This window comes from Chelonia mydas, chromosome 14, assembly GCF_015237465.2.
Source record: "Chelonia mydas isolate rCheMyd1 chromosome 14, rCheMyd1.pri.v2, whole genome shotgun sequence".
Classification (NCBI taxonomy): Eukaryota; Metazoa; Chordata; order Testudines; family Cheloniidae; genus Chelonia; species Chelonia mydas.
Genome location: NC_051254.2, coordinates 24,529,473 through 25,028,493, shown reverse-complemented (window position 1 = coordinate 25,028,493; position 499,021 = coordinate 24,529,473). Strand labels below are relative to the sequence as shown.

The 499,021-nt window shown below is 46.9% G+C and overlaps 2 protein-coding genes and 2 long non-coding RNA genes across 12 annotated transcripts; 2 read left to right on the top strand and 2 right to left on the bottom strand.

Annotated features, from left to right (window-relative positions):
- The first annotated feature begins 34,655 nt into the window (after positions 1-34,655).
- ELAC2 (elaC ribonuclease Z 2) lies at positions 34,656-66,235 on the top strand. Of its 5 annotated transcripts, none has more exons than XM_043527704.1 (24): positions 34,656-34,789; positions 35,570-35,620; positions 35,912-35,982; positions 37,677-37,741; positions 39,010-39,067; positions 43,327-43,395; positions 44,001-44,156; positions 44,981-45,039; positions 45,833-45,891; positions 45,990-46,062; positions 47,303-47,415; positions 51,555-51,653; positions 51,882-52,020; positions 52,104-52,189; positions 53,967-54,085; positions 55,023-55,119; positions 55,675-55,813; positions 57,016-57,054; positions 57,240-57,349; positions 61,923-62,022; positions 62,106-62,226; positions 62,783-62,861; positions 63,791-63,935; positions 65,322-66,235. In XM_043527704.1, exons 1-24 carry the CDS (start codon positions 34,710-34,712, stop codon positions 65,574-65,576), a joined length of 2,382 nt encoding a protein of 793 aa, XP_043383639.1. In that variant the 5' UTR covers positions 34,656-34,709; the 3' UTR covers positions 65,577-66,235. The 5 variants fall into 5 exon arrangements, with proteins under 5 accessions (XP_043383639.1, XP_043383640.1, XP_043383638.1 ...); XM_043527705.1 differs by having other exon boundaries at positions 34,735-34,755; XM_043527703.1 differs by having other exon boundaries at positions 34,739-34,789; positions 63,791-63,908.
- A 5,121-nt stretch (positions 66,236-71,356) lies between these two features.
- DNAH9 (dynein axonemal heavy chain 9) lies at positions 71,357-450,867 on the top strand. Of its 5 annotated transcripts, none has more exons than XM_037913877.2 (69): positions 71,357-71,858; positions 79,367-79,563; positions 81,607-81,765; positions 83,771-83,901; positions 86,583-86,794; positions 88,568-88,801; positions 92,620-92,787; positions 95,725-95,841; positions 97,103-97,253; positions 104,350-104,464; positions 107,560-107,628; positions 109,746-109,872; positions 111,817-112,072; positions 115,013-115,254; positions 121,561-121,696; positions 127,714-127,910; positions 128,008-128,432; positions 137,203-137,425; positions 140,168-140,334; positions 147,848-148,718; positions 149,931-150,061; positions 151,420-151,546; positions 157,046-157,198; positions 158,307-158,432; positions 159,336-159,575; positions 161,134-161,294; positions 162,086-162,242; positions 168,670-168,774; positions 174,360-174,517; positions 176,767-176,905; positions 178,212-178,499; positions 179,521-179,731; positions 183,765-183,892; positions 188,667-188,775; positions 189,403-189,550; positions 191,367-191,541; positions 196,153-196,326; positions 197,773-197,980; positions 212,939-213,104; positions 219,429-219,531; positions 221,661-221,900; positions 230,039-230,200; positions 236,652-236,848; positions 240,771-240,933; positions 244,993-245,116; positions 249,287-249,429; positions 253,042-253,203; positions 254,309-254,542; positions 272,858-273,118; positions 282,870-283,295; positions 286,715-286,834; positions 301,449-301,637; positions 309,183-309,418; positions 310,785-310,907; positions 316,493-316,697; positions 347,531-347,695; positions 352,389-352,529; positions 359,261-359,431; positions 362,461-362,583; positions 388,150-388,343; positions 392,745-392,893; positions 402,690-402,817; positions 422,804-423,031; positions 429,960-430,151; positions 430,715-430,906; positions 431,714-431,884; positions 432,899-433,081; positions 441,508-441,897; positions 449,674-450,867. In XM_037913877.2, the coding sequence occupies exons 1-69, from the start codon at positions 71,457-71,459 to the stop codon at positions 449,899-449,901; spliced, it is 13,446 nt and encodes a 4,481-aa protein (XP_037769805.1). In that variant the 5' UTR covers positions 71,357-71,456; the 3' UTR covers positions 449,902-450,867. The 5 variants fall into 5 exon arrangements, with proteins under 5 accessions (XP_037769805.1, XP_043383633.1, XP_043383634.1 ...); XM_043527698.1 differs by having other exon boundaries at positions 159,252-159,575; XM_043527699.1 differs by lacking the exons at positions 71,357-71,858; positions 79,367-79,563; positions 81,607-81,765; ... (34 more) ...; positions 197,773-197,980; positions 212,939-213,104 and adding an exon at positions 219,310-219,327.
- On the bottom strand, positions 106,539-111,391 carry LOC122462824. The gene is made up of 3 exons (XR_006285644.1): positions 111,100-111,391; positions 109,546-109,866; positions 106,539-107,573 (listed from the first exon to the last, which is right to left on the bottom strand). It is a non-coding gene; the product is annotated as an uncharacterized LOC122462824 (long non-coding RNA).
- On the bottom strand, positions 391,777-394,638 carry LOC122462823. The gene is made up of 2 exons (XR_006285643.1): positions 394,470-394,638; positions 391,777-393,010 (listed from the first exon to the last, which is right to left on the bottom strand). It is a non-coding gene; the product is annotated as an uncharacterized LOC122462823 (long non-coding RNA).
- Positions 450,868-499,021: the final 48,154 nt, after the last annotated feature.

Below are 499,021 nucleotides of genomic sequence, written 5' to 3'. Positions count from 1 at the left end.
GCCTGCTGGATCTCGCTGCAGCATTTGGCAGTGCTGAGTAGTGGAGCACAAGCTATTCCACACTGCCAAGGAAGGAGGCAGTGGCTCAGGGTTGCACTGGAATGGAGAGAGTCCTTCCTGAGGGGCACACCCAAGGGCACCAATGGGAAACGGCACCTCTCCTGCTAGACTCCTCTCTTATGGGGCCCCACCAGGATCAGTTCTCTCTCTGGTCCTAGTCAACATCTACAGGCAGCCAGGAGAACTGGGGAGACCCAGGTGCCAGCAGCATGCAGAGCACATATAGCCCTGCCCATCGCTCACCACAGCCACAGTCGCTGCAGGGAGCCGTCCACGAAGAGCACTCTGTGTCAGATAATCCAGACGCACCCAGGACATTGTGCTACATGTTAAATGTAAAAATCTGTCCTAAGGCACCAGTGAGCGTCCCACTATGGGACTGCAGCAAAGCCCTCCCTGGGGGAGCGTGGCAGGTGGATCAGGACGATGTGCATCCTGGTTACCCAGCAGTGCCCCAGGGCACTCGGGAAAAGTATAAGAACAGCCACACTGGGTCAGACCAGTTGTCCATTCAGCCCAGTAGCCTGTCTTCTGACAGTGGCCAATGCCAGGTGCTTCAGAGGGAACGAACAGAACAGGGCAAACACTGAGTCATCCATTCCCTGTCATCCACTCTGGCAGTCAGAGGTTTAGGGATACCCGGAGCATGGGGTTGCATCTTTGACCATCTTAGTTAATAGCCATTGATGGATCTATCCTCTATGAACTTATCTCATTCAGTTTTGAACCCAGTCATACTTTTGGCCTTTACAACATCCTCTGGCAACGAGTTCCACAAGTTGACTATGTGTTGTGTGAAGTACTTCCTTATGTTGTTTAAACCTGCTGCCTATTGATTTCATTGTGGTCATGTGTGTTAAGTGAAGGGGTAAATAACACTTCCTTACTCACTTTTTCTGTACCAGCCATAATTTTATAGACCTCTGTCATATCCCCACTTAGTCATCTCTTTTCCAAGCTGAACAGTCTCAGTCTTTGAATCTCTCCTCATATGGAACCCCAACCAGACCACACTATAAACTTCAATCAAGCAGCACATGGCCAGCAGCTAACACCCAACAACAAACAAACAACAACAAAGTAACAGGACTGCTGCTACTTACTCCATCATACATGAAGTGGCCAGGTCTCCATGTCTCATTAGCCTCAGTGGCTTAAAGAGAGACAATGTAGCACCATGCAGCACAGGAACACTCAGAAACAGCCAAGAAATGCCAACAGGCAAGTTTCTCAGGCAACATGAACACAGCTTGTAACACTTCACCCTTCTGCCAGGTGTTGCTGGCAGCAAAAAGTGCCAGGCTCAATATTCTAGAGGGTCCTTCTAAAGCCTTAACTAACACCAACTCCACCCCCACCCAGTAACCTGGGAAACTAAATATACCTCTAGAGTGACCAGGTGTCTGGTTTTCGACCGGAACACCAGGTCGAAAAGGGATCCTGGATGCTCCGGCCAGCACCGCTAACCAGGCCATTGACTGTCCAGTTGGCAGCGCTGCACAGCGGGGCTGGCAGGCTCCCTGCTAGCCTCCAGGCCACATGGCTCCCGGGAAGCAAATGGCATGTCCCCCTCTGGCTCCTATGCATTGAGACATCCAGGGGGCTCCACATGCTCTCCCCTCCCCAAGCACCGCCCCCGCAGCTCCCATTGGCCCGAAACCATGGCCAATGGGAGCTGCAGGGGCGATGGCTGTGGACGGGGCAGTGCGCAGAGCCACCTGGCTGTGCCTCCGTGTAGGAGCCAGAGGGGGGACACACTGCTGCTTCCGGGAGCTGCTTGAGGTAAGTGCCAACCAGAACCTGCACACCTGACTCCCTCCTGCACCCCAACCTCTTGCCCCAGCCCTAATCCCCTGCCCACCCTCCAAACCCCTCGGTCTCAGCCCGGAGTACCCTTCTGCATGCCCAAACCCCTCTTTCCCAGCCCACCCCAGAGCCCACACCCCCAGCCGGAGCCCTGACTCCCCCCCATGCCCCAACCCCCTGCCCCAGCCCTGATCCCCTCCCTCTCTCCGAACCCCTCAGTCCCAGCCTAGAGCACCCTCCTGCACCCCAAAACCCTCACCCCCATCCCAGAGTCTGCACCCCTAGCCACAGCCCTCACATACCCCCACACCCAACCCCCCTGCCCCAGCCAGGAGCCTCCTCCCGCACCCTGAACCCCTCATTTCTGTCCTCACCCTGGAACCCACACCCCAGGCCAGAGCCTGTACCTCCTCCCAGACCCCAACCCCCTGCCTTGAGCCTGGAGCCCCCTCCTATACTCCAAACCCCTTGACTTCACTCTCCAGCCCCCACCTGCACCTCAAACCCCTCATCCCTGGCCCTACCCCAGAGCCCGCACCCCCATCTGGAGCCCTCACCCCCTCTCACATCCCAACCCACTGCCTCAGCCTGGAGCCCCCACCTGCACTCTGAACTCCTCATTTCTGCCCCACCCTGGATCCCACACCCCCAGCCGGCGCGCTCACCCCCGCCCACACCCCAACCCCCTGAGCCAGCCTAGTAAAATGAGCGAGTGAGTGAGGGTGGGGAGAGCGAGCGACAGAGGGAGGGGGGATGGAGTGAGTGGGGATGGGGCCTCAGAGAAGGGGTTGGGGCAAGGGTGTTTGGTTTTGTGAGAGTAGAAAGTTGGCAACCCTATATACCCTCGGGTGCCCTGATGGGCAATACTTCCCCACTCACAAGCACGGAGTCCAGGGGTTTAAAACAAATGGACTGTTAGTGGGGGTAGGGGGAAAAGAGAATGAACCTGGGAAAGCCAGCAATTAATCACTCAACAATATCTACAGGGCAGGACTCCATCCCGCAGGGTGTCGTAAGAACAGTCCCCGCCTCAATACTCCTGGCAGCTGTGAGTGGCTTGTGCATTCTTCCACTCCCTCCTCCGCAGCCTTCCACGCCTTCCCGCCCCCCCACCCCCACACCCCGCAGCTCGGGTCTCTAAGGAGGGCTCAGTGGCAACCAGCACCCTTAACAGGGGTCTTATCACCCACAAGGCACTGCTCACAGACGTAAGAACCTCACCACCCCCACACCCCCAGACGGCAGCCTCAGTCAGGGAGACCGCAGGCTGAGTTTTTGTCCTTCCATTTCCTGATAGGGTCCATAGCACACTACAGCCCCCAAACTCCGCTGTACTTTAACCAAGATGCCCCAGACTAGCACGCACTGAAATGCAATTGAGGCCTGGCCCAGCCAGTCAATTCCTGCTGCTCCCCACCAGATACCTCCAGAGAGCTCCCTGCTCGGCCGCAGTTCTCAAGCCGCTCCTCTTACTTTTTACCAACAGGTGTCAGTAGTGAGCTCCCATCTCTCAAAGGCTCCAGGCCACAGGGCTTGTAGGGTTACGTGACGCTTGGTCTTCGTCTCCTTTGACGAATTAACCTCCACCCTTTGGTTTGAATTAACACCCCCACCCCTCCAGGCCTTGTTTTGCAGGTTAGTAACTCCTGTGCTTGCTCTGAGTTTTCACCCATTCTGCATTCAGGGTACAGTTGAGCTCCTGTCTCGTCTTTGCTCCGCTGTTCACAGGCCATAGCTCTAGATTCACACAGCACCTTCCTTGCTGCATGTACACTAAAGCTGGGGGCAGGCTGACTTACAGAGGCAACGTCTCTGAGCCTTGCCTCACCCAGAACCATGCCTCACTCAGCACCAACACAAAGATCCATGTTCTGACACAGAGACCCATGTTCTGAAATGTGCCATGAGGGCTCCGAGCTGAGTCTGGGGCAGCCCCAGCTCCCGTGTCTTTGGGAGCAAACGGCCAAATCCCCAGCCCGGGCTGCGTGGAGAAGCCAGTGCTCTTGCCAAGTGTGAAAGCATTGAGAACAGCAGGTGTGCAGCAGCCCTACGTGATCCCACCAGCCCTCCCGGAGAGCTGCGTGAGATTTTACATTCAAATGACTGGGGTTTTTGTCATCAAAACCAGCAATTTTTTGTAGGAAATATACGTTTGCAACTGCACTTTGTGGGTTTTGTTAAGAAACTGAACTCTACCCACCCCGCCTCCAAAAAATTTCAGTTTTGATCAACTGAAACCTGAAACACTGAAACCAGCAAAAAATCAGCCAACGTTTTCAGTTCTTCAGTTGTTGAAGATCAAAAAATTCAGTTTTCAGGTTTTTGATTTTTTCAAACCTAACCAAAAAAAACCTCTTTGCAGATCAGTGTTGACAGAACATAAGAATGGCCACACTGGGTAAGACCAAAGGCCCATCTAGCCCAGTATCTTGTCTTCCGACAGTGGCCAATGCCAGGTGCCCCAGAGGGAATGAACAGAACAGGAAATCATCAAGTGATCCATCCCCTGTCGCCCATTCCCAGCTTCTGGCAAACAGAGGCTAAGGACACCATCCCTGCCCATCCTGGCTAATAGCCATTGATGGACCTATCCTCCATGAATTGATCTAGTTCTTTTTTTAACCCTGTTATAGTCTTGGCCTTCGCAACATCCTCTGGCAAAGAGTTCCACAGACTGTGTGAAAAAATACTTCCTTTTGTTTGTTTTAAAACCTGCTGCCTATTACTTTCATTTGGTGACCCACAGTTCTTGTGTTATGCGAATGAGTAAATAACACTTCCTTATTTACTTTCTCCACACCAGTCATGAGTTTATAGACTGCAATCATATCCCCCTTTAGTTATCTCTTTTCCAAGCTGAAAAGTCCTAGTCTTATTAATCTTTCCTCATACAGAAGCCTTTTCATACCCCTAATCATTTTTCTTGCCCTTTTCTGAACCTTTTCCAGTTCCAATATATCTTTTTTGAGATGGGGCGACCACATCTGCATGCAGTATTCAAGATGTGGGCTTATCATGGATTTATATAGAGGCAGTATGATATTTTCTGTCTTATTATCTATCCCTTTTTTTAATGATTCCCAACATTCTGTTTGCTTTTTTTGACTGCCGCTGCACATTGAGTGGATGTTTTCAGAGAACTATCCACAATGACTCCAAGATCTCTCTCTTGAGTGGTAACAGCTACTTGAGAGCCCATCATTTTATATGTGTATTTGGGATTATGTTTTCCAATGTGCATTACTTTGCATTTATCAACATTGAATTTCATCTGCTATTTTGTTCCCTTGATCTGCTGGCAATCTACTAATGCAGCCCAATATGCCATTAGCCTTTTTGACAACAAGGGCACACTGTTCACTCATATCCAGCTTCCTGTCCACTGTAATCCCCAGGTCCTTTTTTGCTGCTTAGCCAGTTGGTCCCCAGCCTGTAGCGGTGCATGGGATTCTTCCATCCTAAGTGCAGAACTCTGCATTTGTCTTTGTTGAACCGCATCAGGTTTCTTTAAGCCCAATCCTCCAATTTGTCTAGGTCACTCTGGATCCTATCCCTACCCTCCAGCATATCTACCTCTCCCCACAACTTAGTGTCATCTGCAAACTTGCTGAGGGTGCAATGCATCCCATCATCGAGATCACTAATGAAGATGTTGAACAAAACCGGCCCCAGGACAGACCCCTGGGGCGCTCCGCTTGATACCGGCTGCCAACTAGACATCGAGCCGTTGATCACTACCTGTTGAGCCCAACGATCTAGCCAGCTTTCTGTCCACCTTATAGCCCATTCATCCAATCCATACTTTTTTAACTTGCTTGCTTGTTGACCCCCTCAAATAATTTTAGTAGGTTGGTGAAACATTTTTTCCCGTTACAAAAACCATGTTGACTCTTCCCCAACAAATTATGTTCATCTATGTGTTTGGTGATTTCGTTCTTTACTGTAGTTGCAACCAGTTTGCCTAGTACTGAAATCAGGCTTACTGGCCTGTAATTGCCAGGATCACCTCTGGAGCCCTTTTTAAAAATTGCCCCCCATTTGCTTTTGCTAACATTTGGAGGGACCAGCCCTGCTTCCTACAGAAGCTCGAGTTGTGAGCGCAGTCTCGGCAGGTAGGGCTGGATGCAGTGGGATGCATAGGAGTTTAGTTCAGTATGTAACACTGTTCCCCAAGGGCAGGGCAAGTCCTTCCTCAGCCCTTGGTTTATATCCTGCTCTTAGTCAACTCACCCTGGGGTGGCTCTACCCTTCCCGCTGACCCACACCTCTGTGCAGCAGACAGCCAGGGCACAGACCGCTGGCTGGGCAAATGGGTATGGCTGAATCACACAGCAGCTCTTCCCTCGCTCAGCCACATATCATAAGCATAAGCATGCTCTGTGGCAAAGTGAACTGGGTTCCCCTGGCAAAAGCCCCCTGCATGCAGCAGCCTCTCATCTGGGCGCAACTTCCAGGACAGTTAAAACAGAGGCTTTTACCAGTTCCAGCCTGCGAGCGAATCGTCTGGCACAGTATTCCCGGCGGAAGCCATTCTCCCACCACCCTTCCACGCTCCGTTCTCAGTGTGGAGCTGAGGCACAGCTGCTGGCTGGAGGCTGTCAGTCTAGAAGCTAGAGGCCTTTGACAGCAAGGCAAGGACAAATTAGATCATTTCTCAGCTGGGGATGGGCAGGAGGGGTGGGGCTGTTGGATAAATACGTTAGCTGGATGTTGTTGCTACAGTCACCGGCGGTGACATAGGTAACAATGGTGATATTTTAATTGTCAGCTTTAGGGTTCAGAGTTAACGTTCCCCCACAGTGAAGGGGGCAGGTCACGCCTCAGAGCTGTTGTTTCAAGCTGCCTTCAGATTCAGGCAGACGTCACTCCATAGGTTTACCTTTGGGTCCCCTGTGGAAGGTTTCCTTCACAGCCATGACAGCTCGAATTTGTTCGTGAACACCTGGATTGTGTAGCCAGGCCTGAATTCCAGACAAACACACGGGGGTCACGCTGAGACAGTGCGGTGCAGCCTGGCAGGCTAGCTGTGTGTAAGGAGATCCATGGCTGGTGTGCTAATCACTGCAGCTAGGGTATCAGGTGTCTGGTCCCCAAATCGCTGGCTTCTCCACAGACACAACACTGGGGAGGCCTGTGCCTAAGGCCTGTCGAGAGCTGGCACTCCTCAAACACATGTGACAAGAACACAGGGGAACGGGGTGGGGGGCAGAGGCAGAGGAAGAGCAGAACAGGATGATTTCGGGATGAGGCTCTGCAATTAGTAGGGGATTCTGCCCCTTTCTAGGTCTCTGCATTCAAAGCCCCAGTGAACCGGATTCTCTGGCTTTTTTTATTAGTGTTGTTTTTTTTTTGTCACTGATTCAAGAGAGTCATTCCTGGGTCAGAACAACATGAGATCTGGTCTGTCCACACTCCAGGAGCTGCCATGCTACCAGAGTAGATGGGGCAGAGTTTTATTCTTGGTAATGGCTCCCCGAGGGACCTGAGCAGCCCACCTCCCACAGCTCCATGCCAAGACTAGTGCCGAGCAAACCCCAGACCGCGGCCTGGCCAGTGGGCCCATGGAATTCCTGGGGCTGCTGTACACTGCTGCAGGGCAAAGCTTTGCTCCGTGCTTTGTTTACTCTTTTATTAATGTTCCTGGTCGGGTTCTGGAAAGTACAAATCCAAATACAGCCCCAGCAGCCCGCCCAGCTCTCCTAGGATTGTTCAGGGAAAAGCAGCCTACCAGGAAAGGGCCAGGTTCCCATCCCCGGACTCACCAGCAGCAGCACCTTCCACTGCGGAGTCTCACCAGTCCCATGGCAGCCACTCAGGGCTGGTCTGGCTCGCTCCATATACACCCTACCCCCATCTCCAGCACAGGTTCTGCATCTAGACTGGAGCCCCTTTGTGAGGGGCTCACAGCAGCCAGACCCATGTATTAAGGACCCTCTGGCAGCCCTGCTCCCACATGCACAAGAAGCTGCCAGCACGCTGGGCCCGATGGCGAGTATGAGGGTCCCCTGTATCCCACATCCCTGGTCAGTGGGGTGCACAGGCTCCCCCTCCAGAGGAGAGGCAGCCTTGCCCTTGACAGCACAGTGCCTTTGGGATGGTCTCTGGCCATCACTGCCCTGCCAGACCACAGGCTCCAACAGGAAACCCAGCCCCAGGGCACTCCGCTTTCGGGGGAGGGAATATGCCCCTCACCAGCCAGCTGGCATGCTGCCCCGTACTGCAGGCCATACACCACTTCCTCACAGCTCTGGCAGGGATGCTGCTAGGAAGTCAAAGACAGCGAGATCCTGGGCAGCTCCTTCCCCTTGGCCATCACCATGGTATCGGGGAGCCTGCTCCACCTCCCTGCAGCGTCAGGGCTGATATCTGCGTGGGGGGAGGGTGACCCAGCCTGACTCCGCACCCCCAAAACTGCAGGAAGCTGTGGGGGGATCCCCCTCCTGGCTGAGCCGGCCAGGCCCCTCGCCAGTCTGTAAGGCCCCAAGTGAGGCAGGAGAGGGCAGGGCCACGTCCTTGGGGGGAAGCGTACATTCCTTCCTGCAGGCAGCACAGCACCCAGCCAGTAGGACAGGGAACATGGGTTCTGGCTCTCTTCACCCCACAAACAGCATAGACCAGGTGGGTTCCACATGTCCAGGCATCGATGCCGTAGCCTTGCCTCCTGTTGATGCCACCTGCATGCCCAGGAGGTCTGAGTCTGCCCCTGTCCCCAGCATTGACGTCAATGGGCTGCAGGGCTCCAGCACTGCTGAGAACACACCCAGCCCCAGCCACCCCTTACCCTGTCACAGGATCAAACCCTCCCTCTGTGGAAATGGCTGCATGGGGCCATTCAGAGGGAAAGGCCACTTTGCTCTTTCCGGCCTTATCAGGGCTCACCCAGCCAGCAGCATGGCTCGGGGGCTGGGGCTGGGCACTGCAGATACAGCCAGCAGTGTGCTCCCTGAGCTATTCTTAGGAAAGGGAAAGTTTATACAAGACATTTAAGCTTTAAACCCAGGCACCATAAATAGTCTATTTTTCAAGGGCCCCGAGGCAGTTGTAGGCTCGGAGCCAGGGCCAAAATTTGGCAGCTGTCGTTGTTTAATGATTAATTAAAATGAGGTAACAAACCGAGACATATCTATTAACAAGAGTATTTGCAGCGTCAGTGGAGGATTCCAAATGGCTGACTTTTTCCCCTTTAATCTTCAAACTTCTTGTTAGGAAAACAAGTTCTTCCTCCGTCGTGGGGCGTAGCGCGGCGCTGCCCAGCCCCGTCGCCTCTGGCACTGGGAGCAGAGTGGCTCTCGGGCTCAGTTTTATCTTTATGGGTCTTTTCCTCTAAACAAAACGAAATCTCCACTTCATGATTTTTCCAGTTTAAAATTTTTATTAGACTTTTAAGTAAACTTCAGTCTGAACCCCTTGGCTGCCCGGGCCCCTGCAGAACGGCGTGGCCAGGAAGTAAGGCAGCCCAGCCACTGGCATGCGCCTCCTTGGGTGTGCTGATCCCTCCCCACCGCACACGCCGGGGTCAAAGGGCAGCTCGTTAGCGGCTCTGCACTTCCCTCTTTGCACAGTAAAGGAGCCCAGCACTGACACCAGGGACTGAACAGCGGCTGACAGGCCCCAGAGTGTCCTCCCAGCCCAGCTCCGCAGAGATATGGCTGTGGAGAACCATGTTACCACTGGGGTTACTGGGGGGCATGGTGTGTTATGGGGAACACTGCACCCCATGCACAGCATTCGCTGTCGACTCACAGTGACTCTAAGTCTGCCTGGCTGCGAAGCCGCAGGGTAGGCTGTATTGTGCAATAAGGACCAGTCCAAAATGGGAGCCCTGACTGCAAAGGCTGTGCTCTCCTGGATTCCCTTGGGTTCCAGGAAGCTAATAGAAAAATGGATTGGCGCTCTGGTCCCATTCTGCCCCTGGATGGGGAAGACCGGCTCCTGCTGGGGTTATGGGACGGCAGAATTAGCCCAGTGTGAGTCCTGCCTCAGCCCAACGACCTTGGTGTTGCGGGCATATCCAGACAAGCTGACAGTGTGATGTTCTCACTGACTTCCTGGCTTATTCCTAGCTCTGGATAAACTCAGTGCGCCTGGTGTGGGACAAGTGCTTGGCCAGCACAGGGTTAATGTGTGTGGAAGGCTCTGGGGAAGTTCTGGGACAATCTAGCAGGTTCACCCTCCCCAGGGCTCTGCGACTTAGCCACATGGGAAAGCACCCAAGTATGAGGAAAAGGGAAAAACATCCCAAAATAGTTTAGTCTTGTTTCCTGTGCTGAGACTCCCAGACAGGGTGGGAGTCTCTGGTTGTGTCTGAACTCAGAACTGCAGTAAGTAGAGAAGTGGCTGCAGAGCCCCATGGTCTGGATGGAAGGGACGTGTACACATACTGTCCGCCAGGGGAAGACGTGCTGGAGACCAAGGCCTATAAGTACACGAGGAGGAAGAAGGAATTAACCATGGAGCAGCTTCTGCAACATGTCTTTACCCAGAGAATCCCAGTGAAGCGGGCTGGCAACCCAGTTATGGGAAGGCAGGTTAACTCTAGCGATTGCTCTAAAGCAGGGTTGGGGACACAAGATGTCCTAGGGCATGGCAGTGGGACACAAGCGATGAGAACTAGCTAACAAGTGCACCAGAGCATGGAGCCCCCGTGGGAGCTGCGGGGAGACCACTGGGACGGACACACGGCTCTGCCCTCCAAACAGGACAGAAGGGCAGTCCTGTCCTGTAAATGGAACTTCCACCATTCAGAACAGAAAGGAGCAACTATGACTATATCCACCCCGCTCTCTGTGGGCAGGGCAGCAGAGCCATGGCCACAGGCCTGCGTGGGCCAGACACATGTCTGAGCTCCAGTTTGCACCAGCAGCTGGAATCCCCCAAAGGACATATTGCAGATTTGCACCTGGGTGTTAGTTCAGGCCATTTCTATCAAGAACAACTCCTGGCCAATGAAGTGGAGTGTGTAGTTGATAACCCTGCAAGGCCAGAGATGCAGAGGGCTCTTGAACTGAGCAGGCACGGCTGGATGAGACCAAATGGCTGGAAGCTGGAGCTAGATAGCTCAGTGGTTTGAGCATGAGCCTGCTAAACCCAGAGTTTTGAGTTCAATCCTTGAGGGGACCATTTAGGGATCTGGGGCAAAAAAAAATAAAAAATGGGGATTGGTTCTGAGCAGGGGGTTGGACTAGATGATCTCCTGAGGTCCCTTCCAACCCTGATATTCTATGATTTTATGTCCCCAAGTGCCAGCTTCACCTCCCAGGTCAGGGGGGCCTGTGTGGGCTCTAACCTGATGCATGGGGCTGCCTTTGTCACCACATTGTTGCCTGCTGGTTGGGCTGTGATGTGGGATGGACTGGGTCACCCATAAGGTCTCTAGCACTGCCTGGCCTATGCCCCGACTGGCCCATGGCCACCCCTCCGCTCTCTGGACAGGAATAAAGTGCCATTGTGTGGGTGGCTGCCTCTTCTCATGCCGGCATCTCTCCCAGAGGGACAGAAGCCAGAGACATCTCTGCCTCAGGTACTGGCCATTGCTACCAAAGAGCAGATGGGACCCTGCCCATCCTGACTGACCCCCACCTGCTGGAGGGGTGACCCCTGGACTCCTGCAGCTGAGGGCACTGTCCTCCCCTGCTCCACTGTCTTGAGGGGCTGGGGCGGAGGACCAGCCCAGAGCATTGCTCTGATTTACTGGGATTGTGAGAGTGCCAAGGAGCCCTGGTCATGTAGCAGGGTAATATGGGGGGCTGCTGGCTGGCCAGGAGAGGAGCTGGCAGGAAGAATGCCAACCACTTTCATCCAGGGAGCCACACCATTGGGCAGCCCTGCCCACAATCTGGGGGTTTGGCTAGATCCCAGCTGCTGGTAGAGGAGAAGGGTAGTGACAGCCAAGGTGGTTGTGGTCCCCTCTCCATGGCCAGGAGGCTGTGCCCATTGCTGTCAGATACAGGGACCGTGGCGCTGTTATCCGTGCCTAGCTCAGCTGCCAACTGGGCACCGGGCTTCGCTGGGAGGAGGCTATGCCTTTCTGGGCTGCATGAACAAGTGGTGTTTGGCTCAGGTGCAGTGGCAAGGAGACACTTCCTCTGCCCTCATGGCACCCCAGAGAGGCAGGATAATTAGGGTTGCCAACTTTCTTATTTCTGAAAACCAGGCCCCACTCCTACTACATCTCTTCCCCCAGACCCCCGTTCCACCTCTTCCCCCAGGCCCCCGCTCCTGTTCCACCTTGTCCCCCAGGCCCCCGCTCCTGCTCCACCTCTTCCCCCAGCCCCCGCTCCTGCTCCACCTCTTCCCCCAGGCCCAGCTCCACATCTTCCTCCAGCCCCCACTCCTGCCCCACCTCATCCCCCCAAGGCCCTGCCCCCTGCTCGCTCCTCTCCCCTCAACTCTAGTGTGAGCTGCCCCAAGGGACTTGCAAACCCCAGCTCCAGCACGCTGCCTGGGAGTGCAGGTCAGAAGAGTGCTGAAGCCACATGGGAGCCGCCAGGCAGACCTGCTGGAGAGCTAGGACATGATTCTCCTGCACGACAGCCTCCCGCCTCCCTCTGTGCTGCCTGCCCACCAGCCCCCTTCCTCACCCGCTCGAGTCCTCTCTGTCCCAGAGCTGCCCCAGAGCACGGCCAGAGGAAGTGCTGGCTGCTGGGGCAGCTCGTGTTTCTTCCCTCCCAGGGAAGGTTCCATGCCTGCTGGGAGCCCCTTTCCCCGCTTCCATGGGTCTCCCACTCTGTCCTCCGCTGCAACCCTGCAAACTGTGCTCCTCAAAGGGGCCACCCAAGCTGGTGCATGTGTGCTTGTGAGGGAGCCACGGCTTCAGGGCCGGGCGACAGGTTGCCATTTCCCCCGCGGTAACCGGACTTTTAGTGTCCAGTTAGTACATCTAACTGAACACTACCAGGTCCCCTTTTCGACCGGACTGTTCGGTCAAAAACCAGACCCCTGGCAACCCTAAGGATGATGGCTGCCCGGAGGCCTGGTGCTGTAGCCAGTGGATTGCACTGTGGATCTGAGTGTGACTCCAGTGCCTGGGAAGGGGGCAGGGAGATCTCTCCACCCCATCCAGCATGGCAGTTGGGGCGTTAGTCTCTGTGGCTCACAGGCTTGAGGGACTCATGGCTCTGATGGGTGACAGGGGCCTGCGCAGGGATGTGACTGTGAACAGAGCTGGGGAGGCAGGGCAGGCAGCTCCATGCCACCGCAGGGAGAGGGAATCTGCCCCAGCTGCTGCCTCCTGCACCCATGCCATCACTCACACTGCACAAGTGCCTGAGTGCCTATGCAGGCAGAGAGAGGGGCAGGAGGGAACCAGCAATCGAGGGCACTGGGCCAGCACCAGTGCGAGCCACTGCTATACACCTGGCCTCAGTATCACCATTGGCTCCCCGCTCCAGCTCACTCCCACTCCCCCTTTCCCTCCCTGGGCCTGGAAAAAGCGAGGCTGGAATCAAGGTGGGACCCATGAGGCTGGGTGTCAGCGAGGCTGGAATCAAGGTGGGACCCATGAGGCTGGGTGTCAGCAGGAGCAACCCCAAGTGCTGCCAGCAATGAATCTGGGAGGCACACAGCCTGGGAGATGCAGGGCTGCCTGAGACAGAGCTGCAGGGAGCAACGCTACGCTGGGCTGGGGAAAGGCTGCACCATCCTGCCCATCTGCTGGGAGCAGCTTGCCTGTTGGCAGGGCTCAGAGTCATTGCTTGGCACACGCCCTGTGGGGTCATGGGGTGGAATACTGTGAGCTGGAGGGAAAGAAAGGAAAGGGCCAGGGGAGGAGGATTCAGCATCTCCTAGAAGGGAGTGGGTCAGAGCAGCTGTTTGCTGGAGTGTCCAATCAGGGGGACAGTGCCAGGGGCAGCGACCGCCTCCCCCATCTAACAGACCAGGCAATCAGTGTGCACAGCTCCCCATGGCACAACAGCCACTGCCCTGGGCAGCTCCTGCCTGTGGGGGAGAATGAAGCACTGGGCCCCAATCTGTGTGGCTTTGATGGTCCCCGAAGGACCCTGCTCTTTGACCTTTGGCTCCTCATCTATTTCCAGGTGCCAGTGACTCCCACAGAGCCCAGGGTGGACCCGGTGCCAGAGGGCCCCTGTCTGGGCCATGTGGATACAAAGATGTGGATGCCTCCCTCAATGGGCCCTCAGTCCCAACTCCTGGGATCTGGGTTCTGTATGTGCAGCTCTCGGGAGCTCCCAGCCAGAGAGCATCTGGGACAGGCTGGTGATCGCAGGGCCAGGCAGAGCCGTGAGCCAGTGCAGAGCCTCTGATAAAACAGGTGGTAAATGCTGCCACCTAGAGGAGAGTCTGGGAGCTTACAAGGAACTGAAACTGGTTTGGGAGCTCTGCCAAGCAGCCCCCAACTTCAGGGCATGGACTGCCCAGGATCGGCATGCGTGCGCCACTGCCAGCTGGCCTGCATGACCTGGCACAGAATGAGGGCACAGACAGAGCAGGAATGCACAGTACAATGCACAAATACGTACTGCCAGGGACAGACAATCCTGCCAGCCAGGACCGGGCCCAGCACTGGCTCACAGATCCCCATACTGACACCAAAGGTGCAAAGCGGACTCTGAGAGCAAAGTGCCACCTGTGTATCTGAGGAGCATGGAGTCCAACTCCCTGCCCCTGCAGCCTCAGCACAGCCTGGGGGTTTCCCTGAGTCCTATGGTTGAATGACCAGCTACTCTTTGTTACAGTGGTGCCTCCTGGGCTCCGTGCCCTCCCAAGCAGCATGGTGGCAGCATTGTCCCTGAAATGGGAACAAGGGCAGACACAGCCCACTTGGGGGGGGACATCGAGGGCGGGGAGGAGGAAAAAGGAACAGTGGCCTCAAGGCACCAGAACTGCCACAGCTCCTAGACTTGCCTGGCAGGCTGCCCATCCCCCAAGAAGAGAGTTGGGGGGCAGGGGGCCATGCTTGCATGCTGCCTGGTCCCTGCCCAACAAAGGGCCCCACACCTGCACCCTTTGCTGTTTGTATGGAACTCCTGAAGTGGCCATTGTTCTGTGGGTCCTGGCATGGGGAAGACCAGGCTTATGCCAAGGGCCCTGCCAGGGACCTCCAGGCCCCATGGGATCCTAACAGGCATGGCTGTGAGTCTGAGAACATGGAGCAGCCAATCGAGGGGCTGCTGAGGCCCCAGGACTGGGCCTCAGAGCTGGGCGAGGATGCCTGGGCAGGACACCATGGCCTCCATTGCTCTAGGTTTCTATGCACAGCTGCCACTAGACAAAGCCCGGCCCATTTCACGGTGCTCCCTGGGCCCAGGCCATCTCTGCTCATCATCCCTCGCTACCGGGTTCTGGAAGCCGAGCAGGAACAGCCTACAGCCCTGTGGGCAGAGACACTCAGCTCCTGGAGCTTCAGGTCGGGAGCCATGGGATAGCCCTCTGCTGAAGCTGGGAGCAGTGGCCAGGGACGTTAAGGAGCTGGCGCCCAGGGGTGAAGAAGTATGAGGGGACGCCATGGCGAGGACCTGTGCAATTGTATCCAGCCTTCAGGGTTACTCCAGCTCCATTTCTCTGTGCAAACAAACTTCTCTCTTTCTGCTCAGCCCCACGGGCTGGGCAGAATCCGGTCTGCAAAGCCAGACCCTTGACAGTAGGGCCTTGCCTGGCAGAATGTGCCTGGGTATGGCCACTCAGAACACTGAATTGCCCTTTGTGGCCCCAGAAAATCCCTCTCCTAACCCAGAGAGCAGCACAGGGGGGGCTGGGCCCCCAGCATCCAGGCACTGCACCCCGAGACATGGTATCTGTAGGGGACTGAGTCTGGGGAAGGGCCCACGCACTGACTGATACCAGCACCCAGGCTGGAGCCCTCCCAGGACTGGGTGGAGCAGTGGATGCAAATGGAAGAAGGGCCTCAGGGGACCCAGCCCCCACTTATTCTCCCCACTTCCCCCATTGTTTGTATCCATCCCTTTTCCTTCCTTCTGCCCACACCTCTCCTTGTCTCCCCAGTCTCCTTCTCCGCTCCTCTTCTGCTGCCCAACACCCCTCACCCCTGTTTCCCTCCCTTCTCCTGTTGCTCTGTGCTGCCTGCTCTGGGCAGAGATCCTCTTGGCAAGCAGAAGTGTGCACCCCATCCTCAGCAGGGGCATTTGCTCTCTTCCCCCAGCTCCTGCCCCACTCCCAGGCCAGTGTTTTCGGATCACCCACCTGAGGGCTCTGCAGCACCTGGAGGGAGGGAGTGCAGGCTACCAGGCTCTGTAACTGGGTGCTGCCCACTCCCTTGGGCAGCTGTGTCTACTACCTACTGCGCCCACAGCATGTCCCCAGTGACAGCCTCCACCCCAGTGAGTCAGGGCCTAGGGGGCTGAGGATGCACATGTATGTGGGGGCTCTGCTCCCCCAGCTGCAGTAGTGCCCCTTCTCCCACAGAGGTCCCACAAGGATTCCTTGCCCCAGCACCCAACTCCACTGCACGTGCTGGGAGGTCCAGAGGAATTGGAATGAGGCCTGGCACAGTTCAAGATTATCGGGGATCTGGCTATGAAGATAAAATCACAGCTGATAAAAGGTGCGGCTGGCACAAAGATTGGCGGCATGGTAGATAATGCAGCGCACAGAGCTGTCAGGATCATTCAGGGAGCTGGGCCCATTCGAACAACATGTGGTTTTAAAACTGCCAAAATCAAAGTCATTCTTCTAGACCAAGGAATGCAGCCAATGCTGCAGAATGGGAAGCCAGGACTCTGCAAAGGATTCATCGTGGACAATCAGCTCAGCTGAGCTCACAGTAGGATGCTGAAGCAGAAAGGGCTAATGGGACCCTTGGCTGGAATGAGGAGGAGGAGGGAGGTGATTTTACCTGTGTGTATGGCATTGGTGAGACCGATATTGGAATACCACATCCAGTTCTGGTGTACACATTATAGAAAAGATGTTGATAAATTGGAGAAGGTGCAGCAAAGAGCCACAAAAATGATTCTAGGTCTGGAGAAAATCTCCTACAGAGGCACTTGCAGAGCTCAATCTGTCCAGTTTGCCAAAAGGAAGACCAAGAAGTCACTTGATCACTGTGCATAAGTACAGTCACAGGAGGAAATACTGGGTCCTAAAGGGCTAGCAGAGAAAGGCAGAACAAGAAGCAGTGGTTGGAAGCTGAAGCCAGACACATTCCAATTAGAAAGGCACACATTTTCCCCTTACACCGCATAACAATCGGGGAGGGGAGGATTTGTTTAAATCTGTTCAAACTGTTTTGTTTAATGAAGGTTTGGATGTGACTCAGATTGGGTCAATTACAACAGCTGGTGCTCCTGCAATGATTGGTACTCAGCGAGGGCTTCTGAAACGTATGCAAGATCTGAACCCTAATTTGGTGTCCTGTCACTGTGTAATCCACCAAACCTCTTTGTGCAAAGGTTAGCGATGAGTATGCTAATGTAATGTCAGTGGTGATTAAACCTGTCAACTTCCTTCAGTCCAAGTCATCACTGCAACACAGACAGTTCAGAAGCTTTCTTTCAGAAGTGTCTGCCGATTACGACGACCTGTTGGTTCATAATGACATCCGCTGGCTGAGCAGAGGGGAAGTACTAAGAAGGCCATAGGAAATTCGAGTTCACGTGGAAGAATATCTACATAACATTTTAGGGGAAAAGGCAGAAGAGCTACATGATTTTTTGAGGGATGCTACAAGCATGAGCATCTTGGCCTTCCTTGTTGATTTAACAGGCCACTTAAAAGATTTCAACGTAAAGCTATGGGAAGGCTGCTTATTGTGACCTTAGGAACAGGCTGCTGCTACATTTGTGCATGACGACTGGGATTAAATGGGAATATTGTAACATTCACCAAGTAATGCTCTTTGACACCCTCATCATCGCTTCCATGCTCAGAATAAAGATGTGGAGTTTTCATTTCATCAAGGTGGTAAAAGCCTCAGCTTTTCAGCAGTCCATGCCTTCAGCACAGGATAGGAGCAAGTTATATTGCTGCTTGCTTAAACTGCTTAAAACCCTGTGACAGGTTCAGCTAAAATCATACCAGCTGCACCAGGGACAGAAAATAAGGAGGAACTTATTTAAAGGGTCCTGCTGCCATTCAGACCAACAAGGATGATTGTAATTTCTAGGCTGGTTGTCAGAACATAAAATAATCATGACTCATTGCATGTGGAGCGCTAGGTGTTTGCTTCCCCCCGATCACTTATTGAAAGAACAGAAAGCAATCTTTCCCCAACTGCCCAGTGACTGGATGAGAGGGATTTGCTGCCATGGGGGTCACTTTCATCCATACATCTGCTTTCTTGGCAACTAGAAAAAAGCAGAGTTCTTGACAAAATTAAACATAAGAAATGTAAATTTTTTTTTAAAGAACTCTGCTAGATTATACCTCACTGTTAGTCTGTGCTCACTGTGGTTGTTCAGCATCTGACTCTGGAAGCTGCTGGTGTGTTAATAAAGCACAAAACAAAACTGATTTTGGGGAGAAAAATTGCAATTTTGAATAAAAAGTGTTTGGAGTTTTCCTGTCTTTGTTTCTATGCTAGTTCTACAGGGTTTTGACCATTTGTTCTGTGTCTCTACAAATATTTCACTGGCCTGATGAGAGCCACCTGTAAAATGAAAGGTTTCAGAGTAGTAGCCGTGTTAGTCTGTCTCCGCAAAAAGAAAAGGAGGACTTGTGGCAACTTAAGAGACTAACAAATTTATTTGAGCATAAGCTTTTGTGAGCTACAGCTCACTTCATCGGATGAACAATTTCTGCTTCATCAGAATTTACACGTGACAAAATGGATATGTTTGCAAGCATTTGTCACTGAGGTGCAGTGTAAAATATTTCTGTTTCCATCAGCTGTTGCTGATTTATGTAAAAAAACTTGCAAAACGTCACTTACTGGAAAATATGGTGAAATGTAGTGAATGATCTCAATTCAGAAGTTCACCATGTGCATAGCAAAACCACTATTTCCAAGGTGAAAGAATTTTTCTTCCACTAAAATCGACCTCTGCTCAGTACAATAGCCAAGGCTAACAGAAGTACTGCTTGCCTCAGAATGATTGTGCTTACATAGCTTCAAACCCACCTGACTTGTTCTGCAGATCTTATCCAGTTCTAAACACGAAGGCATCTTTGAAGAAAATCCATCTGGTGGTTTTAGAGTTACGAAGGTTTCAGGTGGGCATCTTCTCAGAAAATGAGCATGGCCCAAATAATGCCCCAACTAGCGAAAGTAGAAGAATCAAATCTACTTTGTTCTGTAGAGCACTGTAGCTAGGAGGCATGGCCTCCCTCAGACATGGAGGCGGAGGGAATGCCACAAGTCACCTGGTGGGCGGAGCCAGGAGAACAACGCCCGCACGCCAGAAGCAGAGGGACAGGACAGGAAGCGGAAGTATAAAAGGCTGGCCCAGTAGCTCAGTTGGGAGGGAGGTGCCGAAGGAGACAGATGCTTCTTCCCCGCTGCTGGAGTGGGACGCCAAGGAGAACCGCTGCTGCCCCAGGGACCAGGCTGAGCTTCCTGAGAGCCCTGACACTCCCAATGCTGAGGAGCTGCTACTGTTACCCTTGGCGGTGTATCCCGGGGAGACTGAGGACGACCCCAGGACACAAGTACACCCGAGGGGGAGAGTAGGAAGCAGCCCAGGGAAACCAAGCAACAGGAGGAAGCCCCCGCAAACCCAGACCCACTACAGTACCAGGACATCACCCACTCCAACCCCAATAGAGGAGTCACGGCTGGACAGAACCCAGAAAGCAAATTCCCCAAACAGATCCCAGCTGCTGCCCACATGTGCCCCTGCACTGGTGGACCCCTTGCCAGCCGCAAGAGTAGAGTAGGAAGCAGCCCAGGGAAACCAAGCAACAGTCTGGTTGACAGCAGGCCTGAAACAAGATCAGCATGTTGTGGGCAGATCCCAGCTGACCAGTGGCAGACCACTCCACCGCTGTTAGGGCCCTGGGCTGGGATGCGGTGGAGTTGAGCGGGCCCGCATCCCCGCTGCCACCCCATCCCTAGGGTGCCAGTACTCCCCCTCCTTAGGCCAGGGGGTCTGTGCTCCTCTGTCACCCCTACCTGAGCCCCAGAGACTGGGTGTGGCACTCACCCCTACCTGAGCCCCAGAGACTGGGTGTGGCACTCACCCCTACCTGAGCCCCAGAGACTGGGCTGGTGCCACAGCTCTGCCTGACTGCAGGCCAGAGCCCAGACTGTTTACAGCCCCGCCCCTCTTGAAGGCCAGGGCCCACTGAGAACCGCTGATTCCCAGCTTTCCCCTTTGCTTGGAGAAGGCTCTAGCAGGCCCAAACTGCAAGGAGATGTGGCCTCCCTCAGACGAAGACGTGGAGGGATGGCCCCGCCAGCCTACAAGCACATTCCGATTAAAAGATCAAGGCATGTTTGAATGAAAGTTCCCCACTGTGTGAGTTACATTGGAGAATGACCTGTCCACAGAGAATATGGCCATGGCAACTTGAGGTTTAAGTACCCATAGAGGCAGCCCCAGAATGTGGTCCAAGGATCCACCTGCCAGAGCCATTCCATGGTGACTGCCACAAGTTTCAGGGGGCCATTAACCACTGCCGCTTGCTATTCCTTGTACCCAAACGATCAGGTGAAGTTGGGGCAAGTTATCAGTCTAGTGTGTGGAGAAGCCCTAGATGGGGTATCACCCACCCACCCCCAACCCCCCGGAACGGGCCAGCCCTATGCTTGGCTGCTCTGAGGATTTCATCCATTCCTTCTCAATAATATTCAATGACTCCAACCAAGTCCTCGGAGCCAAAGCAGCCCTACAAGTTCCTCACGCAGGGTCCCTGACCACTGCACCTTCACAGCCTACTTCTGGCACGTGGCCACCGATACAGCCTGGAAGAAGGTGGCCCAGATCTACCATTTTTGTCAGAGACTGAACAATGCCATAAAAGATGAGCTGGCTCGGGTCGATGCCCTGTTGAGTTGCCACCCTACATTAAACTCTGCATAAGAATAGAGAACTGGCTGCTCAAGTGTCTCCTGGAAAGGAACAGACTTCCACCCATCCCCAGCCTAGTACTGAGGGCCCCTGTGCTCACCCTCTTCCCAGTTCTGAACCAGAGCCCATGCCCCTCGACACCACCAGGAGGTGCCTCACATGCCAAGAGAAAGAATACTGGTGCCGAAATGGCCTTGGCCTGTATTGCGGAGATGGTGGCCACTTCACCTCAGGAAGCCCCCGCAAACCCAGACCCACTACAGTACCAGGACATCACCCACTCCAACCCCAATAGAGGAGTCACGGCTGGACAGAACCCAGAAAGCAAATTCCCCAAACAGATCCCATCTGCTGCCCACATGTGCCCCTGCACTGGTGGACCCCTTGCCAGCCACATGTGCAGATTCCCATCCAGCTCCAGGTCCCACCCAGGTTTGGCCTGGAGGCCAGAGCCTGAAGGCTGAGCTCTGCTAGGAAGAGCCGAGAGGACTGGCTCTGAGAAGAGACTGGGACAGAAGAGCTTCAGCTGTGACAGAAAATGCCAGAGCTAAGTATGAACTTCTGTGCTGTGGTGATGGACGCTACTGGGGACCCTGAGGCTTGTTTGAACTGTTTCTGTTATTAAACCAGCCACAGGCAGGGGCGGTGGAACACCAGAGAGTTGCCTGGGTGCTGTTCTTGAGGGGCCATAAAGAGAAGGAAACTGAGGCAGGGTGCCACAGAGTGACCTCTGGCAACAAGCCGGTGCTCAGGAGGCTGCTGACTCAGGCGCCTAAACCAGTGATCAGAGATGATCCTTAGTTTCTGGGGATGTTTGAACCAGTCTGGGACCAGCCCCTGGAGCATTCTATCTCCCACACAGATAAGCTGTACCCTTACTGTGGAGAGTTTCATTGGACCAGAGAAGTAGAGCTGTTGACCACGGTCTCCATCCAGGAGCTTTAGGCCATGAAGTACCTTGGCAATAAGGACAGAGCCCTTGAACATTGGTTGCTATTCTCGGGGAAAACAGCATAGGGCAGGTCTGAGGTGTTCACAGCAGCTGAGGAAATGCGGTGAAGTGCCCTGTGCTAGCTGGAGTTTCCTAAGTGCTGAAGGCTTCGTGCCCAGGTACATCACAGGGCTGTAGTCCAGCCAAGAGGTGACAAAGGCGTGAATAACTGAGGCCAGGTTGTCGTCTGCCAGGACAGGACAGAGTCTCCTAGCTAGCTGGAGATTGTTGATGCTACTGCGTGAGAACTCAGCATCAACAAGGAATCCAAGAGTGCTCCTAGATGACAGACTGAATCGATCAATTGTGTGTGTGCACCTGCAGCCAAAGGAGACTGCACCGTGACTGCAAAGTCTTCAAAACACCACTCACCTCCCCACCACCAGTCTCCTTCATCCCGCACCCCATCCCAGAGTGGACATGGCTTCCCTAGACTCTACTCTTTGCCCTTCCTTCTCTGGAAAGCCAAGTGGCTTTGGTGGTATTGGTGCCATGAATAAGTGGAATATGCTTCTTTCCTGCTCTTCCTGAGCCTTCAGGAGGTTCCCCATACCAAACTCTGGCTCGCTGTGGCTATTGCCTGGCTTTCACGTTCCTTCCCTTCCCTCCTCTGCTACTGTTGCTTCTCGCATTGGCCTGCCTAGTTGTCTTTAAGAGCAGTTTCAGAAGCAGCTTGAAGGGCCCCTGAGCCACCTAAGCTCTTTCTATTGTTCTCTGTCATATCTAATCTATACTGAAATCTGTTCCTTTAATAAAACCCAAACCGATGGGGGATGGTGGATAATCACTATCATAAACAGCCTCTGTGTTAGCAAACAAATTGAAATATCAGTGTCACCTGGGGGAAAGTCTCAGCATTAACCATCCCCCTTGTCCACTCAGGGTATCTATTGGGATATTGCTTTTAAATCTCTCTTCTGACACAAAAAGAAAAGGAGTACTTGTGGCACCTTAGAGACTAACCAATTCACGAAAGCTTATGCTCAAATAAATTGGTTAGTCTCTAAGGTGCCACAAGTACTCCTTTTCTTTTTGCGAATACAGACTAACACGGCTGTTACTCTGAAACTCTTCTGACACAGCGATGCTATCACAAGCAGTTAACCAAGCTCTGCGTTACTGTGTGTGATTAAGTACCGATGGCCCAGCTGGGGCTTATTTCAAAGCTTCCCCTTCAAACCTGCTGCAACATCTGGCCCTTTGATTTCATAACAACTCCCTAAGCTGGGGATGATTACAACATGTGATCTTCACCTGCTGAAAAGATGAAGCATTAGGGAGAAATTAGATCGTAATTTAGCCTTATGACACAGGGCAAGCAAAGGCCTGAGAGCCTGGATTCCAGAAAGCTCCTGTCTGCTAGGTGCTCTGCTCCCCCATCTTTACATAGCATAGGGGGACGGCCATTGCCCATCTCCACAGCCCAACACTGGGTACGCATGGCACATGCCCTGTCTGCTTGCTAAATGCATGTACAAGCCAGAAAGGCAATGGCAGTTACAGAGCAAGACACCCAATACCATGAATATTTATCTGCAGTTAGCACCAGGGTCTGACCTTTGCAGAGGGTACTGGATGAGAGGCCTGGTATCTGCCTGATGTCTTCTAGCCACATGACAGGATAACACTTCAGAGCCACTGGACTCAGAGCCTGACAGATGGAGACAAACAGGACCTAGGCATTAGGCCTTTCCTCTGGAGACCCTGAAAACCTGAGCAACTTGCAAGGCCCAGGGTAGCAGGCCCCAAGCACCGGCCCCTGCCACTCACGTGCGGGGAGAACATGCCAAGAAAGTGGGCAAAGTGCTGGCTGCAAATCCAGCTGGGGATCAGGAGAGAGAGCTCCACCACTGCAGAGCCAATGCCAGCAGCAAGCAAGTCCTTGGCCCCTATTAACACGTGCCAGTTAGGGAGTGCCCTATCCTCAGATCGTCTCCACTTGTTGCCCTGCTATGGCAGGCAGGGTCAGATGCGAACACCAACATCCTTCTGCCTGTTGTGCATCCCTGCTGTGGGCACGGGTGTAGGGTTGTCACCTTTCTAATGGCTGGTAACTGGACCCCTGAGGCCCTGCCCCGTCCTCTACCTCTTCCCCTCCCCCCCACAAGAGCCTGCCCCTGCTCCACCTCTTCCCTCCCAGATCACAAAAGCTAGACATCAGGGCTTGTCAAGTAGCACCTGGACACACAAGCCAAAACCCAGACTGTCCAGGGGAAAAGCAGACGCGTGGCAACCCTATGGGCAGGACATAGCCAGCTGCCTCTCTACAGCCTCTACATTTATACTTTCATCAGTGGACACAAAGCAGTGAGCTCCTCAGAGGCCACTTCCCAGGCATGACATGTTAAGTATGGTGGTAACGAGCCCCATACCCATTTGAGAAGCAGGCAGCTGACATGGGTGGTGGTGCTGGGGGGATAGGTAAAGACCGTTACTTCCTGCTTGAGACTGGACCAGTCACTGCCTCTGTTGCTCCCTTTTCAGGGTCTGGAGAAGGAGAACAGGCCAGCGGCCTCCTGAGCACCCTTGTAAGGGATATATGGGACAGATATACCTTGAATGTTTAATAACTAATAATTCCTTCAGGCCCTCCAATTAGAAAAGCTCTCACCTCTGTTTAACCCAAAACAGGACCCAGTCCCACCTAGGAAAACAATAAGAAAATTGTTCATATGACGTGAGACACTTTGTCTAAAGTGACTGAAGACCCACAGATCAGCCAAGGTCAGGCGTTCCCCTCCCCAGCTACAGAAACTCAAATGGGTGAGGGTTTTAATCACCTAGGCAAGAATCTCATAATTTGCATACATATAATCCTCTTTCTCCCTCCCAGTCTAGCTAAAAACTCCAAGTTATCACGCAGAGGTCATACCCTGCTTTCATATGAAGAGTGTTTTCACCCCACACTAACTATAAACTCTGCATTGTGTTCCTTATAAATCAAATATACCATGAATAATCTCTTTCACCCCAAATTAGAATCTGCACGTTTGTTTACCTTGAATCAGATCTACATCCTTCTCTATGTGGAAAATGTCTCCTAATCTAGTGTAAATCCTAAATAATGTGAAATGCATATGTATACCCAATGGATGTATGGAGTATGGCCTCCAAATTAAGAAGGCTATAAGAATTTTGTTGGTTTTCATTATAAATGATTGTTGCAATGCAGAAGTAATAGGAATTGTCTGACACAAGGGAGGAGAAATGTTGAAAGATATAATCAAGGGTATAACTCTGGAACTTGCTTAAAAGGGGAGATCCCAACTGATAGTAGGGGCAAATAATGAAATATAGTCCCTGAAATCAATCAGACTTAAAAAGCCTCTGGATAAGAAAAGGATTAAGGACATGTGTTATACACCAGCACCATCTACTGGATACCAATGGAAGCAACAGAGAAACTAAGAACAAAATCTGAGGAACTGCTTGGCACAGGTCCAGTAGGAATCAGAGCGTGGCCCTCTCTTACAAGCCCTGAAACTAGGGTATATAAAACTGAAGGGATGTGCTCGGGGGAATTGGCTGAACCACAAGACGCTGCAGAATACTAAGTGTGACTGACACCCAGTCCAACCATGTGGACACCCAACCCAGGATTAAGAAGTGGTGAGATTTCATGTAAAAGATTGTATGTCCCCTTCTATTCTTTAATATCAATAACTGTACAGGGCACTTTACCTTTTCAGATATAAATGGGAGGACAAGTGCTTCTAATAATAGTAGGGCCCGGATTTTCCTGGATGTGTCAGCTGACGGATTTCTTCACCAAACAGTCTACGAACCAAGAAGAGGTGATGCCATTTTAGATTTGGTATTAGTGGGTAGTGAGGACATCATAGAAGAACTGGTTGTAGGGGACAACCTTGGTTCAAGTGATCATGAGCTAATTCAGTTTAAACTAAATGGAGGGATAAACAAAATAGATCTGCAAGTTGGGTCCTTGATTTCAAAAGGGCAAACTTTAAAAAAATTAAGGAAAGCAGTTAGTGAAGCGGACTGGACCATGAGGCATGGGAACTAGGGTGCGGGGGGTGCTGCACCCAGGTTTCACTCTGAAAAGTTTGCTGGTGCTGTCGGAAGCTCACATTTTGTGATTCTTGAGAATCCTGGAGCTGTGCTGCACTCCTGTGGTGTGAGCGGTAATTGTGCTTTTTCACTTTGGTCTATTATTGTGGGTCTATGTGTGTTCAAAAGCAATCAAATCAATGCTGCATTGCTGTCTGTCACAGCAGGGCGGGTGGTGCAGGAGATTTTGAAGATCACATACAGTAGTTGCAATCTCTCAAGTGTCAGATAGCAGTTGAAGTGTAAATTTGTTAACGTATGGCGTGTCAATGGCATGTAGTCATTCAAGAATGTCACAAAAAAGAATATCAGACTTTTTTGTGAATTGCTCAGCTGAACCACCAATTTAAAATCTGCTCATCACAAATTCTGCTAACTGGGGGTGCTGGTTTGAGCAGTAATTCAAACAATGCAAGTTCCCCGATTCCGGGGAAGGCGGATCCCATGATTCCCGCCAGCAGTCTGCCTCAGCCAGAAACCACAGCCACACAGGAGCCACTGGATCAGCCTTTTCAGCCAAGGGACAACAGTTCTCCTACAAAGTGCTTTTGGACAGAAAATTTCACCTGATGATTTCAGTCTGGTTGGTTTGAAAAATGGCCATGGCTACACTATATACAGTAAAGGGAAGTGATCATGTTCTTTGTTTTACTTGTTTAAAAGCAACTGAGAAAAGACTGATCAGTGACAGGCATGAATTTACTTTTGTTAGAGGTGGCTTTTCAAACTGGCGGAAAGCTTCTGAAAAGTTTAGGAAGCAGGAAAGATCACACTTTCACACAGAAGCTGTGAAAAAGATTGCCAGGCTCAGTTGTACATCCATTAATGCTCTTCTGTCTGATTGTGTTGCCAAAGAACAAAAACACTGCAAGAACTGTGTTAGAACTGTTGTTTGGGTACATCAAGTTCCTTGGTTGTCAGAAATTGCCTTTTAGAAGCCACAAAAATCGTGATGAATATTCTGCCAGGTAATGTTAGAACGGACATACACTGAACTCACTGCTAGAGAATGGCTACACAGACGGGACAAGTGGATATCAGGCACTCTCCACAATGAGATTATTGAACTTTTTGCTCATGCAGTTCAGTGGAAAATAGTGTCACAAGCCCTAGAAAGTCCATTCTTCGGACTGACTGCAGATGGAACGACAGATATAAGTACATGTGAGCAGTTTCCATGTAACCTACAGTTTACAGATAAAACCCTTAATGTACAAAGTAATTTTCTGGGATTTTACAATGCGCCTAACACTACAGCAAAAACTTTATTTTTGTGTATTAAAGATGTTTTCTTTCAATGGAATCTGCCTCCCAAATGTCTGCAGGGTTATTATTTGATGGCGCAAGCAACATGACTGGTCGGTACTTGGGTGTGCAATCTCGTCTTAAAGAAATATGTTCTGATTCACTGGCGCTGACTTTCCAATGTGCTGCGGGGTGCTCGACTCCTGACTCTGCCCCGGCCCTGCTCCCACTCCACCCCTTCCCCCAAATCCCTACCCCGCCCCGCCTCTTCCTGTCCCCACCCAACCCCTCCCCCAAACATGCCCCATCCTCGCTCCTCCCCACCAGAGCCTCCTGCACACCGAGAAACAGCTGATCACAGCAGGTGGGAGGCATGGGAGGGAGGGGGAGGTGCAGATTGGCAGGGCCTGCCAGCGGGTGGGAGACACGGGGGGAGGGGAGCTGATAGGAGGGCTGCCAGTGGGTGCTCAGCACCCACCATTTTTCCCCATGGGTGCTCCAGCCCTGGAGCACCCACGGAGTCGGTGCCTATACCTGGATTCACTGTTTGTCCACTGTAATAACCATTCACTGGATCTTGTTCTGCAAGAGTTGGGCCAGGAAGTACGTCTTGTGGCAGATACACTAAACTTTGTTCGGGATGTGTCTGTTCTTACTTGAGAATCTGCAAAGCATAAACACATTATGAATCTGTCTTTGGCTGCAGTGTAGCGTCATGCAATACTTTAGGTCTGTGCCCCACTAGATGGTGCGTTTGTACAGTAGCAATCTCCTGGGTTTATTCCACTTACAGTGTACTCCTGGAGACCCTGCTAACCCTTCAGCATGACAGCAGTGTTAGAAGCGAAACGCAAGCAAAGATAGCCGGGCTTTATAAACGAGCTAAAAATGCAAGGACATACTTCGGTTTACTGTGCTGCAAAGCTGTATTTGGACTCTGTGAAACATTAGCTAAAAGCCTTCAGAGTGTTAATGCAAGTGCACTTGGAGCATTTGAATGTGTATAACTGTTGGCAGAGTGGATAAGTGTACTAAGACAGGATGCCACAGTTCAAAAAATGATGACCAAAATGAATTACTGTGCGGCCAAGAACAAGCTAAAGATGCCACAGCGTAAAACTAGGCTCAGCAAAACACCAGATTGCTTCCGCTAAACTACTGAAACAGAAGACGTATCTGAAACAAATGAAATGCTATGGAACCAAGAATTTTACGAAGCCCTGAATCTGGTAAAGGCTGAGCTACAGCGACGTGTCAACCAGGATGGAATGAAAACTGCAGCATACAGGGAGAAAATTCTTATTGATGCAGCACGGGGAAGATAAGCTTTGCAGATATCGAGGCAAACTCTCAACTTCATCTTCCACATCAATTTCATAAATCCAAACTTTACATGTAGTTAGTAATGCTGGGTGATCTCACCAAAGAAAAGTCATTCAATACTGTTCCAGAGATTGCAGCATTTTTTGGAACTCTACAGCCCCAAACAAGGGAACTCTTTAAAGAAACTGAAAATATCATTAAACTTAGCTTGTATTTGCCAGTGTCAGTTGCTGGGTCAGAGTGATATTTTTCTACCCTCCATCACCTTAACACTTGGATACGTAGCACAATGACCCAGAAAAGACCAACACACCTTGCTCTAATGCACGTACACAGTGACACAGTGACATTCTGGATGCACTATTTAATTTATCCATTTGTTCCAAGACTTCCTCTCCCTTTGGAACTGGCAAGTGCTTCCTCTCGACACCTCAATCTGGGACAGTTCTTCAGATTTGACACCTAAAAAGAATAGCTCCCTCACATCCTTTGTGGTGAAGAGCAATGCAAAGAATTCATTCTGCTCCACCTAAACCAAAACAGAACCAGATTGCTGGCATGTAAAATTGAAAAGGTCATAGAGCAGTTTTTAAATGAAGGGCTGGGGGAAAGCCGACTGTGCGGAGAAGCATACTGTTCAGACAGAGACATCCCTTAGGGGAGGATCTATTAACAGGGATTCTCTATATTCTAGTAAAGAGGAGAGGGTAGAAGTTGATAAAGTACAGGTAAGAACTGAAGAGAAACAGTTAAATGAAAGAGTCCCATTCAATTACACCACATGAAGGCAGACAACTAAAGAGTGACAAACTTAATAAGTGCTTGTATACAAATACTAGAAGTATTGCAGTAGGAATATACTACCAGCCACTGGTCCAGCATGGGATGGTGATTGTGAAATGTTCCAGGAACTGAGAGAGCCTATAACAATAGAAAACTCAGTAATAATGGGGGATTTCAGCATGTCACTTCAGGATAGGATGCTGAAATAAAGTTTCTAGACACCATTAATGACTGCTCCTTGGAGTTACTTGTCCTGGAACCCACAAGGAGAAAGGCAGTTCTAGATTTAGTCCTACATGGAGCACAGAATCTGGTCCAAGAGGTGAAGATAGCTGAACCTCTTAGTAATAGTGACCATAGGGACAGACTCTGTGGGTGCTCCAGGGCTGGAAGACCCATGGAAAAAAATAATGGGTGCTCAGCACCCCCCAGCCACAGCTGTTTGGTGGGGCTCCACTCATCAGCTGCTGGGAGGCTGGGAAAGAGGCTGGGGGAGGGCAGAGAGCGGCAGATGGGCTAGGGCCTCAGGGAGGAGGCAGAGCGAGGGTGGGGCCTCAGGAGAAGGGGCAGAGTGGGGGGCGGAGCCTCGGGAAGGAGCAGGGATGGAGCACCCCCAGGGAAAAATAAAAGTCAGCACCTATGATAGTGACCATAATGTAATTAAATGTAACATCCCTTGTGGGAGGGGAAAATACAAAAAAACCCCTACCACAGTAGCATTTAACTTCAAAAAAAGTCTCATCCTAAACAGCAGGAAGTCAATGCTGATTCCAACTCAAAGAATCACGTTCAGTGGGGCCCCGATAGACTCTACGAGTTCAAGAGCATTTCTGACGACTGACCAATTCCATGCAATTTGCCACCTATGTCTGGAACTGCGGTCTCAACCCCCAAACACAGCCAAGTTTGCCTGAGGTTGCTAGGGTAACATGGCTGCATGCACACAGGTAGTCTAATTTGGCAGACTGTGCCTTCATCCTCTTCAAACGTAGAATGCCCTCTACCGGAGCGGTTTATTTGGCCAAATGAAAGGGTTCTGGCTGTGGTCTCTTCCAGTCCTATGATTTTATGATTTTTGAATGGTTAGAAAAATTCTTAAATTCAGTTTATAAAACGGAAGTTTTCAAAGTGTGGGCATACCCCACCGGGGTGGGGGGGCATGGAGGAACATTCCAGAAGATGCGGGACCCCTGGGTGCTAGCCACCCCAGGGTTGAGAATGGGAGCCCCCACCCCAGCCAATCATTTCTATAGCAACATCTACCTTTCCCACCTTCCAGTTTAGTATCATATGCTGTCCTTACAACAAACAGTTGTGTGCTGCTTATTTTGCTGGTGAGTTTGATATTTTTTCATATCATTGTGTGGCGAAAAATGAATCGGTACTTATTGACAGAAGATGTTAATGTTCCAAATCAAAAGCCAGAAGCTGAAATGGGTAAAGTTGATACAGAAAAAAATCTGCAAAAACAAGAAAATATGATGAAGCATATTTGGATTTTGGTTTCACTTCCATTGCAGTTAATGGAGAAATCAATGGGTAGTGTGCGCAGTAACTTTAGCACATGATAGCCTGAAACCAACAAAATTAAGACACCATTTAGAAACAAAACATGGTGATCTGGTAGGAAAGAACAGAGATTTCTTCAAATGAAAGCTACAAGAAATTAATAATAAAAAAACCACAAGGAAAATCTGGTATCTACCTCACAAGTGCTTTAAAAGCATTGTATCAAGTTACGTACCACATTGCCAAGAATAAAAAGCCTTACAAAAACTGGGAAAGAACGCATTCTCTCAGCTGCAATTGACATTTGCAGGATGATGCTTGGTGACGGCATGGCAGAGAAGTTAAAAATGATCCCGCTGTCAGACAACATAGTCAGCTGCCAAATTTCTGACATGTCAGAAAATATCAAGGCACAGCTGTTCTCTCGATTGCAATCTAGTTTATTTGCAATCCAGTTGGATGAAACAATGGATATATCAAAAGCTCATTTAATTGCTTACATGGTACTGTCATGGTACATACATAGTATATACATGGTACTCTCATGAAATATCAATATTGGAAGATTTTTTTGTTCTGCAAGCCAATTAAGATGTGTGCAACTGGATCTGAACTGTTTAACATTTTAAACGACTCCCTAATTTCTCATGAGTTGAAGCGGGAAGCCTGCACTGGAATCTGCATGGATGGAGCCCCTTCTATGTCTGGAGATAGGGCAGGCTTGAAAGTCAAAGTGTTTGAAATTGCTCCACATATATAATGGACTCATTGTATGATACACTGCGAAGTCCTTGCAACTCGAAACATGGATTAGGAACTTACTGATGTTCTGAGTTCTTCTATTAAAATTGTGAACTTTATCAAGATGCAGCCCACAAAGGCACATCTCTTTGCAATGCTTTGTGCAGAAATAGGAGTGGAGCACGGTGCTTTGTTGTTACACAGACAAGTCAGGTGGCTACCCATGAGGAAAGTGTTGAAACATGTTTATGAACTGAGAAATGAAGTTTGACTTTTTCTAGTGGATTAGAATTTCAGGAACAGAGACAGGCTGTTTGATCCCTACTGGCTTGTGCTTTTGGATTACCTTGCTGATATTTTTGACAAACTGAATTCTCTAAATGTCTCATTGCAAGGAGCAGAAAGTACTATTTTTGAACTGCACGAGATACTGGCATTCAAGAGAAAGGTAGATCTCTGGAAAACAAAGATTGAAACTGGTTTAAGCATTCCATTCCTGTTGTTAACTGACGCTATCGAGAAAGAGAATCTGATCTATTGAGTGTTGTGGAGCCAATCAAGAACCACTAGACTCCTCTCAGAGCCAGTTTGAATAAATATTTTTCCCAAAGGAAATGCACCCCTGAATGAGTGGATTATCCAACCTTTTGTAACTGAGACAGTGACCTTGTCCCATCTCTCAAATGACATTCAAGAGTAGCTGATTAACTGCAGAGTGATAGGACACTGGAAATTCAATTTTAAAAACAGTCTATGGGGGATTTTTGGTTGAAAGTTGTCTCAGAATATACAGCTTTGTCAAAGTGTGAGATCAAACCTCTTTTACCATTTGGTTCATCTTAGTTGTTTGAGATTGGATTCTCTGCGCTGGCTGTGCTAAACACCAGTACCATTCGAGACTGGAAGAGGAGAACTTTAGAGTGTCTGTTTCAAAAATCTCCTCAAAAATTGATAAACTGTCCACAGAGAAACAGGTACACCCTTCACATTAAGTATCTGTGTATTTGAAACTTACAGGTGTAGGTAATTTAATTAAAGTTCTGTGAAGGTCTCTGTTACATTTATAAGTAGGCTATCAATAAGGCTGCAAGTTTGTCACAGAGATCATGGAAGTCACGGATTCAGTGACTTCTGCAGAGGCCGGTGCGCCTGGCTCAGGGACAGCTCAGGCAGCACCTGTGCCAGGTGCACCAGCCGCTGCTGGGGCAGTCTCAGGCCCCCGCACCACAGCAGCAGCAGAGTTTGGGTGTGTGGGAAAGTTCAGGGGATTGGGGTACGGGATGGGGTGAGGCTGGCTCTGGGCGGGCTTACCTGTTGGGCTCCCTGGAAGCGGCAACATGCCCCTCGCTCAGCTGCTAGCGGAGGCGTGGCCAGGCAGCTCTGTGCACTGCCTCCGCCCAGGACACGGCCCCCGCAGCTCCCATTGCCTGGGATTTTTTGTTTACTGCCTGTAACTTGTCCATGACTTTTACTAAAAATACCCATAACTAAAACGCTTTTACTAAAAATACCCATGACTTAACTATCAAGCATACTTTTGCAGATGTCTATTTTTGTCTGGGGCGGGGAGACGCAACCAAAAATTTTAACTCAAAGGGTGGGCTCAGGTCAAAAAGTTAGAAATCCACTGTTGTAAAACAAGGAAGATTAGCAAGAGGTTTTTGTTTTGTTTTTTTTTAAGAAAGCAGTTCAGCTAAATGCCAGTTCTGTGAAAAACTGGCTATTAAAAGAACTGTTATAAATTTAAGCCAGGACAGAGTATCGCAGGTGTCTGGTGAAAGTCCCACTCCCAATTTGGGAAAGGAGGAAACACCAAGCTGAAGGGACAAAGTTTGTAGGTACAAAGATCAGCCCCAGTTTTTGGTTAGATCTGAACAACTAAACAACAATAATTGGGAGTTTGTCAAGTGAATGTGTAAAAGGAGCTGTGACATGCACAGGAATTGTGGACGCTGACTCAAATGTAAACCAGACATGCTACAAATACTAGGAAATGGAGCATCCAGAATTGAACCACCTGATTGGTCCCAAATAGATAAGAGTGATTGAGAAATTTGTAGCTGTACTCAAATAGAGAAAACTGGGTTTCAAAACTGGACCTCTAGAATTTAGCTAGGAGTCTGGATAGCCAAGACAGTGGATGGTCAAATAATCAGTCTGAATTTTATTATAGCTACTAACTGTGAAATATCAAGAACGGTGTCTTGGAAATTCAATCTGTGGAAATTTTCTTAATAGGGGACTGGTTTGCAGTAAACAACTTGTCGCCCAGGGGCTGAAACCACAATATTAGTTACATGCCGTAGTAGTGAATGGGTGAAACTTGCTTTGAGACCTTAGCTGACAAAAGTCCTATTGGATCTGAAGCAGGAATAGAGTCTTCTTAGATAGCTGAATATTTCTGACAAACAATACATGGTAAAAGAATGGACCCACAGCTGTAAAATTTGAATCAGAGGCTACAGTAAATGAAGGCACAGAAAAAAATTTGAAGAGGGAAAGGGATGAAAGTAAGCTCTCAGAGTTTCTGTTGGACTTGTTCCAGCACAATGCCATACACTTAAATAAGGAGCAGCAGAACAGTCCGAGAAACTCGGCCCTGCTCCGGTGCTCCGGCCAGGGCGCTGGGTCGAGGCGGCACCACACGACTCGGTCTTGCTCCGGCTGGGGTGCGGGCAGCAAAATGCGGCTCCCAGAAGCCGTAGCATGGCCCCACTCCGGCTACTACGCGCTCCAATGGGAGTGGCAAGGGCGGTGCCTGGGGATGGGGCAGCATACAGAGCTGGAGCTGCTTCTGGGAGCCACTTGAGGTAAGCGCTGCTCAGAGCCTGCACCCCTCAGACTCTCCCCACACCCCAGCCCTGATCCCCCTCCCGCCCTCCAAACTCCTCATCCCCACCCCAGAGCCCGCGCCCTCTCCCACAGACAACCCCAATTTTGTGAGCATTCATGGCCCGCCTGTGGCCCTCAAGCCAAAAGGTTTCCCCACCCCTGCTCTGAGGCAGGGAGCTGCCAACAGACACCGGGAAGGGAGGGGAAGCTGATCCCTCTCAATAATCACTGAGCCATATGACGTCCCTCGAGACGTCAAAGAACACGTCCTATTGGCCAGCCTGTGTCATATGAGAGGGGCGCGTGCCTGACTACTGAAATCCCATTGGTTGGGATGTGACACAAAAAGATGCTGAATTCTCATTAGCTGATGGGTGTCCGGTGAGGGAAACAAATGCTCGATTTCGATTGGGCGGCGGCGGCGTCACATGAGAGGGAAGCTTGCCGCTGATGCCGAATGTTTATTGGCTGAAGGTGCGCCATGGATGCGGGGAGCGCTGCGCGATTGGTAAATGCGTAGCACGTGGGAGGGGAGGGAGGCCGGCCGAAGGGCACGTGTGGAGGAGGCTGGGTCGGGCCGGGCTACTGAATGTGGGGCTGGTCGCTGGGGCTGCGGCTGGGGCGCCGCTGGACGCCGCTGCGCCGCGCCATGTCCGGGGGCCCCGCTCCGCCGCGCCGGCCCCGGCCGCCCAAGGACCCGTTGCGGCACCTGCGGGCCCGGGAGAAGCGGCGGAGCTCGGAGTTGGCCGGACCCAGCATCGTCTACGTGCAGGTGGCGGCGGCTGGGAGCCGGGACTCGGGCGCCGCGCTCTACGTCTTCTCCGAGTACAACCGGTCAGTGCCGGGGGCTGGGTCGCTCCCCCGTTGGGCTCTCCGGGCCGGCCTGGGCCGCCTGCTTCCCCGCGTCGCTGGCTGCGCCCCCACCCCACTAAACCGCGTGTGGCGCCCGGCCCGGCTCCTCCTGCCGGCCAGGCCCTCGGCACCGTGCCAGTAGCGCTCCCTGGCTCTACGCCCTTCCGGGCTGTATCCGACTTAGCGCCCCTGGGGGCCGGGGTAAACTCACCTGCCCTCCGGTGAAGTGTCCCTGCCCCTGCGGAGCCTGCTGGCTCCCCAAACAGGAGGACGCTACACTGTGCCTAGCCAGGTGTCTGCGCGGCCCTGTCCGTGCTGCAGGATTTATACACCCCCGTCTGCGGAGCTTTCCTCTTAAAGTGGGGCAAATAAAATTAAACTATTTTGATATAAAAACTTGCCGCTTTCTCTAATAAGCATTCTAGTCTCATTCCAGGTATCTCTTTAACTGCGGGGAAGGGATCCAGCGCCTTATGCAGGAACACAAGTAAGTGTCCTTACTGTTTCGGAGTAGTCGCCGTGGTAGTCTGTTGCTGCAAAAAGAACAGGGGGACTTGTGGCACCTTAGACACTAACCAATTTATTTGAGCATAAGCTTTCGTGAGCTACAGCTCACTTCATAGCTCACGAAAGCTTATGCTCAAATAAATTGGTTAGTCTCTAAGGTGCCACAAGTCCCCCTGTTCTTTTTGTCCTTACTGTGTTGTTAAAGGAAAAGTTGTAAGAACGTACAGGCTGCATTTCAGTTATTCCATAATCCAAACCTTTCTCTTCTCAGGTTAAGAGTAGCTCGTTTAGACAACATCTTTCTGACTAGAATGAACTGGGCGAATGTTGGTGGTTTGTCAGGTAAGTGGGACTGGAGGTGCACACTTTGTAGCTTGTTTAGGCTGAGTTTATTCATACACTAAGGGCTCCTTGCCTCCCTCTGTATCCCTACAAGAAGCTCCCTGTGTGCCTCCCTCACAGCTCCCTCGATTTCAGGGGCTCCCTGCAGCTTCCACAATCTCCCTCTGGCAGGAGTTCTGGGAGTGCCCCCACCCCCTATGCAAGGGGCTCTGTGTGTGCCTCCATTTTCCCTTCCCACCATAGGAAGGCCTCTGCATGCACCCTGTCCCCCATAGCGGGTTCTTCCAATATACCTCCCACCACAGGTTGTGTTCCCACCACTCTCCCCTAGGACAGCAGCTCTGTGTGCGTCTCCATGGCAGGGGCTCTATATGCACCCCATTTTCCTCTTTCCCCTGTTGCAGGTTCCCCAGTCACACACGCCTCCCAGGGATTCTGTGTGCCTCCCATTTTTCCCTTCACCCATTTCAGGATCCCCTTTTCTTACCCTATGCCAGGAGTTTGGTCTGTCCTTCACTCCTTATCGGTGCCCCTTCTCCCCGTAACACATTAATTAAGCTCCACTGGGTGGGTAGGAAGAGATGAAACAATAGTATTATTCAGCTAGAAAGCTTTAATGGGTGTCATCGGCTGTGACTCTGCTAAAGAGCTCATGAGGGCTTCATGTGTTCCCTGTTTTCCCACTTGTGGTTTTCTGGTCCTCCTCTCCTCTTTTCTCTTCCCTCCCCCCTACCCCTCTGGAAAAAAAAAAAAAAAGAGAAAATAGGGTCTTGCCCACTCACTGATGCCTAGAATATTCCTAGAAGTTTGTGATTTGATCAGATGTGGTGTTTAACATTTAACGTGTTACAGACAGAGAAATGCTTTTAAGTTGTGCATATGGACTCTCAAGTTGGCCAATTAATACCTTGGTGGAGTCTGTTATTAAACCGAGTTGCTGCCAGCCTTGTGCTGTACATGTTGGTTTGTCATCTAGCACCCAACTGCAATATAGATGAATCTGTTCTTGTAATGTAGCTTTCATGCTTGGACTGGACCAACTAATGTGGTAAATGGTTCTCAAAATGTCATGTCTGTCTAAACTTCCGTACTTTAGTTGCTAGCAATACCAAAGATTCTCCTAACAGGAAAAGGTGGGGGAAAGTCTTTCTATTCTGTCAACTTACTTTGTGTGTTAGCACTTGGTATATAGCCAGATTCTGTTTCCCTTTAGTAGTCCATTTCCCCTTTGTTGGTAGGGTTTCTTTGCAGCAAGGGAGAGTGGAAAGGTGTTTCAGAAGTAAATGATGATAAACTTCCCAAAATTGGGACTCTGAAGTACTTTCCACTACAGCTCATTCTTTTAGTGTAATTTCCATCACTGTAGCACCTGTGTCCCTTCCCAACACTTATGGATTTATCCTCCCAACATCCCTGTGAGGTGGTCCTTGTTTTACAGATAGGGATCTGGGTGTCAAGAGAAGTGACTTGCTCAAGGTCACACAAAGCAGAGCTAAGGACTCGACCCAGATCTCCTGAGTCTCAGACCAGGACCTTAATCACCTTAATCACAGGGTATGACATTTCCTTGTGAAAAAGGGTGGAAATTGGACAGATAGTGGAAAGTGAATTACAATCTTTGCTTTGGAGGCACTTCCATGGGTTTATGATGAAGGCTGTTTCCAAAGCTGCACTCTCCCTGCTCTCTCTTCCAGGAATGATTCTCACCTTAAAGGAAATGGGGCTCCCAAAGTGTGTTCTCTCAGGGCCACCACAGCTGGTGAGTAGCTGTTTTTTTGGGGGGGTTTTGTTTTTGCTCTTTGGAAAGTGGGGACCCTCTAAGAGTCAGACTTTAACCTGTGAGCGAAGAGCTATGGCTGGGTGCTGAGTGACCTTGTAAAATGCTCCTTCTGTGAGGTGCTGCTCTAACTGAAGAAGTGCGACCTGTAATTGTTTGGTTCTGCTTTTGGGGCTGGCTTCACAGTGTGTACAGCTCGCTTGTGAGTTGTGCCAATTTAAAACAGCTCTAGGCAGCAGCAAACTGCCACCATTTGGAACACTCTTGTCTGCTAATGGCTCACTAGTAAATGGAACAGTCCTTCTCCACCTGTCTCCCTAAACAATATGATGGGGCAGTTCTTCTGGATGTGCCTTTTTAAAGCAGCAGTTAGGGGTCTCTGCAAGTGTCTGAACAAGTTCTACATCTGCTGTGCTGGTAGGAGGCACTGGTTACATAGATCAAATGCTGGTCTCAGTATCTGGGCTGTTGGTTCCTCTTTTCAGCATTGAATTTCAAAATTGAATTTTGACTTTCATATTTGTTTTCCTAACCCCTGTCCCAGAAAGTGCTTGCTAGGCAGGAGAGCTCTCTAGAGATCTCTGGCCAGCTTGCTCATTCTGAAGCTGTTAGGACCATATGTCAGTTCCAGGGAGACACTGTCCTAAACTAATGTACAAAACCGAATGTACTTCTGTGGCGGACTACTATGGTAAGAAGAAATGTAGTGTCCATTTTTTCTCCTTGTAGTAGAAAGAGAGCCTGAAGCCTGGGGCATGGTATCAGGCCTAAACTAGAGTCAGACTCTGTTACGAAGCAGATGCCTGCTTTGCAGATTCACTGTCTGGTACATAAACTTGGCAAGAACATGGCTGATTTTGCAAAAACACAAAACACTCCTAAGAAGTGCAAAGAACTGGGTACTTGCATAAACACAGTCTGGAAGGATGGTGCCAGAACACCCCAATACCAAGTTATGGTATAAACAAGGTCCCTGAAGATGATACAGGGACATACTGAGTCTTCTTAAAGATAAGGTCCGGGTGATGAACAGAGATATTTTGGTGACACTAACATGTACAAGGTATAGGGTGGGATCCATTTTTTTTCCTGCTAGCTGGGAGTTGCACTTATGGCTTCTCTGCACCTGAGAGAGAGTCTTTGCTTGAAAAAGTTACCTAATCTGAGTAATAAGCAGGCAATGACCTCTCTGTAGGTGATGATTTTTCACCTTGTCTTTTTTTCTACTCTTCTTCCCCCTCCCCCCCCAGCGAAACTACCTGGAAGCTATCAAAATGTTTTCTGGCCCACTGAAAGGAATAGACCTGGGTATGTACAGCAGTCATCTGTGTGCACTTACTGTCTGCAATGTCTACACCTTATTGATGCATATATCTGTCTGAACAGCAGCCTCAGGGTGTTAAAGGAGCTCTCAAGGACGACGAGGCCATTGCAGAGAAGCTAAATGAATTCACTTAATCAGTCTTCACTGCAGAGGATATGGGGGAGATGCTCACATCTCAGCTGTCCTTTTTGGGGTACACATTGATCGTAATATCGTAGGACTGGAAGGGACCTCAAGAGGTCATCTAGTCCAGTCCCCTGCACTCATGGCAGGACTAAGTATTAACTAGGTCATCCCTGACATGTGTTTGTCTAACCTGCTCTTAAAAATCTCCAATGATGGAGATTCCACAACCTCCCTGGGCAATTTATTCCAGTGTTTCACCACCCTGAGAGTTAGGAAGCTTTTCCTAATGTCCAACCGAAACCACCCTTGCTGTAATTTAAGCCCATTGCTTCTTAAATGCCTCAGAAGGGGTTTTAGAACAAATTTATTACTGTTTAATTGATCGGTCCCCAGGAGCAGAAGGAACTCAAATGTGAAATTGCAGAATTACTAATTAGTAGATAACCTATCACTGAAACAAGCCTCTGTACCCGATGACTGGAAGGTAGCTAATGTAATGCTGAGTCCAGAGGCGATCCTGGCAATTACAGGTTGGTAAGCCTAACTTCAGTATTGGGCAAATTGACAAACTATAGTACAGAACAGAACGATCACAGATAAATAAACATGTTTTGTTGGGGAAGAGTCAACATGGGTTTTGTAAAGGGAAATCATGCCTCACCAATCTACTAGAATTCTTTGAGGGGGTCAACAAGCATATGACCCAGAGTGGTCCCCGCACTACAGAAAGCCTTTGACATTGTTCCTCTCTAATGGCTCTTAAGGAAAACAAGCAGACATGGGATAAGAGGGAGGGTCCTCTCAGGGATCAGTAACTTCTTAAAAGATCAGAAACAAAGGGTAGGAATAAATGGTCAGTTTTCACAATGAAGCGAGGTCCCCCAAGGTCTGTCCTGGGACTGTTCTGTTAACTGTCCACTCCCTTTTCCAGATTTATGATTATGTTGAAGTGGCAAGGTTTGCAGATGATACAAAAATATTCAAGGTAGTTAAGTCCTAAGCTGACTGTGGAGAGTTACAGGGTGATCTCACTAAATGGGGTGGCTGGGCAACAAAAGGGCAGGTGAAATTCAGGGTTGATAAGTGCAAAGTAATGAACATTGGAAAAAATAATCCTAACTACACCTATACAACTATGGGTTCTAAATTATCTGTGACCACTCAAGAGAAATCTTGGAGTCACTGTGTACACTGTTCACTGAAAATGTTAGCTCAATGCCCAGCAGCAGTCAAAAAGGCAAACTGTTCGGAACTATTAGGAAGAGGATAGAAAATATCATAAAGCCACTATATAAATCCATGGTGCACCCACACCTTGAATACTCTGTCTAGTTCTGTTGCTCCATCTCAGAAGTATATAGTGCAACTAGAAAAGGTTCTGAAAAGGGTAACAAAGATGCTCAAGGGTATGATACAGCTTCCCTAGGAGGAGAGACTAAAAAGATTAGGGCTGTTGTGTTTACAAAAGAGACAATTAAGGAGGGATATGATAGAGGTCTACATAATCGTGAATGGTATGGGAAAAGTGAACAGAGAAGTGTTTATCCTCTCCCACGGTACAAAATACAGGGGTCACCCAATCACGTTAATAGGCAGCAGATTTAATACAAAGAAGAGGAAGTATTTTTTTCATACAACACATAATTAACGTTTGGAACTCATTGCTGGGGGTGTGGTGACAGCCAAAAATATAGCTAGGTTAAAAAAAGAAATATCCAAAATGGTCAGGGATGCAACCTCATGTTTGGTGCAACCCTACACTGTCTACGAGAAGACTGGGTGCATCACTCAACTGTAGCGCTGGGACTTGCCACTGTTATAGACATGATAAAGGGCTAGATGGACCATTCGTCTGACCCAGTATGGCCGTTCCTGTGTTCTTCCGAGGCAAAGCTCCAAGCTGTAGCCACTGCAGCCTCTGAGAAATGAAAAGAGAATGAGTTCTTCTAATTGTTTGTTTTGGAGTCCCTCTGGGGTCTGGTTTCCAAGCTGCTTTAAGGGCATTTCCATTTTGTCACCTGGTTTCACCACATATCAGAAAACACAAGAGTCACTGTAATGCTTGGTTGTCTTGACACCTTGTTTTCCAGGATCAGGAACACATTGGTAATGTCTTGATGATAACTCAGTTTTAAAAGAAAGTGACAAGCTGCCTGGCTCAGGGATTGGGAATTGGCAACAGATCCTATCCCATCCAAGTCACTGGCTCAAACCCATCATGCTGTTTGGTGACCTGTGTGAAATGAGTGGTTTCCAGTCCAATTCCTGGTAGACAGCTCTCTATGCATCTCAAACATTATCACAGCTCTCATTTTTGGGCATGTTTGGAAATGGAAGGCCAAGGGTTGACTGGGCCCAAGGAGTAATCTCTGCCTTACTCTTGATACGAGGTAGCTCTTCCAGGGGAGGGGAGAGAAGAATACAACACATCAGCTGATGGTCCAGCTAGTGTGTTATCTTGTTTATGACAAAGGCCAGTGCCCGACTCTTCAGAAGAAGGTGCACAAAACCACCTGGACAACTAGTGAAAAACTAACTTGCATGTAGGGGAAGCCAATGGCTGGCTTATGCCCTGATGCCATGATCATTCCCCTCTATTCGACGTTGGTGAGCTCTCATCTGGAGTACTGTGTCCAGTTTTGGGCCCCACACTACAAGAAGGATGTGGAAAAATTAGAAAGAGTCCAGCGGAGGGCAACAAAAATGATTAGGGGCCTGGAACACATAACTTATGAGGAGAAGCTGAGGGAACTGGGATTGTTTAGTCTGCGGAAGAGAAGAATGAGGGGGGATTTGATAGCTGCTTTCAACTACCTGAAAGGGGGTTCCAAAGAGGATGGCTCTAGACTGTTCTCAGTGGTAGCAGATGACAGAACGAGTAGTAATGGTCTCAAGTTGCAGTGGGGGAAGTTTAGGTTGGATATTAGGAAAAAACTTTTTCACTAGGAGGGTGGTGAAACACTGGAATGCCTTACCTAGGGAGGTGGTGGAATCTCCTTCCTTTGAGGGTTTTAAGGTCAGGCTTGACAAAGCCCTGGCTGGGATGATTTAGTTGTGGATTGGCCCTCCTTTGAGCAGGGGGTTGGACTAGATGACCTCCTGAGGTCCCTTCCAACCCTGATATTCTATGATTTAAATCCCTTCAGTTGTATTAATTTCCAGGACCAACCTCATCACCTTTTAAAAACAATAAGTGATGGCATTTGTCCCCCTCCCATCTTTTAATGCAGCAATCGATTTGATGAGCGGTCGCATGGCTAGCTTAGCATGTACGTGGCTGAGGTCCTGTGCATGTGCTGCTGGGATTTCTCCATTCTTGTGAGCAGGAAGTGTTTTTTTTAAAAGGAGCATCATTTCTGAGCTATAACATACTGAGCAGGTTTCTTGCACTTCCCTGCCCCGGGGGGGATGTAATGCAGATTTCCACTATTGCTTTGGATACAGACTTGTGACAGATCCATTCCTGATACCATTGCTGTTAATTCATTACATGTGTTACAAACTCTGATACAACTTCCTAATGTACTATTCAAAGAAAACAAGATGTCATCTGATTATAATAAATCTTTTTGGTGCTGCAGTGCAGCATTTGCCATCTATTGACATCATACTGAGAACAGTTTGCAATTATGTGAGTGTTTGTTTTATTCTTCAGAGTTTAAGTAGCGATTCATAAATATATAATACCTCTGCTATCTACAGAGCCAGACTTAGGGCTGTCCCTGCTTTAAGCATCATCTTGGGATTGTATAAAGGCAGAATGGAAACTTTTGTTTTTTAAAAAAACAAACAGACCTGAGGCCACAGAAACCCTGGCCTGTTCAGGGATGTGCAGTGATGAATTGTTTTAATCTCTGCCACTTAGAGCAGTTGTGAGTATAATTGCTTTCTCTTGAAATCATGTATATTTGTCTTTGCAGTAGTGGAGAGTTTCAGCAGCTGGCCTGAGGAAACTGCCTGATTAGCTTCTGTGAGATGCATGCTCCTGAATGTTTGTTAAAACATGTCTCTAATTTCCAGGGTGCTTTGTCAACGTTCCTGGAGTCTGGGGCATCTGTTTGTAGTAACTGGTTCATAGCCACACTGATGTCTAATGTTTTAACTATCTTGTTGCTAGCTGTGCGGCCCCATACAGAGCCCGAATATAAGGATGAGACGATGACAGTCTATCAAGTACCTCTTGTGGGTGAGTACGGACGTCTGACTGGAATAGTAGGAAGCAAAGAGTATCTGGAGCTGCAGTTGGAGAGGGAGGAGCAGAGGGAGGTTACTTGTTGCAGTAAGGACTTCCTTGAACTGGTTTTGGTATCTGGTTACTGTTTGTAAACCTGAGACGTAATAACTACAGGGTTGTGTTAGGTTACTTCTCCTTGGGTGAGAATGTAGCTTTCAAAGAAACCTGAGCTGGTGCCAGACCTTAGCATAAAAGGATGCTGCCTCCTGTAAGAACTCTGGTATTTTCCTTCAGATGATAGTCCATGGAAGAGAAATGGGCAGTTACTGTGATTCATACTTAACTGGCTTTCCATGTTAGGTATGCTCGTACAAGCAGCTGTACTGAGAACACATGCTTGAGTTTGATAAGGTTTTGTTGCTTTTGGAGAATCTGCTGAGGAAGGCTCTTGAAATGAGTGAAGTGCAATATGCAGAAACAAGGAAGCGGGGGCTCTCTTGTCCCTTTTTAAACTGCTCAGGGCATTCTGAAGAAACTTTCTGAGTAAGGCTCCATTTGTGTTTTCTCACTCCTGCCTCCTGAGCAAGCCTGTTTTTTTTCCCTTGGGTTTGGAACAGGAAGGCATTTAGCCAGTGAGCACAGGCTGCATCAGAGTCCTGAAAGGTCAGTCCAAGGTGGAGTCAGCCCCAAATGTGCCCCAGAGCCTGGATCTCCTGCCGCTGAGCAGCAGTGTCCGGAGGGCGTCAAGAATAGAGAAGCCCTGAAGAAAACAGGTGCAGGAACTTGTATTTTCTTGTACTTCAACTTGTAATTGGAACAAAAACTCTGAAATGTTGGTGTAATTTCTCTCCTACACAAATATTCTTGGTGCAGATCAGAAAGTGCTGGTCCTCTCTGCTGAAATATTGCTTGGGGGTAATTTGAGCAGATGGAGAACATGAGGCAAAACAAGATCCAGTGGTTGGATGCCGAAGCTAGACGAATTCAAACTAGAAATGAGACGCAGATTTTTTTTTTTTTTTAACATTGATGGTAATTAATCATTGGAACAACTTACCTTGGTACCAGGTGGATTCTCTGTCCCCCTCAAGTTGTGAAATCAAGACTGGGCGTCTTTCAGAAGTTTTTGGTTTGAGGGAGGAATCCTTGGGTTGGAATTCTTTGGGCTGTACTATACAACAGGTTACCATTAATGATCATAATGGTCACTTATGCCTAAGGCTTTGTATCTATCACAGAGGTCGTGGAAGTCATGGATTCTATGACTTTCTGTGACCTCCATGGTTTCTGCAGTGGCCAGTGTGATGCTTAAGCAGCCCCGCAATCCAGCCGCTGCTTGGGCAGCTCTGGGCAGCTAAGATTTAGTCAGGTATTTGTAGTATAGGTCGTGAGCCATGATTTTTAGCTTATTACCCATGACTTGTCCATGAGTTCTACTAAAAATACTCATGACTAAATCCTAGCCTGCTTTATGGCCCTTGTGTATGAACTCACTGGAAGGGATGGGACACTGTAGGAAGTTGGTACCTTTTGTTTAAGGAAAAAGATGCTGAAACTACATCATCCTGTGTAACTTTCCCTTCTTTTTTCTTTAAAGATGGCAACAGGAGAGTTGGCAGCAGAGACCCAACCCTGTTGGTGGCTTTCATCTGCAAAGTAAGAAATGTCATATGGAATAGGAGTTCCTACTTTTTTTTTTTTTTTTAATCTAGACCAGTTTAATTACAAATACCACCACCTAGCAGGGTAGGGTTTTTTGGATAGTTATTCTATGCCAACCTTTGTATCCAGCAACACTGCACTCAAATCTAGCGATTCAGAATCGGAGGGGTTGGAATGCCACCTGGTGCTTCACACTTAGAAGTGACCCACAAAAGGAGAAGCTTTTTTAATTTGCTGCTTCCTCAAGGCTAGAAAGATTTTTATTTCTGCTTGTCTATTACCCTACAAATTCAGGTCTTGTTGACCCTGCTCTTCCTAGAAGACTCTATGGGCGACTGGAGAACTAGCGAGGTTGAGACTGGACGCATAACGGCAGTGAAAGCTCATTTTGAGTAGGAAGACTTTTAGTTGCTGTTTAAAATACAAAAATAAAGAGCTACCCAAAGTAACACTTTTGTAAGTCAGCTGCTGAACACTCAAAAGAAAAACTTATTCTCTACCTCTATGGGTTGAAGCTCCAGAACCATACCTCTGGGCAGATCAGCCACGGAAGCAGGACAGAGAGGATTTGATGTGCCTGAGACTTAAAAAAATAAATAAATAAAATAAATTCCTGAGGAAAAATCTCTCCCACAGGCCCTCTTCATGGCTCATTTCAGAGCCAGTAAGGGCATGAACCCATCTTTGCCTCTCCCCTTTTTCCATCCATGTTTAAACATTGTAAAGAGTTGGTAACTCGTTCCATGGGACCTTTGAGAAACACTTCTTTCTTTTAAATTATTTTCAGCTTCACCCGAAGAAGGGAAACTTCTTGGTGGCCAAAGCGAAGGAGCTGGGCCTGCCAGTGTAAGTATGAGAGCCCTGCCTGTGTGCTTGGGTGGTGGGAGGATCCTGGTCGTATGGAAGCTGTCACTCTAATGCTGTCTTGGTGTTCTTATCCTTAGTGGGACAGCAGCCATTGGCCCCATCATTGCGGCGGTCAAAGATGGAAAGAGTGTCACGTTTGAAGGCAGAGAGGTATGACACTCTAGGCTATCCCAGCTGTGTTGCAGGCTGGGTTTGTAACCAGTGCTCCTTATGGGACCATCTCTCCCAGAATGTTGTAACTAAATGCCACTCATACACCAACCACAATCATCCCCTTTTTTGGGTCAGAATGGACTGCAGCTGTAACCAGTCCAGTCCTCTCAGCTCTCCTGTTTCGTGGTAGGATTGGTTGAACTGTCCCTGAACCATACCTCTTAGTGGCAAGTACAAGCCTTGCATGTTTGTTCAGATTCAATAGCCTTCCGTGGCAGCTTGTTTCAGTTCCAAGCTTTCCCAGGCTCATTCCCTCGGTAACAGGTTGTCCCAGGGTCCCTGTCACTGCAGATGGGACAGTATCTGCCATCACGGGAGAAGGGTTGGCGATACACATGGAAATGCCATGTATCCCATGCCAACAGTGTGGTGGTTTGTTCCTCTGCTTCAGTGGCTGGTCCAGTTATAGCAATTTGAGTCTGCGACAGCCTGTGAGCTAATGAAGCTGGTCCATTAGCTCAGGCAGTAGGGGTGCTTATGCTTTCAAACCCAGAGAGTGCCTACACCTGACCCACTATAAACAGGGGTCCCCCTCACTGATTACACTTGTTCATCATCCTGTGACCCCCCCCCCCCCCCCCAGTGGTTAAAAGGCTCTGTTTGGGGATAGATTAAGACGGATAATCTCCAAGGCTAGTGGCTGGTGAGGGGGAGAGACCCTAACTGTGGGTGTTTCTGGTGGATCCATAAACAAAATCACTGCCCTCCCCTCCCCCCCAGGAGATATGAGTGAGCAACAACTGGCCCTGCTTCCCAAAGTAGCTCACAGGTGCATGCCCCAGTGCACAGAGGGAAAGCAGCTGAATTTCCCTCAGGTGCAGCTGAGACGCTTCTTGCTTTGTTGAGGCCATTGTGAGGGATCCATTGGGCAATTTGACCCAGCAAAATCAATGAGAGAGGAGGAGGAGAGAAAATGGTTCCAGTGCCAGAACGGGTAACTGGAGCGTGAGTCCTTGGACTCGCTGACCATTGAGCAGAGCACCCTGGCGCCCAGCTGATGAGCGAGCAAGTTCTGTGAGGTCCCTAGCTGGCTGTGGAAGAGGAATGAAGTGAGGCTGGTGACTGAGCAGCATGTGCTGTTGGTTATGTTGCCAAAAGGGAGCTGCATATCCAGGCATGTTCGGACAGCATGTACCATAGACTGACCAGGGTGTAACCCTTGTGTGCCTCATTGCAGATCCTGCCCGAAGAGGTCTGTACTCCTCCTGATCCAGGCCCTGTGTTCATTGTAGTGGAATGTCCTCATGAAGGCTTTGTGGATGCCGTCTGTGAAAATGACATGTTCCGCAGGTATAGTGGAGGTGGAGGGAGGGAAGGGTGTTCCCTGGAATACAGGGTTGGTGGGGGAGGCGTATCAGGCTTGAGTCCTTTTTTTATGAAACTGAAAATCTCCGGTTAGCCTGGTTACAAATGGAATTTGACATGCTTCGTGGGCTAATGCCAGAGCCACAGACAGCAAAGTCACCCTGAATGGCCTGGTTAGGAAAGCTGCAGATAGCGCACCGAGATATAGAGCCACCAAAAAAGATCAGCAGAGGCACAGAAGTTGAAGTATGAGAGGCAGGGCTGTGACAGGGTGTTTTCTGTGCAGGGTGCTTAACTTCCAGGCCTTGGGGAAAGTCATCTTCAGGGCACCCTGCAAGGCCCATCTTACTTGGGAGAGGGGCTTTCTGGGGGTGGGAGGGGAAAGTATTTCTCTCTGGTGCTCTTAGTAAGTTACTATATTTCATGAGGTTGCCGCTGTCTTAGTTTTCAATAGTCACGTGACTGGACTGCATGATACGCACCTTTTAGTGGGTTCTTGCATCTAAGTAGCTGAGATTTCAAAGGTCTTTGCATACAATGAGCTCACCTACTGTTCAGTCTGGATCTCACCCCAGAATGTGGGAAGTTATCTCTTACCCTGTAACTCTTCAGTGGCTTCATGCTTCGCTGCTGTAGATGTCTGTCTGGGATGCCCACAGTCAGCAACAAGCATGCACTTGCTCTATGTACTGGGCAGCCCTGGCCCAGCGCTTTGGATCCAGGAGCGTACTTGAAGCATCAGACTTCTACTGGTCTCCACCAGCCTTGGTTAAAAACTGGTAAGGTGACTCCACGCTCTCCTCAGCCCCGCATTTCCCCAAAAACCTGTTCTGAAATGTCCAGCCCTGTCCTGGAACAATAAGAGGGAGGTTAAGGTTTGTTGCTCCTTTAAAGAGTCTGTATCCAGCAGTTTGTTGCTGTAACTGGAGTCCCCAAACTGTTCAGTTCAAACACAGTACTGGGTTGGTTTAAATTAAGTTTATTGAATTCCAGAGAGACTTGAACTGAGCATAAGGATTAAAGTTCGAAATGGTTGTGAGAGAGACAGACACTTTCTGGGCACTAAAATCTAACAGACTAGACTGGGTTCAAGGTAAAATCCCCTCAGCAAGTTTCTGTCAATATCTTTGACCAAGCTCCTTTTGGATCTATCCTCCAAAGTCAAAGGGTTGGTAACTTTGTCTTAGGTGAAAGACTGATAACTTGGGGTTCTGTACCCTTCTCTTCTGTAGTCCATTGAATCTTTGAAATGGATTCTTCTGAAGAATACCTCGAGATAAGTCAGTTTCCAGCTGAGGGGTAGGCAACATGGAATCTTCCCCTACTGGGGTTATCTGCCAACATGCAAATTACTTAGTTTCTGCATCCTCCCCACAGTGCAATTGAATGAACACTGGCTGTTAATGTCGCACCCACTTGGCAGAGATAGAATTGTAGAGCTGGAAGGGACCTCAGGAGGTCATCTAGTCTAGGCCCCTGCACTCAAGGCAGGACTAAGTATTATCTAGACCAGTGGTTTTCAACCGGAGGTCTGCAGCCCCATGGGGTTCTGCAAGCCCTTTCAGGGGGACTTGGAGCCCTGTAGCTGAAACATAGTTCCCCGAGCCCCAGCGCTGAAGCTGAGAGTGGCGTGAGGGGCTGTTGTGTCCCATCTCTTCTTCTTCTCTCCCCCCCCCCCCCCAAGCCAGGAGCGAAGCGCAGGGCTGAAGCCGGAAAACCTCCCAAGCCAGGGGGAGGAAGGAGCTGAAGCAGGAGCCCCCAGCCTGTACACAGGCCCTAGGTACCCCCTCCCTGCACCCTGAGTGGTTTTCAAACTTTTTGAACTGAATCCCCACTTTGAGTTTTATTTTATGGTTGTGTCCCCACCATAGCCCAGCCAGGCTGGGTGGCCTGAGTGAGTTGTGGGGGTGGAGGTGGTGCTTGCTGTGTGGAGCTGGCTCAAGCCCTGCCAGTCCTTGCACCGCCCCCCACCCCCCCAATAGAAGTAAAACTATTCCTATGCCCAAGTGTTCTCTCTTTTAATAGCATGTTGAGGGGGGCATCAGCAAGAAAAAGGTGGAGAACACCTGCTCTAGATCATCCCTGATAGGTTTTTGTCTAACCTGCTCTTGAAAATCTCAAATGATGAGGATTCCACAACCTCAATAGGCAATTTATTCCAGTGCCTGAAAGGAAGTTTTTCCTAATGTTCAACCTAAACCACCCTTGCTGCAGTTTAAGCCCATTGCGGCTTCTGTCTTCAGAGGCTAAGCAGAACCATTTTACTCCCTCTTCCTTTTCTGTACTTGAAAACTGTTACGGTCTTCTCTTTTCCAGACTAAAGATTGAGAAAAATTGACTATCTTCCCTCACAGGTCATGTTTTCGAGACCTTTAATCATTTTTGTTGCTCTTCTGTGGATATTCTCCAGTTCACCTTTTCTGAAAGGTGGCGCCTAGAACTGGACACAGTACTCCAGTTGAGGCCTAATCAGCATGGAGTAGGGCGGAAGAATTACCTCTAGTATCTTGCTTACAACATTCCTACTAATAGATCCCAGAACATTTGCTTTTTTGCTTGTGATCCTCTATGACCCCTGCAGATCCCTTTCTAGAGTACTCCTTCCTAGGCAGTAATTTCCCATTTTGTACGTGTGCAACTGATTGCTGCTTCCTAGGTGGAGTACTTTGCATTTGTCCTTATTGAATGTCTTCCTATTTACTTCAGACCATTTCTCCAGTTTGTCCAGATCATTTTGAATTTTAATCCTAGCCTACAAAGCACTTGCAACCCCTCCTGGTATTGTCCACTATTTTTTTTTTTTTTTTTAAGTGTACTCTCTATGTAATTTTCTAAATCATTTAGGAACATAAGAATGGCCATACTGGGTCAGACCAAAGGTCGGTCTAGCCCAGTATCCTGTCTTCAGGTGCTTCAGAGGGAATGAACAGAACAGGTAATCAAGTGATCCATCCCCTGTCGCCCATTCCCAGCTTCTGGCAAACAGAGGCTGACAATGGCCCTGAACTGATCCCTGCGGGACCCCACTTGATATGCTCTTCCACCTGGACTGTGAACCACAGATAACTAATTGGAAAGCCATACCCAGAGTGTAGTTATGCACTCAGCTAATAGTAGCTCCACCTAGGTTGTATTTTCCTAGCTGTTTATGACAAGGTCATGCGAGGCAGTATCAAAAACCTTACTAAAGTCAAGATATGCCACATCTACCGCTTACCCCCCACCAGCTACAAGGCTTGTTACCCTGTCAGAGAAAGCTATCTGGTTGTTTTGACACAGTTTGTTCTTAACAAATCCATGCTGACTGTTACTTTATCACCTTATTATCTTCTAGGTGTTTGCAAATAGATTATTTGCTCCATTCTTTCCAGGTACCGAAGTTAGGCTGACTGGTCCGTAATTCCCTAGGTTGTCCTTTCTCTCTTTTTTTTTTTTTTTTTTTTTTTGTATAGATTGGCACTATATTTGCCCTTTTCCTATCCTGTGGAACCTCACCCATCTTCTATGACTTTTTTCAAAGATAATCGCTAATGGCTCAGATATCTGCTCAGTCAGCTCCTTGAGTATTCTAGGATATATTTCATCAGGACCTGGTAACTGGAAGACATCTAACTTGCCTGGGTCATTTTTAACTTGTTCTTTCCTTATCCTAAATGCCTCTTATCCTACCTCATTTTTACTGGCGTTCACGGTGTTAGATGTCCAACTGCGACTAAACTTTTTGGTGAAAACTGAGACAGTCGTTTAGCACTTCCCCTATTTCCACATTTTCTGTTGTCTTCCCCCACTCACTGAGTAATGGGCCTACCCTGTCCTTGGTCTCCCTCTTGCTTGTGAGCAATTGTCCCCCTCGTATAGATGGAGGCAGTGGGATCAGAGGCCCAAGGCAACTGTGGATCTTGGCGAGTGTGGAGTAGAATCCAGAACTCCTTGACTCTCAGATCTGAGCTTTAACCTCTCTCTGCTGGGCTTCCTTCCTGGAGGCAATAGTCTCTGCTCTATGGAGTCCTTGGTAGTAAATAGATTCTGGAGAGCAGCCTTGTCCTCTTAGGTGAGGAGGTGAGATCTCTGTGTAATAGGAGCCAAGCATTGTTGTCATCTTTGATCTTAAATGTCTATTGTAGGTACCAAGAAGGGAAGGCTGAGGGTCACGTGGCCTTGGTTATTCACATCACCCCAGAGTCAGTGCTTCGAGACAGCCGGTACAAACAGTGGCTGGAAAGGTACATTGCTTTTATTTAATTAAGTTGACTTAAAATAACCTTGAAGGAAAGCTAACCCACAAACTCTGTGATCCCAGACTGGCTAATAACAGCCATGGGTCAGGGCATGTGTGGTCAGTTCAGAGAACAGTGGTTGGTTAGTTAATGGTATCGGGTGCCCAGCAGTGGGTTGGAGCTGAAGTAGTCTTGTATCTGAACACATCTTACTATTCCTTTTTCTTTCTCCAGGTTTGGACGCACAACTGAACACTTGATACTTAATGAAAATGCAAACACTGTGCACTATCTCCGCAGCCACAAGATCCAAACCCAGCTGAACCTCATTCACTCAGAAATCTTCCCACTGTTAACTAGCTACCAGAGTCGGGTAAGAGGCTGCGCCTGTCTGCAGGTGTCTGCAGAGGCAATCTCGTGCATGCTTACAGGTTGCTCCTTCTGTCTCCTCTCCAGGAAGAAGAGGCCACTTTTAGCGTGCCTGTTGTGCGGGGAGAGTGCCTCCTGAGATACCAGCTGAGACCGAAACCGCAGTGGCAGAGGTTGGTACCCTTGGTAATATATAAACTGAAGAGAGATCTGGCCTCCTGCCGCAGGCATCTGCATGGGAGCAGAAGTCATTTTAGAAGATCAGATGATGAGTTGAGACCAAGGAGCATTCAGCATCTAAATGGTGGTGAAGCAAAGGTGGCTTGAAGTCACCTTTGCACTCTGATTATGGGCCAGTCTGTGCAGGACCAGACCCCTGGAGAAACTTTCAACAGCTCATTGTGGGGTGGATGTGAAGGGGGGTTGCATTGTGGGGTCCCCAAAGAAATCCAAGGCCCCATTTTCTGAATGCTACACAAGTCTCTACTAAGACTCTGTGCTCCAGAGCACTTAGACTCTACATTTGACTGGACCTGTAGGTGTAATGTTCAAGTGGATGCCTAAATGTATGTCTTCTGTCCTAGAGATTTTATAGTTTTAAGGCAAGAAGGAATCCTTAGATCTAATCCAATGGTTCTCAGTGTTTCCAGACTACTGTACCTCTTCATGAGTCTGATTTTTGTCTTGCATAGCCCATGGCTCACCTCACTTTAAAAACTACTTACTTACAAAATCGGACCCAAAAATACAAGTGTCAGAGCACACTTACTGAAAAATTGCTTGCTCTATCATTTTTACCATAAACTATAAAACAAGCCAACTGGAATAGAAATATCTCACTTACATTTCAGTGTATAGAGCAGGATAAACAAGCCCATTGCGTGTATGAAATTTTAGTTTACTGACTTAGCTAGTGCTTTTTATGTAGCCTGTTGTAAAACTAGGCAAATACCTAGATGAGTTGATTGTACCCCCAGAAGACCTCTTCGTGTCCCGAGGGCACACATACCCTGGTTGAGAACCACTGATCTAGTCTGATCTGTATATCACAGGCCATTACATTACACTGTTACCCCTGTATCAAATCCCATGGCTTGGGTTAGACTAAAGCATTTGTCCTCCAGATACTAAACAGTGGTGTGCCCCAGGCTGAGAACAGGAGAGGCCTGGGGGTACCAATGCCCAAGACCCCTGCAACAGCAAGGAACTGATTAGGGCAGACATACCCAGATGATTCCAGCAGGTGAAATGCCCCATGCTGCAGCAGGGAAAACAAAACATGCTATAGTACCTGCCAGTCTGGCAAGGTGTGGGGACAGAATTCCTTCCAAACCCCACATTATGACCCTGAGTGTGTGAGCAAGACCCACCAGCCAGCCATGGAAGAAAGGTCTCTGTATCACTGGTCCTCCCTGTCCAGTGTCCTGTCTCCAACTGTTGGCTGATGGCTTCAGAGGAAGAAGGAAGTCCCAAATTCAATTGGGAGGAAGGGGAATGGATTCTGTTTAAACATTTAGGCTTCACTCTACCTGCATGCAATAGCTGTCCTGAAACCTTGTCAGGATATTCCTATACATGCAAGAAGGTGGGCTCTGAAACTAGCGTGGGTGAGTGAAGGTTCCGGCACAGGTGCTGTACGCTGCCCCTGAACAGTGCACTGGGTCCCAGCAAGTCCTGCACAATGTAGCCCTCAAATCCTGAGGTCATGCAATGATTCCCTCTTGCTGGAGTTAGTTGCCCATTTCCAAGAGCCCATGTGCCTCCTGCAGTCTGCTGGCAATCCTGGTGGATTGTAGTTTTAAAGCAGGCACCTCTGGGGACTGTTAAGGAAACTTTCAAAGTAGGCTAGTATCTAAGTATTTGACACTTTGCCCCATAAATTAAACTGTTTTCAGTTGCCCCCCTCCCAACCCAGCCACATCCTGATCTGTGGTCTGTGGATCCTTTCAGGGATGTGGTTGCTGTCTGCAATTCCAGTGAATTTGTGGCTGAAGCCCTGGAGCTCCCTGGCTTCCAGGACTGTGTGAAGGAGTGCAGAGAGAGCCTGCAGGCTGGGCCGGTCAAGTCAGGTGAGGAGAGCGTGCAGGGCCCTTTGATTGGAGTAGTAGATAAGTCTGGCTTGACTGGGGAGGTGAGTTGAGTTGTTGGATAGAAACAAACTGGGGACTTGCGTTCTAAGAGGATGCTGTACAGTGAAATATTCCCATCACCCTGCAAGCTAATGAACTCAGCATATTGTTAGGGTTGCTTCAAGTGCCGAGCATAGCACAGGATGGGCTTGTTCCCGCATGTTCTTTGTCACTCAGCATGGCACAAGCCAGTTTGCATTCTTGGCTCTTGAGGGTGCTGGGTTTGGGGCTCCAGCACTGCAGGGGGCGGGTTTAATCACCAACAAAAACCCAGCATTGGATTCTACTGCAGTGCTCTGCTCAACACTAGTTGCTTTGGGCTTTTAAAATTGCGATCCCAAATGGGCAGCGTTCTAACATGCTGGCCATATAGTGAAGTATGGGAGGAACAGCATCTAATCCACAGCTGGCTCCCTCTGGAGCCCAAATCTGGTCATCTGGCTATGCACTGATGTCACTGTGTGACACGGGCAGTGAATCAACATCTAAACCATGACTGCAGGAAAAGCCAGCACTGCCTGTCTGCTATCCTGCCAAGAGGGCCATGTCCCTTCTCATTGGATAGCCGTGTGTGTCAGTCACTACCAAGCCCAGTCCTGACTCATCTGCCTCCATTCTGGGTGGACATGCAGCAAGGTGTCCTGCTATCATTTCACAGAGGATTTTGTATCTTTTCCCCATCCCATTAGTATTGATGCTGTGGGGAGCTTGGAGGCTGGGGGTCAAAACCCAGTTGGATGAGCTGGCTAGCCTGAGGCAGGATCTGGAAATCTTATGCTTCAATATTGAACTTCTAACCTGGCTGGGAGCTAAACATACTACAATGCAGCAGGCTCTTGCCAGCGTTCATGCAAAGCATGTTACATATTTTCTCTAGGTAAAACTGAGCATTACCCGGAAATAGTCTTCCTAGGAACAGGCTCTGCAATTCCAATGAAAATCCGGAATGTCAGCTCCACCCTGATAAATAGCAGGTAAATACTAGCTCTCTGTACCTTTCCCTTCCAGGACGTGTGGAATTGCAGGGGGGTGTTGTGTGGGTGGCTAGACAGATGTGCCAGCATACTGGATGTGTGCCTCACTTGGAGTTCATGGACCTATTAACCAGGCAGGCAATGAAGGGATGGGGAACGGGCCTGGGAGTGTTTGAACCTTGGTCACTAGTTCAAACGGTACTCAAGGTTCTCATTGTAGAAGGGCAAAGTGCTTCCCACATGTGGTCTTGTGACTGCCTTTGCAGGGCGTGTTCAGACAGCCACTCTGCTTGGCATCAGGCGTCCCCATTCCTGTCAGCATCAGGTCAGAGAACAAGAGCTGAAGCCGCTATGGAGACTGAACTTTCAGAGTTGGCCCCTCCACGTCCTTTCTACGGAGAGACAGCACTAGTGGCAGAAATGCTGTTTGCTGCCTTTCACCCCCAACTGCTGCCTTCCCAGATCACACTCTGAGCTGGCGTGCTGGGCAGCGTTCATCTGTTGTCATCCATTCCGGTTACTGCCAGCAATACACCCGCTCTTTCCTCTTGCCAGCCCTACCCAGTCACTGCTCCTGGACTGTGGGGAGGGAACGTTTGGCCAGCTCTGTCGCCACTACGGGGACCAGGTGGACAAAATCCTGTGCAACACAGCAGCCGTGTTTTTGTCTCACATCCATGCCGATCATCACACAGTGAGTATCGCTGGGGGTGACTGAGTTAGAGAAGGTGAGTTCCCAGCTGGGTGTGGGTTGTATCCACTTCAGTGTGGCTCTTGTCACAGAAAGTTCTGCCATATACTGTTCATTTTCTCCTGTGAGTGTTTCACTCCTGTTTTAGCTCTGTAACCATTCCAGTGTCTCCATCAAACATCCTGCCCTGCTCTGCTGCATGTGATTCTGTTGCCCCTGTTTTTAGATATTCCTGGAATTAATACTGGTTCTAGCCTCCCAGCTTTATCTCATAAGCTGTTCTTCCCACTGTGGAATCCCCAAACTTTGCTGAATTCTGCTCAGCTATTAATCCTGTCTCTTCCTAGCACTGGTCCCTGCAAATCTGGGTTCAGGCATGTTTCTGGGGCTAGGTGAATAAATTGGATTTTTGCAGTAGCGGTTACGGGGGGCTCTCGACCTCCCAGGGGTATAAATTCAGCACTCTTCACTGCTTGGAATGTGCTTTCACAAGAAGCTTCAGCAAACTAGCAGGCTCCCTGTTTCATGCTGGCTTGGTCCAGGCAGGCTGCATTTCATACCCTGATAGCTTGCACTTCACAGAAGGGCTTCCCTTTCTCCAAGGGTTGTGGGGAAAAGGGGCAGCTACATCCTTGGCAGAATCGGGGTAAGGTCTAATATCAAGTACTTTAGTGGTGTGTCACTAGCTCTTCAGAACCAGTGGGCGTTAGATCAGAGGGTTCTCTGCTGCTAGCTAACACAGCTGTGGCACAGAACTCGGAAAGGAGGTTAGGGTTTTCTCCTTTCTGGCTGACATTGCCTCAGCTGCAGAGTTTCTCCTTTTCTCCTCCCCGTGCACCCCTCTTCCCCCCCCCCCCCCCCCCCCCCCCCCCCCCCCCGCCAGTCTTTATAAGGGTTATAGCTTTCAGACATGAGGTTTTAGGACACAGATTTATGAGGATTGGGCTACAGGATTGCCTCCTCTCAGCTGCTCTGGGGGGGCAAAGGTCATCTGGGCAGAGGCAGCATCGGTGGGGAGGGCTAGGAGCAATGCTCCAATTTACACGTGACCTTCCTCTAGTGTGTCCCTCAAGCGGTGCCCCACACTTCACTGAGCTGGTGGAATGGCTGTGAAATCGGCTCTGTTAGCGCAGCCCTGCTTCACTGATGTGGGTTTATTACACAGTAACCGGCTGACAATGGTTCTTCCATATTCTCTCTTCTAGGGCTTGTTGAACATTCTGCTGGAGAGACAGCGAGCATTCGTAAGTACCACAGCTCTTTCGCTGCCATTTAAACCTTGGGGCCAAGGTTACCCCTGGTGCCAGTGGATGTGGTTCCACTGACATCAGTGGAGCAACACCTGCCTCTCCCTAGACTATGTCCTGCCTTGTGTAAATTTCTGAAGCGCCCCCCGGTACTGACTCTTCCTTGCCTGTTCTGCTTTCAGGCATCCCTTGGTCAGCCACCCAGCCCGCTGCTGCTGATAGCGCCCACGCAGATCATGGCATGGCTACACCAGTATCACAACAACTGCCAAGAGATTCTTGGTCATGTCAAGTGAGTGCCTCCCTGGCTAGTCGCAGGTAGTTGAATTAGTGGGAAATACTCTCGCTGTGTCCTTGTCGTTCATGGGCCAGGGCAAACCGCTGCTTTGCCCGTGCGGCATGCGGTACAGGCCCTGTCTGCTGTATTTCGATTGATCTCTGCAATTGACGAGCACTTAAATGCAGCTGGTCAGAAAATCTTAGTTTTTGCAGCGAGGTGACATTTTGCTGCTAACTAGCCAAAAGGGCTGATCTCCAATACCCCACTTCAGACACTGACTTCTTGCTCCTTCCTCCCCTGGAGCCTGAGCGCACAGGTGGGTTTTGCAGCCTGCACTGCTGGGGCTGGAGTATAGCTCCAAATCACAGGCCTTGTGGCAGGCTGTAGAGTACTTGGAGGTGCTGGTTTCTCCTTTGTCTTCCCTTGGGACTCAGTGTGTAGGGTCAGGTGATTGTATTCCAAGGGCACATGCCTGGAAGCCAGGCATTAGCCACTAATCACTGCAGCAGCTGGGTGCAGGAGAGCACTGACCTTGCCCCATAGGGTAACGTTTGTTCCCCAGCCCCTCATTGCCAGCTCTGTCACCAGCCCTGAGGCCAGGAATCCCAAGGCCGAAGGGGGAGAGGTTCTTGCTGCTGGGTTAGGCAGCCCATCCCTGACACTTTGGGTACATTTAGGCTGCAGCTGGGGAGCATGCTCCCCTGACCACATGAAAACACAAACTAGCTCTGATCCAGCTAACATGCTAAAAATAGCATTGTGGTCACAGCGGCTCAGGCTAGACACCCATGTACTTACCTAGGATCATGGACCAGATTGTGCTCGGGTGGCTCATCCTTACAGCCATGCTGCTATTTTTAGCACACTGGCTTGTTCAAAGCTAGAGCTTATATGTCTACCCAAGATGGGGTGTTGCCATTTCCTGTGTCAGAGCCTGAGTGGGCAGGCTGGCTTCTGACCCACGGCTCCAGACAAGTGAAGATTGCAGTTCCTTTAGGGATTCTGCTCTCCCTTACTTAGGGGTGTAAAAGGGTCAGCATGACTATGAACAACCCAACCAGGACTCACCCAGGGGTTGTCAACATTAACAGTTGACTAGCCAATTCCTAGTCAGTATCTGCTGGTTAGCCCTCACCCCCTTCCTTGCCTCGATCCCACTTACCCAATCTCCTGTTGCCTTAATGGGCTAACCTGCTAGTTGTTACTGGTTCTGGATGATAGTCCCTTCCTTTTAGGTGTGTACTCTTGGGCTATAATCACCCAACTCTGCCCACTAAATCCTGAGGGAAGAGGTAGAAAGCAGCCCCCAAGGGCCTAGGGCAGGTTCACTGGGTACTTGAAGGACTGGTGACAGGTTATCTTGTAAAAATGGGGCCTCCGTTTTGAGAGAGGCAGAGGCAGGTTCTGGAGCCATTGGCATAGTGTGCTCCCAGCAGTGAGCTGCCATGTCATGTATCTGCTCCCCAGGGGGTTTTTAGGTGTCCCACAGATAGAGGCCATTGCTGTGTCTAATCTCAAGCTGACAAAGGCATGGCTGATGGTGGCACGTGTGATGGTCATCTGACAGTCATGTCACCTCATCTTTGTCAGGATCGAGCCTCAGCCACTGACTCTCATCTACGTGCCAAAGCCGCCAGTCTCTCTTTTCTTCCACCCCCCTCCTCCACAGTGTGATACATACGGAGGGGGACCAATGGAACTCTGGGGCATTCCTCCTTGGAGGAAGAGCCGTTGCCCAAAACTACTCTGGGAACTCTGACAGGAAGGAAATAGATTTGCTTAAGAGCAGCCCCCTCTGCTGCTGCTAGTCAACACCTTGTGATGAGTGGTAACTAGCTAGGATGGGGGGGCCAAAGCATGGAGAATGGAACTAAATTCCACCAACAGCTCCAGTATTCGTCCAACAGCTCAGAGTGCCGCTGGCCAAAACCCAAGCTGAGAAAGCTGGGCGTTGAGAGCTTTCCCTGTGAGCATGCACAGCAGAGTCTCGTCTAGGTCCTTGGAATTCAAACTCTCCCAGTAATGACAAAGCTTTTCTAGGATGTGAGGGTCTGTAATCAGCCACCTGGCAGACCCAGCTCAGACTGGCCAGGCTGCCTACCTCTTGAAAAAGATCAGGACTCTGCAGGCAACAATCCAGTTTTTCTTTGGCTACTGCATAAGCACAAAGGAACTTGGTTGCACTCCAGCAGCTTTTGGCCTGGAACTTGCACTCCTCTTTGAGTTGTCATAGGTCACGTGCTTAGCGGGGTGATCCTTGAGGGGGAAGGTGTCCCAGTGGACACTGATTGTTAACTCTCCGATCATAAAGTCCTACCAACCATCAATGCAGGGGTTCTCTGAGGAAAGTCCTGTTGCATTCCCCGGTGCCCATTAGAAAGTTCTGTTCCCAGTTGCCTCTGATGGCAGACCAAAGCCTCAGCCCACAGGAGGTAATGGTTGGCCCATGATATGGGCAAAACAACCAATTGTCAGACTTCTAATCCACCCTAAATGTACCACAATGAGCTGATGTCGACACAGCAGCTAGACACCTGTGGCTGGTCTGTGCCAGCCAACTCGGGTCCGTGGGGCTCAGGCTGCTGAGCAGGTTCATTGCTGTGTAGACTTCCCAGGGCTCCGAGACCCTGCGAGGTGGGAGGGCCCCAGAGCTTGGGCTGCGGCCTGAGTCCGGAAGTCTACACAGTACTGAGAGAGCCCTGCTGGCACAGGCCACCGCAGGTGTCTAGTTGCTGTGTAGGCAGACCCTAGTACAGTGATTTTGCAAACACGTACACTGACCCTCGTCGGGTACGTGAGAAAAATCCTGTAATGGCAGACACTGCCTTTTTATTTAGTAAAACTTGGCAATCTAATCAACATTGAATCTCTCCCTTCAATCAAACTGTATTGGTGTAAGTTTCCTTTCTGCCGTGCAACTCCAAATCAGAGGTTTACGAGCTTTGGGGTATGCCCCCCTAGGGAGGCTCAGAGGAGCATTTATGGGAGCAAGTAGTGATAGCAGGCAACTGTCTTCAAAGTTTTTGAGCTGAGTGGCTCCCCAACACCCCCCCCCCCCCCCCAAGCCAGACGGGCTAGGTGGCTCACCTCAGAGGGGTGAAGGTGACATTCCGTTTCCGAGCCCTGCCACACGATGTCGCTGCTCCCCCCAAAATGTTTCTCCATGCACCCAAGGGGGCCGCCCCACAGTTTGAAAAACTCTAGAAGCTGTTGCTAAATGGAAGGCAGAAATATGGGAGGGGGGGCACATGACTCTGCATTCCCCCAATCTCCCCACACTGTTTCTGCTTATCTCAGATGTGGGTACACAGTAGACTACCTTATTTGGAAAGGGGTATGCAGCCCAAAAAGTTTGAAAACCACTGCCCTAGTAGAATTGGTTAGCAGGTCTGAGCTGCATTGTGTAATATGTCAGAACTACCCCTTCACCAGCCCAGGCCAGTAAGGCCTCCCGAAAACTCCAGGAGCTTTACCCTGCTCTCAGCAGAGCTGCTGTGGGTTTAACCTCATGGATATGTTCTCCAGTTACACTAAACACAACTTCAGAAAATGATTCACAACACTGTGTGGAGACGGGTTGCTCTGTTCTACTGTGTGGGCTTTTCAGACTGCCAGCGTTGGCGTACCTCCGCTCTTGATGAGGTGTATGGCCAAACTCCCATTCGCTTCAGTAGAGGCAGAGTCAGGCCAATGCTGAGCACTTGGGAAAAGCTCCTGCTTGTTTGTAGGAGGCATGACTGCTGAGGCCTTATATCAAAGGATCACTTTAGGTTTTGCAGTTGCATACCAGTAGCTAGACTTGATCTTTCAGCGGCCAGGCTCCCTCCTTGTTACACTATGGGCCTGGACACTGTGTATTTGGAGTTACAGGGCCTTGTGACCCAACGGTCGGCGGGGGGGAAGCAGTCCAGCACCATATAGCTTTAGAAGTTGCTGAGATCTGCTCAGAATAGGCTCCTTCTAGGCCTGTGCTCTCTTTGGTGCTCATCCAGGGTGCTTTGCAGGCAGTTCCACTAACGCAACGGAGGATGCTCTGACTTTCCCCAGTGCATGTTTCCATATGTTGTAGTTTGAAAAGGGTGGAGGTGGCTTGTCATTGCTGAATTGTACTAGTCATTTATGAGATGATGGAAAACTTGCATGGCACTCCAGCAAGACCTTGAGCATAAAACAAATGAGTATGAAGCAACAGCCCAGGCAAGAGAGTGTGAGAACAAGGGAGGAAGGATTCCAGGAAGGGAAATTAATTTTAAGGTGGGAAGAGGGTATTTGGTGGATGAGTCTTCCCTGCTTATGGAGGCAGGGTGGGGGAGGAGAGCTGTGCGCAAGGGCATGGAGGAAAGGTGTTCTCCTGGGCAAGGCACCTGCCCTGGGACTCGAGGCAGGGTTTGGTGAGGATTAACAATCTGAAGTTGGAAAAATAAAACATGAACACCCCAGCACAGACCTAGTAGACATGTCCTGGGGAAGTCTCGCTGTACTACAATAGGTTGCAGTTTCCCAAATGGAACGTGCTGCTCTGCTGACGTGAACAGTTTTCAGTGTAGCCTTGACTTCCTAAACATCTCCCCTTTTTCCTCTGCAGTATGATTCCTGCCAAATTTCTGGTGGAAGGAGCGCAAGTCATCGGACCTAAAGCCAAAGCTCTGATTAGCTCACTGCTGGAGAAGTATGACTTTGCGGAGGTAAGCTGGCTGGCGGCTGGGAAAAGGCAGCGAGAAGAGTTTAGGGGTAACCTATGGTGGATAACGCTTGTGGTCCTGTTCAGTTCCAGACTTGTGAGGTGCGGCACTGTAAAAATGCCTTTGCTTGTTCGATGGAACACACATCTGGCTGGAAAATAGTCTATTCTGGTGACACGATGCCCTGTGAGGCCTTGGTCCAAATGGGTGAGTTGAAAACACACTGTAATCGCTTTGCCAACCGCCGTTAGCCTGTTAGTGAGTGAAAGAGATGTCGGTAAACCTTCCCTAATCTGCTCTTGCAAGTGTTGGGGTGTGGCATCTCAAAATGCTGCAGGGAAGTGGTCTTGGGCTCCGAGCAGAGACTATGCTAATCTAAGAACAGAACAAGATCTGTATGTTGACCCATGTGCTATTAGTATTAAGACTAACACTAGCTACGTCGGAAGAAGTGGGTATTCACCCACAAAAGCTTATGCTCCAGTACGTCCCTTAGTCTATAAGGTGCCACAGGACTCTTAGTCTGGATCTGTAAAAGCGGCAAACACGGCTACCCCTCTGATACCTAGCTATGCTGGTCAGGGGGACAAGCATTGGGATGCATTCTTTATGCCTTTCTTTGTGGGTTCACTGCTGGAAATATTGGGGGTAGAGAAGCACACTTGTCCCCTAATAAACATAGTACACGTCTACTTGATAAATTCCCCCGTCTGACATGGTATGTTCCACCAGAAGGAGGGAATGACTATGTGGCCTTACACAGGGAAAGACACTACGCTGCTGATCCATGAAGCAACGTTAGAGGATGGCTTGGAAGAAGAGGCAGTAGAGAAGACGCACAGGTAGAGTATTTCTGGGAACTGGTTCTCTCTCCCTAGGAGTGAGATACAGAACTGGGCTTGGCCCTCGGAGCTGGTGATGAAGGAGGTTTCTGCTTCCCAGGATGTCCTGGGTGCGCACACATCTCCAGGCTCTGGAGGATCCCAGTTAGAGAGTTCCACCTCTTATTGATGGTGAACTAACTGGTTCTGTAACCTGGATGCAAGGGGCATCCCCTCAGGATAGGGAGCTGTTACTGTACAGCTGGGTAGCTGGAGAAATGTGCTCTGCTAGAGGGGGCCCTTAGCTGTTTACCCATTGGCATTGGGGTGAGGACTTGGATCATTTGGTACCCTTCTTACTCTTCAATTCACTTTGGGACCCATCTGAGCTGTGTCTCTCAGGACTGGTTTGTGCCTTGTGATTGCCAATTCAAAGGGGGTGAGAAGGGGAGCACTGTGCCCTACGTGGATGCAGACAAGACCCAAGCACAGCGTCTTGGGTAAGGGGGGGGATGTGGGTGTAGTTCTGGTACATGGGATGGGGGGCGGGGGAAGGAAGTTGGGATCGACAAGCTGGCTCCACCAGTGACAAGCATGCAACTATACCCCATGCTCCCAGAATTCTTCTAAAAAATGAACACCCCGCTCACTGCAGCCTTGCTTGCCCCCTCCTCGTTGCTGGAGGGGCAAGTGTAACTCACTTGCTGTATGCCACATCTGCTGATGAGCAAGCTGTCTTCATGCACTGGCTGATAAAACGAGCAATTCAAGTTCTCATGCACTTGAGCTCCAGCTGGCATGTTTTGCCTGTGTTGGGTAAAGGCTAGGGGCATTAGCACTTGGTAACGCTGCCTCCCGGTCCCCTCATGGAGAGGGCTGTGCTGTCTGGCCTTTGTCCAGTCACCAGAGTTCTCCTAACAGTTCAGTCTTGTTCCCTGCTCCCCTTGCAGCACGACATCCCAGGCGATTGGGGTTGGGATGAAGATGAATGCAGAATTCATCATGCTCAATCACTTCAGCCAGCGGTATGCCAAGATCCCGCTCTTCAGTGCAGATTTCTCTGACAAGGTTGGAATCGCATTTGATCACATGAGAGTAAGTTGGGAACTTGGAGCCAGGCTCTCAAGGGAGGTGGGCTGTGCTGAAAATCAGGCCGTTTGCAGATCTGTTGCTGAACCCAGGATAGTAGGCTTTCAATGAGCTTCCCCGGCACAGTGGGTTCCACTCGCAGCACTTTCCTGGGTACAGGGATCTCCCCTAGAGGTTGACTGTTTGCTTAGCAGCTGGAGGTGAAGTCTTCAGTTGCCACAATCAGTATGCTTGGGTAAACTTGACAGCTGGGGAGGTGTCCAGAGGGAGCTCTTCTGAAGAAGGCTAGTTTTGCAGCTATTGGCCTTTCATGGCATTGCTGCAAACGTAGGGGAGTTCATGTCTGCAGCGTTTGCTGGCTGCCAGCTTCGTGCCCAGGAGCCCGCCTTGCCTGGTCCCACTGGTGTAGAGGCCAAGAGGAGGAGTGTGAAAAGAGGGCTTTTCTGTGCCACTTGCACAGTAAGAACTGAAAAGCCGCTTGTCCAGAGGGAACCCTGTAGGGCACTGTTAGAGCAGCCGCTCCCAGGTGACACTAGAACCCTCCCTCTGTGTGAGCGAGGTGCATGCCTTGTCAGGAGTAAGAGACTGACTTGGATACACATGTAGGATCAGAATTCCCCTTGGCACTAACCTAATCCTCTGCAGAATGGGGGTTCAAGGCCTCCAGTCTCCAATAGCATAGCAAAGTGCCTCTAACATGGGCTTCTGAGAGAGCTGCACCCCTTCCTCCTGCCCACCCTTCCAGTGCTTTCTGCTGCCACCACAGCACTTGCATAGTAATTACCACATCTAAATGGGTCAAGTTGTCTCCCAGAAAGATGTCTTTGTAAGCATTGGCCCTCTCTAAATCGGTGTTCTAGATATGCTCCTGTGTGCAATCGAGGGGCGTTGCCTGTCTGTGGGCCGCTGTGTCCTCTCCAAAGTGTCTCTGCATGTCAAAGAATTATTGCTACCTTAGGTATAATCAATGCACTGAGTGCCATCCTCCCCTTCCCCTCACCTCATTGCATTCTTTCTGGGTGTCTTTACACGGCAAAAAGCTACTAAACACAAACTTGTTGCTCCTTGCTTATTGAACTGAACAAATACTAACTATGACTCTTATATTGTATATTCCCTGCCTTGTGCACGGAAGAGATCTTTTTACATAATGCCTTCTCTGGGGATTCTGAGTTAAATAGAAAAGGAAACACCCACTGCCCCTGTATTGCAATCTGGACCCCACTGGGCTGGGTGCTGGACAGACATAATGAGTGTCCCTGGTTTAAATAGCTTGCAGTGTAAATGGACAAGACAAAGGGTGGAAGGGGAAACAGAGCCACAGAGCAAAATGCTATTCCTCTGCTATGTCTTCTCCCTGTGAATGTCAATCTGTGACTGATCACCTTTCAGGTGTGTTTTGGGGACTTTGTAACAATCCCTAAACTAATCCAGCCCCTGAAGGCTCTGTTTGCCGATGAGATCGTGGAAATGGAGGAGCGGAAGGAGAAGCGGGAGCTGCGCCTGTTGAAAGAGGCCATTGTAGCTTCAGAGAAGCTGGCAGACAGCGAGAACAATGCTAGCAAGTCAACCCCAGCCTCAAAGAAACGGGAACATGCAGAGAACCATCAGGAAGGGCCGAGCAAGAAGCTTAAAACAGCAAACTGAGCTGAGTGGTATATGGCTTGTGAAGGAAAGTAGCTCTGACCATGCTGCACACTCCCTGCCTTGCTCCCTCCAAGCTTTGGGGAGTGTGGAGTTCTGCAGACCCCCCAAGTGAGGGCTTGGTGTGCTGGTGGTGATGGGCTGGCAATGCCTGCAACTGCTACATGGGTGGGATTGCCCATTGTACTGATGTTACTAAGCATATAATAAGCAGTGACAAGGTCTCTGGCCCATGTCCACACATGCAGTTCATGTTTCTCAACAGTGCTACCAGCCCGTCTGTCAACTTCCAGCTGCCTTTCTTCCCTCTCAAGTGTTTTTATTTATTTTTGGTTTTAGACTGGAAGCTGTTGCATGTAACAGCAATTGTGGTGACAGGAAATCGCTGAAGATGAGGTCCACAAAACCCCCTTGGGGCCATGGAATCTCCCAGAGTATGTTGGGAAAGCCCCTGCTTACTGTTGTGGGAATATAACAATGTAAATAAGGGTCTGAACCCAGAGGGTAAGATGAGGTAATTCCATAATAAAATGGGACCTGATTAACAGTTTATTTTGGAGCTTGAGCTCCACTGGAACAGAGGAATCTCAAGTAATTTTGCAGTGTTCATCTTTATTACTATGGCTTTCTCAGTTTGATTCTATAAATTATGCTTGCTAGCAGATCGTTGCAGATGTGATCTCTTCATAGTGCTGATCTGAAAAAAACAAACTGGGAATAGCTGAGTATGACCCGGATCCCAAATTGCTGTTGTAGCCCTGCTGGAAAGACCAGATTCTCACATGTGCTTGAGCTATGGGTAGGGATTCATGCCCCCTCTAGCATTACTCTGTATCACTTCAGTGCAGGGAAAATAATCTTCCTCTGCCCACAATCAGCTCATTTTGTTAGTGTAAATAAGGAGCTGATCCCAAAGTTGGATGCCTCTCCTCTGCTGCCCCAGGGGGAAGAGACTGAAGTGCTAAAAAGGACAGCATCGCTTTTTCAGTCAGAGGGCCACATGGCTGGTTAGATTCCAAAGGACTGAGTTCATCTAGCTGATCAAGTACTGGATAAGGGGAAAGGGAAGGGTCACAAGTGAACTAACATAACGGAGGGTGTGCTACTGACAGAACAGCACTCCTTTGCTAACCAGTGGAACAATTTACCAAGGGCCATGAAGGATTTTCCATCAAGACTGGATTTTTAAAAAAAGAGATTCTTTAGTTCAAAGGGAATTAGTGGGGGTGTTCTGTGACCTGTGCTCTATGGGAGGTCAGACTAGATCAGGGGTTCTCAAACTGGGGGCTGGGACCCCTCGGGGTCGCAAGGTGGTTACATGGGGGGTTGCACACTGTCAACCAAACCCTGCTTTTCCTCCAGCATTTATAATGATGTTTAATATATTTAAAAGTGTTTAATTTATAAGGGGTGGGGGGTCATACTCAGAGGCTTGCTATGTGAAAGGGGTCACCAGTAAAAAAAAGTTCGAGAGCCACTGGACTAGATCATCAGTGGCTCTTTCTGACCTTGGATCTCTGAACCTGATGCTGTCAAACTAGTGGTGGTCCTTACTTGGTTCAGCTGTGTGGTTATTGCAACAGTTGCATGTGCATGTATGGGCAGATGCTGTTTAACTATCTGGTTTAATCAGAAGTTTTTTCCTGTACCGAAAGCTAATTTTAAGCAACTAATTCTATATGAAAGGTTTGCTCATGAAATGGTGGTAGCAAAGCTTTAAGAATGCTAAATCTTCAGTATGAGTGAAAATTGAGACAAATTGGCTAAATAACAAATCGTTTATGGTTTAGCAGGGCTGTAACATCATCTACTAAGGGAAGCTATAATAAGTACAATTCAATACTGCACAAAGTCTCAATGTTTTGAGACCATGTGACACTTATTTATCCCCTAGGCATGCAGCCCTGTGTAGTGTAAAATAGCTGCTCGTCAACAAGGCACAGTGACAGCACACTCGTAAGAAGTCTCCTGTTTCTCAAAAGGTTGAGGCACATAGGAAGTAATAAAGAATTTTTAGGTAAAGCTATTACTAAAATGCAGGCAAAGGAGTACTGGGAAAATCTGAACCCATCCAATGCAGCAAGTCTCCAGCTGAGGGTAGGAATTGTTTCACAAGTCTGTAGAGCCATTGCCACCAAGTCATGGATAAACGGAGGGATTGAATAAGAACAGAAAAAACCCCCTCTGCTGTACCAGTCTTCCACACCAAGGCAAGAGCAATCCTGGCTCTTTACTTATGCTCATTACTTAGTAAATAAATGGAAAAGTTACTCAGTACCCTCTGGAAAGCTGCAGTGGAGGGGCTGGGCAGGGCTAAAGCTAGGTACAGTATTTCCACTCATCTGTCATTCTAACTGCAAAGTCAGGGACACCTCTTGTGGTGCACATGTGAATTGCTCTGGCTGGAGCTTGGCTAGGGCTAACTGCTTCCCCAGGGTGAGATTGCCCTCTTGTTCCCCACTTTGAAGTGCGGGCTGCTACCCCCACCCACATGCTCTTGTTTTCTCCCTGCTGCTGCACCTGTCACTTCTGCCACACTGCACAACACTCAGCAGCCTGTCTAGAAACACAGCTGGCTTCTGTCCACCCTGCCCAAATAAAGAAACCTGGTACCTCCCTTTCCCTGCTCTGCAAGAAGGGCTGGTACAATCTAGGCTCCTCTCACTAGGCTGGGCAGCCTTGTGTGCCCCCGCCGCCAGGGGCTGCATGTCCCAGAGCTGCCCTCTGGCTCTGGGAGTTTTACAGGAAATGGGGCTTTGTGCTGGTTTTGGGAGACCCAGCAAAGTGCCCCACAACGAGCTGCTGGCTGAGGTGGTACCACTGCCACGGCAGACTGAGCACATGCAGGGCAAGGACCAGCTCTGGCGGAAAATGTTACGTAAGAGCCAAGACGAAAGGTCCATCTAGCCCAATATCTGGTCTTCTGACAGTGACCGATGCCAGGTACCCTAGAGGGAATGAACAAAACAGTAATCAAGTGATCCATCCTCTGTCATCTACTCCCAGCTTCTGGCAATCGGGGGCTAGGGACACGATCCCTGCCCGTCCTGGCTCATAGCCACTGATGGACCTAGCCTACAGGAACTTCTCATTTTTTAAAACCAGGTATGCTTTTGGTCTTCACAGCTTCCGCTAGCAAGGAGTTTCACAAGTTGACTGTGTTGCGTGAAAAAACACTTCCCGTTGTTTTAAACGTGCAGACTATTTCATGTGGTGAGCCCTAGGGCTTGTGTTATGAGAAGGAGTAAATAGCACTTCCTTGAAGTCTGTTTTATTAATCTCCCCTGATACTGAAGCTGTTCCATGCTATCATCATTTTTGTTGCCCTTTTCCTGTACCTTTTCCAGTTCCAATATAGTGTTGCTCCCTCTACTGCAGGGAGTGTCTCCATGAGTATCTTCTTGGGCCAGTCCCACCTCCACATACAGAGTCAGATCCAGAGGAGTTGGAGGGTGACAATCCTAGCCCCTTAAGTCAATGGCCCAGGGTTTCACCCTGAGACTGTAGGCCCTGTGGTGAGTAGCATGTCTACAGCCAGCTTAGCTGCACTGACCCCAGCATGATTTGTAGTACCATAGTGCTAGGTACTGTACAAACACAACAGTTCCTGCCTCTAAAGAGTTTACAGTCTCTAAAACAAGACAACACGGGGGAGTACAAGGAGACAATAGTGAGCAGTGTGAAGGGCAGTGGTCTCAGGACACCAGCAGCCTAACTTGTCAAGTTTTTGTAGGCCTGGAGAATTTGAAGGAGTGTAATCAAGTTAGGCCTGATCTACACTTCCAACTTAGAGCTAGTTACATCACTGAGGGCTATGAAAAATGTCATGTCCAAGAACTCTTCCGTCAACCTAGCTACCAAATCTGAGGGATTAATTACATGGACAGAAAAAACCCTTTTTGTTGATGTAGGAAGCATCTACCCTATGGCGCTATGAGTGTGCTGCATAGTGTAGCCATACTCTTAGTTTTGCAGATATTTATGGGGAGCTTTTCCAAGCTTGTGGGGCAGCATGAGAGAGAGCACAAAGGGGCTTATTTAAAAATAACAAGGGGGTGATCAGAAGTGGAATTAGACATCTTGATAGTGAATGAGATGATAGGGTGGGGATATGCCATGAAGGCCATAAGCAGGTGGCTACTGGTCTAGACCTCGGGCTGGTTTCTACCCTTCTGCTCACCCAAACTGGGAAAGCACTATGCCTCTTGTGATACTCACACAGTCTGCAGGTCTGTCACATATTCCCACACAACCAACAAACTAGCCCATGCTGATTGTCTTGAGAGAGACTTCCCCCACATAATGCCTGGTAGAAGGGGCACTTGGCTACTGGCAGAGACAAGAGCCCCTGGGTTGTAATCCCTGCTCTTCATGTTTCCGTTTCCTTCATTCTCACAGCCCTTTCGGGGAGAGAATAGCTGCTATTCTCCTGCTTCACAGCTAAGAGCCTAGGGGCTGGATGAGCTCAAAGCAGAGACTAGAATGAAGCTCTGTAATGTGACTGTCTCAAGGCTTTCTTTCTTTGCCATGCTGTCTTTTGGGAAGATTGGACTCAATTATCTCCTTGTGAAACACACCACAAATCTCTGTCCTGCTAGAGTGGCTTTAGCTTTTAAGAGTCTGTTGCTGCTTGCATGATATTGGGTGTAGTTGTTCAGCTCAAGTAATCGAGGAACCTGCATTTAGATCCAGAGAATACAAGTTCAGCCCCTGAAGATGACCCACCAGGTCACTGTTACACTTGGCTGTTCTGCTGCTAGACGATACTCCGCCCCCAGAGCCAGGGGGAGAGCTCAGGGATCCTCACACCCAGATTTCTAGCACTAGTTCACAAATAGTTGTGTCACCCAGTGGTAAAAAGTGTATTGTAGCTCCCTCTATGGGCTGCTCCTCACAGAGGATAATAGCAAGGCTTCACCAGCAGTTTTTCTGATATTATTTGTATTGTCAAAAGAAAAGGAGTACTTGTGGCACCTTAGAGACTAACAAATTTATTTGAGCATAAGCTTTCGTGATAAATTTGTTAGTCTCTAAGGTGCCACAAGTACTCCTTTTCTTATTGAAGATACAGACTAACATGGCTGCTACTCTGAAACCTATTTGCATTGTGGTAGTGCTGGGGAGCTCAGTCACGGGCTAGGACCTCACTGTGCTACCACTCTGCAAACCCAGAGTCCCTGGCTCAGACACTGTACTGCATAAGCTGTTAGTGCGGTAGGTGGCTGTGTCTTGAATCTGAAGGTTCAAACCCTGCTTGGGGGGTAAAAAACAGCATAAAGTCTGAGCCTGCTCCTGTTCATTTTCGCCTCCCTGTCGATGGCCCCAGGAAGCCCACAACCACCCTCCTTGCACTAGCCACGTTGGCCTCTGGGAGGAGGAAGCTCAGCCTGGGGGAGATGTCATTCCCAGCTGGGGTCTACAGACACCTGCTAGCTCAGGGGTGGGCAAACGTTTTGGCCCAAGGTCCACATTTGGGAATAGAAATTGTATGGCGGGCCATGAATGCTCACAAAATTGGGCTTGGGGTGAGGAGGCAGGTGCCACAGTCCCTCGCCCTCATCACGGAGCCGGAGGTGCCGGGGCTCCGAGGCCACCTGCCGGCGGCTCAGGGTGGCCCAGGGGCCCCGACCCGGACAGAGCCACAAGCCGCCGCCTCCTGCCGCTCACAGCTTGGCGAACCGGAGCGGCCTCAGGCGGGGGAGGAGCCGCGTCCTGTCCCGTCTCCAAGGCAACCGCAGCTCCGCCCTGTACACACGGTCGCCAGGGAGACTCCGCGGGCAGCCGGCGCGGAGCATCAAGCGCAGCCCCGGGCCCCCAGCGCAGCCCCCTGCCCCGGGACCCGAGCGCAGAGCCCCCGCTCCGGGGCGTCCTGCCTGCAGCGCCATGGCCAGCCCGGAGGAGGAGGAGGAGCAGGAGGGGTCCCCCGCGGAGGACGCCCCCGGCTCGGACCCCCGCGCCCGGCTGCTCGGGGAGCGCGTGGTGCGCAGCCTGCGGCTGAAGCCGGAGCGCTGGGAGCGCTGTGCGGGCAGCCCCGAGGCGCAGCCCCTGCTGCGGGCCTTCCTGGAGGGCGCCGCGGGGCAGCCGCCGCTGCTGCTGGTGACGCTGAGCCCGGCGGGGCAGCTGGCGCTCAGCACCCAGCTCCCCGCCTGCCCCGGCCGCAGCAAGGCGCTGTTCTTCCTGCGCAGGGGGCCCGGGCCGCTGAGCGCCCCGCCCGGCCCCGGGGAGCTGCTCTACGGGGACCTGCCCGCCTCCTCCCTGGAGCACTTCGCCGCCCTGGTGGAGGAGGTAAGCGGAGCGCAGGGGCGGATGGATGGGAGCCCAGGAGCAGCCCCTTCCTCTCGGCGGTTCTGGGCCCGGGCGGCTGGCAGGGGTCTGCCCCCCATCTGGCCTGGCTCCAAGTATGTAGCAGCTGGGGGGAGCCGGCGAAGTGCCCAGCCTGGCCGTGCTAGTGCCCCTGGCCCCTGGGCTGGCCTGGCACCAGGAGGGAACCTCTCTGGTTTCCACCTTAGTTCAGGTTTCAGAGTAGCAGCCCTGTTAGTCTGTATTCGCAAAAAGAAAAGGAGTACTAGTAGTCTCTAAGGTGCCACTAGTACTCCTTTTCTTTTCACCTTAGTTCAGAGATCTGTGACCCACCCCGACCCTGGAGGCTCTGTCCCCACAGAATGGCTGAGCCAGGTGGAGGTTAAGGAGCTGTAGACTGGCCAAGCAGTGGGGTCTTTTACTTCAGGGAGCAGCAGCTCATGCTTGGGGAAGCAGATTTTAGGGTCAGTCCCTGCTGTGGTGACTCACCCAGGGGTGTCCCCCAGGGACACAGGTCACCATGGTGAAAAACAAGTTGCTAAGGGGTTGTGTGCAATGTTAAGGTAACATCAAGGAGAACAAGTTGCTAAGGGACAACAGTGAAAACTGGAACCCACACAACACAGTGTAATGCTGTGTACCTCGGTACATCAGCCCCACATATCCCTGCTCCCAGATACCATCCATTCCCAGAGCAAATCTGCTCTACTCATCCAAACTCACAGGCCAACAAGATACCCTTAATTCTGCCCTTTGTAAGCCCAGGCTAGCCCAGAAGGGAAGCGTTTACAAAACCAAAACACACCTGTAGACAGGACCTGTTTAATGCCAGTGTTCCTGTGGGATTAATCTGTATTTCTCATGGTTAGCTTGAATCTGGGTTATTTATGTTTAGAAACTGTCAAGAATCACAACCAATATGTCCTTTTGTTTGTAATCTTAATACTGTGAACTAGGATGTGTTCCTAGTATTTTTCCCAATAGAGGTGTCACCTAATGACATTTTTTAAAATAAACATTTATTTTGAATGTGTTCAGTAAGGATTTAAGATGGGGAAATCTACACAATGATAAGAGTGTATGTGGAAGTAGGTGTGAATGTGGCAGTATTTTGGAGTTGGCATTGTTATATTAAGACATTGAACCTTCAGCTCACAGTTGTAGGCTACCAACCAAGTTATTTTGATTTTGTGGGGTAGCATATTTGTTTATGTGGAGCAATATTACATCTCAGTCTTTTTGATGGGTTCTGCAATTTGGTAAGTCATAATTGCACAGATTGCAGTGTTCGTGTGCTGTGACTTTGTTTGTAAATGGTGATAGGTAGCATATGAGAGGACTTGTAAACTCCAGCTGTTATGTAGAATTTTTTGGGTGTAATGAGTAGTTTTAGACTGATGTCACTGGGATTCCTTTGGTCATGTGTCCTGAGCATGGTGCATGTTCTGATCTCTGCTGTGCATATTTCTTTATGTAGCTTTTTGTCCAGGAGATGTAAGCATTGTTTTGTGGCATTCCACAGAGGGTAGAGTTAAGGGTCTGACTGTGGTGACAATAGGTGAGTAGGACTGGTCGGCTGAGGGAATGGGCAGTGTGTGAGTGAGAGAGAGAAGAGGAGGGATGTAGGTGAATGGCTTTGTGCTGTGTTTCCTGGCCTTGCGCATTTGGGTTTTGCGTTGCTGTCTCTCAGCCACCTGAACTGTTTTTCACAAAGTGTCTTTTGTGTTTGAATTTCCCGGTTTTCTTGAAAATAGAGTGAGGCTGGCTCAAGAGGACTCAATCAAGGAGGCTCCTCCTCCTCCCATGTGCAGTTGCTTTGCACCTGCTGGGTGTGCAGAGTGGGGTGAAGCTGGTCTGGTGCCAAGGGCTGCATGGCTCCCCTGGGTGAATTGCACCGGGGGCTCAGTGCCAACCCCACAGATTCTTCTGGCACGGGATGTTTCAGAGCAGATCGAGGGCAGGAAGAGACAGGCCTGCACCAGAGGGATCCGCAGGTACAGTGATGCCCACAGGGACTATGGTAGTGGGAGGTAGGGAGGGCAAGCTAGGGCTGTCCGCAGGCTGCTCTAACCTGCTACTGTGGCCTCTGTCCCCTGCCTGCCCCAGCATCACATCAGGGAGGTGCAAAGCCTCCCCTTTGGTCCCTGTGCTCACTCAGGAACCCAACGTGCTATAGAAAATCCACACTCAGATTGATCATTCGTGACTCTTCTCTGATGTGAACAAACTGCACTATTGAGCTGGATCAGCCACTCACACTGGGGACAGGAGCAGGCCCTTCCACCCAGGGTGGAGCAGGCCATGCAGATGAGCCCCCAGTTCTGGGGTGATGCCTCTTATGGGAACGCCTCTGCTTGTGTCACATGTGTTGCTCTTTGGCAGAGGGACCGAGCTGGGCCTGAAGGCAGTGCAGGAGCAGCCCAAGCTGCTGAGCAGGCTTCACCCTCTGCTGAAGATCTTCATGTGATTCTCTCATCTTCCCATTCTCCTAATCTGCCCTGTCAGCCAAGCCCTTGCCTCTGTGAAGGAGAGCGGTACCCCAAGAGGTAATGAACACTGGTCTTGCTGGCTAGGTCAGACTGTCTTCAGTGACCTGCAAGGAGGACTTGAAGGAGTCTGAAGAGTCTCTCCTTTTGCTAACCAGGGCACCTGACCAGAGCCCAGTGTCGCGGCACCTTTTGTGCTGCAGTAACGTGTATGGCCCTAGCAGCTGGGACGTCATGCAATTAAGTTCACTGTTTTATTGGGGATTTTTCATTTTTTAAAAATAATTTCTGTGTGGCTGTTAACGTGAGAACACTGTACGGAGTGAACTCAGGAATTATGGACTTGGTGGCTGCAGCTCTGTAGTAAAGGTTGACTTTTCCACAAATGACACGGATTCAGCTTTTTTGTTACATATGACAGTTTCCCTGCACCCTCCCCACAATTACAGCACGTGCTCCTTGAGCTTCGAATGACTTCTCAGAGAAGTTAAACATAAATCCATTAATTAGTTTATGAATTAAAATTAATTTAAAAATGGGTCCTTTAAGAACCTTAGCAGCTTGTTAGACTCTGCTCAGTCATTGTCTTTTAACAGAGAAATTGGCAGAGATGGATCTTGAGAAAATCTGGTGCAATAATTAGTTGTTTTTGAAGATATAGATAGATGAATAGATAGATATTTAGGATTAATGGTAACTTGAGCCATTATTTCTTATAATTGAAAGTTTCCCCTTCAACAGAGGCTGAGGGATAAAGTTCTGCTCTAGAAAAACTTACGAAGAATTGCCCTCTTTCAAAATGGCTGCCATCTCCTGTTCTCATTGGGACTGAAGCCACAGGCTACCTTTAGCAAAGGTAGCCAACCCCTGCATTCTGCTGCACCTCTCTGTGTCCAGCTTAGCTTCACTCCAGTTGGGACCAGTGGGAGGAAGTGTCCATCTCTGGTGAGGACAGCTGATGGCTTCAATCCTATTGAGAACAATTTGAGATGGTGACCATTTTGAGAATGCCATCTTAACTGAGGGCGAAACCAACTCTTTGGACTTCACCTGGAAACCAATAGGCAGCCAGTAGGGGTCCCAGAGCATGGATGTCGTGTGCTGCTGCCAAGATGCACTGCATTGTGCACTGGCTTCAGTTTCTGGGTTGATTTAAGGCCAAGCCCCATGTACAGTGCACTGCAATACTCTAATCCCGAGGTGATAACACCATGAATAATGGTAACCAGGTCCTCATCTGAAAGAAACACACAACCTCAGTACAGATGAAGATGGACAAGAGCCTTCCTAAAAGATGCTGCTATATGATTATGATCATCTAGCAAGAGCTAGGATACAGTATTCCCTCAGTCACAGTGGCTAATACAGTCCTTGCCATATCTTCTGGTTGCTTCCTCCAACCAACAGGCATTACCTCTGTCTTATTTGGACTGAGCTTCAGCCAGCTACCTCTCAAGTCCCAATCTCGCCCATGTGTAAGCGGGGGAATAGTCCCGCTATTGTGGGGAACTTTCCTGGCTTCTGCACTACCCCTGCGAAGTGGGCTACGGAAAGGATCTGAGTCCTCGCTCCTACTTCCTTTACCCAGAGGCCTCCCTGTCCTTGAGGACTCCCCTTCCACTCTCCTGTCTGGCAGAGTCCTCATGACCCCAACAAGGCTGGGCCCAGGATTCCTGGGGGGATCGACCCCCAACCCTGCTGTGGTCACCTAGGACAGCAGCTAGGGTGTCCCCACTCCGGGGTACTCTCTCTGCATTAGGCACTTCTCTGACCCACTGATCATTACATACAATTTAAAGCAAATGCAAGTTATTTAATCAACAATTAATTTTAAAAAGAATAAGGGAAAATGGGAAAGGTTAAAGGAAAGACATCACCCCGTTCTGTGGCAGGGAACATCACAAACAGTGTCTCTGGAATGTCAGGGCTGTTCACAGTCTGTCCCTGGTAAGTCCCAGACTGCATTCTCAGGCCCTGGCTGTGCTGCAGGGATGCTGTGGGTTGGACACTCGCTCTGGTGGTGGCCACACACTCTCAGGCTCTAGATGGCGGGGCCCTTCTTCACAGTGTTGCCCCAGCCCTTTCAGGGTTACCAATCCCCCTCCGAGTCTGGCCTGCAGAGCCTCCTGGCTGAGGCATCTCCCTGTCCTGGGCCCACTGCCCAGGGTCCCCCTTCGCTCTCCCCAGCTGCTCACGACACCCAGCTCCGGACTGCTCCAGCCCCAGCTCCAGCTCCACTCTGTCTTAGCGCCGGTTCCACTCTGCCTCAGCACGGCTGCTGCCCTGCCTCCAGCTCCCTGGGCTGCTTCTCTGGCCCCTCTGGCTCTGGTTGCTACAGCTCTCCTCCCAGGACAGGTCTGCTCTGCAGGCTGCTTCTATGACTCTGCTCCCAGCAATGACCTGCTTCGTGGGCTGCTTTTCTGGCCCCTCTGGCTCTGGTTGCTGCAGCTCTCCTTCCAGGGCAAGTCTGCTCTCTCTGAGCTGTGCCTCTGGCTTTGGGGCTGCAGCTCTGCTCCCAGGACAGGGTCTGCTCTCTCTGGGCTGCTTTTCTGGTCCCTCTGGATCTGGCACAGCTCTGCTCCCCAGCTCAGTGTGGGTCCCTGCTTTCTCCTTAGCTTGGCCCCACTCTGTCTGACCCAGGCAATTCTAGCTCACAAGGAGGACGGGACCCCCCTGGCCTCCTGACTCCCTGATTAGCGTGCCCGCCCTGTCATTCAGGCTGACTTGGAGCATTGGCCTCTCCCCATTGTTCCTGGGGACTGTCAGTTTCAGGGTTCTGATTTCCCATAGACCCTTCCCCTTTTAGTACTGGGAGATAGCCAACCAAAACACGCCCATTGAATGTTAGTAAGGGGGCAACAGTTCCCTTACACATGCATCACAGAAAAGTGGCTGGTTTGAATCAGACAGATGCACTGCTGGCTATTAGCATACGAAAGCACTGGTCTCTTGTATCCTCTCATTACCCTTTCTAATGGCCTTGCACACAAATGGAACAAGAGTAAAGACATGAGGGGATCTTGCTGGGCTCCAGATGAGTGTCCTCAGTGATGAAGAAAAGTCTCCTAAAGCCTTCTGGAGGGAATGGAGTCACCAGAGAGCAACCCCATCTGCTCCTGTTACATTGTGCAGCTTAGGACAAATGCTACTGAAAGCAGCCTGTCGATTTAATCATATCAGCCTGGACACCCTGTCTCCTTCCATCACTAGGGTGAGATCATTTCTGCTAGGGCAGTTTCTGCTCTGTGCCCTGATTGACAAGGATCAAAGAGACCTGCGACATCTAGGTGTTCTGCAAGGCGTTCTGTGTCTATAATCTTAACTAGAACTGGAAGATTAGACACTGGGCAATTGTCAGCTAGCTGTCAAAGTTAAGTGTTGGTTTTTTGAACAAAGGAGACACATCCCAAAACAGTATTGTAAGAGAGACTGGCATGCTGTCCTCCCTAGGCTTTGGCTATCTCCACGAGCAACAGAAGATCCATTCTGATCTTGACACAGTATCAAGACAATAATGCTTTAGCTGAGCTCCAAGTAGCAGCTTTGCAGATCTCAATCAGCACAGGACGAATAAATGCTGTGGAAGTGACCGCCACCCACTCTCTAGTAGAAAGGTCTGTAAGTTGTTTTGGTGGAGGAACTTCACTTGAGCACACAGCATGGGTGGATACAGAATGTGATCCCATTGGATCGCTTCTGGACTGAATGGGACAGGCCTTTACCTTTTCAGCAAAAGCCACAGGCAGTATTGGGGAGGTTTTGAAAGGCATTGTCCCCACAGCCGTCTGAACACCTGAAGTGTGCAACTGAGTTTAGCATGGAAGATCACGAGGCTTAAGAACAATTGATACAGGAACGGTCTTATTTCAATCAAAATATGGGACTACAGTCCAGGCTTTGGGATGGGATGTTAGGATGGCTTCCCCCTTAAGAAAACTGTCATCAAAGCCTACACCTGCAAGTCTCCTGGCATATGAGATAGCCTGCAGGAAGGAACCTCCAATGACAGGTGAAAGGAGCAGATACCAAGAGGCACTGAAGGATCCCCCGTAGCCTAGATGCAGTTAGGATTGCAGTTCCTTAGAGTCACAGTTTTTGGTTTTGAACATACATGGTGCTCATACCTTTAACATGCTCTTTTTAAAAGGCTGCCCACAGACTGAGCCCTCTTGCATGGAGGAGTTGGAAGCCAATCCCAAATCCAGTAAAGACAAGGAACATTTTAAAATGACTAGTAAAAGGACAAGAGCTCAGAGCCATCCATTCACCCACTCCTAGTTAGAGCCATGTGGGTGTAAAGCAGGTGGGCAGATAGTGAGTGATGAAGGGCTGTGTGGAATTGGCTGGGTCCCTTTTCTGTTCTTTTCCAGACTCTCAAACATTTGGGTTTTTGAAAGGTGTAGAATGTAGGTAAGAAATACTGTTTTGGGGTGTGGTGGGACTCCAGCATCACATACTTTCCAGCATTACTCCTGCTGAACCATTAGCTTTTTATTTGGGAATAATATTTAGATTTCTGAGCTCTTTGTTTTAGACACTGATAAATGCAGAAGCAAGGAGCAAATAATGCCTACAAAGGAGTTCTGGCGTTTTGTAACTAAACTGTGTCCTTTTGAAAGGTGCTGAGCCTACAAACCCTCTAATTATCCACAAAACAGGTGGTGTGTTGGGGGCAGAGATGCAGGCTTCTTCACACGTGTCCCAAATATAAACTGCAAGGACTGCTACTGTGGGGTAGAGAAGAAGTAAATTGCCGTGGCTCATTCAGTCCTTGGATACTGCTCCGATTGCCAACAGGGCTGACAATTATAATGGGTGTTATATGAATGCCAGTCAATTAGAAACCAGCCTGAACTCCTTCCATGCTCATTTCATGTGGGCACATGGGATCCAGTTTGGTGGCTGGCTGATGAAAGGCTCCAGGGCCCATGAGCTATCCAGTCCCATTTGGCTTTTTCTTCTTTATTACTTGTCTGCTGTAAACTGGTTTAATGGTTTATATTACAGGTAGTAGCACCAGTCCTGGCAAACCAGAAGAACCACCACAGCTGGCCACATGTGGTGTCACAGGACATTATGCGTCATGTCCACAGCCTGAAAAGTAACATTTTTGTGGTTATTGGTCAAGTAAAAGGCAAGACCCTGCTCCCTCTTCCAGCAGGATCCGAGAGAATGGAGTATATAGATTGTGAAAATGAAAAAACGTAAGTGAAGTTTTGAGTTTTCATCTACTTTGCTCACCGCATGTTTGTTTTTATTTCTGCTAGGAATCCCATGTAAAAATAAGCAGGACTTTCCTCATTCACTGTCCATTCTCCTTGCTAGTCAGTCAAAGAAGTGAGGCCTAATACTCAACCTGATGGCTTTTCTGTTTGCCTGCCTATAACACGATAACTTTTGAAGACCACATCCAATCAGTTCCACAATTTCTGGGAACATTCGACACATTAGTGGGAAGAACCCCATTGATTTTGGGGGCAGTCAGGAAACTAAAACACTGGAAAAGCCTCATTTCCTTACAGTGTCCATTTGATGATCTAGGCAGATGGGGATTGTGACATCAGACATGACGCAGCCAGTCATCATTCACACCCTCTAGTCTAGTTCATTTACATACTTCAGTCCTATTGTTTGAAATGCACCAGCAAAATATACCTGCAGGTCAGAACTGGGGTGCTCTGACAGAGTGGGGAGGCGTGGGGGTTCAGGGCTGGAATAGTGGGAGCTGCTTCAGATCGGGAGCTGTGTTGGAGTGAGGCTGGAGCTTTGCACTGTGGCTCCTGCCTCACTATGCCTGGCTCAGGCAAGATCATTTTACCTTTGTCCAGTCAAAACTTGTAGTTTAGCTAGACAATGTCCATTTGGTGCCACAGGTAGAGAGATTCCTTTGCCTTTACCAGCCAGGGGGCACTGTCAAGGGGAGAGATGACCAAGGCAGGCAGCAGGGTTAGAGGTTGAGGTTTAAGACTAGGGTTTGGGTTTCTCGAGGGAGGGAGTGCTGATTGGTTGAGTTATCTATGGTGTCCTCAGTGCTACTGCTCAGGCTCAGCACCATAAGGGCCTCCACGGGAAGCTGTGAAACTGCTGAAGCAAAAAGGAGAGGAAGAGGAGTGGCTTAGATTAGGTAACGTTCAATGTAGTTGAAATGGTTACAGGGTCAGGGATAGAGACTGTGTCCCTGCCACTCCCCACACTTGCCAGCTCTGCTGGCTGCAGTAGTGGACCGTGTAACCCTCTTGTCTAGTGGAAACAAATCCTGTTCTTTATTGTTTTCTTTGCCTCACCACAGTGCTGCTGCCTGTTTTGAGATGATGCATCTTCCTGCCTAGGGGCCTGTTCCCACTCCTGTTCAGAAGAGCAGGATCAAGCCAAAGATTGTAACTGAGAGGTTCAGTGATTAAATACTGCAGTGACAGGCGCTACAGAGAAACCCAGGATAGACAGGTCCTGAGAGAAGCTGGTCCCCATAGCTGGCTGAGCAAACGGAGGCCCAACTCTGCTCTATGGCATTTCTTTGTCTGTCTTTCTGTCTGACACACAATAACCTTTAAAGACTGAGCCTATTTGGTGCAGCAGGCAGAGGAACATTGTGACATCCAACAGTTATCATGAGCTGTGCTCCCCATTTCCAGCCTTCTGGGCAGCAAGCCGGCACCTCCTCTGCTCCTTCAGCTTGGCAGCCACCTTGCATGGTTTCTCCCCTAGCTGAGTCTATCTAGTAAGTCACTGGAGGCAAGATGGAGCAGGTTGTGCAAAGAGTAGCATTTGGAGAGATGATTCTGCTTGACGCATAGTATCCCCAGTGCTCCTCCTGGGATGGGAGACTCCACACCACCCCCTACTGGGGCAGTGGCATACATGCCTCAGTCTTGACCATGGTGTGCAAGTTCCCATACTAAACACGAGCGAGTCTCGTGCCCAGGGCATTCACATATGCCTCAGGGGTCAGAAAGGAAGATGTCTGGATGCATTAATGTTTCTGCCTGCCTTTCCTTGAATGATCAGGTACTGGTCACTGCTGGTGGCAGGATGTTGGCTTAGATGGTGTTATCTGCTATAAAGGCATTTTAGAAACTTTCTCCAGAATAAATGTACTGTACTAAAAAAAAGCGTGGGGATTTAAGATACACAGCACCTTGCGAAATAAACATTGGCATCTGGTTATTTTGCACAGGCATATCTGATTCCAGTGCATTGTCACACAAAAGCCACACTTCACAGGGAGCCTTTATATTTACTTTCTGCAGTGTGGAACTGGTGGATAAATCTCTCGTACATGCCATTGAGTCAACAGTGATAGAATGGAGCTACCAGATCCAGGGAGCGTTGAAAAGAGAGTCATCAGAGCCACTTCTGCAAGGCAGCAACCCCAATCCAAAGGTGGAGTTAGAATTCTGGAAAAACAGGTGCGTTGCAGGCAGCCTGGCAGTGTGTGTTTGTTAGTCGAAGCTCATGTTGCATGGAAGGGAAATGCTGCAAGCAGCCAGCACTACTCAGACAAGATATAAAGACTCAAGATAGAGAAGTTTATGCAAGCTCATAAAATAACCATGAGCTGAAAAAAACATAGGAGGTCACTGCTGGTGCAGCTGGAAGTATTTCAACTGAGCACCAGTGTAGGGGCTGCAACTCTAAGGGAGCTTTTCTAAAATCCCCCTTCCATCACCGCTAAGAACAGGTGACACTTTGACAGGGACCCCGGGTTACAACCTGGATCCGTGAGACCGCTCTGCCCCCTTAACTCTCCAGCCTGGGCTGTCTCTCTCAATGCTTGGTTAGTGACAAGTAGCAGGTGCTGTTATCACTCAGCCACCAGCATAGAGACACACCCAGCTAAGTTGCATGAATGCTCTCTAAGCCACTCATGAACTGTAAAGTGGGAGACTCCAGCAAATCCCTCCAGCACCCAGTCTTGCACCCCAGACAATGTACCATCTTACACTACTCAAGACCTTCTCTTGAACAGTGCAAATGTATTAATTAGTTTGCCACTTCGTCAAAGGATAGGCACCAGCCTTTGTAATCTGAGCAGATTCCCCAAGCACTTTAGATAAACTCACTGGTAAAAATAAACCATTAAAATAGGCTTATTAACTACAGAAGGATAGATTTTAAGTGATTATAAGTGGTAGGCATAAAGGTCAGAGATAGTTAACTAAGAAATAAAAGTAAAATCGCAGTCTAAATCCTAAACTCCATTAGACTAAGCAAGATTTGAATCAAACAGCTTTTCTCACCCCACTGGATATTGCAGGCAGGTTACAGTTCTTAATACACCGGCTGAATTTCCTTTTCAGCCTGGGACCAAACGTATCAGTTTGAAGTCTTTGTCTTCTCAGCGTTCTTGTTGCCTTTAGTGTAGGTGGGGGAGGAGAGAGGTAATCACATGATGCCACTGTCCCTTATTTTATACTTTCAGTTCATGTCCCAGGAATGATACTGGCCCAGGCATGTCCTAGTAGGTCTTGATGAGTCACAGAGTTGAGCAATCCCCATTGTGTGGTGCTTGTACAACTGTCTCTCTCAAAATTATAAATCTCTTGTTTACAATTCCCCTGCTGGTCAATGGCTCACGATGGTTGCTTAACGCCTGCCTGGGTGAGGGTCACCTCCTTTGTTGCCACTGGAAAGCTAGTTGTGGATGTCTCTCGGACACACAAAGTATTTCAGTAACAACCATATAGCAGAATATCATCATTTCATACACACTAACAATATACATGTTTTGAAAGAACAGTGGGTTTCAGCAGATCATGACCTTTCATATGATACCTTACATGGCACACTTTGTATGAAATATCACAACCATATACAAATGATTAGTATGGGGGTTACAGGGTGCTACTTTGAGGTACAGTGTGTCACAGACATCCGTAAGGGCTAATGGAAGCCTCTCACTGGGCTTCTTCCCCTCTCTCCAAGAAACTCAAAGCCAGTTTTTGAAGCCCAGAACATGTTACATTTTCTGATGAAAAGGAATCTGTTTCTCTGCTTGCAGTGAGGAGTTAGAGGCCCCAGTGGCAGCGACAGACCCCGACTCAGGAATCAGACTTGCTCCAAGCTGTTTTTATTTACAAAAGTCTCCAGTGGTTTAACATGCTCAGCCAACTCAGTTAAAAATGCAGAGCTAATTTCCTGTCCTTCCCCCCTCCTGCCTGGTACTTCAGGAGGGGCACCTGCAATTGGACTGGGGGTGGTCACTGACTTTGGCCCCTGGACTGGGCTTCCCCTCGGAATAAGGAGCAGCCTTCACAGTGCTGGAGCCCATGAGGCCCGAGCCTGTGAGCCAGTACCCATGTAGTCTGGGTGTGAATTGCTCAATGCAGATGGAGTGGAGATGGACGTTTGTTTGCTTGGGTTCAGCTGCTGTGATCTCTACCTTGAGCTCTCATCTCTCTTGCTTTGCTGTAGGTGTGAGGACCTGGAATGCATTTACAATCAGCTGAAAACTAAGAAGGTTAGGAACATGGCCGAACTGCTAGACAGAGTGCAGAGCAGCTACTTCCCAGCCTTCAAAGCCATGTTCAGAGATGTCTTAGAAGGTGAGACTTGGGCACCCTCTTTGCCTTAGCTATGCTGATTTCATGTTTGGTCTTTTCCCCATCCCCTGATTTTTATAGCTGCAATCCCAACACGACTGGTCTGCAGTGGCATTGGTCCTTGATGTCCTAGTGGAGCCTTGGAGCCTGTGGGGGAGGGGATTGTTGGGAAGGGCATCCTGGAGGAGGAAGGGGCAGAAGGGTTAGAGGTTTGGAATTGTAGATGACTCTGCAGTTTTGGTACCATACTGGGACCAGTCTGATTACTGGTCTGTGGATCCAGAAACCTTCCAAAGGTCATGGAGAGGAATTTGGGGATTTGTTCCACCTTTAATAATAATCTCATATTAATCCAGAGTGCCTCATCCTGATGGATTAATGTCACCTTCTACTACAGTGTGATCGTGGTGACTGTTTTACAGCAAGCCACAGCCCTTCACAACAGTTTAGGGTAAGAAATGTTGAATACTGTATCCAACTGGAACTACAAGGGGAGTTTTCATTAGACTACTTATTGCCCAAACTGGAATTTAGCCTGGACACCAGGGTTCACACCCAAGTCTTGTGAAAATAATAGTTTGCAACTGCTGCAGGCAGAGCACCTTTTGGTCTGAGGATATCAAGGCACTTGATAAAGGTGGGCAAATATTGTTCTCCCTGTTTTCCTGAGGAGTCATTGCAGGTGTGGAAATGTGACATGACCAAGGTCACACAGCAGGTCAGTGGCTTGGCTGAGTAGATAACTCAGATTTTGATTCTGAGTCCTCTGCTCTGACAAAAAGTCTGCACTATCTCCAGGAAAAGTGCAATGGGTCTGAGTGCAATAAATGGTCAGGTCCTTGGTTTTATGTTTCATCTGAAAAGAGTGTCTTCTAGCATTATGTTGGACTCCTTAGAATCACTCCATACAGCTCCTGGGATCTTCTTCAAGATCTTCCATCCAGTACTGAGCTGCTTAGATCATAAGATCTGACAAGACCATTGTCCTAATTGGTATCACTTTTAAAGAAGACTTAGTTATAAAAGATTAAAGCCTGGGTTAGTGTCCTCTAGGTGATGCAGGGGATTAACATTCCAGCCTTTCTCCTCTTCTTATTTTGCCCTCCCAGTGCATTTACATTGGGACAAGAGGAACTACTCCTTTGGGCAGACAAAAGACCTTTGCCTCCCTATTTAAATCAGAATTATAAGAATGTTGACACATTTATTCAGTAATTTTGTCATTTTAAAGAAAAAAAAGAATAGTTTCTAAGAAGTTTTCTACTGTCTGTCTTTGAGAAGCAAAATTACAGTCAAGCAATGCCCAACTCTGCAGAAGTTCAGTCTTCTCAAGTAAGCCATGCCCAGTGGAATCCAGTCCAGCCCAAACAAAATCCTGAGAATTCACGGTAGTTTCCTTCATTATCGGGGAAGGAGGAATCTCTGAGATGGCCATGAGGGCTAGCTTGATAAGGGGGATTTAGGCTGAGCATTACAGCGCCTAAGCCCCACCCCCTCAAAAGAACTTCAGTGCCTAAGTCTGGGTCAGAGGTAGGGGCTTCCCTCTGCTCGGCATTCACTGCTATTGAACCCACTCCTGGAGTTAGGCTGACCTGGCTTAAGCACCTTTCTCAAGAAGAAATGAGGAGGTGTGGTTGGTACCATTCCCACCATACCCAATGGTTCGAGCACTCTTCCAGGTTGCGGGAAACCTAGTTTCAAATCCCTGCTCTGCTCAACTTGATCAACTCCTGCTTTTCCTGTTTGGTGAGTTACACAGTGACAGAGGGTTACAATGCAAATGCTCAATATAACTTCATACCATGGCATACAGATATAAGTAGGATGAATGCATGCAGCATCCTACAAGCATTCCATAAAGTCTAAACATTTCCTTATCACACTAATACCTATTTTAACTGTATTAACTCACAGGTGAGCCAGACTGGTTTCTGGTTATGCGTTTGTCAGTGTTCAGTGAGGCATGAGCTGGCACCTGGTCTGCCAGCATCGCAGTCAGTATCTCTCACTCCTTCATAACCATTCTAATCGTTGTTAATGTTAGAGAGACAAGCTGTCTGTTCTAAATTAGTTCTTCAAGTATTACTCTCCTAAACAACTAACACTCTTGTATCAATTGGCAAGCAGGTTTATAGCCTGCAGAACTGTTTTTTGTGTACCCTTCTTTGCTATTGCTAAGTCTTATTTTGTAAGCAAGTAGTTTTTAAGTGAGGTGAAACTTGGGGTACACAAGACAAATCAGACTCTTGAAAGGGGCACAGTAGTCTGGAAAGGTTGAGAGCCACTGCTCTAGACTAATCTAGGTTAGTAACATTCAAAGGCACAATGGTTATGGCTTCCAGGCTTTGGGGCATGTTAGGTGCATAGCGATCCTAACCGCTTCACAAGCAGCTTTTGTGTACTTTACACTGGTAAAACTGATGCAGAAACAGATGGAAGCTGGCTCTATTCAGAGTCCCAAGAAGTGACTGAGTGTTGTTGGTTTTTTTGGTGGTTGTACTGTTTTCTGTGTTCTGTTTCCCTTTGCTGTTCATTTTTCCAAATAAATTGGCTTCATTTATTTTGCGAGCTGAGATTTTGCCTGTTGGTGTGAAGTGAGATCAGAGGTAATCAGAGCCTAGGCAATAGCTGCATGCTAGGGAGGGACAGACCTCACCTTTCATGTGTGCTGTTTTTTCTCACAGCTTTGACTGAGGCCCAGGATATTAACCTGCACCTGACACCTCTCCAGCGCCACTTGGAAGACATAGAGAGTGTTGAGTTTAATGAGGTGAAGCCATTGATCAGTCCCTTGCTCCACGTGGTTTGTTTAATCTGGGCCACGTCCAATTACTACAATACGCCTGCACGGATCATAGTGCTGCTTCAGGAGATCTGCAATCTTCTCATCCAGCAAGTAGGTGGCCTGGACACTTTAAACCACTCCCTGAGCCCCAGAGCTCAGTAAAAAGAAAAGGAGGACTTGTGGCACCTTAGAGACTAACAAATTTATTTGAGCATAAGCTTTTGTGAGCTACAGCTCACTTCATCTGATAAATCTCTGATGAAGTGAGCTGTAGCTCACGAAAGCTTATGCTCAAATAAATTTGTTAGTCTCTAAGGTGCCACAAGTCCTCCTTTTCTTTTTGTGGATACAGACTTACACGGCTGCTACTCTGAAACCTGAGCTCAGTAAGAAGTTTTTATCTCAGGGTTTCCACATGTGGGGTAGGGGTCAGGGTCAGGATACGCCCCACTTGCAACACTGCACCTTGACCCTAGGTATCAGCGCTTTCACATCTTCCACTAGACTTGTCTGGGATTTCTTTCACCTGAAGCAAGAAGCAGCCACTTGATTCTGCCAGCCATGTAGTGTCTGGGCTGCACATCCATCCATGTTAGACATGAAAGCCATCACAAACCACTGTGCCCCACAGTGCCAGAACTCACATTTGCTTAGAACAGTTTAGAGAAATGTCAATACTGCAGTGCTAATGCTTTGTACCAAAGAGAGCTGCTCAGTCATTTGGCTTTTATCTTGCATCCCAGCTGTCTTTCAGCTGCGTTTTTATCCACTTAGACATATGCTCCCTGCACTTCCATGAACACTCACAATCCCAAGCGTGGTGGCACTTCCATAGCATGGTCACCCAGGTCGCGTGGAAGCCCCTCTCTGGGGGTTCCATGTGGTCCCAGCTTTCCCAGGAGGCCATGAGCAGGGGTAGCAGGTTCCTGCTGGATTCTCAGACACAGGACACCACACCATCACTGCAGATAGTCGCCAGTAATGCTTGCCTTTCCTCTCTGCGCCTGCCCCCAGGGGATCCCGGAGGCAGCAGCAGCTGCGGTAGTTCTGTGAAGATACCCCTTGCCTTCTGTGGATTCTGTCAAGATCTGCAGGTTTAAGAGCAGACTCTCTGGCCTATATGGGGCACAAACTCTCCTGTTTGCTCAACAGAGGAATACTGAGGGAACTCTGTTTCTGATTACGGCATTTGCACGCACTCCAGTTTGTAGAGTCTGCAGGGCAGAGCACAGTGAAGTGCTTAGAGCTCTGCTTGGTCTTGTATAAATAATAATGATCAAGCCTCCTGCAGATTGCAATGAAAAAAGCCAGGTGAAAACAAAGCTTACGGCATCACAGAATTCATTACATGGTTTTGTAAAACAAAATGGCAGCTGGCCTGTTGGCTCTCCACAGGCTTCCTGGACTCTACAGCCTGAGGGGAAGGCTGCTGCTTCTCCAGAGGGGGAAGGACCAGCCCCCCACTTTAGCAGTCAGCTGCTAGGTAAGGTTTGCCTTTCCACCCCATTGTGGAGCCGTCAGTCCTGAAACCAAGTGAGAGGCTGGGTATCAGACCATCACCTAGAAAGGCCTTCTAGCTCTCTCATGCTAGGACTGGGTTCTGGGCTCTGAGAATAGTCCATGGAGATGGAGTTCTGGCGTCTGTGTTCATGGCAGGCAGGAGTTGTGGAAAAGTGTCCCCAGATTTCATCCCCAGATCTTTAGATTTGCTCAGAAAAGCTTTTAAAAAGAGCCACATCATCTCCCCAACCCCCAAGGCTCCCCCCATATAATGATTTTTTAAAACACCGTTTAGCTTGAGAAACACATTTAAATGTAGCCAGCCCAAAAACCCAACCGGACCCTCGGGGCAGCAGAACTTCAATTCTGGTTCTGTCACTGTAGGCCTGGAATTACTTGACCCCAGAAGACATTCTGAAGGGGGAAGCAGAAGAAAGTCTGGGCAAAGTGCGGGAGGCGCTCAGCATCCTGAGATACTTCAAGCAGACGTTTGAGGGGAGACGGGAAAATCTCCACACCTACTTTAAACCAGGCCAAGGAGTGAAAGAATGGGACTTCCAATCCCTCCTGGTGTTTGCACGGCTGGACAGCTTCCTAAGAAGACTTGAGATGGTGGAGGTGAGTATTTGGTCTTGAAATACGGTGAAACCCGAGACAGCACTCTGCAGAGATAAATCCACTTATGACAACAAACCCCTTCATAACCTTCATCCACCTTGTAGGTAAGGAGCCTTCTCATTTTTCGAGTCAATTTTCTGCGAAGTGGGGCAAGGGCATTGGTGGCACCATATCCTGGCTAAAGAACATGCGGAATACACACCTGGGTCCTCTCTCTGTGCTGGCATTGGTGTTTTATTGCTCACAAGAGTCACTCCAAAGAAGCAGAGCCCTCTAAAGGGGAATGTGTGGCACTTACTAGGTTTCATGGCACACAGGTGCTAGAAATCCATCAGCACAATCTCAGTCCTGGGGCTATGGGTGCCGCTCAACAGCAGGGCTGCCACCTGTCTGAGTGTTCCCAGGATCTTCCCTTTATTTAAGGTAGCTGTCCCGGGAAATCTGTACGGTACACACTACCAGCTGGCCAGGTATGTGGGCTTGGGATTGTCCTAGATGTCCTGGTTTTGGTACCTCAAAAGCTGCAACCCAATTCAACAGCTCTACCCCCAGCCCCTTAGCCAAACCACTTGCTACACCTCCAGCCACCCACCCCTTAGCCAAACTGCCTGCTACAGCCCCAGCCAGTTCTCCCCCCGACCAAGAAACTGCCTGTTCCAGCCCCCCACAGCCCCACATTAGCTGTGTATTAATCTAAATTTAGTTTAGATGTTTGTCTAAATCCATTCAGTCTGTAGAGGACCCTGCAGGCCTTGTGCCCCGTGTCCCCACACACTGCTAATCCCCTGCTGGTGTCTTTGGCCTGCGCTTCGCTGCACTGAGTCAGGGGGTGCTAGGCAGGAGTAGGTACCCCCTGAAGTTCTGCATGGGCTCAGTTGGGGATGGTAGGCAGCCCCCCATCACACTGCTGCTAAGAGAGCCCAGAGCTGTGTCCTGCTGCAGCTGCCCAGCAGTGGCCTCTGGAGAAGCTGGAGCTGGGTCTGGAAGCCAGTCAGTTCTCTTCGTCAGCAGCTGAGCAGCTCTTCCAGGCTCCAGCAGCAGCTGCTGCTCTTTCCATGTTCTCGGCAAGGAGGCTGAAGGCGGTTACTCCGGTAACTGAACTCCGGTAACACTGCCAGGTCCCCTTTTCAACCGGACGCCTGGCAACCCTACCAACTGATGATATTGTGGCTCGAGCATCACACATTTTCAGAGTGTGGTAGGGACAAAGGTATGCAACTGCACATTACAGTGCTTGGTACAAGTCGGGAGAAACAAAATGAGAGGGCCTTCAGGGGAGATTTCACCACTGCAATGCACTATCACTTGCCAGCTTCAAACTTGATGATGGGCTCCTGGAACAGTGCATGACGTGTATCTAGGTCTTGACTCTGCCAGGTCTACGCTTTATATATTAGTTCTGACTTTACCTGTGTTGTGTAGTGCCTGGAAGCTCTGGCCTGGGAGCAGGGCCCATTGTGCCAGGCGCTGAATGCAGATGCCATTCTGTTAAGGATTTGCATTCTTAGACACACATGCATATATTAAGAAACTTTTCACTTCACTTTTAAGGGGACTTTCTTCTTTCATTGCTGCCTCAGCCCGACGTCAGCAGATGCATAAAATGTAGTGGGCTGGCATTTGCCTCATTTTAGCAAAAGGACAGCTTAAATTAGAACATTTTGTTCTCGCTGTCTCTCAGAGGATATACTGCAACTGAATACAAAGCACTATTGATTGCAGCTCACTGCATTTTTTTATGCACCCCATTTAATTAACTCAGTAGAAAACTCCCAATCACTAATGTCTATATTAAAGCTTTTCAGAATGATGTTTTCCAGTAAGAGCTGGTATGCAGTAAACCAAATTACCCTGGCCATTCTATCAAGACAAACATAAATAAAAACGTTAGTAATTACAATTCATAATGAGAACAATAGGAACAATGAAGTAATTATGCACCGTAACTCTGCTAAGGATCTGGTGCACCAATTGCTTGTTGCTTAGATGCTAGGAAGGTGGGAGCTAGAAAGAAAACAGAGATTTTTCAGCTGCAATCTGCATCTTGTGGCTGCAGATAACTTAGTTTTTTTTATTTAAAGTTGGGCAATAGTTACCAATGTGTGCCTCATAATATACCCTTCAAGGTGTAGTGAAAGTGCCATGGGATCTGCGATTATTATACTGGGATCTTCCCAATTATACTCAGCTTTGCATGCATCGTGAGATGCAATTAAATGTGTCCTAGGCCTCATCATAATTAAAAACCTAATGGTCTCTAGCCTCTTCATGAGGAAATCCACAGGAAACTCCTGAGTTTCTTTTTTCTTCCTTTCTTCTGTTTTTTTTTTTTTCTTTTTCATTCCCAAGCAACCCTACTAGAACAGTGTGAGATAGGACTTATTATTTTTACCTTTAAGATATTTGGCAAATTAAAATAGATTGCACAATGGCTGTAATAGCTATTAAATGTGGGTTGGCAGATAGATGTACGTGGAAAGAGGCTCATTTCTTTCCCTTCCCTTCCACTTTGTCCTGTTTTAAATTGTACCTATCTAACGAATCTGCTCTCTCGCTGAACTAGTACTCCGATAGCATGTATTCTGCAGGCAGTGCAGGAAGGATCTTTGAAAGATCCAGTTTAGTTAATTACCAATTACCTGGAAGCTGTGGTCTGTTTGGACAGAAAATTATTTCCTGATACGACTGAAATTGATGGGAGCTATGGCTGCAGCTCCAGACCTAGGCATATTAAGATGGGCATCCCTGAATTAAGGCACTGATTTAGAGACCACTTTTGAAAATCTGGGCTTATGTGACTTGCCCAGCGTCACGCAGCGAGTCAATTACAAAACTGGGATTGGACCCCAGAGATGAAATCCTGACCTTCTGGAAGTCAATAGCAAAACTCCCAGACTTTCCCCTAGATCTGCTATTCCCCTGGTGCACTGTCTGCTGATCCATGTGATTCCCCTAATCGGAATATACAGAACTCCCCATGATCTCAGGAGTCTGCAGCTAGCTGCTTTTGAAAATCCCACAAATGTGCACTTTTCGGTGCTAAATACCTTTGAAAATCTGGTTCTAGGTGGCTAAATTGCTTCTTATCTGCATCTCTTCCCCTGGTTTCTGAATTGCTTCACAGCTTAGGTGGGAGTTAGACACTGGATGCCCACAGGGAGGCAGCAGGGCACATACTCAGAGGCAGGGACATAGGCGCTAGGGAACATTTACTGCAGGGTCTTAGGCGCCGAGTGAATTTAGGCACCTGGAGGGTTTGGTGGCAGTTTTGTGCATGGCACTGGTCCCCTTAACAGGTTTGTAGGTGCCTAACTCCCTTTGTGCACCCAGGCCTTAGACATTTTTGAAAATTTTGCCAAAGACTTAATAGTTTTCCCTGGGGTACTCCACTAGATATTCTCCCACCCCCTGTATGACATGTTGCTATGTATCTCATTACCCTCCCTCTGGCTAATCTTCAGCCCAAGACTGACTTCACAATTTGCAGAATCCCTGAGAAGAAATTGGAAAGGACTAAACTGTTCCTTGAGTTGCCTCCCCTTGCATCAGCACCGGTGGAGAGGGAATAGATGCTTCCAGCTCTAGCAGCAGGGCTGGAGAAGGAGAAGATATGACCAGCCCATGAGATGCACGGCTTGTGCTATAGCCAGCCCTATGTCAGTCCATATCCGGCACTAAGCACATGCTGATCACTTATAAAGTGTCCCTGTAGCTGTCCACATGGTTTCACAGTGTGAATGTGCCTCCTTGTTGTGAGAGCTGCTGTCATCTTCTTTTGTGAACATCTTAACTTGTTCCTCTGTTGATTGACTCTGAAGGATTTCCTAGCAACAGCCTTGGACATAATGAAGCTGGAAAAGCTAGAGTTTAGTGGGATAAGAGGAAAGGCGCTGAGCCAGCAGGTCCTGAGCATGTATGAAGAGTTCCAGGAGGTGTACAAAGTACTTTCAGAACGAAGCTATGACTGTCTCGACACAAACAACGTGGTAGGTGGTACTGGACTCCAGGAGAACTATATGTCTGTAAATGCTTTCAAAGAAGCATGTTCTTTCTAGATAAATTCCAAATCCACTTGAAATTCTCTAGCTTTGTTTCCAGGCTCTTCCTCCCTCAGTGCATCATTTCCTGATTTTTTTCGCCCCTAGATTGAAAGGTGCTTTTAGCCCCTGGCAGGTTGCATGAGAAGGCTGTCTTCTAAATTGGGTTCCCAGAGGTTACAGTGGGTATGTTTTTACACGCTTATAACAGAACTGTGGTTAGATGTCTGACCGTGTGTGTGTGTTCTGTCTGCGTGCTGTACTGACTTTGGCCAGATAGCCCATACAGCAGGCTCCGATCAAACTGCCCAATAACCAGAGACTCGGTTTGTAGCGAAGGCACTTGTTCAGGTTTATTGTCAACGAAGCACGGTTCTAATGTCCTGGCTCAATGGTTACAGGTACACTGACACATGTATGCCCGTTGCAATGGACTAGCTTAGTTAATGGTGGAGCTTTCCATTATCCCCTAGGCCAGCCAAAGACACTCCCTTTGAGATATCTTTTTATACATTAATACAAACAAGTTACATACTGCTCCTCTGACATAGCCAGTTACCACCCGTTACCTTGTACATCTTTATCCATCAAACTGGCATCCTGACCTTATCTTGAGGATGGGTCAGTGTGTTCCTGTTCTCTTTAGGGAATGTGTTTGTACCATTCTTGGTATGGGGTGTTCTGGTACTACCCTTCTGGAATGTGTTTGCATGAGTGCTCTGTGCCTAGCACCTCTTAGGCATGTGTGTTTTTTGCAATATCAACCCTGTTTTTGCCAGATTCTGTGAGCAGGGCCTGCCTCTTGCTCACAACCTGATTTTGCTTTATATTAGCAAAGTTTTGACCACTACTTTAGCCCAGGTCTCAGGCCTCACACCAGGGCTCTGATACAAGGGCTTATGTTTCAGGGTCTCTTTCTACTATAAGAATAACTGGAAATATTCCAAATATTCTCCAGGTAATGGATCTAACACACAGATCTTGGTGCTCACAGATCATCCTGATTCCTAAGGCTCATGCCAGTACTTGCTTGGGCATGCTGTTTTATTTTAAAGTTTATTTGGAGACTTTATACCATGGGCACTAAACTCAGTAGCCTACTGTCAACTTTTCAATAAGAAAGCCAGAGTGGGAATTACATTTCCTGAGGGATCTGCTGCCCATGGTTATATATCATGCAAAGGGAACTCCTGATTTCTCTTACTTCCATCATTCACCTCATCCTCACCATTCACCTCATGCACTGCTTAATGAGCAAGTAGCTGCATTCTATGCCAGCTTCAGTCACCAAGCTGATTTAAGCTACAGGTGCACATGGAGCATACTGCATAGCCTAACCTCGAGGTGATACAGGCTTAGATCACAGTAACAAAAGTCCTCCGAGATTCCATATGTCCCCCATCTCATGCACTGCAGAAGCTGGATAGCACGTAGTGAGGAAGGAAGGAAGGGAAGGGATGGCTGACCTGAACGAGGCAACGGGTATGTGTGTGGGCAATCTACACATTGAACAATGAGGATAAAAATACCTTGGGTATCTGCTTCTTTCACTGCTCACTGAAGGAGGCATGGGTCCTGTGGAAACTACACTGTGTGCTCATGTATTTAAAGACTGTGTCATGCATATGCACAAAGGGCAGAATTAAGCTTGCACAGGCCACCTTGCAGATGTCATTTTTTTATTGTTCAGTGCCTCAGTGAGCTTGATATTCTTTTGACATGGTTATTATATGGAATTATATTTATTTCTTGTACTGTGATATACGTATATAATGGTGCATTACAGACAAGTTAAAAAAACTGTTCCCTTCCCTGAGTATTAGTAATTGGAACTGTCCAATTTGGGGATGGGGCCAACGAGGTAATAGAAGGACTCCCCTCCAGTCACTGGCTGTGTCTTGCCATCTGCAGTCCACAGCAGTGGAATCCCTGTGGTATGTCTAACATCTGTGCTGGCTGTCAGGGTTTTACTATTGAGCTCAGCTGTCAGACTGATATTGTTCCAGACAGTCCTTACTTAGGGAAGGAGGTCACAAAAGTGGCTGCTAGGGTCAGAAATCTGCCTCTGGAAGAGGCTGGCTTTAGATCCTGTTCTCCCCTGCCTGTCACGGGATTTTCTGAACCACGGTTGTTAATGAATCAGCTATGGCCCCTTCACAGCTGTGCCAGCCACGAGCCAGTGCTGTTAGGGAATCTAGAGAAAATCTGAGACCTAAAATTCCAGGACCTTGCTGATGCTGGCTAAGAAGTTTTGTCCAGGTTAAGAAGCCTGAAATCTGATTGGCGGGTTTGCCAAGTCCCTGTGATTCTTTGTGTGGTTCAAAATTATTTTACCTTTTTAAAAAAACCAACAACCTAGTTTTCTGTCTCAAACTTCAAAGCATTTATTAAAATTGATGCATGAAGAATGGGTTGAAAGATAATGGCATTGCCTCAACACGGTCCCATTTACAGTAAGCTTGTGATCAGAACCACAACATGAATTTGGTTTAAAAGTAAGTCTGCTTTTTAATGCAAAAAGTACATTTGCAAGATTTCTGACCTAGAGATGTGACTTACGATACACTCCCCAAAATAAACATTTTTACAGTTTGCATGGCTGAAAAATAACATCACTCAAGTCATGAAGGTGCACAGACAAATGGGCTTGAAGATACTTAGGGCCAGATCCTCAGCTGGGGTAAAATCATGATGCTGTATTGAAGTTAGTGAAGCTTCACTGATTTACGCCCGCTGAGGATCTGCCTCTTACGAGGAACTGCCCTTTCCTGCTCCTGGCATGGGGAAAGCGGTGGGGGACAGTGTCCAAAGCAGTGTGATTCTTGTCAAGAACAGTGTTCCTCACTCTAACATTGTATAACAGCTTGATGTGCTCCATTTCCTTAGGAGTTCGAACATGATGTCTCTGACTTTAAGCAGAAAGTGGAAGATATGGACAGAAGGCTGGGGACTATTTTCAGCCAGGCTTTTGATGATGCAGCTGGGTTGGAGCATGCCTTCAAGGTCTGTGATTCTTGCCAAAGAAATGAAGCTCTTTTTGTACAGGTACCCCGTCCTCCCCCAAACAAACTACATGTCCCATAGCTGTGTTCTGACAGTGCCAAGTTCAGGACATGCAGACTGCTTTTCTAAATGCAAAGCATTTCTCTAGCTAAAATACACCATTTAGTTTCCTGTCTGTTGCTTTGTTTGTGAAGGGTTAATAAGGTGACAGCTTGGATGCCCAGGGAGCTGCATTGCGTGTTTGTGCTGCTATACAAGCCAACAGAGCAGAGATTCCCACACTGCAGCCTGTGGGCTAGTGTTGGTCTGCAGAGCACTTGCTTGTGGTGCATGAAGAGTTGTCTAGCTCTCCTCCCTGTTTGAAGCCGCTTTTTTTTTGGTTTCCAGGCGTCTCATTTCTGAGGAGAGGAAACAGGAGTTGCCTTCAGGGACTAGAACTGCCAGTGGCCTCCAGGGACTGGAACAGTTGGGGTAGAAAGGAAATAAGGAGCCAGGCAGCCATTTCAGGACAGAGTGGCAGGCAAGGACCAGCTGGAGAAGTAGAGGCAGAGAGAGGAACAGAAGAGTTGGGAGATGAACTGGGAAGGGAGCTAGTCCACAAGACACTCCTTCTCTCAGCCCTGGGGCTGACAGAACAATGGCAAAACATTTGGTGAGCAAGTTCAAAAGGTCAATGTTGGTCCCATTTAGCAGGTGTCCAAATGGACCCATTTTTCATTTTTAAGACTATTTCATGAAATGATTTTATTGATGTTTTTATGGTTCCTGAAATGTGGTGTACACAAAAAAACCAAGGTTTTGTTAAATAAATATCTTTTGTTTATGAAAAAATGGGGTTTTCGGTGAGTGAAAATTGTCACTAATGATTTCACTAACATTTTGATAAAAAAGTTGATAACAAATGTTGTGAAAAATGGAAAGTGTCAACTTTTTTGGGGGGTGAAAAATTTTTGTTCGGGGAAAAAAACGCTGTTTTTCGATGAAAATAGTTCTCATTTGACAAATTTTGACCAGCTCTGATTATTGCGATGCACTGCATATTGTGGAGAAAGCTTGAGAAATGCTTGTGAACGAGAGATGGGACTTTATGGAAAAATGAGTGTGATCAGTGCAGATTTTTCTTTTTCCAAACCGTCCCTTATTGAATACAGTATTGAGAGTTCATGGCCTTTAAAGAGGTTCATAGCAACCAGGGGCTGCTGGAGAAACTGGGGCTGTGATTTTTTTTTTCCTTTTCTATTCCGTTTGTTCCTCTCCCTAGTTGCTGGACATATTTGGGAACCTTCTGGAACGGCCAGTGATAGCTGCAAGTGCCTCTGACAAATATCCTCGGCTTATCACCATGTTTGACGGAGACCTGGATGATGCTAAATTGATCTACTTGAGGCATATTCAGGAGGAGATGGAGCTAGGTTCGTGTTAGTAATTGTGCAAAATTGTTTGACCAGAAACAGCAGCAGAGCAATCAAGATGATTTGAATTGATTTTAATCAAGATATAAATCTGATTTTTTAAAAAAGATTATTTACTTAAATCAGTTTTACAAATCCTCAAACTAATTTGAAAATATGTACTAGTGTGGTTTTAGATTAAAATATATAATTTTTATAATTAAAATTGTGAATGCAGGTTTTTAAACTAATGTATTTCAATTTCACTACATTAGAGCATTTTATAGATTGCCATAGACAAAGAAGAAAATATTGAAAAGATTAACATTGTTTTGCTACAAACTCTTACCAAATGTAATTTTTTTCCCCCACCTACCATTCCCTTTTACTCTTAAACATGAGCACTCTTAAAATTATAAATTATTCTTTGTATGATAAATGTACTTAATCTTATAGTTACTCAAATATTAATATTAAATAGTTTAAAATAAATATTTGAAATAACTATTCAGTTCCCTTATAATAATACAAAATACATGTGTACACCTGTAGTTAATAATCTTACGAACCACAGAGTATTTGCTAGCAGAGTCTAATCTGTGAGCTGTGATTGGTCTGAGTTCCGGGGGAGTGAAAGGACCCCCCAATCAGATGTAGAAGTAAGGTTAACATTTCAGCTAGGTAGAAAACTCTCCTGTATGTTCTCAGAAATTAAAAACAATAGTTCTTTCCATCACTTGATACTTTTCCAGAATATTCTTCATTCAACCAAAAACATAAACTACAAAAAGATTAAATTTCTTAGTAGAAAAAGCCTGTGTGTAAGATCTGAAATTCTGCTAATAATTAGGAAACTCTAAATAAAGACACAAGAGCATTAAAGCTGATCAGGGAATGATTGCTGAAAAATATTTGATCAGAAAAATGAAAACCCCAAAACCAAAAAATCATAGAAATGTGGGACTGGAAGGAATCTTGAGAAGTCCTCATATCCACCTGAGGCAGGACAAAGTAAACTTAGACTGCCCCTGACAGGTGTTTGTCCAACCTGTTCTTAAAAACCTCCAATGATGGGGACTCCACAACCGCTCTTGGAAACCTGTTCCAGAGCTTAACTACGCTTAGAGTTAGAAAGTTTTTCCTAATATCTAACCTAAATCTCCCTTACTACAGACTAAGTCCATTGCTTCTTGTCCTACCTTCAGTGGACATGGAGGACAATTGATCACTGTCCTCTTTAGAATAGCCCTTAACATATTTGAAGACTTATCAGTTCCCCCCTCAGTATTCTTTTCTCAAGACTAAACATGCCCAGTTTTTTAAACCTTTCCTCAGAGGTCAGGTTTTCTAAACCTTTGATCATTTTTGTTGTTCTCCTCTGGACTCTTTCCTATTTGTCCACATCTTTCCTTAAGTGTGGTGGCCAGAGCTGCACACAGTACCCCAGCTGATGCCTCACCAATACCAAGTAGAGTGGGACAGTTACTTCCATGTTTTGAATACAACACTCATGTTAATACACCCCGAATGATCTTAGCCTTTTTGGCAACTGCATCACATTGTTGGCTTGCATTCAGTTGTGATCCACTCTAATCCCCAGATCTTTTTCTGCAGTATTAGTCAGTTATTCTCCATTTTGTATTTGTCGATTTGATTTATCCTTTCTAAGTGAAATACTTTGCACTTATCTTTATTGAATTTCATCTTATTGACTTCAGACTAATTCTCCAATTTGTCGAGGTTATTTTGAATTCTAATCCTGTCCTCCAAAGAATTTACGGTCCCTCCCAGCTAAGTGACATCTGCAAATTATATAACATAATCCCCACTCCATTAGCCATGGCATTAATGAAATTTGTGAATAGTACCAAACCCAGGACTGACCCTTGTGGGACCCCACTAGATGCACACTCCCAGTTTCACAGCAAACCACTGATAAGTACACTTTGAGTGCAGTCTTTCAACCAGTTGTGCACTCACCTTATAGTTATTTCCTCTAGATAACACTTCCCTAGTGTGCTTATGAGAATGTCATGTGGGACTGTGTGAAAAGCCTTGCTAAAATCACGATATATCATATCTACTGCTTCCTCTATATCAACTAGGCTGGTAACACTGTCAAAGAAGAGAATTCAGTTGGTTTGTCATGATTTGTTCTTGACATCTGTATTTGCTGTTCCTTATAATCTCTAGATGTTTATGCATTGATTGTTTAATATTTTTTCCAGTATCTTTCCAGGTATCGTAGTTAGGCTGACTAATCTATCATTCCTTGGGTCCTCTTTGTTCCTCTTGTCAAAGATAGGTACTGTGTTTCCCCTTCTCCAGTCCTCTGAGACCCCAACCGTCCTCTTTAAGTTCTTGAAGATAATTGCTAATGGTTCCGAGATTGCTTCAGCTAGGTCCTCAAGTATCCTAGGGTGAATTTCATCAGGCCCTGCCAACTTGAATACCTTCAACTTATCTAAATAGTCTTTAACCTGTTCTTACCCTGTTTTGACTTGTGTTCCTTCCCCCTTGTTGTTTGTGGTGGGTGAGGGCCCCCTTGAGTCCCAGCCAGATGATGATTTAGGCTGCTTACACAAGGGATTCTTCAAACATGACAAATAAAAAGGTTTTTTTCCCTCTCCCTCCTCTGGGAGAAGGAGAATCAGAGTAAAAGAAAAAGACAAAGGTCATCAGACTCTTTGGCAATCTTTTGGTCATCCCTTTGGGGCTTGGCTTATCTGCAGGCTCTAGAGTCATTGATCAGGGTTAGGGTCTGCTTCCAGGTTCTCCTTTTGGTTACCCCTGCTTTGTACCTGGTCAGTGCAGTCTCAGGGGTGGGAGGGTTTGTAACTGTCTTCCTCTTTGCTGATCTGTCCCTGTAGTCAGCTGTCTCTGAAGCACAGCAATGTTCCCCTAGTGTGTGGCAGGCTTTCCCATTTCAGCCTCCTTCCCTCCTGGCAGAGTAAGCCATACAGGTGTGTCCGGTTAGTGCTGGGCTGAGCCCATAGGAACTCACTTGCCTCTTGTTGACTAGAGTGAGAGTGTGGCCCCTCCCATTGTTAATATTAATTGTGTTGGGTTTTTGGTCACCATTAAACTTTTTAGTGAAGACAATGAAGCAAAATAGGCATTAAACACCTCAGCCTTCTTGATGTCATCTGTTATTAGCTCTCCTTCCTGCTAAGTAGTGGACCTACACTTTCCTTTAACTTTCTTTTGCTCCTAATGTATTTAAAGAACATCATCTTATTGCCTTTTATGTCCCTTGCTTGGTGTAACTCATTTTGCACCTTAGCCTTTCTGATTTTTTCTTACATGCTTGTGCTGTTCTTGTGTTCTCCTCCTTAGCAATTACCCCACGTTTCCCTTTTGTGTAGGATTTGTTTTTGATTTTCAGATCATTAAAGAGCACCTGATGGAGCCATAATGGCCTCTTACTATTCTTACTAACTTTCCTTTGCATCGGGATAGTCTGCAGTTGTGCCTTTAATATTGTCACCTTGAGAACCTACTAGGTCTCCTGAATTCCTTTTCCCCTTAGATTTTCTTCCCATGGGACCTTATACAGTAGTTCACTGAGTTTGTTAAAGTCTTCTTTTTTTAATTTGTTCTGCTGTTCTCACTCTTTCCTTAGATTAATGAAATCTGTCATTTCATGATCACTTTCACCCAAGGCCTTCCACCTTCAGATTTACAACCAATTCTTCCCTGTTGGTCAGAATCAAATCTAAAATGTCTGTTCCCCTGGTTACTTCCTCCACTTTCTGAAACAAAAACTTGTCCCTAATACATTCCAAGGATTTATGGGACATTTTGCTGTATCCCTTTATAGCAATATTCCAGTCATGAGACCTTTCCCACCAAATCTCTGTGACACCAATTACATAATAATTTAGCTTATATATTAATACTTCCAGTTCTTTCTGATTATTCTCCTTACTTCTTGCATGTGTGTTCAATTGCTGAAAGTTTTTGATGAAAGCAAAAATGTTTTGGCAAAAAAAATTGTTTTGTCAAAAAGTCATTTTCCATTGCAAAAATGTTTCAGTGGACATTTTTTGACCAACTCTGAAAAGCATCACTTTATCAGCCAGGGCCTACAAAATGAGAAGAAATTAAAGAACTAGCAACATATAAATAAAAATCTAATTGAAATAAAAAAATGGATTCAAATTGTTTTAAAAGTCAGATGCTTTTTTAAATCATGGTTTTTTTTAATCCACTTTACCTGAAATTGAAATTGGGATTGGTGACACATGCTTAGTTTTACATCCAACTAGCCTGTGAGAGGAAGGAGTTTCTCCCATCACCACATGCTCATGTAACTGCCTCTCCTAGTTAATGGGACTTGCATGTCTGAACAGAGAGACTTGTACACTGCCTGGATATGCGTTTCCAGCATTTCCCCTGAAACTTGTAAATGCAAAGTGCATTAGCAGAAATCATAGAATATCAGGGTTGGAAGGGACCTCAGGAGGTCATCTAGTCCAACCCCCTGCTCAAAGCAGGACCAATCCCCAACTAAATCATCCCAGCCAGGGCTTTGTCAAGCCTGACCTTAAAAACTTCTAAGGAAGGAGATTCCACCACCTCCCTAGGTAACGCATTCCAGTGTTTCACCACCCTCCTAGTGAAAAAGTTTTTCCTAATATCCAACCTAAACCTCCCCCACTGCTACTTGAGACCATTATTCCTTTTTCTGTCCTCTGCTACCACTGAGAACAGTCTAGATCCATCCTCTTTGGAACCCCTTTTCAGGTAGTTGAAAGCAGCTATCAAATACCCCCTCATTCTTCTCTTCCGCAGACTAAACAATCCCAGTTCCCTCAACCTCTACTCATAAGTCAAGTGTTCCAGTCCCCTAATCATTTTTGTTGCCCTCTGCTGCACGTTTTCCAATTTTTCCACATCCTTCTTGTAGTGTGGGGCCCAAAACTGGACACAGTACTCCAGATGAGGCCCCACCAATGTCAAATAGAGGGGAACGATCACGTCCCTCGATCTGCTGGCAATGCCCCTACTTATACATCCCAAAATGCCATTGGCCTTCTTGGCAACAAGGGCACACTGTTGACTCATATCCAGCTTCTCATCCACTGTAACCCCTAGGTCCTTTTCTGCAGAACTGCTGCCGAGCCATTCGGTCCCTAGTCTGTAGCGGTGCATTGGATTCTTCCGTCCTAAGTGCAGGATTCTGCACTTGTCCTTGTTGAACGTCATCAGATTTCTTTTGGCCCAATCCTCTAATTTGTCTAGGTCCCTCTGTATCCTATCCCTACCCTCCAGCGTATCTACCTCTCCTCCCAGTTTAGTGTCATCTGCAAACTTGCTGAGGATGCAATCCACACCATCCTCCAGATCATTAATGAAGATATTGAACAAAACCGGCCTGAGGACCGACCTTTGGGGCACTCCACTTGATACCGGCTGCCAACTGGACATGGAGCCATTGATCACTACCTGTTGAGACTGACAATCTAGCCAACTTTCTATCCACCTTATAGTCCTTTCATCCAGCCCATACTTCTTTAACTTGCTGGCAAGAATACTGTGGGAGACCGTGTCAAAAGCTTTGCTGAAGTCAAGGAACAACACGTCCACCGCTTTCCCCTCATCCACAGAGCCAGTTATCTTGTCATAGAAGGCAATTAGATTAGTCAGGCATGACTTGCCCTTGGTGAATCCATGCTGACTGTTCCTGATCACTTTCCTCTCCTCTAAGTGCTTCAGAATTGATTCCTTGAGGATGATTTTTCCAGGGACTGAGGTGAGGCTGACTGGCCTGTAGTTCCCAAGATCCTCCTTCTTCCCTTTTTAAAAGATGGGCACTACATTAGCCTTTTTCCAGTCGTTCAGGACTTCCCCCGATCGCCATGAGTTTTACTATTGGTTTACTCAGTCCATGAACACTGACACAGGATGGAAGAGACAGGCTTCTATCAGATTATCAGAATCAAAGATTAGCTATTTGAATGATACCCAGATCACACCACCTTCAGGGAATGAACCTGGACCTCAGGATTTTAAAGTATGAGCTTCTAGTGCCTGAGTTAAAGAAGCAGGCTTTGTAACTCAGCTGCTGAAACTGACTCACGACCCTTTCTATATATGGGTTGCCACTAGACGGGGACCGTGATCCACATTGTGTCAGTGTGGGCTGTGCTATATTGGTGCTACAGTTACTTTGTTTTATTCTGCTTTTAATGCTCTGTGGTTTGAAAATATTTATGGCTTAAAATATTTTAATCTGAAGTAAACACATTTAAAGGTGCGCGAGTTAGAAGCACTGTGTATTTTTACACTGTGTCCTTGCCACTCCTAGTTTGATGATTGCAAAGATGTAATAAATCATCCTAAACATCTTGAAAGAGTCAGGCGAAAAAGGTTATTTGGCACTAGGTTAAATATGTGGGGTGAAATCCTGACTTGTTTGAAGTAAACAGCAAAACTCTCGTTGATGTTAATGGGACCAGGACATCACTGGCCGTGTTTGCTTTGCAAGTTGTTCTAAGTCAGTAGCAATATTTTGTTGAATTGTGTAAAAGATGTGATCATTCTCAGCTCTGTGCTGCTCTTGCTCTGCATGCACAGCTCCCAGCAACACCACTGCTGTTATTGCGTCCTGACTGACGGCACAATGAGGTCCTCAGGCCCTGGCAAGTTTTGCAGATTTCTTAGTCTGGAGCGCAGTGATTCTGCAAATCAGGGGATCAGGCAGCCCATTTAATCAAAGACAGTATGTTCCATGAGGCACTAGTGTTACACAGAATCACAGCATGCCATTAACTTGCCTTGCCAGATACCACTGCAATTCTTTCAGGACCTGTTGAGTTTGCTGTGAGGCATTGTTCCCAAAGTCATTAATGACTCACAAAGCAGAGCAAAGAGATTGAAACAGACATTGACTGGGATCCCCCATCAAGTAGGCAGTTAAAGCCTGCCTTTGCTCCAGGATTATATTATGATTCCAGAACGCTGGGTTCGAAGAGAAATCCTAGGAAATCAGGGGAACGTTAAATAGACATGTTATCATCAGTGGGATCTCTGCTGTCGGGGATGATATACTGTGCAGAGCTGAGTAGTAAATACCTTCAAATCCTCGCTTTAAGTTACATTTGTCTTCATTCAGGCTACCCCTCCGTGCACAGGAACATGTCCTTGGTAGCTGGGGCTTTACGTTGGGCTCAGGAGCTGAGAGACCGGATCCAGGTCCCATTCAGTCATTTTAGGCACATCACACATCCGTGCGTATCTTTATCACAGATAAGTTATTGTTTTAACTATCTCGATCCCTTTTCTCAATGAATCTGAATTTCATCCTGTGTTGACTATTGTATTCTAGTTCGAGCTAAAAATCCTTTTTAGCCAGAAAGGTAAAGTGTGTTTGTCATGGAGAAGTAATTACAATTGTGTTTTCAGCTTTCCTGAAATCATTTTTTAATAAGTTCCTTAATTGGATTGGTTGTAAAATGATTAAGAGGCACAGTGGGTAGATGCACAGGGCTTATCAGCTTTCAAACATAGCTTTAGGTTCTAAGTGAAGGAGTTATTGGACCTTTTCCCCACCACTATACAATCCTGCATAGATAGCAGTCTCTGCTCAAGAGGAGCCCAGGACTAGAACAATACGGATGCTTCAGGTCGTGATTAAGGCATGTTGGCAGAGCTGTGAAGGGAAAGGGGTTTTGCACTGCTGCAGCAGGGACAGCTGTAGTACTAGACCGAGCAGCACTGGCAGAACTGTGTGGAGTTTCCAGGGTTGAAATAGGAAGGGGGCTAAAGGTCAGGATTAAAGTGCATTGGCAGAGGTCGGTGGGGGTGCTGCTTGTCCACAAATGAGAAGGATTGAAAACAATTGCACCCTCCATTAAGGGGCAAACCTGGAAGATATTGAAATTTTTTCCATCAGAACATTTCTTTTTTTGTTATTTATGGGTCATCTTGTAAAAACAGTCCCCACACACTGGCTGCTTTCATCTCTTACGGGCCTGAGACCGGTTGTAGGCACACCTGATAAAGCCATAGGAAGCAGAAAGCAACTAAGAGCAAAGGAGTTTGATGGTTTTGGTTCATGACGGTTGAAAGAACTCCATCGGCATTACCTTGGAGCGTGGAGTGACTCTGGTTGCTGGTTCTTGCTAGAAGGGATTATAAACTGTGATGGGTCTGCATTTTTGAAACAGTCCTCTAATAAGACATTCCCTTTGTTCTGTCCAGTGTTTTGCTATCAATAGCCTGTGTGCTGCCATCCTAACTATACTACTAGTTTGTAGTAATAAAGACATTAACAGGGTGAGAAAGGAAGCCCATACCTACTGCCCCAAACACATAACCCAAATCCATTGCATTCCCTGGAAGCTTTCACAGCAAATACTATACACCGTGAAGAAAGGCCAGATCTGCATTTTATACAGATTCTGTTCACTCCATTAGGCTCAGCTAATAACCTGCCCTCCAGCTGTAGGTGAGAGGCTGCTGTAGCAGACGTGCAGCTTGTAAGGTAAAATAAAAATAAAAAGGGAAGATGAGGACTGACTAGCTCAGGGCATTTGTGGTGGGGTGAGGAAGCCTTGTTCAGATCTGGCCCTGACATATGTGAATATTTTTCCTGTATGGTGACTGCACAGTGATCTGTGTGAAGGAGTTCTGGGCCTTACTTACAGCTGGTCCAAAACTTTTGTTTGGCAGACACTGGCCTTTCAACCCAATGCAAATTTCTGTGAAAAAAATATTGTTTTTTGTGAAAAAAATTCAGATTTTCATAAAAAAAAACAAAGCCCCTCACATTTTTTGATGATAAACCTGAACATTTATAAAGAAAAAAAAATTTCCGTCTGAATTCAGTCACTAGCCATCGCTTTACAGCACAGCACTGGACTGGTAGCCTCAGGCTCTCTACATTAGAGAGCATTTGCATGGACACCACATGAAACACATAACGCCTATGCTTCCAGCGTGTCACAGGTGTGTCCAGTGCAATAGCTGTATGACATGCCTGAGCCCTCAGTGGTTCACTTTAAGGCATTGCAATGCTAGTTCTTGTGTAAGGGAAGCACAGGCATTGTAGTTGTACAAAGTCTGCCCAGTGCAATCCCACAGTGCTCTAGGCCACCGTCCTAAGGGCTTGGAACACAGGCTCTATCACAGGTCAATCTGCCTTCCTCAGAGCCCCCTACGCAGTCCTCTCAGTCTCAGCTTTGCCCAGACCCCACCTGTCCCCCCACAATCCCAAAGGGAGAGTCAGGACACAGGCAGCTGCTCCTGAGCTCCGTTTTCTCCCCTCTCGTGACTGCTGAGGAGTTGAGGTTGGGGTTTACATCCAGGGTACAATCAAAGGTTTTTTAAAGGCTGAAGGCAGCTGATCAGGCCATTTGTAAGCCATCGATGCTTCAATCTGACACTTGGGAAATTTTACGTAGCATTTGACTTTTTTGTTCTCTCTAGTTTAACAAAATAGCTTGATTTTCAAACTTTACATGGATTTAAATAAGACTAAAACATGGACAAAGGTGAATTAAAAAGTCCCAACTGTAAAGACTTATGTACTAAACCTGCTATTGCTTGGTACAGTAATCCAGGCATCACAAAGAGAGCACAGCTGTGGGGGTGCGCTGCAAAACTCTCAGCCACCAAAAATGCAGATGAAGAAATGGGAATGCTGGAGCTCTCTCCTACATTCCACAGAGCAATCCAAGCTGGGGACGTGAAGAGTCTGCAATCAGTCCAAGCTCTGCTGGGCAAAGAGAGGCTAGGAGAGTCAAAGAGCTATGGCACTCATGAGCTCCATAAGGCAGTGGCATCTGGGGGGAGGTAGGGTAATTGCCACGCTCAATAGCGGTGCACTAAGGCTAGGTAGAAGGGGAGAACCAGGGAATGGGGGAATTGCAGAATTGCAATGCTGGAAGCCCCCAAGTGTCATATTGGCCATGTGGGGTATTTTTAAAAAAGAAAGAAGCAAAAAAAAAAAAAAAGCGTTGAACCTTACATTAAGAATGGCATGGGTCTTGCACTTAAACCTGAGCCATTAGCAGTATAAAAACATTTAAGAGAAGGCAGATAAATCATCTGTGATTATTATTTGTATTACTGTAGCACCTAGAGACCTCTGTCAAAACCCAGGGCCCTGTTATGCAGAACAAAGACAATCCCTGCCCTGAAGAGTTCAAATACACTTAGATTTAATCTTAAATAAAAGCACATGTATAGAATCTAAAACTCCAGGATTGTTAAAATGGCACCTGCCCATGGCATGAAATGCTCTCAAAAAAAGGTGTTTGAAACAAGGAGGTAATCTACAGTTTCCATCCATTGTGTAACAATGCCTCTGTTCCACTGATAGCTGCCTGGAGTCCCCTGAAGGAAAAAGAATGATACAGAAGTACAAAGACATGGTACAGTTGCTGGAAAGGTAAGTCTGTTCACTTAGCCCTATCTTATATAAGGGTTTGATGCAGCTGCACATCACAGGAGTATCCAAAGGTTCCTGTTGACTCCCGTGGGCGTTGGAGCAGAGCCCTAGCTTCCAGCCAATCTGTTACTTTGTAGCTTGCATTAAGCACTTGTAATCTCTAAATCGGATGCCTTTGGTTTTGTTTTTCTGTGATTAGAAGCACTGTATTATTTTGTTCTGCATTGGCTTGTTTTCCAGAGGTTTTCACTTGGCAGGTGTGTATCACAGAATCGCTTTCTGATGTTAATCAGCTAATGAGAAATACAGGGCTGGCCTCCTTGGAGTATCTCTCCTGATACAGACTTATTAGAAGAGCTGGCTCTTAAATGGATGATGAAAAGGGTAGACGTTTTAATTACAACATGAAATCAATGTAGTGAAGAATCCTTATAAAAGACCCTTCAGGATGGATCCAGAATGTGGATCTCTTGACAATGTTTCCCAGCACAGCTCTGCCATGGTAGCACTATTGAGTGCACACCAGTGTACAGGCAGCAAACATTACGTTCTCCTCTTAGACACTCAACTAGGACTAGAAATTCAGCCATGTGGAAAAACATCCTCTTACTGGCTTCCCAAAACTCAGAATACCTTGTGGTTTTGCCCCAGTTGTGGAGTGATTCCCACACAAATTAATATTAACTATTATGGGTAAAAACCTGCCATTTTCCATAAAAAATTGTGACTTTTCATGTGGGGCAAGTATATGAAGATTTGCTGTTTGTTACTGGGGTGAAATTTCACCATTCAGGAATGTGTTAATTGGCAATGCAATTAACTGAGAATCCAGCCTTGGCCGAATTAAGAAGTTCTCACTGGTGGAAAGCTCATTCCATCAAGATGCCACCCACCATGCTCCAAGCTTCTAGGCCAAACCTCGGTTTGGTGGTGAAAGGAGGAGGAAGAAACTTTTTGACTGTGCCCCATATAGAATTACAACCCCTTTGATGTCTTGGGAATGCTGCAGGAGTCTCCTTGGTGCCAGGGAGCATGTGCGGTACAGCCTAGCAGAAGCTGAAGTGCTGCTATAAACTTTCAGTAGGTGAGCAAACTGCACATACACAAATGATGAGAATGTATGGCGTATAATTAGGCATAATCTAGATAGCTGCTTTTCACTGTCCCCATGAAACTCTGTCTGACTTCAGGACTACCAGCCTGCCAGATTTCAGTGTCCTACTCCTAACTGGTGAGGGACTAGAAATGTTCAAATAATGGTTCAACAGTGCCAGCTTTCATGACACGGGATAGAACTCTCAGAACAGTCCAGGATCCTAAGTCCCCATTTCAAAAGCAACTTAAATGTTTAGGAGCCTAAGTCCCATTGGTTTCAAAGAAACTTAGCATAAGGCTACACTCTGAGCGGGGGATGTGATTCCCAGCTCAAAGAGACATACCAGCATATGCTAAAATAGCAGTGTAGCCATGGCTGGACGAGTGGTGGGAGGGGTTAGCTGTTTGCATGCCTACCTAGTGCTTCTGATGGGATTGTATGCAAGGAGGATAGCTCCTCCCACCGTTCATGCCCTCATGGCTACTCTGCTGTTTTTGCTCATTCAGAACTAGTGCACGTATGTCAATTTGAGCTGAGAATTATACCCCCAGCTCAAAGTGTAGACATACCCATAGGCTCCTAAGTGCCCCAGAGCCAGATTTTCACAGGTGCCTAAAGATGTAGATAGGCACCTAGTGGGATTGTCAACAATGACATTGATGGTAGTTAAACACACAACATCTTTAGGCATTTTTGAAAATCCCACCAGGCACCGATCTGCAGCTTTCGGGGACCAAACACCTTTGAAAATCTGTTGGTGTGGCACTTTTGAAAATGAGACTTAGTCTCCTAAATCACTCAGGTGCTTTTGAATATCTTACCTGAAATCTTTGACTTTCTGATTTGCATTTTCCCAGTTTCCTCATGGATGTATTTGCAGGTTTGGTCTTTGTGGAGATGCTGTGGGATATTTTTTCTTAAAATTCATTCATATTTCTGAGTTGTGAAGTAGGTTGATCTTTCATTCAGACCTGCCTCTTTGGCTGACTGGCAGATGCCTGATGAATGTTGTCTCTGGCAGGTATCAGGAGAAGCTCTATAAGGATTGGTCCCAGACAGTGTCTGAAAAATCACAGTATAATCTCACCCGGCCAGTTATAAGACGAGATCCAGAGACCAAGCTGATCACAGTCAATTTTGATCTGCAGGTAAAATATGAAGATAATTAATCTCACTGCAAGACTTACTGCACGTTGCACCCTGTCACGTGACTGTATTTCACTGGGGCTACCCTGGGTTCAAGACGACGCTTTGGACCCGCTCTGCTAAAAGTGCATTCCCAGCACCATGCAGCATCTTCCCTGACAGACAACTTGGATTTACTCTTCTCCTCCTGGGCCATGTCTCCTGTTAAATATCACATTCAAAGTGAATCCTTCCAGTGGAAATTCCTGTGTACCTCACACACAAATCCTAATTCAGCTGTTTTGGAGCCTGCATGCTTCATGCTGTAAGAATTCACTATGCAAAAGATCTTCTATACTTTCCACAGTATGCATCTGATGAAGTGAGCTGTAGCTCACGAAAGCTTATGCTCAGATAAATTGGTTAGTCTCTAAGGTGCCACAAGTCCTCCTTTTCTTTTTAAGAATTCACTGTCCTTGTGTTAGGGTGACCTGTTTTTTCACTGGTATAAAACAGGATATGTCCTTGGGGATGGATTCAACAGAAAATCCAGGCAGGGTCCATGAAGCACACAAAGGGGCTCTGGCTCCGATGTATTTTTAGTTGGGGGTAGGGGAAAGAGGATTTTGTTTATAGGAAGTTTGTGTTGAAGCTGGCCATGTGGCTAAGCAGAGGTTTTTGGTTCTGCTCTCTCAGTGCATTTATAGTTGTATCTACTGGTAAAAAACCTCAGTTTTTATCATTGCTTTTCTGATATTCCCATTAGCATTACAGAGACCACATAGCTCAAAGGGGGGGAAGCATGAGTCCATTCCTTTTTGTGCATCATCAAGAAAATTGTTTGCTAAGTTCCAATGAGTTACACCTGTGCAAATTCCACGAAGGTGAGAAGGTTGCACAGGTGTCACTGGGTCGATGTTTGAGAAGGAAAAAGCCCAGCATGGCTTTCAGGGGCTGCAAGGAATTTGCTGGGATGGCAGCTAGAAAAACCATCTTTTTACTTGTTCTTAAAGTACATTGGTATAGAGATTGGTGGGAAACATTCAGTATGACGCATTTGTGGGTCACTTATCAGAGAAAAGCTCCCCTATAAGTAAAAAGCCACCCCAAAATCATTGCTTTTGAAAACTATAAAATGTTCAGAATTAGAAAAGTGGCAGCTAACTGAGAGAAGGTGAGTGGGTCAGTCCCTGGACTGCAGTTCTGTAGGTGTCATCAGAAGAAACAATGAGTCCATGGGGTCTACTCACCATTAGGGTGCCTCCCCCTGGCCGCTTTGGGGATTAATTGTTTCCAAGTGCTGCACCCCCTCTGGCAGTCTGTTCACCTGTCCTGTCTTGCCCTTTGGCCCCTCTCGCTCCAGGAGCTGCAACTTCTTCTTTGTGACTCAGCCCTCTGGCCAGGGCACTATGGTCCTCCCCTTCTGGGGTATCAAAGCTGTCCTGGGCAAACTGTCCCAGGCAGTCCGCTCTCCACTGTCTGGTTCGCACCACTTCCCCAGTAGCTGGCAGGGGAACCTGGGCCCACCCTCTACTCCTGGTTCCAGCTCGGGCCTCAAGTCAGCACCAAAAGTCTGTTCTATCCTGGCCCTTACTGGCTTTTCCCTGAGCCTTGCCATAATTTCTGGCTCTTTCCCCTTCTCTGAGTTTACCAGTCACACAACTGCCTCATCCCAGGGAGAACTGTATGCTACATGCCTCTGTTGCTCAAAACACACCTCCCTTCTCCCAGTGAATGACTCCAGACTACTCTGCAGCCTCCTTCTGCCCTCAGCTTGTGGACTTTATACAGGCCCCTCCTCTTTCTGTCTAGCTGAGCCTCATTTAATCAATCCCTGCTCCCTGGCTTCTCGTCCAGGTGCAGCTTGGGCAGTTAATTGGCCCACCTAACCACCTTAACCCCTTCAGGGCCTGTGTGGGGGTGGACACCCTATCACAATGAGTCTATCTGCACTGGTTGTTTTCTAGCTGATTTCAGTACTCAGGGAAGTGAGTTATCTGGAGGCAAACCAGGTGGAGAGCATCCCCGAAACAGCAGCAGAAATCTACTCCTCCAAGGAGTCGTACCGGAAGCTGGTGGCTAACTTGGAGCTGATGGTGAATGGGTACAATAAGATCCTGAGGACAGTCCTCGAGGTGGAATACCCTCTGGTACAGGGGCAACTGCAGGATATTGACTCCAGGCTGAAAGAGGCAGAAGAGACACTGAACTGGAAGACAGAAGGTAAGTCCACAAACCCACTGATTGGGGAGGTGCAGGTGAGTCGTTGCCCTCCTACTCCTCAGCTGGGATTCCCAGGTCAGATGTGTTCATGGACATGTGCTCACATTCCTCCACTATGGCCATCCACTCCCTTCCTGGGCACTGTGGCTTCTGGAGGAGGATCTGGGACTGATAGATTTGTGTTTAAGGACATTTAAAAGCTCACGAGAAAAGCAGTGTTACTACTGGAGGAGGGCCGTTTTACGGGCTGTTGTCACTGACCTCTTTAATTTGCTAAAAATAAAGCAGTTTGATGGCTGAAACACAAGAAAAGCGAGACCCTGCTGTATGGTCTCCCCAGTGCTGCTAACCACTGCTATGGGGAGATGCTGCTTTCGGGGATACCAGAGTGGTGATTTCTGGGGCGGTTGGTCACTCTTCCAATGGTGCTCTGACACCAGAATGGAAAGTGATTGAACCCCTCTAGAGCCAGGGAGGCCTGTGCAGCGCTGATGCCTGATTATTCCCAGGAAAGGTCACTGCAGCAAATAGATTTTTTTCTAGAAGCATGAAATAAAGAGTACGATTAATAATGCACAGGCTGTTCATATGCACCATTACCTCAGGATGCTTTTACGTCGGTTCTTACCTCGTTAATTTTAAGTGCAAATAGAACAGTTTCCTGGTGGTGAATATTCCCATTTGAAAATGAACTGGTGGAAGATGCCCTTTCGTTTCCTTCCAAAAATCCATGGGGTGACCAGAAGCACTTTTGCTCTTATGACTCTGCAAAGCAAAACCACCTTTTGGGGATGATCAGGTGCTGAGAAATTGCCTCGCTTCAGACAGAACATAAAGCCTGGGACGGGGCTTCTTCCCCATGTCAGCCCCTGAGTCACCTGCCTCTAAATGCAAGCGCTTGCTGTGGCTGGGATGGAGAAGCCCACGTGCTGGGCTGAGCATGTGCTGGTGGCAGTGGTGGTGGCCAGAGGGCCTCATGGGGCAAATCCAGCCCCACCCCCGGGGCTGTGCAGGGTCCCCTGGCAGTGGAACTGGCTCTAGGGTTGCCAGGTGTCTGATTTTCAACCAGAACGCCCGGTCAAAAAGGGACCCTGGCGTCTCTGGTCAGCACCGCTGACCAGGCCATTAAAAGTCTGGTTGGCAGCACTGCCGGTGCAACGGGGCTGGCAGGCTTTCTGCGCGACTCCTGGAGGGACATGCCGGTCGCTTCCGGGAGCCACCTGAGGTAAGTGCCACCCGGAGCCTGCACCCTAACACTCTCCCTCACCCAAACCCCCAGCCTGGAATACCCTCTCCACTCTGAACCCCTCATTTCTGGCTCCACCCCAGAGCCTGTACCCCTTCCCACAACTCAACCCTCTGCCTGTGCCCAAAGCCCCCTCCCAAACTCCAAACCCCTCAGCCACACCCCCAGCCCAAAGCCCCCTCCTGCATCCTGAACCCCTCATTTCTGGCCCCACACTGGAGCCCACACCCCCAGCGCAGAGCCCACACCCCCAGCCCAGAGCCCCCTCCTGCACCCTGAACCCCTCATTTCTGGACCCACCCTGGAGCCCACACCCCTAGACCAGAGCCCCCTCCCAAACTCCAAACCCCTCGGCCCCACCCCCAAACCCAGAACCCCCTCCTTCACCCCAAACCCTGGCCCCTCCCCAGAGCCTGCACCCCTAGCTGGAGCCCTCACCCCCTACCGCACCCCAACCCACTGCCTCATGCCACACTCCAAACCCCTTGGCTCCAGCCTGGAGCCCCCTCCTGCACCCCAGAGCCCACACTCCCGGCCAGAGCCTTCACCCCCCCTCTCACACCCCAGCCCCCTGCCCCAGCCCGGTGAAAATGAGTGAGTGGGGGTGGGCGAGCGAGTGACAGAGGGAGGGGGGGATGGAGTGAGTGGGGGTGGGGCCTTGGAGAAGGGATGGGGCAGGGGGCAGGGCCTTGGGGTAGGGTGCAGGGCAGGGGTATTCAGTTTTCTGTGATTAGAAAGTTGGCAGTCCTAATGGGCTCCTCTGTGTGAGGGATGGGGGAGGGGAGAATTTTGAGGGGCTGTGATGTGGGTGTGTCTCTTCTTCAGGGGCAGGAGGGCGCACATCAAGAGTGAGCCTGGGGAGGGGCAGGGTTGGGGTAGGAGAACCATTGTTAAGCCTGTTCTCCCCTGAACATTTCCTCTGCTTGGCCTGGCTCCCAGCTCTGGGATTTGTCCTGTCTTTGATACTTCAGTGACACCCTGCACACAGAGGATACTCTGTCCCCCGTGCCTCGCTGCTTCTCCAGCAGAGCTCTGGTCAGAGGGGCATTCCCACTCCTGGGAAGCAGGGCCTGTGGGCCTGGCTGGAACACAGACAGTACTGTTGGCAGAAACCAGGGGAAGCAGGGTGCCTTTATTGTGAGTTGTTGGCGGGAGAAAAGAATTAGGGAAAGGCCGGGAGAGACGAACGACCCTCTTGCTTGTGATACGAGGCTTGGTGGTGTCTGGCATTCAGGGCTAGCTCTGCCCCATGTTGGGACCTATGCAGTGGTCATGGGGGACTCGTGTGACCATAAGGAAAATTCAGGAGCATTTCCTAACAGAATCCAAACTGAGAATATGCACAAGCCCTGCTGAATTGCTATGAAAATGCTGAGGCAGTGTCTTGACTAGGAGCCCTTTGCTGGTAGAGTGACACCAGTCTACGGTGCCAGCTAAGCACTCCTGGAGTGGATGCAGCTTGTATCAGCAAACCTGCACTTCGATTGGTACTGCTGATTCCAATGCCCCACATGAAACAAGCTACGCTGGTAAAAGTGCAGCTTCCGCCAGCACAGCTGTGTCTACACTAGGGGCTTCCGCCGGCACAGCTGTGTCAGGCAGAGATCACACCTCTCCGCACCCACGTAGCTATGCCGGCAGAAGTCTGTAGCATAGACAGAGCCTGAGCCAAACCCTCTTTATTTGTTAAAAAGGCCTGTGGGAGCACATCTCCATGGTGATCGAGAGCGTTCATGACCTTGAGCAAAGGATCCAGAAAGCCAAGGACAATGTCGAGGAGATTCAGAGCATCATGAGATCGTGGGTCTCACCAATTTTTGAGAGGAAAGAGGGGAAAAAGGAAAATGTGCTCAGTCTGGATGACCGGCCTGAACGGCTAGAAAAGCGCTACAACCTTATCAAAGAGTCGGGGCTGAGAATCCATGCGCTGGTGAAGGTGAAGAGAGTCCTGGCATAGTTTTACCGTGCTACAGAGCAGATACAGAATGCTGCTGGGGGATATTGGTTGTCCATAGAGCCTGCTTCTCTTCCCACTAAGTTTCTAGTATTCATGATTCTGGAGAAAAGTTTGAGTAAAGACCAAAATCCAGAAGGCAAATATAAAGAATCTCATGATTTTTCAGCCAATCTCATGATTGTGCGGGACCTGACTCCTGGTTTTGGATGTTCAGTGTTGGCAATACTGCAGTCGGTTTTATGCCCCTGTCCGCTCAGTGAGCATGTGGCTCCACAACCCCAAATCCATCATTTCCATTGCCTTCCCGACTTCTGCCCTCACTTGCACTCCAAGCAGTAACAATAAACATACGATAAGCAGAGTTTGTTCCGGGGTCAAAATTTCTGTTGATACCTGGGGATTAGATTTCAGAGCAGGCACTTTAAACGATTTCATGGCTCAGGGAGGAGGCTCGCATTTCAAGTGTCAAATCGACTCAGATTTAGCTACTAAATTAATGCAAGAGGAACAGCCCCATCTGGCAAGTCTGCTGAAAGACGGTCCAAAAGTCTTTGTTCTGCTTTTCTAAATGTTATATTTTCTATTACTCTGAATCTCTTTGTAGTGCTGTTGAGCTGTTTAATCAACAGTCTGACTTGCACATTTTGAATTATTTCCCGAGAATGTGTAATTTCAGTCCCCAGAACCAGAATAGTCTCTGCTTCTTTGACCAGAGGAGGTGACATACGTTTTGGGTTTAGTCCAGTGGTTAAAGTGCTAGCAGGAGACTTGAGGTTCAATTCCCTGCTCTACCACAGACTTCCTGTGTGACCTTGGTCAAATCTCTTAGGCCATGTCTACACTAGAGACCTTACAGCAGCCCAGTTGTACCGACGCAGCTGCATTACTGTAAGATCTCCCATGTAGCTGCTCTGTGCTGCTGGGAAAGCTCTCCCATTGACATAATTAATTCACCCCCAATGAGCGGTGGTATCTGTGTTGGTGGGAGAGCATCTCCCGCTGACATAGTGCTGTCCACATTGGTGCGTCTGTTGGTGTAACTTACGTCGCTCAGGGGTGTGTTTATTTTACACTCCCGAGCTACATAAGTTATACTGACAAAAGTGCTAGTGTAGACATGCCCTAAGTCTCTCTGGGCCTCAGTTCTCCATCTGTACAATGGGGACAATGGCTGTTCCCTCCCTTGCAAGGTGCTGTGAGAATTAATGAACTGGATTGTGAGGTGCTCAGACACTATGGCAATGCGGGTTGTATAAGTAGCTCATATAGATAGCTTGAGCCAATGGGATTTTTCCCAGAGAAAGGCCCTTCCAAAGATACACAACTCTGACTATTCAATTATCAGTGGTTATCAGTGGTTCACAATCAAGCTGGAAAGGTACATTGAGTGGGGTCCCACAGGGATCAGTTCTGGGTCCGGTTCTGTTCAATATCTTCATTAATGATTTAGAAAATGGCATGAGAGTACACTTACGAAGTTTGTGGATGATACCAAGCTGGGAGGGGTTGCAAGTGCTTTGGAGGACAGGATTAGAATTCAAAATGATCTGGACAAACTGGAGAAATGGTCTGAAGTAAATAGGATGAAATTCAATAAGGACTAGGGTTGCTAACTTTCTGATTACAGAAAACCGAGCACCCTTGCTCTGCCCCCTGCCCCGATGCCCCACCCCTACCCCACCCCTTCTCCAAGGCCCTGCCCCCACTCACTCCATCCCCCCTCCCTCCGTTGCTTGCTCTTGCCCACCTGCGCTTACATGCTCATTTTCACTGGGCTGGGGCAGGGGCTTGGGGTGTGGGAGGAGATGAGGGCTTCAGCTGGGGGTGCAGGCTCTGGGGTGGGGCTTGCATTGAGGGGTTTGGGGTGCAGGAGGGGGGTGGGGCTGAGGGGTTCAGAGTGTGGGAGGGTGCTCAGGGCTGGGGTTGGGATGTGGGAAGGGGTTTGGATGCGGGAGGGGCCAAGCACTGGGGCAGAGGGATGGGGTATGGGAGGGGGTTCAGGCTCTGGGAGGGAGTTTGGGTGTGAGAGGGGGCTCAGGGCTGGGGGTTGGAGTGTAGGAAGGGGTGAGGGGTGCAGGGTCCGGGCGGCACTTACCTTAGGCAGCTCCTGGAAGTGGCAGCATGTCCCCGCTCTGGCTCCTTGGTGGGGGTGTGGCCAGGTGGCTCTGCACACTGCCCCATCTGCAGGCGCTGCCTCCGCAGCTCCCATTGGACACAGTTCCCGGTCAATGGGAACTAAAGAGCCGGCGCGTGGGGCAGGGGCAGTGCACAGAGCTGCTCGGCAGCCCCTGTATCTAGGAGCCAGAGTGGGGGACATGCCACCACTTCTGGGAACTGTATGGAGCCACAGTCCTGCTCCAGTGCTGACCAGAGCTGCCAGGGTCCCTTTTTGACCGGGCGTTGTGGTTGAAAATCGGATGCCTGGCAACTCTAATAAGGACAAATGCAAAGTACTCCACTTAGGAAGCAACAGTCAGTTGTACACGTACAAAATGGGAAATGACTGCCTAGGAAGGAGGACTGTGGAAAGGAATCTGGGGGTCATAGTGGATCACAAGCTAAATATGAGTCAACAGTGTAACACTTGCAAAAAAAGCAAACTTCATTTGAAAGGTATTAACAAGAGTGTTGGAAGCAAGACACAAGAAGTAATTCTTCCACTCTGCTCTGCGTTGATTAGGCCGCAGCTGGAGTATTGTGTCCAGTTCTGGGTGTCACCTTTCAGGAGAGATGTGGAGAAATTGGAGAATATCCAGAGAAGAGAAACAAAAATAATTAAAGGTCTAGAAAACATGACCTGTGAGGGAAGATTGAAAAAATTGGGTTTGTTTAGTCTGGAAAAAAGAAGACTGAGAGGGGACATGACAACAGTTTTCAAGTACATAAAAGTTTGTTATAAGGATGGGGGAGAAAAATTGTTGTTCTTAACCTCTGAGGATAGGACAAGAAGCAATAGGCCTAAATTGCAACAACGACAGTTTAGGTTGGACTTTAGGAAAAACTTCCCGTCAGGGTGGTGAAGCACCGGAATAAATTGCTTAGGGAGGTTGTGGAATCTGCATCAGTGGAGGTTTTTAAGAGCAGGTTAGACACACACCTGTCAGGAATGGTCTAGATAATACTTAGTCCTGCCATGAGCACAGATGACTTCTAAAGGTCCCTTCCAGTCCTACGATTCTATGATGTGGGCCCAGTTCAGGTATATAAATGCAGAAGGGAAGTTCTCAGTGCTAAGCCCCTCTCTTTTCATCAACTCCCCATCAGAACACAGCCTGTGGCAAGGAATTCCTCTAATGTGCCTGCATCCCTATCATCCTCCTTTGGATGTTTCCTAGGAGCCTTTATATTGTCTGAAATATTCTTCACCGCTCAGAAATCTATTACAGATTCAAAAGCAGCAGCATTACAATCAAGGCACTAATAACATGGAGAGGAAAGCACAGAGAGTGATATGGCAGGAAAATAGTAAGCGGGAAACAAAGGGCCCTTCCCTGAGTAATTCTACCAGAGGTCACTGGTGTCTGTTATAGCTTCCCTTACCTCCCTCTGTAGCAAATGCAACACTTTGCCTTTGCTTAGGGGTTCTCAAACTTCATTGTACTGCAACCCCCTTCTGACAACAAAAATTACTACATGACCTCAGGAGAGGGGACCACAGCCTGAGCCTCACTGCCCTGCACTGGGGTGGGGGTGTGGCAAAGCCCAAGCCCAAGCACTTCAGCCTGAGGGGGAACTGTAACCTGAGCCCTGCCACCCAGGGCTGAAGCTCTCAGGCTTCAGTTTGGGCCCCATGCTCCAGCAAGTCTAACAACAGGAAGTCTAACACCATTAAAACAGGGTCCTGACCCACAGTTTGAGAGCCACTGGGTTAGAGAGACAGTGGGTGAGGTAATATCTTTTATAGGACCAACTTCAGTTGGTGAGAGAGACAACCTTGCAAGCTGCACAAAGGTCTTCTTTAGCTCTAGGAAAGGTACTAGTGTCCCAGCTAAATAAATGGTGGAACAGATTGCTTAGCATAAGTAGTTAGCACATTTTCTAAGAGACCATTCAAGGTGAATTGGCCCATTAATACCTCTGCAGTCATAGGACAAAAAGGGGAGTTAGTGGGTTGCAGATTGTTTTAATAAACCATAAATCCAGTAGAGCATAAGCTTTTGTGGGCTACAGCCCACTTCATCGGATGCATAGAATGGAACATATAGTAAGAAGATATATATACACATACATACAGATAAGTTGGAAGTTGCCATACAAACTGTGAGAGGCTAATTAGTTAAGATGAGCTATTATTCAAGCTCAGCAGTTTCTCCTTGGAGTCTGTTTTTGAAGCTTTTCTGTTGCAAACATTCAAAACATCCAAAAACCGGTAGGAGAACACTTCAACGTCTCTGGCCACTCAGTAAAAGATTTAAGGCTGGCAATTTTGCAACAGAAAAGCTTAAAAAAAAAAAAAAAAAAGACTCCAAGGAGAAACTGCTGAGCTTGAATTAATATGCAAACTAGATACCATTAACTTGGGTTTGAACAGAGACCGGGAGTGGCTGGGTCATTACACATATTGAATCTATTTCCCTTTGTTAAGTATCCTCACACCTTCTTGTCAACTGTCTAAATGGGCCACCTTGATTATCACTACAAAAGTTTTTTTTCTCCTGCTGATAATAGCTCATCTTAACTAATTAGCCTCTCACAGTTTGTATGGCAACTTCCAACTTATCTGTATGTATGTATGTATATATATATATATATATCTTCTTACTATATGTTCCATTCTATGCATCCGATGAAGAGGGCTGTAGCCCACGAAAGCTTATGTTCTAATAAATTTGTTAGTCTCTAAGGTGCCACAAGTACTCCTGTTCTTTTTGCGGATACAGACTAACACGGCTGCTACTCTGAAACCTGTCATAAATCCAGTGTCTTTATGAAGAGCATGATTTTTAATGTCTAGCAAAGTTATGAATTTAAACTACCAGGCTCATCTTTTGAAGGTGCTGTTCAAGTTTTCTGTAAGGATGCGGACTGAGGGGTCAAATATAGAGTGATCATTCTGTGAAACATGTTCACCCATGGGTGACGTGGTGTTTTTGTCTTTTATCATTTTTCTGTGTGAGTTCATTCGAGAGTGGAGTGATTGACTGGCTTCACCCACATAGTTGTTATTAAAAAGAAAAGGAGTACTTGTGGCACCTTAGAGACTAACCAATTTATTTGAGCATAAGCTTTCGCGAGCTACAGCATTTGGGCCATTTCCAGCACAAATCCAGGGTTTAACAAGAACGTCTGGGGGTGGGTTAGGAAAAAACAAGGGGAAATAGGTTACCTTGCATAATGACTTAGCCACTCCCAGTCTTTATTCAAGCCTATTTCCCCTTGTTTTTTCCTAACCCCCCCCCCCCCCCGACGTTCTTGTTAAACCCTGGATTTGTGCTGGAAATGGCCCACCTTGATTATCATACACGTTGTAAGGAGAGTGGTCACTTTAGATAAGCTATTACCAGCAGGAGAGTGGGTTTGTGGGGGGGGGGGGGGGGGGGGGGGGGGGGGGAGAAAACCTGGATTTGTGCTGGAAATGGTCCACCTTGATTATCATACACATTATAAGGAGAGTGATCACTTTAGATAAGCTATTGCCAGCAGGAGAGTGGGGTGGGGGGAGGTATTTTTTCAAGCTTTGTGTGTATAAAAGATCTTCTACACTTTCCACAGTATGCATCCGATGAAGTGAGCTGTAGCTCACGAAGCTTATGCTCAAATAAATTGGTTAGTCTCTAAGGTGCCACAAGTACTCCTTTTCTTTTTGCGAATACAGACTAACACGGCTGTTACTCTGATAGTTGTTATAGGGGCATGTAATGCACTGGATCATGTTGTGATGGGTGTGTGTAGGACCCAGGGATCCTGAAAGGTATGTCGGGGGCGGAGGGTGACAATGCAGTCAGACAGAGCAATCTGAATCACTCCTGTGAGGCAAGGCAGGGCTATTAGCCCCATCATACGGATGGGAACTCCGGTGCAGAGAGGCTAAATGATTTATTCAAGGTCACACAAAAGTCTGTGTTAGAGGAGGGAACAGAACCCAGCGCACTTGTATGCTAGGTTAGCACCTTCACTGCTAGACCATCCTTCCTATCTGCTCTCTGTCTTCCTGAAGGCTATCAACCTGCTTAATCTCTCTCTATTAATTTGTATCTGTTGTTTTAATAATGGTTCAGTGGGTCATTCTACCATGAGATGAATTCAGTCTGGCTGTATTTGAAGGTGACTTCCATTTTTTTTCAGGAAAACCTGAGTCTGTTTGCCGCAGACCCCACCTCCGAAGTTTGGGAAGCCTACGTTGATTATGTGGATGAAATGATCTTGGATGGATTCTTTAATGCTATTGAGTGCTCCCTCAAATACCTCCTGGAAAACACAGGTAACTGAGCTGTCCTTTCTCAGGCCAGGGTGGTTTCCCCTCTCTGCTCTCAGCGAGGTTTCCATTGCTAGTGTGTAGCTGGAACGTCCTGACCTGCTGTCCATGGCTAGGAGGTGTTTGTGTCTGGGCAGAAGGGAGGCAGCTGGACAAGGAGTGCAGTTTTGCTGTGCAGCAAGAGCAGGAGTCATTGTGTGCTGAGCTGCCCTGTCAGAGCTCCTGGGGATGGCTCCAGGCTGCACTGAGAGTCTCCACATGTACGTGGTTTCTGTTAGCTCCAGGTATGCCAACACTGCCACATAACACCTGTGGCTGGCCAATGTCAGCGACTCGGGCTCGCGGGGCTCAGGCTGTGGGACAATAAGATTGTTGTATAGCTATTCAGGCTTGGCATTCGGCCTGAGGCAGCTGACACGGGCCATCCGCAGGTGTTTAATTACAGCGTAGCATATCCTTCGAGACCCAGGCGTTACCAGGCTGTGGTTCCCATCTGGAGGAACACAGCACAGATGGAGGAAGGGTAATAGCACTGTGTTGCCTGATTTCTGTTCCACACTCTCCCTGGAGACCAGTAGATGCTCTTTTTCGGTCTGCCTCTGTGCTTACACTGACACTGTACCATTGGCATCACCATAGGCTGGCTAGTCGCAGCAAGTGTTTGAGAAGCCCATTAACGTGTGGAGCCCTCACATAAGCAGAGAAATCTGTAGAGCAGATTAGTGCTAATGGGCCGGAGGTGGAGAGCACCACACCAGATATTAACAGGACGATGGACAATGTAATTTAGAGTCGTTATCCCAGCTCTGCTGAGTGGTGCTGGCACCAGTGAGAGCCTCTCTCCCATCTGCAAAGGACCTAGGCACTGCGTGACACCCTCTTCCACATCCAGGAGGGGCTCAACGGTCCAGTTTGTGACTGGTCAAATGGAATAAGAGACCTGGCCCATGAGGAGATCTGGTCCCAGTCACCCACCCCAGGGCCTGTGCAGCACAGAGATGACACAAGTAAAGTGTATTTCTTCTGCTTGCTGTGACCATATGGTGAATTCTGTTAATCTCTTCACAGCATTTGCCATGCCAGGCACTTTCCTCCCTGTGATTAATAAGGGACCATTAGATCATCTTTTCTAACCTCCTGCATAATACAGGCCATTATATTTCACCCAGTCACCCCCGTATTGAGCCCAGTAACTTGTGTTTGACTAAAGCATCTTTTACAGTCTGGATCTGAAGAGATGGAGAATCCACCACTTCCCTGGGCCATTTGTTCCAGTGGTTAATCACCCTCACTGTTAAAATAAGGTGTCTTATTTCTAATTGGACTTTGTCTGGCTTCTGCTTCCAGCCATTGGTTCTTGTTCTGCCTTTCTCCTCCTGATTAAAGAGCCCTTAAGTACCTGGTATTTCCTTCCCGCGAAGGCACTTCTGTACTGTAATCTAGTCACTTCTCAGTTTTCTTTTTGGTAAACTAAACAGTCTGAGCTCTGTCTCTCACTGTACAGCATTTTCTTCAGGCCTCAAATCATTTGTGTAACTCTTTTCTGCACCCTCTCCAAATTTTCAACAACCTTTTAAAAATGTGGACACCAGAACCGGATACTGTATTCCAGTATTGGTCTTACCAGTGCCGTATCAGAAGTAAAAATCATCTTCCTACTCCTACGTGCTACTGCCCTGTTTATACATCCAAGGATCGCATGAACTCTGTTTGTAACAGCATCACACTAGGAACTTGTGTTCAGTTGCTTGTGCATCATGATCCCTGAATCCTTTCACTGTTACTGCATTCCAGGATGCAGTCCCCCCATTGAGCAGGGATGGCTGCATTCCTTGTTCCTAAACGTGTAAGCTTGCATTTGGCTGTATTAAAACACATTTTGTTTGAATGGGCCCATTTTTCAAGTGATTCAGATCACTCTGTATTTCTGCACTGTTCTCATTATTCTTTACCACGTTGCCAGGCTTTGTGTTATCTACAAATTTTATTAGCAATGATTTTATATTTATTTCCGGGTTGTTGATGAAAATGTGGAACAGCATCAGGCCTAGTACCAATCCCTGCAGACCCCCACTAGAAACGTCCTGATTCCCTACTGACAACTGCTTTTTGAGATCTGTGTGTTAGCTAGTCCTTAACCACATAATGTGTGCTCTCCTGATGTTGTATAGTGCAAATTTTTTAATCCTAATAGCATATGATACTAAGTCAAACGTCTTATAAAAGTTTAAGAATGTCAGAGTCTGCTCAGTTACCTTGATCAGCCAAACTTGTAATCTCATCAAAGAGTGAAATTAAATTTGTTTGACTTGAATAATTTTCCATAAAACAATGTTGACTGGCATTAAGTATATTCCTATCCTTTAATTCTTTATCAGTTGAATCCCGTATCATGTTTTCCATTACTTTGCCCAGGATTGATGTCAGGCTAACCAGCGTATGGTTGCCACAGTCATCCCAATTGCCCTTTTCGGATATTGACACAACATTAGCACTCTGGCAGTCTTCTGGAATTTCCCCATTGTTCCAATATTTATTCAAAATTAATGTCAGTGGGCCAGAGATCTCCTCATCTTACTCTTTTCAAACTCCTGGGTGGAAGTTATCTGAGCTTACTGATTTAAAAATGTTTATCCCTAGTAGGTGTTTCTTAACATCCTACGTAGTTGCTAATTGGCTGGTAAGTTCTTCATCATTCTCATGTGATTTGAGTACATCATTCTGCTCTTTTCCAAGTACAGAAAAAGACAATTTTTTAAAACACTTCTGCCTTTTCTGCATCATTAATAATTTTGCCATCATCTTCTAGTAATGAACCTATGCCATTGTTAGGATTTCTTTTGTTCCTTATAATCTTATTAAAAAACCTCCTTTTTGTCCTCGATCTTTCCAGCCATGGATTTTTCCCTGATGTCTTTCATAGAATCATAGAATATCTGGGTTGGAAGGGACCTCAGGAGATCATCTAGTCCAACCCCCTGCTCAAAGGAGGACCAATCCACAACTAAATCATTCCAGCCAGGGCTTTGTCAAGCCTGACCTTAAAAACCAATAAGGAAGGACATTCCACCACCTCCCTAGGTAACCCATTCCAGTGCTTCACCCCCTCCTAGTGAAAAAGTTTTTCCTAATATCCAACCTAAACCTCCCCCACTGCAACTTGAGACCATTACTCCTTTTTCTGTCATCTGCTACCACTGAGAACAGTCTAGATCCATCCTCTTTGGAACCCCCTTTCAGGTAGTTGAAAGCAGCTGCCAAATCCCCCCTCATTTTTCTCTTCTGCAGACTAAATAATCCCAGTTCCCTCAGTTTCTCCTCATAAATCATGTGCTCTAGCCCCCTAATAATTTTTATTGCCCTCTGCTGGACTCTTTCCAGTTTTTCCACATCCTTCTTGTAGTGTGGTGTAGTCCAAAACTGGACACAGTACTCCAGATGAGGCCTCAACAATGCTGAATAGAGGGGAATGATCACATCCCTCGATCTGCTGGCAATTCTCCTGCTTATACATCCCAAAATGCCGTTGGCCTTCTTGGCAACAATGGCACACTTTTGACTCATATCCAGCTTCTCATCCACTGTAGCCCCTAGGTCCTTTTCTGCAGAACTGCTGCCTAGCCAGTCGGTCCCTAGTCTGTAGCAGTGCCTGGGATTTTTCCATCCTAAATGCAGGACTCTGCACTTGTCCTTGTTGAACCTCATCAGATTTCTTTTGGCCCAATCCTCTAATTTGTCTAGGTCCCGCTGTATCCTATCCCTACCCTCCAGTGTATCTACCACTCCTCCCAGTTTAGTGTCCTCTGCAAACTTGCTGAGGGTGCAATCCACACCATCCTCCAGATCATTAATGAAGATATTGAACAAAACTGGCCCCAGGACCGACCATTGGGGCACTCCGCTTGACACCAGCTCAACTAGACATTGAGCCATTGATCACTACCTGTTGAGCCCAATGATCTAGCCAGCTTTCTATCCATCTTCTAGTCCATTCATCCAGCTCATACTTCTTTAACTTGCTGGCAAGAATACTGTGGGAGACCGTATCAAAAGCTTTGCTAAAGTCAAGTTAAAACACGTCCATGGCTTTCCCCTCATCCACAGAGCCAGTTATCTCATCATAGAAAGCAATTAGGTTAGTCAGGCATGACTTGCCCTTGATGAATGCATGCTGACTGTTCCTGATCACTTTCGTCTACTCTAAGTGTTTCAGAATTGATTCCTTGAGGACCTGCTCCATGATTTTTCCAGGGACTGAGGTGAGGTTGTCTGGCCTGTAGTTCCCCGGATCTTCCTTCTTCCCTTTTTTAAAGATGGGCACTACATTAGCCTTTTTCCAGTCATCCAGGACCTCCCCCGATTGCCATGAGTTTTTAAAGATAATGGCCAATGGCTCTGCAATCACATCCACCAACTCCTTTAGCACCCTTGGATGCAGTGCGTCCGGCCCCATGGATTTGTGCTTGTCCAGCTTTTCTAAATAGTCGCAAACCGCTTCTTTCTCCACAGAGGGCTGGTCACGTCCTCCCCATGCTGTGCTGCCCAGTGCAGTAGTCTGGGAGCTGACCTTGTTCGTGAAGACAGAGGCAAAAAAAGCATTGAGTACATTAGCTTTTTCCACATCCTCTGTCACTAGGTTGCCTCCCTCATTCAGTAAGGGGCCCACACTTTCCCTGACCTTCTTCTTGTTGCTAACATACCTGTAGAAACCATTCTTGTTACTCTTAACATCCCTTGCTAGTTACAACTCCAATTGTTATTTGGCCTTCCTGATTTCACTCCTGCATGCCTGAGCAATATTTTATACTCCTCCCTGGTCATTTGTCCAGTCTTCCACTTCTTGTAAGCTTCTTTTTTGTGTTTAAGATCTGCAAGGATTTCACTGTTAAGCCAAGCTGGTCACCTGCCATATTTACTATTCTTTCTACACATCGGGATGGTTTGTTCCTGCAACCTCAATAAGGATTCTTTAAAATACAGCCAGCTCTCCTGGACTCCTTTCCCCCTCATGTTGTTCTCCCAGGGGATCCTGCCCATCAGTTCCCTGAGGGAGTCAAAGTCTGCTTTTCTGAAGTCTAGGGTCCGTATTCTGCTGCTCTCCTTTCTTCCTTTTGTCGGGATCCTGAACTCGACCGTCTCATGGTCACTGCCTCCCAGGTTCCCATCCACTTTTGCTTCCCCTACTAATTCTTCCCGGTTTGTGAGCAGCAGGTCAAGAAGAGCTCTGCCCCGAGTTGGTTCCTCCAGCACTTGCACCAGGAAATTGTCGCCTACGCTTTCCAAAAACTTCTTTGCTTGTCTGTGCACTGTTGTATTGCTCTCCTAGCAGATATTGGGGTGATTGAAGTCCTCCCTGTGATCTAGTTACTTCTGTTAGTTGCCTGAAGAAAGCTTCGTCCACCTCATCCCCCTGATCTGGTGGTCTATAGCGCACTCCCACCCCGGCATCACCCTTGTTGCTCACACTTCTAAACTTAATCCAGAGACTCTCAGGTTTTTCTGCAGTTTTAGTTTCCCTTATCAATATTCTACACTTCATAATTGTAATTTATACTAATTGCTGTATATTTGCTTTTTTACATTTATTTGTTGCTTTTTTATTACTAATTGATGCCATCATCACTGAAGAGGATGGGCTGTTAGCCAAAGTTGTCATCTTTTCTTGATTGTGGAACCTAATAAACTCTTCTTTTAAGAACTCCCAATTTTCATTCAGATTTTTCTGTCTAAATGTTTTCTCCCAGTCAGTTTCACGTCTAAATTTTCTCAGCATGGGGAAATTAGGTGTTTTGAAACATTAGGTGTTTATTTTATTGGTTGGAACTGTCCTCTGTTTGCCCATAATGCATATAATCAGGTCATGATCACTGATCCTGGGGAAACCACCAATCAATTATTCGTTCAGCTCTAGTGTCCATTGGGTGGAGGTGGGGGCGGGAGGGGGGGGGGGCGTGGTGATGGAGTAAAGTCACTTCTTGTCTTACTCTAGCCCAGACTCCATCATCTCTTTCGCTCTCTGTCAGATTCCAAGGCAGCACTGGCTCCCCTGTTTGAGGTGCGGCTGGATCTGGTGATCCCCGATTTGGTATTCCATCCCGCGCTGGATCCTGGTGCTAACGATGGCTTCTATGACATGGTCGAAGGACTCCTCAATGACATCTACCGGATCTCGTCCCTGGTGTCCAGGCTGGCTGAGCACAGTGTTTTCCCTCACTATCAGGTCTCTTGCCCCAGTGCATGATTTCCTATTGCACAGCAATGTGCAAAGTGTGCTCTGGATGAGCATCCACTCACAAGGCCTCTCTGTCATTTCCCAGGCTGATATGGAGGACATGGGTGACTTAGCTGACATGCGCCACAGCCTCATGGAGCGTGTGCAGAACACGATGTCAACCTGCAATGACTATCGCAACTCCTTCGACCACTACTCTTACCTCTATGGGGATGACAGGAAGGAATTCATACGCCAGTTCCTGTTGTATGGGCATGTCCTGACTGCGGCAGAAATTGAAGCCCATGCAGACAATGGAGTCCCAGAGAGCCCTCCCACATTGCATCAGTTCAGGGAGCAAATTGACTCCTACGAGAGAATCTATGATGAAGTCAACCGCCTGGAACCAGTGAACATCTTCGACAGTTGGATGAAAATTGATGCTCGGCCTTTCAAAGCATCCCTGCTGAATGTCATCAAAAGGTGGAGCCTGATGTTTAAGCAGCATCTCATTGATCATGTGACACACAGGTAACAAAGATTTGTCTGCCCCATCTCCAGATCTCCATTCATTGGGCTCCATCCAGGAGGTTACACTGAGCAGTGTGGGATTTGTTTTCTCTGTCCACCCCATACTGTCCTGAGGAGTGAAGCACTGTCATGTCCCCTACACGTTGCATTCCCTGAAAGTGTTACTCTGACGTGAGGCCTTGCACTGGGTCTGTGGCTGCTGAGTGGCTAGGACAGTGCTCTGCTGAGCTAGGCTCTTAGGTCCTACTTCCAATTATTCCAGGGACTTGCTCTATCTGTCTGTCTATTGTTTTTATACTTATCCTGTCTGTAACTAGCTCCCGCACAGGTAAAGCTGGGCTAATACTGCAAGATATTTCCTGTGAATAGTTCCTTAAAGTTTTAAATGAATTTGCTCTTTCGTGTTCCTTTCTCTGAACATTTCATCTAGGGTTGTTGGGATGAGGGATCCTGGAGAGTGAGTTTCAAAGTCGCAAGTGTGAGGAAGAAAAGAAATTTTAAATTAACATAGGTTAAATGCCAGAAGTGCCTGCTCACTCATCCAGTCAGGGAAGAGAAACAATACCATGTGACTTATTTGACCAATTACAACAAAAGAACACAGTTTGAGTATCAAATACTCACAGAGGACTGTTTGAAATCAATCCGTTGGGTTAAAAATATTCACATTAAAGATTGGTAGATAGTCCTGAAGAGTAAATACATTGGAAGAAAATGTGATCTTCTTATGGTTATTCCAAGAGCACAAAAGGAGTCTCAATCTGTCAGATAAAATATTTCTTACCAATTATTTCCTCAGCTTTAAAAGTAGATATCATGATGCACATACTAACTATAGCTTACAGGGATGTTTAAAGGCCTAATTAATGAAGGATTTCTTGGATGGAAGGCATTATGTATAGGAATGTCAAGTAAGTGTGTATGCATATGTGTATATGTTGTGACAGGATCAGGCCAGATCGATAGAAGTGATAGAAGGCAGATATATTAGCCCCAGGTTAAGTAGGTCCCTTTTCCCGGGTAAGGTAACAGGGAAGGTTCCAGAACAATCAGAAACTTTCTGGAAACAATTAAGTCAGACAGGCTGATTAGAACACCTGCAGCCAATCAAGAAGCTGCTAGAATCAATTAAAACAGGCAGGGTAATCAGGGCACCTGGGTTTAAAAAGGAGCTCACTTCAGTTTGTGGTGTGCCTGCGAGGAACTGGGAGAAAGAGGCGCAAGAGGGGAGGGATAGCTCACTGGTTTGAGCATTGGCCTGCTAAACCCAGGGTTGTGAGTTCAATCCTTGAGGGGGCCATTTAGGGATCTGGGGCGAAAATTGGGGATTGGTCCTGCTTTGAGCAGGGGGTTGGACTAGATGACCTCCTGAGGTCCCTTCCAACCCTGATATTCTATGATTCTGTGAAGAAGCTGAGAGTGAGAAGGTGTACTGCTGGAAGACTGAGAATTACAAGCATTATCAGACATCTGGAGGAAGGTCCTGTGGTGAGAATAAAGAAGGTGTTGGGAGGAGGCCATGGGGAAGTAGCCCAGGGAGTTGTAGCTGTCATGCAGCTGTTACAGGAGCCACTGTAGACAGCTGCAATCCACAGGGCCCTGGGCTGGAACCTGGAGTAGGGGGCGGGCCCGGGTTCCCCCCATCCCTCCATCCCCTGCAACTCCCTACTTGATACAGGAGGAGTTGAACTGAACTGTGGGTTCCACCAGAGGGGAAGGTCTCTGGCCTGTTCCCCGATCCACTAGGTGGATCAGCAGAGACTGCGGGGATTGTTCTTCTTCCTTTCCCCTGCTGGCCAGTGATGAGGCTAACTGAGTGAACGGCAGATTTGAGCCACGAAAGTGGCCAAACTGCGGGCTGCCGTGAACCTCTGAGGCAAGCAAATCCACCAATAAGTGCAGGACCCGCCAAGGCAGCGGAGGAACTTTGTCACAATGTATATATATGTATATATAATATACACACACACTTGACACTCCTGTAATGCCTTCCATCCAAGAAATGTGTATATACTGTGTGTATATATATGTTTCTCTCTCTCTCTGTGAGTGTATATACACACACATTTATACAAAACGAAGAGAAACATATATATACACACACACATTTATACAAAAATATACACACAGTATATACACATTTCTTGGATATATATATATATATATATATACACACCAAACTATCTATCTACCTACCCACCCTATCCTATCCACCTGTCATTACCAGAAATAAAAGGTATAATCTGGATATTTGCTATTTCTAAACTTCTCTTGCTTTCCATGCATGCATTAAGGTAATATGGCAACCATGTCCTCAACTTCCCTGAAATGTTAACTCCTTGTGAATAACTTAGTTCATAAGATGATTAAATCTTTTTGTACCTAGGTCCTGATTCAACAATGCACTCCTGTGAGGCAAAGCATGTTAGCATATTTAGTCCTATTGACCCTCACAGGATTTAAGGGGGTGCTACAGGTTCAATATGTGCTTATCTGCTTAGCTGAATTGGGGCCCTATAGACTGGGGGTGTATGAGATGGGCAGGATTAGAAAGGTTTTTTTCTCTTTGATCTCTGTACAAGTCCAGAGCCTGGATTAAGGTACATAATGTGTAATTCTTCTTCGAGTGCTTATTCATGTCAATTCCAAGCAGGTGTGTGCTTGCTGCGTGCACGACAGCCGGAAGATTTTTCCCCTAGCAGTATCTATAGGGTCGGCCTGGGTGCCCCCTAGAGTTGTGCCTTCATGGCGCCCAATATAGGGCCCTGCTGACCCGACCCCTGCTCGGTTTCTTCTTACCGCCAATGACGGCTATATGGAACTTCCCTCACTCTTGCATCTGCAAGTGCCTTTAGCAGTGTCCCACTGTCAGTTGTACATAGTTAGATTCTTAGTAGTATTAGTGGTGTTAGTAGGTTCTCTAAGTTTCCGTTGCAGGGGTCTGCCCCCCGTTTTGTTCCCAACACCGGGGCATGCCTTGGTTGCCGGGGTTCAAATCATGTGAAGTCTGCAGTAAATTGATGCCGAAGAGTCCACATCCACAGTCCCATCCACAGTCCGACCTTGGGTTGGTGGAGCCTCTGTGCGCAGCGCACCAGCTCCAAGAAAGGAGGCTAAGGACTCCTGGCACCGGCACGGCGCTGAACATAAGACTTCTGGCAGGCGCCGATCTTCATCCCTGGTGCCCCAGAAGAAAAAGAGGTGGGAGAGGGGGTGCTCTTCCTCTCCTAAGCCTAAGGAGCCAGTGGCAGGGAGGCCTCAGTCCATCCAGCCTACTTCGGGTACGCAGCCTTCCAGGGGCTCATCAACTCCTGCCCTTAAAGTGTCCAGTCGAGTCCGGCCCGCTACCATTCTCTGGACCTTCATGGCCGGGACATTCAACTCCCCTCCACTCTGGAGACTTTTGAGGCAGCTCAGGACCTTATTCGCCTGATGGTACCACCTTCTGCAAGGAGGGACGAGGCACCGGTGATAACCCAGCCACCTATCCCATCTAGGGGCAAGCTGGCGATGATGTCACACCACTCCCCATCTCCGCTGCACCATTCCCCGGTGCCAGCCGCCCACGTGGGGGGACTGCACCAATCCTCAGAGGCCGAGCACTGCTCATCGGCACCACCCAGTACTGCTCCTCCATGGTCTTCCTTTTCCGAGACCTCAGGATCTGATGCGGAGTCCCATCGTTCAGATAGGTCCAGCAGCAGGCAGTCTAGATCTCAGCGACACCGCCAGCCTCCTCCAGCGCCATGGCCACCTCAATGGCAACCACCAACTCAGTGGCCCTTTTGGACTCCCTGGGCCTATCATCAAGCCCAGGGTCAGAGCGAGGCGTTGAGATCCAGGTCGGCATTGGTTGTGTTGATATCCTTCGCTCCCTCACAGCAGCTGGCATCAGAGACAACGCCGATATCTCCACCTGCCGCTCAGGCCTCGGCGCTGGTGACCATCCTGGCGCTGGCGACCATCTCGGCACCGATCTCTGCAACACCGGAGATGCAGGAGCCCAACGAACAACGTGACCCTCTTGGTACCGAGGGCAGTGACCTAGGCCATGGGCCGGTGCTCTCGTCCTTCCCCAGATAAGGCCGTTGCGGACACTTCAATGACCCTGACCTTGGAGGATAGCAGGGTCCTGCAACAGTTGTTGCGTAGGGTGGCCCAGAACCTGGGTCCTCGCGTATTGTGCTGCCACTCATCAAAACTATAAATGAGACCACAAAAGCTTTGTGGCAGACTCCAGCCTCTTTGCCCCCTACAGAGAAGAGGAATGAGAGACACCATTTCATCCCCTTAAAGGGATACGTGCATCTCTATACTCATCCTACACCTTTCTCTTTGGTGGTGGATGCTGCAAACGAAAGGGAGCATCAGGAGTTTCAGGGACCCTCCCCTAAAAATCGGGAAGCAAAAAAGGTGGACTTGTTTGGGAGAAAAGTCTACTCCACCAGTGGTTTGCAGCTCCACATTTCAAACCAGCAGGCCATCATTAGTAGGTACTCCTTTAACACCTGGGGAATGATGGCCAAGTTCGCCTAGCTGTTACCACCAGACTCCCACTCCAAATTTAATGCCTTGCTGAAGAAAGGCAAACTCATTTCTAGGGCCTCCTTTCAGGCAGCTCTTGACGATGCTGACACAGCTGCCTGAACCATGGCTATGGGGGTGACCATGAGAAGCTCCTCTTGGCTCCAGGTCTCTGGACTCCCTCACAAAGTCCAACAGACCATTCAAGACCTACCCTTTGAAGGTCAGGCCCTATTCTCTGAAAAGACAGACAGAAGACTGCACAGTTTAAAAGATTCAATGGCCTCCCTCAAGTCCCTGGGCATACACACGCCCGCTACACAGCACAGGCACTTCAGACCATAGCCTCCTCCGTGGTTCTACCAACAATTGACAGGATGGTTCCCAGAAGAGGAATAGGGGCAGGAAGACACCACACCCATCCTCAGGCCAGAGCTCTGGCCAACCCAAGGCACCTTCCGGCCCCAAACCGGCCTTTTGAAGGTGCAGTCGAGGATGGTGTACCAGAACAAGAACTGGATCTACCCCGCCTTACCTTTTCCCCCCGACTGTCCCCTTTCTACTGTGCATGGTCCCGTATTATTTCGGGCTGCTGGGTGCTCTGCATGGTATAGAGGGGATACTCCATCCAATTTTGTGCCCTCCCACCCTTCCACCCCCTTTCCCCGTCCCTCTTCAGGGACCTCTCTCATAAGCAACAACATATACAGGAAGTGCACTCACTCCTTTTGCTGGGGCAGTGGAAGAGGTTCCTCAGGAGCAGAAGGGCAAGGGTTTCCATTCCTGGTATTTCCTAATACTGAAAGCCAGAGGGGGGCTCAGGCCTATCCTAGACCTGTGAGAACTCAACAAGTTCATGAAGAAGCACAAGTTCCGCCTGGTCTCTTTGGCCTCCATCATCCCTTCACTGGATCCAGGAGACTGGTATGCCGCCCTCGACTTGAAGGACGTGTACTTTCACATAGCAATAATTCGGTCCCACAGAAAATACCTCAGGTTTGTGGTGAACAACACCCACTACCAGTTCACAGTCCTCCCATTCAGTCTGTCAGCGGCACCTCAGTTGTCCACCAAGTGCATGCCTGTTGAGGCTGCGTTCCTGCACAGGCGGCAGGTACAGGTGTTCTCGTACCTCGATGACTGGGTCATCAAGGGCCTCTCCAGAGCTCAAATGGAGGCACAAGTCGACTTCATAGGAACGATGTTCGATGAACTGGGCCTCCTTCTGAAAGAGGGGAAATCAACACTGTCCCCAGTTCAGAGGATAGAGTTTATAGGGGCAGTACTGGACTCAACACAAGCCAGGGCATACCTCCCGGAAGCAAGGTTTCGGTCCCTTGGCGACATCATATGAGGTCTTAGGCAGTTCCCCACCACCCATAGCAAGGAATTGCCTGAAACTCCTGAGACACATGGCGGCTTGTACCTACGTAGTACAGCATGCCAGACTCAGACTTCGACCTCTTCAGTTGTGGCTAGTGTTAGTATATCGGCCAGTCTGGGACAGCTTGGACAGGATCGTAACCTTGCCTTGCACAGTACTCAACTCCCTCCTGTGGTGGCTTTACCCACAGATAGTATGTGCAGGGGTCCCCTTCATTATCCCCCAGCCATCTCTCTCGCTGGTGACGGATGTGTCAGCCTTGGGCTGGGGAGCACACCTGGGAGAGCTCAGAACACAAGGCCTCCAGTCTCAGGTGGAACTTGTTCTCCACATCAATGTCAGAGAGCTGAGAGCAGTGCACCTGGCATGCCAGTCTTTCTGAGCCCATTTGACAGGGAGACGTGTATCAATTATGACAGACCACACCACAGCGATGTTTTATATGAGCAAACAGGGGTGTGCATGCTCCTGTGACAGGAAGCCCTTATGTTGTGGGACTTCTGTGTAGAGCATTTGATACATCTACAAGCATTGTACCTCCCTGGAGTACAGACCGAGTTGGTGGATATCTCAGCAGGTTGTTCCACGGCCACAAGTGGCCCCTTTCCCCGGACGTTGCAAACTCAATTTTCCATCAGTGGGGTTTTCCCCAGAAAAACCTGTTCACCACGTGGTGCAACAGGAAGTGCCAGCAGTTCTGTTCCTCCCTAAATCACAGCCCAGGCTCCATCGTGGACGTGTTGCTCCTCCCATGGGGAGCATAGGCACCGACTCCATGGGTGCTCTGGGGCTAGAGCAATCACGGGGAAAAATTGGTGGTTGCTCTGCACCCACCGGCAGCTCCTCGACCCGCCCCAGCTCACCTCCGCCTCCATTCCGCCTCCGCCGCCTCCCTGGAACACGCCACCATGTCCTGCTTCTCCCCACTCCCTCCCAGCGCTTGCGTCACAAAACAGCTGTTTTGTGCGGCAAACGCTGGGAGGGAGGGGGGAGGAGGAGGAACGCAGTGCACTCGGGAAGAGGTGGGGCCAGGGCGGGGATTTGGGGAGGGTCCAATGAGGCAGGGAGGGGGTGGAGTCGGGCCGGGGCCGAGGGTGGGTGCGAGCACCCACTGGCGCCAAGGAAAGTTGGCGCCAGTGATGGGGAGGCTATGTCCTATATGTGTTTCCGCCTATCCCTCTTGTTCACAAGGTGCTCCTCAAGATATGGAGGGAACAAGCTTCGGTGATTTTTTCATAGCTCCAGCCTGGTGCCGCCAGCACTGGTACATATCACTCCTGGAAATGTCCGTGGAATCTTCAGTCACCTTGCCACTCGTCCCGGACTTACTAACTCAAGATCGTGGCCGTCTTCAACACTTGAACCTCGAGTCACTGCACCTCACTGCATGGAAGCTCCATGGCTGAACCCGAAGGAGCTCTCTTGCTTGGACCCGGTTAGACATGTCCTCCTTGGCAGTAGGAAGCCTTCCACCAGGGCTACGTACCTTGCCAAGTGGAAGAGATTTTCAGTCTGCTCGGCGCAGCACCATTCGTCCCCAATGCTTGCCTCAGTCTAATATAAGTGGCATGATCTCCTCCATCTCAAGCAGCGGGACTGTCCATGTCGTCAATAAGGGTTCCCTTGGCCGCCATCTCTGCCTTCCATCCAGGCGCAGAGGGACGGTCAGTCTTCGCCAACCCTATGGTCAGCCATTTCCTCAAAGGTCTCGACAGACTATACCCACAAGTCAGGCAGCCGGTCCCGGCATGGGACCTCAACCTGGTTCTTTCCAGACTGACAGCGCCGCCTTTTGAACCGCTAGCAACATGCTCCCTGCTCTGCCTCTCATACAAGTTGGTGTTTCTGGTGGCAATAACTTCAGCTAGGAGGGTGTCTGAGCTCAAGGCCCTAACATAAGAGCCCCCTTACGCAGTGTTCTACAAGGACAAGGTTTAGCTCTAGCCTCACCCAGCTTTCCTCTCAAAGGTTGTCTCCCAGTTTCACATCAACCAGGACATCTTCCTCCCTGTGTTCTAGCCTAAGCTGTACTCTAGTAGAAGGGAGCAGAGGCTCCACGCATTGGATGTCCGCAGTGCATTAGCCTTTTACATCGAGAGAATAAATCTGTTCCGAAAGTCCATCCAACTATTCATGGCTGTGGTGGACAGAATGAAGGGTCTTCCAGTCTCTTCTCAACAAATTTCGTTGTGGATCTTGTCCTGCATCCGAGAGTGCTATAACCTGGCAGGGGTGCCTGCCCCTCCGATCACTGCGCACTCCACCAGGGTGCAGGCCTCTTCAACGGCTTTCCTGGCTCAGGTGCCTACCCAGGAAATATGCAGGGCAGCGACATGGTCCTCCATACATACTTTCACCGCACATTATGCAATTACCCAGCAGGTCAGAGATGGCGCGGCTTTTGGTAGAACAGTACTCCAATCAGTGGACAACTCTGACCCCCATTCCTGAACTTGGGCTTGTGATTCACCCGACTGGAATTGACATGAACAAGCACTCGAAGAAAAAACGGTTACTCACCTTCCCGTAACTGTTGTTCTTCGAGATGTGTTGTTCATGTCCATTCCAATACCCACCCTCCTACCCTTCTGCTGGAGTACCCAGCAAGAAGGAACTGAGGGGGGGTTGAGTCAGCAGGGGCCCTATATTGGGTGCCATGAAGGTGCGACTCCAGGGGGCACCCAGGCCGACCCTATGAATACTGTTAGGGGAAAAATCTTCTGGCTGTTATGCACACAGTGCATGCACACCTGATTAGAACGGACATGCACAACACATCTTGAAGAACAACAGTTACGAGAAGGTGAGTAACCGTTTTATATAAACTGCTCTCACTGTGTTTTCCTGTTTTGTATTATTTAGCTTGGCTAATCTTGAAGAATTTATAAAGAATGCTGATAGAGGTTTGAACAAAGAGGTTGAAAAAGGAGATTATGATGGTTTGGTGGAGATTATGGGTCATCTTATGGCTGTTAAAGAAAGACAGACCAGCACGGATGAGATGTTTGAGCCCCTGAAGCAAACAATTGAGCTACTGAAGATATATGAGCAAGAACTTACAGATGAAGTGTATAAGCAATTAGAGGTTGGTGAAAACTTATGACCAATACACAAAACTGCAAAATATTAGACACCTAAAAAGAAAGTGATCAGTGTATATTAGCGAATGTTAAGTACCCGGGCTTAGTAATCAGTAGGCCTCAGTGGGTGGATTATTTTGATAGCCAAGTGGCAGAACATCTGTTGTGGATGTGCCATCGCAGCTCCCTAGATAAAGCTACATCAAGATTGTCAATTACAGCAGAGATTTAGCCTGTTGTTAAGTGTGAACGATGCAGTGCCCCTCCCCAGATGGATAGCACTCGCTGCATAAGAACAGAACACATGTTCAGGTAGATCTTAATTACTTTATGGAGTTACTTTTAATAGGTCCATTAAGCAGGTTTTTTGGTGAGTGCTGTAATGCGAGGGCATTAGTGCTTGGATGCAACCCCATGCTCTGGGTGTCCCTAAGCCTCTGACTGGCAGATGCTGGGACTGGACAACAGGGACTAGATCACTCAGTAATTGCCCTGGACTGTTCATTTCCTCTGAAGCATCTGGCATTGGCCACCATTGGAAGAGAAGGTACTGGGCTGGATGGACCATTGGTCTGACCCAGTACGGCGATTCTTATGTTCTTGTTACAAAGGATAGTCCCTTGTTTAGGGCACTAGTCTAAGACTCGGAAGACTGGCATTTAATTCCTACCTCTGCTGCACGATTCCTGTGTGACCTTGTGCAAACCACCTTGGCATTAGGCAGCGGGTGCTTTTGAAAAATCTCACTAGGCACGGGGCTGCATCTTTTAGTGCCTGAATACCTTTAAAAGTCTGGCCCTTAGTCTCTGGCCCTCAGTTCCCTCCGTGTCGTCCTTCCAAACCTCACAGGGGTGTTGTGAGGTGAAGTACGTTGAGGTGTGAGGTTACCAGGTTAACAGGGGCCTGAGAAATCTTTTAGATCATGTTAAAATGGAAAAATACAAAATGAGAGGCTTATTACAAAGTCCAATTATTAAATATTCCTGGGGCCCTGGGGCCGGTTTCTAGGGCTAAAGGCGATCTTCCTCACAAAGTGACTCTCTTGTGGATTTGTGGAAGGAGGATTTCAGTTAAGCATTATAGGTGGAGTTTTGTTGGGTGTGATAGTTGCCTTATCTTGGGAATTCCTTGGTTTTTAGTGCTTGTATTCTTGTAAGTAAATTTCAGCAACTAAATTTTTTGCAGGGGAGTTAAAACACCAAGGCTGTCCTTAGCAGTAGAACTGGGGAAGCATTTTTTTCTGTCCAGCAACTTTTCAGCTCCATGCAGTTACATAGAGATCCAGTCAGTATCTTTACTTCCACATACAGCAAGAGAAATAGAGGCAAATAAGATCCTTTATATAATGCTCTCTTCTGCTATCTTGAGGAACCTAGATATTAAGCTGATTGGTGCATGAATAGTCCATACAAATGGATAGAGTCTAACTGAAGGGGAGGACAGACAGCTGTTAAAGTAAGAAGTGGGCCGAAGCTCTGATTGAATTTTGCCTTTTTCTTGCTACTTCCCCCATTGTGGTTTCAGTTGGGAAAGGAAGTAGAAAGAGCAAAGTATCCTCATAAGAGATGGAACTCTTCAAGGATTCTCTCAGAGGTGAAAGTAGGAAGCATTGGGACCGCTGTGGTGGGCAAGCCAGTTGCCAGGAGATTTTCCCCTTTGGAAGGTGTGGGTAACTATCCAAACTGAATGCAACCTCTGAACATGTCGAGTTTCATCCCAGACGTTTTTTTCTCTCCTGGCAAGCACTGGCAACTTTCAGTTACTCTTCTGACCCAAGTGAACAGGCACAAAAGCAAGCTGGAAAGTTTCTTTTGTTACAGACTGTGAATGATCTATGAGATAGAACCACTATTCTGAGAGCACTGGTGGGGAAGAGGGGAATTGAGAGATGTGGAGGACTCGGGTCACAACACTGGCTGAGGCTCTGACCTGTGTTTTTTAATGAAAGACCAAGGAAGTCCATTCTCCGGACAAATACACAGCTTACAAAGAACCTGCCTTGTGAAGCTTCTTTTCTTGGCACCTAAATGAAAGTGTCTTAGATTTCAGGGGTTCTGAGCATCCACAACTTCCAGTGATGTTCATGGGAGCTCTGAAAATTGGGCCATTTTTATTTAGATGGTAACATTAAGTACCCAAGTTTGAAAATGTTACCCTAGGAATCTCTCCAGACAGGTCCTTTGACTATAACCACCTTTCCCTCTTCCGTTCTAAGAGGGGACGGGACAGCATCTATTATAGAACCATCCAGTCTTCATTTTTAGCTAAGTTGAAAAGATCAGCTTACCTGTTGAGCCCATCTTCCTGCTTCCATCCACTCCCAGAGGATGCACAAGAGCCAGCTGGACTTTGAATTGGGATCAGTATTTTTTGTACCCTAGGAGCAAGATTTTTTGTACATCAGCCTTCATGTACCCTAGGAGCAAGATTTAGGGTCACCTCTGTCTGGGCTGTCCACATTTCACAGGATTTTGGTGTGTGTAGAAAACATGGCAGGACATTTCAGGAGGGAAGAGGGTTTACACCTTCATAAGGGGTAAAATCTTCATTTATCTTCAAAGCTTAAAATTCATTCCCTGTTTTACTCCCAGTCATGTGTTTGCCCTTTATATCACGGCAAAAACCTCTTGATTGTGTGTGAGAGAAAATCTGGTATTTTTCCAGCATGGGACTATCCACAAAGAAGTCAGATACATGTTATGTCAAGTGGCACATACTGTCAGCCAACATTTAATTTTTGCTTGCAGGAGTTGCCAGAAAAATGGAACAATATAAAGAAGCTGGCGATAACTGTGAAACAGCAAGTGGCTTCTTTGCAGGCAAATGAAGTGACAGTTATTCGCAAGAACTGTGCAGCATTTGATGTGGAACAGCAGAAATTCAGAGAGAGATTTCGCAAAGAAGCACCATTCAGGTACAGACTAATTACAGCACCACAGAAATAAGAGAGAGAAGGGCTTACTAGATCATTTGTGCTCTGCTAGGCATATTGTCTAACATCCACTTATCTTTCCCAATTAGTCAGAAGGCCAGGTATAATATCTGATATAGCATTTTTCTGGGGTCTCTGTGCTGTAGTGGGTAGGGAGTGGATTCAGCGAGAGTAGGGTTAAAATTTTCAAAAGTGCCTAAGTCCCATTTTCAAAAGTGACTTAGGTGCATGGGAGTCTAAGAGTGACCAAAAGTGTCTAAGGCCCAGATTTTTAAAGCTCTTTGGGTGCCTCACTCCCATTGATTTCCCTGGGAGATAAGTCCAGGTTGTAAGAAGTATTTAAGTGCCTAAGTCTCTTTTGAAAGTGGGACTTAGGATTTTAAGTGACTTAGGCACTTTTGAAATTTTTTGCATTGGGTCTTTTATGTGTCTAACTATAAGCACCCTAAAATGGCCAAACCCTTCTCTTAGTCCCATGATTCCAGGACAATAACGCAGGACAAAGAACCATTCCATGCATCCCCAGGACACAGAGTCCAGGGCTGCCATCAGAGAGTTGAAGGATGGAAGAGCATTCTAGGTACAGACTTGCAAATGATCAGTGTTAAATACCTGGGGTTGCCAGTTTCACCAGTGTAATCTGTTTATCACAATGGTTTTGATGTTGTGCTGACACGTCACAACACAGTATTGTCATGCTATGTCAGAGTATCATATAATCATAGAAATGTATGGTTGAAAGGGACCTTGAGAGGTCATCTAGTCCGTTGCCTTCATTGAGGCAGGACCACCAAAGGCTCTGAAGCAAAGTAAACTGTCATGGGATAAGAGAGAAGGTCTTCTCATGGATCAATAACTGGTTAAAAGATGGGAGACAAAGGGCAGGAATAAATGGTCCGTTTTCAGAATGGAGTGAGTTAAACAGTGGGGTCCCTCCAAGGATCTGTATTGAGACCTGTGCTGTTCAACATATTCATAAATGATGTGGAAAAGGGAGTGAACAGTGAAGTGTAAAGTTTGCAGATGATACAAAATTATTCAAGATAGTTAAGTCCAAAGCTGATTGTGGAGAGTTAAGAGTCTGTTTTCCAAGTTGAACAGTCCCAGTCTTTTTAATCTCCCCATACACAGAAGCTGTTCCACACCCCTCATCATTTTTGTTGCCCATCTCCAATTCTAATATATCTTTTTGAGATGGGGCACCCAGAACTGCACGCAGTATTCAAGGTGTGGGTGTACCATGGATTTATATAGTGGCATTATGTTTTCTGTCTTATTATCTATCCCTTTCCTAATGGTTCATAACATTTTGTTACCTTTTCTGACTGCTGCTGCACATTGAACAGATGTTTTCAGAGAACTATCCATGATGACTGCAAGATCTTTTTCTTGAGTGATAACAGCCAATTTAGACCCCATCATTTTGTTTGTATTGTTGAGATTATTTTTTTCCAATGTGCATTACTTTGCATTTATCAACATTGAATTTCATCTCCCATTTTCTTGCCTCATCACCCAGTTTTGTGAGATCCCTTTGCAGCTCTTCAAAGTCAGCTTTGACTTAATTATTTTGAGTATTTTTGTATCATCTGCAAACTTTGCTATCTCACTGTGTACCCCTTTTTCCAGATCATTTATGAATATATTGAACAGCACTGGTCCCAGTACAGATCCTTGGGGGACCCCATTATTTACCTCTCTCTGCTGTGGAAACTGTCCACTTATTCCTATCCTTTCTTTCCTATCTTTTAACCAATTACTGATCCATGTGAGGATCTTCCCTCTTGTCCCATGACTGTCTCCTTACTTTGCTTAAGAACCTTCGGTGAGGGACTTTGTCAAAGGCTTTCTGAAAGTCCAAGTACACTGTATCAACTGGATCTACCTTTTTCACATGTTTGTTGACACCCTCAAAGAATTCTAATAGATTGTGAGGCATGATTTTCCTTTACAGAAGTTGTATTGACTCTTCCCCAACATATTGTGTCTGATAATTCCGTTCTTTACTATAGTTACAACCAGCTTGCCTGGTATTGAGGTTAGGCTTATAGACCTGTAATTGCCAGGATTGCCTCTGGAATCTTTTTAAAAAACTTGGCGTGACTTAGCTGTCCACCAGTCATCTGGTACAGAGTCTGATTTTAGTGATAGTTACAATGGTATGGAAAAAGTGGATACAGAAGTGTTATTTACCCTTTCCCATAATATGAAAAATGGGTCACCTAATGATATTAATAGGTAGCAAGTTTAATACAAACAAGGAAATACTTTTTCACACAACATACAATTAACCTGTGAAGCTCATTGCCATGGGATGTTGTGAAGGCCAAAAGTATAACTGGGTTCAAAAAAGAATTTGACAAGTTCACAAAGGATGGGTTCATCGATGGCTATTGGCCAAGATGGTCAGTAATGCAATATTATGCTTGAAGCAAACCTAAACCTCTGACTTACAGAAGCCAGGAAGATAAGACAGAGGTGAGTATCTTCAAAATTGCCCTGTTCTGTATACTCCTCCCGAAGCTCTGGTACTGACCACTGTTGGAGACAGGGTACTGGGCTAGATGGATGATTGGTCTGACCCGATATGGCCGTTCTTATGACCCGGTATACCTAGACCATCCTTGATAGGTTTGTCTCACCTATTCTTAAAAAACCTCTAGTGATGGGGATTCCACAACCTCCCTTGGTAACCTATTCAAATACATAACTATCCTTAGAGTTGGAAAGTTTTACCTAATATCTATCCTAAATCTTCCTTGCTGCACAAATTCAGCTGATTACTTCTTGTCCTACCTTCAGTGGACAGAGAGAACATCACTGTCCTCTTTATAACAGCTCTTAACATATGTGAAAGCTGTTATTAGGTCCCCTTTCAGTCTTCTTTTCTCAAGACTAAATATGCCCAGTTTTTTAACCTTTCCTCATGGGTCAGGGTTTCTAAATCTTTTATTATTTTTATTGCTTTCTGTGCTCTCTCCAATTTGTCAATATTGTTGTTAAAGTGTGGTGCCCCAAACTGGACACAACACTCCACTGTGGCTTCACCAGAGCTGAGTAGAGCGGGACATTTACCTTCCATAAGACACACTCTGATTAATACACCTATCACATTTTGAGGAGCAATCAAGACCAGGCAGGATCACCACTGCCCTGTAACCCCGGGTGCCTCACAATGCTTTGCCATTGTAGCTCCCAACCTGGGCTGCTCACAAACAGCCTACCATCATGCAAGTCACATCCTGAATGTCTGTGTATAGCCACAGTCATGGTCCAGCAACTCTGACTCCAGCAGCCTATCAGCAACACCAGCCACACTCTGGATGCCACCAGCCTGGGTTACTACTTGCAGGGTGATCCCAACACACTCCCAGTGCCAAATGTTTATGTTCTGCACTGTCCATCCCTCTCCTGGGCATTTCACATATTAAAAGTCTGTTGCCCCTGTAAGGGTTTGATATTCAACAGTTTTCTACTTTAAATCCTCTCCCTTGGCATTACCAAGCAGTTCAGTTTAAACACAGCACTGAGTTAGCTTTGATTAAAAAATAAAACAAGTTTATTTAATGACAAAGAGAGAGATTTGAAGTGCATATAAGTACAAGGTATTACAGGTAGAAATGGGTACAAGAGAAATAAAGATAAAACACTTCCTAGTTGCTAAAACGTAACCAGCTAGTCTTGGTTCAAGGTCAGATCTTTACCACAGGATCCCAGCAACATTGCTTCTCAAATTCTCAGTCAGGATCCCCCCCAAAAAGTCAAAAGGCTGGTTCCTTTGTTGTCTTAGGTGAAAGAGAGAGCCTTGGGTGTTTTTGTCCCTCACTTTTAAAGTCCACTCACCCTTCAAAATGTATGCACCTGAGGGTTACCCCTAGATAAAGTTCCTTCCGACGGAGACATGGAGTCTCGGGGTGAAGGAGGTTCCATGTTGTTGCTAAAATGCACACTGATCTGTTCCTTCCCCCTTCCTGCCAAAGAATGGCCACTTGAGAGGTGATGGCCAATCAGCTTTGATGACACCTGGCTAGAGGCGTCAGCTTGTCCTTTGTCTTTGAGGAACAGATTTATCCTCTCCCCAGACTTGTCTGGTAACCCCTTGTAGTCATAATTTCAGCTTTAGTTCATAACTCATAATACACATTTCATGCATAGGCTACACATGAATATCAATGATCAACGTGGTGTTAGTTTTTAAATGATACCTCACAAGGCATATTTTCCACAAAGATTATTACAATAATGTGTGGGGTGTGAATACAGGGATGCTTTTGGTTACAATATTATCATTTTTTGCAACTGCATCCCATTACTGGCTCTCATTCAATGTGTGATCTGCAGTAACCCCAGACCTTTTCTGCAGTACCAACACCTAACCAGTTGTTCTCCATTTTGTAGTTGTGCGTTTGATTTTTCCTTCCTAAGCATAGTACTTTGTTCTTTTCTTTATTGAATTTCATCTTGTTGATTTCAGAACACATCTCTAATTTATCAAAGTCATTTTGAATTCTCATCCTGCCCTCCAAAGTGCTTGCAACCCCTCCCTCCTTGGTGTCATCCATACATTTTCTAAACATACTCTCCACTCCATTAGCCAAGTCATTAATGAAAATATTGAATAGTAAATGACCCAGGACAGATCCCCGTGGGACTCCAGTAGCTATGTCTTCTCAGTTTGACAGTGAACTATTGATAAATACTCTTTGAGTATGTTTCTTCAACTACTTGTACACTTAATTTAGAGCATATTTCCCTAGTTTTCTTATGAGAATGTTATGTGGGACTGTATCAAAAGCCTTACTAAAATCAAGATCTGTCACAATTATAGCTTCTTCCCTACCCACTAGGCCAGTAACCCTGTCAAAGAAGGAAGTTAGGTTGGTCTGGCATGATTTGTTCTTGAAAAACCCATGTTGGCTTTTACTTACCCTATTATCCTCTAGATGTTTATAAACTGATTGTTTAATCATGTGTTCCAATATCTTTCCAAGCATTGAAGTTAGGTTGATTAGTCTATAATTTCCTGGGTCCTCGTTGTTCTCCTTTTTTTAAAGACAGGTATTATGTTTGCCTTTCTCCAGTTCTCTGTGACCTCATCAATCCTCCATGAGTTCTCAAAGATAATTGCTCATGGTTACAAAATGATTTTGGCTAGTTCCTTAAATACCCTAATGTGAATTTCATCGGGCCTTGCTGACTTGAATAAATCTAACTCATCTAAATATTCTTTAATCTCTTCTATCCCTGTTCTGCCTTGTGTTCCTCGCCGCCTTGTTGTTAATATTAATTGTGTTAAGCATCTGGTCACAATTAACCCTTCAAGTGAAGATTGAATCAAAATAGACATTAAACAGCTCAGCCTTCTTAGTGTCATCTGTTATTAGCTCTGTTCCCCCACTAAGTAGAGTACCCACACTTTTATTAAGGTCATAATAACGGCCATACTGGGTCAGACCAATGGTCCAGCTAGGTCAGTATCCTGTCTTCTGACAGTGGCCGGTGTCAGATGTTTCAGAGGGAATGAACAGAACAGGGCACTTTATCGAGTGATCCATCCTGTTGTCCATTCCCAGCTTCTGGCAGTCAGAGGTTTAGGGACACCCAGAGTATGGGGTTGCTCTTCATTTTTCTCTTGCTCTTAGTGTACTTATATAACCTCTTCTTAGTGCCTCTTATGTCCCTCGCTATGTGTACCCCATTTTGTGGCTTTGCCTTTCTGATTTTATCCTTATCTGCTTGCGCTCTTCTTTTGTACTCACCACTAGCAATTGCCCCATGCTTCCTCTTTACGTAGGATTCCATTTTGATTTTCAGGTCATTAAAGCTTTCCTAATGGAGCCATATTAACCTCCTACTATTTGTCATGTCTTTCCTTTGCATCAGCATAGTTTGCTGTTGTGTCTTTAATAATGTCTCTCTGAGAAACTGCCAGCTCTCCTGAACTCCTTTTTCCCTTAGATTTTCTTCCTATGGGACCTTACCTACCAGTTCTCTGAATTTGTTAGTCTGCTTTGCTGAAGTCCATTGTTCTTATTCTGCTGCTCTAACTCCTTCTTTTCTTTCGACTCATGAAATCTTATCATTTTATGATCACTTTCTACCAAGTTCCCTTTCACCTTAAGATTCACAACCAATACATTCCTGTTGGTCAAAATCAAGTCTAAAACATCTGCCCCCCCGGTTGCATCCTTCACCATCTGAAACCAAGAAGTCATTCTTGATACATTCCAAGAACTTACTGGACATTTTGTGTTTTGCCAGATTACAACCCAGTGGATGTCTGGGTAGTTCAAGTGCCCCTTACTACTAGGTATATTGCTGTTATTTGTTGTGGGATACACAGTACCCCCCCATTGCCAGGATGATGGCAGTGCTGGGACCTAGGGAGACAGCTATAGGTGCTTCTACGCCCCCCAGACTATGCCAGGATAGCCCCTAGTGTAAATGCAGAGTATGTCAACAGAAGGAGGAGTTGTGCTGGTGTAGGATGTGTGCAAGTGTACGAGAGATGTAGGCAGAAGCACTCTTCAGTCAGCACAGCTGCATCTCCACGGTTTTTTTTTCTGGTATAGCTTTGTCAGCTAGGGCGATGGGAGGATTTATCGCACTCCTGGCCACTTGCATAACTTTGTAGCGTAGACCAGCTCCCTGGCTCCAGCAGAGCAGCTTTGAACCTGGAGTGAGGCTTTCCCGGGCTCCAGGTCCAAGCATTGTTTTAATCTTTTCCTGTTGATTCCTGCATTGAATAAAGAACGTTCTTCCAATAGTTGTACAGTTTTTATATCCAGAGGCCTACTTGGCTAGAAACACAAAGGCTTATGAATGGAAATGCTCTTAGAAACCTTGTGTAAATGAATGAAAGAGAGTTCCCTTCATGTTGTGTCTCCCTCCTCAGTGAAAGTGACTCTCCTTTAAAGCGCACTACTTTGCACTCATGTAGCAGTGTGATAAAATACATTCATAAAATCCGCCCTGCGCACATGAGAGAGGAATAACTCTACCCCACTGAACTGGGCTCGCTTCTGTAAATGTCATTCTCTGGAGGCTGGGGTAGAATCAGCTGCATTGACCAGATCGGCTGTAATGGCCCTTGAGTGGGTGAGCCACTTAGCTTTTTGAGTTGTCTTGCCATTAGCTCGTACCTCAGGCTGACAGCGAGCATGTGAATCTGGGGCACAAAGAGGAAAAAATGGCTTTTTGTTTCCTTTTTTAAAGTATCAGTGTTTCTGACAATTTTACCTCCCATTTAGCCATTATTTAACACGTAACTCCTTGTTAGTAGAGACTACAGGCAGAAAGATGACTATGCTCTGAAAAAGAGAATGAGGGTACAAATGGGAATTTACAATGGCATCAGTTCTGCAATGGGGAATAACCATTAGAGCATACTAGAGCTGTGATGTCTTTACTGTGTCTCTTGTACAAGCCGCTTTGCATTATATTTTATTTGAAGTGTTTATAATCTTACTTATGAAGAATGAAAATTGCTTTATAGGTTTCACATTGAAAATCCTTACCTAATGCTGGATGCAAACCACATTGAGATAAAACAAATGGAGTCAACCATGGCCTCACTTTACGAATCAGCTGGTTTGTTTGAAGTCAATGTTCCTGATTATAAACAGCTAAAGCAATGCAGGAAGGAAGTTTGTCTTCTCAAGGAACTCTGGGATATGATCTCTGTGGTGACATCTAGCATAAACGACTGGCAGGCCACGAAATGGAAGGATATTAATGTGGAAAACATGGACCTTGAATGCAAAAAGTTTGCAAAGGATATTCGGAACCTAGATAAAGAAATGAGGGTGTGGGACGCATTCACTGGGCTGGACAACAGGGTGAAGAACATCCTGACATCTCTGAGGGCTGTGGCGGAGCTTCAGAATCCCGCCATCCGGGAAAGGCACTGGAACCAGCTGATGCAGGCAACAGGTGTGACATTCACCATGGATGCAGACACCACACTGGCCGACCTCCTGATGCTCAACCTGCATAACTTTGAGGATGAGGTTCGGGGCATAGTGGATAAAGCAGTTAAGGAAATGAGCATGGAGAAAGTCTTGAAAGAGCTAAAAAGCACTTGGAGCAGCATGGAATTCCAGTATGAACTGCACCCCCGGACGAACATCCCCCTGCTGAAATCCGATGAGGAGCTCATTGAAACTTTAGAAGACAACCAGGTGCAGCTGCAGAATCTGATGACATCCAAGTATATTGCATTCTTCTTAGAGGAAGTATCCGGATGGCAAAAGAAGCTGTCCACAGCAGACACAGTTATTTCTATCTGGTTCGAAGTGCAGCGGACATGGTCTCACCTGGAAAGCATATTTATTGGCTCAGAAGATATCCGGGTGCAGCTTCCTGAGGTGCGCAGCAGAATGACAGGAGTCATGTTCTCCTCAGTCAGAAAGGAATGCAGGACAACCTCCATTATCCCAACCAGAGCTGTCTGAAATGCAACAAACCCTTTGGTGGCTACTTGTCACACTGGAAATTCCCTTAGTTGCCTGGGCTTATTCAGCATCCCCAGGACATTTGGATAAAGGAGGTTGTGCTTTTGTTTCTTTCTTGGGTTGTCCCAGGAGGCTGAAAGCCCTCACTGATCTCCCCTCTCCCCTGTACGCTGCACATACAGAGTTTGTTACTGTAGGGCTGCACGTGAGTGTGGGGCTGCTGGCATTGTTTATTGTAGGAAACATATTGGCCTGGTTGTGCTGGCAGAGGAAATACAGATCATTACATGGATTTTGCAGATATAAAATGTGGGCCACTGACAGTATTTAGCCCTGACAGTATCCCTGTAAAAGTGTTTAACAGAGAGCTGGGCCAGGCATTCCACTGCTCATTCTCTGAAAAGCAGTACAAATTAATTATACCAGGATTTCACTCTCCTTTGGTGGCCTGTAGAGGAAAATCTAAACTACTATTGGTTTCCTGTCCTATTATTGATTTACGTAAATGCGGATATATGGGGAAATATTCAGGATCTGCCCCAGGTTCCAGCTGAATGGCATGCCCCCAGTGTAGACAGTCTAGAGCTCAGTTCTGTGTGTGCCAATGTGTCAGGGTGTAAAGTTCGCTTTTGCACTCTGTAAGACTGGTTTCTGTGTGCAGGGCCAACCCCCTGTTATAAGTGTGAGCAGCCTGAGCATTGCTGTGACTTACACCAGCTACCAACAGACATGGGAGGTTGAAACCACAATCGAGAGTGAGAGCACGTTGGCCAGGGGTGGAATGTCCGTGAAGCTTGTTGTACTTGCTCTGTGCAGACAACCTCCATTCAGGTCCTTTTCACCAGCATTAAAGGCAAATAGATGCTTTTGGTTTTGTTGACAAAGAAATCTCTGAGCATTTCATTGAGAGGTTGGGGCAGAATCCTGACCCCTTTGAAGTCCAGGGGTGGTTGTGGTTCACCATTGACTTCAGTGAGGCTAGGATTTTGAATGTGGCTGTATTTATTCTTCACTGAAGTGCACTAGAAGCAGAACTTTATTCATCAATGTGGCCAGATGATGGAGTCTTTTCAGTAAAGAAATGCGTGTTTGACCGGTGGCTGTAGCTTCTCTTGCCATTTGTAGGACTCCAAGCGTTTTGAAGGAATTGATGTTGATTTTAAAGAACTGGCCTACGATGCGGAGAAAACGCCGAATGTCGTTGAGGCTACTAATAAGCCAGGTCTTTATGAACAACTGGAGGATATTCAGAGCAGGTGAGTAACACTTTTCGGACTTTGAGGGACACTGCAATTAGCTGCGATAAGTTTACTTACTCTGTGTTCTCAGATCACTCTACTGGGCGGTGATGGCCATCTCTGTTCAGCCAGTCACAACAACACTAAACTTTATTTAGACTTTGTGTTTGTGATCCACCAATCTGTAACCCAACAAGCTGTTATCGCAATGTTCAGGCTGAGAAGTTCTGTACACAGAAGTCCAGACACTCAAAACATAAGGTGCTGAGCGCAATGTGAGCTCACCCATCTCACATGTACATTGTATCTCTATAGAGCAGTGTAACCAGTCCTAAAAAATGCAAACCGTCTGCAGCATGGCTACGTCCATGTTCTTTTGAGACCTTTAACTATGGTGTGTTTAAATTTACCCCCTCAGTGCTGCAGAGATAGCCTTGCCACATGAGACTGCTAGATACTTTGAGGAATGCCCTGTTGCACTGAGGCAGATAAATAAATACGTTTCAGTGTGCTAATTTGACTGGGAAGTGCACACTTGAAAACTCAGTGTGTAGGCTGTTTTGGTCAGTAGTATTCCACTACTAATAACATTGTTAATTTAAAACAAACCTCTCAGCTCTACAAGGCCCATATTCCTCACTGAGGAGTAGCTAAGTGCTATATATGAAATTTATGATTTTAGCCATTTTTAGTTTTTAGTGCAAAAAGTCACAAGGTTTAAATTGGAAGTTCGGAATCTCATAAACTCAAACAGCTGAACAGATTTAGGTCAGACCAAGCTTGAGCAATTTCATCCTAACATGAACATGGTTGGGGGAGCTGTGAGTAGTTCCAAAAGGCTGGGTCAGACTGCAGGAGTCTTCTGAACTTATGTGTCTGAGGGCTTTATACTGCTTCACATCACCATAGTATCTGGGCACCTTCCACATAAAATCAATAATACTGGGTATATCCCTAGTGGAGAGCCTGGAGTCTATAGCCATGTCTATACTACAGCCACCGCAGCGGCACAGCTGTTGCACTCCTGCTGTACCGCGATAGTGAGAGGCTTTGTGCATCGACAGAAGGGATTTTTCCATCAACATAGGTAATCCACCTTCTGAGAGGTGGTAGCTAGGTCAACGGAAGAATCTTTCCTTGACCAAGGTCTATCCCGGGGGTTAGGTTGTCCTAACTATGGGCTAAGTGTGCAAAATTTTTCTCAGCCCCGAGTGATGTAGCTAGGGCAACGTAAATGTTAGGTGTAGACAAGGCCTCTGTCACTTCTTACTTTTTGGGTCAAAACTCTGCCTCTGAACGTGAATTACAATATTAGGTGCTAAGCAGAATGTGTGTCTGTTGATTCTGGACTTGGTTTCTCTGCTTTGTTGCACCAGATTGGCTCTGTGTGAGAAGGCCTTGGCTGAATACTTGGACACCAAGAGGTTGGCCTTTCCCAGATTTTACTTCATTTCTTCTGCGGATTTACTGGACATTCTTTCCAATGGCACCAACCCGCAGCTAGTAAGTCTCACACATTACTGCCTTTGCCTTTGAACAGTGGAGTGGTGGATAGAGTGACAAGCCCAGAACATGCCTGTAGCTTGTTCTAGAAAGTAACGTTTTTCTGTTCCCCCCAGTAGTAACATGAACGATAATTTCTCTAGAGTTATTGGTATATAACTTTCCACTAGATGGCAGCATGTACATCACATTCTCGTCTCTAAACGTTGGGAGGCATTACCGATTGTTCTAATAAAGCTCCTTTAAGCCTGATTAGTGTATGTTTTTGACACCGTACGAGGGACAGACTTTGTTCTCGGAGGCTCTGAGGTTTGAAGGAACAGACTTTCTCTAAAGATCTCAGCGAAAGCTTGCAACAGTGACTGGGAATTTGGATGGCTCAGTTTTGGGCCATTTTCAGAAAATGCCAAGCACCTGCCCTTGAAGGAGTCTCAAGTTGGGCACCCAAAAATGGAGGCACCTAAAATAACTGATCATTTCAGAAAGCTCCATCTTGCAGTATTCTCACCTTGGGTTTGGGCGCCTTAGTGTGAGACTGGTGGCACTCCTTTTGCTCTTGCGTTGTTTGATCCGGTAGAGGAGAAGGGACAAGTTAGGCCCCCGGGGACACCACGCAATGTGCCACCCTTGCTGCACTAATCAGAATGCTTCAAAGGGGAAATCCTCAAATCTAAATCTGAGTCAGCCTTGATCTCTGAGCACGAGGCTCAGTGATAGCAATGCCTGTGCCAGGCAGGGCTCCCTCCAATGGAAGCCAAGGCCCGTGCTAATTGATGGCTCCTCAGTGTCCTTGGCATCTGAGGTTGATGGCAACGATCTCTGGCTCTGGATGGGCTGGAGTCTCCACACAGGAGACGGGACCAAGGCAGGAGGTGCCAAGAGAGAAGGGGCAGGCTGAGGGACAGGCTGATGAGGGCTCCAGTTATCTGGAGAGCTCCTCTGAGGCCAAATGTGTCTTGACTCCAGAGAAGCATCAGCACAGTGACTGCAGGGCATGGGAGGACTCGACCTTTCCCCAATCCCCACCAAAGGTGCCCCAGACAGCTGATGCTGTTGTTCTCATTCCTTGTTTTGTGCTGTACTAGTGCCATTGTGCTGGGCACTGCGCACACGTGGAGTACAGGATGGTCCCAGCTCTGAAGAGCTTACTGTGTAAATACAATCAACATTTCCTGTTAGACCCGCTCCAGGGATTAGCAAGCAGTGCTTAATTTTTCCAGGGCTGAGCCCCGGCACCTTTAGGCTTGGCAGTTCATACTCCCGGCACCTCTGGGCTGGCTGCATCAGTTATGATAGTAAAAAAAATTGCTTGAGCCCCTGCACCTCTGTCACTACACATTAAGCACTGTTTGCAGGGTCCACAGTTACGAGGTACCTGGGCCAGGAAACCTGTCCAGCAAGGTTGCTCTGTTCTTTTACACTTTTCTGGACCAGTTGCCGGTGGAGGTATGGCAGGCCCCTCTCACATTGTTGCATCAATCTTGACTTTCCTTTCTGGGAGCCCTGCCTCCTGCACAGTCAAAGGGACTGGCAGGAATGAATGGAGGCCAGCAGTAATACTCAAGACACGTTGGCATGGCATGTTCAATAGGAAGCCTGGCCTGCACTCTACCCCCACTGCCTGAAAGGGTAACAAAAAAGGGAATACTTAGGGGATTCCCAGCAGTTGGGCTCTGAGGTGCTCGGAGCCAGGACTGAGAATCTTGGCAGGATGCTCTCTTCAGAGAAGCAGGCTTGCAACACAAGCAGTGTTCCTATTTGAACTCATTTGACCTTCCATGGAGAATGTATTTTCTCAGTGTGGGTTAGCATTAAGCAGCAGCTCTTGAGAAGGGTTTTGCGCTCTGACAAGGATGCACTGGGGTGGTTTGGTCAATTTGTGCTTCTGGATGGAGCTGATAGTGAGAAAAAGGGCAGTGGTTGAGGTGTCTGTGGTTGAAAATGAAACATAACCTGTTTTTGCAAGGCCAAGCTTGTAAATGGATGTGTATTTATGAGGGGATATGGCTGACAGTGGTGGGCAGATTCTAGGACAAGAGTGCTGTTTAAAGTGACTTCTCTGTGGCATATTTCAGTTTGAACAAGACTCCCAGTAGTCTCTGCTCCTTGAATGACGACGCTGACTAGAAAGCAGTGCACATGCAGCAGGTGTTTCTCCCTTACAGGCAGCCACAGAAGACCTATTACACACAAAGGAGAACAGTATGAACTGTAAAATGTGGGCCATCCAGGGGTTCAATCAAATGATGAGCCTAGCTAAAGCAAATGCAGATCAAGCTCTTGTGAGTTCCAGTTCTTGTGTATGCGGACCTAGGTTAATAGAGTGGATGTTTCACCATCAGGGACATTCGTTCTGGAGGTTCTAATGCAGGAAATGCCTCTTCCAGAAGCAGTATTTCTAGGGACTCGCCAATGCAATCAAGTCATTCTAAAGGTATTGCTACAAGGAATGGTTTCAGAGTAGCAGCCATGTTAGTCTGTATCCGCAAAAAGAAAAGGAGTAATTGTGGCACCTTAGAGACTAGTGTTAGTCTCTAACACATGTGTTAGTCTCTAAGGTGCCACAAGTACTCCTTTTCTTCTTGCTACAAGGAATGACATCCACATGATTGACTGGATTATGGGATGGCATGGTGAGGAACTGCACTATAGAGAAAGTTGCAATGATATTGCTGTTTAAAGAAATTCCCTTAACTGCATTTCCTGGCGTTCCTAGGTTTTGTTTCCTTTTCCTGTCCCCAGCAGGGCAGAGTTGTATGGGATGCATTGTATGGGAGTTGTATGGGAGGCATTACCTTCATTGTTACAGGCTGTGCTTTGGAATCCCCATATTCTGGAAGTGTGTGGTAAGAAGTTCTGTAGAAAAATCTTAGCTCTGTTTTTCATTAGTGAATATACCACCAATGTAGGTAAGGTAGATTATTACTTTTATAGGAGTTTGTCATCATTGTAACACCTGGATGTCTATACCATGATACAGCTAAGTCAGAGTGCCTGGCCGGCACAACGGGATATTGGCGGGATAGCTGTGTGCACCCAGGGTGTGCTTACACTGAAGCTGGAGGTGTCATTTCCAGCTCACGTAGGTGTACATGTGCTAGCTCTGATTGCACTAGAACACTAAAACTAGCTGGGTAGCCGTGGTGGTGTGGGTGGCAGGACGGGATAGTGCCTGAGTATGTACCTAGCTTCTCGGATGGGAATCATACTCAGGTGGCCAGCCCCTCCTGTGCCACTGCAACTGTGTGCTATTGTTAGCATGCTAGCTGTGTCAGAGCTAGCCTGTGTACATCCACCCGAGTGGAAACGTAACCATCTAGTTCCAGTGTAGACATACCTCCCGTCAGTCGGGAAGCTCCAGCTAAACCCATTTTCTTTAGCAATTGAATAACAGGGCTGTCATGCCATGTTCTGATTCATCTTGAAATTGATTTGTAAAACTGACAGACGTTTTCATAGTGAATGCTGAACTTTACTCAATCCAGACTCAATTAGCATTTCTATTTTTTTGTTAGCTAGTGGAGAATCTCTTCCAGTTAAGAAACCTTTCAGATAAGGAGATATATGATTATATGAAGTTCAGGTTAGTCAGGTCTCAGTGCATATGTAGGAATGCCATTATTTTCTGCTGACATATAATATTTCTTATAGTTTTTCTGTGCTCCTTGGTTTTTTCAACCCTTGAAACCTCACAGTTGTGCATTTGATCAATACCACAAAGACGGGGAAAAAACAAGAAACACAGAAAAAATACCACCTTGAAATGCTCACTGGTATTGGAAGGAATTCTGTGAGCATTGTCTGTTATACCCATTTAAAACTGTTTACAGTAAAATCAAGTAAATGTCAAGAAGGATCAAATATGGATAAACTCTCGGCCTTTCCATTGTAGTCTCTGAGGCTGTCTGATCATTCCTAACAGAGGATTAAATGCACAACAATATTATCATAGCAGATCTGGCATTGAACTTGTAAAGATTCAGATATATCCAAGGTTTTTCTGGTGGTGTTGAACTGAGTGTCAGAGTGTTCTATAGAGTCTGTCTAGACTGGCTAGGCATAGGAATCTGATTGGATGATTCGCTAAGAGAAAAGTTCTGCATGTTAAATAAACCACAGAAACCTTTTCTCAAGATCATGAAAGCCAGGAGGCCAATCCTGCCATGTACTGAGTGCCAGTTGACACTTGCAGCCCATCACCTTCCAGAATTGGGTTCAATATGAATATAAGTGGAACCAAACAGCATAAAAATATTAATAATAAAGGTCTATCTCTGCAATGCTGCTTGAAAATTTTTTAATCCTTTCTCTGTCTGAGACAGTGACCTGTGTTAGACTGGAGAAATCCATTTGTTTATATGGTTTTCTAGACAGTCAGTGCTTGTAGCAGAGGACTGGGTACCTTAGGATGGGGGTTCTCAACTTTTCCATCTTACTGCGATTTAGCAGAGAGCCCCTCTCCTTTAGCAATAGGGGGAGGGCAGGTCTGAGTGACCAGCCAGACATCAGTTCATGACTTCCATGGTGGTGTGACCCTAGGTTGAGAACATATGTCTTGGGGGGGGAAGTTCCTGAGCCTTTACTTCCGGTATTAGTTTGCTTGTAACCCAGGTTGGTCAGTGACTAAAATTTGTATTGTCCGAAGGCTGGAAAAAGCGCTGGTGGTCTGTTCATCTTCCAGCAGACAGATGTTCATGGTGAAGAAACCCTCCCGAGGAATTCTACCTAATTGCTTCTTTTGAGCCACTGAGTTGAACAAGCTTTGAACAGGCCATGGAGTCTGACTTGGTCTTTCACTCGTAGAGGTGACCCTTCTAGGGTGAGGTGGAGGTATCATGGTGGGTTATAGTGCACTAAGCTTGCACTGCTGCCCTTCTTAGTATTCCTTTGCTGGGGAAGAGCAGAGGCCTTCAGTCTCCAAGGCTGAGCACCTTTCCCTGGCACAAAACTGACTTCCGGTAACAACTCTTTTGGTCCACAGGCTGAGATAGCTGGGTTCTCAATACTCCCCCAGCAATGCTCAACAAAAACCTGAGCGTAGGACTGCATAGGTTCCTCACCATTGCTCTACCATCATTGTACCTTGTGAGGCTGACCTGCGACTGATCACTTAATGTTCAGAATGTTTGCTTTGTGTGCACGTGTGTGTGTGTGTGTACGTAGGGGTGTGGGTGTGTTTGTGCTGTACAAAAGGTACCATGGCAGGTAACTGCAACATAAAGAATAAAATATATCGTTATTACTAGAATATTGCCATTGAAAGGTATTTCTGTTTTCTAAGTGAAGAAGAAGTAAATGGTGCTTGTGTCTGTTCCAGAGCTACAGAGTTAGTCCTGCTGTGTCAGAAGGATGTGACCAGCCCATCATATGATATGTCTGGCCAAAGTGGGATGAGATGAGAGTGAACTTTTGGGAGCCTGACTGAGGGAGCTGCCCTGCTGATGAGCACACACAGATCCTCCCACCTGAATGACTTCTCTACTACCATTCCCTGTGCAGGTCCAGCGCCATCTCTCCAAACTGTTTGACAACATGGCCAAGATGAAATTCCAGGTGGATTCTGAGCAAAAGCCGACCAAAACTGGCCTGGGGATGTACAGTAAAGAGGAGGAATATGTCAGCTTCAGTGAGCCATGTGACTGTAGCGGGCAGGTGAGATGAAGCCGCTTCATTTCCTATCATCAGAATTAGATTGCGGCTGGTGCTTTTATCCCTGTCAGTTGTTGTTGTTGTTGTGCCTAGGAACCCCCAGTCATGGCCCAGGGCCACATTGCACTGGGTGCTATACAAGCGCAGAACACAAAGTTGGTCCCTGCCCCAGAGACCTTACAATTTATGCATCAGACAAGAGACAATGATGGAGACAGACAGGAGAGTACAAGGAAACAATGAGACGGCCTGTCTGACCCAGGCTGCCTGCAGATCTATCATTAAAGTGTCCTAAAAGTTGGAAAAGGTGTTGTATAAAAATGACACCTCCCTACTGCACAGGTCACCCCCCCTTTGAGTTGTTTGAGTCCTGTCTGCCCACGGTAGTGACAATGATGGTTTTTCTCCTCTTGTTCTCTTTCAAGCACTGAAGGGTCAAGTAAACCTAAACCTGACAAAATGTAAACTGAAAACCAAGGATTTTTTGGGGGCGGGGGTGTTTGTTGGGAAAAAAGGCACAATTTTGGGAAAAAAAAATCACAGGGATTTTCATGAAAGCTGTTTGTCAACTGTGATTTTTTTTTTCCATTTGAAACCTGTTGACCAGCACTAATTTTAGCCTTAGAATTCCGCAGTTGATGGGCACAGAATGATACGTTGTGTCTCAATATACACTGAATTCCCAGAGAGCCGGCCGGGAGAGAGAGCTTCTACTGTGATACACATTCATCACAGCAAGAATTCCCACCCATGTCCAGCACTGACTTTGTGCGAGTGCTGGCAGATTGTACCCAAGTCACATGAGCGATTCTCCTCCTCGCCTTGGCGATGGAAGATATTGAAGCAAATTACCCACCGGTGCAGTTCGGAATAGTGCTGCTGCAGTCGGAGATCTAGCAATGTCACAATTGCGTTATCAGTGTTGATTTCATGCCAGCTAGAATCCTATGAACGCATGCGAAGGCGAAGACACAAGTCTCAGCTCAGTAGTCCTGGGCCTGGGGTGTTTAATATTCAGTTAAAGGACATTAATACAGTCCCATATAGTTACCTATTGCACAAGGTTCCTCAGTGGACCAGACGTGTCACTGTGTTTTAATACCTTTGCTAGGTTGAAATTTGGCTGAATCATGTGCTGGACAGCATGAGGGCTACCGTGAGACATGAGATGACAGAAGGAGTGACTGCTTATGAAGAGAAACCAAGAGAACAGTGGCTTTTTGACTACCCTGCCCAGGTATTTGATAACGTCACACTTGTCTCCTCTTCGACTGGCCCACTAGAGAAAGCAGCTCTCAGTTTAGCCTCTTGGGTCACTAGTATAGGGCCTCTAGTCAGTCCCTGGGGTGGGTGGGGAAGCTCTGTCTGGCTACTGCTCCTGAACTCCAGATGTGCCACCTGCCCCAAGGACATGCTTTCCATTGGTCATAGGAGACTCCTGAGCTGGGGTTTCAGGCAGAGCCCAGTGGTTTGGTTCTGTGAGCTCAGTGCGGGTACAGTATCTATGTGTTTAATGACAGGGTGCTGTAGAATGAGACGAGCATGCAGAAGTGTCAGTGCTGCATATATGGAATCATAAAAACGTAGGGCTGGAAGGGACCTTATGCGTCCTCTAGTCCATCCTCCCGTGCTGAGGCAGGATTACATGGACTTAGACTCTGGCAGGTGTTAGAGCTCGTTACCTTGGAAGGGGTTAGTCCCATGCCAGAGGGAGTGAGTATACTCTACCTGCCTGGTGGCTGAGTGAGGAGTGCAGCAGGAAAAAAAGTCTACATGAGCGAATGAAATAAAGCAACCCCTCCCCTCCTTTATCTTGGAGGTTCTCATCCCCTCCTGTGAATTGCTTTGTTTGCTACCCCCTCCCCTGCTACCCTGTGGCATGTAAAAGACACCGATGTACTGATGAATAGCTGCTGAATTTGGCCTTGTCTCTGATGTTGGTGTCCCAGGGTACGAGTTCAATGCAGCTCTATGTTGCAGTGTCTGTTGTTGTTACCACTTTGAGAAATACTTTCATTTTATGCCGCAGCTGCTTGATTTTTTCACAACCCCACAGCTTTGCCGAGAGCATGCTGTTAAATACAACACATGGTGTCAGGACTATTATGCAATGGATGATGAACTAACTCCCTTCTCTAAGGTGGCACTGACCTGTACCCAGATCTGGTGGACCACGGAAGTTGGAATTGCCTTTGCCAGACTGGAAGAAGGATATGAGAATGCAATGAAGGAATATTACAAGAAGCAAGTGACCCAGCTGAATACCCTCATCACCATGCTAATCGGTCAGCTCTCCAAGGGTGACAGACAGAAAATCATGACCATATGTACTATTGACGTACATGCTCGGGATGTCGTAGCTAAGATGATAGCTCAAAAGGTTTGCCGATATACCACAAGACATTATGCCTTTTCAGCACTGTCATTTACTGTGTCCTACCAGTGTCTGATATTAGAGCGCAAATCTCCCAATGAATTAATGGAGTAAGGAAAATGGTGCCATCTTTGATCTTCCTGAAATAGGAAAATGTGTTACTGCCCCAGTAGCTTATGTCCCAGTCCTCCTCCCTGTAGTACACGTCCCCTCTATATCACTTGTGTCCCGGTCCTCCTCCCTGTGACACATGTCCCCTCTATATCACTTGTGTCCCGGTCCTCCTCCCTGTAGTACACATCCCCTCTATAGCACTCGTGTCCCGGTCCTTCTCCCTGTGACACACGTCCCCTCTATATCACTTGTGTCCCGATCCTCCTTCCTGTGACACACGTCCCCTCTATATCACTTGTGTCCTGGTCCTCCTCCCTGTAGTACATGTCCCCTCTATATCACTCGTGTCCCGGTCCTTCTCCCTGTGACACACGTCCCCTCTATATCACTCGTGTCCTGATCCTCCTTCCTGTGACACACGTCCCCTCTATTACTTTCTTCACGTGCAAGAGCATGAACATTTTCCCTTTGCAAGCTGATTTTTTGAGAGAAGCTGATAATAAACCAGTGGTGCTGCAGTGTACCATGACACAGACGAATTACAGGCTGTGTTTTACTGGTCCATTTATACAAACTGTGGGTGTATTATGTGACCTTGTGCCTCCACCAGCCCAGGTGTGTGTTAATGGGCTGATAAAACACATGCTGGGGTGCCTACTGGACACTGCAGTGTTGTTGTTGCATTTTTAAAATGTGAACAAAGCATCAGACTGTGTGTTTTGGGGCCTACCCCATGAGGGAGCCACAAAGGCAGGTGCTTTAAGGGCTCATGGAAGCCCTAGCTTTTGTTCAGTCTCCCCCCAGGGTGGGATCCAAAGCCCACTGAAAGCAGGTGAAAGATCCCCATTGACTTGAAGGGGCTTGGGATCCATACCCCTCCCTTCACCAGCGCCTCATGGACAGACACGCTGTTTTCACAATTGGCTGACTGTGGAGCTCTCTGCACCTTGGGCTCAGCCTCGTTAGCGGTAAACTGATCTCAATAGCAGCTCTCATAGGAGCCTGGCTCCTCTTATCTGGGATGGTCCTGCTCCTGCAGGAGGCTGTGTGCTGGGTGGGAGGGAGGTTGAAATGGCTCCCATCTGCTCTGGCTGCCCCTGCAATAGCCTCACACAGCTCTCTGTCTTGCCTCCTGCCTCATCTTTCCCTTTGCACCTTCTCTCAGGCCCTTCTTTGCACCTTTCTCCATGCTGCCCTGGAACCTTTAATCTGTTCCCTCATCCTGCTGCAAGAGAGGGACCTAGGATTTGTCCCCCTTTATTGATAGGAAACCGAGGCACTGAGCAGTTCAGTGACTTGCCAGGTCTGCTGTAATCATCAAACACTGGGCCCAATTCAGTCACGGGGTAACGCCATTGAAACCAGTGGACTTATAACAGGATTACACTTGGCCCAGCATCTTTAACCTGTTGCTTGTTGAATGTCAGTGAACATGTGGGTGCATTTGCAGGTCGACAGTGCCCAGGCATTCATCTGGCTGTCGCAGCTTCGGCACAGATGGGCTGATGAGGAGAAGCACTGCTTTGCAAACATTTGTGATGCCCAGTTTCTGTACTCCTACGAATACCTGGGCAATACACCTCGGCTCGTGATCACGCCCCTGACGGACAGGTGGGTCACCAGAATGTCTAGAATCCTTCTCCTGGCATACTGCAGCATCAGAGCTTCCCATGTGGGAGTAACAAAACCACTGTGCGTGGCATAGAAGGGTTGGTTAGGACATCAGAATAGTTCACAAGTGCTTTCCTTCTCTCCATGTTCCAGCTGCCCTGCACAGCACAGCTCACACACTATCTCTCTCTACCTCCTCTGCCGGTGTGCAGCGCTGCTCGTAGAGCTCAAGGGGGTCTTCAGAATCCACCGGTGTCACCCCTAGGCCTGTTAAAAGGGATCGCTGCACAGTGATGTGAATCAGAGTGCTCTGAACCTGGGACTCTCAGGTGCTGGTGTGAAACACTAAGCAGGTTGCTGGGTTTCCTCTGCAGCTAAGCTAGCTTGGCCCCACAGCCACCTATCTGTGATCAGCCACAGAGGGCATAGAGTCATCAGACTGCTGTGAAAATCCAGCCCTTGGCATGGAGAGTTTGGGCAAAGGATGCTGGGTATCCCCTAGAGCAAGCAGAGCAAGGCAGAGGCAGTAACTATGGCACAGGAAGATTTTTCAGCTTGCAAACTCACTCTGCATTTGCAGATTCAATTCTGAAGAGTAAGGGCTCTCTCAACACGCATGAGTTTAGTCCCATTACCCTGCGCTGTGTCGGTGGCCTGTTGAGTGAGCGCTACCCGAGTATGCGCTGGCCCAATAAACCATAGCAGCCTTCCTGTAGGCCACGTTGATATTGTGACTCTGCACTTTGGGCGCTCTGACTCATTCAGATCTCTTTTCTCTTTGCTGCTGGAAGATGTTACATCACCCTCACCCAGTCTCTGCACCTGACCATGAGTGGCGCTCCGGCTGGGCCAGCAGGGACTGGCAAAACTGAGACGACCAAAGATTTGGGGCGCGCCCTTGGCATCATGGTGTATGTGTTTAACTGCTCTGAACAGATGGACTACAAGGTACTGGGTCTGACGTGATCCAGGGTCAGGTTGTGTCAGGGGAGCATCCAGGGGGAGGGGCAGGGCTGAAACTTATCAAAAGCCTAAGGCACTAAGGAACATCTGATGGGTCAGCGTGAGGTCCCTTTGGTTATCTGCCACTCTGCCAACTGTCAGGCTTCTCCTCCTCCAGTTTGAGCTGCATGCATGTGCATTAGTCCCTGGGGAGCCAAGGATATGCTCCCCAGGGGCTAATGTTCTAGTGAGGCAGAGGCCAGCCTTCTGCTGTCCCCGGGGATCATTCTCCCTGTGGGACACTCTGCCTCTGGTGGGGCTGGCTACGAAAGGCCTGAGGCTGACCCAGCACGGGGGTTACAGCAGTCACCCCGGACTTGCCAGTTTTGCTTAAGACAAATACGTAACCATCCAGGAGCCCCATTATTTGTACAGTGCCTAGCGCAACAGGGTTCTGGTCCATTACCAGACTCCTGGGCTGTACTGTAATTCACGCCATAAATAATGCTCAGCATCTAGATCAGAGTGGACCTGCGCCATGACTACAGCTCCTAGGTGCTACAATAATTCAAATAAATAACAACAACAACATAGCACACTTTACTGGTAAGGAATGCAACTATGGATTTTCATATTGGGTCGGGTCTGAAAGAGTGACAGTGACTGCAAAACCCAGATTACTTTGCCATTCGCTTTCTGTATTTGCTCTGTTACGGTTAGCGTTCTTCTTCAAGTATATGTCCCTGTGGGTGCTCCACCTTCAGATGTGCGTGCGCCCGTGCGCTCTCAATTGGAGACTGCAGAGTAGTGTCCGCAGGCCCACGCCTGCGCAGAGCAGTGCTTCGTGGTCTGAATGAGGTCAGACAGGGAAGCAAAGCCCAGTGCTACCCTGTTCCCTCTCAGCTGCCTGCAGCTCAAGATGAAGAGTTCTGCTGTCTGCTTCCCTCAGCTTCCCACTTTAACTAGTGAATTCTTTATTTCATTTGTTTCTTTTAAGAGTTTCTTTTAGTTATCTGTTTCTGTTTGATGCTTTTATTTTATTTATCTTCTGTTGTATGTTCAGGGTCGAAGCTCCTTCCCCTCCTCCTCTTCTTTGATCTTTTGTTTTGTGTTATAGTGTAATTTGTTATGCCCCAGTCCCCAGGGTTTAAGACCTGTGAGACTTGCCACTGGTCCTTTCCCTGCAGTGATGGACACTCCAGCTGCCTGTGGTGTTTGGGGAATTCTCAAAACTCTTCTAAATGCACGGTCTGTGTGAGTTTCAAAGGCAGAGCCAAGAAGGACAAGGAGACTAGACTTAAGTTCTTATTAATGGAGCATGGCCAGCTCCAGAGGGGTCTGCTTCCTCCATCAGCATCCACATTGCAGAGCATCTTGGTCATACTGACTGCCTCATTTGCAGCGCTGGGCAAAGCAATCTACCTCTCTGAGCAAGGAGCAGATCAGCTCATAAGACCCACTCTCAGGAGACTTCTCATCCTTCTAAGGGTGCGGCAGAGATTCCAAATGAGTCCAGTACTGAGGCATCGGTACTGCGGAAGAAACCCGTTCGGTTATACCTACCACTAGGTCAATTACCGTGACTAACTTTTGTGTGAAGGCTATCGTAGCCCTCCACCCCCTTCCAGGTTCTTTTCTTCTGTGGATTCCATTATCTCTGATGAATCTGGCTCGCCAGTGCGGGGGAAGATCTACCAGAGGCACTTCCTGGCACCGCTGCAAGATCAACAAGTTGAGACTTGCTTAAGTCTCCAGCCTTCGGTACCAAGTAGGACATCAGAGGACTCCCCCCACACACACCTTAGTTCAGGGGAAGATTCCTCAGCCTAGGAGAACTCAGTATTGTGCTAGCCTACTCCCATGAGTCTCTTTCATGAAGAGGATCCTACGGAATCTACCAGACATTGTAGGCCCAGAGATTATGATTATCACTGCAGTTCCTTCCTTTATCTCCCTGCCCGGCGGGATTACTGGGATCTGTGGGGCCACTATGGTGACTAATTCCATGGGGAGCCTAAGAGAAAGCACTGGCACCCCCAGCATTCACAGACTGTCCTAAGGTACTGCACACCTTGGAACCGTATACTTCTCCAGTACCAACCAACGTACAGGAGGAATGAGAGTTTCAGGCTGAGGAGATTTCTGTAAAGATCTCTTCAGACGACATGATAATGCCACCACCTCACTCCTACACTGATGATATTAAGACCTTCCAGGACCTCATGAAAAGACTAATGGACTCACTTCAAAGCCCGCTGGAGGAAGTGCAAGAATGTAAACATTCCTTGGTGGACATCCTGAACATCAATCCCCAGGGAAAGATTGCCCGACTGCACATCCCCTATGGCAAACACCTGCCAAAATCCCACTGACCTGTAAGTGGGCAGAGCAGAAATACTACATCCCTCCAAAGGGAATGGAGTACTACTTCTCCCATCCTAGCCCCAGTTCCCTTGCACTGGATGCCACCAGTGAGAGGAACCATCAAGCTCGCTCTAGGCTCTCTCCATCGGATAAGGAATCCAAGTGGTAGGACTTGCTGGGAAGGAAGAGTTACACATCACCCGCTCTCCAGTTTGGCATTGCCAACTACCAGGCCTTCATAGCACAATATGATTTCAACACATACTCTAAATTTACACACATTATTGATCGCTTTCCATGAGATCAGAAAGGTCAATTCCAGTCTATTATCACTGAAGGACACGTGGTTGCGAAAGCCTCTCTGCAAACTGCCTTAGACCCTTCTCAAGCTATGCCAAGACGGAGCAAGAGCTATTCCCCTAGCACCTGCTTGGCCAAGACAGGTGTGCTGCTCACACCTTATCTGCCTTTTGGAGGCAACACCCCTGAAACTTCCTAACACTAAGGACCTATTGCCACAGAACTCAGGGTTCCTTACTCATCCTAGCCTCTGCTCCCTAAACCTGAGAGCATGGCTCCTCAGTGGCTCTCAGGCATGGAATTGCCCTGCTTGGATAGAGTTCAGTCAGTCCTCCTGTCCAGTAGAAAGCCCAGTACTTGCAAGACGAACCTGCAAAAGTGGAAGTGCTTCCAACCCTGGTGCTCCCTCCCATCTTCTCAAGCCTCAGAAGTTCCATTCTCCATGATTCTGGACTATCTGTTAGCACTAAAGACACAGGGTCTCTCAGTGAGCTGTACTGAGTACATCTGGCCACCACCACAGCCTCCATTTGCCCATCCAGGGCTTCTCAATCTTTGCCCGTCTGGCAGCAACCAGAGTTCTTCAGGGCCTATACAACTTGCTTCCTCCCATTTGTCAACCCCCCTCCAATGAGACCTCAACTTGGGTTTGAACATCCTAAGAAACCCCTCCCCCACATTTGAACCAATGGTGGCCTGCTCTGCCCTCCAACTCTTCCTCGACAATTATCTAATTGCCATCACCTCAGCAAGGTGAATGGGGGAGCTGGGAGCATCCATGGCAGACCCACCGTATACTATCTTTTACAAAGAGAAGGTTATTCTGGTTCCCCATCTTTACTTCCTCCCAAAGGTCTCCTCAGAACATAACATCAGCCAGGAGATTCACCTACCAGTTTTCTACCTAAAGCCTCACGTCTCCAGAGAAGAATCAAGCCTTCATGCACTGGATGTTAGGAGGGCCCATGCTTTCTATCTGAACAGGATAAAACCATTTGGGGCTTCTCCTTGAGTATTTGTATCAGTTGCAGATAGGATGAAAGACCAACTGATTTCCACACACAGACTATCTAAATAGGTTTCAGGTTGCCTCATGACCAGCTGTGATGATGCTGTGGCACAGCTCCTTCACAGAGTAACAGCGTGCTCTGCTGGATCTCCGTCCACATCTATGGCTCCACTGAAAGACGCTCCCATAGCAGAATTCTGCAGGACTGCTACTTCATCTTCTGTCCATGCCTTTGCCAAACATGACACCATCTTACCTGCTTCCAGAGATGAAGCCACCTTTGGTGATGCCATCCTTCAAACTGTCCTGCACTTATCTCTCAGCACCCAGTGAGTGGCTGCTTTGGAGTCTCCACGGTGGAGCATCCATAGGGACAGATACTTGAAGAAGAAGGAGGTTACTTACATTACAGTAACTCAAGTTTTTCAAGGTGTTTTGTCTCCTGCCTGCCCTCCTTCCCTTCTGCTGTGGAGTTAGGCATCACTGTTGAGAAGGAACTGAGTGGTAGCAGGCTCGTGCCTCCCTATCTGCCCTCACTCAGAGCATGAGGCACGGTTCTGCACAGGTGCAAGCCTGTGGACACTACTTTCCAGATACCAGTTGAGAGTGCATGGAAGTGCACACATCCTATGGTGGAGCATCCATAGGGGCAAAATACTGTGAAGAACTCAGGTAATTGGAAGGTCCATAACCTCTTTCTGTCTGTAAATCTTCCTCCATTGCAGTCCAGCTTCCCCTCCTGCTTGGAAATGCCTGTGGTGTCATAAATTCAGCATTATGATTTCACTGTAGGATCAAAGAGGAGGATAAACTGGACTGTAAGGGAGAGATCTTGTCTGAAACCCAACTAGATTTCACTCTAACCAGTTTGGGCATGGTGCATATCCCTGACCCTAGGTTTAGATTTGTTCCACCCAAAGGAACAGTTATTTTCAGAGCAATGCAGCTAGTTTTGGTGAGTGTTGCTAGACCTCAACTACTAGCTAATATATCCTCTTAGGGCCAAACTCAGCACTTGCTTCCACCCTTTGTAGCCCCATTGTTACTGTAATCAGTGTGTATGATGTAAATCAGAGCAGGATCTGATTCTTAGGACTTGTCTTCAGTGCAGCATTAATTTGGGCTTTTTCTGTGTTTCTTCTAGTGCTGTTCCCTTCCACACACAAGACCCCTAACCCAAGCATGCTGCTGCTGCCGCTTTACAGCGAAGCTCTCTGGCCTGGCTGGAGTGTAGGCTAAAGCTGAAGACATGCTTACCTTGGTCTGATAACATGCCCACTTTGCACTGAGGACACAGGCTAAACCAGTGTACTTTTTTGAGCATGCTATATGATGCCCTTGTCAGCTCCTGCATAATGGTCCATCAGTTCAGAGAACACATGTCTGAAAATGACATCCACCAGCTGGTATCACTTCCAATCTAAGCCTTCCTCCTACTCAGTAAATAGTGTCTGCCACCTGAGCCGATATGTTCAGTCACCTCCCGGGCCTTATATCAGCATAACCCTCCATCTTAGGATGGCCAGTATTAAGTGTCCACCTGAACAGCATGACTTTCCGTAAGAAACCTACATAAAACCAATCCCCCGATGCATTCTCCTTACCAGATTTATTTCATTCTCTGAGTTCATAGCCAGGTAGCAGTTGGTCCTTAACACTAGATCTATGGGTGCTGATATGGCACCATTTCCATTTTTCTTCACACCCCTGTGAGGCAGGGTGGTTATTCCCATTGAACTGATGGGAACTGAGTCAGACAGGGTCTGTCTACATTGCATTGTAAACCTGGGTTTGTGGGACCCCAGCTTGTGGATTCAGCGTTTCCAAGACTGCACTTGAGCATCCATATTACAATGTAAACCTGGCCTTACAATTGCTGGACCCAGGTCTCACGCCTTAGTGTGCAGGGCAGACAATACCCAAAAAGGCTAAAGGCCAGATTTCCAAAGGTATTTAGGTGCCTAGTGGGATGTACAGAGCAACCTAAGTGAGTTAGGCACCTGATCAGGTATTTTTGAAAATCCAGCTTGGCACCTATCTGCACCAAACTACCCGTGGAAATCTGGCACTAAGTTAATTGCCCAAGGTCAAAGTCTGTGGTCAGGCAGAGAATTGAACCCGCGTCGCCTAGGTCCCAGCTTAGCACCCCAGTCATTGAGTCATCCTTCCTCCTCTTCAGGAACAACATTTGCTCCCTTCTTTGCTGAGATTGCTTCTCTTGTTTTGTTCTGGTTTCCTTCAGCTAAGGCCTGAAGTTCTATGGTCACCTCAGCGCATGTCCCATCTCAGTGCTGTCTGTGAACACTGACTGCTCTCTCTAGTGTGGGGATCTCGTCATTGGCCTTGAGAGGGTCCTGTGAAACCTCCCGCACCTTCAATCACTGCATCGAGCTAAGCTGTCCAAATGTATTTTTATCCCTGTTCATCTGGTGCAGTAGAATGACTCTGACATCCTTGAATCATCTTTTATTCAGTTTGTGGGCCTCCCAGGAAGCAGGGCATCAGTAATTCAATACCAGTGACCTTTAAAAGGGATTCTAGTGCATGTATATTGAAAATGTGCAATTAACAAATCATGTAGCACACTATGGAGAGCTATAAAGATTATAATTTATTGTGCCTGCTGTTTTGGTGCACTTTTCTGAACACCCACAGTATACCGGAGATTGTTATAAATAAATAGGGTGGAAAATAGATTATCCATTTTTCTCTGAAACTAATGCCATTGGTAATTTTGCTCTTGTACTTCTTTTGTTGCAGTCTTGTGGAAATATTTACAAAGGCCTTTCCCAGACGGGTGCCTGGGGTTGTTTTGATGAGTTTAATAGAATCTCAGTGGAGGTCCTTTCAGTGGTGGCTGTACAGGTAAGTGAAGAATACTCTCAGTAATGAACTTGGTGATTACTGCAGCCATCAAGCACCAAAGTCTTTGTGGTGGAGTTAAACCCAGGTGTAATTTTCAGCTGAAGCTTGATTGCTGAAATTAAGTTCACTCGTGTCCACCACTTTCCACAGTTGCCTGATCGTTGTACAGTCCCATAGCATATGAATCAGGGTTTGTTTTTCTTTATACTGCACCAACAAACATCAGATGGCCAGGCCCCTTCTTGCACAACTCCTGTGTGTCCTGTACATTTTGAATAGAGACTTTTGCTATATCAGGTGTAGCCTGAGAGCCACCGAAGCATTATTAACATGCTGTAACATGCACTGCCATTGGGGTTCTTTCACGGGCTGTGATAACTCCCCTTCCCACAAAGTATTTGCAGTCTGCTGAGGGTGGCAGGTCATATCTTTGCTTTAGAATTAGAAAAGAGACACAGCCCGCATCCTTGACCAGTATAGAGAGCCATATGATGCCCTTGCTCAGCCAGTTCTTCCAAATGATAGATTTTTTCCCAATTTGCACATCTGGGTTACCCCAGATACTTGCTTTTGCATGATGCTGTGGCTGAAACTGGTACCTCATAGCTAGAATAGCCCAGACCCTTCATGCACCCACTGTTGTAGGCACCTTATTTTTCTCCATCGGACAGAAAAGTGGAACCAAGCAAAGCAATGCTTGATCATTTTGAGGGAATTTCTTATGGCAACTTTTCACATGCAAAATTACTCTACTAGGATGATGAGAATTTGTATTATTAACCCCTTGTGCAACAATTACAAAGCTTTACTGACTTTACTGTAACCTACATGCTTATCGTGGCCAGTAAATCTGTCTCTCTTTCCATATGGAGATGAGATGGAAATAGGTTTTTATGTGGGGAAGAGGGATTCTTGGGCTGATTCAAAGCCCACTGAAGTCAGTTGGAGTCATTCTGATGGATCTCCCAGGGAGAGCTACAGCCTTTATGCATGTATATATTGAGGATACATTGATAGCACAGAACCATGGAAAGCAGAGATGGAAAAGAGCTATTAAATCTTGTTCCCCGCTTTGCCTCTTGCTTTTCTTCCTTCCAACATGTTTCTGGTCCTTTTCTCATGATCCCTAGCCTGAGAGTTTGAATTTTCATTCCAGAGGTTGCATACTAAGGCTTGCATTATATGCGTCAACGTCATAATAAGATAAAGGTGACATCAGGAAATAGTAACCAGTAAGGAGGTTAGAGCTGTGCTAGTTTTGGATGAAACAAGCATTTTTTGCCCGGCAGCAAAACTAGCCCAGGTCCATACAAATCTTTGCTGAACATTCTTTTCACATTCACCCTTGGCACCACAGGCAGGAAAAGGGGGGTCACTGAAAGGTGTGCCCCTAACCAGTGAATTTCCTTGCTGGTTCCCCAAGGGACCCGCTGAAACCTGGCAGATTCAGCTGAGTTATGCTTTGAGTGTTGAGAGCATATGACTCCAAACTCAGAACAAAACACGGAGGGTGTGAAACCTGCAAGCTGCACCCAGAAAATTTGGTGAGGTCAAACTGGCCAAGCTATAAGTGCCCATTTCTTTGTCACTGGTACTCAGCCTCTTCATACTGGGGTCTGCTTTTCCACACCAAGAACCCCCGAGACCCTCCTCTAGTGTAGCTGGGGTCTAGCCGTGATTTGGCTCTATGGGAAGGGCAATGCTGTCACAACCCCCTGATACTTGTTCCTGACCCCCGAGCTGAGAACCCCTGGGCTAAATGGACAAGGTCACGCTAACTGGCTGGATTTCTCTTACATCACATTACATTTTGTAAGCAAGTGTGAAAAACCGGGATGCTTTTTTCAGGGGGTGGGGGTATAGTGTATATAAAACAAAGCCCATAATATTGGGACAGTCTAGATAATATTGGCATGTCATAAGCATTAGATCACCTGACATCCCCAAAGAAGCACCTGACTGCTTAGGTGAGTTTATGAATCATTCTTTCTTAACTTGTGTTCTGTCACATTACAGTTTAAAGTCCACACTCAAGGGGGTCCTTGAGGATATATAAATAAAAAGGGAAGCTTGACCAAAGGAACCCAGAGATGACTCAACTTTGAATGGTTCTTTCTCCAGGACTTAGAATGCTGCAACTGAATGAGCAGCACTAGTGCTGTTCTGTCACCATGTTTGCTAGCTGCCATTAGGAGCAGCCGTGGCAATATGTCATGGGTTGTCTTATTCATACTGCTAATGTCAGTATGGTTTCTTACAGAAGAAAGGCAATTGGTCACAATTTAAGACAGCTCAGTGCTGTTCTGATTCCACTAGTGAAAAAATGGGGAGATCCTTTCCCTCACTGAAAATAATGTTAAGTAAAACATTAGTTAGCATTAAAAGATTCAAATCTGCTGTGAACTTGATAAATGAGAAGTATAGAGATGTAATCAATAAAATGAGCAAAAAAGAGAAACAGGAAGTTAATAGAAGGAACAGAGTAGGTGGCACATAGCTATATTTGTTATATAGTATTTGATACAGTGTCTCATGAAATATTACCTAAGTGATCTTACTCAAGTGCTCAGCTAGTTAGGTGCCAGTTTGCTTGGGAATAATAAAACTTCCCTACAGCATCTTGCAGGAGTGCAGTGAGGAGGCCCCAGGTTCTCCCACTTGGCCATAGACACTGCCCGGTAGGAGGGGAGGTCCCAGTTGGTCCTAGTCTCTCTGATGAGAGAGGAGTGGAGGAGAGAGATCCCAGCTGATCTCTCTCACCTGGCTTCCTGCTTCCCAGAACCACTGGGCTGCCATCTCCTCATGCTTCCTCCTCCATCTGTTCTGTGCCCATGCCACCTGGCAGGTAACCTGGGCCCCCTTCTTAGGAAAATTCTGGTTGCACCCCAGGCACCTGTGAGCAGTACTGGATGGGGGGCATTGGATAGCAGATGGGGGGGGCGGGGAGGGTTTGTAGTACTTCTGTCAGACTGGTGACACTGCCTTGGGAATTGTGAATTACAGATGGTGCCATGGACAACCCTCAGGCCTTTCCAGCCTCTGTCGCTGTGTCTGGCCCAGTGTTAGACAAGGAGGGTGGGTGGGTACTTCATCCTGGTGTGAAGTGTGATGATAATTCTTCAGACCATCCTTGGGTTGAGGGCTGAGGTCAGGTACCAGCACTCTGGGTGGGCTAAGTTGAGCTGGTGAGATGCTGTAATCTCTGCAGTGGTTCTGACGGGGTTCTATGGTTGCGGCTGTGGGAGAGTCATCCTTCCTGTATAGTGATGGCTCAGGTTTTTATGAACCACTTGTAAGTTATTTTGTGTATCAGTTCTCTGCTTTCATTTGTAACGGTTGGAGGTTGATAAACAGTGTCATAGGCAAAGTTTAAGTCGAGAGTGTTTCCACCTGTGTGACTGGGACAAATGGCTACTTTGGGAGAGTTCCATAGCTGTCCTGAAAGATGATGGTTCCTAGATTAGTGGGTTAGAAGTGCCATCAGATTATCTCCTTTAGCTCTGAGAAGAAATTTGTGGAGCTTTTGGGTTGTCTGCAGATTACTTAGATTCCTGCTGTGTGTCAATTGGATTCAACCATCAGATGATTTGTGTCTCTCCTGTGGTTTTAGCAGCCTTCAAATGGTCCTGCCTACCAGGAGAGCAAGGCTGGCTGTGAAATTTCAGACACTATCCTAAAATAGTGGAATCTTAGACAGAGTTGTATCATCCTAAAAGTATAACTGGGTTCAAAAAGAATTAGATACTTTCTTGGAGGATAGGTCTATCAATGGCTCTTAGCCAAGATGGTCAGGGATGCATCCCCATGCTCTGGGTGTCCCTAAACTTCCACCTGCCAGAAGCTGGGACTGGGCGACAGGGGATGGATCACTTGATAAATTGCCCTGTTCTGTTCATTCCTTCAGAAGCATCTGGCACTGGCCACTGCTGGAAGACAGGGTACTGGGCTAGATGGACCACTGGTCCGATTCAGTATGGCCATTCTTATCCTTATCTTTGACTGGTAGCAGTCTTCCTGCTATGGAGCATAAAGGTGGAGAGCAAAGGAGGGCTCTGTAGGCAAGGCCCTGGATACTGTACAGCACATTGGACCCATATTCTGTAATGTGCATTTGTTATGAGAGATCACCTCTCTGTGACATACCACCACAGTGGAGATCAGCAGCGGTGCCCAAGCTGGGAGCTCCCTGAGTATGAACGAGAAGGAGTGTCTGTCAGGGTATTCTCTGGGAGGGGCCATGGGTTTGGAATGCTCTCCCATGCCTTGGTGTGCCAGAGCCTGGAGTGGTGAGCCTTCCAGGCATGCTGCAAAGCCCAGATTTTCCCACTCTGGGGTCAGGCTGTTGAGGTTTAGTGTGGGCTGAGAGAGACACTTAAGGGCAGTGCTTTTGTTTGTATGGTGATTTCTCATTTATGGGACAGGCGCCCAGAGCACTAGATGGGCTCCTGAAATTGTATTCTAAAAATTGGAAGTAGTAAATAATAAATAACATTACAGTATCATACAGTAGCACCAGTTTTTACATGAAATGGTTGTACCTTTATGTAACACTGCTTCTGTGTTTCATTTATTTGCATTGGAGCACAAGAAAACGAAGTGAAGGTGTATGTTTAATGTCAGTGCAGCTTGTCCTATTGGAAAGTACTTTTGGACTACATCTGCCTAGGGCAGGGGTTCTCAAACTTTACCACAGCACAGAGCATGTTTTTAATATATTGATTGTCTCACAGGTCCCCTCCCCTGATATTTGGGATTGCACCAGGGGTCTGTGAACCATAGTTCGGGAGCCTTTGGTCTAGCCTATAAAATAGGTACATTTGTACATTATACATTGATTGATTTATTAATCACTGCTAGAATCCTGTGTCCAGTTCTGGTGCCCACAGTTCAAGAAGGATGTTAATAAATTGCAGAGGATTCAGAGAAAGGTCAGAAGAATGATTAAAGGATTGGAGAACCTGCCTTACAGTGACAGACTCAAAGAACTCAGTCTATTTAGCTTAACAAAGAGAAGATTAAGGGGTGACTTGATCACAGTCTGTAAATATCTACATGGGGAACAAATACTTAAAAATGGGTTCTTCAGTACAGAACAAGCCAATGACTGAAAGTTGAAGCTAGACAAATTCAGATGGGAAAGAATACATACCGTAGATTTTTAACAGTGAGAGTAATTAGCCATTGTATCAACTTACCAAAGACCATGGTGGATGCTCCGTCACTGACAATTTTAAAATCAAGATTGGATGTTTTTCTAAAAGATCTGCTCTAGAAATTACTTTGGGTCAGTTCTCTGGCCTGTGTTATGTAGGGGGGGGTCAGACTGGATGATCACAGTAGTCCCTTCTGGCTTTGGAGTCTATGAATCTATGATAACTGGGGATTTTTGTCCCTATTTTAGTTTGCATTCCAGTGTCATATAGGTTTCCTGCCCAGCAAACTGTACAAACTTGTTAGTAAAAGAACAACTATAAACCACAGACTTCTCAAGGGGACCCAGCAGAAATAAGTTAGCACAGATACTATACTGTGGTCTGTTCTTTATAGCTGAATGCTCAAACTAAAACAGTGACTCCGGTTCTCAGGTGAAAAGTATACAGGATGCCGTAAGAGACAAAAAGCAACGTTTCAATTTCCTTGGAGAAGACATTAATTTGATTCCTTCTGTTGGCATTTTCATTACAATGAACCCTGGCTATGCTGGACGAACTGAACTGCCCGAGAACTTGAAAGCTCTTTTCAGGTAAGGTTCAGATCAGCTTTTGTGCCCCATTTAATAAACTAGTTCCTTCACTTTTGTCAGTGTCATCAGGGGACTCAGAACACAGCTGCCTTTCCATTCACTTTTATTAATAGATAGCTCAGATCTTGGACAGAAAGTCTTGGTTTATGATCGTACAGGGAAGAGAAAGAGGCACAAGTCTCTGAGTTGTTAAAAGCAGCTTTTGGCAGCTGGCTGGCTCAGGGGCATGGTGATGGAATCCTTTTATCACAAGGTCAAATCTGGCCCAGGCTGGTGGTGGCCAAAGGTTGTTGCCACCTCATGGTTATTCAGCAGCCTCTGCAAAATGGATTGGCCAGTCCAGTTCCTAGTGTGACACTTTACAAACCCTACTGTCAGTTCATATTCATTGGCCCTAGAGCTGAGCAAAGAATCGATCATTGGTGGGTGACCTGAAAAGATGAGGGAAAAAATCAGTTTTTCTAAGCAAATTTTTTTTTCTGAAACAAAAAACTGAAAACATTTTGTTAGGTCAAACAAAATGTTTCTATTGTTTATTCAAAGTGACATTTTCTAAACAAAATACCAATTGAAAACAAAATGTCGAAATGGTTCACAGTGTAAATGTCAAATTGAACTGTTTGACATTTCCAATTTTATTTTTTATTTGCTTTTCAGCCAAAACTGTTTCCCAAATTCAGCCCCCGTTCATGCCCACAAAATGCTTTTTTTTGGTGAACTTACTGTTTGTCCAGAAGATCTTGCCCAACTCTGATTAGCTCAATGTCTGTCTCAGCAGAGGGGCCTAGTATGGCACAGACCATGCTGACAGAGCTGCCCTCTCAACCCTTGTGATGACCCCTTTCACCCTGGAGAGCAGTAAGTCCTGGGAGGCTTGCCTCACCATGGCCCATTCCGTACCTCTTCTAGATGCGGGGAGACTTAGGGCCAGTTGTTTAAGGATATTTAAGCAATTAAAGATGCAGGTAGGTACCTATCTGCATCTTCAGGTTCCTAAATACCTTTGAAATCTGTCCCTTAGGATATGTCTGCACTGCAATTAAACACCCGCGTTTGGCCCATGTCAGCTGACTTGGGCTTGCAGAGATCAGGCTAAGGGGCTGTTTGACTGCAGTGTAGCCATTTGGGGTCGGGTTAGAGTCCAAACATCTACGCCACAAGTTTATGAGCCCGAGTTAGCTGACTCAGGGCAACCATAGGTGTAGAAGACATACCTGTGTGGCCAGAGCTTGGTAAGCACCTTTCATTGTATTGGCAAAACACCCTCACTATCTGACAGTCACATCTGCTGTCAGCAGCATCACCCTGCTCCCTAGGGCCATCCCCTCTGTAGAACACTATTGCCTGCTTTGTAGGCCCTTATGTTTTCTTGCAAACATGCCAAGCTATTTGACAAACAGAGCTGCCACCAGAGTATTGTAGGATGGGAGGGGGAATACCAGGAGTTACACCCCTGGGCTCAAAGAGGGCTGGGGTTCTGAATGAGGGTGACTGTATCAATTAGTGGCTTTCAGCCATGTCCTGCAATGAGTAGGGGTGCCAGAGAGACCCATGTGCCAGCAGCATGAGCCCCTCTGACTTTGACTCTCTCTGTGCCTCAGGCTCTCTCTCCCCTGCCCTCCCATCCTGTCAGCATGTGAAGAGACCGTAGCCAGCTTGTCCTCCTTTGTCTCTGAGCTTGGGCACTGGCAATGTGTTGGGAGTGATCCGTCCCAGCCTTTGCATTAGTGAAAGGAAATGCCTTAGTCTGGGTGGCGCTTAGACTTCCGAGGTGAAGTCAGTGTTTCTCTCCCTTCCCCTCACATCACATGTTGCCTGCGTTGACATCAGTCTGTATCAGTTAGTGCCTGAGATAGGGTGAGTACACAGAGCTGCTGCTTGTCTCGAAGATTGATTCTGTAGCCGCGATATGAAGTTGCTTGTAACTGGTGTAGGAGACATTATTGGTGAATCCTCATCATGGGAGGTTTTTAAGAGCAGGTTGGACAAACCTCTGTTGCGGATGGTCTAGGTGGGGGCATGGACTAGATGACCTTTCAAAGTCCCTTCCAACCCTACATCTCTCTGATTCTACAATTGTAGCTTTGTGGACTGTTTGTTTTACATGCCTCCTCAGAATCGAAACCAACCCCGGCCTCAGCTATCCCTCTCAGTCACAGTGCTGAAACTCTTGCCAGCAAAGTTGTGTTTGTTCCTTGGTTGAAGCGGAAATGTAGCTCTGTAATTATTTTTCCCATCCTTGCTTTTAGGCCATGTGCAATGGTTGTGCCAGACTTTGAGCTGATCTGTGAAATCATGTTGGTGGCTGAGGGGTTCATTGAGGCACGGTTGTTAGCCAGGAAATTCATTACCCTTTACCAATTATGCAAAGAGCTCCTGTCCAAACAGGTGAGTCTGTTTCATGAGCTATAAAGCGCAATTAAATATGTCAGTCTCCTAATGACCAGTAACACTAAGCTCTACCCCCCGATCTCCTGCTGGTAATAGCTCACCTTATCTGATCACTCTCGTTACAGTGTGTATGGCAACACCCATTGTTTCATGTTCTCTGTGTATATAAATCTCCCCACTGTATTTTCCACTGAATGCATCTGATGAAGTGAGCTGTAGCTCACGAAAGCTTATGCTCAAATAAATTTGTTAGTCTCTAAAGTGCCACAAATCCTCCTGTTCTTTTTACTCTAAGCTCTGACCAACTTGACTGACATGTGTAAGTGCACATCCACAAGATTCCCTGCATGCAGGCACTGCTGATTAAGGGAAGACGTGCATGGGGTACTGTAATTGGCACGTTGTGTAAACGGGGTGTGGGGGGGAAATGTGGGTCTGTCTGCTACTGTGTTTGTACAGTGCTAGCACAATGGGCTCCGTTCTTGGTTGCCCCACAGCCAGCAGCTTCTCCTACCATAATAAACATGCTGAATCATAATCATTTTGAGTGTCTCAGGTTTAGTAATGGAAGAAGGAGCCTTTCATCTTTTGGCAGGTATTTAAAATCCAGCGCAGGTTTGTAGCAACAGGACTTCATGGCCATATGATGGCATCCTTGGAATGTGTATGAAATGAATTGGTCAGTCTCAGGAGAGGGGGGTGGAGGGACAGAAGGCTGGAGGTCAGCTGGAGTGAGGATGGAGAGACTTTGAGAGGGGGATAAAGGGGGTGACCCAGCAGCCAATCAGCAGAGAGGTATGAGTGTTCCGAGTTAAAACTCTCATCAGGAGCCTGATGACATCATCAGTGTCCCAAGATGCCTGCTGCTGTTACTGCTTCTGTGTTGGCTCCTGCTGGCTGAGTCTCTGCCCATGGGTTGGCTCCACCCTAGTGTTCCTTCCTTCTCTGGGCCCACAGGACTGGGGGAAGGATGAAGTTGCATGGGGCCTAGTGCCCCTGGAGCTGGGGTCCAGGGGAGCACTGGAGGGGCAGAGGGGTAGGGTCTGATCTCCTCAGCTCCTCCTAGTGCTGCTGTACTTACTGAATCCTATATCAGCTGAATCCCACCTAAGGAAGATGGGGTTGGAAGTCCTAGCAGCCAGACTGTTACTGCATTCTGTAGCAAGGACTCTGCAGATGGAAGAAGATTCAGATGAATTTCTGCTGTTGGGTTACATGGCCATTTTGAACTGTCTGCTTCCTTGTTTTGTATTCTGGCAAGACAGCTAAGTGTAAATGACTCCTTTCACTCTGCCCTGTTTAGGATCACTATGACTGGGGCCTGCGTGCAATTAAATCAGTGCTGGTTGTTGCTGGCTCCCTTAAGAGAGGGGACCCTGATCGTCCCGAAGACCAGGTTCTTATGCGCTCTCTTCGTGACTTCAACATTCCTAAGATTGTGACAGACGATATGCCAGTGTTTATGGGGCTGATCGGGGATCTTTTTCCTGCTTTGGATGTCCCCAGAAAGCGAGACCTGAGTTTTGAATCATTTGTGAAACAGGCTGTGTTAAACCTCAAACTGCAGGCTGAAGACAACTTTGTGCTCAAAGTAAGCGAGAGATTCTTTCATCCCAACTTCAGACCTTTACTTAACCTTCAGTATTCTCTTAACTGATAACTGCGAGTCTGTCACAGAAGTCAGGGAAGTCACGGTTTCTGTGACTTTCCGGGACTTCTGCAGTGGCCAGTGCGGCTGACCCCAGGGCCGCCCCGAGCAGCACCAGTGGCTCCCAGCTCCTCCCCCCACAGCAGCACCAGCAGTGCCCTGGAGCCTTCCCCCAGCACCAGCAGCAATCCAGAGGCCCCACCAGAGCAACAGAGGCCCCCCGGCACCTGCCCCAGAGCAGCAGTGGTGTCCTGGAGCCCCCCAGAGCACCTAAGATTTAGTCAGGGGTATTTGTAGTTCAAGTCATGGACAGGTCTTGACTGGCCACACCTTATTTTAAATTGAGCCATATTGTAGAATTCTACAAACCGCACTTTGGCCACTGCTAGCTCGGTGCTGGTATTACAGTAATTAATGTTAAGACTTTGCCACTGTTATTTTTAGTAAAAGTCACGGACAGGTCGTGGGCAATAAACAAAAATTCACAGGAGCCCTTGACCTGCCTGTGACTTACTAAAAATGACTGGGGGTGGGGGAAGGAATGACAGCTGAAGCCCCATGGGTGCAGGGGACTGACAGCCCGAGCCCTGCTGCGGGGGGTAGGGGGACTAATAATCCAAGCCCCATCACCACTGGGTGGGGGCACAGCCTGGGCTCCAGCCCTGGCCGAAGTCTTAGGATGGGGCCAGACAGTCCCAGCTCTGGCCCCAGCTGCAGCTCCTGACAGCTGATGCCAAAGAAGTCACGGAGGTCCAGTAAAAACATGGAATCTGTGATTTCTGTGACCTCCGTGACTAAATTGTATCCTTAACAATAATGCAATGATTCTGTTCCGCTTTGCAAGGAGACACTGTTATGAGAGCAACTGGCTTAATAGTCCCATGTGGCTGCTCAATAAAGCAGGACTTGTGGTTGTTAATTTGGTCTGAAATTTGGTGGGCTTTCTAGTTGATGTCTCTTGCAGGTGGTGCAGCTGGAAGAGTTGCTGGCTGTGCGGCACTCTGTCTTTGTAGTGGGTAATGCTGGCACAGGCAAATCTCAGGTACTGAAATCTCTGAATAAGACTTACCAGATAATGAAACGACGACCTGTCTGGACAGACCTCAACCCCAAAGCAGTCACCAATGATGAACTTTTTGGCATCATCAACCCAGCAACGAGAGAATGGAAAGATGGTAGGTGTGTTTTCACATAAACCACTGACCAGAAAGAGTATTTCTGTAAACTTTGTAAACAACAACAATAATATTAATAGGTCAGTGCTCTTATGTGGTGGTTTTCAATAGATCTCAAAGCACAAACACACATCTAATATCTACAGTGTATTAATGCTTTATTGCTGATGGAGCACATGGGATTCTTTAGCCAGTCTGACTTTCAGATGAAAATTGCTCTCGAATAAATCTTGTTTTAACCTAGCTACCCTAAGAATCAGCTGTCCTGCCCATATACAAGAGACTCAAAGTTCCTAACCTGGACAGGCTGCTGCTAATGATGGGCTAAACTAGAAAGCGCTGAGTACTTTCAAACCAGGAATGCTGTAACTATGGTGAGAATAAGCTGGGCACCATGTTCCACTCCATCTCACCCTCTCCGTGCACACATTTCACCATGTTCTCACCATTAATAGCATAGCCACAGCAGCACTTATGGAAAGTGTAACTGGACGCAGACTCACCGGCAGCACCTCCTGCTGGTCATCTCAGGGAATTAGCGTTCCAGCCTCCAGAGCGCCCTCTTCAGGCCGATGTCTCACCTTGCTGCTGACTCCCGTGTCCCTCCCAGGACCCCAGTGCCCCTTTCACTAAGTGCTGCCCCCTGGCGTTACCCCACAGTTCTGGGTCTCCCACTCCCAGAAGAACCCCCCACCCACTATCCCTACCTCGCCTCAGTCATAGGCTCCTGCCAGTCACCAGCTAGCCCCCGCGCCAGACTGCAGTATGAGCCACTCATCACAGGCAAAGTTGGGTTTGGACCTACTGCCTCTGCCTATCCATGGCTGCCCCTGCAACCCCGTACCTAATAGGCCTTCCCAGGCCTGTAGCCTGGGGCTTTCCTAGGCCAGAGTTCCCCGGCTCCCTTGGCCTTTCCCCAGCCCTGCTCCAAACTAGGTCCTCTATTCAGGTCTCTGCAGCCAGGTCCCTCCCTCTCAGAGCTAGCGAGAGAGTGCTCTCTTGCTCCGGGGCTTCCCTGGCTTTTATAAGGCCCGCTGGGTCTGTTTGGGGCATGGCCCCCAGCTGCAGCTGCTCTGCCAATCAGCCCATCTCTTCCCTTGCCCCAGCCCTCTCCCAGGGCTATCTTAAACCCCTCTGGGCCCGAGCGGGTGTCCACCCCGCTACAGAAAGATTTCTCTGGCCTCAGAAATTACTTCTGCTTGCCACATGCTCTTTTTTTAACCCACCAGCACTGCTGATTGGCTAACAGTAAGAGAGACACGTCTTCCCAGGGTCTGGGGGAAAAAGGCACAAGTAAAAAATTTGCTAAAAGGCTGCATGAAGCTTAAATTAAGACAATTATTTTTTGTTATGTACTTTGGTGCTAGTTTTTAATGGTGATTGCAGTTTGGGAGGTGCAGGGCATACAGCCCTGGGGACTAGAACCCATGTCTGTAGAGCCTGTGGTGGCTGAGAGTCCCTCAATGCCACTGGGAGGCCATGCAGAGGCACAACCAGGGAGCACTGTGGAAGTAAGTGCTGCAGGAAGTACTGCCCAAGCGACCTAGAGTGATGGTACCCTGCGGTCAACTGATTGGCCAAGTACCCTATTTAACCCCAGGGGTTGTGCTAGGAAGTTGTCTGGGCAACCACACAGACTCTGGCCTGCTGCAGCGCCAGACTTTGCTTGATCTCCGGCCTCCAACTCCAGCCTGACTCTGACCTTGACTCCTACCTCTCAGTACTAATGTGGTACTGCCTCTGATCTCTGGTCTCCAACCCTGGCCTGACTCTGACCTTGACTCCTGCTTACAGAACCAGGCCTTTGCAATCCCTCCAACCCCTGCCTGTGACTACCGGCCCTGGTTGGCAGACCTCAGCCCAGTTGTGACCACTAGGCCAGACGGCCTAAGCCCTGGTCCCTTAAGCAGAGGAAGGCGAAGGAAGAGGCTGCCAATAAATCATACCCAACTGTCCTCCTTCCAAGAGATAAACTGCCCATTCGTCCCTAGAATGTGTTCTGCCTTTGACCCCCTACAGTGCCAGTTTCATCTGATTGTAACTACAGACCTTAAATCACAAGTGACAGAAACAAAGTGCAGGTCACAGATGAGGCTGTGGAGTCTGACCTGAGTGAAGGCCAGGGCTAGCTTTGGTCAAACAGTGCCTGGAGTGAGCCCACACCAGGCAGAGCTGCAAATCACATTCCAGTCCAAGGGGGCCTCTGCTTTTAGGGACATTGTAAAGGGACTGGCTGATGTTTCCTGAGCCAGTGCTTTTGCGGGAGCTTGTCCTCATTCTACCCAGGCTTAGGAACTCCCCACTGCAATGTTTTTTTTCATCAGCTGCCCCGACAACTGTGTTTCTTGTAGCCGTAACATCAGTGAGGTGAGTCAGAAAGCTTCCGCGGCTCACTCTCCTTACACAGCCTAACAAAAGTCTGCATTCTCATGCTAAATTGACCCCCACTCAGTCACTGATTTTCTTCTGAATCAGACTCTTTGCCTTTTTTCTTCCCTAAACTGCATTCATTCCTAGGGGAGGGCAGGTTTCACACATTGCCTACTAAAAGGTCCCTTAATAGGACTCTAAAAGGACTTAGTACAACCAAACTTGTGTGTTGATTTCCCTTTCTCCCCAGTTTATGGCATATAGAGACAAGGTTAGTGGAGGGGTGGTTTCTTCTCAACCGCTGTCATAATGGATTGGGATCTGCACTGTGAGATGCTATGCGTCTCCGTCCCCAATGTATCAGAACAAATACAACTCAGTCTGAGGCAGTTTCTGGAGCATGCATCCATAATGTCCCTGTGGTGGAATTTGTGCATAGCGGGAGTTCAGCTCATACCTTTTATGAAGCGTTATTCTCTTGACCTGACCTCAAAATTGGATGCCTTTTTCCAATGAGCCACGCAGCAGCCGTTGTTTAAGTTGTCTTACCTGAAACCCACCTCTGTGTTGGAGTAGAGTGCAGGAGCAGATTGACATTCCCAACTCCCATCTCCATGTTTTTGGAGTCCATGTTGGATTGTGAGGAAGTGGAATAAATTGAGTGTGCATGGCAGCCACACCTGCTTTAGACATTACGGCTCTCCTCTGTAACTCTTCATGGCTTGGGACGTAATCAAGGGCCACAGCTTTCCGGTGGTTTCTGGCTTTGGTGCAATGTGTAGGTGTGTCCCAAGAGCAGAGGGCTCTGTACTGACAGTCTTCTCCAAGAACTCCAGTTCCAGCTGAGAAACTCCTTTTCTTCCTCCTTTTTGATTTTTGCCTGCCTCCAGTTCCTCTACTCTGGATTGCGCAAGAAAATACTCACCCTGGGCAAAAGCCATGGTTTTGAGGATTTGCCAAAAGAGAGACATTTTTTCTGCTTGCCTGATACTTTTCATGCAGCCCAAAGTCTCTCTTGGTATTTTAATGTGAAAGTATTTGTGCACTGACAAATGATAGTTTTGAGGCATTTTGTTCTGTTCTACAGCATTGCTGCTATATTCCCAGCATTCTTGTTCTTATCATTAATTATTTGCTTCCCCTGAGACATTTTATTTCCTCAGTCTCCTTGATTTCACTAGCACGTGGTTCTGTCGTTCACTCATTCTGTTCTTGTTCTCACCCCCCATCTCTCTAATTCAAAGCTATGACCCAGTGCTTAATGCACCTTGAGTTCCCTGGCAGTACTTCCAGCTGAGGAAGCAGTTTTAAGAAATTCCAAGTTATACTCAAAACAGTTTTCCAAACCTTTATATTGTTTAATATACTTCCTCCTTTCCCTGTTAGTGTAGAGTACCCACTAGTCACTGTTTTCTTGCCCTCAACACTCCCCAACAGTAATGAGTTGCACACTGGCCTGCCATCTTTTTCACTGATATTAATTGATAACATTCATTTTCCCCCCAAAGCAGAATAGTCTGATATCCTGTAACATGTTTTTTTATTACTTGAATCATAAAATGCACTGAGATTTTAATTTGGCATTTAAGAAGGACGTTGTAGAAAACTGATTGAGCAAGTTCCAGATTCCGTGATCATGAAGGAGTGTGTGTCATCTTTCTAGGACTGTTTTCATCAATCATGCGAGAGCTGGCCAACGTCACACATGATGGTCCCAAGTGGATGGTGCTGGATGGTGATATCGATCCAATGTGGATTGAGTCTCTCAATACTGTCATGGATGATAATAAGGTAATTGATATTCTTTGATCAACACATAAGAGAAATACATAGGTTGAGACAATAGCTCATAGTGTGAAAGAGTTGTTACTGTGTTTCTTCAAATAAAAATAAACAACATCACGCAAAGAAAATGTTACATCTGGAAAACAGCACAAGGCATTAATTTTCAGGAACATGTTATTGAACTGGAGTGGTGCAGGTAACGTTGTTCTGCTGCAGTCAGTACATTGAAATCTCACAGACTCATAGACTTTAAGGCCAGAAGGGCTTTAGAACAGTTGGCTTTTGGCAGTTCTCACTTTGTACCTAGACTTTCTAACATCCAAGAGGTAGCTTTCCTTGCTGATCCAGCCTACCTTTCATTCCTTGTAGGCTTTCTCTTAATCACCTGCTCGAGATGCTTCATCCAGCTTGGTTTGCAACCCTTCCCCTGTGCATTTTCCCCCCTTGCTCAGGATGTAGGCTTCAGATAGTTTCTGCAACCTTTACTTAAAGTAATTGTCAGCCTCCTCCACATTCAGATCCCTGAGTTCTTCAGTCCACTTCCTTAACTACTTCCCTTCATTTTGTGAAGTTTGAACTTTTGAAAACAAGGACATTAGTTGCAGATCTATTTTTGTTTATCCTCCCATTTCATTTAAACTGGATTAGCTCATGATCACTCGAACCACGGTTGTCCTCTACAACCAGCTCTTCTATGAGGTCCTCACTACTTACTAGTACTAAATTTAAAATGGCATTGCCACTTGTTGGTTTGGTGACTGTTTGGTGAAGAAATCTTTCAGCCATCACATCCAGGAATGTCTGGCCCTGACCATTATTAGTAGCACTTGTCTTCCAATCTGTATCTGGGAAATTGAAGTCTCCTGTAATTGTATAATTCCCAGTAGTATTTATTTCATTAAAATATTAAAGAGGTCTCTACCCATATTCAAATTAGATTCAGGGGTTTGTAGCATACCACAAGCACTATTCCAGTGGAGCCTCTATTACCTTTCTTCCCCAAAGTGATTTTGACCTAAACAGATTCCATTTCACCCACTACCAGGGGCGGCAGGTTTGTAGAAATTTTGGTGGTGCCCAGAATGCTCAGAGCCTGCCCCCCCACCCAACTCTGCCCCCCACCTGCCTAAGGCTCTCTGAGGGAGTTTGGGTGGCGGGAGGAGGTCTGGGGGCAGGCCCTGGGTTGGGGCAGGGGATTAGGGTGTAGGACGGTTGAGAGGTTGGGCTCTGGGATAGAGTCTGGGTGCTGGGTGCAGGCTCTGGGCTGGGGCATGGGGTGGGGGTGCAGGATGGGTGGAGGGGTGCAGGCTCTGGGCTGGGCATGGGGTTGCAGGCTCTGGGAGGGAGTTTGGGGTTGGGAGGGGCTGCTGAGGGAGGAGGTGCAGGCTCTGGAACGGAGTTTGGTTGTAGGCTCTGGGCTGGGGCAAGGGATGGGGGTGTAGGAGGGAGTTTGGGTGCAGGCTTTGGGAGAGAGTTTGAGTGCAGGAGGGGGTGTGTGGGAAAGCGGTGGGAGTACAGGCTCTGGGTTGAAGTTTGGGTGCAGGCTCTGGGCTGGGGCATGGGGTGGGGGTGCAGGATGGGTGGAGGGATGCAGACTCTGGGCTGGGGTGGGGGTGCAGGCTCTGGGAGGGAGTGCGGAGGGCTGGGGTGCAGGCTCTGGGAGAGAGTTTGGGGGCAGGAGAGGGTGTGTGGGAAGGGGTGGGAGAGCAGGCTCTGGGATGGAGTTTGGGTGCTGGGTGCAGGCTCTGGGCTGGGGCAGGGGCTGGGGGTGCAGGCTCTGGGACAGAGATGGGGTGCAGACTCTGGGAGGGAGTTTGGGGGCTGGAGAGGGGGTGTGGGCTCTGGGAGGGGGTGGTGGGTGCTGTGGGGGAGGGGCCTGCCATCACATGTGGCTTCCTTCCTCCCCTGCTGCCCCTCGCCATAGCCTCACTGGGGGTGGGGGATGGGGCTGCCCCTTGCCCAGTGTGGGGCAGGAGCGGTGACTGTGCGGGGGAGGGGGATCACAGGGTCAAACACTCACCCAAGCCCCAGCAGCTGCTCAGGTGAGTGAGGTCCACTCGAGATGTCTTGTGCCGGGGGAGGGGAGGGAAGGGGAGGGGAGGGCTGCCAAGCATGTGAGTACCTCCTCCCCCTCCGCCTCCCTCTCCTGAGGTGCAGCAGCAGCAGCCAGCTGCCTCAGCCGGCTGCCGGTGCTGCTCTTGTGCTGCGCTGTAGCCTTAGGCAGCAGCCGGCGCCGGCAGCGGAGGCAGGCGAGGGAGAGCAGTGCCACTTTCACTCAGGCAGCGACGCTCCGGGGGCTGGGGTGGGGGGGCAGGGAGCAGGTGGGCGCCAGGGGGAGAGACCCAGCTCCCAAGGTTGGTGGAGAAGCGCCCCCAGCCCTGAATATTGCTGGAGCCTGAGCACCCATGAGCCCGTGTAACTTGCCGCCCCTACCCACTACAACACTAATTTCTTTACAGTCTATCTCACTATTAATATACAATGCTACTCCACCACCTTTACCTTTATTTCTGTCTTTTCTGAACAGCACATACTCTTCAATCCCTGTACTCCAGGCATGACAACCATTCCACCATGTTTCTGTTGTTGTGACACCTTGGCATCCCAATATTCACCACTATCATGTAATTACAATATGTTTTGTACAAAGAATGCCTTGTGAAGTATCATTCTAAAAGTCTTGATCTGCTAGACATTAATAGCTTGTTGGATTGTATGTGCTATCGTATGTGAAGTTATGAAGTCTGGCTGTGTATGTGTTACTGAAACATGAGAGGTTGAAAACACCCACAAGCAGCCTTTCAGGTACAACAGTAAAAAGGCCAAACAATGTTAATGGCTTATTGAGGAAATGCACGCAAGCACAAGGATTACCCCAGGAACTGTGTACAATAGAAACCTCTCAGAGATAGCACTACTCAATGGGAACTGTTTGACCCAGGTCACAGCAAAAGAGCTTTCCAGCAAGTGGGAAGAAGATATAAAAGGGGTAAAGTGACATCATGGGGGACCCCACTGTGACGGGTTCCCCAGGGGCTGCCACCTGGAACGTAGGTACCACTGAGCCCTCTGACCCACCAGCCTGGGATCCCACTCATTGTGCTGCTGTGACAAGTTGCAAAGCCCTCCAAGCTTGCACTTTCATCAGCATTCACACAGGTAGGGACACACCCAGCTGCAGTCACATGCAGGCTCTCTAGCTACCAGCCTCCCAGCCTAGGATCCCAGAGCAGTACTGTCCTGGCCTGGTCAAATCTGGCTAGTATATGGGTTTAACACCTGGTCTGCTTCTCCCACAATGTGAAGAGGACCATGCACTCTTGTGTTAACCAAGCTGAGATTTTCCCCAGACACCAGTGTTCCCTCTAATTTTTATGGCCATGTAAGGAATTAATTTTGTTATGTGCACCAATATGGAGGTGATGTGTGGCAGGGGTGGGATCAAGAGGTTTGGAGTGTGGATGGGGGCTCAGGGCTGGGGCAGAGGGTTGGGGTGCTGGTGGATGAGGGCTCTGGCTATGGGTGAAGGCTCTGGGGTGGGGCTGGGGCAGGGGGCTGGTGTGTGGGCTCAGGTGGGGCTGGCGATGAGGAGCTTAGGGTGCAGGTTGCCCCAGTGCTGCAGTGGGGAGAGAGGACTCCCCCCAGCCCTATCTCACCGCAGCAGCTGGGTGCCGGGTGAGAGGCGCCTCTCCCTGGCCGTGACAGCTCTGGCTGGGCTGGGGTGGGGTGGGCTGGGCCGGGGGAGGGGCGCCAGTCCTGGGCTGCGGCTGTTCCGGTGGGGCTGGGCTGGGCCGGGCCGGGCCAATCTGGGGGAGGGGCTCCTCTACCCTGCAGCTCCAGTGGGCCTGGGCCAGTCCTGGCCAGGCCAGGGGCGGGGCTCCTCTCCCTGGCAGCTCTGGCGGGGCTGGGCTAGGCCAGGGAGGGGTGCCTCTCCCTGCCTGCATGGCCCTTGATAGACTGCTCCATGGCCATGCAGCTTACAGGGAGCTTAGCCAGACACCTTAGTCAAACACACACTGGTTTGGATTAAAGCATAAAATAAGTTTATTAACTACAAAAGGATAGATTTTAAGTGATTATAAGTGATAGCAAACAGATCAAAGCAGATTACCTAGTAAATAAACAAAACTGCAAACTGAGTTTAACATACTCCTCACCCTGAGTGATAAAAAGGCTGTCAGATTCTTGTTTTTGCAGCTTGGGTTTCCCAGGTTTTTATACACAGGCTAGAAATCTCTTTAGCCTGGGACCATCACTTCCCCCCTGTTCAGTCTTTATTCCTCGAGTGTTTCCAGGTGTGTTGTTGTAGGGAGAGTATGAGGTCCCCCCAGGATGTCATTTTCCTGCTCTTGGGGAGTAGAAGGCTTGAAGGTTAAATCCACCAAACACATCCTAGAAGGTATGTGAGGAGGTTTGTGTATCTTGGGGAGTCATGGAGACTTCCTGAAATCCTCTTCGCTAAACTGGAGGTGGGATATTTGGAGGAAAATATCAAATAGGTGCTGAGAAGCAAGATGGCAGAGCACGTAATCCATTATATCTGAGAACAGAGTAGAAGGATTTGCACAGTAAGCAAGCAAAATGGAAGGACATGGCTTCCTTTGCATATGCATCACATAAAGGAGCTGAATGAAATCCTAACCAAGCAGCGCAGAGGTCATGTCAGCAAGACCATACTGAGTAATACAGCGATAGCACAGGAATGAACAATTCTCACCAGCAGGATTGAGGAATGCAGCTGCCATGAAGCTTATATTCTGAATGTATCTGCCCTTTTCAGGTGCTGACACTAGCAAGCAATGAAAGAATTCCGCTTAACCCAACCATGAGGCTGCTCTTTGAGATCAGTCACCTACGCACAGCAACTCCAGCCACTGTGTCCAGAGCAGGTAGGTCAAGGGGGAATAAGAGGGCATTCCCTTTCCACTCGCACAAAGTGAAGCTTAGGGTTGAGATTTTCAGAGGGCCCAGGGGAGTTTGGCACCTGACTCCCATTGGCATTCAGTGCCCAACTTCCTTAGGCCCCTTTGAAAGTGGCAGCCTTAATTCACAGTGCCACTGGCTGACAGGGCGTGTGACTGAGGAGTGGGCAGCAGAACCTAGAAACCCAGCACTCCCTGATGAATGGCTGACAACGAAGGTGGTGATGCGGGTAGTGTGTAGAGGGCTCAGTTGAGATTGGGGCACTGTGCAAAGAGAGTGAGAGAGAGAGAGCTTACAGCTGAAATAGTCAAGGCAGAGATAGCATAGGAGAGTGGAAGGATTGTTCTCACCTTTCTATGGATGGGAGCTGAGGCCCAAGAGAAAACGGCCTGATTTCAAGGTGTTTTTAAACACCTTTAAAAATCTGGGCTAAATTACAATTGTGTAGGAGCAGCAGGCTGTGCAACTTGGTACATTGCTGTACTACTTAAACTATGATCTTAGTGAGGGAAGGTGAAACAGTTCTTGTGGAGAAAGATACCGGTCCCCGCCGCGTCCTTGCTGTATCTGTCTCTCTTGCACTGTGTCTCTAGGCATTCTGTACATCAACCCAGCAGACTTGGGCTGGAATCCCCCCGTGAGCAGCTGGATCGACCAACGAGAAATCCAGTCAGAACGAGCTAATCTGACCATCTTATTTGACAAGTACCTGCCGCTTTGCCTGGACACACTTAGAACTAGGTACAGTATAACGGGACGTAACCTGTCTGTGGGCGACACCCACCATGCTGTGGGCTCTGCTGGGTGATGCAGCTGCATGGGCCACTACCAGGCAGATTGTTGCCATGCCCCTAAAAGGCCCCGTTGACAGAGCAGCATTGCCTTTCTTTCAGTGTAGTGTTTGTGGGAAAGGAGGAGCGGATGCTGGCTCCCAAATTCACACCCTTGCTTGGCTGCGGCCCAAGTTTCACTTTAATTGACATTTTACTGTTAATTTGTGTCTGTAGTAAGTGTGGGCTCACTAGTGCAGGGCATGCTGGGATGTTGTATGATGCAGGAGTCAATTATCTGTCAATCTGAGAGGGAACGGGAAAGAATTTAGAAAAGGTTAAGTCAGTTGGGTCAGAGCGCTTCACTCAGCAATGTGGATTTCAAACAGTTGTTCAGGGGAAAAGGTTTTTGGTCACTAAGAAGTAAAGTTGAGGCACACGTCACCCTCTCCCTCCCCAGGCTCTGTGCCCATGCCCTCTTGGACTATATAGTTCAGCTGTAACCGGCTTCCAGCTGTCACAGGGGAACCTCTCTGATGAGAAGGGTCGAGATCTCTCCCTCAGCAGTTCTTCTCTAAATTCTTTTCATGACAGCTGCAGAAGAAATTGTGTCTGCATCCCTTTCCAGTCCGGCACAGTTCACTGCTGGGCACCAGTTAAATCAATAGTGGTAGTTTTTCCTTTGCTATAAATAAGGGTTTCAGGGAATCATTAAGCTGCCTCATTGGCCAGGTTAGATTGTTATCCTTTTGATGTCCATCTGGCTTATAGGCTCTAGCAGCAGTAATCAATGATGAGGCCTTTGGGGCCCCATTCTGTTAACTGTTATGCCTGCACAGAGCCTCCACGAGGCTGAGCTTACTCAACTGCCATGGCGAAGGATGATCTGGACAGCCAAGAGGCTCAGGATGTCAGCTGTGCAGCTCTGAAGAATGGCTCTGAGGGCCCTTCCTCTGTCCACTTAGTGAGCAGCATCAGGACACAGCTTCTTGCATCTTCCATCCCAGTCCTTATACACGAACAACAGTCTTGGCAGAAAGACACGCACATTGGGGCAGAGACCAGGCATGGGAAATGTCGGCCCAAAAGGCAGATACGCAGAAAGGCCTGAATTAGTGAAAATGGGGATTTGTAATGAAAGGAGTTTTGCAACAAGATTGCTGCCTGTGTGACCAGTGTGATTATAGCCATCAGCAGCATAACACGTAGGACGGTCCTCACTCTGTTTCCTAAGGTTTATGACAGAGCATGAAATTGCAGGGATTAGCTGCCGACAGTTCTAAACCAGGTATTTTTGTAGATTGCTTAATTCAGAAATTGTAGGACCAGCCTTTCAAATAACTATAATTATTTTATGGAAGAATTCAGCGTTATCCCGCCAGCCACAATATTAGTTCAGCTACGTTTACAGAATTCCTAAGTTGGTGTAAAACAGCAAGCTTAAAGGGTTTATTTTATAATGCCTCTATTTGACTGTTCCTAACTTACCGTGTTCACAGGAAATCATTGCCCTTAGCGAGTCTCCCATTTTACTACTTTCAAGAGGATCCAAGTTTTTAAATGTCTGAAACTTCTTATTACTGTTATTACTTGTGTACGTGCCTGCTCTTCCAGGTCTAGGGATGAGTGTTTTATTTCTCGCTGTATCCCTGCATAAGGAAGATACACACTGCAGAAAAGTAAAATGTTAATGTTCGGAAAGAGGATTTATATGTACATTTCTCTGTATTGCTAACGACCACCATGCTGAATCCAATTATACTTCATATGCTTTCAATTTCCCTTAGGTTTAAGAAGATTATTCCAGTTCCCGAACAGAGTATGGTTCAGATGTTGTGTTACCTCCTTGAGTGTCTCCTAACTACGGAGAACACTCCTCCAGACTGCCCCAAGGAACTCTACGAGCTTTACTTTGTGTTTGCTGCTGTCTGGGCCTTTGGTGGAGCAATGTTCCAGGACCAGGTAAAATGAGAGCTATAAGAGTAGGGTTCATTAATGTAGTGTCCCATTTAGACAGTAGCCTCTTTTATTATTCTGATTATTATTATACTTATTCAGTGTGATTCTCTAGTATGGTGTTGCGTTCCTGGGGCTAGAATACAATTGTCAATGGGATAGAAACCTCTGGAGCAATGAGCGGTGCTGTTTCTCTACCTTGTTTACAGAGAAAGCATGGTAGTTTGTGAAGGGCATCATTACACAAGAGACAGTATAAGAACGGAAGGGTCAAGGATTAAAACAACAGAGATGAGAGAGACATTAACTTATGTACAAACATTTCATTCTGCAACAGTAAGTTGACTGATTGAAGCAGTAACACCGTACAGAATGTAGTAGTAATGAATACCTGGGCATCTAATTAAGTGGCCTGATTTCCAGAGGTGTGAGCAGCTGCAGCCCCCACTGAAGTAATTGAAATCAATTCCCTCCATAAGCAGATCCCATCCACTGCTCCTCAGTTCTGGCCAACTCCATCACCCTCTGCAGGCTGCCTCTGGTGCACAGAGGGCAGGGGCTTCCGAGTGTAGGAAGGGCGGAGTAGGGAAGCTTCTCTCCTCTCCCTCCTGGGCATCTTAGGAGGTCTGAAGGCGAGGAGCTCTTCTACTGCCCAGCTTAGGAAGTGCATAGTGGAGGAGCATCTGTGCATGACAGCTGGAGCTCTTAGCTCAGCTCCTGAGTTCCACATTGCCATTTTCTGTGCATGGCCAATCAGCCATGTTTGAATGGGCAGCGAGGCCTCTGTCAAGCACCTGAAAGAATGTATAACTAGCACCCCCTGCAAAATGTACCACACATACAGCTGTTAGGGTTTGGTACTGCCACCCATCACCAGAGTCTCTGGGTGCCTTCCACTTAAAAGTGAAAGCAATAGCGATGTCCCTAGTGGCCTTCATGGAGCCCCTGGCACTTCTCACTTCTTGGGGGTAAAAACTCTGCTTGGGGTAGGGTGAGTTTTTTGAGGAGGGTGCTGTTTGGGTAGAAGGGCAGTGAGTGTTAGGGTAGATTGGGTTGGGGGGTCAGTGGTTGGGCTTGGAGGTAGAAGTGGAGTCAGTGTTGAGGTTTAGTGGGTGGAAGGGGGGGGTAAGTGTTGTCATTTGGGGGGTGGAAGGAGAGGTTCAGTATTGGGCTTTGGAGGTCAAAGGGGGTGACTGTGTGTGTATGTGTTGTTTTATGGTGGAAAAGCCTTTTTTTCAAAGAGCAGGGTTTTGCAGCATTTCCTAAAGCTGGTCAGACTCTGGATTGGCTTTATCTCCTTGGGGAGTTGCCCAATCCTTTCAACCCACAGCGCTTTGCCTCCCGCTCTCCTGGGATTCATCCTGTGATTTGTGTTGCCACAGAGCAGCGCAGCTGTCACAGGGATTCTTAGATCAAAATGTGGTCTCTGGTGTGCTGGGGCTTGATCCAGTCATCCATTAAAACAAGCTCCGTTTTCCTTGGCACGCTCTCAAGCTTTTCTCCCTGTGCCAAGTTTCCGCTTTCCACCCCAGCTATGTTAGCTGTTGGGCTTTTCCAGGAAGGTCCCAGGAGGGCTCTGATGAAGGGGGAAGTCTATGGTTCTGTCATACTCCTCATGCACAGGAAGAGCCAAATCCATTTTTTCTTACCAGAAATATTCACCCTTGGGAAGAGACTGGTTGTGGGTCATTTCAGAGAAAAAGGGAAACAGTTTGCAACGTTATGAGTGACTAAAAGCTGGGGTTTAGGGTGTCCTGATGACAATAGCAATGTCTGACACCGCCAGGGTAATTAGTTCACCTCTCAACCCCAGGCTTGGATCCAGTTCATGTTAGCCTCAGTAGTGACCCGTGGCTGTTCCCTCCGGTGGCTAACCAGTGCCCTTGGTGAGATCAGCTGGTGCTCTGTCTCCTTTCTATTGAACAGTGTCCACTTCCAGTTGGACACTGATTGGCCCTTTTTCTGGCAATCTCAGCAGAGAAGTCGTACATCTCACCCAGAGAAGTGGCCCCCTGGGGCAGGGAGAGGACAGCTGTGCTGTGTCTCGATGCGGTGCCTGGTCTAGGGATCAATGGAAAGTGTTAGAGCTGCTACTGTGCCTTGGTTCATCTGCACGAAGTTTGTTTCTGACTAGATGAACCTACAGCCAAGGAAATACTCTGCTGACATTTGTTCCATAGGCGGATCCCTTTGACTCAGAAAGCTTCATCCCAGCCAAGGTGCTCAGGTGCAGGCTCCTTTCCTGTGTCCCTTGTTGCCAAAAGGCCCAGTCCTAGCACATCAGGGTCTAAAGAAACATTACCCCAAACTTCCTAAGTGGTTAGTAGTGTTCGTGCTCCTTGGAATCGTATGGTCTCCAAGTCTCCCCACATTTAGTTCCCACCACTGCAGCTTGTTCAATGGGTGCCTCTACTAGTGAAGCAACGATGCGTCCCAGCTCCCCTAAGCACTACTCAGGGTATGCGTAGGCTGCCACTGGGAGGTGTGACTGCAGCACACGTAGACATATCCGAGCTAGTAAAGCTGTAAAGCTTGGGAAGCTGCAGGGGCTAGCCCTGCTCAGGGCCTACCCGGACCTAGGCCTACCTTGGCCTAGCTAGTTCCCAGCGAGCTGGAATGTCTGCACGTGCTGCAATCACACCTCCCAGTGGTGGTGTGGACACACCTTCAGTGTGTGCGGAACATGTGGTTGGGAGGGTGTGCTTTAGCAGATTGCACCAGGTGCAGTAGAAGCCCTCTGCAGCCACAGAATCTCTCCCTGAGATTTTGCTTTTGATGCTGGCCATGCTTCTTCCTTTGCTTCTCTGTAAATGTCAGAGTAGGGAAGCCAAGGGTACAGCAGGCTGAAAAAGAGCCAGGTGAAAAATGATCCAATATAAAATCTGTCTGTTGCTCTCCATTGACAGTGCCCTTCACTCTGACCTTTTGCTGCAGAAATGTCAGGATAAACAATCTTAGAGCCTCTCCACTCTGATGTGCTCACTGGAAGGGAGTGGGCTCCCTGTAGGAAAACAGTTGATAGATTTTCCATTTCAAGGTAAAGGCTCTGAAATTAGTAAAATTCCATGTGGGGTTTTATTAAGGAAGCAGCTCAAATTTAACATCGCTCTGGCAGTGTGGGCTGCGACCAAATTGCTCTGGTTAAATGGCATAGTAGGGAGGGTGGATGACACATTACAGTGCAGCTGGAAGCAGCTCTCCTGTGCAGTGGTGAGGGCGCCCTAGTGAGAAAGCTTTTAGCAGTGATTCACTTCCACCCCCGTTGAAGGCTACTACAGCCACTGCTGAGGAATTATAGCAACAGGGAAATGAGGAATTAGTGATTTTGCCTCTGTGAGCAGCACCAGACTTCAGAATCCTGGATAATAATGGTGTGTTTTAAGAATACTCTGGTCTGCTGTTAAGGGGGTGGCTGCTTCAGGATAGCAAAGCCCCATGGAGCCTTTCACAGAGGGCACCAGTTGAAATACAGCAGTTGGTGACAATCCTGGCTTTCTTCTGGAGCTTTAGTGGCATACATGAAGTGAGTTGGCAGTCCCAGCTGACTTGCTGTATTGGACAAGAGGGCACAGCGAATGGATGTGGGGAAAAATAAGCCTTATGAGAAATTCACTGAGAATCTGGGCAAGCTGTAATGTTGCATTCACTACTTACATGGTCTTTTATCATCATAGTCTCTGAATGCAGCCCAAGCATTAATGAACTTCTCACTACACCCTTGTGAGGAAGAGAAGGGCTAATATCTCCACTGTACAGATGGGGAACAGACTCAGAGAGATTAAGCGTCTTGCCCAAGGTCACCTGTGAATCTGTGGAAGAGCAGGCAACTAAACTTAGATCTCCTGAGTGCACAGTCCAATCGCCCTCTTCCCTTCCCCCAGATTTCACAGTCACTGTGAGGACTAGTGGATGGTGTGGGATACGAGTGGGAAAGAAACGTAGGGAAGATAGCAGAGACCAAATTCGATATGTGCTTCCGATGTAGTATAGCAGCAAATAAAGGTTAATGCGCAAAGGTATCAGAACTTAAAGGTGATGGTCCCTTTCTAGAAGTCTGTTGCAATTGCACTTGGAATACTTCATTCAGTCTGGGCTTCTCAATACAGGAGAGCTATGACAGGGAAAGAATCCAGAAATTAAAAGTAAATGGGCTGTTGTGATTTTTGAGGAAGAACTTTAATCTGCATGCCTTGGCTCACCATGGCTGGAGGTGGGGACATGAAAGCCATCCACAACTACTATTGGAGGCATGTACATACTCCAGATCAATTCACTGGCCTGGTTAATCTGAGACATGTAATTAATTCTGCCAGATGGATCTCTCTATCTAATCTAAGGCATATCTAAAATGGCCATCATGAGAAAGGATTTATTTAGGATTATAAATAGGAGTAATGAGATTAAATTAAGATTAGTTTTAACATCAGGAAAAAGCTCCTGACAGTAAGTACTATTAGGCTGTGGAATAGTGTCCTGAGTGAATGGTCAGGGCAGAGCCCAGGGGAATGTACTGCAGGGGATGGTTCCAAACTGGTTGGGGACATGGTGTAGATAACCTTTTAAATCACTAGAGATTTTCTGCAGGTTAGCATCTTTGCTTTCCATTTTGTCTTGCAGCTTGTAGACTACCGAGTAGAATTCAGTAAGTGGTGGGTGACTGAGTTCAAGACCATCAAGTTTCCTTCTCAGGGAACTGTCTTCGACTTTTACATTGATCCAGAAACAAAAAAGTTTGAACCTTGGTCCAAACTCATCCCCAAGTTTGAATTTGATCCTGAAATGCCATTACAGGTACGTGAATCTTTGTTTCATTGCCACAAAAGAATACATAGATGTGTGCAGTGTGTGCTTTGTCTCTGTAGAATAAGATTCATTAGTACTGGCATGAGAAAATAAAGGTTTGTTAGTAATGGTGACATTCCACCTAAGACACAAACATTCACTCTAAAGTGATTAAGTGACCTGGGTTTGATTATGAAGACAAGGTTCATTAAGAAAGTAGTACTCTTGTTACAGTGCATTGGAATATGATTGATGAATGGGGCAATGACAAACATCCATGGACTGAATCAAAGCTGTGTGCAAAACATAGTGCCATCTCAATTACCAGTCAGATATCCACTCTCAAGCTGCACGCATCTCCGCAGTGCCAGTCCGTTGTCGATAACTCCTATCTGAAATGTAAAGCAGGGCACCAGTTAAACCAGAAGGGGTAGCGTGGAGAAGAGAGAACTCACACTTGCTCTCTGCAAGCAAACCAAGGCCTTATTTTAATGACTGATTTGGTTCTTTAATATGCAAGGCACATTCACAGGTGGGACGCAGTGGTCTGATTCCATCTAGTGAATGGCAGCAGAGCAGAATGCACACATGTCTGATTTCAACCAGCAAAGGGTAGCAAATTCACCACCAGTTTTTCAGCACCGTAGGGGATAATTAGAGCTGGTCAGAAAATGGAGATTTTTCCATGGAAAAATTCAATTTTTTGTAAAAAATCAGGTAATTAAAAAGAAAAAAATTTAAGTTCTGAAAACCCAAATATTTTGATTCTGAAATGCTGCCCTGGTGCCTCATGGGAGTTGTAGTTTGGGTGCCTCATGTTCACACTTTCCATCATAGGCTGGGCTCTCTGGTTGGCCTATATCTACCATGATACACCTGTCTTTTCATGGTGAAGGGAGATGGTGCATCATGGGAGTTGTGCTCATAGTGCATCATGGAACATGAAGTCTGGCTGGGGAGCCTGGCCCATAGAGGAGAATGGGGACAACTTGACTGCAACACGCAAGAAGCACCGTGCTGGCACTGAAATATTTTGGTTGTTGGCTGACAGCTGAAAAAAAATCAGTTTTGGAGTGTTTGTATTTTTTGACAAAAAAACATTGTTTTTTGTGAGTAACCGACACTTCTAGTGAAAAATTTTGTTTGGTCAAAACCCCAATTTTCCATCAAAAAACAGTTGTTGTGGAAAAATTTTGACAGCCCTAGGGAGATACGTTTTACTGAGGATACGCAGATGCTACCAGACAACTAGTTCGTTACTGAAGACTTTAGCTGGTGTAGATAATCTAATTTACTGTCAGGCAGAGGTCTATCCAGCTCTTCTCTGGTGCTTGCTGTGGACACTCTGCCTCCTTGCATATCTCCAGCTGGATCAGTATTCCCCCACCCCACGTGAGCATAGCTGAAAGGGGGTGCACTGAGGCTCATAGCATGTTCCCATCATTCTCCCCTTAGGCTTGTCTGGTGCCCACCAGTGAAACCATCCGAGTGCGATACTTCATTGATAGGCTCCTGGAGCGAAGGAGGCCAGTCATGCTAGTGGGAAATGCTGGCACTGGGAAATCTGTGCTCGTAGGAGACAAACTCTCCTCGCTAGATGCCGATGAGTACATGGTGAAGAATGTGCCTTTCAACTACTACACCAGCTCCGCCATGCTGCAAGGTAAAGCGGCAGAAGGTTAGGAGTCCTTGGGGGTAGGGGATGAGGGATGATTTCTCCCTCTGGTGCGTATAATGGAATTTGCTGGGGGGTATGGATGGCTGGAAACCCCAGCGTATGTGCTGTTGGCAAGCTGTATCTGGATTTATTATATAACTGCCTCAGAGGGAACCGTGGACTCTAAATCCTCCAGAAAGATACCTGGTGAAATCCTGTCAGGGGCCAGACCAGCTCCTGGCCTGCTTCTTTAACTAATTGCACTGCTGGGCAACGAGGAAGCCCAGCTGCACTGCCTTGGAACTGACAGAGTAGCCATAGCCCTGCTCATAAAACTGGCACCCGCAGCAGATCAGCAGCTGCTCAACGTGTACCACGACTGCTGCTGTGGTTGCCCTGCTCCTGCTTGCAACCCTTGCTTCCAGTCCCGCTCCCGACTGCTTCCATTCCCTGCCCCAGCCTTGTTTCTGAACCTGCTTCTGCTCCACCTACTGCCCACTTCAGCTCTAGCCTCTGTTCCCCTCCAGCTTCTGACTTCTGGCTTCGATTATTGGTCGGGCTCCAGCCTATGACTCTGGTGAACCCTCCTGCTCTGGCATTTGGCTTCTGTCCCTCCGATACTGACCCCCAGCTTGTTCCTGGAGTCTGCCCCCCTGGACCCAGCTCTAACCAATAGGCTGAACTCTCATTTCAGTCACTAGGCCTGGTTGGCTATGGTTTGAGCAGCCCAATACAAAGGGTAGGGGCCCACCTCACTGGCATAGACCCCACTCAGGAGTGGGTGGGGCCATACAGAACTTGGAGGTGTCCATCCTGCAGATGCAGAACACAGATTGTCACCAGGGACCTTGACTCTGGCTTTCTGGGAACCAAAGGTCTCACTCCCAGACATAAGAACATAAGAACGGCCATATTGGGTCAGACCAAAGGTCCACCTAGCCCAGTATCCTGTCTTCTAACAGTGGCCAATGCCAGATGCTCCAGAGGGAGTGAACAGAACAGGTAATCATCGAGTGATCCATCCTCTGTCGCTCATTCCCAACTTCTGGCAAACAGTCTAGGGACACCATCCCGGCACATTCTGGCTGATAGCCGTGATGGACCTATTCTCCATGAACTTATCTAGTTCTCTTTTGAATCCTGTAATAGTCTTGGCCTTCACAACATCCTCTGGCAATGAGTTCCACAGGTTGACTGCGCAATGTGTGAAAAAATACTTCCTTTTATTTGTTTTAAACCTGCTGCCTATTAGCTTCATTGGGTGATCCCTAGTTCTTGTTTCAGAGTAGCAGCCGTGTTAGTCTGTTGTTGTGTTATGAGAAGAAGTAAATAAGACTTCCTTATTTACTTTCTCCACACCAATCAAGATTTTATAGACCTCTCTCATATCCTCTCTTAGTCAGCTCTTTTCCAGGCTGAAAAGTCCCATCCTTATGTAATGGTGCTCATAGTCAGTTCTGAGGTTTCCTAAACCAGTGCTGGCTCCCTTTCCTGCTATACCCCTGTCATTCCCCACACTCCAGGCCCAAGTAGGGCTTATCATTAGTCTGTTCACTGGAGAAGCCTTGGCTTGGTACTCCCACTGCTTGGAACAGTCCAGCCCCTCCTGGGCGAGCTGGCACAGTTCATTCAGGCCATGCCAGTTATCTTCGGTGATCCACACCATACCTGAACTGCTGAAGCCATGCTACAAACACTACAGCAAGGAGATGGATCAGCGGCTGAATTCTGTCACCTCTCCTTGGACACTGAGTGGCATGAGGCTGTGCAGACACATCAGTTTCGACTTGGACTGCGTTACGAAATACACGAAGAACTGGCACAGCTCCATAAATGTGGCCCAGCCCCTCAACCACGCACAGCAATCCAGGACCCAGAACCCATGCAGAATGGCCAGGCCTGCCCATGCCTGTCTGAGGCTGAGAAACACTGATGTCAAACCTCAGGACTGTGTCTGACTGGGGTTGGAAAATGCCAATCCCCAGCCCCGATAAGAGGGTCCAGGCTGGTCCCTTTCCTCCTATAGAGACTCTTGACCTCCATGCACCTCTGTCGAGACAGCAGCAACTGCAAACCCACTCTTGTTGCAGCTCCTACTCCCGATAAGCCCAGCAGTGCCCCTGGAGGTTCTGGTTGACTTAGGAGTCTCAGGTAATTTTATGGACCAGGATGTGGCTAAGGCCTATGGGATCCCTACCGTGTGTAAGAATTCCCTGGATCTGGGGGAAACCATTGATTGGTTGCTTCTGGCCTCAGGTCTGGTCACCCATCAGATGACCCCCCCTTAGGGGTTGTTACCCTCCACCGACACTGGGAGACCCTTCAGTTTGGGTTGATTTGGGTCCCCCACTCTCCGGTCATCATGGGAATGTCCTGGCTTGCTGCCCATGACCCCTGTATCAGGGGGACAGTACACTTTTTTGCTCCCAATACTGCCAACAATTCTGCCTTCCCAAGGCCAAGAGAGAAAGGGTGTCCTCTGGAGCTCATGTCCTCATCCGGGGAACCCCTCCTGCAAAGGAATGGGCCGACGAGAGCTTGGCACACTCCCAACCATCCCACTGGCTGCGGCCGAAGTACCTCGCAAGTACCATCACCATGCAGACATAATCAACAAGGGAACCGTGGACACCGTGCCCCTGCCCCATAAATACGACTGCCTAATTCACCTTCCGGCTGGCACTCAAGTCCCCTTTAGCCACATCTATGCTCCATGGGGGAAAATCTGCAAAAGGGGTTTATCTGGCCATCCACCTCTACAACAGCAGCCACAATCTTCTTTGTTAAAAAGTAGGATGGTTCCCTGAGGCCCTGCGTTGTGTACTGGGCCCACAACAAGGTGATGGTTCAGAAAATTTACCTATTTCCCCTCATTCTTGAACTCCTAAACCAATTACGCTCTGCCCAGTTTTTTACGAATGTAGGTATTTCTGTATTCTTTAACCTGATGTGGGTGACAAAAAGAGATGAGAGGAAAAACGTCTTCCGCAACCAGTACGGATGCTTTGAATACCTGGGCATGCTGTTCGGTCTGTGTAATTCTCCCATGACCTTCCAGCATTTTATCAATGACATTTTTCAGGACATGCTAGATCAGTTCATTATTATCCGTCTCAATGACACCCTTATTTTTATAAATGGCCGAACACAGCACCACCAACACGTACAGAGAGTCTTAGAGAGGCTTCACCAACACTGCCTGTAGGACAGTTTGACTGTGGCACAGTAGAGTTTTTTGGCTATATCATCTGCCCAGAATAGGGTTGCCAACTTTGTAACATTTAAAACCTGGACACTCCAGCAGGAGTGCCTGAACCTCTCCTGATCTGCCCCCTGGGTCCCGCCCCTGTTTGCTCCTCTTTCTCCCTCCCCCCATCGCTCGCTGCTCCTCCCCTCTCCCTCACCTCTGCCCAGGTCAGGAGGGACTTGCCTGCAGAGCCGTGGCTGGGAGCGACCACTGCCCGATGCAGGCAGGAGGTGGCCTGGCTAAGTAGGGGCTGGCGCGGGTGATGACTCGGCACCTCCCTGCCGGCAGTAACCAGACTTTGGGTGTCTAGGCAGTAGGTCTGACCGGACATGGTCAGGTCCCTTTTACAACCGGACTTTCTGGTCGAAAACTGGGTACCTGGCCACCCTACCTCAGAAGGACTGGCCATGTGTACTGTGATGCACTTAGGGGCCAACAGGCCTAGTGGGCAGACCATGGCTCAACATCCCCCAAAGTCCTGGGGTCAGGCTTGTCAAGCAATCTGGGGACCTGGAAGTCAAGTTACAGTCTCTTCCTCCTCTGTGTTTCCCGGATCAGACAAGGGGACGAGGGAAGGGGAGGGGTGCACAGGGCCCAAGGGGGAAGGGTGTCAGTGTCCCAGACCAGCCTCCACTTCCTACCTCCCCTGTGCTCTCCTCAGTTTGGGGCATGGTCACAACACTCTGTTTCCCTCCCTGTGGAGGGTTGCTCAAGCAGTCTCAGCAATTCAGTTATGCAGTGGGGGTTTCCCAGCTCCCTTCTCAGTGTTCAGTGATTCGTCTTTGTCAGGGAGAAGGGGAAAGCAAAAGGGATCAGGCCCCTGGCTGCCTGGTCAGATCTTACCCACAGTCCAGGCCCTTGCCCTGCGGATTTCTGTGTTCCTGAAGGTACTAACTGGCTTCCTTCCTGCAGACAGCCTTTCCTTCAGCCTTCACCTGCTTGATTTCCAGAGTCCCATTTTAAGTATGTCCTCCATCTGGAGCATGCTATGCAGCTTCTGAGGGGCGGAGCCTTCTTGCCTAGTGCAGCTCTATCTTTCCTTTAGTCTTAGTGAGGAGTCCGTAAAGCCGATCACACCATCGACCACATAAATTGACAGCCATCACCGACTGGTGGTGCCCAGGGAAGTCTGTGGGTGCAACGCTTTTAAAGCTTTGCCAGTTTCTGTAGACCCTTGATCAAATGTTTCTACGGGGTGGCCACCCCAATCACAGCCCTCCTGCAGAAGGGAGCCCATCTTTCTTTGTCTCCAGAGATGGAACTGGCTTTTGAGTGTCTAAAGTAGAAATTCATCTCAGCCCCAACCCAGGTTGGTTCACCCCAACTTGGGCTGGCCATTTATGGTATAAGTAGATGCCTCGAACTTTGTGCTGGGAGTCCAAATGGCAGCCTTGAATGGTTAGTTTCACCCATGTGCCTTCTTCAAGCAGGCCCATACCAGTGGAGCAAAACTATGATAGTAAAGAGCTTATGGCCATCAAAGCAGCCTTCGAGGAGTGGCAGCATCTACTAGAGGTCTCCAGGTTCCCGATCCAAGTCCTTACCAAGCACAAGAACCTGGAATTCTTGAAGATGGCTCAGCACCTAAATCAGCGACAGGCTCACTGGACTCTGTTCTTTACATGATTTTACTTTGTGGTGACCTACCGCCCTGGGACCAGGAATGGGAAGGTGGATTCGTTTCTCCAGATGGGGGAGTGTTGTGAACATGACCAAGAGGCTCCATCCACAATCCTCAAACCATCAAATTCCACTTCCAGTACCACAGTCTGTGACCTGCTACCCTCCATGCATTCCCTGTTGTCCAGTGATCCCTTCACAAGTCAGTTCCACCAAGCCCTACATAGTGCCAATGCCCAGGCTGCCTCAGCCTTCGGCTTTCATGGTGGAATTTTGTATCGAAAGGGGCACATCTGCGTATCTGATGGCCCAACCAGGCTGCAAGTCCTACGTATTTCTTTCTTCCCTGAAGATCACAGGTGAGTCATAGTCCCCTTGCAGCCATGCAGGGTCCAGCGAGTCTGGAAAACCTGAGCCATGGGATTGGATTTGGGAGAGGAACAGATTTTCAACCTCCAGAGGCTAAAGTTAAACATCAAGGCTCCATTTCAGCATCTGCTTAAATTTATCCCTGTTCAGCAAAACACATATGCACGTGCTTAACTAGAATCATGTGTTTTAATATGTCTAAAGTTAAGATCAGGCTGAAAAGTTTTGCTGAATAGGGACAGGCCTGAATCTAACCATGTGGATTATATTGTTGTTTGTATTACGGTGGTACCTAGGAGGCCCAGTCACGATGAGGACCCGATTGCGCTGGGAGTTGTACATACACATGAGGAGAGGTAGTCCCTACCCTCAGTGCCCTGCCCCAGCCCAATGTGCTTCTATGGTGAAGGTCTGAGTGAGCAGAAACATAGGTGTGTAGACTTGCTGCTCACATCAGGGCCCATGGTCTCAGGGTGAAATCCTCGCTCTGTTGAAGTCAAAGGGAGTTTTGCCATTGACTTCAGTGAGGCCAGGATTTTCACCCTCCCAATTCCCCCAGATCTGACAGCATGTGGGGGTGGGAATGGTTTGAGGGAACACTCACTGGGAGGCTCCCTAGAGGATCAGGAGCAGCATTAATGTTTGACAGAGTTGGGGTATGTATATGCTCTCCCAGCCTGTGTTACCAGCTCAACCATCCAGTGGCTCCTTCAGGGGCCTAGTCTGCTGGGGCTACCAAAGCCCAGGAAAAAGCCCTGCTTCCCATAATACACAGAGGGGCAGGTGCTGGGACAGAGGGGCAGGGCTACCCTGTGTGGTGAGAGAGGCCTGGTTTGTGCCATCTATTCCCATTGGTTTAGAGCAGGGCTGAGTCCAGACTGGGTGAGAGAGGGGTCAGTCATTTATTTATTGGATGGGGTGGGAACTTGGCAGTGTTGGTGACAACATGTAGGAGAAAAGAAAAAGGGAGCAGCCCTTTCCCTGTAAACCCCCCACACCCCCGCCCCAATCCGGGCACTGCCTTCTCGACTTCCCTTCTCCATGACAGGCATGCCCATGCTCATTGTTGCTCCTGCATCAGCCCATGCAAATGATTATATATCTCAGTTCTATTTGACTTCCCCTGCATATTGCCCTATATCATTTACGACAGAGGAAAAGAGCTTATGGTAATGTTAGCACACAAATAATTCATAACTCTGCTGCAGCAGAATAAAATGCCATAGCTTGCAAAGCTGCATGAGGCCAGCTAGAAATTTGATCACAGTTTAAATTAAATGACTCCGATAAGCATTTAGCTTATATTTAAAAGGCTTGGATGGTTACTATATAGCCACAAAGCACAGTCAGATTATTAACATCCAGCTGTTTTAACTGCTGTGTAAGATCTGTACAGGTGAGCTTGAACTTGCATGCCGTGAGTAGGTCAGATGGAATGAGCTGGACAACAAGGGCCACTTTTAATAGAATGCCTTTTATACGTGCAAGTGCATGTGAATGCAAAGTGGGAGAGTTTCACAAATCCATGCAAAAGCCTCATGTAGGACATTAGGGAGCTCTTTGCCCAATGCCATATTTGATCCTAGGCTCCAGTGTTCAGCTCTGCTCCAACACAGCAATGGGATTCTTTTGTGTTCAGGAAATTGCTCTCACAGTGATCGCTAGCCCCTCTCACTGTTCCCCACACTGCTGCCCGTTAGTGCTCTCATTTACACTATGGATCAAATGCAGAAGGCTAGGCACGCGGCTTACATGCCCCTGAAATCCCACTGGCCCTGTGCATAGGGGTGTCTATGGAAAGGCATAGCATGTCTTTCTAGCAAAACTCAAGTGAAACAAACCTTCCTTGGCATCTGATCCAAATTGTGAATGATCTTCAAACATTAACACACTTCCCTCTCCAAATGCTGTTTTAATTTTTCCTAGAGCGTAGTTTGTCAATATAGGTCCTCTGGAAGATTGAAAAACAAACTCAAACACTCTGTCTTGAAGCTTTCCTAGCAGGGTAAAAGAAGCTTCTCTTGCTCATTTATCTCAATACTGATGGTGCAGTTGTTGAGATTTATATGGACAGATCTGGGCAGCCTTTTCATATTTCCTTGGACTGTGAGCTATGGTTTGAGTTTGGGGCTCTCTTTCTCTAAGCATATGAATAAGTCATCTGCTATGTGAATAAGTGTGGGTGAAAGATTTCAGCTGTGGCTGCAGTGTTTGTGTTTGTTAGGCATGATTTATATTGCTCTACATTGTTCTCCACTCCTCATATTTTAGAGTTAATTTGCTCTTTTTTGTGTAGTTTGTCAGTTGCCTGCTGTTTCCAGCTGGCACCTATTTAACTTTGTAAAACTCAAATACAATGCAGATTTTATATATATATAAATATAATTTATACTTGGAGTGTTCTTTGCACATTCCCACTCCTGGGATATGCACTGACTGGTGCCATTGAATAATGCAGCCTTCTACTAGTAGTGCCTATAAGAGTGCTCACGCATCCCCTCCCACCTCTCCCCTCAGCGTTTGAGCATGTTCTGAGGGTAGCACTGTAAAAACGTAATATCCCACCTACATATAAAAGCAGCGGTTGCCACTTCAATTCCTTCCAGCCACTGACTACAGGTGGATGTGAGCCTTTATCAGATTCAAGATCCTGGGCAAGTTACATAGGTGCTGTAGTAAGAAGAGAGTCAGGAGGAGGCGGCAGCCCTGTGGGGAGTGGAGCACCCCATGACATTGCGTTGAACTTCATGTCAAACCTGAGGTTTAAGAGCAGCAAGCCAGCCTTGAATTCTGTTCCCCTCATATTTGGAGACTGTTTATGCCATTTTTTTACACTGAGTGGCAAAAGATCACCATGGAATAGATGAGTTTTGGACATAATAAAAGATGGTTATACCATCCAGTTCAAGACCTTCTTCCCTATTCAGGGGCTCCTCTCACAAATTAATGCTAAGAACAGAAATCAACTCCCTACTAAGGGAAGTAGTAGTAGAAGAGGTCCCAATAAATCTAAGAAATTGGGGTTTCTACTCGCACTATTTCCTAATTCCAAAGAAAGATGATGGACTTCTTCCAGTGCTGGATCTGAGGAAGTTAAATAGGTACGTCCAGATTTCCCTTCAGAATATTAACTCTAGGATCCATTATCCCCTCCCTCTCCTGTCTAAACTGGTTTTACTGCTCTCAATCTCAAAGAAGCTGCTTTCATATTTCAATAAGACCATCACACAGGAAGTTCCCGTATTTTGCCATAGGCACCATTTCCAATACAGGGTCCTCCACTTTGGCCTTTCTACTGCATTAAACTCTACAAAATGCCTAGCTGTAGTGGCAGCTTTTCTGAGAAGACCATATTTAGATGATTGGCTCCTAAAAGGAACTTCTGAAGGTGAACCAAAGGGTGTCACTCAATTCAGATGCTCTATGTTCCAAAGGTTGGGATTTTTGGTCACTAAAAAGAAATCTCTAATGAAGCCTTCACAAAATATCCTTTTCATAGGAGTACATCTCGACTCCAGAATGGCAAGAGCTGAACTTCTGGAGGAGAAATTCCTGAAGAGGAAATCTACCATTCAGAATGTAAAGTTCTTCCTCTCTCTGCTGAGTCTTATGGCATCACCCACATATGTCACAACATATATAGGGCTAAGGCTGAGACTCCCTCAACACTGGCAAGAAACCTGGATCTGCAGTACATGACACAAACTTAATACCATTCCCAAGAAAATCCAGAAAACAATCTTATGGTGAATAGACCAGGAACATGTATGGAAGGGAGTGAAGTTCAACCGTTCCTTTGCTTCCATGATCATTAGAACAGATGCCTCAAAAATGGGCTGAGGTACACACCTCAACAACCTTTTAACAAGAGGTCTCTCAAATCAGCAAGAGTGTCACCTTTATATCAGTCTTCTGGAGCTAACAGCAATTCATTTGGCACTCAGATCATTCCTCCCTCAGGTGCAAGGATCTGTGGTTAAAGCAGCCAGAGACAATCTGAGAGCAATGCACTATGTAAACAAACATGGAGGAGCCCATTCCTCAGAGTTTTGCAAGGAGGCAGTGAAGCTTTGGGGATTGGTGTATAATTCACGAGATTTATCCAGTAGCTCTGCATGTGGCAGAATCTCTCAATCAGTTAGTGGCCCAACTAATCGGAGACTCTTCCCAAATGTATGAAGGGTCCTTGAAAGACTCTGTGATACAAGACAATTTGGGGCAATTTTGCTCTTTGGGATACTCAACATAGGTAGTATATATGAATTTTTATATCATATAGAAATTTGCCCCAAGATAAAACCCCAAGTGTCATTGTTTTTGTTCAGGAGCAGGAGCTCTTTAATGTTGATGCTTGTGAAGAAGGTTAGACAGGACTCAGCCAGGATGATACTTATCACCCCAGCCTGGCCGAGACAGCAGTGGTACACAGACTTGCTGCTTCTTTCCAATGGGAACTACAGATGCTTACCTGTGTCGCCGGACCTTCTGTCACAGCAGCAAGGGAAAGCACACCATCCAGATCCACTTTTACTGCACCTGACAGCATAGGCAATAGGTCTCTGACAGAATTAGAGAAATCTTTCTTGGTGGCTGTACAGTGTTTTACTTAGTGCTAGAAGACAATCAACGAGGAAGTGTTGCGATTTTGAATGGAAAAGATTTTCGCTATGGATAGCTGATAAGGGTATTGATCCTGTGTCAGCTCCTATTCAACCCAGAGTGTTTGCTGTCTCTGAAGAAAATGAGTTTATCTGTTACATCGCTCAGGGTACATTTAGCTGCAGTTGTGGCTTTTCATATATCAATATGTGGTAAATCTATGTTCTTGCATGATATTGTTAAGAGGTTTCTGACAGATTTACTAAATATTTATCCCCCTGTGAGAGAGTCTGTTCCCCCATGGAATTTAAATTTAGTGCTAACACAGCTTATGTCTGCACCCTTTGGACCTTTATCATCTTATTCTCTATTTCATCTTTCAGTTAAAGCTGCATTTATTATAGCAATAATATCAGCCAGGCGGGTTAGTGAACTTCAAGCCTTAATGACTAACTCTCCATTTACAATTTTTCATGAAGTAGTAGTTCTTCTTTGAGTGATTGCTCATATTGATTCCAATTAGGTGTGCGTGCACAGTCGTCGGAAAGGTTTTCCCCAGCAGCACCTGTCAGGTCGACTGTGGAGCTCCCTGGAGTGGCACCTCCATAGCACTCTATATTTGACCCTGCCAACCTGGTGCCTCCTCAGTTCCTTGTTACAGCCAGTGATGGTCATTGGAACTGTGGCATCTTGCTCAGCAAGCTCTTCACATTTCCCTAGCGCTATTTACTTTTGTTTGTTTTCCTTAGTTAGTTAAGTTACTTATTATTTAGTATAGTGTTATTAGTTCGCTGCCAGGAGTGGGGAGTTCCCCTTCAACCCGACCGTGCACTCCCTGGGGACTCAGGGCATGCCTAAGTCCCAGGGGTTCAAACCCTGTAAGTCCTGCAACAAGTCTATGCCAATGGGTGACCCCCATGACACTTGCTTGAAGTGTCTGGAGGAAACACATCAGGCAGATAAGTGCAGGATTTGCAAAGGATTTTGCCCGAGAATGAAGAAGGAGTGGGACTTTAGAGTGAAGCAGCTACTCATGGAGGCAGTACTTAGACCGCAGCCAGCATTGGCATGGCAGGACCCGGCACCAAGTGCATCGGTGTGTAGTACCCCAGCAGCGGTGGAGACGGCACTGTGGAAGGACTGTGGAAGAGTGTCCGGTGCCGTTCTCCAGGTGCGGAAACCGTTGGAGGTGACTCGGCACCAGTCCCATTCCCCAGGTCAGAAACGGCACCGGAAACAAGGGAGGAGTGGTTTCCCGACTTCAGGACCCAACCCCTCTGTCAAGGTTCCTTCCCCACTCTGAACGCTAGGGTACAGATGTGGGGGACCTGCATGAAATCCTCCTAAGCTTACTTTTACCAGCTTAGATTAAAACTTCCCCAAGGTACAAACTATTTTACTTTTTGCCCGCTGCCACCACCAAACATCGAACATCGGTTACTGAGAAAGAGTTCGTTTGGAAACATCTTTCCCCCCAGAATCCTCCCAAATCTTACCCCTTTTTTTCTGGGGAAGGTTTGATAAAAATCCTCACCAATTTGCATAGGTGACCACAGACCCAAACCCTTGGATCTTAAGAACAATGAAAAAGCATTCAGTTTCTTAAAAGAAGAATTTTAATAGAAGAAAAAGTAAAAAGAATCACCTCTGTAAAATCAGGATGGTAAATAGCTTACAGGGTAATTAGATTCAAAACATAGAGAATCCCTCTAGGCAAAAGCTTAAGTTACAAAAAGACACAAAAACAGGAATATCCATTCCATTCAGCACAGCTTATTTTCGCAGCCATTTAAAGAAAACCGAATCTAACGCATATCTAGCTAGATTACTTACTAAGTTCTAAGACTCCATTCCTGTTCTGTCCCCGGCCAAAGCATCACACAGACAGACACAGACCCTTTGTTTCTCCCCCCCCTCCAGCTTTGAAAGTATCTTGTCTCCTCATTGGTCATTGTGGTCAGGTGCCAGCGAGGTTATCTTAGCTTCTTAACCCTTTACAGGTGAAAGGGTTTTTCCTCTGGCCAGGAGGGATTTTAAAGGTGTTTACCCTTCCCTTTATATTTATGACACCCTCTGAACCAGCGAATGGGGCGCATCCAAAGGAGGAGCCCCCAGTGCTGAAAACTACAGAGCCAACACCGTTGACTTCGGTCCCGCAAGGGGGGCCGTTGAGTCTGGTGCAATTGGCTGTGTAAGTGGCCCTGGGTGGAGGCAGTGACTCCACATTGGAGAGGGTATGTTAGGGGGCTTTTCCTTCACCCTCTCCCCTGGTTCTTGTCACGCAGACAGAAAGCAGAAGACCAGAAGTCTGAAGTGCAGGCAACACAATTTTGGGTGGGGGGGTTAGTTTCAAGCAAGCATGTCCATAGCTCTGATGCTGCAGAGCCTTGTTTCCCAGTGTCCCATTCTCCTCGCTCCTTAGCAGGCATAATTATACATGAAGTGCATGCCCTCAGTCCCACCCCTTACAACTTATGGTCATGTTCTGTTTTTTGGGGGGAAGGGGTCGTGAGTCTGGAGGTCTTTGTCCCACCTCTTTTGTATCCCATGGGAGGGGTAAGGAGTGAGGTTGCGATACGGTCAGGGACAGGCATTTCTTTGGCCTTTGAGTGTTTTATACCTTCCCCCAATCCCCCCTTGCCCCTCCCGACTGGTTGCTTGAACTTGCCTTGAGATAGGAGTTGAGGCAGTCTTAAAGTGTGCGCTCGTATATTATACTCCCACCATGCCCAGTAACACTTTAACTGTTCTTATCTGTTCCCATTATACCAACAAACCCATCTGGCTAGGCAGAAGCAACATATACAGTGTCTTTGTCCTTTGTTTACACATATTAGCTCACGAAAGCTTATGCCCATATAAATTTGTTCGTCTCTAAGGTGCCACAAGTACTCCTTTTCTTTTTACTCCTTTGTTCAAACATATTAGTAAGAATATAAGTCTATCGAGAATCAAACGGGCAAACAAGACATAGAATTCTATCTCAGGCAAAAATAGAGGCCTGAATCCTACATTATCACTAGCACTCCTGACAGGTACACTATGGGAAGGCTTACGTTGCATCCCAAAGTTTTTAGCTCAGGCTGTCGTACTAGCTTGACTGCCATAGAGCCCCGGGAGCTTTCTGGTGCCATTATGTATGGAGTTTAATGCTTGTAAACTATGAGAGATCCTACGCAAGGCCACTGAGTTCTGCTTCAGAACCATAGCGTTTTAAGCAGCGTATAGGCCTTGTGCAGGCTCTCTGCACAGTATAAATTTGCCCTTAGAGAGTTTCATGCAACCTCGCTTTCTTTGACGGACAGCCACTGGAAAACCCAAAGAACTCTTAATAAATCTCATTTACTGTGAATGTTTATTTCAGACACTAATTTGAATATGTCAGGATTTCAAAGATAGTGAAACATCTCCTTTTACTAGTATTAGGAGAAATTGTTTCAAATTAAAAGGCTATTTTTCCAGACTTGTCATTTGATTCCCAGTAATTGCATTTCAATTTGATATATCTCTTACGTATTTGTTAAACCTCAAAAATGGCTGATTTTATATGTTAATTAAACACTAATTAAATTTAAAGTAAATGCTTAGTTGAAACACTTAATTTAACTTGCTACCAGAAACCTCACAAATTGTGTTTTTTTGGAGGGGGGTTTGTGGGAAGCTACTCCACTGAAAGGAGATTCATCATTTTTTCCCTAGAGTTTTAAATGTTTTTCTGCAGCAAGCTGTCAAAAGATGAGAAATCCATTGGATTCTGAGCAGTAGTAAAGAAAAGGCATTTGAAGTGCAGTGAAAAAAAGGCATTTTTAAACATATAAACCTATAATTGGTATTCTGAAAAAAATGTCCCTTAATAACTTTTTCCACATGATAATGCATGTACTAAACATATATTCTAACAAATGACTATTTTAAAATTCCCAGTGTCCTTTATTGTTGCCAATCCTCTGTAATTATAAATAATTGCTATTTATTGTGATGTTTTTATAGCACTGCTATAAGTCCACTGAAGACTAAAAACTGTATAAACAAATCAAATTTAGTTGGCATGTACTGAAAAATAGTACACCTTGAGATAGAAAGAGTTCCCAAAGTAAACATACAAGGGGAAAAAAGGGGGTATAGAATATGGCTTTGTCTGTTTGGTTTTGTACCAGTTGAGTGCAATAAAGCTTGGCTCACATAGGTGTTCAAGGAAATGATAACCTAGGACAATGCAGGATCCTTTGTTGTTGGATGATATGGCTGTGATTTTTTTCATTAAATATTTATATAGAACTATACATTTGCATGGTGCTTTACAGGAAAAACAAACAACACCCCAAACCCTTCACCACCTCCTAGGCTCATTGCAAAAAGTTCTGTCCTCCTTCACAGGACCTGAAACAACTGATAAGAAATTGTCTTCCCCAGCCAGAAGACAGAAACAGAAACCTTTGAGCATTTGCCAGCTCTGGCTGGAGTTTGGCCTGCTCACACAACGTGAAGCCTTGGAGGTTTTGAAAGGTGTCTGGACACCATTGGTGAGGGAGACTCCTGCCTCTCCTAGCTGGTGGAAGCCAGTGGAGACTGCTTCAGCCTTCCCCTAATGAAGGGGTCAAGGCAAATTACTAGCTCCCCTGAAGCAGGCAATAATGAGGGAGGCTTTTTTCTACCTGTTCTGAGACCAGGACAAATCCACATGCCCTATGTGAGGTCAAAACTCACTCCCATTCTTGGGTTTGACTTAATTCACAAACAATGTGTTCGTGAGATGAGGGACAGACACTCAGGTAACATGATGGCCAGTCCAAGCCTTTCCCAAGCTTGGCTGCACTTTGAGGTTCTAGTTCTGGGCTGCTTCGTCCAACCCTTACTTCTTTTGCCTCAGACCCAAGATACTTCTGTCAGGAAAACCCACATCGAAAACCTGCTTCCTTCCTCTTTATCCCCTGCAGGCTTGATGTTGTTGGTAGAGCTGGTTACAGCCCTCACCTCTAACACAGACCATTAACCCCTTCCTTCTTTGGGGTTTGTCCACTTACACATTTGATGACTGGCGTTCACCAATCATACTGTTCATACCACTATTTACATCCTCTGCGATTGCAGCCCAGTGTTTGTGACAATCTGCCTTTGTTCCCATACAGCTGTACTTGAGAAGCCTCTGGATAAAAAGGCTGGTAGAAATTATGGCCCACCTGGCACCAAGAAACTCATCTACTTCATTGACGATATGAACATGCCTGAAGTGGACACTTATGGAACAGTGCAGCCCCACACACTGATCAGACAACACATGGACTATGGCCACTGGTAGGTGCCTTCCCCTGCGCCGTGCTATTCATGCTGTTAATCTGGCACTAAGCATGCAGTGTTGTTGTAGCCATCTTGGACTCATGATATTAGAGAGACAAGAAGTGTGAGGTAATATCTATTATTGGACCCACTTCTGCTTTTGAGGTAACACAAAGCTCTTCTTCAGGTCTGGGAAATTAACTCACAGTGGCACAGCTGGGTGGAACAGATTGTTTAGCATAAGTAGTTTAACACATTTCAAGGAACCATTCAAGGTGAAGTGGCCCGTTAACACCTCTCCAGTTATGGGGAGGAAAGGAGTGGAGGGCAGGGGACTGGGGGAAGCATCCAGGGTTGTTAGTGGGTTACAGATTGTTGTAATAAGCCATAAATCCAGTGTGTCGGTTCAGTCCATGATTGTTAGTGTCTAGCAAAGTTATGAACTGAAGCTCCCAGGCTCATCTTTTGAAAGTGTTGTCCAGGTTTCCTTTGAGAATGAGGACAGAGAGGTCAGATATAGAGTGATCGCTGTGTGGAAAGTGTACACCCACAGGTGATAGGGTGTTTTTGTCTTTTATCATTTTCCTGGGTGAGTTCACTCGAGAGCATAGTGATTGTCTGGCTTCACCCGTGTAATTTTTATTGGGGCATTTAGTGCACTGGATGAGCACGGCATTCTGATTGTGGAATGAGGGTGCAGCTCTCCTTTCTACTGTTGGTGTCGTTCTTTGTCTACCTTCATGGGCGGCGGGTTGTATAAGCTGGGGGAGTCTGTGCTTCCCCAAACAGTCAGGCGCAATCCTGCCCCCTGCTTACCACCACTCCCTGTGGCTCCAGCCCCCAGTGCTCTGGCTGGGGAGGCTGGGGCAACTCGCCCCTTGCCCTCCTGGTGCTTCGGGGCTGGGGAGGCTGGGGCCACGCACTGTTTGCCCTCCTAGTACTCCTTTGGGGCTGGAGGGCTAGCCTGGGGCAGGACTGGGCTGGTGGCTGTGGTGGTGGTGGTGGGGCTCTGGCGGGAGGTGGAAGTTGGGGGACCTCAGGCAGAAGGGACAGGGCTAGGGGCTAGCCTCCCCCAACTGGCGGTTCACGTGCCGCCCATGCTTACCTTAATTGTACACACATCCACAGACATGCTCCATGGCTCTTCTTCAGTTAGAGCCACTGGAATGACTCATATAGTGTCATACAAGAAACTGTCCAAGTCCTGTGATTTCCTGCCACTGTTCTCTGACAATAATTTGCAGATTTTATTCAAATGTGGCCCATTTTGGAGAAGCCTCACTCTTTTCTGGGCTTACATCATAACTGCTGCTTTGAAAACTGATTGCTTGCAACAGGCAATACATAGCACTGAGACCAGTTGCTTGGCCTGGGATTTGATTTCTATGTGATTGATACAGTTACAATGCATATTTACCAAGGAATGCCACTCTACAGCCAGTGATCACGTATTCACCATAAACACTGGTGGTGTGATAAGATTGCCAGTGATGGACATAAATTGTATGTCCAGACAGACTACCTTAGGGCCCTACTTAGAGATTGATCCAGGTGGTGCTCGATCTACAAGGTGGCTGTGTCCTGCTGGGATTTGCCATGATAATAAACGTGTTATCATTGGACCACAAGTCTTTACTATAAAAGAACTGGTATTGTTTCTTGAGTAATAGAGTTAGCATGAAAGCGAGCATTTCCCAGCACAGGTATGTTGAAGAAAACCAGTTCCAATGTCTCTCAAAGTGGTGGCCCCGTGTTATTACAGCCAGAAGCACAGCATGCACCTGCCCCTTCCTGCTGGGAAATAAAGGGCGTTGGGATTTGCTTCCCAATATGCTGTCCAGATCAGCCCCTTGACCCCCAAGCACTCACATCCAGCAAAGGCTTATTGTGAAGGGGAATGAAATTGTGTGGGTCCATGAGAGGAACCAAAGTGCCGGGGAGCAGAAGCCTGGGCACCCGGGGTGTGAAAGGACTGCAAAGTGGTGAAGAATGGATTAAATAAAAAAAGACCGAGCTTATTCAGACAAGATCCACGCTGTGCCATCTTCCCTAACTCCCCAGCTCTGCCCTCTGTGCATAAGGATGCATTCTGTACCAAATATGTCCCCCTTGACACTCCATGATTCTGCCCAGATGCAACTGTCGCTATTGGGCACGTTCCAAAGAACCCATCTGGATGCCACATCCCTGCCTTTCCGCACAACCCCCTTCGACTTCCCGTGCTGTTATTACAGTCAGACTAGATGGCCCAGTATGAGATGAACCAGGTTCCCTGGAACGCATTAGGCTAGACTGGCACTTTGTCCCTGTCACAGCTCCCGTGCTTTCCCTCTCTGCAATTCAGAAAGAGTCCTAGAGAGAGAGAGGATCAGTGGGTGCAGGTCTGCATGCCAGTGCTGGACCCGTCACTGGCATGCTATGACCTGAGTGGAGATGCAGGAGGAGCCATTCAATAATGGGTTCATCAGGCTGGTACAAATGAGGGCACCTGTTGATCTGAGAAGCCACGTGCACACAGCAACAGCATGTTTCATAGAAACTGTGGATGAAAAGTAGAGAATGGGTCAGAACCCTCCTACGCCTTGGGGCAATGTGTATCCAGATCTGGACTGTGTGGGTCATACCTCTCTCTATAATAAAAATAATTAATAATAATAATTAATAAAAATAATAGTACCTGTGAGCTCCAGCCTGGGACCATGGCCCTATTGTGCTAGGTGCTGTGCAGACACAGAACAAGAGACAACAGATGGATATAGACAAGCAGGAGAGTACAAGGAAACAATGGGACAATACTGGTCAGCATGAGAGGCAGTGGCGTCAACACGCCCATGGCCTAACCACTGTCAGTTTGTTATGTCTGAACGGTTATGTGCCTGACCTGGAATTGGAGCTGGGACTCAGCTCTGTCTCTATTGTGAGCTACCACGGCACTGGACACTTATTCCCACATGCTCTTGTTGAGTCTAATAGTATCAGAAGAGGCGTCACTAACAACATTTAGCAGGTCCATATTAACTGTGAATTGCTTTGGTGTCCAAAAATCTGTAGAGTTTCCTGTTGTCTCCTATTCAGAGGTGCTCATAGTTCATTTGTTTGTTTAGTTTCAGTGATCCCTTGCTAGTTCATATTGAAATAGTTGCAGATAAGCCCTAGATTCATGTACCTAGACTCAATGTTGGAAAATGGTTTCTTAAAGGGGAAAAATTACTTGCCAAGGGAGGACCTGGTGTCAAATCCGTGCAACTGTGTTTGGAAGCTGAACTGCATTGTCCTTATTCATAGATGATACTTTAGGACTGGTGTGTGTATAGCACACTTACTCTGTTGTACACATGCTCCTCAGACACATACATCTGATAAAAAGAAAAGGAGTACTTGTGGCACCTTAGAGACCAGAAATGGCCCACCTTGATTATCATGCACATTGTAGGGAGAGTGGTCACTTTGGATAAGCTATTACCAGCAGGAGAGTGAGTTTGTGTGTGTGTGTTTTTTGGAAAAAAAAAAGGGGGTGGGGGGTGAGAAAACCTGTATTTGTGCTGGAAATGTCCCACCTTGATTTTCATGCACGTTGTAAGGAGAGTGGTCACTTTGGATAGGCTATTACCAGCAGGAGAGTGAGTTTGTGTGTGTGGTTTTTGGAGGGGGGTGAGGGGGTGAGAGAACCTGGATTTGTGCAGGAAATGGCCCACCTTGATTATCATACACATTGTGAAGAGAGTGGTCACTTTGGATGGGCTATTACCAGCAGGAGAGTGAGTTTGTGTGGCGGTGGGGGGGCGGAGGGTGAGAAAACCTGGATTTGTGCTGGAAATGGCCCAACTTGATGATCACTTTAGATAAGCTATTACCAGCAGGAGAGGGAGGTGGGAGGAGGTATTGTTTCATGGTCTCTGTTTGTATATAATGTCTTCTGCAGCTTCCACAGTATGCATCCGATGAAGTGAGCTGTAGCTCACGAAAGCTCATGCTCAAATAAATTGGTTTGTCTCTAAGGTGCCACAAGTCCTCCTTTTCTTTTTGCGAATACAGACTAACACGGCTGTTACTCTGAAACCAGACATCTGATACTCCAGCTCTGGCACTGTGGAGTGCTACCCTGGGGCTGGGCGGATGTGCACAACTGCAAGACTCTCACCGATGCACTCAGACACAGCACTGTCACCAATACATGCATTATGTGTCGGATTCCCTCCACGTTCCCAGTCAGGAAGCTGAAACAATGACATAAGGCACCATTCCATTCCCATTTCTATATGTGGGGAGGGGTAGCTTGCAGGTTTTAGTTAGTGCTTAATAGTAACAATTTGGCTTCACAGTGACATAAGAAGGGAATCAGGACTGCCTCAGGATGAACAGGAGGATCACAGAAGATGCAAAACAGAAAAAGAAAAACTGAGAGATGCTGTGGATCTATTGTCAAAAAGCACATGACAGGGTTCCACATTCGTGGATCATTGAGACACTGAAAATGCAATAGGTTCATCCAAAGTTCATTTCCTTTGTGCCCCAATCTACAGCTAACTGGAACACTTAGCTCAGCCAGGAAGGGACTCTCATTGATGGCATCCAAATTAAAAGAGGAATCTTTCAAGCACTTATCACCAGTGCTGTTCGTGGTAGTGATGCCGCAACTGACATGAATTCTCTGTGAGCTAAATTGCGGTTATTAAATCAGCGAAGAGCAACAACCAGTTAACCATTTGTTTTACATGGCTGATCTGAAATTATATGGACCATCACAAAAGGAGATGCAGAGAGCGATGACGTATGTAGAAACATTTGGTGAAGCTATAAATCTGGGGTCAGTTGACTACCCGGATAACTGCCGGTGTGATCAAGTGGAGTCAAGAGAAGAAAAAAAAATGATGTCCAAACAAGAAACCTCCTGGTGATATACAGAATAATGAATATATATCAAGACATGGACAGGATGTACATCCAACGATGCGATGGAGCAAAAGGTGTGCTATAGGGAGAGGTAGCAATTGACAATGAAGAATACTATATAATATCAAAATATGTAAGAAGTCAGCCAGAGTAAATGATCATCTAGTTGCGATAACAAGCTAAGGCAGAGTGCATCCCAGCCCAAGAAAGCATAAAGGAAAGGAGAAAGCACACTGCCAAAGAAAGACTTGGAAAGATTTACACAGAAATCAATGCACAGACAGTGGTGGAGAGCTCGAACCCATTAGTGATCAAAGATTAACAGACTCATGTTTTGTAGGAGGATACCTGAAAAGAAGGCCAAGAGCCTCAGTGTGAGTGCACAAGAACAGTCCTTAAGACGTAATTATGTTAGAAACAAAATTGACTGACGGAACTGCTCCCCAAACTGCAGTGTGTGTTCTGAAAAAGAAGAGGTGGGGGAACATATATTGAGCACTTGCAGGAGCCTGGCTGGGAGAGAATATCAGAGTAGACACAATGAAATCACCAAGTGTCTGCATTGGAGCCTCTGTGGCAAGTATTGATGTAAACAAGCCATGTGGTATTATGACCACCAAATCAAAAGTGCTCCAGAGAATGCAGAGGCTAAGATTTTATGGGATCTGGCAGTTGTCACAGGACGAATGGTGCAGGCAAACAGGCTGGACAGAGTTGTTGTAGAAAAAAAGACCCTGTTAATTGCTATTTCCATCCCAGCAGACAGAAAGATAAAAAAGAAACAAGAAGAGAAGATGGTGAAGTATGAAGAACTCTGCCATGAAGAGGAAAACAATGAAAAACTACAACAAATACAATCTCCGTGATCACTTGGAGCAATTTGTAAGGGTATGAATGGGCAGCTCAAGAACACATTAGATTGCAAGACATCATGATCAGTGACCTCCAGAGAACAGCACTGTTGGAGAACAAGTGAATTTGAGCACCTGCAATACAGGAATTCTGCAAAATTTCACAAAAATTCTGACTAATCAATCCTAGAGTTGGATCATGGTCAGGATTTATTGGTGACTCATGGGGATAAATTTTAGACAATAGCTTTCCACTTTCTATGCTTAAAGATCTTGTATGTTGTAAAGGCTGTTTGTTTAAAAAAAAGTCCTCATGATGTAATACCGAGGGATAATAACAATAGGAATTGTTGTGCCTAAAAGTCTTCACCTGAGATCAGGAGCCAGTTGAGCTAGGCACTGTACAGACACACAGGAAGGCATAGTCCTTGTCCCAAAGAGCATAGTCTTTGATTCTGAGTCTTGGTGCATGAACTGAAGTCATCTGGGTTACACAGGTGTGTTGCCACTGCTCCAGGCCTGGCCCTGACAAGAGGGTGTGCTGCTATAAGTCTGTTGCTAATTGGCCGCAATTATTGTGTTGCTTTGTTTGCCACAGGTACGACAGAAACAAACTGTCCCTGAAGGAGATCATGAACGTGCAGTACGTATCATGTATGAACCCCACTGCAGGGAGTTTCACCATCAACCCACGGCTTCAGGTAGAGTCCATTAATTGACACACTTTAATTTATTAAATCATTGGGAGAGTTAGAATGTCATCAGAATGGTCTTTAAAAGAATAACCTGGAGGGGCAGATTATGGCCATGACGTTGTAGTTAACACTCCAGCCTTAAGAAACGTGGCCAAATTCTGCTGTCACTTACATCCATGTAAATTCATTTAAATCAGTGGAGTTATTCTAATTTACACTGATGGAACAGAAAGCAGAATTGTCCCTTATTCCTCATTTTTGGCCCCTTTCCCACCATATTTCCTAACACATTACTGCTCACAGTTTGAGATGGACTTTCACTTTTGCCAGCCAGCCAACATCCTTCAGAGTAATACAGATTGAGTTTGTTTTTATTTATCTAGTGTTATCCCTGGAATGTAGGTACTCATTTTCTCTGGTTTGGGTTGTAAAAATCCTCATGCAACCAGTTACATTTTCCTTTGCCAAAGAGATAAAATACAATGAAAACAGGAAGGAAGATGATCCAGAGTTATAATAGCTAATGCTAACATGAATTTGGGAAGAGATATTAAACCTCATGCTTCAGGGCTTAAGCCAGTCACTGACTGTCAGGGATTAGGAGGAGACCTAACATAGGAGGCAGATCATACCACATCTGCTTTGGGCCAGGTTGCTTGCTCCATCGTCCGAAGCATCTGGTTCTGGCCAATGTCAGAGACAGGGTAGTGCACTAGCTGGATCTCAGCTCTGATCCAGTCGGTCAATTGCTATGTTTAATAGGCAGAAGGCTTAAAACAAATTTAAGGAAGTGCTTCTTCACACAATGCATAGTCAACCTGTGGAACTCATTGGCAGGAGATATTGTGAAGGCCAGAAGTGTAATGAGGTTCACATCAGAATTAGATAAGTTCATGGAGGATAGATCCATCAATGGCTATTATTCAAAATGGTCAGGGATATAACCCCATGATCTGGGTGTCACTAAGCCTCTGACTCCCATAAGCTGGGACTGGACAGCATGGGGTGGATCACACAATAATTGCCCTGTTCTGTTCATTCCCTCTCAAACATTTGGCACTGGTCACTGTAGGAAGACAGAATACTGGGCTAGATGGACCATTGCTCTGACCCAGTATGGCCATTCTTATGTTGTCCTATTTAACTTGTGAAAGGTGTTCTCTTATCACAAGGTGCACTGTTTGTCTGTTGACACTGGTGGGATAGCATTTGCCAAATGAGCCCCAGAGGGGTCAGGGAATTGCTAAGTATCTGTCAGCTATACCCAGGTCACCTTGGCAGGCAGCAGAATGAAAACACACTGGGTTTTATTAGTACTTACAAGAGAAATAGGGATCTCAAATAGGACTTAGGAGAAGGATCACAACAACCTGATGCATTGTATCCTGCATGGGAACTGTATCCCGCTCTCAGCGGTTACATACATGTAATCCAGCAGGTGCCACTAGAACGTTTATGTGAACATGTAGAACTGAGAGCCGAATTTGTCCCCATTTCTTGACCATCCCCTCTGTGAAAGGAGTTACCCAGCATCCTGACCTCCTTAAATGAGCTGCCATAGTTTGGTAAAATGAGATATTTTGACCTCTTGAAAACTTGTGACTTACCCATCTCCGTCAGCCGGGCTCTTACTGAGAGGGACAAGGAACCCACAGTCCCTTGTTTGAGTAATGGTCTGAATACAGCACCTTACATGAAGGATACTGTCCTTTGGACAAAATATTATCCTGGTATAAAGGACCAGATTTTCCAGAGAGCTAACTCCTATTTGGGCACCTGAATAAAACGGCCAGATTTTCCAAAGTGCTCGGGACCCCACAGGTCTCTCGTAGTCAATGGAGGCTGCACATTTCTAAAATATACCCAGGAAATCAGCAAAATTAATTCACTGTGCTTGTTTATTTGCCATTTTGACTTTAAATCTGTAACAAAATGACCATCAAATGCAGTTGACAGTTCCACCCTTTGGGAGCAGATGCCTCAGAAGTGGCTCATCAGCTTGAACTATTGGGATGAGAAATCACAGTAAAAATACTGATTGCTTTCTGATCAGCTCAATGAGCCCAAACCCCCATTCAGCAAAAAAGGAGGCCAACCCAGTCTGAAACCTTTCTTTGTTTTTCTTCCCTCCCCAGCGCCACTTCAGTGTGTTTGCTCTCTCCTTCCCTGGATCGGAAGCTTTGTCCACTATCTACAGTGTCATTCTAACTCAGCACCTGAAACGGGGGCATTTCTCTGGGCCTGTGCAGAAATCCTCTCAGCAGCTGATACACGTGGCACTGGGCCTGCACCAGAAAGTAGCTGCTACTTTCCTGCCAACGGCTATCAAATTCCATTATATTTTCAACCTCAGAGACTTCTCCAATGTCTTTCAAGTAAGTGCAGTAGCTTTCCTCCTGGGGCACTCGAAGGTTGACTAAAGGTAGGATGTGGAATTTATGGGAGTGTGGTCCCCTCTCTCCGCCAGCCCAGCACCAATTAACATTAATGGGAGGTATGCAACCTCACCAGGGCTGCATATGCGCCATGTGTCGTTCAGTCCAGTCTTCCAAGAAAATGACAACACACATTTTTTTTGGAGTAAAATATTTTTTCACGTGGTAACTAAGACCCAGATCCTCCAGGGTACTTAGGCACCTAAATACTTTGGAGGATCTCGGGGCCTGAAGTTCATTTCCCTGTTGCCCATGTGGTTTGCCCTTTGTTAGACATTCAAGCCTATGAAATCAGCTGAGGAGTGAGGAAAATGGTTAGGGTTGCCAAGTGTCCGCTTTTCGACTCGAACGCCCAGTCGAAAAGGGACACTGGCAGCTCTGGTCAGCACCGCTGACGGGACTGTTAAAAGTCCAGTCAGCAGAGCAGTGGGACTAAGGCAGCCTCCCTTCCTGTCGTGGCTCTGCGCGGCTCCTGGAAGCAGTGGCATATCCCCCCTCCGGCTCCTGTGTATAGGGGCAGCCCAGTGGTTTCACACGCTGCCCCTGCCCCAAACGCCGGCGTTGCAGCTCCCATTAGCTGGGAACCATGGCCAATGGGAGCTGCGGGGGGAGCACCTGCAAATGGGACAGTGCGCAGAGCCACCTGGCTGCACCTATACATAGGACCGGAGGGGGGACGTGCCACTGCTTCCTGGAGCTGCCTGAGGTAAGCACCGTCCGCAGCCTGTACCCCTGACCCCCTCCCACCCCCCACCCCAGCTCTGATCCCCCTCCCACCCTCCAAACCCCTCAGTCCCTGCCCACATTACCCTCCTATACCCCAAACCCCTCCTCCCCAACCTACCCCAGAGCCCGCAATCCCAGCCGGAGCCCTCACCCCCCCCCCCACATGCCCCTGTGGAAGCTGATGTGGAGAGCACTGAAATCAGCACTGAGCTCTGGCTTTGCTTTTCCAGTCACACCGAGCTACATAAACTGAAAAACAGAAAATGCAAAAACCATTCTTGTGCCATAGCGTGGAATCCTCAGTCATCAGGAAAAGCAGATAGAGAAATCTCACTTGCCTTATCCTTTGGATGGATAAAGAAATTTGCAGCTGCCAATACTGTAGGCAGTAGTATAAAGGCCTTTTAAAATTCAGTTTAATCCTGAATAAACAATCAAGTGCTTGAGCATATAATAGCTTCATTTACAAAGGACCTTTAGCAAATATTCTTCCACCAGCTATTTTCTAAATGCAGGAGCAGCTCATGGTAACAGGTATGTGGCACAAAACCTATGCAAATTGAAGCTCCTGAGGGTTCTACCTTTGGAACTTTCTGTCTCTGTCTTGTTTTACTGCTGACTCTGCACCGATGGTTAACTGCTGTTCCACTTGTGATCTGCTGAAAGAATCTGTCATTATCACATTATCTTAGCTGTAGCTAAATATTGAATCAGTGACTTACAATCCCTGCCTGATTACTTTTCTCAAAACAGGCTGACAGTCCTTATTACAAGGACTGTGCTAATTGTCTCACTCCAGGAACCTTTGCCTCAGTTGCTGCTGCTAATGGAGAATGAGTGAATGCAAGTCTACCTGTGTATGTGAATATTACCCAGAAGAGGATGCTCCAAAGTAGCCATCTGCAGAAATCGTTTCTGACAGAGATCTGCTGACTTGTTGCTTTTATGTTGTTCAGACTTTCAAAGTGCCTGTATATGTAATACTCAACGCCAGCTTGATTGGCAGGCTAATGGCCTGTGTTGCACAGTGAGAGTGACTCACTATGGATTGCACTGAAGGTGAATCCTAGTGGAATTCACTCCATTTTTCTCCAAAATGCTAGAGGGTTTACGCTACACAAATAAAAGACATGGCTGAATGTGAAGGAACCTGACACAAACCTCGTGGCTGGAGGTTCTTCTGGCAGTCCTGAGTACACTGTGTCAAATGCTGCTCAAATTTGCCTTGACTAGACAAGAATGTTTAGTGCCCTCCTTTTGGGACTTGGAGCACCTACAAGATATTCTATAGCAGTGGTCACAGGTCCCAAATATTGCTATTGGATGTGATTTCCTCCACTGCTCACCTGCTCGTCACCCTTTGGCCAGGCCAGGATGAACCACAATGGTCCAGCGGCTAGGTGATGAGTTGGCATTATATAATTAGGGCAAAATACGTTTACAGGGTGGTTTGCTATACTTGTTACACTTGGCATGCCAAAGTGACCCTGGAAACAGCTTGTCACAGCATGGATGTGACCCTGCAGACTATTGCCCGATACCTGGTTTGCTTTAGAATGCTCTCGTCTCCACAGGAGCACACTGGACAAATTGCCAAGTGATAGGGAGATGAGTTGGGGATTGGCTTTGATAAATCAGAAGAGAAACTGACAATTGCTTTGGATAGAAACAGGAAGACCAGGAGAGAGTTGCAACTGGAAGCACTGAGCCAGTGGAGGGACATTACAATGGTCTCAAGTTGCAGTGGGGGAGGTCTAGGTTGGATATTAGGAAACACTATTTCACTAGGAGGGTGGTGAAGCACTGGAATGGGTTACCTAGGAAGGTGGTGGAATCTCCATCCTTAGAGGTTTTTAAGGCCTGGCTTGACAAAGCCCTGGCTGGGATGATTTAGTTGGTGTTGGTCCTGCCTTGAGCAGGGGGTTGGACTAGATGACCTCCTAAGGTCTCTTCCAGCCCTAATCTTCTATGATTCTATGACAGGGCTTTCTTTGGCCAATAGGCAAGTACATTTAGAGCTGCTATGGAATGGAAAAGGGCATGTGGAATGTATTTGTGGGCACTCCTTTGTGGTTTTGAATAGGAATAATGAGACTGTTTCCCAAACTGGTGGCAGGAGCGTGCAGCTGCTGTCTGTGGACCAAGAGACAAGAATGCAAAACTCAAACCCACAAAACCTAGGAGCTAGAGTGTAAAGTGACATACCTACATACATCACCTACCAACAGAGATGCTCATCGCTTGGGAGGGAGGATGGTCCCTGGCTAAATGCTAGCCTAGAGTTAGGAGAGCTGGGTTCAAGTCCCTGCTCTACCACAGAGTTCCTCTGTGACCTTGAGCAAGTCACTTAGCATCTGGCCCAGATCCTCAGAAGTCATTAGGCTCCAAACTCACATTGATTTCAACAGAAATTAGGAGTCTAAATACCTTAGAGGCTCTGGAGCTCTGTTCGCCATGTAGAACAGTACTTCCCCACCTCACAGGGGTGTTGTCAGGTTAACGACACTAAAGGTAGAGAGGTGCTCTGAGGCTATGGGAATTGGGGCCATATAAAAAGTACCTTTGACAAACACACACTAGCAAATCAGCACTGCTCAACTACATGGGCTCTTATGGGCAGGCAGGCCTCATATCAGTCTTGCCTCCTCCATTGTCCCTTGATCCCAGCTATCTCAGCTCAGGAAATCCCTATTCCAATTCATGTCTCTCTCTGTTGTGGGACTGCGACTGTGTGACTTGCCTGCCATTCCCAGAATGCCTTTCCAGGTCTTCCGAAGCAGCGCCAGGACAATGCTCTGGAAATGGCTTGTGCTCTGTTTTTGTCAATAGGAGAAAGGCTATTCTGCCTTACTGTGCTGTGCCAAAGGACTCCTAAGGGAACGCTGTCCACATGCTTTCCCAGACATGGTGACACACTGCATTTGCTTGAGCTGGGAACAACCCCACTGAAAACCCAACAGCCTGTTCTTGGTGGCTGGCCATATGGAGGCTGGGTGTATGTGTTCTGACTCTCCATGCATACTCTATTCCAGTTTGGCTGACTGCTTTTCCCCTCTCTTTCCCTGACCCTCCGTGTCATTGTTCTCCCATTGCACAACCCAGAATTGTAGCTGTAGTGTATAGGAACTGGGACTGTCTCTTTAAAGAGAACACAGAGAGCACCACTAGAGGGCTCACTCACTATTGACTTGGAACCTGACTGTGCTTGTGTGATTTCTTCCTGTTGTGTGCACACAGGACACAACAGTAGCCCTGGAGGAGTAGCTTGTAAACACCCACCCCGCTGCTGAGGTAATAACAGTACCTAGATTTATTCCTTCCATGTCGACCACATGGACAAGGGTCACTTCACAGAGCCAGCTATTTTCTGAAATTATTTTAATTTGTAATTGAACTAAGAGGATTAAAAGTCATTTATTTCTGGATCATTTTTATACAGTACAAGCTGTGATTTTTACCCTTGTGCTAGGGAAACTTCAACGTTTACTCCTCGCAGCCCCCTTTGCGCCTCTCATCAGCCCACTGTATCATAATCTTGGGCTCCATCCATACCCCTAGCAAGCAGGGAAGGCTGTGCTGTGACCCCTGGCATGGCATTACTGGCCATCATCTCAGCAGGGCATAGTTATGATAATGGAGGCTAGGAGCCATCTGTCCTGTTTTCTCCGTTTCCTCCACAAAATTTTGCTTGCCTGTCCAGAAAGCCCCAGTGAACCAATTACTTTGTTTTACAGGATGCAGTGCTCAGGAGATAGGAACTGTGAGCAAAACAAAGCAAACCCAGCATTCATGGTTCATTTTATACCTCTTTGCACTTCAAGTCCGGAATGAGTGTGGTGATAATTCAGGTTTTGGATGAATGCTTAGAGTGTTGAATTATTAAACATCAAACAGTTGAAAAACAAGATTGCAAATCATCTGTTTATTCCCAGTATATTTATTCCTAGCATATGGCAGTATGCAAAGGAAAGGCCGATGGAGGTCCAGACTGCTCCAAGGCTGTACTGCACGCACATTCCCAACAGAAGGCTTTACTGTTGCTAGTTCTGCTGTCTAGGGGAGCAGTATTTCCATGGGAAGATGATGCAATGTCTTTCATGTGTGCCATGGTAGCAGCAGAAGGAAGAAGGAACTTCCTGGTGTCTTCCATCACATGAACCCCTTGCAGCCATGTAGTACTGAATGTATGTCTGCTCAGAGGAGCCCATGGGTATAGAAAGATTGCTTCTTTAGCGGTGTAACACAGAGCCATGAGGTACCCTAGGCCATACCAGAGAGTAATTCTGGGGCTGCACGCTTCATCCCAAACGATATGCATGGGTGAACTAGTAAACATAAACCAGTAGTTCTCAACCTATTTACCATTGTGGGCCGCATATGCAGTTCTCTGTGTTATGTGGGTCACATCCACACAATATATATACTACCTGAATGGCTCTGAGGATGGCATATGGACTGCAGCTGTGTGCTGATTAGACCTCAAGTGGCCCGCAGGTTGAGAACCACTGTCATAAACCAAGAAAAGTGCAACGATTGGTTTTCCATTCAGGGCTCCTTTCCACTGGGAGCCGAGTCTTGTCCAGCAACCCCACCAAGTCACACTGTAGATGGGCAGTGGCTAAGTGCATGCTGCAGCCTATCTGAACTGTTTTCTTAGGGCCTTGCCTGGTTAGTTAATATATCTCAGACCAAGGTCTGGACCCACTAATGAAGTCAGGGTTTCTGTACTGTAAATCCATCCATGGGGATGCTCCTGTCCTGCCTGCATTCATCCCGGCACTGGGAGCCAGACAGATGCGCTGACATGTAAATACGATTTGATTGATGTTTGTCATCATGCTATGTGCAGCCACAGGCTGTGAAGACATCTGCTCCCAGACCAAGGGAGCTATTAATGAGTGTAGTGGTAGCAAAACAGCTTGCGAGTGTGGGGAGCTGCTGCTGAGGACTATTAGAGGCAGGTGTAACCTGCTGTGGAAGCGCAGGGGGATAAGATGGACTGAACTGCACTGTTGTAGTGATTTGTCTCCTTGTGTAGAGATAATCACGTTATATGGTTTGTAAGGCTAACATCAATGCTCAGAGGTAAGTAGCTCATTCAGAGAAGGGCTTGGATGCTACACACACAATCTTTGCCAAGATCTATTAAACTAGCTGCATGTGCTAGGCAGAACAGTGAAACTTATTGGCAGCTCCATCCATCCAGACAATCACTACCCTCTCAAGTAAATTCACCCAGGAAAATGATAAAGGACAAAACCACCCCATCACCTGTGGACGAACACTTTTTTCACAAAGCGATCACTCTGTGCCTGACCTCTCGGTTCTTATCCTCAAAGAAAACTTGCATAAACAGACAGGCACAGAAGCTTAAATTCATAACTTTTCTAAAGAGTAAAAATTATGGACTGAACAGTGACACTGGATTTCTGGCTTGTCACAACCATCTATAACCCGCTAAACCCTCTTTTTGTCCTGTGACTGCAGAGGTGTTAACGGGCCACTCTACCTTGAAGGGTCCCTTACAGTACATGCTAACTACTTATGCTAAACAATCTCTCCCACCTTGCATTTTGCTGTGAGCTGCGAGGACCTTTCCCAGACCTGAAGAAGAGCTCTGTGTAAGCTCCAAAGCTTGTTTCTCTCACCAATAGAAGTTGGTCCAATAAAAAAATATTACCTCACCCACCTTGTCTCTTTAAGACCTGGAGGTTGTCACCAGACCTGATGGTTTCAGAGAGGCCCAGTGATCCCTGTCATCCCGAGGCTGACATGCTGGACAGAACCCTTCTAAGCTTTCAGGTGTCAGCTATTTTCAAAACACAGTTTGGTTCAGAAAAAAAAATATTCCAATTTGCCAATCCTCAAATGTAAAAAAACCCCAACCAACCTATGGGCACTTGATGAGCAAGAGCACTTTAGATTGCATTTTAGCGCATTTTATATTTTATGTATAAATAATTAGACATAAGGAATAAAGCTTTATGTTTAATTCATGTCATTAAAAACCTTATGTATTGTTAATAGGCTTAGGTATAGGCGTCATCTCTTTGAAATATCATTCTTTTATGCATTTTAATAGGGTGCATTGTAAACACACTGTTGTAAGCTGACAGCAGCTAATACTTCCTCTAGACAGCACATGCCTAATTAAAGTCACTTATTTTATGTTTTTTTAAGTCTACTCACTCGAGATTTCCAAACTGGTTTTTCCCTCTTGGCTGGCAGCACAAGGGAGATGCTGAGGAGGTGAAGGGCCCTGATTCTGGGCTGAGGAGCAGTTGGTGCAGCTTGGAGAGGTCTCCTGAGCCTCAGTCACAGTGCACTTGGCCAAGACCTTTGCAGGGCCTGGTTTAGACACTCCAGAGCCTGCATGTTTCTGCTGCTCACTTAGTGTGGTAATGGCAGGTGACCACCGTTACCTCCCAGAGAGGCAACAACAGCAGCAGGGGACCCCTTTGCCCCCAGGAGTAGTGGCTTCCGCCGTGCCTCTCCCCTCAAGAGCAGCGGGGTCCAGAGAGCACTAACACCCCAGCTGCTGGGCGCAGGACATCTGCTTGGGTGGGTGGGCGGGCCACGCCCACTGCACCTTCTAATCTTCTCTTGGTAGGAAACTCAAACCACACCCTCTTCCTCCCAGCCGCACTCTCTGTCCTGGCAGCCAAGGCAGGGAGGGGGAAGAGCCCATGGACTGGGGTGATCTTCCTGGGGCTGGGGGTACAGGGAGGCGGTATGGCATAGTGGATAGAGTGCTGTACTGGGACTCGGGTGGCCTGGCTTCTATTCCTGGCTACAGCATTGGCCTGTTGAAGTGACTCCCCAAAGGTCACACACCTTTCTTTGCTTTAGTTTCCCCAGCTGTGGAATGGGGATGATGATACGAAGCTCCTTTGTAAAGTGCTTTGAGATCTGCTGGTGGGCGGGTCTTTGTAGGAGTTAGGAATTATTCGTATGCTGGCCCAAGGGCTAGCATTCCTCAGCAGTGCAGTGCACAATGGTTGACTGCAGTGTAGGATGGTGCTGAAGTATTTAGGTCAGATCTTCCATGGCCTGTGACCGTCTTTGCCATTATTCTTTGTACTGATCTTTGGAGTCTTTCGTGCACATAACAAAGCAAAAGCAGCACAAAATGCTTTGCTGCAGGCACACTGGGAAGCCCTGGGGAACACAGTCTGCATTCTCCAGGGGCTGGTTGGGTAGGGAGTTACTGAGCAGTCCTGCTGCATGCTTACCACAGTAGCTCTGCATTTGTCGCTCTTCACCCTCAAACCCAGCATGTTAGTGCAGATACAGGAGAAGCTGGGTGTGCTGTGTGTAGCTGATGTGTGTGTGTGTGTGTATGTTCTCTACAGGGCATTCTGTTTTCTACCCTGGAGTGTCTGAAGGCTCCCCAAGACTTGGTGAAGCTCTACCTGCATGAGTCAAACCGTGTGTACCGGGATAAGATGGTTGATGAGACAGATTTCAGCACATTTGATAAAATGCAGATGGAGATGGTGAAGAAGTTCTATGATGTAAGTATTGCAGTTGGTGTTCGTCAGATTAACGCCTCTCAGGGGCTAGCTGCCCTGGAGGCAGAGGTGCATTTAGGATAAAAATGACTGAACAGAAGTCTGCTCAAGACATCTTATGTGTTTGGAGATGGACCCTGTTGGGGAGAACACAGGGCAGGGTGCCCCGACTTCTGTGGTGTCTCCTCAGCTCTGCCGACTGACTGTGTGACTCCAGACTAGTCACTGCGCATTTCCCTGTGTCTCAGTTTCCCAAGGACTGTCTACAGTCCTTAAAACACAGCAGCTGCACCACTGCAGCGCTTCAATGAAAACACTACTTATGCTGATGGGAGGGGTTCTCCATTTCCTCAAGAGGCAGTAGCTAAGTTGACAGGAGAAGTCTCCCGTCGACCTAGCACCGTTTACACCAGCAGTTAGGTCAGATTAACTATGTCACTCAGGAGTGTGGATTATTCCTAGCGTAGACCAGGCCCCAGTCTGTCAAATGGGTAAAGTAATGGATTCCTGCCTCACAGGGGGCTGCGGGGCTCAATTAAGTAATGTAAGTAAAGTGCTTCAGGAGTCTCCAGTGATAGGTTCGAGACAAGGGTCAAGCTTGGGCTGAGTTCCCTGGTCTCAGCGGGAGGAGGCTGGGGTCAAGACGCAGCATGGAGTCCTTGGCACTCCTCAGTCCAACAATATCTTTCCAAGGAAACCTCTGTACTCTAACCCCTTGGGATTACAATGATATGGTCCTCCTAATGTGCATGCAGTTAAAGGTGCTTCTACTTGGGTAAGTCCTTTTACACAGGCATAACTGTGTCCACACTAGGGCTTGTACTCATTTAATTATCCCAGTATAAAGTAACACCCTCAACTGCCATAGTTAAACCAATACCAACGCTGCATGTAGGCCAGGCCTTAGTGCTCTGAGGGATCCAGCCTCAGGGATCCCAGCGGTAATGAAGGTGAAGGGGCTTCTCTAATCCCGTGTCCTACCTGTGCATATGAGTGGGCCCCTCCCTCTTTTAGTGCTCACTCCCTCCCCTGAAAAGAACAAGAGCCATCAGACCCCCTCCCCCCCGCCCTTCATCCTGGGCACTGGTAGCCAACCCACAGCCATGCACTGTTCGGCCTCCAGCTCTCACCACACACGTGGCACTCCCTGTCCTGACAGCTCCATCCAATCTACTTTCCCTGCAGTGCTTCCTGTCCCCGATGAGGCACCCACTATTAGGAATAGAGGATCAGATCAGAGCTTATCTCTCATAACTGTGCTATCTGCAGATGTTCTCCCCTTCCATATAACTGCCTAATTCTGGGATTCCAGTGGCACGTTTGTTCTCAGCAGTACTTTGTGGAAATCAGCTCCGTGGCTGAATTATGCATTGCATAAAAAAGTTTCTTTTTACCAGATTGAAATTTGTTGCCTTTCATTTTCAGTGACTGCCCCTTTGCTCTGTCTTAAGAAGGAGGGTTAATAGGAGCACCCAATATACTTGCTCTGTGCCAGTTTGTGTTATGTTATCATGTCCCCTTTTACTTACAAGAACAGTCATACTGGGTCAGACCAGTGGTCCATTTAGCTCAGTATCCTGTCTTCTGACAGAGACTAATGTCAGGTGCTCTATAGGGAATGAACAGGACACTCACTCATGGAGTGATCCATCCCCTATTGTCTACTTCCTGCTTCTGACAGTCAGAGGCTAGGGACGCCCAGAGCATGGGGTTGCATCCCTGACCATCTTGGCTAATAGCCATTGATGGACCTGTCCTCCAGGAACTTATCTAATTCTTTTTTGAGCCATGTTATAGTTTTGGCCTTCACAACATCCCCTGGCAACAAGTTCCACAGGTTGACTGTGTTTTGTGTGAAGAAGTACTCCCTTTCTGTTTGTTTTAAACCTGCTGCCTGTTAATTTCATTGGGTGATCCTGGTTCTTGTGTTATGTGAAGAGGTAAATAACACTCCCTTATGCATTTTCTCCACACCAGTCATGATGTCATAGATCTCTATTATATCTGCCTTTAACCTTTTTTCCCAAGCTGCAAAGTCCCAGTATTTTTAATCTCACCTCATATGGAGGCTGTTCCATACCTCTAATCGTTTTTGTTGCACTTCTCTGTGCCTTTCCCAATTCTAATATGTCTTCTTTGAGATGGGGTAACCAGAACTGCACGCAGTATACAAGGTGTGAGCCTACCATGGATTTATGTAGTGCCATTATGATATTTATGTCTTCTTATGTATCCTTTTCCTAATGGTTCCTAACATTCTGTTCGTTTTTTTGAATTTGTATTTATCAACATTGAATTTCATCTGCCATGTTTTGTGAGATCCCTTTGTAACTATTCACAGTCGCTTTGGACTTAACTATCTTGAATAATTTTGTATCATCTGCCAACTTTGCCACCTCATCATTTATCCCTTTTTCCAGATCATTTATGAATATGTTGAACAGCACGGGTCCCAGTACAGATTCCTGTGGGAACCCACTATTTACCTCACTTCATTCTAAAAAATGATCATTTATTCCTATGCTTGTTTCCTGCCTTTTAACCAGTTAGTGATCCATGAGAGGACTTTTCTTCATATCCCATGACTGCTTACTTGGCTTTAAGAGCCTTTGGTTAGGGACTTTGTCCAGGCTTTCTGAAAGTCCAAATGCACTATATCATCTGGATTGATATTGTCCACCTGTTTGTTGACCCCCTCTAAGAATTCTGATAGACTGGTGAGGCACGATTTCCTTTACAAAAGCCGCGTTGACCCTTACCCACCCAATCATGTTCATCTGTGTGTCTGTTCATCTTATGCTCCAATACGTCTGTTAGTCTATAAGGTGCCACAGGACTCTTTGCCACTTTGATAATTCTATTGTTTACTATACTTTCAACCAATTTGCTTGGTACTGGAGTTAGACTTACCAGCCTGTAATTGCCAGGTCTCCTCTGGAACCTTTTTTAAGAATTGGTGTCAATTAGGTATCCTGTAGTCATCTGATACAGAAGCTGATTTAAGTGATAGGTTGCATACCACAGTTTGTAGTTCTGCAATTTCATATTTGAGTTCCTTCAGAATTCTTGGGTTAATACCATCTAGTCCTGTGGACATATTACTGTTTAATTTATCAATTTGTTCCAAAACCTCCTCTATTGACACCTCAATCTGGTACAGTTCCTCAGATTTGTCACCCAGAAAGAATGTCTCAGATGTGGGAATCTCCCTCACATCCTCTGCAATGGAGACTGATGCAAAGAATTCATTTAGCGTCTTTGGAATGGCCTTATTGTCCTTGAGTGCTCCATTAGCACCTCGATTGTCCAGTGGCCCCACTGACTGTTTGGCAGGCTTCCCTACTCATCTTCTCTCTAAATCAGTGGTTTCCAAACTTTATTGGTTCATATACCATGTTCTTAAAAACATGGTGTTGTAAGTACCATGTGCAAATTTCTCCTTTTTGTGCACATTTTAGTCTTTAATGGGCTTAACTGTATTTTGACATGTACTTGATTGTTTGCTAACCCATCCCAATCCTTTCATCCCCTCTTCCTAAAAAAAGTTTAGCCAGGCCTCTAATCATTTTCTTTGCCTGTCTCTGAATCCCCTCTATTTTCACTATATCCTTTTCAATAGAGTGACCAGAATTAAATACAGTTCTACAGGAGAGCATGAACCATGGATTAATATAATGGCATTATAATATATCAGTGTTATATTTTATTCCTTTCCTGTAGTGCCCTCACACTTTGTTTGCTTTACGGCCATCACTGCCCATAGAAGAGAGGTTTTCATGGAAGTGAGTCCACAGCAATGGCCAGCTCTGGTTCCTGAGTGGGGGGAGTTAATTTAGAGCCCAGTGAGGGGTGTGGATACTTCACATTTTTCCTTCCAGTGTGCACAACATTGCATTTATCACGACTGAATTTCATCTCCACTAGTGCTGCCCAACTGTCAGTGTCAGGGGTGTTGGACGCTCCTCAGTGCTTTCTCCGGTCTGGCCTAGTCTAAACAATCTGGTGTCTTCTGTAAGCTTTGCCACCTCACTGCTCACCCCTTTTCTTGATCATTGCTGATTTGTTTCAGCATCAGCTGTTTTTATAGCCCCACCTGTGTCAGGGCCTCATTTCTATCCCCTGAAAAGGATAGGCACCTCCTTGAGCCCCCTCTTGTGACAACTGATGCCAGAGAAATAGTATAGATTCCAAGGCCAAAAGGAGCCATTGTGATCATTTAGTCTGACCCTCTGCATAACACAGGCCATAGAACTTACCCACAATAATTCCTAGAGCAGCGCTTTCAGAAAGACATCCACTCTTGATTAAAAATTTGTCAGTGATATAGACTCTGCCACAACCTTCGGTATAGCTTCCTTGCAATGCGCTTATTCTCCTTACGTGCTCCCTCTGCCCTCTTGTGGTGCAGCAGAGCCACCAGTTATCTCACAATACTGTGTGCTGTCCTGGTCATCCCATCTCAAAAAGGATATCTTACATCTGAAGGGGGTTCAGTGAAGAGCAATGAGAAAGGCCTGGAAAAACCCTCATCTGAAGATAAGATTGAAAAGATTGGGATTGTCACATTGCTAAGGAGAGAAATAAGAGTCACATGTTAAAAGTCTATCAAATAATGGATGGTCTAGAGAGGGGAGACCAGGAGCTTCTGTTCTCTCTATCTCACAACCCATATACATGGGAAAAGTCAATGAAATGAACGAAGTGGGAAGTTCAAACTGGTAAAAGGAAATCCTTTTTCACATAACTTGTAAGTAGCCTGTAGAACTCACTTGCAGAAAGTCATTGAGCCGAAGAATTTAGCAAGATTCAAAAAGAGATTGGACGTTGAGATGGATCACAAGAATATCCAGAGTGGTAATAATTAATGACAATAAAAAATTGGAAGGAAGATTAACCCTTCATCCTAAGGGCTTCAGACCTATGTGTAAGGCAGATTACCCCACACCTGAATAGGTGGGATTCTTACACCTTCCTCTGACACATCTGGCACCAACCACCAGGGTGCTGGAACAAACTGTATAGTGGGGGTGCTGAGAGCCATTGACCTAAACTGGAAACGCTGTATATGATTGAAACCACTTTCAAGACAGGGGGCGCGGCAGCACCCCTAGTTCCAGCGTCTACGCTGGCCACCGTCTGATTCAGTCTGGCAATTGCTGTGTTCCTCATTGTTTTTTTGACTATGGCTAATTACTTTTCAAATTCCTTCTTAACTAGGGTGACCAGATGTCCTGTTTTTATAGGTACAGTTCCGTTTTTTGGGACTTTTTCTTATATTGCTGCCTGTTACCCCCCACCACCTGTCCCGTTTTTTCACAGTTGCTATCTGGTCACCCTATTCTTAACCATCCTAATTTCAATTTTACATTTTTCACTCAGTGTAGATGGGGTTCCTTTTTATTCATTTCACTTGGGCTGATTTTTGACTTTTTTGAAAGATACCTGTTTGGCTTCAGTAACCTCCTGTACCTTGTCACTCAACCTTCCTGCTTCTCTTTTGAGTTCAGGGGCATAGATAGATCTTCCATGATGCTGCTATGGTATGCATGAGCAGCCACCATGCTGAATCCAAAGGATTTTAATTTCCTCATTTTTGATGTTAAAGTTTTTGGGACCTTTTACAGAAAACCCTCCCTTTTTAAAGTGTAATGTCCCAGTGCTAGTTTTCATTATGATCCTTGCCATTAAATGGCTGAACTTCCTGAAATTATATTGTTGGCTCCTGTAAGTGCCTCTGAGCTTATAATGAAACACCCCAAAGTCAGGAAACACAAAAGTGAAGGTTTGCTGAGCCCCTTTTACTCTGCACCACTACATGGATGCTTTGAAATGCTGGTTTGGAATCTGTGAGCTGTGATTATGGTTAGATACAAATTTAAAGCTCAGGTGTAGAAAACCATTGTATCATCTGAGAAATACTGTGTGTTGACTATGCCAGAGATTTGGGGCAACACTTTCAAAAGTGCATAAGTGAGTTAGGAGTCTAAGTCCCTTTGTCTTTTAAATCAGTGGGAGATAGGTGCCTAAACATTTTGGACAATCCCAGTAGCTGCCTAACTGCATCATTAGGTGCCTCAATATGTTTAAAAATCTGGCCCTAAGGTCCAGATCCAGGTAAGGTTTTAGGCACATTAGCCCAAGATTTAGACATCACTGAGATCCTCAGAATCTCCACTCAGCTGCTGCTTACCTCTGTAGGTGTCTAAATTTCCTAGGCATCTACATTTTCACCATTGAAGTCCCCATGGTGTCTGAGGAACTGCCAATGAGCCTGTACACAGCTACCTCAGTCTAGGCGCCAGGTTACATCTAAACCAAGTGGGATCCTCAAACTAGGCTTGCCCCTCATCTCACCTGGGGAGGAATTGCATTGATTTGTTCTCCTGAAAAGAGCTTTCCCTTTGTTGCAATAGGAACAGGACATTCTGTATTTCCCTTTTGCATTTCATGGCAGGAAATCGAGGAGACTATAGAGGAGACCAAGAAGATGAACATGTACTGCCATTTTGCTAGAGGCATTGGGGAACCCAAATACATGCCTGTTCAGACCTGGGAGTCACTGAATCGCATCCTTGTGGAAGCCTTGGATAACCACAATGAGGTCAATGCTGTCATGAATCTGGTGCTCTTTGAAGATGCCATGTGCCATGTGTAAGGAGATTTTCTATCTTTGTACTCTCACAGAGTCATCAGCCTAAATGTCTTTGGAGCTGGTCTGTGTAATGCATTTCTGTTAACATTTTCAGAGGGGATGAGCAGCCATAATCACAGATGATGTCAGGAAGAGCTGAAAAAGCGGACATTAATCTCTGCTCAGTTTCTCATCTGTCCACTGGGGATTTCCTATCTCCTAGGGGGTATTGGAAGCCTTTTCTCACTGATGTTTAGCAAGCACTTTGAAACCTTCAGGCCTATGTCACACTTTCAAGTGATTTTCAAAGGTGTTAGGTGCCTAAAGCTGCAGAGTGGTGCCTGGGCAGATGGTTAAAAGTTTCTAAGCAGATATGGTGCCTACCTCCGTTGATTTCAATGGAATTTAAGCACCTAAAATGCTTAAGCCCTTTTGACAATCCCACTAAGCACATGTCTGCACCTGTAGGCACTGGATACCTTTGAAAATGTGGCCCTTAGCAGCTTAAGTCTTACTGCAAGTCAATGGAATTTAGGTTCCTGTGATCAGATTTTTAAAGTTTTTTAGGCACCTAAAAATGCAGATAGGTGCCTAGTGGGATTGCCAAAAGCACCTAAGTGAATTAGGTTCATCTAAGTGAAATCAATGGGAGTTGGGAGTCTAGGTTCTTTTGAAAATGTTACCCGGTGAGTATATATACTGTATATAAGAATCTCTGAACTAACAGAGCCCTAGAGCCCCATTAGCTACACTGAAGCAGTACTTTTTCATTAGGAAAGGGTGGTCTCACAGTTCCTTAAGTACCAGGAAACCAATCCAATTACTATAATAGAAAAGAACAACAGATACAATCCTTTGATCTACCCAGCTACTCCTTTGAGTCCTGGGAGCTCACCATCCTTTCATTTCCTGCAGCATAGTGCCTTGATATTTAATAAAACCATAATATTGCTTCATGCTATGATGCTTTTATTCCATTCAGTTATGAAGTAGCAGTTTATCTTCAGCAAAGGCTTGCTTGGATCATCAAACTGTACTTGATTTTGTATTCCATGCATAAGGCAGACACACACACAAGCACTCTGGGTATTAGAATTTTTTCAGATTGTGATGTAAATGTTGTCTCTGTCATTTTCTTGTGTGTGCTCCCTGTGCACCAGAGAGGACTTGCTGGACCAAATCTGATTGCAGCCTCCCTGTAAATATTGTAAAAGATCAAGAGAAAAAGCTCTAATTTTTAAAGTTTATTTTCACATTCCTCCTTGTTCCTCTCCTCCTTTATCCCCGGCAGATGGTCTGTCAGACAGTACCACAGATATGAGCTGGTAGTCCTTACCCAAGATTTAATTCCTAAACTTCAGGAGCTAAATACAGTTAGTGGCTAAATCACCAAGTTGTTCAAGAGCTCAAATCCATCTGTGCTAATCACTAAACATTTCTGTGGCCTCACCCACACACCTATACTTTCATAATTACTGATTTTATCAGTGTTTTGCGTATTGCTCTGAAAGTAATGAAGAACCTGATGAGAAATGAAATTAAACAAGTAGGCCAGCTGAGTCTAGTGAGGGCGTCTCGTGGCGTCCTGACCTTATTTAAAATGCAAATGAATTATTCTCTTATTCAAGACGTTTCTGGGAGAGCGGACTGATGGAATACGAACTACAAGTAGTTAAAGTTTCTTTGGAGAGAAACAAAAATGGCTGGTGCTTTCATTGTGTTCTTAGCTACCCGAATGAAAAGTGGGATAACAGCAGGTCTAAATCTTCAAAAGAAAGATCCCAACTGATTGCAAACAGTTAAAAATCAGTATTTTATCCTGTTGGCTTTGCTGTATAGAAATTAAGGCCCAGACATAGATGTAGGCAGACAATGGAACTGTTTCCAGAAAACCTCTCTACTATTTCTCTCTGTGCATGCCAGGTGGGATAGGCATGCCTCTGGATGCTTGCTATCAGATCATGCTTTCATACTTTTTATTGCTGGCAAAATCTGCCATGCTGTAAAGTTAACTAATGGAGAAGCATGTGGGTTATTCTGGAATACCGAGGTAATGATCTCAGTTTGGATCTCAGGGCAAGTGTCTAAAAGCCCCTTATCCCACTTGCCCTCAGTTGTTGGCAGTGTCAACAGAAAAGCTATATACTGATGAGCCTGGGCACCATGATGCCTTTCATGATGGCCTCCCTAGGCCGTAGTTGAAGCACATGGGCAAGGAGCGCTAGTTTTGGGTGGAACTTGCATTGCCACTGTCTTTGCTGAGCCAGTGTTGTGTAGAGGAGATTTCAGTCCTCGGGGGGGTCAATCTGCCACTACCCTAATGTTTTTTAAAGGTGACCTGCAGTCTAACTGCTACCACAAGTTTCATGTACATTTAAATTTTCCTTATATTTCCAAAAAGTAAATAAACCCTTTCCTGCCATTTCCCCATATCTCCTTGAAGTTAGCTTCTTGGACATGCCCCATGATCTCAGCAGCTTGTGTCATTTCGCTTTTGGTGAAATAGCGACATCGCAGGCTCCATGGCCATGTTAATCACTGCACTGGGATCTAAACTTTGGCTAGTGAGTGAGATTTCCCCCTCCCCTGCTGGGAGGCAGCCCTGTAACAACTGTAGCCAAGAGACTGTGTCATTAATGTATAAGTGAAGAAGGTGTGATGCAGACAGAGGGGAATGCTGTTTGCATCTGCTCAACCCACAGATAGCAGTGATGTCATGAGAGGTGGAGTTTAAGTTCCTCTCACTCTGAGTTTTTCTGAGCAGGGGTTAGAGCCACTATTTTTAATTTAAACGATCATGAAAACAGAGGTTCTGACCAAAATAAATAAAGCAGAAGTGGATCTCCCTGAACCGTGAATCACAGATGCAAAAAAAGTGGAGAAACTTTAAAAAAACTTTGTAGGTTGCCTTTACATTGAAGATATTTTGATGGAATTTGGAGTTTTCACCAACATACTCCATCCCCATGCCTGAGCCACTTGTTTGACAATTTAAAGGAAAGTATCTCATTGAACAAAACTGTTTTAAATAAATTGTGTCATAAACAAACAAGGATGCCAAGGAATAGCAAGTAATTTTTCCATCGCAGAGTTCAGTGATTTACTTCTACAATATTTCCTGTTGAATGTTCTCAGAAATGTGTCATCTTCACATGATTAGCTCACTCTTCTTTGTTAGCACACTTTTTCTGAAGGATACAGTCTAGTGCAAACAGGAATTAACTCAGGGATGACCTCTGGCCTTTGTTTACACTGGAGCTCAGATTAGATGATCACAGTGATCTGCCCTTATAATCGATTAATCTTTATTTAGTGCCCCATCCTTGTGCATGTCATTGGTGAGACTACTCCATGTGTCAGTCTGAGCAAGGATGACAGAATCTGGCCCTTAAAGAATTAGTAGTTTTGATAAGGAAGACATATTGACGGAGCTTTCCTAGAAGGGAATTACACTGATCTAGATACATGAAGATATTAATAATACATAATGGGACTCCCCATGTGACTAATAGCTCACCAGTGTCATCAAGCCCATGGTTAATGTGGATCCTTGGAAATTTTCTGAGAGGAAATGTCTACTAGCGGGACTAATTAGAGCACATTTACCCAGCAAATTATTCTGGTTTGACCCATGTTCCATGTAAATGGAGGACTGACCTTTACTGTAAGATGTTCCTGAACATCATAACACAGCATATGAATCCAGAAATAGCTGAGGTGGGAAGCTCTGAATTGCCATAGAACCATTTACTGGTTGGTTGCATTGTTTACTAAAGATCTCACCCAAAGAGTATCGAGTGCAAACGTGCCCCTTAGATTAGCACCACTGCTGTGATTCTGCTCCTATTCTCAGTCTAATTTGTTACTCAGTAAAATATGTATTGAAATGCTTCATATGGAAAAAAGTCTTCTTGACCAGAGATTCTGTATGCTTCAATTTAGTTGCCGCATCAATCGTATCTTAGAATCCCCCAGAGGAAACGTCCTGTTGGTTGGTGTAGGTGGAAGTGGCAAGCAGAGCCTGACAAGACTTGCAGCTTTCATTAGCTCCTTGGAGGTTTTCCAGATCACTCTGAGGAAAGGCTATGGAATCCCTGACCTGAAGGTAGGTGGCGTTGAAAGGTGGGAAGGGAGAGGAAACAGAAACTTGTACTTCTTCCATACAGAGCTTTGTCTTTTCTGTGTGTTGGAGAAACCTCCAGTGTAAATGAAAAGAGATTCCAATCAGATCGCAAAGAACGGTCATTCTCTCCAAAATTCATCAGTTAATGTTTTCTCATGGCTTTGTACCTGTAAAGAGCTATAGAGAGTTGATGATGATGATGATGAAGATAATAATAAATTATTACTATTTTTAAGACAATAAAAAGGATACTTAATCAACCCAGGAGTAATCAACTATGGAATGATGTAGCTAGACGTGGGAGAGATTTATTAAGTCATATCCAGTTCATCTCCAACTTCCTGGATGCTATAAGAGTTGGAAACAGCACATGGATCCTAACAATACATTTTCTGGTAAACAGTGAATTGGAAGCTGTGAGACAGGTTTTTTTTTTTTATGCAAATGGAATGATTTATAAATGTTTTACCTGCTGGCAAATGATTGTAGATTACTTGTTTTTGCTTTCCCACCAAGGCAAACTGGAGCTACATTGTCCAAGTCCTGTCCTGAATCATCAGACTGGGGCTCCTGCTGGAATGGACAGCTTCCACTGAGAGGCCAGTTATGGCTCTGGTGATAGCAAATCAGCAGCAAATCTCTACCAAGTTTTGGAAGCACATATTTAAATGCATTTGCTTTCTTATTTAGGGTTTGACTTCAGTGGGGACTGCAAGATTTGGCTTTTAGACATTGTTTATTTAATAATCAAATGTATTATGAGGAATCACTGGAGTTTTTATTTAACGTTACATCATTTTCTCCCTTCAGATAACTTTGCAGCACTGATCAGTTTGTCTTGCTTTCTGACATGTCTGTGTAATCATCCTGAGCCTATCTCTTCTCACCCATTCAGTTCCACCCGTGAAAAGGTTCCTGGGATAATCTGGGGTTGACCTCCTCATTTGTTAGATAGCCTACTCTTCCCACAAAGACTATACTCTGATTCTTATGTTCAGAAGCTTGTTCTCAAAGCATGTTCCTGTTTCAGGTTCTGTGATGGCGGAAGGTTTTTGACATTCCCTTCATAGAATCATCATAGAATATCAGGGTTGGAAGGGACCCCAGAAGGTCATCTAGTCCAACCCCCTGCACTCTGTACCCATTCTACAGGAATTTATGAAAAATACTGGTTAATTATTTTTTCTTGGGTCTAGAAGAACAAGATGGTTTAGTCTGCCATTGACCTGTAACATTGTTATAATTCACTTATTCTAGGTATTCTGTAGGAAATGTAACAACTGACTGTGTTTGGTAGAACCATATTTGCCTACTGAAGTTCTAAATGTGTTTCAAAAGCAAGGGTCAATGTACTATCCTGAGTGCCCTTCTAGTCCCACTGTATTCTGTGCACATGAACTAATGGGAAAGTCCAGCTGAGTTGGTAGGGGGAAAAAACCCGGAATCACAGTGACAGCTTTTGCTATTACTGTGTTTTAAATAATAGTGTCCTTTCATGTTCATAATTATGAGGTAGATACTCTGAAAAGGGGAGGAAGGATAGTCCAGTGGTTGGGGCACTAGCCTAGGGCTAGGACACCTGGGTTCAAGTCCCGGCTCTACCACAACCTCCCTGTGTGAGTGACCTTGTGTAAGTCAGATAGTCTCTCTGTGCCTTAGTTCCCCCTCTGTACAACAGGGATAAGAGCCATGGCCTGCCTCATAGGGTTTGGGAGGATACATACATTGAAAATTGTGTGATGCTCAGCTACCATGGTAATGGGGACATCCCTGTATCTTAGGCTGTGTCTACAGTTCAAGCTAGGGGTGTGACACCCCAGCTCGCGTACACACGTGCGCTAGCTCTGGTTGAGCTAGTGCGAGTATAAATAGCAATGTAGCTGCGGTAGCATGGGTAGCAGCAGCAGCGGCGGCATGGCTAAGCCATGCTGAGTATATCCCCACTGCTTTTGTACCCAGCATGGCACTGCTGCTGCTCCCCATCTTACTGTGGCTGCACTGCTATTTGTACTCACACACACTTGATGAGAGCTAGCATGAATACATGTATGTGAATAGGAGATCACAGGATGACCACAAGCTGTCAATGTGATGCTGCCGTGAAAAAGGCTAATTCAGTCCTAGGGTGCATTAGACAAGGTATTTCCAGCAGAGACAGGAAGTGTTAGTACCATTACACCAGGCACTGGTGAGACCTCATCTGGAATACTGTGTGCCGTGCTGGTCTCCCATGTTTAAGAAAGATGAATTCAAACTGGAACAGGTGCAGAGAAGTGCTAATAGGTTTTCCATTCCTCTGATCATCCTGTCTTATAAGAGGAGACTCAAAGAGCTTGACTTGTTTAGCCTAACCAAACGAAGGCTGAGGGGAGATATGGTTGCTCTCTATAAATTCATCAGAAGAATAAATACCAGGGAGGGAGAGGAGTTATTACAGTTAAGTATCATTGTTGACACAAGAACAAATGGATATAAATTGCCCATCAACAAGTATTGGCTTGAAATTAGGTGAAGGTTTCTAACCATCAGAGGAGTGAAGTTCTGGAACTGCCTTTCAAGGGGAGCAGTGAGGACAAAAAACCTAACTGGCTTCAAGACTGAGCTTGCTAAATTTATGGAGGGGTATGATGAGACTGCCTGCAATAGCATGTGGCCCATTGGTGACTGCCAGGAGCAAAAATCCCCAATGACTGGAGACAGGACACTAAATGGAGAGGGCTCTGAGTTACTACAGAGAATTCTTCCCCATGTGTCTGCCTGGTGGGTCTTGTCCACATGCTCAGGGTCTAACTGAACACCACATTTGGGCTTGGGAAGGAATTTTCCCCTGGCTCAGATTGGCAGAGACCCTGGGTTTTTTTTTTTTTATTTGCCTGCCTCTGCAGTGTGGGGCATGGGTCACTTGCAGGTTTAAACTAGAGTAAATGGTAACCTGAAGTCTTTAAACCATGATTTGAGGATTTCAGTATCTCAGCCAAAAGTTAGGGGTCTATTACAGGAGCGAGTGGATGAAGTTATGTGGCCTGCAATGTGCAGGAGGTCAGATTAGATGATCATGATGGCCCCTTCTGGCCTTAAAGTCTATGAGTCTATGTTAGAGGGCTCATGTGACTTTGAGATAGTAATTGAGCCCTTCTCGCAAATGCGATCATAAAGGCGTGGCAGAATCTATTTGCACTTGTATGCTTTGTGATGGAAAGGGATGAAGGAAGGAAAACAGCACAGTTAACTAGTCCTATCAAAAATATTCCCAGTATGCCCTCCACAGGGGAGAAGAAATGATGCAGTGGAAATGCACAGTGTGTTGGGAACATGCCATGCTGGGGGCTCTCAACTAAGAAATGAGTTATTTTATTTTTATTTTGTTATCACTGAAATAAAAAGGGACAAGTAGAGAATAGGGACAGAAAGAACAGCATATCCAGCCACTGAGATCATCTCCCAAATACCTCTGTCCCATCACATATATGATTCACTGCGGTCCATAATTTGTGAAACACAAGACTTCAAATATTGTGGCAGCAGCCACCAGCAGCAGATCACTGTGTAGAAAGGTCTCTGCAATCTGACACGATCTATACTTCAAACTAATCAGGGATTCTGCCATCCAAGTTTAACAGAAATAGCAACAGTGCTCCATCTTCAGCAATAATCTGTGGTTTTGAAATGCCCTGTCTCCAATCAGAAAGGTTTTAAAAAGATCATTTCCTGAATAAAATGATTCAGAAAATGATGTATAGTTTTCTCAGGGTCTGCCTTTTTATTTGTCTTTTGTATGGCATAGAGCATGTTGTCAATGCTTAGCTAATAATAATTAATTAATTAATACTAGCAGTACCCTTGGAAATGTTCTGCCATAAAGTGGAGAAGATATAAAGAACAACCTTCATGCTAATTAATTCTGATTGTTTTGTTTTCAGTTGATCAGAAGATTTTGAACAGGCAACATCCTGCTTGAAATGTCCCCAATGAAAATGCACTTTGTGACCGAGACTTTGCACTAGATAAACACAAACGCTTTACTTTCTTTTCAATCTACAGGCAGACTTGGCAAACCAGTATATTAAAACTGGAGTGAAGAATGTTGGCACTGTGTTCCTTATGACTGATGCCCAGGTGTCTGATGAAAGGTTCTTAGTGCTGGTAAATGACTTGTTAGCTTCAGGTATGCATCTCATTGATTTTATTTCCGGTCTCCTTTTCCACATAAATGTGCACATACTAATGTCTGCAGCTGTTCCATAGAAGAGATTGTAACATTTGCTAAAAGTGATAACTGAACAAAATAAGCTACACAATTTGTAAATTAAATCTCAGGGAAGAAAGCAGCTAGAAGATTTTGGCCTTCTCAGACATCTGTGACCCAGTCAGTTAGTTTGCGCCCTACTTTCAAAGCTCTTTAATTCTACTTATAATTGTTAAGTCTTTTCTGTGTGGGGCAATATGCTAGTGGAGTGTAGAGTCAGAGGAAATGTTTCATTGAAAGATGTGCAGTGTCCATTCCGATGAGAGGCAGTTTAGTGGTATGATATAACTCCCACTAGTCCTGGTTAAAGAATTTGACTCTACCCTTTGTGAGAGCTGGGTGATTAATGCAAAGCCATTGAAAGACCACATGTTCGAATGTCAGATAGCTATTCAGTCCAACCACGTTCCTTTCTTGTTCATTTTTCTAGACAAATGTGTGTGGCTGGTCTTTGTGTGGTTGGTAAATAGCTGTTCTTCCCATGAATACCCCGATTTCTGTGGAGACCATGACATTTGCATGTGAGTTCAGCATTTGCATTTCACCTCACTCTCAGTTAGCTTAGCAGGGCACAGAATCAATACAATGGACGTAGGTGACCAATGATACACCACAAATAGTGAATAATCAAGAGTTGACATAGAATATTAGTATTGCATTCATAGCTGAAGTGAAGTCTGTGGACAGACCACTGTCTGAAATTTGTTCATATAGTGTTCAAACAATCTGAACAGCAAATGAATTTGCAGATGCCAGAGACTGTTTGTGGATAATTCCTAACCAGAAGAGGGGTTTAATTTGCTGGGTAAATTGTGTGTTGTGTATAGTTCTCCCTGCAGCCCCACGCGCTGCCCTCCTGCGGGGACAACATGAGCATCCCCCAGCCCTAATTACAGCACTGTAGCTGCCTGTCAGCATGGAGGAGGCCCACACAGTCTTTCTTTCTGTTTCCCTTCCAGTCACCAGAGGGCTGCCGGTTTGTTTCAATGGGTCTGCTCTGAGACGAAGACATGATCTTTCTGACAGCAAGTCAGTGCTAGCTGATCAGTGAGGACTTTGACGGGGTGGTATAATGGGCTTCTGAGGTCCTCTGGCTCCTTACATGGAATTATTTTTATTTGCTTAGAAGGACCCATGAGACCAGACCTCCCTGTCCGTTAGCCCCAGGCAGGGCGGAGGGGACTCCTTCCGCCATTCACCATCTGTCTAGAGTGGCGATCTTGATTGTACCCCCCTTCTCCTTGTCCCCCTTTGCTTGCCCATGTCTGATTCACCCTTCCTTGCTTAAAATGGGGGAGGATAAGTGGGGAGGGGCTGATGCTGTGGCCACCCACTGGAAGTACACAGAAGGAGGAGGAAGGCCTGGTGCTTTCCTGCTTATTCTCTTCCTTAGAGTTTTCTTGGTCTTTCCTTTGGGGATGTGTGTGTATGTCTGTCTGTCTTTATCCTTGTATGAGAAAGCTGCCTGTATCCTGGAGATGGTTACGACTAAGGAGGTCCAGGCTACCTAAGGGTTTGGGGGTGTCATTCCCAACTCAGACAGACATACCCATACTAACTTTGATCAAGTTAACGTGCTAAAAATAGCAGTTTAGCCGCAGAGGCATAAGCGGAGGTAGGGGCTAGCCGCCCCAAATACAGTCCCAGCTGAGAACCTAGGTACCTGCTCAGGTGGCTGGCCCATCCTGGCACATGTGCTACAGCAGCAGCTACACTTCTGTTTCTAGCACACTAGTTCCATGAGAGGTAGTGCAGATATACGTCCAGCTCAAAGTGTATACAGGCAGTCCTTGACTTTACGACGTTGGACTTATGATGAACGGCACTTACAACATTTCTAATTGACACCCTGATTCTACTTACGACAGTTGATTTAGACTTTACGACACTCGGTCCTCAATAGAATGGATGGTGGTTTCGAGTTACGACGTTTCGACTTACCGAGGACTACCTGTGCTTAACCATGGACCAGAGGGGAGAAAAGATTATGTGTCACTGGCTTAGAAGGCCTGCTGGCTCCCATGACTGGAAAAGGGATAGATCCTGTTTCTGTGGCATTAGGATGATATTATGGTTGCTTTTGAAGGCCCGTATTTCCCCAGAGTTACCTCATGTGGTAGTGGGGATGCAGGGGCTATCCCCTATTCTAGGTACAAGGAAATACCTTGGTATCTCAAACCCAATGAGGCTAGGGCTGCCAACTTTATAATCACACAAAACCAAACACCCCTGCCCCGCCCCTGCCCTGCCCCTTCCCTGAGGCCCTGCCTCCACTCATTCCAGCCTCCCTCCCTACATCGCTCGCTCTCCCCCACCCTCACTCACTTTCACTGGGTTGGGGCAGGGGTTGGGGTGTAGGAGGGGATGAGGGCTACAGCTGGGAGTGTGGGCTCCAGGGTGGGGCCAGAAATTAGGAGTTAAGGAGCAGGTTCGGGGCAGGGGTTTGGGTGAAAGAGGGGGTGAGGGCTCTAGCTGAGGTTGCAGGCTCTGGGCTGAGGCCGAGGGGTTTGGAGTGTGGGAGTGGACTCTGGCTGGTGGTGTGGGCTCTGGGGTGGGGCCGGAGATGAGGGGTTTGGGGTGCAGGAGCAGGCTCTGAACTGAGGTAGGGGGTTAGGGTGTGGGAGGGGGTGCAGGGTGCGGGCTCCAGGAGAGGGCTCAGGGCTGGGGCAGGGGGGTTGAGTGTGGGGTGCGGACTCTGGGAGGGAATTAGGGTGCAGGAGGGGGTTCTGACATGGGGCAGGAGGTTGGTGGATGGTGTTGGCTCTGGCCAGGGAGTGCTTCCCTCAGGCAGCTCCTGGTCAGGGGTGCAGTGGGGCTAAGGCAGGCTTCCTGCCTGCCCTGTCTCTGTGCTGCTCCTGGAAGCAGCTGGCATGTCCGGCTCCTAGGTGCAGGCATGGCCAGGCAGCTCTGCGTGGTGTGCAGTTCACATGCCCACAGGCACTGCCACCACAGCTCCTGTTGTCCATAGTTCCTGGCCAGTGGGAGCTGCAGAGCTCAGGGTGGGGGCAGTGTGCGGAACTTCCCTGATCACACCTGTGCCTAGAGGCTGCAGGGACATGCCGGTCGCTTTGGGAGCTGCGTGGAGCCAGGGTGGGCAGGGAGCCTGTCTTAACCCCACTGCGCCACCAACCGGACTTTTAACGGCCCAGTCAGCGGTGCTGAACAGAGCCGCCAGGGTCCCTTTTTGACCTGGCGTTCTGGTCGAAAACCAGACACCTGGCAACCTTAAATGAAGCAATAACTGTAGGTAACTTGTGACTTTTCATGGCAATGTCTGTAGCAGCTCAGTGGGAAAGGATGTTTTCTGATTGGTTGACTTGGCTGCTTGCTTCTAATTGGTTGCATGTTTTTGTTTGTTTTATTTGTTGTATTTATCATCATAACTTAATAAAGAGGAGTAACATTTTGCTGGTTTCTGATCAGCTGCTGTTTCCCCCCTCAATTGTTAATACAGTACCAAATAAAGCTCAGATTTTCAGCAGTCTGATCAGATAATGATCATTTCAGTCCAGACAGGGGTCAGAAGGAGATAAATTAGGGAGTAGTAAAGTAAGGAATCGCTACAATTCTGTTTGCATGCATACATTCTTGGCAATTAACTGAATGTACCATTAGCTTTTTAACCATAGTGATCTGTCATTTATTTGAATACAGCTGCAGATGGCATTTTTAAAGAGCTGCAGAACTTGAATATGTAACAAATTACTTTGCAAAACTGAAATGATTCACTGTTGTGTAAGGCATATTGGGGATTAAATTTCCTGAAATCTAAATAGCAGAGTCAATCAGAAAGCAATGCAGTTGCTATATCCTGATTCTGAGATTAGAAAGTACTTTCAACTTCTGCTTGTTTTAAGGTTGTGCGAAAGTTGGTTTAATTAATTGCCAGTAAATCAGCTCTTCATGGGCAGATGTGGCTTACTCCTATATCATCTCCAATCTGATGAAAGAGGCTCACTTGGATCTGTGCTATGGAATCCAGTGACCTAGTCTGTATGAGAGCTCGGCTCCACAAACAACTTTATACCATCAAGGTAAAAATTCCAGTTTGCCTGTTAGTTTGTAAAAATGTGATCCCATTTTTCCCAGGTGAAATTCCTGATCTTTTCACTGATGATGAAGTTGAAAACATCATCAGCAGTGTGAGAAACGAAGTCAAAAGCCAAGGACTGGTGGACACCAGGGAAACCTGCTGGAAATTCTTCATAGACCGTGTTCGACGACAGCTAAAGGTAAGACTATGCCCGGGAGAATTCACATCCCTACCATTGGGCTCAATGCAGGGTAACCCTACAGAGTGAAATTCCATGGCCTGTGATATACAGGCAGTCAGACTAGGTGATCTAATGGTCCCTTCTGGCCTTAAAGTCTATGAATACATGAATTGTCCAAAACTCATCAAACAGCGCTTCAATTGAAGGAATGTACCACCTCTGATAATTGCACCCTGTACCTTTGTATAGTAATATGATGATTAGGAATTTCTGTCCAATCTTTTTAATATATTGAACTAGTAAGGCGACACAGTGACTGATAACATTTCCTTAAAGACTTTTTTTTTTAAACATTTCTCCATATTTAATTAAACACAATCTCTCATTCCCCAAAAATGCTGATTTTTCCCCACAGACCTCTGCTAAAATATCATAGACCTTTCCATTTTTTAGGTGGTACATTGGGATTTAGACCTGGAGTCACATGTCTAAATCCTTGAATGCTTCTTGGAAAATCTAGGCCAAAGGAGCCATCTTAACATCATAGAAGCCTGGTAACTTGATGCTTTGCAGCTATGGGAACTCAAATCAGTTGTCTTCAATCATATGAGTTGTGGCATCTAGACTAAAGGAGATGAGTTTTGACATTTCAGCTCTAAAGTGTTGCTTCTACCTATAGCACAACTTCTCAAATCTGGAAGGTCTTATAAATAAAGAGACCCCAATCTGATATGGGGGGCGGGGAGGGGAATCTGATATTCATTTTAAGACTCTTTGGGTTTTAATATCCCTAGGTTTCTTATTTGATTGGCATGTAGGATTGCATAGGAAAATGACTCGTGCTAGAGTATCAGGCAACTTCCTTAACCTTTGTGCCTGCCAGTTGGACATTAGGTCATCATTCAATAAATCCAATCATTACCCAACAGGAAGTCTTCTTTCTTTTTTTTAAATAATTTGTTTCACTCCAGCTCATTATCACTTTACATCTGCAGCGGTTGCATCAGTGCTAAACAGTGTTATTGTTCCGAGAAGCCAGTCTTTTCCTTGTCAGGACGAGGCTACCCTTACATTGCAAGTGCGATATTGACTTTGCTACAACTAAACAAACGCACTCAGAATTTCACACACCGCATCCTACGGTAGGAAACATGGTTCCTGAGAAGTTTGCGGAAGATCTTTTGGAAATATGCCTAATTTTGGCTATAGCTTTGTTTAAGCTATCAGCCTTGGAGAGGACAGGTGGTAAATACATTGGGAGCTCAGGGGATCCTAGAACATGCACAGCACAGAGACATGCCGCTGGGAGCTCACTCACATGTTATTTGAACTTGCTAAAATATGAAAAAAAACAGTGTAAAGACTTGCCAAAGGGTGGGCCCCCCTAGTCGCTAGAGAAAGCACTGTGGGATAAGGAGCTAAGCAGCAGCAGGAATTTGAAAGCAAGCACGCCTCCTGCAGGACACCGCTCAATGCCCCACTTCCTGTTGAGACTTGCTCTGTGTCACTCCCACACACAAACTCCCTGGGTGGGGACTGTGTCTCTTGCGAGGTGTTTGCACCATGCCTGACACAATAAAACCTCAATCTCAACTTGGGGCATCTGGTGCTTCTGCAGAAACAGTCATAGTAATAAATAATAATAATGATACCACCACCAGCAAGCAGAGGTAGAGAGCGAGACAGAGAACACAGCCAGGCTACAGTACAGCAGCATACCTAGGGCAGTGAAACAGGGCTGGGAGTGAGGAGCTTCCCAACCTGTGTTGGTGTAAACTAGCTCCTTGGCCGTCTTGTACCATTGTGTTTGTGTCTGAGTGACGTGCTTGAGAACTGGGTATCCAGCCTGTCAATGGCAGCTGTTCATGTAGGCTAGATCCAGTTGGTTCAGGAGCAGAAAGGGGAGTATCAGGGAGCTCGTAAGTGTCTGAGGGCCAGCCCCAGCCCCTCTGCAATGTGAAGCTCCCGACAGGCAGCATTAAATACTGCCACTGCTTGAGGTCCCAGTGCAGCGTTGCTATGGTAGAGCAGAGCTCCATGCCCCCGTCTCCCAGACACATCCCCTAGGCCAGGAAAGTGGGAGGTAGGGGAACAGCTGCACCAACAGTGTTCCCCTGTGGTACAGGAATCTATGCTGGGCATCTGTGGAAAGGTTATGGCTTCTTTGGGCCACCTGAGTCCCCTCATGACCAGTGCCCCCCGTGGAAATGTACCCTATGGTCAAAGGATAGCTGGATTTTTCACGAAGAGAGGAACGTTTTGATTCATTGAGACCTGGTTCCATGTTTCCATTTCCTTGTTCTTTCTCTTTAACAACATGATAGGGAACAGCTGTTCTGGGGTCAGCTGTTAAGTGTTGCTAAATTATTTACTGCATTTAATAATGGAAATCTGCGCTCTGTGTAATAAACCAAGAAGCAGACTATAGCATGCCTTATACATCGAGTGTCCCAGATTTGATCAGCACAGGGGCTGTCAGCACAGGAGTGGATCTCAGACTGAACAGCAGACTGGAGGAGAGCAAATGCCAATATGTACAGCCATTTTGCCTCCCCCCACTCAGGGCCTGTATCACAGCATCTAGCACAGTGGGGTTCTGGCCCATCACTAGGGCTCCTACAATAATACAAATATTTAATAACAACAACAATAGTAATTAATAATGGAGCATAGCCTGGCAGTACCTGAGGGTTAGGACCCTGATCTTTGCCCAGCACACAGAGAGTAACACAGACAACTGCAAGAGGCTACACACCTAAATCTAAGGATGTAGAAAGAACAGTGTGTTGGTGGTGGTTGTGAGGTAGTGGGTGATCAGGTTGTTAAAGGCTGGATTACATAGCCTGAGATAGACATGTATAGGATCTTGGAGTATTGTATACTGCTCTGTGTATGAGAGACAGAGTTTGTAAAAGCCAGTTAGATGACAATACTCAGTAAGCCATACTGAAACAAGATACAGTAGATAAAGGGCCTGTTCTATGCTAGGGCCCCTTTCCACCACTCCATACCCTAGGGTCTATATCTATTTACAGCCTTTTCAAGGCCCCGTTATGCTGCCAGAGTGGTGTATGAATGAGAGCCAGGCCCTAAATATGCAGCATTGAGTAACAGTGAAAGTTTGCTAGGTGCTGCCAGCAAGGTGATTCTGGCCCATTTGTGGGTGTGGTGTTCTGTCCCCTCTAGTGGCACCGAGACCACTTAGAGATTAGTGAGTCTGCTTTACAGCCTTAGCTAATAGCCATATGGCTTTTAGCTCATGCAATAGAGGCTCATGCATTTAGCTCTAGATGTCCCAGGTTCAATCCCGCCTGCTGACGACCGGGATCCGTTGGCATTACAAAAGCAGTTCTTCAGGGAAGCAGTTTGCTGTTATTTCAGAGAGAAAGGAGTGCTTGCTGTTCGGTTATGCTGTTTTATATGGAATTTCCAAGTGCGGACGCACCGGCCAAAGTTGCAAAGGCTCAAAGCCTCAAGAGGTCATTCTAGGTGCGGCTCCTGATCTTACCCTGAAATCCTCCCGGGGAGTCATTCTCCCAACAGGGAAAACCCAAAGCTGCAGCTATGTTGGGTGCCTCCCAGCCTGCTGCCCTGCCTCTTCTCAGTGCTCTTATCCTTCTTGCTCCTCAGGTCGCTCTTTGTTTCTCACCCGTTGGTAACAAGCTGAGAGTTCGCAGCAGGAAATTCCCAGCGGTGGTGAACTGCACAGCGATAGACTGGTTCCACGAGTGGCCTCAAGAGGCATTGGAGTCTGTCAGCCTGCGCTTCCTGCAAGAAACTGAGAACATTGAGGTAAGGTTCCAGCAGAGGTAACCCCTGCTGACTCTGCAGCTCCTGGTCTGTCAGCCGAGAGTCCTTCCAGCCAGAGATGGACCCTGAGTGCCTCAGTGCACTCGCCGTGATCTCATCAGCGAGTCATGAGCGGCTGTAGCCTTGGCTTCATTAGCAAAAGTGAGAAGCTGCTGCGTCTAAGCCCAGCCTGAACTCCCCTGTGAGAGAGGGCTGTAACTCAGCCACTGGGTGCAGGCACCCGCTGTTACTGTAAGCAGTACGTTCAGACCGAATTCCCAATAATGTTACAGTAGAGCCTCCGTTCCACCAAAAGACACAGCTTTACTGCTCCCAAACACACATTGTAGACAAATTGCTGACTGTGCTGTATCCTGCTAATCTAAATCAAACCAAGCTGCCCTGGAACGGGCTACAGATATTGGCCAGCATCTGAGAGAGGCACAGACCTTAGTAGGCGCTGGGCCGGGAACACTGTGTGTGTGCGCATGCGTGCACTCACACACACACACACGCTCACACGCGCACACACCCTTTATCCCTCCCTTTCAGGGGTCAGGATTGTGTTGGTGGCTTAGGTAGAGTAAATTGAGGTTTACAAATCAATCTGGACAGTAACCAGACTTGGTTCCTCTCTGCTGACACTTGCATAATTATTCCCCAGAATATACTTCCTTTGCTGCATGTGTGTCTGAGAATTTTTAGGTATTCTCAAGAGCAAATACATTTGTAGCTCAGTTTGACGGCTACTTAATACTCAATTAACAGCTAAATGGATTTATTCATTTAGCTTTTCTACATAGTATTTAGTTGAGTCATATTGTCTAGAACGTCTCTTTTAATGAGTATGTATTTTCCTGTCTGTACAGAACTGTCCTTATTTTAATTAGTAAAAGGGAGTTATTATGTACAAATGAATAGTATAAAAATTACTCAGTACAGTATGTTCAAATGTAGAGCACAAGCAACTGGAGAAATTCTAGAGAGAGTAAATTAATGAAGAGCCCAAATGAGATGCTACACAGTCAATTATGCGGTAGTAGAAGGCAATGATTAATAGATTTGCTTACTTTTTGTTTTGTTTAAAATATAGTCTCTTTCATTTTAGCTTTCAGTGAAAGACTCAATAAGCAAGTTTATGGCCTATGTCCATACAAGTGTCAATGAGATGTCCCGGTCTTATCTGAGCAATGAACGTCGCTATAACTACACCACACCCAAGTCATTCCTCGAGCAAATCAAACTCTACCAAAATTTGTTATTTAAAAAGGGCAAGGAGCTGACAGCAAAAATGGAGCGACTGGAGAATGGCCTGCAGAAACTCAACAGCACATCTGCACAGGTGAGAAAACCCTTCTCTCGTCTCTGGTCTGAATGCTGATTTGTTTAGTTGTTTCTCAGCTCAATGCATACTGTGCTTCAGTTTGGAAGAAAAACTACAGATTAAAAGTGGGATGCGGATAGTGAATGTCTGTGGTGGATCCTGGCTTTAGCATCCCCATCTCTCCCCTCCAGGGCTTGGGCTCAATTCTCAGCTGAGACATGTTTCTGTTCCATGGGGGGAAGGAGAGAAAGAGCGAGGGTGTGTGTGTGTAAAGCCAGCTGCTGTGGTTCTAAACTAATCACTGCACAAGTAGAGAATCAAGTAGAGATCAATTTGATAAGTAGGTATATGTAATTATGGTAATTGTTTCTCAGCTACACATAATATAGTATGTTTGCGTAGTCTGGGCCAGAGTGAGACCTGGAGTAAGGTCAAGGGAGCTGAAGTCAATGAGTTTGCAACTGCTTACACCAGATCAGCATCTACAGCTTCAGCTACACATTGTATCTTTTCATACTGCCATGGGTGTGTGATAAAAATGGGTAATGATGGGATCATTTTCCCTTACAAATCAGGATACATGTCTTTAAGAAACCTTAGTTAATGAGCATTCCTGAATAACCCAGTAGACTGAAATCCACTTGTAAAGAACCTAGCTGGCTAAACCGCTAAAATGATGACTGGCTGTATATTGTTCTGGGTATTTGGCAACTCTCTCAACTCATATGGCTGCATTCCATCCCTTTGATCATCTTGGGCACTCACCTCTGCATCTTTCCCTGTTTCTCTATATCCTTGCTATACATTGGTAACCAAAACTGGACATAGTATTCCAGCTAAGACCTAACCAGTGCTGAGTAGAGTGGTACTATCACCTCCTGTGACTTGCATGCTATGCCTCTGCTAATGCAACCTAAAATTGCATTTGCTTTCTTTGAAGCAGCATCACATTGCTGACTCATGTTGAGGTTGTGATCCTCCACAACTCCCAGATCCTTTTGAGCAGTGCTGCTGCCAAACCAGTTATCCCCCATTCTGTATTTGTGCATTTGATTTTTCTTCCCTAAGTGTAGCACCTTACATTTGTCTTTGTTGAATTTCATTTTATCTATAGCCCAGTTCTCCAATTTATCAAAATCCCTCTGAATTTTAGTTCTATCCTCTAAAGCGTTGGCAACCCCCCAAACTTTGTGTCATCTGCCAATATGATCGGTATGTTCTCTATTCCTAAATCCAGATAATTAATAAAGATGTTAAATGATACCGGACCCAGAACAGATCCCTGTGGAACCCCACTCAAGACCTCCTTCCAATCTGACAGTGTTCCATCAATAGTTACTCCTATTGTGGTTGTTTAGCCAATTATGTTTCCACTTAATGGTAGTTTCGCCAAGCCCACATTTCTCCATCTTACTTATGAGATTGTCATGTGGGACTATGTCAAAAGTCTTGCTAAACTCCAGGAATATTATGTCCATCACATTTCCCAGGTATTAGGCTAGGTAAGGAATCTCTTATTTACCCGTTAGTGCTGAGGGAAATGGGCCCAACTTGATGCCATCCCAACCAGAATGGAGAATGAGGGGAAGAAGGGGATACTGAGAAAACCCCAGTAGGAACCAGCAGGCTTCATCTTTTCCATTTGAACTAACTGGATAACAGTGGTGATGGAAGCATTCCCTCTGGTGCCCAATGGAGAATGGCGGTTGCGGCAGACAGGCTATGGGCTACATCTTCAGTACTGCTGAGCACTCCTAACTGCAAAGGAAGTCAAAGGGAGCTGCGAGCACTCAGCACTTTTATAAATTGGGCCCTGTGTGTAGCTTGCTCAGTTGGGGGCCAAAGCATCTTCTGTAATCCGCAGCCTGCAGTTTTTATGACATTTAATGGTGGAGAAGATGGCTCATATCTATGTTTCTTACTGGCAGCTGACTCTAATATTAATACAAACACCGAAGCCCCTAGTACTTCAGGAATGGTTTCCTAGATGTCCCAGTGAGCATTTATTTACAAGCTCCAGCACAATATCGGCAGTGTCCCAGGAGTCTGGGATGAAATGTGAAGCTTTTAATGCTCAGCATGGCTTTCTCCTGCCTTCTCTTTTCCTTGGGAGTTTTCTGGTGTTGTGGGATAGGCTATCATTAAGCTTGAAGTTGATTTCATGTTGGACTAGAATTGAAGCAAGTAGTGATTGTTCATAGAGTTGACTGAGATTAAAGCCACAGTTTTCAAACTTGGATGTGCAAAATGAAGCACCTAGCTAAAACTGACCTGATTTTCAGAGGTGCTGAGTAATCACAGCTGCCATTGACTTCAGAACAAGTTCTGGATACTTAACACTGATGACAATCAGTCCATTTATTTAGATCCCTGAAGATGGACGTAGATGCCCAACTGCAAGCAGCCTGGTTTGGAAACATCAGCCTGACCTCCATGGAAATGACACGAGTTCTGTTGCGCATAGTGACTGCAAGTGCAAAGGGACAGATGCTTTGTCCTACTCAAGTGTGTAGTCTGGAGTTTTTATTAAATGGGATTTTGAAAGCTTTTTTTAAGCAGGGAAAAAGAATTTTGACATCTACGCAGGGAACAGGCTGTGTCTCAAGGCTGAGGGCGATGGTCCTGATCCACAAAGGGACTTAAGCTTTGTGACACTGAGTGTCCCTCTCCTGGAGTCAGGCAGCTTAGGTGCCGAAGCCGTTTCTTGTGAGAATGATTTAGTCAGCTGCTTAGTGCCATGGTAAGAGGAGGAGGTGGTTGTGGTGCCTACCTTATTGCTTTATCCCAGTGGTAAGATCACTCACCTGAGAGGTGAGGGACCCCTATTCAGATACTTTCTCCTCCACAGGCAGAGTGGGGAATTGAACCTAGATCTCCCCCGTCCCAGGTGAATGCTCTAACCACTTGTCTAGAAGCTATAAATTGGCCACCCCCTTTTTCTCTGGCCTGATTTTGAATGGGACTTAATCTGGTATGGGCTCTAAGCATGCCTACCGGATTGGGCCTCACAGGTGAGCTAGGTGCTGCTCCACTGATCCTTTCCCACTTTTTGGATCGCTCTGGGGCTCCTGCAGGAGAGATGCATCTGGAGACCTAGCATGAGTCAGCAGTGCACCTGCCCAAAGACGGAAACATCAGTGCCAAGAACTTTTACCCTGAAAACTTAGGTGTTGAGTGACTGTAGATGCCTGCAGAGTTAGACAGCAGCTGAGCAGGAGTTTTGCGGACAACAGTGGTGTCTTAAAATTGGATCTTCAGTGTCGAAGTACCTTTGTGAATCCAGGCTTGTGCTCCTATTGCCAACATAGTTCTCACTGCTCTTGGTGCCTGGCAGTTAATGGCTAGTTAATTATCGGTATTGAATATGTCGTGGCACCTTGGGACACTGATTTTAACCTGGGCACTTGCAGTCTTTTCTCAGGGTGTTTCTTGAATTAGCCATTCTAGTTTCAAAATCTCCCACCCCCACCCCCCTCCCCGCCCCTTTTGGGATTTGGAAATCTTGGCATTCGTGGTTAGCTTCTGTTTTAAGTAGCTGTCTCTCATTAGCTTATGTACTAAACAAAACTTCAGACAATGGCTGTCCTCCATTTCCAGGAAAGTCACGGGCTAGCTCCCAGATAATGAAATTGGACAAGTCTGCTGGTTGAGTAATTTATTTTTCAGAGCTATGCTCAATAAAAAGAGGTCTGTTCAAAGCCCTGTTGCTAAGTTAACTTTTAATATGACTTTTGTTAAAATTGCATCGCTGAATTCTAGATCCAGGTCTTGCCTGCTGTACCAATTAATTGCTGACCTTTGTGATGCAGTGTTTGTGTTCTTGAAACGCAGCATGGACATTCAGATTAAATGTGCCTGCTGGGAGCCTGCCCTCCAGGTTTTCTGTTATTTAATAATTCTTCTTGCTGTGTTCCTGGTCATAGTCAAGTCTTTCCTCTCTCCCAGTTGGAGTCACAGTGAAGTTCCCCTGAATGTCTGGCTTGCTTTGTTCTTTTCCTTTCTCCTCCACATTAGAAATTGCTTATCTACCTACCCAGAACATATAGAAGCGTCTCACAGAATCTTCCCATTTCTTAGCGCAGTTGATGATTGCACACTCTGTATTGCTATTACTTGATGATCTCATTTTCTTCTTCGAGTAGTGTCCCTATGGGTGCTCCACTTTAGGTGTCTGTGTGCCCCTCCACCTCTAATCAGAGATTTTTGGTAGCAGTGTCCCCTTGAGCCCGGGCATGTGCTCTCCCTCCCTCATGGTCTGCCTCGAGGCTATTTAGCACTGCATGGTGGAACCCCCCTCACTTCCTTCTCTACCACCTTTGGCCTCTGACCAAAGGAGCAGTTGTCCCTTCCCTATCTGTGTCATTAGCATAAGTAGTGTTTTTTTTGTTACCTTTGTTCTCCCTAAAAGTACTCAGGCTAGTGTTTTGTTTTTATTTTATTCCTTTGGTTTAAAAAGAAAAGAGAAAAAGGAAAAGAACTTCACTTTCCTTCCCTGTCTGAGGGCATTCTTCCCCCCCCCCTTCCTGGCATCTAGTAGACTCATAATTATTTCTTTTTCAGTTTAAAAAAAAAAAAGTAAAGACGATGTTCTTCTGCATATTCGTCCATGCTAGAGGATGACACCCCCTGCCCAGGGGCTTGCCTGGCTCACTCTGCTCCAAGCGGTGCCTCTCCTGCCAGGAGTCAGTTCCTGTAATGGCCAGACACTCACTGTGCCTGGGAGACCCTCACAGAAGTGCTTTACCTGCCACACCTGAAACTGCAGCCTCACAGGAGCTGGGAGCTTAAGTAAAAATTCCTCCCAATAGCGAAAACACTTCAGTCTGCAGGGGACTCCGTGGGGTGTTGACCCCAGATCATCCCCGGAGCCTTTGCTTCAAAAGGGGTCGAGTGATGAAGAGGAGAAGAGAGAGAGAGAAACAAAGAAGAAGCCACCAGCAGACTCCCCCTGGAAAGGCTCCTTTGAGCAACTGGCCAGCCAGAGGGGTGTTCCCCAGTGCGGCCACCTCAATAGGACAATATGAGCAGAGGAACCTCCTGCTGTGAGCTCAGCTGCTGCTCCTGGTCTGCTGGGAAGCTCTGGAAGCTGAAACCTGAGAAGGGGCTTCCTGCTCTGAGCTCTGCCCTTCTCTGAGCTCTGCTCTCAGCACGGACAAGGGGCTTCTGTAAGCTCTGTGCTGCTCCGAGCTCTACTCTGGGCAACTACTGCATGGAGAGGGCACAGTTACCCTACCATCTCTAAAACAGCGAGGCAGAGAAGCCCGCTGTCAGCTCTGCTTCTGCATGGAGACACCAGAGGCTTCCATCCTCATGCTCTGAGGCAACCATACAGTCCCCTAAGGAGAAGGGACAGTTACCGTACCATCTCTAAAAGAGCGGCATAGAGAAACCCTTTGGTACCAGATGCAACAAAACTCCCACCTAGGAAGTGTTCTGCACCTTCCCAACCATTGATACCGACTACAGACACTCCTCTGGGGTTCTGGATGAGCCCGTGGTAACACAGGTACTTTGATACTCTGGAGACCTGTGGCCTCAGTACAATTACCATACTGTCTCGTTAAAAAGTGGCACCAACAAACTTTTTATACTGGGCAAAACTCTCATTTAGGGAGTGCTCTGCCCAACTATCGGTACTGACAATGTACCACGGACCCTCCTCTGTGGTACCAAATGAACCCATGATACTGCATGAGCTCTGATACCCTGGAGACTTGATGATTGGGAAAGAACCACAATCCCCATTACTTGGTACCAGGACCCTGGTATCGAGCCCATCCCGGCACCCAGAATCGCTCTTAGCACTGGGCTGTATACTGCCAATACCCCAGTCAGCAGCACCCTTACCCACTGACAAATCTGACACTGGCCAGGAGAAGATCATTCCCTGGCCCCTCAAGGTAGCCCACCACCACACTACAAGGGTTATCCCCAATTCCATCATGCCAACCGCTCATGCCTGCCTTCCTGCCTCTCCCTCCCAAGGCCATATTGTAACTCTTCGGGTATATACACACACATGGTGCGATCGTCTCCGGTGTCTCTCAGGGAGAGTCCACCAGATGGTTTGCTACAGCCTGGCACCTGAGCCAGGACAGGAGAAAGCTTTTTCAGAACAGGAAAGAAGGGGGAAGGGGAAAAACAAACAAACAAAAAATCACACCTGAAGAGGAAGCTACCTCTTCAGCACACTTCTCATCTCTCCCAGATGAGACTGTGCTGCCTATCCCTCATCACTAGGTGAAGATTTAAGAACTTTCTGGATCTTACAAAGAGTGTGGCAGACGAGCTGCAGATTCTCTTACAGGAGGTGGCAGATACACATCACAAGTTGGTGGAAATTCTGCACACTACCTTCTCATCTTGAACTATCCTCCCAATTAATGGGCTGATTCTAAATCCTACCAAAATCATCTGGCAGAGCCAGCTTCCATTGCAGCAACAGAGTGTAAACAAAAACAACCCTACATCTCTACCCAAAGAGGCAGACTTTGTTTTCAACATCCGCAATCCAACTCTATCATAGTGGATATGGTTAATGCATGAAGCAAGCAACATAATGCCAAGTCAACTCCATATGATCAGGCTTCGCAAGATGGCGTATTCATCAACAACATTACTGTTTAGAGTCATAAATTACCAAATTGTCTTGGCCAAAACAATTTTGTTAATCTTGGGAAACCCAGGATGTTTCTGAAACATTACTGGAAACACAAAAAGAACAGATTCAGACCATTCTTAGAGAAGGTCAGTTAATAGCCAGACCGGTCCTAGGGACACCACTGGATGTAGCTGTTACAGCTGCCTGCCCAGTCTCCATGACAGTGGTACTGGGGTGGGTTGTGGGGTTTTTTTTGTTTTGCTATACCTCTCTAGATTGCCCAAAGAGCTACAGACTTCCAATTTGAAGGGCCAAACTCTTTGCGGAGAAGACAGATTTTCTCTCCACATCCTGAAGGATTCTCAGACCGCACTACACTCCTTAGGAATCTACAATGTGGAACAGAAGAGAAGATATACCTCTCAACCACACCACAGATCACAGTCTTCTCAATATTCACCATCTCTGTGCTGTAAAGAGCCACAGTGTAAGAAGCCCAGGGCTCAAAAGTGAGAACAGTCTGCACCCCAGTCCATGACCTCTCAAACTGCCTCTTATAAGCACTCTGATGAGCTGGTCGGGGGCCTGAACAATGATACCTTACAGCATCAGCTACCATCTATACACCTGTCACGCCACTCAGAAGTCACCTTACCTTACTTCACAGCAGTTAGGACCAGCTTTAGAGCAAAGAGATTGATTTCTAGCCCTGAACTTACAGGGTGCCTACTTCCATATCTCAATACAACCATCATACAGGAGATTTCCTACTGCTTACCTTTGGGGCAGGAGCATTAGAGGTACAGACTGCTCCACACAGGGTAGTCTCCAAGGTTTACTTCATTGCAGTGGCATACTAACCCTGGTACAGTGACTGGACTTTATCAGCACCAACCTGATGCAGTACAAGTGAGAGCGCTCCTCTCACTACCCACATTCACCACCCTGGGACACATGTCTCCCTAATATGCTGGGGCGCTCACCTACACAACAACAAGGTTCAGGACTAATGGCTTTCCACAGAAATGACCTCCCATATCATTCTTTTGGGGTTAGGGGCTGTCAGGAGTGCCTGTGCACAAACTCTGCCTTTCATCAAAAACACACAAAGGTTTTGATGGACTTAATGTGACCTGTATGTTTTATATAAATTACCAAGGAGCTGCCAGATCTCCCTCCCTCTGCAAAACAGCATTCAAACTTTGGAATTGATGCACCCATCACAATGTGCTCATCTCAGCTGTCTGTCTACAAGGGATACAGAACAGGGTAACCAACAGTCTCAATTGGAATTTTCTCACGACAATGAGTGTATACTGAATTCACAGGTGCTTCAAGATATAGCCACCCTTTGGGGAAACATTCACTGGCAGTTGCCCTCATCTTCCCAGCGGATAGGACCCACTTGCATGTCTTTTCTCAGTTTCCTACCCTATCCAAGATTCTGTTGAAAATTCAAGAAAATAAATCGAGAGTTATTCTGATTGCCCCTCTTGACTATGACAAGTCTTGCTCCCTTACCTGAAGCAGATGGCAATATGCCCTCCTGTTCCTCTGATGTCAGCCCATTCCTTACCCGCTCTCTCAAAACAATGGGCTGACCCTTCACCTGAACCCATGGGTCCTCCGCCTCCAGGCTTGGATCTTTCTTTGTTCCAAGGCTTAGAAGCTCTGACAAGTTGAAACACATGTTGCAACACAACCACAAGTTGACCACTCCACATACCTATCTACAAAATGGAAACGACTCCAAGTTTGTACCATTCCAAACGGACAGACTCAACATCATCCCTCCTCCCTCTGATTTTGCACTACATTTTAAACTCTCACTCAGATCCCTTAAGGTACATCTCATGGCGAAAATGGCTTCCCACTTGGAGTTTGCTCAACCACTAATGCGTAGACTCTTTAAGGGCATTGGGACTCTCTTCCACCACCTGCTCCAATCTGGGACTTTAATCTAGTTCTCAGGGCTTGGACTAGACCTCCCTCCGAGTCCAGGGCAACTTGTTCTCTCTTACACCTGTCCATGACAACAGCATTTCTAATTGCCATCACCTCAACTAGGCACATGGGAGAAATAGCGGCCCTGAGGGCACATCCGTCATTCATGGCCTTTGTCTTTAAATAAATAAATAAATAAATAACAACTCTAAGGCCATATCCCAAGTTTCTCCCTACTTTTTCTGGACTTTCCATATGGATCAACAGATTCATCTCCCTCTTTTTTCCCAAAACCACACTGTGACAACTGGGAGACAATTGTGCATATGTTAGATATTAGAAGGACATTAGCATTCTACTTGGACAGGACTAAGGACTTCAGGAAATCCCCTAAACTCTTCCTTTCGTCCACAGAAAGATCCAAAAGCTCTGTGATATCTCCTCAAAGACTATCCAAATGGGTCTCTAGTTGCATTAATCACTTAGCAAGGGCGCAACTTGTTTCCGTCCATATGCACTCCATGAGATCAGTTCCTACCTCAATCACATTCCATAGGGATACCCCATCTCCCCAATCTATAGAGCAATGACTGGGGCCTCTGTCCATTCTTTCGCAGAACATTATGTGATCACTGAAGATTTGACCGCTGACACCATCTTTGACTCCACAGTAATCTCTGTAGTAAAAGACTCTGCTCCGAAGTCCCAGCCTCCAGTGGTGGGTACTGCTCCGGAGTCACCTAAAGGGGAGCACCCATAGGGATGCTACTCGAAGAAGAAGAGGAAGTTACTCACCATGTGCAGTAACGATGGTTCTTCGAGATGTGTGTCCTTATGGGTGCCCCACAACCCGCCCTCCTCCCCTCTACTTTGGAGTTCTCTATAGGGCTCTGTGGTAGAGAAGGAAGTAAGGGGGGTTCGCCCGTGCAGTACTAAATACCCTCAAGGCAGACCACAAGGGAGGGAGAGCACATGCGCAGGCTCAACGGGACACTGCTACCAAAAATCTCCGATTAGAGGTGCAGGGGCACACAGACACCTAAAGTGGAGTACCCTTAGGGACACACATCTCGAAGAACTGTTACTGCACAAGGTGAGTAACTTCCTCATCTATGCGGAGGCACTCTTGGATCTTTTTGCTAACTCTTTGATCTGATCGGCCTTCAGATGATAATGTGGGAAGGAGCATGCTAAAATTTTCTAATTTCCTTGGGGTGTTCACTTACAGTCATTTCTCAACACCTCATTCTTTCTCTTCCCAGTCATGGCCTTAGAGGGCTGTTCTCCATTTTAGTCTTTTCCTCCTCCCATTGCCATTCTGCCATCTTTTGGTAAAAAATGTCTCTTATGCTTGCATCAATGCTCGCAGGCACATGAAGGGTTAATGTTGTAGGTCTCACTGTACCCAGAAGCAGCACTAACTCTTCTGTGTCACTTCTGGGGTGTTATGAGTAAAACATTCACCTCTGTGACCTTGACTGCCTCACAATACAAGAGTCCAGCGAGATGCCTCTAGCCAAGCAAGACAGGTAGAGAAGTTCTTCTTTGAGTAGATGAAGCCGTGTATTCCTTGTAGGGTGCACACGCCCAGCACACCGAAGTTGGATAACTTTTCCTAACAGTACCCTTAGGGGCGGTGCTTGTGCCCTGTGGCCCTAGCTCCACATCAGCTATATGAGGGTGGTGCTGCTTCGACACCTGTCAGTTCCTTCTCACCGCTGGCAGCTAGAGTCTGAGCTCGGCATCATGTTTTCACCTCATGTTTTCAGTCTCAGTTTTCTAAGAGTATTTGGTTTTCCTCTAGATAATAGTAGTACCTGAGGTCTAGTTTAGTGTCAGTTAAAGTAGTTGGCTTCCCTGTGTGATGTCCTCCCCAGAGTTCAAGCATTGTCTGTCATGTGGGGGGCATCCCCAGCAGTGATCCCCATGCTAGGTGCTTGTTGTGTCTGGTGAGGGACACGCTGAGGAAGAGTGCTCCCTCTGTAAGTCCATCAAGAAGAGGACTCAGGTGGCAAGAGACTTAGGATTGAAGTAGCACCTTCTGGAGCAGGCCTCGAGGCCTGCTTTGGCACCGAGGCCTTGGTCTGATCGGCGGTCGCCTGTGGAACCAGCAAGTGATGCTGCTCCACATTCGAATTCTGCTGTCTCTCCCAATAGGGACAAGAGTTGTTCTCCCTCCTCTGGTGCAGTGAGGCAGACGTCCCATAAGATTAATCAGGACAGATCCAGAGCTCAGAGAGACTCTGCACCATGCTCCCTCCAGCACATGGGATGGAGCAGGTCCATCTAGCCACTTCCCATTACTGCACGAAGATCAGCATCAGCCTGTACTGTTGACTCCAGTTCTGGCCATGTGTCGTCAGTACCAATGACGTCGGTACCAGTGCTGACTGTCTCAATGCTGGTGGTGTATCAGATGGCTTCAGACCTGTTTGGCTTCCTCAGTCCCTGATTCTCCATTAGTTCAGGTGTTTTCCAATGCTGTGGTTTCTACTGCTTCATCCTCCATTGTGCCCGTGGCACCTTCTGCAGAGCTGCTGGGTTCATGGTCACTTCAACTCGCACTATCCTTGTCTCAGGCTGTTGAACTGAGACGGATGCCGTGCCTGGCACCGAGGGACCCTCAACACTGGTCCATCCCTGAGCACCGTCATTGCCCTGGTAGCAGATCCCATTGTAGAGCTCAGTACTGTCCTTGGCTGTGGTGCCAGGGCCTTCTCCTGTACTAGGTTGGAGTGTGTCTTGCTTGGTACCAGCTGTGCCAATTCCCTGTTCCTCTTTAGCATTGATACCACCCCATGTTGGGCTTTGGATGAGTCTGATTGATTGTTCACCCCATCGTCAGAGAATGTCTGGGACTCCTGGAGATCCAGGTCAGGGTCGTCTTCTCCTTTGTTGTCCCTGATAGGCAGCAGAGACCATCCTCAAATCAGTATTGCTTCTGAGGTCGGCATTGTTCCCGCATAAAGGACAGGGGCTCTTGGCCTGGTACCAACTGGCCACCAGTGCCGTATCCGTTTGCCCAGTGGCCTCCTTGGAATCCTTGAGCAAGATCACTCCAGAACAATCGCCAGTCCCATAGGTGGCTCCCACTCCTGAACCACCGCAGCTGCAAGCAACCTCTGAGTCTGTTCCCTGTGGGCCTCCAGGGTTATCCTGATCGGATCTTGTGGTTCAAGAAAAGGATCCATCATTGGCACAGCAAACTGCTTCTTCATCCTCTCCAACCATTGTACAATGCTGGGATCCTCCTCTCCCGCAGTGCCTGAGCACTTTAAGGCATATCAGGACCACCTTAGGCACATGGCCTTTAGGCATCCAGGCTGAATTTGTGCAGGAGAATATGAATAAGCTGCAAGATATTCTCCAATCATTAGCTCCTGGGAGAGTAGCCCTCTCAATAAATGAGGCTGTCTTTGAGCCTGCAGAGGCCCTCTGGAATATTCCCACTTAGTTCCATCTCATGGCAATGCTTGCAGTGAAGCGGTACTTCATCCACATGCAGGGTTTTGAGGGCCTTTACTCCCACTTGGCCCCTAACTCTCTGCAGTGAATGACAGGGCACAACAGGGAAGGTATAAATCTATGTCTTAGGACAAAGAGTCCAAAAGGATGGACTTGATGGGGAGCAAGATTTATACCTCTTTTTCCATGCAGATGGGCACTGTGAACCAGTAGGCATTGCTCTATAACTACAACGTTGTTAATAGGGCAATATAAGTTTGTGGACAAGTTGCCAGAAGCCCCCAGGGAAGAGTTTAAGGTGTTAGTTGCAGAAGGCTGTATGGTAGCCAAGACGTGGTAGTCAGTGTTTCAATGTCAGTGTTTTCAAACTCCAGGGTAGAAAGGCTCTTAACTCAGAAGAGGGAGATTATGGGGGGCTGTTGGAGCAGGGCATGGAAGAGTGGGTAGGAAAGGAGGTGTCTGAGCTGTGCAGTCAAGGATAATGAGGTGCTTCAGCTTTTCCTCTCAAAATCCTGCACATCCATGCCACCCCATTCTGTCCCCCTTTCTCCTAGAAATGCCTTCACTGACACCAAGTGAGTCCCTGCACTGTTTCCGCCCTGTCTCCCTAGTTCCTCAACCTGCAGGTTCTATCCCAAGACCTGCCTCTCCATGGGGAGGAAGTCTGAGGACAGAGAACCAGGCTGTGATGGACAGGCAGAGGGACAGGAGATGAGAAGACGTTGTAGGGGCAGTGAAGGGACTAACATGCAGAAGTGCATTCTTTGGCTGGGGTAATTATTGCTGACAAGCCAGAGGCACTGGAGGGTGAGAGTGGGCTGTGGTGCATGGTGATGCTGAGAAAAGCCAAAGAAATTAAATGCCCTAAACCATTAAATGCCCTAAAACATCATTAAAGCAGAATTAAGGTTGCCCAGTGCTGCCTCATGCCCTTCCAGAATGTGGTGAGTGGCTAAACATAGACCACTGAAAACCAGGAAATGAAGAATCAAGGTACATGCTTCCCCCAAGCAAACTTAACTCTGCCCCCTGGAGCTGGCAGTAGCTGCTGGGAATGCTTAAGTAGTGTTGATGCCATCATAAGTAGGCCTGGAGAAGGACTGTGGGAAGGTGTCGTGTTTTGTCCCAGATTTGAATTGCATCACTTACCTGCATGCACTCCAGCTGTGTTCACTGTGGTAGCTGTGACTGTATTAAATGACAGAGAGATTATTTGAAACAGTTTGGCAGAGCCGTCACTGTGATATGAGGAGAGGTGCACATGTGCCTTGCGGGATCAAGTCTGCCTCATTTCAGTACAGAGTTCTGTAGGTTGTGTCAGTTGCAGTGCACAGGGATCTTACTGCCACGGAGCTCGTCAGCAGTCTGATGGCAGACGTGACAGTGGCCAGTAGGGTTTAAGTGAAGGCTCAGAAGGAATCTTCAGGGCAAGGGTGAAGGGGAGGTAACATTTAGGAACTCTGGGGTGGTTTGTGTGATGGCTGAGTGTAGGCCAGGCGTAGGTAGCGCCTGGTCACTATGCCTGACCTAACCATGAGCTTTGCATGAGCAAAAATGAGGTGTTAGACTGTGTCCTACAGGGAGCTGTCCCCAGAGTGTTCTGTGCATCAGCAAGGGTAAAGTACGGGTGTTACTAGCATGCTGGGGCATTGCTCAAAGAGGGCAGAACTAAGGTTACGCTATGGGGGTGATGTGTCCCTTACCTTCCTATTTCTTGGTTCTCAGAGATAGGTTTGGTTTAGCCTCTCTCCACATTCTGGAAGGGCACAAGGCACCATTGGCAACCTGAACTCAGCATTGACAAAGTTTTGGGCCATTTAACAGATGCATTAGCACTGTAGATGCATCACACAACTTGTGTAAGTGGTGACACATGGTGTCCTAAGCCTGATTCAGCAAGGTACATAAACATGTAAGTATAACACTGACAGACCCCGGTTGTCGGTGGGCAAGATCGAACCTAGGACCTTTGAAGAAAAACGTATGAGCTAAAAGCAACAAGGTTCTTAGCTAAGGCTGTAGCAGACTCATTTATCTCTAAGTGGTCTCGGTGCCCCTAAAGGGGACAGAACACCACACCCACGAGGTGTGTGGGTTACATAAGCAGTCCTATTGATATCACTTGTGCTATTCACTTGAGGTTACTCATGTGCTTAAGGTTCTTTGTTCATCAGGCCTTAATGAAGAATGTGAATGAGACCCTTCAGTCTGCTGTGGTCTAATAAGGATTTTGTAAAGCTTGGATATTGCAGTAATGGGGGCAAGAGAAGTGGATAGCCTGAGAAGATAAATGATGTTTCTATGGACATTGTAACTCCAAAGGCTGGAGTTTGCCCAACCAGTATAGGATTAAGAGTGCTGCAGTCCAGCATTTGCAGTCCTGATGAGATAAAACTGTTTGTTATGTATGGATAAGGCTGTCTCCATTTGTGTTTGTTTTTTTCACCCAGGGCTTCACTGCAGGGGAAGGTGAAGTTATTTTGGTGCATTTTCCTATTATGTTTCCACTGAACAAACTGAACACTTCACAGTTAAACATTCATTGTTAAACTGTACATTTCAGCCTTGTCACTAGGAAAAAAGGTATATTTTTAACAGGTGCCAAAATCCTAGTGTAGACAAGGCAAGGTGTCATTTTAACATGTTAGCACCCAGGGGTCGGCAACTTCAAAGAAGAAGAGCCATTTTTTTTGTATTTGTCTTTGATCAAAATATTACGAGAGCCACATCACACGCAAAGCTACTTGTAGAGTTAGAATTTATCAACTAATAATAATTGAACATATTAAAGTTATTACTACTCACTAATACTTTTAATGTGACTTCTGCTGTTTGAATTTGAATATAAAGAGCTCCAACTTGCGGCAGGGGATTGGGTTGCAGGAGGGGGTTCTGACCTGGGGTACGGGAGGGAGTTTGAGATGCAGGCTCTGGCCAGCAGCGCAGCAGGACTCTGGCCCGACACTGCCCCAAAAGCAGCTGGCTGCTGGCACGTCTCTGTATGCCCCTGGCGGGGGGCAGGTCTGCATGCTGCCCCTACCCCCGCCCCCATCACCATCCTCACAGCTCCCGTTGGCAGGTTCCTGGACAAAGGGAGCTACGGGGGCGGTGCTTGCAGGGGCGGGCAACACACAGAGACCCGCTGCCCCTCTTCCCACAAGAGGCGCACAGAGACGTGCCAGGAGCTAACCTCTTCCAGGAGTGGCTTGGGGTCAGAGCCCTGCTGCGCTGCCGGACGGGAGCTGCACCTCGCACCCTCTCAAAAAATGGCTTCCAGCAAGTGGGCTGCCAAAGAGCCACAAGGGGGCAGCCAAAGAACCACATGCTGCTCCAGAGGTGCAGGTTGCCGACCCCTGTGTTAGCCATACAAGGTAAACTCTATGAGAAGACTGTGGGTTCACTGCAACCAGTTAACACATTAAAACAACAACTTGCCTTGTCTACACTAGGAATTTAACGTTAACTAATATGTTAAAACACACCCTTCGCCTTATGTAGAACGGCCTTCCATGCTTTCAACTTCTTGTGTTTCTTTTGAGTGTAATCATAACTCTGAATTTCCTGGGTTTCTACTGCTTGCGTTTGTTATTGCAAAGCTTTTGCCCTTCAATTAGTTCTGTGTGCTCTCAGCCTTTACTCCAGTTTAAGGCAGATTTTGTCTGGAAATGTTCTCACAAGAAGTGTTGTAACTGAGTGTACATCCACTCCTTTTATATAGCTGTTGTAAGACTTGTGTAGCCCTGGCAGGTTAATCCCTTGTTTGTCTTGTCATAGCCATTTAAACCACATAAAGCTTCTATTCACACATGTATCGAGTATAGTGTTACTTATCTTGGGCAGGAGGTCATAGGCCATATCTGCAATCAGCGAAACCTCACACTTCAATTTTTCCAAATCTCAGAAGATTTAAACAACGAACAAAAAGATGCTGCTCAGTTTGCTGCTTGAAGCGATTCCGCACCCCAGCAAGCTCAGAGTCATTTTGATTTACAATCTCCTCTTTGTGCTGGTGGAAACAGCCGTCTACAACAGAACAACAGGAGGTGAAAATGGATCAACTGCTCAGCATGGGAATACAAAGAGTGTTCTAGGAACAGCCTCTGCTTGAAGCTAATCCAAAATGCCAATAGCTGCAGCTTATGTGATTACATTGCGTTAAAAATTGTGTTCCCTTTTCTGTTATGAAAATGGAATTATTACAGTGGTTCTCAAACTTTTTTTTTCTGGTGACCCCTTTCACATAGCAAGCCTCTGAGTGTGACCCCCCCCTAATAAATTAAAAACACTTTTTTATATTTTTAACACCATTATAAATGCTGGAGGCAAAGCACAGTTTGGGGTGGAGGCTGAGAGCTTGTAACCCCGCACGTAATAACCTTGCAACCCCCTGCAGGGTCCCAACCCCCAGTTTGAGAACCCCTGAATTATTAGCAAAAGCTAAGGTCTGACTTGTATTAAGTATTGTTACACAGGTCAAGAGGTACCCCAGGTGTTATGAACAGTCTTTCATTGGGTAGACTGCATGACAAACTGGTCTCTGAGGTCTAGGGAGTAAGTGACTGTGTATATTCATTGAAGTTGGTAATTTCAGAGAGAAAATGAGTGAATATTAATTTAAATCACTAAGGCTGAAAAGTGTTTTGTGTTCTGGTCTGTAAATGTCCAGACTGAAATGGTCGCACCTAGCATGTGCTGTGTGGGTTGCAGTGCACACTGCCTCTGTCATGAAGCACACATGCACCGCACAGACATGCTGTATTTCCATGGAATGTGGTGGGATAAGCTGCTGAAAGAGAGAGCTGATCATAAATTGTGCTCACAGATAGATTAGGGGATCGAATTGGGTATATATTTTGTTCTGCAATGGGAGGAGCATATCTGCAAAATCACCTCATTTTCCTCCTCAAAACTTGCCCCTCCTGTGATGGTGCTTACAAAAACCATGACAGTGGTTAGGCCGCTGGAGTGCTGAGACCATTGGCTGTCACGCTGACTGGCATTATGTCGTTTTCTTGTGCTCCCTCTTTTGTCTGTCTCCACCTATCAGTTCTTATCTCAGACTTAGATTGTAAACTCTTTGGATGGGAGCTGTCTGTTTGTTAGGTGTTTGCACAGCTCCTAGCACAACAGGCTACTGCTCCAGAACCAGGGATCCTAGATGCTATAATTAATTAATTAATTTAATTAATTAATACAATGTAAGTTTTCAGTCACCTCCCAATGGGATCCTGCTCAGAACAGCAACTGGACCTTATGATGTGGGCATTGGTTTCCAGTTGTATATTCCATGTCCACAGGATAGTGGAAGGAGCCAGGGCTGGCGAGAGCACCCTGCTGGCTGTATCTTTCCTGGGATTGACACTACTCACACGCCAGCAGCCTAGGGTGGCCAGGATTGCCCCCAGTCTGTGCTCCTGGCAGCTTGGAGTAAAGGATAAAGGACTGCCCAATAGCACTGTCCTGCTAGCACTAGGAGCTATTGTTCTGCTGAGCTTCTTGGGCTTCGCTCTCTTTGTGGATGGTGCAACCTTGTGTTCCTCTGCTCTCGCTCACCCTTCTCAGGGAGTCAGGGCAGAGGAGGGAGGAGAGGGGAGAGCTGAGGAGGAGCCTTACCAGCCACCTCTCTCTCCAGCCGTGGTGGTGGTAGACCTGGGAGAATGGGAGACCCAGGGGGGAAGGCAGCAATTTATTATTAGTGGGAGACACCTAATAAGAGGGAGACCCAAAGCCGTGGTGAGTGATGCCTCAGGGAGAGCGTCTCAATGGGGTAAACTCTCTGAGGAGCCAAAAGAGGTGCCCTACAGAACACTGTCAGGAGGAGAGGCGCAGTCCTCCTCTCCCCAGAGAGTCTGGGGAGGGCTGCTGGCCAATCTCTGACACCCCCCCGGGGAGGGGGCCACAAGCACACAGCAAGAGGCAGGGGGAGCCAGGGCCATTTGGCTGTGTGGCGAGAATCCAGTGAAGCCTGTTTAGTGAAGCATCTGAACTTTAGGGTGTTCACCTAAAGCTTGGGCTTCTCCCCTCGTTGTGGACAAGTAGGTCTGCTCAGCTCTTTGCCTCAGTGGGGCAGTGATTTACCTGTTCCTCCTGCAAAGAGCTGCAGGGTTTCTCGCACCTTCCTCTGGAGCAGCTGGTGCTGGCCACTGCTGGAGATGAGCTATGCGACTGGATGAGCCATGTGGCAATCCATGCATTGCCCTTTCCCCGGCTGCGGCTCATCCACCATCCATTTACTGCACTCTCTTGCTTATATAATTCTTCTCCACATGCTTCACTGGAGCCGGCTGGGTTCACGCCCCTCCTGTGTGCTTCTCCCACTGTAGGTAGATGGCCTGAAAGCCAAGCTGGCAGCCCAGGAAGTTGAGCTGAAGCAGAAGAATGAAGATGCTGACAAGCTGATTCAGGTAGTTGGTGTGGAGACGGAGAAGGTGAGCACGGAGAAAGCCATCGCTGATGAGGAGGAGCAGAAGGTGGCGCTGATAACCCAGGAGGTCAAGCAGAAGCAAAAGGACTGCGAGGAAGACCTGGCTAAAGCCGAACCAGCCCTTGCCGCTGCCCAGGCGGCTCTTAACACACTCAATAAGGTATGGGGCAGGCATCAGGGCACTCACAGTATCTCCTGCTGTCTGAGCCAGCACAGTTACGATTGGATTGTTGGAGACGTAGCCCCATAAGGGCCTTGCCTCTGAGGTCAGCCATCACAGCCCACCATGCAAGGGAATCACAGGCGGGTGTACACATGCTGGAGCCCAAGTTCCTTTGCATCTGTGCTATGTGCTCCTTGTTCTGGGGCTGTTTGGTCCCTGGTGTAACTCAGAGCCATCTCCAGGCTGCTGTCAGTGACACCTGCTTATTGGCCATGGGAAGCAGAGAATAGCTGGAGTTCTTGTGCTCTGACCACACACCCCTCTGCCTTTGGCCCATTCCACGTAGCTCTCCTTGCCCCACCAGGGCCAGGAGCGGAGCCGACGCACGGCCGCTCCACCGGCGTATGGTGGTGCCAATTCAGATATTCCTCGGGCAGAGGGGAAATTCCAGTCCCCCCTGCCTGGTAGTGGTCCCCACTCATCCACCCCTCCTCCCACAGGGACCTGGGTCTCTGCTGGCAGGGCAGTCTCCCCTTTCTCTTATCCATGCTGCAGGTGCTGCCAGGAATTGAGTTCTCAGAGTACTCCCTGCTCTCTGCCATGCAGTAACAAACTCCCTGGGCGCCAGGGCAGAAAACCACGCGCTGAACTTTGGCCCAGCGGCCCCATATCGGTACAGAGGGGCCGCTGGGTTAGATTTCAGTAGAATTGCAGTCAGGCAGCTGGAGCGATGCACTGGTCTGCTCCCACAGCAGATGTACTGCTGTAAAGTACTCGGGCTGTGGTGCTAAAGCCCTGGAAGGCATCACGGGGACAGGGACATTCCTGGTACTCCTCAGGGGCTGCTATTTCTCTCCTCTCCATGGCCCATCTTGCTGCCTGAGCAGCATAATGGAGCCGAACGCAACAGAGAACTGGCCCTGTGTTTGCAGAGGTGGAGTGAGGTGCATAATGGAGGGAGATGGGACTAGGGCTGCATATGAATGGGCCAGGCACCAGGGCCTGAATTGGTCAGGGGTGAGGAGGGCCAGGCATGGGGGTCTTGCTGCAGAGCTTCCAAGGGCTAACTTATACCTGAGTCATCAGGAGCGCAGCCAGGGGGCAGGAGCATGGTTGTCAGGAGCAGCAGGGTGCAGAAAGCGTGCAGGTACTGCTGGCCAGCTAATTGTACATCAGCAGCTCAGACGACTGCTAGCAAAGAAAGGTCTGGCCTGGCAATTGATCATGAGGGAGGGAGGGATGCTATCAGTGTGGGAGGCACCACCTGTGCACCTGGAGAACAGCAGCAGATTTCAGCCACTAGACACTGCCCTCTGCCACTGAGCGTTTTATACCTTATTGTTTATTGTGACAGGTTTCGGTCGATCCCCCGAGCCCCTAGGGGCGATGGAGAGCTATGGTCTCACTGGCAGGCCTCAGCCACACCTTCCGGGCGTTGGGGAATTAGCGGGGAAGGTGCGCCGGCACGAGTCGGTAGCGCGCCCCTCGGGCAGGGGAGCGCCGGGGTAGGGGAACGCAGGCCCACCCAACTCCACTGCGTTCCAGCCCAGGGCCCTGACAGTGGTGGGAGGCGAAGGTCCCGCCGCTGGGTCAGCGGGGCCGTCCGCGCCCACTGACCCAACACACCCACCCCACGGTGCAGTTCGGCCCCTGGGCTACTTCCTACCCAGTCTCTCAGGCGGGTCGCTCCGGTCCCTCCATCTCCTCCAGGTAGTCCGCTGCGGGCAGCTCCGGATCCTCCATCTCCTCCGGGTAATCCACTGCGGGCCACTCCCACTCCCCCTCTGTATCGGACTCACGCTGGCCCGGGCTGCAGTCAGGCCCCTCCAGGTCCTCTGGGTATTCAGTGGCTGGCAGTCCTGGTTGCCACAGGCCTTCCTCCCGGTCAGGCTCCTCCTTGCCCAGGGCTTCGCCTGGGTCAGCAGCAGGATCACGAGGGAGCAACCTGTGTCTCCCTCCCTCCCTGGTGCTCTCCTCACTGGGCAGAGGGCCCCGCCCTTTGTACTTCCTGTCCCACTCTTCCCCTTCCGGGGATTGGCAGAAGGTTGGCCTGGTCCCGCCCACTCAGGCTGAGAGGGTGGCTCTTTACCCTCTGGTTCGGAGGGGAGCCACCCTGGCTCCCTACATTTATATTATCGTAGCACCTAGGAACACACAGCACTGTGCCTGCCGAACTCCTGCATGGGAGCTGCCATGCAAATCAATTACCATAGCAGCCAGCAGGTGGGATGGCCTCCACTTTGGCTAACACACCAGAGATTGGGCCACCAACCTTCAGAGCTAAAAGCATAAGCTGCTACAACCTGCACCACGGCTCTCTACCTGGGGCTGTAACAGATTCATATCCTCCATGGATTGTGCACAGAGAGGGATCTGGAACACATCCTCCCCCATGGGACAGAGCACCCTTGAGCACACTGGTCTTGCTTTCTCCCAAGGCAAGCTGCTTTTGTCACCATTTCTGCCAATCCTTGTCTTGCTTTGCTCCATGATGACTCTCATGGATCAGGCTGCTGGCAAGAGATCAGGCCTGATCTTGTTGCAATTGCTGTAACATCTCATTTAATTGAAAAGATGTTATCAGCTCTAGCTGTTTGCTCCCAGGTTATTTCTATGCAAGTGCACAGTCAGCACAGCAGGAGCTGTAAGACACCTGAAATACCGATTAGATGTGTTTTATAATCCATCTACTTTGTGTGATTTTTCTCCAGTTCACTTAAAACAGAACATTTTAGCTGGAGTTTCAAACTCTTATTATCCTGGTAAAATTTTGCACAAAACTCATAAAACAGCCTTGCCTGCGGGGTAACCGTGGCTGTCAGGAATGCTGCCAGTATTTCATTCTACACCAAGTTTAGAGTCACTCCTCTGTTACTTCATGCTTGAGCTCACAGGCTACACAGTGCAGGAACTGTGACAGCAGGGCTATTCCATGGCTTCGGCTTGTGTCTCCCCCATGCCCAGTCAGCACAGTGCAGGATGTCTCCAGATAACTGCCCCGGGGCTGAAGGGATGGGCGCTGTAATTTGTAATGTTCAGTGCTGTATGCGTCAAATGCCTTTGTGATACTTGTACAATCTGAAATGTACAGTGGTGGCCTCTCCACTCTCTCCAGGAAGAGTCTTCTCTCCCTAAGTCCCTTTAAAAGGTAACCAGAAAGAGCCCAACACAGCCAGAACTGTGTAGGTGAAGCTTTGTATGGCCGTTTGCTCCCCAGCCCAGCTCGCAGCGTCAAGCACGTGAGTGCTGAGGATGTGCTGTCTTAACACGCCAGGCCTAGCTCCCTGACTGCGTTGGTCCAGTTGGAGAAGTTGGGACACAGAGAGGTTGAGTGTCTTTCCCAAGATCACACAGAAAGTTAGCACTAAAGTCATAGGTGTGACACCCCCCACCCCCTTTAGGATAATTGTACCCTGGGCCACCAACGCAGATCATCTATGCAGCAGGGTCGGTTGGGGCCCCTGACCCCCTTCCTGTGCCAGGCAGGGTTTGCAAGGGCAGAAAAGGGGAAATGGCCCCAAGTGTCCCGCGAGTTGGATCACTCAAGGTGCAGTGAGCATTTGCTGCTTGTGTTCACTCTGCTTGTTTGTGTTCTCCCCTCCTTCTCCCCCCCCCCCCCCCAGCATCTGGTCTGGACTATTAGACTATATGCTGTTTGGAGCAGGGACTGACTGTTTACTACCCTGTATGGCACCTGGCACAATGGGGCCCAGTTCTCGGATGGCCCCTCAGCATTCCTGCAATAGACGTGATGAAGACAGGAGCTTGGAGCACACTGTGTCCATGGTACTCCTCTCGCTGCTTTTTCCCTTTCTCCTGCCCCCGCGGGTGCTTGTGATGCAGACAGATAAGGAGCTGGGCAATATATCCTAGACACAGAACTTACAGAGAACAGTTACAAAGGCCCGCCCTTGTTCCTCAGCAGGCACGTCCTTTGGCAGGAAGGTTCCTAAGGCGGGGGATGGGGGATCCCAAAGTGGATTGTTTTGAGGTAAGGGATTTCTTCCTTCACCACTCCTTGTCCCTTCCCCATTACTGCCTGCTAACCCCAAATGTCTTGAGACTGGGGAGAGAATCAGGATCTGGAATGGAGAATTGGTCACCTGCTGAATCCATTCTGGGACTGATCGCTGCCACCTCCACCTGTCCTGAGCTGAGTGCTGCAGGTCTCTCTGTCAGCCTTGCTGAGTCCGGGTAAAGTCATAACAGCTCAGTGCAGTGTCTGTTCATATTTAATCTGCTCCTAAGAATTTATTGTTCAACAAAGCTTTGGAAGTTGTCTTCTGGAGCCAGACGCTGAAAGGCACCGGGCACTCCTGCTAAGCACCCTCACCTCCTTGACATCACTGGGAAGGGAGGGCACTCAGCACCTATCAGGAGGCACTCAGCATCTTGCAGGATCAAGCCTCTGGTGCATGGGTAGAAGAGAAGTGTCCAGAGTCCATTGCACAGGTCAGAATTGCCTCCATATCTGCAGAACAAGAGGCACAACCCAAATGTCTCAGTTTCGGGATACTGACAAGAAAGTCCTAATGGAACAAATTTTCCAGGTGATTGCCATTCAGGAGAGGCATAGCAACATTTTTGATGTGTCTGCTTCGGTTCCTGGGCCTGGAAACAAACAACAACACAGGGAAAATATTTACGCCTTCATCAATTTTAGTTTCCTGCTGACACTGTAGAGTAACTCATTCGAGAAGGCTTGGAGTTTCTAGAGACCTGTGAAGCAGTGTTTCCAGAGTGCCAGAAGTCATGTCCTTCTTTCACCTGCTGCTCCAAGATGCTTCTGAGAGCTTGATCTGTCTGCTGACATGAAGAATCAACTCTCCTGACGTGTTCATACCGACCAGTAATATAAATGTATTTATGTTCTACTGTTAAATGCAGCAGTAATGGATGAAGCCATAAGTAACACTGTAGAGTAGAAGGCAATAAGAAATATAGACGGTCTGATAGTGAGAGGCTAATAGTAATTGTTTGGATACATTTCCTTTCCCTTTCTGGCCAGGTGCCTCTGGCTCATTTTCAGTCAGCAAATAGCTACAGGAGAACAATCGCCATGTCTGCGCAATGCCTGTGCCTTGCTGTACGCGGACAATGCAGTGCAGCACAGGGGGTGAGTTCAGGACGGCCAAGGTACAGATGAAGCCTCCCCATTAATCCCCAGGAAAGGATATGTGACATCACCCAGCCTGTAACTGCACGAGCTCCGCAATAGAGCCGAACAGAACAGCCCAACTATTCCAGAGGCACATTCCAGCCTCTTCTATTGCTCTGTGGGAAAAGTGGGCTCAGGTAGACAACGAGTGGGATTCCCTGTTCGCTGGATGATGGGCATCAGGTGCATTACAGCTGTCTTCCTGGAAAGAGGCACCCGCCCCATGCTGTATGGTGTCACATGTCCTTTACTGGGAACTGGTAGGGAGACACCATCAGTATCTTTGCATAAGCCATGAGTCCCACGCTCCTGGCAGGACAAGGAGCCCAGTAAAGTATGTGGCAGCTGGCAAGGTGGGAAGTGGGAGAGTTAGAAACCTTTAGGGAAGGTCAGAACTGAGGATATTTGTGTAACAACTGCCTCCATCGATTTTGGGGGCTTTCTTAGTGTGGACGTGCTGTTAGGATGGAAAACCAACAAATTACGAAATGTATTTAGCAAGGAACCCCCCTGCATGGCTGGCAATCATGTGGCTGCCAAAAGCATCAGCGGTGCGATAAGATCACCAGTGATAGAAACTGACTATGCAGTCAAACCACCTTAAGGCCCTAGCTAGAGACCAATGTGGGTAGTGCTCTGTGGGCAAGGAGGCTGTCCCTTTGGGATTTGCCGTGATGATGATGTGGACTTTCTAGGACCATGGGGAACTCACAGGCAAAAATGGGAAGACAATTAAGGTGGTAACAGGCTTGTTAAACTCTACAGTGTAACAACATTACAGTCTATATTTTTCCCTAGTAACTCAGGGTCAGGGGCTCACTCCCCGCAGTGGCGGGATGCATGTCCCCGGTGACAGGAAAGTTCTGCTGCAGAACATGATCGCATGTGCTCTCACAGCCTCACATTTCTACTCCAGCTGTGGAATGTTTTCACTAATTTAGAGTTAAAAAACCTGAATCCTGCGGGTTTGTGGTCTCAAAACTGATGTCTTTGTTCTTAACAAGCCAATACATGAAAGCATTCGATTTCAGAAAGACTTTGCTAAAAAAGGGATTATTCAACTCTCTTGAATGTGGAAGTGTTGTTTGGAGGATTTCTTCCAGGGATCAAACTGACTGTGGAGAGGGTTGGTGGGGTGCGGGGGGGGGGGGGGGGGGAGGAAGGGGGGTATAAATTCCATTTTAAATATGATCTATGGGCTGGGATATAAGTATAGGACTCTATCCAACCCTCAGTCTGCAGAGGGATCTCTCATTGTTGCCAGAGGTTGTTTCTCACAAAGATCAAAGACAGCATATGGTCTTTATCTATTTATTGTAGGGTTTTTTACTACTGCCTATCACCACTGTATCTGAATTGGCTTTAGCAAAGTCCCTAGCAAAATTATGCCATCATTAATTCATAAAGAGAGTTTTAACCAGATGATACCAAAGTGAATATAATAATAATAATAATTAATTAAAAATGATTAATTGTATTTTGTGGTATCATTCACTATTTGACAGGTACTTCCCAAACACATAACATTGTATATACCAATTATACATTTTACCCCTGAGTTTATAAATCATGCTCCTCGACCTGAATATAGTCCATAAATGTCTTCCATATACTATCAAATAAAACCTCTAGAAGTCTGTGTATTTCCCTCTCCTAGGGTGCCACTTAAATCAAGATAGATTTCCCTTTCTGTTCTGTTATCGAAGAATTATCAATCCAGAGCTTAAAATAATCCTCTTTGTTGCCACTGAACTAATTTCTAACCATTCTGTTTTCTTCAAGGGACCGAGCAGCTCTGAGAGCAGTTAGTGTACATGCTGCCGAAAGGATTTAGCTCTTTCTGTAATTTTAGTATTTTAAGCTTTTCTTTTTGTCTTTTCCTGTTAAGTGGTGAGATGAATGTACAACAATTGACTCGTGCCTGGTCATATATAGGCACTAAGCAAGGTGCAGTCCCTGGTCCCTGCTGCTTTTTTGCACTTGTGCTGGTGCCATTGGCAGTGTCTATTACAAACAGGATAGATTTTTAAGGTATTGAGTTGGTGGGTGGTTCTGGGGGCAAAAGCCACATTATTGTGGATTATGCAGACAGTGTCTTACTATTAGCTAATTATCAAGCTAAAACTATTCCCACCTCGTAGAAGAATGTGGAGGTCTTTATAGTAGTGTCTGTTTATAACTAAATCACTCCAAGGCAGACATGTCATAGAGTCTGAAACTCAGCAGTGGCCTGTGTCTATATGGGGGAGGTGCTCACTGAGCACCCCCACAGCACCATTGGGGCAGCCTCTGTCTGTGGAGCTCCTTGCTGGTAGAGAGTAGCTGGTACCAAGGCTTCTGTGTTCAGAAGGAAATGGCACTCACGCCCTTCGCCAAAGAGCTACACCCCTGCATACAGCAAACATCCAGCTGTCGTCACATCCTGCGTGTAACCTCATAATGGGCAATTGCAGCAATGACAGGAGCTGCTGAGAGGACAGTGTTGGTCTTATTGCAGCCTATGCAGTAGCCACCCCCTGCTTCTAGACTGCTGCAAGCGCCAACAAAATGGTGATTTCAGAACACAGATGGCAAAAGTGCTATCCATGCACCAAATGTCACCCCGGAGCTTGTGCCGTGCAGTCCATAGCAGCAGCCACTGTGAGTCTATGAGCCACCTATAGTACTGGGAAAGGCCTGTAGGTCCCTCCATACAATCCCATCTTGATTTGAGCAGAGAAGCACATGGATCAAAATGGAGTGTAGATGTTGGGAGCTGCAGTCTGTGAAGACAATCTGCTCCATTGTGTACAGATTTGTGGTGATCTTGGCTAGTAGCTAATATGTGGGCCCCTCCAGTGCATAGGAAAATGGTACATCTGGAAAGCTGCATATTCAGGGTCTCCGTGTGAAGATAGGTGCAGCTCTAGTTAGAGCTCCCTTGCTAGAGGTGCTTTCCTCTTTCACTGATTCATGGCTGTTGGGAGTGCTGAAAAACAAATGTATCTAGTTTACGTCAACCCCCTAGCATATCTCTCTCCTGCTGCTGTGCCTGTCATGCTGTTGCAAATGTCAGAATGCAGCTGTAGGTGCCAATTTAGGAGCTGGTTTGTTGAATCTGAGCAAAGAGCTTCTCAATGGGAAGCCCATCTCTCAGCCTCTTTGTACCTCTCACATGTGCCTCTGCCTCCAGTTCACGTACAAAGTGAATGTTCTCCACGGATATGAGATGTCTGTGCAGTTAGAGGGTGTAACCCGAGCAAACATACAAATAAGCTAGCAAAGCAGGCATCTCTGCTGTAGAGCACAGCTCATTCTGTCAGGGATTCCATGTTTGGTGGGTGTCAGCACAAAGCCTGTGTTTTCTCTCTGCTGGATATGACAGATCCTTGGCAGAATAGCTAATTAGGCCTAACTCCAGGCCCTGCTGAATACGTGCCTCCCCCATGGTGCCTGTACTGTGATGAGCAGCAGCTCTGTGCAGAACGATCCCTGGTACGCCAGCAGCACAGGGTGGTTGTGCAGTCATCATTTCAGGCTCAAACTTTCAATGCCATCGAATGGATGTGGGCTCCCGGTTCCCGTCAGAATTAGGCAACTTTGGAAATCTTAGTGTCAGTTTTTCTCTGTATCTGAATGGGTTGGATGTTTCCGATACAAGGAGAACCAACATCACGCTTCCCCCCAGTGCTCTTACAAAACCAGGACCTTTTCTGAGTTTCAAACAAACTGAGTTGAGCATTTTTTTAGTTGTGGTGCCCCTCCCCCCTTCTAACACCAAGCATTCAAAAATGATGAGTCAGGAGCCTAACATTCATAATTATTGGGTAATAAGTAATAATTTTAAAATAATATTTTGGATTCTTACTCTTTCCCGCTGCATTCTGAGCTGTTAGGTCACACTGGGCTTCACATTCCCAAGCTTTCCTCTGCACCCAAACGGCTACAATCTAACTTTAAAAAAAGGGAGCTGATGTCTGGCTGGGGAGCCCAGCCCATAGAGGAGAGTGGGGACAGGAGGTACCTGAAATACAACTTTGATGAGGCACCACAGTGCCACTTCCAAATCAAAACATTTCGGTTTTCAACCTAGGGACTGCCATTTCCCTATTTTTTCTATTGTTTCTGACTAGGAATTGATATTAGCAGGATGAACAGAATTCAACACAGTTAGTATAACACTGAACTAAAGTTAGTGAGTTTCAGTCGGACAGCAGTCCCATTGATCTGCATTCTGAATTAAAAGTTGTTTTTGAAGCCCATCTCTAGATGAAGATACTTGGCTAATTTCATGAAGCATGAAGCTTTTTGTTGTCATTTTCATACTGGATAAATCTGCAATAATTGTGCATTTTTAATGGCCTGAGAATTAGTTGAAATGCTGAAGGGACACGACTGATGCACATGTAACAAACCAGTGGAGGCTGTGGTGCCACTAGGGGGTTTCATTGCTTTACGTTGGATGAGTCATAATATTTAAAATTCAGAGTGCTGCTTCAGGCTTCAAAGCTACTCCCTCAGATTGATAACTTGGGAGCCCGAATCCATTAGTGGCTAAGTAAAAAGAAAACCCATTCATTTTCACCTAACAACCTTGTTTTCCCTTTTCAGAACAATCTGACAGAACTGAAGTCATTTGGATCACCGCCTTCTGCTGTCAGCAATGTCACTGCTGCTGTGATGGTACTCATGGCTCCAGGTGGAAAGGTTCCCAAGGACAGGAGCTGGAAAGCAGCTAAGGTTTCCATGGCCAGAGTAGATGGTTTCTTGGACTCCTTAATCCACTTTGATAAGGAGAATATCCATGAGAACTGTCTCAAAGCTATTCAGCCGTACTTACAGGATCCAGAATTTAACCCCGAGTTTGTGACCTCCAAGTCCTATGCAGCTGCCGGTCTCTGTTCTTGGGTCATAAATATTGTGAGGTTCTATGAGGTGTACTGTGATGTGGAGCCCAAGCGGCAGGCTCTGAACAAAGCCAACGCAGAACTGGCTGCTGCGCAGGAGAAGCTGGCTAACATCAAAGCCAAAATTGCTGTAAGTTTAAGACACATGACACATGCATGCACTTCACTGGGAGCTGCCACTGCTCAGTAGGAAACCCTCAGCATCTGGAAGGGCTTCTTTATGGTACCTTGTATTTCTGAAAGAGTGGATTTGAGGATTGGGCAGATTGTGGTCCTTTATCTGGTCTTGCTAGACTTTTGGAGACTTCCCTGCTTTCTAGAGAAGGGCGCTTAGCTCTGTTTCAAATTTGCTTCTTCCTCAATAGAAAGGCTCAGTATTTACCTCTCATTACTCCCACCTAAACTGTTAGAATTATTATCAAGCATGAGTTTGGAATGCCCTTTTATCACACACCACACCTCATATGTTCTATATCTACCACATATATTACAGAAAACAAAAACTGGAGAAAGTTTTAGAGAGCTTTTTAAAAAAATGTACTAGGACTGTTTTTCTTCTCTTGTCTCCAGCACACCTTCTGTGCACTTGTTAAATTTTGCAGGAAGTCAACTCCACTTTAGTAAGACTCAAAAGAACTGTCAAAGCCGGGCTTCTAACTGGGATATCTTATATTCCACCTCCATTTAAACTTTTGGCATTCATTAAAAATCCAGGAAAATCCCTGAGCAAAAAACTTTGTTAAAAGAGAGAGAGATGGTTAAAAATATGTTTTAATAGAGAGCAGCTCCCACCCCACTTCTTCCTCAAAATTATCCTTCCATTCCAAAAATTCCATACCCTTTAAAAATCCTTACCATTGAAAAGTCTGGAAGTGAGCCTACAAGGTAAAGTATACAGCCAGTCCCTGGCTGCTATAACCCTGCATCACTCATTATCACCCCATCCAGCCTACACACCACAAATCTGCAAATTTCAAAAGAACATATTCCTGGGTAGTTATGGAATCCTATTTCTTGTTCAAAAGATGTATCGTCAATATGCTATAATACTACACCATAACGCATTACAAAAAATCTGTGTGTGCTAGTTGCTACACCAATAGTTAATTGAGATAAAAATACAAACTTGCAAGGTGTACCAACCCACGGTCCCTTGTAATGGAAACACCTCGTAACATCAAACAGAACAATTATTCCAATGTAATTAATAAAAAATACTTTTGTTTCACCAAAACATCACACTGTTCGAAAACATAATACTCTGATATTACTTAATGCATCCAGAGGATTAGTACCTTTGAAATCCTTGCTACCCGTTCAATTCAAAGTATATAAAATCTAGAGCCATCTCTGATAATTTCACTGCCTGCAGATCAAAACAAGGAGCACCCTTCACTGTTATTTTATTTACACTTTTTCAAGTTTGAGCTTTTTTAAAGATGTAGGATTTTTGCAGAGAAAGTGCAACTGTGTTGGGGTATTAGTAATACTCCATTGGAACATGCTTTCAACCTTAACTTTTTAAATGACTTTTTATTTGCATATGTACAATGCTATGCTATTAAATGTGTAGTATAGTAATATATACCTATGCAATCATGTTTATATGTGAATGTTGATATTTTACCAGACTTTCAACTGGCATAAATTGGTGTAGCTCCATAGATTTAAATAGAATTATGCCTGTTGAGAGTCTGGCCTGCCTAGTGGCATGGTGCTTAAATCCATATTTTGGTCGTAAATGAAAGTGACTTGATTTTCAAAAGTACAGAGCACATGTAGCTCCCATGTGCTGCAGTGCTCAGAATTTCTGAAAAAAATATGATGCATATACCCACACACACACACACAAATCTGTCATTATAAAACATTTAATAGTGTAGCATGTGTGTGTATTTATACAGAGATATACACACATAAATATGAAAATATATATACACCTATACATATAGATGGAAGATGTATATGAAAATATTCTAACAATATTTTAGTTATATGGCTTAATGCCAAGCTAGTTAGAAAGAGACTGTATTTTATATGGGCACTGGCAACTGAGAGCATAGTTACAGAGGCCACTACAATAATCCCTATTCCATATTCAAGTTTATTTCTAGTGCATTGTTCAAACAGTGTTAAAATGATTTAAAGGCATTTAGCCTTAAGATGTTTGTGCTGGGTGCAGATAAAATCAATGATTAACTCTGGTTCTCTTATCTCAGAAGTGAAAGGTTCCAGCACCTTTGGGAGCAGTTAGAGTTTGTCTTAGAGCAGAGCGTGACCAAATCTGTGCGATGAGTCCTCCTCAGCTAGCAGCACGACTGCAATGAGGCCCTGCAGACTTTGGTTCCCTCTGTTCTTTCTCCAAAATGTTGGCTCTTCTTGGATGTGGCCCAAGTGTAGAAACCGCCCAGCTGGACCGGAGTGTGTATTGGCCCCATTCTCCAGTACAGCGGGGAGGGTTGGCACCCCACTCTGGAATGGAAAGTCCTAAGGTACTCACAGAAAGGACCTCCCTCAGTAGGAGAAGGGTAATTGTATCAGCTCCTTGGTCACTCTCGCTCCTGGCTGCCGGATCATAGAATCATAGAAGATTAGGGTTGGAAGAGACCTCAGGAGGTCATCTAGTCCAGATGCTTTATACTCCCTTATGTCCGACTGACATTCAGCATTTAGAATGTCCCTTGGGGCTGTGAACAACAAGCATAACTTGGAGCAGCCTTCAGGAGCAGGCCAGCACCAGAATGCACACAACATCAGGAAAATGCAAAGGTTGCTAAAATCCACTTTTGTGCTTCTTCCTCCTGAGCTACACTAATTGCTGCTTGGCCAGAGCTCAGGACCCCGGCCACCATCTTTAGTCAGCCTGTGATCCCCTCCCTTAGTCCAAAATCATGTCACTGCAGTGCCCAAGATAAACAGCCTTTGCACTGTCTGTCCACAGTCCTTTGCAAATTATGTGGCCTATCACGTAAACGGAGTTCCCCAGCATGCTGCTCCTCCCATGCCCTCTCACGCTGTTCTGCAAAGCCTGATCCAATGCCCCTGGAAGTCAATGGAAGGACCCCAACTGACTTCAGTGGACATTGGTTTTGATCTAGGGCTGCCAACTCTGACTGAAGCTATTCCAGGAGATTTTTTTTTTTACAACATGACATAATGTCATTTTCTTAAAATATCCTATTAAAATCTCCCAGATTGTTTTCAATAGTCACTGGGAGATTGATGCCGATTCCGGGAGACTCCAGGCCAATCCGGGAGGGTTGGTAACCCTAATTGGTGCCTAAGTGGTGTATCCTGCTGGTGCTAAGGGTCTCCTACAAGTGGTCAGCACACTGCATGTTGCAGGCAGTGCTTGCAGGCTGAGACCCAGACATGAGTGCTCTGTGCAGGAATCCTTCCTTCTCTCATTGCACTGGCCATTCAGAATAGTAGTGAGAGAGGCTAGCTAGTGTCACCACTGCAGAGACACACGCAGTGACAGCAGTTTTTGTCGGAGTCTCGTGATGAAAAGGGTTTTGCTGAAGATGTTCTGATTTGTTTCATCAACAGCACCTTAATGAAAACCTAGCAAAACTCACAGCCAAATTTGAGAGGGCTACTTCAGACAAACTGAAATGTCAGCAAGAAGCTGAAGCTACAGCATGCACCATCTCGCTTGCAAATCGACTGGTGAGTATCAACAGCTGATAGCAATGGAAGTTGTCAGGTGCTATGGAGATGTATACTATAAGAACACAGTATATTGCATCTTCTAACATTTCAGAATGTATGATGCTTCCTGAATAGCTGCAAACTTTAGTCATGAAAACAATTTTACAGTACTTCCAGTACTAATGATGTGGCGATTCCCATAACTTTCTGTATACATCTGAGTATGTTCTATGCACATTTGCATTTCCAATATACGGAACATATACAATGATAGAGGCACAGCCTCTTATCTCTCTCATTTAATTTTCTGAGCAGTTAGTGATAGTTCAGAACTGCAGGACTAAAGACAAGATGCTAATAAGACAAGAGCTGTATTTGCTTCTCCATGTAATGATATACTGAAAAGCACATGAACATTTTAATATTTTTTCCAGTTTTAAAAATTAATAGAAATGATTAATAAAGAGTAATAAGAGGAAGAAAGTGGTAAAGCATAAAGGTGCTTATGTGGCCGCCTGCTACAGTCATGTCTGAGCGCTTGCAGTCTGGGTTTAATTTATCTTCTCAGCACTCCTGGGAGGCAGGGTAGTGCTGTTATCCCCATTGCCGAGATGGAGAGCTGAGGGAAAGAAAGATTAAGTGGCCTGCCCGGGATCACACAGGAAGTATGTGGCAAAGCAGAAACTTGAATCCTGGTTTGCTAAATCACTGCCCTAAGCACTGGACCATTCTGAGCATTCACTCACAAGGAGTGTTTTGCAGGGGGGAGCGGGATGGCACAAATCACTTCCCTTCCCCCGTTCTGCAACAAGGGGGAACCAGCTACATGGTATCCCTTACGCAGGGTTGCAGTGCAAAGTGACAATCTAGTCCTAACACTGCAATAGCTGCTGCTATTAAGCTCTATTTTTAGCCCCATAACTTTGGGTTAGAAAGCTCGTTTGTGCTGAAAATTTCCAGATTGACTCGGAAGGCAAAGGAGAATGTGGGTTCAAAGTTGGAAGAAAAATCATGAAACTGTTTTTGAGTTACAAGTCGTTTAAAAATTATCCTGAGTTGAAATGTTGGCCTTTGTCTCATGCCTCTTTGTTCGCCTTAGCTGAAAAGCAGCTGGTCACTACTCCTTCAAATAGTTAAATCTCTTTTTCACCTCATGCATGGGTTATGTTTGAAGAAAATACATTGTAATTCAGCAAAGCTGTTAATGATTTTGGATGCGGTGATTCTGGGGTCTGTTCCTGTTCCCCTGGAGGTCAATATAAATTGTGTTGCTATTGACTTCGGTGAAAGCAGGACTGGGCACTATGAACCTGATCCAAAGCCCTTGGAAGTCACTGGAAAGACTCCTGCAGACTTCATTGGGATTGAGCTTCATTGGGATTGATAGGTGTGGCTGGTTGCAGCTGAAAAGGACATGCAGGTATTTCTGTAGGGGAGAGCTGAAACACATCGTTCTGTAGTTCAAATGGCTGGAGGCCAGTGTTGCTAGAGCATGAGGACCCCAGTCCTGGCTGTGCCGCAGAGGTGGTGTTTGCTCCAGGCTTCATTTCACAGCAGCATCGAGGAAATCGTTTAGGGGGCTAGCCTGGGATGCAGAAAACTTGCACTCAGTTCCCTGCTCCACCATACACCTGCCTATGCCAGCTATTTAAACCCAGGTTTGTAAAGGTCTTTAGGCACCTACAGATGTAGATAGGCACTGAGTAGGGTTTTCAAAAGCTCCTAGTTGCCTAACTCCCATGGAAATCAATTGGATTTAGGTACCTAGGTGCTTTGGAAAATGCTTGCGTCTTTAGGCGCCTGCATAGCTGTAAAAATTGGGCCCTCAGTCTCTCTGTGCCATATTTGTTCAATGGGAATAACAGCATTTCCCCCTCTCCTGTGGGTGCCGTGAGGGTAACTGCATTGAAGACTGTGAGGTGCTCAGGTACTGTGGCAAGGGGGTGCCAGATGAGCACCTGAAACAGACAGTCCCGTTCTCAGGCTGAGGCTGATTCCTTTGTACCTGAAGAAAGAGAACATCTCATACTTCCAGAGTTCTAGGGTTAAATCTCACAAGCAGCTAGAAGGTTTTCTGAACATTTTGTTTAAATCCAGTAAGTATGTTTTGAAATGAAAAGACTTTCATAGAGCTCCTCTGGGAGCTTTTGCAACATGACTGTTTCTTTCCATCCCTCTGTGAGGATCGGGAGGTCTGGTTGTACAAGCTGTGAATTCTGTGTGCAGTTATGGGCTCTCGATGCATCTTTACCAAGCGGCAAACTCCATTTGGAAGGTGCAGACTTTTTTCTTCTCTGTTGTTCTTTCACCTCCATGTTGGACTGCAGTTCCAACAGGGGTAGTGGCAGAGGCCTAACAACAAAGGGCTGTTAAACCTTGCTTCTCCCCTATTCACAAAGGATGCACCTAGACAAAAGGAGAACTGGTTTGTCAAGGGAGGGATCGCCTTGGCAACAAAGTGAGCTGGCATGGGTCTGTGATCACCTGAGGAAGCTGAGCAAGATGTCCCCTGACAAAGGGGGCTGGAAGGTATAAAAGGGAGGAGCTGCTCTTCTGCATGCCCTTTTTCTCTAGCTCAAGAGAAAGGAGAAGTAGCCCAGCACGTAGGAGTCTGATGAGGGAACCCTGCCAACCTGCCTGAAACACAGATGGTCCCTAAGGACTCCCCGGGGAACCAGGAGCTAGTGAGGGGCACTGCAGTTAGGATGTTTGCTGTTTTCTAAATGCTCTGTGCTCTTTGAGTGTGTCTTGTGCTTTGAAGAGCAAGAATCTGTTGGCTGTCTCTGCAAAGCCTGGATGTGTTAAGCACTTACACCTACATGTGGCCCCTGGAAGAGGTAACCCTGAAGGCTCACATCTTGGGGTGGAGTTCTGCAAGGGGGTATTGAAGCTGTGGGGGTGTCTGAAGAGCCAGCACTGAGTCCGGAGGTGAGGCGGCTGGACAGTAGGTTCCAGCTCTGAGGAGTGGTGCTTGCCACAGAATATGTACCTCAGAAAGGTGCCTAGGGACCCCACGTGGGATAGTGGTTTGGCTCTGTTCAGCTCCCAGAGGTGTAAAGCAGCTGGGTTCCCTCACAGCAGTCTAGTGAGCAGCCAAGAGCTCGATCAGAGCTGTGACACCCTCCATCTCCCCGCTGAAGTCACATTACACTCTACTGTTTGAAAATTCAGCAAGATTCAGTTTTTGAAGGCAGGAATGATACAATTATTCACCGCCCACATACAAAACTAACACGTTCTTCCTTTCAAGTATAAAGAATTGCACAGCCATTCACCCCAAGCTTCACTCGAATCCAAAACTACGTACAGTTCTTTCCTCAGTAAACTCAATATGTAAACCTCCCAGAAAAGAAACCTAAAAATCCTGGCTCCAGCTCTGCCCTTACTTACACGTGTGATACATTAACTTCAGCCGAGTAATCCTGATTTCTACCAATGGGATTGAGAACAGAATCTGGCCTCCTATACGTGCACATCAATTGCATATATTGATCAGCTTGAAGTGCTAGTCTACAGTCATACATAACTGTAATCGGGAATAATGTTATACACCATTCCTGTTAAACTGCACTGACAGAATTAGTCTCAAGAACCAACAACTGTAAGTGCTTTAACAAAATTCTCTCTCTTTACTTGTTGAATATGTTAACTGGTAATATTTCCAGTTTAGCAAAATGGCTTGAAAGGAAACATTTTGCTTCTGAAATCAAGGAAACACAAATAATACATTTTAAAAAAGCAATTAAGAAAAAACCCTATCCTTGGGTCAGAGGTAAGGTGGTTGTTTATGAAGTGTGCATCTCCTCAATACTTGATAGTAATGTGTTTGTTGTGTAGGGTTTTTTTAAGTGATATGAAAGATAATAACATTGCTCTCTCTCATCAACTCTAACTGTTTGTAAATGAAGATTTTGGCTTGCGATTATACTAAGCTTACAATAGTTAATCATTAGATTCGTATATATCTGTGAAATCTCATGCCAGTGGATGAGTTACCTTGGCTGTTGTGTTGTAAAGAGGGCATAGAAATGGTGCCTTCCTTGTCAAACTGGGAGCAGAGAGGAGGTGCATCAGCAGCACTGGGAAAGGGCGATTCTAGTCTCACTATTTTTATTAGGAAACATTAGAGACAAAGGAATATTTCCAAAAAGACATGAGATCTCCTGCCATAGGGACATCCTACATTCCAGCATGGAGACTTTGGGATCTTTAATTTCTCCTTCAGCTGACAGGAGTGGCTCTGGAGTCTCCACTCCAAAAATCTATGGTCAGGCCGGGGGCAGTTGGCAGTACCTCAGATTCTGTATGGGCAGCAACCCTTTATGGTCCAGGTGCTCCCGAGGGTGGGAACTGAGTAGTAGCACTGGTAACAATTCATTTAAAATCTCAGAGAACCATAACTATCCATATTAGGAAAATTGGCTCTCAGAGTTCATGTACGCCAAGTACATGAAATAATTAAAACAAACAGTGAACAGAAGGTACTAGACACTTTCCCCATCATACTCTTCTTTGGCGTTATGCAAACTAGCATAAATGTTGTACAGTTCCGTCTTTTCACCAGTGGGTGTCACTAGTAATTTCTAAATCCATTTCAGTATTTTATTTACAAAGAGAAAAAAGTTTATAGACGATTAGGTTTCAAGGCACTTGTCGAAGTCAATCATAGTGAAGCCAATTAAAACTGTAAGAAGAGAGCAGGAACAGTGAATAAGCATGTAGAATGGTGTTGTAATTAAGAGAGAGCTGGTGGAGTGCAGGGCTTTGTTTAGTGGCCATATGCAGGACATTTTTTGACTTCAGGCATTATATTTCTAACCAGGATTTTTTGTCCTGCCAGTCATTGTTGGGATTTACATGACATTGGACTAATAGAGTTGAAATTAAAATGGTCCCTGCCCCAGTACAGCATGTTGTTGTGTTGAGGAACACAGGTTGTCCTAGCCTCCCATGTTTGCCAAGAGAAATACACTTGGAAACGAGCTTTGCATTGTCTGTCTGAAAAATAACAACACACAATGAAAGTGAGAAGGGGATGTAAATCTGGACTGTCAGCCTAGAAACTCAGAGGACTTAACTTTCCTGGCCATAAGGGTCTTCTGTCCTTTCCAGAATCCCTAAGAATTCCTACGGACCATACCTGTCCATCCTTCTGGCTGAGAGAGCTGAGCTCCGGCTCCGGCTCCAGCCCCACCAGAGCCTGTCAAAGCCATGTCCTCAGGATGGGCTGGAAACAGGAAATTTAACCCCCTGGTGAAGCCACTAGATTGTGGCCTCCCATCCCGTTAAAAGAAAGTTAGCTCCCACTACTCTCTTCCCTGTGATCTGCATGCCCTTTTGGCTCCACCAAGGCGCTGCCTTCTCGGCTGGATAAAGATGCCCCTCCTATGACTTCCTTTATACACTGATACAAGAAAGTTACGTGTTACTCTCCAGACATTGCTAGTTACCACCCTTCTCCTTGTACCTACTAGTTTGAACAAAACATCCTTAGCAGTTATCCTGTCATGCCATCCTTGTCCTAGAAGGGGTCGGTGTGTCTCAATACCATCTCTTAAGAATGTGTTTACGTAGTTACTTGAGAACTCTGGGTGTTCTTGCACCATCCTCTCCGGTCAGGAATGTGCTTACTTGGTTAGCCGATACCTAGTATGTTGTTATTATGCCAGGGCCAGGCCTGCTCTGGTTCACAGCTTTGGTTCACACCATTAGTTATGCTCTGGGCTCCAGCAAGACCTACACTCTAGGGATCGAGATGAGGGATGGAGGAGAGAGGAGGAGAGAGAAACTGACTAAGGAGCAGTCTCAATTGTCAGACACCTGCCAGCCAGAGCTGTACAAAAATGTGAGGCCCCAGCAATCCAGCACGCCCTCCCAAGCAGCCAGGAAGGTGGAGTGTGCTGGGTGACATCCCGGGACTCCACTGGGAAGGGCAGCATCTTCCATGCTGGTGTCTGGCCAGGAGATAGCATCTTCTGTCTCTTGGCGCTGGACACATTTTCCAGTCCTGACAGTCACATATTTTGCTTAGAGATAAGAGTATTTAGAGAAGCACATAGTGCCCCTGTGCTTTGATAGGGAGAAAGAGGATTATCCATTAATATTGTTATTTAGATTACCTCGGGATATATACAGACACATTCCCTACCCCACAGAATGTGCACCCTAGAATGGATGGGAGGATGTGACAAGAAACAAAACTGTTCTTTTGCTGTACACAATGTGCTACTGCAATGTCTCTTGGTGCAGTAAGGAAAGATTTGAAAACAGATACTTCAGTAATGCTCAGAATTCACATAATGTCAGTTACGGGGCTAATAATGCCCCCAGCCACTCCTGAAAGCCCTTCCCACTCTTCACACTCACTGGAAAAGCCAAAACAGACAGAGAGGCCATGCAGCTTGCCCACAAAGTCAGCAAAGTCAGGCAGCTTCAGACCAACGTAAGATGCAGTTCCAGTGGAGATTGCCTTGCAATCAGATTGCAGAGGTATGGGTGGCACCATGAGGAGGTGATCTGTCACACAGTCATATGTTTCATGATGTGTTACCATGCTCAGAACTCAGATCTTAAAGGGCTCTTGGTCACAACAAAGACTTGGGGAAACCCAGTGGAAAGCAGCCCTGCACACCATTCAGCTCCATGCGTGAAATCCCTCTGAGCAACTGCAGGCTGCCGTAGCTGTCTTCACATCAAGCCATTCAAACCACCCCTGCACTTTTCAGTGTTTGAGGAGCTGCAGGAAGATGAGAACAAGACAGCTGAGTGAACCAAGGGCACTGGGAGCCCCCAGCATAGACAAAGAAGCCTGTGATCCTGGCTGGCCTCTTGCTGTGGAGATGCTGTGGCCTTGGCACGTTGTGATTCAGATATGAAGCAATGACTGGCTTGCTGCTGCCTCCTGGTGCCAGAAGGGTGTGACCCGAGGGGCAAAGGACGACCACCAGGATTCTTCACTTGCTGTCAAGCACGTGGGAACCAGTGGTTACATAAATCTGTCCCAATCTGCCTAAGGCGTCAGGTGATCAGGCTGAGGCTGCAGGATTGTTAGGGGGAGGGGATGAAGGAGCACACCAAGTGTTTAAATTTTAAAGCTTTATTAATCAAATAAAGTAAAATAACAGCGGAGAGTGCTGGGGGTTCCCCACGTCACTCAGAGGAAGGAAGAAAGCATTAGTGCCCCAAGCCCTAACCCACTTTCATACTTAAACACACAATACTCGAGGCTGGCCAAGCCCTGGTGTAATGTAAGAAGAAGAGGGGGAGAGGTGGACGGGAGTTCTGTTTTGTGCACAGGTTGTTCAGGGTCCCATGTTGATCTCTGATTTGTTTCATCTCTCAGGAGGGTATTAAGTTTTGGGGTTTTCTGGGGGTGTTTTGTTTAGGGGCCTTTGTTTTTCGTGCTTTTTGTACCAGTTTAAACTGGCCTCCTACAGCTTTCCCCAAACATGCCAGCTTCAGGGATGCGAGAAACTATTGTTTTCCCCATCGCTGACCTTCACTGTCTCACTAGTTTTTGCAATCCCCTGCAGTTTTGTTTAGTTTACTGCTTTGTTTTTACTGCTGGTTGGGGTTGGAATCCAGGGCCCCGTCTTTCTTGGCAGGCAGCTGAGAGTCGGTTGTGTGCCGTGGCCTTGGGCTGGAGTTAGCGTCTTCTCTTTGGACCTGGCTGGAACATCGAGTCAACCCGTTCCTTTCTCCCCTCCTCCCCTTTCCGCTTCTCGCAACCTGCAAAGGAATCTTTTACTCCACACTCACACCTTTAACCTTTCCCACAATACACTCCACTACGTATATAGGCGCTAGCAACATACAATGCTAAGCTGCTTACCCAGGGGTCCCCATGGGGCGAGGGGGGAGTAATGGGTTGTGACATTTCCCCCTTTGACCCCGAATCAACATTTTGTTGTGAGGGGTCACCATTTAGGTTTTTACCCTTCCTCTGACACGGTGGCTAGGGTTACTGTTGGTTTTTTTTTATATAAACAGCAATATAGCATGAACAAAATTGTTAGGGCGACAACAATTGCATACACTTGCCAGTAGTGGCTTTTGGCTTTATTAGTAACGTAGCATAACACGCTTTTTTGTTGGCATAGATGCTTTATTTGGATGGCTGTGATAAAGGCAGCTTTTTTTAGATTAAATGTCTGCTGCAAGTCTATAAAAGAGGAGGCATCTGTCTGGAATACGGTCAGTTGTTCCGGGGTTTGCGTTAAGGGCAGGAAAACAATGGGTGTAATTTATGAAAAATTAAACACAACATAGTTAGAGATATTAACTATACTTCGCACAACCGCGGGCCAATGCACTGAAAAAATTCGTGCTTGAGAGTTTAACAGCAAATTAAGGGGTACCCTGGAGTAGGTGGTTTTTTGAACACACACACAGAGGTATTGGTAAACATATGGGCCTTAGTGGGGGGTGTATTTTGATGTTTTGGGTTTTTTTAGCAGATGTGCTGACTTACTTTATAAAAACGGCCTGGCATTGCCTTTTTTTAATATATTATTTGAGGGGGCTTTATAGGCCACAATTGCCAAGTGTTGCCCTTTGCAATTTATATGTGCTGATAGTTAGCAGACGTAGTCAGCACATACAGCTTAGCTGTGTCATTGGGGGGCACCACTTTTTATAAATTGCGATGGACCACTTAGTTTTAGAGGCAGCCTTTCTAAAGGCCTGGTTGGATTTTTATAGCAGGGGCCCATACTCTTTTTATGCGACCAAAGGCCGTGAAGGAGCAGGCTATGCCTGTGCACTTCCAGTTAGTGACCCTCCAGACATAGCGAAAAGGCCATTGCTTTCGGGGAATCCCTGAGTGGGGATGGATTTTCCCAAGCTAGGCTTTATGGAGCACATTTGGATGCTATGGACTTGTTGGGTTAAATATTGTTGGAGCTGGGAGCACACAGAATTCCATGCTAGTTGGTCCCCAGCTTTAATTATGGTTTTAATTAGTTTTTGCAAGGTATTTTGCATGTGGAGGGCCAATTCAGCAGTATGTTTGAGGGCTGCAGTGGCCACTGTAAGCTGGGTGAGGTCCGCACTTGTGGTCAGTTTTATGGCCTTTTTTAATTGTTATAATTGTTTGGTTTTTAATGTTTTTTTGCTGAATATTTTAAATACTGGCCGCTGTATTGGCCCCATTTTATAAGGAGCCCACTAAGGTCCGCCTTTTTTGCAGGGACAAGGACAACGTTTGCCTGAGGAGGGCAAGTTGGAGGGTGGCCCCCCTGGTATAATTAGGAAGGAAGGCTGGGACCTGAAAGCGTGTTAGGGGCAGGTAAATGTCTAAAGCCCCCAAGGTGGCATTCAGGAGGATCCAGCGTTGAGTGGCTGCCTCCCAGTTGGTGGCGGATAACATTTGCCACCACCGTTGGTGGGGGGAGATGTGGGAGGTGATGCCCCCCAATGACACGGCTAAGCTGTATGTGCTGACTATATCTGCTGACTATCAGCACATATGAATTGCAAAGGGCAACACTTAGCAATTGTGGCCTATAAAACCCCCTTAAATAATATATTAAAAAAAGGCAATTCCAGGCCGCTTTTATAAGGTGGGTCAGCACATCTGCTAAAAAGGGGAAGCATAAAAATAGGCCCCCACTAAAGCCCATATGTTTACCAATACCTCTGCATGTGTTTGGAGGACCACCTGTCCCAGGGTACCCCTTAATTTGCTGTTACACTCTCAGGCACAACATCTTTCGGTGCATTGGCCCGCGGTTGTGCGAAGTATCGTTAATATCTCTAACTATGTTGTGTTTAATTTTTCATGAATTACACCCAGTGTTTTCCTGCCCTTAACGCACACCCGAGAACAACTGGCCGTATTCCAGACAGATGCCTCCTCCTTTATGGAGTTGCAGCCCATGTTTAATCTGAAAAAAGCAGCCTTTGTCACAGCCATCCAAATAGGGCATCTATGCCAACAAAAAAATGTGTCATGCTATATTACTAATAAAGCCAAAAGCCACTACTGGCAAGTGTATGCAATTGTTGCCACCCTAACAATTTTGTTCATGCTATATTGCTGTTTATATGAAAAAGCAACATAGCCACCATATAAAAAAAAAATAAAAACCTAAGTGGTGACCCCTCACAACAAAAATTCCCCAAAAGCAATGGCCTTTTCGCTATTTCTAAAGGCTCACTAACTAAAAATGAACAGGCACACCTTTAGTTATAAAATTCTCAACATGAAATACCAACAGCGCCGGCAGAGCAAACATGAAATACCAAGGGCAGAACAGTTGGTGTGCTCTGCAGGGCCCCCCACTCCACAATTCTCCACCAAAACTGTGACAGATTTATGTTACCAATTTGCCTGAGGCATCAGGTGATCAGGCTGAAGCCGCAGGATTGTTAGGGGAGGGGATGAAGGAGCACACCAAGTGTCTAAGTTTTAAAACTTTATTAACAAAATAAAGCAAAATAACAGCTGAGAGTGCTGGGGGTTCCCCACATCACTCAGAGGAAGGAAGAAAGCATTAGTGCCCCAAGCCCTAACCCACTTTTATACTCACACACACACACTACCCAAGGCTGGCCAAGCCTGGGTGTAATATAAGAAGAGGCAGAGAGATGGACAGGAGTTCTGTCCTGTGCACAGGTCATCCAGGGTCCGCTGTTGATTTTAGGAGGGTTTTAAGTCCTGAGGTCTTTTGGGGGCGTTTCTTTCAGGGGCCTCAGTCCCCCGTGCTTTTTATACCAGTGCAAACTGGCCTTCTGTGGCTCCCTCAGCTTTCCCAAAACACACCGGCTTCAGGTACGCAAGAAACTGTTGTTTTCCTTCTTGCTAGCCTTTACTGTCTGGTGGTTTTTGCAATCCCCTGCAGTTTTGTTTAGTTTACTGCTTTGTTTTTATGGCTGGTTGGGGTTGGAATCCAGGCCCCTGTCTTTCTTGGCAGGCAGCCAAGAGTCAGTTGTGTGCCGTGGCCTTGGGCTGGAGTCAGCATCTTATTTTTGGACCTGGCTTGAACGTCGAGTCAACCCGTTCCTTTCTCCCCTCCTCCCCCTTCAACCTGCAAAAGAATTTTTTACTCCACACTTACACCTTCAACCCTTCCCACAATATATTCCACTACATATACAGGCGCTAGCAACATACAGTGCTAAGCTGCTTACCCAGGGGTTCCCATGGCGGGGAGGGCATTGGGTTGTGACACCAGTTGCAAGAGCAAAAGGAGATGGACAGAATCCAGGGTAATTTGAGACCTGAGGAAGGGCTGACAGCAGAGTCAGTGCAGATGACAGTAGGAAAGGGCCTTTCCATGATGATGGAAGTTGGAGGGCTGAACTCGGGCCAGGCCAAGAGAATCTGAGCTGTTGTGCTTTACACCTTCTCCCAGCCCCCTCAACCTGTTGGAGTTTGGATCCTTAAAGCTAAGTTAGATTCCCATTAGCCTTGGCTGCATTACAGAATGGAGCTGGTGCAGACATTGGCTCTTAGCAATACTTGCAGCTGAAGTGGTGCTGAGCACAGTTTAGCTGGAGGTGCAGACAAGGACAGATAGTGCTGATGCTAGTACCACCAGGGATGGTTACAGGCTGCTGTCTGGAAGAGTTCAGTTTTGCAGTGCAGACGAGGTCCTAAACTCACACCCACTTCTCAGCAGGTAATTCAAATTTCCTTCCTTATCACCTCCGAGCAGAGGTTCTGGAAAAATTTGTATAGTGGGGGTGCTGAGAGCCATTGAACCAAATTGTAAATCCTGTATATAATGGAAACCATTTCAAGACAAGGAGTGCGGCAACCCCCGCCCCCCTCTAGTTCCAATACGTAGGCCTCTGAGTCTGGCACAGTGAGTCTAACCCAGTAATGCAAACATCTAGATCTCAGTCCTGCCACCAGTTACTCACATGTGGCTTCAGTGGGACTTCCACCCCTGTGACTGAGGGCAGAACTGAGCCCACAGCAGATAGCAGAACCCTGCGCAAACAGCTTTGAGGGCTTATAAAGAATACATCTGGCTGTTCTGGATTGAAAGACAAACCCATGGATGAAGGGAATGCTGTTACTTTTAGGTTTCAGAGTAGCAGCCGTGTTAGTCTGTATTCGCAAAAAGAAAAGGAATACTGTGGCACCTTAGAGACCAACCAATTTATTTGAGCATACGCTTTCATGAGCTACAGCTCACTTCTTCAGATGCATTCAGTGGAAAATACAGTGAGGAGATTTATATACACAGAGAACATGAAAAAGGGGTGTTTATCATGCACACTGTAAGGAGAGTGATCACTTAAGATGAGCTATTACCAGCAGTAGAGTGGGGCGGAGGGTGGGGGGAGACTGTAGCTCACGAAAGCTTACGCTCAAATAAATTGGTTAGTCTCTAAGGTGCCACAAGTCCTCCTTTTCTTTCTGTTACTTTTAGTGTATCTGAATTTTAGTAAAGAACCTCACAGAATTAATTCAAATTGGCTTGGATAGAAGTACTGTCCCATGGATCTCCAATTGGCTGAAGGACCAAGAACTGCAGTGTGCTTAGTTGGAAAGATGTCTGCCAGAGGCATGATAAGGATCCATGTAAGGTCTGGTTTTATTTAACGCCTTATTAGTGACCTGAAGACTGCAAAAGCAGCATATGAATGAAATTGTCAGGAGCTCCTTAGTTGGGGAGACTTTGCAAATACCAAGTAAGAGAGAAAAATCACACAAAGGACCTTGGAGGCTTTTGAAAAATGGACAGAAAACAGATTCAGTCTAGAAAAGTGAGAGGGAATATATGTAGGGGAAAATCATCCCAAACACAGGCAGGCCATTCAGTGGGCGAAAGCAACACAAAACACCACTGCTGAGGATGACCTGGGATTTAGATATAGGTTTTCAGAACACCATTGCAGCAGGGAAAGGGAGTGTGATTTGGGACTGCAACCTCCAGTATTGCCAAGTCTAGACATTCAGAAATCACAAGATTGGCTTAAAATCATAGGATTTTTTATGAGGAATACATTTGGGCTCTTTTTTTGTACCTTTTGCTTCCTGAATCTGGGGGGCGCATTCAGGGCCGTCCTTACCCATACGCAAAGTACGCGGCTGCATAGAGCACCATGAAATTTGGGGCACCAAATTTCCCGGTGCCCTGCGCAGCTGCATGCTGCTCCAGCCCCACCCCAGCCCGCCTCTTCCCGCCCCTGCTCCGCCCCACCCCCACTCACCTGAGCTCTGCAGCAGGGCCAGGCCTGCACTCACCGGTGGCAGGAAATGCAGCGTCCAGGCCGCAGCCGCACTGCTGGTGAGTGCTGGGAGGTGGTTCCCCCTTGCCTCCCAAGCCAGCCCCCCCCAACCCCCGCAGAGGCCTGGGTCCCTCCACAACCTGCCCTGTGGGGGGGCTGGGTAGAGCCCCAGAATATCTAGGGACAGCCCTGTGCACATTCAGTTCAGGTTTTCCAGCTTTTCTCCATGACAGGGAGGGTAAAAACCTTACTTAAAAAAAAATGGAAGCTGAGATTTTCTTTTAATCATGCAAGGAGCTGGAGCTTTAAGAAAAGCACCAAATTTCACGAGTCTTGTAATAAAGCCACAGGAGTTGGCAACACTGCTGATGGATGGAGACATCCTGCTCATGCTAGTCCTTTTCTCCGAGACTGGTGAGATCATAGCTCAAGTGCATGTACATTCCTCAGCAATCTAAAACCAGCGACACATGCAGAGATTTGCTTCAGTGGACTAGTGATGGGTTTAAAGTTAAGTGTTTTCAGGACTGAGGTCTTATCAAAGAGCAAGACAAAGACCAAGTGGATTATGAAGATTAGAAATTAGAGGCAATTAAAATAACCCTGAGTATATCTTGGCCAAATGAGGCATGAATTGGGGTAATAATAACTGTCTGAAATAACTGAAGGATCTAAATCTCAAGGAGGGAGAGGAATTACTGAGTGTGGTCCAAGGGGGTGTAACTAGGAGTGAATGGATGAAACTGTGAAAATGAACATTTCTGTCAGTGTACTCGGTAAAACTTCCTTATAGAGTGAGGAATATTCTTGCCAACAAAGTGGTGGACCCTTTTCTTGGGTCATGTACAGCTAGACTGGCAAATGTTCTAGGGATGTACTGTAGGGGGTGGTCTTTTAGTGGATGGGGAGGAATGGGCAAACTGCCTAACAAATCTTTCCATCTTTGGTTTTAAAAACACATCAAATGTTATTTGAAGTCAAAGAGTGACAAGATGTGTTAAAAGAAAAGGAGTACTTGTGGCACCTTAGAGACTAACCAATTTATTTGAGCATAAGCTTTCGTGAGCTACAGCTCACTTTATCGGATGCATACTGTGGAAAATACAGAAGATGTTTTTATACACACAAACCATGAAAAAATGGGTGTTTATCACTACAAAAGATTTTCTCTCCCCCCACCCTACTCTCCTGCTGGTAATAGCTTATCTAAAGTGATCACTCTCCTTACAATGTGTATGATAATCAAGGTGGGCCATTTCCAGCACAAATCCAGGTCCCCCCCCCCACCCCGGCCCTCCCACAAACCCACTCTCCTGTTGGTAATAGCTTATCTATTTTTGCGAATACGTACTAGCACGGCTGTTACTCTGAAAGATGTGTTAAACTGCTTGTGCAGCGAAAAAATGCTTGAGGAGTCCATCTAAAGGTTAACTTTATGTTGGAATTTTAGGTTGGGGGACTCGCCTCTGAAAACGTGAGATGGGCAGAGGCTGTGAAAGACTTCAAAGGGCAGGAGAGCACATTGTGTGGAGATGTCTTACTAATCACAGCCTTCGTCTCCTACCTGGGTTACTTTACGAAGAAATACAGACAAGACCTGATGGATGGAGTCTGGAGGCCATACTTGCGCCAACTAAAAGTAAGCACTGACTACTTCGGATAACCATTGTCCCTGTCTCTTACAGGAGCATAATATTTGATGCCCAAGAAATTGCTGATGAACAATGGCTTCCACTGAGCATTTGCCACAGGTCTGAGTAAGAGGCAACACACAGTTGTGCTGCCCTACATGCACACCAGTAACCAGATGGTGATTCTGGAGCTCACCGTCTGGTCCCTGGTCTCACCTTGCTCTGGGCGGGGGCAGTAATCTGTGTTCATTCTCAGTGGGGCTGTTACTCTCATTCCCTCCTAGCAACTGAGTTATAAAAGTGACTGGTTTTCAGAGGTGCAGCGCATCTGCAGCATGCACTGAGCCACTGGGAGCTGAGGCTGCTCTGGAGGTGGCATCCGTGTTAGCCATATAGAATTTTGGCCATGAATAAGGGAGAGGCTCCCAAAGGGAAAACAGACTGGAGGGAGGAAGGTAGCAAGAGACTGGGCCCCATGAGTGTGGGGCAGATCCAGAGGTCTAGCCCTATTCTAGGCTGGCAGGTGGGCATGAGAGCTCCATATTCTTGTGCATGGAGAATGGGAACCTGCTTTCATTTGATGAAGTTGATGCTGGCTTCATAAATACTTGGCTGCGTTTTTCTATGTGTGTCTCACGGGAAATGTGTAAGGGCCCTTTGGTTTGTCTGGATTTGGGGCTGCCCTGATGTGTCAGAAGTCCTGCCTTCACTTCATGGTTCAGGTGGACTGGCTTCCCAATGTGTTTTGCCCATGTCACCCCATCAGTAACCTGATGCAGGCAGGAGCAAGTCAGACATAATTGGTGGCTTTGTCACAAAGTGTTTTCAGTGGAGCCACTCTTGCTGTATTGGATCGGAACCAGAGTGTTCAGCAACTTGCAGAGTTGAGCCTTTGTGCAGCAGTAACTTAGTGAACATTACACGCAGAGGTGAAATGCTTAGAGGCTTTTTAATATAGCACAAACTGAGCTGAGTGATCCCCATACCTGAAAGTTTGAGAAAGCAACAGGTGCCAAGTGATGATAGCAAAAAATCATGATACATCCCTTCTTCTTCGAGAGATGGTCCATCTTTCACTGTGAGTTTTCACATCCACATCATGTGCCTGGGGATGGAAAATTTGAAAGTAGTATCTGTTGGTCTGCTCATGCTCACTGGCTCTCTTCGTGCCTCTGACCGAGGGGATAGAGGGCTGGGGGGACCGACCATCTCTCCAGTTCCTTCTCACCACCATGTGGTCCAGGGCGGAACTAACTTCATCTTCATCCTACAAGATAAGATCTACATTTAGCTTTGTAAATGTTTTAACAGCTTGTACATTTATTACAGTTTAGTGTTTTATAGATCTCTTAGTGTTTAGATTTAGTCTCTTTGGGGAAACAACTCACCTCCCCACATACCGTTCGGGTACTGGAGTAGGCCCAGGACTCTGGGTTTTAAACTCTGCGTTTCCTGCCAGTGATCCTTCTCAGTCAGCGATAGCCACCAGTACTGCCTGGACTCCGTTGGGCAAGCCCACATCAGGGCGAGGTGCAGTATCTGCCAGTCATTCCCCAGCCATACCCTGGAAGGGTGGGAACTTGGTCTCTGGAAGCACCTTGTGGAGAAGGCCATGAGGCCTCAAACAGATCCAGGCTAGGGAGTATCCTCTGTACATCAGTCTGATTCAGCAAGGAGTCTGCTTCTGGTGCGAAGTCTGACTTTGGTGTGGCAGTGTCTATTCCCACAGAACCCCTGGCAGGATCTTGTCGGAAATCCAGGAAGCACTCTCTTAAGTATGAGACTAAGTCTTCCTCTAATTCCACTTCCAAAAGTTGGATTCAGCTCTGAGCAAACCCATTAGCTTGGCCCATGAGGAGTCAGTATGTCCCAAGTCTAGATAAATTCATGGAGGATTGGTCCATCAATGGCTATTAGCCAGGATGGGCAGGGATAGTGTCCCTAGCCTCTGTTTGCCAGAAGCTGGGAATGGGTGACGGGATGGATCACTTGATAATTACCTGTTCTGTTCACTCCCTCTGTGGCACCTGAGATTGGCCACTGTTGGAAAACAGGATACTGGGCTAGATGGACCTTTGGTCTGACCCAGTATGGCCGTTCTTATGTTCTTATGTCCCAAAGGCACAAAATGAAAGCCCATAAGCATTAGGATACATCGGTACGGGATTATGATCCATTGATACCATCATCCTCAGCATTTCCAAAACAGCACTGATGAAGATTGATCATCATCAGCTTTGTCTATCCATGTGATCATCTTTCGCAGCAGTGACACAATCTCCTCCGGCTCCAGCAGCTCAGACAAGTAGACTCCCTCTTGAATCATAGAGATCTGAATCCATTGCTGTGCCACAGGACATTTTTGCTCTCCCAGATCTGGAATCCCCTCCTCCATTGAGTCCTTTTGTCTCCAAAGAGGAAATAACATAATTAAGGGAGTTGACCACTGGAAGGAGTTTGTCACCCATCCGATACACAGAATACAACTCTGCTCCAGCAGCACCGACAATATTGCTAGTGGAACTGGAATTGGTCTTCTCTTTAACGGGAGATTCCGAGCCACCCAATGAACCTTTCCCCCCCACCCCCCATATCCTCCGCTACCCAAAAGATTTGCACCAATTTGGGACCACCCTTTGCCTCGTCTAACTAGGAGCTGCAGGTACCTTATGCCATGGGGGCCTCCACAACTCCCTATTGACCCCTCCTACTGGCCTATTTGGGGCCTTGGAACCAGTGCCACCTGCAGAGTTGGGCCAATCTGCCAGGGAGTCACCCCTTGCCAACTCTCTATGGGGACACTCAGATCTGCCCCTGGATCCTACAGAGGAAGAGGAGCATTGTGCACCAGATCCGGCTGTTCTGCTGGAACAGGTAAAACAGCCGTCTTCATCTCCAGATGAAGCAATGACACCTCGCGCCCCCCTCTTCCCCCGTAATGTCTCCTTCTCCACCCCCTCCCCCCTCACCCTCCATCCCAATGACTTCAGACAATTCCAGGATCTTCTTTGCAGAGATCTTCTTCGCTGGAGAACTACAGATTCCTCTTGAAGTGGTCCAGGATTCCCATCATGAACTCCAAAACATTCTCCACTCCTCCAGATCCAACAGAATAACACTCCCCATTAATGAAGCCAAAGTGGAGCTAGGTAGGACTTTTTGGCACACCCCTGCCACCTGTGCTTCCACAGAATTGGAAGAATTGTTATTATGTGCTGGCCAAAGAAGCGGAATTTTTGTTCTCTCATCCTGCTCCCTTGTGGTCCAAGCTGCTTCTGAAAGGGCTAAGCAGCAACACCCCTGGTCTACTTCTATGGATAAAGAGGGCGAACCATTGGATCTATTGGGGGGAAATGTTGTTTCATCATCTAGCCTACAGTTCAGGATAGCCAGTTACCAGGCACTAATGGTGTTCCTACCCTCTGTTTACCAGAAGCTGGGAATGGGCGACAGGCGATGGATCACTTGATGATTACCTGTTCTGTTCGTTCCCTCTAAAGCACCTGGCATTGGCCACTGTCGGAAGACAGGATACTGGGCTAGATGTATCTTTGGTCTGACCCAGCATGGTTGTTCTTATGTAATGGCTAAATACGACTTCCTGAACTGTGCCAGGTTTGCAGAATTTTCTGACCGCCTTCCTCAACCAGACAGAGCTCTTTTCCAAGCTCTGATAGATGAAGGCAAACTGATAGCCAATCCTACTCGCCAGTCCACAGTCAATGCCACTGATACCTCCTCTAGACCGATGGCTACTGCCATTGTTATGTGCAGGGAGTCATGGCTCCATGCGTCAGAGTTACCTAGGGTGGTCCTATGGTATACCATTGAGGATCTCCCCTTTAATGAACCACAGCTCTTCAACCAAAAGACAGACCAGTCCCTCCATACATTGAAGGATTCTAGGGCTACCCTCTGCTCCCTGGGGATATATATGCCTCCCCCAAAGAGGAAGATTTTTTCCACCAGAGGCCCTATGAACCACCACACAAGATGCAGAGGGTTCACAAGAGCTGCTTCCCCACACCCTCGGCAACAATCTCAGCTCCCACTTGAGAGCTGAGAACCACCAAGCTCAACACCTCCCAACCTCCACACACCATTTGGGGGTCATCTAGCACTCTTTTTCAACACCTGGAGTGCAATAACAACAGACAGGTAGACACTGAACTTCATCCACTCTGGTTATATGATAGAGTTTGTATGCCCACCTCCCCCAAAATCCCACTCCACACCCCGCTTAGGGGATAGCTCTCACGAGAGTATTCTCAAACAAGAGGTAGACTCCCTGTTAGAGCGAGGAGCGCTAGAACATGTGTATCTTCAATACCAAGGGAGTGGGTTTTACTTGACTTTCTTCCCGGTACTCAAAAAGAAGCATGGATAGAAACCTCTATCTCCACCATCTCAACCATTTCATTCACAAACTCAAGTGTTGCATGGTCATCTTGCCATCTCTAATCCCATCTTCAGAAAAGGGCATGTGGTTCACAGCCCTGGATCTGAAGGACTTTCATGTAGGCATTCATCCCGCTCACAGACTCTTCCTCAGATACATGGTGGGCTCCGGCCATTTTCAGTACAGAGTTATCCCTTTCAGCATAGCAACCATCCTCTGGAGACTTTACCAAGGTATTCTTGGTAGTAGTAGCTCATGTCAGATGTTACAGTCTCATGGTCTTCCCCTACCTCGATGACTGGCTTCTTGTCGCCAAGTCCTGCCAGGAAGCCTGTGTGTCAACTTCTGTAATGCCGCACCTGCTCTCCTCACTAGGAGTCAGCACAAACACCAAAAAAATCTATTCTTACCCCCACATAATCTTTGGACTTAATTGGGGCCACCTTCAGTTCTATCACCACAAAAGCGTACTTGCCCAAGGACAGGTTCCAGACCATGAGCAATAATAACTCAGATGACAGAAAACCCTTGAGTACCAGTCAAGACATGTCAGTCTCACTTAGATCATATGGCCTCATGCACTTAAATCACCCTGTTTGTACAGCTCCACCTTTGACTGCAGCTATGTTTGAAGGCAACAGTTTACTTTCCAAACTACCATCGCCATGGTAACAGTTCCAGCCAAGGCAGTGTCTTCCCTCCTATGGTGCACAAATCCTCATCAGGCATGTGTGGGCGTCCCTTTTCTCCTTCCCTCATTGGACAGGACCATATTACCACTCCCAGAGTGACCCTCTACTTCTTCCTTGGTTGAACTAATTCAAACTATGCCTTCCCTCCTCTACTGCTCCTGCCATGAGTTCTACGCAACATCCAGCCGCACAGGCACATGTCATCCTGATGTCCCCCTATTGGCCCAGACATTTTTGATTTCCCAACCTCCTACGCATGTCATCCCGACTACCTATCATCCTCCCAGTGTTTCTTGAGCTCCTGACCCAGTGGAATGACAAGATCAAGCCCCTTGAGCCATATGAACTACACCTCAGGGCTTGGTATTTCGATGGGCAGCATCCTTAGAATGTTCATGCTCCACAGCCTGCGAGGCATTCTGTCTAATAGTAGGAAGGACTCTACTAGAAGATGTTACTTAGCTAAATAGAGGTGCTTTCTTCTTGGGCTCGTCAAAGGAGCATTCTCCCAGAAAATGCAGATACTCCTCTCATCTTGGATCATATCTTCTGTCTGAAGACATTAGGCCTGTCCATCAGTTCCTTGCAAGTGCACTTTGCAAAAAGCAGTGCATACCATCCATCTTCTCAGGGCTACTTGGTCTTCACACATCCACTGACTACCAGATACTGGAAAGGCCTAATCAGACCCTTCCTGCCTATTCAGAAGTGTACTCTCCAGGGAGACCTGAACTTTGTTCTCAACACTCACAAGACCCACCTTTGAACCTTTAGTTTCTTGCTCCATGTTTCTCCTTTCCATGAAGGTTGCTTTCCTCGTAGCCATTACCTCAGCTAGAAGGGCTGTCAAGCTTGGAGAAATGATGATAAATCCTCCTTATATTTTATTCCAGAAGGTTAAGGTTCCTTTGCATCTACAACCCAAATTCACCCCAAAAGTAGTTTCAGAATTTCACCTTAACCAATCGATTCACTTCCCTGTGTTCTTTCCAAAACTGCACACTTTCACAGAGGAACAAAGACTCCATTCCCTCGTTGTTCAGTGCGCCTTGGCCTTTTCCCTGCAAAGAACAAAGTCAATTAGGAAGTCCCGGGGACTATTCATCTCTATAGCAGAAAGAATCAGGGGGTGTGCCATCTCCATTCAGAGAATCTACAAACAGATCTCTGGCTGCATTCTATTCTGCTACCAGCTATTGAACCTTCCCCGAGCCACCATGGGTTAAGAGCTCATTCGACAAGAGCACAAGCAATAACTTTGGCATCACTTCAGGAAGTAAGTATCCTGGGTATCTGTAAAGTGGCCACATGGGACTCGGTTCACACGTTTGCGAGACATTATGCCCTGGTGCAGGACTCCTCTGATGATTCCTCCTTTGGGATAGCGGTCCTCTGCGAAGCTCTACCATCTACACCCTCCTCCTGCTTAAGTACTGCTTGTCAGACACCCACAGTGGAATACAATAGGGACCATCACTTGAAGAAGAAGAGGAAGTTACTAACCTGTAAGTAGAGGTTCTTTGAGATGTGTGGTCCATATCTGTATTCCACTATCCACCTCCCTTTCCCTCTGCTTCAGATCTTTTCTGGTTTGCAGTAGAGAAGGAACTGGAGAGATAGTCAGTTCATCCTGCGCTTTATCCTCTTGGTCAGAGACACAAGGTGAGCCAGAGTGCATGCGCGGACCAATGTATTCTACTTTCAAATTCTCTGGCTCCGGGTGCGTGGTGCACATGAGTAAATGCACAGTGGAATACAGAGAGGGACCACACATCTTGAAGAATCTCCAGTTATAGGTCAGTAACTTTCTCTTTCTGTAACACTGAACAAGGACCTCTGTTAGAATAAGAGAGCCAGTATTATCCCTAAAGCCATCCTGTCTCTCTGCTTTAATGCAGAACTTCTCCTAAAACTTCCCACCTGCTGCCTGACTTCCTGTTGGAAATTTAAAAAGACAATCCATATAGCTTCACTAAAAGTGATGGCATCTCCATTTCCCATAGCAAGTAATGCTTGCTTATCAGTTGTCACATCCAGGTTTCCTAGGTAAACATAGCTGGCCCAGAAAGGGGCTTGCCTGTTGTAGAAATGTTTCTAGAGCTGCCAATGTCATTTTGCAACAAACAGCAGACCTATGAGGATGTTAATTATATTCTTCAAAACTGTCATTTCAAAGAGTTTGTACATGGAAATTTGTGATCTGAACCTGCTCTGCTTAGCTGTGATGACTTGGTGTGCTTAGCATGCTGCAGGCATTATTCTTTGTTTTTTTCTATATATCAGGAATGAGTGAGGCTTTTAATGCTTGATCGAAACTATCCTGTAAAACTGTAGGCCACCAACAAATAACACTTAAGCTAAATTGCTAGATTCGGTTCTGCTTGCCCATCCTTGGAATATGTAGCAGCTTCTTCCACAAGTTTTTAACAATGTGCTTGGGGACATTCCTCCTTTGCTTTCAGGTTCCAGTCCCTGTAACTCCATCATTAGACCCTCTGACAATGCTGACGGATGATGCTGATATAGCAGCCTGGCAGAACGAAGGCCTTCCAGCTGATCGGATGTCCACGGAAAATGCCACAATCCTCACAAACTGTGAACGCTGGCCCCTTATGGTTGATCCCCAACTCCAGGGGATCAAATGGATCAAAACCAAGTATGGTGAAGATCTCAGAGTGATCAGAATCGGGCAGAAGGGGTAAATGCAAGCCACCATACAGAATCATGTATTTTAATTGCTAGCTACGGTGTCAAACTTGAGGTACTGCATGTGTATAACTTCAGCGTAAGGACTACTGGAGCAAATTCAAGTGGCTGGGAAAGCTCCCAAAGTTGTTTGTGTATTAACCTGCTTTTTTCATTACCAAGATGATTACCATTACTGCTTTTGTTTCTGTTTAAATATAAGCAGGGCTGTTCAATGCTTGGCCTAGTTGCAATAGAAACCTCCTTAAAATGGAAAAGGAGGAGAAAAGAGATGTATGTGGGCACACCTGGATACCAATCTTCTGCACGTGGGATGGTAACTCTCCACCCTGTGGACTTAGTCCATTTCAGGCTACCGTTGTGTTAGCACGTGCCTTATATTCTGCCCCACCTGACTCCATTCCACAGTGGGACAAAGGCAGAGCAGATCTCATTTCTGCAGGTCCTAGAAAGTAGGAGAGCCTAAGCAAATAGAATAGAGCTGCCATATTCATCACGGGGTTAGGGAAACTGCCAGGCCCACTCCCTCTGCCATTTAATGTGGCCTTGCAATGAACTCAGGGTTAAAGACAAAGGAGGAGTATACAAGGTGTATATGGAAAGAACTCCCACCTACTCTGTTTCCGCTGCTCATTGGCTGTGCAAGCTGCTTGTCAAATGGCCAGACTGACCACTCAGTACTGAAACATCATCGGTTTCAAAGGGGATCAAGGTGATTGGCTGGTTGGAATTCCAGCCCCGGAAACAGGCCAGATCAGGTGGGGGGTTGAAAGCATTTTAAGAGCCCCTGGAGGATGCTCCTGGCTGCTCATCGTGCGTTTTAGTTGTTTAAAGCAGTAAAATGTAAAGTGATGAAAGTGGAGGAGGCATCTTGACATCTAGATGGGAACAGAAAAAATCCCATAAGGTCCACTCTGTCTGCCATCATTGCCTACGCTGTGGTGCAGTCCCTCCTTTCCCCATCTCCAGCTGCGTGCCAGGGTGTCAGTTATGCACAGGAGGACACTTTATTTAGAGGTGCAATGCGAAGAGTCAAATACCTCCATTCACCCCATTCACTGCAGCCATTCCTGGTGTTTGCAGTGTAGACATACCCTGTGCCTAACCATCTAAGGCTGTGTGGATACACAGACACCCTGGTCAGCAAGCTCTCTATGAAATGTAGTAGAAACCCCATTGGTTTTTCTACAGGAGGCCAACTGACTCCCCCACTCCTGCCCCTCATTGTTTTTGTTGTGTTCTAATTGTTCAGTGGTGTTCCACAGCTTTCTCTGGTGTCCCTCAGGGCTCATGCTCCTTGCTGCAGTGAGTAGAGTCTGTGCTACATGCTGATATTGTCCCAATACCATCTGTGCTAGGTATTTGGACACCATGGAACGAGCCCTTGCTGCAGGTGAAGTGGTTTTGATTGAAAACTTGGAGGAATCTGTGGATCCAGTTTTGGGAGCATTACTTGGCCGAGAAACAATCAAGAAAGGAAGGTGAGATTCTGAGAGAGTGAATGAAATATGTGTCTGTGGCCATCTCTCTGTCTGGCCTTTTCCAGTGTCGGCAGGAGAAGAGATGAGTTCTTTATGCTAATATCTTGCCTTTGCCAAGCTTGGGTGTGTGTGTGTGTGTGTTTCTTTCTCACTTCACTCGTGTTCTGCCTTTGGGACTGTGGGTGAGATTTTAAATCATGGCAATCATAGATAGTCACTTGGAGTTGAAATAAACCTTTAGCTCTCTCAATTAGTCGGTTCCCTTAATCACTTGGCTCCCTGTATAGAAACAAATATCCCTCTCCCCTTATGTGACAAAGACACCTCTGGACATTCCTAATGTTTATAGGTTGGGTAATTTTACTTCAAGTTATTGTCACACAGATTGTGAAGAAAAAGTGTCCTCATTTTATTGGCTATTTGGGAATAAAGTTGCAGCTTTAAGTATCAGAAACACAGGGAGCAGTACATACTGGGAGATGGTTCTTGGGGAATGACCAGGTGCCTTTCAGCATGAAGATATTCATACAAAGGGGCAGGAGAGCAGTGTTTCCTTTTTTGATTCTTTTTGGGTGGAATTAAAATGACTGTGTTCTTAGACCCGTGTTCAAATAATAGCAACAAATAGATGTGTGTGTGCAGAGCTATGTGGTGAACTTAACTTAGCATCCAAAGAATCCCCATCTCACTGGCTTTCACACAATGGAGTCGTATTTCTTTCAATACATCTGTGTCATTCAGACTTTTAACGCTCTTTACATCTAGCTTAACAGGATCACAGCATTTCTGTGATCTCAGCTGCTTCTGCACCAGCTTTAGATGCACTCTCACTTGTGGCTTTGAAAAGTAAACAACAAAGAGCCTGTTAAGGAATGTGCAACCCAAAGCTTAAGATCCTCAGAGATTATTTCCTTACTATTGAACGCACTTAAAATACAGTTGAATGATGTAAACTTCTAGGAAAACTAGGCTCTCCTTATTGTGAAAAAAGAAAAGGAGTACTTGTGGCACCTTAGAGACTAGCAAATTTATTTGCGCATAAGCTTTCATGAGCTACAGCTCACTTCATCGGATGCATTCAGTGGAAAATACAGTGGAATACCCACTGGAATACCCACTGTATTTTCCACTGAATGCATCCGATGAAGTGAGCTGTAGCTCACAAAAGCTTATGCTCAAATAAATTTTAGTCTCTAAGGTGCCACAAGTACTCCTTTTCTTTTTGCGAATACAGACTAACATGGCTGCTACTGTAAAACCTGTCCTTATTGTGAAAGTAAAGCATCAAAACCAAGATGGCTGTTTCAGTACCAAAAGTGACAGCTAGAGCAGAAAAATTTGAAAAAGGAGACAAGCTTGTAGTGGATGTGACATGAAACTAGAATCTCTTCTGACAATGGCAAAACTAAAACACTCCCTTGCCAGTGGTATATTACTCAGTTCTAGAAAGTCACTGTGAGGTAATAACAGTTACTGTTTGAAAAAGGGAATGTTGGCCATCCAAATGTCTAGCTTGCTCCTTGGTCTTTGGGTGGTTCTCCTGGGCATCCTGGGGAAAAGGGACTTTCATATTCAGGAACTCCACAGCAAGGCACCAATCCTGCAAGCTGATCCACATGGACAGATGACCCATTGAAGTCAAGGGAAAGGATAGTCTTGTGGTCAAGGTTTTGGATGGGGACTCTGCGTATCTGGGGTCAGTTCTGGGCTATGTTACAGGCTCCTTCTGTGACTGTAGATAATACTCCCTTTCTCCCACTCCATCTGTTTAGACTGTAAGGTCTTTGATGCAAGAACTGTCTCTCACTATCTATGCATATGTATGTATATGTATCTATGTATATGAAGGTATGTAATCTATTGCTTAAATCAGCCTCTGATGACTGGAGGAGAGCTAATGTAATGCTGATTTTTTAAAAAGGTGCCAGAGGTGATCCTGCCAATTACACGCCAGTAAACTTAACCTCAGTACTAGGCAAATTAGTTGAAACTATAGTAAAGAACTGAATTTTCAGACACATAGATGAACATGATTTCTTGGGGAAATCATACCTCACTAATTTATTAGAATATTTTGAAGGGGTCAGCAAACATGTGGACAAGTGTGATCCAGTGGATATAGTGTACTTGGCTGTCCCTCACCTAAGGCTCTTCAGCAAAGTAAGAATCATGGGGCAAGAGGGAAGGTCCTCTCATGGATAAGTAAGTGGTTAAAAGATAGGAAACAAAGGGTAGGAAGAAACCATCATTTTTCAGAATGGAGAGAGGTAAAAAGCATCTATACTGGGACCAGTCCTATTCAACATATTCATAAATGATCTGGAAAAAGGAGTGAACAGTGAGATGGCAACATTTGCAGGTGATAGAAAATTACTCAAGATTGTAAAGTCCAGAGTAGACTGCAAAGAGATACAAAGGGATGTCACAAAACTGGATGACTGGGCAACAAAACGGTAGATGAAATTCAGTGTTGATAAATGCAAAGCAATGCACACTGGAAAACTGTAATCCCAACTATGCATACAAAATGATAGCATCTAAATTAGCTGTTACCACTGAAGAAAGAGGTTTTGGGATCATTGTGGATAGTTCTCTGAAAACATCTGCTCAGTGTGCAGCAGCAATCAAAAAAGGTAGTAGAAAATTAGGAACCATTAGGAAAGGGATTGATAATAAGACTGAAGATATCATAATGCCACTGTATAAATCTATGGTACGCCCACACCTTGAATACTGCATGCAGTTCTGGTCACCCCATCTCAAAGAAGATATATTAGAATTGGAAAAAGTGATTAGGAGTAGGGAAGCTGAGATTAAAAAGACTGGGACTGTTCACCTTGGAAAAGAGGCATTTGAGGGGGATATGATAGAGGTCTCTTTATACAGTCATGACTGGTATGGAGAAAGTGAATCAGGAAGTGTTATTTGCCCCTTCACATAACACAAGAACCAGGGGTCACCCAATGAAATTAATTGGCAGCAGGTTTAAAACAAACAAAAGGAAGTATTTCTTCACACACTGCACAGTCAACCTGTGGAACTCATTGCCAGGGGGTGCTGTGAAGGCCAAAAGTATGACTGGATTAAAAAAAATAATTATACAAGTTCATGGAGGTTACGTGCATCAATGGTTATTAACCAAGATGATCAGGGATGCAACCAGTGGTGAGCTGGAGCCGGTTCGCACCGGTTCACTAGAACCGGTTGTTAAATTTAGAAGTCCTTTTAGAAACGGTTGTTCCGTAAGGGACAACCAGTTCTAAAAGGGCTTCTAAATTTAACCAGCCAAAAGTGGCACCTTAGGCGCCACCTCCACGAGTGCTCCAGCCCTGGAGCACCCAAGCGGAAAATTTGGTGGGTGCAGAGCACCCACCGGCAGCTCCCCGCCCCACCCCCAGCCCCAGCCCACCTCCGCTCCGCCTCCTCCCCTGAATGCGCCGCCCTGCTCTGCTTCTCCGCCCCCCCGGCTTCCCACGAATCAGCTGTTCGTGCAGGAAGCTGGGGCAGGCTGAGAAGAGGCCACCGGCTTCCTGCTCAGGCCCAGGGATGCACAGGTGAGCTGGGGCAGGGGGGCACGAGGAGGGCCGCCCGCGCTGCAGCAGGTAACCGGGGAGAGGGGGGGGGACGTGCAGGGGAACCGCTCCCCACCCCAGCTTACCTCCGCCACCCTCAGCCTGAGTATGAAGCCGCCGCCTGCTTCTCTGACCGCCCCCCCCCACCCCCGGCTTTCCGCCGAATAGCTGATTCATGCGGGAAGCCGGAGCAGGCTGAGAAGCAGGCCGCGGCTTCCCACTCAGACCCAGGGATGCGCAGGTGAGCTGGGGTGGGGGGGCGTGAGGAGGGCTACCTGCGCCGCAGCAGGTAACCGGGGAGGGGGGGGCGTGCAGGGGAACCACTCCCTGCCCCAGCTCACCTCCGCCTCCCTGGGCCTGAGCGGGAAGCCGCTGCCTGCTTCTCCCCCCCCCCCCCATGCTTTCCCGCCAAACAGCTGAATCGTGGGAAGCTGGCGGGGGGGGGGGGGTACGGAGAAGCAGAGCAGGGCGGTGCTTTCAGGAGAGGAGGCGGAGGCGGAGCGGAGGTGATCTGGAGTCAGGCGCAGGGTGGGGAGCTGCCAGTGGGTGCTCTGCACCCACCAATTTTCCCCGTGGGTTCTCCAGCCCCAGAGCACCCAGGGAGTCGGCGCCTAAGGCACCACTTTTGATGTGATCAGTGGGGGAGCAGCTGCTCCCCCACTCCTAGGAGCCAGAGGGACCTGCTGGCTGCTTCCTAGGAGCTGCCCCAGGTAAGCACCTCCGGGACTCCCCACCTTGCCCTCCGGCAGGTACCTCTGGTTCTTAGGGGTGGGGTAGGCACCCACTATGATGGCCTACGAGACCCTTCTGCCCGGTTCTGGGGGCAGTCAGGGGACAGAGGAGGGGGGTGGATGGAGAAGGGGTCCTGGGGGGGCGGGCAACAAGGAACACTGGGGGGTTGGATGGAGCAGGAGTCCCGGGGGGCGGGGGTGGGCAACAACCCCCTCGTGGAGTGAGGAGGGAACCCATTATTAAGATTTTGGCAGCTCATCACTGGATGCAACCCCATGACTGCCAGAAGCTGGGAGCGGACAATGGGATGAATCACTCAATAATTGACATGTTCGGTACCTCTGAAGCATCTGGCACTAGCCACTGTGAGAAGACAGGATACTGGGCTAGATGGACCATTGGTGTGACCCAGTATGGCCGTTCTATGTTCTTATGTACAGTGCCCAGCACAGTTGGGCCCGGATTCTGTTTGGCACTACTGTGATACAAAGGGTAATGACATTTTATCTTTTTACTGATGTTGTGTCTACACACACAAGTTATACGGCTTTACCTATACCTGTGTATCAGTAAAAAAAAAAAAAATCACACCCCAAACTGAAATACTGATACCAGTACAAAGTTCTGTGTAGCGCACGCCTAAGATAAATGTACATTCAACATCACTATACCCCACGTTCATCTGGGAATTCTTCTGCTCTGATTCCTGCTGGTTGCATTCATTCCTAGGTTTGCTGTGTTCTGATATTCCTTCTGCACTGTCCCTCCCCTGTCGTTATAAACCATAACCAATTTGTCAAATCATGCAATATATAAAACAAATTGGAATTTTGTCTGTTATCTTACTTCTCACAGGAGACAGTGCAGCACAGCCAGTCTCCAGCCTTGGCTTCATTTTTAAATCTCTGTGAGATTTACGGACCCAGCCTAGTCTGAAGAAAATAGGCTCCATAGATTTAAAGTTATGACTCTTTAAAGTCATCAAGTCGAAACTTTTTTTTTATGACAGACTGTTGGGCTGCTTCAAAACTAGGAATGACTTACATTTGAGATCGAGCACCCCCAAATGGAGACAGCCTGAAAGTCTAGACTATCTCAACGAGAGGGTGTCTCAAATGCCATCTAACCATAACTGTTATTAACTTTAAATTGATATCTATGTATAGTGAGCATATATAATGTCATGCTGTTAAATGCTATTAGACATGAATGAGATTCGTAAGTGAGCTAAAAGAGCTTTGGAAGCCACATGAACGTTTTCATCTGTTGATTCTATTTCAGGTATATTAAAATTGGAGACAAAGAATGTGAATACAACCCCAGTTTCCATCTCATCCTCCACACAAAGCTAGCAAACCCCCATTACCAACCTGAGATGCAGGCGCAGTGCACCCTGATCAATTTCACTGTAACTCGAGATGGCTTGGAAGACCAGCTGCTAGCAGCTGTAGTGAGCATGGAGCGGCCTGACCTGGAAGAACTAAAGGTAAGTCGCTGGTAGCAACCACTATAATTAAGACACTGTTGATAAACATTCAAAAATCATGAGTCAGGACCCAAAATCATGAGATTGGCATTAAAATAATGAGATTTTAATAAAATATAGGTTCTTTTTCTTTGCTTTTTGGGTTCGGAGCCACGTCTCCAGTTGCTAGGGCTTTAAGTAAAATATCAAAACTTGTGCGATTTGCAGTAAAATACTGAGAGCTGGCAATGCTGCTAAGGATGGAAAAGATTTTCAGTTATAACTCTTGCTCCTCTTGCTCCTAACTTGCTAAAAACTTCTCCTTTGGAGCTCAGACTTCACAGGCTTCAGTTTAAAGGTAAACTTGTAAAAAAGGCTTCAGGAGATTCCACTCAGTCATTTTTCATTGATATGAGGTTGAATAAAACAACATACACACTGCAGAATATTATTGCCACACCTTTTCTCTCATTTTTTTAAAAGCCCCACCCTCTTTGGGACAGCTTTGTACTTTCTCCCTTTTCAGCCTGACAGGCCTCAGGAAATCCTGACAGCAAATTTTTGCAGGGGTGGCTTAACAGAAGGTAGTGTGGCGGCTCAGATAGCACCCTGGCCAAAGACTTGTTGGGTTCTAGTCCCACCTCTGCTACTAATGTGCTCAGATGAGTCACTTCATCTCCTTGTGCCTTGCTTTCCCTCTCTGTGAAATGGAGTCAATGATACTCACCTCCTTTTTAACGTGCTCTGAGATCTGTGGCTGACAAGTGCTATGGAAGAGATGGATATGATGTAATTTTTACGTGTCCCAGAAAAACATGCCTCCCATCAGGCAATGAGGAAAGTCATGGGCATGAGAAAAATGTACCAAACATGCTATTTTAGGGTCCTTTTGCAGTCTTTCTCCATTCTGTAATATATGGCAAATATTAAGCTTTCATTTTAAAAATTGCAATTTTTAAAGTTGCCAGATATCGCCACTGCAATGTACACAAATATGCAGCTGTCCATTGAACCCAGTCTTTCTAAAAAATGTCTTAAGTGAAAAAAGAGCAGCAGCCCAAATTTGAGCAATGCCTCTTTTGTCTCATTCTCCTCAATCAAGTATGAGTTTCAAAGTCTAGCAGGACCATTGAAAGGCAAATATTTAAACGTATAGAAGTCAAATTAAATGTACACCCCAAATAAAAGAATAGTAAGAGGACCAAAATAAAATGCCACCATGGTTAAACAACAAAGTCAAAGAAGCAGTTAGAAGCAAAAAGGATTCCTTTAAAAATGGGAAGCCAAATCCTACTGAGGAAAATACGAAGGAGTATAAGCTCTGGCAAGTCAAGTGCAAAAGTGTAATTAGACAGCCCAAAAAACAATTTGAAGAGCAACCAGCAAAAGACTCAAACTAACAGCAAAAAAAATCAGAAGGAAGTCTACCAAACAATCAGTCGGGGCCACTGGACAGTCGAGGTGCTAAAGAAGCAGTCAAGGCAGACAAGCTGTTGCAGAGAAGCTAAATGAATTCTTTGCATCCGTCTTCACTGCAGAGGATATGAGGGAGATTCCCACACCTGAGCCATTCTTTTTAGGAGACAGATCTGAGGAACTGTCCCAGACTGAGGTGTCGAGAGGAGGTTTTGGAACAAATTGATACATTAAACAGTATTAAGTAACCAGGACCAGATGGTATTCACCCAAGAGTTCTGAAGGAACTCAAATATGAAATTGCAGAACTACTAGCTATGGTATATAACCTATCGCTTAAATCAGCCTCTGTACCAGATGACTGGAAGATAGCTAATGTAACCCAATTTTTAAAAAAGGTTCCGGAGGCGATCCTGACAATTACAGGCCAGTAAGCATAACTTCAGTACCAGACAAAATTGTTGAAACTATAGTAAAGAACAGAATTTGTCAGACACACAGATTAACATGATTTGTTGGGGAAGAGCCACCACAGCTTTTGTAAAGAGAAGTCATGCCTCACCAATCTATTACAATTATTTGAGGGGGTCAACAAACATGTGGACAAGTGTGACCCAGTAGACACAGTGTACCTGGACTTTCAGAAAGCCTTTGACAAGGTCCCTTACCAAAGGCTCTTAACCAAAGTAAGCAGTCATGGGCTAAGAGGGAAGGCCCTCTCATGCATGGTTAAAAGACAGGAACCAAAGGGTAGGAATAAATGATTTCAGGAGAGAGGTAAATAGTGGTGTCCCCTAGGGATCTGAACTGGGACCAGTGCTGTTCAACATATTCTTAAATGGAAAAAAAGGTAAACAGTGAAGTGGATGATACAAAATTACTCAAGACTGTTAAATCCAAATATGACTATGAAGAGTTACAAAAGGATCTCACAAAACTAGGTGACTAAGCAACAAATGGCAGATGAAATTCAGTGTTGATAAATGCAAAGTAATGCACTTTGGAAAACATAATCCCAACTACATATACAAAATGATGGGATCTAAATTAGCTGTTATCACTCAAGAAAGAGATCTTGAAGTCATTGTGGATAGTTCTCTGAAAACATCCACTCAACATGCAGCAGCAGTCAAAAAAGCAAACAGAATGTTGGGAATCATTCAGAAAGGGATAGATAATACGACAGAACATATCATAATGCCACTATATAAAGCCATGGTATGCCCACATCTTGAATATTGCATGCAGTTCTGGGTACCCCATCTCAAAAAAGATATATTAGAATTGGAAAAAGTACAGAGAATAGCAACAAAAATTATTAGGGGTATGGAACAGCTTCCGTATGAGGAGAAATTAGAAAGACCAGGACTGTTCAGTTTGGAAAAGAGACAACTAAGGGAGGATGTGATAGATCTCTATAAAATCATGACTTGAGTGGAGAAAGTGAATAGGGAAGTGTTCTTTACCCCTTCACATAACACTAGAATCAGGGGTCACCCAATGAAATTAATAGGCAGCAGGCTTAAAACAAACAAAAGGAAGAACTTCTTCACACGTGTGACTAGTGTTGATGGGTGCCCAACTTGAGACATGCCCAACTCTACACGGGGGTAACAAGATGAAATTCTCTGGCCTATGTAATACATGAGGTCCAGACTAGATGATCTAATCATCCTGTCTGGCTTTAAAAATCTATAAATCCATGAAAAAGAGCTTACAGACATTAAGTTTCTAGAACAGAGTTAACTGGCCATGCTGCACATCTTGCATATTTCATTATACATATTTAGCAATTTAGAAATATGTACTAAAACCCCTGTGTTGAGCCCAAAGTATACAGGATGAAATTCTGTGCCCTTTGAGATACAGGAGGAATTACAGGAATCCCAGATAGCAGCAATGGGATAGAAATGTGTAACCCACTGGTGTACTGTAAAGTGCAAGCCAGCACTATCCAGGTGCAGCTCTAACAGACCCATATCCTGTGTACATCGGGCACAGAGGGGGACCTGGAACACACCCGGGCCAGTGGGTTACAAATGCAGTCAACACACTCCTGTTTACTGATTCATGTAGGACTGGGTTGATGTAGGGTGTACCTGATTAACACAGTTGTGCCACTAACTAGGATGCATTCCGCCCAGCTTCAAAGTCATTGCATTTTAATGAAATAATGACACAATGGGAAAGGCAAATCCAATACACCGTGCAACTCTCAAATGCAGTATTACGCTTCGGGGTTTATTAGCTCAGTCGGATTCTGTGGAATTTACATCTCTGCTTTAAAAGAGAAACTGCCTGCATTAGCGAGAGAAGTGAAAATGATGTGAATTGGAGGTCAGGTCTTTCTAAGCGCCTAGTGATTGAGGGGAGTGGATGATTAAGGAGGAGGATTGGAAGGCAGCTCCTCAGCACAGCTCCTAGACTGGCCAGAAGGGTTCACTGCTGTCAAAGCTGCTTCTGGCGTGGGGAGTGAGGGATCAAGTCACAGAATTGCTAGGCTGGCTTTTGAATCAGGTTAAGTGAAAATGCATGAGGAGCATTTTAATGCTAGGGATGCCACAAACCTCTCTCCACTCCTCTGTTGGGAATTCATCTTCCATTGCTGGAGGTTCATATAAGCACACAGGCCAGCATTTTCAAACTCCCATCCCTAATGTTAAATTTGTTCTGAGGTGCCTACGGAAAAGTGGCCTGATTTCCAATGCGAGCTGTGGGTGCTCAGCACTTCGGAAACCAGGGCACTTATTTGCTTTGAAACTTTTGGGCTCAAGTTCCAGTGGAGGGGAAGAAAAATGTTAGTGAGTGCTCCACAAGCTAAACTTCCAAGCACTTCTGCTGGCCACAGGGTGTACAAGACAAATCAAGCAGTTTATTTTGCAAAGTCCGGTCCTAATTTCTCAGGATATTTTCTCCATGCTCCTTGGCCCCATTTCACTTACAGCAATCCCCAAGGGGGAAACAGAGGTGGCTGCATGCCACCTCCATATCCCCACCCCATGCTTGTGCTTCTGGGGGCCAGTGTCAGGACAAGGTCACAGGCACTGAGTGAGCTGCTCAGTATCAGGGCCAAAGGCCAGTGATCAGTCCAGGGCCAAGCCAGGTCCAAACCGCAAAGTCAGAGTCCATTACCAAAGTGAGAGTGTGAAGCGAGAACTGGGGTGGGGCTGGGCCAGACTTTTTCCACAGGAGTCAGCAGTGGTCTTAAGCCAGCCACAGTAACCCATGATCAGGGTTGGGAGCCAAGCCTAGGTCAAGCACCAGGAATCATGGTGAGTCACAGTGCGGAGTGGTGAGCAGGGTCTGAGGCATGACAGAGGTCTGCATTACTCAGACAACTCCCAGAAATGGCTTCCTGATTTATGTGGGAAGTGCCAGCCAATCAGGAAACCCCAGAGGGCTGTCGCTCATGCCCCCTATGGTGGGATTTCCTGCAGGTCATCTCAGTTCCTCTTGGTGGCAAGCCCATCTGGGCCCTGGTGGCGATGAGGAAACAATGCCTGCCTGAAACCCCCCAGACCCCAATTGTAAGTCCGTGGGTTCTTACAGGCAGTTTGGTCTCCTTTGCAATTTAGAGTAACCTCAGAGCTGCTCTAATTTCCACCAGCAGTAACAGTCCCAGGTCACTGGAGCACAGCACCCTGAGGGCACATGGCAGAAGAATGTCCCGCATTCCCCCTTCAATGTCCCCAGGGCTGGGGGAAGTCTTCTCCTGTGTCGAACATGACCTTTGCCAACAGAATCTCCAGCTAACCAGTTAAGACTGTTTTGTGCTGTCCTAATCCAGCAGCCCAAAGAGATTGGGTGTGTGTGTGTCAAGGATCTGACCCTTTTTCTCACAAGTCTACAAAAGCTTCTAAATCTTTGCACATCCCTTTAAAGTCTAAGGCCCTGCATGAGGCTCAAAATCAGTTAATTCAGCAAAAGAAAGATCTGACTTGATCACTGAACATATTATTCGTGGGGGTGTGTTCGGGTTAGAAATAAACACCAAGATGATTACTGAACAAATTCCACTTCTGGGTAAAAGCTGGAGTATGCAAATAACAGCTAAAATAGTTTTCAATTACTGCACATGTCAGGGGACTGGTTATTGAGCTCTCCCACGTCGCTCTGACAGAGCCAAGCAAAAAGACGGGGGGAACCTCCCAGCCTGCTTCACATTCTCAGAAAGAGAAATGAACAAGTGTCAGAGTGTGGAACATGATATCACGTTATGAAAGAGTCAGCTTCACTGGCCTAAAGGGAAAAGAGTTTGACATTGCGATCAAGGAGTTAGGCATTTCACTGAGCACAAACCTTACTGAGAGATGTTTGACTCTGAAAATCTGGGACCTCATTGGTTATTTAATATTTAAAGTTTATATACAATTTGCAGAGACAGCTTCATGGTATCTCTACTGCAAATCTGTCAGTGATGATGTTTTATGTAGTTTTGGAAAGGACAGCCATGTAAAAAAATTAAAATAAAGCCATCATGTTGGCACTACCTGGAGAATCCAGGGAGTGTTTTATGAATTTTTGTATATGAAATTTGTTCCCTTTAGCCACAGGCAGACAGGTAATTTATCCCTGTGTGACAAATATCCAGTGTTGGGAGGCCTCACCTCACAATTAACCTTTTCAATGATGTCTGCTTTCACCAGGGTGCATGCTTTGTACCTGATGCCTCTCTGAAATCTCTCATCAAAACTAGGGAGCTAAGACAATCAGAGTGGAGGAAAGAGACTGTGAAACAAGAATGAAGCTGTTAATGATTGGCACTGCTTTGCAAGGGTATAAACAGCACATCAGGACAGAGTGCCTGCAGCATCCTCAGACTGTGTAATTATAAGTGGAGCCTGTAGCATTGCCTATAGTTAAGGTTGCTCAACACTTCCCATTGGAAGGCCCTGTTTCCAGCTGCTTCTAACTTTGCCAAACTAACTGGGTGAGCTGACAATTCCCATTAATTTTCTGCCTTAGGGTGAATATTTCTGGAAAGTTTCAGCAAAAATAATTCAGCTGCTTCTAAGACCAAAACTAGTGGAAAATACATTGATTAGGTCATGTTAATAAAGTTCTTACAACTATTGCAGTGTTGAGCTCAGGTGCTTTGGGCAAGGATTTGAATTTTGGCAGGGGAGTTGCCTGCATGTCAGGAATGTTCTTTTTGCTGTTCTCATGTAGAACCACCCAGTTTGGTTAAGATATAAGCCTTGGAAAATCAGTGTGCATATGCTCAGTAGAGACTGTGATGGGTTGGATCACAGAAACCTTCTTGGGGCTGCCAACTGATGTGCTGAGACTACCTGAGCCCGTTTCCCCTGGCAGCTTGGGACTTCAGTGCCCTGCCTGGTTTGAGCCAGACCTGCTAGTCTGCTGCAAACCCAGATCCAGGTCTGAGCCACATCCCCCAACAGCTGCAAGCTTCACTGAAAACAGCTTAAGTAGTGTTCTTGTCTCCAACACTCAGATGCCCAACTCCCAGTGCGGTCCAAAACCCCAAATAAAGCATATACAGGGTAAACTCAAATTGTTCACCCTCTATAACACTGATAGAGAGATATGCACAGCTGTTTGTCGCCCCCAGCCACCCCAGGATTAATACATACTCTGGGTTAATTAATAAGTAAAAAGTGATTTTATTAAATACAAAAAGTAGGATTTAGTGGTTCTAAGTAGTAACAGACAGAACAAAGTAAATTACCAAACAAAATAAAAAAAAACATACAAGTCTATGCCTAATACAGTAAGAAAGTGATTACAGACGAAACCTAATCCTCAGAGATGTTCCAGTAAGCTTCTTTTACAGACTAGTCTCCTTCTAGTCTGGGTCCAGCAATCACTTACACCCCTGTGGTTACTGTCCTTTGTTCCAGTTTCTTTCAAGTATCCTTTGAGGGTGGAGAGGCTCTCTCTTGAGCCAACTGAAGACAAAATGGAGGGGTCTCCCAGAGGTCTAAATAGACTCTCTTGTGGGTGGACACCCTTCCCTCCCCCTGTGTAGAATTCCAGCTACAAGATGGAGTTTTGGAGTCACATGGGCAAGTCACATGTCCATGCATCACTCAGAACTTACAGGTAGCAGCCATTGTTCACATGCTACCTTGAACGTCCTCAAGTAGACTTCTTATGTGGAGCCTTCCAAGATCCATTGTCCATTAAGTGTTTCTTGATTGGGAACTTAGTGTGCAAATTCCTTTCTAAAGAAGCTGCCCAAATGCCTTACTAAGGCTACTTAAAATCAAACATGTACACAGCCAATATTCATAACTTCGAATACAAAAATGATACATGCATACAAATAGGATGAATATATTCAGCAGATCATAACCTTTGCAGAGATATGTTACATGGCATATGTAGCGTAAAACATATGTCATTTATATTCATAAGCATATTTCCATAAAGCATTACAGGGTGCAATGTCACAGAGACCTGTTAGATTTGGCAGCTAAATTCCCTAAAGATTCCATCTGCACTGAGCATGCTCCAGCCTAGGGATGCAGGGACAGATCAGAAGTTGTTCACCGAGAGATTCACATCTGTATTCCACTTAGGTGTGTGTGCGCATCCAGTGTGTCCAAAGCCAGAGAGTTTTCCATAGCAATACCCGTTGCGGTGGCTCACGCACACTATGCCTCTTTGTGCCCCCTCCCAGGGCAATTTAAGGGAGATGCTATCCTGATCCCTCATAGTTCATTCTCACTGCCTGAGTTGGAGCTTACCTTGTAGTTTACTTCAGAATTGCTATGCACTTAGAGGGTTTTTTCCTATATCTGTTTTTTGTAGTTATAGCTCAGTAGTAGTACCCACTAGTTATAGTTTAGATCATTTGAGGATAAAGCCCAGTGGCATTGGTCACCAGGCTTAAAACACTGGCTGGTCGTGTGCAGTCGCTATCCCAAACAGCAATCCCCACATGCTGCCTCATATGCCTCAGTGAGGGGCATATTAAAGAGCGGGGCAGTATCTGTCATTCTTTTAAAAAGAGAACACAGATCTCCAGAGACTTTAGCCTCAAACAGCACCTCATGGAGCAAGCAATGCAACCTGCTTCAGCATCAGGGCCTTTAGCCAATGATCCAGCTCCACAACTAGCCTCTGACGGAACCGCAATTTCTGACAAGCCCTTAGATTCCTTTCTGCAAAGAAGGAATAGATCCTCCTCAAGATGCTCTCCACAAAAGAGAGCCCATAAAGTGGACAGGAACCATTCAAAGTCCCCAGGAGACTCCCTTTTTATGTCAAGGAGAAACTTCACACGTTGCCAGGATTCCTCCGGTACCCAGGATAGAGTCAGGCCTTCGTAATGTGGCTCCCTGTACTGAGATGGGACTTTACTGGTACTGTCCTGTCAACTCCAGCACTGTAAGAGGGACAGTCATTGAGTTCAGTACCAACAGACTCAACTCCAGCACCAGCCTTTTAGGTCCTTTCAACCCTGCAGGCTTTTCAAGCGGCATCTGACCCGCTTCGCCTTTCTGTCCTGGGTTCCGTGGTGCCACAAGACTCTTTAGTTGAGGATCTGCCTTCAGCCATTCTGGGTCTGTCCAGTTCTGTAACCTGGTGCCGAATCCATGGATGATACAGGTACTGGTTCCAAGTGAAGAGATAATAAGGATGCTTCCCTGGAACTGACTTTGGTTCCATCATTTGCCAGATCAGTACCGTGCCAGACTTTGATTTCTGTGCCAATGGCTTGTCCAGCACCTCCAGCTACAGCACTGACTCATTCATCTATTATGAGGCCAGCATCAACTTTTGAGATGCCCCTTCATCATCTCGGGGTGCATCTTGGATACCAACCTTGGCATTGACGTTTCCATCTTCCTCTGGGCTACAGACTCATCAGGACAACTGATAGCTCCTCCATGCATGGCCCCTCCACTACATGCAGCCTATACAGAAAAGTTCTTTGCATTTTAACTCAGAATCGTCCTCCCCTTCATAAATCTTCCCTTGCTACTTGAAACTCAATGAGAGTGTCTAAGTTATCTGTGGAAAGGAATCATTGATACTGAGAATGGGACCATTCTGGTAACAGAGACAGGCCATCTTGGCTGAGTCCATACTGGCCTCCAATTCCATATTCATTGGCTTAGTGGGCCTATTGGAACCTTTCATAAGGGGTGTCCTCGATCGTTGAGGACCAGATCTTCAACCTGCTCCAGAGGATGTTCCCTCCAGTAAACCACCCTCCAGAGCTGCTGGTTTCAGGGCAGCACACTCAGGCACTTTCTACTGACCCATCACAACGTCAACCTGAACCTGTGCCCCAGGTTCCAGTTGTGTTATAGGAGGAGCCTTCTGTGCTACTTTCTTCCTCTTTGCCTGATGACTCTTTAGTACCAGATTCCTCCTCTCTCATACCAGAGGACTTCAAGTCTTTCCAGGACCTTTTAAGAAGTATGACAGCAGCACCGGACATTCAGGCTGAATATGTCCAAGACCGTATACATAAATTTCTGGTAGGGCTGTTCATTAATCGCAGTTAATGCATGCAATTAATTGCAATTAATCAAACAATCAAACACCAATTGAAATGCATTCAATTTTTTTGGATGTTCTATATTCTCAGATATACTGATTTCAATTACAACACAGAATTCAAAGGGTACACTGCCGCCTTTATATTTTTTATTACAAATATTTGCACTGTAAAAATAATTATTTTTCACTTCCTCATACAAGTACTGTCGTGCAATCTCTTTATCGTGAAAGTGCAACTTACAGATACAGGTTTTTTTTGTTACATAACTGCATTCAAAAACAAAACAATGTAAAACTTTATCGCTTACAAGTCCACTCAGTCCTACTTCTTGTTCAGCCAATCGCTAAGACAAACAAGTTTGGTTACATTTAAAGGAGATACTGCTGCCTGCTTCTTATTTACAATGTCACCTGAAAGTGAGAGCAGGCATATGCATGGCACTTTTGTAGCTGGCATTGCAAGGTATTTACGTGCCAGATATGCTAAACATTCATATGTCCTTCATGCTTTGGCCACCATTCCAGAGGACATGCTTCCATGCTGATGATGCTTGTTAAAAAAAATGTGTTAATTTAAAATTTGTGACTGAACTCCTTGGGGGGAGAATTGTATGTCTCCTGCTCTGTTTTACCTGCATTCTGCCATATATTTCATGTTATAGCAGTTTTGGATGAGGACTCAGCACATGTTGTTCATGCGGAACATGGGGTTCTATGACCACCGCTACCGAGGGAGACGGTGGTGGTGGTTGGGGACTCTCTCCTTAGGGGGACTGAGTCATCTATCTGCTGCCCCAACCGGGAAAACCGAGCAGTCTGCTGCTTGCCAGGAGCTAGGATTCACAATGTGACGGAGAGACTGCCGAGACTCATCAAGCCCTCGGATCACTAACCCTTCCTGCTTCTCCATGTGGGCACCACCAATGATACTGCCAAGAATGACCTTGAGCAGATCACTACAGACTACGTGGTTCTGGGTAGAAGGATAAAGGAGTTCGAGGTGCAAGTGGTGTTCTCGTCCATCCTCCCCGTGGAACGAAAAGGCCTGGGTAGAGACTGTTGAATCGTGGAAGTCAACGAATGGCTACGCAGGTGGTGTCTGAGAGAAGGCTTTGGATTCTTTGACCATGAGATGGTGTTCCAAGAAGGAGTGCTAGGCAGAGACGGACTCCACCTAATGAAGAGAGGGAAGAGCATATTTGCAAGCAGGCTGGCTAACCTAGTGAGGAGGACTTTAAACTAGGTTCACTGGGGGAAGGAGACCAAAGCCCTGAGGTAAGTGGGGATGTGGGATGCCGGGGGGAAGCATGAGCAGGAGAGCGCAAGAGGGGAGGGCTTCTGCCTCATACTAAGAAAGCAGGACAAACAGCGAGTTAAACACAAATGCAAGAAGCCTGGGAAACAAGCAGGGAGAACTGGAAGTCCTGGCACAGTCAAGGAATTATGATGTGATTGGAATAACAGAGACTTGGTGGAATAACTCTCATGACTGGAGTACTGTCATGGATGGATATAAACTGTTCAGGAAGGACAGGCAGGGCAGAAAAGCTGGGGGAGTTGCATTGTAAGTAAGACAGCAGTATGTCTGCTCAGAGCTCCGGTATGAAACTGCAGAAAAACCTGAGAGTCTCTGGATTAAGTTTAGAAGTGTGAGCAACAAGGGTGATGTCGTGGTGGGAGTCTGCTATAAACCACTGGACCGGGGGATGAGGTGGACGAGGCTTTCTTCCAGCAACTAACAGAAGTTACTAGATCGTAGGCCCTGGTTCTCATGGGAGACTTCAATCACCCTGATATCTGCTGGGAGAGCAATACAGCAGTGCACAGACAATCCAGGAAGTTTCTGGAAAGTGTAGGGGACAATTTCCTGGTGCAAGTGCTGAAGGAACCAACTAGGGTTAGAGCTCTTCTTGACCTGCTGCTCACAAACCGGGAAGAATTAGTAGGGGAAGCAAAAGTGGATGGGAACCTGGGAGGCAGTGACCATGAGATGGTCGAGTTCAGGATCCTGACACAGGGAAGAAAGGAGAGCAGCAGAATATGGACCCTGGACTTCAGAAAAGCAGACTTTGACAACCTCAGGGAACTGATGGGCAGGATCCCCTAGGAGAACAATATGAGGGGGAAAAAGAAAAGGAGTACTTGTGGCCCCTTAGAGACTAACAAATTTATTTGAGCATAAGCTTTCGTGAGCTCCGATGAAGTGAGCTGTAGCTCACGAAAGCTTATGCTCAAATAAATGTTAGTCTCTAAGGGGCCTCAAGTACTCCTTTTCTTTTTGCAAATACAGACTAACACGGCTGCCGCTCTGAAACCTGTCATGAGGGGGAAAGGAGTCCAGGAGAGCTGGCTGTATTTTAAAGAATCCTTATTGAGGTTACAGGGACAAACCATCCCGAAGTGTAGAAAGAATAGTAAATATGATAGGCGACCAGCTTGGCTTAACAGTGAAATCCTTGCGGAACTTAAACACAAAAAAGAAGCTTACAAGAAGTGGAAGATTGGACAAATGACCAGGGAAGAGTATAAAAATATTGCTCAGGCATGCAGGAGTGAAATCAGGAAGGCCAAATCACACCTGGAGTTGCAGCTAGCAAGAGTTGTTAAGAGTAACAAGAAGGGTTTCTTCAGGTATGTTAGCAACAAGGTGGTGGTCAGGGAAAGTGTGGGCCCCTTACTGAATGAGAGAGGCAACCTAGTGACAGAGGATATGGAAAAAGCTAATGTACTCAGTGCTTTTTTTGCCTCTGTCTTCACGAACAAGGTCAGCTCCCAGACTACTGCACTGGACAGCAGAGCATGGGGAGGAGGTGACCAGCCCTCTGTGGAGAAAGAAGTGGTTCGGGACTATTTAGAAAAGCTGGACGAGCACAAGTCCATGGGGCTGGATGCACTGCATCTGAGAGTGCTAAAGGAGTTGGCGGATGTGATTGCAGAGCCATTGGCCCTTATCTTTGAAAGCTCATGGCAATCGGGGGAAGTCCTGGATGACTGGAAAAAGGCTAATGTAGTGTCCATCTTTAAATAAAGGGAAGCAGGAGGATCCTGGGAACTACAGGCCAGTCAGCCTCACCTCAGTGCCTGGAAAAATCATGGAGCAGGTCCTCAAGGAATCAATTCTGAAGCACTTAGAGGAGAGGAAAGTGATCCGGAACAGTCAGCATGGATTCACCAAGGACAAGTCATGCCTTACTAATCTAATTGCCTTCTATGGTGAGATAACTGGCTCTTTGGATGAGGGGAAAGCAGTGGACGTGTTGTTCCTTGACTTTAGCAAAGCTTTTGACACGGTCTCCCACAGTATTCTTGCCAGCACGTTAAAGAAGTAAGGGCTAGATGAGTGGACTATAAGGTGGATAGAAAGCTGGCTAGATTGTTGGGCTCAACGGGTAGTGATCAATGGCTCCATGTCTAGTTGGCAGCCGGTATTAAGTGGAATGCCCCAAGGGTCGGTCCTCGAGCCGGTTTTGTTCAATATCTTCATTAATGATCTGGAGGATGGCGTGGACTGCACCCTCAGCAAGTTTGCAGATGACACTAAACTGGGAGGAGTGGTAGATACGCTGGAGGGTGGGGATAGGATCCAGAGTGACCTAGAAAAATTAGAGGATTGGGCCAAAAGAAATCTGATGAGGTTCAACAAGGACAACTGCAGAGTCCTGCACTTAGGACGGAAGAATCCCATGCACAGCTACAGACTAGGGACCGAATGGCTAGGCAGCAGTTCTGCAGAAAAGGACCTAGGGGTTACAGTGGATGAGAAGCTGGATACGATTCAACAGTGTGCCGTTGTTGCCAAGAAGGCCAGTGGCATTTTGGGATGTATAAATAGGGGGGCATTGCCAGCAGACTGAGGGATGTAGTGGTCTGAAGTTGCAGTGGGGGTGGTTTAGGTTGGATATTAGGAAAAACTTTCACTAGGAGGGTTGTGAAACACTGGAATGCGTTACCTAGGGAGGTGGTAGAATCTCCTTCCTTAGAAGTTTTTAAGGTCAGGCTTGACAAAGCCCTGGCTGGGATGATTTAGTTGTGGATTGGTCCTGCTTTGAGCAGGGAGTTGGACTAGATGACCTCCTGAGGTCCCTTCCAACCCTGATATTCTATGATTTTAAGAACACTTTCACTGCAGATTTGACAAAATGCAAAGAAGGTACCAATATGGAGATTTCTAAAGATAGCTACAGCATTCGACCCAAGGTTTAAGAATCTGAAGTGCCTTCCAAAATCTGAAAGGGATGAGGTGTGGAACATGCTTTCAGAGGTCTTAAAAGAGCAGCACTCTGATGCAGAAAATACAGAACCCAAACCACCAAAAAAGAAAATCAAGCTTCTGTTGATGGCATCTGACTCAGATGAAAATGAACATGCATCGATGGGCAGTGCTTTGGATTGTTATTGAGCAGAACCCGTCATCAGCATGGATGCAAGTCCTCTGGACTAGTGGTCGAAACATGAAGGGACATGAATCTTTAGCGCATCTAGCCCATAAATATCTTGCGATGCCAGCTACAGCAGTGCAACGCGAATGCCTGTTCTCAGTTTCAGGTGACGTAAACAAGTAGTAGTTAGCATTATGTCTTGCAAATATAAACAGATTTGTTTGTCTGAGCGATTGGGGAACAAGAAGTAGGACTGAGTGGACTTGTAAGTTCTAAAGCAGGGATTGGCAGCCTCTGGCATACGGCCCATCAGGGAAAGCCTCAGCGTGCCGAGCAGGTTTGTTTACCTGCTGTATCCGCAGGTGCAGCCGATCGCAGCTCCCACTGGCTGCGGTTCACCTTCCCCAGCCAATGGGTACTGCGGGAAGCAGAGTGGGCCGAGGGATGTGCTGGCCACCGCTTTCCACAGCCCCCATTGGCCTGGAATGGCAAACTGTGGCCAGTGGGAGCTACGATCAGCTGAACCTACGGACGCGGCAAACAAACTGGCCCGGCCCGTCGGGACTTTCCCTGATGGGCTGCATGCAAATGGTTGCTGATCCCTGCTCTAAAGTTTTACATTGATTTGTGATTGAATGCATATTTTTGTACATAATTCTACATTTGTAAGTTCAACTTTCATGATAAAGAGATTTTACTACAGTACTTGTAATGGGGGAAATTGAAAAATACTATTTATTTTGTTTTTACAGTGCAAATATTTGTAATAAAAAAATAAAGTGAGCACTGTATACTTTGTATTCTGTGTTGTAATTGAAATAAATTTGAAAATGTAGAAAACATCCAAAAATGTTTAAATAAATGGTATTCTATTATTCAATAGCGTGATTAATAGCACAATTAATCACAATTATTTTTAATCATTCAATTAATCGTGATTAATTTTTTAATTGCTTGACAGCCCTAATTTCTGGACATCTTGCAATCATCAGCCCCTGGGAAGCTTGCTCTCCCAATAAATGAAGCTTTTTGGAGCCCATAACTTTGTGGAATACATAGGCTTCCATTGCTCCCACTGCTAAGCATACTGAAAAACACTACGATGTTCCTATTCATGGCTGTGAGTATTTATTCCTACTCACCTCCCAACACCCTTGTGGCCACTGCTGCCAATTAAAGATCTTGTCAGGACAGGTACAAGTCTACACCCAAGGAAAAAAAAAAAAAAGTCCAAAAGACTTGATTTATTGGGAGAAAGATTTATTCGACTTTGTTATTACAGATGCACATAGCTAATCAACCAGTGCTTCTGCTGAAGTATGATTTTCTAAATTGGCCGCAGCAAAATTTGTTGTTAAACTCCCCGAGGATGCATGAAATGAGTTACCTTTCTTATAGAGGCTCATTTAGGTGCAAAAAGTCACTCCAGCTGGTGCTTGACATCACAGATGCTTCCATCAGAGTCGTGCCTTCTGCAATAGCAACGAAAAGGGCCTCATGGCTGCTGAACTCTGGTATAGTCCCTGACATTCAGCCGATTTTAAAGGACCTGTCTTGATGGTCACACAAAAAAAGTGCAGACCAGCACAGGATCGGTTCCTGCATGCGGGATGGTGCAGGTACCTCGGACCCTTCCCCAGTATTGAGTGGCAAGGGCAGGCGCCCAATACAGTTGATTCCAGTTCTGGCCTCCAGGTGTCTGATGACTCCAGTACCAATAAGGCTGAAGCCGGACTGACTGTATCCTCACTGCTGGTCCAGGACTTGTACCTCCGGACTGCGCCAAGATGCTCCCCTCCCCATGGTGGGCATGGAGCCGGTACCGGAATTGGTGAGGGGAACCTTGGCAGTGAGAGCCTCTTTGGCCCTGCTGCATTCAGTGCTGCAGGTGCTCCCATGGTGTGTCTCTTCACCCTCAACATCGACACCTGCAGCACCAGCATGCTTTGAACTGATGATACCGCCTTTATCAGGGGTGCCAATTCTTGCCTTGTTCTGGGTAATGGATGAATTGGACCACCTATTGGCTCCCTCGGGCATCACTCTGCCCATATTACCGAGATCCTGGGGCTCCGATTCCCAGTCAGAGTTCTCATCCTCCCACTCCACATCACCTGATGAACTCCACAGGCTGCCAATGGATCAGTGTGGCTCCCAGCTTTGGTGTGTGCCCTGTGGTTGGTACAGAGATCCCTGGACCTGGCCTCTCCTGGCCACCAATGCCCTACCCATGTCAGTGGCCTCTTTGGACTCAGTGGGATGCTCCTTTCTTGTGGAGATCCTGCTTTTCATCCCATTCAAAGCTGAAGTCACCCACCAGGTCAATGGTGGTGGCTTTGGATCAGTCAGAAGTTCAGGCACTGGCGGTCTTCCTCCCCAGAGCTGCCGGAGTCCTCCTTTCCAGGTATATCTTCCCTGTATGAGATTAAATTGGCTCTCAATTTAGAGACCTTTATCCCCATCGACAGATGATGCTGTGTGCCTGGTTCGTTCTCCCCTGTTATTCTGAAGGACTTCAAGGTATACCAGGAGCTTTAACACTATATAGCCACATCCCTGGGCATCCAAGAGGACACATGCAGACTGGTGGACATTTTACAGCCCACCATCCTTGAGAGAGAGTGGCCTTCCCTATCAATGATGTGCTCCTCGAGCCCGCAAGAGCCCCGTGGAGTACACTGGCCTTGCTACCGCCAGTGGCTAAGTGCATGGAAAAGCTCTACTTTTTTACCCCCCCCCCCCCATGTAGGAATTTGAGGTGTTCTATTCCCACCCAGCCCAAATTCCCTGCTTGTAACGGTGGTAAACATGGCTTGGCAGGGTAGGTTCAAGTCTACCTCCAAGGATAGGGACTCCAAGTGATTGGATCTTCTGGCCCAGAAGATCCATAGACTATACCTCATTGTCCCTACAGATGAGGATCACAAATCAACAAACTTTCCTGTCCAAGTGTGATTTTCTCAATCGGTCAGCTATATCTAAATTTGAAGACCAGTTGCCCAAGGCCTCGTGTGAGGAGTTCCAGGCGTTCGCTGAGAAAGGCTGCTTGGTGGCCAAAATATCCCTGAGGTCTGCCCTTGACATTGCGGACATCTCGGCCAGGGTCATGGCCTCAGTGGTAATTATGAGGAGGGCTTCCTGGTTGCAAAACTCTGGGATCGTTTGGACGTCCAACAAGCCATTGAGGCATTACCTTTGATGGCTGAGTCTTGTTCTCAGACAAGACTGATGACACTTGCACTCCTTTAAGGATTCCAGGACTACCTTGGAGGTCCTTGGGCATGTACATGCTGTCTGTGCAAAGATGCCACTATTGGGCGCAGAGGCAGTGACACCATCACCGGCAGCGTTCCTTTGCTCAGCCTTTCCCCCCAAAACAGCAGGACTACTCTAGAAAGAGGGGTAGGTCTCACAAGAAGAAGCAGTTGGGCTCAGTCTTTGGACAGTTCACATTCCCTCCCTTGGTGCCAGCTAAGCATCCATTTTGACTCCTATGTCCAGAGCACTGGCCCAGTCATTACTCCATCCTCTCTATCTGCCTGTCCCTTTGTGGACAGTCTGGCATGCTTTTACAATGCATGGGATTTGATTACCTTCGATAGCTGGTCCTAGACACTGTCAGATCAGGCTACACAATTCAGTTCGTCTCCATGCCCCGTTTCCCCCCTTCCTCATCCCCCTCACAAAACACTAATCAAGCAGGTCAGCTTTCTGTTGACATGGGGAGTAGGCAGTAGAGGAAATACTGCTGGAACACCAGGGACACAGCTTTCGGTCCTGGTACTTCCCAATACCAAAACCCATGGTTGGAATGAGATCCATTCTCGACCTTCACGGCCTCAACAAATTCATGAAGTACATGAGCAATCAGCTATCCTCCCCATGCTGTCTCAGAATGACTGGCTCACTGCTCTGGACCTTCAGGATGCTTGCCTTCATGTGGCAATTCCACTGAGTCACATGATGTTTCTTCATTTTATGGTAGGGGAATGCCATTTTCAGTATATGGTTCTCCCACTTGGCCTCTCTTCTGCCCCTCTACTCTTCACCAAATGCATGATTGTGGGAGTCTGGCTGTCATTTTAAACACTGAAGGCAACCTTGGGTCCTTCTCAAAAAATCAAGTTCACTGGGGCCCTGTTAGATTCCACAAGGTCGAGGGTGTTCCTGCCGACTGACCACTTCCAGGTGATTTAACAGCTCTGTCTCAGTCTGCAATCTCAGCCCTCCATGACATTCCAGGTGTGTCTAAGCCTGTGGTGTCACACGTCCGCTTGCATGCAGGTGGTCCAGTTCACCAGGCTGTGCCTTTGCCCTCTTCAGATGTGGCATCAATCAATCATGGAGGATAGGTCCATCAATGGCTATTAGCCAGGGTGGGCAGGGATGGTCTCCCTAGCCTCTGTTTGCCAGACGCTGGGAGTGGGCAACAGGGGATGGATCACCTGATGATTACCCGTTCTGTTCATTCCCCCTGGGGCACCTGGCATTGGCCACTGTCAGAAGACAGGATACTGGGCTAGATGGACCTTTGGTCTGACCCAGTATGGCCGTTCTTATGTTCTTCCTCCTCCAGTCCTAGATTCCTTGCGTTGGTGGAAGTCCCCACTGAATGTGTGCCAAGGAGTCCCCTTCGTTCAGTCATCTCCAACCATCAGTGGTTACCAATGCTTCCCTTCTGGATTAGGATGTGCATCTGGTTTTACTGAGGGTGGAGGGCCTACGGTTGGAACAGGAAGCCTCATTTCATATCAACGCACTGGAACTTTGGGCCATCCACAATGCATGCCATGCCTTCTGGGATCACATCAGGCACTCAGTGGTTCACATACTCACTGAGAATACCACCACAATGTAGTATGTGAACAAACAAGGGGGAAGTGCATTCTGGAGGCAATCTCTCATCAAAGATGACATCATTTCGGTAACAGTCCACTTGCCGGGGTTACAAAATCATCTCAGACCATCCCAGCAAGGTTCTGAGTGATGAGTGGTCCCTGAAGTAGAGTGTCCTCCGGATTGTCTTTGCAACATGGGGCATCCCTATGATTGACCTGTGTGACAAAGTGGGACTGTGCTTAATGTTTCCTCTGAATACTGTAGGGGTGCCTCAGTTTCCTCAATGCATTTCGTAAGTCTCTAGGCGGTGGGATAAGGGGGTGTAATTGCTGGCGAGAAAAGGGCCAGTGTACATAAATGGCCAACACTCTGTCTCCTGGCAACTTATGGTCTGGGCCCTTCCCCCCTGCAAGGTGTGATAGCTAAAGGGTTGGAGAACAAAGGAATCAGGGGATCTCCTGGCCTGGGACAGGGACAAAGCCCAGAGGAGGAATGGCTGGAGGGTGAGTCAGTTTGGGGCTGGCTGGGGACATGGAGTGAAGTGCAGATGTGGTTGTCTGGCTCACTGCCCCCCAAAATGGACCTGGCTGACGGGTCCTGTTCTCTGTACCTACAAGCTCTGTTTTAGACCATGTTCCTGTCGTCTAATAAACCTTCTGTTTTACTGGCTGGCTGAGAGTCACGTCTGACTGCGAAGTTAGGGTGCAGGACCCTCTGGCTTCCCCAGGAGCCCCACCTGGGTGGACTCGCTGTGGGAAGCGCACGGAGGGGCAGAGAATGCTGAATGCTCCGAGGTCAGACCCCGGAAGGTGGAAGCTGGGTGAGCTGTTTGCCCTGGAGACAGTCTGCTCACAGAGAGGAGGCTTCAGAGTCCTGACTGGCTTCATAGGAAGCAGTTCCAGAGCATCGCCCGGGGACTCCATGACACCTGTTTGCAATGAGGGAAAACAGAAAGTATCAACTTTTTGCTTTCGAGGAGACTCCGGTCCAGGCTCCCTCTCCAACACCGTCTACTGCAGCTGGCAGTCGACTCTTCTGTATGCCTTTTCACCTGTTCCAGTCATTCCTCAGGTCATCCTCACACTCAAGGCAGATCAGGCCAATCTATCGTTATTACTCCAGCATGACTGAGACAGTGCTGGTTCCCAGACCTCCTTGCTCTGTCAGTTCAGCCTCCCATACCACTTCATCCCGACCTGCTCACTCAGAGCCACAGCCATGTTACCCAGAGTTCCCCCAAATCCAACGCTCTCGGTAACTTTACTCTCCACAAGGTGGTATCAGGACTGACCAAAGGAGACGCAGCACTTCTGTCTGCTCTAGGGCTGACACAAACAAATCAAAACCACATGTTCTCACTTAGAGCAGTGGTTCCCAAACTGGGGTTCGCAAACCACTGGGGGTTCAGAGAACATTACAGGGGGGTTGCCAGAAAAATTTCACTAATGGCAGCCAGAGGACCCCAGGCATTGGAGGCAGCAGGTGGGACCCGGTTGCAGGGCTGACAGCCTGATCCCCAAAGAGAGCAGGGCAGGGAAGTTGGGGCTGGCAGCCCGAGCCCTGTCCCCATCAGCAGGGGAGCCAGCTGCCTGAACCCCAGTGCTCCCCGCGGGGCTGGCAGCCCAAGTCCCAGGAAGAGTGGGGCCAGGCAGTTGGGGCTGGCAACCTGAGCCCCGGTGGTCAACGGGACCTGCAGCCCAAGCTCAGTGGAGCTCAGTTGACTAGGGCGGTCAACGGGGTCCAGCAACAGGAGCCTCACGGAGCGTGGAGGAAATTTAAACCTAAATCCCTGGAAACATTCATTTTTAGGAGGGGGTTCACAAGATTTCACAATTTAGTGAAAGGGGTTCATGGGCTGTTAAAGTTTGGGAACCACTGACTGAAAGCCAATACTTTTATTAGTCTCCAGTATTCCCATTAGAATACCTTTACACAAAGTCACTGCTTTGTTTAGTCTCAAGCACACACAAACATAATAGGTTATAGAGCACCCCAAACTGATAATTACCTCCTCAGGATTGTGCCTCAGGAGTTTGGAGTCGTATTTGGGTGATTCAGCCACAGATTTCCAGTGGCTGGTCTACTGTCGGTGGCTGGAGATCTTCTCGATGTGCCCACAAAGCGATCCACTTGACTCAAACTCACAGTTCCCCTCTTATACTCAAAAAAGTTAGAGAGCTGTCAATCAAAAAATGTTACATAGCTGACAAAACAAATCAGTCACTAGGCAAAAAGCTTGTGTTACAAAAATATGAGATGCCAATCCACATCTGAGCTTTCCTGGGCACGTTCAAACTAACATGTAAACAATGGCCTCGGCCTGCAAAAAGCTGAATCATACATGGACATGTAACTTGCCCAGGTGGCTACAAACTCCATCTTGTTGCTGTGATTTTGCACAACAAAGCGGTTTCCACCCACGAGAGAGAGAATATAAAAGGCCCTGGAAGCCTTTTCATTTTGTCTTTAACTGGCTCAAGAGATGGTCTCTCCACCCCAAAGAGGTGCCTGAAAGAAACTGGAACAAAGGACAGTGACTACAGAGGTGTGAGTGATTGCTGGACCCAGGCCATAACCTACATTAGTTTGAAAAGGATCGGGCCCAGACTAGGAAGGAGTCCAATCTGTGAAAGAAGCTTATTGGAACATATCTTAGGGTGAGATTTACCTGTATTCAGTTTCCTACTGTATTAGGCTTAGACTTGCGTGTTGTGTTTTATTTTGCTTGGTAACTCACTTTGTTCTGTGTTATTACTTGGAACCACTTAAATCCTACTTGTTATACTTAATGAAATCACTTTTGTTTGTTAATTAACCCAGAGTAAGTAATTAATACCTGGGGGAGCAAACAGCTGGGCATCTCTCTCTATCAGTGTTATAGAGGGCAGACAGTTTATGAGTTTACCCTTTATAAAGCTTATACAGGGTAAAACGGATTCATTTGGGGTTTGGATCCCATTGGGACCTGGGTGTCTGCATGCTAGCGACAGGAGCACTTGCTGATCCGTTTTCAGTTTTACAGCTTTGGGGGATGTGGTTCAGACCTGGGTCTGTATTTGCGGCAGGCTGGCATGTCTGGCTCAACAAGACAGGGTTCTGAAGTCCCAAGCGGGCTCAGAGGTAGTCTCAGCACATCAGGTGACAGTCCCAAGGGGGTCTCAGTGACCAAACCCATCACAATCGTATATCAAGACTGCATATGAGATAGCTCAGATAATGGGCTCACTCCATGAAGGAGCAAGCAATGTTCATAGTGTTTCTCAGTGACATTTCCATATTGGACATTTGCATGGCAGCCATGTGGTTGTCCATAGATACGTTTATGGACCATTATGCTATTATCACATCTTCCAGAGCAGATGCAGGCCTTGGAAGGGTGGTCCTGCAATCTCCATTCCTGTAGACTCTAAGCCGTGCCTCCAGACTGGGGTACTGCTTGTGAGTCACCTAAGTAGAATGCATATAGAATGTTATAAAGTAGTAATAATTTTTCAGCCATGCTAATGACCCATTTGGGTGTCAGTATGATTCCACCTGATGGAATTTCTGTGCTTTTAATTTCCTTTTATAAACATTTTTGGGTGTAATATCTAGGCTATATTTAAAAACATTAATGTCGCAAAGTCAGATTCATAGACTCCAAGGTCAGAAGGGACCATTGTGATCATCAGCTCTGACTTCTGATACAGGACATGGAATTTTCCCAAAATAATTTCTAGAGCAGATTTTAGAAAACATCTAATCTTGATTTAAAAATCAAGAGTGATGGACAATCCACCATGGCCCTTGGTAAATTGTTCTAATGGCTAATTATTCCTACGGTTAAAAATGTATGCCTTATTTGCAATTTGAATTTGTCTATCTTCAACTTTCAGCCATTGGATCATGTTACATCTTTCTCTGCTAGACTGAAGAGCCCATTATCAAATATTTGTTCCCCATATAGGTACTTACAGACTGTGATAGTCACCCCTTAACTTTCTCTTTGCTAAGTTAAATAGATTGAGCTCCTCGAAATTATCACTTTAGGGCAAACCTTCTTCTAATCCTTCAGTTGTTCTAATAAATTATCAGATCATTGAAGCACTCAAAAACTAGGAACCCCCGGAATGCAGATGTGTATGCATTTTGATAGTCTTGAATTACATGGTCACATGCTATTTTCCCCACAGGATTGAACGTGCTCCCTGAGTGAGCGGTTATGCAATATTTTGTTACTCCTTGTTCCCTGTGTGGCCCCAGGCCTTATTTATTGCACATTGTTCAAACCCTGCTCTCAATACAGAACTATTAATTTCCTCTTGGAAATTCCATTTAACTTAGCTTTTTGTGTGCAATCCTATTAAGAAAAAGAACAGAGTTATTCAAAAACTGGTGGAAAATAATTGAAAAAATGTAGATAAACTGTTACATGTAGATGAAAAATCCAAGTCACTCATATCAGAATGACCTAAAGTGCTCTACTTGCAGCATATTAAACTAGCCTGGCACCATTAGCTGATTCATTACTGTTCATTACTGTTAAAAGGCACAAAGTCGAGAGATAATATTCTGCCATTGTCTCTAAAGATTGTGATAGAAGAAAATGAGTAAGGCAGTACAATTCCAGAGCTACTGGATTAGACTGGGTCCTTATGAACTGCATGGGCAGGATCAGGAGAAAGTTTAATTCTAAAATTAGTAACCCTAAAAGGTTTCAGAGTAGCAGCTGTGTTAGTCTGTATCCGCAAAAGGAAAAGGAGGACTTGTGGCACCTTAGAGACTAACCAATTTATTTGAGCATAAGCTTTCGTGAGCTACAGCTCACTTCACTGGATGCATTCAGTGGAAAATACAGTGGGGAGATTTATATACACAGAACATGAAACAATGGGTGTTACCATACACACTGTAATGAGTGATCAGGTAAGGTGAGCTATTACCAGCAGGAGAGCGGGCTAGGGCCGGGGGGAAACTTTTGAAGTGATAATCAAGGTGGGCCATTTCCAGCAGTTGACAAGAATGTCTCAGGAACAGCGGGGTGGGGGGGGGGAGAATAAACATGGGGAAATAGTTTTACTTTGTGTAATGACGCATCCACTCCCAGTCTTTATTCAAGCCTAAGTTAATTGTATCCAGTTTGCAAATTAATTCCAATTCAGCAGTCTCTCCTTGGAGTCTGTTTTTGAAGTTTTTTTGTTGAAGAATTGCCACTTTTAGGTCTGTAATCGAGTGACCAAAGAGATTGAAGTGTTCTCCGACTGGTTTTTGAATGTTATAATTCTTGACGTCTGATTTGTGTCCATGTAGACTTTTACGTAGAGACTGTCCAGTTTGGCCAATGTACATGGCAGAGGGGCATTGCTGGCACATGATGGCATATATCACATGGGTAGATATGCAGTTGAACGAGCCTCTGATAGTTTGGCTGATGTGATTAGGCCCTATGATGGTGTCCCCTGAATAGATATGTGGACACAGTTGGCAACGGGCTTTGTTGTAAGGATAGGTTCCTGGGTTAGTGGTTCTGGTGTGTGGTGTCTGGTTGCTGGTGAGTATTTGCTTCAGGTTGCGGGGCTGTCTGTAAGCAAGGCCTGGCTTGTCTCCCAAGATCTGTCAGAGTGATGGGTCATCCTTCAGGATAGGTTGTAGATCCTTGATGCGTTGGAGAGCTTTTAGTTGGGGGATCTTTGTGTGGAATGTTGGTGTAGAGGGCTTCTACATCCATAGTGGCTAGGATGGTGTTTTCAGGAAGATCACCGATGGATTGTAGTTTCCTCAGGAAGTCAGTGGTGTCTCGAAGATAGCTGGGAGTGCTGGCAGCGTAGGGCCTGAGGAGGGAGTCTACGTAGCCAGACAATCCTGCTGTCAGGGTGCCAATGCCTGAGATGATTGGGCGTCCAGGATTTCCAGGTTTATGGATCTTGGGTAGATTTGTTCTTGTGCTTTTTCAGGGAGTTTCTTGAGCAAATGCTGTAGTTTCTTTTGGTTACTCTCCGATCCCACTGAGGGTTATGGCTTGTAGAAAGTGGTGTTGGAGAGCTGCCTAGCAGCCTCTTGTTCATATTCCGACCTATTCATGATGACGACAGCACCTCCTTTGTCAGCCTTTTTGATTATGATGTCAGAGTTGTTTCTGAGGCTGTGGATGGCATTGTGTTCTGCACGGCTGAGGTTATGGGGCAAGTGATGCTGCTTTTCCACAATTTCAGCCTGTGCACATCAGTGGAAGCACTCTATGTAGAAGTCCAGTCTGTTGTTTTGACCTTCAGGAGGAGTCCTTCTTTTTGTAGTCTTGGTAGGAAGGTCTCTGTGGGTTAGTATGTTGTTCAGAGGTGTGTTGGAAATATTCCTTGAGTAGGAGACTTTGAAAACAGGATTCTAGATCACCACAGAACTATATCATGTTCGTGGGGGCGGAGGGGCAGAAGGAGAGGCCCCGAGATAGCCCAGCAGAAGAATCTGTCCTATGCCATCCACAACAGAACCACTAACCCAGGAACCTATCCTTGCAACAAAGCCCGTTGCCGACTGTGTCCACATATCTATTCAGGGGACACCATCATAGGGCCTAAGCACATTAGCCACACTATCAGAGGCTCGTTCACCTGCATATCTACCCATGTGATATATGCCATCATGTGCCAGCAATGCCCCTCTGCCATGTACATTGGCCAGACTGGACAGTCTCTACGTAAAAGTCTAAATGGACACAAATCAGACGTCAAGAATTATAACATTCAAAAACCAGTCGGAGAACACTTCAATCTCTTTGGTCACTCGATTACAGACCTAAAAGTGGCAATTCTTCAACAAAAAAAAACTTCAAAAACAGACTCCAAGGAGAGACTGCTGAATTGGAATTAATTTGCAAACTGGATACAATTAATTTAGGCTTGAATAAAGACTGGAGTGGATGGGTTATTACAGAAACTAAAACTATTTCCCCATGTTTATTCCCCCCACCCCACCCCACCCCTCCCCCCCGCTGTTCCTGAGATGTTCTTGTCAACTGCTGGAAATGGCCCACCTTGATCATCACTACAAAAGGTTTTTGCCCCCCACCCCCCTGCCCTGCTCTCCTGCTGGTAATAGCTCACCTTACCTGATCACTCTCATTACAGTGTGTATGGTAACATCCATTGTTTCATGTTCTCTGTGTATATAAAAATCTCCCCACTGTATTTTCCACTGAATGCATCCGATGAAGTGAACTGTAGCTCACAAAAGCTTATGCTCAAATAAATTTGTTAGTCTAAGGTGCCACAAGTCCTCCTTTTCTTTTAACCCTAAAACGCCATTGTTTATTTATAGTAGGTGTAGTTGAGGAGCGCAGTCAGTCACATTATTGCTCCATTCTCTTCTTCACCAGAGCAGGCTATGTGAAGGTCACGTATGTTTGCTACTGCCATCTTCCTGAGTTAGGGCCTGATCCAGCTCCCACTGAAGTCAATCGAAAGACTCCCATTGATTTCAGTGTGGTTGGAACAGATCCTAACTCATGAGAACTCCTGAAATCGGCAGCTATCGACAGTTTATGATAAGTCTTGCATCCAAACTCCAGCAGAAGGCAAGGTGGCTCATCCCCTGAATTGATGGTCTGTTTAAGCCACCCCAACATCTTTCGCTTACCCCTTTCTCTGTCCTGGCAATGTCTTAATAGGCTGATGGACTTTACCAAGTCCTGCCATAAGGATTTGAGTTGTGGTGGCTAATGAGAAATTGAAGCAAGGAAAGGTTCATTATTCCTCCCACACACACAAGAAGAAATATCAATCTGCTATGGAGAAAATTATATTCCTCTGCCATGCTTCAAATTAGAGGAATACATTTGGCATTGGGGGTATTAGTATGGGACTCACATGGTACAACTGCTTGCCTTGGGACAGAGTTATTGCATTAGGAAACCAGTTTCCAGAAGAAATTAATAGAAGAAGCCAAGTGGTTGTGTCTGGATGTCAGGAGTCTGTGGAATACAGTGATATTACAATGGAGACAGCCAAAGATTCTAGATAAACCTTGAGATTTCGGATCAGTATCAACCCCCCAAAGGTCAAAGATGGAATTCCATTTTGAGTGGAAGGGTCAAGCATAGCTATCATCTGAATGTTTCCAAAGACCCAGGAGTGTGCTCTAGCAGGCAATGATTCACTGCAACCAAGACCGCCTGCTGCCCACAGGCCTGAGTATTGGTATGTGAGAGGCTATGGGGAGGCTCCAATTTTAACAGGGTTCCAGCTAGATGCCAAGGATGGACAGACTTCCCAAGGGTGTTGAGCTATACAGACAGACAATCTACTCCAAAAATAGACCTTGATCTTTACAGATATATTAGAAAACCGTTCCCCTGAACAGGATGAGGAGACTGCTCCTCGCAGGGTTGGAGAGAGAGAGAGAGAGAGGCCTTGACAAAAGAACTAGAGCAGCAGCATCACTGAATGGAATGAACTTCGTTAGACTCTTGGGAAAGGCTGCTGTTTGCCGGCTCAGCTAGGCAGGCACAGCAGTTTTGATCTCTGACAATAGTTGCGCATATAGAGAAATTCCTTCATCTGTGAGTGAGGCTAGAGGGGGAGGCAGTTTGTGAGCCCTGAAGAGAGCTAGCCCATAGAAGGGATTAACTTTTGGTGGTGGAACAAAACAGAAAATGCCCCATGATAACCTGTTTTTTTTTCAGAAATTCCGTTTTCATTGTAGTATATGAAATATCAAACAATGGACAATTCCATTGTACAAATAACTAACCATAGCCTCAGTGACATTAAAAACAATAGTATAACAGACCAGTAATCAGGTATAGACGTCTGTGGGGAATACAGCATCATGTGCAGTTCGCTGTTTGCATTTAAGGGCATTACATAGGAATTATGAGCTATTGGGGGAGGCGGCGGGAGAAGCATCCATCCTTATTCATAACTCCAGGGCCTCCAGCTCACATTCTAGACTACTAATAGCCTGCAAAATGTTGTTTTAAATGCAGGCCACGTTTGAATGACAGGAACATGCAATATCATAGCCAAATTAGTTTTCTGTGTCAAAAAACTTATAAAATATTTACTTCCCTGGGCAAAGTCCTGCATGTAATGCCCAAGAAATACGTCCCTGAAAACAAGGATTTCTAGTTGGAATGCCAACAACCTGCACACTTCAGTGCATTAGCTGTCCTACATACAGTAGGCGCTGCATTGATATGGAACATGTGTACAGTGTGTGAGAGTGAATATCATATGCAATATTTCAGTCCCGTATTTTGGAAGATTTCAAGTTGATTTATTATTAATTAAAGGTTCAGAATAGACAGCCTGAACTCCTCTATATACAAAACAAATACCATTTGGGGAGCAGTGCAGGGCTCCTGGTACATAACTCCTCAGCCCTGGACTGAGAGGGGTTTAAGAATAAAGGGAAAGTCTGGTTTCCATGGACCATTCTGTCCCTTGTCTCAAATGAGATTATCAACCACAGTGAGGGTAGAAATGCTGCTTTCTGGTGGCATGGATGCCTGTGTGCCTGGAACGAGCTCAGAAAACCAGATCATTTCATACTGACACTGAATTGCCATCTGATGGCAGCTTTGACCTCAGGCTCACGCCAAATGCATTTGAAATTTCTCTGTCTTTAGTGAGAATTGGGTTGGATCCTTAGTGCTGAAAAGCTCCTTGTCTGTTGCCAGTTTTCTGAGCCACAAAGCGATGTTACTTCAATACAGTCTGGGGATTTAAATGCCTTCATCTTTCAAAGGGCTTCTCTATGTGCTAAAATATTCGTGATTATTTCCTTTTGACAGCACAGTAGCAGAAAGGCCAAGCTTATATTATACCCAGCAGTGCACAAGACAGGTGCATGGCTTGCCATGGGATGTTTTGTCTGATAATGTTTGTAGTGGTTCAGCGGCGGGGTTTCTCCCACTTCAGGTCCATGGGAGGCCAGTCCGCCTCACTAGGTCTCTGGGCATCACCTGTCTTGGGGAATTAGTGGCATGGCAAGAGTCTATAGCTCAGGCCTGCAGTCAGGGTCTGAGCAAAAAAGGCAGACAGGTAGCCCAGGTCCTCAGTCAGGGCAGGGCAATGAGTTTATAGTTCGGGTCTGGGGTCAGGGCCGAGCAGCAAGGGGGTCGGGCATCCTGGCTCAGGCAGATGGCCGACAAGTGGTGGCTTCTTAGCCTTGAGAGGGGGAGGCTGCCACCCCAGGGTGGGCCTGTGCCCCACCCTCTCCTCTGCGCCCTGGGCCAGGGCCTTAACAGTGGCAGCAGGATTTGCCACTGGGTCAGTAGGGATCCTGACAGGAACACGCTGACCTATGCTCAGGTGGTGCTGCAGTTAGACTAGGGTCAGCTGCCCTTGGGCCACTTCCTGACCTCCCCTCAGAGTGTACCTGGTCCTGTAGAGGGTCATCCAGATCATCCGGGTAGAAGGCCTGTGGTAGTGCTGGAAGTTCCTCCGCTGTCGGGTCAGCGTATGGCTCCAGCAGCTCTGGTCAGTCCTCAGCTCCCCAGGGGCTGGCAGCGGTCTCCCAAGCTCAGGAGCAAGCAGGAAGCATCTGGCTCCTCCAGCAGCTGCAGCCCAACTGAGCTTTCAGACCCACCTTTTATACTTCCTGTCCCACCTACTGACTTCCGGCAGGAGGGGTGAGCGTGGCTTGGCTCCGCCCACCAGGGCTTAGTGAGGGGTTCCTCCTGCTCCGGGTCCATGGGAGGCCAGTCCACCTCACTACAATGTTAAAAAATGAGAATCTGTAATACAATTTCTCTCTTGGATAATGTACCTTCATCCCAGTGCAGGTACTGTGCCCCCTGGCAAAGGCTGAGCAATAAATGCAATCACTTGTGCAAGGGCAGAATCTACTTGTGGAGGGTAACCAAGCTGAGGAAGAGATGCCTTCATTTCACCATAAACCGTATTTTCTATTAACCATTATTTACAGAGGAAAGATTATGGAGTGGCAGTTGTAGGCAGAGCAGGTTGTTATGGAGGGATTTGTTGTCTGAAGGAAAACTGTAATAACACTGTAATTTACAAGGTCTGTACTTCAGCAAGTGACTATTTAGTTGTTTACCTATATCTGTTTGATTGTCTTGTCTTTTAGATTGTGAACTCTTTGGGTCAGGGACTGTCTTCGATTCTCTGGCACAATGGGGCTCTATCTCTGGGGACTACTAGAATACAAACCATAGTAACAGCAAAGTGGAGGCATTATTGTGCCTTGGGTTGTGAAACTGAACTATCTGGCAATGTGTCTTGCACTAATCTCTTCGAATAGAAGTGAACTTTCTGCTTTTTGGCCATTTTTGCTTCTAGTTGTCAGCCTTTTACCTGTTTTACTCTCAGTTCTGAGATGACGTGTGTTGATGTGTCATGCGCAGGGGTACTGGGACCTTTGGGGATGGGAGAGAGTGGCGGCCATGCTAGCAGTGTCGGACTGCACCGAAGGCCATCCTTATCGAGACTGACTCAAGCATGAAACAGGAGGTGTCAGTGGGGAGAATGGAGGGTGTGTGTGCGTGTGAGATCTCACCCAATTCTTTTTCTCCAAACCAGTTTGCGCTCTCTTAGCTGTGGGGCGTACATCTCCTGTCCCTTCTCAGTCCATACATGTTCAGTGTTTCTTGGAGAGAGCTGCATAGTAGGGATTGGATTGATTTCTGCTGCAAAAGGCCATGATAAACACTGGCCTGTGCGAGTGGGTTGTGAAAATTTCAATCTAACACTGACACATTGTCCTTGACACTGGTCTGTGGCTAAAACTTCCCTCATTGTTTATTTGCAGTCAGACCTCACAAAGCAGCAGAATGGATTCAAAATCACCTTAAAAACTTTGGAGGACAATTTGCTTTCCCGGCTCTCCTCAGCATCTGGGAACTTCCTGGGGGACACGGCCTTGGTGGAAAACCTGGAGACCACCAAACAGACAGCTGCAGAAATTGAAGAAAAGGTAAAAGCAAAGTCCGGGCCAGAAGAAGGGAACACGGGTGATGTTATTCATCTTAAAGATGAATATGCTCCTCTTGCCCCTTCTGCTGCATAGAGAATCAAAATCAGTATAAATTCCTGTGCTCTCTAGTCTGGCTGGCTCTGAGCAGTTCAATTCTTAAGAGCGTGTGTATGTTAAATTGCCTATTTAGGAAGAAGAGAAAACAGCAGTGCCTGATGTAAAACAATAAAACTTAAACACTGTATCAAGATGGGTTACACTGCTGCAGCTTAATACTGTGGCCTTTATTTATTTATTTACTTACTTATTCGATTAATTCTGAAGACATTACACTTCCTCAATTAAGCCAGAATTTTAGCCCAGGTGCAAGCTGGAATCCATTGGTGTTTATGTGATCCAGATTCAGACTGCAGAAACTCAGATATTTAGTTCCCATGCAGTTCCCCTGGGTGTAAATTTGGTTTTTAAACCGGTCTGCACTGTCACCATTATTATTTACACAGCTTGTCTTACTGTTTGTACATTTTCCCGGTATCTGTGAGGCATAAGCCATCCCTTCCCTATCATTTTGCCTGGGGTTCAAGCATGAACAACAGCTCTCATTTCTCAGCACGGGACCCCCCCCCCTCACTGAGAGGCTAACAGTTTCCCGTCCGCTCTTAGGCAGTTTCTAACAGCTCTGAATGTGAAATCATATTTATTCTGCTTGACAAAGATATTTTGTTTGAACTCCTACAGGCCTGGCTCAGTCACAAAGGAGAACACAGGGGACATCTTAGCAAGGCTGTGTGAATTCTAGAAACAATTGTCCTCATAGCCTTAAGACTGAGCCATTGATTGATGGTGTCTGGGAAACCAAAGCCAGCAGTGTATTTCCCTCTGACTCTGTTTTGTGGATGGTTTGCCTTCTCATTTGCTTACACCCATTGAAATACTTTATGTACCTCCGTCCTCAGCTTTGCAATGTTTCATGTGGCTGCACCTTCCTCGCAAACCACTGGGCATGGGAACTAGCCTTTGCTGTGGGGCCGAATCAGGCTCCAGTGGAGAGAATGCAATGTTCTTTCAGCATTTCTCTTTTCCCTTCGAAATGCAGGTTTCCAGCAGTTTTTAGCTTCTAAAACAAGGACAATCAAATTCCACCCATCCTGTTTTGGGTGTGGTGAATGTTGGAATTAGACCTCACTTGGGATCCGGTTTATGTGGCCTTTGAGTTGCTTTACTGGCAGGACTCCTGGGTAACATGCTGCAGGTCAACTCCATGCTCACTCTGGAAAGACAGTGCTAGCGGAAGGCAAGGCATAAGAGCCCTTTGCTATCTGGCAATGGATCTTGCAACACAAGAGCTGCCAGGTTAATTTCCATGCCACCTCTCAGAGTTTTGGACCCCTCTGTGTTCTGCTGCAGAGATGCACCCTTAGGTCTCATGCCACCAGCTATCGCCTTCTCTATGGCTATGTTTACACTTATGGTGGTGTGTAGACCACACAGGCCATGCCCACACTTTTCACCACCATGTGAAGCTACTTGCTGCATTGAAAGGCTCCAGCAGCAGGACACTACGCTGCTAAAAATAGCAGGGTAGATGTGGAAGACACTGCCTGGGCATGTAGAAAGCCAGTGTAAGGTATATACTCCGGAATTCAGGTGCATAGGGTTCTCTGTTCTACTTGCCTGAGCCATGCCCCACCAACTACATGGCTGGTTATGCCCCAGCTAGCTGGGTATAATTCTACACACTGCAGTAAGTATTCTACACACCGCAATAAGTGTAGAACTAGCCAACAGGCAGAGCCCCACAACTGTCTCCCTCCAGACTGGGGATTTAGGTTTCCAGTTCCCCTGCCATTCCCTGTGGTTATCCCAACACATCTGATGTAGCTCAGCACTTGCAGGTTCCATAATAGTGGAGTACCAGTGACCAGGCAGCCTTCACAGAGCGCAGTACATTTATTTACAGAGTAAATAGATAAAACAATAAAAGGTCTAAATGCATGCTGTGCTTACCAGAGATCCCCCATCTTCCACATAGGGGTCAGGTAGATGGCAAGGTCCTTCAGACCCTTCCAGCAGAGCTTGCCCTCTTGGACAAAGGCTCATGCCAATATTCAGGTCATGAACAAGAACCAGACCAAAAGCCTTTCTTATGCCAAAAGCCTTTCTTGTTCTTTGGACCTTTGGAAACTGACCTGACCCAGTATATGTAAAAATCCCTGGTTGGGGGAGTGTTATTTGGAGTTGTTTACCTGTCCTAGGCTGTGCAGTAATCACCTCCCACTGGCTGTAGCTCCTGGAGGGAAGCTTGGTGACCCTCCCCCATGGAGCTAGAATACAACCTCTGGCTCCCATAGATGCCGGTAACATTTATAAAGTTGATACACTGGTCTCAGAGATATGCCTGTGTTTGCTACCTTCCCCAACCAGAAGCAGCAGTAGAAGAGACTCCACACACAGGAGATGCCTCCTTGCACAGCAGCCAGAGAGAAGAGGGCTGCTCGTTAGTGGGCATTTCTTAGACATGGCCTTAGGTGGTTGCGTGACTGACAGTTGCCCAGCCTAGTTTGGAGGAGGATGGATGGGAGCAGCAGGCAGGGCTGCCACCTCTCCGGATTTTCCTGGGATCGTCCCTTTTTCTAGGTAACTGTCCCAGGAAATCGTACATCCTCCTGGGACATTAAAAGTCCCCATTTCTGGTAGCCTTGCCCCACTGGGTCCCCGAGCTCCTACTGGCTATAGTGTGGGAGCTGTGGGGTGGCAGAATGGCTTATGTTGGATTAGCTGGAGTTGATTAGGAATTGCTAAACCAAAATCAGCTGCTGTTCAACCAAAATCAGAGTGTCCACATGGGGGCTTGCACTGGTTTAAAAACTGATTTCAGTTAAACTGGTGCAACTTACTTGTGCTGACAAGGCCTAAAGTTTCTACAAATCTGTAAATCAAACTTTGTCTCTCACTTTAATTCATAACAATGGAAAGATTTATTTTTGTACCTGACCCCCATACACTTGTGGCCCTTATTCATATTAAATTCCATGCATCTTGAAATGCAAACACCATCATGGGAGTTCTCATAGCAGTTCATGGATTCCCTCTTTTGTATGCTACGAATTCCCTCTGAGTCATGCATCTGCTGTCAGGTAAAGGTGGAAGTGCAATAAAAGTCCTGCAGCTTGAGGGTAAAAGTGACATTTAGCAACTTCTCTGTCATCTTTTCTGCAGCAAGCTGCTTGCACAGACCCTCATGCTGCAGCTCTCTATTGTCAATCTGTAATCTAGCTGCACCTTAAAACTGGCAGGGTAAAGGGGAAGAAAAATAAATGAGTCATTAAGTCAGCTGTGCAAGACAGCATGGGAGTGTTTTGCCTCCCGGCACCTTGCTTGTCAGAACCCTGCACATGCAGCCTGTATTGATCAGGCCTCAACATTTTGTCTGTAGCATTAATCCGTTCTCCTTGCCAGTCAGGGCCCCCCACTCCCCAGGAAAACCCCTCACTGGCTCACATCTTCATTTATTAAAATAGACCACATTACGACCTCTGCTTTGTACCAAGTAACCATATCAGTTTGTACTCACCTTTAAATGTGGTGCTAAGGCTGATCCTGGATACTACAGATGGATGAGCCTTATTTGAATAAGAGGAAATGTGAATGAATTAGTCAAGAAAATCCATAGATACATGTATGATGCGGAGGGCAAACTAAAATAGCTTCTGTAAGGCTCAGTCATGCCTCTTCAACCCATCAAAGTGCTGTGAAAGAGTTACCTAGAACAAGGGGGAGTAGAGAACAGGTGGGTTTAATAGACTTCCAAAAGAGTTTTCCTAAAGTTCCTCACAACAGGCTGTGAAGACAGCTTGGTAGCCACACGGGCAAGAGATATGGTCTTGTCCTGGATTGAATTCTTTGAGAAGCAAATCAAAGAGTAGGAGTACATGATCAATTCTCAGCTTGGAGTGGAGTTAATAGCAGAGTCACCCTGGAAGCAGTGCTAGCTAGGCCTAGAATTGTTTGGTACCCTATATTTATTAATGTCCCACATGTGGGGGGCGATTAGTGAGGAAAAATTAGCTGATGACAAAAATGATTAAGGCTTGTCAGGAGTAGGGTGTATTGTGGGGAACCTCAGAGGGGTCCAGTGGAAGCAGGTAATTGGGCATCGTCAAATGAAATACAGCAGAGTGCTTACCTGCAGCTGGCAGATCTTGGGTTTTCCCAGCCGCTTTGTGACAGCACTTTTCAATTCTAGAAAGAGACAGGCAGGGGAGGAGCTGACACAAACATGTACCAAAACCTGCCTCACAGAACACAACCCAAAGAAATTAGCCAAGGCCAGCTGTTCCCAGTATAAGCACTGTCCACATCTAACTGTCACTGCTTACCACCCAGAAAACAAACCTGCGTGGCTCAGAGGGGGAATATTTGAATGGCTAAACAACTCAAGTTCTCACTCTGCAGTCTGTGTGAAATCACAGCAGCCAATTCTCACTGCTTGGCAGTACAGAGAATTGCTGTGTAGCCATGATCAGAGGGGCTTTTGTCCTGTCTTTGGTCACCCAGTTTTGTGGTAGGTGTTAACCTCTCACAGGGGCAGCAGAAGAGCTCTGCTCTCCCCATCCCCATCTTTTCTGAGGTGAGAGAGAGTCGCACAATTAAAATAGTTTCATGATTGTTTTGGTCTTTAATTTCCTCACAGGTCCAGGAGTCCAAGGTGACAGAAACAAAGATTAACGAGGCAAGGGAGCACTACCGGCCTGCGGCAGCACGGGCCTCTCTGCTATACTTCATCATGAATGACCTCAACGCCATTCACCCCATGTACCAGTTCTCTTTGAAGGTACTGCCCTTGTGAGTGACAAGAGCTCTCCCAGCTCCCCAGAGTTCTGCTGGACAGTTTAGTTATCTCATTAACATACTAAGGTGGAATGGAATCTGTTTTCTTGGGCTAGGTGGAGCGGAGGGTATTTTAATTCCCACTATAAAAGTAGATATTACCTAATCCCTTTTATTACTTGGTTTTCATGGAGGTTGCTGTTATTTATGGCTTTCTAAAGGCACTTCATGGTTTTATTGTTTCAGTAGCACCTCAGAGTCCCAGTCCTGTACCAGGATCACAGAATATCAGGGTTGGAAGGGACCTCAGGAGGTCATCTAGTCCAACCCCCTTCTCAAAGCAGGACCAATCCCCAATTTTTGCCCCAGATCCCTAAATGGCCCCCTCAGGGATTGAACTCACAATCCTGGGTTTAGCAGGCCAATGCTCAAACCACTGAGCTATCCCTCCCCGCAAATCCCATTGTGCTAGGTGCTTTACAAACACAACAGAAATACTCATAGATTCAAAGGTCAGAAAAGACCATTATGGTCATTTAATCTGATCTCCTATAGATCACAGGCCAGAGAATTATCCCCAAAATAATTCCTAAAGCAGATCCTTTAGAAAAATGTCCAATCTTGATTTTAAAATTGTCAGTGATGGAGAATCCATCACAGCCCTTGGTAAATTGTTCCAATGGTTAATTACTCTCGCTATTAAAAAAATTACATTTTATTTCCAATCTGAATTTGTCTAGCTTCAAGTTCCAGCCACAGAATTGTGTTATGCCTTTCTCTGCTAGATAGAAGAGCCCATTATTAAATATTTCTTCCCTATGTAGATACTGTAATGAAATCACTTCTATCATTTTTTTGTTAAGTGAAATAGATTGAGTTCCTTGAGTCTGTGTCACTATAAGACGTTTTCTAACCCTTTAATCATTCTCGTGGCTCTTCTCTGAACCCTCTTCTATTTATCAACATCCTTCTTGAATTGTGGGCACCAGAAGTGGACACAGTATTCCAGCAGTGGTTGTAGCAGTGCCAAATACAGAGACAAAATAACCTCTCTACTCCTACTCAATATTCTCCTATTTACATATCCCAGGATTGTATTAGCTTTTTTGGCCACTGGGAGCTCATGTTCAGCGATCATCCACCACAACCCCCAAATCACCTTCATAGTCACTACTGTAAGTATGGCCTGGCCTACATCCTTTGTTCCCAGGTGTATACGTTTACATATTGCTTGCTTGCACCCAGTTTGCCAAGTGATACAAATCGCTCTGAAACAGTGACCTGTCCCCTTCATTATTTACCATTTTCCCAATTTTTGTGTCATCTGCAAGATGGTCTCTCCTACAAACAGTGTACAGTCTACATGGCTGAAAGAGACAAGCTACCCCCTCCCAACGATGTGAGTCATGCCTGTGCAGTGCAGTAGTGTGTTGTGTTAGGTGGTGATAGTTCAATTAAAGATTGAAGGGTGGCATCCCTAGGAGTCAGCATTATGTTTGCAGGGCATGATCTGTCTTCCTTAAACAAGACATCAGGTTGCTTGAGGCATTTCATATGCACTGCCAGCGGTTACTACAGGGCACAAGATGGTATGATTTTATCAGTGATTGGAATGTATTATTGAGAACTGGTCTCAATAAGATTCAAGTCATCAGCTGTCACAGCCAGCTGGCATTTTTGGTCATATAGCCCACCTCAGAGATAAAGTCTCCACACACTGAGCCCTGAAGACTGGACTTGAGGTCTTGATTGGACTTAGAGGAGAGGAAAGTGATCAGGAACAGTCAGCATGGATTCACCAAGGGCAAGTCATGCCTGACTAATCTAATTGCCTTCTATGATGAGATAACTGGTTCTGTGGATGAGGGGAAAGCAGTGGACGTGTTGTTCCTTGACTTTAGCAAAGCTTTTGACACAGTCTCCCACAGTATTCTTGCCAGCACGTTAAAGAAGTATGGGCTGGATGAATGGACGATAAGGTGGATAGAAAGCTGGCTAGATTGTCAGGCTCAACGGGTACTGATCAATGGCTCCATGTCTAGTTGGCAGCCGGTATCAAGTGGAGTGCCCCAAGGGTCGGTCCTCGAGCCGGTTTTGTTCAATATCTTCATTAATGATCTGGAGGATGGCGTGGACTGCACCCTCAGCAAGTTTGCAGATGACACTAAACTGGGAGGAGTGGTAGATACGCTGGAGGGTGGGGATAGGATCCAGAGTGACCTAGAAAAATTAGAGGATTGGGCCAAAAGAAATCTGATGAGGTTCAACAAGGACAACTGCAGAGTCCTGCACTTAGGACGGAAGAATCCCATGCACAGCTACAGACTAGGGACCGAATGGCTAGGCAGCAGTTCTGCAGAAAAGGACCTAGGGGTTACAGTGGATGAGAAGCTGGATACGATTCAACAGTGTGCCGTTGTTGCCAAGAAGGCCAGTGGCATTTTGGGATGTATAAGTAGGGGCATTGCCAGCAGATCGAGGGACGTGATTGTTTCCCTCTATTCAACACTGGTGTGGCCTCATCTGGAGTACTATGTCCAGTTTTGGGCCCCACTCTACAAGAAGGATGTGGAAAATTTGGAAAACGTCCAGCGGAGGGCAACAAAAATGATTAGGGGACCTGAACACATGACTTATAAGGAGAGGCTGTGGGAACTGGGATTATTTCTTCTGCGGAAGAGAAGAATGAGGGGGGATTTGATAGCTGCTTTCAACTACCTGAAAGGAGGTTCCAAAGAGGATGGATCTAGACTGTTCTCAGTGGTAGCAGATGACAGAACGAGGAGTAATGGTCTTTAGTTGCAGCGGGGGAGGTTTAGGTTGGATATTAGGAAAAACTTTTTCACTAGGAGGGTGGTGAAACGCTGGAATGCGTTACCTAGGGAGGTGGTGGAATCTCCTTCCTTAGAAGTTTTTAAGGTCAGGCTTGACAAAGCCCTGGCTAGGATGATTTAGTTGGGGATTGGTCCTGCTTTGAGCAGGGGGTTGGACTAGATGACCTCCTGAGGTCCCTTCCAACCCTGATATTCTATGATGACTTGGAGGGGACATTGGCTGGCCATTGGCTGGCAGTGGCCACACAGTCATCCATGATTAACCTGGCTACGCCAAATCAGTAATAACCCTGAGGAGCTTTTAGAGACCCAGATTAAAGCTGTGCAATGTGTCCATGTCTGCTTTCCCCCCCCCCCCCCCCCGCCATGGAGCCGCAGCCCCATGCCCGACCCAGACACCGGGGCGGGGGTCACAGACAGGGGTAAGGGGGGGGTGCAACCGTCACATTGCAGGCCACAGAACCTCACCCACCCACTCCTGTAATAGACCCCTAACCTCTAGCTGAGTTACTGAAGTCCTCAAATCTTGATTTAAAAACTTCAGAGTATAGAGAATCCACCATTTACACTAGTGACCCGTTCCCCATGCTTCAGAGGCAGGCGAAAACTCCCAAGCTAGCTCTGCTAATATGACTTGGGAAAATTCTTTCCCAATCACAAATGTGGCCATCTGTTAGACCCTGGGCCTGTGGGCAAGACCCATGAGCTAGACACATGGGAAAGAATTCTCTGTAGTAACTCAGAGGCCTCCCCCATCTAGTGTCCCATCTCTGGCCCTTGGAGTTATTTGCTGCTAGCAGTCGCAGATCAGCTACATGCCATTGTAGGCAAACTCATCATACCATCTCCTCCATAAATTTACCAAGCTCAGTCTTGAAGCCAGATGGGTTTTTTTTGCCCCCCCCCCCCCTCGGCTCCCCTTGGAAGGCTGTTCCAGAACTTCACTCCTCTGATGGCAATAACCAGAAATCACAGTCACAAAAGGGACAGCATACAGACAAAAAAAGAGAACCTCCCAATTCTGTACAGCCTAAACCCCCTCATCTGAGAATCAAAAGGTCAGCTTCAGATCACAGCCCTCCAGGCCAGCTGCCAATTTGTTGAACTCATCTTTTTTTTCTATCCTTAAGTTCCCTTCTTTTGCCAGCCTGAGTGGACACAGAATCCAGTATTTGCTCTACACTGGGATTTAGAGTAGGAGAGTTAGTCTTTTGGTATAGGTTAAAATGTGTGGCTAGCTGTAAATTCATAGTTAATTGTTTCTTGGTTTCAAGTCTGGACATTGTTTCACCAGCCAGTTCCCCCTGCCTTGACTGGTGGGGAAAGAGGTTGACTTTCAGGATGTATACTTGGTCAGTAAGCTCCTTGGGGTATGGATTATTGTTGTATGCTGTGGTTGTGCAGCACCTAGCACAATGGGGCCCTAGGTTTTGACTGGGGCTCCTAGCTGCTACTGCAATACAAATAATAATAATAATAATTAAAAATTTTGCTTTGACAAAATAACCCTCCAGAGTCGTCTTCATGGCCAGTCAGATGGTGCCCAGAGGCTCTTCTGGGTCTTTTCCTGCAAAGAAGTCCATCGGAGGAGGACACACATTTGGGCCATGGCAGCTTCGGAGCAATTACTGCATAGGTCTCTCAGATGACAAGCTAGTTCCAGTGTAAATATAACAATGCTACATGCTCACAAAGGACAGGAGATGTTGACTGATGGAGTCCAGCTTTGTGAGGGTGAAGGGGAGTCTGCCTCCTGGTCTAGGACTTCTTCCAAACAGTTTGTAAACCCTGCTAAGTGAGCTTGAAAAACCCCTTAGAGTCTTGAGGAGGTTTTCTCCTGCAATATATGGGGCTGATTCACATGTGTGACAAAGTTCCTCCTCTACCTTGGTGGGTCTTGTGCTTATTGGGGGATTTGCTCGCCTTGGAGTTTCATGGCAGCCCTCAGTTTGGCCGTTTTCATGAACCCACAGTCCAGGTCACCTCCTCCTGTGTCTGACCAGGAGTTGGGAGGTTTGGGGGGAACCCGGGCCTGCCCTCTACTCCGGGTTCCAGCCCAGGACGCTGTGGAATGCAGCTGTCTAGAGTGCCTCCTGAAACAGCTATGCGACAGCTACAACTCCCTGGGCTACTTCCCCATGGCCTCCTCCCAACACCTTCCTTATCCTCACCACAGGACCTTCCTCCTGGTGTCTGATAATGCTTGTACTCTTCAGTCCTCCAACAGTATGCCCGTTCTCACTCTCAGCTAGTAGCGCCTCTTGCTCCCAGCTCCTTACATGCGCACCACAAACTGAAGTGAGCTCCTTTTTAAACCCAGATGCCCTGATTAGCCTGCCTTAATTGATTCTAGCAGCTTCTTGATTGGCTGCAGGTGTTCTAATCAGCCTGTCTGTCTTAATTGTCTCCAAAAGGTTCCTGATTGTTCTGGAACCTTCCCTGTTATCTTACCCAGGGAAAAGGGACCTACTTAACCTGGGGCTAATATACCTGCCTTCTATTACTCTCCTGTAGCCATCCAGCCCGACCCTGTCACACATGCTGAGATTATTTTGTCAGGGAAATGTGCAGAGTATCTTCCTTACAAGTACACATTTTAGTAGATCCATTCCACACATAGCAGGTACAGAAACATCTGAGGTTTCACCCTTCATTCACTTCATCTGTACTATGGGAGTTTTTTCAGTAACATTAATAGTGTGTATAAATACCTAGAAAATGATTCCTAAAATGTTTTTAACTAATACTTCATAATTTCTCATTATCATAGAATATTATAATTTATCTTGTAGAGATGTGCAGAGATGATTGCAAAATACTTCACAAATGATGTTATAGCTTTAGCTACAAAGCCCGTTATAAATTGGAGTACATAAGATTTACATGGGTCTCTGCACATGTTCTAACAAGAAATTTCCGTAGGACAAATACATTCTACAAATAATTGAGCAATAAAATATGTATCAATATTAGTCTAATTTACAACTGTATTGTCTTCTCTTTGCTTGGGCCTGTAAAATCCTAAAAATAACTCTATCTGCTCAGCCATATCTGGTTGTTTAGTGTTATTAATATGTACTGGCCTGGTTATTTCAGATTAGCTAGTTTCCACTTTATGGAGTCTTCTCGTTTTTAACCAAGCTGTGGTTGGGGTTTTCTTCAGTAGCATTTGGTAATTTGCAAATGTGTTTTCTCCAGCGTGCTCCAAAGGCTTTTGAGTCTTTTCCCATTTACATCAGAAATGTTTCATATTTTACATAATAGCTTCTTCCTCAAGGGGGGAGGGGACCTTATTGGGTTAATATAATTCCCAGATCATTGGGTATCATCTACCCGTCTTCTCTTGTCATTTCTGCTGAATCCAGGCAGTAAAAAAGTCATGGGGTTGAGGGGGTGGTTTGTACTTAAGGGAATTTGTTACCTCCCACGTCACATGTCTTGTTGCAATGTAAAGGTGTGTTCTCCTCTGGGGACTCCAGTGTCTTTCATCTCAATGTTTGCAAAACAGAGCTCTATAATCCCTATGACAGATCATGTGAAATATTTCCATTAGACATTCTGTTTTAATTTATGTACTACCTTCTTGAACCCAAATGAGCATAATTTCATGGAGAGTGTCATTGTTTTATGGCTGAATACTTCTCAAAAGAGCAACAAGTAAATGTTTTTGCCTTAGAAAAGAGAGAGAGAGAGAGTGAAAAAATCTGGTCCAAGTCCTAGTGTCCAATCCCATTACACAGCTGTTTAGAGCTGTCAGTTCATACCACTTGGCTGTTCGCTTTGTTTATGAAATAGAAAAAACTGAATCCACTTCAGCTGTGGGAATGTTACATACAATATTCAGGGCATTAAAAGAGTAATTGTAAAACATCGAAGATCTTCCTCCTGTTCCCCGACCCAGGCGTTCAGTGTCGTGTTTCAGAAGGCAGTGGAGAGGGCCTCTCCAGACGAGAGCCTCAAAGAGCGCATTCTAAACCTGATCGACAGCATCACCTTCTCTGTGTTCCAGTATACCATCCGGGGGCTGTTTGAGTGTGACAAACTGACCTACACCGCCCAAGTGACCTTCCAGGTAAAGAACAGGCGCAGCCTCATGTAGATGGAATAATATGTGTGATAAGTCAAGTTATTGGCATTGCATGTTGTCCTCCAGGAGAAAACCCAAGCCCCATTCCTGCCCTTCAGCATATGTGCAGCTAATACTTGTGGCCTGGGAAAGTTCTTTCCCCTTGTGCTTCTCTCACTGCTAACAATCACAGATGCTTTGGTTCGCATTAAGTTTGCAAATTGCTGTTTGAGCAGTGGTGCCTGCTTGTGGAACCCAAGGAACTGATGGGGAAGGTGGCCTTTAGGGACAGGCGGCTTGTATGTGGAGAAAGAGTAGTTGGTTTGCTGCTGCTGTTTTCATCTTAACTTGACTGTATTTTTAGTGATTTGTTCGTATGTCAACAGCCCAGAGTGCGAGTCCTTTTTATGCCTACACATTGAAATGAAAATAAGTAAATAAATACTGACTGCTGTTATGCCGTAAAATTGCTATAAAGTATGTGCAGTGAGTGACAGTTTGAGAGATGTTAATGTATAACATGCAACGAACAGTATGGAGCACAGACCTGACTTGGCTGTAGGTTATTCCGCCACACAAATAGTTAGTTTATAGTTAACTCACTCCATTGACAGGTTTCAGAGTAGCAGCCGTGTTAGTCTGTATCCGCAAAAAGAAAAGGAGGACTTGTGGCACCTTAGAGACTAACCAATTTATTTGAGCATAAGCTTTCGTGAGCTACAGCTCACTTCATCGGATGCATTCAGTGGAAAATACAGTGGGGAGATTTTATATACACAGAGAACATGAAACAATGAGTGTTACCATACACACTGTAACCAGAGTGATCAGGTAAGGTGAGCTATTACCAGCAGGAGAGAAAATAAAACCTTTTGTAGTGATAATCAAGGTTTTGTAGTGATAATTTCCAGCAGTTGACTGTTCTCTGGACAGTCTCTACGTAAAAGAATAAATGGACACAAATCAGATGTCAAGAATTATAACATTCAAAAACCAGTTGGAGAACACTTCAATCTCTCTGGTCACTTGAGTACAGACCTAAAAGTGGCAATTCTTCAACAAAAAAACTTCAAAAACAGACTCCAATGAGAGACTGCTGAATTGGAATTAATTTGCAAACTGGACACCATTAAATTAGGCTTGAATAAAGACTGGGAGTGGATGTGTCATTACACAAATTAAAACTATTTCCCCATGTTTATTCCCTCCCCCCGCCCCATTCCTCACATGTTCTTGTCAACTGCTGGAAATGGCCCACCTTGATTATCACTGTGAGTAATATAATCCTTGTCCATATTCTATAACAAAAACATTACACTTTAAAAAGCCTAGGCACTAAAAAGTATAGGCATTACCAGGAAAGGTGATTTATATAAATATTCCATTACTCTTTAAGTTGGTACACCTTGTTAGTAAAATTACTGGCATGTAAAACGTTACCTTATACATTACACAAAAAAGCCTTAACTCTGATCCACAACATACACATACTCTTTCAGGAAATATACACCTAGCTTTGTTAGGTAACGTATACAAGTAGCACATGTTGAGTTTGTAAGTAGATATTATCTGTTGAAAATATTGAATGGGTTTACTTCAGGCGATGAAATCTCTGCACTTAACAGTAAGTGAGGTTGGTGATAAGAGGCACGTTAATTACCTTATTTTGACGTTATCCATGTCAAAATAAGGTAATTCCCACTTCAGCTGGAAAACTCACCCATCCCTTTAATTGTAGAGATGTTAACATGACTCCATGATACTGCCAAAGCTATTGCTCCATAGGTTGATAGTGAGGTACAGTCAGCAACGCTGCAATAAAGAAATGAGGAAAAGTCACCAATCATCCCCTGACAACATGTGAACAATAATAATGGGTGCATGTCGCAGACATGGAGATTGGTCCTCCTGAGGTCCCTTCCAGCCCTGATATTCTATGATTCTATGACCATCTCCAGCCCACAGCTGCTGCAGACCCCACTCTCAGGAAATGTGAGCTATTCGCTTAGATTCCGCAGGCTGTCACCATACTCTGAATGTTTCTTTCATATCACTAAGTGATCCCACGTGGGCAAAATGGTTAGAGCTGGCCAAAACTGGCACATTGCAGTGACATAATCTGTGTGAAAAATCGTGCAAAATTTTTGGCCAATTCCTTTCTTGTGATTTTGTGCTCACCCGCTCTCCCTCCACACACACACACACACACACACACCTCCCCCCCACCCCAGGTTTAAGTTTTCACGGTATTTTGGGGAACTGAAAATTCTTTGCAGTGGAACATGTGAAAATCCAACAAATCACTTTGAGATGATTTGGGTTGGATGCCAGTTTACTGACTGTACATTGTTAAAGTTCTGGATTTAGTTTAAGATGATTCCTGTATACCAAATGTATTATCTCTTGGAAAAAAGAAGGGCAAATGCTTTAATTTCTTTAGTGGAATAAGGATGCTTGCATGTAGTTGTTTTGTTTATGTAACAGCTGCTCACTGTACCTCATTGTCCCTAAGGTCATGCATTTTAAGGCTAGAAGGAATCATTGTGTTTATGTATGTAACTGTTTAACCTCCTGCATAGCACAGACCATAGAACCTTGCCTTGCAATTTTTGCATCAAGCCCATAACTTCTATTTGATCTATAAAATATCTTTGCGAAAGATCCCAGTCTTGACGTAGACTGCAAGTGATGGAGAACCAACCACATCCCTAAGGCTTCCTCCGTGCCACGAGGGATTCCCATCTGCTCTCTGTTGCCCCTTTGGACCTGGTCCACAGCCCCGTGCAAGTCCTGTTTTAGAACCTTGGCGCTGTTGGGTCAGAAGACTCCATGTGTTTGTTCCAGCTCCTCAGTTTTCTACTCCATGCCTCTGTGATGCATATTTTGCCAGCCACATTTGGCTTGTGGCAGTTTATACATTTTAGTCACACATTCTGGCATGTGATGACTCTTACAATGAATGTTCTAATCTGTTCTGCTGCACTCCAGGAATCCGTATAGCAGTGCTAAGGTACATCATTTGTTGGACATTGCAGATACTTCTGATGAATAATGAAATTAACATGGTGGAGCTGGACTTCCTGCTTCGATATCCAGCACAGCCAGGAGTCACGAGTCCAGTGGAGTTCCTGTCTAATCACTCATGGGGTGGCATCAAGGTAACTGTTTAACTTAAAATAAATGTCATCAATATCTCGTATCGATATCTCTGAATCAAAGTCCAATGAAGTAAATGGGAGTCTTCTTGTTAATTCAGTAGGCTTTGGATCAATCCCTCTAGCAGTCAATAGATGGAACACCAGCCACAGTCTAGAGCTAGCACAAAGTGTTGCTTTAGGAAAGCAGTTTTCTCTGGTGGTGAGAGCAATGGGTTCTATTCCTCACTCTGCCACTGGCTCCCTGCATGACCTTGGGCAAGTCACTTTCCCTCTCCATGCATCAGCTTCCCCCTCTGTAACCTCTCAGCAGATGCTGAGCGGTTACAGTTTGCAAAGCACTTTGGGACCTTTGGTGCCCAGGTGCTATGCATGGTCAAGATGATATGGGCAATTTAAGGCTGAGACAAGTATCTGAGGCTGTGGTGCAGACACTACTGTAGGAGGCTGTAGCCCCGACAATACCAGCTGATATGACCTTAGCAAGGCTTGTGCACAGGGACATAATGGAACGGTCTAAGAGCTGCCACAGTGGGGGGAGGGAGGGTGAAGGAGTGACCTTTCTGGACTGCCTGACTGCTTGCCAGCCAACCAGCATGGAATGTACTTCCTGATTCAGCAGAGTGCTTAAACATATGCCTAACTTCAAGCATATGACTAGTCCACTGACGTCAGTGGGTGACTCCTCTGTTTACAGTTACACATATGGTTAAGTATCTTGCTGAATCGGGAGCCATATCTGTAGTTGTATTGCTGCTGATGACCAATCTCTGGTAACTGCTGTGATGTAGGAATGTGATGAAGGTGTTTGTTTGTGGAACTTTATGACACATCTCTCCTGATGCCCATGCAGGTGTTAGTTTAAAGCGTTCTGGAGCATGGCCACTGAGCTTTCTGCGCTGCAGTGGGTTCTGGACCTGATATCTTGTCTATTAATGACGCCTAATTTCTGTGCTGGGGTGAGGTGGTGCAATGTAGTGTGGGAACCACTGCTTCTGAGATCAAACATTCTTATGAACCAGGACAGACTCAAACTAGACTGTGGTTAAAAAACAGAGAGCCCTGCTACCATCTTGATTACCCCCCCCCCATTTTTCATTTTTGGGAGACCAATGGATCAAAGCTTCAAGATGCAAAGGGACCATGGGCTCATGAACCAGGGCAGCTAATGCACCCCATTCCCCTCATTGTTAATGCAGAAGATGGGCACCCAGGGACTTCAGGTCTCAGCGTGAACTTGGCCACAGGCTGAGACCTGTCATCTCCACAGGCTGTACCTCTATATTAAAGACGCAGGTAGCTGAAATCTGCTCCATTTTACACATGCACTGAACTGTTTGCAAGTTGTCAATGTTGTCCTCACTGCTCTAAGTTTTAACTGGCAGTGCCATGTAAAATGTTGTTGGAACTTTGAGGCCAAACTAGCCCTGCTCATTCTTGCAGAGATGTTGCATAATAATGAATGATTTTTTTAAAAATAAACACAAGTCGTCTGTTCTTCCATAGTTCAGTGAGGTGTTTTACATGTTCAGATGGCAGCATTTTATTTTTGACCTTTTAAAAACAAATTCAATGACTATTTAAGGTTAGTGCACAATAAAAACAGGTGTTTCTGAGCATAGCAAAATCACCTTTTTGTAACAGAATGTTGCATTGTGTAAATATCACACTAAAAGAATCTTTGTTCAGCTAATGAACTCTTTGTTACCAAATACTACTAAATAGCCATTAGATTGTCCTCTGTGATCATTGTTTGCAGTATTGATTCTACTACAAATTATATGCACGATGTAAACTTTATTAGTGTTTATGTTCCATTACTGTGTGTTGATTTATTAGCTTTTGAGGTTTTGGCAATTGTGGTTACTTGAGGAACAGTTCTCGTACAACCATTTTGTCACAGTCTGCTATAATTAGGTTAATTAGTCATGGCTTCCATACAGCTTATTAGCAGGCTAAACTTTCCTTTCCTTTTATCAGGAAGATTAATGCTGTAATAAATTGTTTCTTCAATAAAGCTTGAATAAAGTATATTTCAGATTCATATTTCAAATTCTAAATAGAATTTAGGCTTCTATTTAATTTTTTTATGGGAACATTGAAAAGTTACTATGCTAAATGCTGCAGTTGCCAGAGGTTTCAGGCTAAGATAGTTGTGCCAAAGGATATCTGATGTTAATATTTGAGGCCCATTTTGGGCGGGCATAGTGACTTTGAAGAAAACCTTATTAACATGTTGGGGGACTTGGTGTACAAACAGCCATGTCAGAATTAACTATTATCATTACTTTATTACTAATGCATGCATACTAATCATGCTGTACAGTTCTATAGCTCATTCCATCCAGTGATCTCAGACAATCATGATTTCATCTTCACAGCTCCCTGTGAACTCGTCCAAGGTTTCACAGACTCATGGACAGAACTCAGGAAGCTTGGATCCCTGTTGCCCTCTTTAACCATTGAGCCAACTGGCACTGTACAAAATGGCAGCAGTCTAGGGCTATGCACAGCCCTGTGCACTGTAATACTCAGGTTCCTCATGGCAACATTAAATTAAACAGACTCCTACCTGACTCTGTCTTTGGGGTACTTTGCAGAGGATCATCCCCATTTTTCTTCCCTCCCATCACTGAGGCTGTATTTCAATGGAGGAGGGCTGAATGAGAATCCTTTCCAAACTCATCTACGCCACTTCTTGGAGGCCAGAGATCAAGATCACTTCACGCAGATTTGATGTACTCCCAGCCCATCAGGCACCGTTCAAAATGTAGTCTAATTGCCCATCTGTTCCCCAGGTACTTCACACAGCCAAAACCTACTGTTCACAATTCTACTTGTAAAAGAGATGTAAAAATAGCACCAGGAGGGTCAGTGGTCATAGTGTCTCATTGATTCTAGAGCAAGTTAGCTTAGTTTATAATAAAAACATGTTTGGTTTTTTTTCTAATTGCACATTTCACACTTAGCCTGGGATCCAAGAGTCAAACTGAGCAGTTTCCTTCTCAAGTATCCTTCTGAGCACTTTCCTTCTCAAAGATGCGTGAGAAGGGCCATTAATACAAAAGACCTGTGCCGCTAATACACTGAGACATCCAGTTCCTCCATTGCTTATGGTTGCTCACTAGTTGTTGTACTCCTTCCCAGGCAATGCCAGTTCATTCAGTACCTTCTGTTACTGTCTTCTGCCAGTTCCTCTTTGGCGTTCCTTGCTCTCTCTTTCCTCGCTTTGGTACCCAATTCAATGCTTGCTTAGCATGTCTCCCATCTTCCATATGGTGGAACTTTAATTTGGTGTGGAGAGCTCTGACCAGATGTTGTTCATCCTTCCAAAAATGGTGTTTCTTCTCCTAATCCCATACGAATATCTTTATCAGAGTCACCTTCCAATGTCATCACATTCCCCTGGTAGCAGAACTCGTCTACCTGTTTGATTTCTTTTCTGTCCATGTACAACTTTGCATCTGTTGTCCCCTTTCCTACCTACATAATCTTGGTTTTCTCTGCATTTACTTTCAATCCAATTTTTGTTGCTTTCTTTTCTACCTCTGATGTAAAGGCAATTATTCCATTCCATGTCATATTTAGTAAAGCAATGTCATTGGCAAAGTCAAGGTCGTGTAACTCATTTTGGCTAACATGTTTTACCCTGTCCACTATGTCTTTTGTTGCCAGCTAATGCACAGATAAAAAACCACTCAGTAAGGCCTGTATCTGATCTTAGTGCTCATGTACTTCCATCATATAAACTCCTTATTACCTTGGTCAATGTATCTGGTGTCCCATAGTTTTTAGCCATATTACACAAGGTCTCTGTGTAGACATGGTTGAACACTTCCTTTAAAGTTGGTTAAGATGGATTTTTGATGATCTTTCAGAGTGAATATCTGTGCACAACATGATCTACCTGGATAGAACCCAGCCTGTTCTTCTCATAATGTTTCATTCACTAACTTCTTCATGCTGTTCAGCATAACAGTAGTGAATACTTTGCCTGGGACTGATAACATTGCAATACTTGTCCAGTTCCTGCACTGAGTAAAATCACCCTTTTTTGGGCAATACCTTAATGATACCATCTTTCCATTCTTGATGAACGTGTTCTACTTGAATTCTGTCAACCCCAGGAGCTTTCTCCTGTTTGAGGCCTTTGATGGCTTGTAGTGAGGCAGAGTAGCCAACCTCCAGTATGGAGTTGGTTAAATCCTCTTGGTGGGCACAACTAACCCCATCCCATCTCCCGCACAGGAAGTGCAGAGGCAGGGCAGGAAATATAAGAGCAGGGCCCTGCAGCTCAGTTGGGGCTGGACTAGGGAAGGAGGCAGATGTCATTCCCAGGGAGCTGAGCCCTTAGCTGAACCCACAATTGACAGTGGAGAGAACAGGCAAACCATTGGCTCAGGAGACAGAAGACTCTGTTGAGAGACTGGAGGAAGGGCCGCCTGTCTGTGAGACTAAGAGCCAAGTCTCAGTGGTGACAGAGCAGTGCCAGCAGCAGCTGGTAGGAAATAGCCTAGGGAAGCAAGACATTGGTCCAGTTGTACTGCCAAGACATGAATCAGCAGCCACACGATTCCATGCTGACCCTGTGGCAGGATTGCCCATCACTTCTAAGGCCCTGGTCTGGGACCCAGTGGAGTAGGGTGGACCCGGGTCTCCCTACCCCTGATTCCTGCCCCCACACGTGGCGCTGGCTGTGCACTCACCTTAGGCCAGAAGGCCTTAACCATAGACTGTTGCTGTTTGCCCTGGCCTGGAGGCTGAGGGCTATAGACTGGTTAAGTGATTAGCCCACGCCCAGGGGGCGAGACCGGGAGGCCGATGCTGACTGGAGGTGTGCCAAATCCTCCTGTGAGAGACCTGAACTGCTATTAGGCCAACTTGCACAATTGCAGGTCAAGACTCCACCCAATGAATTTCCGTGCCAACTTCTTGATGCTGCTGGAAGAGGGTGCTGTCACCCTGAGAGGGAAGAGGGTTACATGGCTGCTTTAATTTCATCAGGTGTTATTGGTTCCTCTTCTATTTCTAACTTAGCATTGGCATTTCTCTCAAATCTGTCCATGATCATTGGCGCTGGACAGTTTAATATAGAATGGAAATGTTTTTTCCATGTTCTGACTTGTTCTTCATGCATTTTCAACATTTGTCCATGAGATTGCCTGATGGGCATCATCTGCATTAGTCTGGTTCTTTCTTAATGGTCCGTCATTATTCTATAGAGTTTTTTGAAGTCTCTTCTCTGTGCTGCGTCTTCTGCCTCTGCAGCCTTCTCCTGAACCCAGGCATTTCTATCTTGCGTATATCTCTTCTTTATCTCTTTGTCATTTTCTCTGTATCTTGCATCCACCTGTAAGAGTTCTGCCTGTGTCTTGCACTGTTCCTTTTTTTCTTTCAGAGCTAGAAGCTCCTCGTTGCTATCTATTTTCCAGATGTAATCCATGCATCTTTCTTCCACCCTCTTTAGTGGCCCACTTCCTTCTCTGCTGTCTCAACTACCATCTTCTTCCACTTTTTCCTCCCACTTTTCTTCCCACTTCCACTTCTTTCATGTAGGTAAAACCTTCCTGCAACAGAAACTGTTCAGTTAAGTTAAACCAAAACTTGACTGTAGATGCAGAGGGAGCTCATAACCTAAGAATGACAGATCTCAGCAAAAGCCACATGGATGCTAAGATCTTGAGACATTGAATCCTGATAAGTAAATCGTAACAAGAGCAGGCATATGCAACGTACATACTTTAATATGTAACCTGGCACAGTTTACATGAGAAATGAAAAAAATACCATCTGAATATACTTGGTGTTGGTGAGACGAGATGGGTAGGGAGTGGTAAGATGGCGTCAGATGATGCTGTGTTCTTATACTCAGGAGGAGGAATGCATGCAAGAAGTGTAGGAATTATGCAGGATAACATCACATTGAAGACCCTGCTGTTTTGGAAGCCAGTTAACAACAGAATAACAATAGTCAAGCTGCAAACAAATGCAGCAGGTGACATTGAAAAGGACACATTCTACAAGCAGATACAGCAAATATTGACTTATGTGCCTAAATATGACATCAAGTTGATGATAGGTGTGCAACAGCTCCACTGTCTGGGAAGAAGTTATGGGTACAGCAGTGGAAGACATCTGAACTGATAATGGCGAATGGCTCTTGAATCTCTGTGGCACGAACATAGGCGACAGTCTGTTCCAGAACAAGAGGATTCAGAAGCCCACAGGGAAATCACCAGACGATGTGACTGTCAACCAAATAGACGATGTGTGTATCTCAGAGATGGCACCTTCTTTGAGGGATGTCAGAGCCAGCAGAGGAGCAGATGTTGGCTCAGATAATTATTTTTAGTGGCCACATTACAACTTAAACTAAAAAAAGATCACAATGATGAACAAAAAGAGTGTTATAACAATAAAGGAGTTCAATGACAAAAAAATGCAGATCAGACTCCAGATTGCCCTTAGCAACTGTTAGTGTGTTTTGCAGGACCCGGCTGATGATGAAGTTCTCAGGCATCAGAACTGGTAGTAAAAGTGCTTCAGTCATAGTCCAAATGGTCACAGGCCCTGAAGCCCAGTCTGGGCCTGGATCAAGAAGAAAGGGGATTGGAATCTGTAGTGCAGAGTTTATTAGAAAATATCTTTATGTTTGCATGGCTCTGTAGTTAGCTTTAAATACGAATCATCAGGCAAGAAACTTTATTAAGAAGGAGTTAAGAGGCAATGCTAATCTTTCTGCATAAAACATCCTTTTGAAATAATAGGTGGATCTGTCTGACTTGGGTGAAATAAGGGGGAATGGGGCAAAATCAGCCTTGTGGTGAAAAGAAGCTAGCTATAACAGGGTTCAAAAAAGAACTAGATAAGTTCATGGAGAGTAGGTCCATCAATGGCTATTAGCCAGGATGGGCAGGGATGGTGTCCCTAGCTCTGTTTGCCAGAAGCTGGGAATGAGCGACAGGGGATGGATCACCTGATTATTTGTTCTGTTCATTCCCTCTGGGGCACCTGGCATTGGCCACTGTCGGAAGACAGGATACTGGGCTAGATGGACCTTTGGTCTGACCCAGTATGGCCATTCTTTTGTTCTTCAACTGAATTAGAGAGAGATTAGTATTTCTCCACAACAGCCAAATCATAGGAAACCTCTGATGCACTGTTAATATGGCTTCTTACAATTCAGATTATTCTGTGGCTTAAGATAAAAATGTATAAATGTCCTTCATTTTCATGGTGCAGTGGATCCAAATCAGCTCCTTTTAGAATAACTTGATTGTAGGTCACAGACCAGAGCCACTCAGGGTATGTATATACTGTAGTAAGAGATGTGATTGCAGTATGTGCATATCTCAGCTAATTTTGTTCCAGCTAACTTGAGTAACAATAGCAGTGAAGCCACCACAGCACAGGCAGCAGTAGGGTACGAGCCAGCCAGGACTCTGGGTATGTACTCTAGGGCTAGCCTGTGCTGTGGCATCTTCACTGTTACTGTTGTTTGAGCTAGCAGATCAAAGCTAGCTCAGTTATGCCTACACGTGCTGCACTCATGTCTCTAATTGCAGTGTAGACATACGCTCAGACTGGGGCAGGGTCGTGGAAATTGGCCTCTGTGTGCCCAAGGTGGAGAAATCCCACCTGTGCTGTGTCCACTGCTGCTGCTCCTCAGGTTTTCTGGTGGTGGGAGGGGACAGCTTTAAGTGCTGCCTTGGTCTTCCTGGGTGAAGGTTTTGAATTAGCTCATGCTCCAGCTGCCATAACACCGATTTTGCTCCCATCTCAATTCTTCCCCTCTCCCTGTCTTTGTCATCCCCTGATGAACTCTCTGCCACCACCACCCTCTGCTAAGGCTGCAATAAATGTCATTTGACTCGGACCCCTCCTCTTTTAACCCTTTCTCCCCCTATGCGATCCTGTGCCTGATGACTCTACCCAGGCATTTTTGGTCTTCTTTATGTAGATGCCCATTTTCCAGGTCTGATTTCTTTTGTGATATTTTCTGCAGCCTCTATGTCTTACTGAATGCAAATGCATCCCATAGGATAAGTAAAACGTATTATAATAAGTAAGAATACACCTGGCCGACTAGGATTACTTTTTCATCTCAATCACTCCCATCATCTCTTTCTGAAAAGGAAGAATTTTCATTATGTAGATATGAAAAAGGAACTGAAAGGACATAGTTTAATAAATGTGATGTCAAATAATAAGCTCTAAATACTGAATTCAGCTTTCGAGGAGAAAAGCAGTAGACAAAGTAGCATATTAACTCCATATTTATAATTTTGCAAAATGCAGATGATAAGATTGTGCATGTGGCTTATGAGATAAAATACTGAATCATATATTTTGCATTTAAGAAAACTGCTTTCTTGACAAAGGAACTGAAGACTCTCTTTTGCTTCTCCCTCTGAGTACTTTTTAGTCACTTATATTATCCATTCTTCGCAAAGATTCATTTTGACACAAACTGCTGCATATATATAATGCACATTGTGTTCTTTGAACATCGCCAGGGTCTTTTGATCAAGTGGGTCAGATATAAAAGGCTTACAGCTCATTGGCTACATTGTATGTTCAAAATATTAATGACAGAATATCATAGTCTTAAATAAATCCGTTCCATTTACTCCATTCTAAATATGTAATGGTATTTTTTGGAATATCTTTGACAGAACACTGTAAAACCCAGTGGCTGAGGCAGGCTAAGGGGCAGTCCAGAGCAGTGGTCAGGTGTGCATGGGTGGTCCGGTAGCCGGGCAGTCAATTAGTATCAGATGTGTCCAGTGCAATTTTCAGAGTTCTCACAGGGGTCACTAGGCAGAAGATCCAATCCAAGGGGCCAGGTCAGTGAGTTAGGAATGTGAGGTCAGGTGAGGCAGCCAGGCAAGGCGGTCTAGGCAACAGCCGGTAGCTCAGACAGCTTCCTCTTCCTGTTGGGGTCTGTATATATCCATATATCCAATGCGAATGATGTCTGTGCGCAAGAGCAAATTATCCCACTGCACAGGAAAGATGGGAAGTTTGGCGAGATCGGAAGGATGGTCATTAGCTTCCTCTTCCTGTTGGGGTCTGTATATATCCATATATCCAATGCGAATGATGTCTGTGCGCAAGAGCAAATTATCCCACTGCACAGGAAAGATGGGAAGTTTGGCGAGATCGGAAGGATGGTCATTATCTGGCTAACCAGGAAATCATCAGTGATCTGAAACTCAAAAAAGAGTCCTACAAAAAGTGGAAACTAGGTCAAATTACAAAGGATGAATATAAACAAATAACAAGTATGTAGGGACAAAATTAAAAAGGCCAAGGCACAAACTGAGATTAAACTAGCCAGAGATGTAAAGGTAACAAGAAAACATTCTGCAAATACATTAGAAGCAAGAGAAAGACCAAGGACAGGGTAGGCCCGTTACTCAATGAGGGGTTGGGGAAACTAGCAGAAAATGTGGAAATGGCAAAAGTGCTAAATGACTTTTTTGTTTCAGTTTTCACCAGAAAGGTTAGTAGTGATTGAACATCTAACTGAATGCCCGTGAAAATGAGGTAGGATCAGAAGCTAAAATAGGGAAAGAATAAGTTAAAAAATTTCTTAGGCAAGTTAGATGTCTTCAAGTCACCAGGGCTTAATAAAATACATCCTAGAATACTCAAGGAGCTGACTGAGCAGATATCTGAGCCAGTAGTGATTATCTTAGAAAAGTCATGGAAGACAGAGATTCCAGCGGACTGGAAAAGGGCAAATATAGTGCCAATCAATAAAAAGGGAAATAAGGAGGACCTGGGGAATTACAGACCAGTCAGCTTAACTTCAGTACCTGGAAAGATATTGGAGCAAATAATTAAGCAATCAATTTGCAGACACCTAGACGATAATAAGGTGATAAGTAACAGTCAGCATGGATTTGTCAAGAACAAATCATGTCAAACCAACCTGAGAGCTTTCTTCGACAGGATAACAAGTCTTGTGGCTGGAGGGTGGGGGTGGGAAGTGGTAGATGTTGTATATCTTTACTTTAGTAAGGTTTTTGATACTGTCTCTCATGACCTCCTCATAAACAAACTAGGGGAATACAATCTAGGTGGAGCTACTATAAGGTGGATTCATAACTGGTTGGAAAACTTTCCCAAGAGAGTAGTTATTAGTGGTTCACATTCAACCTGGAAGGGCATATTGAGTGTGGTCCCACAGGGATCAGTTCAATATCTTCATTAATGATTTAGAAAATTGCAGAGAGAGTACACTTTTAAAGTTTGTAGATGATTCCAAGCTGAGAGGGGTTGCAAGTGAGAGGATAGGATTAAAATTCAAAATGATCTGGACAAACTGGAGAAATGGTCTGAAGTAAATAGGATGCAATTCAGTGCACAAGAGAAAATAAGAACAAATGCAAAGTATTCCACTTAGGAAGCAACAATCAGTTGCACACACAAAAATGGGAAATGACTGCCTAGGAAGTAGTACTGCGGAAAGGAATCTGGGGTCATAGTGGATCACAAGCTAAATAAGACTGAACCATGTAATACTATTGCAAAAAAAAGCAAACCTCATTCTGGGATGTATTAGCAGGCTGTAAGCAAGACATGAGAAGCAATTCTTTTGCTCTACTCCACACTGATATGGTCTCAACTGGAATATTGTGTCCAGTTCTGGGCATCACCTTTCAGGAAAGATGTGGACAAATTGGAGAAAGTCCAGAGGAGAGCAACAAAAATGATGAAAGGTCAAGAAAATATAATCTGAGGGAAGATTGAAAAAAATGGATTTGTTAGGTCTGGAGAAGAGAAGATTGAGGGGGGACATGATAACAGTTTTCAAGTACATAAAAAGTTGTTACAAGGAGAAAAATTGTTCTCGTTAACATCTGAGGATAGAGCAAGAAGCAATGGGCTTAAATTGCAGGAAGGGTGGTTGAGGTTGGACACTAGGAAAAACTTTGCAACTGTCAGGGTGGTTAAGCACTGTAATAAATTGCCTAGGGAGGTTGTGGAATCTCCATCATTGGAGATTTTTAAGAGCAGGTTAGACAAACACTTGTCAGGGATGGTCTAGATACTACTTAGTCCTCCCGTGAGTGCACAGGACTAGACTTGATGACCTCTCGAGGTCCCTTCCAGTGCTATGATTCTGTAATTCTATGGCTGATGGTTCAGTGCACCGTTGTGGCCAAGGATGCAATCTAGAGACCCCATGGGCCTGGGTTCAAAAGCAGTGTCCAGGCAAAGACACAGATTACAACTCTCCCACATGTATTTATCTGTGTTCATCTGAAACTTTCCTAAGGGCATAAGAATGGGCCATTGGTAAGACCCAATGCAGCCAGTTAATCCACTTGCCTTCTACAGTGGCCACTGCTAGATGTTTCAGAGGGAATGAATATAATGGTGAATTTCAAGTAATCAATCCACTATTGCCCAGTCTCAGCTTCGGGCAATTGGAGGTTTAAGGACAGCTGGACCATGTGATTGTGTCCCTTACCATCTTGGCTAATAGCCATTGATGGACCTGTCCTCACTGACATGTTCTGTGCTGCATGGGAACACTTAGTTATTCATTTTAACCTGTTAGCTGAAATAATTTTTATATCTGATTGAACTCTTCCTATTGGCAGACTGACACTGGTCTCCATCTTAAGGTTTGCGGCTGGGCAGATCAGAGATGAACCTCTGAAGTGGTGACTTCTCACCTGGGTGGCAGCATAGAAATGTGGCTTCTCCAGGTGCTTCCATGCCTCTTACAATGATTCCTGCAGCCTTTGTGCCTCAATAACTCTCCAAACAAGGACATAACCTGCTAGAGTGTGGGGGGTTATTTCTAACCCACCGTCACAAATATGGATTCTACTGTCTTGGGATTTGTTGAAGCAAAGGTCATGTCCATTCTCTAGAAATATTAATCCACCCTCTATCTGGAGGGAATCATGCAAAACTGTCACAGAATACACAGGCGCACCAGATTGTAGGGTTTGGGGGGTTTTTGGGTGTGTGGGGGGCAGATTAATCTAATTTCCTAGGGTTTTAAAATAATAAATACAAATTCCATCATGTGCAGCTGTAACAACTCTCCAGAGTAGTCCTCAGCAGTGTTTAAATCTAGGGTCTATAGCACACACCTCTACCACCTGAGGTAAAGACATTACAGAATCAGCTGGCATGTGCAGGAGTAGCCCCATTTTACAGGCAGCATACTCAAGCTCGTGGATGTTGTGGCTTCTTTCTGAAAAGCAGTGTGGCTAGGAGACTTAGGGTATGTCTACACTACGAAATTAGGTCGAATTTATGGACGTCGGTTTTTTAGAAATCATTTTTATATTGTCGATTGTGTGTGTCCCCACACAAAATGCTCTAAGTGCATTAACTCGGCGGAGCGCTTCCACAGTACCGAGGCTAGCGTCGACTTCCAGAGCGTTGCACTGTGGGTAGCTATCCCACAGTTCCCGCAGTCTCCGCTGCCCATTGGAATTCTGGGTTGAGATCTCAATGCCTAATGGGGCAAAAACATTGTCGCGGGTGGTTCTGGGTACATGTCGTCAGGCCCTCCCCCCTTCCCTCCCTCCGTGAAAGCAATGGCAGGCAATCGTTTCGTGCCTTTTTTCCTGGGTTACCTGTGCAGACGCCATACCACAGCAAGCATGGAGCCCGCTCAGATCACTTTTGCAATTAGGAGCACATTAAACACCACGTGGATTATCCAGCAGTACTGCCAAAGCGAAACCGGGCGAGTAGGCAATATCAGCGCGGTGACGAGAGTGATGAGGACATGGACACAGACTTCTCTCAAAGCACGGGCCCTGGCACTGTGGGCATCATGGTGCTAATGGGGCAGGTTCATGCCGTGGAATGCTGATTCTGGGCCCAGGAAACAAGCACAGACTGGTGGGACTGCATAGTGTTGCAGGTCTGGGATGATTCCCGGTGGCTGCGAAACTTTCGCAAGCATAAGGGCACTTTCATGGAACTTTGTGACTTGCTTTCCCCTGCCCTGAAGCACCAGAATATCAAGATGAGAGCAGCCCTCACAGTTGAGAAGTGTGTGGCAATAGCCCTGTGGAAGCTTGCAACACCAGACAGCTACCGGTCAGTCGGGAATCAATTTGGAGTGGGCAAATCTACTGTGGGGGCTGCTGTGATGCAAGTAGCCAACGCAATCAAAGATCTGCTGATATCAAAGGTAATGAATCTGGGAAATGTGCAGGTCATAGTGGATGGCTTTGCTGCAATGGGATTCCCTAACTGTGGTGGGGCCATAGCCAGAACCCATATCCCTATCTTGGCACCGGAGCACCAAGCCGGCGAGTACATAAACCGCAAGGGGTACTTTTCAATAGTGCTGCAAGCACTGATGGATCACACGGGACATTTCACCAACATCAACGTGGGATGGCCTGGAAAGGTACATGACGCTTGCATCTTCAGGAACTCTGGTCTGTTTCAAAAGCTGCAGGAAGGGACTTTCTTCCCAGATCAGAAAGGTTTCAGAGTAACAGCCGTATTAGTCTGCATTCGCAAAAAGAAAAGGAGTACTTGTGGCACCTTAGAGACTAACCAATTTATTTGAGCATAAGCTTTCATGAGCTACAGCTCACTTGTAGCTCACGAAAGCTTATGCTCAAATAAATTGGTTAGTCTCTAAGGTGCCACAAGTACTCCTTTTCTTTTTTCCAGATCAGAAAATAACCGTTGGGGATGTTGAAATGCCTATGGTTATCCTTGAGGACCCAGCCTACCCCTTAATGCCCTGGCTTTAAGACACCAGGGTGGTTAGAAGAGCACAGCAGGGCGTGGTGTGCATCAGAGAAGCTTTGAAAACCAGTTTCATGACTGGCCAGGCTACGGTGTGACAGTTCTGTTTGTTTCTCCTTGATGAAACCCCCCGTCCCTTGATTCACTCTACTTCCCTGTAAGCTAACCACCCTCCCCTCCCCCCTTCGATCGCCGCTTGCAGAGGCAATAAAGTCATTGTTGCTTCACATTCATGCATTCTTTATTTATTCATCACACAAATAGGGGGATAACTGCCAAGGTAGCCCAGGAGGGGTGGTGGACGAGGGAAGCACCGGGTGTGGTGGTGGAGGAGGGAAGGACAAGGCCACACAGCACTTTAAAACTTATTGAATGCCAGCCTTCTGTTGCTTGGGCAATCCTCTGGGGTGGAGTGGCTGGGTGGCCGGAGGCCTCCCCACCGCGTTTTTGTGCGTCTGGGTGAGGAGGCTATGGAACTTGGGGAGGAGGGCAGTTGGTTACACAGGGGCTGTAGCGGCGGTCTGTACTCCAGCTGCCTTTCCTGCAGCTCAGCCATACACTGGAGCATATTAGTTTGATCCTCCAGCAGCCTCAGCATTGAATCCTGCCTCCTCTCATCACACTGCTGCCACCTATCATCTTCAGCCCGCCATCTCTCCTCGCATTCATTTTGTGCTTTCCTGCACTCTGACATTGTCTGCCTCCATGCATTGTGTGTGGGAGGACAGCATGAGCTCAGAGAACATTTCATCGTGTGTGCATTTTTTTTTTGCCTTCTAATCTTCGCTAGCCTCTGGGAAGGAGAAGATCCTGTGATCCTTGAAACACATGCAGCTGGTGGAGGGGAAAAAAAAGGGACAGTGGTATTTAAAAAGACACATTTTATAGAACAATAGCTACACTCTTTCACGGTAAACGTTGCTGTTTACATTACATACATAGCACATGTGCTTTCGTTACAAGGTTGCATTTTGCCTCCCCCCACTGCGTGGCTAACCACTTCCCCCTCCCCCCACTACGTGGCTAACGGTGGGGAACATTTCTGTTCAGCCACAGGCAAAGAGCCCAGCAGGAACGGGCACCTCTGAATGTCCCCTTCAGAAAAGCACCCTATTTCAACCAGGTGACCATGAATGATATCATTCTCCTGAGGATAACACAGAGAGATAAAGAACGGATGATGTTTGAACGCCAGCAGACATACGCTGCAATGCTTCATTCTGCAATGATTCCCGACTACATGCTACTGGCCTGGAGTGGTAAAGTGTCCTACCATGGTGGACGGAATAAGGCTGCTCTCCCCAGAAACCTTTTGCAAAGGCTTTGGGAGGACATCCAGGAGAGCTTTATGTAGATGTCCCTGGAGGATTTCCGCTCCATCCCCAGACACGTTAACAGACTTTTCCAGTAGCTGTACTGGCTGCGAATGCCAGGGCAAATTAATCATTAAACACGCTTGCTTTTAAACCATGTACACTATTTTAAAAGGTACACTCACCAGAGGTCCCTTCTCCGCTTGGCGGGTCTGGGAGGCAGCCTTGGGTGGGTTCGGGGGGTACTGGGTCCAGGTCCAGGGTGAGAAACAGTTCCTGGCTGTCGGGAAAACCGGTTTCTCTGCTTGCTTGCTGTGAGCTGTCTACAACCTCCTCATCATCATCTTCCTTGTCCCCAAAACCTGCTTCCGTGTTGCCTCCCTCTCCATTGATGGAGTCAAAGCACACAGTTGGGGTAGTGGTGGCTGAACCCCCTAAAATGGCATGCAGCTCATCATAGAAGCAGCATGTTTGGGGCTCTGACCCGGAGAGTCCATTTGCCTCTCTGGTTTTCTGGTAGGCTTGCCTCAGCTCCTTAAGTTTCACGTGACACTGCTTCGGGTCCCTGTTATGGCCTCTGTCCTTCATGCCCTGGGAGATTTTGACAAATGTTTTGGCATTTCGAAAACTGGAACGGAGTTCTGATAGCACGGATTCCTCTCCCCATACAGCGATCCGATTCCGTACCTCCTGTTTGGTCCATGCTGGAGCTCTTTTGCGATTCTGGGACTCCATCATGGTCACCTCTGCTGATGAGCTCTGCACTCACCTGCAGCTTGCCACGCTGGCCAAATAGGAAATGAGATTCAAAAGTTCGCGGGTCTTTTCCTGTCTAGCTGGCCAGTGCATCTGAGTTGAGAGTGCTGTCCAGAGCGGTCACAATGGAGCACTCTGGGATGGCTCCCAGAGGCCAATACCATCGAATTGCATCCACACTACCCCAAATTCGACCCAGCAAGGATGATTTCAGTGCTAATCCCCTTGTTGGGGGTGGAGTAAAGAAATCGATTTTAAGAGCCCTTTAAGTCGAAAAAAAGGGCTTCATCGTGTGGACAGGTGCAGGGTTAAATCAATTTAACGCTGCTAAATTCGACCTCAACTCCTAGTGTAGACCAGGGCTTAGATTTGGGTCTGCCATGTTAGGGACCTTGCTTTTATTTTGACTTCTGCCAGAAATGAGCTAGTAGAGCCCCTCAGTTACTCCATCTGTAAAAGAGAGTGGCTTATATTTGCCTCATTTGTCAGGTAGGAGAATGAAGCCTTGCTCCACATTCAGAGCTGTGAAGTGCACAAAATGATTAACAGTGGTCAAGAGAAGTGAGACGGGAACTCATAGTCTTCTAGCCCAGTGCGTCACCCCTTAGGCCAAAGGATATTTAGATAGGGGAAGGAGAAACAAGCCATTTTGTCTACGTCCCATCCAAATGTTCAGTTCTGTGGGGCTACTTTAGAACGATACAAAAGGATTAAGGGGGCTTGGGCACATGCTCAGTGTAGATGGAATGGTCAGAGATTTTAGGAGCAGTCTTCTAACAGGTTCTACTGCGCATGTACAGATGGTGATTTTCTGTAATTTATAACTTGGCCAAATCTGGATGGATTTTCAGAAACACAGCAAAATTCACCTCCCTACCCTCAGCACTATCCCCCAGCCAAGTTGCAAGTTCCTGCTCCAAACCCTTGTAGTGCTAGAGCTCTTCCAAAAAAAAAAAAAGTTGGGAATATACGTTTACAGTGGCAAAACAACCTAATTTTCCTAACCTTATCTCAAAAACAGCTCAAACATTTCAGTTTAAATTAAAAAAAATATATCTGCCAAAGCATGAAAAATTTCAGACCAACTAATTAAAGTTTGGTAAAGTTAAAAGCAATTGAAAACAGGTTATAACGTGAAGTATTAGGTAACCTTGCAAATAGGGTCCAGTTTACCATCTTCTCAATAAATGGTCTTTTATTCTCGATTCCAACAGAGACTGTTGAAATCACAAAATGAATAGAGAAAGCCCAGTCAGATTCTGTACCTCACCACTGTAGAATATATTGTAACATTTTTATAGAAGCCATTCCGATTTTGTTGTGACCATGCCTGTGTGGTAGTTGGAATCAGTTCAATATTTTAATCACGTATCATTATTTGAATTTTGAGTTATACGATAAATATGTTTGTAATTGTAATTGGCTTCGTTATTATATAAAGATTAATATAAATGTTAATGAAATTACCTGGCAGGATGAGTATGATCTGTTCAGTGGGTTATGGACCCAAAGTCCTTCAGGAGGGGTTATAGATCCACATGATATCCATAAGTGCAGATTCTACAGTATGATCTTCAATTTACATGACAAGTTTGTACTAAGCCATTTAGCGAGACAGCTCCTAATTGGCAATTCACAGGAAAAGGCTCAAGTGCACATGTTATTTCAGCTAAGCTTGGTAATAATTTTGCCAACCAGATCTCTCTGCTCCAGTCTGTGTATGGGGCGGGGGAGGGCAGGTGGGAAGGGAGCTGAGATATTTGGCTTAACACACCAAGCTGGGGCCAAGATTTGTCCCTTTTTGGATATCTGCTCTTATAAACATGAAAGACAGGCGGAGCTGGAGAGCCACACTTTTAGAAGGACAGCAAACTCTAGAAGGATCAAAAGTTCCATGGAGATTCTGTTTACAGTCCTTCAGAAGGTTAACATATCCCAGGTTCCAGAGCTCTGTGCTATCTGCTCAAGATTGGCATTCATCCCAAGTGTAATTGGGTCACCTGCTGTACAAGCTCCCCCTCACGACCTTGGATGGCTCTATGGTGCCCTGCCTTAATATCACCTTCTGTTCAGGGCACTTTAGTCACTCCATACAGTCGAAACATTCAAAGCATTCCCCTTGTGGGGTCCAAATTGTTAAATCTTGCAGTCTTTCAAAATAAAACTCAAACAACAGAGTCTTCACCCCAGTCCCAAGCTGGATCCGGGCCCCTCCTTCCTGACGATCTGTCTTCCTGCTCTTCCAGCAGTAACTCCCCAGCCTCCTTTCCTAGAGCTAAGCCTTCTGGTCCTGGAGAGGACCCAAGGCCTTGTCTGCCTTCTTCAACAGCCTCCTTTCTCTTTGTGCCTTTTCTCCTGCTCACGCAGGGCCTTGCAAGAGAACTCACTTTCTGCAGTGTCTGCAGACATCTGCTAACACACACCTTTTCTCTCTAGGCCTCTTCCTTATCTACCTTAGACCTGATTCAGCCACCTGACCCATCTGTCACATGACATCATTCATTGTTACTCATCCTCCCCATCTGGGGAGAAGAGCTAAACTTGTCACAAGTGGGTCTGAGGAGCAACTCCCCTTAAGGGGCCAGAAACCTTGTGACACCAAAGTATGGACACTGGACAAATAGCAGATTGTATGTTATGGAAGTGGTTGTCACAGCCACAGAGTGTTAAGAATGAGCAGTTTTGCTCTTGAAGCAAGAATTCAACTTTGTTCTATATGAAAAATACAGCATATCCTCAAATATACACTTTCTCCCCCTTCCCCCCCCCCCCCCCCCAAAAGCAGGGGAAGTGGCACAGAATCACCTCACCCACAGGAACGGCAGGAGGGGGCCTCTTCAGTACTTACCCCAGCAGCTGGAGTGTAACTGCTTGGGAGGGTACATGGGCAGGGTCTGCCACATACAGAGTCCTCTTCAGGGGAGGTGTTGGCAGGGCAGCCAGTCATTTGGGGTGGCACCATTCTTGCCTTTCTGAGCTATAGTTTCAGGTAGTCTGCAGACTCAGGCAGATACCCCTGAACTGATTACACTCAGGGGATGTTTTTAGGATTTCAGGATTTTCTTTTCAACCATGAGAACTAGTGACTCTCTTTAAAATACAACCCCAGGGTCGGATGTAATCACATGACTCCAGGGAGTGGGACCTGAGAGGTGGGCCTATAATGGCTGTGCCTTAATCCCATTCTGGAGTTAAGGGTAAATTTAAAAGCAATCCAGACATTTAGATGATGGAAATACAAAGTTCACACACACTACCACACCTTTAAGTCTGCCCATGAGTGACACCATGCAATGACCATATGATGGCAACATTGTGGTCCCAGGTCAGGTGATTTTTTATGGATAATTTTTCATTCTTGACCTTTTTTATTCAATGGAGATATCCACACAAATATACTAACCACCTCAATCCTGGAGTCCTTACTTCCTAACTCCTTACTCAGGCTTCTCTGGGAATTTCATGATGCGGTCCATCACTCCTAGGACACCTACGGCTCGCCAGCTAAAATGGCAGCAGATGGTAGCCCAGAAAGGGGGTGCGCATGAGCTGAAGGTGGTGTTTGTACAGGGTCACATAAATTAATGGTGCTATGCACACTTGAATCCCAATATAACAGTAATAACTTAGTCAAGGGGAGAAAGTGGTGAAGGCTTTGAAGGAAGATGGGGGCATAAGGTGCAGTGAGCTTGTCAGCCTCTATAAAAGTAACGAGGATGATTAAAATGTACCGCTTGTGTTGACTGCTGATTGAAGTTTGACAAACGCATCATGTCTTTATTTTTACCTTCATTAGTTTTGTACTCCTGAGCTGAATAATTCAGGTAGTGCAGCTAAACAAAAACAACACCTCCGGCAAATGAATAATACAAAACAAAACCTAGTCTGAGAAGATGGAAAATAATCCATCATTCTCTAATCCATCTAGTTAACATTATTCAAATGGAATAGTTCATTTGCCAATGTGTCAGCTTCCAGCACGACCCAATTTATCAATCTCAGTTGGACATAGGCATGGCTTTACCATCCTCCGTGGAGCGGTGTATCTTGAGCTGTGAGGATGCTGGCTTCCCTGCGGAGCCATGAGCAAACCCACAGCAAATGGAGGAGAGAAATGGAAAAATGTATTTACACTCAAGAAAATAGACCTTTCTAATGCATATGGAAGGTATAAGGTCATAGAGCTTAAGGCCAGAAGGGGTCATCAGATCATCTAGTCAGATCTCTTGATATCACAGGCCACCAACACCAGCCAGCACCTGCTAAATTCAAGACTAAATTACTGAACTGTAATTAGACCAAAGTATTACAGCCCCCAGGAGACTACACTGTTATGTGCCACAGGCACAGAATAGGAGGGATTGAGTGCCCAGTGCCCAAGATAGCAATGCAGTGGTAAGAAGAGCCTTGTCATATCCCAGCTAGTTAAGTAAGATATCAAACACTGAACATTAACTCAGCAATTCTGCTTTTGCCAAGTTCTAAAAGTTCAAACAAGGACCGTAATGAACTGACTGCATGTTCTTCCCCCGAGTGCTGCTCTAAACACATCGTGGGATGCTAAGGTTGTGGGGAGTCTTTCCCTTATTTCCACTGGGGAGGCCTGCATCTCTGGCCCATCGGTGGAGTAATACGATGGCACACTTGGAGAATCCATAGCTTAGACGACTAGTTAAATGCAGAGCTTGAACGTTTAGAACTTTGGAATAGAAATGAACATTCCCAGACTGCAGATATAGTCCTGCTGCTCCCGTTGAAATAATTTGATCTGTCATTGGCTTCAGTTACGGCTAGCCAGGACCCTGTAAGTTTTCACAGACTATTCTGTATGTTGCCCCTGCCATTCAGAATTACTTGTCAACATTCACAAAACTGCCAGTTTGTCTTCCTTAAAGTCAGCCTTTGCCAAGATGCCTATAAATTACTAGGGTCTGGCATTGCCTAGCCTGGTGGCCACCTGTGACTACTGGCAACATTGTTATGAGCAATTCATGCAAACACATCTGTGTCCACCATAACCTTGTCCTCCTCATTGGCCTGTTTACTCATCTATCATGCACTGTTTAAATCTTAGATTGGGAGCTGTCTGGGAGTGTTTGTGTTATTTATTTGTACAGGATCTGTTATTAAAGTGGGACACTTAGGCATAATAATAACAATAATGATGAACAAAATAAGGCTATTTTTATTCACCTGACAAATTACTAGACTGGAGTGAGGGAGGAGAATTTTCCAAGGTTAAATAAAACATATGTAGAACCTATAACAATCACAAATAAATTACATGTATTTGTGTTACTTGTTACTTTCTCCTCACCGTTGTGTATTGGATCTTTCCTTAAACGTAATCACAGAGACCATAATGCTCTGTGCTGAGAGCCTCGGCTACAAGCTACAACCTTGCAGTTACTCCGAAAACCTGTTCAAAGGTGCTCAGTATAAAATAGTGACAGTACAGGAGCAATCTCATGTTCAAAGCAGGATACTTGATAAAAACACATCTCACAAATAATACCCTAGATTATTCAAACTGCTCGGGTGTTTAAAATCTCCTAGTTTTCACAGTGTTGCTTACTCTCACAATTCTGTCATGAGTCTTGTGGCATTTGGGGTGTTTCTTGAAGCCGCAGAAGCTGGAAGCCTGGGATTAGGTGAAACGCTCAGCTTTCTCTTTCTCTTTTTTTTCCCCCATAGGGAGTTTCTAGTGCTCGTGGTTAGGGAGAAAAGCTTGAAAACATGAAACCAAGTGAACCCAAAGGGCTCAAAAAGCAGAAGGCATATAAGAAGAGCCCACATTTCATTCTTTTTAAAAAACTCGTTTTTAAACAAGTCTCAGGATTTTGGGGGGCCCAATTCATGATTTTTAAACACTTGGGGATGGCAAACAGTTTGCTATTGATACTATTTTACTTGTTTATATTATTAACCCCAGGGTAGGACATGGAAACTAGACTTGTCACTTTCACTTTCAGATTCTGGTGCAACAGAACAATGCTGCAGTGTCTGGGTTGAAAGTCTACAGAGGGAGGGTTATTTGGTTTGTATTTTAAACTATTTCCATTAAAACTAAAGATGAAAAAAATCCGTGGACCTATTTCTACTTGTCTTAGGCTTTGTAAAAACTCGTTTTAGCGACACATTTTGGGTCAGATTTGACCTGATAGTGTCCTTAAAAATGACTGCATTCAGTGATAAGAATAAGTATTCTCTCCAATAAATACACTACTGTAGGCCTTTGTGTATCTGGCACTGGAAGATAAGTTCTGTGAAGTAACAATGACACCAAACCTTTGAAGTTGTTCTTGTGCATAAAATATTCAACCCATTCCCTAGAGGCAGCAGCCCAGTGAGGCATTGTGTGTTGCTGCCTCATCTGCCTGGCTCTTCTTCTCATCCCTTTGAGCCACACTGTCACATCCTCATCTCTCTGTAAAGCTCTCCCTTTCTCTCTGCCCTCAGATCAACTCCCTGCGATACTGCAGATAAAGGACACAATGTAAAAATAAACCAAATTGTATTGTGATGGAAAATGGTAATTCTGTCTCAAAGGAAACTGTTAGCATGCCCCTTGTATTTGCTACAGTGAGGGCAGGGGAGGACTTCATTTTGCATATGTGAATATGTGAAATTCACAGACCTAGAGCCACGCCCCATCAGGGTTGGACCCATTCACGACTCAGATGTGAGATTTCTGATGAAAACAATAGTGATACATGATTCAGTGGGTGGAATTCTCTCTGAGATAACACTGATGTGGTGCTTCATTGTGCTGCTAGTGGCAGTGTGCTGCTGGAGGGGCCACCTTTTGGGTGAGACACAAATTCAGGGCCTTCATACTTGCAACCGCTAACCATGCTGTGGCACCTTTGCAAGAGAAGGAGCAATAGCCCTGGTCCCTTCCTGGCCACATCCCAACATGGTTAATACATTCTGTCTCTTTCCCTTGCCTCAGAGGCTTAACTTGGAGAAGTTACTCTCCACTTTCCCTCTTTGACGCTGTCATGGCATGTTGATGCAGAATGGCTGCATTTCATAGCTTGGGGAGTGGTGCCTATGTGTGCTCATCAGCCACTATTTTTGAGCTCCTTCTGGGAAGAGTGATGTATTATGGCTGCTGTAAGTGCTCAGATGTGATGGTGATGAGCACCAACATGAGAAGCTGGACAGGCAGAGAGAGAGTGTGTACGTGGGGAGAGACAGCAAGTGTGTTTGGGGGTAGAAAGAGACAGATTTCAGCTATCAAATCTATTTGAAATTGCACATGTTGATGAAGATGGTGTTCCTGAACTTGTGGCTGGCTGCAGCCATTGAATATCTCAGTGCTGAAGCTAACCAGATTTCCCTTCTGATGCTCATCGCAGTGTTAACATTTCCATTTCCCATTTTTTTTTGTGATTGTTAGTGTTACAAGGGAATTGCTTCCACACTCATTCTCTGTAGAGATATCACCCTCAGCACCTCCTGCCAGTACTGGGCCCAGAAATTCCAGTCCTAGCCATTTGTGTCACTGTTGCTGACAGCAGCGTGCCCAGGAAGAAGTGTCTCTTGCCTGGCATTTTAGAGACCGTCTGCGTGGATATGTGAATGCAGATTTATTTTAACTATTTATTTGAGGTGGATACTCTGTAGAATATGTCTAATCTTTTTCTCTGTTGGCTTATACCTTTCCTTCCAAACTCTCTGTTGCAGTGATCATATTTTAGCCATGGAGGCCTAGATGCAGTCCATGGACATCACTTCTATATTGGCTGGGGATAGGGAGAGTCATTACCCCCTCTGGTGAGTGAGGGCGTCGGTTCCCCAGTGTCCCTGGATAGAGTGCAGGCATGGACACCAAAGGCAAGACTGAGAAGTGAGGTGCAGTTTGGTTTCCAGTTGGTACCCCATGAGGCAGCCTGTAAAGGCAATCAAGCCCAGGATCACTAGAGAGGAGCTGCAGGTAGCAGAGCCTGAGATCCTATGCAGAGTTAAAGGAGAGGTGTAGCTTTCTGACTGCAGCAAAGCCAGACATGGGTCTGAATCTGAACTGTGTATAAAGTAACCACCTGAGCCAAATTCTGTGCTCAGCTGTGCATGCTGATGTGGGAGGATATTCACTCTCCCCAGGAATGCCCGGTGCTGATTCCCATAGCTGGGATAATGTGCTGGCCATGAGCTCAGGATCTTCTGGAACACAATAGTCTTCTTCCTCCCCGCCCCCACTCCCCTGCGCCTCCCAGGGAGAGGGTTTCCAGGGGCAAAAAGCAGGAATGGCCCCAACTGCCTCTTAGTTCTGTCTGGCAGCGGGCTGGGAACTCACCCCCAGCCCTCGACGCTCCCCTGCTTCTGCCCCTTTTGTTGCTCTTTACAGAGTAGTGTTTGTCAGGGCCTGCACCATTGCAGACATGGTCTGGGCTCAGCCCTCTGGGGCCGCTTCCCTGTCTCCTGCTGTCAGTCTGCCAGGATGATTTCCCTGCTGAGATGTTTTCCTTAGGGGCCTTGGATCCTACAGGCTGAGGTGGCTAAGAAAGTTGACATTGAGTCCTGTGCATAATGTGACACTGTGATGTCTGTTATAGACATGTTTGATGTGTCTGGTGCTTGGGAGAAGGTCACAACCCAGATGGGTGGATGTGGTGGGACTGAGGGATGGGGTGGGGAGGAAAATGGAGTAAGTGATGCTCACTGCCACTTGTTAATCTCCAGAGTGGGAATCCATGGGACAGTTCTCTCAGGAGAAAAACGGCTCCTTACCCTCCTCCCTATGCTTCTTCAAAATGATTGCCCCTCAGGACCCACTCTCCTCACCCACCTTGGGAGTCTCTGATTAAAGCTTCTTGCAGAAGGAGCTGAAGGGAGGTTCAGGCCATGCTTCCATTTTTACCTTCAAACCCTATATGGACAACAAGGGATCTAGTAGACCCTGCTTTCTAGAGACTCACACAGCTGATTGTGCATAGCCAAAGGCTATGATTTGGTATGTGCAATCATCTCAAGAATCCTGGGTATCCAGCAGGTAATTATACTTGCCGAAACATCAAATACCATTTCTAGTGGCCTGTGTGAAGATCCGCTTGCTGATTTATTGTTTCGGTGCATATTTCATGTGGCCTGGGATGACACATTATATTACCTATGAGGTAAATGGGAGTTATAACTGCTCAGCATCTCTCAGGATGTATCCCATAGTAATTAGCAATGGCTCTGAGCAATACAGTTCTTATTCTGAACTTCCCCATAGTTCAGGGGTGTCCAGATTTTGTTTTGGGCTGATACGTAATATACTTTGCATTTACAGAGTTAATTTCATCCTACATGACCTTTGTGGTCCTTTCTAACCCTATGGTTCTATGATTCTAAGGATCTCATGCACTTTATACCTATTAATTAGGGCCCTGATTCAGGACAATGCTTAACCATGGGTTTAAGTCCCATTGGCCTAAAGTTTAAGTACATGCTCAAGTGCTGTCATGAGTAGGATGCCTTCCTGAATCAGGGCCTAATTCAGTAAGCCTCACAACACACCTCTGAGATAAAGGACTGTATTCTTCTTTTTCTTCACCTTGTATGGATGGCTGAACTGAGCCATAGGGAGGCTAGATGACTGACAACAAGGAAGTGAGTGAACTGGGAATAGGACCCAGGAGTCTGGTTCCTTGGCTTCTGCTTTAACCATTCCAACATAGCAAAACTGTAGCAGCTAGTAGCTGTAAGAAATGCTTCCCAGGGGCACATATTATGTCTGTCCTAAATGGGGTTCACTGAACTTTTCCAGAGCCTGTCGTCTATGGAGCAATTCCGGAACCTGGATCGGGATATCGAGGGATCTGCCAAACGCTGGAAAAAATTTGTAGAATCTGAATGCCCTGAAAAGGAGAAGTTCCCTCAGGAATGGAAGAGCAAGTCAGCTCTGCAGCGGCTGTGCATGTTGAGAGCCATCCGGCCTGATCGCATGACTTACGCTGTCCGGTAAGGGTACCCAGTGGCCCTCCCTGTAATGCTCTCATTTCGGGGTGGGAAACTATTTAACCGTGTGCTCAAGAAAGCAGAGCTGATTCAGAAAATGTGTTCACATTTGTTTAACCTTAATATATGAATCTCACACAATCTTGTTCTAAAAGATTCTTGTTAATGGTCCTAAATGAATCATCTCTAACTGCAGTGCAATGCACCCACTCCACTTAATCAAGACCCTCTTAATCAGGAAACCCATTTCATCAGGATGACTGCCAGGGAACCTAGTCATACGTAATAGCATCTTAAATAAAACTGTGTGAAGAGAAGACATATATGGTCAAAAACTGGGGGATATCGAACAGGAATTGTGCACCTTTTTGTGCATAAATGGTCCTTTATTCCTAAATCTTTAGAGAAGCTTTTCCACTTCGCAATAAGTTCTTCAGCAATGGATGAAAAAAACACCCACAGAATCTGAGATGAACAGATTGGGCTGTATGGAACCTCTTGTTGAACAGACATGATTTCATTATAATACCTCTGCTGTATTATACATGAAAAATAAAGCACAGCTGCAGCAGAATACTTCACAAGTATTATTGTTTGTGTCAGTGCCTTGCTGTTTACAACATCAAATCAAACAGAAAACTCGCCTATTTTTGTATTAATGGATTTGTCTTATTGCTTTGAATAAGCAGCAGACTCACTACAGTTACTTACTATGAATGGCTGTGGGATACTATCTACCATAATTACTCAAGTTTTGCTTCACAAACTGTAGATTCAAGAAGAGAAACAAGAACAGGCTGTGACTTCCACAGCAATTGTCCTTTTCATCCTAGCATTCTCTGGCTTTACACATCAGTCCCTGTCTGTAATGGTTAAGAATAAATAACTCTAGCAGAATCAAACTGTATAATTCATTATAATTGATACTAGTTATTAAATTGTTTATAGCTGTTATTCCTTAGGTGCTGGAGTAAAGAGATGTCTTATAGATTGGGTTAATGGTGGAAAAAAACAACACATATGTGATGCTGGTTCTAAAAGTTGTAGTTATAAATTGTGTAATGAAGGAAAATAGGCAAACTCTAGGTGGACAACACAGGACAGATGTTCCAGGAAAAATTAAAGGTCTTTCACTCATCAGGACTTGTTTCATGTATATTGTCCTTGTCTTCCAACTTCTGGCATTTCTGTAAGACATTAGTCTTTCACTGAAAAGGTTGTTGAATAGCTTTATACTGCTATACAAAATCCTATACATGTATATCTAGGTTGAGGTCCACATTGTAACTTGCTCCATGCAGGAACTAGATCTCTGTTTGTACTTGTACCCCAAGATCCTGACTGAGGCGTTTGGGAGATACCACAGTAGAATAAAAATATTGTCATTCTAACCCACCCTTTTCTCACCTTTGCTCACAACTTTGTGTGACAAAGTTCCTGCTCTACCTTGGTGCGTCTTGCGCTTATTGGCGGATTTGCTCGCCTTGGAGCTTCACTGCAGCCCTCAGCTTGGCCGGTTTTCGGAATTCACAGTCCAGGTCAACTCCTCCTGTGTCTGATCAGGAGTTGGGAGGATTTGGGTGGAACCCAGGCCCGCCCTCTACTCTGGGTTCCAGCCCAGGGCCCCGTGGAATGCAGCTGTCTAGAGTGCCTCCTGGAACAGCTGTGCGACAGCTACAACTCCCTGGGCTACTTCCCCATGGCCTCCTTCTTTATCCAACACCTTCTTTGTCCTCACTATAGGACCTTTCTCCTGGTGTCTGATAATGCTTGTACACCTCAGTTCTCCAACAGTCCGCGTTCTCACTCTCAGCTCCTAGTGCCTCTTGCTCCCAGCTCCTCACACGCACACCACAAACTGAAGTGAGCTCCTTTTTAAAACCCAGGTGCCCTGATTAGCCTGCCTTAATTGATTCTAGCAGCTTCTTGATTGGCTGCAGGTGTTCTAATCAGCCTGTCTTAATTGTCTCCAGAAGGTTCCTGATTGTTCTGGAACCTTCCCTGTTACCTTACCCAGGGAAAAGGGACCTACTTAGCCTGGGGCTAATATATCTGCCTTCTGTTACTCTCCTGTAGCCATCTAGCCCGACCCTGTCACATTTCTCAGACTCCTTTTGGGCTGGATTGTCCTGTCTTGTCTCATCCCAAAGGTAACTTTTTTTTCTTGAAAGTTTAACATCAGCTAAGCTGTTTCTGAGTTTATGTGAATAGGTATTACATTTTACTAGTCTTCCCCCACTCATTCCAACTGGAATATTTGTACTCACATTACTCAAAAATGGCTGAACCCAGAAATGGGAAGTTTAGCTTCTGGTAACAGTACTTCTTGATGATAAGGAAAAAGAATCCAGGGTGGAAGAAATCAGATGAGTATTTGTACAGTTCTGGGCATGTACAATTGACGTTAGTGTAAATGCATTAGAATATGTTGTACTTATCATGGAGCTGTTTTAGAGCACAATAAGGGTAATTCATGATGCCTTCATTAAAGACTTCCGTATTATAGATGCTTGACTGTAGGGCTGCCTAAAATAACCAAGGACATTAAATACAAAATGAACATGAAGCCAATATACTTCTAATGCCCAACATTTTCCAACCTGGATACCCAAAGTTAAGCTTCTGAATCCACACTTAGGTAGCTAGGTAGAAGTGGCCTGCCTTCCAGAGGCTGAGACATCCTACTCTCATGGAAGTCAGCCATGTTTTTCTAGAGAGGCTATTCCTCTTTCCTCAAGGTAAACACTCTGCATGCTGAGTATGAGAGCACCCAAGAGCTACCTAACTGCTACCGAAAGGATCCAGTCCTCAGCTGGCTCTCACATCTGCATCCCTACACCAGCTAGATCGACCACTTCAACCTACACTGCTAGACAGGCTAAGTTCAATTCTCCCACCTCCATTCCCTAGGTAACTGCTGCAGGCATCGTTGAGACAAGGAATGACCCCATTTAAATGGCTTAGGTGCTATGTGATCATGTTCCTTTCATGCACTTTTTCTGGGTGTTTCCTGCTAAAATTAGCCTCGTGTCAGAAATTGGAACTGTACCCTGAAAAGGGGCATGGACTAATGAGATGCAGTTTCTTCTACAACCAGGATCTAATAGACTAGCCCATTGGGTGTATGTCAGCCTGGCCTAGAAAGCAACAGTGCCACATACAAATTGTGTATATGTGTGTGATGCTCTCCTGATGTCTCCATCTTTGTGTTGCTGTCTGTTATCATGTGCATGTCTTTGGATCCTGCCCTTCATCATTACTGAAATGAGCCCCATTGGTCTGAAACAGAAGCTTGTCCTTCTTCATCACTATGGGCTTCCCATTGCCCTGAGAGGGAAGTGAGAAGTATAATTATCACTAGGGAACCACAGAGTTCTTCACCGAGTTTGAGGAGGAAACAGCTGTAGTTTCAAGAGGCTGGTTAATGTCATTGACCTGAGATAGAGGAGAAAATAAATGGCAGCTGAAAATACTAACTTTGCAAGGGACTCCAGAAAATGGGGATTCTATTTGACTTCCTGTTCTGCCATTCTGTATGTTCTACACTGTTTTGATCCAAGCAGCTAATCAGATTTTGGAACCCTGGAGATGTCCAGGTGGAAGTAGAAATTGATGGAGGCTGGTAATTTCTTTGATGTCATCTTGTTTATTTGCAAGAAATTTATGAAGTCCTGCTTCTCTGAACCCAGGAGCAGGAGGAACCAGGAACAAAAGGAGCTGTTTCTCGATGTACAGCCGCAAGCCTCCTTAGCCAACAGACTCAAAGGCTCTAGCTTTTCCCCAGGGTCACAGCGTGCTCACAGGCTTCTGCTTGGCTTTATTGCTTTTTTGCCTTCCAGTCTCTGTTCTGTGTGTCCTCAGTTTCTGTCTGTTCTGCCTACCTTCCACCCCACAAAACCCCTTCCTCCACTCCATTCAAACTCCTGGGTGGGTTCACAACCACCGTTTATCTCAAGGGGGGGGGGGCTTCTGATTAACTAATCCTGACAGTTAATTGATGATGTGTTCACATCCAGTCTCAAAGAGGTTTGTGATCCAGACAGTCACCAGAACCTCCCAACATATCCCTCTCACCACAACAGCCCTGAGAATCCCCTGCCATGGCTGGTTCTCTCTTCTTTTCCTCTCATTTTCTGTTTGTTTATGTCACACAGGGGCTTCAAAAACATATATCATGTGCAGGGACACTTCTACTGAAATAGCAATTCCTAATGGTAAGCTACAAATCCTGATTAGGATTCTGCATTTTGCATCCAGCTTATCATGAGGTTTCTTATTTCTCTGCGTTTGCAAGATACAATAAATACACTTAATAGATTGTGCATTGGCTTAGGAATATACTGTCTGCTCTGGGTATTTCTGGCTTTTCTGAATATTAACAGTCTTGCAATGTTTTTCTGGCAGAGATTTTGTTGAAGAAAAGCTGGGAAGTAAATATGTGGTTGGAAGATCTCTAGATTTTGCAACATCATTTGAGGAGTCAGGACCCGCAACCCCAATGTTCTTTATCCTGTCGCCAGGGGTTGACCCTCTGAAGGATGTGGAGAAACAAGGTAAATAAATCAAGTCTCTGAACAATCCACAGCATCCTGGTTTGTTATCTTCTATGTCATTATCCTGGCATGAATCTCCTGGGTTTGCTCTTGGCTCCTCATGGATAATAGAGCAACCTGTTAAAAATAGATAATGCCCAGAGTGTGCTTTACAGAGTTTTCTGAATTTTCACCGAAAGCTTAAGTTAAACTTCTCTCTGCCGTGTATTGCCTAGAATACAACACTGTTCACACTGCTGTAGTTTCTGAGTTTGTCTCCCATACAACTTATAACCCACATCAGAGGTTTTTAGTCTGCTATCAGCTAGCTACAAATAGTAACCACTTTCCTATAACATTTTCCCCCAAAAAGACTAGCAGAATTTCCAGTTTTTGACCTCTCCCTCACTCTGCTGTGCTAGCGCCTTGGCCAGTGTGATCTGCTGACTGCAAAGCAGAAGGGGTTTCTAGAAGGGTGCTGCGTTTGGTAAAGCAGTGCTTTCAGGGACATACTGAACTGCTGTTGTCAATACATGTTCTAGCAAAGCTGCTAGCTATGCAGGATTTTCATTGAAGGGCTAAGCTCCATAGTGTGAGCTTCAGGAACACCCCTAATCCTTACGGTTTCTTTCCCCTTGAATTTAGTGATCATGAGGTAGAGCCTGAGCCCAGATCCCTGCAGGACCTTTCCTGGCATGCCCAGATCATTGTAGCCAGTTCCTTCTTGACTGCCGTTGGCAAAGAGGCTCCTTTTGTCACACTGAATCTCATAGATCCATAGATTCCAAGGCCAGAAGGGACCACTGTGATCATCTAGTCTGATCTCCTGTATAACACAGGCCAGAGACCGGCCCCCCAAAAATTCTTAGAGCAGAGATTTTAGAAGAATATCCAATCTTGATTTTAAAATTGACAGTGATGGGGAATTTACCACAACCCTTGGTGAATTGTTCCAATGGTTAATTACTTGTTCCCCATGTAAGTAATTATAGTCTGTGATCAAGTCACCCCTTAACCTTCTCTTTGTTAAGCAAAATAGATTGAGTTCTTTGAGTCTGTCATGATAAGGCAGGTTTTCTCATCCTTTAATCATTCTTGTGGCTCATCTCTGAACCTTCCCCAATTTATCAACATTTTGAATTGTTGGCAGTTGAACAGGACTGCAGCAAGATGAGGACTCCCCAGCACGGCACCTCCTGCTGGTTGCCTGGGAATTAGCTCTTTTCCAGCATACGGAGCGCCCTCTGCAGGCCGGTGACTCACCTGCCGCTGGCCCTGTGTCCCTCCCAGGCCCCGGTGCCCTTTACCTCAGGGTTCTGCCCCAGCAGTACCCCCTCACTCTCGGTCTCCCCTCCCAGGGGAACCCGCAACCCTCTAGACCCACCTTGCCTCAGTGGCTACTGCCAGTCATCATCTAGCCCCTGCTCACTGGGGCAGACTGCAGTCTGTCATGGCCACTCATCATTGGCAAGGGGTTAGGACCTGCTGCCTTTGCCTATTCCCAGGCTGTATCTCTGCAGTCCCAGTACCTCAGTAGGCCTTCAACAAGGCCTGCAGCCTGGAGTTTTACCAGGCTAGACCTCCCCAGTTCCCTTACCCTATTCCTCAGCACTGCTCCAGTTCAGGTACCTTGCTCCCAAGCAGCTAGCCCTTCCCACTCCACGGCTAGAGTGAGACACTTCCAGGTCCTGGCCCACAGCCCTCTTATCAGGGCCAGCTGGGCCCTAATTGAGCTGGCCACAGCTGTGGTCACCTACTCACTCAGCTGCTCTCAATCGCTGTTCTCCAGGAGTGGGGCAGCCGCCCCACTACAAGGACACAGGATTCCAGCAGTGGTCACACCAGTGCCAAATACAGAGATAAAAGAACCTCTCTGCTGTTACTTGTGGTTCCTCTGTTTATGCATCCCAGGATCACATTAGCCCTTTTGGCCACAACGTCACATGGAAGCTCATGTTCAGCTGATTATCCACCATGAACCCAATATATTTCAGATTCACTGTTTCCCAGGATAAACTCCCCCCGTCCTGTAAGTATGGCTACATCCTTTGTTCATTGGACACTGCTCCAGCTGTTCTCAGGAGCTCAGTCGTGTTCATCCAATATGCTTTCCCCTTCTGTAACCCTGACCTCAGACCTCACCAATGCAGGGGGGGCTTTGGCTCCTCGGAGTGGGAGGTGGAATATTAAAAAATCCATCAGTTATTCAAGTGGCCTGTATGCGCAAAGCCAGTGTGTTTCCATCCAATCCTTAGTGGGTCACTGTCCACACCAAACAGCAACAAAACTGGTAGCCTCAGCAGAAAATCCAGGCACCACAAAGATAGTGAAATTGAACTAGCTTATCTCCCTAGAGGTGGTCCCTTAGTGCCAGAGCTAAGACTCGTTTGCAGGGAGTGGGCTCTCTCTGCTTCTGTGTGCAATGCACCTTTTTTGTATATGAAGAGAGTGACTTTAGTTTCCAGGGCTGTCTGCCCAGCCCCTTTCACCAGCACTAAAGTCAAATAAATGTCTGTCAAGAATGTTAATAAGATGCAGAAAGAAAACGGCTGCCTGGAATGCAGCACGAGGCACATGATGGGCCTCTGCTCTCATTGCACTGGGAGAGGAAAGGGCCCCCTGGGCATGTCTGCACTTTGAGCTGGGGGTGTGATTCCCAGCTCCAGGAGACATACCCATACTACTTCCATCAGAGCTTGTGTGCTAAGATAGAGGGGTAGCCATGGTGCTGCGACCATTGCTCATTCTGCCCATGCCTCAATAGTATCATTTCTATTTTTGGCACACTAGCCCAATCAGAGCTAGCATGGGTATGTCTCTTCGAGGTAGAAATTACATCCCCAGCTCCAAGTGTAGACCTACCTGTGGTGTATTGCATGGTGACCAGGAGTCTGTGCTTACGAGCCCTACATATTTCTGTACATTTTATTCCCTTCCTTTCCTGTCATCAAGTCCCATTAATACTGAATTACATGAAAATGGAGCTTGCCAGAACCCCAAAGAGAGCCCTGTCCTTTATATGTTTTTCCTCAAAAGATAAGGCAGTAGCTGGAAAATGAGTATTTGTTGCTGTACTTTTATAGTTCTGCAGGTGAAATTGTCTTCATTATGTTCTGTTCTTGCACTGGGAGTCAGGCACTGTGACCTACAACATGAGTGATTTAATTGGAATTGCAAAGGACTCATGTAATTGAGAACCTGGCTTTTGTCAGCAATCAAAGTTTATGCATGGAAAAAAAGGGGAAAAATGAAAGAAAACAAAGCCATTATTTCCATGCAGTTACACCAGTCTTGAACCTGGCCCACTGGGACTTTGGTTCAATCTCTCTATTTAATATTTTATGTGTCCTCCATGAGCTTTTACTGCAGACTAAAGTCTCTCTGAAACTCAGGATAGATATTTGCAAACGGAAGAGAGCTCCTTCCAGGTGCTCTCCTTTCCTGAGTCCTGTCCTAATCCCACCGCTTTCTGCTCAGACATTGCAACTAGTTTATAACTCTAACTCCAGATGCTTTCCGAGTTCCCTAGCCATAGGATCCTGAGTGCACATTCTCCTCTTCTGTCTGAGCTGGAAGATTCTAAAGCCTGCTGGAAAGGAAGGCTGGCATTATGGGGCATTATGGTTATGGGGCTGGCCTGTGGCTCAGGAGGTGGGGCTCAGCTCCTTGCTGTACTGCAGACTCTCTGAGTGATGCTGGGCTGTCTGTGCCTGAGCTCCCCACTGTAAAGTGGAAGTAATGATGTTACTTATAATTATTAATCCTATGTATTGTGGTAGCACCAAAGGACCAGCCAAGAACAGGGCCTCATTGTGCTACCTGTGACAGACACAAAGCAGTAGATGGTCCTTGCCCCACAGAGCCGACTGTCTCCATAGACCAGACAGACACAGAGTGGGGGATGAGGTAGCACACACCAGCAGAGTGAACAATGTGATGGTGGCAAACGTCACGTTGGTGCCGCGGAGGGTTTTTTCGTGTGTGTGTGTGTGTGTGTGTGTGTGTGTTTACACCAGCTGAGCTGACTTGAAAGGAAAGTAAAAGGTGCTGGGACATCCAAGGGAAGAGGCTGGGTGGGGAGCAGAGGGTAAGAGGGCCAGATGTGAAGGGAGGGTTGGAGCAAACAGCCAGTCAGCACTGGGCAGCACTGTTGAAAATTCGGCCTGACTTCAGCTGTTTCTGCAGCTACCCTGCCTGCTTTGGTCTCTAGCTGGCTCCTCTCTGTTGTTGTTTTTCTCCAAGGCCACGTGGTGAGGGAGGGACATCTCCCTCCACAACTCTAGGTCCAGCGGGTGCTAGAATGAGGGAAGGCCCCAATAGGGCCCAGTTTTACCTTCTTTCCTCCCAGTGTACCAGCACCTGCTGTAGCTACATCTGCAGCTGTGCCTCTGTTGCCTGCTCAGACTGAGAGTCTTTAAGGCAAAGATTGTCTATGAGATATTCGTATGTAACCCTTCTGTCAGGTGGTGTTGGCCGCAAGAAAGTCTGGGTCCCGTACCGAGGGGTGTTCTTAAAATTACAAAACAGAACTGGCTTGAGCCCCCACCCAAATATGTGGGGAAACTACACACCACCCCTGGGTGCCTCTAAGAGGCAATACTTCCTTACTGGCAAGTACAGAATCTGTGTATAACAACCCCTCCCCCACAAATTTTATTAAGAGAAGAGGGAACACAGCAATAGTTTGGGGAAACACTGCTGCGATTGAAAAGTATGCAAAGTAAAACACCTGTGCCACAGTATCTTGGGTAGGGTCCTTTGCCTCAGTTTCCCACCTTGCAATGTGAAAGTCCAACAGACAAATGTCCCTTTTAGCATGCGCCTCTTCTTTTCCCTCCGCTACATACCATTCACGTTTGATATCCGAGGTCAGTAAAGTCCCGGAATGCGTTTGGGTGGGTTCAGCCCTTGAGGGGGATGGAGGGTTTGAGTGATGCCTCTTACCTGGTCGTGGTCACTGCTTTTTGCTGCCAGTATCACCAGGGTTGCCTCTGCTGTTGCCACCTTTAGCTGTGAAACCGTGTTCTGAGTTTGCAGTAGTTCGCCCAGTCCTAGGTGAGTTCAGCTTTTAGTGATTACACCAGTTAGTGGGGAACTGCACTGCTGCTGCATCTTCTGTGTTGTCTTTCACTGCGACACTGTCACTGCACCACATCTATGGCTCAGCCCCTTAGACCTGCTCATCAGTGATTTCAGCTCTCATGATCACTGAGAAGAAACAAGGACTCAGCTGAGTCCAGTCAGCTCTGTTTTAAAAACTTGAGGGGGTGGAGATCAAATGACATACAAGACCCTTCGAACAGAGACACCTACACCACCAAGTAAGGACACCTGTTCTCAATCCTTCCCTTCACCTTTCACTTGCATTTGGCATTACTAGCACCTGCTTAACTAGTGAGGTTTCCATTATGATGATTCCTCGGGGCATATTAAGTACAGTTCTGCTGCCCTTTAGTCATGTAATAAGTATGACATTTCATTACCCCGGCATCCAAGGCTCAAGTGAATTTTAAGCCAAAACAGCAAAAACTGATCACTTTGGCAAAGCAGGTCTGTCTGCTGATCACCTAGGTAGAGTAGGTGTCTCTGCAAATATGGTCTGCGCCTGATATATTTTCCCCCAGTTCATCATTGGATGCCAGGTGAGAGCTGCTTCAGACTACTGGCTTACAAGTATAACATTTTGGAGAGGGCTGGTTGAAAATTTTCTTCCAAACATTTTTTTGACAATAAGTGGCTTTCAATGAAACTGAGATTTTCATAAGAAACATATCATGCTTGTTGAAATCTTCATTGCCAAAAACTTTCAGTTTTCTAGTTTCCATATTTTTTTCCTTCAAAAAACAAAATAAGTTCAAAGAAATGTGTCATTAAAATGAAGAGGAGTTGGGCACCTCCCCGAGGACCCTTTGAAAATGCCAGGCTTAATGTCACATTACTAAATAATGGTGCCAACATTTTCATATGCAAAACAGGAAAGTGTGTATGCAAATAGGTACTTATGTTCACAGTTGTCTGATTTACATGTGCAAATGTCCACTTACACATCCTCATATTTCAGGTATGTCCTAGTAAGCACATTTTAAAGTCTGCCCAGAGGGTGAAGATTATAGTGCTATCCCTTTTGACCCAAGCACTTAGCAATATTTGGGGTCAGGTGGGTTGTTTCCATTAGGAGGAGAAGTTCATGATGGTATTTCTTTGAAGCAGTCCTGTTTGTTTATAAAGAATATTCACAGAGTCCAGAGTCCCTGGACACAGTAGCAGTCAGACAGGAGGCAATTTCTTCGTTCACCGTTCCAAACCTCTCCAGCCAGGACTCTGCCCAAAAAGCTCTCTCTCTTTGGTTTCTCTCAGGACAACATTGCAAGTACTTTTCTTCCTACTTTCTTTGGCTTTTCTGCTATCTGCTTCTGTCTCCTTGTGCTCTCACACACAACTGCAATCAAATCAATCCTCACATGCCTGTGTATGTTATAAGACTCTCCTTCCCCCCACCCCACCCCCAGGAAACCCACACCCATTGCCCAGGCCTGCTTGGGGTTGAGTCCTTGGGTGCTGGTTTTCCATTGTTTCAACTATCACTGAACAAAGGGGCATTTGATTGTTCCCTCGTTTAGGCTGAATGGAAGGTGGGTGTGTCATGTCCAACACTTTCGGCAAGTTGGTGTCATTACCAAACCCCAGCATATAACAATATTATAAGAATATTTTCTGTTTTATACATCTTCCTGGGCTGCAACAGCCCTTACATATGCTGTAGCTCACGAAAGCTCATGCTCAAATAAACTGGTTAGTCTCTAAGGTGCCACAAGTACTCCTTTTCTTTTTACGAATACAGACTAACACGGCTGTTACTCTGAAACATATCAATGATATGGTTCTGTTTTTCCTCTTCCATCAGTGCAGGCCTTAGGAGTTTGGAGAGTTTGTTGTAAACAGAGTATGCCCAACCCTGCTGCAGTATTATCTTGGTTCAAGCTGGTTATATGGATATTCGGCTCCTGCTGTCAATGTTTTTCAGTTGCATAATGGAGCCATTTGCCAACCTCTTGACCATAGTGATCCAGCCCCCGCCACCCCCAGGTCCATGTCCACTGGAAAGGGAACAGAATTGCTTTAACAATATAGCAGTTTGAACTCACCAATCACCAGCAGAATATGGGTTCAACTGTGCCCAGCTTTGGCAGGGGTCCTGGCACCTTGCAGCCCTGCATAGTGTAGATTTCGTCCCATTGGCACTAGATTCCCCAGGGTCAGCGCCATGGACTGGCCATTCTCCCTCGATCAGAGCTGATCCTGTTGGGGTAAGAGCACATGTTGCCTCCTATCACAGAGTAGTGCAGTGTCCCGGTCCCCCTTGCTACAGCAGACGGACCTGGCACAGAGCCTCCAGGAAATGCTCCAAGGTGGTGCCTTTCCACACCACCAGCCACTAGGGCTCCATGTGTGCATGTTTTAGAAGTAACAAGGGTCCCTGGACAAATATGAAGGTAACTGAATGCCTTCCTGATGGCTTGTGTTCTGTGCAGGATAATCCCAGTGGACTACTCAGGTCCCCATTAGTACAGCGCCTCACAACCCTAAGTTTCCCTGTGGGGTAGGGCAGAGCTGGTAAAAATCTGGCCCTGAGTCTCTCTGGGCTGCACTTCCCCATCTGTAAAGTGTTTTTCGTGCCTAAAGGTGCAGATTGGTGCCTTGTGAGATTTCCAACAGTGCCTAGGCGCCTAACTCCCATGGTGTTCCTGTCTATGTGAGACATAGATTTCCCTCAGGTCACACAGAAAGCCTATGGCAGAGCAGGAACTTGAACCCAAGTCTCTCCACTCATAGGCTAGCATGCTAACCATTAGACCATCCTTCCTCTCTGTAGCTCCCCAGCCTATAGAAATAACCACAGGCCCCATCAGGGCCTGAAATAACCATACCCTGCAGGGCCTTGGGTATAAGTTATTGCTATCATATGTCATGTGCCTGACAGCAGGGAGGAGGAAATTATACTTTTCTGACCTGACTAACTCCAAAACAGAAAATGTGGTAATCCAAAAGCTAATGGACTAGACACAGTTAAGGGCAACTGCACCTGTGGTCCACCAAGGGCAACCCTTTCAGGTTCCCGGCTCCCAGCCCCAGCCATCCCCTCTTGTGGGTGGAGACCCATGTCTCTCTCCTTCCTGACAGAGGTTTTTCCAGGCTGCACAGTTCCATGCCTGCATTGTGATATCTCCAGCAAGCCAGACTGTCTAACCAGGCCAGTATGTCTGCTCTTCTCTCCCTGCCGGCTATGAACAGCTGTAATTGGCAGCAGTTACAGGTTCCCATACAGCTTTTTGTAAGCAAGCACATTTATTCTTGAGGTGAAAGCATTACAGAGAAAATATATTAAACACAATAAAAGTCCCTATACACACACTAAAAGCTTGCCAGAGGACACGCATACAGGGATTCAATAAGCTAAAGTCCTTCCAACCCTTCCCAGGAAGAACTGGACCCCTCCTTGGACAGAAGGTCCTGTCCATTTGCTGGATCTGAAAGCAGGCCCTGAGTTAATTTAAATTCAGGCTATTTATCCAAAAGTCCTTTCTTTGTTTGTTGGTCTCCAGAGAATGCAGTTTGAACTAGTACATGTGAACCTTTCTATGTGGGGGTACTTCTCTGGAGGTGTGTAAATCTGCCTAATCACCTCCCATGATGCTTAGTTCCTGCAGGAGTTGTGGTCACTCTGCTCCATGGGCTTACATACAATCCTTGACCCACAATGATACAGAAACTTAATGCAGTGAGCGCTCCCAAAGATACTGCAGGAAATTGCCATCTCTGTCACAGATGTTGTAAACTTTGCACCACAGTCAGCGAGAATCACTCCCACAGCCAGCTTTGACAGTTTGGGTAGAAACAGAGATCCAGCTTTGGCTGCTGGGAAGCCTACTGGGATTTCTACCATGTGAGGGACAAAGTAAACAATATGATTCTTCAGTGTGAGGGTAGTGGAGTTCGAAGGGATGTTATGTCTCCTCCATGTCAGGAGTTCACTGTGATGAATTCTGCTTTCTCTCCTGTAAATTGCCAGTAGTTAGTTCTTTGGTTTGATCTAAGCCACATTGGTATTGAATGCAAACTGTTGTGGGATTTAGTGGCTAGCGCTCTTTTAGGAAGTATATTTCTTGAGATATATTCTCTTGAGATGGGGGAGTGGAACCACCTGTGTGTGGTACAAGAACACAGCCAGTAGATAGCAGGAGTCCTTCCTCCTGAGCAGTGCCCCAGAAGGACTGGCTGTTATGAGGGAACTAGAGAAGGAAATGACCTAAGGGCACAAGGCACCAGAACAGATTTCAGCCAACCATTTCCAATATTTAAAGGCATCTCAGTTTCCTTTTCCAGAGTGAATGTATTTCTAAATACCTTGCCAACTACGGTGTGGATTGGCAGGGTGAATTTCACCACTGAATGACATCTGGTTTAAAGCCTGTTTAATCAGATGGAAATGACTTTAATTTCATATAATTTAAACATGCGTCTCCACACAAGGTTATGGGGGAATAATGTTCTTTAAACAAAGGCACTTTGTGGCCCTGTACCTCTGTGTTGATGTCATGCTGCAATTGGAAATAATTAGGAAGCAGCCAATGCTGTTTTCAATGCCTAGGCAAGGAGTGCATTAGAAATAAGATAATAATTATAAGAAATGCGGTAGCTGTTTTGTGAAGGAGTTTTGATAAGCATGAGCTCTGCCTTGTTATTACTGTTTGAGATCAGCAATGCTTCATGAGCTGTTCTGGTAAAGAGTGCTGAAAATTTTCCTTTCTCCTAATAGGGAAGAAACTTGGTTACACATTTAACAACAGGAATTTCCACAATGTCTCCCTTGGACAAGGTCAAGAGGTAGTAGCAGAGGAAGCTCTAGACATGGCTGCAAAGGAGGGTCACTGGGTTATCCTTCAGGTAAGGTAACTTTAAAAATAACACCTCTGAGTCACCTGTTACAAAATTGACCAAATAAATAGGAACACTGGAAGTGAATTCTATTGAATAGAGAGACATGGTGGGCAAGGTAATAACTTTTATTGGACCAACTTCTGACGGTGAGAGACAAGCTTTCAAACTATGGCTACAGCACTGCAAATTTCTATCAGATGGCAGATGAGGGGTGGCCTGTGGGAACTGAGCTTCCCACGCTATCCCAAGAGTGGCCTGATGTCCACATGCTATCAGCCACATCTACAGCTTGCTGTGTGGGCAGTCTCAGCAGCAAGGCCAACAGTGAAATGGGCATGAATCATAGAATATCAGGGTTGGAAGGGACCTCAGGAGGTCATCTAGTCCAACCCCCTGCTCAAAGCAGGACCAATCCCCAGCTAAATCATCCCAGCCAGGGCTTTGTCAAGCCTGACCTTAAAAACCTCTAAGGAAGGAGATTCCACCACCTCCCTAGGTAACGCATTCCAGTGCTTCACCACCCTTCTAGTGAAAAAGTTTTTCCTAATATCCAACCTAAACCTACCTCACTGCAACTTGAGACCATTACTCCTTGTTCTGTCATCTGCTACCACTGAGAACAGTCTAGATCCATCCTCTTTGGAACCCTGCAGGACTCTGCACTTGTCCTTTTTGAACCTCATCAAATTTCTTTTGGCCCAATCCTCTAATTTGTCTAGGTCCCTCTGTATCCTATCCCTACCCTCCAGCGTATCTACCACTCCTCCCATTTCGGTGTCATCTGCAAACTTGCTTAGGGTGTAATCCATACCATCCTCCAGATCACTAATGAAGATATTGAACAAAACCAGCCCCAGGACTGACCCTTGGGGCACTCCACTTGATACCGGCTGCCAACTAGACATGGAGCCATTGATCACTACCCGTTGAGTCCGGTGATCTAGCCAGCTTTTTATCCACCTTACAGTCCATTCATCCAGCCCATTCTTCTTTAACTTGCTGGCAAGAATACTGTGGGAGACCGTGTCGAAAGCTTTGCTTTTGCTTTGAAGTAGCTTTTGGGGATTCCTTCGCTGTCGTGGAGTAGCCTTTGGGGATTCCTTTGCGGGAAGTTTGTGCTGCATCTGCCCATGCTTTACCTGCTCTGTGCACAGAGGGTGGCAGCAGCAGAGGCACGGCCTAACCATGCCAAGTACATACTGTGATGTCCCGGGTCTTGAGCCCAGGCCTGGGAGCCCCTAGACAGCTGCCACATCCTGGCCTCCATTCAATGGCCACTTAAATTGAGTGGGCTGAGAAGCTATTAGGGTTATAGCCCTAGCCAAAGTGCCACCCACGGGAGCTCTGTTTGGAGGATTGCCAGAAAAAGGAACAGAAAGTTTGTCCGAGCAACAAGTTGATTTCCTGTTGTGGCGGCATCGGACCCTGCTTATGCCGCCTGCCTCCTGCACCCAGCTCTGTTCCTGATTCCTGCTCCGCTCCTGGCTCCTGCCTCATACCTGCTTCCCTCCTGTTCCCACTGTGTTCCTGCTCCTTGCTTGAACCTTGCCTCTCCTCCTACCCTTATGCCTCACCTCCAATCCTCAGTGACCAGGCCTGGCTCCGACCCCGGCCTCCAACTTCTGACCCTGACTCTTGCTTGACCTTTGGCTCTGGCATTTGGTACCTGACCCAGGCTCTGACCCTCGGCTTTGATTCCTGGTTGTGACTCTGGCTTGACCCCGGCTCTGGTAACTGGCAGTTGACTCTGGTGCTGATCTTCGGCTTCATTCCCTAAGCTGGATGCCTGCTCCACCCACTAGACTTTACACCTGCTCTGACCACTAGGCATGACTATCTACATCCTGGTCCAGTTGTACACATACCCATCAGTTTCGGGTGGGATTAAGCCTTCTAAATTATACCATTAAAAAGCTTCCTGTTTACTTCCAGGTACCATCAAGCAGTGTGTGAGATACAGCAGCCACCAACTATTCTAAGTGCACCCCTCTGTCTCAACTAGCTGTGGGTTGGTTGTGTATGAGCCTAGTCGGACTATGGTTGCATGGGATGCCATGGAGACTATAGGAGGGAAAAACAGAGTTTTTCATTTAAAAATATGGAAATGCTACATTTTGACAATTTCCAAATGTCATTTTCAAAAAATATTGAAACAAGAAAGTCATCAGACTGGCCCTTCGCCCAAGCAGTTTCAGGTCTGATGAATCAGCATTTTCTGACACAGACGTCCCGATGGGCTCTAACTTAGCTGTATATGAGTTACCGATTTCCATTTGTGGCCCCGGCAGTTCTGCCAGCAGGCAGCAGTGGATGCTTTGCTCAGGATTGTTCCATAGCGAGATCTTACAGTCAGACTTCTCACTGTAACATTCTTTCCTTCGCTGAGAAAGCATTAACAAGCTGAGATAGGAGAAGGGTGTGAAGCTGCTGTTATTGCATTTCTTTTGAGTATACAACCTGTCTGCTTTGCCTCTCTGTGACAACCCCTCCCCCCCAACCCCAATAGCTTTAAATAAACACAAATACGAACACTAGATTCCTTCCCCACCTCTGATGTACCTCTACAAATGCCCAGGAACCTGAAAGAAGCAAACAGGAATTTAAAATATTCTTTGGAGTCCTGTGCATAGGGGGAAAAGCAAGTTCTGTCATTTCCTGTTTTGTGAAGATCTGTAGCGGCCCTTAATGAGACAACAATTTTCCTTTTCAGAATTCCCAAGTGTCACCGGTGCCTCCTGCCCTGATTAAAGTCAAACCGCGCATCCTGTTCTCAAGCTTCACTTTAGATCCATGTAGAAATCATTGTCATCAGCCATGCAGCCCTTTTCAGTGGGGGCTCCTGACATCATCTTGTAAGAAAATAATGAGCTTGGGCAGCAAGTAATGCGCACTTCCCATTTGTTTATGTACACAGGCTACGTTTCTCAGAGCTGGGGGAGATGAACACCGGCTGCTTTCTCCTACACCATAGGACTCAGAGCTAAATAATTAGTATTCAGGGAACGCAGCACGTCCCCCCCAGTCTAATGGCAGAGGCACATTAATGATGGGGGTCAGGTTCTCACTCCAAACAGGCCTGGCCAGACAGGGTGAGATGGGGTGGGCTTTGCAGCTGGATGGAGCATTTGTATAGCTTGTCCTTGGTCATGGAGCTCCCTGAAATGGGTGCTAAGGACCCAGTGGCCACAACACTGTGAACATCTGATGTGAGAAAACGTGGATTTCACAGTGTGCAACAGAGAAGCCAAGTTAGCCCAGCCTCCTGCTGGCAGGCAAGCCCTGCAGCAGGGGCTGGTGCAGCTGCCCGGGGGAAGGGAGCCTCATGCAGATGAACTCCCTGCCTGTCACACCTCAGCTGTGCCTATGCAGGGTCTGTGCCTGTCCCACATCTCAGCTGTGCCTATGCAGGGTCTGTTCCTGTCCCGCTCCCAGGAGTCTGTCCAGGCCTGGGGCAGGGCTGGATTCTCGGTGCAGCCCTGACAGAGAAAATACAAAATTAATCATCACGAGGCATCACAGGTTGCAGCTGAATTGCCCCCCTTGGCCACTCACTAGACTCATAGACTCTAGTGCCAGAAGGAACCACCGTGATCATCTAATCTGACCTCCTGCACACTGCAGGCCCCAGAACCTCACCCACCCACTCCTGTAATAGACCCATAACCTCTGGCTGAGTCACTGAAGTCCTCAAATCCTAATGTAAAGACTTCAAGTTACAGAGAATCCACTATTTACACCAGTTTAAACCTGCAAGTGACCCGTGCCCCACACTGCAGAGGAAGACGAAAATCCCCCAGGGTTTCTGCCAATCTGACCAAGGAGAAAATTCCTTCCTGACTCCAAATATGGTGATCAGTTAGGCCCCGAGCGTGTGGGCAAGACTCACCAGGCAGACACCTGGGAAAGAATTCTCTGTAGTAACTCAGAGACCTCCCCATCCAGTGTCCAATCAAAGGCTATTGGGGGATATTTGCTGCTAGCAGTCACAGATCGGCTACATGCCATCATAGGCAGTCCCATCATACCATTCCCTCCATAAACTTACCAAGCTCAGTCTTGAAGCCAGTTAGTTTTTTTGCTCCCACTACTGCCCTTGGAAGGCTGCTCCAGAACTTCACTCCTCTGATAGTTAGAAACCTGCATCTAATTTGAAGCCTAAACTTGTTGATGGCCAGTTTATATCCATATGTTCTTGTGTCCATATTGGTACTTAACTTAAATAACTCCTCTTCCTCACTGGTATTTATCTCTCTGATGTTTTTACAGAGAACAGTCATATCTCCCCTCAGCCTTCTTTTGGTTTGACTGAACAAGCCAAGATCTTTCAGTCTCCTCCTTGGATCATCCTAGCAGCCCTTATCTGCACCTGTTCCAGTTTGAATTCATCTTTCTTAAACATGGGAGACCAGCGCTGCACACACTATTCCAGATAAGGTCTCATCAGTGCCTTGTGTGATGGTACTAACACTTCCCTGTCTCTGCTGGAAATACCTTGTTAATGCATCCTAAGACTGCATTAGCTTTTTAGACTGCTGTGAGGGGACTCAGCTGCTGTGCCCCTGGGTGTTTTAAGCTCCCTTGGTTCTCAGAAGGCTGCAGCAATGTTTCCTCCCTTGGCCTTTCCAGCACATTTCCTGGGCAGTGACTTACAGTCTGCTACCCCTTCATGGCAATGAACTCCTCAGCCCACTTGCTTGAGCCCCCCAGGACCAGTGCTGACCCTCAAGATACCGCAGTAGCCTTAATGACACCCTCTTCCAGAATGCCACCGAAGGTGAGAGTCTTCTGGATTACAGTTTAACCCTCTCAGAGGGCCAGATGGCAGTTGTGAAGCAGATAATGCACAGATGCACTTTGCACAGAGTCTAACACCTTATTCAGTCTTTCGCTTAACAGATAAATCACAACAGAATACAGAGCAGACAAATTAGTAAACCCTACATACATTTTCCTGCCTCAGTTTCCTCATCACGCCAGAGCACTGTTTGGACTGGGGTCAGGATAATTGGGGTCATCCAGATCCTTTGGCTGCAGAGCTGAAATGTGTGTGCTGAAACATGGAGTCTTCTCCCCTTAGCTTGTCCCCTCTGACCTTGGTCCATGGTCTTCCTTACTCCTGTCCAGACATTCTGTGTGTCACACCCCAAGCTCCTTCTGTGTGGCTCTATGTATTTCTATATCCCCTACCAGGACCTGACTTTCTTTGTTCTGCGTTTTCCACTGCTGCCCTCTGAGAGGTAGGGTAAAGCTGGTTGCTCTTAGCGTGCAGTTATCGCTAGCATAATTATTGTGTGGTCAAAGCACAGTCATTAAAGCTAAGCACTCCTTGTTGTCCTCAGTCGGGTGTGTACCTGCTGCAGGTCCTGTCCACAGTGCTGCATACATACACAGATGCTTTCAATGATTCAGCAATTTCTTGATAACTTTAGAATAACTTCATAACGTCAACCAGAACTCCTAGGTTGTACAGACAGTGCCCCCAAATCAGCACGCTAGGGCACAGGAATAGGGGAAATGGGTGGCTCTGGTCCATTTGTGTTATACACACACGGGGGTCCACATAATCTATCACCAAAGTCACACTGAGAGCATCTTTCCCGCATTCTCCCTCATCTCCGTTTTTCTGTTCATGCGTGAAGAGGTGACATTTAATTTTAAAATGGATCTAGACCTAGTGGTCAATCCATCATTTGAGACTGGACCGGTAACCCCAGAGTAGGGAGTAGTCCTGTGCTGGCCCCTGGGTGATCCAACAGCTGTTCTCTCTGGCTGGCCTTGAAAGGAAGCTGTCCCAGTATCTGTCAGTGGCTGTACTCCTGAAGGCCTTCGCTAGATGACTAACTGTCCATCACATTGCCCTGGGCAATGGGGAGAAAAGGGTGGGAGAGAACAGTCCTATTGCCACACTGCAGGCTCAGCATGCAAGGCCTGTGGGGTTCTTATTACAAAATGGATTCCTGTCTAAATTCTGTCTGTTGTGATTCCCCTTAGCCTGACCTCTCTCTGTTTGGGAATCACCTGTTACATAGTGGGCACTATTACAGAAGAATAGTAATAATTATGGTCTCAAGAGAGAGCAATTAGAAACACTAGACCATGTTGAGGTAAAATATATACATCAAGAGCATTGCTTTGGGCAGCCTGTCTCTCCAGCTCACCCCTTTCTTCCCACCTGCCTTCTCCAAAGCTAACTCCGTCTGGATCCATTCTGCAGCACAGCAGCATATGCACAGCACTACCTTTAGCCCCTCACTAACACAGTCCCTCTGGGAGAATGGGCTCCCTCTATACAAACTTCCATTGTGGATCTGTCTCCAGACAAACCCAGCCTCAGATGCAAAGAGCAGCCAAAAGGCAGGGGCCACACCTTCAGCTTCATTAAGGCAGCTTTTTTCAATTCCCCCTAGTGCAAAGCAGCTATTCAGGTGGCTAACTTGGCCTCCCGAGGGTCTCCTCTGCACAGGAAGACTCTCCAGAAGCAAAGAGCCTCCCATTGCAGGACAGGAGCACCCAGGAGCTGAATTTTATGATGCTTTGGGCCACATTTGACCTTTGAGCTAAACTCTCTGCTCCTACTTCAGAACCTCAGGCTAGGAAAGTAGCCATCACAATCAGCAAACAATATTCACGAGCCTAATCCCAGAGAAATAAACTCCCCGCATTAGCATCTGCCATTAGCAGATCCTGACAATTTGATGCCAGGAAGAGTTCAAATGCTAGTGATTCCCAATTTAACCACAGTCCCCATCCATTAGCCAAAATGCCATTTCCCTCACTTTGTGATCAAGTTAATTTAATTCTTTCTTGAGTGTCTTTCCATTTTCATACACTGTTGCTTCACTAAGATAGGGTCATGTATTGAATTAAATAAAAATGAGCTCCTAGACCAAAGCTGTATGAAATCTAAAGGCTGCAGAGCACTTCTTATTACATGTTACACACACTCGGCCCTTTTCAGTGTGCGTTCCACAAGCAGTGTAAGCCACGTGTGGTGTATGCCGTATGCTTCTCCCCAAGGACCGATCGGGACCTCTCTCAGCATGTGGTGTTTACATTGCAGCAGAGTGTAGCAGAACTGTGGGATACACTCCCCTGAGGGCGCACATGTATTGACCACTAATGTCCAGTGTACCTCTCCATCAATAAAGAAGAGATCGCTCTCTTTCAGGAGAGCCCCAGCAAAGCAATGACAGCGCTGATCAGCTCATGTCCCCAGGACCTTCTCATCGCTGGGTGCAGCTGAAAAGAGTAGAGATGGTGTCACCCCCACCACCTCCAATCCGTGTCTCCGGCTTGCCATTTTGGCTTCTTCAGTGCTCCAAACTGGGAGAGGACCCCTCTAGTCATACCTTTGGACCAAGGCTGTGCGTGGGGTGAGACTTCTGACGCCTGTTTGCCTTCCCTGCCTCTCCTCATCTGACTGCTTAGCACTGCTCAGCGGAGAGACTTAGTTCCTGGTCAGATTGTCAGCGCTGCCCTGCAGCGTAAGCTGTGTCCCATAGCACTGTCACAACTGGGTCAGGCCAGAGCTCTCCGTCCCAAACTCTGGGGAAGGTCAGATCGAGATAGGGACTTTGCCATTCAACCCTATTTTCATAAAGAACCAAACTGGAACCCCGAGCCCCAGCAGCCTCAAACTCCTTGGAGGTTGGGATTCGGATTCAGTTCCAGATCTGAACTCTAGGCTGTGGTAGGTGCTGCAGCTCTAGGGTGGGGGAAACAGGAAATAGGAGGCCTTGCTGGGGCTACCTCCACCACCCCTTAGGCCCAGAACTCTGCCAGGCAGGCCCATCTCCCCACCGAAGATATGGGATCAAGGAAAGAAAAAAAATCCTTGAGGATGGAGAGAGCCAGAGACTCAAGCTGCCACTTACAGTTGCAGAAGCAGTTTCATCAGGGACCTTCAGACTCATCAGACAGCTGGCTAGCTTATACTCTGAATATTGTTCCCCCTCTGTTGAGTACCTGCCAATTTCAACCCCAATCCTAACCCCTGCCATTCAGCTGACTTCAGTATCTCTCTGTGTACCCTCATGCCTGCCATCGTCTTCCCTTTCATTCATCCCCAATCCCCTTACCGCTCTTCCTTTTCTTCCTTTAGCTAATCTTTTCCTGTCTTCCTTTCTCTCCCACTCTGGCCCTAGAACACATTGAACATCTACTATAAAATACAATGTAAATAAACAATGCCCCACCCCAAAATTGACAACAGAGATCATGGAACAGCACTTTCAGACTATCACTCTGTTGTATCTCTTTCCCCCACACCGCATCTCTCTTGTCTACCAAGACTATAAACTCTTCCAGACAGGGACCATTTCTCAGCATATATTTGTACAGCACTTAGCACAATGAGGCTTCAGTCTCACCTGAGGTCTCTAGGCACTACCATAATACACGGAATAGTTAATAATAATAACTAATGTGACACCAGCACATCTCTAGAAAAGAGCCATTAACATTGCCTCTGCTGCAAGAATCATTGGGTGAAATCCTCTGGCCTGTGTCTTGCAGGCCAGAGAAGTTGATCAGAGGGATCCCTTCTGGTTTTAAAACAGATGACTCTCAGGTACACCTTGCATCTTTTACTTGCCATCCCCAGTTCCCTGCTCCTAGAAAGCCCTGAAAAATGTGCACATGTAATTAACTCTTTCTAGGGACACAACAGTGGTGAAGTGTGGTAGGTGCCCCCAAAACAGTTGTATTTCACTGCTTCTTCAAATATCAGTCTTGTTTTCTCATTTTTTTGAGCATATGAATCTGGTAGAAAATAAGGAGAACTCCTTCATGTTGGCTTTCAAAAGGCCTTTGACAAGGTCCCTTCCATGAGGCTACTAAAAGAAACTAAGTAGTCCTTGAAGTGAGAAGCAAAGTGGCAAAGTGTTGTCATAGGTCGGAAACTGGCTAAGAGATAGGAAACAAAGAGTAGGGATAAATGGTCAATTTTCATCCTGGCAAAAAGTTAACAATGGCAGCCACAAAGTTCTGTACTCAGATTAGTTCTTGTCTGGAAAAGAGAGGGAGCAGGGAAGTGGCAAAATTGGCAGATGGCACAACATGATTTAGGTTAGACAAGTGAGGAACTTCGAAAGCACCCAGCCAATCAGGGTGACTGGGCAACATGATGGCACATGGCACTAAATGTTGATAAATACAAAGTAATAGACATTGGAGGGGAATATTTGAACTACTCATGCATCCCATAATCCTTCCATATTTGAGAGGGGGGTCATGAAGATAAAGCCATACACGTTTGGAAGGAGCTCGGATACTATGGTTTTCTTAGCAGTGCCCACAGTACCTGTGTCCTGTAGCCCCTCCTCTAGCTATGTAAGGGCAGTACCACCCCAACTCTACTCAGTTCCTTCTCGCCACCCGCTGCTTGAGTTGAAACATTCTGTGTGGTATTTTACCTCACTTTTTTCTGTCACCAGAGTTTCCGTGATTCTGGTGTATATAGTTAATTATAGTGACACCCTTAAGTTTTTGTTAGTTAAGTAGGGTTTAGCCTGCTGAGATGCCTTCACCAAGTTTTAAACGCCATCTGTCATATGGGGTGGCTATCCCCAGTAGTGATCCCTACACTCAGTGTTTATTGTGCCTTGGTGAAGGGCACATTATGGAAAGGTGCTCCATCTGTAAATGGTTCAAGAAAACAGAGGTAGCAAGATATTTGTACCTCAAGCAATACCTTCTGAAACAGGACATGAGATCCACTTTGGCACTGTGGACTTCCACAGATCGTCCAGTCCCAACTCAAGATGTTGCTCCAGGCTCAAGGTCTGATATTTCCCCTAAGAGGAAGGGGGATTATTCTCCTTCCTCTGGTCCTCTGAAGAAGAGGTCTTGCAAGACAGACGAGGCCATTCTAGGACTTGAGAGATTCCTCTTCATCTTTTAACTTGCACCATGATTCTTCAGGTTCGTGGGATGGAGTTGGCCCATCTAACCACTTCCCAGTACCACACCAAGAGCAGTTGGACACTGTACCATCGACCTCAGTACTGGGCATGGGGCATGTGTTGAGTCTGACACTGACAATGTTGGCATCAGCACTGACTGTCTCTACACTGTTGGCATCCCAGGTTACATCAGACCTGCTCTGCCTCTCTGTTCCTGATTCATCGATAATTCAGGAGCACTCAGCTGCTGTGGCTTCTTCTGCTTTGGCTGTGTCCTCTGTGCTGCCTGGTCTGTTTGCAGAATTGTCTCAGTCGGCAGCACCATATTCCACACCACCTAAGATGCAGAGTGCGGAGTTGAGGTCAGTCCCCTTTTTGGTACCAAGGGGTCCATCAGCACAGACACTCTCTTCCGTACCGATAATAGCTTCAGTTCACACCTCATTTTTGGGATTGATACCAGTCCCAGCTTCAGTATCGTTGTCTGCTGCTGTGTCAGGTGGAAGTACAATGCCTATTTTGGTACAGTACTTAACTTGTTGACTGTTCTTCCATCCTTGGTTCTGATGCCATTCCCATATTGGCATTTGGATGAGACTGGTTGTTTGCTTGGTCCACATTTGGGGACATCTTTCTCCTCTCCCTTTCCTTGAAGACAACACTCTCGGAAGTCCTTGAGGCCATCCTTGGATCATCATCAGTACTAAGATAGGCATCTTTCCTGCAGTAGGGACAGGGACTCCTGGCCCCATACCTCCTGGACATAATTGCCATATCGTTCTCCCCGGTGGCCTCCTTGGAATATTTGGGACCTTCCTTGATCTACAAGATCCTGTTCTTCGACCCAGTCCAGGATAAGGTTGCCGACCAAATCTGCAGCCTGTCCTTCTGACCCACCTCCACTGCAGATTCAGTCGGAGGTCATTCCCCCTGGGCCATTTCAGCCTGAACCCCTCATACAGGAACAAGTGCTGCCACAGGGAGCCTCCACTGGCCTTTCCTTCTCCTCACTGAGTGATTCACAGTAGTGGGCTCTCCTTCCCTGTGCTTGAGGATTTCAAGTCATAGCAGAACCTCCTGAGGTGTTAGGCTTCCACCTTGAGCATGCAGGCCAAGTTCGTGCAGGAGAATACCCATAAGTTGTTGCATATTCTCCAGTCCTCAACCTCAGGCAGGGTAGCTCTTCCCATAAATAAAGCTCTTTTGGAGACTGCAATACCCAGCTTCATTGCCACCTACAGCGAGGCATTCTGACAAACAATATTATGTCCTGATGCAGGGTTTTGAGTGTTTCTATTCCCATCCAGCCCCCAAACACTCTTGTTGTAATGACAGTAAATGATAGATCATTGCAGGGGAGATACAAGTCCACGCTAAGGACAGGAAATCTAAGGGAGTGAATTGATGGAGAGGAAAATTTATTCAGCCTCATTGTTACAGATGCACATTGCAAATCAGCAAGCGTTGCTATCTAAATATGACTTCGTTGGTTGGGACACTGTGTCGAAATTAACTGATTAATTGCCAGAATCATCCAGGTAAGAGTTTGCTGTTCATTGTGGAGGGCCATCTGGTGGCCAGAACATTATTACAGTCAGCACTGGATGTGGCAGATGCTTCCCCCAGAATTATGGTGTCAGCTGTGACTAAGAAAAGGGCCTAAAGGTTACAGAATTCTGGCATTGCTCCTGAGGTTCAGCAGAGCATAGAAGACTTGCCTTTTGATGGTTGTTTTATGTTTTCCAAAAAAACTGACAAGACTTGACATTCTTTTAAGGACTACTGGGCTACGGAATGTTTGTTGGGGTCTTATACCCCATCCCCAAAGAGACGTCGTTATGGGGGTTTTCAGCAACAGCAGCAGTATTGCTCACAGTGGGTTTTCCAGCAGTCATCCGTTACTGTTAGACAGCAAGACTTCTCCAGAACGGGTCAAAGGTCACAGAGGAGGAGGTCTTCTGGATCCAATTTTAACCAGCCAGGCCGCCCTCCTCCAATGTCAAGCAAGCAGCCATTTTGACTTGCACATCCAGGACATCATTCCAACTGCGATCTCTCAATCCCCATCTCTTCAGTTTGGGGACAGCCTGTCTCACTTTTACAGTGTTTGGCACACAGTAACCATGGACAAATGGATCCCAAGCACTGTGAGATTGGGTTCAGAAATCCAATTTCTTTGGATTCCCCCTTCCCACTCCTTCTCTCTTCAGGGACCACTCTCACAAGCCACTGCTCCTTCCGCAGATTCCGTTTCTGCATTCTTCAGGAGCAGAGAGGAGGTCCCCCTGCAGCAGGAGGGAAAGGGATTCTCCTCCTCCTCCTCTTGGTCCCCAAGTCCACGGGAGGAATGAGACCTAGCCTCAATCTCCACAATCTCAATAAGTACATCACATACGTGAAATTCCACCTAGTCACCATTGCTTCTGTTCTTCCCACACTGAATCACAATGACTGGCTTGCTGTCCTGGATCTTCAGGACACTTACTTCCATGTGGCGATTTCCCCAAGCCACAAGTGGTTTCTGAGATTTGTCTTGGCAGGTCAACACGGTCAGTACACTGTGCTCCCCTTTGGCCTGTCCTCAGCTCTATGCGACCAAATGCATGGCTGTAGTAGCAGCCTTGCTCAGAAAAAAGAGGATTTCATCCAAAAGATAGCATTTCTTGAGGCCGTAACTTCCACAAGGAGAGCTAGTGACCTGCAGTCCTTAATGGCAGACCCTCCCTAGACTCAGTTTTTCAAAAACAAGGTGGCCTTGAGGACTCAGCCCTTTGTTTAAAATGATGTCACAATTTCATATTAACCAGACAATACACTCACCTGTATTTTTTCCAAAGCTTTATTCAAATACAGACCTACAGCATCTTCGTTCCTTGGATGTCAGACATTGCTTGGCATTGTATTTGGAAACAGTTAAGCCATTTCATTCATCACTAAGGCTAAGATTTAGTCAAGGGTATTTTTAGTAAAAGTCATGGACAGGTCACAGGCAGTAAACAATAATTCATGGCCCATGACCTGTCCATGACTTTATTATATAAATACCCATGACTAATGCTTAGCAGTTCCTGGGGCCCTGGCCACTGCTCTGGGGAACCCCACGGGGCCAATGGCTAGCCCCTTCACTGGCAGCAGGGGCTAACTGCCCCCAGCCACCTGCTGCTCCAAGGCCCTATGGGACTGCTGCTCTGAAGGCCTCCAGGGCGGCCCCTGGGACCACTGCTGCTCTGGCAGCTCCCAGGAACAGTGGCACCAGCCGCTGATTAGGCAACCCCAGGGCCAGCTGCCCAGCAGCAGCAGGTGCGGCTTGCCTCAGAGTACGCGCCAGCAGTGGCTGATGCGGCTGGCCGCAGGACCGCCCAAGCAGTGGCCAGTGCAACTGGCCCTGGGGCCACTCCAGCAGTGGCTGATGTGACTGACCCTGCAGCACCCAGGACCACTCCTTGGGTGCTCCCTGGGGCCAGCTGCTCGGGCAGCCTTGGGTCAGCTGCAGTTGCAAAAGTCACAGAGGTCAAGGGAAGTCATGGAATCTGTGATTCCCACCACCTCCATCACAGAATTGCAGCCTTTTTCATAGCCTTAACTTTTTATTTTCTTTGAAGATGGGATGAAGGGTCAAGCAGTCTCCATGCAAATGTTTTCCAGGTGGATAACATCCTGCTTTTCACTGGTGTAAGGGATAGCTTGGACTGTGCCTCCACCGAGGTTATGAGCTCATTAGACAAGGGCCAAAGCGACATCGATCTCATTTCTCGGTGATGTTTTTATATTGGACATTAGCAGGTGTGATATTCCCAAGGGTTCAATATAGTCTGTTGAACAACTGTGTCCCCCCAATTCTGCAGTGTTTTACACTGCGTTTTACACTGTGAGAGCCACCACTCCTGATCTGCTCTCACACAGCGTCCAGCGTGTGAATCACTCCCAGCTATAGCCAGCCACCCATGAATTACACTGCAGGGTAACACCAGCAAACTGCCAGTCCCAGGCTTCCCCCAGCATTGTGCGTCTTGTACTGCCCAACACCTGCCTGGACAATACAAGCTCATATAAAATCTGTCATTTGATTAATAGAAAATTATATGCACAAACTTTGTTATCTCAAATGGAGTTTCCCAAACACTTCAGTCCAAGCACACTGGTTTAGATAAAACAAGTTTATTAATTACAGAAAGAAAGATTTTAAGTGATTACAAGTAATGAGGCATAAAATCATAATTGGTTACAAGTAAACAAAAGGTAAAATGCATCTAATACCTAATTTAACAATCTAAGTGAATTCAAAGCAAAGCATCTCTCTGACCACACGCTGTAGCAGTCTCACTGGCTGAACTCCTTTTAGACAGGCTCTCTCCACAGTCTAATAATGCTTCCTTTGTCCTTCAAGTGTTGTCGTTGCCATGAGTATAGATGAAGGGAGAGATCATTTGGGGCCTCTGTTCTCCATTTTTATATTTTTTTCCTCCTCTTTGAGAATCATCAGCAGATGATGTTCAGGGAACAGAAAGTCTGTGGAACAGAAACCTCCAGTTGTTTCTTTGCCAAGATGTAAAACAACTGGAAGTTTTTGTTCCACAGACTTTCTGTTCCCTGAATATCATCTGCTGATGATTCTTTTTCTGCCAAGGAATAGCCACTTAACCAGGTGATAGTCCATTTGATTTTATTGACACCTGGCTGAGGTGTCAGTTTACCTTTTGTCTTTGAAGAACTGGTTTGTGTCTGCTTTTCCAAACTTTGAGCAAATGTTGTACAGTAGACTCTTATAACTTTACATACAGTGTTGCCACACATACTTTACCAGGACAATAATGATCAGTAAACTGTGAGTTTTCAAATGATACCTCAGAAGGCATACTTGGTACAAAATCCATCCTAGGTTTGTAAAAAGTGTACACATGGAGATACAGGCAGTCACAACTGCTACTTTGTCTTCAATATGTACTTTTGCCAAGTATGCTATTATGAGTGCAACTTGATAAGATGCAAATTTTAGGGAGGCAGTTCTGCAGTCATTCTTTAGGCTCTGAGCCCCATTGCAATTTGGTGCAAAGGAACTGAGGCTGGTCAGGGCAACAGTGCCCTTAAATTGCCCAGGGAGGAGCTACGGAGCCAGAGGGCCTGAGCACTGCCCCTAAGGGTACCGCTAAGCAAAGTTCTCTGGCTTTGGTGTGCTTTTGGTGCACCTCTGCACCCACACCTTGAAGAACAGTTACAGTACAGGTAGGTAACCATCTTTAACTGATGAAGGGAGCCCTCCCTGGACTATATGCTAGGGGTTCTCATTGTCTAGCCTAGTTCTCAGATTTACTGTACAGAGTTAGGGTTTCACAGTGTGTTTCTTGAGATGATCAGACCTTGTAAAAATGGCTAATTGTCATTACTTTGGAAGGCAATTTGGGATAAGGCATGAAGCAGAAATTCCCAGCAGTCTCCAAAATGTGAAAGGGCTCCACACAGTCTCATACTGTAGATGAAGGGAATGAATTCTTAAGTAAATGCTGGTTTGTGTGTGTTACTATTTCTGATCATTACTATGGCAACTCCAGCATCGTGTGATATACATCCTCTGTCAGAGTAAAGCTGCTTTGAAGTATATGACTGAAGAAGCACTTCGATGTTGCACATGCACACTCAGGTTCACTCGTGTACACAGGCATACTCGCTCTGGCTGACACACCCTCTGTAGAACAAATGGTCATTTTATTGCAAAGTGGTGACGTTACCGCAGGGGTAAATTTGTGGCAATTCTCTCTTTAGCTTCCTTTTTTCTGCCTTTCTAGTAGTTTGACTTCACCAGTGCTTGGAGCAGGCGCTGGCCTTTCTGCATGGATCCAGCTGCAAGATCTGGCTAGCTAAACAAATAATAAGGAAAAAAATCACTTGAAACTTCAATTTCACTTCCACTTGAGACAATTCCGCAAACTCAGCCTGCGAGATTTGCATCCCTCTGCATGCAGCCTACCCATAAGCCTTAGCTGTACATATATGGGGGATTCAGAAGTGCTTTCCAATGCCTATTGATGTGCACTCATCCAGACCTGACTCACAGAAGGACTCTATCACAGGCTTCAAAATCTGACATAGAAAAATATATGGGAAAGGAATGACATGACTATTTAACCCCATTTACTATGGGGCCTCTAGAGTGAATTTGTGGAAGCGAAAAAGATAGAAAACTGGTGCAACATACGCTTTCAGAAGTGTGGTGGAGAATGTTGTTTGGCTGGCGGGAAAGGCTCATGCGGTGGAGCAATTTGCAGAGTTCCCCTCGGAGTTATAAATCATCTTCACAGTATTACAGTCTTTTTTCCTATGAAAATTTGCCCCACTTACTTATTTACTTCTTTCCTTTGAGGGACTGTTCATCTGACCGAGGCCATAAATCCTTAATGCCAACAAATTGTATACTATCTGTTTTCCTTTTTCCCCCCCTTCACTCTATTTAAATTTTAATAGTTACATAAAAAAAGAAGGAATAAAGCATAAATAGACTGTCTGGAGTTGTTTCTCCCAGCACTGACCCTCCATTAGCCATCAGATCAGAAGTGCTCTTTGCATCAATCTTCAGAAGGCTAGCAATACCGGCAAGTATTATTCAGTAGCATCACATCAACACAAGTTGAATCAAAAGATTTTTTTCAACCACATGATTCTGTAAAAAAAACTGATGTAGAAAAAAACCCATTGTCATTCTGTATCTATTCTGATACTTAAGGCACAATATTTTTGGTGTTGGTGTTGAGCTTTATACATAAAATGTTAGCTCTTTATGGCTGGTTGTGTATGTCTCTCAATTCTTGTTTTGTTATTGGACTAGTAGTAATAGAGCATGTTGATTGCCTGGACTCTGTGGGATTTCCTTGCCATTTCTAGCCCTGATTGCGGTGGGAAAGAACTGCTGCATTAACGCTCAGGGTATACTTGCATTTTGTCCGCTGTTTTTCTCACTGTTATATTTTACAACAGAAAGGACCCCTCGGGACCCATGATTCCCTCCTGCTCCACTTAATACTAGCATGGTCCCAAATCATTAAAGGAAAGGAAAGCTGTGATTTTATTTATTTATTATTTTATTTATTTAAGCTCTAAACTCTAAGCTCTAAACTAGAAACCTTGCATCCTGTCAACATGAATGAAAGCCATACCCGCACCCTCTCCTTCTGGGGTATCATTTGATTGGAACTGAGGGATGCAAGCCACTTCCTGTGGGAGAGACATATCTAACCTCTCCATCCAGTGTCTGTTCGTTCCCTGGACAATTATTCTTCTCTTTAGTACTACGTGCATTCCTGAAGTGCCTCCACTGCGGAAGCTGCATACTTATTCATAAACCTCACTTCTGGCCCAGACTAGGCTCCAGCAGAGGTCCTGTGAAAAAGAACCAGGTGATCACATAATCATAGATTGCATTGTGATGCATATGCACATGGGGGCCAAATTAAAGTTCCATGGACAGCCTAAATGCTGACATTTCCTAGCTTCTGAGTACGACTTTGAAGTTTTAATATAACATTTTAATGTCGATTTTTGTATGTCATTTTGTATTGATTAAACACTGCCTTGTATGTAGGATAGTGGTTCCCAAACTTGTTCCGCCACTTGTGCAGGGAAAGCCCCTGGCGGGCGGGCCGGTTCGGCCGAACCTGCGAACGCGGCAGGTAAATAAACCAGCCCGGCCCGCCAGGGGCTTTCCCTGCCCAAGTAGCGGAACAAGTTTGGGAACCACTGATGTAGGATAACAGGCCTCAATAAAAATCTGCCTAACATCAAAACACAATACACACACTAGCTGCCTTGCAAAAGTGCGCCATCATCACTAGGTGCCTGCCAAGAGAGAATTCAGTCCCAGCTCCTGGATGAATGCCTTCTACAAAGAGCCCCACGCTGCAAGGATAGTGATCTTTGCATTTGAAAAACACAGTGCCTGGGTCAAAGAAACAGAGACCCATTGACTTGTTACCCATTTAAACACAGCCACATGGGTTTTGTTGTGGTCTCTGCATTTTGCCTCCCCTTTGCACCTCCCCCTGCCTCCTGATATTTTAAACAGTCCCTGTGGCTTTGCTGTGGCACATTCCACGCTGAACTGCAGGCAAAGCATGCTGCAGGTAGCACTAAAAAGATGTGGGAAGTAATTAGACACTCAGGGACAGATTTTCAAAGATTATTAGGTGCCTACAAATGCAGACTGGAACTTAGTGTGATTTTCAAACATGTCTAGTGGACATGTCTATTGAAATCTGTGGAGTTACATGCCCAACCTCCATAGGCATTTCTGACAGTCCCACCAGTTGCCTATTTTGGAGTGCCTATATACCTTTGACTATCTGGTTCTCACACAGCAAGATGCAAATCCAGAAAGCTACTCTGAAGTCTGTGGAGCTACCCCAAGTAGCACCAGAAGAGAATATGGCTCCTATTTTCTGATACTAGCAAGATAACTGGTTCAGGGAGTGGTTTCTGGGCATAGCAAATGTGTAGTCTAACTGAGTTAATCAGCAAGGTTGGAGGAAGCCTTGCTTCTGCGTCTCCTTTCACTCTTTGGCATCAGCTATATACAGGCTGTGGTCTCCATTAGGGGTCAATCTTTGCCAGTAGGTACCTTGCACATCAATGGGATATAACTGCAGTATCTCAGATACCCTGGGTAAATGCTGACTTTTAATGGCAACTATTGTACAATATCAGTAAAGAAATCTGTACTTACACACAGGACCTTTGCCCCTAAATGCAAAGTCATGACATGGCAACTGGAAAGGGCACATTCACTGGCCCAGCTTAGTACACCGCACAGCCCTGTTTCTATATATAACCTAGCACACTCTGCCTTCTCTTCAATGTGCCACCTGCAGCAGCCTACAGATAATGTAACACCAGCCAGTCCTTCGTGCCTCATGTCAGGTTCTGTGCCTCAGTGCTAGATCATCCCCGAACCAGATTCCTGGGCAAAAGTACTAACAGCTGTGGTTCTGATCCAGGCTGTTATTGTACTGTCTCAGGCTTCCCTCCTTTCCCGTGGAACAAACAAACAAACCAACACTGCTGTTCACCTTCTCCTTTGCTCCTGGCCACAACCTCTCCATCCGTGTCTCACAAGAGGAACCAGAAATGGAGTCTGGAGCAGCAGTGGTCACATCCTCCCAAAGCATCTTTTCTTCTTATCCCCATTAACTTCTGTGTAAGATTTCCTCTCTTTTTGGTTTCTGTGTTCTAGGTGGTGTTGATCATCTTGATGGATTGTCAGTTTCTATGGCACCTGTGCTTTTATCCACCTTATGTCCCCTCAACTAAGGGTCTGGATCAGTCCCAGGCCTCCAGAATTTAGTCAGGTGTTTTCCAGTATTTGTCATCCTCAACTAATAAATAACTATGGAAAGGCAAGTCATGCTGCCAGATCATTTTTACCCACAATCCCCAGCTGTCTGTGCCCTGCCTCCTCCTGAGTCTCTCAGAAGAAAGGCCCATTTCCTGTCATGTCAGTAGAATGGTCAACTGGGGAAACACTACAGGGTTTCCATCCATGTCCCACCTCTGTGTAGCCCTGAACGAGTGCGTGTGTTAATTTACTGATGCGCGTTAGAAGCCCATTCTCATTAGAAGCCCAGTTGTACGAATAAACAAAGCTTGGATGTTGTGATGCTGAAAAGCCTGTTAAACTTGGTTTCCTGGGAACGGACATCTATTGATACTGAGCGTGAATTATTTTACTAAAAATTATCAAACAGTTTCATTGCATCTGTCTAAGGAAACTCTCCCTTTTCTGGGAAAATAATGCGGCTTCGACAGCCTTATATTAATGTAACAAACAGAAGATTATCATGCCTAAGAAAACAAACAATCTGAGAGCTGTTTCTCTAATCGCTAGTTCTTTGTCTTGATTATTTTTAATTTTAGAATGTATAAAATCTCAGGCCTTAAGCCCACTGTATGTCTGCGGACATGAATTACACTCTCTGTTAGGAAAGGTACTGACTTCTGGAGTGTGAGGGAACTCCTTAATCTCATCTTGGTGCTATATTTGATGGCTGCTCACTCCAGATGTAAATGCCAGCAGTTGACAAAGTATTGTCCAATTTCTCCATACTAGAACATCCATCTGGTGGCCAAGTGGCTGAGTTCTCTGGAGAAAAAACTTGAGCAGCACAGTGAAGGCAGCCACCAGGAGTTCCGCATCTTCATTAGTGCAGAGCCTGCTCCTTCACCTGATGGCCACATCATCCCCCAGGGCATCCTGGAGAACTCCATCAAAATCACCAATGAACCTCCAACTGGGATGCATGCCAACCTGCACAAGGCCCTGGATAACTTCAACCAGGTATGGTGACATTCTATAGGAATCACTGGCTTCCTTCATGAGGTAGCTACAGTAACCAAACAGATTGCTGGATTAGTTAAGAACGAGTGTATCCAGATGCGCAGCACAATGTATGTGGCATATCTGCTACCTTCTGCTCCCAGGTGGCCACTGCATAACCTTGTAGAATCTCTGCTTACAATCTATTTAGGCAGCATTGAGTGGGCAAAAGTGGTGGGGGAGTGGCACTCTGTGTCCAACCTAGCATTACCTGTTTCCAAGTCACTGACAGTTCAGAAGTAAGTGATCTGGGGCACCTGGCACTGGCCATTGTCAGAAGACAGGATACTGGGCTAGATGGACCTTTGGTCTAACCCAGTATGGTTGTTCTTGTGTTACTATGTTCTTATCTAGAATGCTTATGGATCACTGTCTTAACAGATAAAGCACAAGGCGTGATGTCTGCTATAGGTGATCAGCTCCTTACAGAACTATGTATAAATGTGTAGGGAAAAAGCTGTGTGACCATGGAGGACTTCAATCTGAGTGACACATTCTGGAGGTCTCATGCTGCCAGTCCTAAAATCTCCTTGGAATGTCTAAAGATTTTAGATGATAATTTCCTAATTCAAAAAGGGTTGCATCCAACTCGAGAGAATTCTGTATTAGACCTCATGTTTATAGATAAAGAGAAATTGATCAAAGAACTAAAATTACTGCTAACTTAGGTAAAAGTGATCATGATTTGATCTCATTTATTAAGTGCCAACAGAATAAAGTCCAGATCAGTAATATATACTTGGTGCTTTAAAAGGGCCAGTTTCAAAAAGCTAAAAAGAATTATGAGCCAGATCAGTTGAGAGAGAATTCAAACAAAGAAACAAACAAAATAACACCAAACCCAATGATAATTTAAAACTGTTTAAGGACATTTTACTAGATGCCTAAAAAGCCACAACCTGGCTTAGAGAGAAAGTAAAAGCAAGTGTAAAAAATAAAAATAAATTGTAGTAAAGTGTTCATTAAGGGGTAACTAGGTTACTCAAAGTTTTATGGGTTAGAGTCATACGCCACCTTCTCCCCTTACTTGATTTTTCAGTTAGTGTGTGTTTTCCTCCAGCTGGTTTGTACATATTGACAGGTTTCAGAGTAAAAGCCATGTTAGTCTGTATTTGCAAAAAGAAAAGGAGTACTTGTGGCACCTTAGAGACTAACCAATTTATGCTCAAATAGCCAATAACCAATTTATGCTCTAAAGTGCCACAAGTACTCCTTTTCTTTTTGTACATATTAGCACTTAGCAGTCCCTTTACAAAAAATGTGTATAACAAATGGAAGAAAGTGGAATTTGATAGCAATGAATATAAATCAGAAGCTAGGAATTGTACAAAATTGAAAAGGGAAGCAAAAGGATATGAGGAGAAATCTATGGGCAGCAGAGAAAAGGAGTTTTTCAGGTATGTTAGGAACAAAAAAAATCCTAACAATGGTATTGATCTGTAACTAGATGGAAATGGTAGAATTGTCCATAATAATGCGGAAAAGGTAGAAGTGCTCAATAAATATTTCTATTCCATATTTAGGAAAAAGCCAGATGATGTATTTGTATCATATGAAAAACTTTGCATTCCAACAGTAACTAAGGCAGATGCTGGGTCTGATCTGAGCCCCAAAGACCTGGAAAAGAAGGCCTGGTATCTTTTGCCCCTCTCTGTACCTGGAGTCAGATGCACATGTGTGCTTGTGCCCTGGGGCAGGCCATGCTCTTGTTTGTTATTCAAAGTATCGAGCTTTGTGCCTTGGCCCAAAAAGGCAGGCAAACTCAGCTGCAGGCCTCACTGAGGTCAGACCCTCTGAGAGAGACCCTCAGATCTGTCTTCAGATCATGGCTCCATTATCAACCAGGGACAAGTAGGCCATCTTCAACATCCCAGCCCCATAAGAACAACAGCAGTTGTTGGTAGGAAGCCCTTAATTTTATGTCTGTATGTTACTACACGAGTATTATACACAGTCTATATCAATAGACAACCACACAGAGTGGACGTTAAAACTCAGCATGGGCCCCCAGTTATTACTGTACTGTGGTATCTGAGATATGGCACTTGTCTCTTATTCTAAGTACATGGTATCTCTGAGACCACAGTGTGGGAATTGTTCACAAATGTCCTTTTTCTTGGTAACCACTGTGTACGGAGAATAGGGACCGACTCTGAATTAGATTCATTTTTCAGCTGAATATTTAAATAAAGAGGGAACAATTTGATAGCCTGTGAGTGATCAAACCACCTGAATCTCATACGCTCTGCTTGGACAGGAGCCTACAAGGAAATCCCTGGGCACTGGTATGGAGATTCAGTCTAGAGCCGTCTTCGCTTCGAGTCAGCACTGGGGCAATGCCATTTCTCGTGCTAGGGACTGCTGTGGTATTGCCTGTCCTCTCTTGTGGATGGGATAAAGCCAAGGCCCTGGCCACTCATGTGTATCAAGAATCCTATGGCATCGTTCCCTAGAGACTGGGGAATTATCCCCAGGCTTAGCCAAATCCCAGCTGGCTAGCTGTATTCTGTCTCCCTAAATCCCCATGCTATTCTTCACTTATCCTAAGACAGCCCTGGATCACGAGCTGGTGCAGAGCAGCTGCCTTGTTCCACCCACAGTTGGGCAGTGAAGTCACGCTTTCCCATGCAGAGGTCTCCCAGCTAGAGCCCCTGTTGTGGGAAGTGAGGGAGATGGAGACCATCTACCCCAGAGCAGTCCCTAGGGGCATTCTGACCTTGTCAGCTGCTTCTACACATGACAGAGCAGCAGGTGGAATGCTCCTTAAAAGATGCCCCCCTTTGCCCACATGGTGCTTCTGGCCAGTAAAGAAGGTTTTAAGGCTACTGTTGGCATGGCCAGTCATTGCTCGTTAGGAGCACAAGCATCAAGCTTTGCAGGGTGTACCCCTCTGTAGTTGTTCAGGTCCAGCTGCAGTGTAGCCTGCAGCCCAGGAGCACAAGGGGATCCAGGCCTGTCAGATGAAGGTGCTGTGTCATGTGTACTCTGTTAGATGCTCTGATTTTGAAGGCGTCTGCAGTATAAGGAAGAGAGTCTCCAGGGAGGTGCAGGTGGGAGGTTCTAGGTAGGGGTTAATGTGAACATTCAGTGAAGATTATTCCATTTTTATCCACAGCCATTCATCATTTTGAATTGCACAGAAAGTCCCACAGAATAGGGGAGGGGGAACCTTCCCCCAAAGTAATGTTTTCATCCTGCCTGTACTCATTTCAATCAGATAGTAATTAACATTTTCTAAATTGCTAGAGCATTATAAAATGCCTCTTATCACAAAATCCTGCAATGTGTGGGAGGAGAACCTTTACACCTCATTTCACTGCTTTGTGTTCCATTCTTGCTCAGCGTACGGAATGGATGTTCAAATTTAGCTCAGCTGAAAGCCACAAGAAGGCTTATTATTGTACACGGGGAATATTGTTCTGGTTTTGTAGCTAAAGAAAAGGTTGGGATTAAATAGAGAGAGAGGCCAAATGAGGCTATGAGCCAGATCCTTTCTCAGGTTTCATTCAGACCAAAGTCCCCTTGAAGTCACTAGGAGGTTGCCGGAGGAAAGAATGGGCTCCAAGCATGGTAGGATGCTTTGACCCTGTTCTTTCATAATATCTGCAAAGCAGTGCCCTAAAAACCAAGGGAGTTTAGAAGCTGCTCCCTAACTGAGGGGACAACAGGGCAGTGATTGCTCATGATGCCCATGATTCCCATTAAACAAGGATCGGCACATTTCATGGCAAGCGGGACCTCTATTCCCTAGCAAGGTCCCTGAATTCTGGAGTGGGGCAGTGCAGCAGCCTGGGAATCTGCTGCAGAGTTGGGTAACCTAAGAAATGGAAATTGTTAACGAATGGGTGTGAAGTTGAATCATATAATCAGTACAGCAACCCTTTGTTTTACATATTTTGCTATTAAATTTTGTTTATTTTATGCTAACCTCAGTCCCATCTTCAGTTCTCAATGTATCAACAACACACAGCTGCATCAGAGAGGTCGTCAGTGCAAAGCTGGAAGTTTTGGCACTGAGGAGACATGGAAGGCCATTTGGGATTGTGGGATGAAAACGTGGGCTGGATGTGTCTGCCCAAAAAATCAGCAGTGAAATAGTTAACAAGGCAGGCACTAAAATAGTTGTCATTAGCTTTCCATGTGAATGCCCCAATGAGGTGAATGGGTAATACACTCCTCCTTGAGCTATGGTTTCAGGCTGACTGCAGACTCAAGCAGACATCACTGCACTGGCTCACACCAGGGTCGTCGCACTGTAAGGTTTTCTCCCCAGTCACAAGAAATAGAAATATTTTTAAATAGCAGCTTGGATTCCAATGCACAGTTCCATGGCAAAAAGGGTGCTCCCGTGGCTGCCATTACCATGACTTGGGTGCATGAAGGGAACAGAGACCAACAGAAAGACCAGCTTTCAGAAGCAGTGTAGAGCCGTACCTCTGGCACTGGTGTGCCAGAAGCCATAGTGGGGGGATGGTGTCTTAGCTACAGCAAAAACCCCTGAGCCTCTCTGGCTTTTAGTCAAAAGCTGCAATGACAGTCACACGGGGAAACAAGGTGACAGTTACAACGGGTGCCCAGCTGGGCTGGGAGCGATGGAATCAGCTCCCACTTTCAACTAACGGAGCCTCCCACCCCAAGTAGGATCAGGCTCACAATTCCCTGCTGGGAGGGCTCCAATTCCCTCATGTTTAGGGGCTGCTGGGGTGCAGGGCTCTGTGTTTTGACTTTATGCCCTGTACATCCTCTTCCTTGCTGTGAGAGAGACTCACTCCACTAGAGATGGACCCAGGCAGCTTGCCTCCCACTCAAAGCCTTATCGCTGAACCATCGCTTGCACGCTCCCAGCTCAGCCCTGAAAGCTGGCTTCCCTTGTTCCTCTTCAGTGACTCAATGACTCAGGCTCTCCGCCCCTCCACCTCCCAGCCTGCCAATAGTTCGACACTGCCCATTACCTACTCACTATGCAGAGCGCAGCCTGGAAGATGGGCAGCAGAGCTGCCATCAGTGCATAGCGTCAGAGGTCCAGTTTTGCTATTCTCCCCACTACTTGGCAGTTCCTGCTGGTACATGCTGGGTGTGTTGCTCAGTACAAGAAGGTTGTATCTATCAGGTGAACATGCTGGAAGAGAGAGGGCAGTTAGGCTTGTTTTCCTCAGAATGTATCATCCATGGAAAGGAAGCTCCTCTCGGGTAACGTACTGCTCTTTCCTCTGGCCCTGAACTCCCTCAGGGTAAATAATGCTAATGAAACCCTGGAGCACCGAAGAGTTCGTTTTCAGGCCGCAGTGCTACAGTGCTTCTGTTACAACGGTGACTCCCGGACAGTTCTCTGTCCCAGACTCAGATCTCTGCTCTGGCCTGCTGCACCCCTCGTTCCCAGTCAGCTGTGCGGGCACTAGTCACCCGTAGAGCTCGGAACACAAGAGGGCTTTGCAGGCAGCCAGTCTATGTGGCGGATTACGTTAGTCAGAGCAGGCAGAGTCAGTACTTTAGGCATGCCCACTACAGAGGCCTATGGTTATGGCAGGTGGGCAGTGCCAGTTCACAAGCCAGGAGTCTCAGACCCAGGGACTGAGGCAGGGGTGAAAGGCTCTGGGCTGTTCTCTTCTCTTTGGGGCCCTCAACACTACATCTCTTTGGTTTTAATCAGTTTACTGAGCCTTTGACAACTCATCCTGCCAGTCTGCAGCCAGCAGACTGCCAATGGGTGAATGCATGCGTGGTTTGGGACAGGTGGGAGGGGAAGGCTGAAGCATTCTGGAAGTCCCTGACAGACAACAGTTTTGAGGAGTCAAAGCACAGCCCTCCATGCCCCATGATTCTGTGACCAAAGAATCATTTGCCAGACCCCGAGCTTTCATGCGTAGCAATTGCCATGGTTAAGAAACCTCTGTGTAACCCTGGCAGCAGTGTCTGCTTAAAGCACTCCTGCAGAAGAGATGTGAACTGCCCCATTGATCTCAGTGTGGTGTCAGTTCACTGCTGATCATTTCAGTGGAAACATCCAGCTAAAGTGCTCATCCACTATTGCTAGGTGCAGCAGCAGCTATGGGAGCAGAGGAGAGCAAGGCAGCTAAGTTGCTGTAAGAGCTAGTGAGATGGGGAACAAGGAATTCAAGCACAGCAAAGAACATCAGGTCCCCTTGATTGCTATGCATAAGGAAAGGAGGAGAGGAGATGTGTCTATTCTCACTGTCAAAGGTCTAAATTCCCCCTGGGGGCCAAAAGCCCAAGCTGTCCCCTCACCTTTCCAGGGACCAAAAGCCCTGGTTGTCCAAACCTTCTGCTGTCCCCATGACAACTTCAATAATAGAGCTCTGCAGTCAATAGCTAGACCTGCCCGCTCAGTGCTTCAGGGGGTATTTAATATTGCAGTAACATAGAAAGCTGCCACAGCATTTCCAATCTCATAGAAACCAGGGACCTACCCTGATTCATGAGTTAATCAGAGCTCAGAGAGGCTCCCCCTTGGCTAGCTGAGGCAGGAGTGGGGCTGTGAAGTGTGTGTATGTGGTGAAGGGAGGTTCTTCCCCCAGCATTTGTGGAATTCACCAGGGCCCAGCCCAGCCCCCCCAGGCCATGCATTCTGCCCAAGCTTTGCACCGCAGTTAGCTCACGGCACTCTGTAGTCTGCAGACCTGGGCACTCATCACTGCACCAGGGAACATTTGGAAGGTTTGTTCAGTACTGTATGGGCTCAAAGCTTAATTTAAAACCCCAAACTGCTTAGCTGCTGCAGAAATGAGTGGATGAGGCTGCTATGTTGCAAGGCCACTGGGCAAGAGGATTTGCCAGGCCCTGAGTTCATTAGTGTTTGTGACCCCTGTAGAGCCCTGAGATGGAGGGTATGGTGGAAATGCACAACACTGCTGATCTGTTTCCATTTCAGGACACCCTGGAGATGTGTGCTCGGGAGAACGAGTTCAAAAGCATCCTGTTTGCCCTCTGTTATTTCCATGCCGTGGTGGCAGAAAGACGCAAGTTTGGGCCCCAGGGCTGGAACCGCTCCTACCCCTTTAACACTGGAGACCTCACTATCTCAGTCAATGTGCTGTACAATTACCTGGAGGCCAATTCAAAGGTGCATGAAACAAAGGAATCAGCTATGTGTGCAGATTGTAGCCCATATGCTTATTACACATCTGTCGAAACGTCTGAAATCTTTTTCATTAAGTGCCAATTCCCCGGCATCGTCAGGCTTTCTAGCTTAAGAACTCAGTGTATCTTAGGGGGATACGGAGCGGCCTCTGCTCCACTTGCATCTGTTGCAGCTTACAAACTACACTTAGATAAAATATCAGCTCTGGCATGTGCAAGTCTCCTCACTGCCATTTTAGGGACAATGTTTGGAAATGTTTGGCTGCCTAGGCATCTATGTTTAATGTATGGAACTTCAAAGAGATTCGCTTCTCATCGGGAAACCCCACAAAATCTGTTCTGCAGGCTGGATTTCTCTGGGCTGCTCTCCTGCACGTAGTGATTTAACTGCTACATGATATGCAATTACTTAGAAAAATGAAGTGGTGAAATGAAAACATTCACCCTGTAGATCAGTTCTTTGCTTTCCTGTCTGCAGCCCCATGATGAGGTCAGTGGAGTTGCATCTGCGTGGACTCTTTCATTCCCTCTTGGTTCATTATTTAGGTCCCCTATGACGATTTGCGCTACCTCTTTGGTGAGATTATGTATGGAGGTCACATCACAGATGACTGGGACAGACGACTTTGCAAAACCTACTTGGAGGAATTTATTAAGCCAGAAATGCTGGAGGGAGAACTTTTCCTAGCTCCAGGATTCCCTCTCCCGGGGAACATGGACTACAATGGTTATCACCAGGTAGCCTCTTTGTTTGCTGGTATTATTTATACTGCTGAAGTTAATGTCCTCCATAATCACCTTTTAATCTGTCATAGGAGACAGTGAATAGGATTGCAGAGTTCCAGCTCATCTTGTATTATTTCCTGTTATGTTCTTTTTCTGTAGCTGTTAAGCATCCCCTTGGATGAGCCAAGTTTAATGGTAATTTGATACTTCATCATGAGCTCTTCTGTTCATGCATGAATAGAACAACTGTATTAGTTCTTGGGACTTGAGCAGGTCTAGTGGAAAATTACATCCGCATACCGTTTGCTAAAATGGCCGTTTCAAGCTCCTTTTAGCATTGGGTCTGATGAGAAACACTCAAGACTCTTGCACGTCTACTTACTGATTTCATCCGTTCTTTATGTGCAGAGGCAGCAGCAGGGGCTGGCGTATTAGTTTGTTTTTGTTCATAAAGTTGGTGAAACAATCTCTACTCCTGGAAGTGAAATTCCCAGCAAAGAGTTCAGAGTACTGATGCCCAAATATGTAGCAAACAAAAAAAGGTAGAAGAGTCTCATCTCTGAGATACGTAGCCAAGACATCCTGCAACAATGGCCAGGCTTGTTTTCTTGTGGCAGAAATTATTATTATTCCAGCAGCTTTACTAATTCCACCCTCCTGCTTCCTAGCAGTTTGTTAGCACCGCAGGTCAGTCCAGCTGGATACACTGCATTGGGCTGACTGTGTGTGATGGCTGTCCAGCCCATCAATGCGATCAGTAAGTGTAAAGTCCCTAACCCTGTACGTAACAATAATGGGAGGTGTGATCTTTCTGTGTAGTACATAGACGATGCTCTGCCTGCCGAGTCTCCGTACCTGTATGGTCTCCATCCAAACGCTGAAATCGGCTTCTTAACCCAGACCTCAGAGAAACTCTTCCGCACCGTGTTGGAGATGCAGCCTCATGACAGTAATGTGGGTGAAGGAGGAGGAGCTACGAGGGAAGAAAAGGTAAGATGGGCAGAGGAGGGAGCCATTCCCACTTGGGTGACTGTTTAATTTGGCTGCATTTTAGTCTCTGTTTTTTCTCATGACCCTTTATTATAACCTGATCAGCCTTTGTACAGTGCGTACAAGAAACAGAAATAACCAGTTTGGCATTCTTCAGGAGTTCCCCATGATTAGTGTAATTGTATCATAGCCAGTGCTAGGGCCTGACTTTAACTGGTCCTCTGCGCTCCAGTGCCTTAATTATCATCATGTGAGGACATACAAATTTGTAGTCATTGCTACCTACCCAAGCCATATGAAAGAAGATGATGATGTGAGAGCATTGCGAATAAACCAGGCTGTGGCCTCTGCTGGCACACAGCCATCAACCGTGGGGGATAGCAGTCTGGCTGGTATACGTACAGGCTCCCAGGACGCACCGTACACAAAATGCTAGCCTGATGCTTTGGAGTTTTTCCTGGTGCATTTTCTGTTTTAGTTACACACTAATGATCATATTTCCAAATGCAGCTGTGAAGGAGACAGGAAATAACTTGCTTTGTTATGTTTTTTCCCCATGTTGTATTCGTTCAGAATACCAAATTCAGCTTAAAATTCCATTTAAAATAATCTCCAAGTTTTGTCACTAAAACATTAAAGAATAGTTCATAAAGTCAGCAATCCTGGAGGCACCAGTATTTGATTTTACCTTTATAGCTTCATCCATCTTCTTGCATTAAACCTGGCCTTGGAAGAAGGAGCAATGCAAACCTGGATGCAAAATAGAGTATGCCATGCCATGTGGGCATTTATAAATAGTCCTTTTAAAAGAGCCTCATTTGACATGATGTTTGGTAGGCATTTGAATTTTCCTAGGCTGGGACAAGCTGTTTTGAAAGTTGCCATGTGTGATTCAGCAAGACACTGATTACTTTCCGATGCAGTAAGTGGCAGGTGGAGCTCTCTTCCACCATTCAGTAGAGGAAGCACATGGGACACTCACTGACTCCTCTCTCTCTCTCCTTTGGCAAACAGGTGAAGGCTCTTCTGGATGAGATTTTAGAGAAATTAACAGATGAGTTTAACATCCTGGAGCTGATGGCAAAGGTGGAGGAGAGGACGCCCTACATTGTGGTTGCCTTCCAGGAATGCGAGCGCATGAACATCCTCACCAGCGAGATAAAGCGCTCCCTTAAGGAGCTAGATCTGGGATTGAAGGTAGGCGCTCTCTCTGCTAGAGGTTGCAGCCTTATGAAATCTCATGTGCATGCTGAATGACTGGAAAGCAGAGGTGATGAGGATGTGAAGAGAAACCAAAAGTGTCTCACGTTTTAAACAGTTTTAAAATGGTACCTAACAAATAGCACAGTGTGCTGCAATGGTAACTTGAGTCCATGGGGGAAAACTCACAGTTGCTCTTCACAGGTCAGACTAGATGATCACAATGGTTCCTTCTGGCCTTGGAATCTATGAAAAATGCACATGGTCCCCCATACCCCACCAAAGGTCTCCATCTTGATGGAGAACATGGACTACAATGACTCTGAGCTGTAGCTCATGAAAGCTTATGTCAAATAAATTGGTTAGTCTCTAAGGTGCCACTAGTACTCCTTTTCTTTTTGTGGATGTCTCACCAAGATGGAGATTCCACAACCTCCCTTGGTAATCTATCCCAGCACTTAACTATCCTTATAATAAGAAAGTTTCCCCTAACGTCTAACCTAAATTTCCCTTGCTACAGATTAAACCAATTACTTCTTGTCCTACCTTCAGTGGGGATGGAGAACAATTGATCAACGTCCTCTTTATAACAGCCCTTAACTTATTTGAAGACGCTAATCAGGTCCTCCTTTTCAGTGTTCATTTCTCAAGACTAAAAATGCCAATGTCTTCTAAACCTTTTATGATTTTAGTTGTTGTCCTCCAGACTCTCCAATTTGTCCACATCTTTCTTACATAAAAAAAATAGTAACAATGGCACGGATTTCAAAAGCCAAGAGTTTTGGAAGGGACATTACACCTTCTGCATCAGGACATGAGTTAATCTCTAAATGAAGGGGGACAAGAAGAAACTACCCTTATGGACAGCTTATCCCATAACTGCCTCTGCAGGGTTCTTGCACCTTGCTGTGAAGCTGCAGAGACAGAGCACTGGTCCCCTTACTAAATGAGGGCCCCTTACTGAATGAGGGAGGCAACCTAGTGACAGAGGATGTGGAAAAAGCTAACGTACTCAATGCTTTTTTTGCCTCTGTCTTCACGAACAAGGTCAGCTCCCAGACTACTACACTGGGCAGCACAGCATGGGGAGGAGGTGACCAGCCTTCTGTGGAGAAAGAAGTGGTTCGGGACTATTTAGAAAAACTGGACGTGCACAAGTCCATGGGGCCGGATGCGTTGCATCCGAGAGTGCTAAAGGAATTGGCGGATGTGATTGCAAAGCCATTGGCCATTATCTTTGAAAACTCATGGCGATCGGGGGAAGTCCCGGAAGATTGGAAAAAGGCTAATGTTGTGCCCATCTTTAAAAAAGGGAAGAAGGAGGATCCTGGGAACTACAGGTCAGTCAGCCTCACCTCAGTCCCCGGAAAAATCATGGAGCATGTCCTCAAGGAATCAATTCTGAAGCACTTAGACGAGAGGAAAGTGATCAGGAACAGTCAGCATAGATTCACCAAGGGCAAGTCATGCCTGACTAATCTAATTGCCTTCTATGATGAGATAACTGGTTCTGTGGATGAAGGGAAAGCAGTGGATGTGTTATTCCTCGACTTTAGCAAAGCTTTTGACACGGTCTCCCACAGTATTCTTGTCAGCAAGTTAAAGAAGTATGGACTGGATGGATGCACTACAAAGTGGGTAGAAAGTTGGCTAGATTGTCGGGCTCAACGGGTAGTGATCAATGGCTCCATGTCTAGTTGGCAGCCGGTATCTAGCGGAGTGCCCCAAGGGTCGGTCCTCGGGCCGGTTTTGTTCAGTATCTTCATTAATGATCTGGAGGATGGCGTGGATTGCACCCTCAGCAAGTTTGCGGATGACACTAAACTGGGAGGAGTGGTAGATACGCTGGAGGGTAGGGATAGGATACAGAGGGACCTATACAAATTGGAGGATTGGGCCAAAAGAAATCCGATGAGGTTCAACAAGGACAAGTGCAGAGTCCTGCACTTAGGACGGAAGAATCCAATGCACCGCTACAGACTAGGGACCGAATGGCTAGGAAGCAGTTCTGCAGAGAAGGACCTAGGGGTGACAGTGGACGAGAAGCTGGATATGAGTCAACAGTGTGCCCTTGTTGCCAAGAAGGCCAATGGCATTTTGGGGTGTATAAGTAGGGGCATTGCCAGCAGATCGAGGGATGTAATCGTTCCCCTCTATTCGACATTGATGAGGCCTCATCTGGAGCACTGTGTCCAGTTTTGGGCTCCACACTACAAGAAGGATGTGGAGAAATTGGAGAGAGTCCAGCGAAGGGCAACAAAAATGATTAGGGGACTGGAACACATGAGTTATGAAGAGAGGCTGAGGGAACTGGGATTGTTTAGTCTGCAGAAGAGAAGAATGAGGGGGGATTTGATAGCTGCTTTCAACTACCTGAGAGGTGGTTCCAAAGAGGATGGTTCTAGACTATTCTCAGCGGTAGACGAGGACAGGACAAGGAGTAATGGTCTCAAGTTGCAGTGGGGCAGGTTTAGGTTGGATATTAGGAAAAACTGGAATGCGTTACCTAGGGAGGTGGTGTAATCTCCTTCCTTAGAAGTTTTTAAGGTCAGGCTTGACAAAGCCCTGGCTGGGATGATTTAGTTGGGATTGGTCCTGCTCTGGGCAGGGGGTTGGACTAGATGGCCTCCAAAGGTCCCTTCCAACTCTGTTATTCTATGATTCAGGATGGCAACGCCCATGTTCCTAGGAGCTATTGCTTTGGAAGGTTTTTTATGCAAAACAGTGAGTGGCCTGCATGGATGATGGGCCACAAACCGGTGGGATTCTTTGATTCAGTAATATTAGTGACAATGAGTTGAGACTGCTGGACTGGTGGATGCTAACTCCGGTGTGTAGTTCAGTGCACTCGAATCCCATCCCAAACAGATGGTGGGACGCTACAGGTCACCGAAACAATGCATTGTCTGGTGTGTTGTGAAACATGCAAATGTACAGAGTTAACATTCCTTTGTTGTATGGCTGCTGCCATCCCATAAGAGGCTGTCAGGACAGCTGGTATTGTAGGGTCATCTATTGGGAACAAGAAGCCAAAGAACTGATGGATTCCACTGCTGTCTATACAGACCCCAGGCACCTCTCACTTCCCCCTAGCTGCAAAGCTTTACAGAGCTACTGACAGAGAATTTGAGAGCAAAGGAAGAATGGATTGGAGCAACACCCTACCTCAGAGAGGAGGGGAGGCAGGAGCCAGGTTCCACAGGGAAGTGATGCTGCTGTTTCATTGGACAGGTTGTCAAGACAGCTAACTGCAGAAGCAAAGAATCTATGCCATGGAGCGGGGTCACTAAGCCACTCCTCAGCCTGCTTGCAATCTCCAGTGCGTTGCAGTAATAATCCCCATGCTTTGCCTCCATGTCACAACTCAGATATTTCCGAAGCAAAACAGTCAGCATAGAGGCAGCTATGGACACTCCCCCGAGCCTGGTCAAGACATTACTATGGCCCATTAGACATCAGGAGGGACTCCCAAATGTCCTGTTTAGCAACTATCATGTGAGGTGTGTGGGCCAGGAAACACACCAGAATAGCAGCTGTACTTGGATCTATAGCTGTGTCAGCGAGGCATGCACAGCCAAAGGAATTCCGTGCTTGAAGGAACTGGAGGTTACTTGTCCCAAATAACCACAGCATCATGGGTGGAAAGGACCAGCAGGTGAGCAGTGAGGCAGCTGCCTGGTCCAGCACTCATACTTTTGGTAACCATTATAATCTCAATTTCCAGGTCTGCTGTTGGAGCCTTTGGCAGAGGGATCTTCAATTCCCAGGTAGCACTATTAGCCTGTTTGTCTGCATAGTCTGGATAGCTCCTAAATTCCATATCCTCATCAGCCCTGCCTTTACTCCTTTCACTACTGACAGCTTCCTACAAGTAGAGGATCGGCAGACGTGCCATCACTCAAAGGACAGAGAAAGCCTGTCTGTTCCTCTTCTCCAAAGAGGGGCTAATAGAACCAACCCATCAGTCACTTTGTGAAGGCAATATGGCGATGGAGATGCCGTTCTTACCCTTGGCTCTTATGGATAGGACACATCAGAAGGGAAGTCTCCTGAGAAACATATGTACAGCCCGATAACTATACTCTGTTCCCTACAGCAAAGTCCCTTCCGCAGAACCTATGATAGCTGACGAACTCTTGGAGTTTATAGCAACTCATTTGGATGGGAAGGTGGAGGACAGGCCCCTTTCTTACCAGACTCGCTCAATGCAAAGTTGTAACTTCTCCAGTCAAATCAGCAGTGAGAACTCGACCTGCAAATAAAAGGTCAGCAGATATACTCCTTCTCAAAGAAGAGAAAGTGACCAATCAGACAAAGTATTTCTTAAACTCGTTTCCAGCCTGCTGTACTAGAAATTTAACATCAGAAAAAAAAATTGCCATTTAATTCTTTGGCATCTTTTCCTGCTTACATAGTAACACTCTGCTTCCTGGGTTAAAAGAGGCTTACTATCAGTACACTCTGAAACACACAGCTGATGTAACTTCTTCCAGCTGGACTCTGGTATGTTGGTCTATTTAGGCCCCCCCCCTTGGTTTTGCCATCTGTGAAATGGGGATAATGATGCTTAACCACTTTTGTGCAGATCTTTGAAATCTGTGGAGGAAAGTTCTCAGAAATATTATTTTATTATCGTAATTTTGTGGACTGATTAATATGCTGCAGATAATTCAGCTGTCCAACCATTTAGAAAATCACATGAAAGTGAAAGTATGGGATCAGTATGGCATGGAAAAACTCATCTGTTTTAATCTATTTGTCTCTTATTTTTAAAATAGCCAAGTGGTGAATACAAAGCACGTTTTTCGTATGCATTTCCTGCAAATAGAAGGTGCTAAAAACTGAAATTCAAGCATTTAAGTGACATCTGTCTGCTGCTGAAAAATTGGTGTTTGTTCTGTTGACTAAAGAGATAAAAATGTTGTGTGTGCTTTGTAGTTCTGCAATATACACAATCCACTTTAAAATAGCCTGATATTTATGCTGCCAATTATTTTAAACAGATTTACTTTATTTACCAGTGTTTGGCAGTTGAACTGGAAATTCCGTTTCTTGAGACAGGTAAACAGAAGTGATTTAATGTTTCAATCTCTGAGTAGCAAACAAGGTATTATTGTAACTGGGACAATGTGTAGCAATTAGATTTAATATGGAGAAACGCAAGCCACTACGTATTGGCCGGGGAAAACAATGAGAAGAATGGCCCTGAACTAAACCACAAAGGCTTTGAACAGAGTTTAGGCAGTAACAGAACATGCACATCCTCCAGAAACGCTGCCACAAACTACAGCAGGGATGTAATGTAACCCTTTGAGTGAGATTCAGAGATGTATAGAGAGACCCCATGGCCGATAAGCCTCCGACCAGTATGTTGAAATGACTATACACTCTGCTCAGACTGCCCAGTGCAGTGCTTGGCCCAGCAGTCTAAACATGACATCACTGTCTGCAGCTGAGTCATAATCCTGACTGTGAGGAATGGTCTCAAGAGACACAAAGAGGCATGATACGTTAACAGAGACCCAGACAGTCTGATCCTTCGTGTTATATCTGATCCTTCGTTTGACTGCCCAGCATGGGAAATGGGAACCGCAGGTCCCCAGCAACTTGGCAAATCAGATCACTTATTTAGATGCCTAAATATGGGCTTAGGTGCCTAACACTAGACACTCACCTTTGGAAATGTTGACCACACTCTTCATCCCGAATCGTGTCTGTCCCCTCTTCCAGTCGGTATATCGTCTAGCGAGGAGACTGCCATTTCTCTGACTCAAACTGTGGACTTCACTCACCAGAAGAGAGGTTTCTGGAGGTGCAGAGATCAGTGGACTCTGTGAGAACTCTCAGTCAATAAATCAACCGTGTGATTTTTCATGAGACTTTCTAAGTTTTGTTTTTTCCTGCTTCTGTGTAAATGCTGTGTGCCAGACTCAGAATGAGATGTACTGGCGCTTGATAAGGTCAGTATATCAGCCTCAGCACAACAGTGATGATAGAGTTTACGGTCAGAAGGAACCACCAGATCATCCCGTCTGACCTCCTGCACTAAACCCCACCCATTCAGTCTCTTGTGACATGCCCTAAAAGATCCAGGACACTTGATAGCAGTGGACAGTGCCTGAGACATCTACAGAGACGTATCCTTCAGCTCTCCTCTACCCTCAGGTGTGATTGTGACAGATGCTCCAGGCAGCATGGGGAGCTCACTCAGGCCATCTCACAATTCAAGATCTTTGGAAATTCAGAAAACAAGCTGCATGGAAATTAGAGCTGAGTCAACAATTCACCTGGCAGAACCTCTCACGCAAATCAGGAGAAAAGCAGTGTAGCACCAGGGACAGTACCATAATCTTGGGCAACATCAGCCAATAGCGGGAACTTAGTCTCTACCCCATCCCAGGAATTTGTCTGGTTTTGGGCAGGCATGTCCATCATCAACTCATGCCTCTTGCATTTCATCTTCTCATTCTCCCTGGTTCAAAGCCGCCTCTGCTGCATGTCTGAGGATTTGAATGTCTCTATTAGGATATATAAGGCTACTATCTGGAGTTCCTTTCAGACTCATACCCAGTTTAGGAGTGAAACCTTTGTGTAATTGTTACTCCCCAAACCCCTCCTGGGCGAGTTGTTAATGCTTGTTGACCTCCCACAGCTGGGGATCTGTACTGACAGGACTCAGAGGAGAAAGGAAGCTTACTTAGCAGAGACCATGGATTTGTAGTAGAGTAAATATCGTGGGGAGAAAGTATGCCTCTTTGCTGCTCACTGAGTATCTGCTAACAGAGGGCGAGTTGGATATTTCAAGACTAATTTTAATCTTTGAATAGTTCATTGTGTGCATCTAACTACAAAGTCATTGTCTGGTCCAGGAATAGAAGCCATCCAGTTAGGATGGTAACCATCCACAATGACTGGTGCTTCATGTTTAAAAAGCCTTAGTTCAGAATAGCTTCCATGTGACTGATGCTCCTGCATAGTGTTACACCCAGAGTAATGACTGACTATGGAGGCAGGTGAACTCCTTACTGATTTTCTCCCTTCCTGCCATACAGCTGGGACCTAATCCTGGTCCCACTAAAATCAATTGCAGAACTCCTGCTGACTTCAGTGGTGCTGTACCTAACCGTTGTAGTTGGACTTAGGTGCCTACATCCTTTTTTGAATCTAGCCCTTAGACTCTTAAGTGACTCACATGTTTTGGAAAAATTTTATCTGAGGTCTCCTGATTCCTAATGTCCTGCTGTAACCATTAGACTACTTTCTCTCCCAGACTTCATTGCCTACACTGTTTTGCTAATGGCTTTAACCTAGAGTTGAAAGATCTACCTGAAGAGGTGAGGGAAGTGGTCCATTCAATCCTTGGTCTCTGCTGAGATGGCTGCCCCCAGTGTCATTGGTGAGAGGCACACCTTCTCCACCAAACAGCCATTAGATAGTAAAGCCTTTTAGCCACCACTTATCTGGATCAGATCCAAATTTTTGACCTTAAAGGTGCACTTTGGTGAGCCCCATTACCAGTCCCCCTGATCTTGGCCCTGCTTTTCTGTTTTTTTTAAATTGTTGTTCAGCACATTGCAATAAAACAAGCTACTGGCAAGTGAAAACAGCTGAAATATATAAAGGGAAATACACAATTGCCCTTTATTTCACAGAGCACACATAGCCCTATTACTCCTCTGTAATTACATGACAAATACCAAAGGAAGAGAGATTTGTCATTTGTGCTTGGGCCTAATATTTGAAATTAGCAGGCACTTCTAAGATTTCTTACCGGGTAACTAGTCCAGGAGAACATACACAGACAGGACAGGACTAACTAGATGAATTAATGTCAGGTACTTATACAGACCAGGTAAGCTTGTCATTTCAGGGCCATTTGATGCCACTTAGTGCCTGTGGAACTAAGAAAGCCCACATATTTGAAAGGCAAAAAGATTGTTCCTGTTGATTTAGGACTAATTGAAAATGGCCCGACTCCTCTAATATCTTCATTTAACTTGGCCTGTTGCCTTTAACTTCAAGGCCAGTCACCTTTGCAGGTCCCATTCCTGCAAACCTTTACTCACAGGATGTGCCATACTTATGCAGCTGAAGTCTGAGGCATGTAGGAACTATAAACCTACAGGACGGTTTGCAGGATCAGACCTGCTTTGGCTTCTAGCCCCTGCAGGTCTAAGCCAGCCTTGGCGACCCCATTAAAATGGGGTCATGACCCACTTTGGGGACCCGACTCACAGTTTGAGAACCACTGGTGTAGACAATACTTAGGCCTTTCTTTTACCACTGGTGCGACTTCAAAAGCAGAGCCTGATAAAGGTGGCTGGTGTTCAGTGTTAAACAGCTGCCATATTTCACTCAAGAAGTGGCTGCATTTCAATAGTGTGCATCCGCTTATTATCCTCTTCCTTCTTCTTCTCCACCAGGGAGAGCTGACAATGACAAGCGATATGGAGAACCTACAGAACGCCATCTTCCTGGACACTGTGCCCGAGTCCTGGACTAGGAGGGCTTATCCTTCAATGGCTGGCCTGGCTGGCTGGTTTGCTGACCTGCTCAGCCGCATCAAGGAGCTTGAGACGTGGACAGGAGACTTTGTCTTGCCCTCTGTTGTGTGGCTAGCGGGATTCTTCAATCCTCAGTCTTTCCTGACAGCCATCATGCAGTCCATGGCCCGAAAGAACGAGTGGCCTTTGGATAAAATGACTCTACAGTGCGATGTGACAAAGAGGAACCGCGAAGATTTGAGCAGCCCTCCCCGTGAGGGCGCCTACGTACATGGTTTATTCATGGAGGGTGCACGCTGGGATATGCAGGTAATCTTAGCAATTGCTTGATGAGGAGACGAGTCACTGCAGCGTATACACTATTTGTTTGGGGTGTTTATGGTTACAGCTGAAGCCCACATTCTGTCTCACCTAAGGGTGTATCTACACAGCAGGTCGGCGGGGCTTCTAGGCGCACATGTTAACTCTGCTCAAGCTAGTGCACTAAAAATAGCTCCTGGCACTGGTGCTATTGTTGCATAACTAGGGAACATCTACACAGCAGCTGAGAAGTGGTGCGGGGTGATGCCCAGCTCAGGTAGATATATACGTACTAGCTCTGCTCGAGCTAGCTGGGAATTACACCTCTCAGCTGCTGTGTAGACATGCCCATAGAGACCACAGTCTCCTCGTGACCATGAGATCCCTGCACATGTGGATATTGCAGGCTCTCTACATGGCCATGGTATCGCTGCACACGTGACCTACACGTGTTACAAGGCAAACTGTTACTGTACTGGTGCTGATATGCTTGCTACAGTCTCCTCTCTCCAGGGGCTCCAGGACTTTTGGAGCAATTTGTACCAGTTTTCCACATGAGGGGTCAAGATCTGCCATGAGATACACATGCACTCCCCTTCCCAGAGAACATTTCAGCACCTCAGCTTGTAAAAGCACAGAGCTAGGAGGATGAAGATAAGGGAGTTAAGATGTGAGTGGAGCTGGGGAGGGAGAGCCAGGGCTCTTATCACCCCTCCCATTGAAGCTGCACTTTCAGTAATGTCACAGAGGCAGGAGTTGGAGGACCAAGCAGCCAAAATGCACGAGGGGTGCAATACCCTAGAGTTGACACTGCCCCAGATAAGCCTGTCAACTCGACAGAAAGCAGTGGCTGGAGAGAAGCTCTAGTGCCCAATTTCGGAGCCCTGGGAGTAGCAGAAAGAGAATGGGATGGAACCAGCTTTCTCAGATCTGAGAGTCCCACAGATCCAAATGCAATTCCACATGTGGCCAGAACCCAGGATCCCAAGGACCCACTGATGGTACCAACTTAGCATGGACCTAAGTGTCCATGGACTCCTCAGTCCAGGTGACAGGTCTGGTCTGAATGCTGCCAATGCTGCCATGGTGGATCCCACAAGAGAAGGGACTGGGTTCGGCTCCAAAGATACATCAGTCTTCAGGCATACCCTTCACCAAAGTGCTTCAAGGGATTGAGCCTTTGTGCAGATGGATCTGAAAGCGGTCCCAGTGCAGAGGAGCGGCTGGCCTGACCATGGTGGGGTATCAGTCAGTAGAAGGCAGGTCTAGGGGGCTGTATCCACACTCTCTACCACAGGAGTGCTCAGACATTGTTTGGTGACTACACAGCCAGTCAGATTGCTCCTACAGTGTACTGCGTTGGGGCCAGCATCCTGAAGGAGAACAATTGTCACTGACATTCCCATTGACAGTTGTCAGCTGCTGGGATTTCAGTCTGCAGAGTGAAAGACATTAGAATGACGAATCCCCACCAAGACTGCTCCTGGAGGTTGCCATGCCGGTGGTAGCATAACTCACAATTTGTGCTGCACGCAGGAACTAAGTGACAGTGATTCATGCAGCTCTTACTCTAGGCAGCTTGTGTTCCGCTTCTGCAGCCAGTGCTCTGTGAGTGAGCTCTGATCAAAGTGGGTCACTCACTTAGCTATGCTGAGTTCTCCCCTCCACCCCCTGGCATGGGGAAGTTTTTCTTTCAGTAGCAGCTCTTGTCAAGGTGCATAGACTCAACCTTGAAGACCATCCCCCCTGGTGGGGCTTGGTACTAGGATTCCATGTAGAAAGGCTGAAGTCTCAAATGCTGAATCTTGTCCTGACCTTGCAGTTCAAATCAAATGCATTCCGAAGAGTTTTAAGCTTCTAAGCTTTCTCTCTTTAAAATAGTTTATCACAGAGGATGGGAAATTAGAAAAGGCTCAAAATGTGATCACTGTAAGAGGACAGGGAAAGATAAGGCTCCAGATCCCGTTCCATCTCAGGGTGTGTAGCAATGCACAGTGAGTTTGGAAGGCTAGGAACTCTGACAGTAACAGCAGTACAGACGAACTGTGAGCAGGTGGAGTTCATGTCCTGCTCCAGATAAAGACTTCACACGCTGCATAAGCTCAGACTTACCTCCTTGCTGGGTTTGGCCTTACTGGTAACTGAAATCTCAGTAACTGAACATACACCAACCTCAGCGCACTTCCTGAATCTGGCTGTTCCCTAGGGTTTCCTGCATCCTCGCTTTCTCTGCCCCCCATTCTTTCTGACCAGAGATTCACACTCACCTCCCTCCTTGTCTGGTGAAATTAACAAGATACACCTGCCACAATTAATCTGTGGAATATTCTCAGCAGCTGTGTGCAGGGTTCTAACCACTGCCAACAGGGTGGGTGCACAGAAAGACCCTGACCCCTTTGTAGGGCATGAGATCCTGACGCTATTGTAAGCACCACTGGATTTCAAGTGCCCACAGGAACTGACTTTTTCAACTAGTGATATCAACCAGGAAGGATAAAGCAGAATAATGGATCCTTGGTTGTAGAACAGCTCAACTGGGAAGAATGTTCTAATCCTACCTTATTGAAAATTTAGTGAAATGGTTGCTGGTAGTTTTGCAGTTATCGTCAGAGCAGGGTTAGATAACATGGTGGCCAAAATGCCTGAGTCCTGTCGGGGCTCAGCCTGCACCTTTGTTACCACTGCTGGAGCTGCATCAGTGATGGATCACAGGTGGGAAGTTTGCTAGTATATTCCCTGCAATCATGTATGGATCATGCCGTGGTTCCAACTGCTGCTAATTGGCACGTCTAGGTAACTCTGTTCAGCTCAAGCGATGTGTTCCCAAGACGATCTCATCTTTTACAAATGTATGTTTCCAGTTATTTTGTTTTCTGTAGTTGAAAAGCACTGAACATAAACATTAATAGAACCATTCACAATCTCAGAGCATTTCACTTCCATTTTTTTAAGAAAGAAAAAGAACATTTTCATATGTTGTAGTTCACACTGAACCATCAATCCCACATCTGATGGAGCTATTCATTTACCTGCATTCTAGAGGGGGCCAGTATAAATTAATCAATGAAGAATTAGTATCACAGATGCACAGCCCATCTGGGCTATATATCCATTGCAAATTTATCCTCTGATAAGAATGACAACTAGTATTTAGAGTAAGTATTTTGAGGAGTTTCTCTGCTTTTAGAAAAGCTATTTCATGTTTAAGACGATACCTCCAATTTTATGTCCAGAGGAAGAAGATAAAAAACTCCTCTATAGATTTTTTTACTGTTTCTATTTGTATTTGCATCTGGGCAACTTCCATTTATAAATCAATCATTATAAATAACAACCAGCTTTAAACTAAGCCAAACCCACCAGATTTTACAGGGGACAAAATTTCCTGCTGGTGTAGCTCCACTGAAGTCAGTAGAGTTTCTGCAGAGAATCTGGTTAATGGTGCCATGAAGCTGATTAGACACGCGCTGTGCAAGGCTGCTCTAACAGTTTTGGTCTGCTCACTGCATGCCCTGCAACTAGCCATAGAGAGGTTAATCCTAGGAGCCAACAGCAATGCCAGCACAGGGGACTGTAATAATGATTCCAAGATGGGACAGAGTGGGAGAGGTGATCTTTCTGATAACTGGGCATCACTCCACTTGGTGCTCTGCAGATCATACGTGACACACTGAATTGCCCCTGGAAGCAAATACACAGCCACTGAAGAGTGCACTGAGCATGGTGTTCCACACTCATGGCCCCATGCTGCCTTCACAAAGAGACTGCTGCATTTGGCACCAGCTGATGCTTCCGTAGTAGTTCCGTGTAGAGCACGCGGCAGTAAACCAGCTTGTGGGGGAATTACAAAGGCTTAGACCCCTGTGATCCTGAAGAGGAACAACCAGAGTCTGCATTTAGCCTAGATGCTTCTAATAGTCAGCTTGGAGAAGAGTCATGGGGATGGCGAGGTGGCCCATGCACCTCCATAGTTCCTGACGAGTGCATGTTTAGGAAGGGGCACATCCCAAAGGCTAAGACCAATGCAAAGAAGCTTGGCCAAACTCTGCCTGACCTATCTGAGGCCTGCACTTAGGCCCTAGCCAGACAAACGCTAGTCAAACAGGGCCAGCAGCATTCCCATCCAGGCTTCCGTAATACAAGAAAGATCTGGAATTCCATTCCCCGGTAAATTGTGGATGATACATTCCTATGGGCAGCTGCCTGTGCATTGAATCACATGAACTGAAGGCTCATGTCTCCGCTCATGTCATGTACCCGGTCCACCAGATACCAGCAACCAACAATGCTGCTCTACTTCCATGGCCACCGTGCTAGTGCCCACACTGGGTGCTCTCACTGCAGCTGAGAACCCCAAAGTCTCAGGACAGATTCAGAGGGAATACTTGTCAATCCCTGCTGATGCATGGGCTGTTATTTGTGGTTAATCTGATGTAGAGTTAACTTGGCAACCCCATTCTGTCTCTGAACCCCACAATCAACCCAGGGCAAGACTCTATCTCCCACATGCCCACTTCGGTAGCACAAATCAAGCATCCCTCCCACTGCTGGATTCTGCCTGTCGCTCAGACACATGAGCACAAGGGCACAGCTGATTCTCAGGCAGGAGAGGAGAGCAGTCACTTTTTTTCCCTCTGTTCTTTTTCTTTGGGTTTTTTTGTTTGTTTGTTTTGGGGGTTGGTTTTTTGGCTCAGCCACTCGTGAGGGGTGGGAGTCACCAAAAATATTTTCCACTCTGGCTGGCAAAATGGGTAGGACTGCTCCTGGCCAAGGGACAGTCTCTCCCCCCTATACATCTCCTGCAGAACCTGAAGCCAGCAGGCACTGAAAACTTTCACCTACCCCAACTTGAAATGGGGTTCTCCCCTGGCCTCCATCTGCCCATGTGTCACCAACCCATGCGCCCAGCATATCATCTCACCTCTCACACACACAACCTGTATAACCTGAGGTCAGAGGCAAGTCCAATTAAAAGGCAGCGAAACAGTGTGGATGGGGCTGTAAAGAAACCAAGAAAACGATATAAAGGCAATTATACTCCAACTTGATGGTGTGCAAATGGTGCTGTGCTGGTAGAACCTGTAGATACAGCCAGGGGAAAGGCGACTCTTGCACTGATCTATAGATTTATTCCTACTGCTAATATCCCCCAGTTTGTAGCTTGCTTTGGGCTCCCATTCCCGTGTAATGTGGCAATATAATTTGTCCACCATTCCAACTAACTTTTGAAAAGGCAGATCAGATCAAACTCCTGTTGGAGAAGAGTTCTCCACTGGGATCTGAGAGACTGGGTCTCTGGGGACACCCAGGGCAGCTATGTAACAAGTGCACCTTGCTAGCAGTTAGGGACAGTTGTTTTCAAAGCAGAATTCATTTCTGATCATCAGGGAGATAAAAATGCAAATGAAAATCAGTCCAGAGATAGAACAGGGATAAGTGCATTTGAGATATCTCAGAGAGATTGAAACCCTTGTCAACCTAGAAACAGATGGAATATTTCATGGAAAATTTATTTTCATTATGGCCATCAATAAACAACCTATCTGATCAGAATCCAGTCATAAAAAATTAAAGGGATATGTGTAAAAATAATACATAATAACAACTCTTGCCATGTAGCACCCTCAAGAGCAGTTGCAAGGATTACTGAGTGTTTGTACAGTGCATTGAAAATATAAAGTCCTATATAAGAGCCCTGTATTATCATTACTATCCTATTATAACAAATGGTATTGTTAAAATTAAATTAAGATTGCGGGGTTATGTGCAAGAGTGATTACTTCGCTTCGCTTATTGCCAGGACTGAATAAATCACTAGATAGGTTCAATCTCAACACACAACTCTGGTTTGGGGACATTTGAAAGAAAATCATCTGTGAAGCTAATCTTCAGAGAGGCAGTCCCTGTAGCACAGTGAGGTACGAGTCTCTACTCCATATTTGTTTGTATTTCCCTCTCTCTGACCCACATTAGGCAGTTATACAAGCTGTTCCCAGAAGAGGACTCATAGACAAATCATTTTACAGTTGGAAAAAGGGACATTGGTTGCCTGAGAGACCAGAGTGGAGGAAGCAAACCAGCCAGTTTGATGCACTCCCCACATACTGACCTCCTCCGCTAGGTCATGGCAACCTGCCGATGCAGAGCTGGGCTGTAGAGGACACCAGAGACTCACTCACTACAGACAATTCTCCGTCGGAATGGCCCATGCGTATCCCCGCTCTTCACGTTAGCATCCCTGGTAGTAGAACTCAGGCTCTTCTAGCAGGCAGGGCCCTTGAGGCCACTCAACTAATCCCCATGCAGGGTTCAGAATGAGCCTCCTGAAGCCCCTTCTAATTGCCAAGGATACAGTGAGCCCACAGGGCCCTTGATGCTCCCTTCTTGTTAATGTTCTCTGCCCCTTTGGGTGCTGTGCTTTGTATACAGCTAATTAGTCAGGGCTTATATTAAAAACCAACCAGCAGCACCCTGCCCAGCTGTGGGTCCCTATGGACCTTGTCTGAGAGCCAATAAATAAGCTGGAGCCCCCCATTTCTGGGAAACGCCATCATTTCACATTGGTCAAATACAAGTTTATTAGGACATGTTTTAACACTGGGCCAGATTTTGCCCTGAAAATACCCAGTGCAACCACAGTGAGTTTCACAAGATGAAAGTCACTGCAATTTAACACACTGTGTTTTCTAGTTTAGTGTATCAGAGCCTAGTCAATCCCATTGTCATGGGGAGTTTGCTCATGTTGGTGCATAAATCCTATGTCTGAGATCAGGTGTTTATCAAGCCAGAGGAGAGGAGTGTAGGTGAGGGGGTGGGGAGGACTGATTTCCTCACTCTCCCAGGCCAGGGGCATTGCTGGACACAGCCCCCAGGATCGGGTCATGTTCTCCAGGATGTAACTGTAGTGTTACTGTTATTCATTTGTAGTGCATTTCAAGAGCAATAGCCGTAAAAGCCCATTGGTTACAACCTTACAGACTGATCATAAAGCCACTCTTCGTCTTTGCTCTGGCAAAGAGCCCAGCGAGGTCCAAGATTGAAAAACCACTGCATGGGGACTTCAGGATTCGTCCCCCAATCTTAGAGTCTTTTCCCTGGGGAGCCCTGATCCAGGGGGTTTGGGGACCCTGTGATGTAAGAACAGCTGGAGTCAGGATATAACTGCATTTTTTCCCTTTGAATAAGCTACATTAGAGAGAGGCAGCTGATGAAAGTGGCTGGACACGTGATCTTGGCACCTCCATGCATAGTTTAACACCCCACAGAAGATGCTTTCACCTGACCGAAGTCACATGCTTACTTTGCACTGAAACATTCATGCCTGTCACCCCTCGAACTGACACTGAGCATCATTCCTGGGGTCTTTTCTAGTCAGACCAAATGACTAGATACTCAATGTACAGCCATGCAAATTGGATCATCTCTTCCCTCTGGGCCTGGTAGGAGGGGGTGTCTGCACAGAACAGTGTTGTGGAGTTCAAGTGGAGCGGGGATCTAATCTGGGGGAAGTGATTGGTGCAGGAGTGGGGAAGGGTGAGATGGCAGATGTGCAGAGGTTAGAATTATCTGACATTTTACTTTGATATAATATAGTCCTCACTGGGCCAGGGCACAAGCAGCAGAAGTTATAAAAGGGCACAGACAAGAAGTAATACATGGCAGGAAACATGGCAGGCTGTGTAAGGAGCTGGAGGCTATAAATGATCATGCATATTGAGGACACAGTTGGTGGTAAGTCTTGGCATTCTTCAGAGCATTTAAAACCTTTTCTTCTTTCCTCTGCAGACAGGGATGATGACGGATGCCAGGCTGAAGGATCTGACTCCAGCCATGCCCGTTATTTTCATCAAGGCCATTCCCGCTGACAAACAGGACCCTCGCAGCATGTACCCATGTCCCGTGTACAAAACACGTCAGAGAGGGCCAACCTATGTGTGGACTTTTAACCTGAAAACTAAAGAAAACCCTTCCAAGTGGGTCCTCGCCGGTGTGGCCCTGCTTCTGCAAATTTAGGTCCCGATTGACACAGAGTTTCACCAACAGAGAATGTCTCAATGGGAGCGTTGAACCATTTCACATTCAAGGAATTTCTAAAATAATATACGTAGAGTAAAAAAACCCTCTGTGTTCTTAACTCTTCGAGTGCGGGCATTTAGTGAGCTTGGCAAATGAATTCTTAAGAGGATGTAGCATGCAGTAGCAGATGCATCTATGGGAAAGGCAGTGTGGCCTGATGGATAGAATCTTGGTGTAGGCCTCAGAAGACCTAGGTTCTAGTCCCAGTTCAATTACTGGATGACCGTAGGCAAATGATTTTATCCTTCCGTGCTTCAGTTTCCTCATATGTAAAAAGGGGATATAATGCTGACCACCTTTGTAAAGTGCTTTGGAATCTACTGATGAAAAGTGCTGCATAAGAACTAGGTATTTTTATATGTGACTGGACACTGTGGCCAGAGCCTCAGCTGCTACAAATCAGGGTATTGCCATTCATTCAATGGAGCTATGTGGATTTAAACCAGTTGAAGGAGTGGCCCCATATCTATCACATCCAGAGGATTAAAGGGCTGTTAGGCTCAAATTTGACCTAATGTATATTTTTCTCTGTGTAAGTTCTGATCCAAAGCCAGTCGAAGTCAGAGGGAGTCTTTCCATTGACTTTGATGGGCTTTGGATCTGGCTAAATTGAATAAGCTTTCCAATTCTTTACACTCTGGTTTTTTTAATCCAACCAAATGTTTCAGTGACGTGTGAAGAAAAATTCAGAAAGCCAGGGAGCCCAGTACTCCTTAGGGGAATAAGTGATTTTAAATGATTTAGGATTCCTCACTGATATCCCTTTAGACCCTAGGAACATTGCAAGGAGAGAGAACGCCGCCAGGCTATTAATGAAGCTGAATGAGGGAGATGCAGATTATTTAAGTAAAGCAAACCATTTCAGAATGGTGTACATTTCCTAATAAAATCTTTATTCTTGGATTTGCCTCTAGAACTCCTGTTTGTTTCTTTTCATCTCAAATATCAACATTATCCCACTGCACGGGGAGTATGAATCATGTGTATGACGTAAGGGGCCAGGGAAAGTATGCAGGTAGTTGCAGCTTAGAAATATCTCATGATCACTACTGCAAGGGCTAGATTCACAAAAGGGACTTAGGCACCTGACTGCCACTTTAGGAGCCTAAATCCCAGAATCAGGCCCCACTGGGACTCACAACCCCTCTGCCCCAACTACTCCCTGTAGACACGTAAATTTGCTTAGCATCTAATTTTTGCAGCAAATGATTCTGCCTTTGCACATGCGCACTGCAACCCCATGTCAGGCAGCCAGAGCGGGTCAGGAACTGGGGAAAGATAGGCGCTCATCCACCTAACTGATCTGGAACGTGAGCTGAGAGCACACCTACTGGATCAGGCCCCTATAGGCAAGCTTACACATATAACCCTTCTGCCGGTCAGAGTTGGCAGCAACAAGGGCCGGGTTCAGTATCTAGGAGTTCCGTTTCAAAAACACAATGCAAAACCGGCTTGAGCCCCTACCCAGTGACCTGGGACAATTACATACCAACACCCTGGGCACCTCTAAGAGGCAATACTTCCCTCTCGCAAGCACAGGGTCTGAGTGTAGCAAAAGCCTTTTGTTGGGGAAACACCACAAACAGGATTCATAACACCAACCACAAAGAAAAGACCCACCCCCAAGTAAATTTGGCAGTGTCCTTTTCCCCTCAGGGTCTTAAGTCCAGCAACCCAATAGTCACACACATACACACCCCACCCAGTTTCTGTCCTTGGTCAGTGCAGCCCCTCCACCCCCCAAGTTCAGAAGTTCATCTGCAGAGTTTACCTCCCAGCCTGGGTGGAAGTGAAGGGAGGCATGGGGGGCATCTTACAGGCTCCACTGCTCAGGTCGATGGCCAAATGCCACACCTCTCCATGGGGTTCTGCTGCAGTCTTCACCGGCAGCTGCGCCTCTCTGCCAGCCATCCTGCTGGCCGCTCCTCTCCGCCATCTGCCCTGCTATCTGCTCCACTCTCCATGCTAGCCATCCTGCTGTCCGCTCACCAACTTGTCTTCAGCCCCCCGCCTTAACACAGCTCTCAGTGATTTTTAGGCAGTAGTAGAGGAGCTTCTGTGCTGTGGCACCAGTAGGCCAAAGTAGGTCTAATGCTTAGACCTAGGTATTAGTGATTTCAGCTCTACAGCATGTAACAAGACTCCCAATAGAACCAAAATTAGCTCTGTTATTACATAGGGGGGAGAGACAGGGTCAAAGTAGTGTTTCAAACCCTCAAAAGGGCACCACACTACCAGGTACACATACCTGTCCCCAGCCTCTCACCATTCACTGGGTTTTGGAACCCATGTCCCTTGCCTAGCGAGTGCTATTTAGTTGAGGGCGAGTCCCTCCGTCATAAAATGCCAAGTACAGTTCTACTGTCCTTGATTCACATAACCAGGATAACAACCCTTTATTACTCCTGTCCCAATAACAAAGAGCCTGCGGATTCCACAGCAACCAAAGTGACCATTTGGGCAAGCAGTCCATCATGCTAGGCAGGATGGGTGTGCCCATGCAAACGAGATCAGCCCCTGAAGTCCTTTTCCACAGCTCACCACCAGATCATAGAATCACAGAATCATAGAATATCAGGGTTGGAAGGGATCTCAGGAGGTCATCTAGTCCAACCCCCTGCTCAAATCAGGACCAATCCCCAACTAAATCATCCCAGCCAGGGCTTTGTCAAGCCTGACCTTAAAAACTTCTAAGGAAGGAGATTACACCACCTCCCTAGGTAACGCATTCCAGTGTTTCCATCCTCCTAGTGAAAAAGTTTTTCCTAATATCCAACCTAAACCTCCCACACTGCAACTTGAGACCATTACTCCTCGTTCTGTCATCCACTACCACTGAGAACAGTCTAGGTCCATCCTCTTTGGAACCCCCTTTCAGGTAGTTGAAAGCAGCTATCAAATCCCCCCTCATTCTTCTCTTCCGCAGAAGAAACAATCCCAGTTCCCTCAGCCTCTCCTCATAAGTCATGTGTTCAGGTCCCCTAATCATTTTTATTGCCCTCCGCTGGACTGTTTCCAATTTTTCCACATCCTTCTTGCAGTGTGGGGCCCAAAACTGGACACAGTACTCCAGATGAGGCCTCACCAATGTCGAATAGAGGGGAACGATCACATCCCTTGATCTGCTGGCAATGCCCCTACGTATACATCCCAAAATGCCATTGGCTTTCTTGGCAACAAGGGCACACTGTTGACTCATATCCAGCTTCTCATCCACTGTAACCCCATGTCCTTTTCTGCAGAACTGCTGCCTAGCCATTGAGTCCCTAGTCTGTAGCAGTGCATGGGATTCTTCCGTCTTAAGTGCAGGACTCTGCACTTGTCCTTGTTGAACCTCATCAGATTTCTTTTGGCCCAATCCTCTAATTTGTCTAGGGTCCTCCATATCCTATCCCTACCCTCCAGCGTATCTACCTCTCCTCCAAGTTTAGTGTCATCTGCAAACTTGCTGAGGGTGCAATCCACACCATCCTCCAGATCATTAATGAAGATATTGAACAAAACCGGCCCCAGGACCGATCCTTAGGGCACTCCACTTGATACTGGCTGCCAACTAAACATGGAGCCATTGATCACTACCCATTGAGCCCAACAATCTAGCCAGCTTTCTATCCACCTTATAGTCCATGCATCCAGCCCATACTTCTTTAACTTCCTGGCAAGAATACTGTGGAAGACCATGTCAAAAGCTTTGCTAAAATCAAGGAATAACACGTCCACTGCTTTCCTCTCATCCACAGAGCCAGTTATCTCGTCATAGAAGGCAATTAGATTAGTCAGGCATGACTTGCCCTTGGTGAATCCATGCTGACTGTTCCTGATCACTTTCCTCTCCTCTAAGTGCTTCAGAATTGATTCCTTGAGGACCTGCTTCATGATTTTTCCAGAGACTGAGGTGAGGCTGATTGGCCTGTAGTTCCCAGGATCCTCCTCCTTCCCTTTTTTAAAGATGGGCACTACATTAGCCTTTTTCCAGTCGTCCAGGACTTCCCCCGATTGCCATGAGCTTTCAAAGATAAGGGCCAATGGCTCTGCAATCACATCCGCCAACTCCTTTAGCACTCTCGGATGCAGTGCATCCGGCCCCATGGACTTGTGCTCGTCCAGCTTTTCTAAATAGTCCCGAACCACTTCTTTCTCCACAGAGGGCTGGTCACCTCCTCCCCATGCTGTGCTGCCCAGTGCAGTAGTCTGGGAGCTGACCTTGTTCGTGAAGACAGAGGCAAAAAAAGCACTGAGTACATTAGCTTTTTCCACATCCTCTGTCACTAGGTTGCCTCCCTCATTCAGTAAGGGGCCCACACTTTCCTTGACTTTCTTCTTGTTGCTAACATACCTGAAGAAACCCTTCTTGTTACTCTTAACATCTCATGCTAGCTGCAACTCCAAGTGTGATTTGGCCTTCCTGATTTCATTCCTGCATGCCTGAGCAATATTTTTATACTCTTCCCTGGTCATTTGTCCAATCTTCCACTTCTTGTAAGCTTCTTTTTTGTGTTTAAGATCAGCAAGGATTTCACTGTTAAGCCAAGCTGGTCGCCTGCCATATTTACTATTCTTTCTACACTTCAGGATGGTTTGTCCCTGTAACCTCATTAAGGATTCTTTAAAATACAGCCAGCTCTCCTGGACTCCTTTCCCCCTCATGTTATTCTCCCAGGGGATCCTGCCCATCAGTTACCTGAGGTTGTCAAAGTCTGCTTTTCTGAGGTCCAGGGTCCGTATTCTGCTGCTCTCCTTTCTTCCTTGTGTCAGGATCCTGAACTCGACCATCTCATGGTCACTGCCTCCCAGGTTCCCATCCATTTTTGCTTCCCCTACTAATTCTTCCCGGTTTGTGAGCAGCAGGTCAAGAAGAGCTCTGCCCCTAGTTGGTTCCTCAAGCACTTGCACCAGGAAATTGTCCCCTACACTTTCCAAAAACTTCCTGGATTGTCTATGCACTGCTGTATTGCTCTCCCAGCAGATATCAGGGTGATTGAAGTCTCCCATGAGAACCAGGGCCTGCGATCTAGTAACTTCCGTTAGTTGCTGGAAGAAAGCCTTGTCCACCTCATCCCCCTGGTCCCGTGGTCTATAGCAGACTCCCACCATGACATCACCCTTGTTGCTCACACTTCTAAACTTAATCCAGAGACACTCAGGTTTTTCTGCAGTTTCATACTGGAGCTCTGAGCAGACATACTGCTCTCTTACATACAATGCAACTCCCCCAGCTTTTCTGCCCTGCCTGTCCTTCCTGAACAGTTTATATCCATCCATGACAGTACTCCAGTCATGTGAGTTATCCCACCAAGTCTCTGTTATTCCAATCACATCATAATTCCTTGACTGTGCCAGGACTTCCAGTTTTCCCTGCTTGTTTCCCAGGCTTCTGCTTGGGAAACAAGCAGATGTCAGGGTAGAGCTCATTCTCATAGAATCATAGAATATCAGGGTTGGAAGGGACCTCAGGAGGTCATCTAGTCCAACCCCCTGCTCAAAACAGGACCAATCCCCAATTTTTGCCCCAGATCCCTAAATGGCCCCCTCAAGAATTGAACTCACAACCCTGGGTTTAGCTGGCCAATGCTCAAACCACTGAGCTGTCCCTCCTCCTTCTGACTCTGCTTACACACAAAAGAGCCAACCAGGTGCTCCCTCATAACGTTTAGCCCATAGATCTGGGCACTCACCTGGGCGGGCTACGGGATTTTCCAGCTGTCAAGGGCATGCCCTAACGGCTGGGCTATGGGGTAGTCAGATGTGGGGCTCCCTCAGCCTGCTGTAGATTAATAATGAAAGAGAGAGAGCATAAACATGGGCCTGACTCTAGCCTGGGGTTAGCGCACTCACCGGGGAGACCCAGGAGCCAGTCCTCCTCCTTCAATGCCTTTTAAAAATTATTTATCCAGCATGCAACATCTTCAACAGGAGAGACTGGGAGACTCCCCATCAGACTAGCCCAGAGCCCAGAGTACTCACCAGAGAGGTACCAGGTCCACAGTCAAACCCTTTCTCCCCTGCAGCTGCTGAGGGGACTTGAACTGGGGGTCCCTGAGAAGCCGTAAAGAAGGGCCGCCACTGCCTATGAAGCAAATGGTGTAGGCACCTACCCCCACGGGCAGGTTCACAGCTGAGAGTCCCAAGCAGAGGGAGGTGCCTCCCTGCAGCCCAGATGTAGGCACCAACCTCCGTGAGAGGGGAATGGTGGGGCTCTGCACTCCCCTTGTCTTGGCACCTCCCAGAGGATTGCTGAGGTAAGGAGAGGCCTAGGATGCTGGCTTTTGTGAACTGCAGTCTAGGTGCCTGTCTCCCCCTGTGCATTGTACCAGGAGCCGGAGTGCCGCCTAACCCAGGCTTTGTGAATTCTGGGGATTTCTAGGTGCCTAAAAGTTAGAGATGGCGACACTGAGGGCCACTGCACCTACGTTTCTTTGTGAGTGTATCCTGAAGTGGTTAGAGTCAGTGTGATCCTGGGCCGCAAACCCAATGACCATGCTGACTATGCGTGAGATCACACAGAAAACTAGACTGGTGTTTAGGTTGCAAAGTCAAGCAGAAAGTCCAGAAATGCCAGAATATGGGTCCCCAGGCAGCCTTAACTCTGCCCCCGTGTGCTTGCACCAGTCTTCAGTCACATGATCAGACACTTTTCCCCCTCAGGCAACCTGCCTAATTCCACTGCTTAGTATTTTTTGTCTTCATCATTCAGCACGTGGCTTCTTGCCACCACCCAAACCCTGCACAGGCTGCTGAATTGCCTTATGGGCATTTCTGTGCATGCCTCACCACAGCTCGAGTGTCTTGCAAAGCTGCATGACTTTGGCCTGGATGCACAAAAGGTGGTAGGTGCCTATGGCCCTGTTTTAGGTGCCTAAGTCCCAGTTTGAGAATCAGTGTGATACATAAAACTCCCACTGAATCTTGGCAGAACCTAAACTTTCTTGGCCCCTAAGATTTCAGTAAAAGTTCCCTCCACATCTATGTTTCTGCCTCCGGACATGTGCAGTGCAGTCGTCCAGGGGCTTATCTCCCACCTGAGCTGCAGAGCAGGTCTCAAACTGGAGTAAGCCAGGTATTCAGCCCTGTCGCATGTGGGGCTTGGTCTGGTGGGTGTTCTCAGAGACTTCCTGACAGGGTGGGCCCCTCAGGCAACATCACACAAATCAGGGCAAAAACTTCCCTCTTAATGCCGGTAATCATGTGGGAGCCCCCCTCTGGCTGAGTGGGAGAAGGGATTTGAACAAGAAGCTGACACCCCTCACAGAAGTGCTCGAAGCATCAGGCTCTGGGCTATTCTGCTGTGGGGCGCCCTCATTCTCACCGGTTGAGGCTGTTGCCTGCTGGATAAATAATGAAAGAACTAGTGGAGCAGCGGGCCTGGATCCTAGGGCTCCAGGCCGTGGCCTTGCAATGATTCAGAGAAAGGTCAGGCCATGCAAAAGTTAAGGCTCTTATAGCTACATTGATATGGGCACGACAAGTGCTGTACCTGCCAGATAGGATTGCCAGATGTTCAGTTTTCAACCGGAACGCCCGGTTGAAAAGGACCCTGGTGGCTCCAGTCAGTTCCTCCACCTAGGAGCCAGCGGGACATGCTGCCTGCTTCTGAGAACCACCTGAGATAAGTGCCACCTGGAGCCTGCACCCCAAACCCCCTCCCATACCCTAACCCCCTGCCTCAGGTCAGAATCCCCTTCCACACCCTAACTCCCTCCCAGAGCCTGCACCCAAATGCCCTGCCCGAGCCGAGCCCCCTTCTACACCCCAAACTCCCTCCCAGACCCTACACCCCGCACTCCCTCCCACACTCTGAACCCCTTGGCCCCAGCCCAGAGCCCCCTCCTGCACCAAAACCCCTCATCCCTGGCCCCACCCCAGAGCCCACACCCCCAGCTGGAGGCCTCACCCCCTCCCGCACCTCAACCTCCTGCCTCCTGCCCTGAAAGTGAATCAGGGTGTGGGAGAGTGAGCAACGCAGGGACAGGGGTGGTGCCTCAGGGCAGGGGTGGGGAAGGGGCAGGACAAGGGTTTGGTTTTGTGCGATTAGAAAGTTGGCAACCCTACCGCCAGGCTATGGAGGCATGCTCATGGGGGTGAGCTCTGTCTGTCTCTCACTTTCTTAAAGAGTCATTTGGGCCAGAGAAAGTGAGTGCAAAGACACAAGAATGCCCTAGTAGCATAGTGGTTAGAGCCTAGTGGTGTAGCTATAAAAGCCTTAACTTTTGCATGGCCTGACATCTCTCTTTAATACTGCAAGGCCAGAGATCTGTACGTTCACTTTACTGGAACTCTGGACCATGTTACAGAGGCTGGGTGTGTATAAATGCTGGGCCCATTGTATTGCATTGCATTGATTTTAAATCCTTTCTTCAGTGGACTAGCCCCTCTTTCTGCTCAGTGCTACCCTCTGAGATGCCCACTTATCTGCAGGAAAGGGAAAAGTTCATTAAATTCCCCAAGCACCGATTGCTCTTTCCAGAGTAAATCGCCTGTTCTGCTCTCCTGCCATCTGAAAAAGAATGGTATGCCGACACCAAAACGGCTCCAATTGTTTTATTATGGATAAAGCTCTTCCTGCATAATTCACCAGTTGGGCTAGCTGGGTGTTTGGGAGATATTTATAGACACTCGAAATGTCACCCGGGTGCTCAACCCATCCTTTTGAAAATCATCGCAGCTAGGATTCGGATGGGAAATGTTTCAAGAAACTCGAGAGCAAATCATTTGGTGCTTTAGGAGAAAAAAAACTATGTGTTTTCCTAACTGTGTGGCTTTAAAATAGGTAATGAAATGCAGCTGGCCAGGATGATTCACTTGGAGCAGTGCATTAGTCTACGGTGGGCATCTGCTGGGCATGAGCTGTGCATGGCTCTTCAAGGTGATTGCTTGCATAGAGCTATCCTGCCCACCTCCCTCCCCACTCTGTGGAGCCTTATAGGAGTGGAAGGAACTGAGTGGTGGCTAGGACCCTGCTCCCATGTACATCAGGGAGGGCTGAGACTCAAGCCCTGGCTGCAGTAAAGAGGCCTTCGGCTCTGAGCCACAGCAGTGCTCCAGGGCAGCCTGGATCAGAGAGCCCAAAAGCCCAGGCAAGCCGGGGCTAAAGCATTCTTGTGACTGGGTGTACCAGGCCCTTTGAGGCCCCTTGATGGAGGCCTCACAGGCCTACCACACCTGGACCCAAGAACGGAGCAGTGAAGGTGGGTCCTCCAGGCCTGCCTAGAGAGGCTGCAGGGAAGCAGCCAATCAGAGTGAAGCAGGCCCAGTTAAAAGGTGCTGCAGGGGCAGAGTAGGGCAGTTGTGACCAGATGGGTAAAGGAGGGGTAGAAGGCTGTGAGACACCACAGGTAGAGACTGTGGCGAAACCATGCTCAAGCAGGGACAGGACTGTGGAGCTCTCCAGGTGCAGAGGCCTGGGAGGGAGAATCCTGACTAAAAGGGGGCAGAAACTGTCACACAGGCTCCCCAAGTGGAGGCCTGGGAGAAGACTCTGAGAAACAGGACTGAGACTGAGAAACTCTCCAGGAAAGGACACCTGGGAGAAAGCCTGCTCAAATGGGAAACAAACAGAGGACCCAAGAAGGTGATGAGACAGAGTGGGAAGCAGCTCAGGGAATGCAGTCATAGCAACTATTAAAGAAAGCAGCATGTGGCTGCTATTTGTAGGGTCCCTGAGTTGGGAACAGGAGTTGTGGGCAGAACTGGACCCTCACTGGCCACTAGGGAAATGGTTAAGCCCCAAAAGGGGGATAAGACTCAGTACTGCAGGCCCAGAGATGGGGGTATGTTGGACTTTGTGTTGGACTTTGTTACCCCAGAAGGGGTTCATCCATTTCAGATTTTGTGTGACTTTGCCGAAGAGCTGAGCCACTGAGGACCCGCCTAATGAGGGCAACAGGGCACTGTGAAAAGAGAGAGTACAGTTTCACACCCACCCAACAGGAGGCGCTCATGGGAGATGAGTGTGTCCCTTCAAAGTTCTCTGAGGGGATCTAACTGTGCAGTCACCTTCCAGAGGAGATCAGGCCCGTCCAGCATCTGGGTGGCTTCAGGAAACACTGCAAACACCTCCCTCTTGGACGAGGCTGCGCCATAAGAATGACACCCGTATACTGATACCGCCTCCCACCCCTGACCCTCCTTCCACTCCCAAGCCTGACTCCCAAGCCCTTTTTACCCCAAAACAAACCACACAAAAAAGAAAATTTAATAAAATCTTTTTTTTAAAAGGACAGAAGACCCAACCATCCTCTCCCATGAAGTGTTTGGAACGAAAAATGGAGAAGAGCCAGAAAAGACGTGACGTGCCCTAAGGACTTTGCTCTTGCTATTAATTTTACATAGACAGCTCCCAGATACTATGGTGATAGCCAGCAGGATAAAATCCTACCACAAATGATCACTGTCTGTAGCCCTTGGGCATTCTCTAGTGGTCTGTGCTGGGTTTTTTCCCCCACACAGGGAGCAGCCACTTACTCTCAGCCTGAGTGACTTTTACATTCGACTAAGGGAAACAACAAAAGAAGACAGAACAAAAGCAAAATTTCCACTAGAGCTGGCCAAGAAATGGGGTTTCAGCACTGTGAAAAACATCAAGGTTTTAAGATTTCCAACCCAAATCAGTAGCCCGGGGAGCTCGGGAGGCAGGTGAGTTGGCGGAAAGGCAGGCTGGCCAGGTTTCCACTGAAAGTTTCAAGAGAATCGTCACATTCCCATGGAATGTTTGAATTCCATTGAATCCGCTCTCTGCTGGGCTGACAGAAAACATTTTCCCAGCTCTATGCTCCATGGTGGGTGTTTTGCTCAGCCACAGGCTCGCAGAAGGGCACCTGGCTCTGCAGATAGCAGCTTCTCAGAAATGTACAGGCATAGTACACAGACCTCAGTGTTCATCGCTACCTACACTGTGGTCTGCCTCCCCAGCACTGAGCTGGCCTGCGGCTGCCCTGGGTATTTGGTGAGATTACTGCCCAAGACAGTCATGCTTTGTACCCAGCTGCTCCCAGCTTCAGAAGGCAGCAGTACACGGAGCCAGCTTCCCATCATTCATACGGCACCCTGGGGTTACTGGCTGAATGCAGGAGATGGGTGATGGCTAACAAGCGTTTGGATTCCCCCACCCTCCTGGGGCAGCAGAGAAGCCCAGAGGGAGGGTGGAGCCTGTGGTTAGAAGGCTGGGAGGCCCTGATGCCTCCACATGTGCCGTGCCTGAACAGAGCATTGGTGCATGGTGCTGCTCATTTACCCAGCAGCACTTGCTCGGGTCATACAAAGCAGCCAGGGATCAATCAATGCTCACAGAGCCTGAGAATCTCCAGCTGGGCTCTCTCCAGACAGGGTCCCTGTCATAAATATAAAGGGAAGGGTAGCCACCTTTAAATCCCTCCTGGCCAGAGGCAAAACCCTTTCACCTGTAAAGGGTTAAGAAGCTAAGATAACCTCGCTGTCACCTGACCAAAATGATCAGTGAGGAGACAAGATACTTTCAAAGCTGGAGGGGAGGGGGCGGGGGACAAAGGATTTGTCTGTCTGTGTGATGCTTTTGGGGGAACAGATCAGGAATGCAGCTCAGAACTGTAAAAAGTTAGTAAGTAATCTAGCTAGAAATGCGTTAGATTTCTTTTGTTTAATGGCTGGTAAAATAGCTGTGCTGAATGGCATGTATATTCCTGTTTTTGTGTCTTTTTGTAACTTAAGGTTTTGCCTAGAGGGATTGTCTATGTTTTGAATCTAATTACCCTGTAAGGTATTTATCATCCTGATTTTACAGAGGTGATTCTTTTTACTTTTTCTTTCATTAAAAGTCGTCTTTTAAGAACTGGATTGCTTTTTCATTGTTCTTAAGATCCCAGGGTTTGGGTCTGTGTTCACCTGTACAAATTGGTGAGGATTTTTATCAAGCCTTCCTGAGGATAGGGGGTGTAGAGCTTGGGGGGATATTTTGGGGGGGGAAGACATCTCCAAGTGGGCTCTTTCCCTGTTCTTTGTTTAACATGCTTGGTGGTGGCAGCATAGGATTCAAGGACAAGGCAAATTTTGTACCTTGAGGAAGGTTTTAACCCAAGCTAGTAAGAATAAGCTTAGGGGGTCTTTCATGCAGGCCCCCACATCTGTACCCTAGAGTTCAGAGTGGGGAAGGACCCTTGACAGTCCCCATGAGGGAAATTCTCTATTGCTATTGCTTTTACATGGAAAATGCCCAAATACTACAGCGCTGGGTGGCAGGATAAACCCCTAAGCTATAGGCACAGTGTAGTGCAGCCCAACAGACCCAGTGCTCTGGAGAGCTCCCAGCTCAAGTGTGGAGGTGCAGTGTCACACAGAGCTTGGACAGCGTTACCATGCTGAGACACCTGCCATAATGCAAATATGACAGCCACCATCTTGCCCAACACCAGGACTGAAAGCCTGGCAGCTTGAGCTAAGGGTCCCAGCTCTGCAGCATGCCTGTGTCCTGTGTGGCTCGGGCTAAGGGGAGACACTGCACAGGCCTTACGCAGACCGAAGGCCTTACACAGATATTTTCAAGCCTGCTCCAAGATTCAGTTCAGGGTCTAGTCAGTTCACCCATCCCTACTGCGTTCCCGGAGCCACGGGGTCAGAAAACATCTGCAGCCTTCTGGGCACCACTGGAGACCAAGAGGAAATGAGGATGCCGTCCCTTTATGAACTGCCATGAAAGAAGCACGCAGCCTTTGCCTGAAGGGAAGGGTGCTTTGAGAGGGGGATCAGCCAGCTGCCAGTCAAAATAACTGAAGCACCTTACACTTGTCATAGCCAGGCAGCACTGGAACTATGTTAGACAAGTTAACTGCTTGAGTCTGCTGCCAGATGAAAATTAAGACGTACCTATATGCCTCTGGGCTGTAGGACCTGCATCGTGGCCTGTTAAAAGGCCTGGTGGCAATAGGCCCCACGTGCCCATTTGGTACAGGACTTTCCGTTGTTTAAAGCAGGTTTTATTGTCCTCTGCTTTGTCCAGTTTAGTTTTCAAGTGCAGAGGAAATGAATTTCAGTGCCCTTGATTCTAAGGACCAATCCTCTGTGTGGGTGTCTCCATTTAATACTGGTTTGTACAATGTCACCTTTATGGCACCGTGTAATCCCTGAGCTGAGTGCATGTAGCACTAAAGCTGTTTCAATTGATTTGCCTCACTGTCATGCCTATGACAGATCCACTACAGTGCCAGGCGTTCCAGTCCCCTGTACTGCAGCGACCAGGGCAAAGCAAGGCTTGTAAACTGCCTTAGAGCCCACCAAGCACTGACAGTGAGGGAATGCCGTATTTGAGGCTAGCTGAACAACTTCAATTCAGCCCCCTCATGCATCTAGCCTGGGCACTGAATGAGGCAGGGGTCCTATGGAAAAAACTGGTACGGGATCATGCCACTAAAGCTGTCTCTGGGTGCATATGCAAAAGGAGGTGGGGGAGGGGCGGGAATTAAAGTTGTATGAACACCTGTAAGTCTGGCATGTCCTAACTTCTGAGAGCTTTAGGTTACAGCCTAACTAACAGGGGATTTGCATGTAATTTCTCAGGGACTTTTTTAAGGAAAAAGGTAAAATCCAATCTTATTGTGTACAACCCCTCCTCCTGTAGCACCAGCCGAGTGTCAACCCTGTGTCTTCAGCAGAGGCTGACAGCATTGGCAGCGCTAAGGTCATTAACTGCTAGCAGGAGATAGGTTTTACCCCCCTGTGGGGATGGACTGCTAGGGCCAGCGTGTTCTTTTTCTCCCCAGCCTAAGCATTGGGGGAGCTCCCACCCCATGAGGTGCCACTGGCCACTGGGCCCACGTATGGAGTCCAATGGTCAGCCCAGCCCTGCTTTCCCACTCTACAGCTGCTCTGGCAGCTCCCAGGAGTTCACTGTGCAGTGTATGCTTCCGTTATACGGAGCAGCTCTGGGCATAGTGTGGGCCTGGCTCTTCACAGTGTTTAAATCGATTATTACATGTTGACAGGCTGCCAAAATTTCCCTAAGGAATGAAAGCAAGAGCTGGGAAATGGTCATTTTCCAAAATTTATCTCAGCAAATGCTGAACAAAATGTCATGGGCCAAAGAAAAGGTACTTCTCTAGCCTGAGGGCTTTCTGCCTGCTAAATCTCAAAGGCCTGCTACAAACAAGGGCAGTGCGAGAACTTTTCAAAGAAAAGGCAACAAGAATCCTGTATCATGGAAAGCGTTAGACAATCTAAATATAGGGGTCACCCCCCCACCCCACAGTACAATAGATCAGCAACCATTTCTCAAAGAGAGACGAGAGGCATGGGTAAAGGTATGAAGGGGGTGAGGGTATGAAAGGGGGAAGCAACCCCAGCTGAATCAAGGACTGATGGACAGTGGGTTTGTTTAGGGACAAATTTAATACAATGCTTAATGAACACATTATAAATCCCATTGATAGCCAGCCCACAGTGATGGTTAAATAAGTGTACAAAACCAGCCATAATTCATCAGCTCCAGATGCATTTCCTTTATCATAAGAATGGCAGAATTAGCACATGTAATTAGAACTGGGTTATTAGATTTGTGCGGTTTATTATGAATGGTTTCTGAAATGGCTATAATTGGTCAAGCAACTCGACAAATGCATTTACTTTGTTAAGGATTCGTAAAAAGAAAAGGAGTACTTGTGGCACCTTAGAGACTAACCAGTTTATTTGAGCATGAGCTTTCGTGAGCTACAGCTATGCATCCGATGAAGTGAGCTGTAGCTCATGAAAGCTCATGCTCAAATAAACTGGTTAGTCTCTAAGGTGCCACAAGTACTCCTTTTCTTTTTACGAATACAGACTAACACGGCTGTTACTCTGAAATTTGTTAAGGATTGTGCACTTTATTTGAAATGGTTTCTTGCAGAGATAAGACCTTCAGGGAGCCATGGGCAGCCCTCATAACACAACAAGCAATGGCTATGACTGTTGTGTGGAGGAATGGTTTGGGGCTATAAAACATGTGTGAAGCATTAACATGTCTGGGGCCTCTTTGCAGCCTGTTTACCAACATTCAATGTCTCCAGGGTTCATTGTTGGAAACTCTCAGCCTATTCATCAAGATTGTTACAGAGAGCTTCAAGGGGTGGATTGAGAGTGGGCTAGTCCAGGGTGAGTGGATTAGCTTCCTAACTGCAAAATATTGCCCTTTAAAGCATTGAGTGGAGCAGAGCTGGTCTGGGGAGCCATATGTTGCAGTGGATCCCAGATGGGATTCACAAAGTTACTGAGGTGCCTAAATCTCAGACTCAAGTGTGGATTTAGGCACCTCAGTCCAGTTTTAGGCTCCACTGTGATCTACAAAACTCTTGACAAACCCCAGAGGCACCTAAACTCTCTTGTGCTTAAATTTGCATGGTAAATGATTCCTCAGTACCTATGTTTCTGCCTCTGGGGATGAGCACCGCTGCCTGTCCTATGGTGTCTGGACACCTATCTCCTGCCTAAATTTCAGAGCAATCCATAAATCAGGGGAAGAGAGGCATTTGCCTAACTTGTGCGCAGGACCCAATCTGCTAGGCGTGCTGGTGTAACACCAACAGTCCCCAGTCGGGATCAAACCTAGGACCTCTGGAGCTAAATGCCTGAGTCTCTCGTTCATGAGCTAAAAGCCACATGGCTCTTAGCTAAGGCTGTAGAGAAGACTCATTAATCTCTCTCTACATGGTCTCGGTGCCACTACATGGGACAGAGCACCACACCCAGGAGGTGTGTGGCTTACGCTGGGAGGCCGCTTACTGGAGTGAGTCCCATTCGAAAGCTTGCTGGAGGAGCAAGCAATGGTGGCAATGCCCTCCTTATGACTTTTGGCTCAGTGGTGAGAGCACTTCTCTGGAGCATGGGAGACCCAGGTTCAATTCTCCTCTCTCCCAGAGAAACAGAGAGAATAACTATGTAGAGTGATGGTTAGGGTGGACACCCAGAGGTGAAGGACCCAGCATTTGCTCCCTCCACTCTTTAATTATTTATCCATACTGGAGCAGTTTCAACCCGACAGACTGGGGGAGCCTTGCATCAGAACATCCCATAACTCAGTGGTTAGAGCAGTCTGCTGAGAGGCAGAAGGCCCTTGTTTAAATCCTTTCTCCCCCAGGCAGAGGGGGAATTGACTTGGGGGACCCATACCGCAGGCAAATGTGCTAACTGCTGGGCTAGATGTGATAGGTAGGCCCTGGTCTTCGCCTCCAGCCATATGGTGTTTGGCTGAGATAGGAGCCAAAATCATTCTCACTAAAAGTGGCGTAGGTGCCGAAGCTGCCTGGCTCCAGGAGAGGGGTTCCTGTCCATGGATCGCTGGCAGAGCTAGGCACCTCCTTGCAGCTGGGACATAGGCACCTATGTTGGAGAGAGAGAGGTGGGGTTTTGGACTCACCCCTCCCCTCAGCATCTCCTATTGGCTAGCTTAGGAGGCTTCCTGCCTAGCATGCTAGCCTTTATGTAGCAAAGTCTGTGAGGTGCCAGTCTTGCCCCATTTGCTATGTAGGAGCCTGGGAGCCCAGCTCAAGCTCTGGGGATCCCATTCTTGTTCCTATGATTTTCTTGTTAGATGTTGTAACTCGTAAGGATCGCAATAGCTACGTCCCTCTTGGTGCTCCGGGCCTCAGCGTCTGCAATGGCTCCACCAGGGTGCAGCATGAATTAAAATGAGCCATGGCCCAGGAACGAATCACTGCCATAGACAATAGTGGCATAACCTGCCCACGGGGACATTTCTTCCTAAATGGGGGTGGGCGGGGTTGAGGTGAGGGCAGGGCAATGTCTACGACAACAGGTGTGGGATGAGGGAGGGTAGAAGATGTTATTTCATAAAGGACAAGGGACTACAGTCAAGGTTGGGGCAGATTCTCTGTCTTGCTTCACCCCATGGCACCATTCAGATGACGTGAGGGGAGCAGAACTGCCTACAAACAGACCCACACTGGGTCTCTCCTGCCTTCTCTTCCCCCAGTCAATAGTACTGGGATGTGTTGGGGATGGGGGCAGGGGGGCAGGAGGAGGGGCAAGGCTAGTACTTGCTGTGCTCTGGCTCTTCCCCCACTGGTGTATGGTCTCTGGGGGTCTGCTGCCACCTGGCACAAGTTAGAGCAGCCCCAGGTTGGGCTGGCACCAATACTCAGGGAGTGTAACTGTTTGCTGGATCTCAGCCTATTCTCATTTCTCCTCTCCTGGCTGCCCTAGGCATACACAGAGTTCGGGGCAGGGGAGAGGGGAAGGGACGGCATTGCCCCCCTGTCATAAATATAAAGGGAAGGGTAAACCCCTTTAAAATCCCTCCTGGCCAGAGGAAAAATCCTTTCACCTGTAAAGGGTTAAGAAGCTAGGATAACCTCGCTGGCACCGGACCAAAATGACCAATGAGGAGACAAGATACTTTCAAAGCTGGAGTGGGGGAGAAACAAAGGCTCTCTCTGTCTGTGTGATGCTTTTGCTGGGAACAGAACAGGAATGGAGTCTTAGAACTTAGTAAGTAATCTAGTTAGATATGCGTTAGATTCTGTTTGTTTAAATGGCTGAGAAAATAAGCTGTGCTGAATGGAATGGATATTCCTGTTTTTGTGTCTTTTTGTAACGTAAGGTTTTGCCTAGAGGGATTCTCTGTGTTTTGAATCTGATTACCCTGTAAGGTATTTACCATCCTGATTTTACAGAGGTGATTCTTTTTACTTTTTCTTCTATTAAAATTCTTCTTTTAAGAACCTGATTGCTTTTTCCTTGTTCTTGAGATCCAAGGGTTTGGGTCTCTGTTCACCTACGCAAATTGGTGAGGATTTTTATCAAGCCTTCCCCAGGAAAGGGGGTGTAGGGTTTGGGGAGGATTTTGGGGGGAAAGACGTTTCCAAGCGGGCTCTTTCCCAGTTATATATCTGTTAGACGTTTGGTGGTGGCAGCAATAAAGTCCAAGGGGAAAAGGAAAATAGTTTGTACCTTGGGGAAGTTTTAACCTAAGTTGGTAAAAATAAGCTTAGGAGGTTTTCATGCAGGTCCCCACATCTGTACCCTAGAGTTCAGAGTGGCCTCGGAGGCCGGCAGCCTGAGTGTGCAATGCAATGAGTTTTGCAGAAGAGGGGAGATGTGCTGCTCCCAGTTTGCTCCCCTGAGGCAGGGAGTCAGAATGTTGTTTATAAATAGAGTGATTAATGGGTAATTAAGATAAGAAAGGGCTGTAAAGATATTTCCTAAAGTTAAATGATCTGATCCAAGCTTGGTGAACTGCAAAAAGTAAAAAGAAAAGGAGGTCTTGTGGCACCTTAGAGGCTAACAAATTTATTTGAGCATAAGCTTGCATCCGATGAAGTGAGCTGTAGCTCATGAAAGCTTATGCTCAAATAAATTTGTTAGTCTCTAAGGTGCCACAAGTACTCCTTTTCTTTTTTCGGATACAGACTAACACGGCTGCTACTCTGAAACCTGCAAAAAGTAAGTAGCCTAAATGATAGAAAGTAACTGTAGTTTTTTTCTACATCTGTTTCAATTGTTGTATTCAAGAAATGGCAACAAAGTTACTAATATCTTTCTTTGAGACAATAACTGAGTTTTTAGACGAAGGAAATGCAGTAGTTCTAATCCAGTGGTTCTTTCCAGACTGCTGTGCCCCTTTCAGGAGTCAGATTTGTCTTGAGTACCCCCAAGTTTAATCTCACTTAAACACTACTTGCTTACAAAATCAGACATAAAGTAAAAAAGTGTCACAACACATTATTACTGAAAAATTGATTACTTTCTCATTCTTACCATATAATTATAAAATAAATCAATTGGAATATAAATAGTGTACTTACATTTTAGTGCATAGTATATAGAGAAGTATAAACAAGTAATTTTCTGTATGAAATTTTAGTTTGTACTGACTTTGCTAGTGCTTTTTATGTAGCCTGTTGTAAAAGTAGGCAAATATCTAGATGAGTTGATGTACCCCCGGAAGACCCGCTGGTAGACACGTATCTGTGGTTGAGAACCACTGATCTAATCTACCTGGATGACAGTAAGGCATTGATACAGTTCCACATGAGAAATTATTACTTAAATTGGAGAAGATGGGGATTAATATGAGAATTGAAAGGAGTATAGGGAACTGGTTAAACGGAAGACTACAATGGGTCATACTGAAAGGTGAACTCTCAGGCTAGAGGAAGGTTACTAGTGGAGTTCCTCGGGGATGAGTCTTGGGACCAACCTCATTTAACATTTTTATTACTGACCATGGCACAAAAAGTGGGAGTGTACTAATAAAATTTGCAGATGACACAAAGTTGGGAGGTACAGCCAGTACAGAGGAGGACTGGAATACCATACAAGAAGATCTGGATGACCTTGTAAATTGGAAGAATAGAAATGGGATGATATTTAATAATGCAAAATGCAAGGTCATGCATTTAGGGACTAACAACAAGAATTTTTGCTATAAGCTGGGGGCTTATCAGTTGGAAGTGACAGTGGAGGAGAAAGAGCTGGGGGTACTGGTTGATCATTGGATGATTAGGAGCCATCAATGTGATGCGGCTGTGAAAAGGCTAATGCAGTCCTGGGGTGCAGCGGGCGAGGTATTTCCAGCAGAGACAGGGGAGTGTTAGCACCATTACATCAGGAATACTGGTGAGACCTCACCTGGAATACTGTGTGCAGTGCTGGTCTCCCATGTTTAAGAAAGATGAATTCAAACTGGAACAGGTGCAGAGAAGGGCTACTAGGATGATCTGAGGAATTGAAAACCTACCTTATAAGAGGAGACTCAAAGAGCTTGACTTGTTTAGCCTAACCAAAAGAAGGCTGAGGGGAGATATGATTGCGCTCTATACATATATCAGAGGGATAAATACCAGGAAGGGAGAGGAGTTATTTAAGTTAAGCATCAGTGTGGACCCCAGAACAAATGGATATAAATTGGCCATCAACAAGTTTAGGCTTGAAATTAGGTGAAGGTTTCTAACCATGAGAGGAGTGAAGTTCTGGAGCAACCTCCCAAGGGGAGCAGTGGAGGCAACTGGCTTCCAGACTGAGCTTGATAAGTTGATGAAGGGGATGGTATGACTGGACTGCCTACAGTGGCGTGTGGCCCATCTGTGACTGCCTGTAGAAAAAATCCCCAACAGCTGGAGATGGGACACTAGATGGGGAGGGCTCTGAGTTACTACAGAGAATTCTTTCCCAGGTGTCTGCCTGGTGGGTCTTGCCCATATGCTCAGGGTCTAATTGATCATCATATTTGGGGTCAAAAAGGAATTTCCCCCCGGGTCAGATTGGCAGAGACTGTAGGGGGTTTTCATCTTCTCCTGCAGCATGGGGCATGGGGTCACTTGCAGGTTCAAACTAGTATAAATAGTGAATTCTCTGTAACTTTAAGTCTTTAAACCATGGTTTGAGGACTTCAGTAACTCAGCCAGTGGTTAGGGGTCTATTACAGGAGTGAGTACATGAAGTTCTGTGGAACCTGCCCCACTGCAGGGGTGGGTAGGACGCGGGCATTGAGGTGGCACCCCTGGAATTGGCCCAGCTGTGGGGGTGGGAAGCACTTGGGCAGGCGACTCCCCATCCCGCCTCCCCTCAACAATGGGGCTGATTCCACTGAGGAATGTCAGGGTGGCTTGGGGCTTGTTTTTCAACTACCCCCAAGCACAGGATCTGCTCATGCAGTCACTCCCCAGGACCACAAGCTGGGGAGCCCTGCACTCACCTTATGGCTATCAAGGAGCAGGGGTTATTCCAGCCCTGATTTGTTAGTCTTTTTTAATATACCAGTTTGTGTCCTCACTAGCCAGAGAAATGCCTAGGCCTTTCTGGGGGCTGTTCAGCTCTTGGCCTCCACACAGTCCTGTGGCATGCAGTTCCATGGGCTGATTGTGCACTGTACAAAGCAGTGTTTCCTTTTGTTTGTTAACTTGCTCCCCCATTTAGGCGGTGTGGGCAGCACCGAGCACGCCCTGCCGGGTCCTGTGCTCCAGGCTTGCAGCCCGATTTTTCAGAGCAGAACAATAGGCACCCAACAGCCTGATTGCTTGTCTGAACTGATGGCACAAACCACAAGAGGTTCACCTGGCTGGCCTGTGAGAGGAGAGGCTGGGTGAGGCGAGCACTCCTGCTGACTGGTTCAGCCAGTGACTGATTTATCCTGCTGTATCTGGAGGAACAGTCTGTGCCCCACCCCTGCTGGCTACTGCAGCCAGCTGCTGGAAATAGCCAGAGATCACACACGGCAGCAAAGCACAAACCTGGGACTCGTTTTTAATGCTCTATCAAAGGCTGCAAAGCTGCCAAATTTCCTGCCCACTTTGGGATTTGTATCAAATCATGGGAGGGACACAAAGGGGGACACCAGCTAAAGGGGGGGGGACATGACCTCCCCACGAGACCCACCATGTGAACCCCCCCATGTGACTCCTTCCCACCCCATCCCCAGCCCAGGCCCCTGCTCTCTCCCCATCCCCTGTTACCTGGGGGGAAAGGGGGTGGTCTGTCCTCCCACTGCACTGGGAAGGGTTGAGTGCCTCAGAAAAGGATCCTCAGAAGGCAGCATGCTGAGCCACCTAAGCCAGCCAGGAGTGACATGCAGAGGACAGGGGTGGGGCTCGGGCCCAAATCCTGAAAGGTCTTTACATCCTAACTCCCACTGATCTGGTCCTCTGGGCACCTTCCTCCACTGGGATTCCCGCCTGTAAACCGTGTGCTGGAGTTCAACGCCCAAGCCAAGGGCAGCCCATTCTTGTGAAAGCCAGAGCTAGGGTAAGCCCATGATACCTACTAGCCAGGGCACTTCTAGGGGATGCTGGACACCTGGGTTTAGAGCCCTTCTGAGATAGCCCAAGGATGTGAACCCTGACCAGCACTGAGTAGAGCTGTACTATCATCTCCTGTGACTTGCATGTTATGTCTCTATTAATGCAATCTAAAATTGCATTTGTTTTTTTGCAACAGCATTGTATTGCTGACTCATGTTGAGGTTGTGATCCACCACAACTCCCAGCTCCTTCTCAGCTGCGCTGCTGCCAAGCCAGTTACCCGCCATTCTGCAGTTGGTTTTTCTTCTCTAAGTGTAGCACCCTACTTTGTCTTTTTTTAATTTAATTTTGTTGTCTATAGCCCAGTTCTCCAATTTATCAAGATTCCTCTGAATTTTAGCCTTATCCTCCAAAGTCTTGGCACGCCCCCCACCGCAGCTTTGTGTCATCTGAAAATTTGGATATGGATCACCACTTTGCAGAGTGGCCTTACCAACATTGTAGTCACTCTGCCCACAGTTCCAGGCATCTGGTGCAGCCTGTAACTCCTTCCCACTTCCCCTGGGAGACCAGAGCCATTTTAAAATGTCCCTCCACTTGGAGCATGCCCTGCAGCTGCTTAGGGGTGGGCCATGTCTGGCCCAGTACTGTCCCATGCCTTGCTCTGGTTTAGAGTGGGGTCTGTAAACCCCATCACATGTGGACTGAGGTAAAACCCTCATTGAGAGTGGCAAGTGTGAACTCACCTTTTAATTAACATAACTTTAAGGATAAGCACCAATCTAGAGCTAAAGGGGGTTGTGAACCTGCCCAAGAGTTAGGACTGAGGGGTGGAGGGGTTTTGCTGAGTATTGTTTTCAGGATGGGTGAGTGCATGGTTTAGGGGTGGGGGCGAGTATGGGGAAAGCAAAACACACACAAAAATGAAGAACAGACCAGACAGAAAGAAAGGCAGAGACAGAAAGCAAGAAAGCCAAGGAGTAGCCTGTGAGCACAGTGCGACCCTGCAAATAGCTAGAGCAACAGCTTTTGGGTCTGTTGGCTAAAGAGGCTTGGGGCAAGCTAAGAAACTGCTCGTTTTGTTCCTGGTTCCTCCTGCCTTCAGAGAAGCAGGACTTTGTACATTCCTTGTGAATTAACAAGATTGCATCAAAGTAAATACTTCTCACAAATTTATCTGCCTAACTAGACCATCCTCAGGGCCCCGAACTTTAACTAACTGCTCGGCTCAAAAAGGGGCAACATTGGCGTGAGAAATGGGATCCAACTTTCAGAGAGAGATTATGAGCTGGTGTACCTGGGGAAGCAAGATGGAACAAACAGTCAAACTATTTGCAGAAATCAGAAATGGCCAGCAATAATTAAAACAAGACCTGTGAAGACTTGTGTTCCTGGCATATCTAGATATCAATGAGATCTTCCAGGATAAACTGTCAATGGACTAATTTATAGATACTCATCTGGACTTGGACTTGCAGATCAAGATCAGCCAAAGACACTCCAGGAAGCTATGGAATTTGCAACAGAACTTGAATCTTTCTTTGTGGCAGTGTAGGGTAACCAGATGTCCTGATTTTATAGGGACAGTCCTGATATTCGGGGCTTTTTCTTACATAGATTCCTATTACCCCTCACCCCATGTCCCGATTTTTCACACTTGCTATCTGGTCACCCTATGGCAGTGTATCAGAAGAGGAAGCAGCCACTGGTGAGGAGGATGGCTGCTGATCACCATCATCCTTGTAAGTACAATTGGTAAGTGTCTAATATGTATGATAAAGAGGATTCTAATCTGGTTCAAGACTATATTGAACAATTAGAAAAACTGATAAATTTGGTTTATGAAACAAGGGAAATTGGCAATAATGCAAAAATTAAAGGAAACTGTTCCATTAAATTCTGGAACTGTGACAAAATTGGCCACAAAAGGAGGATTGTTCTAAATTTAAGGCAGGCCAAGACCACCACAACAGAAATATGAAGTGAACAGTCCAAAGTGCCTTCAGACATTCACCTGACAGGTGTTCTAAAAGTGCAAAACACGAAGAGCTATTAGTCTCTCCAGACCTTAAGGTTGCACATAATTTCCATTGCAAAGGCCAACTTTACTTGCCCATCCCTCCAGCTTTGGCTTGCAATATGCGTTGTGCCTGAAAATTATGAGATATAGTTGGAAGGCAAAGGAGGGAATTTCTGCAGAGTCTAAAGAAAATGTATCAAATTGTTCTTTATTTGTAAATTATCAAAAATTATCATGATTGGGCATGTGTTTTCTCCATGTTTCTTTGTCTCCTTCTAGCTCAAAACTAGTTTGGTCAGACTTTCCACATGTTCCATCTCCTGGAAACCCAGGTATTGGGTCTGTTTATAGAAAATAAGTTGTAACTTTATAAAGTTTGTAATAATTTTTGTTGTGTCTGGTTTGGAGACTTATCTTATCAATGGGTGGTTTTTACCATTGACTTCAGTGACAGCTGGATCAGGCACAATATTGTACACGTTCTGTTTTACTGGCTGGCTGCAGTTTAGCAAGCACACAGGGTTTTTGTTGTAGCCTGCATGCCAGAGACCTGTGGATTTTTTTTTAAAGATGTATGACCAGGGTTCTAGTCCTGTTTTGCAAACGTGTTTAACTGGTATGGAGAGCTAATAGCAAACACAATCCTGTTATAAAACTGTCCTGCCTATCCCTCTTGGGATTCCAAAGCATAAGAAAAGAAAACTCCCCATGCTTTCAAAGAGAGAGGTTCTTGTCTCCTTGACAACTAGAGTGCATTTGAAAAATGTTGATGAAAGTGAGGGTGTTTTTTTTTTTTTAGCTGAAAACACTTTAAAGTGACTCCTTTCTGATATTTTTGCAAAAAAGTGTCAAATGTTTATTTGGGTCTGCCTGCACTGCAGTCGGAGGTGTAATTGCCACTCCGGTTCACATGCTAGCCAGGGTCTCGAGCACACTTGTACAGCCTGCGTCAAAGCCCATGCTTGCCAGAGCTCTCCTGTTATTTTTAGCCATGCTTGCATAGGTAAAGCTAGAGTGGTAACATCTGCCCCAGCTGCAATCACATCTCCCACAGCAGTGCAGATATACCCTATGTATCCTTCTGTTTCTCCAACACATCTGTAGGTAGATATTGCCAATGCAAGAAGCAGTTTTCAAAGGAACAAATACAAAAATGTTTAAGGAATTACCATCATTTGAAAACTAGACCTGATTCTCTGTCAGATAAATCAATGGAGAAAAATTGTTAGTGTCAGAGACTATTTTCTTCAATGAGCTCTCAATTGGTCAGTGAAGAAAAACACCAACTTTGTGACCTACTCTCCAGACTTTTGTAATGCCATTCCCTCTCTTGTATCCCCCACCAAAATGACCCTGGGCCTAGTGGGAATGAGCATAAGATAATTTTCCAGAACCACTGACAGATGGAAAGTTTGTGACTTACCAAAGGTTATAGAGGAAGATTGTGGAAGAGGAAGGAACAGAAACCTGGTCTCTGAGGTGTTAGAGCAAAATCCCAATTCATCCTCATCTTCATCTATGTCCCCCACAAGCCCCACAACGCACAGCTGAGGGATGGGATTGTGACAGCAGAGTAACAATATTCAGGACAGGGTGCTCACAGACAAACATTCTGACAAGAGAGACAAGAGTTTACTGTATTCTCTTGTTCTGGGGAGATCAAAAACATTTGTCAACATGCGAGTCTGGATAACTGGGGACGCGATGGGTAAGAGCCAGTTTGGGTTAAGATGGTCTGGAATTCAACAATGTGAATTTATGTCTAATTATTGAAGTGAATGGCCAGTTTTGTCACAAGTCTGGGAAATCTGTACTTTAGATATTTACATAAATATGTAGAGATATTTACATAAATATTCTAGAGATCAGAATAGGGCTTACCGGCACAATGTCATTTTCTGAAATCCTGCCTCAGCTTTCTCCATCCCCCATTCTTACCCGATTTAGATGGCATTTACAAGTAGTTGGGATGTATACCCTTTTACTGTGCTCTGTGTACTTAATGAGCTCTGGAGTTAATCAGATTATTGGTAATAAGAAACAGATTTAGAGGAGGTGGATTAGATAATTAGAGATAAATTGCTGTTTGTGGTGTCTCACTGAATGCGTTCTGTGGACTGTCTGACTTTGAAAAGCTAATTGAGTCATTGATTAATGAGGAAGGAGTACGGGGGATGGCAGGCGCCCTGAGCACACCACCCACCACCACCTGTTTGGAGGATGGCGGGGGTGATGCAGTGCAGTGGCTGATTTACTGGTGAGCATGTTGAATGTCTAACCCCAAGGAGCTGGATATTGGTCAAAAAGGCCAGTAGTCATTTTATTTCCAAACTAGAATTGCTTGAGAATGTCAGGGCCGGTGGAGCTGCTTGGAGTGAGGGATGCAATGGGATGTCACTGCCTCTTCCACCAGAACTCAGCCCTTTTCTCTCTGGGCCTTTGGGCACTGGTCCACTCTGGGACACCAGGGACCTAATAATGCTGCTGCTCTCAACCCTTTGAAGAGTGTCTTCCCCAGCAGCTACAGGCAAGAGAGACCATTTAGAGGCAGAGGCTGCTGTCCCCTTGCTGAGCTATTGCCCCCCTCCATGCTCTCATTGACATTGTCTCCTTTGTCAGTTTATACAGGACACTCAGAACCAGGCCAGAGTCACCCTGTGCTGGAGCAGGGACTGAGCATGGGCAACTTCCACCTTACCCCTCCATACTCCCACAAGGGGCTTGTGACAGTGGTGTGCATGTCTGCCCCAGCGTGTCTCCTCCCCACTCCAGCCTCCGCATGCCCTGCTTCTGTAACACCAACAGACCCGGTCGTCGGTGGGCGGGATCATACCTGGGGATTCTGGAGCTTAGTGCATGAGCCTCTACTGCATGAGCTAAAAGCCATAAGCCTGTTAGCTAAGGCTCTGGAGCAGACTCATTAATCTCTCTCTAAGTGGTCTCAGTGCCACTACATGGGACAGAGCACCACACCCAGGAGGTGTCTGGGTTATACCTTCTCCTACTGGGTCTCTGTGGTAGTGGGCAAGGCAGGCAGAGCTGGCGCTGCGCTGGTGGGCGGTGTTCCATGCCAAGGGGCCATTGGGCCACAGTGCAGTGATGAAGCCTGCTGTGTGTCAATGGAAACATGGATCTGTGGATGGGAACGTGGCCTGGCCAGCCAGGCAGACTCAGGAGAGAGCGCTCTGCATGCACCAAGCTGCGGGAATGCACTGGGATTCATGTGTCTCTTTGAAGCTTGTATTGCTCTCTCCATGTACTTCCGGTGCAAGTCCCTGAACTCGGCTCTGCTACTGTAAGCCTAGGGTAGGTGTCTGTGCTCTGGGCCCAAAGCAACCCTATGAGTGGGAGGCACTGGCTCCAAATTGGCCCTTCTCTCACCAGAAAGGGAAGTGTTCCAGAAGGACCCAGCTATCTGCTATACGGCAGAAAAATGGGACCATCCCACCCTGTCACAGTAGGAAATGAATTTTAAGAAACTTCTAGGCTCACAACAAATTCATCAGAAAGTAGGAGAAACTCATGTGGACGGGGTAGGTTTGTTGGGGTTAGAAGGGGCTGTCCAAATCCCATGTGCTACTGGTGAGTAGGGGCAGGTTAGCAGGGTTGACAGGGGCCGTCCAAACCCCACATGATACTGGAGAGTAGGGGCAGGTTGGTAAGGTTTGGGAGGCGGTGTCCATAGTCCATGTGATACTTCTGAGTAGGGATTGGACAACAGGTTCGGGAGGTGCCATCATATCCCATGTGATACTAAGGAGTAGTTGGGTTAATAGGGTCTGGAAGGTGCCATCCGTACCCCATGTGTTATGTGTGAGTAGGGGCTGGTTCGCAGGGCCAGGAGGTGCTGTCCGTACCTCATATTATACTGGTGAGTAGGGACTGGTTGGCAGGATTAGGAGGGCCCGTCCATATGACGTTATACTGGTAAGTAGCAGTGGGTTGGCAGGGTCAGGAGGGCCTGTCCATATGCCATGTGATACTGGTGAGTAGGGGCAGGTTTGCAGGGGTTCGGAGCTGCTGTCCCTATGCAAAGTGATACTGGTTAATGGGGTGGATTAACAGGGTCCAGGAGGGGCCATCCACACCCCCTGGGATGTTGGTGAGTAGGGGCAGGTTGTAATGCATTCTTCTCACTCCTTCAATCATCCTGAACCATTCCATCAGTTTCTTGTCTATTTGTCCTGCACTCATCGACTTGCTGTAGATGTTTTCTATCAGATTTATCAAGCGTTCAGGGATGCCATAGATTCTCATAACTTGCATAACGCTTTCTGCCACATACTATCAAAAGCCTGTTTGAAGTCCGTTAAATTGTTGTAAATGATTTGATTGTGTTTTTATGTACTTCTCCAATATCTGTTTTATCAGAAATAACTGATTTATTGTACTTCAGCCTGGCCTCAATCCAGCCTTTCCGATCCAGCAGGCACCACTTCCACTTACCTCTTCATTCTTCTCTGCAACGGCTGGGTGAATGTTTTCCCCAGCAGACTCAATAAGCTGATTACACTTACTCTTATCTCCCTTTTCCTAGATTGGCACTATTATCTCTTCTCCATTCATTCAGCACTCGCTCTTGTTTGTAAATCTTGTTGAATGGCTTGTGCACCACTTTTCCACGTGTTAGGATGCACACTGTTGCTAGAGGTGTTCAACTAGGTACTCGAAGCTGTAATGGCTGTAGCACTGAGAGATGAAACGTGAGACATGTTATGTGGTAAGACAGTATATAACCTTAGATTTGCAGATGATAATAACCAAGGAGGATTCACAGAACATAACTGGCATGATAGACCTGGAAAGCAGAAAATTCAGGCTGAAGAGAAGAACAGAGAAGACAAAAATTATGGCAGTTAGAAGATGAGAGAGAGGGAAAGAACAAACTCAGAGACAAGGAACTAGAACAAATGGAATAATTTGTGTACCATGGAGAGCTAGTATCCACTTCTTCTTTTTATGTCATATTCACAATTCCCATTCTTCGATACTAGCTCTCCATGGTACCCCCGCCCCCCAGCACAGCGGCAGAGGCGAGTCATGAAGCACCAGGGACCAGGCGCCCATCATCACTGGTAGAACCCAGTGCTCCAGCATCAGCTGGTGCAGCCCCAGGCAGGTCCCCCAGAGCAATGGGGCAGCAAATCCCGATCAGTTCCTGCCCTGGAGTGCTGCTGGCTGCCCTGAGCAGCATCCCCTGCAGAGCTGCCATTCTCCTGCTTGGGGTTCAGCAGGGGCAGGGCGCGGGCTGAGCTCACAGCCTAGATATGTATTTGTGTACTGATGTAATGATCGGAGCCGGCTGGCCTGGTGCTGGTTCATTCTCTGCTCGGCTCCCAGAGGCAGGTGCTTTCCTCCACAGCCAGCAGGCAGCCTGCCCGGCTCTGCTACTGACATCCTGCCAGGAAACCAGCACAGGGAGGAGCAAAGGTGAGAGGAATCCCAATCAAACAGGCCTCTCCTGCTTTACAGCTCTGCAACCCTCCCTGACCTGTAGTGCCCGGGGAGAGGCCGGGGCTGTCCCCAGGACATGGTGAATAATGCATGGCTGATCTCAAAGCACATACGAGTGTGTCCAGCAGTGATCAGGGCACAAAGGGGGCTGCCGGGGATGTAAACCTGCAGGCGTGTGAGCAAATGGAGCTGCACATAGACATCCTGGAGTGTACAACACGGAGCATGGAGAGGAGGAACCGTCAGCTCCATAGATAAAAGCCTGATGAGGGAATGGCAAGTGTGACTGGGGAAAGAGAAGTGCAGAATTGCTCCCTCCCCTGGAAAGCCGCTGCTGCAGAAAATATCAGAGCTGCACTGCACAATGGTTTTTGGAAAACTGCCCCCTGGGAAGATAGAGAAAGGGGCCAAAGAACCAGACACCGCTGCCTACAGGACATCCTGAAGTGTCATTCCCCCGGAGGTAGCACTAGTGAGACTTTTACCCTGATTTTGCCCAATCCACATGGTGCTGGTGTGGAATTCGAGCTGGCGCTGCTCTGACCCCTGCCTGAGAAGTGGGATCAATTGCTATCCTTGTGTAGGTGCCCCGTGCCCCAGGGCTGAACCAGCTTCAAAGCTGCTTTAATGCTAAGGAGAGTCTGGAATGGCAGCACATTAAACATTTGGCTTAAAGCTTTCCCCTGGAGGCTCCGTCCTTGTCCCAAACTCCACCCCCAGTCTGGAACAGTTCAGCTGTCCCCAGGGAAGGAGGTGAAGTGACTTACCCAAGGCCACAGAGCAGGTCAATGGTAGAGCTGGGGACAGAGCCAAGGTCTCGACACTGCCAGCCCACTGGCCCCTGCAGCTCTTGTGGGAAGTGGCCCTGCTGCCTGAAGAGGAAGAAAGTACCTCGGTGGATGATGCTGACGGACGAGACAGCTAGTGACGGGATGTGACCAGGTGGCGGCTCTGTACAACTTTGTGAATTCTCATTGCCAGGACAAGGTTATTCTCAGGTTGTCACTGTGCAGATTGCTGTAGCATGAGTGTCCCTCTGCATGTGTGTCCATCACCAGCCGGCAGGGCTGGGGCATCTATCAGGACAGGGACAGGAGTTGGTTCTCAGTCCTCAGTGATCATCAGTTAAGCACCTGGGGAAAATAAGTTTGCTCCACCCAGGTGGGGGGGTACATCCTCCTACTGTCTGAGAGGAGTGGAAAAGGCCCAGACCCAGGCCCAAGAAGCCAGGTGACCAGGCCGCTGTCTCCAAGAGGACTCCCTTGGAGAGGGTAGAGAGAGACATATGGAATGATCAGGCAGCAGGAGAAGGGCACCGACTGGCCAAGGTCAGAGGTGAGCAGACGGAGGCAGGGCAACACGTAGCAGACTCATCATCTTTGTGTAGGTTTGTGTGTTTCTTTTGTGATCAATAATGAGCAAGAAGGTGTTAGTTTCTGTGCAGCATCAACACTGGGTAAACATTTTACTGGGGCTCTGGGCGGAACATGACATCCCTGACTTCACTTAGCACCGGTCTGGCTGGGGTCAAGCCAGCTTGGGATGAGGGATCTGGTCAGCTCCTATCATCAGAACTGGTCTGATGTTTCATTGTTGGTTGATTTCTTTTAGTGCTAATGAAAATGGACTGACACCACACCCTCCCTGTGCCTCAGGCCTATAACCTGGGCATCAGCCTCACCTCCGCCCTATCTAGGCCTCCCTATCCAGGCCACATCCAAAACTTGCTGTTCCTTCTTATGTAGCATCTCTCAGATCCATTCCTTTCTCTCTGTCCACGCCACCAACTCTCTCACCCAGACTCCATTCATCTCCCATCCCAGCCTCGGTTCACGGGACTGCAGTTGCACAGGAGACTTTCCCAGTTATTTGTACTGAGCCCAAGGGCTGTTTGGTCAGTTAAGAGCTGAAGCAGCCAGCTATGACATCTGGCCTAAACCCAGTGGCAGCTGCAGAAGATGTACTCGGACAGATCGACGGGACAGCCTGTACCTCACAGGGAGGCGGAGTGTGTACAAGAATTCATTTAGTCCTGGAATAAAACCAGCTCCCAAGTGATTGGTCCCCAGAGCAGATGACATTGCCACTGAGGATGCAGACATCCTAGAAGATCTTCCCCTCTCTGTGATCACCTTCTGCGCACTAACGAGTTGTTTGACTGCCCGCCAGAATTGGATGGAATTTGGCAGCTCTCAGCTTCCGAGGACCCACTGCAGTTGGGAGCAATGCCAGGCACTGAAGAAGTTAATTGATGTGGATAGTAATAAAATTGTCTAGTAACACTGACAAGGCAGCTGATAACAGAGATGTGCTCTGCATGGGAATCATCTCATCTGCCTCAGTCTTGGGGTGATCACAATGGTACAGTTGGTTAAAATTTAAATCTGAAAGAAACACTTGACAGACTGTGACTGACTTTCCTGTGAAATGGATGGGGGAAGGGGCTGCATAAAGCAATGCCAGAGTGGAGATTCATAGACTCCATGGAGTTGCAGGGCAGAAGGGACCGTTAGATCATGTACTCTGACTTCCTGTATAGCACAGTCCAGGACGTGTTACCCAGTTACCCCTGTATTGAGCCCAATGGTTCGTGTTTGGATCTCTTCCAGAATGGCCTCCCCTCTTCACTTGGGGACAGCAAGCAATGGAAAGCCCACCACTTCCTGTGGCAGGTTGTTCCACTGGTTAATCACTCTCATCGTTAAAACCGTATGCCTAATTTGTAATTAGAATGTCTGGCTTCAGCTTCCAGGCATTGGCGCTTGTTATGTCTTTTCCTGCTAAATTAAAGAGCCGTGGTCCCTGATATTTTCTCCCTGTAATCATGTCATCTCTCCATCTTCTTTGTGATAAACTAACCGTGTGCTACACTGCAGATGTGTCTACACTGCAAAACACCAAACCCTGCTGCAGAAGTCTCAGAGCCAGGGTTAGCTGACTCCAATGACTGGGGCTTGTACTACAGGGCTAAAACTAGCAGTGTAGACATTCCTGCTGGGGCTGGAGCTCAAGCACCGAGACTCACCTGCCTCACCAGGACTCAGATCTTGAACTCCAGTCCAACTGAGAATGTCTACTTCTCCATTTTTAGCCCTGTAGCATGAGCCCCACATGCTTGAAACAGTCGACCCAGGCTCTGAGCCTCAAAGCTGTGGGTGTTTTTTGCAGTGTAGATGTACTCTGTGTCTCTCACTGCACGGCATTTTCTCCAGCCCTAGAATCACTCATGTGGCTCCTCTCTGCACACCGTTCTGCTGTTCTGGTTGAAAACTTGGGTTCATAAGCCCTGTGCCCTGAAGACTCCAAGAGAAGGGAGCTAACTGAAAGGTGAAACCTGTTTAACCTTTTCTCCTGATGAGCATAAGTTGTTCGTGTTTCCCCACCATATATGAGGGTGCTGAGGATGCAGGCTTGGTACACCAGCATTTTGGCCTTGATGGTAAGCTTTGAGTTGTTCCATGCTCTTTTAGTTAGCCTGCTAAAGGTGGTGGCAGCCTTTCCAATGTGAACATTTAGTTCTTCATCCAGTTAGAGGTTGGTGGTTACTATAGAACCTAAATAGCTGAACTTTTGGATTACTTCTAGCTGGTTTGCATTTAAGGTACTTGAAGGATCTTGTGGAACCCCCTTACTAATACAACTGTTTTCTTGATGCTGATGGTGAGAGCAAACTCCTGGCAGGCACTTGAAAGGAGTTCCATGAGTTCTTGTAGTAGGTATTGGGATCCCCTCTGAGACTTTTCCAGAACACTTCATCCAATTCTCTGGGATCCAAAAAACACAGTTCAACTCTGGCTTGTCACTCAGGTTGCTTTATTGGGCATATAGCAGCTCTGCACTCACCCTGGCCAGGCCCAGCCACAGGGTGATACCCCAATTCCAATCCACATCACACACGACCCAGTTTATATACACCTGTCCTAGATACTAACACTTATACTTCTGGCACATCAGGGCCAGTGGCTTTGCACATTAGGTATGGGCCAGTGGGAAGCTTTGCCATTCAGGGTGTTCCTGACTACTTTGTGTCCCATAAACATACCCACAATCTTTAGTTTAGTTGCTTTCTGCCTCCCTTATTTACGATAAACATATTCACTGTAGTTAGTTGTTTCAGCAGTTACTTGTCTGAGCTTGTCTTGTCTTAACTTGAGCCTGCATCTGTCAGCTAAGCTATCCCTGCACTGGGCAAGGGCTGGACAATGAGTGGGCTCAGGGTAACCCTGGCTAACAGCACCTATTTCGGTTATGGAAGGAAAAGCACTGAAGGGTGAGGAGCCTCCATCAGCCTGAGTACCTGGTTAGGCCTCTGTGACCCACATCACAGCTGAATGTCCCTTTAGTGGGTTGGGTAGGAGAGCCCCAGAGCTGCCTAGGCAGTCTGGACCCAGATTGTTTGAGAGACTTCATGACCAGCTTAGTGGGAAGTGGGGACAGTGACTATACTGCATCAGCCACTCCTGGCTCTTTACAAGGGTGGACGTAGGCTGGGACTGTGACTCATGCACCTTGGGGTAATAGTAGAAAAGATTAAGTTGTAAGTATGACGCTGGCAGACCAGGTGCCAAGGGCCATATCCCAACTGAATACTGACTGATACATAGCAGGAATCTCTCTGGCTCACTTGTGGGTTAACATCAATAGGACAGGTGTTAGAATTATAAGGAAGTGTTTGGGCTTTGGACTCTATCTCACAGCTTGTGAGTTGCTGTCTGCACTAACCTTACCTATAATATCTGTATCCCATACTTCAAGGTAATATTTGAGTGGGTGTCGTGTGGGCCTCTGTGACTGTATAAATTGCCATACAGGAGAGGCATATAGAATCATAGAATATCAGGGTTGGAAGGGACCTCAGGAGGTCATCTAGTCCAACCCCCTGCTCAAAGGAGGACCAATCCCCAATTAAATCATCCCAGCCAGAGCTTTGTCAAGCCTGACCTTAAAAACTTCTAAGGAAGGAGATTCCACCACCTCCCTAGGTAACGCATTCCAGTGTTTCACCACCCTCCTAGTGAAAAAGTTTTTCCTAATATCCAACCTAAATCTCCCCCACTGCAACTTGAGACCATTACTCCTTGTTCTGTCATCTGCTACCACTGAGAACAGTCTAGAGCCATCCTCTTTGGAACCCCCTTTCAGGTAGTTGAAAGCAGCTATCAAATCCCCCCTCATTCTTCTCTTCCGTAGACTAAACATCCCCAGTTCCCTCAGCCTCTCCTCATAACTCATGTGTTCCAGTCCCCTAATCATTTTTTTTGCCCTCCGCTGGACTCTTTCCAATTTTTCCACATCCGTCTTGTAGTGTGGGGCCCAAAACTGGACACAGTACTCCAGATGAGGCCTCACCAGTGTTGAATATGAGTTAGTGTGAAGAGCTGCTCTTCTATAGAAATAGCTACATCCCTGCCAACAGTGGAGACCCACAATATCAGACAGGTAATGGGTGGATCTTACAACTGGAAACGCCACACATCTGGAGTAAGGAATCATCAACAAAAGGATGCAAGACTTTTGTTATTGTCTTGCTCTCCTCCTTGTGAAAATGTCATGCAAGTGGACTCCTCCCATCAGCTGAGTTTGCAGCTCAGAGCACACAGCCAGAGGTGGATAAACACCCCAGACAAAAGGAACTCAGGATCTCTATGCTGCTTGGACTGTGGGGGGCAAGGAGTTTCCTAGGCATAAGCAAGAGATCCCCAGCGGCTTAGGCTGGGTGAACCCAAAAGGACAAAGAGCTTGCTGACTATAGAAACTTCTATTCCCTTTTAAACCTCAGACTGTAACTCATTTGTGTGTCTATATTCTCTTGCGTTAACCTTTGTGACAGGATCGGGCCAGATGGCTACAGGAAAGTGATAGAAAGCAGATATATTAGCTCCAGGTTAAGTAGGTCCCTTTTCCGTGGGTAAGGTAACAAGGAAGGTTCCAGAACAATCAAGAACTTTCTGGAAACAATTAAGGCAGACAGGCTGATTAGAACACCTGCAGCCAACCAAGAAGCTGCTAGAATCAATTAAGGCAGGCTAATCAGGGCACCTGGGTTTAAAAAGGAGCTGACTTCAGTTTGTGGTGCGCGTGTGAGGAGCTGGGAGCAAGAAGCACTAGGAGCTGAGAGTGAGAAGGTGTACTGCTGGAGAACTGAGGAGTACAAATATTATCAGACACCAGGAGGAAGGTCCTGTGGTGAGGATAAAGAAGGTGTTGGGAGGAGGCCATGGGGAAGTAGCCCAGGGAGTTGTAGCTGTCGCACAGCTGTTTCAGGAGGCATTCTAGACAGCTGCATTCCACAGGGCCCTGGGCTGGAACCCGGAGTAGAGGGCGGGCCCGGGTTCCCCCCAAACCTCCCAACTCATGATCAGACACAGGAGGAGTTGACCTGGACTGTGGGTTCATGAAAACGGCCAAACTGAGGGCTGCCATGAATCTCCGAGGTGAGGAAATCCGCCAGTAAGCGCAAGACCCACCAAGGTAGAGGAGGAACTTTGTCACACCTTGTAAATACTTCTCTAGCTTCCTTTTCCTATTTAATAAATCTTCATCTAATTTATGGTAGGATTGGCTGCAAGCCCTGTCCTTAGTGTGAGATCAAAGGCACAATGGACCTGGGATAAGTGACTGGTCCTTTGGGACTAGGAGTAGTAACCTGAACATTGCTGTGATTCTTGGTGTAAGGGCCACCTATCACAGATACGCTCACCTGGGTGGCAAGAGAGACAAGTGTACCCAAGGGAACTGTTTGTGATTCTCTTTAAGGCTGTTAATGTGACTGAATATTTGGGACTTGGTGCAGCCGGTTGAAATCTAAGTTTAGAACTCACAACCAACCTGGGGTTTGTGTCCTGTTTTTTAACAGTCTATCCTGACCAGGGCCGTCTTAAGGCAGGGGCTTTAGGGGCTACCGCCCAGGGCCCCGGCTCAAAGGGGGCCCCACAAAAATAAATCACAGGGAACAATCTCCAACTCTGGGCTGCTAAAAGTCCCATGGTGCAGCGGGGCGCTCAGGCAGGCTGCAGGAGAGTGCTCTCCCCACGGAGCTATAGGATAGCAGGATGTGGGGCTCCCTCTGGCTGTCCTGCTGGAGCTGTTGCCCTGTGTACCAGTAATTAAAGAGTCATTGGAGCAGGAGGACTAAACCCTGTGCTCCCAAGAGGGGACCAGGGCCAGCTTAAGGCAGGGGCTTTAGGGGCTGCAGCCCAGGGCCCCGGCTCAAGGGGGCCCTGCAAACATAAATCACAGGCAGTAATCTCCAACTCCAGGCTGCTAAAAGTCTCACAGCGCAGTGGGGCACTCAGGAAGGCTGCCTGCATGCTGTGGCCCCCACCACTTCCGGAAGTGGCTGGCTGCTAGCACATCTCTGCAGCCTGTGGCGAGGGGTTGTGGGGAGGCGGGGGTTCCCAGCCAATTGGAGCTATGGGGGGTGGTGCTTGCGGGCGCAGGCAGTGCACAGAGATCCACTCCCCCCAGGGGCCACAGAGACGTGTTAGCAGCCAGCTGCTTCCGGAAGCAGCATGGGGCTATGGCAAGCACTGGCAGGCAGGCAGCCTGCCTGAGCCCTTCCGCACGGCCGGCCAGGAGCCTCCTGTGGTAAGCGCCTCCCGGCTGGAGCCTACACCTCACACCCCTTCCTTCACCCCAATCTCCTACCCCAGATCAGAATCCCACTCCTGCACCCAAACTCCCTCCCAGACCCCGCACCCTCTCTGCACCCCAATCCCCTGCCCCAGGCCCCTCCTGAACCAAACTCCGTCCCAGGAAAAAAACTTGTATACGGGGCCCCACAAAATCTAATAGCTCCGGACCCACAGGAGAGTTCATCCGGCCCTGGAGGGGACTTTTACCACCAGGCTACAGAGTCATTCTCACTTTCTCACAATCTCTCCTGCTGCAGCTGTTCCATTTGGGAAAATACAAGAGTTCTCCCTCCTCCCCTGTAAAAAAACGTTCAGTGAACATGAATGTTCTTTTTCATAGAAATTTTCCCTCACGTTTTGGTGAGGTTTTCCTTGAATGAAGCACACCCCTTTGGGTTTCGGTTTCTCTTGGTCATCGACAGCCTGGAAATGCCCAGGTCATGGAAAACCTGCACATTTTCGATGGGAACAGATTTTTCTCCCCTGAAAATTTGTGTGTCCTCGAAAAGCTACTTTCCAGCAAGCAAAGTCTCATGAGCAAATTCCTGAGCAGCCCCTTTGAACCCTGAGCAGAGATCAGTGAGACCTGTGGGTGTCAGCACTGACCCTGTGTTGCGGTGGCAGAGGCTCGTCTGAGTTGGGGCTGGCAGGACTAGGTCCCACATCCGTCTCATAAGCTGCTGCCATGTGGAGCCCAAGGGCTTCTCAGCCTTTGGGAGAAGCTGTTCTCACCCACCTGTGCCTCACCCCTTCCACTGATCCTTACCCTTTGGCCGGGCCATGCTGGCACCTGTGGCTGGAAAGCACAGAGCCCTGTGTGCCAGCTAAAGTGGAGCTGCTAACAGCTCAGTGAGTCCCTGAGCCCCCAGGCCAAGGCTCGCTGGGATGGTGGGAGGTGACAGAATCCAGCACCTCGCAGGACCAAGCCCTGAGCTCCCATGTTAAGTGCAAGAGTCTCTCCTCGGCACTTTGTCCCCCACGCCCTTGTTGTTCAACATTAATTAAACAATCCCCACGGAGAGCAGGTCCCTGTTCCAGGCAGGTTCCTGGACTGCCAGAGAGACGGGGTTCTCCTTACCCCTGCTCGTACTCCAGGGCTTCTGTCTCCATAACTGTGGAGCCCACAGCAATCTCCCAATACTACCATGAATCAGCAATTCCTCATAGGTACATAAGCCTAGCAGGGCTAATGAAAAGCATTTTTAAGGCAGAGGTTTCCATTGTGCACTGGCAGTTTTACTCATAATTACACAACACTTAACAGCACTAATACGTGGAGAGGAAACAACTGGGAATCCGATATTTTCTTCATATCACATCCAAAGGTCTGGAGCAGCTATTGACTTCTATTGATGAAAACATCGAGATTTACTGAGCTGAGAGGCAAATAATGATGGAGGGTGAAACTGAGGTCAATATTCACCTCGAGGGACAATAGATCTTGATGTTCACCAAAATATGAAGTCAACAGCCGCTCGTGGTTACAGGAATGCTGAGGGCCAGGCTCTCCTGTCTGTCAGACTGGCATCATTCCACTCAGCACCATCTCCCAGCCACCACCGCCCTCACAGAGCATTACCTGTAGACAGGCCTTCAGCTTCCTGGAAGTGATATGACACATCCAGCAGCAGCACCCTGCCATGGGCTGTCGTCCTGCTGTGTCATTAGTCAAAGCCTGCACTCACGTCTCAGCTGGAAAATACAGGAGACGGAGCAATAAGAGAGCTCGGCGGAGCCTCCCTCAGGAAGTAACTGTCAGACACTAGGGGAATGGGCTCCCCGGAAGCAGAGTGGTGGGGTGGGGGGGGTGGGGGTTAAGCCACTGTGCATGTAGGAAGGGAGGTCAGGAAGGTGACAGTGGACTCACAGTGCAAGGAGGATAAATGTTCACCTGTTACACTCAGCTGCTGTTAGACCTGCTGGCTGGCTGCCGGGGGACATGATCCAGAGTTTGGATCCCTCTCCCCTCGCTTAGGAAACAATTGAGCTTCTTATGGAGTCTAGAGTTAGGGGAGCCTGAGGGTCAGGATTGAAGAGCATCAGCACAGCTGTGTGCAGTGAACCCAGGACTGGAATAGCCAGGGGAGAGGGCTGCAGGGCGGCGCTGCAGGGCATCATCAGCGCTGTGTGTGTGGGTGGACCAAAGAACTGGAATAGCAGGGGGGATATGGGTAGGGACCGAGGAGCATTGGCAGAGCTGTGGCAAAAGGGAGCCCAGGACTGGACTCAAGCAGGGGTGCAGGTCAGGGCTGAGGGACATTGCTAGAACTTGAGGGAAGGAGCCCAGGTCAGGAATGGCTCAGATTGAGGGGCACCGGCATAGCTTTGTGGGGGTGTAGACCAAGAGAGAAAGAATGGAGTGAGGGGGTCACAGCTCAGGACTGAGAACATCAGAAGGCCTCTATACACAAGCTAAACCCATGGCTGGAAAAACCAGGGGGCAGCAGAGCTGTGGGGGTACCTTAGTCTGGAACAGTCTAGCAGGGCTGAGGGTTGGGATTGTCCCTTCCCCATCCCTTCTCACTATCCCATCTCCTTTCCCTGTGCATGTACATGCTGCATGGTGCTGGGTGATGACTGCTTCTTCTCCACATTGCTGAGGTGTTGCTGCTGCAGGAATGGCAGGGTCCCAAGTTCTTTAATCTGTGGGTTGTTGGTTGTTGTATTTGAGCAACCATAGCAGTTACCCCGTGTCGTGGGTTTGTGCCGGATCTAACCAATCTACAGCGCAGGTGAAAGGTGAGGGGACGTGGCAGTGGGAGGCAGAGTATAAAGCCAGCTGCGTGTGTGAGTGTGCATGCAGGGCATGGAGGAAGGACTCACTTTTATAACAATAATGAAACCACAATAGTGCTGTAGGGACTAAAATTTTGTAGCAAACCCTTTCTTCACAGACATCTTGCTGGACCTTCCACACCAAGGCACAAGCCTTGGCACTTGAGCTAAAGGGAAAAGTCTCTTTCCCAGGGGGTTATGGAAGCCTGCTCTCTCCGATGGGGACACCATGTGATCAAAGACACTAAGCCAAAGGACTCAGCTGCATCTCAGGGTTCTGCAAACAGGTTCCTGGGAGCTCAGTCCAGCTGTTTATCAATATGATTTCATTAACCCGCACTGTGACTCAGCGGGTGCAGACGATGCAGGTGAAGCTGTGAGGAGTAGCCCAGAGAGGCCGCTGTCAGCTCCAGCTCTGCTCTGCTCTTATTCTAGGGTGCAGCATAACGCCGGGACCAGCAGCTTGGCTTTCATCTGCCTCCTGCTGCCCTGGTTCTGAGTCCAGTCCAATCCATGGGCTCGCCCCACACTGCTCAGACATTCCTGGGTATCGCAGTAGGGGCCTTTCCACTATACGCCACCATGCTGATTGTCTGCAGCATTTAGCCCGTTCCGTCTGCAGGGAAGGCTGGGGAAGTTATGCTCCACAATGTGGATCTCCAATGCTTTTGAATGAAGGTGATTCCCAGCACATTGCAGACAGTGTGTAAACACACATGCGCGCACACACACATACACACACCCTCCTCCTGTGCAGTCACTATGCCAAAGCACAGCGCTAACCCGGGCCTGACTGGAGCTTTCCACCATCTGCTTTGAATTTGCTCTTCCCAGTTTCCTGGAAATGTGTGACAGGCTTTGCTTAGCTGCCTCCCCCAACAAGGAGGCAGCAGAACCTGAACAGTGGGCAAACTGCACGGCCTCAGGGTTCTGCTCATGTGGGGTTGGGACGGGCATCATCAGTCAGAGCCTGGGTGGAGTTGCAAAATATCTTGAATTTTACCATTTTTAATAGAAAAGGGACAACTCTTTGGTGCCATTTTGGAAGTCGGTGTCCCTCTTTCCACCCCACTCTTGTCTGGGGGTCAGCCAGGACCTATGGAATCACCCTTTGGGTTATCACAATGAATGGATGATGTCTCTCAAGCAGGCGGTGGATAAATGTTTCAGCCAAGATCTATGCCAGGACGGGGCCCCACTGCCCACACTGCTGGAGCCCCAGGAAGGGACATAGAATCATAGAATTGTGGGACTGGAAGGGACCTTGAGAGGTCATCTAGTCCAGTCCCTCATGTCCAGTGCACTCATGGCAAAGAAGGAGGGTAACTGGCAGGGAGAGGTCCTCACCCAATGAACTTTAAGGATCACAAGAGTGGAAGTCAATTTGCTGCTAGCCCAACCACTGAAATCCTGCCCCTCCACTGCCATCCTGGGAGCAGCAGCATCTCACTACTCTGGTCACTTGCACTTCGGTGGATACAGCTTCCTCATCCCTGGATCTCAGCGTGCTTTGTGCAGGGGGCAAGGAATGATTATCCCTATTCAGGGTCGGAGTGCAGATTTTCAAAGGTCTTCAGACATCTAAAGTTAAACACTGATACCTACTCAGATTTTCAAAAGCACCTGAGCAGGTTATGTGCCTGACTCCCAATAGTCATGGCCTGCTTAGGTGCCCAGTTGGATTTCAAAAGCACCAATCTGTATCTCTAGGAGCCCAAAGGCCTTTGAAAATCTGGCCCAGACTAACTGAGACAAAGAAAGGAGAGGGAACCCCCGATAGTGACAGAGAAAAAGCCCAGATCTCCTGGCTTTCTCCACTAGACTAATGGCTCCCAAACTCAAATCAGTACATAGCTCATGGAGCACTTGCTGGTGGACTGTGTTGAACAGGATGGCCACATGGTACTGGCTTTTCCCTGATCTCCGGCTGCTAAAACACCTTGAGATACATTAAATAGCATCCTAGTGTTACTTTTCCATGTAAGCAATTGCTGGTACAAGGATGTTCTTTGACCACCAATGGGAGAGGAGCTGTCCACTGAACCACCAATGAGACAGGAGCTCTCCACAGGACCACCAATGGGCAGGTCCACAATCTTTTCCTCAATAAAGATAAAGCCTGCACTCTGAAAATTGCTGCAGGAGATCAGGTCTGTTGGCTGCAGAGGTAGTTCTGCAGCAGGGATAGGAATATAAAGGGCAAGCAAACCCACAGGTTACATATTATTTCCACAATAAATGTCTGATAGCCCAAATACTCCAGAACAAAAGTCCTCAAACAGGAGTATTTCCCAAATGTGAGGATCGCCTGCCGCCCCCACCGCCGTCAGCAGATTCCTTAAGAAGATGTTAGCGAATTATAAAGAGTTATTATAAATTATAAAGATAGGCTAGGAATATAATTAATGCCAGTTGCCATAGTTTTCTGGAAAACAGCTCTTGTCAAGCAAATCCGATTTCATTATTTGATGAGATTACAGGTTTGGTTGGTAAAGGTAACTGGGTAAATGTGATATACTTCGACTTTTGTAAGGTGTTTGACTTATTTCCACATGACATTGTGAGTAAAAGCTTAGCACTATCCAACATCAACCAAGCACAAATTATATGGATTAAGAACTAGCTAACCAACAGAGGTCAACAAGCAGTTGTCAGTGAGGAATCATCATCGAACGGGGGTGTTTCTAGTGAGGTTCTGTGAGGATTAGTACTCTGCTTGACTCTGTTCCAGGTTTCCCTCAATGCTCTGGCAGTAAATAGACGATCACTGCTGATACAATTGGTGGATGACACAAAGATCGGTGGAGTGGTAAATAATGATTCCAAGGCGGCACACAGAACGATCTGGATCACTTAGTAAGCTGAGCCCATTGAAACAAAATGAGTTTTAATACGGCCAAATGGAAGGTCACCCAGCTAGGAACAAGAAATGCAGCCAGACCTACAGAATGGGGGATGGTATCCTGAAAGGCAGTGACTCTGGGAAAGGATTTAGCGGTCGTACTGGAACAAGCAACTTAACATGAATTCCCAGTGCGCTGCTGCTGCAAAAAAGAGCTAATGCGATCATAGGATCATAGAAGATCAGGGTTGGAAGAGACCTCAGGAGGTCATCTAGTCCAACCCCCTGCTCAAAGCAGGACCAACCCCAACTAAATCATCCAAGCCAGGGCCTTGTCAAGCTGGGCCTTAAAAACCTCTAAGAATGGAGATTCCACCACCTCCCTAGGTAACCCATTCCAGTGCTTCACCACCCTCCTAGTGAAATAGTTTTTCCTAATATCCAACCTAGACCTTCCCCACTGCAACTTGAGACCATTGCTCCTCGTTCTGTCATCTGCCACCACTTGTTCTGTCATCTGCCACCAGCATGTTCCATCCTCTTTGGAACCCCCCTTCAGGTAGTTGAAGGCTGCTATCAAATCCCCCCTTCCTCTTCTCTTCTGCAGACTAAATGTATAAACAGGGTAGTACACATAGGAGCAGAGAAGTGATTCAGCCTCCATATATGGCCTTGGTGACCCAATACTGGAATCCTGCCTGCTGTTCTGGTGTCCACCTTTTAAAAAGGATGCTGAAAAATTGGTGAGAGTGTGAAAAGAGCCACAGAAATGATCTGAGGGCTGGAGAAAGTGCTGTGCAGTGAGAGACACAGACAGCTCAGACTGTTTAGTTTGTAAAGCAGACTGAGCGGTGACGGGATTACAGTGCAGAAGTGCCCTCCTGGGGAGCAAACACTGGGGTCTTTAAGATAGCGGAGAAAGGCATGAACAAGAACCAAATGGCTAGAAGCTGAAGGCAAAAAAATTCCCATTAGAAATAAGACATATATTTCGAACCATGGAGGCGAGTAAGCATTGGAACAAACTTCCCAGGCACGTGGTGGATCCTGCATCTCTGGATGTCTTCAGGTGAAGAAAGGATGCCTTGTTGCCAGGTATGCGTTAGGGCAATCACACGTTATTGGACACCATATGGGGGGAATAGGGTGAAATGTCAGGGCCTGTGACACGCAGGAGTTCAGGCTAGATGATCTAATAGTCTCTCTTGGCCTAAAATGTTCTGACTCTATCACTCTCATGAAGACCCATCATGAGGACGACATTTTAGAGTCATTCTACAGCTAAACGGGGAGGGGGGGGGGAGAAGTGTTGCAGATCCTTTCCAGAGGCAGATGTCAGCCCCTTTTGTGGGATTTTGCAGTCTCTGTCAGTTTGCTGCAGTTTTCATCTCTGATTAGTTATTACTGTGAAAAATACATTCAGCAAACTGTCGCCCACTCAAAGCAAAGCACCTGGCAGCTCCCCAAGTGAGTGGGAGCTGGGTATTTTCCTCCCAGCACATTCACACCCTCCACAACCATTCACTAATGAGCAAAGCTTTTCATCAGGCCTCATTAGCTCCAGAAGCATTAACGTTCCCTTTTCAGGGAAGGGAAAACTGAGACCCAGAGAAGTTAAATAACTAACTTACTCAAGGTCACACAATAAGTCTGTGGCAGAGTGGGGAAGGGAATCCAGCAGTACTGGCTCCCATGGCACTATGTGAAACACAAGAGGCCACTTCCTCCTTTGCGCCTGTCAATGTTCAGGAACCGATTTTGGCTTGTTTTACTCTGAATGCCAGGCTTTTTACACAGCTCAAGGTTGATGGCAAGTGCAGGCAACTGGAAGCTCTGACATATGAAGCTCAGCAAGGTACAGCTCCTACCACCCTCTGCATGGGAGAACAGGGTAAACCGGCTGGGTGAAGAGCAGCGCTCTGAGAATGGCTGGGCTCTCAGTTGGGGAGCAGGAATTGAGAGGCTTCCTTGCTCACTCTCTTGTAAGTGTGTTTTCACCTGTGTTTTCACTCATGTGACGATGGACGGCATCATGCAGCCCCTCTGTAGTGTCTCTCTGCGACTAGGGGCCCGGCTTTGAAAGCTATTAGGCATCTGAAGATACAGAGACGCGTAGTGGGATTTTCAAAAGCGCCTACACACCTACTTTAGGTGCTTAGATACCTTACAGAGCTTGGCCCCCAGTAAGTGGTGGTGCTGCTGCTGTAGAAGAAGAAGTGGGCGCCAGCCCCCTCCCTCTTAACACTTGCATAATGACAGGTTTCAGAGTAACAGCCGTGTTAGTCTCTATTCACAAAAAGAAAAGGAGTACTTGTGGCACCTTAGAGACTAACCAATTTATTTGAGCATAAGCTTTCGTGAGCTACAGCTCACTTCATCGGATGCATACTGTGGAAAGTACAGAAGATCTTTTTATACACACAAACCATGAAAAAATGGGTGTTTACCACTACAAAAAGTTTTCTCTCCCCCCACCCCACTCTCCTGCTGGTAATAGCTTATCTAAAGTGATCACTCTCCTTACAATGTGTATGATAATCAAGGTGGGCCATTTCCAGCACAAATCCAGGGTTTAACAAGAACGTCTGAGGGGGCGGGGGGTAGGAAAAAACAAGGGGAAATAGGTTACCTTGCATAATGACTTAGCCACTCCCAGTCTCTATTCAAGCCTAAGTTAATTGTATCCAATTTGCAAATGAATTCCAATTCAACAGTCTCTCGCTGGAGTCTGGATTTGAAGTTTTTCTGTTGTAATATCGCAACTTTCATGTCTGTAATCGCGGGACCAGAGAGATTGAAGTGTTCTCCGACTGGTTTATGAATGTTATAATTCTTGACATCTGATTTGTGTCCATTTATTCTTTTACGTAGAGACTGTAAAGTTTGACCAATGTACATGGCAGAAGGGCATTGCTGGCACATGATGGCATATATCACATTGGTAGATGTGCAGGTGAACGAGCCTCTGATAGTGTGGCTGATGTTATTAGGCCCTGTGATGGTGTCCCCTGAATAGATATGTGGGCACAGTTGGCAACGGGCTTTGTTGCAAGGATAGGTTCCTGGGTTAGTGGTTCTGTTGTGTGGTATGTGGTTGCTGGTGAGTATTTGCTTCAGGTTGGGGGGCTGTCTGTAGGCAAGGACTGGCCTGTCTCCCAAGATTTGTGAGAGTGTTGGGTCATCCTTCAGGATAGGTTGTAGATCCTTAATAATGCATTGGAGGGGTTTTAGTTGGGGGCTGAAGGTGACGGTTAGTGGCGTTCTGTTATTTTCTTTGTTAGGCCTGTCCTGTAGGAGGTGACTTCTGGGAACTCTTCTGGCTCTATCAATCTGTTTCTTCACTTCCGCAGGTGGGTATTGTAGTTGTAAGAATGCTTGATAGAGATCTTGTTGGTGTTTGTCTCTGTCTGAGGGGTTGGAGCAAATGCGGTTGTATCGCAGAGCTTGGCTGTAGACAATGGATCGTGTGGTGTGGTCAGGGTGAAAGCTGGAGGCATGTAGGTAGGAATAGCGGTCAGTAGGTTTCCGGTATAGGGTGGTGTTTATGTGACCATCATTTATTAGCACTGTAGTGTCCAGGAAGTGGATCTCTTGTGTGGACTGGACCAGGCTGAGGTTGATGGTGGGATGGAAATTGTTGAAATCATGGTGGAATTCCTCAAGGGCTTCTTTTCCATGGGTCCAGATGATGAAGATGTCATCAATATAGCGCAAGTAGAGTAGGGGCATTAGGGGACGAGAGCTGAGGAAGCGTTGTTCTAAGTCAGCCATAAAAATGTTGGCATACTGTGGGGCCATGCGGGTACCCATAGCAGTGCCGCTGATTTGAAGGTATACATTGTCCCCAAATGTAAAATAGTTATGGGTAAGGACAAAGTCACAAAGTTCAGCCACCAGGTTAGCCGTGACATTATCGGGGATAGTGTTCTTGATGGCTTGTAGTCCATCTTTGTGTGGAATGTTGGTGTAGAGGGCTTCTACATCCATAGTGGCCAGGATGGTGTTATCAGGAAGATCACTGATGGATTGTAGTTTCCTCAGGAAGTCAGTGGTGTCTCGAAGATAGCTGGGTGTGCTGGTAGCATAGGGCCTGAGGAGGGAGTCTACATAGCCAGACAATCCTGATGTCAGGGTGCCAATGCCTGAGATGATGGGGCGCCCAGGATTTCCAGGTTTATGGATCTTGGGTAGTAGATAGAATATCCCAGGTCGGGGTTCCAGGGGCGTGTCTGTGCGGATTTGTTCTTGTGCTTTTTCAGGGAGTTTCTTGAGCAAATGCTGTAGTTTCTTTTGGTAATTCTCAGTGGGATCAGAGGGTAATGGCTTGTAGAAAGTGGTGTTGGAGAGCTGCCTAGCAGCCTCTTGTTCATAATCCGACCTATTCATGATGACAACAGCACCTCCTTTGTCAGCCTTTTTGATTATGATGTCAGAGTTGTTTCTGAGGCTGTGGATGGCATTGTGTTCTGCACGGCTGAGGTTGTGGGGCAAGTGATGCTGCTTTTCCACAATTTCAGCCCGTGCACGTCAGTGGAAGCACTCTATGTAGAAGTCCAGTTTGCTGGCTCGACCTTCAGGAGGAGTCCACCTAGAATCCTTCTTTTTGTAGTGTTGGTAGGGAGGTCTCTGTGGATTAGTATGTTGTTCAGAGGTGTGTTGGAAATATTCCTTGAGTCGGAGACGTCAAAAATAGGATTGCCCCTCCACCCCCACGAACACGATACAGTTCTGTGGTGACCTAGAATCCTATTTTCGACGTCACACGGCTTGGCCAGGAAGCCCCGGCTGAGATGGCTGGTGCTGGCCTTACTGAGAAGTCTTTCAGTTCTTCTGAGTTGGTCAGCGGGAGAATTACAGAGAGAGATCATAAAAGCAGCCTGTGAAAGCCCATGCTAAGAGAGGCAGGGAAGGGCTAACTAGGGGCTCATTAAAGAGGGTTTATAAATAGGAACTGGAGGAAGGATGAACCGATAGGGAAAGGGAAGATGAAATGCCATGCCTTAGGTTCAGGGAGCAAGGGGGAAATGTGAAACCGAGCACCATATTCTGTTTAAAAGACACTCAGCAAGGCAAGGGCTGTTTTTAACTCTGCCTGAAGCTAGTGTTAGCTCAGATGCATGCTGGCTTTTTTTGGACCAAGCAGAAGACAGCCCAGGATCTCACTCCACTGGGTCCCATCTGCTTCCATTGCCAGCTCAAGGCCTTCATCCTGACACATAAAGCCTTCAGGGGGGAAGGACCCAGCAGTGACCACATCCCCCTCCAAGACCCATCAGGAGAGCTCCTTTCCTCTGGGCAATGCAACTCACAAGCCCCTGGCGAGGCCCGTGTGAGCAGAGGACATACAATGCTACAACCATTTCAGGGTATGTTCTCAGGCACTGAAAGAAGATGTTCATGTCTATTCCCATGGTGTTTCCACTTGGCTTGATGACTGTTGTGAGAGGTTGTAGCTGTCTAGATAAGGAAAATCAATAAGTAAGGGGGTGGGGAGAAGCCAGATCATGTCAAGAGTGCCGAGATCAACACACTGGCATTGGAATGAACTCAGGGAGGCAGACAAAGACATAACGGGTGTGAGCTACTGCACACATGTGCTTTGCTGGCATCAGCCAAGAACACAGATCTCAAGCACAGTCCTCACAGAAGTGAAGGAGAATTCCTGTGAGCTGCTGTAGTAGGCCTTTTATCTTTTGCAGTCAATACAGGCTGCTATGGTCAATGTCACGCACATCACCCACGAAGGAGAAGTGGTGGGCATGGCTCTCACACATTATCACTGGGCAAATGCTGCTGGAAGTGACTGTAGACAGGTTTGAGTTTTTAAATAAATTTACTTTCAATGTCTTCAGACCCTGTCTGTTCACTGTTCCAGCACGGGAGGTTGTGGGGAGGAATGAACTCCCAATGTGAATCTGTGGCCAAAAGAGCTAATGTCATCCTAGGATGCATAAATAGGAGTAAGAGAAGAGTTTTTACTTCTGTGTTGGGCACTGGTGTGACTGCTGCTGGAATCCTGTGTCCAGTTTTGGTGCCCACAATTCAAGAAGGATGTTGATTCAGTTCAAAGGGTTCAGAGAAGAGCTACAAGAATCAAAGAATCATAGAACTGGAAGGGACCTCAAGAAGTCATTGAGTACAGTCCCCAGCACTTAAGGCAGGACTAAGTATTATCTAGACCATCCCTGACAGGTGTTTGTCCAACCTGCTCTTAAGAATCCCCAATGATGGAGATTCCACAACCTCCCTAGGCAATTCATTCCAGTGCTTAACCACTCTGACAGTTAGGAATTTTTTCCTAATGTCCAACCTAAACTGACCTTGCTGCAATTTAAGCCCATTGCTTCCTGTCCTATCCTCAGATAGGTCCTATCCTCAGATTTTTCTCCCTCCTCCTTGTAACAACCTTTCATGTACTTGAAAATTGTTATCATGTCCCCCTCAGTCTTCTCTTCTCCAGACTAAACAAACCCAATTTTTTCAATCTTCCCTCATAGGTCATGTTTTCTAGACCTTTAATCATTTTTGTTGTTCTTTTCTGGACTGTCTCCAATTTGTCCACATATTTCCTGAAATGTGGTGCCCAGAACTGGACACAATACTCCAGCTGAGGCCTAAGCAGCATGGAGTAGAGCGG

What these genes read in the sequence shown, in the direction of transcription:
- ELAC2 (XM_037913878.2), top strand. Translation starts at nt 34,871, where the DNA reads ATGTGGGGCTGGTCGCTGGGGCTGCGGCTGGGGCGCCGCTGGACGCCG. An exon ending in CGCCTTATGCAGGAACACAA is followed by an intron (nt 35,621 to 35,911) that starts GTAAGTGTCCTT and finishes TTCTCTTCTCAG; the next exon opens with GTTAAGAGTAGCTCGTTTAG. An exon ending in ACTGAAAGGAATAGACCTGG is followed by an intron (nt 39,068 to 43,326) that starts GTATGTACAGCA and finishes TCTTGTTGCTAG; the next exon opens with CTGTGCGGCCCCATACAGAG.
- DNAH9 (XM_043527698.1), top strand. Translation starts at nt 71,457, where the DNA reads ATGGCCAGCCCGGAGGAGGAGGAGGAGCAGGAGGGGTCCCCCGCGGAG. An exon ending in ATACCTCCTGGAAAACACAG is followed by an intron (nt 121,697 to 127,713) that starts GTAACTGAGCTG and finishes GCTCTCTGTCAG; the next exon opens with ATTCCAAGGCAGCACTGGCT. An exon ending in ACATCAAAGCCAAAATTGCT is followed by an intron (nt 283,296 to 286,714) that starts GTAAGTTTAAGA and finishes TTTCATCAACAG; the next exon opens with CACCTTAATGAAAACCTAGC.